Source organism: Peromyscus leucopus, chromosome 1 (genome assembly GCF_004664715.2).
Source record: "Peromyscus leucopus breed LL Stock chromosome 1, UCI_PerLeu_2.1, whole genome shotgun sequence".
Taxonomy (NCBI): domain Eukaryota; kingdom Metazoa; phylum Chordata; class Mammalia; order Rodentia; family Cricetidae; genus Peromyscus; species Peromyscus leucopus.
The window spans coordinates 172,283,754-172,831,632 of NC_051063.1; the positions used below are offsets into that span (position 1 = coordinate 172,283,754).

At 54.7% G+C, this 547,879-nt stretch overlaps 30 protein-coding genes, 1 non-coding gene and 1 pseudogene across 56 annotated transcripts in view; 21 read left to right on the forward strand and 11 right to left on the reverse strand.

Annotated features, from left to right (window-relative positions):
* Cblc (Cbl proto-oncogene C) overlaps positions 1-10,350 on the forward strand; it is a 17,744-nt gene extending 7,394 nt beyond the window's left edge. The window contains exons 6-12 of the mRNA XM_028893860.2: positions 609-696; positions 3,162-3,293; positions 3,897-4,058; positions 4,383-4,460; positions 7,782-7,888; positions 7,990-8,060; positions 9,427-10,350. Of these exons, the coding sequence (XP_028749693.2) occupies positions 609-696; positions 3,162-3,293; positions 3,897-4,058; positions 4,383-4,460; positions 7,782-7,888; positions 7,990-7,999 (577 nt within the window). The 3' untranslated portion in view covers positions 8,000-8,060; positions 9,427-10,350. The remainder of the gene's footprint in view (positions 1-608; positions 697-3,161; positions 3,294-3,896; positions 4,059-4,382; positions 4,461-7,781; positions 7,889-7,989; positions 8,061-9,426) is intronic.
* Positions 10,351-21,898: 11,548 nt separating this feature from the next.
* On the forward strand, positions 21,899-36,312 carry Bcam (basal cell adhesion molecule (Lutheran blood group)). 2 transcript variants are annotated; one of them, XM_037201658.1, is made up of 16 exons: positions 21,937-22,007; positions 22,496-22,632; positions 23,950-24,071; positions 25,311-25,539; positions 25,647-25,717; positions 27,118-27,214; positions 27,301-27,483; positions 28,131-28,267; positions 28,794-28,950; positions 32,217-32,335; positions 32,430-32,571; positions 33,346-33,482; positions 33,637-33,781; positions 33,872-34,016; positions 35,649-35,766; positions 35,856-36,312. In XM_037201658.1, the coding sequence occupies exons 2-16, from the start codon at positions 22,614-22,616 to the stop codon at positions 35,859-35,861; spliced, it is 1,827 nt and encodes a 608-aa protein (XP_037057553.1). In that variant the 5' UTR covers positions 21,937-22,007; positions 22,496-22,613; the 3' UTR covers positions 35,862-36,312. The 2 variants fall into 2 exon arrangements, with proteins under 2 accessions (XP_028749692.1, XP_037057553.1); XM_028893859.2 differs by lacking the exon at positions 22,496-22,632 and having other exon boundaries at positions 21,899-22,007.
* Positions 36,313-43,469: 7,157 nt separating this feature from the next.
* Positions 43,470-77,403, forward strand: Nectin2 (nectin cell adhesion molecule 2). 2 transcript variants are annotated; one of them, XM_028893845.2, is made up of 9 exons: positions 43,470-43,823; positions 54,428-54,790; positions 59,254-59,550; positions 62,081-62,198; positions 62,337-62,485; positions 71,332-71,485; positions 73,842-73,905; positions 74,059-74,145; positions 76,293-77,403. In XM_028893845.2, exons 1-9 carry the CDS (start codon positions 43,736-43,738, stop codon positions 76,554-76,556), a joined length of 1,584 nt encoding a protein of 527 aa, XP_028749678.1. In that variant the 5' UTR covers positions 43,470-43,735; the 3' UTR covers positions 76,557-77,403. The 2 variants fall into 2 exon arrangements, with proteins under 2 accessions (XP_028749678.1, XP_028749679.1); XM_028893846.2 differs by lacking the exons at positions 71,332-71,485; positions 73,842-73,905; positions 74,059-74,145; positions 76,293-77,403 and adding an exon at positions 68,091-68,791.
* A 1,746-nt stretch (positions 77,404-79,149) lies between these two features.
* Tomm40 (translocase of outer mitochondrial membrane 40) lies at positions 79,150-90,147 on the forward strand. The gene is made up of 10 exons (XM_028893826.2): positions 79,150-79,248; positions 79,359-79,637; positions 80,302-80,369; positions 80,937-81,029; positions 83,323-83,424; positions 83,507-83,612; positions 88,188-88,310; positions 88,407-88,483; positions 88,583-88,685; positions 89,615-90,147. The coding sequence occupies exons 2-10, from the start codon at positions 79,364-79,366 to the stop codon at positions 89,752-89,754; spliced, it is 1,086 nt and encodes a 361-aa protein (XP_028749659.1). The 5' UTR covers positions 79,150-79,248; positions 79,359-79,363; the 3' UTR covers positions 89,755-90,147.
* A 1,733-nt stretch (positions 90,148-91,880) lies between these two features.
* Positions 91,881-94,866, forward strand: Apoe (apolipoprotein E). Its single transcript, XM_028893828.2, has 4 exons — positions 91,881-92,053; positions 92,812-92,877; positions 93,443-93,623; positions 94,029-94,866. Exons 2-4 carry the CDS (start codon positions 92,835-92,837, stop codon positions 94,753-94,755), a joined length of 951 nt encoding a protein of 316 aa, XP_028749661.1. The 5' UTR covers positions 91,881-92,053; positions 92,812-92,834; the 3' UTR covers positions 94,756-94,866.
* Positions 94,867-98,034: 3,168 nt separating this feature from the next.
* On the forward strand, positions 98,035-101,494 carry Apoc1 (apolipoprotein C1). The gene is made up of 4 exons (XM_028893850.2): positions 98,035-98,116; positions 98,230-98,305; positions 98,667-98,814; positions 101,340-101,494. The coding sequence occupies exons 2-4, from the start codon at positions 98,248-98,250 to the stop codon at positions 101,398-101,400; spliced, it is 267 nt and encodes an 88-aa protein (XP_028749683.1). The 5' UTR covers positions 98,035-98,116; positions 98,230-98,247; the 3' UTR covers positions 101,401-101,494.
* Positions 101,495-106,743: 5,249 nt separating this feature from the next.
* Positions 106,744-111,034, forward strand: Apoc4 (apolipoprotein C4). Its single transcript, XM_028893876.2, has 3 exons — positions 106,744-106,903; positions 109,802-109,934; positions 110,783-111,034. Exons 1-3 carry the CDS (start codon positions 106,828-106,830, stop codon positions 110,946-110,948), a joined length of 375 nt encoding a protein of 124 aa, XP_028749709.1. The 5' UTR covers positions 106,744-106,827; the 3' UTR covers positions 110,949-111,034.
* Positions 111,035-112,524: 1,490 nt separating this feature from the next.
* Apoc2 (apolipoprotein C2) lies at positions 112,525-116,375 on the forward strand. Of its 2 annotated transcripts, none has more exons than XM_028893868.2 (4): positions 112,525-112,632; positions 115,255-115,329; positions 115,535-115,694; positions 116,114-116,375. In XM_028893868.2, exons 2-4 carry the CDS (start codon positions 115,275-115,277, stop codon positions 116,199-116,201), a joined length of 303 nt encoding a protein of 100 aa, XP_028749701.1. In that variant the 5' UTR covers positions 112,525-112,632; positions 115,255-115,274; the 3' UTR covers positions 116,202-116,375. The 2 variants fall into 2 exon arrangements, with proteins under 2 accessions (XP_028749701.1, XP_037057554.1); XM_037201659.1 differs by having other exon boundaries at positions 112,534-112,632; positions 115,242-115,329.
* A 7,615-nt stretch (positions 116,376-123,990) lies between these two features.
* On the forward strand, positions 123,991-154,893 carry Clptm1 (CLPTM1 regulator of GABA type A receptor forward trafficking). Its single transcript, XM_028893829.2, has 14 exons — positions 123,991-124,076; positions 132,039-132,151; positions 141,520-141,643; positions 142,313-142,471; positions 144,093-144,210; positions 149,142-149,227; positions 149,873-149,993; positions 150,387-150,631; positions 151,117-151,210; positions 152,320-152,510; positions 152,772-152,867; positions 153,150-153,285; positions 153,903-154,070; positions 154,172-154,893. Exons 1-14 carry the CDS (start codon positions 124,005-124,007, stop codon positions 154,447-154,449), a joined length of 2,001 nt encoding a protein of 666 aa, XP_028749662.1. The 5' UTR covers positions 123,991-124,004; the 3' UTR covers positions 154,450-154,893.
* Positions 154,894-159,038: 4,145 nt separating this feature from the next.
* Positions 159,039-183,593, forward strand: Relb (RELB proto-oncogene, NF-kB subunit). 4 transcript variants are annotated; one of them, XM_028893871.2, is made up of 12 exons: positions 159,039-159,280; positions 160,302-160,349; positions 164,088-164,096; positions 167,100-167,416; positions 169,364-169,521; positions 170,865-170,956; positions 171,573-171,704; positions 173,517-173,621; positions 175,677-175,892; positions 177,052-177,120; positions 177,237-177,314; positions 182,861-183,593. In XM_028893871.2, the coding sequence occupies exons 1-12, from the start codon at positions 159,229-159,231 to the stop codon at positions 183,247-183,249; spliced, it is 1,665 nt and encodes a 554-aa protein (XP_028749704.1). In that variant the 5' UTR covers positions 159,039-159,228; the 3' UTR covers positions 183,250-183,593. The 4 variants fall into 4 exon arrangements, with proteins under 4 accessions (XP_028749704.1, XP_028749705.1, XP_037057560.1 ...); XM_037201660.1 differs by lacking the exon at positions 159,039-159,280 and adding an exon at positions 160,039-160,196; XM_028893872.2 differs by lacking the exon at positions 164,088-164,096.
* Positions 183,594-185,073: 1,480 nt separating this feature from the next.
* Positions 185,074-208,152, forward strand: LOC114709851 (CLK4 associating serine/arginine rich protein). Of its 4 annotated transcripts, none has more exons than XR_003736992.2 (21): positions 185,074-185,176; positions 186,316-186,431; positions 192,806-192,903; positions 193,375-193,476; positions 193,644-193,723; positions 196,021-196,105; positions 196,877-197,025; positions 197,644-197,740; positions 199,585-199,663; positions 199,753-199,826; positions 200,637-200,678; positions 201,984-202,199; positions 202,295-202,564; positions 203,532-203,789; positions 204,021-204,064; positions 204,314-204,374; positions 204,456-204,514; positions 205,704-205,750; positions 207,066-207,148; positions 207,795-207,819; positions 208,035-208,150. XR_003736992.2 is itself a non-coding variant. In XM_028893831.2 (21 exons), the coding sequence occupies exons 2-21, from the start codon at positions 186,333-186,335 to the stop codon at positions 208,075-208,077; spliced, it is 2,031 nt and encodes a 676-aa protein (XP_028749664.1). In that variant the 5' UTR covers positions 185,074-185,176; positions 186,316-186,332; the 3' UTR covers positions 208,078-208,150. The 4 variants fall into 4 exon arrangements, 2 of the variants coding, with proteins under 2 accessions (XP_028749664.1, XP_028749665.1); XM_028893831.2 differs by having other exon boundaries at positions 204,021-204,060; positions 207,042-207,148; XM_028893832.2 differs by having other exon boundaries at positions 204,021-204,060.
* Positions 208,153-208,558: 406 nt separating this feature from the next.
* On the reverse strand, positions 208,559-212,234 carry Znf296 (zinc finger protein 296). Its single transcript, XM_028893833.2, has 3 exons — positions 211,571-212,234; positions 211,089-211,232; positions 208,559-209,596 (listed from the first exon to the last, which is right to left on the reverse strand). The coding sequence occupies exons 1-3, from the start codon at positions 211,827-211,829 to the stop codon at positions 208,617-208,619; spliced, it is 1,383 nt and encodes a 460-aa protein (XP_028749666.1). The 5' UTR covers positions 211,830-212,234; the 3' UTR covers positions 208,559-208,616.
* Positions 212,235-216,838: 4,604 nt separating this feature from the next.
* Positions 216,839-219,937, forward strand: Gemin7 (gem nuclear organelle associated protein 7). The gene is made up of 2 exons (XM_028893884.2): positions 216,839-216,946; positions 219,107-219,937. Exon 2 carries the CDS (start codon positions 219,115-219,117, stop codon positions 219,511-219,513), a length of 399 nt encoding a protein of 132 aa, XP_028749717.1. The 5' UTR covers positions 216,839-216,946; positions 219,107-219,114; the 3' UTR covers positions 219,514-219,937.
* Positions 219,938-222,716: 2,779 nt separating this feature from the next.
* Positions 222,717-253,185, forward strand: Ppp1r37 (protein phosphatase 1 regulatory subunit 37). Its single transcript, XM_028893825.2, has 13 exons — positions 222,717-223,285; positions 246,468-246,565; positions 248,170-248,215; positions 248,324-248,424; positions 248,825-248,944; positions 249,246-249,396; positions 249,476-249,631; positions 249,784-249,896; positions 251,080-251,221; positions 251,326-251,492; positions 251,622-252,363; positions 252,584-252,670; positions 252,749-253,185. Exons 1-12 carry the CDS (start codon positions 223,072-223,074, stop codon positions 252,664-252,666), a joined length of 2,133 nt encoding a protein of 710 aa, XP_028749658.1. The 5' UTR covers positions 222,717-223,071; the 3' UTR covers positions 252,667-252,670; positions 252,749-253,185.
* Positions 253,186-260,135: 6,950 nt separating this feature from the next.
* Positions 260,136-267,610, reverse strand: Nkpd1 (NTPase KAP family P-loop domain containing 1). The gene is made up of 5 exons (XM_028893902.2): positions 267,222-267,610; positions 266,440-266,558; positions 265,020-265,469; positions 263,307-263,438; positions 260,136-262,195 (listed from the first exon to the last, which is right to left on the reverse strand). The coding sequence occupies exons 2-5, from the start codon at positions 266,528-266,530 to the stop codon at positions 260,394-260,396; spliced, it is 2,475 nt and encodes an 824-aa protein (XP_028749735.1). The 5' UTR covers positions 266,531-266,558; positions 267,222-267,610; the 3' UTR covers positions 260,136-260,393.
* Positions 267,611-269,064: 1,454 nt separating this feature from the next.
* On the reverse strand, positions 269,065-281,018 carry Trappc6a (trafficking protein particle complex 6A). Its single transcript, XM_028893873.1, has 6 exons — positions 280,860-281,018; positions 270,863-270,930; positions 270,593-270,710; positions 270,179-270,262; positions 269,975-270,068; positions 269,065-269,359 (listed from the first exon to the last, which is right to left on the reverse strand). The coding sequence occupies exons 1-6, from the start codon at positions 280,941-280,943 to the stop codon at positions 269,328-269,330; spliced, it is 480 nt and encodes a 159-aa protein (XP_028749706.1). The 5' UTR covers positions 280,944-281,018; the 3' UTR covers positions 269,065-269,327.
* A 161-nt stretch (positions 281,019-281,179) lies between these two features.
* On the forward strand, positions 281,180-283,344 carry Bloc1s3 (biogenesis of lysosomal organelles complex 1 subunit 3). 2 transcript variants are annotated; one of them, XM_028893899.2, is made up of 2 exons: positions 281,180-281,444; positions 282,225-283,344. In XM_028893899.2, the coding sequence occupies exon 2, from the start codon at positions 282,234-282,236 to the stop codon at positions 282,822-282,824; it is 591 nt and encodes a 196-aa protein (XP_028749732.1). In that variant the 5' UTR covers positions 281,180-281,444; positions 282,225-282,233; the 3' UTR covers positions 282,825-283,344. The 2 variants fall into 2 exon arrangements, with proteins under 2 accessions (XP_028749732.1, XP_028749733.1); XM_028893900.2 differs by lacking the exon at positions 281,180-281,444 and adding an exon at positions 281,451-281,639.
* A 12,356-nt stretch (positions 283,345-295,700) lies between these two features.
* Exoc3l2 (exocyst complex component 3 like 2) lies at positions 295,701-328,736 on the reverse strand. The gene is made up of 12 exons (XM_037201690.1): positions 328,517-328,736; positions 322,129-322,665; positions 317,029-317,620; positions 313,226-313,337; positions 310,701-310,802; positions 310,500-310,600; positions 309,427-309,537; positions 306,457-306,592; positions 302,740-302,862; positions 302,158-302,313; positions 299,758-299,879; positions 295,701-297,261 (listed from the first exon to the last, which is right to left on the reverse strand). The coding sequence occupies exons 2-12, from the start codon at positions 322,646-322,648 to the stop codon at positions 296,970-296,972; spliced, it is 2,367 nt and encodes a 788-aa protein (XP_037057585.1). The 5' UTR covers positions 322,649-322,665; positions 328,517-328,736; the 3' UTR covers positions 295,701-296,969.
* A 2,218-nt stretch (positions 328,737-330,954) lies between these two features.
* On the forward strand, positions 330,955-331,109 carry LOC114709919 (annotated as a pseudogene).
* Positions 331,110-332,866: 1,757 nt separating this feature from the next.
* Mark4 (microtubule affinity regulating kinase 4) lies at positions 332,867-367,637 on the forward strand. Of its 2 annotated transcripts, XM_028893840.2 has the most exons (18): positions 332,867-333,275; positions 340,009-340,209; positions 343,514-343,567; positions 343,701-343,749; positions 344,281-344,346; positions 344,623-344,693; positions 345,964-346,020; positions 348,160-348,396; positions 353,443-353,562; positions 353,926-354,025; positions 355,480-355,589; positions 355,686-355,845; positions 357,828-358,045; positions 359,681-359,784; positions 361,790-362,068; positions 362,201-362,280; positions 364,282-364,326; positions 366,361-366,705. In XM_028893840.2, the coding sequence occupies exons 1-18, from the start codon at positions 333,225-333,227 to the stop codon at positions 366,423-366,425; spliced, it is 2,067 nt and encodes a 688-aa protein (XP_028749673.1). In that variant the 5' UTR covers positions 332,867-333,224; the 3' UTR covers positions 366,426-366,705. The 2 variants fall into 2 exon arrangements, with proteins under 2 accessions (XP_028749673.1, XP_028749672.1); XM_028893839.1 differs by lacking the exon at positions 362,201-362,280 and having other exon boundaries at positions 366,361-367,637.
* Positions 367,638-370,926: 3,289 nt separating this feature from the next.
* On the reverse strand, positions 370,927-380,013 carry Ckm (creatine kinase, M-type). The gene is made up of 8 exons (XM_028893874.2): positions 379,906-380,013; positions 376,745-376,956; positions 376,043-376,197; positions 375,514-375,646; positions 373,879-374,050; positions 372,922-373,045; positions 372,091-372,280; positions 370,927-371,323 (listed from the first exon to the last, which is right to left on the reverse strand). The coding sequence occupies exons 2-8, from the start codon at positions 376,935-376,937 to the stop codon at positions 371,145-371,147; spliced, it is 1,146 nt and encodes a 381-aa protein (XP_028749707.1). The 5' UTR covers positions 376,938-376,956; positions 379,906-380,013; the 3' UTR covers positions 370,927-371,144.
* Positions 380,014-386,005: 5,992 nt separating this feature from the next.
* Klc3 (kinesin light chain 3) lies at positions 386,006-396,248 on the forward strand. Of its 5 annotated transcripts, XM_037201714.1 has the most exons (13): positions 390,350-390,454; positions 390,604-390,869; positions 392,139-392,369; positions 392,852-392,921; positions 393,691-393,910; positions 394,214-394,301; positions 394,380-394,481; positions 394,819-394,992; positions 395,319-395,409; positions 395,486-395,526; positions 395,609-395,709; positions 395,840-395,903; positions 396,064-396,248. In XM_037201714.1, exons 2-13 carry the CDS (start codon positions 390,612-390,614, stop codon positions 396,133-396,135), a joined length of 1,512 nt encoding a protein of 503 aa, XP_037057609.1. In that variant the 5' UTR covers positions 390,350-390,454; positions 390,604-390,611; the 3' UTR covers positions 396,136-396,248. The 5 variants fall into 5 exon arrangements, with proteins under 5 accessions (XP_037057599.1, XP_037057602.1, XP_037057608.1 ...); XM_037201704.1 differs by lacking the exon at positions 390,350-390,454 and adding an exon at positions 386,006-386,094 and having other exon boundaries at positions 395,840-396,248; XM_037201707.1 differs by lacking the exon at positions 390,350-390,454 and adding an exon at positions 386,280-386,339 and having other exon boundaries at positions 395,840-396,248.
* Positions 395,088-409,827, reverse strand: Ercc2 (ERCC excision repair 2, TFIIH core complex helicase subunit). The gene is made up of 23 exons (XM_028893847.2): positions 409,755-409,827; positions 409,421-409,520; positions 407,368-407,445; positions 407,230-407,292; positions 406,976-407,089; positions 404,955-405,071; positions 404,751-404,867; positions 404,301-404,424; positions 404,109-404,205; positions 403,887-404,020; positions 403,648-403,816; positions 402,756-402,874; positions 400,627-400,696; positions 400,482-400,551; positions 400,294-400,395; positions 399,154-399,217; positions 398,623-398,744; positions 397,509-397,601; positions 397,346-397,418; positions 397,112-397,182; positions 396,897-397,040; positions 396,643-396,786; positions 395,088-396,417 (listed from the first exon to the last, which is right to left on the reverse strand). Exons 1-23 carry the CDS (start codon positions 409,757-409,759, stop codon positions 396,325-396,327), a joined length of 2,283 nt encoding a protein of 760 aa, XP_028749680.1. The 5' UTR covers positions 409,760-409,827; the 3' UTR covers positions 395,088-396,324.
* Positions 409,828-415,203: 5,376 nt separating this feature from the next.
* On the reverse strand, positions 415,204-434,730 carry Ppp1r13l (protein phosphatase 1 regulatory subunit 13 like). Of its 4 annotated transcripts, none has more exons than XM_037201722.1 (13): positions 434,646-434,730; positions 425,219-425,299; positions 424,982-425,124; positions 423,036-423,546; positions 422,852-422,950; positions 422,690-422,781; positions 422,019-422,448; positions 420,625-421,085; positions 418,476-418,607; positions 418,251-418,384; positions 417,952-418,118; positions 416,271-416,470; positions 415,204-415,812 (listed from the first exon to the last, which is right to left on the reverse strand). In XM_037201722.1, the coding sequence occupies exons 2-13, from the start codon at positions 425,271-425,273 to the stop codon at positions 415,774-415,776; spliced, it is 2,463 nt and encodes an 820-aa protein (XP_037057617.1). In that variant the 5' UTR covers positions 425,274-425,299; positions 434,646-434,730; the 3' UTR covers positions 415,204-415,773. The 4 variants fall into 4 exon arrangements, with proteins under 4 accessions (XP_037057617.1, XP_037057611.1, XP_028749643.1 ...); XM_037201716.1 differs by lacking the exon at positions 434,646-434,730 and adding an exon at positions 433,382-433,477; XM_028893810.2 differs by lacking the exon at positions 434,646-434,730 and adding an exon at positions 433,382-433,461 and having other exon boundaries at positions 425,219-425,295.
* Positions 434,731-435,117: 387 nt separating this feature from the next.
* On the forward strand, positions 435,118-438,171 carry Polr1g (RNA polymerase I subunit G). The gene is made up of 3 exons (XM_028893811.2): positions 435,118-435,228; positions 435,375-435,516; positions 436,644-438,171. The coding sequence occupies exons 1-3, from the start codon at positions 435,207-435,209 to the stop codon at positions 437,836-437,838; spliced, it is 1,359 nt and encodes a 452-aa protein (XP_028749644.1). The 5' UTR covers positions 435,118-435,206; the 3' UTR covers positions 437,839-438,171.
* Positions 438,006-475,178, reverse strand: Ercc1 (ERCC excision repair 1, endonuclease non-catalytic subunit). 3 transcript variants are annotated; one of them, XM_028893812.2, is made up of 11 exons: positions 474,942-475,178; positions 451,311-451,620; positions 450,807-450,918; positions 447,708-447,920; positions 445,396-445,499; positions 444,467-444,566; positions 442,039-442,115; positions 440,485-440,584; positions 439,419-439,490; positions 439,216-439,284; positions 438,006-438,111 (listed from the first exon to the last, which is right to left on the reverse strand). In XM_028893812.2, the coding sequence occupies exons 3-11, from the start codon at positions 450,909-450,911 to the stop codon at positions 438,058-438,060; spliced, it is 894 nt and encodes a 297-aa protein (XP_028749645.1). In that variant the 5' UTR covers positions 450,912-450,918; positions 451,311-451,620; positions 474,942-475,178; the 3' UTR covers positions 438,006-438,057. The 3 variants fall into 3 exon arrangements, with proteins under 3 accessions (XP_028749645.1, XP_028749646.1, XP_028749647.1); XM_028893813.2 differs by lacking the exon at positions 474,942-475,178 and having other exon boundaries at positions 451,311-452,491; XM_028893814.2 differs by lacking the exons at positions 451,311-451,620; positions 474,942-475,178 and having other exon boundaries at positions 438,008-438,111; positions 450,807-451,040.
* An 8,219-nt stretch (positions 475,179-483,397) lies between these two features.
* On the forward strand, positions 483,398-490,792 carry Fosb (FosB proto-oncogene, AP-1 transcription factor subunit). 2 transcript variants are annotated; one of them, XM_028893878.2, is made up of 5 exons: positions 483,398-484,155; positions 486,024-486,344; positions 486,838-486,945; positions 488,171-488,326; positions 488,467-490,792. In XM_028893878.2, the coding sequence occupies exons 1-5, from the start codon at positions 484,030-484,032 to the stop codon at positions 488,467-488,469; spliced, it is 714 nt and encodes a 237-aa protein (XP_028749711.1). In that variant the 5' UTR covers positions 483,398-484,029; the 3' UTR covers positions 488,470-490,792. The 2 variants fall into 2 exon arrangements, with proteins under 2 accessions (XP_028749711.1, XP_028749710.1); XM_028893877.2 differs by having other exon boundaries at positions 483,400-484,155; positions 488,171-490,234.
* Positions 490,793-492,153: 1,361 nt separating this feature from the next.
* On the reverse strand, positions 492,154-492,240 carry Trnastop-uca. Its single transcript has one exon. It is a non-coding gene; the product is annotated as a tRNA-Sec (tRNA).
* Positions 492,241-497,661: 5,421 nt separating this feature from the next.
* On the reverse strand, positions 497,662-508,987 carry Rtn2 (reticulon 2). 2 transcript variants are annotated; one of them, XM_028893869.2, is made up of 10 exons: positions 508,803-508,987; positions 505,738-505,782; positions 505,189-505,659; positions 504,835-505,098; positions 500,051-500,258; positions 499,636-499,774; positions 499,438-499,507; positions 499,278-499,324; positions 498,347-498,405; positions 497,662-498,084 (listed from the first exon to the last, which is right to left on the reverse strand). In XM_028893869.2, exons 1-10 carry the CDS (start codon positions 508,834-508,836, stop codon positions 498,009-498,011), a joined length of 1,413 nt encoding a protein of 470 aa, XP_028749702.1. In that variant the 5' UTR covers positions 508,837-508,987; the 3' UTR covers positions 497,662-498,008. The 2 variants fall into 2 exon arrangements, with proteins under 2 accessions (XP_028749702.1, XP_028749703.1); XM_028893870.2 differs by lacking the exons at positions 504,835-505,098; positions 505,189-505,659; positions 505,738-505,782; positions 508,803-508,987 and adding an exon at positions 502,263-502,385.
* Positions 508,988-511,513: 2,526 nt separating this feature from the next.
* Ppm1n (protein phosphatase, Mg2+/Mn2+ dependent 1N (putative)) lies at positions 511,514-514,979 on the forward strand. Its single transcript, XM_028893882.2, has 5 exons — positions 511,514-512,460; positions 513,135-513,252; positions 513,325-513,430; positions 513,510-513,570; positions 514,590-514,979. The coding sequence occupies exons 1-5, from the start codon at positions 511,543-511,545 to the stop codon at positions 514,596-514,598; spliced, it is 1,212 nt and encodes a 403-aa protein (XP_028749715.1). The 5' UTR covers positions 511,514-511,542; the 3' UTR covers positions 514,599-514,979.
* Positions 514,980-519,231: 4,252 nt separating this feature from the next.
* On the forward strand, positions 519,232-534,887 carry LOC114709870 (vasodilator stimulated phosphoprotein). Of its 3 annotated transcripts, none has more exons than XM_028893861.2 (13): positions 519,232-519,638; positions 527,074-527,245; positions 527,334-527,499; positions 529,594-529,678; positions 530,460-530,497; positions 530,609-530,850; positions 530,981-531,081; positions 532,138-532,189; positions 532,336-532,372; positions 532,589-532,634; positions 532,780-532,870; positions 533,891-533,948; positions 534,065-534,887. In XM_028893861.2, the coding sequence occupies exons 1-13, from the start codon at positions 519,634-519,636 to the stop codon at positions 534,100-534,102; spliced, it is 1,131 nt and encodes a 376-aa protein (XP_028749694.1). In that variant the 5' UTR covers positions 519,232-519,633; the 3' UTR covers positions 534,103-534,887. The 3 variants fall into 3 exon arrangements, with proteins under 3 accessions (XP_028749694.1, XP_028749695.1, XP_028749697.1); XM_028893862.2 differs by having other exon boundaries at positions 530,612-530,850; XM_028893864.2 differs by having other exon boundaries at positions 519,233-519,638; positions 532,339-532,372.
* Positions 534,499-547,879, reverse strand: part of Opa3 (outer mitochondrial membrane lipid metabolism regulator OPA3) — a 27,324-nt gene continuing 13,943 nt past the window's right edge. The window contains exon 2 of one of the 2 annotated variants that reach the window (XM_037201756.1): positions 534,499-536,522. In XM_037201756.1, the coding sequence (XP_037057651.1) occupies positions 536,089-536,522 (434 nt within the window). In that variant the 3' untranslated portion in view covers positions 534,499-536,088. Of the gene's footprint in view, positions 536,523-546,661; positions 547,419-547,879 lie in introns of those variants that run through there. The other variant, XM_028893835.2, reaches the window with a different exon arrangement.

The following is a 547,879-nucleotide window of genomic DNA, read 5'->3' on the forward strand; positions in this document are numbered from 1 at the left end:
TCAGTGGTGGAGCCCCTGCCTAGAATCCCCCAGTGAGGGGCTGAGGGTGTGACTCAGTGGTAGAGCCCCTGCCTAGAATGCCCCAGTGAGGGGCTGGGCGCGTGGCTCAGTGGTAGAGCCCCTGCCTAGAATCCCCCAGTGAGGGGCTGGGGTGTGGCTCAGTGGTAGAGCCCCTGCCTAGAATCCCCCAGTGAGGGGCTGGGGGCGTGGCTTGGTGGAAGAGCACTTGCTTAACATACTCCAGGCTAGGTTCAGCATAGCAAAATAGCAGTAATAATCACAATAAAAACCTTCCAGGACTGGCTCTCAAGAGCCGAGGGATCCTTGAAGGACAGAGGTTTAGATTCCTTTCTTGGTTCTCAGGCTGGAGGCCGAGGTTCATTGTGGCTTCCCTGAGATGGTCAAGTGGATGGTTCTGTCCCAGGGACTGGAGTGTACTTGCTCTGGGGAGTCCCAATGTGGGCTTGTGGCAGGTCCTAACACACACACACACACACACACACACACACACACACACACACACTCACACTCACACTCACACCAGAGAGGTGAGGCAGGCTGGTCCTGTGAGTCCAGCCACTCAGAGCCCAACTCTCTTCTTCTCTCAGCTACCTCTACCCTGATGGAAAGAGCCACAACCCTGACCTGACTGAGCTGTGCCAGACAGAACCCCACCAGCGCATTGAAGTGTCCGAGGTGAGTCTCATATCTACACCTACTACCCACTCCCTGCTCCTAGCCCCAAAGTGCCTTAGCTCAGGGACCTTGAAATGTAGTGTCGGCTTAGGGCTATGTGACCTGGAGACAATCCTGGCTTCTCTGAGGCTCTCTGAGTTCTTCTACTGGGAGCTATAGCCTCTGCAGTCTCCTTCCCAAGGGTTTTATTGGATATGAAATAAAGAAAAGAGCCTCTGAGATCATCAAAACAGCTGATGCAGTTGAGTGTTTATCAGCTCTGAGTCTGAACAGACACCCAGGAGCAGGAGAAGAGCCAAGATATTTTCTTTTAGTTTTTAGGATGGAACCCAGGAACTTGTGCATGCTAGGCAGGGCCTCTACCACTGAGCCACACCCCAGCCCCTCACTGGGGGTTTCTAGGCAGGGGCTCTACCACTGAGCCACACCCCCAGCCCCTCACTGGGGGTTTCTAGGCAGGGGCTCTACCACTGAGCCACACCCCCAGCCCCTCACTGGGGGATTCTCAGCAGGGGCTCTACCACTGAGCCACACCCCCATACTTTTTTGTTTGTTTGTTTGTTTGAGACAAGGTTTCTCTGTGTAGCCCTGGCTGTCCTGGAACTGCTCTGTAGACCAGGCTGGCCTCAAACTCACAGAGGTCCACCTGCCAATAACTTAATTGACTCTACTGCAAAGGGCGGGATATTCACAGGAGTACTAGTCAAAGGCGCTGCAGCCAAGCCTGATGCCCTGAATTCAGTTCCCAGGATCCACATGGTTGAAGGATAGAACAGTCCTGCTGCTCGTCCTCTGACTTCCACATGCCTAATGCCATGCATGTCCACAGAGCACTACCAACAATTCAGCCCTTGGTTCTCTCTCTCTCTCTCTCTCTCTCTCTCTCTCTCTCTCTCTCTCTCTCTCTCACACACACACACACACACACACACACAGACACACACACACACACACACACACACACACACACAGGCTCTCACACGCACACACAGGCTCTTTCTCACACACACACAGGCTCTCTCTCACACACACACAGGCTCTCTTTCACACACACACACACACACACACACACACACACACACACACACGGTGGTTGTTAGTATTACTTTGAGACAAGGTCTCTCTATGTAGACCTGGCTGTCCTGGAACTTATTTATTTAGTTGTTTAGTGGTCCACCAAACTGGCTTCAAACTCTCAAAATCCATCTACCTCTGCCTCCTAAATGCTAGAATTAAAGGTGTCCACCATCATGTCTGGCCCTTGGATTTTTGGTACAAGATCTTTCTACGTAGCTGAGGCTGGCCTGGGGATCCCAGTCCTCCTGCCTCAGCTTCTGGAGGAATTACAGGCCTTTGACAGCAGGGAATTTTTTTTTTTAGCCTAAGTACATCCCATCCTATATTTGAGATACACTTATTCTTCATATTATTTTAAATATTTACTTTTATTATTTTTTAAAAATTATTGTATATGTATGAGTATTTGCCTGTACCTATGTGCAACATCTGTGTGCAGTGTCCACAGAAGCCAGAAGATGGCGTTACAGGTGACTGTGAGCTTCGCAGTGGTGTACTGGGGAACCTAACTCTGGTCCTCTGCAAGAGCAGCATGGTCTGCTCAGTGGTCTCCAGCCCTTCCACTTCAGTCTCCATTTGCTGCTTATCTGAAATTCAAGTGGAATGGGTCGTGCTGTATTTGCTAAATCTCATCGTTCTGGGGCTGGAGAGGCGGCTCAGTGACTAAGAACACTTGCTGTTCTTGCATAGAACCCACATTCGGTTCCCAGCACCCACATGGCAGCTTTACCTAGAACTCCAGTCCAGGGGATTCAATGCCCTCCTCTGCCATCCCAGGGCACACAAGCAATGCCCAGGCATACATGCAGTCATTCACACGGACACATAGAATAAAAACAAAAGAATCTTTAAAAAATAAATACCAAAAAAAAAAAAAAAAAAGCTAGCAATCCCAAGTGAAGACAAGTCCACAAAATGAGTCTCTCGTCCGGGATTGAAAACGTGCTTGGCCTGTGGTGACATGTGGCTCTCATTCCACTGCTGGGTAGGCTCAAGCCTGCCTCCGGGCTACTTAGTAAGATCTTGTGGCCAGGTAAAGGTAACTATGCCTGTGAGGGCCTTAGGTGCACTGGCCTTCAACCTGGTTGGTGGTTCTCTGTGAGGGATTTTATTTCATGGTTTGGTTTGGTTTGATTTGGTGTGGAGACAAGGTTTCATGAAGCCGGGGCTGGCCTCCAGGTTCCTATGTGACCTTGAACTTCTGGGCCTCCTGCCTGCATCCCACCCCAGCCCTGGAACTGGGGATGGAACACGGTCAAGCAAACACTCTGCCATCCATGCCCCATCCCCAGCGCAGCCATGGACTCGGTTCAGGATTCAGGCTGGCACAGATATCGGGGACCTTCCTCCCACCCACCCCACCCCCCCCCCACCCATTTACCTCCCAGGAGCAACTGCAGCTCTACCAGGCCATGAACTCCACCTTCGAGCTGTGCAAGATCTGCACGGAGAGGAGCAAGGACGTGAGGATTGAGCCTTGCGGGCATCTTCTCTGCAGCCACTGCCTGGCTGCCTGGCAGGTGGGGATGCCACTACCCTCTCTCGGTCCCCATCCCTCCCACTAGGAGCCCCGCCTGGATCTCCCTGGGGCCTCATTGAGCATACGCGGAAACAAGGTTCCCGATAGAACGGAGGTCTGGTCAGGCCACTCGGGACCCTGACTATCTACCTTGATGCCCCTGTACCCACCTCACCCCGAGTCCCAGCCTCCATGTCTCCCTGAGCAGCTACAAAATGAGCTTTAGAAAGGGCTCCTTTCTCCCTTGCGACAGGCTATGTAGAGCCAACAGCGTCGTCCCCTTACTGGACCTTGCCCTCAGCCTCTAAAGGCTAGCGCTAAATATTCCATCATCGGTGGCGCAATGAGAGGCCAGTTCTTCGAAGTCCTCAGCCAAGACCTCGGCAGCAGCGCTGCGGGTCTAGGCCCTGGGCCTGCGGGTTCCTCCTGGATTCAGAGCAGGCCAGCCCCAGCCCAGCCCGCGGCCAGCATCCGCCCCCCCACCCCCCATTCCGGAGCTCGCTTCTCCCCAGCCTTCCCACCCTCCGTCACTTTGCTGGAGTTCGTTTGAAGTCAGAAGGGACACCGGAGACAACAGGGTAATTGACTCCTTCTTTGCCCCCAGCACTCGGACAGCCAGACCTGCCCCTTCTGCCGCAGTCAGATCAAAGGCCACGAGGCTGTGAGTATCTGTCAGGCGCAAGAGAGGTCAGTGGAGGTCGGGACCACTGCAGAGGACTCCAGAGACAGCTCTCACCAGGAGGCTGCGCAGTGGAAGCTGGAGCCGGTGAGCAGCGTCAGGCAGGACCAGGAGCCATTGTTCCCGGGGTGGATGGAGGAAGGCTTGGGCCTGGATCCTGGGCTCTGATGGAGGGGTGCTAACGCTTGGAATCTTGGTCTTAGGGACCTAGACTCTGGGTTTGAGGGAGGGGGGTCTAGAACAGGATTCCTAGATACCGAAGTTCCCAGTGTCTGCCCGGCTGAGTCTGACCGGGCTTTCCCTGGCGGGGTGGCCTGAGGGTGAGACCCTGTACCTGCGGCATGTAGTCTGCACAGCGCCTCCTGCTGGCCACTAGTAAGAGCACATGTCCACCTCCTCTGTCTCCTTCAGGTGACTCCCTCTGCTCCCCCACTGCCCCCTGAAGACCCATCCCCCAGGAGACCCCAAGACAAAGGCCGACTGACAGTGGTGAGTGAGCTCTGAGGTGGGCAGCTGGGGTCTCGCTTCACCTCCCCCTCCATGTGACCACAGTGTGGGGTCGCGGTGATGGGCTCATCCTTAGCACCAAATATTCAGGATGCCCTCCCCACTTCCTCTATTTTATTTTATTTTAAAATATTTGATGCGGATGAGTGTTTTGGCCGCATGTCCTTCAGCGCACCATGAACATGTGGTACCCGCGGAGTTCAGGTTCCAGGCGGTTGTGAGCCGCCCGCCATGCGGGAGCTGGGTATTGAACCCCGGGTCCTCTGCAAAAGCAGCCGGTGCTCTTAACTGCAGAGCCATCTCTCCAGCCCTTCCCTGTTTCCTTCTCCTCTTCCACCTCTACTTCCTCCTCACCTCCCCCCTCCTCCTCCTCCTTCTCTTTCTTCCCTCTCCTTTTGGAGTCGGATGTACGCGCTGGCTTAAACGCTCCATCTTCCTGCCTCAGCCTCCCGAGTGCTGGGGTGAGCGGCACGCTCCTCAGCCCAGCTCCTGCACGTCCATTCCTTAAATAAACTCTATTTTTCTTTCTGGGCCCTCCCACTCCACACCCCCTGGACCTTCTGAGACCCTCCCGACGGGGGGGGGGGAGGGAGGGGGCGAGGAGGGCGGGGGGGGGGGGGGCAGCGGTCCCAGCCGCCTAGCTTAGCGCTCACTGCCTCCGATCAATATATCCAGCTGACTTCAGACAAACAGCTCAGGAAATCCGGGAACGTTATTCTGCCACAGCAAGCCAGAGCGCCAGCAGGAAGGGGGGCCGGAGAGCCCAGGGAGGGGAGCTAAAAACAGATCTGGACCCATAGCCAAGGGCAAATGGAAACATTAGGAGGCACTCAGCTGGCTCCCTGAGGACAAGGAGGGGCCAGAGCCAGGACGGCAGACTGCCGGTCACCTCCAGCCAGATGGGTGCACCTTGGCCTGGGCGGCGCCCTCTGCCTGGCATGAATCTTCCCTGCTCCTGTTTGCGTTCCTGTCAACTCTTACCCCTTCGTAAGAGATAGCCTTGAGCTTGCCCGTTACAGGAAATGTGACTAAACTTTTGGAACCCTTCAAATGTCCCTGGCTTTTGTTATGTCCTTCAGCCTCCCCTCTCTCATGCTGATTATTTATTTTTTTAAAGATTTATTTATAGGCCGAGTGGTGGTGGCACACGCCTTTAATCCCAGCACTCGGGAGGCAGAGGCAGGTGGATCTCTGTGAGTTCGAGGCCAGCCTGGTCTACAGAGCGAGATCCAGGAAAGGCACCAAAACTACACAGAGAAACCCTGTCTCAACAAACAAACAAACAAGCAAACAAAAAAAAGATTTATTTATTTTTAGGCTGGATGTGGTGGCACAGGTCTTTAATCCTTGCACTTGGAAGGCAGAGGCAGGTGGATCTCTTGTGAGTTCCAGGCTAGCCTGGTCTACAAAGCAAGTTCCAGGACAGCCAGGACTATAGAGAGAGATTCTGTGTGTGTGTGTGTGTGTGTGTGTGTGTGTGTGTGTGTGTGTGTGTGAGAGAGAGAGAGAGAGAGAGAGAGAGAGAGAGATTTTAGTGTATGATCATTTTGTCCTTATGTATGTGTGCGTGTGTATGCCCAGAAGAGGGTGTTGATGGATCCCCTAGAATTGAAGTTACAGACAGTCCTTAAGCTACCATGTGGGTGCTGGGAACTGAACCTGGCTCTAAATCTCTGAACCATCTCTCCAGTGCCCCTCCCATCTTTGAGGTTCTAAGGATTGAACCCAGAGTTTTGTGTATTTTAGGAAAGTACTCCACTGAGCCACACCCCCAAACCCTTCACTGGAGCACTCTGGGCAAGCCTTACCACTGAATCACACCCATAGTCCCCCCCCCCCCTTTTAAAGAGGGCTCATGGTTTCTTCACATACTCCATTACTGTGACAGCCAAGTATCCAGAGGTCACACCGAGACCCAGCTCACAGGGAGGGGGTGGAGTTAGGTGTGGGACTGCAAGAACCTTCTTATGTCTCCGTGTATGTCCGTTCTGCAAGAACAGAGATGTTTTTCTCCTTCGAGGCTGTGTCCCCAAAGCCTAGAACTGTGCTCCAGAAATGCCTGTGGCATGAGTGTGTGAGTATTTTTGAGACAGGGCCTCATGTAGTTCAGGCTTGCCTCAGACTGGCTATGTAGCCAAAGATGGCTTCCCACTTCCTTTCTTTGGGTTTTGGGGTTTTTTGCAGGGGGTGGGGGGGTTGTTGTTGGTTTTTGATTTGGGGATTTTGTTTTGTTTTCTTTTATTTTGTGTTTTGTTTTTCAATACGGGTTTTCTCAGTGTAGCCCTGGTTGTCCTGGAACTCGCTCTGTAGACCAGGCTGGCCTCGAATTCACAGAGATCCGCCTGCCTCTGCCTCCCAAGTGCTGGAATTAAAGGCGTGCGCCACCATCACCAAGCTGGTTTTGCTTTTTTGAGACAGGGTTTCTCTGTCCCTGGCTGTCCTGAAACAAAGCTGACCTAGAATTCAGAGAATTCAGAGGCTCCTGCCTCAGCCACCATGCCCACCCGACTTGGGAGATTTGTGTTTTCTTTTAAGGTTTACTATTACTGTGTGTGTGTGTGTGTGTGTGTGTGTGTGTGTGTGTGTGTGTGTGATGTGAGTAAAGCTCTGGGATGCTGAGAAGAGGTCAGAGGGCAACTTTTAGGAGTCAATTCTCTCTTTCCATCATGGCTTCCGAGGAGTGACTGCAGGTCATCAGGCTGGACAAGCAAGCGCCTTTTACTAGTGAGCGGTCTTGACAGTCCAGCCTGGGATGTTTCTTCCATGCAGAAGAAAAGGGTGTTGTTTGTTTATTATGGGTTAGTTTTTTAATTTTATTTTTATTTAATGTGCATTGAGTTTTTTTGTTGTTGTTTTGTTTTTTTGTTGTTTTTTTTTTTTTGCCTGCATGTATGTCTATGTGAGGGTGTCGGGTCCCCTGGAACTGGAGTTACAGACAAGTGTGAGCTGCCATATGGGTGCTGGGACTTGAACCCCGGTCCTCTGGAAGAGCAGTCAGTGCTCTTAACCACTAAGCCGTCTCTCCAGCCCCTAGATTTGATTTGATTTGATTTTTTTCTTAAGTGCGTTGCGTGAGTATGTGAGTGTGTGTGCGCGCGCGCGTGTGCATGTGTGTGTGTGTGTGTGCGCGCGCACGCACTTACGGAGGTCAGAAGACAGCTTGCACAACTTAGTTCTCCCCTTCTACGGAGTGGGCCCCGGGGATTGAACTCGGGTCACGTGGATTGACGGCAAGCGCCTTTATACACCGAGCCGGCTCATCGGCCCAACGAAACGAAACATTCCCTAATTCCTTCCTTCCAGGCACCCCTCACCCTGCCCAGGCTCCGAGCTCCACTTCCTTTACCAAAAATGGCCTCGGTCCTGTGGGAAGTCACCGCCAGGCCCCAGGCCAGGGAAGGGGCCACAGAGTGAGTAGAGAGTCCCTTCCTGCTGCCATGGAGGGGTGGGCAGAGGGAAACCACTGACCTCCACTAACCCAGGGCTGCTGGTTTGTGACTCTCCACGACAGGAGCTCCTGAAGGGATGTACCCTCCGGCCGGCCCTAGGCAGCCCCGGTTATGTCCAAGATCCAGAGGCCAGGTGAGCCGCGCTTCCCTCCCCTGGCCACGCTCTGCCCCAGATGTGACTGAATCTGATGTCGGCAGAGCATTCAAGATCCGGTCTCAAAACAAAGAAGCAGGGGAGGGGCCCAGCCTTGTGCTCGCCTATCACAAAGTCCTGGGTTCAATCCTCAGCACTTTGACAGGTGTCTGTAATCACAGCACTCGGGAGGTGGAAGCTGGAGGATCAGGAATTCAAGGTCATCCTCAGCTAGATAATGAGTTCCAAGTCAGCCTGGGCTACATGAGACTTTGCCTTATTGTTATTATAATTATTATTATTATTAATCTTCTAATTCTTATTCTTTTTATCATTTATTTTTATTTTATGTGCATTGGTATTTTGCCTGCATGTATGTCTGTGTAAGGGAGGGTGTCAGATCCTCTGGAACTGGAGTTACAGATAAGTTGTGAGCTGCCATGTGGATGCTGGGAATTGAACCCGGGTCCTCTGGAAGAGGAGTCAGTGCTCCTAACCACTGAGCCAACCCTCCAGCCCTCTCTAATGCTTATTCTTTTCAAATTACATTTGTGAGTTTTCTTTGTGGTGGGGGATATGGCACAGGCCACAGCATCCGAGGTGTGGCCGGTCAGAGTCAGAGCACACAACTTCTGGGAGTAGACTCTCCCCTTCCCAAGTCATCAGGCCTGCAGGCGATTCCTCTGCAGGCGACTCCTGCTGAGCTGTCTTTACCGGCCTTCTGTCTTTATAAAAACAGCAAAGAGGTTTGGGAGAGAGAGCTCAACAGTTAGGAGGGCACTGCTTTTCGGGAGACCTAGTCTGTTCCCAGCACCCATGTCGGGGGCTCACAGTTATAACTCCAGCTCCAGGGGAACCCACCCTCCTCCTCTGGCCTCCTCAGGCATTGCACTCACAAGCATATGCACACACACAGACACTGAAATGAAAAATAAACTGCTTTTTTTTTTTTTCTTTCGAAACAAGAGTTTCTCTGTGTAGCCTTGGCTGTCCTAGAACTCACCCTGTAGATGAGGCTGGCCTCAAGTTCAGAGAAACGCGTGCCTCTGCCTCCCAAGTGCTGAGATCAAATGTTCCACCACTGCCCAGCTAATAAACTACTTTAAAAAAAAATAAATAAATGTTCAGGCAAAAACAAAACACCATAAATAAGCCAGGCGGTGGTAGCGCACGCCTTTAATCCCAGCACTCGGGAGGCAGAGACAGGCGGATCTCTGTGAGTTCGAGGCCAGCCTGGGCTACAGAGTGAGTTCCAGGACAGCCAGGGTAGTTACCCTGTTTCAAAACACAAAACAAAATAAAACAAAAACCATAAATAATAAATAAGTAAATAAAACCTCTAACGCTCTTTTCTTCTGCATGGCAGGGCACCTGGACTGGAGGAAGGGAGCCCTGGGGCTCGAAGAGGTGATGAAAGTGAAATAAACTGAATCCTGGCCTTTCGATCCTCCGGCGTGTGAGGGAAACCCACAATGCCACACAGCGCGGGGAGGCAGCTTGTCCCTGGGGTGGGGTGGTCTTCAGTCCTGACCCCCACCCCTTCCCCCATTCACTGAGGAACCTGGGCCCCTCCACCCTGAGATCTTCCCACCCAATGGAGCCCCAGGCTCCCCCGTCAGACACGGAGTCCTACACCCAGTGCCCAGGACACATCCAGTCCTGTCCCCCATCCTGTACCTCTTGGGACCAGATGCCCCAATCCAAGCATCTCTTGTTTGTTTCTTTGGCAGTTAGACCTGGGTGGCCACAGCCTGCTGTATCCCTATATAGCCCAGGCTGGACTCGACCACAAAGCATCCCCCTGCCTCTCCCTCCTGGGTGTGAGGATCGCAGATGAACAGTGTCACAGGCGGGTCCCCTCCTTTCTTCTCGCCCCTTCTCCCAAACTAGTGTGACCCCTGGTCTCCACATTCCCCAGTGTTGTCTAGAGGGATCAGGGTCCATTTGCTGTAAGTTCAACCAGCCACGGCTGAGCCCCTGTCAGTGTGTCCATCTGTCCACAGCCCCTCGTACCCCTCCTGCCCTGGGCCATTGTACCACGTGCCCACCCTACACTGGAGGAGGCAGGCCTGGGCTGACCTAAGATGGGCAAAGTTGCTTTGGAAGCGGCCAGCAGGGGACTGTAGGAAGCCAGAGGGAGGTGCCTTGCCTGACCTGGGCAATCAAGGGAGGCTTCCCGGAAGAGGGGGCGTCGAAACTGAGATTGTAGAGAATCGGTGTCCCATGGGAAGGGTGCCGGAAAGCTTGACTCACAGATAAGTAACTAATAATAATAAGTAACAAAAGCCACCTCAGGAATACAAGGGGATTTATTGAGAGGAGGTTTTTTGGGTCAGTCACAAAATCCCAGGAGCCGCTTGGAGAGCTGGGATTGAAAAGCAATGAGACTGGAGGCCGCTGGCCAGCAACGGTCCCCAACTGAAACCTCTCTACAGAACCGGTTTGATGAGGACACCGCAGGTTCCCCGGTGACCGAAGTATGCTACAGTCTCACCCGCTGCCTGCACGGTCAATAAGGCAGGGTGTGGCTACCCTTCTGTAAAGCACTCACTCATCACAAGTCACTCCTCAGAATAGCGGATGACGGGCTGAATTAAGCCGGGATGGAGGCTGTGGCGGGGGGGGGGGGGGGGGGGGGGGGGGGGGGGGTCTTAACTTGAGTGATACTGGCACAGAGTTTCATCAGAAGATGCAACAAAGGGGTCCCTGAACCTGGAGGTATCACTTAGCAGAACAGCACCTGCCTAGAATCCCCCAGTGAGGGCTGGGGTGTGGCTCAGTGGTAGAGCCCCTGCCTAGAATCCCCAGTGAGGGGCTGGGGTGTGGCTCAGTGGTAGAGCCCCTGCCTAGAATCCCCCAGTGAGGGGCTGGGGTGTGGCTCAGTGGTAGAACCCCTGCCTAGAATCCCCCAGTGAGGGGCTGGGGTGTGGCTCAGTGGTAGAGCCCCTGCCTAGAATCCCCCAGTGAGGGGCTGGGGTGTGGCTCAGTGGTAGAGCCCCTGCCTAGAATCCCCCAGTGAGGGGCTGGGGTATGGCTCAGTGGTAGAGCCCCTGCCTAGAATCCCCCAGTGTGCTGGCTAGTTTTATGTCCATTTAACATAGGCTAGAGTTATTTGAGAAGAGGGACCCTCAACTGAGAAAATACCTCCACAAGATTCAAAATCAATATCAAGCCTGTAGTGTATTTTCTTTTTCTTTTCTTTTCTTTCTTTCTTTTTTTCTTTCCTTCTTTTTTTTGTGGTGGTGGTGGGGGGTGTTCTTTGAGACAGGGTTCCTCTGTGTAGCTCCTGCTGTCCTGGAACTCGCTCTGTAGACCAGACTGGCCTCAAACTCAGAGATCTGCCTGCCTCTGCTTCCTGAGGGCTGGAATTGCACCAACACTGTGCTGCTAGGCATTTTCATATTCTAATTAGTGATTGATGGGGGAGGGCCCAGCCATTGTGGGTGGTGCCGTCCCTAGGCTGGTGGTCCTGGTTCTATAAGAAAGCAAGCTGAGTAAGCCATGAAAGCTGGCCAGTGAGCAGCTCCCCTCTACTTACTGGCTTGCTTTTATGGCCTCTGCATCAGCTCCCGCCTCCAGGTTCCAGCTCTGCTTGAGTTCCTGTCCTGACTTCTTTCAGTGATGAACAGTGGAAGTGTAAGCCACACAAACCCCTTCCTCCCTAAATTGTTCTTGGTTATGGTTATGGTATTTCATTACAACAATAGAAACCGTAACTGAGACACCCAGAGAGGGGTGGAACATGGCTAAGTTGTAGAGCGTTCCCTCTGCATGCATGAGGTCCTGGGCTCCATCCTAGTCCTACCCAAAGAAAAGAAAAGAAAAGAGAGGAGAAGAAAAGAAAAGAAAAAACCAAAAGTTCCTGGAGAGACAGGCATGGTGATTCACAGCTATAATCCCAGCACTCAGGAGTCGGAGTCAGGACAATCCCAAGTTCAAGGCCAGCCTAGGCTACATTGCAAGACTATTAACAAAAAATAAAGAACCAAGCTCTCAGATATGGAGAAATGATATTCCAACGATCCTGGCAGAAGTTGTGTGGCCTGTATGCCCTCGTGGTGGTGAGTGGTCCTGCTTCTGGTACCCCCTGTTGGTTATGTACCAAAGTACTCAGATTCGAGGGGAAGAAATAAAGACCCCGCTTTTCTTTTCACCTTTCCATTCTTCTGTTCTTCCTTGTTTATCTTGTCAGCTAGGATGGAACCCAAGGCCTCTGGCTTCCTAAACAAGTACTCTATCATTGAGCAACCTGTCCCAGGCCCTCACTGGGGGATTCCAGGCAGGGGCTCTACCACTGAGCCACACCCCAGCCCCTCACTGGGGGACTCTAGGCAGGGGCTCTACCACTGAGCCACACCCCCAGCCCCTCACTGGGGGATTCTAGGCAGGGGCTCTACCACTGAGTCACACCCCAGCCCCTCACTGGGGGATTCTAGGCAGGGGCTCTACCACTGAACCACACCCCCAGCCCCTCACTGGGGGATTCTAGGCAGGGGCTCTACCACTGAGCCACACCCCAGCCCCTCACTGGGGGATTCTAGGCAGGGGCTCTACCACTGAGCCACACCCCAGCCCCTCACTGGGGGATTCTAGGCAGGGGCTCTACCACTGAGTCACACCCCAGCCCCTCACTGGGGATTCTAGGCAGGGGCTCTACCACTGAGCCACACCCCAGCCCCTCACTGGGGGATTCTAGGCAGGGGCTCTACCACTGACACACCCCAGCCCCTCACTGGGGAATTCTAGGCAGGGGCTGTACCACTGAGCCACACCCCAGCCCCTGACTGGAGGATTTTAGGCAGGGGCTCTACTACTGAGCCACACCCCCAGCCCCTCACTGGGGGATTCTAGGCAGGGGCTTACTGCTGAACTATGGCACCTTCCCTCTTCCTCATTCATAGAGGGGATGTCAAGATCCGACTATAGATGAATTCCTCCATCTTTAGAAAATAGGATCTGCTTCCAGCTGCCATGGCTGGAAAGCCTAGCCAAAGCTGGCTTCCGCTGCAGTATTCACTCCTAATTCAAAAGTCTGGCATGGTTTCCATGCTTAGATCATCTCGGCTCCCAGAGGCGGCACAGCCAACACCTGTTACTGTCAGTTTCCACCGAGGGTGGAACTTCCAGAGGCGGCAGGAAGGGGCAGATGGCAGGTGACTGGTGCCTAACAGGCAGTAGGCAAAAGTGCTTGGCATCGTCTGACCGCCTGGACTGGGTCCCTGGAATGCATAGGGGAAGGACAGAAGAGACTCCAGAAGGTCTCTCTGACCACCACCGTGATACGCCCCCGTACTAATATTAACAATACTAATGTATTTCAAAAATACATAATTGGCCGGGCGGTGGTGGCGCACACCTTTAATCCCAGCACTCGGGAGGCAGAGGCAGGGGGAATCTCTGTGAGTTCGAGGCCAGCCTGGTCTCGAGATGAAGGAAAGGTGCAAAGAAAGCTTCACAGAGAAACCCTGTCTCGAAAAAACAAACAAACAAAAAAGTCCATAATTGACCACCCTTTTGGATACCCTATAGACATATACCCTTGGTGTTCACTTTTTTATTTTGGGCTTTTTTTAATATCTCATGTAGCCCAGGCTGGCCTTGAATCTCCCATGTAGCCAAAGCTGGCTGAACTCCTGAGCCTCCTGCCTCCACCTCCCATGTCCTAAGGTTACACATGTGTGCTACTATTTTGTGTGTGTGTGTGCACGCGTGCACACACACACACACATATGTAGAGGCCAGAAGCTGAGGTTAATATCTTCCTTAGTCATTGTGGTGGTTTGAAAGAAAATGGTCCCCAGAGGGAGCAGCGCTATTAGGGGGTGTGGCCTTGTTGGAAACGTGGGTCACTGTGGGGGCGGGCTTTGAGGTCAGTATGACAGGCACTTGTCTTCCTGCTCCTCCTGGTCAAGATGTAGTTAGCCCCCTGTCTGCCTGCACAATGCCATGCTGCCCCTCATAATGATAATGGACTGAACTTCTGAAACTGTAAGCTACCACCTCAATTAATGCTTTCCTTATAAGAGTTGCCGTGGTCACTCTTCACAGCAATCAAAAACCCTAAACAGACATGCTCCCGGCTCTCTGCCCAGCAAGCGCCACCTGAGCTCTGCCTGTTGTGTAGCAGTTTCCCCCCAGTTAAAGCATTCCATCCTAGAGAGGAAAGCTCCAGGCTTGTCAGGACTCAGGAAATAAGCAATTCACAAGTCTCAGGAAGTCCCTGAAACTGACCAACTGCACAAGACTCCCCTCAGTCCCCAAAGTTATACAATCAGTAAGGAGTGCTAAGGAGAGGAGGCTCCTGACCTGTTGAGCAGCCTGGGGGCTGGGCAGTGTGCTCCAGGGCCCCAGCTTTTGGAAACCATCACCCATGCCAAGGTGGCTTTTGGTGACACAGCTGTCTTTGAGTCACCCCTGCTCCTGTTAAGTGACCCCAGCACACTCATTGCTCACTTCTCTGTCACTGGGTCTCTGCCCAGGATGGTTAGACATTTCTGCATATTTCCCCAGGAATGGTGTCACACAACCCCACGGTGCTGGGGCTGCTCACACACGCTACCAGCCCAGCTTTGACGTGAGTGGGGACTGGGGATTCAGACTCACGGCCTTATGGTGGGTAGCAAACTATTTACTGAGCCATGTCCCCAGTCCCGTTTGTTTGTTTTGTTTTGCTTTTTGAGACAGGATTTAACTCTGTAACTCAGCCAGACTGGAACTTGCTGTGTTTCTTCCGACTTTGTTTGTTGTTGCTTGAGATAGAGTCTTACCGTGTTGAGTCATCTCCTTTGCTGGCCTAGAACTATTTAGAACAGGCTGGCTTTGAACTTTTGGTGGTCCTCCAGCCTCTGCCTTCACATGTATGGTGTTATTGTATACACACACACACACACTACATATACATACACTATACACACACTCACCACACATACTATACACACCACACACAAACCATACTCCCCACACACACATACACACACACACTCACCACACACCATACACCATACATACCACACACTCACTACACACACCATACTCACCACACACACTCATATACATACACTCACCACACACCATACACATCACACACTTACCACACACACACTTACCATACATACCACACACTCACCACACATACCACACACTCACCACTCACACCACACGCTCACCACACACCACACAATTACCACACACCACACACTCACCACACACCACACACACATCCCATATACATACTCACTGCACACACCACACACATACGATACTCACCACACATACACACTTACCACATACCACACACTTACCACACACCACACGCTCATCATATACCCCACATTCACCATACATACCATACATATCACACATACCACACTCACTACACAGACACACTCACCATATATACCACACACACATCACATACATACACCACATACTCACCACACATACCACACACATATCATACTCACCACACACACACATACACACACCACACACACACTCAAACACACATACCACACAAACGCTCACATCACATCACTCACTGTACACACACACACACACACACACACACACACACACACACGTACGTACGTACGTACGTACGTAGCCTGGGCTGATCTTGAACTCCTCCTCCTGCCTCAGTCTCCCAGGCTGTGACTACAGCTGTGAGGCCATCCTGCCCTTGTTTTTTTGTTTTGTTTTGTTTTGTTTTTGTTTGTTTGTTTGGTTGGTTGATTGGTTGGTTTTTGGTTTTTCGAGACAGGGTTTCTCTGTGTAGCTTTGAGCCTTTCCTGGATCTCTCTCTGTAGACCAGGCTGGCCTCGAACTCACAAAGATCCGCCTGCCTCTGCCTCCCCAGTGCTGGGATTAAAGGTGTGCGCCACCACCGCCCGGCTACCCTTGGTTTTTACATTTACACTTTGCCCTCACTAGATCTGTTCTCTGAGATATCCTCACACGTGTAACTCCACATTCAACCCAAAGTGAACTCACACAACAGGGAACACCAAGAGTTGTCTTCCAGCTCCAAGCCTGGAATCAGGGAGAGTAACCGTCCTCCTGAACATGCCATGTGTTCCGTGAGCTGTGGACCGCTGCACCCTGTGCTCAAAGTCATGAAAGAAAGACCCATAGCTTCGGCCCCCATCTGTAATCCCAGCGCACGGGAGGCTGAGGCAGGAGGATCAGCAAGAGTTCAAGGCCAGGGCCTGGAGAGACAGCTCAGCGGTTAAGAGTGTTCACTGTACTTGCAGAGGACCCGGGTTCAGTCCCCAGAGCCCATGTGGCAGTACAACACTCAGTAACTCCAAGTCCGGGGCTACCTGTCACTCTCTTCCGGCCTCCGTATGCACACATGTGCCTGGTACATGTACATATGTGCACACAAACACTCATGCACATCAAATAGAAAGTAAATATTTTGGTTTTTCAAGACAGGGTTTCCCTATGTAGCCTTGGCTGTCCTGGACCTCAATCTGTAGACCAGGTTGGCCTCCAACTCAGGACAGCCAGGGCTACACAGAGAAGCCCTATCTCAAGAAAAAAAAAAAATTAAATCTTTGAGAGAAAGAGGAATTAAAAACCGACCTGGGTTACCGAGGGTGTGGGGGGGGGGATAGTTCTGTGGATAAAACCCTTGGCATGCAAGCCTGAAGTCCTGAGTTCACATCCCTAGAACCCTCTTAAAGCCAGACAGGTAGCTTGTGTCTGTTAGCCCAGCACAAGCGATGAGAGAGTCCCCAGAAGCGACACAGTGACAAAGTCTGTCTCAAGCAAGATGGAAGGAGAACCAACACTCAGTGTCATCCTCAGACTGACCACCACCACGTTTGATGCTGTGTGTGCATGCAGACAGATAGACAGACAGACAGACAGACAGACACACACACACACACACACACACACACACAGAGGGGGAGAGAGGTAGTAATAATAATAATAGCCAGGTGTGGTCACCCACACTTTTAATCTCAGCACTCAGAGGCAGGCAGAGCTCTGTGAATTCAATCCCGCCTGGTCTATAGAATGAGTTCCTGGTCAGCCAAAGCTACATAGTAAGACCATCTCAAAATAATGATGATGATGATGATTAAAAGATAAATTAAGCTGAGTGGTAGTGGCACACACTTAATCCCAGCACTTGGAAGGCAGAAGCAATTGGATCTCTGTGAGTTTGTGAGTTCCAGGACAGTCAGGATGGTTACACAGAGAAATCCTGTCTCAAATACATACATAAATAAATAAATAAATAAATAAATAAATAAATAAATAAATAAATAAATATTAATTTAAATACAACCAGACCCAGGCATGGTGGCACACACCTGTAATGCTAGCACTTGGGAAGCAATGGAAGGAAAATCAGAAGTTTATACCATCCTTGGCTACATAGCAAGTTCTAATCCAGCCTTGGCTACACAAGACCAAACCAAACAGAAATACATTCTGGTAAGAAGTATTTGTGCAGGGCTGGAGAGGTGGCTCAGCGCTTAAGAGCACCGACTGCTCTTCCAGAGGACCTGGGTTCAATTCCCAGCACCCACATAGCAGCTAACAACTGTCTCTACCTCCAAGACCTGACACCCTCACACAGACATACATGCAGGCAAAGCATCAATGCAAATAAAATAAAATAAATAAATTATAAAAAAAAAAGAAGAAGAAGAAGAAGTATTTGTGCCTACTTGTGACTCAGCTCTCAGGAGACTAGTATAAAGCACAGCACGGGGGCAGAGAGATGGCTGTGGTGGCTTGAATGTCAGTGGCCCTCAGAGGCTCTTAGATTTGAATGCTTAGTTGCCAGGGAGTGGAACTGTTTGAGAAGGATTAGGAGGTGTGGCCTTGCTGGAGGAAGTGTGTCACCGGAGTCGGCCTCTGAGGTGTCAAAAGCCCACACCAGGTCCAGTGTCTCTCCTTCTCTGAGCCTGAGGATCTGGATAAAGCTCTCAGCTACTGTTCCAGCACATTCACACTGCCATGCTGCCCACCATGATGATCATGGGCTAAACCTCTGAAACTGTAAGCCAGCCCCAATTGAATGCTTCCTTTTATAAGAGCTGTGATGGTCATGGTGTCTCTTCACAGCCATAGAACACTGACTAAGACAATGGTTTAGTGGTTAAGACCCTGCTCTTCCAGAGGACGAGAGTTCAGTTCCTGACATCTGCATGGAGTCTCATGTACGTATGCCCCAGTTCCAGGAGCTCCAGTGCGCTCCTCTGGCCTCTGCAGGCAGCTAGATGCACATGCAGACATACAGGCACACATATATATGCATAAATCATGAGTAATTATTATAAAGTCTATGGAGAGATTCACATGGCTAATTTGCGGTTCCTCTGCATTCTATTTAAGGGACAGGGAGATAGAGCTGTGTGTCACATAACAAGACCCGGTGTGCGACAGTGGCCCATAAGATCGTGTCACCTGATTGGTGTCACACCATTGGTTTCACTTGTGGAGCTACTCTGTGGTGCTTACAGGAGGACACAATTGCCTAGCAACGCCGTTATCTGAACGGATGTCCATTGTTAAGTGACATGTGACTGTTGATCTACACACCAGACGAGAAGACAGAGTCAGAGCATGACTACATGAGTATTTGTCTCAAGTCCAGCACTGTCCTAGGCACTAGAGATACAATGTAACCCTTGTGGAGTTCCTGTCCCCTCGGGGCATAGCTCATGCGTCTGTCTCTGCCAGACAATACAAGGCAAACAGAATTTGTCCCACCATGGTAAAGGTGATAGAGAGGGCAAACGGGGCAGCTGGGAGCTGGTATCTGAAGCTCTCTAATGAGGCAGGTCACAGGAGAGATTAGAAGCAATCAAGGAGGAAGCCACTCTGTGAAAGGATGCCCTGGCAGTGGAGACAGGAAGTGCAAAGGTCCTGGGGTTGATGGAAGAGCACATCAGCAGAGAGACCCGTGTGACAAAAATACTGTTGGAGAGGGAGAGTGCATGGCAGATGGGGTGAGGGAAGGGAAAAGGTCAGATCTAGGACCTCACAAACCACAGAGTGAACACTCGCTGGCTTTTACTTTCAGCGAGATGGAGCCGTGGGCGGATTCTAACAGAACAGTGGCCTGAGCTGACTCACATCTACGCAGGATTCTTCTGGCTGTTTAGTAGGACCTAATTGTAGGGGACAGTGGGAGGTGACACTATGATACTAGTTTCTACAAGTCCAGAGCTGATCCCTTTCTTCTTCGCTCTCGCCACGTGGCGCTCTTCCCTCACCCAGCACCATGGCCTGCTGACTTCTCAAAGGTACAAAGGAGGGTGCCTGATGCCAGGCTTCCCATTGGGGTCCAGACCCAGTCAGTAATCAGGTACACAGGCCAGGGACAGAAAACAAGAGAGAGGCGACTGAGGTCCCATTCTGGAAGAAGGTCCTAAAGAGAACTTGGGCACTGTGCGAGAATGCCGTCTGGGAGTATGGACGGCTCCCTGCGCTGGCTACTCTTGTTGGGGTTGTATTTAAGGATTTATTTTTATTTGTTTTTTTTAATATTTATTCATTTTTAAAGGTTAGTTTTATTTTAGACGTACAAGTCTTTGCCTATATTCACCACGTGTTTGCCTTGCGCTCATAGAAGCCAGAGAAGGCATCAAATCCCCCTGGAAATGGAGTTACAGGCTGTTATGAGCCACCTGATTGGACATGGGTACCAGGATCCGAACTTGGACCTCTGTGAGAGCAGTAGGTGCTCTTAACCACTGAGCCATCTCGCTCACACTTTTGTTCTTTTGTTTTTCAGCTAGATCCTTATGTAGCACAGGCTGTCCTCAAACTCTTTTTGTTTTGTTTTATTTGTTTGTTGGTTGGTTTGTCTTGAGACAGGTCTTTCTGTGAAGCCTTGGCTGTCCTGGATTTCAAGGTGTACACTGACCAGGCTGATCTGGAAACCAGAGATTCTCCTGCCTCTGACTCCAGAGTGCCGGGACTAAAGGCGTGCGCCACCACGCCTGGATTTCCTAAAACTCAAACGTAGCCAAGGATGACTTCTGATCCTCCTGCCTCTACCTCCCAAGTGCAGGGATAGCCGGTGTGTGCCGTGATGCCTGGGTAATGAGGTGTTGGGGATGGAGCCCCAGACTTCCTGAAAGCTAAACCAGTTTTCTACCAACAGAGCACACCATTCCTTGGTCCTGACTTTGTTTCTGTGAGGCCTGGCTGGTCTTGAACTCCTAATCCTCCGGCTTCCATCTCTTGAGAGTCAGGATTATTAGAGTGGGCCGCTATGCCCAGTTAGCTGCGGAGGGCATTTTCCTGTGAGCCTCTATGTGGGCACTTTACAACCCTTTCTTGCCTGCTGTGGGGCGGGGGATGGGATTAGGGCAGCCTCAGCCTTCAGGGTGGCTGGGAGTCAGGTGGAGGAGAATGGAGAGGAGATGCATCCCGGAGTATGGGGGGGCTGACAGGGCCTCCGGAGATTGGCGGGGAGGAGAGGGTTGATGGAAGACTTCCTCAGGAGGAGACAGTCCCATGCAAAGGTCACTTTTCCTAGTTTCACAATTACTGTCCTGTGTGACAGGAATGTAAAGCAGCTTTGAGAGTCGGACCAGTACCTAAACATAAGCCTTCCTTCTGAGACCCGTGGGTAAAACCTTGGTTCCAGGGGACCCTAAGCTCATCACTGACCTTCCTCAGACTGGCGGGCGGGGGGCTGGGGGAGGAGGACTGCTCTCAGCATGACCAGTGAAGACCCGCGCCCCTCCTTACCAGTATCCCAGGCTAGCTTCTCTCCCCGGAACAGGGGCAGAGCCCTCCTCACCCAGCCCCCACCCAGCATTCTTGGGATTTTGTTCCGGACTAACTTGGCTCGCAGGACCCTGGAGTCGAGTGATCGGTGATCCTTACTTTGACCTGTGACCCTCTCTTCCGTCCAGCGGCCCCAGTGGCCTGATCTCCTCTTCCCTCCTCCACTCACCTGCCCCAGCCAACCCACGTCTGCTCCCCTCCCCCCAAGGTGGGGAGGGAATGGCGGGGAGAGAAGGAAGAAGGAAGGGGGGTGACATTCCTTGGATTCCCTGGATGGGGGGATGTGAGGGAGTCAGGGAGAGCAGAGCAGAGGGAGGGGCTCCCCATCCTCACCCCATCACCAAAGAGGCCTAAGAGGACCTGGGAATTGAAAATCCATTAAAGAGAAGATTGACCCGACCAGTTCCAGGCCACTGCTCAGTGAGAGGAGGGACGCTTCCCAGCAAGGTGGCTCTAACGGGGAGGGCATCCTAGGGCACCCTGGGAAGAGCCAGTCATGCAGGCCAGCGCAGACAACGAATTGTACCAGGAACCTTTGGTAAACACCGACCGTTCAACACACTAGAGGCGGTGGGCACCCTTGTTATCCCAGCACTTGGGAAGCGGAGGCAAAAAGGATCAGACCAGCCTGAGCTACAGTGTGACACCTGTCTCAAAAAGAGAAAACAAACAAACTAGGAAAAAGATCCACCTGCAGCCGGGGGGGGGGGGGGGGGACGGGACGGAGAGAGAGGGTAGGGGTGAGCGGGGTGGGGGCGGCACTTGCCACCGTGGAAATGAGTGGCAAGGTCCCGAAGGTGGCCAGGAAGGAAGGGAGCGAGGGTCCCCGCGGTGTCCCTCAGATCCCCGCTGTGGGCCCTGGCTCGACTGGTTCGTCAGGCCCCCCCTGACCACGGAGGGCAGCCGCGGGCGTGGGTTGGACGAGAGCGGCGCGCGCGGCGGTGCTGGCGGGTCCCCGCGCGCGCGGGTGGGAGGTCCTCTCTGGGCAGTGGGAGGTCTTGGCCTTGCGCCCGGCCTGGGGATGGGGGGAGGGTGGGCGTGGCCCTGGGCGTGGCCTCCGCTGCCAGCCTCACGGCGGCCGAGAGCCTCACCCCGGCTCAGTCACCGCCGCCACCGCAGGGAACATGGAACCCCCAGACGCCCGCGCGGGGCTGCTGTGGCTCGCCCTCCTGCTGGCGGGCCACTCAGGTATGGCTTGGGGCTGAGGGCAGAGCTGAGACTTGGAGTTGGGGTTGGTGGGGTTGGCTCCTGGGGTCCCCGGGAAGACAAGGAGAACAAGCTTCCATCTCCCCGAGGAGCACAATCTAGGGATTCCCCACCAGAGAGGAAGGCGGGGAGGCCTTGGGATGTACCCGATCCGAGAGCTGAGGATACCCTAGCGCTGGAACAGACACAACCTGAGATAGCTAGCTGTCCCTTCCCGGCTCTCTGGGAACTCTGGAATCTTAGGCTTGCGACCCCTGGTAACCTTGGGTACCTGGAATCTGGGCTCTGGGCTCCCTAACCCCTCGCCCCCCACCCCGCCCTCCTGCTTAGTAAAGTAGCTTCTGCTAGCGTACTGAAGAGCAACACCCCAGAGCTGATCTCTTAAGTGATTAAGTTTGAGCTTCCTCGGGGAAGTTGGGGACCCCGCGGCTAAAGCACTTACTGTGATGTGGGGTTTCCCCTCAATTCAGAGTTTTAGGCTGTCTCTAAGGACCCACCTCTCAAAAAGGGCCGGGAGCACCAAGCCTGGCCGAGAACGTGGAACAGTGTTTCCGACTGAAAGGGCCCCTTTCCTGGGGCCCCTGATAAATGCACACACCTGCATGTGGTGAGAGGGGAGGAGGAACAGAGGGGCTGGGGGACACTGGGAACAGGGTGGAAAGGGACCAGGGAGGACAGAGGATATCTATCTGCTTGCCTTGGCTGTTTGCAGCTCACACCCAACCCGGGGTACCAGCCTGGCCCCACATCGGCTCCCCTGGGACAGGCTGGGGCCGGAGGTGGGTGCCTGGGAACCCAGGCTCCCGGCACAAGCGTGGTCTATAGTGGGAACCCAGGAGTAAGCCTGCGCCAGGCTGGGCGGGAAAGGAAAGATGCCAAAATGCCGTCCCAGAGGGTAGATTCCCAGCAAGAACTATGCTACCCACCAGACCCTGACAGGAGAGAGTCCAAGGCCCAAGTTCCCAGGTCCCTCGGATCCAGAGACGCATGTTTCCAACATCCTGCCTCCTGTGCCTCAGGCTACTGCAGTCTAAACTCCCAGCTCTTTCCCTTTCAGGACCCCGCCTCACCCCCTGCCCAGGTGACTCACCTTACCCTTTTCAAGCTTCTCTTGTAAAGAGATGGGAGGGGGTGTTGTCAGGGGGGGGGGCAGGTAGGGGGCTCTGGCGCCAAGCCGGGCAGGTCTCAGCCAGCCTGGCCCTCCCACATTCCTGAAACCTGCCCAGCCCTGTCCCCCCCTTACCACTCCCACACACCCATCCAGCTTCTGGCCCAGCTGCAGGCCACACCCTAGCCCCCACACATCAGAGAGCAGAAGGGCCCCCAGGAACTACTGGAGAAAATAGGATGGGATCAAGAAACAGAAACAAAGATGGAGAAAGACCTGTTCTTCGGCCCCAGGCCAGGTCCTGCCCTGAGTGCTAGAGGCCTAGGGGAGAGTCGGGCTTGGCCCTTCCTTGAGGGCACATTTGCTACACTGGGTCAGAGAAGTGAGACCTTAGCTTGGAGGGCTGGAAAAGGCATGACCGTAATCCGCAGAAGTCGGGAAGGCTGGGCCTGGGTGGCACAGAACTCTAATCCCAGCACTCAGGAGGCAGAGGCAACTGTAGCTGTCTGTGAGTTCGAGGCCAGCCTGACTCAAATAACTCGCAAGTTCCAGGTAGCCAAGGCTACACAGCAAGACTCTAAAAAGAGGGTTTGGAGGGAACCTGGTGGGACCCAGACTCGGGGAGGATCAAGGAAGGAGGGCGGAGGTTGGAGCCTGGACTCCTGTCGGAGGGAGGAGGCAAGGGTCTGGACCTCTGTGTCTAAGCGGGGAGAGCTGTGAGCCACATCTTTCCCGTCTGAGGGGGGAGGCTGAGGTCTGGAGGGCTCTCCCTGTTGGTAGCGTGGGATAGACATGTGATGCCCCACCGTCCTGCAGGCGCCCGAGCTGAGGTGCACGTGTCCGTACCCCCTCTGGTCGAGGTGATGCAAGGGGAGCTCATCACCCTGGACTGCACTCCTCGGGAGCACCCTGAGCATTACGTGCTGGAATGGTTCCTTGTGAGTCCTCTGTGGCTGGGAGCTGGGGAGGGTGTGGGGAGGAGGGAGAGGAGGGCCCAGTGGCCTGGTCACGGCAACACCCGCTAGCTCCGCCCCCGTGCACGGATCCTTACGGCTGGAAGACCCTCGCGTGGAGCCCCGTTTCCATTCACAGACCCAGGGAGGCAGGGGACTCTGCACGGTGCCGGGTGTTTGAGCAGGGCAGAGCCTGCCCGGAGGAAGTGGTTCCCCTTCGGAACGTGGCTCTGGAGTGAGGGGCCGCACAGAACAGAGACAAGGGGGAAGGAGAGGGCAGGAGAGGCAGAAGAGGAGGGAGGGTGAGGGACACAGGAAGGTGGGGAACACCTTAGGACTTAGGAGAGGGCAGGCATGGGAAATGACAGGTGGCTGAGGCCTGTGATCCCAGCCGATCAGGAGGATGGAAAGTTCAAGGTCTGTCTGTGCCACGAAGTTAGACCCCATACCTATATAAAAATTACACAGAGATGAGAAGATTGGGGGGCTGCAGTAAATGCTGGCCCCATGGGTCCGTGCTTACCCCACATGGAACCATCAAAAGCCGCATTTCCACTCCACGGATGAACACTTACTCCGGGGGTAAGCACTTAATGGCACTTGGGCCTTTTCCTGAGGACCTGAGTTCACTTCTCAGGCTCACAACTGCCTGTGAGTCTAGTGCCAGAGGACTCGTTGCCCTCTTCCGGCCTCCATGGATATACCGCACTCGAGTGCAAACACACACAGAGACACATATACACATATATAAATGATAAAATAAATACTTTTAAAAAAACAATTTTAAAAGGAAGTATGGCCCGGCATGGTGGTCCTCACCTTTAATTCCAGCACTCGGGAGGCAGAAGCAGGTGGATCCTTGAGTTCAAGGCCAGCCTGGTCTACAGAGAGAGAAATCCTGTCTCCAAAAAATAAAAATAATAATAATAATAATAATAATAATAATAATAATAATAAGAGGAATGAGAGTGTAATTGGTAGAATGCTAGCCTAGAATTCCCCAGTGAGGAACTGGGAGTGTGGCTCAGTGGTAGAGCCCCTGCCTAGAATCCCCCAGTGAGGGGCTGGGGGTGTGGCTCAGTGGTAAAGTGATTCCTTAGCATGTGGAAGCTGCTAGGTTCTTTCCCTAGGCCCAGAAGAGAAAAAAAAAAAAATCTTGGAGGGAGACAGCAGCAAAGGAGGGCTCACAACCCAATCTAGGACTGTCCCTGTCCATACCCACAGGTTGATGCTTCCGGGTCCCGGCACCACTTGGCTTCTGTGGAGCCACAGGGCGCAGAGCTCCTGCGCACAGTCCACAGCTCTCGGGGCCGCAGTCCCCCCTACAAGCTGGACTCCAAGGGGCGCCTGGAGATAGCAAATGCCCAGGTGGGCGATGAGGGGGACTACGTGTGCGTGGTGAAGGCTGGACCAGCAGGCACCTCAGAGGCCACCTCAAGTGTCCGTGTGTTTAGTGAGTGTCCCCAAAACTATCCCAAGGAGCCGGTGGGGGTGGGCGGTGGGGTGAAGTGGGAGGGATAATCAGAGAAGGCGCTCCTGACATGAACATCTCCCCAACAGAGACCCCCGAAGCTACGGATGTGTCTCCCAACAAAGGGACGCTGTCTGTGATGGAGGAGTTTGCCCAGGAGGTAATGAGTGCTGGAGTTGAGAGCAGTGGATGAAGAGTCCCAAGGCCTTCTTTGCTTTTTTTTTTTTTTTGGGGTGGGGGGGGAGCTGAGGATCGAACCCAGGGCTAGGCAAGCGCTCTACCACTGAGCTAAATCCCCAACCCTGCTACTGTTTTGTTTTGTGGTATGGGAGATTGAACTCAGGGCTTTGAGCATGCTGGGCAGGTGCTCTCTATCTTGGATACTTTCCTTGTTTTGCTTTTGTTTTTGTTTTTGTTTGGGAGGTTGACCCTATGTAGCACAGGCTATGTAGCACAGGCTATCCTGAAACTTTCTATGTTGCCACTTATACCTTCCAAGTGCTGACTTCCCAGGCCTGTGCCATCGTACCCATTCTGTCTATTTTTTGCTTTGTTTTGTTTGCAACAGTGTCTCATAGCCCAGCATGACCTCAGACCTGCTGTGTGGCTAGGGATGGCTCTGAAGTCCTGATCCTCCTGCCTCTACACTTAGTGATTCAAGTGCTACGATTTACACCCCTGGCTTTGGCTTGGGGTTGTGTGAAATAGCGTCTCCTGAGGCTCAGGCTGGCCTGGAACTCACTATGTAGCTCAGGCTGGCCTGGAACTCACTATGTAGCCCAGGCTGGCCTGGAACTCACTATGTAGCCCAGGCTGGCCTGGAACTCACTATGTAGCCCAGGCTAGTGCCAAGCTGATGTTCCTGTCTCAGCTTCTTGAGAGCTGGAATTGAGAGTTGTGTGTCTCCATGCCTGGTCCATGTTTTTAACTAATTGTTGGGGGTAAGGGGGCACACGCATGCCACAGCGTAAATCAGAGGACAACTTCTTTCTTTCTTTCTTTTTTTTAATTAAGAAAAAATTTTCATTCATTTTACACACCGATCAAAGATCCCCCTCTTCCCTCCTCCCGACCCTCCCCCCCAGAGGACAACTTTTTTGGGTTTTTGTTTGCTTGTTTGTTTTTTGTTTTGTCTTGTTTTTCGAGACAAGGTTTTTTTGTAGCTTTGGAGCCTTTCCTGGAACTAGCTTTGTAGAACCAGGCTGACCTCGAACTTACAGATCAGCCTGCCTCTGCCTCCCGAGTGCTGGGATTAATGGCATGCGCCACCATGGCCCGGCAAGACAACTTTTAAGAGCCGCTCTCTATATATACCTCTATACGGTTCCTGAGACCTAACTCCGGTCTTCCATGTCCCTCACAAGCACACTTCCTGGCTGAGCCATCTCAAGGCCCCAGGTTCTGGGCTTTTGATTGGGAGGAACGTGAGTCAGGGACTTCTGTCTCCTCTCCTGGAGAGACAGAGCCCAGTGGACACATCTAAAGGGGAGATCTGGGCAAAAGAGAGCCAGGTTTCAGAGTCCTGGCACCAAGCCCGGGCCACGCCGGTGTCTTTCCCAGATTGCCACCTGCAGCAGCCCCAACGGAAACCCGGTGCCTCGGATCACGTGGTACCGGAACGGGCAACGTCTGGATGTGCCCATGGAGATGAACCCAAGTGAGCCATCGGGAGCCTAGGGGAGGGGGCTCGGGGTGGGGGCTGGTGGCAGGCTCACCTCATCCTGCTGCCTACCTCTCTCACAGAGGGCTACATGACCGGCCGCATCGTCCGGGAGGCCTCGGGCCTGTATTCCCTGACCAGCACCCTCTACCTGAAGGTCTACAAGGAGGATCGGGATGCCAACTTCCACTGCGCCTCTCACTACAGGTTGCCCTCAGGCCAACATGGCCGCCTGGACAGCCCTAACTTCCAGCTCACTCTGCACTGTGAGTCCCTTGACCCCCCAGCCCCTGACCTAAGATCCTATCCCAGCAAGGTCTGACTCCCAGGCTCCGGTTCCAGTCTGCATCCTCATACTACCTACCCGCTCACCTCATGGTGCAACAATGCTGAAATGGGCTGCAAACTTTGACCCCTGACCTCAAATAGTACCCCAAACAATCATACTGACTGACTTCAGCAGAGGACCCTGTACCCCATGGGATGCTCCACCTTCTCCCACTGAATTGGGTCCCCATATCACATATAGTCTTAAATTTCAAGTTGTACACTGACCTCTGACCCTTGAGTCATTCTGTCAGTTTCCCTAGACGTCTGACCTTTGGTGTGTTCTCAGAGTGAGTCTGGACCTATCAGGTGAGGTGACCTGTGCCTTGTCATCTCAGCACTGGGGAGGCTGAGACGGGGAGATGGGGAGGACAAAATCTAGCTGATCTACAGAGACGGAGCCTGTCTCCAAATCAAACGAAAGGAATAAGACATATCACACACACACACACACACACACACACACACATCTTAAAAACCAATTAAAAAAAAAAAGAATAAAACTTCTAAGCTTTAGATACTGTATCTCTCCCCTTAAAAGTAGGACTGACCTTAACACATGACTTTACTTCCTGTCTTCCCACAGATCCCACGGAGCATGTGGAGTTCTGGGTGGGAAGTCCATCCACCACGGAGGGCTGGGTACGTGAGGGTGACGCTGTCCAGCTGCTCTGCCAGGGTGATGGCAGCCCAAGCCCGGAGTATTCCTTTTTCCGCCTGCAGGTAACTCACTTGGTGGGTGGTCCATTGGACCCCACCTGATTCTGTGTCACACTGACCTCATCAACCTCCTGTCTATCTTTAGAGGTGTGGGAGATAGAACCCAGGGCCTGCCACACGCTACACAACTGCGCTCCACCAAGCCACGCCCCAGCCCCTCACTGGGGGATTCTAGGCAGAGGCTCTACCACTGAGCCACACCCCCAGCCCCTCACTGGGAGATTCTAGGCAGGGGCTCTACCACTGAGTCACACCCCCAGCCCCTCACTGGGGAATTCTAGGCAGGGGCTCTACCACTGAGCCACACCCCCAGCCCCTCACTGGGGAATTCTAGGCAGGGGCTCTGCCACAACCCCAACTCCTAATTTTTACCCCGAGGGTGTTTAGCTTGGCAAGGATCCTTGATCTGAAGGACTCTGACCCTGACTTGAGATGGTTTGGAGGATATACTCAACCGGTGTGACCCCTGACTCCACCCCAGTCACCCCCAGAACAGCGTCTCATTCTTGTGTCCCATCTGCTTACTCAGGGCACCCAGGAGGAACAGCTAAATGTCAACTTCAGGGGGAACTTGACCCTGGAGAGGGTGCATCGGGACCAGAGCGGCGTCTATGGCTGCAGAGTGGAGGACTACGATGCCGACGAGGAAGTGCAGCTTGTCAAGAGCCTAGAGCTGCATGTGGCCTGTGAGCGCTTTGGGGCAGGGGGGGGCGGGGGGCGGGCTCCCGACAGCTCCTCTCCCTCAGGGTCCCCACCCTCGCTCCTCCTAGCTGCCTCCCAGTCTCTCCAGAGTGTTAATTCCAGAGCACACACTCGATGCTCCCCCCTGTTTGGAACCTGCTGTGGCTCCCAGTGTTGCATAGAGAAAGAGGAAGTCCCCTTTGCCCTCTGTGTTCACCCTGAGCAGCTTCACCAGCAGCTGACTCCTCCCGACCAGGCTGCGGCTCCAGCACACCCCTTTCTTCCTCACTACCCCACTGATTTCTAACCTGGCTCCACCCTGGGTTTCTAAGCAGCTTTTGCCATCACTTTGCTAGGAAGAAAGTATTCTTTGTGTGTGTACGTATCTGTGAGTGTGTGAGTGTGCGCGTGCACACGCACGCCCATGAGTGTGTCGAGGCTAGAGGTCAACCTTAGCTGTCGTTTCTCAGGATTGGCACTTTATTTTTTGAGAAGCATCTCTTCATTGGCCTAGAGCTCTCTGATTAAGCCAACAGCCAGCATGCCCCAGAGACCTTTCTGTCTTTGCCTCCTTAGTGCTAGAATAAGCATGCACAGCCACACCCAGCCCTTTATGTGCAACCTGGGGCTTCAAAGCAAGTGCCTCACTGGGGGATTCTAGGCAGGGGCTCTACCATTGAGCCACACCCCAGCCCCTCATTGGGGGATTCCAGGTAGGGGCTCTACCACTGAGCCACACCCCCAGCCCCTCACTGGGGGATTCTAGGCAGGGGCTCTACCACTGAGCCACACCCCCAGCCCCTCACTGAGGAATTCTAGGCAGGGGCTCTACCACTGAACCACACCCCCAGCCCCTCACTGGGGGATTCTAGGCAGGGGCTGTACCACTGAGCCACGCCCCCAGCCCCTCACTGGGGAATTCTAGGCAGGGGCTGTACCACTGAGCCACACCTCCAGCCCCTCACTGGGGGATTCTAGGCAGGGGCTCTAGGAGTCTGGTCCTCATGCCTGTATAGCAAGTATTGTACCCGTTAAGCTCTCTCCACATCCTATGTTTGGTTATTTTGTTGTAACTGAGACAGAGTCTCATGAAGCTAGGTTGGCCTTGAACTCACTATGTAGTCCCACTACAGTAGCAGAGACGGAAGCCGAGTGCTGGCCCAAACCCTTCTAGTCACATTAGTGTGTCCTAGAGCAGTAGCTGATAAGACGGAGGTGCTAGGTGACAAAGTATTGTCACGGTCTGAGTGCCCTGGACGTGTTCCCCACCACCGGGTCTACAGGTAGCGTGTTTATGGGGAGTCTCTTGTGACCTGTGTATTCAGAAGCAGCAAGAATGGGCAGAGTCGAGGGTTGGCTGTGGTTTACACGGGTCTTGGGGTGGGGGACTCCACAGTTGTCCCCAGTTAGCGTGAAGGAGCTGGGCCTGACTGTCTATGTGCTGTGTGGGGAAGGGGCATGACCTTGGGTGAGGGGCTCCTTGCCATTGAGGGCATTCCCACAGAGGGCAGACAGCTGAGGGCCGACAGCTGCTAGCCCTCGCAGCAGCTGGGGGAATCAGTTGTTGGTGTTGGAAGCGAGATCCCGAGATCCGGGTGTCCCCCGCTGCGGGGGCAGGGAGGCCTCTGAGAGAAGGGACCACGTGGGTCCGAAACTGAAGAAGGATGTGAGAAACTCAGTGCCAGGAGCCTCTGCCACAGGCAGGGTGAGCCAGTGAGAAGGCCCTAGGGACAAACTTGGTATTCTTGAGAGAACTAAACCTAAAAGTAGGGTCTCTGTGTCTAAGCAGATGGAGAGGCAAAGACTAGACAGGCTCTTGTAGGCTGTGGTAATTTGGCCACGATGCCCCGAGTACTGGGGAGCCATAGCAGGATATGAAGCCAGAGAGGAAGATGGACCAAGTGTGTTCTCTGAAAACATCCCTTGGACTGCTCGCTGGAGGATGGACCGAGAAGACAGAAGTGAGGACAGGGCTCAGCCAGCCAAGGAGCTTGCCACCCAGCCCAGTGATCCAAGTTTGACTCTTGGGTCTCACATGAAGGAGAGAGAGAATCATCTTCAGCAAGCTGCCCTCTGACCTCCATCCACGTGCCATGGCGCTCATGCACGCTGCACAATAAATAATAAAAATACAAGTTTTAAAAAGTGAGGGATAAACTGGGCAGTGGTGCTGCACGCCTTTAATCCCAGCACTTGGGAGGCAGAGGCAGGTGGATCTCTGAGTTCGAGGCCAACCTGGTCTACAGAGTGAGTTCCAAGACAGCCAGGGCTCCACAGAGAAACTCTGTTTTGAAAAACCAAAAAAGAGAGAGAGAGAGATAGTGAGGGAAAGATTAGTAGAGAGATGGTAAGGACGGATAGGGGAGGGGGGTCAGATGAAGGGAAGTAGGGTGATCCTTCTTGGGGAAGAAACATAAAAATCTTTTTTCTGTAAGCAGTGTCTTACTGTGTAACCTAGGTTGTCCTGAAACTCAGATCTTCCAGCCTCAGCTTCCCAAGTGTTGGGATTACAGGCGCAGAATCACCAAACCCAGCCAGAATGTTGTGTTTTGAGATGCTGGCATTTGTACTTAGGGCTTTATCCCTGCTAGACAAACGTTCTACCTCCTGTGTTTATACTCAGCCATGAGCCCATCAAGTTTTCCGATAATTGTAAATGATCCTCACATATTATTTATGTGTGCATGTGTGCGCTGTGCATGTGGAGATCAGAGAACAACTTGCAGGAGTCTGTCATTGCCTTCCATCATTTGGGTCTAGAAGAGTGACATCAGGTTGTCAGGCTTAGTGGCAAGTGTCTAGTCACTGAGCCATCTTGCTGGTCCAAGCCCATCGAGTTTTTATGGAGGTGGGATGGGGGAGGTACAGAGAAGAGAGCAAAAAATTTCAGTTTAAGCAAAAGCTTGGGATAGAGAGCTGGAGGCACAGCGTTGAAGCAGAGCCTGTGCCCAGAATCCCCCAGTGAGGGGCTGGGGGTGTGGCTCAGTGGTAGAGCCCCTGCCTAGAGTCCCCCAGTGAGGGGCTGGGGTGTGGCTCAGTGGTGGAGCCCCTGCGTGACCTGAGCTCAGCACTGTAAAGCCTCAGACAGTGCATTCTTTAGAGCTGGTCTCCTAGCTGTTGGCTGAAGGGCCTGGATGCAGAGTAAAGATGTCATGGTATTGGGGAGAGTTAGAAAAAGCGATGCGGAGTTGTCTGCTCCTGATAGGCCCCCTAGAGGCCCTGGCCGAGTGGCCAGGGCTGGGGAATGTGAGCGTGTTTTCCCCCCCTGCAGACCTGGATCCCTTGGAGCTGAGTGTGCCTGAGGAGCTCTATGTGTTCCTGAACAGCAGCCGCACAGTGGTGAACTGCTCAGCCAGGGGCCTGCCTGCCCCTACGGTGCGCTGGACCAAGGTGACTGGGGGAAGAGGCTTGGGGGGCCGTGGGCACTCCCTCTGCCTCTCAAGCTCTCGCGGCCCTTCTGGACTTCTTCCTTCGCCTTCCCTAGGATTCTGTGACCCTGGCAGATGGCCCCATGCTCTCTCTGAGCTCCGTCACCTTTGACTCGGTTGGCACCTACACATGTGAAGCCTCCACACCCACCGTCCCCCTCCTGAGCCGGACACAGAGTTTCCAGCTCGTGGTCCAAGGTTGGGATTGTTGGGCGCCTTGTGTGGGGACAGTGTCCATCTTTAGTTGTCTTTATTGTGTGTGTGCACGCCTGAGGCCTGAAGTTAACCCCGAGTGTCTTCCTCTGTTCCTCTCTATTTTTTGCTTGTGGGGGCGGCAGGGTGTGTGTGTTCTGAGACAGGGGTCTCACTGTGTAGCCCTGGCTGTCCTGGACTCACTACCTAGACCAGACTGGCCTCAAATTCACAAAAGATCTGCCCGCCTCTGCCGCTCAAGTGCTGGGATTCAAGGTGTACACCCCTGTGCACAGCTGTATTTTTTAATGTATATTTATTTGGGGGGGGGACATTTTGTGGTGGTCGGAGAACAACCCACAGGACTAGGTTCTTCTGTTCTGCCCGGTCAGTTCCAAGGAAGGAACTCGGGTTGTCAGGCTGAGCCACCCTGCCAGCCCCTTCCATCTTCTTGAGACCTGGAGCTCACTGATTGGCTGTTTGGGGGACTCCAGGAATCCTCCTGCCTCTGCAATTCCCCTACCCCAGTGTGGCTGCGCCCATTTTTTTACCTGGGTGCTGGGGAGTGAACTCGGGTCCTCAAGCTTGTACTGCAAGTGCCCTGTCCCTGAGCTGTCTCCCCCCACCCCCGCCCCGCCCACCCTGCCCCCTCCACCCCTCCATCCCGTCCACCCCCTCCATCCCGTCCCCCCCCCCTCCCCCCCCCCCTCTCCTGTGTCTCTCTCTGTTCCCTGGTAATCCGCCTCCCACTCACTCTGCTATGGTCCCCACCACCCACAGGGGCACCAGAGTTAAAACCCAACGAGATAAAGCCCGTATCGGGGAGTAGCTGGATGGAAGGAGAAGAAGTCGAGCTGGTCTGTTCCGCCCGAGGCTACCCAGAGCCCAAACTCACCTGGAGTCAGCGAGGTGATACTGTAAGGGACATTCCTTGCCACTCTGAGCCTACCCCACGTTCCACAGGGGACCCTGACCCTCATCGATCCAAGCTTCATATCCCCTACACTTCACCTCAGCCTACACCCCCAGCCCTTGATCCCAAGGGGCCTGGCCTGATCCAAGCCTCCACAGCCAGCAGAGCCGCCCGTTGAGGGCAAAGGCTGGACGAGCAGCTCGCTAAGGGTGAAAGTGACCAGTGCCCTGAGCCAGGAGGGCGTGTCCTGTGATGCATCTAACATCCATGGCAAGATTGGCCACGTCTTCCACTTTGGCTCTGGTGGGTAACCAAGAGGGGAGGTGCCGGGTGACCCCGCGGGCCACCCTGATCTGGAGAGTTGAGCACCTCTCTGCCATCCTCTCTACGCAGTGGCCCCCCAGACTGCGCAGGCTGGCGTGGCCGTCATGGCTGTAGCCGTCAGCGTGGGTCTTCTGTTGCTCGTGGTGGCTGCTTTCTACTGCATGAGACGCAAGGGGCGCCCCGGCTGCTGCCGGCGCTCGGAGAAGGCGGCCCCGTAAGTGTTGGCAGGCTTCGAACCTTTTGCAGCCTCACCCATGTCCTGCCCTCAGCCAAACCCTCCAGCTCTGTTGCTAAAGGAGTCCCAAGGCCACCAGCCACCCGCTTGCCCCGCCTAGCTTCGCCCATCTGCAACCCAAGGATACCTACCACCCAGAATCCCACCCTAAATCTGCTCCAGCCAGACCCGACCTCATCTCCCTCATGTCGTCGCCCGTTACAAGCCTCTGTCTAACTTGAGCTCTAGTCTGTCTGAAGTGCCGGAACTGGAACCCAGACTGTGTATGCTAAACAAGGCCTTGTCCCTGAGCCATGCCCCAAGCAGGACAGTGGTGGGGCAACGTCTTTCATCCCAGCACTCGGGAGGCAGAGGCAGGCAGATCTCTGAGTTGGAGGCCAGCCTGGTCTACAGAGGGAGTTCCAGGACAGCCAGGGCTACACTGAGAAACCCCATTTTGATTAGCAAAGCAAAACAAAAGCACAGTGAAACCCTGTATTGAAAAACCAGAAAGAAAGAAAAAGAAAATGCCTACATGCTTGATCTTATGGAGGCATTTTCTCAGCTGAGAGCCCTCTCAAATAACTCTAGCCTATGCTAAATTGACGTAAAACTGGGCAGCATACTGGGCATTCTAGGCAGGGGCTCTACCACTGAGCCACACCCCAGCCCCTCACTGGGGGATTCTAGGCAGGGGCTCTACCACTGAGCCACACCCCCAGCCCCTCACTGGGGGATTCTAGGCAGGGACTCTACCACTGAACCACACCCCCAGCCCCTCACTGGGGGATTCTAGGCAGGGGCTCTACCACTGAACCACACCCCCAGCCCCTCACTGGGGGATTCTAGGCAGGGGCTCTACCACTGAACCACACGCCCCAGCCCCTCACTGGGGGATTCTAGGCAGGGGCTCTACCACTGAGCCACACCCCAGCCCCTCACTGGGGGATTCTAGGCAGGGGTTCTACCACTGAGCCACACCCCCAGCCCCTCACTGGGGGATTCTAGGCAGGGGCTCTACCAGTAAGCCACACCCCCAGCCCCACACTGGGGGACTCTAGGCAGGTTCTTTACATGTATCCAGTCCCTTCTTGACTATTCTGAGACCAGGTCACATTGAGTTGTCCAGGTTGGCCTTGAACTTTCAATCCTCTTGTTTTAACCTCCCACGTGCTGGGAATTAGAACCCTCTGCCACCAAGTCCAGCTTCATCTCCAGTCTAGACTTTGTCCTATCCGAAGTCCCACACGGGACTGTTTCCACCCAAATGCTCTGCCCTGCTCCTTCAACCACACTTGCAGGTGCGGTCTTTCTCCACCGCAGCCACATCCCAGCAACCCCATGTCTGTGTCTAGCCTCAAACCCACTTCCTGGACAGTCTTCCTACAATCCTCACCAGTCACCAACCATATCAGCCCACCTTACCTCATCTCCAACCTCCCATGGCATCCTCAGCTTCGGCCCATAAGTGTCCTGGGCCACGCTCTAGAACTAGCCTTGCTTCTAACCCACCTCCAACCTCAGCAGCCTCCCCCCTGCCTTCCCCTGCCTCCCAATGCCGTTGCCGCCCCTACCCACTCCCAGTTCGGTGTCTAGCAGTGACCATTCCACCATGCCGCTGTCCTCCCCCAGGCCCTCCAGGGAACCAGAGATGAGCCACTCTGGCTCCGATCGTCCGGAGCAGACGGGCCTTCTCATGGGCGGGCCCTCCGGAGGAGGCAGAGGTGGAAGCGGAGGTTTTGGAGATGAGGTAAGTGATAGCTGGGTGTCCATTGGGGAACCAACTGAGCACAGGGCCAGCCCCGTGGGCTCAGGCTGAGCTGCCTGTTCTGTCACCAGTGCTGAGGCCAAGGACCTCCCAGAGGCAGTCTCCGAATCTGGAACTGTGGGCATCGTCGGAGGACCGGCTCCGCGCACGCCTCCGCCTCCTTCCTCGGCCCTCCCTTCCTTCCTCTGCCTGCCGGGCAGGGACCCACAGTGGCCAGCAGCCTCAGGGAGGGAAAGAGGGAGGGGGGTTGGGAGGGGGCCTTCCTCCAGGGAATGTAACTCTCCCAGGCCCCAGAATAGCTCCTGGACCCAAGCCCAGGGCCCGGCCTGGGACACGGCACTGAGGGTCGGCAGACCGGGGCTATTTTTACCTCCTGTCTCCCTTGCTTGGGCACTGTCCCCCCCCACACCTGATACCCCGCTGTGTAGTCTGACACTGGAGTCCCCAACCCACCCCATCCCTGCCCTCGCCCCCAGCCCATCATCTGTGGACACTGGATTCTGAAATAAATGCTGCCTGTCACGTGGATACCTTCCTGTGACCGGGTCCTCTTCGCAGGGGAAAGGGGGTGTTGTAAAGGGAAGGGGCGATGCGGGCCATGTTCCCCTCCCACTACTGCTGGCTGGCTGCCTCCTCACACCCCTCAGGAAAAGCCTGATGTCAAGGAGAACAGCACGAGACAGGCTAAGAGAGAGTGAGAGACTGAGAGACAGCCAGCATGACACAAGACTCAGCCGGCTGGTGTTGGAAGAGTGATACCAGGGGTCCAAGTGCTAGCCTGGACACCGTGGACCAATGCCCAGTGCCTGCTTAGGAGTGCGGTCCTGTCCCCTTAAGGAAAAATTCCCAGAGTCCCTAGGGAGCCGAAGCTAAGACTAGAAATACTCTCTCCCCTTCCTGGAGGAGCTGGGGATCCCTAGGGAAGCAGGGTTCACAAGAGGAATGCAAAGGGGACCCAGGGCAGAGCGTGCAAAGGACAGGCCTTCGGAGGCCTGGCGTGGTGACAGCTGCCTGTCATCTGGGCAGCTGGGATGCTGAAGCGGGTGGGTTTGAGTTTGAGGCCAGCCTGGGCTACACAGTTCCCGGCTGGCTGGGACTGCAAAGCAGGACTGTCACAAAAGAACAAGGTAACTGGACCCAGTAAGATGTCTTAGTGAGTGAGGGCACCTGCTACCAAGCCTGATGACTTGGGTCATATAGCCCAGGCTGGCTTTGAACTCACAGTGTGGAGCTAAAGATGGCCTTACAATCCAGATCTGCCTGCCTCTACTTCACAGATTCAGGGATTACAGGGGTATGCCAGTGCATTTGCCTTTTAGTTCACTTTTTTGTTGTTGTTTTATGTTTTTTTTTGTTTTATGTATACAGTGTTCTGTCTGCATGTGTCCCTGCAGGCCAGAAGAGGGCACCAGATCTCATTACAGGTGGTTGTGAGCCACCATGTGGGTGCTGGGAATTGAACTCAGGACCTCTGGAAGAGCAGCCAGTGCCCTTAACCTCTGAGCCATCTCTGCAGCCCCTGTTTTTGTTTTTTGAGACAGGGTCTCTCTGTGTAGTCCTGGCTATCCTGGAACTCACTCTGTAGACCAGGCTGGCCTCGAACTCACAGAGATCCTCCTGCCTCTGCCTCCCGAGTGCTGGGATTAAAGGCGTGCGCCACCATGTCCCAGCACTTCACATTTTTAATACAGTAGACACCTTCCCCTTTGGATAAGGCATTTGTCCCACAACACCAGTGAATTCCATAAACATAGAAACCACCAAACATTACATGTACTGTTTTTCTCTTATATACATACACTTACGATACATCTCACTTTATAAACTAATATCAGTAAGAAATTAGTAGCTACTAATAAAGCCAAGTGTGGTGGCTCACATTTATAATCCTAGCCCTCAGGAAGCTGAGGCAGAAGGATGGCCATTAGTTCAAGCCCAGCCTGAGCTACAGTGTGAGAGCCTGTCTCAATAAGTTAAGTAAGGAAAAAAAGAATAAAAGAAAGGTGAACAATCATTAGTAAAATGGAGGGCTGGGGAGGCGACTCAGAAAATAAACTTTATTTTCCAAGCATGTGAGTATGAATTCAATCCCTAGATCCCCACATAACAAGCTGAACATAATCCCAGTGCTTCTGTAGCAGAGACAGGCTGGCTGGCTGGCTGGCCAATTAGTCCATCCTGTTTGGCAAGATTCCAGACCAGTGAAAGACTCTGTTTCAAAAAAAACAAAAGGTTGGGGCCAGAGAGGTGGCTCAATGGTCAAGGGTGTTTACTGCTCTACAGAGGACTGGGGCTCTATTCCCAGCACCCACATCAGACAGCTCACAACCACCTCTAACTTCAGCTCCAGGGCATCTGGCGCCCTCTTCTGGCCTCTGCAGTCACCTGCACCCAACATGCCCATACCCACACACTGACACATAACATACATAATTAACAGTAAAACATATATTTTGTTTAGGATTGATAGTGTCTGAGGAACACCTGAAGTTGTCTTCTGGCTTCCACACTCACACACACGTACACACATGTACACAATCACACACGCACATGCATATGCACACAAATAAAATAGAATAAGTATAACAACATAATGCATGGCATTGTTAAAAATTGTTTAAAATAGAAAATTTCTCAATAAAAAGGAAAAGAAAAACTAAATAAAGAAACAAGTAAGTAAAAATTGTTTAAAATGAAAGCTATTTTAAATTTATGAATTGTTTATATCTGGAATGTTCCATTGAACAGTTTTGGACTGAGTCTGACCGTGGGTGACTGAAACCCTGGGAAATGAAACTGGCTTGGGGGAGGAGGATTCCTCCTGTCGACAGATGCCGGGATCTGCTCCTGTCTCTCCCGTCTCTGTCCCTGTGGGTAGAGCTCTCTTGTCCTCTGTACGGCAGAGTTGAAGATGGCAGATTTGTCTATTTGCTGGCTGGCTTGTTTGTGACAAGGTTTCAAGTAGCCCAAGCTGGCCTCCAACTCCATCCTCCTGCCTCACGCTGCAGAATGCTGGGACAAGCCAGGGAGGGCTGACTAGCTGCCCAGCACAGGGGTGCTTGTCCCCAGACCTGAGCTCGGTCCCCAGATCCCATTTAGTGGCAGGAGAACCACCTCACACAATCTGCCTTACGTCTTCTACACAAGCACCACGCGGCGCGAGCACACACAATGCTAAATAAACAATAAACAAATATGGGGGGTGCGTTCTGATTCAAGTCCAGATAGGCATGGCGGTTCACACCTGCATTCTCAGTAGGACATGGAGGCAAGGCAGGAGGCATACTGCCAGAGTGAGTCCAGCCGAGGCATGATGTAATGAGACCCCGTCTCAGGGGAAAACAAGCAAACAAAACCAAATACAGTGGTGCACGCTGGGAATCAAGCATTTGAGAGGCAGAAGCAGGTGGCTTACTGAAAACCCGAGGTTAGCCTGGGGCTGTAACTAGAGTTCCTTGGAGTTCCAGGCCACCCAAGGCTACTGATTAAGACTGTCTATAGCCGGGCGGTGGTGGCGCATCCCTTTAATCCCAGCACTCGGGAGGCAGAGCCAGGTGGATCTCTGTGAGTTCGAGGCCAGCCTGGTCTACAGAGCGAGATCCAGGACAGCCACCAAAACTACACGGAGAAACCCTGTCTCAACAAACAAACAAACAAACAAAAAAGAAAAGAAAGAAAAAGAAAAAAGACCCTGTCTAAAAAGTAACACCACCTTCCCGCCCCCCAAAAAAATAAATTTTAAAAGTTAGATGCATAACTGGGAAGTTCAAAGACAGACTATCTTCAGTCATAGTTAGGTCCAGGAGCTGAAATCCGCTTCCGTCAATGAGACAATGCCACTGATTGGGGCTGGGGTGGGGTGAGGGGGGTCCAAATGCTGTGGTTGGCCAGTGGTGGGTGGCTGCTGCTTCCTCTGCGCACAAGAGCAGGGCTGCTGGGCAGGTAAGTTACTTGGAACAGGAAGCCTTTGGCCTTGTGCCCAGCAGGGCTATGGCTCTTGAGTCAAATGCTACCTCTGGGACTCCTTGACCCTGGAAGCTGACTTCACAGGCATGAGACCCACCCAGTCCCTTTGTCAACAAACCAAGCCGATCTTAAGCAAGTCCTAAGTATGCCTCCTGGGCATGTAATCTGGGAGCTCCACACTCCAGCCTGCTCTTCTCGGGCTTCCTTCCTGAGCCGGCCCTACCCACAGAAACCAGCCAGGAGAAAGCCAAGCGCAACTTGGTGGCCGTCCAGGAGAGCAGGTGCAAGGGGGAAAAAAGACGTCCGACACACGGACTCTCTGACTCATGGAGAAAGAGGGCAGGAGGCGGGATCTTGCAAAGTCAACAATGCAGCTGAGGCTAACACTCTAGACCTCCTCCATCTTCAGCGGAGTCGGGACAAAAGGGCTTCAGAAAGTCAGAGGTGGTCGGCAAGGTGAAGGCTTCGCCATGCCCATCTTAGTTTGTCCTCTGCCCTCCAAGCATGCCCTCCCCACCATGAGGAGAAGAGAAAGTGAGGGGGTGTGGAGGTCATGATCCAGGACCTGTTACATGGCTCAGCAAGTAAAGGTACCTGCTACCAAGCCTGATGACCCGAGTTCAATCCCTGGAGAGCCACAAAACTGAAGGAGAGAACTGACTCCGGTGACTTGACCACATGCTGGGGCACATAAAGCTCTCCCAAACACAAATAATGTTAAAGTAAAAATACACACACACACACACACACACACACACACACACACACACGCACACACACACACGCACAAATGCCACTGATGGCCAAGTGGTTAAGAGCATTTGTCGTTCTTTCTTGTGGAGGCCTGGGGATTATGTCCCAGCACCCACACTGAAGTTTACAACTATCCATAACTCCAGTTCCAGGGGATCTGATGCTCTTCTGGCCTCCACAGGCACCGGGAACACATGTGGCGCACACACATACATGTAAGGAAAACACTCCTGTACATGAGATTAAATAAATCTCAAAAACAGAAGAAAATCACCAAGGCTCTGTGCATGTTGACCATACTTTTTTTTTAAAAATAATTTTTTTTAGATTTATTTATTACACATACAGTGTTCTGTCTACATTCCAGAAGGGGGCACCAGATCTCATTATAGATGGCTGGGAGCCACCATATGGTTGCTGGGAATTGAACTCAGGACCTCTGGAAGAACAGCCAATGTTCTTAACCTCTGAGCCATCTCTGCAGCCCATGTTGACCATACTTCTAATCCCAGCACTCAGAGGCAGAGGCAGGTGGATCTCTGTGAGTTCAAGGCCAGTCTGGTCTATGTAGGGAGTTTCAGGCCATCCAGGGCTGCATAGTGTGACTCTGTCACGGGGGAAAAAAGAAGTCACCGATATCTAGACTACAATTATTCTGTGCCTACTATTCACACAGCTGGCCTCATGCCACACTTGTTCCAAGCCAGACATGGTATCTGGAGGCCATGTTGCATCTTTACTAAAAACACGAACAGTGCAGATTCACACTTGATCCTGCTACTTCTCGGCTGGTGGTTTGGAAAGGTCCTGTGTCTCAGTTTACCTTTCACCCATGGAGATCATTACAATAGTGTCCCCTTATTGGGATTCTTTTTGTTGTTGGGAGGCAGTGGTTTGAGTCAGGGTTTCTCTGTGTAGCCCTGGCTGTCTTGGAACTCGCTCTGTAGACCAGGCTGGCCTCAAGTTCACAAAGATCCGCCTGCCTCTGCCTCCCAAGTGTTGGGATTAAAGATGTGCGCCACCACCGCCCAGTCCCTTACTGGGATTGCTTCTTTTTGAGACAGAGTCTCCCTATGTAGCCCTGGCTGATCAGAACTGGCTCTGTAGCCCAGGCTGGCCTGGGACTCACAGAGATCCTCCGCCTCTGCCTCCTGAGTGCTGGGACTAAAGGTGTGCAGCACCGTGCCTGACCTCTTCCTGCAATTCCCGTGAGCAATGAACAAAGACAAAGGAATTCTGAACAATGTTCCTTCTGGACCTGTCTTTTGTGTAACTCTGACTTTGGGACCAAGTCATTTTCGCCCTTCCCATGACTCGGTTTCCCCACCTCCCCCAAGTTTTGATTGGTGGCGTTATTTGCAGCAGGCCTAGTTGAGTGCCTGGTGGACAGCGGAAGTTAACAGCCTTTGTTAATAGTATTGTTAAAGGGATATGGTGGCAGCCCGGACTGGAGAGTGCCAGCCAGCCGGCTCACGGCTCAGTCCCGAACACTCCACTAACCAGCAGCAGCAGCCCACACCTGTGACCCCAGCCTTGACATCCTCAGCGGCAGGGCTAGCTGGGAGCCAGCCAGGACTGCACGGGACTTGGTCTCATAGAAACCAAACTAAGGCTTGGCAGGTAAAGGCATTTGCCACCGAACCTGACCATCAGAGTTGGGGCTCTGGCACCCACCTGATGGAAGGATCAACTCAAAACAAGTTGTCCTCTGACCTTCAGAAGCAGGCATGCCTTGCAAGCACACAAACTAATAAGCAAACAAACAAACAGAATCCTTAACAAGTAGGTCAGACCCAGCCTCCACTCCTTGGGCCGTGCCTTTCGGGAGAGGGAACCCAGTTATGTGGCAGGCTGGAGAAGGGACCCTATCCCAGCCCGCCCCCTCCCCACGGCCTCCTGTTCTCCTCCCTCCCTCCCTCCTCCAAATGGACTTTCTCGTCAGCTCCCCTCAGCGGCCCTGGGAATGTGAAGAGGCAGGTGGGAGTAGGGAGGAGCGGAGCGTCTAGGAAGAGACAAAGGAGGCAAGTCAAAACCAGCCACTAAGACCAGAGGAAGCTGGGGAGATAGGGAAAGTGGGACAAGGACACCGGGAGGGACTGGTGGGGCCAGGGGCCGGACTGACGGGTCCAGCCCCACCCAGCGGGGCTCGGCCTGCCGGGTTGGTCTGTGCTGCCCCCTAGCGGGAGACTGTGGGATGAAAAAAGATACTGGGTGGGAGGGACGCAGAGGCCAGATGTGAGGACAGAAGAAACGTCAAGAGTGACACAGAAATCTATGAGACAGAACCCAGAACATGACAGGGACGCAAAGAGAGATGTAGACAGACAGACACACACACAGCCAAAGGAATGCAGCGAGACATGGGGACCAAGTGACACAGGCACACGGATAGACAAAGAAATCCCAGAAGCTGAACGACAGAGAAACACGGGGACGCGGAGGGAGACTCCGAGATGGTGAGGGAGCCAGAGAAGAGAAATCTGGAAAGAAATGAGGCGGCGACACAAGAACCCCGGGCAGCGATCAGAGGGAGACCAAGTCCACTGAGAAGTGACCTCGACCCACGACAGCAGCCGGACTAGGGGAAGGGCTGGGGAAGGGGGTGTGGCCTCGTCGAGGGGCGGAGCCTCGGGCAGGGAGGCCCTATGAGAGCCCACAGACTCAGGCTAACCAGAGGGCAGTGGGGCGTGGTCCGGGCCAGGAGGCAAGGCTTCTGCTGGTGGCAGCCGACCGGAAGTCCAGAAGGGGGGTGTGACCGCATCGCTAGAGTAAAATGACCAGAAGGGGGCGCAGTGGGTCTTCCCGCGGTGTGTGTGGGCGTGGCTCGCCGGCAGTGGGCGTGGCCACATTGCAAAAGGGGCGGTGCTAAATCCCAGGAGAGGGCGGAGATAGAATCGTGGGGGCCGGACAGGTGTGGGACTTGGGAGGGGCGGGGTCATAGCTCCGGGAGGGGGCGGGGCCTGAATCCCAGGGTCGGCTTGGCGAGGAGGGGCGGGGCCTGTGACGTCACGAGCCCGGCCCGCTGGAGCTAAGCGAGGGGCCGGGGGGCGCGGATCCTGAGAGCCAGGCGAGGGAAGCTGGGCCAAAAGAACTGATCCGGGGAGCCGCGAGCGGCGGGAGCCGGCCTGGAGCCGGACACTTCAGGCCCCTGACCGCCCTCACAGCCGATCGGTGAACGCGGAGTGGTCCCAAGGCACCCCCTGCCCGGGCCCAGTCCCTCCCCGGGCCCCCCATGGCCCGGGCCGCAGTCCTCCCGCCGTCCAGATTGCCACCGCCGCTGCCGTTGTTGCCGCTGCTTCTGCTCCTGCTCCAGGAAACAGGTGAAAACGCGCGGATGCCTTCCTCCGTCCTCGGAGTGGAGGGAGCCCGGGCTTCGTCCCCCACCTCACTCCCAGCTCCCCGAGGGCCCTTCCCTCGTGCTCCCTTCCAGGCTGGCCTTACTGATCCAGAGATTCCCTCAACACACCCTACTCCGTCTCCGAGTCTTCTAACCTCCCCTTCAGCTCCCCCTCTTAATCACAAGTGCCCATTCTGACCCGGGTTTCTCTGTCCCCCTCCACCTCCCTCAGGGTGGAAGGGGTTAAATCCTCCCCATCCTGCGCCGATCACTTATCCGGAATCTGGATTTCCGTCTCTGCTCCCCCCCTCAGGAATGTCAAGAATGTTCCCCCCACTCACACTAGCTGGAGGGTCGTGATGGTGAGGAGGGACGACACCCGCCCACCCCCCCTTTTTCTCTTCCTTCTGGCTAGGTTGGGCGTCTGAGGCCCGGGGAGAATTGGGCGCGAGGGGACCCACGATCGAGGCTCCCTAGACCAAGGGTGGGGAGCTCGGGTCTTTGGGGGCCCCCGGCAAGCCAATGATGAGAGTTGGGGGCACTCTGGGGGCGAAGGATGTGAGTCCTGAGTGCAAGCCTCAGGCCTCAGGGAGTTGACGGGCACTGACCACCCGTTTCTGGAAAAATTAAAGATAGCTGAGATTCTGCCTCCAGAATCTCAGCTGTCCTAACCGGGGTCTAGGTAGAAGTGGGGGGAGAGGGGGCGCAAACTTGTGGGTCTTGGGTTTAACTGTGGGCAAAGAACACTGTTCGTTGGGGGTCCAGGGACAATTGGGGGCCAGAGGCACTACCTTGGCCGCTTCGGATTTAACTGTAGCTAATGGAATTTAATGAGCAGGGGACTCTGACCTTTGGCCCCCAAATATAACCAAAGGCTGAAAGGCTCTGCCTCGAACTGGGGACTCCGTCGCCTGTGTCCCAGGTGGAGTCGGAGGCCGGGAGCGAGGTCTGGAGTCCTCCCCTTCCCCCTTTCCCTGTGAGCGCCGGTGGCAAAGACGTCCCTGGGGAAGTTTTCCGGTATCGCTTTCACCTAGTTTGGGAGGGGCGGGGCGGGGCTGGAGCGCTCCGGAGTCCCTACTCCCGGTTTCGGGACCTTATCTTTCCTCGGGTCACGCCTTTGTCCTCGCTGCACTTAGGGAGGTAGATGGGAGGAGTCTCGGGCACTGCCCCTTCCCACCCCCCACTCCAGGAGGGGCGAGGCCCCGGGAGGAGCCTGGGGGTGGGGTGGGGGAACAGGTGTGCTGACCTCGCCCCGCCTCTAGCAGGTGACCGGGTTGTTTCTTCCTAACTGCAAAACTCTGGGATTGGGGGTGCAGGGGTGGCGGAGAGTTTCTGGAGGGTTTCCTCAGAAAGGGGGGATCCGAGGGATCTTGGGGAGAATGCCTATCACTCCTTTGGCCTCATTTCCTTTCTGATACCTCCTTCGAGGTGAGGTCATCAGCCCTGACCTCCAAGCTCCCTGCCTCTGTCAGCGACAGATGGGATCAGAACTCGCCACTCTGGGTGAATTCTCAAAGCCCACCGTACCCTCCAAGCCAAGCGTTGATTTGCGTGTGAGCTCACAGAAGGTTCCACAGAACCCCAAAGCAAACCTTGTTCCTCTTCCCAGCCTGCACAGGAGGAAACAGAAAAGGCACGCGCTCTTTTCCAGGGTCCACTCTGTCCCTCGAGGGCCTTTGGAAGCCAGCCGTCCGGTGGCCTGGCTGGGCCGGTTTCCCAAAGTGCTTCCTAGACCTGAGGTCCCTTCCCTGCTGGACCTCTGGGGGGATTCCCAGCTGCTGGGCATACCTCTGCTCCTGCCTCCACTTCCTCATTCCCTCTCTCTTTCTCCCTCTCATTTTTCTTCTTCCCCCCCCCTTCCGTTCACTGCTTTTCTTTTCATTTCCCCCTTTTCCCTTCTCTCCTCTCTGCTCTGTTTCTTCTTTGCCTCCACCTCTGTCCCCCGGTCCCAGCGCCTCAGCCTGCCCCTCCCTCCCGGCCTCCTCGGGGAATGGGGCTCCCACCACCTGGACCTCCAGCCTGAGCCTGCTCCTCCCCACCTCTCTGTGCTCATCCGTGTCTGCCAGGCAGCCCCACGCAGGCAGCCATGGGGGAGGGGAAGAGAGGGGACTGCAGGCCGGGCTGTCTCTTCTCGTTAGGGAAGGAGGACTGAGCAGGAGAGAAATGGGGGGACAGGGACAGGAGCCAAGAGAGGGAGGGAACGAGGGAGTCAGACCTCAGGATGGAGTCATGCACAAAGAATGAAGGAAGATGTGCAAGGGAGAGGGCAGGGCGGGCCAGGGGTGTAGGCAGAGACCCCGGAGGGGTAGAGAGGTTTGGTGTCAGGAGAGAAAGACCAAAAGACCCCAGCCCAGGGGCTGTGGAGATCCTGTGACCCAGAGAGGTCAGAGCACAGGCCGGTCTCAAGGCCAGGCAGTGTGGAGGGGCCACAGGGAGTTACAGACACGGAGCGACAGGGCGTCTTGCACAGGGCCAGCTCCCCTGCCCCCGCCTGGGATGCCGTTACATTTTTAATGTCCCAGCGATGCTGAGACACAGAGCAGGAAGGGGAGGAGGAGAGGGACCCAGAGAGATGGCCCAGGCAGTGAGAAAGTGTGTCAGGAGATGTGGAGAGGTGTGGGTGCTGGACACACAAGGACACGGAGCTCCCAGGGTCACAGAAACAGAAACCCTAAGGCAGGAGTGGTGACCATACACCTGTAACTCCAGCACTCGAAGAAGGCTGAGGCAGGAGGATTACAGGCTGAGCTACATCAAAAGACCCTGTCGCTTAAAAAAACAAACAAAAAAACCAGAGTGGCGGAAGCAGGCCTGTAATCTAAATGCCAGCTTGGGGGAGGCTGAGGCAGCAGAATCTTGAGCCCCAGGGCCAGCCTTGGCTATGGAGCTGAGGAAGGAAAAGAAGAGGAGAGAGATGGACTGGGCTGTGGCTCAGTTGGTAGTGCTCACTTAGCAGGCATGGAGCACTGGGTTCCATCCTTTGCACCCCCTAAAGCAGGCATGGAGCCCTGGGTTCCATCCTCTGCACCCCCTAAAGCAGGCATGGTAGCTGTGACCCGAACATGAGTTCAAGATGACATGGCTACGCAGTGAGATTGAGGCCAGCCACGGTCACTTGAGACCTTCTCCCAGAAAACGAGAGGGGTACCAACAAGCTGGGGATGCAGCCCAGGCTGCAGAGTGCTTGCCTAGCATGCCTGAAAACGGGGGTTCTATCCCCAGCACCGAATGATCACCGGTGGTAGAGAGCACCTATAATCCCAAAATGGAAAGTAGAGACCAGAACATCAGAAGTTTAAGGTCATCTTTGGCTACATAGTTAAATTCAGTCCAGCCTACAAGAGACCCTGTGTCAAAAAGGGAAAAAAAATTGTTATTTTGTGTATGTCGGAGTGGCTCGGGCCTTTAATCCCAGCACTCAGGAGGCAGAGGCAGGCGGATCTCCGTGTACTCTGAATTCAAAGGCAGCCTGGTCTAATTAAGAGAATTCCAGGCCATCCAGGCCTACATATTAAGACCCTCCCCCATCTCTGTCTGTCTGTCTGGATGGATGGATGGATGGTCTCTCTCTCTCTCTATTATTAATATTTAGATAAATAGGCAGGAGTCTGGTACTTTGGGGAATGAGAAGCCAAGGGACAGGGGCAGAAGGAACAGATCAGAGAAGTGGGACCTGTACACAGGCAGAGGCCATAGTCTCCTGGGACTGGGATGCACACTGAGGTGTCCACTCTCTTGGCAGGATATGAGAGTGGTCCGTCCCAGGACCCAGCCAGGAAGAGCCTTCGAGAACTTCCCCCTGATGAGTCTGTATTTCCACAGGGGAAGTCCTCTGGGAGCTGAGCCCCTGTAGCAAAGGAAGGCTGTGTATCCAAGGGGCCAGGGGGCCCCTGTGTAACCCCCGAGTGTTAAACGGAGGCCCACATAGAGATCAAGACAGCTCAGGCCGTGTATCCTGGCCGAAGTGGTTACATTCTCACCCCCCAGACAGGCTCCGGATGTCCGCCGTGGGGGTGGGAACCATGATTAATGTAATTAATTAATTAACCAGGTGGCTGAGGCAGCAGCTGATGCCAGTGCTCCAAGCACCCTGGCCTTGAAGGGTTTACTCCAGGCCCGCCCCACCCTGCCGGGTTGGGAGTAGGACACTCCAGGTTTTATAGGTGTGCAGGGGCCAGCGGAGACTTGAGGAGCCAGCCAGGCAGGACATTAAGAAGCCCGGGGTCCAGACTCAAGCTCTCTTCCCCAAGACCCGAGGCTCCATATCCTCCAACCTTCCTCCTTCCGACCTGAAGTATAGGATCCAGCCCTCCCCCGGCAGACTCAGGCCTCCCGACCAGTCCTCTTCCCTCGGGCTGTGAGACCCCAGCTCCAGCCCTCCCCGGTGTTATTGCTCAGCAGACTTTCCCTCTGGCCTGCAGGAAGCCTGCTCTTCCAGTCCTTAGGGAAAGGAAGTGTGTTTGAGGACCCAGCTGACACTCCATAGAGCGGTCGGTCGGTCGGTCTGTGGCCAGAAAGCCCTGCCGAGGAAAGCAGAGAGAAGCAAGTGTTCCCACGGGCCATTTTCTGGCCACTATCTCTGAGGCGTGGTTTTGGCGGTGTCCCTACAAGGTCACACCACAGCCACCTGCCATGCAGCCTCCAAGGGGTGTGTTTCTCTCTTTTTCAAAACAGGGTTTCTCTGTGTAGCCCTGCCTGTCCTGGGACTCACTCTGTAGCCCAGGCTGGCCTCAACTGAGAAATCCACCTGCCTCTACCTCCCAAGTGCTGGGATTAAAGGCGTGCGCCGCCACCTCCCAGCCAGGAGATGTTTTTAGCTCCAGACAACCCATCTTCCAGATTTCATGGCTTCATCTCCCCTGCCTCCCCACCCGACACACAGAATCCCTGCATCCTCCTCGCCCCATAGTGTTCAAACTCCACGTCCCCACCAATCTCGCTTCCTTCCCCAGTCTCTCCCTCCCATTCCTGCTTGGGAATCTTTCATCTAGATCCTTCTCCATCATTGCAGCCCCTACCCTGACCCAGAAGACTCTTCTTTAATTGTCACTGATCTTTCTAAACTTTGTCCTGTTCCTTCCCCCCACACACACATGTTTACACTCCCCGCTTCTCTCAGAGAAAAGCCCACACATTCTAATTCATTCACGCTTGTGTGTGACCTAGCACAATTTGCTGTTTGTAAGAACGGACGTTCACTTCGTAGGCTCTTCTTGTATCAGTCTCAACGAGGCTGGGGTCACAGGTGTGTGCTTCCATAACTGGTATCATATCCATAACACCGTTTTGATTGCCCATCCGTTCATTTATCCAGCACATTTACCTTCGAAATATCAGGCACTGTTCTAGGCTCTGGGCTCTAGGGATGAATGAAAGACCTCTTCCCCTCATGGCTCTGCTAGGGAAATAGGTGGTTGGTGCCTTGTTGGGGTGAGGGAACAAGTTAAGAAGAATCCTTGTTATCAGTTCCGTGATCCGAGCTTATCTCACTAAGGAGGAAGCATGTTGACCTGCTGGGCAAGGAAGACCGCAAGGCCCTGAGGTAGGACTTGTCTGGGCCAGAGGACCAGAGAGGGGCGATAGAGAGAGGAGCCCCGAGATGGCATGGGTGTGATCCACGCAGGGTTCCGAGGGAGAAAGGAGCCACTGAAGGCTCCAAGCAGCGAAGATGGGGTACCGGCTACATGATCTCTCTAGCCGCAGGGGGAGACACAGCTGGGAAGGTCACCTAGGAAGTGACCCAAGCAGGAAGTGGCTGGTGAGTTGAGCCAGAGTGGGGACCCTGAGGCACCACACTCGCATGGTCCGACTGAAGATACGTTTTAAAGATGGATCCTGCAGAGATGGATCTTAAAGATAGGCTGCTCGTGGGGGTGGGGGTGGGGTGCTGATGTAAACAGGTGACCCCAAGATCTTGAGTTCCTTGCCAGCCAGGACTATGTAGCCAGACCCCCATCTCAAAAACAAACAGAACAGGGACCAAGGAGATGGGCCAGCAGGTGAAGGTGCTTGCTGCCAAGGCCAGGTTCTACCACTGAGACCAAAGGTGGAAAGGGAGAGTCGACCCCCACCTCTGTGAGATGGCACACCCACCCCTACCCACAAATAAATAAATGTAATAATTAAAACAAACAAACAAAAAACACTGTTCATCACACAGGGGTCTGAACATCCTGTTCTTTGTTTTTTTGTTGGTTGGTTTGATTGTTTGTTTTCTGAGACAGGGTTTCTCTGTGTAGCCCTGGCTGTCCCGGAACTCACTCTGTAGACCAGGCTGGACTCAAAGTCACAGAGATCCACCTGCCTCTGCCTCTGCCTCCTGAGTGCTGGGGTTAAGGCGTGTGCCACCACCGCCCGACCTGTTCCTTTATTTAGAATTAGACGCTTGGTCTGGAGGTCCTGAGGCAGTAAGGCTTTTGTTATTTGTATTTTTCATTTATTACTGATTTGAGACAGGGCCTCCCTGTGTAACACAGGTTAACTGGGAACTCACTGGCCTCCAATTCACAATCCTCGTGCCTCCGACTCCTTCGTGCTGGAATTACAACTGAAGGCCACTGAGCCTGGTTCCCCAACTTTTAGCGTTTATTTGGGGGGGGGGTGAAAGAGGGGGGGCACCACAATACATGTGTATGTTCTCTTCATCCACTATGTGGGTCAGGGATCGAACTCAGGTCTTCAGTCTTGGCAGCAATCACCTTTACCCACTGAGCCATCTCACCAGCCCCTCGCTGACACCTTTTCAAGCCCGTTTTGCTGTCTTTAATGTGCTTTCTGTCTAGCTCCACATACTGCTTGCTCTAATTCACATTTGCAAAGATGTGTAATCCCAGTGCTCAGGAGGGTGAGGCAGGAGGATTGATGTGAATTCCAGGCCAACCAGAGCTGACTAAATAAGCAAAGTAAAACCTAAGCCTGGGCTGAGGCACATGCAAACCCTGCCAGATGTGGCCTGTGGGGACAGGCACTGACCCTGTGACCTGGCCTGCAGAGAGGTGTCAGATCTTTTACTGGAATTGTCCCAGGGGACCCTACAGGGTGGACTAAATGTCTCCATTTTACACATGGAAGAACTGGGGCTTGAAAAGGTCATCCAGCCTGGAAGCAGCAACCAGCAGGAAGCTCACATCTGTCTATGTAACAATTCTTCTAAAGAGTACTCCTGCTCCTGCCTCCTCTCTGTGATAGGGCTGGAACCCAGGGCTTCCCATATGTTATGCAGGTGCCCTTACGCCTGAGCCGCACCCCCAGCCCCTCACTGGGGGATTCTAGGCAGGGGCTCCACCACTGAGCCACACCCCAGCCCTCACTGGGGGATTCTAGGCAGGTGCTCTACCACTGAGCCACACCCCCAGCCCCTCACTGGGGGATTCTAGGCAGGGGCTCCACCACTGAGTCATACCCCAGCCCCTCACTGGGGGATTCTAGGCAGGTGCTCTACCACTGAGCCACACCCCCAGCCCCTCACTGGGGGATTCTAGGCAGGGGCTCCACCACTGAGCCACACCCCAGCCCCTCACTGGGGGATTCTAGGCAGGGGCTCTACCACTGAGCCAAACCCCCAGCCCCTCACTGGGGGATTCTAGGCAGGGCTCTCCTGAGCTGTCCTCTCCCCAGCCCACATTGACCTGCTCTGCTGCAGAGGATGAAGCCCTTTTGGTCAATGTGGTCTGGGTTTGAGTGGTGAGGCATTTTTGGAGATGGTTTGGCTCTTTAAGCCGTCACTAGTTGCCACTTGTCCGTCTTCCCTGGCACTGTCTGTCCACAGTGGTGTTCTGCCAGCTCCCCTCATCAGGACCCCCTGGATTCTTTTTTAGAGATGGTTCTAAGTGTTTTGGCGCTGTGCCCACCCTTCCTGTCTGTGCGCTGTGTGCGCAAGGTGCCCAAGGAAGAGCTGAGCTGTGGGTGCTTGAGAAGCCACCACGTGGGTGCTGGGAACCCAACCCAGGTCCTCTGCAAGAGCAGCAGGTGCTCTTGACCTCTGAGCTATCCCCAGCCACACACACACACACACACACACACACACACACACACACACACACGCATTTGGAGACAGGGTCTAGCGATGTTTCCCTGGCTGGCCTGGAACTCACTATGTGGCCCAGGCTGGTCACAGAGATCCATCTACCTCCCCTTGCCCTGTCTGTGCTGGGATTAAAAGCTTTTGCTACCACACCACAGTTCCCCTCAGTTCTTGTGTGTGAGGAGGCCGGGACTGTGCACACTCACCACTGTCCAAGAGGGCAGCTCTGCCCAGCTCTCTCTACAGAGGGTTGTGAGCAGTTGCTCATGGACACAAGTCGGGTGCTGTGTCATTGAGTCCCTCGCCCCGGGGCTCACTGTCAGTGGCCACTTGTAATTATCCGGCCTCTTTGTTTGTTTACCAAGTTCAAGTTTCCTGTGGACCCATGCTAAAGTGCTCCTTCAAGCATTCCTTAGTCCTCATAACACTTCTGGAGGGTGCGACACTGTCATTATGTCCTCCTTACGCAGCTGGGAAACTGAGGTGCAGATGTTAAGAGCCTGGATTTAAACCCACACATTATTGTGCCCTGGGTCATCGTGGAGTACTTCCTCCCGGAGCTGAGACACAGGCTTCCTGGTTTCTGTATTTGTTCGAAGTGGGGGGACAGGTGCTGGCAGTTAATGCAGAGGACTTGTTCCATTTCTAGTACAACATCCTGTAACTCTGATTCCGAGGGACCTGCCTCCCCCTTCAGGCCTCCATAGGTACCTGCACACACACACACACACACACACACACACACACACACACACACACCATATATGGATGCAAACACATGACACATAAACATGAAATAAAAAATATTTTTTAAAATGTGAGCAGATAGGGGCTGGAGAGTTGGCTGTATGGCCTTGGCTGTCTTGGAACTCACTTTGTAGACCAGGCTGGCCTCAAACTCCCAGAGATCCCCTGTCTCTGCCTCTGGATTGCTGGGATTAAAGGCGTGCGCCACCACCACAACATTAAATAATTTTTAAAAAATGTTTAAGTAAAAATAAAGCCAGGCACAGTGGTGCACACCTTTAATCTCAGGATTTCTGGAGGCAGATGCAGATGAATCTCTGTGAGTTCAAGGACAGCCAGGTCTGTGTTCTTAAAAAGAACATACATGAATGAATGAATGAATGAATGAATGAAGTGGGGAAATAGGAGAAGGGTCTGGTAAGACCCCATCCTCACAGAGATGAGATATTGGCAGTTAATGGTTGCTGAAGGAGGGGGAGTCATTTTCTTGAGTGGTCTAGCCTCAGGCTTGTTTCTCATATTCCAGTAGAAAGCCCCACAGCCATGCTCATGCAAAGCACTGGAAATTAGACTCCGTGGATCACAAAACAAAACTCGGGAAAGTCAGAGGGAGACTCTTTGGCAAGAAAGGGGTTCAGCAGGAGCCACAGAGGACGAGAAGTCCTGAGGGTGACTGTAACCAAACTACACTGCAGGCCTGTGTGAAGCCAGGGAGAGAGACTGTAGCTCCAGGGGTAAAAACGCTCACCTCGCATGTGTGGGGCCCCACTCTCTAGTGCTGTAAAGGTGGGCAGAGAACAGAGCCGGGGAGACGGATCGGTGGACAAAATCCTTTCTCTGTTAGCATGGAGACCAGAGTATCATCCTCAGCACTTTTATGTCAAAAGCTGCACATAAGGTACAGCTCTACATCGATGTGGCAGTGAACATCTGGAATCCCAGCACTGGGGAGGCTGAAACGGGTTCGCTGGCCTTTGTTGGCCAGCCTGGCTGAACCACTGAGCGGCTGGCTGGAGCACCCGTTCGCCATGTCCGAGTGAGGGGCTGAGGATTAAAGACAAGACAGCGGGTCATTCTTCTCAGGAGAATGCCGTCTATTGAAGGAGGGAAGAGGCCTTAAATACAGGCTCACAGCACAGTGGAAGAACCCCGGGAGGGCAAAAGTTTGCTACAAAAGTTTCACTATCTCACGCCCCAGCTGTTTTCTCAACTATGCAGGGCACACGAAACAAGGAACCTGCCTTTAGCTGGAGGAAGGGAGCCGGCAGGAAGTCAACATAGGGAGGTCATCTGATGAAGGTCAGCAAGCAAGGCCGCAGCTACCCAAGGAATGGGGGTCAGGGCCCAACAGCAGGCCAATCAGAAACCCTGTCTCAAATAGGATGGGTCGTTGGAGAGATGGCTCAACTGTTAAGAGCATTGCGTGCTCTTCCCAAGAATCCAGGTTGGATTCTCAGCACACACATAGCGTCTCAGAACCGCCTCTAACCCCAGTTCCATGGACTCTTATGCCCCCTTCTGGCCTCTGCTGGCACTGCATGTGCACAGACATTCATGCAGGCAAAACCTCCATCACATAAACTAAAAATAAACTTAAAAAAATAAATAAATAAAAAGACAAGGTGTGGGTCAGCTGTGGTGGCGCACAATTTTAATCTTGGCACTGGGAGGCAGAGGCAGGCAGATCTCAGTGAGTTCCAGGCCAGCCTGAGCTCTAGTCTGAGACCCTGTGTCCTCTCTGCCTTGGCACTGCCTGTCCTGGAGACCGCTGGCTTGTCCCCTCCCCCACGTGACTGACCTCTTCCCTTTCTCCCCAGGAGCCCAAGATGTGCGGGTACGAGTGCTCCCAGAGGTCCGGGGCCGCCTGGGAGGCACCGTGGAGTTACCATGCCACCTGCTCCCACCCACGTCGGAGCGCGTCTCTCAGGTGACCTGGCAGCGCCTGGATGCTGCGGTCGTGGCCGCCTTCCACCCATCCTTCGGCGTGGACTTCCCCAACCCTCAGTTCACCAAGGACCGCCTGTCCTTTGTCAGAGCGAAAGAGGACACAAACGCAGACCTGCGGGATGCCACGCTGGCCTTCCGGGGACTGAGGGTGGAGGACGAGGGCAATTATACCTGCGAATTTGCCACCTTCCCCAACGGCACCCGCAGGGGGGTGACCTGGCTCAGAGTCATAGGTGAGTGGGGGACAGTGTGAGCGCCCTTCCCTTGGCTGCTTCTCCCTGTCTCGGCTTTCAGGTGGACCGTCCTTAATGTGTTTGCAGGTGTCTTATTTGGTTCTGTTGGGGTTGGTTTGTTTGTATTTTTGTTTTATTGAGAACGGGAACTCATGTAGTTAAGGCTGGGCTCAAACTTTTTTTACTTTATTTCTTTAAAGTTGGGTGCGTACATGCGTGCATATATGTGTGTCCCCTGCAGTGTTTGGAGGTCAGAAGACAACTTTGGGGAGTCAGTTCTCTCCTTACACCTTGGGAGTCCTGGGGATCAAACTCAGGTTATCAAGCAGTCAGGCGTGGCAGCCTGCTGAGCCGTTTTTGCCAGCTCCAGCCCCTAACGTCTGCTTGTCCAGGGATGAGCGGGAAATTTCGATCCTCCGCCTCCACCCGAGCACTGGGATTAAGGACTTGGCTGTCACACCTAGTTCATTTGGTGCTGGGGATGGAATGGCACTTTGTGTGTGCTAGGCAAGCACGCTACCAACTTAGCTCCGATTTCCTTCATTTTCCTTTCTTCCTTCCTTTTATTTATTTATTTATTTATTTTAAATAATTTAACTTTAGGGGTTGGGGATTTAGCTCAGTGGTAGAACGCTTGCCTAGCAAGTGCAAGGCCCTGGGTTCAGTTCTCAGCTCCGGGAAAAAAATAAATAAATAAAATAATTTAACTTTATTTTATGTGCATTGGTGTGAAGGTGTCAGATCCCCTGGAACTGGAGTTACAGACAGTTGTGGGCTGCCATGTGGGTGCTGGGAATTGAACTCTGGTCCTGGAAGAGCAGCCAGTGAGTGCTCTTAACCACTGAGCCATCAATCCAGCCCATCTTTCTTTCTTTTAAGAAACGTAGCCCAGGCTGGCTTGAAATCTAAATCCTCCTGCCTCTGTCATCGGGTGCTAGGATTACAGGGGCACGCCAGGACACCCATCTTTGACCAGTACTTATTAAGCACCTACTGAGTGCTAGTTGCTGACTCTGTTTACCAAGTAGACAACAGCATTTTTTCCCCTTGAGTCAGGGTTCAATATGTAGCCCAGGCTGGCCTCAAATTCGAAGCAGCCCAGTTGCCTCAGGGCTGGGACTATAGTATTTGGGCCATGACACTCCACTCTGGTTTTGTACTGAGAATAAGAGCCATGGAGGTTCTGAGTGAGCACAGGGCTGTAACTTGGAGAAGAGTCCTGGGTGTCACCGAGAGCTCAGACAGCTTGTTTGAATCAAACGATGTGACTGGGTCGGGGGGTCGGAGAGGCGGGAAGCAGGGAGTAGGCCTTAGGTTGCTTTGCCTTGACCTCGGGTGAGGAGGTGCAGGAGACGGAGGAGGCAAAACGGGCAATCTTAGGAGGTCTGCACCACTGTTCCTGGGCTGGGGGAACCGAGGACCAGAAAAGACTCCCCTGGGGCCGAAAAGATGGCTCAGCTGAAAAGAGTACAGGCAGCCGGCGGCGGTGGTGCACGCCTTTAATCCCAGCACTCGGGAGGCAGAGCCAGGTGGATCTCTGTGAGTTCGAGGCCAGCCTGGTCTACAGAGTGAGATCCAGGACAGGCTCCAAAACTACACAGAGAAACCCTGTCTCGAGGGAAAAAAAAGAAAAGAAAAGAGTACTGGCTCCTATTGCATAAGACCCAAGATTCCCAACACCCACATGGCAGCTCACAATCATCTACAACTCCACTTCTGGGGGATCCATCACCCGCTTCTCTCCTCTGTGGTGCTGCAGACATGTGGCGTGCAGGCACAACACCCATACACAAAAAATTAAAATTGAAGGGCTCCCAGCTTGCTGGCCTGACACAGCCAGTTGGCACAGTGGCAGAGATTTCTCACTAAAGGTGGAAAAATCCCGTGCAAGCCACACCATCCAACCCTCCAGACACCATATTGCCCCAGGTTGGAAACCTCCCTGTACATTCTGGAACAGGAGGAGCTACTTCCATAGCCCTTGCCAGTTCTCGGGGAGCAGGCCTGTCACCCCATAAACTCAGGGAGCTGAGGCAAGCTACAGAGAGAGGTGAAGGCCAGCCTGGGCAACTTGAGACCCCTTCTCAAAATCAATTTTTGTTTTGTTTTGTTTTGTTTTTCAAGACGGGGTTTCACTGAAAATTTGAGGCCAGCCTGGTCTACAAACTGAGTTCCAGGACAGCCAAGGCTCCACAGAGAAACTCTTGTCTCAGAAAAACAAAAAGGGAAAAGAAAGTTCTTGCTGTGAATGAAGCTCTATAATCAACTATTTCCCTAGAATCCCCCAGGGAGGGGCTGGGGGCGTGGCTCTGTGGCGGAGCACCTGTCTGGCATGAAAAAAAAGAAAAGGCAGGGCTGGAAATGGTGGTAGAGCGCTTTCCTATGATGCACGAAGCCCTGGGTTCGATCTCCAGCACTGCATGAAAGCAGGGATGATGCCGCACGCCTGCGTTCCCCACGCGTGGAAGATAGAATTAGGATACGCGAAGGCGAAGGTCATCTTTAGGTGTGGAAAGTGAGTCCAGGCCAGCTGGGCTACATGAGATCTCAAAAAAAAGGACGGATACACACACACACACACACACACACACACTGCGAAGCCCTTCTCCCACACCTCAGAAAGCTCTCCGCTCTTGTGCAATAGCTTGAACAAGCTGGTCGTGGAGGCATGTGCCTCTTCTCCAAGGCTGAAGCAGAATCACAAGGTTGAGGCTAGCCTGGGCTACATAGCCAGACCCTACCTCAACACGGTAAAAAATAAATAAAAGGACAACTGGGTCTGTTGCTGAGTAGCGGGTGCTTAGCTGGCGTGCACAGGGTCCTCGGCTGTGTGTCCCTAGGCTGTGCTGCACAGTGGAACAGAGGTGACGGAGAGGGAGAGAGGGGGAAGGGAAAGGGTGAGGGGGGAAGAGAAGAGAGGAAGCAGGAAGCGGCTCAGTGGCAAAGCCTTGGCTGTCGTTCACAGGGTCCTAGGTTCCATCGATAAACTCAAAGAGGGAAGAAGGGGTCGGGAGGGAGGGCAGGCAAGCTTTAGAACATCAATCAGCCGACAGGCACTATGGGTACAGCCGCCTCTGTCTCTGTGGTCAGGCCGGTGAGGTGGGGGCCTCAGAGACCGGGAAAGTCCCATTGAGGAAGTTAGCCTCTATTTGGGATGAGGTCTGGAGGGTATAGAACGCCCATCCTAGGGCTGCGCACCACAGCTAGCTAGGCTCGACAGTCAGGAGGAGCTTCCCAACGGAACGTCCCTGTGGGCACTGATGGACAGGAGGCCCTGATGGATCGCTGGCCTTTGGTGGTCACGGGGAGACAGGGGAGAGGGGAGGGGGCGGACAGCTCGGGGACACCTGCTCAGGTGGGCAGGTCCACTTGGAGGCAGGAGACCCATGAGTCCTGGCTCCATGGCCAATCCCGGTTAAGAGACACAAGGGGAGTGTGCCTTGCTGTCTCCCTTGGAGGTTTTTCCGTGTTTTCCGGGAGGATGAGGTCAAAGGGCAAACGTAATGAGCAGCTGGGGATCCCTGTTGTTTTTATCCCTTTGCGGAAGCACAGGACAGTGTGATCACAGGAAAAGAAATGGGCACTTTGTTTTCCCTTCTGCTTCTGGGGGACGGAGCCCAGGGCCTCAGCATCCTGGGTAAGAGCTCTACCACTGAGCCCCTCACCGACCCTTACTGGGGGATTCCAGGCAGGAGCTTTGCCACGGAGCCACACCTCTCTAGACCTTCTTCCCCACCCCTTCCCTTTCCTTTTCTTTTGGTTCTTTTTCCAGACAGAATTTCTCTGTGTAGCCCTGGTTGGTTGTCCTGGAACTCACTCTGTAGCCCAGGCTGGCCTCAAACTCACAGAGATCCGCCTGGCTCTGCCTCCCGAGTGCTGGGATTAAAGGCGTGCGCCACCACCACCCGGCCCCCCACTTATTTTTTTATTATTAATTCAAAGTCTGACTATGTAGCTTAAGCCAGCCTCAAACTTACCATCCTCCTGCCTCAGCCTTCTCAGCGGTGAGCTCACAGGTTTGCACTACCAGCCTTGGCCTGTGCCTCTCTCTGATGGGGAAGTGAGGATATTGTAAAATGTCCAACACAGGCTTGGTGGTACACTCTTTTAATCTCAGTCAGAGGCAGGTGGATCTCTGGGAGTTCAAAGTCAGCCTAGGAGAGAACCAGTCTCAAAAGAAATAGATATCCATTACACGGGCTAGGATAACGTCCGCCAGACAGACCCTAAGCACTGGGCGTGTTCTTTGACCCATACGTCAGTCCCATGGTGCGGGGACTTTAGTTACTGTGACACTAGAGGAAATGGCCTGCCCAAAGCTGTGCACGTGCTAGGAGGTGAGCTGGGCTCTGAACCAGGGCAGCAGAGCCTGACTGTGTGGCCCCACACTCCACGGTCACTGCTCAGATCTTCGTTGCGTGAATGCAAGTCCGAGTCACACATCTTCTTTGTCCTCTCCCTAGCCCAGCCTGAGGATCATGCTGAAGCCCAGGAGGTCACGTTCGGCCCGGAGTCCGTGCCTGTTGCCCGTTGTGTCTCCACGGGGGGCCGCCCACCTGCCCGGATCTCCTGGGTCTCAACCCTGGGTGGAGAGGCCAGAGATACTCAGGAGCCGGGACCGTGGTCCGGCACCGTCACCGTCATCAGCCGATACTCCTTGGTGCCGGTGGGCCAAGCGGACGGCATCAAGGTCACATGCAGAGTGGAACACGAGAGCTTCGAGGAGCCACACCTGCTGCCAGTGACCCTCTCCGTGCGCTGTGAGTGTGCCCGCAGGTGGTTTTCCCTAGCTCTTGCTGTCCATGCTGGCCCTGAGTACACCAGCTCACACCAGCCAGACCTTGCCTACTGTCCGTACCAGCTTCTGAGGGCCTCATGTGTATGCAGACCCCAGAATCGACACTGGGATTCTTCTTTGTAAACCAGACTGGCCTGCGGCTCCCTCTGCCTGCAGGTCTCCCAAGTGCTGAGATTAAAGGTGTTCACCACCACACCAGGCCTACACTGGCTTCTGTGGGCTCCTGCCTGCCTGCCCTGGAATGAAGGGTAAGCTGAGAAGGCATTGTGAGCCCGTAGGTTCACATTCGTCCCAGTCGAAGAGGTGTGTGTGAGGTCACACAAGAGAACAGAAGACTGACACATGAACTCTCCCACCTCCCAGACGGGGTTTGCCTGGAAACAGTGTCCGCACCCACCCACCCCTCACGCCCGACACACAGCCCAATGTCTTTTGTGGCTTCCAGGCACACTAGGTGGCCGTCTTCATCAACTGCCCTGGACCACAGTCCACGCTGCCCACCCCAGCACAGCTGGCATACTTTGTTCACTCACTGATTCACTTTTGGAGACGGAGTTTCACATAGCCTGGTTTAGCCTCAAACTCCGCAGACGGCTGAGGATGACCTGCTCATCTGCAGCCTGCAGCCTGTGCCTGTAAGCTGTGCCTGTAAGCCCCGGTTTCCACACGGCTGCTAGCCTGGCTGGATCACCACTTCTGGAGTGCTGGCATTATAGATGTGGACCACTATCCTGGTCCCGTGAGCTGCTGGGAGTGGAGCACAAAGCCTTGGGCATGCTAGGCAAGCGCACACACACACACACACACACACACACACACACACACACGCCCTCCCTCACCTTCCACCCCCACCTCCGTTTAAATTGCCTCCTGGGGCCTCCTACTGACTGCTGCTCCCCAGTGTTGTTTCCTTTGGTCTCTAGGGACCGTGGGTTCCCCAGCCTTCCCAAAGTGTCCTAGGCTAGCTTCTCCAGAAACTACCTATAGTAACAACCGTCAGTTTCATCTAGAGAGCCACCCCAGCACACTCCACACAAGAGCTGGAATTCGACCCTTTGCAGTTTTGTTTTGTTTTGGGTCAGGGTCTCACTATGTAGTCCTGGCTGGCCCAGAAATTTCTATGTAGACCAGGCTATCCTTCAACTCACAGAGACAAATACACCTGCCTCTGCCTCCTGAGTACTGGGATTAAAAGCATGCACCAATCTGTACAGCAGTTTTGCTTTGTTTGTTTGTTTGTTTGTTTGGGTTGGTTGGTGGTTGGTTTGGTTTTGATTTTTCAAGACAGGGTTTCTCTGCATAGTCCTGGCTGTCCTGGAACTCACTCTGTAGACCAGGCTGGCCCTGAACTTAAAGATCCACCTGCCTCTGCCTCCCAAGTGCTGGGATTAAAGGTGTGCCCTAGGCTGTTTTGTTTCTTAAAGACTTAGTATTTATAATTCTTTCTATGTATCTATGCCTGTGCACATGAGTGTAGGCCAGAGAGAGGTGTCAGACGCCCGTAGAGGTGGGTCACGGGCAGCTGTGATTGCCTGATGTGGGTGCTGAGAACAGAATTCTCTTTAAGAGCAGTACACACTCTGAAGTGCTGAGCCATGTCTCCAGTCTTTGTCTTTTTGAGAGAGGTCTGGTACCCGAGGCTAACCTTGAGCTCTGCGTAGCTAAGGATAGCGTTGTGCTCCTCCTGATCCTCCTGCATCGACCTCCTCAGTGCTAGGATTATATACATGAACCATCCCACTCAAACCCAGTGTCTTCACCGCCCTGCCGACTCACTGCGGCAACGGACCCAGGATCCCAGTGGAATATCATGCCTTCCACCATGAGATAGAGTCTCCCTGCCTCGTCTGCAGTGGCTCCTTCCAGCCATATTTGTCCTAGGACCCTCAGTGTAAGCCGGTCCACTCTGACTTCCTTTATGTCTACACTGGCTGACCCAAACTGTCTGAATATACTGTCGCCCATGTGGTCTACCCTAGGCATGTCGGATTGGGAGCGCACGCACGCACGCACGCACGCGCGCGCGCACACACACACACACACACACACACACACGCACACGCACACCTGTAGTTGTTTTCTTTTCTTTTTTCTTTTTTTTTAATAATTCATTTATTTTTATTTCATGTACATTCATGTTTTGCCTGCATGTATGTCTGTGTAAAGGTGTTGGATCCCCTGAAACTGGAGTTACAGGCAGTCGTGAGCTGCCATGTGGTTGCTGGGAATTGAACCCGGGTCCTCTGGAAGAGCAGCTGGGTGCTCCTATCCACTGAGCCGTCTCTGCAGCCCCTGTAGTTGTTTTCTCAACCCTGCCTGAGCTGACATGCAGGTGGCTTCCTGGGTGAAGTTCACACTTCCCAGAGCATACGCGGTGTGGCCTGCTAACCCCAGTTTGTTATGACTGATGCGCCTCCCGCCACCTGTGGTGCTAACTTGTCCCCAGTTCTGGAGTCCCCTTGGTCTCTGAGTCAGCCGTCCCTTCCTCTCAGATCCTCCCGAAGTGACCATCTCTGGCTATGATGACAACTGGTACCTCGGCCGCAGTGAGGCCATCCTGACCTGTAACGTACGCAGCAACCCGGAGCCCACAGGCTATGACTGGAGCACGTGAGTGACGTGAATCGAGGGTGGGTGTGAGGGAGGAGGGCTGGGCTCTAGAACCCTGGGTCTGACGGTTTTAGTCTCCGGGGCAGCCTGCTCTCCCTGGGTGCCTGCTAGGCTACTCACCTCACCCCGCACCCTTAGGACCTCGGGCGTCTTCCCGGCCTCCGCAGTCGTCCAGGGTGCCCAGCTGCTTGTCCATTCTGTGGATCGGTTGGTCAACACTACTTTCATCTGCACAGCCACCAATGCTGTGGGGACAGGCCGTGCTGAGCAGCTCATCCTGGTCCGAGGTAAGGAGGTCTTGGCGTTTGAATATAAAGCCCTGTGGTTTCTCCCTTTGGGGCTTGGGTCCACTTTGGGGTGTCACTGATGCTGCCCTAGGATGAGAGGGAGTTAGACCCGCCTCTGTCTGCACAGATGAGTGTATATATAGTTCAGCCTCTCCATCCTGGCCTGCAAGTGTAGGATGTGACCATAGGCTATAACTGGGGGGTGACCCGAGAGGAGAGTTGGCAGAGAATCACAGAGTGGAAGTCTGCACTGAGGTATCTTAAAAGCCAAGGTCTAAGCTGGGTGTGATGTATGTCTAATAGCTCCAGCATTTATTCAAGAGACTGAGGCAAGAGGATTACTGTGAGGGTAGCCTGTTTCAAAGAAAGCAAGCCCCAAAGTTCAGTGAGAAAAGAGAATCAGCAGGCAGGCTCAAGTCTGTGGTGGGAGCAGAGCCTAAGGACAGATATAGAACTTGGTCCTTGGGAGCAGACAAGACCACATTAGTGTTAGTGTACCTGGTTCTTGTGGCTACTGATGTACAGACCCACACAGAGCAAGAAATAGCTTGCTCAGTCATGAGGACCACAGCCAAGACCCACAAGCTGGAGATGAACCCAAGGCTGGGAATTCTCTTGAAACCTGGAAGTCCAGTCACCCAGGTGTGACCTTATAGCATCAGAACCGTTGTCACTGAGACACACCCCAAGGAAGAGTGACACTGGTTAGGGCCTGTGACATGCCACAGGAGCCAGGAGAGAACTGTTCTTAGAAACGCCCTGGTTGGGGGTGAGGCAGAAGAATGACAAGATCAGAGCCTACATGGACACAGAGTGGTTCTAAGCTAGCCTGAGCTACGGAACAAAACCATAATCTTATAAAATAAAATAAATCATAAAATAAAATACAAGAAAAGGCCTAGGAAAATGGGACAGTGGTAGAGCCCCTGCCTAGAATCCCCCAATGAGGGACTGGGGTTTGACTCAGTGGTGGAGCCCCTGTCTAGAATCCCCCAGTGAGGGGCTGGGGTGTGGCTCAGTAGTAGAGCCCCTGCTTAGAATCCCCCAGTGAGGGGCTGGGGGTGTGGTTCAGTGGTAGAGCCTCTGCCTAGAATCCCCCAGTGAGGGGCTGGGGTGTGGCTCAGTGGTAGAGCCCCTGCCTAGAATCCCCCAGTGAGGGGGTGGAGGTGTGGCTCAGTAGTAGAGCCCCTGCCTAGAATCTCTCAGTGAGGGGCTGGGGGCCTGGTTCAACTTGACTAGCATGTTGGAAACCTAAGTTTAATCCTCCGTACTGAAGCAAAAAAAGAAGACTTAAAAGTACCATGGTAGGTACCACACACAGTTTACCTATGCAGATACATGAATCTGAAATAATGACCCTACCAGGCAGGACCTGAACCCTAAGAAATACAACAAATCACTTAGAGAGAGAGTGAAAAACATAGCCTGGCCCTGTGATATAACTGGGCACACCCTTGCTGAGACACACACAGCTTTGCTCGGACACCCAAAAGCAAGCTGACTTGCCTGTAGGAACGCCAACTTGCCTTGCTCATCAGCTCTGAGCCCTCAGAGGACAACACTGTCAAATGGTGCCACAGTTCACATACGGAAGCACCCTTCCTCCAATATCTGAGAACGTTCCAGAAGACACCTCTGCATCCAGAAACTCCACTACAGAGTTCCTGAGTCACTGGATCATCTGCTAAGCCATTCATGTTGAGGTCTCCTCTTGACCACAGCGGGTTTTTTTGTTTGTTTTGTTTTGTTTTGTTGTTTTTGAGACAGGGTTTCTCTGTGTAGCCCTGGCTGTCCTGGAACTTGCTTTGTGGACCAGGCTGGCCTTGAACTCACCGAGATCTGCTTGAAGCAGTCTTCTTTATAAAAAGAGGTTTCTCTCAGCTTAGGGACCTGGGGACGCAGCTCCTAGGGTCTCATCTAGTCACAGCCTTCTTATGCACGCAAAGACAGCAGGCATCACATGGCAGAGGTGGGGAACCAGTGTGCATCCATGTTCCTTTCTCATGTTACTTAGTCGGGCCTCGCTTAGTAAATAGTCCACTGTCCAGTCAGATCGTCTTAAACCCCGAGTGTGGAGAGAATCGGTGGCCTGGAGAGATGGCTCAGTGGTTAAGTGTGGCTTGCTCTTGCGGAGACGCTCTGTTGGGTTCACAGCAACCATACTGGGTGGCTAACCATTGCCTCTTAACTCCAGCTACAGGGAGATCTGATGCCTCTGGCTCCATTGGGCACTTACATTCACATGTTCGTGTGTCTACACACACACACACACACACACACACACACACACACACACACACACACACACACACACACACACACACAGAGTTAAAAATAAAATAAAATCTTTAAAAGAGAGAACCCAAAGAAAAACTGCAGTGAAAAGTCCCCCTTGGCGCCCATAAAGGCAGTCACAGGCCCACCCTGTGCGGGACACTATTCCTCGGGAGATAGGATCAAGCGTCTGCTCATCCCAAATAGGGAGTCGGTGACAGGTCAGTGTGCGGATAGCACCACAGTCCAACTTGGTGAACCCATGAGTTGTACTGAGGTCACTGACAGAAGCAGGAATGACACAAGATGGCTGCATCCCCAAAGCCCACCTCAGCATGAGTGACAGACAGCTCCCAGGGCTGGGAGCCTGGAGCACACGGCACAGCCTGCAGGCGGCTCAGCTTGTCTGTCTCCGTCTCACCCGGGCAGCTCAGGTCTGAGTCTCTCGGCCTTCCGTCCCTCTTATGTATACACGCTTACAGAGGCAGCAGAGCAGCCTTGTGTCCCGTCACTGTCTGGGACTTCCTGTAACCTTTGAGCCGTTTATTTTCTGAGCAAACTGCCATATGACACCACCATATGTAATGACATCATCTCGAGACAAGTCCAAAATTTTACACCTGCAGACGCAGGCACACTGAGCACCCTAGAAATCCAGTGGCTGCGCCAGGCCTGTTGGCACACACCTGTGACTCTAGCATTCAGAAAGGTAGGTAGGGACTGGAGGGTCAGATGTTCAAGGCCAGCATTGGCTACTTAGTGAGTCTAGAGCCAGTCTGTGCCGCCTGAGGCCTTGTCTCAGAAAACCAAACAAGCTGAGTGTGGTGGTGCGGCCCACACTCAGCACCTGGGAGACAGAGGCAGGAGGATTTCTTTGAGTTGGAGGGCAGCCTGGTCAACAGCGCAGGTTCCAGGCCAGCCATATCTTTACAAAAGAGGAAAAAAGGAAGGAAATAAATCCGTTTGGCAATAGTTGGAGAGGTCCACCCACCAGGGAACCTAAGTTTCTGGGTCCAGCTGCTCTCCGAGGTACTGACTCAAAGCCTCGCTCCCAGGCCCATCCCTGTAGCTCCCACACATTCAGTCTCACTGGGCCATGGTTTGGATTGGCAACAATGAAAACACAAGGGGACACACTGTGCCACATGGCAGGCCTCTCTGCAGCTGACTCGCAATCTTGGACTCACACACGAAGGAGGAGGTCCCGCCCACGCTCCACAGTGCCTCTGGCACTTCCTGGGTGCACCCACATTTCCAGGGAAGGAGACTGAGGGACTCACTGACCAGCGTGCCGAGGGGCATCCCTGCCTCTGTGCAGTGCTTAGAGACAGACGTACTGTCGTCTCCTTTCAGAGACCGCTCCCCACTCCCCCACCCCCGCAGGTGCGGGTCCTCATATACAACAGTGTCCTCTTTGCATAGGACTTGCAAACAGCCCCCCAAACTATTACTTTTTGTGTATGTTTTTATTATTTTGTTTACTTGATTTTGGTTTTTGTTTTGAGGCAGGGTCGGACTGTGTAGCCCGGGGGTGGTGGGGGACTCACTATGTAGACCAGGCTGGCCTTGAACCCAGAGATCTGCCTGCCTCTGCTTCCTGCACGTTGGGATCAAAAGCAAGCAGTAACAGTCCAGCATGACACTCTATTTAAGAACATTCCTCAGAAACTGGGTGTGGTAATCCAGCCCTGTGATTTCAGCACTTGAGAGGTGGAGATAAAGAGATTAGGAAGTTGAGGATGAGTTGAGATACATGGAATCCTCTCCAAAACCAAAACCAAATCCTAATGCTGTGACTAGGAGAGTAGCTAAGAGGTAGAGCCCCTGCCTAGAGTCCCCCAGTGAGGGGCTGGGGTGTGGCTCAGTGGTAGAGCCTCTGCCTAGAATCCCCCAGTGAGGGACTGGGGGTGTGGCTCAGTGGTAGAGCCCCTGCCTAGAATCCCCCAGTGAGGGGCTGGGGGTGTGGCTCAGTGGTAGAGCCCCTGCCTAGAATCCCCCAGTGAGGGGCTGGGGTGTGGCTCAGTGGTAGAGCACCTTTTCAGCATGAACAAGAGTGCTCCGTTCCCAGTGCTGGGAAAGAAAATTGAAAGTGTTGGCAGAGAAATCTAGCTTGGCCATCAGAGACCGTAGGTCCACGAGTGAGCAGGTGTCAGGGAATGCTGACTGGTTACCTGAGGCCAAGCAGTTTTCACACCTGGCCCCCAGCAGAGCCTTCGGGCACCCGTTTCATCTCCTGTAGTGGGCTGAGAGCCGTTATGACAGCCCACGGGACTCTTGTATTGCGGGAGTCTCGCGGGTGGGCGGCGAGGCTTCCAATCCCCTGTGCTGTTGGCCTCCCCACAGGAGGGGAGGGGCTGTGGGAAGTGAGCATGAGCTAGCCAGGAAGGACGCAGGGGACCTTAGGAAGAGCTGTGTGACATGGGGGAGGTGATTTGAGACCTCCCAAGCCAAGAGGATAGACAGGTATCATCAGTGCCTCCCGCTACTTCCCCCACCCCCACACTCGGGGCCTAAGTGGGAGGGAACAGAGGGTCTCTACATACACCGACCTCTCATTCTGTACCTCTGCATACAGGGGCTGCATGTTACTGGCTTTATTGTTTTGAGGGAGAGGAGGAGACAGAGTAGCCTCAAATGTGGGGTCCTACCTGAGCTTCCCCAGAAGATGTAATTGCAGGTCACAGAAGTGGGTTTAATTCTGGGTGTTTGGTATAATGCTGGAGGTGGAATACAGGGCCTTGAACATGCTAAGCAAACAAATGCTCTACCACTGAGCCACACCCCAGCCCCTCACTGGGGGATTCTAGGCAAGGGCTCTACCACTGAGCCACACCCCAGCCCCTCACTGGGGGTTCTAGGCAGGGGCTCTACCACTGAGCCACACCCCAGCCCCTCACTGGGGGATTGTAGGTAAACATTCTACTGCTGGCCAGCCTCCTCAGCCCACCAACCCTTCCCCCTTCTCGGCGTTTTTGAGATAGTCTCACTGCGTGGCCCAGGGCAGCCTGGATGGCATGATCCTCTTGCCTCCCTCTCACGGGGGCTAGGATGGCAGTCCTGTGCCGCCACGCCTTGCTGCAGTCCTCAGTTCTGAGAGCGTCGTAGGTATAGATAGTTACCTGGGCAGCATCGGCTGACAGCCTCTCCTTATCTGGTGCCCACCCTGAGGTGAAGGGTCACACACACCCCTTCCTCCTCCTCCTCACCTTCCTCCTCCCTTCTCCTAAGTTCTGGTCACTAACCTGTGTCCTGGGTCTCCCCCATCCCCTCCCTGAGATGTGTCCACTTGACTCCCTCTCCTTCTTTTTCTCTCTCCTTCCTTTCTCCTCAGACACCCCCCAGGCCTCTCGAGATGTGGGTCCGCTGGTGTGGGGGGCCGTGGGGGGAACATTGCTGGTGCTGCTTCTGGCTGGGGGGTTCCTGGCCTTCATCCTGCTGAGGGGGAGGAGGAGGAGGAAGAGCCCTGGAGGAGGCGGAAATGATGGCGAGAGAGGATCCTATGATCCAAAGACTCAGGCGTTTGGGAACGGGGGCCCTGTCTTCTGGAGGTCAGCATCCCCCGAGCCCATGAGGCCAGATGGCAGGGAAGAGGAAGAGGAAGAGGAAGAAGAGGCGAAGGCAGAGGAAGGTCTCATGCTACCTCCACACGAGTCACCTAAGGACGACATGGAATCTCATCTCGATGGCTCCCTCATTTCTCGGCGGGCAGTTTACGTGTGACCCCACAATGTAGACACTGGACACAGAGAAGCCAATTCCCACCCCCGCTGCCAACCACATCAACGCCAGCCAGCAACGGGATGGCTAGGGACCGGTTGGACTGGTTCTTCTGGGGCACACTAGAGTTGGAAGGCCACCTCCCCCGTTTCTGAATGGAGGACAAGTGGAGCCACACACCAGACTATCTCCAGGCCCTCATGAACCCCAAGAGCGCCATGGTGCACACTCAGGACTCCTCAGAGCTTGCTTTCGGCCCCAGCCTGGCCCTGGCCCCGAAACACTCAGGAGCTAATAAATGCCTTGTCAGAAAAACTTGGGGGTGTTTTGTGATACGTCAGACCCTCTCTTTGTGCCCTGGGGAGTGGGTGGGTGGGACAGAGACCACTAAGTATCGAGCCTCGGAAAGAAAATTTGGTGGGGGCCCAGATTGGGAGATGTCACACCACGTGTGCCCAAGCTCCCCTGAAGCTGCTAGGATTTAGACTGGGTCCCTGACTTGGAGGCTCTGAGACATGATTGTGGAGAAGGGGGCTTGAACTCTTGGATCCCAGGACAGGTGGGTAAGCAAACTGGCTTCGGAGCTGAGTTTCCTCAGGAAGAGAAAGGCTGGCTACCTTGGTCCTGAGTTCTAATGATCTGTGGGGTGGGGTGGGGGTCCCACACAGGTCTCCTTTCTCTGTTGTCGAGGGTCCTAGGAACAGAAAGCTGCTTCTCTCTGTATTTGAGGACCTTGAGGCTAGAGACGTAGGTGCCAGGTGTTGGCAATACCCAGATGGTCCCACCTTGATGTCCTCAAAGCGGCCGTCCTGGGTGGCTGTCTCCCACCCTCCTGGCAGGATTTGGTCCTGTGAGGGTTACCAGGAATTCTGAGAGGCCTCACCATACTCATACCACATACACAGCACAGATATACCACACACACAACACACACACACACAACATACATATACAGACACACATACTCCTCCAGATAGCAATCTTGACTCCAAGGGTCCCAAAGCATCTGCCCCTGGGAGAAGGAGGTGAGCTTATCCGCCCGCCCCCCCCCCCACACACACACACACGTCTGTGGCCTCTTGGGACACTAGGATCAGATGACACCTTCCGGGTGGGTGGAGTAGCCAGGAGGCTTGGATACATGCACTTCCTCAACCTGTAGTTGAGGTCCCAAAATGCCAAGCCTGTCTCCACCATGCTGGGTACACCAAAGTGGCCCAGATCACAGGCCTGTCCTGTGGGAACGTGGCCAGCCAGCCAGCAACAATGACAGGAAGGACTGAGTGTCTGAGGTGGCCTTGTGTGCTGCGCTCCAGCTCACTCACCCCTAACCCCGGCCCAGCGCACACACTGGAACCTTCTGGAGGATGCCCCGCAGGAGAGCGGATGCTAACTGGGTCACTTCCTCTCCAAGTTCGGGAAGCATGTTAGCTACACCAGTGACACCTTTAGTGTTTTGCATCCTTGTCTGTCCTGGGCATTCATTGGGGGGGGGGGCGCCATGCTCTCAGTCACGGAGGGCGGGGCAGCCAATCTGCTTGACTTCTGCTTGCACACAGATTCCCCCTTCCGTGCCAGCTACGTGTCCGACCCAGGGCTACGGATCTAGTGAGGAAACGGGCCCTTGCTCCAGGAACTCCGCAGTTAGCTAAGAGGAGCACCCTGAACAATGGGGAATGGGAAGTCGAGTGAGCTCCCCTGATGGGCCAGAAAACAAGACGATGTTCCCCTAATAATGAGAGGTTCTGCTCCTGACACCACAGCCTCCACATCCTTCCTCTCTCCTCTTCACTCTGTCCCAATACCACAGTCTCCTTGCTGTTCCTGTTTGTCTTTTGTTTTTTATGAGACAGTCTTCAAATGCTCGCTGCCAAGGTTGGACTGGAAACCTCTTCCTACTGCTTCTCCCTTGTGTGTGGAGGTTGTTTTGTTTGAGACAGTCTTGGCTAGGTGGCTCTGACTGTCCTGGAATTCACTGTGTAGCCTCGACTGGATTCATACTCTCAGCAATCCTCCTGCTTTAGCCTCTTGAGTACTGGAATTATAGGTGCCCCTAAACTGTCACAGCTGGCTCTCCTTGTTCCTTAAAAATATCCCGAGGCTGTCCATTTCTCTGCAGTACACCCAGAGGTCTCAAAATCCCCCTTCACAGATAAGCCCTGTTTGCCTGGCTCTGGGGGTCCGCATTCTGTCACATCCTTGTTCCCCTTCCCACTCTGTAGTGAGTCCAGTTCCAGCTTGACCTTAGGTGGCATCTGCTCTTTGCTATCGGCCAGGGCCAGCCTGAGCTACCCTAAGACCCTGAGCATGAGGATGGGGACTTCGTGCATTTAGTTCACTTGCAGATCTCTTCCCATCTGCACAGATCAGGTGGTCCTGAGTCAGGAGCACAGGGGCAGTTGGATGGAGCAAAGCCCCCGGCCATGGTTGAGTGGACAGGCAGAGGATGTGCTCAGGCACAGGGCGCTTGCCTAGCATGCTTGAGGCCCTGCATTCAGTTTCCTGTACAGCCAAAGGAGACAAGGCAAGAAGGCAGAAGCGTGGGCTCAGCCTGGGCTACACAGTGAGACTCCGTCTCCAAACAATCATTGAAAAGTCTGGCATATGTGGGATGTGAGGAACGGGGCTGAAAGCTGCAGCTCTGGGTTCCTCTTTTTTTGGTTTTTCAAGACAGGGTTTCTCTGTGTAGCTTTGCGCCTTTCCTAGAACTCACTCTGTAGCCCAGGCTGGCCTGGAACTAACTCACAGAGATCCGCCTGGCTCTGCCTCCCGAGTGCTGGGATTAAAGGCGAGCGCCACCACCGCCCGGCCTGAGTTCCTCTTAATGAAGCCCTGTGCTGTCTTTGTCCTAACAGAGTCACCCAGCACAGCGGGAGCAGGGGCCACAGGCGGCATCATCGGAGGCATCATCGCCACCATCATTGCCACTGCAGTGGCTGCCACAGGCATCCTTATCTGCCGACAACAGCAGAAGGAGCAGAGGCTTCAGGGGACTGATGAGGAAGAAGAGTGAGTGATGGGATCCTGAGAAGTGGGTGGGGACTGAAGAGGAAAATCATAAAGGCAGTGTGGTACAGAGACACCACCATAAATGGCTGGGTTCTTCCATGGGGTGGGGAGGAAAGATTTTTCTCTTCCTCGGTAAGTATGGGTATTAGAAGCTGTCCCTGAGATGTCATCAGAGCCCAGGCCCCCACCGTCTTGTTGCTCCACCTTCCCCCGAGCTTCAGCTGCTAAGTGTGGGTTCCCAGCACTTGGAAGGTAGAAGCCGGAGGATCAGAAGTTCAAGGTCATTCCCCCTCTGTTACATGACACTGTCTCAAAAAACAGCAATACAAAAAAAGAAAAAAAGGGTGTACAGAAGCCAGGGAGAGTCAGGTGGTAAGAACTTGAGTTAAAAATAAGTAAATAAATCAGCCAGGTGGTGGTGGTGCACACTTTTAATCCCAGCATTCGGAGGCAGAGGTAAGCAGATTTCTGAGTTCAAGGCCAGCCTGGTCTACAGAGAGAGTTCCAGGACAGCTAGGGCTGTTTGGGGGGAAAAAAATTATTTTTATTTTCTCTGTGTGTTTGCTTGGATGTATATTGTGTCTGCACTCTATATGTGTGCCTGGTACTCTAGAGGGTCATGAGTTGCCATGTGGGTCTCAGGAATTGAACCTGTGTCCTTTGAAAAAGCAATAAGTGCTCTCCAGGAGCCACCTCTCCAGACCTTCATTTTTCCTACACTGTGGACCAGACTGACCTCAAACTTGCAGAGATCCTCCTGCCTCTGCCTTCTAAGTTCTGGGAGTAAAGGAGCGCAGCTCCATGCCTGGCTCATTGCTTACATTTTATAAAATTGGTATTATTGTGTGTTTGCGCACATGGACATAGATGCGTTGGCCTTGGCCTGGGTGTGGAGGCCAGAGGTCCTTTTTTGTTTTTGTTTGTTTGTTTTTTGAGAGGGTTCTCCATTTAGCCTTGGCTGTCCTGCAATTTGCTCTGTAGACCAGGCTGGCATCGAACTCAGAGATTCCCCCTACCTCTTCCTCTTTTCCTGAGTGCTGGGATTAAAGGTGTGTGCCACCACTGCACATCTTAAATTCAGGTTTTCAAGACCTTTATCTGCTGAGCCAACGTGCTTGCCATGTTTATTGTTGCTTTGTTTTGTTTTTAAGATTTATTTACTTAGTTGGATGGTGGTGGCACATGCCTTTAATCCCAGCATTGAGGAGGCAGAGGCAGGTGGATCTCTGAGTTCAAGGCCAGCCTGGTCTGCAGAGCGAGTCCCAAGACAGGAGGGATACATAGAGAAATGTTGTCTTGAAAACAAAACAGGAAGGGCTGGAGAGATGGCTCAGAGGTTAAGAGCACTGGCTGCTCTTCCAGAGGTCGTTGAGTTCAATTGCCAACTACCGCATACATGATGGCTCACAACCACCTAGGATGAGATCTGGCGCCCTCTTCTGGCCTGCAGGCATAATGGAGGAAGAACACTGTGCACATAATAAATCTAAAAAAAAAAAGAGAGAAAAACTGAAAAAAGAAGATTTACTTTTGTGTGTGTGGGTGTGTGTGTCTGTGACTGTCTGTATGTGTGTGCCCTCAGAGGCCAGAAGACCTTGACTCTGAGAGCTTGAGTTACAGGCTGTTGTGAACCCCTAATGTGGGTGCTGGGATCTCAACACGGGTCCTTTGGAGGAACAGCCAGTGCTCTTGCCCACTGAGCATCTCGCCCGCCCCCTTTTAGAAGTTTAGCCCATGGCTACCTTGAGCCCCTGTGTGTGTGTGTGTGTGTGAATGCTATCTAGTTAGAGGTCAAAGGAGTCTCTATTTCCGCCATCTGGGTGTCAAGTCATCAGGTTTGGTGACAAATCCCTTCACTCACTAAACAGCCTTACCTGCCCCATTATGTGTCTTCCCTCCATGTGTGGATACACACTTAATCAAGTATCTGTTACCGGACATGTTTGTACGTAGAGAGAGCAGAGGGCAGCCTTGAGTGGCATTCTCCAGGCTCCATCCACCTTGGTTTGTTTTTGAAACAGGGTCCCACTGTGTGGCACTCGTCGCCTGGAACTTACCATGTAGACAGAGCTGGCCTTACACTCAGCCCCTCCTTAGTGCTGGGATTACCCTGTGTGCCACACACCTGGCTCACGTCTGTGAATGAGGATTCTTCCCAGAGGGGTCTGGGATGCCAGGACTGAGTCTCACTCAGTTTGACTCCCTCGGAGCACTGGGGTGGGGGCAGGGATGGTGCTGAAAACCACAGGAAGAAAAACAGCCTTTTGACGCTGCTCCAGCAAGTGGCCAGACTGAGGTGGGGAGGGGGGTTGCGTGCTAACCTCCCTTGATCTGACTCCCACCCCTGACCCTGCAGACTGGAAGGACCTCCCTCTTATAAGCCACCGACTCCCAAGGCCAAGTTGGAGGAACCAGAGATGGTGAGATGTTCTTCGGGAGCCCCAGCTACCCTGCCTCCCTTCCCACTTTTCCTCCCTGGGGTCCATCCCAGAAGGGGGCTGTTGGGCTGGGACAGGGCTGGTTGGGAAAGGCCACTGTGAGGGGTCCTGACGTACCTTTATGTCATGCCACAGCCCTCCCAGCTCTTCACACTGGGGGCCTCGGAGCACAGCACAATGAAGACTCCATATTTCGACGCCGGTGTCTCTTGTGCTGATCAGGTGGGAGTTTCCGGGTAAACAATGGTGGTTTTAGGGCTGGGTTAAGGGTCAAGGGTCAAGGCGGGATTGAGTGGAGTGACCTAGAGCATCTGAGTAGCCCAGGGTCTGTGCCTGCAGCAGAGATACCATCATAGAGCCATTTTCTTGGGGTCCCCTCTATGGTGGAGACAGGATTCCCCTGGGGTCCCCTCTATGATGGACACATCCATTCCTCCGGGGTCCCCTGGATGGTCAGAGTCAAAGGAGGCCAAAGCAGCTTGAGGTTTAAACTTGATTATCACTCAAGGTTAAATAAAGACAGAGGTCAGGCTCGGTAGTTCCTGTCTGTGATGCCGACACTTGGGAAGCTGAGGCAGAATCACCAAGAATTTGGTGGCTTCAACCAACCTGTGCTGCATAGTGAGTTCAAGGCTAGCATGAGTTAAAAAGTGAGACTTTGTTTCAGAATAGCCAAGAAGAGCAGCAGGATTGAGGACTTCCAAAGTTTTGAGCTTGTCTTGTGGTCTTGAGGACCAACCAGAGCTGGAGTTTGAATTGTCTGTGACTGAGCATTGAGGGTCAGATACCTTTTTCTGGCCTTTGTATGTACACAGACACACAGACACAGACACAGACACAGACACAGACACAGACACACACACACACACACACACACACACACACACACACACACACACACACACGGTGAGAAAGGATTGAAGCCGAGCCTGGTGTGAGGACAAACACCTGTAATCTCAGTACTTGGGAGGGAGTCTCAGGCAGGATTACCACTGTTTGAGCCCAACATAGTGAGACCGTGATTGAAAAAAAAAATCTCAGGCTGATCGCAATAGTGCATTGTCCCAATACTAAGGAGATGGAGGCAGGAGGATCAGGACTTCAAGGTCATCCCTGGCTACAAAGTGAATTAATTAAGAACACCCTGAGCTACTTGAGACCTTGTCTCCAAACAGACCAAAGGATTGAGGTCAGGCCGGGCTATAACTGGGTTGGTATGGTTTGCCCAGCATGCACAATGCCCTGGGTTCAATCCCAAGCACTTTGTAACTGTGGTCCTAGACCTGTGCTTCGAACACTCGGGAGGGAGGCAGCCAGATGTCTGGGAGTTCCAGGCCAACCTGGTCCACCAGAACAGTCAGGGCTATGTAGAGACCCATTCTCAGAGAAGAACAGAGGGAAATCAGAAGTCCAAGGTCAGTCTGGCTACATAGTATGTTCAAGGCCAGTCTTCTATACAGGAGACCTAGTCTCAAAAAAAAAAAGAGGTTGAGCGGTGGTAGCGCATGCCTTTTTTTTTTTTTTTTTTTTTTAGTTTGTAACTACATTTATGTACAGAAAAGTTAGCAGTGTACAAGTTAGCAGTGTACATTTAACCCGATCTAGTGGCGAGTTCATTGGCCTTTGCCTTTTCCAGGGCACATGCCTTTAATCCCAGCACTCACTGCTTGTTAAGAGCACATTTGGTGTTCTTCCAGAGACCCGAGTTCAGTTCTCAGCATCCGTGTTAGACAGCTCACATTACCCCAGCTTCAGGGGATCCGCGGCCTTCCTCCAGCCTCCTTGAGTACACATGTGATGTGCACACATACACATTTAAGAAAAAAGAAGCCAGGTTTGATGGTCACACCTTTAATCCCAGCACTTGGGGACAGAGGCGGGAGGAAGGATCTCTAGCCTCTGTGAAGCCAGCCTGGTCTATGCCGAGTTCCCCATCAGTCAGGACCACACAGTGAGACCCTATCTGAAACAAAACAAAACCAACAGCTGCTGGGCATAGTGGCCTCTGCCTTTCATGTCAGCACTCATGAGGCAGATCTCAGAGTTTGAGGCCAATCTGGTCTACAGAGTGAGTTCCAGGGCAGCCAGGGCTACATGGCAGACCCAGTCCCAAAAAAGAAAACAGACAGACAGACAGACCCCAGTAGAGGTCAAATGTTCTTGTGTAAGGATGTGGGCTCAGGGATGAGGTCAGTGCTGGGTATGGGTGTCCACACCAAGCAGTTCAGCCCAGGGAGAAAGGATGACGGGGTAGCTGAGTCTGGTTGGCATGGGGCAAGGATGGCTGGAATCTTGGGCCAAGGGGCAGATCGGGGACACTATCCTGAGACTGAGGTGACCTTGAGTTCCTGCTTGCTCTCCACTTCTAGGATATGCCTCGGTATCATGAGCTGCCCACCCTGGAAGAGCGGTCAGGGCCCCTGCTTTTGGGGGCCACGGGCCTGGGACCTTCTCTTCTGGTGCCTTCAGGACCCCCTGTTGAGAGGGTTTCCCTGGGTCTGGAAGACGAAGAAGACGAGGAGGAAGACTTCCTGGATAAAATCAACCCTATTTATGATGCCCTGTCCTACGCCAGCCCCTCCGACTCCTACCAGGGAAAAGACTTTTTTGTGTCACGGGCCATGTATGTGTGAGGCGCAGGGGCTCTGAACTCCCACCTTTCACCCTTGACCCCTCAGCTTTCCACCAGTGACCTGGGACACTCTGACTTACAGCCAAGCCAGGGTCAGCTGTCTGTCACCCCTGCAGTCCACCTATGTCTTGTTTAGTGGCTCCGCCATGACCTCCAGCTTACGATTTCTGACCCAGATAAACCTGCATGACTGGAAACCTGGAAATTTTATCTCCCGAGGCAGGGAGCTCAGACCTCTGCACCACCTCTGACCCCTCAAGGACTCCTAAGACTGTGCCCCTCTGACCATGCCACTCACTGCCCACCTCTATCTCAACTACCCACGCAGTCCCAAAGAAGACCTTGGACTTGTCCGCAGGCAAGAGTCCCCACAGGTCTGCAAAGAATGGGATCAGGGGTTCCCTGCTGCTCAGACCTGAGCCCTCCAGGCAGCAGAAGCCCACCTGATCCCTCCCCATCCTCCTCCCCAAAGATGAAAAGGAGAGGACTCCCCAGTGTAAGGTAGGACCTCCCCATCTCCACCCACTCCTGCAGGCAGGAATCTCAGGGTTCACACCCTCTCCTCATCACACGGTACCCCAGTTCCTGTCTCCAGAGCATGAAGCCCAGGCAGTGCTGGAGGGGAGAGCCTAATGCAAGTGTGCCTTGCCACCCCAGGTTTGAGAGATTTCCTCTTATCTTAAAGACTACTGAAACCTTTGAACCCCTACCCAGTGAGAGAATTACACATCCCTCTTTAGGGGGTGGGGTGTGTGTGAGATGGGGCATCTGGGCATCTGGGTTGGGAGTTTGGGCAACATTATTTTGTAAGCATTTCCTACAAAATATGAGTTTATACTTTGATAAAGTCTCGTGTTTTCTGTGAGAAGTTAAGGGAGTGGGTGGGCTAGGACATGAGGGAAATGAGAAAGGCATGGAGCCTCAAGGCCTCAGCGAGCTGTACGTCAACACAAGATAGATTCCCCCCAAAGACCACAGATACCCCAGAAACTGATAATAGTAATAAGCAAACCACATCAACTAAAACAAAACGATAAGGCAGAGACAGGCGGATCTTTGTGAGTTCGAGGCCAGCCTGGTCTACAGATCGAGATCCAGGAAAGGCGCAAAGCTACACAGAGAAACCCTGTCTCGAAAAACCAAAAAACAAATAAATAAATAAAAAATAAAACAAAACGATAGGGATGCCAGAGGTATCTAACATGCACACTTGAAAGGAACGGCTACAACAGCTGCCTAATGATTAACAGCTCAGAGTCATGGAAACAGACATAAAGATACCAGTAACCAGCCAAGAGGGGTCAATAGCAAATAATAGGTTAAGGGCACTTGAGAGGCTGAGGCAGAAAGATCGCCTACAATTCAGGGCCAGATTGGAAGTACAAAGTGAGTTGGAAAGGGGGTCATTAAAAAAAATATATAGGTCATGGGGAAAACATTTCCAACGAAGCCCTAAGGCGTAACGGGTAATGTAGCTAAATGAATGAGCCAGAGGCAAAGAGATGAACAGGGGCTGTGGATATACTGGGTAATAGCCAGGAGGCAAAAGATTCCAAGACGCCGCCGGGCGGTGGTGGCACACGCCTTTAATCCCAGCACTCGGGAGGCCGAGCCAGGTGGATCTCTGAGTTCGAGGCCAGCCTGGTCTACCAAGTGAGTTCCAGGAAAGGCGCAAAGCTACACAGAGAAACCCTGTCTCGAAAAAACCAAAAAAAAAAAAAAAAAAAGATTCCAAGACAAGACGGTTAATCAGAGAGAGGCCGGAAGGATGGTGCGCGTGAACATGCAGAAATGGGCTAAACCGGGTCGAGGAAACGAAGCGCAATGAATGGGGGACTGAATGCTGGGTAATGGGAAAGGAATGAATGGGCCAAAGATAGAAGCCCCGGTGACGCGGGGGCAGACGGCATGACGGGTAACCACAGGGGTGGGCGCAAGGCAGCTGTTGCACGGGGGGGAAGGCCGGCCTGGTCGGCAGGCAGAGGCAGGGCAGCGTCCACAGAACCGATTTCAGGCTTCCCCGAGGCACTGCGGGGAGGGGCAGCACTTCCGGCTCCCCCCTCGGCGACCCAGCCCCTCCACCGCGGGGTCCGGCGGGGCGCGAGAGCTGACCTTGCTGCCTAGCAGCGTCTGCGGCGCAACGCACCTCTGCCCACGGCCTTTGACCCGGGCCCCTTCGCCAATGAGCTTCCTAACGGAAACGTCACCGAAGGTCGGCCCCCAGACGTGCTGTGGCCAATCAGCACACGGGCTGAGCCGAGCCCCGCCAATGGCCACGGCGTCTGCTAGGGCGGGGCTCCGCGCCCCCGGGCGGATGGTGGGGCAATGGGCAAGTAGGCGTTGCAAAGCGAGCGGGATCGACGAATAGCGAGGCCGTTCCGGACCCGCGGCGCCGCGAACCAATGGGCGCGGGGTGTGCGAGCCAATGGGGAAGGCGAGGGAGCCGCACGGCCCGATGGCGACTAGGAACCAATAGAAATGGCTGCTTCGGCGAGAGGGGCGGTACTTCCTGCCAGAACTCCAATGAAAAATCCTGCTTCGAGGGTAATGGGCGGGGCCCGGAGGACGATGCACCAATGGGCTCCAGGGGGCGGGGAGACAGCCGCGGCGGCGGCAGTGGGTTCGGTTGTGCGTAGCGCACGGGGTAGGAGCGGAGCCCAGGCCGGGAACAGGCGCCGCCGCCGCCGCCGCCGGTGAGAACCGGGGCCGAGTGGGTGGGAGGGGGCCGAGTCCGCATCCGGGTGTGTGTGTGTGCTTCCGTGTGTGGCCCCTGACCTCTGCCCTCTGCCCTCTCCCCTCGCAGATACCATGGGGAACGTGCTGGCTGCTAGCTCTCCTCCCGCAGGGCCCCCGCCGCCTCCTACGCCGTCCCTCGTCGGGCTGCCGCCGCCGCCGCCTTCGCCGCCGGGCTTCACGCTGCCGCCGCTCGGGGGCGGCCTGGGCACTGGGTCGAGCGCGGGCCGAGGCTCGGAACGGACTCCCGGGGCTGCGGGCAGCGGCGCTGCGGGGGCCTCGGACGATGGGGGCTGCGGCTGCCTCCCCAACCCGGGCACGTTCGAAGAGTGTCACCGGAAGTGCAAGGGTGAGGGGTGCCGGGCCCAGATCCCCCGGGGGGAGGGGGAAGGACCCCCGGAGGGAGGTTGGCGCGGGTCGGTGCAATCCTGGAACAGAAGGTTAGGGGTTGAGGATGGGGTGGGACGCTGGGACCTTGAACTGGGGGTTTCGGAACTGCAATCGGTTGGTGAACTCCCTGGGTCGGGAAGAATGCCACAGCGGGAGGGAAAAGTCCTGGACACTGAGAGCCCCGGCACCAACCCCGCCAGACTCCTTAGTGTGATCAGGAAAGGAATTATGGCCCAAGGTCACAGTGTCAGCAAGGTGTTCCCCAATGTTCTGTGATGGGTGCCACCAAAGGGCTCTGGATCCTGGCCTAGAATCATTTTGATCATAAAGGAGATACACTTTTATCTTTGATACTGAAATATGTGTCAACTTATTAAATACTTGGAACAGTTCCGTGTGGTAAGGATCCCCATTGTAGGGATGAGGAATTTGGCAAGAAAGTGAGTTCCCTAAATTCAGGGGATTGCACTGGGTTTTAGAAACAGCCAGAGGGCCTAGCCCTGTTCACTAGGCAGAGTTTTCTCTAGTGGAGGGATGTTTCGTGAGATGTGGGTCTCCGGAGAAAGCTGGGGATGGGAGGAAAGGAGGGGAGAATTTGGGGTGACAGCATCTCTCTCCTGCAGAGCTGTTTCCAGTTCAGATGGAGGGTGTCAAACTTACAGTCAACAAAGGGTTGAGTAACCGTTTCCAGGTAAGTCTTTCTGGCGCCTGGACCCTCCAGAGATCATAGCAGATCCCCTCACTCTCTTAGAGGACTGGGCTTTTGGGTAGGTAACAAGATTTAGATAACAACATTCCAGTGGCCCATGTTTCTGATCCCAGCACTGGCAGGGGCCTAAGCAGGAAGATCCTGTCCCAGACCCGCCTTGGGATGCCCCTGTATCAAAACATAAAAGGGAAGTGAACAATAAGACTCTCATACATTCCAGGATGACTACTCAAGGGGAGTGGGAAAGTTTGGGTTGGGGGCCCCAGCATTCAAAGGTGCCTCTTACCCTGCAACCTCAAGCAGGGGTGCAACCCTAGCCCCACTTGTCTCCCTAGCAGCCTCTTAATCTCATCAGGTCAGGCCTGGTGTTCGTTTTGTTTATCCCCCGGGTTGGTACCCTGGGCATTGATGCTGCTAAGCGTGGCTTGCCGCCCAGTGTTCACTTCCCAGCTCTACACCCCTAGTTTTCATCCCCAGAACTCGGTCTTTGAATCTTCAAGTGGATAAGCCAGCCTTGCCAAGACCCCACAACTCACTCTCTTCTCCTAGGTGACCCACACAGTAGCCCTCGGCACAATTGGGGAGTCCAATTACCACTTTGGGGTCACATACGTGGGGACGAAGCAGCTGAGTCCCACAGAGGTAAGGTTCCTTCTGGTCATTCTTCCATGAAGGGAATAAATGGACAAGTGACAGGCTCGGGCCTTGGAGGGGAGGAGGTGTTGGGACAAGCCAGGTATAGGACCTGGAATGTCAAATTCTGTGCTCGGATGTCCTCTAGGGGGCGCTGGAGAGCCACGGAAAGATTTGACAAGGGAGGAAACCGGTCAGATGGTAGGGTGTGCTGCTCATGCTGCCCTGGCAGGGGGCGGATGGGGGACGTGGAGGCTTCAGGAGGGCTGGACACTGGTGCTGGGTCTGCTGGTGTTACCTGTTGTGGTTTTGTTTTTGGAGACAGTCTCATGCCCTGGCTGGGCTTGAGCTATGGCTTAGGATGATCAGTCCTCGTGTCTTTTCCCTCCCCAAGTGCTGAGGTTTCAGGCATAAGTGACCATGTGCTGGGGATCAAACCCAGGGCTTGCTAGACAAGCACTCTTACCAACTGAACTATATCCTTGGCCCTTGCCTCTGCGTTTTTGTGTGGTAAAGCATGCACGTGTGCAGGTGCCTCTTCCCACGTTTGCGTTTGCAAGGGCCAAAACAGAACATCTGATCTGTAGCTCACCATTTGTGCTGAACTGGCTGGCCAGCCAGCTCACGGGACCCACCATCTCTGCAGTGTTGGAGTTACGGGCATGAGCAGCCATACCTGGTGCTTATGCAAATACTGGGGATTTGAACTTGGGTTCTCATACTTGCATGTAGGAGAGCTCTTACCTATCAAGCCCTGGCTGGACTAGAACTCAATTTAAACCAGGCTAGTATTCCACACAGGGGCTCTCTTGCCTCTGTCTCCCAAGTGCTGGGATTAAAGATGTGTGCCGCCATGCCTGATACTTAAACTCTCCATTCATTATTCCACCTTCAGCAGATCAGAAGGTCCGACCACTGTCAAGGAATGAATGCCTCCTGCAGCGTGGCACCGCCCATCTGCAGCAGGTCTAGTGTTCTGAGGCAGAAAGGCTGAGCTGCACTCTGACTCCCATTTGTGTGTGTGGAGGCCTATGAGGGCGGAGGACAGCTTCCCAAGAGTCATTTCTTTGGTTTCTCCTCGTGTGTCCTGGGGATTAAACCCATGTCCTCAGGCTTGGGTGACAGCCTTCCTACTGAGCCGTCTCATTGGCCCCTTGAGATGTGTTTGGAAGAGTGGAGGGGGGTGGTTGTCTCAGAGTCAAAGCCTGGAGATTGAAGTTCCCAGGTAGGGGAAGCGAATGGCCTGTAATAGTTGGAGAAGAAGTGTGTGATTGTGGCAGAAAGGACGTGACACCAGGAACAGGAGACTGCCGTGAAGGTGTGTTGTCAGTCAGGAAGCAGAGCCCGCCGACAAACGAATTCAAGCCCAGTGAGTGTCCTGCCACCTGCCTGTCACGCTAGCACTTGGGGAGGCTGTGGCAGAAGGATGAGGAATTGCAGGACAGCCCGGGCCACATAGCAAGACCTACTTCCGTAAATAAGCAAACACCCACAAACCAAAGAGCAGGCTGGTGGCCTAGACCTGTAATCCAGCACTCAGGAGGTCACAGACATCCTGTGCTGCATGGCTAGTGTGCTGGCTAGTTCAAGTCACCTGGGAAGAGGAACTTCAGCTGAGAACATGCCACTGCTAGATTGGCCTGCGGGGCGTGTTCATGGGTGGGCATGTGAGAGGGCCCAGCTCACTGTGGCGGTGCTACCCCTGGGCTGGTGGGCCTGGGCACTGTGAGAAAGCTAATAAGCAAACCAGTGAGGAGCACCCGTCTGTGGCCTCAGCTCCTGCCTCTGTTCCTGCAATGACTTCCTGCCCTGACTTCCACTGCGATGTGGAGCTGCAAGCTGAAGTTAGCTTTTCTTCCCCGTTAGCTTTTGGTGCTGGTGTTTATCAGCACTAGAAACCTTAATTAAGATCGTCCCTGCAGGCAGCTCTGAGTACGGAACCCTGTGGAAAAGAGAAGCAACAACTGGGCGGTGGTGGCACACGCCCTTAATCCCTGCACTTGGGAGGCAGAGGCAGGTGGGTCTCAGAGTTCAAGGCCAGCCTGGTCTACAGAGTGAGTTCCAGGACGGCCAGGGCTACAGGGAAAACCCCTGTCTTGAAAAACTTAAAAAAAGAAACAGTAGTGACAGAAGTGTTGGACTCACAGTCCACCAGTTCCCGGGGCGCCTATGTTGCTGAAGTGACCCGAATGGACACGGCCTAAGCCCGGAGCAGGAGGGATGCCAGTGCGGTGCCCAGAGTCCAGGCTTCCGGCTGTGTTCTTCACACCGCCCCTGACCCCTAAGCTGCTCTGGCCCACAGGCGTTCCCCGTGCTGGTCGGTGACATGGACAACAGTGGCAGCCTCAACGCACAGATCATCCATCAGCTGAGCCCAGGCCTCAGGTCCAAGATGGCCATCCAGGTGAGTCCTGCGTGGACGTGTGGCCTGTCACGCTCCCAGAGGCTCCCTCATGCATGGCCCTCACACTGCCCCTCCCCCACAGACCCAGCAGTCGAAGTTCGTGAACTGGCAGGTGGATGGGGAGTACCGGGGTTCCGACTTCACAGCTGCGGTCACCCTAGGCAACCCAGATGTCTTGGTGGGTTCAGGTAAGAGGTGGGCGGGGCTTGCGGGTGGTCATGAGGCCTTCATCCAGCTCCCCTTTCCCAACAAGGCACTGACTTTGTCTCTTGGAGTCTCCCACGCTTCCCTCTGAGAGGTGGCAGGGTAGGAAGGCCCAACACTTGCAAGGCTAAGGAAGGGCAGTCATGAGTTTCTTGCAGCCATGAATCCCTGAGTCAAAAAAAGAAAAGAATAAAAAGCCAAACAAAAAGCCAGGTGCGGTCACACCTGTAATCCCAGGACTGGGGGGTCAAAGGTCAGGGTTGGAACCTTTTAGGGGAGGGTCCATGCTCTTTGTTTTGTTTTGTTTTTTAACTTTATCTGGTGTATGTGCCAGCATGTGTATGCACTCGAAGCCGCTTGCCTGTCTCCCAAGCCATTGAACGCCCATGTTCGGAGCCTGCCCCATACAACGTATTTGAGCCCTGGTGATGAGATAGTGAGCAGAACTGAGCCCGCCTCTCTGGGGAGTGCCCATCCCAGCAGGGACCTCCGCATAAAGAGCCCATGGAGATGACTGGGGTGTGGTTAACGCCTGCCTAGATTCAGCAGGGAGGGCATGTCTTGGTGGTAGAGCGCCTGCAAGGTCCTGGGTTCTAGTCCCAGCACCATAAGAATAACGACTTTCTTGAGGGCTGGCCTGGAATTCAACAGAGCTCTGGCTGCCTGTCTCCTGGGTGGTGGGATTAGAGTGTACCACCAAACCTGGCAAATGGGCATTTTACCCCCAAGCATTTGTAATGTTGGTACTCGGGGGCTGGTCATAGGTCGGCGTGACAGTTACTGGAAGCCTCACTGCCGGTAGTACTTTTCAGGTCAAAGCTAGAACAGCTGCCCACTACAGTACAATGTATTTGTTACTGCTAGGACGAGTCCCATTCAAAGTGAGTTAAAATGATTGCTCTTTGCCGGGCGGCAGTGGCGCGCACCTTTGATCCCAGCTCCTGGGAGGCAGAGCAAGGAGGATCTCTGTCAGTTCGAGGACAGCCTGGTCTACAGAGTGAGTTCCAGGACAGCCAGGGCTACACAGAGAAACCCTGTTGAAAAACCAAAAGAAAATGCTGTCAGCTTTGATCAGACTGGGACCTGGTGGGACCTTCCTGAGGCCTGCTCTTCTTACCTTGGCTCTTACTAATCCTGCTGTCTCAATTTGGATGATTCTAGACCCTTAGGACCACTAGGGTTCATCCATTTGCTTGAAGGACGCGATTTTGTTGATCCCTTATGAAGTGCCAGGCTTCATGACACTCATTTGCGTATTTGCAGTGCTGAAGCTGGAAGTGGGGGAGGGTGTTAATGTGCTAGGCAGGGCCTCCACCACTGAGCCACACCCCAGCCCCTCACTGGGGGATTCTAGGCAGGAGCTCTACCACTGAGCCACACCCCAGCCCCTCACTGGGGGATTCTAGGCAGGAGCTCTACCACTGAGCCACACCCCCAGCCCCTCACTGGGGGATTCTAGGCAGGGCTCTACCACTGAGACACACCCCCAGCCCCTCACTGGGGGATTCTAGGCAGGGGCTCCACCACTGAGGCACACCCCAGCCCCTCACTGGGGGATTCTAGACAGGGGCTCTACCACTGAGCCACACCCCCAAACCCTCACGGGGGTTCTAGGCAGGCCCTCCACCACTGTACCACACCCCCAAACCCTCTCCAGGGATTCTAGGCCAGGGCTTCTACCTCTGGGTGGTACCCACTAGAAATTCATTTAAAGCTTCTGGCTTTTGGCCTCAGGATGTAACTTTGGCCAGACCATTAACCATTAACCTACCCTCCAAGTTGTATGCATCAGAAATACCTTCATACATGCAGAAAGACTTCATTTGGGAACTGCTTCTATAGTCAAAACTCCTGTCCCATTGGCCTCCTGCAGAGGGGACCAGTGCAGACAAGCTAGGCAGCCTGGGATAGAGGAGGTCAAGGATCAGGACTCAAAGGGCTGGAGTGGGGCTCAGGGTCATTGCACATGCTTGAGACTGGGCTCTGTTCATCGGCAGCACCACAGAAACTTCGAGGGCTGGGACAAGGCTCCATGGTAGAGCACCTGCCAGCTGACTGCACGCTTGCCTAGCGTGCACAGAGCCTGCTAAGCGGGTAGCGGGGACACACCCCAAATCCAGCACTCTCCCAAGTCCAGGGTCATCCTGGGCTACTTCCTGAGTTCAGATGCACATCAGCCTGGGTTAGAGAGGCTTTTGTTTCATTCAACCTGGCACTTGGGAGGCAGAAGGATCCTCAAAAGCTCTGGGCCATTTAGGGTTGAAGAACAAGATGGCCAGCAGGGAGGCTGGGCAGGTGAAGGCGCTTGCTGGCCATGCCTGGGTTTGCTCCCTGTGACGACAAACAGGAAAGGAAACCAGCTCCACAAGTTGTCTGGTGACCTGTGCACATGTGCACACTTGCACGAGCACCTTGGTGTACATGCTTTCACAACTGCTCATGGGGGCGGGGAGGAAAATCTCGAGTAGAATGCAGTGGCACACGCCTAAAACCCCCAGCCACTTGGGAGGCCAAAGCAGAAGGATCACCACCAGTTTGAGGCTAGCCAGAGCTACATAGCAAGATCTTTTGAATTGGGGTCTCTTTATGTAGCCCAGGCTGACCTCAAACTCACAGAGATCCGCCTGCCTCTGTCACATGTGTTGGGATTAAGGTTGCACTTGACATGAGACCCTATTTTTTTTTAAAGATTTGTTTATTTATTATGTATACAATGTTCTGTATGCCTGCATGCCAGAAGAGGGCGCCAGATCTCATTGCAGATGGCTGTGAGCCACCATGTGGTTGCTGGGAATTGAACTCAGGACCTCTGGAAGAGCAGTCAGTGCTCTTAACCTCTGAGCCATCTTTCCAGCCCGAGACCCTGTTTTTAAGAGAGACTCAGAATCAGCCAGCACTGGCTGATTTTCTAGAGGACCCAGGTTAAATTCTCAGTATCTACATGTCAACTCGTAACCACCTGTAACTCCAGTTCCAAGCAATTTGAGAACCTATTCTGGCCTCGGTGGGTACCATGTGCACGTCACAGGGACACATGTGCAGACAAAACACCCATAAATCTTAAATTTTTTTTTTGTTTTTCGAGACAGGGTTTCTCTGTGTAGCTTTGCACCTTTCCTGGAACTCACTTGGTAGACCGTAGACCAGGCTGGCCTGAACTCACAGAGATCGCCTGGCTCTGCCTCCCCAGTGCTGGGATTAAAGGCGTGCACCACCACCGCCTGGCTAAAGATTTATTTATTTTTATTTTGTGTGCATTGGTGTTTTGTTTAAAATAAATCTTAAGAAAAAAAAAACAAGCCAGAATAAAGCCAAAGCTGGGCTGTGGTGGTACCTATAATTAGGCTGAGGCAGGAGGGCCACGCTCTGGGCTCCTGACTGGAAGAAAAAAGCTACAAACTCCTAAGAGGAAGTGCTGTAATTTCGAGACTTCAGATTCAGCCCATTAGGAGAGGGCTGGGTAGGACAGGTCTGCCAGGTGGCCCATGATGGTGGCTTCAGTTGGCACACTAAAAAGGGTCAGGTCTAGAGCATGCCCTGTAGATGTTTAGCCAGCTGGGTTGAGGGAAGGCTTCAGTGGCTGGCTGTGTCACATAAGAACACAGAGCTCTATTTTGAAGCTGGGGCCCACAGGTAATTGTGAGGGCACTGGGGAGCTATGGCAGGTTCCCAGGAGAAAGCACCGTCGTCAGGTTCGTGCTTTGGTGAGAACCCCTAGCCTCTGGGTGCTGTGGATGATTGATTGATTGATTGATAGATTGATTGATTAAAAAAAAAAAACACTGGCCAATAGTCAGACAGGAAGGATAGGCAGGACTAGCAGAGAAGAAAATTGAAAGAACAGGAAGGCGGAGGGGAGGAGACACCAACCTGCCGTCCAGGCAGCAGCATGTAATGGCACACAGGTAAAGCCATGGAACACGTGGCAACATATAGATGAACAGAAATGGGCTAAGTATGAGAGTAAGAGCTAATCAGTGGTAGGCCTGAGCTAATGGCTGAGCAGTTTAAATAATATAAGTGTCTGTGTGTTTATTTTATAAATGGGTTACAGGACTGCCGGGACTTGGAGAGAAAAACTTGAGCTACACCTGGGTGTGCTGTGGGGTCTGTTGGGGAGGCTGTTTGTAGAGAAATGACTTGTGGGGGACAGTGGCACCCCAAAGTTATGGATTATTAGAGACCCACTTGGGGATGGGTTAGTACTTATTCCCAGTAGCCCCTACAGCTGTGGGGGAGGGGTTCTGCTTTGAAGTTTCTGTGCGTAGATGGCCACTCCTATGACTGTGGCTCAGTTTCCTCTCGGTTGGTTGATAACGGTGGTCAGAAGTGTGCTGGAATTGGGTTGACCCTGTTCTGAAGCTGATGAGCCCATGGCACCTGCCTCTGTCCTAGCCATGGTCACACTTCTCAGAGCACACCCAGACCCTGGCCTGGACTCTGGCGCACCCCCCACCCCCCACCCCGCAGTGAGGCAGGGCAGGAGGAGCCCCAGAATGGCGTGAACTGTTGTGAGGCCTGGTCAGGATCCTGGAGTCCGACACCCTTTCCTCCTGCAGGAATCCTGGTTGCTCACTATCTCCAGAGCATCACACCGTGTCTGGCCCTGGGGGGAGAGCTCGTCTACCACCGGCGGCCTGGAGAAGAGGGCACGGTGATGTCTCTAGCTGGGAAATACACACGTGAGCCTGGGGCGCACTTGTGGTCCAGGGAGGGCTGTGGGTTTCCAGACGCCCGCATCCCTTGATAGCCAGCCTCCCCCGTCTCTGCTCTCCTAGTGAACAACTGGTTGGCAACAGTAACCCTGGGCCAGGCGGGCATGCATGCCACTTACTACCACAAAGCCAGTGACCAGGTGAGCTGGAGGGAGGGCCTGGGTTGTGGTCCTGTTGGTGTACCCAGGAGCCCCACTGGGCAGCTCACATGTGTGCCGGGCCCTCCCTCCCTCCCTCAGCTGCAGGTGGGTGTAGAGTTCGAGGCCAGCACCAGGATGCAGGACACCAGTGCCTCCTTTGGGTACCAGCTGGACCTGCCCAAGGCCAACTTCCTCTTCAAAGGTAAGGAAGGCCTCAGTTTCCCTCCTGGAGCACAGACCGGAGGTGACTCAGCTGCCTGTGTGGTGGAGGCCTTGGGAAATAAGGAAGGTGACAGTCTGTGGGGGCCTTGTACACCTCCAAATGACTCGGGGCCCACCCTGGCACATCCGGTGTATCAGGAGCCACACTTCAATCCTCCCCAGCTCATCTAGCAAGCTCACCCCCTTTTGCACTGAGTGAAAGGCAACATGGGGAGCTTCTGGCCCTCCCCATTCACTCTTGCCTTACTGAGGTTCGGTTCTGTTGCTGTGATGAGACACCGTGACCATAAACAACTTGGGGAGAAAAGAGCTTATTTTGGCTTACAACTCTCAGGTCACACTCCTGTCACTGAGAGAAACCGGGGCAGGGGCTGATGCAGACTGCTTGGAGAGGTGCTGCTTACTGCCTTGCTCCTTGTGGCCTCCTCAGCTTGCTTGCTTACATGCCCCAGGTCTAGTGCCCCCCCCCCTGCCGTGGTCCCACCCACAATGAGCTAGAAAGTGCCCTGCAGGTCCAGAACCTCGTTCTAGGTAGTAACCCAGTCTTTTCAAACTTGGTTTAGGATGGCCACAGTTCACTTTGGGGCCCATGATGATGGTTGATGATGGGGTCTGCTTGTGACCCCATCACCACAGTCCCCTGCACTTAGGAGCCGACTGAGTCCAGCCCTGCTGCCTTTGTCCCGTTCATCCTGTCCCTTTACCTGGGGATACCTGAGCTGGCGCCCAAGCCCTAAGGGTCTCATGCACTTGTATGCTCAGGAAATCTACCATTCCCAGAGACCAGGGGTCCCCAGAGCTGTAGAGGAGCAGGCCGAAGTGCATGTACTTGAAGGTCTGCGGTGGCTACCCATAGAGGTGACCATGCACACCGACCCACCCAGTCTCTACCCCACTCTTGGCCCACAGGCTCTGTGAACAGTAACTGGATTGTGGGCGCCACGCTGGAGAAGAAGCTGCCGCCCCTCCCCCTGACACTGTCCCTCTGCGCCTTCCTGAACCACCGCAAGAATAAGTTCCTGTGCGGCTTTGGCCTCACCATCGGCTGAGCCCTCTCTGCAGACCACCACTGGGCCGGCCGCCCTCCCCTCCTCTCCCTCCCTCCTGGGGTCGGGGCAGCGGGAAGGAGGGGACCCACCCTACGCCCGAGGATCCCCAGCGCCAGGGGACAGTGTCCAGGGGGCCTGGGGTCCCGGAGGGAGTTCTGGAATCGGAAGGGCACTCGGTTATGAGTGCCCCGGCAGAGGCGGCTGGCAGGCTCTGGGACGAAAGACGCGATGTGACGTCCCTGTCCCCCCGGGGGCAGCAGAGGAGCGCCCGGCCGCCGGTCACTTTCCCCTCCGCCCCTCCATAGAAATCATGTTTATAAGTTATGGAAGAACCGGGACATTTTACAGAAAAAAACTTAAAAAACGAAAAATACACGTGGGAAAAAAAAAGGATTTGAGAGGCCTAGGTTTTCTCCACTTGCTGAGCGCGGCTGCCAGCAGGGGGCGCCGCGGGTCCTGGGTGCACGGGATCGGTATAAGAGAGGCCTGGGCCAGCGTCACACCCGCGAGCGAGCGGCGGGGACATCACAGGCCTGCCCTCACCAGGAGGGTGGCTCCAGGTCACTCGCCCCTGTGCGGCCTGGCCCTGAGAGGTGGCAGAGGACTTTGTCTCTGCAAACAGGGTGGGGGCAGGGAGATGGGGATCTGGATTCTTCCTGTTCCAAAAAGGGCTGAGGTGGTAGCTTGTGGCGACTTTCTCCCGGTGGGAAGGTCAGAGGTCTTGGAAACTTCAGGAAGAAACAAAGTTCCTGGAAGAAATAAAGCACAATACAGAAAGTAGCTCTCGGGAAGGAAGGGGCCCTTGGACCTTCCCAGACGAGAACAAAGGAAGGGAGATGCAACTGGCCCTCACGTGTCAGGCAGGTGCTGGGTCACCGAAGTCTCTGCATTCTGATGGGGCGTGCAGTAAACAGCCCCAAACCGGTGGGTCCTGCCTTGGTGGCTGGGCCCGCAGGTGCTTCTGGCACCCTACTGGAACGCAAAGACTCATAGGCTGGTTGATGCCCCGTGGAGAACACCAAAACCCTTTCTCCTGTGTGGTCTAGGGACGTTAGCTGGCCAGTGGAGCTGACCGTTAATAACCCATGGAAATCATCTCACCACACCCACTTCTGGCCAGTGTTCTCTGAAACCAAAGCTAGCAGGCCTAGGCTTGGCCAGGCCCCCTGTACCCTTTTTGGAATAAGGAGGTCCCCTGTTGCCATCCTGCAGATTCATGTGCCTGCCCGGTCCAGTGCCAAGCCTTAACTGTGGGGCTCCCCTCCAGCCGCCACCCTCTCTGGGCAGCAGCGGGGGCAGGAATCTGGTGGCCCGGCAGGGCAGTGCTGCTGGCAGGCTCGCTGGTGGTGTGCGAGCCTTGGCCCCACAGGAGACAGCCCAGCTGCAGCGGCTTTCTCGCTTGTTAGCGCGGGCTTTGTTCTGTTGCCTGAGCTCATCCTGACTCCCCAAGCTCCGCGGATCCTCCTGCCTCAGCTCCCCAAGTGGCTGGGACTACAGGCACGTGTCACAAAAAAATAACTACTCTTCTGATTTAATGGGCAAAGAAACTGCTCGGGAAAGCCAAATGTACAAGCAAGTGGCACACACCGTAGCTGCGGCAGAGGCAAAAGGGTCTTTGCGACTGAGGCATCCTGCCTCAAAAAAAAAAAAAAAAAAAAAAAAACAAATCTGTGCTCTGGGAGAGAGTTCCCTCTCCCAAGGTCACACATCTGGCCACTGGGAGGACCAAAGTACGGGCGTTTGGACTCCAGGGCTTGCCTCGATTGCTTCAAACTCAGTGGGAGCCTCCGCGCAGCAGCTCCTGAAGGAACTGGAATTTTCCCAGCCTGCGGACAGGAGTTCACCTGTACCTGAGGAATGAACAAAGGGGGGCCAAGGTTAAAACTCACCCCAGAAGCCTGGCCTCTTAACAGACGCCGGCACGGCCCCCCACACCCCCTCTCATTTCTGTTTAAGCCTCCAAAACTTTCCTCTGAAGTGCACCAGACCCCACAGGGAAAGTGGGGGAGGAGTACTCTGGGCGCCAGCACCCCACTTTGGAGAAAGATGCCGGGATTATGCGATGAAGTGTCAGCTCCCTTGTTGGGGTGTGGGGGTCACAAGGCCTCCTAACTCCACCTCTTTCCTCTGCCCTGCTGGGAAGGGGGGGGGAACAACCCGCCTCGTGACAGGGGGCTGGCCCAGCCCGCCCTAGCCCTGAGGAGGGGGCGGGGCAGGGGGAGCCTTATAATTGGACGAGCCTGGGATCCAGAGTCTTGCTCAGCCCCCGGAGGCTAAGGACTTGTTTCTGAAGGAGCTGGTAAGACACGCTGGGCTGGGGACTCACCCGGGGCGGTGGGAAGATGTGGACTGGGAACCTTGGGATCCCCTGGTGTCCAGGAAACAGGGGCAAGAATTGGAAAAGCAGGAAACCCGATAGAGGCACTTGGGGACAAACTAAGGACACGAGGTGACTCGTCTTTGCCCAAGTCAGGACAGATGGAGGAGCTGGAAGGGCCACCTCCAGGAGTAAGGTGCTCCACATGCAGCCCAACTAGAAGGTGGGACCATCCTTTGGCGACAGAACCGGGAATGAGCCTTAGGCTGCCTTTATATAAACACCTACTGGTTTCAATCACAGTCCCCAAGTAAGCCGGGCTAGCCTCTAACTGGCGATCCTCACGCCTCAGCGTCCTGAGTTCTGGGGTTATATGAGGGCACCATCTCACGGGGCTGGAGGACGATTACATGCGCGTTAAATTACACCAAAATGGAAGGCAGGGCCTGGCCAGGAAGGTAGGAAGAGGAATGTAAATTGGACTACCCGCTGTGTCTTGGTGGAGTGGAATTTGAACCCTGGGAGAGGGAGCTGGAATTTTTGGCAGCGGATCCACCCCGAGGATGCAGATAGCGAACACCGGAGGTGGGGTAACTAGACCTTTGGGAAGTGCGGGCGCTCTCTTTGGGAAATGTTTGTGATTGGCTAAGGTCTCAGATCTGAGAAGGGAGATAGGGTGGGGCTCTCTGGGTGGGCGGAGTACCCCCTTGCTGTTCAAAGACAATGTCTCCTTCCCCCAGACTGGCCAATCACAATCGAGAAGATGAAGGCTCTGTGGGCCGTGCTGGTGGTCACGTTGCTGGCAGGTATGGACCAGGGCTTGTCTGGTGGCGCCTCTCGACCCCATTCTAGCCCTGGGTCTCTGGCGGGTTGGGACTGGGACAGTTCTGAGGCCTTTCTGAGATTCAACAGCCCAGAGCAGCTGTTCTCGTTAGGCCTTGATTTCCCCTATCCATAAAATGAGAGGACTGGCTTGAGAGATGGCTCAGGGGGAAAAGGTGTTTGCCACCAAACCTGAAGACCTATCCAGGACCAATATGGTGGAAGGAGAGAGCTGGTTCCCTCTCGTTGTTTTCTCCAAAAGCAAGCAAGCGCGCGCACACACACACACACACACACACACACACACACACACACAATAAAAATAAATAAAAAGATAAAAAATGTAATAGATGTAACTGTTTTTAAAAGAGAGGTGTGTATTTTCTAGTTCCATCCCTGCCTGGTCCTCTGCTCTGTACCATATGGGATACCGAGATAGATACATGCTTGTGGTAACAGAACAGACTTCAACCCCTCGGGACCCGCTGTGACTGCAGAGACACAGGAGCACTGTAGGTCCTGACCCAGCCTTGAACTTACTCTGCACAGGATGCCTGGCGGAGGGAGAGCCGGAGCTCGAGCCAGAAGTGACTGATCGGCTGGCATGGCAGAGCGGCCAACCCTGGGAGGTGGCCCTGGGCCGCTTCTGGGATTATCTGCGCTGGGTACAGACACTGTCCGACCAGGTCCAGGAAGAACTACAGAGTTCCCAAGTCACTCAGGAGCTGACGTGAGTGCCCGGCCCCTGTCCCTTCACCCTCTGCACCCACTGAACATCAGGCCCTGGGGCTCTGACTGTCTGGACACCTACCCCCTTTTCGATCCTTTATTATTGTGTAGCCCAGGCTGGCCTTGAACTCTGTATCCTCCTGCCTTACTTAGCCTTCTGGTGCTGGGATTAATGGGCATTTATTTATGTGTTTGGTCCACTGGTTTTTGGCTTTTTGAGACAGGATCCCAACTCAAGCTGGCTTCAAAGGCTCTGCGATTCTCCTGCCTCAGCTCCTCAGCTTCTGGGAATACAAGCGAGGGCCACCCTATCTTCCGTCCTAGTTTCTTGCCCACCTCACCCCTCTCTTTTGGGCCCCTCTGTCTTGGTCCTCATCTCCCTTGTGTGTTTCCTTTGGACCTGCAGGGTACTGATGGAGGACACCATGACGGAACTGAAGGCTTACAAAAAGGAGCTGGAGGAACAACTGGGCCCCATGGCGGAGGAGACACGGGCCAGGCTGGCCAAAGAGGTGCAGGCAGCCCAGTCCCGGCTCGGGGCCGATATGGAGGACCTGCGCAACCGACTTGCGCAGTACCGCAACGAGGTGCATACCATGCTGGGCCAGAGCACCGAGGAGCTGCGGGCGCGCCTCTCCACGCACCTGCGCAAATTGCGCAAGCGCCTGATGCGGGATGCGGAGGATCTGCAGAAGCGCCTGGCGGTGTACAAGGCCGGGGCACGAGAAGGCGCGGAGCGGGGTGTGGGCGCCATCCGTGAGCGCTTGGGGCCGTTGGTGGAGCAGGGTCGCCAGCGCACAGCCAACCTCGGCGCTGGGGCCGGCAAGCCCCTGCAAGATCGCGCCCAGGCTTTGGGTGCCCGCATCCGAGGGCGGCTGGAGGAGGTGGGCAACCAGGCCCGGGACCGCCTGGAGGAGATGCGCGAGCAGATGGAAGAGGTGCGCGCCAAGGTGGAGGAGCAGGCCCAGCAGATGCGCCTGCAAGCCGAGATCTTCCAGGCCCGCCTCAAGGGCTGGTTCGAGCCGCTGGTGGAAGACATGCAGCGCCAGTGGGCAAACCTGGTGGAGAAGATACAGGCCTCCGTGGCCGCCAACCCCATCCCCCCCTCCTCAGTGCCACAGGAGAGTCCATGAATGTCCCTCTCCTACCCGCTGCGGTGACACCCACGGCCAGCAGGTGGCCCAGTCCCCAGTACCACTCTGGCCCTCTGGTGGCCCTTGCTTAATAAAGATTCTCCAAGCACCTGCTGGGTCTCTGCGAATGATTCCACACAACTTCAGTCTCAGTTTATCTTTTCTGCTTCACATTAGTTATACATGCCGGGACACTGTCGCTGCCTGTAGGGTAGGGGGAGGCTTTGTGCCTTTGTTTCAGCTCTGGTTTGTTCAGGTTCTGAGACAATAGAGATTAAGCCTAGGACCTAGCAATTTGAAGAGCAGGGGCTCTACCACTGAGCCACACCCCAGCCCCTCACTGAAGGATTCTAGGCAGGGGCTCTACCACTGAACCACACCCCCAGCCCCTCACTGAGGAACTCTAGGCAGGGGGTCTACCACTGAACCACACCCCCAGCCCCTCACTGAGGAATTCTGGGCAGGGGCTCTTCTACTTGTCTATAGTACCGCCCTTCTTTTTATTCTGAGGTAGGATCTCAATTGAGTGACCTCTAGCCCAGGCAGGCCTTGAATATTTGAATCTTTGTCCTCAGCCTCCGAGGGAACTAAGAAAACAGGTGTGCACCACCCTATCTCTGCTGGGCTACTTTGCCCAACTTAAACACCTGCTCCACGGTGATGCTGAGAAGCCACATGTCAGAGCAGAGCCGGCCAGGCTGTGTTTACTGGGCTCCCGGTCTCCTCCCTCCCCCGCTCCGTCTTATCTGATTCCCTCTCCTTGCTTTGTCTCCTCTCTGTTCCCTTTGAGGCTTCCTTTTCTGGCTTCCTGTTTTCCTGAGCCTCTTGTTATCTCGCCCTCCTGCAGTTTCTTTTGCTCTGGGTCTTTGGTTGTTCCTTTCCTCCCTACACTGTGGCGCTCACTAGGAGCCTCCGCCATTCTCCCTTACCCTGAACTTAGCGAGGTCTTTGCTTCCTCCGGGTCCCCAAGCCCACCCTTTCCCCCACCCGGTGCTGTTCCCCTTTTGGAAGGAAGCCTATGCGGAGTGAGTTAAAACCGGGGACATGTCCCTATGGGTGTCTGTTCCGATTGCGAGCTGGCACTTAGGGGTCTGGGTGGGAGCTGGCGAGCCCCTGGCTGGCTTCCACGGCCACCCCCTCAGTTCTCAGGAACCTAGCAGGGCTCCCACCAACAGGGGCAGGCCACGGCTTGAGCTGTCTGTCTCTTGGGTCAGACCAGGGCTTCAGTCCCCCACTGCCTCTGGCACACCCTGAGCCTGGAGCTTGTCCTGGCACCAAACAGCATTATCTGGAGGCGGGCACTGCTCCCACAGATGATTCACGGGGCCCAGTGGGAAGAAGGGTCAGTGGGCTGAGTGGCCGAGCTCAGGGCAGCCACACTTCATGCCTAGGGGCTAGAAACACACTCTCAGAGCTCAGAATGAGGGGAGACCATATCAGGCGTGCCTCCCACTAAAGACCTGAATTGTTTTGGTGTTATTTGCTCCAGGTTGAGCCTGGAATGCTGAATTCTCCTGCCTCGGCCCTAAATGCTGGAATTACAGGTTTGTGCCGCCAGATCTAGCTGAGAGTTCAGTTTTGAGTTCTACAGAGAGATTTTGTTTTTGTCTGTTTGAAACGAGGCCTCAGGGCACCCAGAGCTATTCTCTGTGTAGCCAGAGATGACCTTGAACCCCTGATCTTCCAGCCTCCAACTCCTCAGTGCTGGATAGACATGAACTCATGCACTATCACCCCCAGTTGTATGGAGTGCCATGGATGGCTTCCAGGCTTTTCCGACATGCAAGGCACACCCTCCTCAACCCTCCTTGTGGTTGTTTTGGAATCAGGATCTCATGTAGCCCAGGCTTGCCTCAGACTCACTATATAACCAAGACTATCCTTGAACTCCTTATCTTCCACCTCTATTTGCCAAGGGATGGGATTGCAGGAATGTACTGCCGAGAGAGTAGAGACTCCTAAACAATGGAGGAGCCCCATCTCCCCATGGCCCTGGTCAGACCCAGAGGTGGGGCAGGGCCAGCCTGGTCTACAGAGTGAGTTCCAGGACAGCCAGGGCTACACAGAGAAACCCTGTCTCAAAAAAAACAAAGTTGGAGTTGACTGACAGTGGTTAACGACTTTAGCTGTACTCCATGGCTCTACCTGGGGCACAGGCGGCCCTGTTGCTAGGCGAGGATGGAATTGGAAGCACCGGGGTGGAGCAGGGGGAAATCTGTTACATTATTCAGATGGGTGCTTGAGGATTGAGCAGTGTTCAGTTCAGGAAGCAAGAGGGTCAGGCCTGGCGCCCACAGGGACTGGAAGCTGTGAGCTGGCCCCGAAGATGTTGCAACCCAGCCAGGGTCGGGTCCGTTCCACCGCGCTCACAACCATCCCCCTGTTGTGCCCCCTCCCTAGAGCTGACACGTGGGTTGTAGAGGCAAGGAGCCAGCCAACCTGGTGTCTGGGGCCCACAACCACCAGCTGCCAGGGGGTCACTGGCGGTCAACGACAGCTCTGGGGGAGGGGAAGGCCTTGGACTCCAGCCTCAGGGAGAGGATGTGGTGGAGGGAGGGGGCGGGGAGGCAGGTCTGGGGCCAGGAGGGGCCTGGGAGGCCTAACAAGAGCTAATAGTGTCTTTGGGGGGCCCGGGGTGGGGGTTGGGCCAGCTGAGGGGCCTGTGGAGCTTGGCAAGCTGAGAGGCTCTGAAGTTTAAACTCACTGAAGAGGCAACTCGTAAAGAAGGGAGACTGAGGGATGACAAGTTAAGACCCCAGAGGGCATCAGGAGAGGTCTGGGGTGCCCAGATGCAAAGGCATGGGAAGTGGAGGGAGGCGGGAGCCAGCCCCCAGCATCCCGACAGAGAGGCTGAGCTGAGGCTTGTGGGTCAGGAAAGGGCAGCGCAGAGCTAACCCGAGGATGCAGTGTGAGCTGGGGGTGAGATTTGGGAGTGGGCAGAGTTGTTTCTAAGACCCCTGAGGTGGGACAGCCTCAGAGAGCAGGTGAGAACAACGTATTCCCTGAGTGGGGGGGGGGTGCTGATCAGTGACAAGTCTTAGGCCTAAATGATGGGCCTGGGCGGGCCTGGCTCCCAGTGTCCTACAGTATGGCAGAAGAGGGTAGACCGGTTGTGGCCAGGCATGCCTGTAATCTCAGCGCTCACTAGAGAGGCAGAGGCAGGAGGATCACAAGTCCGAGGCCAGCCAAAGATCCTATGTCAAAAAAAAGAAAGAAAAAAGAAAAAAAGTAGGTGGGCACACAGGCAAGGGGGAGGCTCGGGGGAGGGCGATGAGCCTGCTCCGCCCCCTCCCCGACCTGTTAAACCCCTGTGCAGGATCCTCCCACCCCTGCGCTCTTCCTAACCGATCCTTAGATCCAGGTGGGTGCATGGGAAAGTGCTCCCTACTTCCTACAGCCAAGGGATTGGAGTGGGGGGGATCGTGGGGGTGGGGGTGGAGGGGTGCTAGTGATGCCCCCCCCATCTGCCTCCAGGGTGCCCCTCCAGCCACCATGAGGCTCTTCATCTCACTTCCTGTCCTGATTGTGGTCTTGGCCATGGCTTTGGAAGGTAAGAAAGCGGCTTTGAAGTGTGGGACTGGTCGTGGGCCTGGGGACCGCAAGACTTAGCGGTCCCTCGCGAGAGCTCCGAGGTCCATTTCTTTGTCCGCGTTCCACTGCCGCCCTCGGATGGCTCCCCCAGCCCACCTGTCAAGGTGGTCCTGCGGGAGACAAGTTTGTCCAGAAAGCCCTAGCTACCGATGACGTAGCATCCCCCCTCTGGGATTGGCTGATCCTCCTAGAAGGGGTGGGGCGTAGATGGTGGAGGTGGATGGCGCAGTCAGAGACTAGTGTCCGAAGCCCTGAATCCCGTGGGTCACTCCATACCCTCCCCCATGCTAACGGGTTTGCTTACAACCCTCTCGCTGCAGGCCCTGCCCCCGCCCAGGCGACCCCTGACTTGTCCAGCGCATTTGAGAAGTTGCCGGAGAAGCTGAAGGAGTTTGGGAGCGCTTTGGAAGACAAGACCCGGGCAGCCATTGATCACATCAAACAAAAGGGGATCCTGACCAAGACCCGGTTAGGCCCTTTCTTGGAACGGGCGGGTTCTGGGGGTGCCTGTGTGAAAGCTCTAGTGGACAACACTGACCAAGTGGGGAAACTGAGCGCCAGAGGAGTGATTGACACTGTCCCTGAGGTCATAGAGCTAGGTCTCAAGATGCTTGGAGTCTGGGGACAGGCCGTGTAACTCCTAGCTGTTAGAGGTGCTTTACGGGTGGTAGTGAAGGGCCCAAGCTTGGGAGCCGACAGGCCACCTTAGACCCTGAGCTCTCCCTGTATGTTCTTGAAATGGGACATGACCACAGGTTCCGGGACAGGGAGAGAGAGCAGGAGAGCTGTGCAGGCCAGAGGCTTCAGACTAGCCGAAGAGACAACTAGAGAAGGAAGATTAGGGGACGCTGGTTAGGACCCCCAGCTACAACCCAGTCCCTGGTGGCGCACACCTTTAATCCAAGCGCTCGGGAGGCAGAGGCAGGCGGATCTCTGTGAGTTCGAGGCCAGCTACATAGTGAGTCTACATAGTGAGTTCCAGGACAGCCAAGGCTACACAGAGAAACCCTGTCTCAAAAAAAAAAAAGAGAAAACAAAAAGAAAGGAAGGGAGGGTGGGAGGGAGAGAGAGAGAGAGAAAGAGAGAAAGAGAGAGAGAGAGAGAAAGGAAGGAAGGAAGGAAGAAAGAGAGAGAGAGAGAGAGAGAGAGAGAGAGAGAAAGAAAGAAAGAAAGAAAGAAAGAAAGAAAGAAAGAAAGAAAGAAAGAAAGAAAACTGTAGCAACTTGGGAGGCTAAGGGAAGACAATAGGGAGCTTGAGACCAGCCTGGGCCACAGGGCAAGACTCTGCCTCAAAACAGAAACAAAAGAAAAACAAAAAGAGGGGGCGATTTTGAGGGGGAAATGGAGGTGCCCTGAGAGGCGGCTGGTATGTTGTAAACAGGTTGGTTAGCCAATTTCTGCTCGTTTTGGCAAGGAGACAAATCATTCGTTTAAAGTGAGGTCTGAGTTTGATTACAAATACCCAGCCAGGCCTCAACTTGGCAAGGAAGTTTCCTGGGGGGGGGGTGCAAAGGCCCTGGGGCAGGAAGATCTGTAGACAAGAGAGAATGGCCTTCCAGACAAGGGGAAAATCTTGGGCCAAGGAGGGGAGCCAGGGGAAAGGGTGGTGACGGTGATGTGTAGGCAAGCACAGGCTAGAGGAGGGTAGGCGGGAAGCAAGAGATGGCAGGCCTTGTGGGAGGTGGAGGCACATGCTTTTAATCTCAGCAAAAAACCAAACAAACAAAACAAGATTAAAAAAAAAGAAGAAGAAGCTAACTAAAAAGAAGAAGATGAAGGGAGGCTGAGGGAAGATCGTTCGGTATCAATGCCAGCGAGGACCTGAATCTGATACCCAGAATCCACGTTTTACAAAGTCGGGCAGGAGGATCAGCAGCTGGGAGCACTTGCTGCCCACAGCACCCATGTCAGGTGGCTCTCAAGAGCCTGGACCTCCAGCTCCAGGCGGTCCAATGCCATCTCCTGGCCTCTGCAGGCACCCAAGCACACAAATTCATGTATAAAATAAAGCTTTAAAAAGCATGTAAGTGGCCGGGCGGTGGTGGCGCACACCTTTAATCCCAGCACTCGGGAGGCAGAGGCAGGCAGATCTCTGTGAGTTCGAGGCCAGCCTGGTCTACAGAGCGAGTGCCAGGACAGCCAGGGCTACACAGATCAACCGTGTCTTTAAAAACCACAACCAAACGACCAAAAAAGGTGTAAGTGAAGTATGGTGACATATGCTTTTATTTTTATTTATTTATTTATTTATTTTGGTTTTTCAAGACAGGGTTTCTCTGTGTAGCTTTGCGCCTTTCCTGGAACTCACTTGGTAGCCCAGGCTGGCCTCGAACTCACAGAGATCCGCCTGGCTCTGCCTCCCGAGTGCTGGGATTAAAGGCGTGCGCCACCGTCGCCCGGCTGACATATGCTTTTAACCCCACTGATGCGGAGGCAGATCCCTGGCCTAGGTCAGTGAGATGCTGCCCGAGGACCAACACCTGAGGTTAGCCTTTGTCCTCTATACACTCCTGCTCACCACTTCCCACACAGTGGCTGGCTATGAAAGAGGAAGTTTTTTGACTTTTGATTTCATGATGCTCAGTCTGGGCAGGGCATGTGGCTCAGTTGGTAGAGTGCTTGTCTTGAATACATGAAGCCCAGGGTCTGGTCCCCAGCACCACATAAAACCAGACATAAAGGTACACACCTATCATTCCTGCATCTGGGAGGTAGAGGCAGGAGGATCAGAAGTTCAAGGTCATCCTTAGCTGCATATCAAGGTTGAGGCTAGCCTGTCTACATGAGACCTTGTCTCAAAACACACACAAACACACACACACACTGCTCTGGTCTATGTGAGGAAACAGAGACAGAACTGACCCACCCAACCCAGAAATTTCATCCCACAGACAATGGGATTAGGGGAAGGGATACCAAGGGAGTAGGAAGCAGGGGTCTGGGCCCTTGGAGGGCACAGTAAACAGGGACCATGTCTTTATCTCTCCCCAAAGGACCTGGTTTTCAGAGACATTCGACAAAGTGAAGGAGAAGTTCAAGACCACATTTGCCTGAGTTCCTGGGGGGCCATCTCGCAGTAAGGGAGCCCTCCACGTGATGTGACGGGTCCCTCCTCACCCCACACCAATAAAAAGCCTATATGAACAAACGCTCTCTGTAGTGCTTTGAGTGGGGGCAGAGCTGAGGAACAGCAGAGACTGAGTTGAGTAGTCTGTTTACCGTATTTATCTTTACGTGTGTGGGTGTTTGCATGTATGCATGTGCACCGCAGAAGCCAGAAGAGGGTGTCACCTCCCCTCCAGCTGGAGAAGGTTGTGAGCTTGCCGTGTGAGTGTTGGGAATTGAACCCAGGTCCTCTGGAAGAGCAGCCGGTGCTCTTAACCGCTGAGCCATCTCTCCAGCTCCACACCCTTGTCTGCATTGTTTTAACTTTATAATCCCCCCAAAGAATCTTCTTGAGAACCCTGCTCATGTCCTATGAGCGAGACTCAGAGAGGTAAAGTTGCTGGTGCATGGTCACACAGCCAGACAGCCGGGAATTGGACTGAATGCACAGCCTGGCATGACCGCAGGTTTACACTCTTCTGGTTCGGTATAACCCGGATCAGGCTGGGTTTGGTTTATCCCTGCAAAGAGTAGGCACTCGTGTACGGTTTAATCTGTACATGAATAATGAAGGGAAATAGAAAAACAAAGTAGCAGGGAATGGAAAAGGCATAGATGAGAGCCAGAAAGACAGTGCCCGTGTCTCCTCCACCAGGAAGCCTTCCCAGACTCCAGGCTGGGCCAGGTTGACCACTCTAGGTGGTTATCTTCTGGGAACTGTTACCAAGAACCGCCCCCATAACAGGGCCAAGACTGTCGCCAATGGATCCCCAGCCATTGCCCACCTAGAGGCGACCACAGTGCCAGTGTTGAATAATATTTGGTCAAGGCAATGATTGCTTAATTTAAACACGTCATTTTTTGGCTTTGTATTTTTTTGTTTGCTTTTTTTTTTTTTTTTTTTTGAGAAGGGGTTTCAATACATGGCTCAAGAAGGCTTTGTAAACAAGGCAGGCCTCATTCAAGAGCATCCTGCCTCAGCCTCCTGAGTGTTGTGATTGTAGGTATGTGCCACCATGCTAGACCTGTCTTAACACAGTGTGTTCCCAAAAAACCCAGGGCCTGACAAATGCTGGGCAGGTGCTCTACCACTGAGCCACACCCCAGCCCCTCACTGGGGGATTCTAGGCAGGGGCTCTACCACTGAGCCACACCCCAGCCCCTCACTGGGGGATTCTAGGCAGGAGCTCTACCACTGAGCCACACCCCAGCCCCTCACTGGGGGATTCTAGGCAGGGGCTCTACCACTGAGCCACACCCCAGCCCCTCACTGGGGGATTCTAGGCAGGGGCTCCACCACTGAGCCACACCCCCAGCCCCTCACTGGGGGATTCCAGGCAGGGGCTCTCCCACTGAGCCATGCCCCAGCCCCTCAAATACTCCAAATTTCCCTGCCATAACCCCAAGCGTCCAGCTGGAGAAGTTAGAAACCCCTGAAAGGTGAGTAAGGAGAGTGAGGGTTTGAGGACTCTGCAGTAGGAGCAGGGATTCCCAATCAAGATGAAATCCTGAGATAGGAGGACAAAGAGGGGAGGAGAGTAGGGACCTGGGAGGTTTCAGCAGCAGGAGGATCACCTGGAGCTTGAGACCAGCCTGGCTACGGTGTGACTCTGTCTCAGAAGCCAAAAAGAGAGATAAAAGGAGGGTTTCCGTTTACCGGGTGACTTGAAGGACAGTTTGAATCTCAGGGATGCTCCTAAGTCCTCAGACTGACACTCATGTCAGGGTCCTGTCCCACCCCCTTCCCTAATCCCCATTCTTTCTCCTCCCATCCCCTCCCCAGCACATTCTTTTCAGTTGCCCCTGATGTCCACCCTGGACGACCTTCAGTCTGTTCCTGTTCCCGGGATGAGCAAACATTGCAGGCACCGAACAGCAAACAGCACACAGCTACCCTGTGTGCTGACTTTGGATGAAGGGCAGAGGACAGAGACCTTCCCCAACCCCGGCCCCGCTGCCGTAGGCTCCCTCTGGGGCTGTAGGGTTTGCCTGGGGAGGGTCATAGGTTAAATGGTGAAAGACAACTAGATTCAGACCCAACCAAAAACAGTCTCAGCTTCCACGTGTGTGAGAAAAGAATGCTGGGTAGGAGCATGACTCAGTGGTGGAGCCCCTGCCTAGAATCCCCCAGTGAGGGGCTGGGGTGTGGCTCAGTGGTGGAGCCCCTGCCTAGAATCCCCCAGTGAGGGGCTGGGGTGTGGATCAGTGGTGGAGCCCCTGCCTAGAATCCCCCAGTGAGGGGCTGGGGTGTGGCTCAGTGGTAGAGCCCCTGCCTAGAATCCCCCAGTGAGGGGCTGGGGTGTGGCTCAGTGGTAGAGCCCCTGCCTAGAATCCCCCAGTGAGGGGCTGGGGTGTGGCTCAGTGGTAGAGCACCTGTCTAAACACAAAGCCCTGGGTTCAATTCTCAACAGTAAGGGGGGGAAATCCCTAACCTCTGGGGTGTGCCAAAGCCATTCCCTCTGGGCCTGGAGCACAGTGTGTGTAAGGAAGCACGCACCAAGGAAAGATCGTCATGTGTGGGCTCGGTTGGGAGAGTACTTGCTTAGCATACATTTGGCCTTGCATTCTATCCTCAGGCCTGCAAAAAATTAGGTGTGGTGGCGCAGACCTGTGAGTTGAGCACTTGGAAGCAGACACAAGGTAATCACAGTTCCAAGCACCTAGGCTACATCAGAAGAATCCTTATTCAAAAAAATCAAAGCCTGGTCGGATCCTGGTGGCACATATCTTTGGTTCCTGCACTCTGGAGGTAAAGGCAGGCAGATTTCTGAGTTCGAGGCCAGCCTGGTCTACAGAGTGAGTTCCAGGCCAGCCAGAGCTACATAGTATGACCTTGTCTCAAAAATACCAATAAATATATCAAAGCCTGGTGTGGTGACTTACAGCTATCCTCCTGCCTCTGCTTCCTGAGTGCTGGAATTAAAGGCCTGTGCCACCATGCCTGGCTATCAAATTTAATTTTTTTTTTCAAAAATGAATAAATAAATAGCAACTGTTGGCTAGTTACACTGTGGTTGCCCATCTCCTGATGCCCTGTCCTGTCTCAGGCCAGCCTCCAAGCCAGGTAATTACCCAATCACTTTTCAGCGTGAAGCAGTCAGCCTACAGTAGTTAAGCAACTTGCACCAGGTCTCAATGCTGAAAATAGACAGCGTTTGGCTATGAACTCCACAGCCCTCTTCCTCTTGTGGCCAGCAGGGTCTTCCTATGTCACCCCCGCTCAAACTCAACAATCCTCCTGCCTCAGCGTCTCAAGTTCTGGGATGCCAGGTGTGCACCACCACAACCATGTCCGTCCAGCAAGAGGTCCTCTCCGTAACAAGACATGGGGATCTGCGGTGGGTGGGTTTGTGCTTCTGTTTTCTTTTTTTATTTTTGTGGAAAAAAAAACAAAACAAAACCACAGAACATAAAATGGACCATTTCAGCCACTTTCGGGTGTCTAGGTCGGCAGTTTTACACTATTTTGCAACCAACCCCGAAGTCTATTCCAAAAATGTTTGCATTACGGCAAACAGCAGCTCTGCGTGGCTTTTTTTTTTTTAACTGTCCTAGAGAAGCTGACATGTGATGAGCAGCTACCAGTGTGACCGGTCAGCTCTCTGCAGGCGTCTGGGTCAGGGTTGCTCTGTACAGCTGCTCAGGCTGCGGTTGAGATTCCGGTCAGATCTGCTGCGTGGAAACAACGTGTGCTGGGCATGTGATGGCATGTCATCCCAGCGCTGGGAAGGTAGAGGCCGGAGGATCGGAAATGCAAGGCCAGTCAAGGCTGCCCGGAGAAACTGTCTCAATAAACAACAAACAAACAAACAAAGCCACAGGGTACTCAGTTACATTTCAACTTCAGATGAATAGGTAATGTTTAAGGAGTTATTTGGTGAAATTCCCGAATCTTGCATGGAACATGTTTAAATTAATTTTTGTTTCATTGATGTGGTTTACTCTTGAAACCATGGAACTCAAGAGGCTGAGGCAAAAGGGTCCTAACAAGACCTCACCTCATTCAGAGAGAGGGAGGGGGAGGCAGAGAAGAAAGAAGAGGGGTCAAGATGGCTCGCAGATAAAGGTACCCGAGGCCAAGCCTAACTACCGAGCTTGATACCTGGGTGGAAGGAGAGACCCAACCCTGGAAAGCTAAAGTTGTCCTCGGACCTCCACATGTGTTCAGTGGCATGGACAGACCCACAGGCACACAACACACACAGACACAGAAACACACACACAACACGCACACAGACACACACAACACACACAGAGAGACACACACAGACACACACAACACACACACAGACACACAACACACACAGACACACATACACAGACACACAAGACACACACAACACACACACACAACACACAAAAGAATAAACATACTTAAAAATAATTAAAGTGCCACTGGGATGGCTTAGTGGTTAACAGTATCTTCCAGGGGACCTGAATCCGACTCCCAGCATCCACATCAGGCGGCTCACATCCAGTTCCAGGGAAATCTGACACCCCTGGCCTCTGTGGGCACCTGCACTCATGTACACATACCCCCCCAACACAGACACACACACATACACATGAGTAAAAATACACTTTAAAAATATTGCCTGGCATTGGTGGCACACACCTTTAATTCCAGCACTGGGGAAGTAGAGACAAGCTGATCTCTGTAAGTTCGAGGCCAGCCTGGTCTACAGAGTGAGTTCCAGGACAGCAAGGACTGTAGAAACCTATCTAGAAAAAAAAAAAGTTAACTAAAAGAACTCAAAACCCAAGCCACGCAAGGACGAAGGACTGTAATTGCAGCTATTCCAGATGCTGAGGCAGGAGGACCATGATTCCAAGTTCTGCTTGGGCTGCTTAGTGAGACCTGGTTACAAAATAAAAAGTACAAAGGAGAGCCAGGTGTGGTGGCACTTGCCAGTAACCCCGACATGTGGGAGGTGGAGGCAGGAGGATAAGGATTCCAGATCACTCTTGGTGATATATTGAGTTCCAGGACAGCCTGGGCTACAGGAGACCCTGTCTCAAAATAAATCAGAACAACCCTCCCTCCCCTGCCCCACTCCCCGCCACACACACCAATTTCTCAAGGCTAGATCGTGTTCTCGATTCCCAAAGGGAGAAACTGAGTCCAGGGAAAGTCTGGTGGCGTCAGGATTTTCATCCAGTTGAGTGTGGGAGCTCCCGTCAGGTCAGGGAGGGCGGGAAAGAGCGATCAGGTGGGCGGGCATGGTCTTTGACTGTCCCATCACCAGGCCCGTCGTCTCTTGAAGTCCTGCCAAGAAAAGTGGGGAGGTGACCGAGGGAGGTCTCTTTCCAGGGCCGCCTGCCTCTTCCCCAGTGTACAGAGTGGAGCACAAAGGACAGAGGGTCAAGTCCCCAGAAATGTCCCTCGTGGGATGTAGGATGCAGGCCCTGCCCTCCCTCTGCCTCTCGGTGCTGCTCCTGGCCTGCCTTGTAGGTGAGGAGTGGGGGGCTTGCTGGAGGTGGGGGTCCTCTGGGTGGGGCGTGACTGTGGCTTCACCAAGTGGGTCAGTAGCCATGTAAGAGGAGTGTGACACTCACACACACACACACACACACACACACACACACACACACACACACACACACACAGGGATGGAACACAGGGTCTTCAGATACCACAGGCTGTTTGTTTTGTTCTTTGGAGACACGGTCTCATGTAGTCCTGGGCTGGCTTTGAACTCTTGATACTGCTAAGGATGATCTTAAATTCCTAACACTCTTGCCTGTTCAGATTACAGGCATGCCCCACCACACCTGGTTTATGTGGTGCTGGGCATCAAATTCAGGGCCTTGTGCATGCAAGACAAGACCTCCCCCAGCAAAGCCTTATCCTTAACCACTCAGTCCCAGTGACCGTAGTGACAAATGTACACGTCTGACGATGGGCACAAGTACGCCTTTTGTTGTTTTTGTTGTCTGATACTATGTATTTGTGATGTTTTTGTTGTTGAGTTTCTTTGTTTTGTTTTGAGACAGGGTCTCAGGTAGCCCAGGCTGGCCTTGAACCCTTGATCCTCCTGATTCTACCTCCTAAGCACTAGAATTACAGGTGTGCAATGCTTTCTGGGTGGGCATGTGCATGTTTGTGGCTCTCTACAGGGTGCATGTATGAAAGTTCTAAGTGTGTGGCTACAGAGGAGGCTGTTTCTAGAGTGTTCACACATAGTATCTTATTTTGTGCATGCATTTAAAATTGTATCTCGTGAGCAGAGTATATTGGTACAGGTCTGTAATCCCAATTACTCAAAGGCTGAAGCAGGAGGATTGAAGGTTTGGAGTCCTCCTAATAGTTTAGTGATACTCAACCTTTAAAAATACAGAAAATGGGGACTGCCAGATGGTGGTGGCGTACACCTTTAATCTGAGCACTCAGACAGAGGCAGGTGAATCCCTGGGAGTTTGAGGCCAGCCTGGTCTACACAGTGCGTTGCAGGACAGCCAGGGTTATACAGTGAGACCCTGTCTTAAAATACATACGCTTCAGGGCTGGAGAGATGGCTCAGCAGTTAAGAGCACTGACTGCTCTTCCAGAGGACCTGGGTTCAGTTCCTAGCACCCACATGATGTCTCACAACTGTCTGTAACTCCAAGATCTATCTGACACCCTCATACAAGCATACACCCAGGCAAAACACCAATGCACATGAAATGAAAATAAAAATAAATATACACCCTTCTCCCGTAGACAGTGCTCATGGTGTACCTGTGTACGCCTCATGTGCTTAGCGTAGTGCCCCTTTCACAGAATGGGAGACTGTCTTGGAGTGGTGAAGTCACAGGTGAGGCTTCTGACAGCAGGTGACATAAGTGTCTTGGTACTAGAGTACGTGTGTGTGTGTGTGTGTGTGTGTGTGTGTGTGTGTGTGTGTGTGTGGTCTGGGTATGGTGGTACATGCCCAGAACCCCAGCACTTGGGAGGTGGAGGCAGGAGGATCAGGAGTTCAAAGCTAGCCTCAGCTACACAGGAAGCTGCAGGACAAGCTGAGGATGCGGCTTGGTTGGTAGAGAGCTTGGATGGCACACAGGAAGCCCTGGGTTCCAGGCCTAGCACTGCATGAACCAGGTTGGGAGCACACACCTGTCAGCCCACCACTTTGGAGGTGGGGTCAAGAGGATCAGCAGTTGGAATTCTGATCAGCAGCTCAGAAGTTATCCTCGGTTACATGAGGCCAGCCAGGACTACAAGAGACCTGTCTACATACATACATACATACATACATACATACATACATACATACATACATACGAGGCTTGAGGGATGGCTTAGTGGTTAAGGGCATGTACTGCTCTTGCTAAGGACTGGAGTTCAGTTCCCAGGCTCACAACTGCCTGGAACCCCAGTTCCAGGGGATCTGATGCCTTTGGCCTCCCTAGGCTTACATTCTCATACAGAGAATAAAAATTAGTCTTAAAAAAAAATGTTTAAGCAGGTCAGGCATGGTGGCGCACGTCGTTAATCCTAATACTCGGGAGGCAGAGGCAGGTGGATCTCTGGGAGTTCGAGGCCAGCCTGGTCTACAGAGAGAGATCCAGGGCAGTCAGTGTTACACAGAGAAACCCTGTCTCAAAAAAAAAAAAAAAATCAAACAAATGAGGTTCAAACAAAAAACACAAGCATAAGAATGAGCACCTACACCTGTGTGCGGGATCTAGGTGTGGGTGCTAGAGCGAGAGGAGTGCGTGTGCGTGCGTGCGTGCTTGTGTGCGCGTGTGCGTGTGCGTGTGTGTGTGTGTGTAAGGAAGAGAACTGTGACCCAGAGAGACTAAAAGCAAAGCTGGGACACTGTCCATGGCAGAGGATGAATTAAAATGGGCTTTTGCTCCCCCGTGCATGGAGGCAGCCGCTGGTCTCTGTGACATGCCGGGAGGAGGTAGTGGCTGTTCCGGGGCAAAGGTCATCCTTGGGCCGTAGGATTAGGCGGTTAGAGGAGAGAGGCACCAGGTGGGAAGTGGAGCTGAAGACTGAGCCAGAAAATCTCAGGAGACAGAGCCACGGGAGGGGCGGCCAGCAGTGGGGAAGGGGAGACGGCCCAGTGGTGGGAGTGAGGGCGGTGGTGTCAGGGGCCAAGCTGGTGGCCAGGGATGGGCAAGGGCGTGCAAGACACAAGGCACTTGCCTGTCGCTTGCTTCCGGGAGGCACAATAGCCCTCCCATAGGAAGTCACTGTGCCCCTTTCTACAGGATGGGAAACTGAGTCTAGGACAGGGCAAGTCAGGTGTGGCCTCTGATGATGGGTGGCGTGGGTGTCTGGGGACAAAGGTGACGATGCAGGGAGAGAGGAATGGGGATCTGGGATCCCGCCTCGCTGACGCGCTTCTGTGATTTCCCCCAGCATCCATGACTACAGAAAGCCTGATACCCACCCCTGCCCCCGAGAACAGCCGCTGGGACCTGGTCAGGACCAGGGTGATGGAGATAGTGAAGCCACTGGTGACCAGGACCAGGGACAGATGGCAGTGGTTCTGGTGAGAGAGTTCCGGTACTCGGCTGGGAGGGAACACCAGAGTTAGAGCAAAGAGAGCCAGTGGGTCTGAGGGAGGAGGCTGGGTCTGGACCCCTGGGTCTGAGGAAGGAGGGGCTGGACCTGGACCCCCGGGTCTGAGGGAGGAGGGCTGGGCCTGGACCCCTGGGTCTGAGGGAGGAGGGCTGGGCCTGGATCCCTGGGTCTGAGGGAGGAGGGCTGGGCCTGGACCCCTGGGTCTGAGGGAGGAGGGCTGGGCCTGGACCCCCCGGTCTGAGGAAGGAGGGCTGGGCCTGGACCCCTGGGTCTGAGGGAGGAGGACTACCCTGGACTCCTGGGTCTGAGGTAGGAGGGTTGACCCTAGACCCCTGTGCCTGTGGGAGGAGGGCTGGGCCTGGACCCCCGGGTCTGAGAGAGGAGGACTACCCTGGACCCCCCGGTCTGAGGAAGGAGGGCTGGGGTCTGGATCCCTGGGTCTGAGGGAGGAGGACTAGCCTAGACTCCTGGGTCTGAGGGAGGAGGGCTGACCCTGGACCCTGGGTCTGAAGAGGAGGGCTGGACCTGGACCCTGTGTCTGAGGGAGGAGGGCTGGGGCCTGGACCCTGTGTCTGAGGGAGGAGGGCTGGGCCTGGACCCTGTGTCTGAGGGAGGAGGGCTGGGCCTGGATCCCTGTGTCTGAGGGAGGAGGGCTGGGCCTGGACCCTGGGTCTGAGGGAGGAGGGCTGGGCCTGGACCCCTGGGTCTGAGGGAGGAGGGCTGGGTCTGGACCCCCGGGTCTGAAGAAGGTCAAAAATAAATGGACCATACCCCTGTGGCATCTAGGGTGTCAACTAAGATGTCCTCTTTACACAGGGGCCCTAGGGCTGTCCAGGGCTTTGTGCAGACCTACTATGAAGACCATTTAAAAGACCTGGGTCCCCGCACTCAGGCCTGGCTGCAAAGCTCCAGAGACCACCTCCTGAACAAGACCCTCAGCCTGTGTCCCCAGCTGCTCTGCAGAGACCAGACTCAGGGTTAAAGTGCCACACACCTCCCCCCTCCCCCCCCCTCCCCCTCTACCCCCCATCCCCCCACCCCCAATAAAGCTGTTTGTTCCTACTCTGTGTCACCTGCTGAGAAGCTCCTCTTGAGGCCAGAGGTCACCCCTTGTCATATCTAGGAGTTAATAAGAGGAAATGCTGTCACCTGGCAGGGGAGGACACTAGGAAAGCTTTAGAGGAAGGGGCCAAGGTGACAACCCCCTCCCTCCCCACACCGTTCCGGCTTGAAGTGAACAGGAGACTTCCAGGCGCCTGCTCAGATCCAGGAGGCAAAGTCCTGAAGGTGCCCCGGGTCAGAGGAACCTTAGCCTCACAGTGCCCCTCACTTCCTAGACCATGCAAACCTTAAACCCTATTCCAAGTGGTTCCCCAAATCCCAAAACCCTCCACATTATCCAGCCGTCACTCTCAGGAACTGGGGGCTTGTCTCTCTTCCTTTTGGGGGAGGCAGTGGGGGAGATTCTAAGAATCGAACCCAGGGCCTCATACACACCAGGTAAGTGCCCTCTTTTCAAAATTACAGGCTACATAGCAGGGGCGACCCCAGGATGACTGTGGCTTATAGTAAGTTTTGGTTTTACTCAATCACTGGGCAAGCATCAGTGAAACATTTCACTATTAGGATAAGAATTTGTACTGTATCAAGCTGATAATAAGAAAAAATAAATAAATGGAAAAAAATTACATTTATGCCAGACTGTGGTGGTGGCACATGCCTTTAATCCCTCAGGAGGCAGAGGCAGGTGGATCTCTGTGAATTTGAGGCCAGCCTGGTCTACAGAGGAAGTTCCAGGACAGCCAGGGCTACACAGAGAAACCCTGTCCCGAAAAAGCAAAACAAACAAAAATTACATATATTTAGGGGGTGACAAAGTAGTTGAATGGTTAAGGCAATGGACCGCTAAAAATTCCATTTATTTATGTGTGTGTGTGTTTGTGCTCACGCAAGTGTATGTGCCATGTGTACATGTAGAGGTCAGAAGACAACTGTCAGGAGTTGTTCTCTCCATTCTCTTCAGGGACTGAACTCAGGTCGTCGGTCTTGGTAGCAAGCTCCTTTACGCGATGGGCCAACTTCCCAGAACTCTTCTTATATAGGATCTCACTATGTAGTCCTGGCTGTCCTGGAACCTACCATGTTGCTCTGACTGGCTTTGGTTTTCATTTCAAGCTGGGCATGGTGCTACAAACCTGTAATCTCAGCACCTGGAAGATGAGCAGCTCAGGGACAGCCTCGGCTACACAGAGAGTTCCGGGGTAGCCTGAGCCACATGAGAGACCCTGTGTGAATAAAACCAAAACAGAGGCTTTTTCGTTTTCAGATAGAATCTTGCTAAGTCGCCCAGTGAGCGGCTCTTGCACTGAATTCATGATCCTCCTGCCCCAGTCTTCTGAGAGAACTTGAGGTCCGTCACAGCTCTGCCCGGCTTCTGGGTAGCTTTTCCAAAACGGGGCTCCCCTGTGGCTTGACGTGGCAGGGAAGTCACTGGTCACTGCCCTCCCAGCCCTGCCTCCCCACCCCCTCAGCGGCTCTGTTGGCCAGGACTTTGGCCTCGGACAGAGGACCTGACTGATATGGAGGGAGGGAGCCCGCCAACGCTATAAAGCCTGCCATCCCACTGGAGTCAGTGAGGACAGTCCCAACCTGCCCGTGACATTCAGGTAAGAGAGGGACAGAGGGGAGGGGGGGCAGGAACATGGGGGAGGGGGGCAGGAACATCGGGGAGGGGCAAAGATTCCTAAATCAGAAATTACGGGTGTCACCTTGTTAGAGGTCGGTCTTGGAATCATGGAATGGATGGATTTTTATTTTATTTTATTCAAGACAAGGTCTCTCACTGTGTTGTAGCCCAGGCTAGCCTTGAAGTTTTGATCCTCCTGCCTCGGTCTGGTGAGGCATGCTCTGGTGTGCCTGACTAACACCACGGAGTTTAGATACGTAGTCTGTTTGTTTAGCTTGGCCCTTCTCCCAGGTTGGATCTCTGCCTCTACCTCTTTTTAAAAACATCTTTTATTTATGCGTATAGATGTTTGGCCTCCATGCATCTCTGCCCTCCAAGTGCAGCCTTGGCTCCCCACAGGAGAGAACACTGGATTCCTGGGAACTGGGGTTACAGACAGTTTTGAGCCGCCACTTGGGTGCTGGGAATTGAGCCCGGGGCCTCTGGAAGAGCAGCCAGGGTTCTTAACCGCTGAGTCATCTCTCCAGCCCTGATTTCAGCCTGTTTGTCTCTCAGTTTTCCATTCCCAAAGTATGGGTGATGACTTCATGCCTTAGTTATACAAACTGTAGGAAATGGGAGAGGGCCACAGAGAAAAGCCGAAGGGAATCTCAAGGCTCTGGGGACACTAGAGTCACAAGTGTGGGTGTGAACTCTGTCCCAGAGTGTCTGTCCTCTCCCTCCCCCTCTCTCTCTGAAACAGGGTTTCTCTGTGTAGCCTTGGCTGTCCTGGATCTTGCTCTGTAGACCCAACTCACAGAGATCCGCCTGCCTCTGCCTCCCGAGTGCTGGGATTAAAGGAGTGCGCCACCATCACCTGGCTACTTGTTCTTATATTTTAATTTTTTATTTGAGTGTTCATGTGTGGCGCGTGTGATATGCCATGCACATATGTAGTGGTCAGAGAACAATTTGCAGGAGTTGGTTCTCTCCCTCCCCGACGTGGGTTCCAGGGATTGAACTCAGGTCCTCAGGCTTGATGGCAGATGCCGTTACCTGCTAAACCATCCACACTGAATGCCCATCCTCAAGTTTGTTTTTTTAATTTAAAATTTTATAATTTTTTATTTTTTTATTTTTTTTTTTATTTGGTTTTTCGAGACAGGGTTTCTCTGTGTAGCTTTGCGCCTTTTCCTGGAACTCACTTGGTAGCCCAGGCTGGCCTCGAACTCACAGAGATCCGCCTGGTTCTGCCTCCCGAGTGCTGGGATTAAAGGCGTGCGCCACCACCGCCCGGCTTAATTTTTTATTTTTTAATTTAATTTTACATATCAGCCACGGATTCCCCTGTCCTCCCTCCTCCTGTCCCCCATCCTCAAGGTTTTAACAAAGAATTTGTTTGTTTTAAAAGGGTTTGTTTATATTTCCTACTAATCCAGGGCTGTTTAGGGCTCACAACAGCTTTCCTGAGAGAGTGAATGAATGGATGGGGAGATGTTTCTCTCATTCCTTGACTGCACTTCACTAGCATGTAGAAGGCCCTCAGTGGCATCTCTACTACTTGGGGAAAAAATGTTCCCTGACACTGTGCTACACAACAGCAATCTCAGCACTGCAGAGAACTCAGACTGCTGCGAGTTCGATGCCAGCCTGATCTGCTCGGAAAGAATCTGTTTCTTATTTTTGTTTTCTTGTTAGGAAAGGAAGGGAAAGGGCAGCTGTTGTCAAAATCTAGAGAGCAGAACTGGAGTTGTAGCTCCGTGAGTGGAGTAGGACATGCTCAGGGTCCTAGGTTCAGTTCCCAGTGCCGCGCAAGGCTGGGTGTGGCGGCTCACACCTGTGATGCCGACACTCTAGAGGTGGAGGCAGGGGGAGCATCCTAGTGTTCGGGGTTATCCTAAGGTACTTAGTCAATTTGAGGCCAGCCTGGGCTATATGAGACTTCGTGTTGAAAAGAAGGGGGCGGGCACTGGAGAGACAGCTCAGTGGTGAAGAGCACTGGCTGCTGCTCTTGCAGAGGACCTGGGTTTGGTTCATGGCACCCACAAGGGGGCTCACAGACCTCTCTAACTCCAGTTCCAGGGGATCCAGTTCCTTGTTTGGCCTCTGCAGGCTCTAGGCACCTGCTCGGTATTGTGTGCAGTTATATACGTGCAGGCAAAACACCCACATACATCGATTTTATTACTATTGGTTTGTTTGGTTTTCTTCCAGACAGAACCTCATTCCATACAGCTCTAGCTGTCCTGGAACTCACTATGTAGACTAGGCTGGCCTTGAACTCACCCAGATCCACCTTCCTCTGCCTCCCAAGTACTGCAGTTAAAGTCATATGCCACTGTGCCTGGCTTCATATACTTAAAAAAAAAAAAAAAAAAAAAAAAAAAAAAAGCCGGGCGGTGATGGCGCACGCCTTTAATCCCAGCACTCGGGAGGCAGGTGGATCTCTGTGAGTTCGAGGCCAGCCTGGGCTACAGACTGAGTTCCAGAAGACACCTCTTCTGAATCAACAGGTTTAAAGTCCTTGTTGGGCAGGAGCAGGGACAGACCAGGGTTCCCGCCCAAACCCAGAGAATAGGCTCTAGCAGGTCACTCCTGTCGCCTAACAAGCCACTGTCCTCAGTGCACCAGGTCACAGACAGCATGGGCTCCCGGTTCCTCCTGGCTCTCTTCCTTGTTCTCCTGGTGCTGGGATATGGTGAGTGGGGTTGCAAGGTGGTGGTGGGGGTCATGAGGAAGGGGTGGGTCATGAGGAAGGGGTGGGGTCATGAGGAAGGGGTGGGGTCATTATCGAGCATCTTTCCACTCTCCTCGGCCACTCCCCTTCTTCTTCACAGTGCATCCGCTTACCCAAAGCCCCCCTCAGTGCCTCCAATCCAACTATCACCTCATGTTTCCCACAGAGGTCCAAGGGTCCCAGCAGCTCCAGCAGGATGATCCAGGCAGCCCAGCTCTGCTGGACAAGATGCAGGAGTCCATCTCCGGTTACTGGACCTTTGCTAAGGCGGCTGCTGAAGACCTGTACCAGAAAACATACCTGACCAGTGTGGATGAGAAACTCAGGTGCGTCCTGGGCTGTGGAGACAGAGCCCAGCATACTCCCTCACACACCAGAGTCTAGGTCCCACCCCTCTCCCCTAGACCTGTGGGTCCAAGCTCTCCCCTCCTACCCCAATCCTAGGAATGCAAACCCCAGCCTCCTCTCTCCCTCCGACGCTCAGGTCCCGGCTTAAGCCTTGCTCCCTCAGGCCTCAACTCTCTTTCCTCAATCCCAGGAGTTTAGGACCCTGCCTTCTTCCCTCAGACTCAGGGACCATGCCCAGCCCTGCTCCCTCACACCAAGGGGTCCAGATCCCGGCTGGCTCTCTCAGACCAAGGAATATAGCCGCCATCTCTTTTCTCTGAAATGCAGAGGTCCAAACCCTAGCTTGTCTCTGTTTCCAGGCTTCTCCTCCAACCCCCTCCCTGTGCTTTCTCTCCAGGGACATGTACAGCAAAAGCTCAGCAGCCATGAGCACTTACGCGGGCATTTTTACGGACCAGCTCCTTACTCTCCTAAAGGGCGAGTAATGTCACGCAAACCCCATGTCAGGGGCCAGGAGAAGCGGGCACTCGACCTCGATGCTCTCGTCACTTGACCAGGATGGTCCCACATTCCCCTGTCCCAGCAGATCTCATCGTCCTGTTCCCAACTCCAGACCGAATTCTTTCAGTGAAAGAATAAATCAATCCCAGTTCACTGACTTTGGTGTGGCTTTTTTTCTGAGGCTCCCAGAGCCAAGATGGAGGGCCTACGGAATCTAGTTGATGTTTGATGGGCGTGGTTTTATGACGAGATGGTTAGCATCCTGCGTTCTGAACATTTGGTGAGCACCCGCATGTCTGTGGCTAAAACGCCAAACCTGGTCCATTGGAATGAAGACCCGGGTCACTACTAGCCAGGCATGTGGGTTTGAATCTGCAACCCTAGCATGTGAGACCTGAGGCAGGAGGATCATAGCAACTCTAAGTCCTGGGCTACATAATGACTTTTAGTTTTCTTTCTTTCTTTCTTTTTTTTTTTTTTTCCGAGACAGGGTTTCTCTGTAGCTTTGGAGCCTGTCCTGGACTAGCTCTGTAGACTAGATTGGCCTCAAACTCACAGAGATCCGCCTGCCTCTGCCTCCCGACTGCTGGGATTAAAGGCGTGTGCCAGCACTGCCCGGCTAGTTTTCTTTTTAAATCACATTTGTTCATTTATTTGTTTGCTTGTTTTTGGAGACAGGGTCTCTCTATGTAGCTCTGACTGTCCCAGAACTCAGTCTGTAGACCAGGCTGGCCTTGAATTCACAGAGATCCCTGTCTGTGCTTCCCAAGTGCTAGGATCAAAGGTGTGCACCACCACACCCTGCTCCCCCCCCCTTTTTTTTTAAATACACAGCAGGATTTTCGAGGCCAGCCTAGATGGCAGTGTAAGATCTTATCTCAAAACATACATACAACAACAACATACACACACATATATACACACATACATCCCCAAAATATCCAGATGTAGCAGCTGGAGCCTATATTTACAACACTGCCAAAGTCCTGAGGTGGAGGCAGGGAAATGAGAAACTCAAGGTCATTCTCCACTATATAGTGAGTTTCAAACCAGCCTGGGCTCCATGAGACCCTATTTCGAAACCAAACAAAACCAAGTCGACAAACAAAAACAGCTGGTTAAGGTGCCTCAGTGAGGACAGATGGTCTCTCCCAGAACCCACATCAACTTGGGAGGGGAGACTCACTTCACAAAGGTGTCTTCTGGCCTCCACAGGTGTGCTGTGTGTGTGCATGGCACATGCTCACTCACACATCAGCTTACATACACCAATAATCTTAGCTCAGGACTACCTGGGCGGTGGTGGCACACTCCTTTAGTCCCAGTACTCGGGAGGCGGTGGCGGATCTCTGTGAGTTCAAGGCCAGCCTGATCTACAGAGTGAATTCCAGGACAGCTGGAGCTGTTACACAGAGAAACCCTGTCTTGAGAAACCAAATAAACAGGAAAAGAAAAGAAAAGAAAAAAGATCATGGCTACGGCTCTTGCTTAGCCTGGGTGAGGGTCCTCAGCTCAAGTCAGAGTACTGACGAACAGAAAAGGCAAGGAAATAAGTTGTCCAAACAGAAGCCTGGTACAGAGGAAAGGCCCTCCTAAGCTGCCAAGGGCCCAGGAGGGCACACACGGAAGCCTGGGCCCTCTGACAATTCCAACATATTAACCTCATGTGTGCTTTACTAAGACCCTTGCTAGTCTGGGGACAGGACACAGCAGAGAAAAGCCAGTCATGTTTCCCTGTGGCCTCTGGCAAAGAGCCAACGGGGTTAGGCATGGTGACACACATCTGCAATCCCAGCACCTGGGGGCCTGAGGCAGGCAGATCTGAGAGTTAGAAGAGAAGCCAGCTTGGTCTAGAAAGCGAGGGAGAGAGAGAGAGAGAGAGAGAGAGAGAGAAGCCAGCCGGGCAGTGGTGGCGCACCTTTAATCCCAGCACTCGGGAGGCAGAGACAAGGGGATTTCTGTGAGTTCAAGGCCAGCCTGGTCTACAGAGCGAATTCCAAGACAGCCAGGGCTGCTACACAGAGAAACCCTGAAACCCTGTCTCGGAAAACAAAACAAGCCAATAGCTGAAACTGTTTTGATGATTATTATTTTGTCATATGTTTCATTTGTTAGTTTTTTTAATTTATTTATGTATTTACCCAAGATAGGGTCTTACTTGCAGCCAGGTCCTCCTGCCTCTCCCCGTGTGGACTGAGGACAGGTCTGTGAACCTCACTCCTGTGTCCCATAGGTGGTGCCGTTGGCCCCGGAGAGGACCCATGGCCTGGATTTCTTTTAATCTGTTCGGCAATAACCTACAGCCAGTCTTTCAATACTCCGGGGGCAATTTTCCCAGGTCCTGAGGCTGGGCAGCTGTGAGTCCAGTAGAAAACAGGGACTGGGAAGGAGGGGCAGTGGAAGGCTCCCAAGTCCCCAGGGCCTGGGAAGAACTGAGTCTGCCAAGCTCTGGGGGTGCCTGGGAGGGGGAGACGCAGGGGGAACAATTCCTGCTCTGTCCAGTGTTTCCCACAGACTCAAGCCAAAGGGAACCACTGCCCAGACCAGTTCTTCTCTCAGCCAATCCCAGTGCCACCCCCAAATTCCTTTCTTTCTCAGATCCCCAACCACCTCCATTTAGGACCCCACTGTCCAGGCGCCCCGATTCTTCCTCTCTAAGAACTGAGTGATCTGAACCCTAGATTTCTCCTCTCTTAGACTTAGGACTCTGAATCTTGAGTCCTGTCTCCTGAAGACTTAGAAGATGGGGTGGGCCAATTCTCCCTTCTTTAGAATCTGAAAATACGATTCCTGGTGGAGTTGGGTGCCCCCTAATGGTGGACAGAGTGAGTTGGTTCTGTGATTCAATTCATTTAACGTTATGAATCCAGTCAGAGCTGAATGCAGGCACAGTGAGACCTATAACCTCAGTTTGTGATAATTCCTGGCCAGCCTCTACATCGTAGTGAGAACTTGTCTCAATAACAAAAGTCTGGTTGTTTTTTTTGTTTTTGTTTGTTTTTTTGGTTTTTCAAGACAGGGTTTCTCTGTGTAGCTTTGTGCCTTTCCTGGAACTCACTTGGTAGACCAGGCTGACCTCGAACTCACAGAGATCCACCTGCCTCTGCCTCTTGGGTGTTGGGATTAAAGGTGTCCAAAACGTCTGGTTTTATGCAATGCTGGATATTGAACCCAGGGTATCATGCATGCTAGACAGGCACTGTACCAACTGCACAATTTTTTAAATTAAATTTTATGTGTTTGAGTGTTTTGGTGGCATGTATGTAAATGCCTGGCACCCAAGGAGGTTACAAGAGAGCATCAGGTCCCCTAGAAACTGTAGTTATGGATGACTGTGGGTGCTGAGAATTGAACCTGGAACCTGGTTCTCTGGCAAGGAGCATCCAGTGTGCTTAACTACTGCGCCAATGCTCCAGCCCTCATCTGCCCGCCTGTGCCTCCCTCGCGTCGGGATCAAAGGCATGCGTCGTCGCTGACACCACCACCTGGCTTCATCTGTATACTTTCTAACCGTTTCTTCTTGCCATTGTGGTGACCCTTAGGTAAGTCGCTTTCTGCACTGAGAGAGCTTGGTTTTTTTGATTCAGCAATGATCCTTAAGTCAGTGCTGGGGACACATCAGTGATCACCTTAGTCCCAGGTCTGGCCTATGCAATACAGGTGCACATGCTCAGTAGGTATAGGTGGGGAGACTGAGGAGACTAGAGAGTCTGGAGGGCTTCCCAGAGGAAGAGGTACTCCCACAGAGCTGAGATCTAAAAGACGGGAGAACAAGCAGAGAGTAAAATGGTAGTTGCTTACTTTTTACGTTTTGTGTTGGGGGATATATCCATGGCACATGCATGGAGGTCAGAGGGCATCTTTCGTTATGTGAGTCCCAGAACTTGAACTCCCACCAGCGTTTTCTTTACACCTTCGATCTTACTAGGTCTTGGCAGTTACCATGTTGGTGGGAGAGGGGTCCGTAACATAATTCATAGTTAGGAGGAACGTGGATGCTGAAGAGGAAAGAGCCGGCAAGGTCATTTAGCCCGTCAAGAGCAGGATGAGGATCTATCTTTCTTTTCTTTCTTCTTTTTGCTAGACAAGGACTCTAGTACCTCAGACTGACCTAGAATTTGCATGTAGTGGAGGGTGGCCTTAAACATCTGATCCTCATGTTTCCAGGATTACAGGTGTACCCCACCATGCCCAGCTGTATGTGGTTCTAGAAATGGAACATAGGGCCTCCTGCAAAGGTTAGGAGCTCTATCGAGTTTCACCCACAGCCATACCTGATATGAACCTAGGTAAGACTGAGGCTGGATAGAAAGATGAAAAGTTAAGGGGATGCAGGAAGGAAAATGGGAAGAAGGAGAAGAAAGAGAAAAAGGAGGAGGAAGAGGAAGAAGAGGAGGAAGAGAAAAAGGAGGAAGAGTAAGAGGAGGAAGAGGAGGAGGAGGAGGAGGAGAAGTAGCAGTGGTAGTCTTCTTTCTGGGGATCTGGTTTGCCTTTCTTGTGCAGTCAAAGATCACCGGCTGCTCTTCCAGGACCCAGGTTCAATTCCCAGCCCCACATGGAAGGTCACAACTGTCTGTAACTCCAGTTACAGGGATAGGACACCCCACACACATGCAGGAGAAACACCAATGCATATAACATAAAGATAAATCGCTGGGGGGGGGGGTGCACACCTTTGATCCCAGCACTTGGGAGGCAGAGACAGGCAGATCTCTGAGTTCGAGGCCAGCCTGGTCTAAAGAGCGAGTTCCACATGAAGTCTGTATTAGTTACTTTTCTGTTGTTGTGATAAAACACCACGACCAAAAAGTAATCTGCAAGAGTTTATTTAGGCTGTGGCTCCAGAGAGAGTAGAACATGGCAGGGAAGCAAGGGAACAAGCAGTGGGCACGGAGGTCTGAGAGCACATCCGTGTGAGACACGTCAGTCTCGTCAGGGAGTTTCCTAAGGGTGCAAAGCCTGTGCAGAACTTGGTTGGGGGCAGGCAAAGGTCTCCTAACTGAGAATTTGCATTTAGCTTTGTCTCTTTGGGGAGCTTAGATAAGAGGTGTTGGTATGGTATAAGGAAACTGACTTGCTAAAGGTGTGAATTGTACAAGCCCTTTGCTAAGGACGCTGGGTCAGTCCACCAGAGGCTTATCGCCCTGCAGCTGGAAAAGGCTAGAATTCATCCTTAAGAGTGCCTCTGTATGGGGGGCTGGAGAGATGGCTCAGAGGTTGAGAGCACTGGCTGTTCTTCCAGAGGTCCTGAGTTCAATTCCCAGCAACCACATGGTGGCTCACAGCCATCTGTAATAAGGTCTGGTGCCCTCTTCTGGCCTGAAGGGACACATGCAAGCAGAACACTGTATACATAAATAAATAAATAGATCTTTAAAAAAAAAAAAAAGAGTGCCTCTGTATGGGAAAAGACCTTTATCAACTCCACATCGGACAGTGGACTGATCCCCACAGTATATAAAGAACTAAAGAAACTAGACATCAAAATACTGAACAATCCAATTAAAAAATGGGCCAAAGAGCTCAACAGAGAATTCTAAAAAGAAGATTCTCAAATGGCTGAAAAGCATTTAAGGAAATGCTCAACATCCTTAGTCATCAGAGAAATGCAAATCAAAACGACTCTGAGATACCACCTTACACCTGTCAGAATGGCTATGATCAAAAACACCAATGACAGTCAACGTTGGAGAGGATGTGGAGCAAAGGGAACACTCCTCCACTGTTGGTGGGAATGTAAACTTGTACAACCACTGTGGAAATCAGTATGTCGGTTTCTCAGAAAATTAGGGATCGAACTACCTCAAGACCCAGCCATCCCACTCTTGGGCATATACCCAAGGAATGCTGATACATACCATAAAGATACATGCTCAGCTATGTTCATAGCAGCACTATTTGTAATAGCCAGAACCTGGAAACAACCTAGATGCCCGTCAACTGAAGAATGGATTAAGAAAATGTGGTACATATACTCGATGGAGTACTACTCAGCAGAGAAAAACAATGACATCATGAGGTTTGCAGGCAAATGGATGGATCTAGAAAATATCATCCTGAGTGAAGTAACCCAAACCCAGAAGGGCAAACGTGGTTATGTACTCACTCGCAAGTGGATATACTAGACATAAAGCAAAGAACAATCAGACTGCAACCCACAGAACCAGGGAGGCTACATAGCAGTGGGGACCCTAGGATGACTGTGGCTTATAATAAGTTTTGGTTTTACTCAATTACTAGGCAAGCCTCAGTGAAACATTTCACAATTAGGATAAGAATTTATACTGTATCAAGCTGATAATAGAAAAAAAAAAAAAAAAAAAGAGTGCCTCTGTGTCTTCTTTCCACGGACCAGCGTGAACCCCGCACCGATACAACAGTAGCTAATCTAAAATTTGAGAGATTTTGTAGCTAATATAGTTTGCTGACTTTGTAGCTAATGAAATTTGTGAGACTTTGCCCCGCAATGGTGGCGCAGCACTCGGGAGGCAGAGGCAGGTGGGATTTCTGTGAGTTCGAAGCCAGCCTGGTCAACAAAGTGAGTTCCAGGACGGCGAAGGCTACACTGAGAAACCCTGTTTCGAAAAATCAAAGAAAGTAATTAACAAATGAGAAATGCATAAATAGGGAGAGTTATTAAGCTCATGGTTCATATCTGTATCCCCAGCACTTCGGAGGCTGAGGTAGGAGGATCACGAGTGAAGGCCAGCCTGGGCCACAGTGAGTTCCAAGCTAGCCTGGGCTACAGTAGGAGACCCTGTCTTTAAAGAAAGAGAGAGAGAGAGAGAGAGAGAGAGAGAGAGAGAGACAGACAGACAGACAGACAGACACAGACAGACAGATAGATAGATATTCGTGCCAGGTGGTGGTGGTGCACACCTTTAATCCCGGCGTTCGGGAGGCAGAGGCAGGAGAATCTGAGTTCGAGGCCAGCCTGATCTACAGAGTTTCAAGGTAGCCAGGGCGACAGAGACATTCCCTGCATCGAAAACATACTCGAAACAAGAAATCTTGTCTCTCGAGAGAAAAAAACAAAAACCGAAACACACAAACCAATTCGCTTGGCCCACGGCAGGGTGTTCAGGCTGCGAGCGTTGCTGGAAAGCACAGAGCCAGCTGGCGCGCACACGCCGCTGACCGAAGGTGGGCAGGCTCTCACTTCCAGGTGAAGATCCCTGAAACAGGGCCCCGGGATGCACGGAGAGGCTGCCACCTCGGGGGACCTGATGACGAACGCGAAGATCAGGGGAAAAAGCAGCAGAAGGAAAAACCCCAGGGCAATGAAGACCCGGCTGAGCCCAGGATCGGCGGCTCGAAAACGGGCTTCCCGCCCGGGAGGGGCGTGGCTCCGGCGGGTCGCTCCGCCCCCTACGGTGGCCGGAGAAGCCCAGGCTCCACCCACTGCGTACCACGCGCAGAAACAGCGCGCCGAAGTGGGGCAGATTGCTCGGAACGAGCCCACGGTCCGCAAAGACCGGCCAACTTGGCCCAGGGTTAGAAAGGGAGCCTCTGGGGAGAACATTTTAGACCAGAAAGTTAAAGCGCGTCAGAGCACTTCCTGCTAGATTTTAAAAAAACAAACACACACAAATACCCTGCGATGAATCGGTAGGGCGGAAGCGCGGTACGGTGGCCGGGTTGGGCCCCCGAGGGGCGTGGCTTGAGGCGCTCCGTTCAGATACGGTAGCCGGGCCGGGTGGGCCAAGTGTGAAATCTCGCGCGAACGTGCTGGCGCCGTCGGGGACGGGGCGGGGCTGGCGGCGGGGGCGGGGACCCGGAGCGGGAAGATGGCGGCGGCGCAGGAGGCGGACGGGGCCGGCAGCGCCGTGGTGGCGGCCGGGGGAGGCAGCTCTGGTCAGGTACGGAGGCCGAGAGGTGCCCGAGGGGGCTCTCCCCCAGCGGGGGGCACTCCCGCGGGGAGTGTCCCGTCGTTTTTGGAGGAATCGGGTGCACCCGGGGCTCTATGCCCCAGAGGGACCTTGACTATTGGGCCCAGGCAGCGCTCGGCCGCCCAGGAGGCCGGACGGTGGCGGGAACCCGGCCCTGTTGCGCGCCAGCATCTCCTGCAGGCTCGCGCCGGGCGTCCACCAGACTGCTAGCTCGAGCCGAGGAGACAGTGGAGCAGGGGGACGCAGACTTGTAAGCCCCGACGTCCTCGGTTCTCCACTGTGCTATCCCCAGGCTCCAGTACCATGCCTAGAGTGGGTCTGGTGTTCCGGGTCCACTCTGCTGCAGTGCCTGAGATACGGGGCAGTGGTTGGTTCATTGGGAGTTTTCCAGCTCTGGGGAAAGACGGTAATTATGGTCGACAAAGGGCATGGGCAGCGGAGGTCGACAGACCCATTTTACAGACCAGGATCCCAGGAACAGCAAGACGAAGGCACTTGCAGAAGGTCACCCAGGTTAACTTTGGCACCCGCTCCAAGAAAAAAGCTGACTGTGGGTGGTCTGTCCTGAGATGGACGCTTTTAGCCTAAACTGATCAAATAGAGATACTGGTCCAGATGCATTTGCCTTCTAACCCATTACCACTCAAACTAGACTGAGACCTCAGAGCACACCAGTTCACTCAGGCTCCGTGCAGGCTTCTGGGGGAATTGATGGAGTGACAGCAAGGTGCTGTCGACCCACCCACCAGGATGTCACTGACATGTAGGAGGCAGCTCGGGGCTGAGGAGTACCGACTGGAAGGGATGCGTGTGTGAAGCTGACTTGGTGTGACCTTGGACAAGTTTCTTTCTTGGGGCCTTGATTTCCCCAGTGATTAATGGAGGAGTTGGTTGGGAGGGCCAGCCTTGTGGGCCGAAAAGATGGCTCCAGCCTTGTCCCTGCAGTCAGGAGAGGGGGAGAGGAAGCTGCAACCGTAACAGTAGAGTAGTGGCAGAAGTCCTCTTGAGGGGCTGCAGGATCTCCAAGGCGGGGCAGATACACTCCTTTGGGGGAAAACAGCGGGCTGAAAGTTGTGAGGTAGAGCCCAGCATCTCGAGCCTTTCTGGTATTTCCAACCAGAGCTGGGGTGCAGGCAGCTCAGGGAATTGTTGGTAGAGTCCTTGCCGGAGTGAATGCATTGACTGGGTCTGCAGGGACTTCCTAGTCTTTGAACTGTTGTCCTGGCTCCTCAGTTTCTATCGATGAATGGGTGTCAGTGGCGTGAGAGACCAAGACTTAGTGTGTTGCACTTCCAGACACACCTGGAGCCTCTCTGGTTCCCATCTCTGCTCTAACTCTTTGGTTTGTTACTTGAGCCAGGGTCTTCCTAGGAAGCTCAGGCTGGCCCTGAACCCAACACCCTTCTGCTTCAGCCTCCCAAGTGCTAGGATGACAGGCATGTGTCACTAATCCAAGCTCATACTTGTAAGCTTTTAGTACTCATCCTTTGGCCTTCAGGATAAAGTACACACATTTTCTTTCTTTCTTTCTTTTTTTTTTTTAAGCAGATCAAGACCTGGCATGAACTGTTTTTGGACTAGAATAGGCTTTCTATCTTTTTCTTTTCTTTTTAGTCTCTTCTTTTTTGGCTCTTCAAAACAAGGTTTCTCTGTGTGAGCACCACCTTTTTTTTTTACCCCCCTTTTTGAGACAGGACTCCTCTGTGTAGTACTGGCTGTCCTGGAACTTGCTCTGTAGATCTGCCTGCCTCTGTCTCCTGAGTTCTGGAACTAAAGGTGTGTACCACCACCACCAGGCTTTTTCTCTTTTTGAGATAGGGTCTTACTGTGTAGGCTGGGCTGGGCTGGGCTGGAACTCATAGAGTTACTGCCCACTCCTGTTTCCCAAGTGCTGGGATTAAAAGTGTGCCCACTATGCCTAGCCTTAGACTAGGCTTTTTTGTTTTGTTTTTTTGGTTTTTCAAGACAGGGTTTCTCTGTGTAGCTTTGGGAAGCCTGTTTTAGAACTCACTCTGTAGACCAGGTTGGCCTTGAACTAACTCGCAGAGATCTGCTTACCTTTGCCTCCCAAGTGCTGCCCGGCCTAGACTAGGCTTACTAACACCCTTGGTTATTGACATTTTGAGTTGGCGAATCCTTCAATGTGGGGCTGCACCATGCACTTTAGGATGCTTAGCACTGCCCCTGGTATTTGCAGACTGTCAGTAGCATGTATGTGCCTTCCTAGTCTCTAGGAATTTCTGAATGTTCTTAGGATGGGGATGGGGTGATGGAGGCAGAATCACCTGTGCTCGGGAGCCAGGGCCTGGAGGAGTGTCCTCTACTGCAAACCTTGCCTCTTAGAGTGCTCCGGCTCTGCTGGCCCAGCCACTGTGTTGTGACTGTCTTTTCCACCAGTTTCTTGGTCAGTACTGTATCACTAACCCCCTCAGCTCAGGGCTGGACACAGGAGATGCTAAGTTTGAGGAAGTTTATGTTTGTTTAGTTTAGTTTTTGTTTTTGTTGCTGTATTTTGAGACAGGGTTTCTCTGAAACAGTCCTGGCTGTCCTAGAACTCGCTCTGTAGACCAGGCCGTCCTGGAACTCACAGAGATCCACCTGCCTCTGCCTGAGTGCTGGGATTAAAGGCGTGCACCACCTCCTGGGTGTTTGTTCTGTTTTATTAATGGTGTAGGCGGTGGAGCCCAGGGTCCCTGCATACATAGCAAACCTTCCCTAGTCCATCCCTGGCAGGTATTTTACACTGACTCACTTCCACAGCAGTGAATGGGGGTTGTGCCAGAGGCTAGGCTGAGTTGGAGTCTGGGGTGGTCATGGTGATCCTTGAAGGCATGGTCCTGTACAGCCTTGATGGTCACAGCTGCTTCCCAGGCTGGTGCAAAGGCTCCTGAAGGGGGGTCTTGGAGCCCAGGCACACAGACCCTAGAAGGGGAGCCGTGCCTTCTGCCCTGCTGCGTTCACATTCTCTCTCTTCCCCGCCTGCTGGCTTAGCATGGAGCGGGCGGGCCCTTCCCTGCCAGGTCACAGCAGCCTGCTCTTCCTCAGGCTCACCCTGCCGCTCTTTCCCTCAGCTGATCCATGGCCCGCTGGGTCGCGGCTGTGGGCAGAACGGGCTCTGCTTTCCCGGACCCTGCCCAGTAGGAGGTGGGAAGCACAGATGGGGCCAGTGACAAAAGGATACCCGACCTGCAATGGCCGTGACGTGGACAGGCACACAGCCGGGGTGCTTTGGAGTGAGGCTGGGTAGGTGGAAGAGCTGCCGATTAAATAGTCTTAGGAAGACTTCTCAGAGGAGGTAGCGCTTTACCAAAGACCTGAAGGAGGTAAAGGAAAAGCCATGATGGAATGGGACTAGCTTATGCAAAGGGCCTGAGGTAGAAGATACCTGGTGTGAGGAACGGCCTCGGATAGGCTAAGCACTGTGGCCAGACAGGTAATGGGGGGAGAGAGAACAGACTGAAGTGAGGAAGCAGGGTATGCCAGGCTCTGGTGGGGATTTGGCCTTGAGTCTGAGGGCAAGGGGAGCCACAGCAGGGTCACCTCTTTGTTGAGGTCTAACTTAGAAGCCTTCACAGCTGTCCGAGTGTAGTGGCTTTTGATACACTCTGCAGTGTGAGGCCACAGTTTGGTATCAGTAGATTTGTCCCTTTGTGTCCACAGGGGTTGGTTTCAGGATTCCCTTCTTCAGTATCAGAATCTCAGTGCCCAAGTCCCTAGAATAGAATAGTTTGCATGTAACCTGCATGCCCCGTGTTCCATGCCTAGTGAGGTGGAAACCGTGTGGAAGTAGCTGCTGCATTGTGTTGGTTAGGAGGATGTGACAGGAAACAGTCTGGAAATGTGCAGGACAGAAGCAGTTTGTTGTTTTAGTAGATTGAGTTATTTTATGGGTGTGAGTGTTTTGCCTACATGCATGCATATGCACCACATGCTTGCCTGGTGCCTGCAGATGTCAGATCCCTTGGAATGGGTTATGGATGGTTCTGAGCCATCCTGTGGGTACTGGCAACCAGTAGTCCACTGCTCAGCCATCTCTCCAGCCCTGTTTATTGGTTTTTGTTTGTTTGTTTTGAGACAGGGTCTCTCTATTATGTAGTTCAGGCTATTCTGGAACTATGTAGACCAGGCTGGCCTTGAACTCACAGAGATCCAGCAGCCTTTGCCTCCCAAGCACTAGGTTTAAAGGCGTGCACCACTAACTAGCTTTATTGTTGTTTTGTAAAGAAAAGCCCTCATATGTAACCTAGGATGGCTTCAAACTGAAGGCAGTCCTCCGGCCTTTCCTTCAGGTTGGTATTACAGGTATGCACCGCCACACCTGGTTTAGATGCAGTTGAAAACACTGGGTTGGGCTGGGCGGTGGTGATGCACACCTTTAATCCCAGCACTCGGGAGGCAGAGCCAGGCGGATCTCTGTGAGTTTGAGGCCATCCTGGTCTACAGAGTGAGATCCAGGACAGGTACCAAAACTACATGGAGAAAACCTGTCTTGAAAAACAAAAACAAACAAAAAAACACTGGATTGGGGAGGCTGGGGAGATGGTTCCATAGATAGGATGGTGGCCATATAAGCCTGGCAACCAGTGTTTATTCCTAGAGCCCACATAAAGACTTCAGGAGAGCTAACTCTAGACGTGTCCATCAGACTCAGACTCTGTGCAGATCACATAACGTATACAACAGTGATAATTAACTACTCATCTGTTTACTTCTTTGAGATAGGGGATCTCTATGTAGCTTTGACGGACCATGTAGACCAGGTTGGTTTCAGACCTGCAGAGATCTACCTGTATCTGCTTCCTGAGTGCTGGGATTGCAGGAGACCACACTTGAGTCCCCACCATCCACATTGGACAACTCACAATCACTACCTGTAACTCCAGCTCAGGTCCAGCAGCCTCCAGGGGCACCTGCACTCAAATGCATACACTGTGTGTGTGTGTGTGTGTGTGTGTGTGTGTGTGTGTGTGTGTATGCATGTGCGCGCGCATGTGCGTGCGCATGCATACACAGTTAAAAACAAAAGCCAGGGGCGTGACACACATCTTTAATCCCAGCACTTGGGAGACAGAGGCAGGAGGATCTCTGAGTTTGAGGCCACCCTGGTCTACAGAGTGAGATCCAGTCTACATAGAGAGTTCCATAGATAGTCTACATAGAGAGCTCCAGGACAGCCAGGGCTACATAGAGAGACCCTCTCTCAAACAAAAACAAAAACAGCAATGTTTAGTGATTGATGGATGGATAGATAGGTAGGTAGGTAGGTAGGTAGGCAGATAGATAAAAATAAATCTTCGGGTGACTCAACAGTTAAGAGCACTGGCTGCTCTTCCAGAAGACTAGGTTTGATTCCCAGCACCCACATGGTGGCTCACAAACCTCTGTAAGTCCAGTTCCAGAGGATCTGATGACCTCATCTGGCTTCTTTAGGCACGGGGCATTCATAAGATGCATGGACATACATGTAGGCAAAACACCCATATGCATAAGAAAAAATGTTTTAAAAGGGTACTTGTTGCTATTGCCTATTCACACCTGAAAATTGTTCAGAGCCCAGTGAGGTGGAACAGTGGGCGAAGGCGCACACTGCTAAGGCAGACCACCTGAGTTTGACCCCTGGAACCCCTTGGCAAAAGAACAGAACTGACTCACAGATTTTCCTCCGACTTCCACAGACATGCTGTGGCATATGCCCCTACCTCCTCATAGAAGAAAAGAATCACTAAGAAGGAAAAAAGAGGCTGGCCGGTGGTGGCGCATGCCTTTAGTTCCAGCACTGGGGAGGCAGAGGCAGTTCCAGGACAGTCAGGACTACACAGAACAAACCTGTCCCCCCAAAAAAGAAGAAAAAAAAAAAGAGAAATATTTATATTTACTTATTTCATGTGTATGAGTATTTCCTTGCATACGTATATGTTCCCTGGTTCATGTGTAGGCCAGAGGAGGGTGTTAGATTCCTAGAACTGGGGTTACAGACAGTTGTGAGCCATGTGCGTTTTCCTGTCTCATGACTCAAGGCTCTTCTTGTCCCTCCAGTCTGGGGGGGTGGGACCCAGGGTCTGGTGCATCCTAAATGCTAAATGCTGGGAGTCCTGGGCATCGGTGAATTCTTGGTGGGCAGTAGCTCAGAGCCTGCCCATCTCCTCACACCCCAGCAGCACTCTGAAGGTCTTTGTGACTGGCCGTGCTTGTGGGTATGATTGCCCAGCTGGATTGCCCGTCACTGTGGGGAGGAGCAGCCAGGTGTGACTTCAACTCCTGCCCTGGCCCCCACCCCTCTTCCTGATTGAATCTGTCCAGACTTGCTGGATACCTGAGTTCCTCCTGCTGGCCCTCATACTTTTCCCTCCATCCAAACACCCTTCCCCCGGCCCCCCATGTGACTGACTGCTTCTGTCCAGTGTGTGGGTTCCTGCCTCATGTCCTAGTGGCTGTCACCTTCTGCTTATTTCTCCAAAGTGTATTTTCTGTTTATCTTAGTTATCTATTTTAGAAAGGACGTTGAATAAACCACAGGAAGGGCTAGGTGGACGCTGGGCTGCTGCCTGTGTGTTCCCTGGAAACAGATTCTCAGAGGTTGGTGGACAGGGAGGGAGGGAGAGAGGGAGGGAGGGAGGAGAAGGCAGAGGAGTAGAGGTGAGTAGATGATGATAGGGGCTGCAGCCTCAGGCGAGTGGCCCGTGCGCGGCTTCTTTCCTGTCTGCTGTTCTGTAGGTGTGCTTCCATCTTGACACTGCAGCCTGGGCCACCAAGTCCCTGAGCTGAGTGCCTGCCACCCAGCTCAGGGCCTGGCACACAGTAGGTTTGCACAACAGTTCTGGGAACTTGGGGAGGGAAGCTTTTCTATTCACTCTACCTGTGTTTTCACACGTTTGTCCTCGGGGCAGAGGGCGGGGCATGCCTGAGGTGTCTCAGGGAGAACCACGGGAGAAGGACTGAAGCTGAGGTCCCTGAGCCCTAGAGTTGAACCTCCCTGCCACCTCGGTACTGTCTCGCACTTTGGGTAATAACCAGAAGGGCTCTTGCTGGTAATGGGGACACCCGTCCTGCTCCAGGGCTGCTCTGTTCCTTGCTAGGGGGTGATCGGAAAGATGTGCAGGACTGGAGTTCAGGGTCCTCGGCGGGGGGCGGGGGGCGGGCTGGGCAGTGGAGCCTGGAGACCGAGGGTGTGGGTGGACCAGGGACAGTGAGGCACTGTGTCTGTTGATTCACAGGGACGGGTCAGGTGCTGATTCTCCGCAGTGCCCATGGTGGTGCCCCCCCCCTTTAAAGATTGACTTTTTTATTTTATGCATCTGAGGGCTTTGCTTGCATGTATGTATGTATTTGTACTGCATGTGTGCCTAGTGCCCATGGAGGTCAGAAAAGGGTGTTGGATCCCCTGGAACTGGAGTTATGGGTGGTTGGGAGCCACCACATGGGTGCTGGGAAACAGGGTTTTCAGGAAGGGAAGCCTGTGCTCTGAACTACTGAGCATCTCTACAGCCCTCAGGTCCTGCCTTTTGAGGGCTGACCAGGGGGTCGGGCAGCTGGCAGGAGAGACTGACAAGGACAGGACTGGGGAGCCAGCAGTGTCCTGAGAGAGGCTTCTGAGCCTGGACTCCCCCAGGCTGTCAGAATGTCTCTGATGTGCCTCTGCTTCCGAGAGAGGGTTCTTGTTAGCCTAAGCTGGCTTTGAACTCCTGGTTCTTCTGCTTTCACCTCTCAAGCAGGCCTGGCTCAGGTTCCCCTCTAGGTGCCTGCTTCTCAGGGCTGACAGCGGCTCTGTCATGGGTCACCACCATCCCCAGGTGTCCCGGGAGCACTTTCCTCTGGAGCCCTTTGCCTGGCACTCCGGGTTGTGCCTTCCCTGAAGATGGACGAGGCCCGAGTGCTCAGCCTCTGCTCAGGGTGTCCATATCAGCCCCTCACCCTGCGCTTTGTCCCCCACAGGTGACCAGCAATGGCAGCATTGGGAGGGACGCGCCAGCCGAGACCCAGCCTCAGAACCCCCCACCCCAGCCAGCCCCCAACGCCTGGCAGGTCATCAAAGGCGTGCTGTTCAGGTGAGCAGGGGGGCCTGGGGCTCCCCCTCTGCAGAAAGCAGGACCTGGGGAGAGGGAGCGGTGACCAGGGATGGCACACTGCTGCTTTGGCGAGAGGCTGTGCACACAGAGGCCTCAGGACCTACCTGCCCGGAAAAGGACCTTGTGGATAAGCAAGCCCAGCCTCTCATGGTTTCACCCCAGTAGCCTCCTCCTTTAATGCTGGCTGTGAGCCCTCAAGAGCCCTCCTGGACAGCACTCAGCCCAAAGTCTAAAGTAGATTCGCTTCGTTTAGAGACAGGGGCTTTGTTGTGGAGCCCTGGCTGTCCTGGACCTCACTCTGTAGACCAGCCTGGCCTTGAACTCACAGATCTGCCTGCCTCTGCCTCCTGAGTTCTGAGATGAAAGGCATCCTTTTTGATAGTATCAAGGGTCTTACTAAGTAAGTTACCAGGCTGGATTTGAACTTGCTGTGTAGTCCAAGCAGAGCTTTGAACTTTTTTGGTATTTTGTTTTTTAAAGATTTATTTATTTATTATGTATACAGAAGAGGGCGCCAGATCTCATTGCAGATGGTTGTGAGCCACCATGTGGTTGCTGGGAATTGAACTCAGGACCTCTGGAAGAGCAGTCAGTGCTCTTAACCTCTGAGCCATCTCTCTCTCCAGCCCCCTTGTTTTGTTTTTTGAGACAGGGTTTCTATGTGCTGCTGAATAGCCTGTAGACCAGGCTAGCGTCAAACTCACAGAGATCCGCCCACCTCTGCCTCCCAAGCCCTGGGATTAAAGGTGTGCACCACCACTGCCCGGCTTGAACTTTTTATTACATCGACTTAATAATTTTATAGGACGTAGGAAGGTGTGCATGTGACAAGGTGCACATGCGCAGGTCAGAGAGCAACTTGGGATTCGGTTCTTTCTTCTACCACGTGGGTCCAAGGGGTCAGACTCGAGCGGTCAAGCTTCATGGCACACACCTTTACCCACTGAGCCATCTCCTGGCCCAAGTCCTTGAACCTTTGATCCTCCTGCCTCAGCTTCCCAAATGCTGAGGTGACCGGCCTGAAGCAAGGTCTGCCTGAAAACCCACTCGGTATCTAGGGAAATTGAGTCCTGCTGGGCACTGGAAAGGGAGAAGGTTTTATAGGGGATCAGAGAACCTGCCTTAGTAGATTTTCCCTTAACTTAGAAATGCTCTGTGCCCTTGCAGAGCACACTGCACGGCATGGCTGCTGAGTATTGCTCAGGTCGTTTGTGTGGTGACATCCCAAGTGCATAGCTCACGTCTTGTCCTCTCGCTTAGTTTGGAATCTCTCTCTTTAGCCGGGGCTCTGTAAATAGGCCTTACAGTAACAACAAAAATAGGTGTGGGGTCCTGTTGTTTAGAGAGGGTCTCCGTATGTAGCCTTGCTGGCCTGGAGCTCACTTACAGTGCTCCTTCTGGCTCATAAGACCTCACCTTGACCCCCAGCTGGCTCAGGGACTGAGCACAGTACAAGCTGAGTCCCTGAGTAGTAGGGATGCAGAGGTGTGTTGTTGGTTTGGAACAGGGTCTCACTCTAGCAGTCCACAGACATAACTGTCCTCCTGCCTCAGCCTCCTGAGTGCCAGGATTACAGGTGTGAGCCGCCAGGCAGCTCTAGCAGATGCATCTCGTGCTCACAGACATTAGGAGCAACATGTTTGTCTGGAATAGAGGACTGACGGACAATTTTGGGAGGAGCCAGGGAGCTTCAGTTAGTATATAGCAGCATCACCCTCCACCCCCATCTCATTTAAGGCAGACATCTCCATGCCTGGCTGTGCTTGATTTTAAAAGGATTTATTTTTATTTTTAATTATGTTTGTTTGTGTCTGTCTATGTGTAAGTATGTCAGGTCCCTTGGAACTGGAGTTACAGACAGTTGTGAGCTGCTACATGGGAGCTGGGAATTGGAATCAGGTCTTCTGCAAGAGCAATATGAACTTTCTTTTTTTTTTTTTTTTTTTTTTTTTTTTGGTTTTTCAAGACAGGATTTCTCTGTATAGCTTTGCGCCTTTCCTGGATATCTCTCTCTCTCTCTCTCTCTTTCTCTCTGTCTCTGTAGACTAGGCTGGTCTTGGACTCACAAATATCGCAATACAAACTCTTAAAATTTTTTTTGAGATTTTCTTTCTTATTTATTTATTTATTTATTTATTTATTTATTTATTTATTTATTTATTTATTTATTCCCCCGGAGCTGAGGACCAAACCCAGGGCCTTGTGCTTGCTAGGCAAGCGCTCTACCACTGAGCTAAATCCCCAACTGAGATTTTATTTTTTCTTAAGATTTATTTTTATTTTATGTGCACTGGTGTCTTGCCTGCATGTGTTTCTGTGGGAAGATATTAATTAGATCCCCTGAAACTGGAGTTAAATAGACAGTTGTGAGCTGCCATGTAAGTGCTAGTAGGAATTGAACCCAGGTCCAGTGCTCTTAAGACCACTGAGCCATCTCATCTCTCCAGTCCCCATAGTGTTCTGTTCTGTTCTCTTTTCTTTTCCTTTTTAAAAAGTTTCCAGGCCATGGTGAGGCACACCTTCAATCCCAGCACTGGGGAGGCAGAGGCAGGTGGATCTGAGTTTGAGGCCAGCCTGGGCTAGAGCGTGAGTTGAGTGAGTTCTAGAACAGCCCTAGTTGTTACACAGAGAAGCCTTGTCTTAGAAAACCAAAAAAAAAGGCGAAAAATGTTTTAGATTTATGTTACATGTATTAGGGTTTTGCCTGTGGATACCATGGGTACCATGTGTGTGCATGTGCACTTGGTGCCTGCAGGGGTCAGAAAAGCACACAGGATCCCTTGGGACTAGAGTTAGGAATAGTTGTGAGCCACCTTGTGGTGCTGTGGACCAAACCCAGGTCCTCTGCAGGAGCAGCAGTGCCCTTGACTGTTGAGCCGTCTCTGGCCCAATATTGAGTTGTTCTTTTTCTCCCTTCTCCCCTCCCTGCCCTGTGCTTTCGGATTATCTTATTATTGTGTGCACGTGCATGTGTTTGTGCTTGCATTCAATCATTCGTTCATTCATTTATTGCATGGGGATACATGTTGTGAACGCACATGTACCATAGCACATGTGTAGAGGTCAGAGGAAACTGGGAATTTGGTTTTTTCTTTCTGCCATGTAGGTTCTGGGTATTGAACTCAGGTCCTTAGGCTTGGTGGGAAGCACTCCTGCTGAGCCATCTGCTAGGCCCTTTTGATTCGTTTAATCCCAGCAGTTGGGAGGCAGGGGCAGGCAGATCTTTATTAGATTACATTTGATTGATTGTGTGTGTATGTACTTATGTGCCATGGTGCGCATGTGGAGGTCAGAAGAAAATGTGGAGTCAGCCAGGCAGCAGGGGCGCACGCCTTCAATCCCAGCACTCGGGAGGCAGAGCCAGGCGGATCTCTGTGAGTTCAAGGCCAGCCTGGTCTACAGAGTGAGTTCTAGGACAGGTACCAAAACTATACAGAGAAACCCTGTCTCAAAAATGAAAAAAAAAAAAAAAAAGATTTGATTATTTATTTAGAGACAAGTCTGGAACTCACTAAGTAGACCAGACTGGTCTCACACTCTTAGAGATCCCCCTGCCTCTGTTTTCTAAGTGTTGAGGTAAGTTTTTATTAGCATTTATTAATTATACATAATAGTGGTCTCCCTATAACATTTTCATACATGTATATATTGTATTTTGATCCTATTTAGCCCCCATTATATTTCCTTGTTCCCCCAGTTTATACAGTGTTGGAGAACAAACCCAGGGTTTTCTGTATGCCAGGCAAGCACTCTGTCAACTGAGCCACATGCCCAGTTCCTTAGGTTTCCTTGTCTGTCCCTCCCCCCCAATCCAGACAATGTCTGATGTAGCCTAGACTGGCCTGTAACTTGGGACATTCCCCTGCCTCCGCTCCCTGAGTGCTGATCATGGACCTGTGCCATCATTTCTGGCTCACTTACTGCTCTCGTGCTCCAAGCGACCAGACAGGACAGGACAGCTCACCGGGTTTCTCATTTCCTCAGCCTGTACCACAGCTCCCGGTGCTTTTCATTAAGTTTGTATCTGGAAATCTGCACATTGGTACTGAGGCTGCTTCCTTCTGAGGGGCTCTGATCCAGTCTTTGCAGCAGCTCATTTCCTTCCTTAGGACTAGTGCAGCAGACATCAGGAGGGTGTGGGTGGCTGCTCACGGACCATCTCCAGTCGTGTGTGTGTGTGTGTGTGTGTGTGTGTGTGTGTGTGTTGCTGTGGGTGGAATTAAGGGCCCCAAATAGGCTAGGCATAGAGGTGTTTTGTTTTGTTTTTATTTTTTTATTATTATTTTTTTGTTTTTTGTTTTTTCAAGACAGGGTTTCTCTGTGTAGCTTTGTAGCCTGTCATGGAACTCGCTCTGTAGCTCAGGCTGGCCTCGAAATCACAGAGGTCCGCCTGGCTCTGCCTCCCAAGTGCCGGGACTAAAGGCAGGTGTGCGCCACCACTGCCCGGCTGTATGTTTTAATTATGTATTGTTTCTATATGACGTGTCTGCTGTGTGCTGCAGTGGAGGTGAGTGGAGGTCAGAGGACAGCTTTCCAGAGTTAGTGTTCTTCTCCTTTTACATGGTCACCAGGCTTGCGTGGCAAGACACTTGACATACTGAACTATCGATTGCAAGCCCTAGAGTTGAATTTTTATTTTATTCCTGAGACAGGACCTCACCTTGTAACTGCCTGGCCTGGAACTCAAAGAGATCTGCCTGCCTCTGCCTCCAAGATTAAAGGTCAATACCACAAACCACTGCTGGCATTTGTTTTTTGAGATAGCAACTTCCTGTGTATTCCTGGCTGGCATTAAACTCACTGTACTCTAGGCTAGCTTTAAACTCTTGGTCATCCTCCTATCTCTGCCTCCTGAAAGCTGGAATTAATAGTTAGGAGCTATCATACCCACATTTGTTTATAAGCATTTTGAATCTGTGACTGTAACAATAGCTATTTGGTGGTGGTGGCGGCTGCGGTGGTGGCGCATGCCTTTGATTCCAGCACTCAGAGGCAGATGCAGATGAATCTCTGTGAGTTTGAAAGCCAGACTGGTCTCCAGAGTGAGCTCCAGGACAGTCAGGGCTACATGGAGACACCCTGTCCTAAAAATAAAATAAAATAAACAAACAAATAAGTAAGTACAATTTAAAAAGGAGGCAGTAGTGGGATAGAGGATTTATTGCATATGTTTATTTTCTTTTTTGAAGCCAGTGTTTGGTTTGGTTTGAGACCAGGTTGCGCTCCGTAAGTCCAGTCCGGCCTGGAACTTGAGCAGCCCTCGTGCATCTCTCTCAAGGGTGGGAATCACAGGCATGAACCACCATGCCCAATTGACTCAGATAAATTGGGAAGCCTAGGTGCATAGAGGAAGGGTTTTGTCCCACAAGGCCTCTGAGAGGGTTCCTCACATGCACTCCTGTGAAACTCCTAGGACCTGAACCTGAGAAAGCACTGGTCCAGCCGGCCTCGTTCCCCATGGGGACGGAAGGACAGAGGGCTGAGAACCCACAGACTCCTCTGAGTGGGGCAGTGCTGCTCCCATACTCTCCTTCGGAGTAGTTACTGAAGCGGGAGCTTCTCATGAAGGCTTCCGGGGTCCCCAGAGAGCATTGGCTCCAGACTTTTGTCAGCTTTGTGCAGCAGGGAGCAGGTGGCTCAGCTGGGCTGCAGCCCCTGAGACCCCAGACCCCAGGGCTCCTTGGCTTCAACAGGCAGAGGCAAGTCCCTGCGCCCGGTCCTGCCCTAATGGGGCCCAGCCGGGAGACACCAACCCACCGAGTTCACTCCCAGTACTTTTCCGTTTAGCCCAAGGCCTTGCACAGGCCAGGCCAGCCTCTGTCACTGGGCTCCACCCTGAGAGCAGCAGCACATGCCTTTCTCTCCTGGTGGACTGACTAGTGGAGCAGCTGACATGGGAGAGCATTCATGGGGCGGCTACCAGGCTCCGTGGTGTAGCGCCACTCCAGCTTGGGGAAGGTGCAGGCTTCACACCCCACTTGGAAGCTCTCAAAAGCCGAGAGGGGATGTTGGCAGTATACTCGTAGTCCTAGCGGTTGGGAAGTTGAAGCAGGACTGTGAGTTCTGGGCTGACCTCAGCTGCAGAGGGAGACTGACTCAAAAAGCCAACCGAGGCTGGTGAGATGGCCCAGTTCGCAAGCATGCGAACCTCAGTTCAGATCCCTAGCACCCATGTGTGGCCGAATGAATCTGAAACCTTGACCTTGGTGGCAGGAGGCAGAGACAGGATCTCTGGGGCTTGCTGGTCAGTCAGCCCAACCCAGAATCCATTCTTTTTCAGAAGACAGGGTATGACAGTGTTGCCCAGGCTGGCCTTGATTGACTCTGGGCTCAGAGGATCCTCTTGCTCCGCCTCGGAATTAGAAGCATGTCGCCAAGCCCAGTTGCAGCTTTCTCTTTCCTTAGTGTTTCGGGTCTGTAGTTGGTTGATTCCTCTGATGGAGATAGGAGGGCCTTTGTAGCTTTGCTATGTCAGTATTGTTACAAGTAGAAAATATATTGATAGCACGCGCATGCTCACTTGGTGTGTGGACAGATTGTGTGATGTGGTGGAGTGGAACGTGAGGCCTTGCATAGACTGGACAAGCTCTGGACCGTCGAGCGGATGTGGTTATTCCCACAGCTCTTAGTGTATAGGAGTTTTGTAAAACTAAGTTATTTTAATATGTTGATTGACTTTAATGTTTGGTCTTAATTTTTAAAAGACGTTCTCTGTGAGAGAGTGAGTGTGTGTGTGAGAGTGTGTGCATATGTGGTCCACGTGGCAGTGTGTGTGGAGGCCAGGGGGGCATCAACCTTTAGATCTAGAGTTATAAGAAATGTTAGTTACCAGGAGGGGCATCATCCTTTAGATCTAGAGTTACAAGAAATGTTAGTTACTTTTCTGTTGCTGGGATAAAATACTCTGATAAAAGCACCTCAAGGTAGAAAAGGTTTATTTGGTTTATACTTCAGGTTACATTGAGGGAAGTCAGGGCAGGGATCTGGAGCAGAAACTGGGGGACACTGCTTGTTGGCTAACTCACATGCTTAGATAGAACTTTCTTATGGCCTACGATCACCAGCTTAGGGATGGTACTGCCCACAGTGGGCCTTCTTGTATCAATTAATAATGAAGACAGTCCTTCACAGACATAGCCATAGGCCAGTCTGTGGCAGTTCCTCAACCGTCTGTCTGGCCCGTTTTGTTTTATTTTGTTGGGTTTTCTGTTGTTGTTCTTTGTAGGTGTAGTTTTCCTATCCCAACCGCCTGGTTCCAAATAAACACACAGAGGCTTATATTAATTACAAATGCTTGGCCAAGCTCAGGCTTATTACTAGCTAGCTCTTACATTTAAATTAACACATTCTTTTGACCTGTTTATCACCATGTGGCCATGGCTTTACCTGTCCTCTAGCATGTCTTGCCTTCTGGGCGGCTGGCTGGCGTCTCTCTGACTACTCTTCTTCCTCCCAGCATTTTCAGTTTGGCTTTCCTGCCTAGTCTTAGTCTGCCCTGCTATCGTCCAGTCAGCTTTTTTATTATTTATTTATTTTATGTGCATTGGTATTTTGCCTTCATGTCTGTGTGAGGGTGTGGAATCCCCTAGAACTGGAGTTACACACAGTTGAGAGCTGCCATTGGGTTCTGGGAATTGAACCCGGGTCCTCTGGAAGAGCAGCCAGCGCTCTTAACTGCTGAGCCATCTCTCCAGCCCGCAGCTTTTTTATTAACCAATGAGAGTAACACATATTCACAGCATACAGAAGGATTATTCCACAGCAGTTCTTGTTTTGGAGATAGGATCTCACATAGCTCTGGCTGGCCTCGAGCTCACCATGTTGTCGAGGGTGACTTTGAACTCCTGTCCCTCTTGTCTCCACTTCTCAAGTGTTCCAATCACAGCTGTGCACCACAGTTGGCAATTAGCTTTATCAAGCCTTTTTGGTTCTTTTCCTTGGGAGAGTAAGTCTGAAAAAGTTGTTCAAGCTAGGCTTGACTGCCCAGGCCAGGTAATCCAAGGTGAAGAAATCTCAAGTTCAAGGCCAGCCCAAACACTTTAATAAGAACCTGGCTCAAATGAACAATAATAAAATGGCTGAGGATACAGCTAACTGCCAAAGGTGAGAACCCACCAGTGAAGGGCTGGGGTGTGGCTCCATGATAGAGCCCCTGCCTAGAATCACCCAGTGAGGGGCTGGGGGTGTGGCTCAGTGGTAGAGCCCCTGCCTAGAATCCCCCAGTGAGGGGCTGGGGGTGTGGCTCAGTGGTAGAGCCCCTGCCTAGAGTCCCCCAGTGAGGGGCTGGGGTGTGGCTCAGTGGTAGAGCCCCTGCCTAGAATCCCCCAGTGAGGGGCTGCAGATGTGACTCAGTGGTAGAGCCCCTGCCTAGAATCCCCCAGTGAGGGGCTGGGGTATGGCTCAGTGGTAGAGCCCCTGCCTAGAATCCCCCAGTGAGGGGCTGGGGTGTGGCTCAGTGGTAGAGCCCCTGCCTAGAATCCTCCAGTGAGGGGCTGGGGGTGTGGCTCAGTGGTAGAACCCCTGCCTAGAATCCCCCAGTGAGGGGCTGGGGTGTGGCTCAGTGGTAGAGCCCCTACCTAGAATCCCCCAGTGAGGGGCTGGCTGGGGTGTGACTCAGTGGTAGAGCCTCTGCCTAGAATCCCCCAGTGAGGGGCTGGTGGTGTGGCTCAGTGGTAGAGCCCCTGCCTAGAATCCCCCAGGGAGGGGCTGGGGTGTGGCTCAGTGGTAGAGCCCCTGCCTAGAATCCCCCAGTGAGGGGTGGGGTGTGGCTCAGTGGTAGAGCCCCTGCCTAGAATCCCCCAGTGAGGGGCTGGGGGCGTGGCTCAGATGTTGGGGGTGTGGCTTAGCAGTAGAGCACTTGACTAGCCCGTGAGAAGCCTCAGTTCAATTTCTTAATACCACAAAAAGGAATCCACCACTGCCAAAACTGGTTTTCTGTGGCTGAAAAGGCTTACCCACTACCTCAGCTTTTTTAGTCTGCCATTGAAATGGAAAAGTAATTGCACTGAGGTTTTTTCCAGTACAGTGGGCAGATCTTTGACTCTTCCTTAGGGCAGAGCACCTGACTGCCGTAGACTAACACCTCTGAGCCCGAGTGCCTGAGCCCTATGGCCCATGTGTGACGAGGCCCTGGAGGGTCGAGGAGGTGGTCCTGTGCGGATGGCGCCTCCTTGCCCAGGGCTTCTTGGGCCTCTGTCCCGGGAGCACCTTGCCCCCACCAGCCCCACCGCTGCTCTCTCAGCTGCCTCAGACCTCAGAAAGCAGGCGGTCGGGGCTGCTTTGGAGGCGGATGCCCTGGATGCCGGCGTAGGGCACGGGGCCTCACCTGCGGCTGTTTCCTTCCTCAGGATCTTCATCATCTGGGCCATCAGCAGCTGGTTCCGCCGAGGGCCGTCCCCTCAGGACCAGTCAGGACCTGGAGGGGCCCCACGTGTCGCCAGCCGCAACCTGTTCCCCAAAGACACTCTAATGGTAACGCGAGGTGGGAAGTCACTTGAGGGGCTGGGGGCGTGATGTGCTCAGGGACGCAGGATGGGACCGTTCCTGGCTGCTCTGGCTCTGTGGACATGTGGGACTTGGATGCTCTACCCCATCAGCGTAGGTGACTTGGCCACCCGAGAGACGCTGAGAGAGCAGGACTCTGGGGAGCCCTGAGCCGTCTTCCCGCTTGTTGTGCACCTGTTGCAACAGGGTCCCGGGTGTTTTCTTCCAGAAACGTGCTTGGCCTCCGTGGGTTGTGGGTGACGGGTGCCTCGATCCACCCAGGTTCTGAGCTGCAGCACAGTCACCAGCCCCTCACTGTCAGCCCTCTGAGGTCCACGGTCTCGTCGGCTCTGTTGCTGCATTTCCCAGCCTGTCACCAGGCCAGTGCCGAAGAGTAGATCCTGAAGAGGGCCGAGCAGGGAGGGCTCACCAAGTGTGCCTCCCCTTCTGAGGCACGGGCCCTTGACTTGTTTGCCCCAGCTCTCCGCAGCCATCCGTGGGGGTCCTGCTCCCTCTTGTGCTTCAGTTTGTTATTGGCAGGCTGGGGCTCCTCAGGGCAGAGCCAGCGTATGACAAAAGCAAAAGTTGAGTTTACGCGTCTCCACTATGCGCAGCCCACAGATACCATCGTCCCTTAACCCCTCGTGCTCTCCACAGAACCTGCATGTGTACATCTCAGAGCACGAGCACTTCACAGACTTCAACGCCACCTCGGCGCTCTTCTGGGAGCAGCATGACCTGGTGTACGGTGACTGGACCAGTGGAGAGAACTCGGATGGCTGCTATGAGCACTTTGCAGAGCTTGACATCCCGCAGGTAGCCCCGCCCCCACCCCGCCCTGTCTGGGGTCCTCAAAGCCACCTCCAGTGTGGTGTGATCCCCAGCTTTAGCCAGCCAGTCTCGGTAACCGTCCCTGCGGGCCTGCTCAGCACAGTGGGGCCCTGCAGCATGGCTTCAAGGTTATACAAGGTCATGCAAATGAACAGCGGCGGCGGGGCGTTTGCCGTGCAGGCCCTCTGCCCCGTAAATTGAGAAGTTGCAGCTAGGTGTGGTAGCACTCCCCCGTAGTCCCAGAAACATGGACAGCTGAGGCAGGAGGTTTATCACGAGTTCAAGACCAGGCTGGGAATTATGGGAAGACCTGTCTCAAAACAGAATGCAGCTGTCACTGCCCCACATGACTGTCACTGTCTCCTGTAGCTGCCGTCGTCGGCTGTCCGTGTGGTAGGTGACACTGGGGTTAGCTGTTGCTTGGTGGCTTCCCCAAGGCCAACAGCTAGTGTGAGCTTCTCTTGGCTCCCTGACTCTGGGTCCAGTTGCCTGCCTCCTCCAGGAAGCCTTCCTTAGCTTGTTTAAGTAGTTCTCCAGTCTCACTGCCTGTTGGGCTTCTGTAGTTGAGGCTAGGCATGCCGGGTCTTCTGTCTGGGCACAGATGTGTGTTAGAAAGCCTTGGCACCTCGGAGGCTGAGACTGAGTGTAGCAGTCGCTGTCCCATCAGCGTCTGGCAGAGGCCTGGGCACACACAGACGCCGGCGGCTTTGTTCATTGTTGGCAGCTGAGCTGCCTAGAGCACCTGTCTTGCACACCGTGTGAGCACTGCAGAGGTGGGCGAGACCCCTGCCTGCATGAGTAGTTCAAGCTAGGCTTGCTGTGTAGCAGAAGCTGGTTTTGAACCGTTAAACTTCCTGCCTCGATATCCCAGCTGCATGGATTATAAGAATATGCTGTCTTACCTGACCTCAGCCTCCCTTTTACTTTACATGTGAGATAAGGGCTCGCTGGGTTGTCCAGGCAGACTTGGACCTCACGGGATGGCAGAGCTCCGGTCCTTTGTGCCCAGTAGGCTTTGGGATGGGGGAAGAGAGATGCCCCACCCACCTCTGAGTGGCTGGAACTGAGCAGACACAGCTCTGTGACTCCAGTGATACTACTGCTATACTCTCAAGGCCAGGCCCTTTCTTGAGGTTCAGAGAAAGATGGGGGACCAGTGAGCTAGTCCTGGGGACTCAGTGCAGCCTGTCTCATCAGCAAAGCAGGCTCATGCTGCGATCCTGTCAGGGTGCAGGGTCAGAGTGTAGGGATGCCTCCTGGTGCGCTAGAGCAGGGCTGGCCAATGGCAGCGTCCTTGGCTGGGTGCTCTGGGCAGGCCTTGCTGCAGCGCTAGGATGCCCGCGTCCCCCAGCTGAGGCACTGAGTCCTGTGAAGGAAGCAGGAGCTTACCTCAGCCAGGGCAGCTCTCAGTGTTCGGTCCAGCTGGTCCCGACCTGCAGTTTGTCTTGCTCCAGCATTTGCTGCAGGACCAGTCAGCTGCACTCTATGCCCTGAGTCCTCAGGAAATATATTCCTGGAGAGTCGGAAGTAAGTGGAAGCTGCTGTAGGCAGGTGACGAGCAGCCTTGGCATTCTGTTTCCCACCCCCTGGCTTCCTTCTTTTGCAGAGTGTACAGCAGAATGGCTCCATCTATATCCATGTCTACTTCACCAAGAGTGGCTTCCACCCAGACCCCCGGCAGAAGGCCCTGTACCGTCGGCTTGCCACTGTCCACATGTCCAGGAGTAAGTCGTTTCCCTTCTGACCCTGGTGGACCCTGGCTGAAGTGTGACAGGCAAAGTCTCAGTTCTCTAGAGAGCAGGAACTCTGCTCTGAGCATTGGGGATTGATGAGACAGTGCTGGCCCCACTTGTCTGTTCCTGACTCTGCCAGGGAGAGCAGGTGACTCTGCCTGTGATGCATGCCTGGAACACAGCTAGAGAGTTGAGGGGCTGAGGCAGAGTGCTGAGTTTGAAGCCAGCCTAGGCTTCTTAGCAAGAGCCTCAGTGAAAGCAAACAGTAAGAAGGGCAGGTCGAGCATGGAACTGCTGAAAGAAGGCGAGGGTGGCAGTCCGCTGGAGTGGAGGAACAGTCAGATGTGGGCAGTGGGTCTGACAGCAGCTGGAGTGGAGGAACAGTCAGATGTGGGCAGTGGGTCTGACAGCAGCTGGAGTGGAGGAACAGTCAGATGTGGGCAGTGGGTCTGACAGCAGCTGGAGTGGAGGAGGAACAGTCAGATGTGGGCAGTGGGTCTGACAGCAGCTGGAGTGGAGGAGGAACAGTCAGATGTGGGCAGTGGGTCTGACAGCAGCTGGAGTGGAGGAGGAACAGATGTGGGCAGTGGGTCTGACAGCAGCTGGAGTGGAGGAGGAACAGTCAGATGTGGGCAGTGGGTCTGACAGCAGCTGGAGTGGAGGAGGAACAGTCAGATGTGGGCAGTGGGTCTGACAGCTGGAGTGGAGGAACAGTCAGATGTGGGCAGTGGGTCTGACAGCTGGAGTGGAGGAACAGTCAGATGTGGGCAGTGGGTCTGACAGCAGCTGGAGTGGAGGAGGAGGAGCAGATGTGGGCAGTGGGTCTGACAGCAGCTGGAGTGGAGGAACAGTCAGATGTGGGCAGTGGGTCTGACAGCTGGAGTGGAGGAGGAACAGATGTGGGCAGTGGGTCTGACAGCAGCTGGAGTGGAGGAGGAGTCAGATGTGGGCAGTGGGTCTGACAACAGCTGGAGTGGAGGAGGAACAGTCAGATGTGGGCAGTGGGTCTGACAGCTGGAGTGGAGGAACAGTCAGATGTGGGCAGTGGGTCTGACAGCAGCTGGAGTGGAGGAGGAACAGTCAGATGTGGGCAGTGGGTCTGACAGCAGCTGGAGTGGAGGAGGAACAGTCAGATGTGGGCAGTGGGTCTGACAGCAGCTGGAGTGGAGGAGGAGTAGCAGTCAGCCAATGCAGCAAACCAGGTGTGGCGGTGTACAGCTGTGATTCCAGCATTGGAGGGTAGAGGAGGACCAGAAGTTCAAAGTTGTCCTCGCTTTTTGCTTACTTAGGGAATTCAAGGCCAGCCTGGGCTGTGTGACACCCTGTGCCCCGAAAAAGAAAAAAAAAAACAACAGCCTACTTTTCTTCCAAGTGTGGGGCAGTACTGTGTGGAGATGGGGTGTCTGTAGTTTCCTGCTGCAGAAAGCCTATAGGGAAGTAAATAACCCACCTGATAATATTAACAGCAGGCAGAAATACACTGAGTCCTGTGTGGCAGTGAGTACCTTACTCCCAGCACGGGTGAGGCTGAGGCAGGTGGATGGTGAGCTCAGGGCTATCCTGGGACACATAGTAAGCTCCAGGCCATCTAGCCAGATCCCATCTAAAAAAACAAAGACAGTAGCCAGGCAGTGGCCCTGAGTTAGTGAGGACCAGAGTCGTGTCCCCAGCATCCATGTGGACTGCCGCGGCAGTCCAGCCATCCCTCGGGTCCTCAGTGCGTGAGGGAGAGAGCAGTCCAGACAACCGGTGTCTGTCTCGGGCGACCACGTGCCCACCACATGCCCACACACTCACATGTGCTCCCCCCCACGGGAAAGAGAAAAACAGAGGAATGATACTGAATTCCACATACTACTTTAACCTAGAATTGGTGGGAAAGAACCAATATGAGACTTGACATTGTTTGGGGGCAAGTGTCAGAGTGAATTTTGTGTCACACCCACAGCTTGTGCCTCGTGCCCCGCTCGCTGTACCAGGCACCTGTGGCTCCCCGCTGGAGCAGCTTTATAGGCTTGGCCTTCCAGAGCAAGGCTTCTCTGCTCCCATGGGACTGGGACATTTCTTATTAGACTTCCTCTCTCTTTCTCTCTCTCCTTTCTCTTTTTCTTTTCTTTTTTGTTTTGTTTTTTTCAAGACAGGGTTTCTCTGGCTGTCCTGGAGTTCGTTCTGTAGACCAAACCTTGAACTCAGAATTTTTTTTGTTTGTTTTGTTTTTCGAGACAGGGTTTCTCTGTGTAGCTTTGGTGCCTGTCCTGGAACTCTGTAGCCCAGGCTGGCCTCGAATTCACAGAGATCCACCTGCCTCTGCCTCCCGAGTGCTGGGATTAAAGGGGTGTGCCACCACTGCCTCCTCAAACTCAAATATCTGCCTGCCTCCTCTGCCCTTGAGTACTGGGATTAAAGGGGTGTGCCTTCACACCCAGCTTTTTCTTTAATTAGATTTTTAAATTTTATGTGTGTGTTCTGCTTACATGCATGTATGTGCAGCATGTGCATTCCTAGTGTCTGCAAGGGTCAGAGGGCATCAGGTCCTCTGAACCTGGAGCTGCTGGGTTGTAAGCCATCGTGTGCATGTGCACGCACGTGCCTGCTTGTGTTCCCATCTCCAGTCTGTTTTATCAGCCCTGCCTGTCTCTTGCAATCTTGAAAGTTGACAGCTTCCCTCCTCCCTGGAGTATGCCCCTGCAGTTTATCCTCTGAGATACCCATTTTCAGGTGCCTGCTACTTCAGCTGGATGTGGGGACCTGGTTTCCAAATAGTTCCTAGAGAAACAGTGGGGATGATGTTGATGTTAGTAAGAGCAGCAGGCCCTGGCGAACTGTGGGTTTTTCCTTTTTCTCCACGGTAGTGACAGGGCCTGGGACGTGGTATTTATTAACTCACCAGCATCTCTTAGCTGGTACAAGACAAGAGCTAGCATCTTAGCCCAGAGCTCCATGTTGGCCAGTTCCCTTTTCCCATGTAGGGATGGAACGGGGCAGCTCAGAGCAGTAGGCCTTCTTGGTTTTGCTTGCCTCCTGGGGGTGGAACCCAGGACTTCTCACACACTAGATGAGTGCTGTGCTTCATCTACAACCCCCAGCCCCTCATTGGGGGACTCAAGGCAGGGGCTCTACCACTGAGCCACACCCCAGCCCCTCACTGGGGGATTCTAGGCAGGGGCTCTACCACTGAGTCACACCCCAGCCCCTCACTGGGGGATTCTAGGCAGGTGCTCTACCACTGAGCCATACCCCCAGCCCCTCACTGGGGGATTCTAGGCAGGGGCTCTACCACTGAGCCACACCCCCAGTCCCTCACTGGGGGATTCTACCCCTGACAATCTTAAGCCCATTTTACCATTGTTTTAATTTTTTGTTATTGTTGGTTTTCTGTTATTGTTCTTTGAGACCGGGTCTCTGTGTTTTCCTGGCTGGCTGTCCTGTAACTCACCAGGCTGACCTTAAACTTAACAGAGTTCTACCTGCCTCTGCCTCTTGAGTGTTGGGATTAAAGGCTGTTTTTATTTTGAGAGGGTCTCACTAGGTTGCCTGGGCTGACTTTGGACTTACTCTGATCCTCTTGCCTCAGCCATTAACTACCTGGGATTACTGGCTTGCACCATGAGGTTCAGCAAGGCACCAGTTTTCCTTCTCAGCATAAATTAGAGCTGGTGGCATCCAAGTTGGGAGGGCGTGGTCAGCCCTTTGCTCTTGTTTCGGGCAAGGTAGCGGGAACCCTGGTAGCCTGACCTTAGCAAGAGGAAGTGACTCCACTGTGGCTGGGGATTCACAGTTTCAGAGTTCTCAGGCTTGCTTCTCACCCACTGGCCCCAGGCCTTCTTTGGGATGGTTCTCTGACTCCTCCATGTGTGGCCATGTATTCAGTGGCCTGTCCAGGTCACCGGGCACATGGGTGAACTAGGAGACAAGTGTTTGTGTGTGTGTGTACTGATGGAGGGCCGTGAGGAATTATACCGTCCAGGAGAGGGACTGCAAAGCCTCCTTGAAGAGGATAGAGCCAGTGTGGCAGCTCACGCCTATAGCCTTAGCTGAGGCAGGAGGGCAGCCTCAAGCTTAAGGCCAGGCTCAATTGCATAGCGAGACGCTGTTTCAGAAAAGCAGAGCGGCACTGCAGTTCAGGAAGGAGACCTTAGGAGGGCTCAGTGGCCTGGGGTGGGGTCCAGGCAGATAGGCGTCCTGCTGGCCTAGGGGGCGACCGAGCAGGTTTTGACGGAGGGATGTAGCAGGAATCTTAAAAGTTGTTATTAATAAAATCAAACCTGAGGTGAGTTATTGGGGTCAATGCTGGTAGATCAGAGAGATAGAACAAGCCACAGCTATCTCACCTTGCCGGATCCTCAGCTGGTCTTGTCTCCTCAGACTGGAGGCCTCTGAGTCCTCATCCGGAATGGGTCTCAGCTGAATTACTGCTCAAAAGCCTGAATGCTTAACCAGCCAAAATCTTCTAGTTTCTGGTCCTCACGCCTTATATACCTTTCTGCTTTCTACCACCACTCCCTGGGATTAAAGGCATGTGTCACCATGCTTGGCTGTTTCCAATGTGGCCTTGAACTCACAGAGATCCAGAGGGATTTCTATCTCTGGAATGCTAGGATCAAAGGTGTGAGTGCCACCATTTCCTAGCCTTTGTATCTAGTGGCTGTCTGTTCTCTGACCCCAGATAAATTTATTAGAGTACACAATATTTTGGGGAACACAATACCACCACAGAGGGAGGCTGTTTTGTGCCTAGGTGACTGTAAGTGGTCCTTCTCTGTAAAGGCTGGATAGTAGTTCCCAAGATTTAGGGGCTGGTTGGGGCTGCTCAAGTGATGTCTTCAGCAACAGGAAGCCAGGACACAGCTGCCATGGGACCGCATTCTGGCATCCAGGCTCTTAAGTATTCACAGGCTTCCCCCACCTTCCTCTGCCTACAGTGATCAACAAATACAAGCGTAGGCGATTTCAGAAAACCAAGAACCTACTAACAGGAGAGACAGAAGCTGACCCCGAAATGATCAAGGTAAGCAGAGGGGGGCTAGTGAGGCTCACGGTGTCACCTAGTTGCAGACAAGCCTTGGTCAGGCCAGGTGGCTCCACCTCTGTGACCTTCCCTGGGAGGATCCAGGGATGTGGCAGGTGCAGCAGGAGACGGCAGACAAGGTTAGCAGCACAGGCAGCCCTGGGGTGGATCTGGCCAGGAGTCCATCTCAGACAGGAACCCTTGCTCCAGGTTCCAGTGGCCGCAGATGGAGAGGCCGGATTGACACTGTGTGGCACAGAGCGGGCACTGGGGGTGGTGGCTGAACAAACCAGGGCCTTTCTCAGACGGCCCTGAGCTCACCTTTCTTTCCGCATGGTTTTGGGCAGGAGGCGTGGTCCCAGAGTGGAGTAGGGCCACACGACGAGAAGGGATGCAAGGGTGCTTTCTCTAGGCTAGGTGTGGTTTCATGTGCAGGACCAGCCTGTCTGTCTGTCTCCTGCCTTCTGGTGAGAAGGTGGAGGACCGGCGGATCTCAGCCTGCTGCCAGGCTCAGGTGATGGGCACGAGCGTGAGCCTCCCAGGCATGGCTGTGGCGGCTGCTCTCTGGCCCAGCTGTCATGGGAGGGCACGAGCAGTGGTGGCTGTGGGCCTGAGGCCTACCACTCATTTCCCGCCTCCCCGCAGAGGGCGGAGGACTATGGCCCTGTGGAAGTCATCTCACACTGGCACCCCAACATCACCATCAACATTGTGGATGACCACACGCCATGGGTGAAGGGCAGCGTGCCACCCCCACTGGACCAATGTAAGCCCGGCCGAAAGCTCAAGGCCCATGGCCTCCTCTTCCCCCGGCCCCGTCTGAGACCCTTGTAGTTGTATCCTGTCCTGACGCGCCGTGCCTCTGTCCTCGCTCCCATAGCCCTCCTGAGCCAGGGCCTGGCCACCGCGGGTGGGAGTTAGGCTGCAGAGCTGGTTTCTCACCGCGCTCTGTAGAGCTGGGGCACATGGCCCCAGTGTAAGCTGTGCTGGAGATGGCCTGAGTGGCCTGCCTGCCTTCGGGGCCACACCCTTTGCCACTCGGTTTTCCATTGAGATTCCGGGAGCCTTTTGCTCCTCGTGGTACAGTCAAGCAGTGCTGTGCGGTGTCTCGGCCAGGCTAAGCAGTGCCCCCCCCTCCCCCCCCCCCGTGTGTCCCCAGATGTGAAGTTTGATGCCGTGAGCGGTGACTACTACCCCATCATCTACTTCAATGACTACTGGAACTTGCAGAAGGATTACTACCCCATCAACGAGAGCCTGGCCAGCCTCCCGCTGCGCGTCTCGTTCTGCCCGCTCTCGCTGTGGCGCTGGCAGCTCTACGCCGCACAGAGTACCAAGTCACCGTGGAACTTCTTAGGTGACGAGCTGTATGAACAGTCGGACGAGGAACAGGATTCGGTGAAGGTGTGTGCGGTGGCCATGGCCAAGGGGAAGTGCAGACTCCCACTCAGGGTTCCCCCAGACCTGGTTTCACAACTGCCTAGGCTCCCCGCTCCAAGCGGTGGGCAGGAAGTGGGCCCCCAACCCTGGTGACCTGGCTCCCTGACTTCTGTCCTCTGCTTTCTCCCAGTGTCTTTTCTGTCCCTTCCTGTCTCCTCTATCATCATCTCGTGTGTTCTGGGGCTGGGCTGGGCCTCGGGTGGACGCCATCCCTCACTGTTCTTCCCTGTTCCTCCCTCGTACCTCGCCATCTCTGCCTCCAGTGTCAGCTCACTCTCCCCTGCCCTCCCCTGGCCCGCTTTCCTCTTGCCCTTAACACTGTCTCTCCGGTGGCCCTCGAGTGGGTCTGTGGAGGTCCTGCCTGGGATCCCAAGGGACATGTGGGGAAGGTTCTTGGAAGGGAGATGCCACAGCAAGGACAGGCCATGCTCATAAGCTCCTCTCCCCAGGTGGCCCTGCTGGAGACCAGCCCGTATCTGCTGGCCCTCACCATCATCGTCTCCATCGTCCACAGTGTCTTTGAGTTCCTGGCTTTCAAAAATGGTAAGCATGGGGGCCCGGGATGTCAAGGCAACTGGCAGAGGAGTATCTGCTTCCTGTTTCCTCCCCTGCCTGGGGTAGCTGAAGAGGGATAGTGACCAGGCAGAGCTCAGGGAGGGAGGGGCTGGGCCTGCTGCCTGGGCCAAGGCCAGGGTGGCAACACCAGGAAGCAGGGCGGGGAACTCCACAGCCGAGAGAAAGGGAAGCCCCGGGGCTGCTCCCAGTGCCCTGCCTGTCAGGGAGCCCAGCATGGAGCCACCCAGCTCGGGAACAGCCATCACTGCTCACCTCCAGGTGAGGAGGCAGAGACGGAGTGAACGAAACTGCCGGCCTGCAGCTCACCGCTCTGCTACGGCAGCCTGCCCGTGGCTCTGTCAGCTTCCCGGCCTGTGGCCCACAGTGTGGGGGTTGGGGGTACCCTGAAGCTCCTGGAATTGGCAGGAGTGATGGGCACCTCTGTCAGGCTGACACTGCACAGTGGAAGCTGCCTTCCAGAAGAGTTCTCAGTGTGGCCTCTCCCGAAGGCCTCACATGGGGAGCTTCCCCGTGCTCTGCTAGCCCTGGCCCCAGCGCCACAGAGCAACCCCAGACAACAAAACTGATAGAGCATTGCCCGAGAGGAGTGGGCAGGTGGGCCAGGGTCCATGCTCCTGTGTCTGTGGTCTAGCTTGACCTCTAGAAACCGGACGCCAGGGAGACCAGGAAATAGAAGGATGTTGTCAACTCAGGTTCCCCAGGTGTCCACATGGACACCAGAAACCAGGGCTTGTCCATGCCCCAAGGATAGCCTACAGCTGGAGTGGGAGGCCAGACGAGAAGGTCCCCAAGCACGTACCCTGGATCTTCCTGTCCAGGGGAAGTAGGGTGGTATTGTGTGATACTGACCTGGTGACCGCCCAGGTTCTACCATGCAAGGCTGTACACCTCAGGGTCGCTAGCCTTGTGCCCTTAGCACCTGAGTGTCCTCACTAGAAAACAGGGGACAAAACCCACGGTGCAGGGTGTTTCTGTCCCATATGTCATGGAGAAGGTCCTGTGTGCCCTCTGCTTTGGTGGGAGAGTGCAGCAGCCCAGGGAAGGTTGCTGATCACCTGTGCCCACACCCTCTGCAGACATCCAGTTCTGGAACAGCCGTCAGTCCCTGGAGGGTCTGTCAGTGCGCTCCGTGTTCTTTGGCGTTTTCCAGTCCTTTGTAGTTCTCCTCTACATACTGGACAATGAGACCAACTTCGTGGTACAGGTCAGCGTCTTCATTGGGGTCCTCATCGACCTCTGGAAGATTACCAAGGTCATGGATGTCCGGGTGAGTCGGGCACCGTATTGCTGTGTGACTTGTAGGGTGGGAAGGGGGTCGCCTGCCCAGCCAGGCCCTGCCTTGGTCTCTAGGGGTTTCCCGACGCCTGCCTGGCTCCCAGGACCTAGGGGATTTTCGCAACAGGGGATTTTTTTGGGGTCATATTAGGGCAGGGGAACTGGGAAGAGTAAGGAAGGGCAGGGGCCATTTCTGGCTGGGGAGGGGCAGGGGCCAGGTCCCAGCTGACCTTGACCTTCTTCCCGGTTCCAGCTGGACCGGGAGCACAGAGTGGCAGGAATCTTCCCCTGCCCAACCTTCAAAGACAAGTCCACCTACATTGAGTCTTCAACCAAAGTATATGATGATGTGAGTGACCCCACCATGACCCGGGGGTGGTCGCCAAGCACCCACACTCATGAGAGAGGCTGGGCCATCGGTCCTGCCTGCCGGTGTCACTGCCAGGCCTATGTCACCCCTGTGTTCCCCGCCTGCCACATCTACTTCCTGGCCAAGTCCAGAGTTCCCAGAGCCACCTGGAAATTCCCCTGGCCCAGCCTGCTGGACCAGGTGTGGGTGGCTGAGGACAAGGAGTCGGGTCACTGAACAGGGCCTGCAGAGCCAGCCCCAGCCCGTCCTGTGACCCCACAGATGGCGTTCCGGTACCTGTCATGGATCCTCTTCCCGCTGCTGGGCTGCTATGCCGTCTACAGCCTTCTCTACCTGGAGCACAAGGGCTGGTACTCGTGGGTGCTCAGCATGCTCTACGGCTTCCTGCTGACCTTTGGTGAGCAGGCCCCCTCTCCCCTGCCTGCAGGGCCTGGCCTTGCCCCACCTAGAGAGTGGTGCCAGCAGACCGACCATCTCAGGCCCTGCTCTCGTGCCACACTGAGCACTGCAGCCCGGCTCTGGCCCGAGGCTCTGGCCAGTAGGGGAGGCAGAGCCACTTGAGACGGTGGCCATCCATTGTGGGCAGGCATGGGAATAGGAGGCCCTAAGGAGGTTTCTGCCCTGGTCAGAGAGAGGAATGTGTGTGTTGGGGGACCCCAGAGTGCAGAGAGAAGGCAGGCACTCACAGTGAGGAGGAATACGGACAAGAAAGGGTACGCTTAGGTGGGGTTTAGGAACCATTCTGAGGAAAGGACGCCTAAACAGTCCCTAGAGATGACCGGGAGGGACCACACAAAGATCTGGGTGTGATGACTCACCAAACACGCTTAAAACTTGGGGAGCTGAGGTAGAGCTGAAGAATCTCTGAGGTCAAGGCATCCTGGCTATAGCCTAAGCCCCTGTCTCAAAAACAAAACAAAAATTGTTGGAAGGAAAACGCAAAGGCCCTGGGGTAGGCTCTGCTGGAGGGGCAGAGTGAGCTGGGGTGACTGGTGAGGGCCTGTCTTCCCTCAGGTTTCATCACCATGACACCCCAGCTCTTCATCAACTACAAGCTCAAGTCTGTGGCTCACTTGCCGTGGCGGATGCTCACCTACAAGGCCCTCAACACCTTCATCGATGACTTGTTTGCCTTTGTCATCAAGATGCCTGTCATGTACCGGATTGGCTGCCTGCGGGACGGTGAGGCCCAGGGGACGCAGGGACATGGGATGCAGTGGGCAGGAAGGAGCCTCGTTCTCCAGTGGGGTGGGCCATGTCCCTCACACCCGTCCTTCCCCCAGATGTGGTCTTCTTCATCTACCTCTACCAACGGTGGATCTACCGCGTCGACCCCACCCGCGTCAACGAGTTCGGTATGAGTGGAGAGGACGTCTCGGCAGTGGCATCTAGGGCCCAGGCGCCCACTGCGGCGGCGGCAGGGGCTCTCACACCTGCGTCCAGCACGGCGGTCACCGAAGAGGATGCCTCCACAGTCCCCAAAGCCACTCCTGGGGCCTGCACTGCCAGCCAGCCCCAGGAAGCCCCTCCAAAGCCAGCAGAGGACAAGAAAAAGGATTAGCCACTCGGGTCCTCCTCATCTGCTCCTGGTGACCACCACCCACCCCCGGCCCCTCACCTCCCCTCCCTGTCGCCCTCTTCCTGGACAGTTCGGGCCGGGGCGGCAGGAGGCCCCCTAGGGCCAAGGCCCAGTGTGTGAGATGGGGCCAGGCAGGCCGGGGCTGGCTGTATGTATGTGGGCACCATCGGTCGTCTTGTCTGTCCGTCTGTTCCTGTGTGTTTGCAGACATCTCGCCCTGCCAGCCCGGCACCATCGGGAATCATGGTGAAGCCAGTATGGCGCCGAGGGTGGGCCAAGCGGGGAAGGGGCCAGGGCTCCTCTGAGGGGTGCCTGTGGTCCTCCATCATCTTGTCCCTCGTCCCCTGACCACCCCGCTCCCAGACCGCCACCCTTTAACACAGTCTGGATTTAATAAATTCATATGGGTGTTTAACTTAAGCTCAACCACAGCACCTCCTCTGCCTTCCTTGCCTGGAACGGGCAGCTGGCTCGGGTCTGGGAGGGAGACCTGGAGGTCAAGGACAGGGAATTTTAAACACTGCTGACCTCGCATGAGCAATGCCCTGGGTTTAATCCCCAGCACTGCATAAACCAGTCATGGTGCTCCCTGCTCGTAAGTCAACTAACCTGGGCTACAAGCAGCCCTGTCTTTTTTTATTATAAGCCACAGTCGTCCTAGGGTCCCCCATGCTATATATATAGCCTCCATGGTTCTGTGGGTTGCAATCTGATCGTTCTTTATTTTATATCTAGAGTCTACTTATGAGTGAATACATACCATGTTTGTCCTGGGTCTGGGTTACCTCACTCAGGATGTTTTTTTCTAGTTCCATCCATTAAGCAGCCCTGTCTTAAAGAGATGGTAGGTGAAGGCATTTGCTGCGCAACCCTGACAACCTGGGTTTGCATTGTGCCACAAGGCCACAGTCTGATCACTAGAACACACACAAGGCAGAAAGGAGGAGGGAACCGAGGGCAGTGATGTCTGCCTACACACACAGACACACATACCTTAGACTCCCATGAGGCTGCCGCCGGCTGACGGAGGCCACTGCCAAGAGGGACAGTCCCTAGTCAACACTCCTGGATGGGGCTTGTACCAATTCACCTGGGCTGCAGCAGGACAGTGAATTCTTGGGGGCCACTGCAGTGTCCCTGAACAGTGTTGGCTTCAAGGACCCAGGTGAGCTGTCAGTACCCGGAGCTGGCTCTGTTTACCTACTCCAGAGAAGTGGCAGCCACTGGAGTCTTTACTGTGTCTTCCCAGACACTACAGTTGTCCATGCTGCAAGGAGGCCCTGGACTAAGTAACCCAAGGTTCCTTCAGGTTCCACCTGGTTCCCTACCCTGTGGAGTGATGCGTGGAAGTCAGAGGTCCTTACTCACAGGGCAGTGTGGGTGTTGTACCCATTCTGCTTGCTGGGCTCCTATTCTACCTGCTGTGGCTCCCCAGTGTCCTCAGAAGAATACAAAACTCCTATTGGGTGAGATCTTGGGGTCTTTCCTGGGACCCAAGTACCCCCAGGATGCATTGGTGTTTCTTCTAGGACACCTCTCACCCTCGAGTCCTGAGGCTCTCATAATAGCTCTGCCCACTGGTATATCATGGCAGTGTGACTGTCCCTTCACTGGACCAAGACATACTTGTGAGAACATGGCTAGGGTTGTCTTGGTGACTGCCATGTCCATTTGCTTTCACAGACATCTGAACATATCCAGAGCACTTACTGGGGTGATGGATGGGGTATATAATATTCAGTCAATTGCTCCCAAGCCCCTCTGGGCAGAGACAGCATAGGACAATTCTGGTGTACACAGGAGGGACCAACATCATTCCAGAGCAGCCTTGTGAAGCTCACAACCTGTCCGGAACCCTAGAAACTTGTGCACAATGGCCTTACTTCATCCTTGATTTTGAGAGGCCAAGGAAGGAAGATTTGAAGTTCTTGGCCAGCCTGGGCTACAAAACAGGACTTAGCATGGTGGCACACGCCTGTCATCCCAGCACTTGGGAGGTGGAGGCAGGAGGGTCGGGAGTTCAAGGTCATCCTCACTGACTGTGAATGGAGTCAGACCAGCCTGGGCTATGTGACACTGAAACAATGAAAAAAGGAAACCCCGCTCATGTGCCTTGTGCTGTCTTAAGCTTCCAGAACAGCACCCAGCACTGTTACATTATGTAACCATATTTTCACGTTCACAACATCCCTTTGAAGTTTGTGCTGTTGTTTATCTGTACCTCCAGATGAGAAATTCGGCGTTTTTTACAGCTGGGCACGGGGGTATACACCTTTAATCTCAGCACTCAGGAGGCAGAGGCTAGCCTGGTCTGTGTAGCCTGACAAGGAGTTAGAGGTTTGAATGGTGCAGGCGCATGGAAGAGCAATGACAAAGGGTCAACTGTACCATGTCCTTATTGAACCCTCACAACAACATCCTGTTGGGGAAAACTCAAGTCCAGAGTGGGAAATCAATTGCCTAGAGTCATATCACCGTCCAGAAAACCTAGGATTTGAGCACAAAATACTTGATTCAGAACCCTGAAGTTAGAACTTCTTTTGGGAGACTGCTTATTTTTTGAGGCAGGGTCTTGCTATAGGTAGTCCAGACTAGCCTAGAACTCATTGCAATCCCCTACCTTTCAAGTGTTGAAATTACTAGTGTGAGCCATCTTGTCTGGTGCTCAGATTTGCTCTTGATTTCACAGTCCTACTATCTCGGACCCAAGACTGGTGTGAACCACCATGCCAGCTTGGCACTTGCTTTCTCGATGCTGGGCAACCAACCTAGGTGCTCTTGCATGCTAGGCAGGGGCTCTACCACTGAGCCACGCCCCAGCCCCTCACTGGGGGATTCTAGGCAGGGGCTCTACCACTGAGCCACACCCCAGCCCCTCACTGGGGGACTCTAGGCAGGGGCTCTACCACAGCCACAGCCCAGCCCCTCACTGGGGGATTCTAGGCAGGGGCTCTACCACTGAGCCACACCCCAGCCCCTCACTGGGGGATTCTAGGCAGGGGCTCTACCACTGAGCCACACCCCCAGCCCCTCACTGGGGGACTCTAGGCAGGGGCTCTACCACTGAGCCACACCCCAGCCCCTCACTGGGGGATTCTAGGCAGGGGCTCTACCACTGAGCCACACCCCAGCCCCTCACTGGGGGATTCTAGGCAGGGGTTCTACCACTGAGACACACCCCTAGCCCCTCACTGGGGGATTCTAGGCAGAAAAACCCCTTGTTTTTTCTCCTTTTCCCCTCTTGGTTTTGTTTGTGCTGAGACAAGGCCCTGCTACGTAGCCATTGTCCTGGAATTCACTACTTGTCAGTGAATCTCCTCTTCTCCAGGACATATACCTGGCTACAATATTTTTGTGTGCTGCTGAGGATACAACCTAGGGCCTCATACATGTTAGGCAAGCAGTCTACCACAAGCCATATCCTCAGCCCTACAGTTGGAAAGCCTAAAGGAAAACACTGATGTGGCTGGTAAGCCTGAGGATGAAGCTTATACTATGGGAAATGTCCACCTTGGACTTACCTACTACACTGGTACATTATCCATCTGGTGCAAAAAGAAAAATAATACAGTTTCCTATGAAAGTTACATGATATTCCCATTTTCATAGTCATCAAATTATATGCTCTATTAGAAAGCAGGCACACTCCTGATTATTTATGGTCCTTGACTGTTTATGTGCAATGGCATAGTTGGGAATTAAGACCATTTGGCCCTTAAAGTCTGGGTCTAATGTGTTTCATAGCAAGAAAAAGTTTGCTCTTAGCTGGGCATGATAGTAGGTGCCTGTGATCCCAGCACTCAGAAGACTGAGGCAGGAGGATTGTCATGGGTTCAATGCCAGCCTGAGCTACATAGCAAAATCAAAACAACGCTCTTTGCTTTGCTCTGTAGCAGTGGTTACCGGCGTCACCCCATTCACTGCTGCAGTTTTCTGTCTCCTGGGAGCAGGAACGGGGCCTGGTTTCAGCTGTCATAAAGAGATCACCAAGGGGCTGAGACCGTAGCTCAGTTGGTAGAGTGCTCTTCTAACATGCATGAAGCCCTGGGTACAATCCTCAGTATTGCATAAACTAGGTGGTGGTGCATGCCTATCGCCCCAGCACTTGGGAGGTGAAGGCAGAAGGACCTGAAGTTCAAGGTCATCCTTAGCTATACGGAGAACTGGGAGCCAGTCTGGGCTAGATGAGACCCTATCTCAAATTTTTTAAGTAAAAACAAATGATCATCAATGGCGACTAACTTCCCGCTCCTGACGTCCCTTCAGCCCGAGACACAGCAGGTTCAAGTCCTGGTGAGGGAGCAAGGGGTGGCCGTTTCTTAGCTTGTTCTGCGGGTAGGGGGCGAGTGGACTCCAGCAGGCCTCAGTGGTCTAGGCCAGCGCAATGGGCAGCGACACGCACCAGACCCTGCGCAGTGCCAAGCCTGCTCTTCCCGGCCGGCCCCGCCCCCGCCATCACGTGACCAGCGGGGGTTTTCCCATTCCCTTTGGCGTGACGTCACGGAGGGGTGCAAGCCAATGGGTGTGCAGGCCGGCGGCGCCGGGGAATTCCGCCGCCCCGCCCCGCCCGCCGCCTGCCCGGCCCGGCGCCCCCCGCAGCCCCGGGCGCCGTGCGTCCAGCCCGGCCTTCGGCCCCAGCCTTGCGCCGCTCGCCGGTCCGTGATCGCCCCAGCAGACCGGGCCGTCCGGCTGCCCGGCTTGCCCTCGTGCGCGCTTCGCCCTGAGCGGGCCTTAGGGCTGTCGGTCCCCACGGGCCGGGCCATGCCGAGTCGCCGCACTCCTAGAGCGTCCGCGCCCGAGCTGGGGGCCCTGGGTAAGCCGAGTGGAACGTCTGGGGCGGGGCTCGGACTGGGGGTGCTCGGGACACTCGGAGTCATCTGCGGGCTCCCGCAGGACTCGCGCTTCGGTGCGGAGAGTAGGAGGGTGGCGGGGACGCTGCGCGAGGAGCCGGGCAGGAGGCAGAGGATGGTGACGGGTCCAGCCCGAGGTACAGCCTTGGCGTCCCGCTAAGGAGTGAGAAGGGGGCGGGGCCTGAGCCTGAGGCAAAGAAAGGGGCGGGACCCGGCCGCCAGCGCGAAGAGGGGCGGAGCCCGACTGTGAGGGGGCGGGGCCTGGTAGGTCTGGGGGCGGGGCAAACTCCGAGAGGTCCGAGTGGAGTCTCCCGGCTTACTAAGTGGGTGCGGCCTGCCTGAGCAGTGATGGGCGGAGCCTAATTTAAGGAAGTGGCTCTCCAGTCTCCAGATAAGGGGTCCAGGCAAAGGAGGAGGCGGGGCTTAGCGGCAAGCTGGGGGCGGGGCCTGACTTCGAGTGGGCGGAAATAAAGCTTGACAGGAAATAAAGGTGGGGTCGGGCTCTGAGAGCGCGAAGAAGAGGCGTGTGGCTCCATGAGTGGGCGGGACCTACCCTGAGCAGAAGGGGCGTGGCCTGACAAGCCTGGGGACCCGAAAGGGCCGGTCCTGCAGATGAAGGGCGGGGCCTGACGCAGGGCTGGAAAAGGGGCGGGGCCTGCAGTGAGACGGGAGGGAAGGGTTCTCCAATGACAAAGTGTCGGGGCTGGGATCGAGCCCGGGGGAAGAACGGAGAGGGGGTTTCCGGAGGTATTCCTCCCAGTCCGACCTTAACCGGGAAAGTAGCAGATGCTGGGCGGTGATGGGCATGGCCAGTGACGAACGGAAAGCCAGAACTTTGTCAAGAGTTAGAGAGGGCAGCCCGGCCTCCCCCGGAGCTCGGTAAGCAGGAGGGGCAGTCCGAGGCAAGCTGAGGACCGGGCTTGGCTCTGGTCCTCTAGCTGCCTGGCCCCGCATCGTCCGTTGACCCAGGTCTCCCTCTCACAGGTTCCAGTGACCTTTCTCCGCTGTCACTGACGGGCTCCAGGTCCACAGGTGAGCTACCTTCCACAGTCCCTGCTTGTATATGGAGGAGCCCCTGGGAGAGGATCGAGTGCGTCCACTTTGTCAGCCGTGGCCCTCCGCGCTGGCTTAAAGGACGCCGTACGTGTCCGTACTTCCATCTGCTGCCGGTCCCCTAAGCAGAGGCCCTTGTAGAGGTTGCCCACCATCCAGAATCTTGGGCCTTGAAACTGAAGTCCACATACGATGTTACCGCCCTCTCACTGGGTGAATGCACACTTCCCCAAAGCCACCTCAGTTTTCCTCATCTGTATGATGGATGTCATATACCCATTCGTTCTTTTGTGGGCGTGGAGAAAGTTGGATGAGTTGATGCTTACAAACCCACAGGGAGCATTCCAGTTAGTAGTGACTGTTCCGCGGCGTAGTCATGACAGTAAGAGCGTAATAACAGGCCGGGCGGTGGTGGCTCACGCCTTTAATCCCAGCACTCGGGAGACAGAGCCAGTCGGATCTCTGTAAGTTCGAGGCCATCCTGGGCTACCAAGTGAGTTCCAGGAAAGGCGCAAAGCTACACAGAGAAACCCTGTCTCGAAAAATAAAAAAACAAAAAGAGCGTAATAACAACTGTTATTAGTCATAAATTCTCAGACCGTGAGCATTCAAATCACATGGTGCTGGAGAACTGGCTGTGAGTTCTACATCCAGATTGGCAGGCAGCAGGAAGAGAGGGTGACGCTGGGCCTGGCTTGAGCATTTGAAACCTCAAAGCCCACCCCCAGTGACACACTTCCTCCAAGGCCACGCCTACTCCAACAAGGCCGTTCCTCCTAAAAGTGTCCCTCCCTATGAGCCTGTGGGGACCATTTTCATTTAGACCACCACCCACCCTGAATATGGCAAAATAAATACATAGAAAGCACAGACATTGTCAGGTGCAACTCGAATTTCTGAGTCTGAGTTTGGAAGACATTCTGAGGGCTTCAGTTTTAGGAACTTCCTAGGAGAGGCTCTTCTCATAGATGGCTATTCTAATAGGTCCCTCGAGCCTGGAGTCCCCATGCTTGGGAGGCTGAGGCAGGAAGATTTCAAGTTTGAAGTCCTCCTGTACACATAGGAGACCCGACCTCAAACAAGCAAACAAACAAAAAATCAGCGACATGATTTATTTTCTGAGATTTGCACAACAGAGCTGGATCTCATGAGTGTGAACACTCAGTAGCCTCTGTAGTTAGCCGGGCCTGGACTTCTCTTAGGGCGGACACCGGAAGTCCTGGAGTGGTCGTGGGGGAGGCTGAGAGTTTCAGAGGTGTAGAAAGGTAGGGGTGGCCTTGAAGGCAGGAGTGACCCCAGTGCTGGTTCTGGACGGGAACCAGCGGAGACCTGTGTGGGCCAAGACAGAGCTGGGACGCTTCCGAGGAGAGTCGTTCCTGGTGTCATCTGGTCATTTTTGTTTTCTCAAGACAGGGTTTCTCTGTGTAGTTTTGGTGCCTGTTCTGGATCTTGCTCTGTAGACCAGGCTGGCCTCGAACTCACAGATCCCCTGCCTCTGCCTCCCGAGTGCTGGGATCAAAGGTGTACGCAGCCACTGCCCAGCCTACCAGTTCTATATGAGAGCCACTGTTGGGCGTAGTCCCAGCCCTGCCCTTCAGGGCTCCCTACCCAGATGAGGAGGCTGGTCTGTAAACAAGTAACGGTGGTATTATGAAAAGCAGTAAGGGCTGTGAAGAGACCGCGGGGTCAGTGAGAGGACCGAGGGTCAGCGACAGTCAGTGATTGAACCGAGGGTCAGTGACAGTCAGTGATTGGACCGAGGGTCAGTGAGAGGACCGAGGGTCAGTGATTGGACCGAGGGTCAGTGAGAGGACCGAGGGTCAGTGATTGGACCGAGGGTCAGTGACAGTCAGTGAGAGGACCGAGGGTCAGTGAGAGGACCGAGGGTCAGTGATTGGACCGAGGGTCAGTGATTGGACCGAGGGTCAGTGAGAGGACCGAGGGTCAGTGATTGGACCGAGGGTCAGTGACAGTCAGTGAGAGGACCGAGGGTCAGTGAGAGGACCGAGGGTCAGTGATTGGACCAAGGGTCAGTGACAGTCAGTGAGAGGACCGAGGGTCAGTGAGAGGACCGAGGGTCAATGAGAGGACCGAGGGTCAGTGATTGGACCGAGGGTCAGTGACAGTCAGTGAGAGGACCTAGGGTCAGTGAGAGGACCGAGGGTCAGTGACAGTCAGTGAGAGGACCAAGGGGTCAGCAGTAGGGTGGGGACAGGGTGATGAAGCTGGGCCAGTGGAAGAGCAAACCCCTTCCTTCTGATGGGCAGTGAAGATGCGGCAGGCATGGTCCCACTCTCCAGTGTTCACAGTTGACAGTGTCATTTACTAAGAGAGTCTCATCTATGACAGGCAAGCTCTGAACTTCTGAACCCAGACCCCATGCCCAACCTGGAAGTGACTTTGTTTGTTGGATGGTTGGAGATAAGTGTCTTTCTAAGTTACCCAGGCTCGCCTGGAAGAGCTGCCATCCTCCTGCCTCAGCATCGAGTGCTGGGATGACAGCCGTGTGCCTCCCTGCCCAGCTCCCTGGGGTCTGCTGAGGACCACCAGGTAGAATTTCCTGAGTTTGGTTGACACAAGGTCTCACTCTATAGTGTAGGCTGGCCTGAACTCACTATGTAGCCCAGGCTGGCCTGAACTCACTATGTAGCCCAGGCTGGCCTCAAACTAGTGTCAGTTATCCCGCCTCAGGCTCTGAGTCCACATGCCATACAGCCTGGCAGTTCAGTTCGTCTTTGGATCTCTAGGTTCCTCCAGCAGAGATACCTAAGAAGGGTTTTTCAAAACAGGGTGATCTGAGGTTGGCACTGTCAGGTCCCCTCTACTCGCCAGGCCTCAGTGTACCCCATCTCACTGGAAGGGAGGGACCTTGGCATCTGCTGATCTCACAGATCAAATGAGATAAGGAGTACATGAAAATGCCTTCTAAGGGGCAAAGTTCTGGCTGCGAGGAGCCACTCCCTGAGTGTGGAGAAAGGGGGGAAGAGGAGAGGGAGGGGGAGGGACCCAGCTGATACTGGGATACTACTGCGATCAGTCCCCAGCCTTCACAACTCGAGGTGGGACAGTCACTTAGGTGACCCTCCCTGCCCTGTGACTTCTGGGCTTGTCTGCTTCCTCTGGCCTTCGCCGCGGTACTCCCCCCCCCCCCCCCCCCCCCGTCCTGTCTGGGGAATGATGGGAAGTTGGTTTCGATTACTTCCTTGCTGAGTTTTACTGGGAAGCAACGAGGCTTCTTCACTGGGTCCTAGTATGGCTGTTACCCTCGCCTCCCCATCCCCTCTGAGAAGTAGAGGTGAGCCTGAGATCTGGGGAACTGGGCTACGGTGCAGACAGAGCAGGCAGCACCCTGGGTTAGGTCAGCTTCGTGTTCAGACTATAGCCGTGATCTCTGGGGCCCAGAGTGGACTTCCAGGATGGAATCTTCATAATTTGCCTAGACTGCTCATGCCCATCATCTCCCCCAGCTCCCCCCGACCCCCCCACCCCCACCCCCCGCTGCTTTCCCACAAGTCCTGATAACAGGTCTGAGTGCTTTGGGGGGCTGGCTTTGGAGTTTCTTTGGGGGTGCTTTGATGCTGGACCCCCAGTATTGAGAACTGGAGGGACAGGCCGGAAGGGGTGATGGAGACGGGGGACAGGTGGGAGAGTCTGTGTTAGAAGATGTCCAGCCTGACAGTACCTGAACTTCACCTTTCTTTTCTCTTCCTTCCACAGATGAACTGGGTGAGTATCAGGTGTGTGGGAGGCCGAGGGGCCGGGTAGAGCGGGGACACGCCTGCCTTGTTTGATGGGAGCAGGTCCTGGTGTGATTCCAGGACTATTGAGGACTTGAGCAAGGTCACACCCCCAGGAACCAGAGCACTAAGTGTCCTGTGTTTCTGTTATCTGTAACCAGTGGATGTCATTGACCAGTTTCGATTATCTGTAACCAGTGGATGTCATTGACCAGTTTCGATTATCTGTAACCAGTGGATGTCATTGACCAGTTTCGATTATCTGTAACTCGTGGATGTCATTGACCCTTCTTGGACCAGGCCCAGTGCCAGGCACTGGGAATCCAGCTTTGCACAAAACTAAGTCGCTACCCCGCAGGAGCTGACAGTGTGGACTGGGGAGTCAGAAGACAAGAGGACGGAGGATGAGCAGGAGAAAGTGAGGCAGTACAGCCAGGCAGCCTGCATCCTGCCTGGAATCTCAGCACCCTCAAGGCGGAGGCAGGAGGATCAAAGAGAATTTGAGTCCAGTCTGAGCTACATAGTGAGTTTTAGGCTAGCCTGGGCTACAAAGTGAGATTCTGTCTCAGAAAAGGGGGAGAGAGACTGGGGCAGAGAAGAGAGAGGAGGAAAGGTAAAGAGGCGTGGCTTTCCTAGAAGGGAGCAGCATGAACTTTCTTACGGGCTGAATGGGGGAGACCTGGAAACCAGGAAAGAGGAGGGACAGATTCATGGCCCTGAAGGTGGCTGAGCTGGGGGTGCAACAAACAGAAGGGGTGTGGCTGCCTTTTCTGAGAGTGAATTTTTTTAATAATTAATTTAATTTAATGTGCATTGGTGTGAGGGTGTCAGGTCCCCTGGAACTGGAGTTAGACACAGTTGTGAGCTGCCATGTGCTTGCTGGGAATTGAACCCGGGTCCTCTGGAAGAGCAGCCAGTGCTCTTAACCACTGAGCCATCTCTGCAGCCCCAAGAGAGTGAATTTTAATGAGGGTTTTATAAGTAACCCAGGCTAAAGCTGGGCAGTGGTGGCGCACACCTTTAATCCCAGTACTTGGGAGGCAGAGGCAGGCAGATCTCTGTGAGTACCAGGACAGTCATGACTGCACAGAGAAAATCCTGCTTCAAAAACAAAACAAAATAAAAGTAGCCCAGGCTGGCCTTAAGGAGCTGAGAATGACCTTGAACTTCTGACCCTTCTCCGCCTCACTCCCAGGGCTGGGATGGATGAGTGCTGAGAGCGGAACCCCGGCTTCATGCCGTGCATGCTGGGCCAGCAATGCCGACTGAGCTGCAGCCTTCCGTTTGCCTATTTGAGGCAGGAACCTGCCATGTAGGCCAGGCTCAAATTCACCATCCCGTGGTCTTAACCTCCTGTGATGGATTTACACGTGTACCATCACACCTATATTATTATGATTATCATCATTAAATACTAGGCATTGAACCTAGGGCCTCCCCATGCTAGGCCTGTGCTCTACACACCCCCAGCCCCTCACTGGGGGATTCTAGGCAGGGCCCCTACCACTGAGCCACACCCCCAGCCCCTCACTGGGGGATTCTAGGAAGGGGTTCTACCACTGAGCCACACCCCAGCCCCTCACTGGGGTATTGAAAGGCAGACTCTACTAATGAAGCATATCCACATTTGAGGCAAATTTTATGTGCGGGACATTGTTAGCTTTTACTACCAAGGAATTGGGGGCCGTGAGAAGCCTCTAGGCAAAAGAGGAACAGGTTAGTACTAACAAAATCCCTCTGACTGTGTGAGACAGATAAATACAAGGGACAAAAGGCAGGACTGGAGGGGAGCTGGCAGCTGCCTTGGTCCATGTGGGAGATGGTGGATGGAGCAGGGGGCAAGAGCAGGAGAGGGAGACTCTAGGAAAAGTAAGTACGGTTTTGGAATAGAGGCACAGAGGCAGAAGTGCTGTGTGGAGTTCCTCCTGGCGGCACCGGCAAGAGGATCATGGACTGGAGAGCAGCCTTGGCCACACAGTGAGACCCTGTCTCAAAAACTCAAGGGGAGGGGTTGGGGAGCCTGCTCAGTGGTTAAGAGTGCTTGTTGTTCTCATAGAGAACCCGGGTTGGGTTTCCAGCAGTCACTCTGAAGGACTCACCACCACTGTAACTGCAGCTCCAGGACATCTGAAGCCTCTTCAGGCCTCTGCGGGCTGGACACTCATTGGCACACACCCCTGTATAGACACACACACACACACACACACACACACAATTTTAAAGCTCTTTAGAGGGCTGGAGAGCTGGCTTAGCAGTTAAGAACACTGGCTACTCTTCCAGATGTACCTGGTTCGATCCCCAGCACCCACATGGCAACTCCCAATCATTTATAACTCCAGTTCTGAGGGCTCTCTGGTGCCCTCTTCTGGCCTCTGAGGGCATTTGACCTTCCTGGTGGTGCACAAACATATGCAGGCAACCCCCCCACACACACACGCACGCACACACACACATACACGCTAAAATTAGGGGGGAAATCCTTTAAGGAAATCAAGGGTGAGCCGGGCAGTGGTGGCGCATGCCTTTAATCCCAGGACTCAGGAGGTAGAGCCAGGCAAATCTCTGTGAGTTCAAGGCCAGCCTGGTCTATATAGTTCTAGGACAGCCAGGGCTATGTAGAGAGACCCTGTCCCAAAATACCACAAAAAACAAGGGTGCTGCCGGGCGGTGGTGAGGAACGCCTTTAATCCCAGCACTCGGCTGGGCTACAGAGCAAGATCCAGGACAGGCACCAAAACTACACAGAGAAACCCTGTCTGGGAAAAACAAACAACAACAAAGGGTGAAGTGTAGGTGTGGTGTTCAGATCCCAGCAGAGGAAGGTGGACCTCTGTATGTTTGAGACCTGCTAGGTTCCAGGCCACCCATAGCTACACAGTGGACCCTGGCTGAGAACAATAACCAAAACCAAGAGGGGAACGTGTGAGAAGAAAGGGAGGGAGCCTAGCCCCGCCCTTCACCACCCTCACACGTCTGTCTGTCTGTCCTGCAGAAATCATCGACGAATACATTAAGGAGAACGGCTTTGGGCTGGACGGGGTGCAGCTGGGCGAGATGCCTCGCCTGGTGCCCCGCGGGCAGGCCCCACTGAGCAGCGTCACCTTGGGCCCAGCTACACCAGTACCTTCCTGGAGCTGCACCCTGGGCCGGCTGGTGTCACCCGGCCCGGGGCCACAGCCGCACCTGGTCATCACGGAGCAGCCAAAGCAGCGCGGGATGCGCTTCCGCTACGAATGCGAGGGCCGCTCTGCCGGCAGCATCCTCGGGGAGAGCAGCACCGAGGCCAGCAAGACTCTGCCCGCCATCGAGGTGCGTGCGGTTCTGCTACTGCCCTTGCTGGTGTGCCCGGGGATAGGATGGATGGCCGCGCTTCCACTCTCAGACCTCACAACAGCCTGGGGTGGTGGCTTCGGGAGATCGGGGCAGGACGATAATCGGACCAGCCTGGATTACAGAGTGTGGCCTTTTAAAGCAACAAGAGCAGCGACGGGTGAGATGGTAGCGGGTGGTTGTGTGAGGCTGTCCCAAAGACATGCCTTCCAAAGTTACGGTCAACATCCCACTCGGCCGGTAGAGGGCAGCACTCGCGCCAACGCCTGTGTGAAGTGTGTGTCACAGACTGGGCCTTTGCAGTTCAGGACTGCTTTCAGAGACTGACGCCAGCTGGGCCCAGACACTGATCCCGAGCAAAGTGGAGGGTTGTGTAAGAAATCAGTTTTTCTGTTGGATTTTTTTTCAGTGATGGAGATTGAACCTAGGTTTTGTACTTGTTAGGTAGGGGCTCTACCACTGAGCCACACCCCAGCCCCTCACTGGGGGATTCTAGGCAGGGGCTCTACCACTGAGCCACACCCCAGCCCCTCACTGGGGCATTCTAGGCAGGGGCTCTACCACTGAGTCACACCCCAGCCCCTCACTGGGGGATTCTAGGCAGGGGCTCTACCACTGAGTCACACCCCAGCCCCTCACTGGGGGATTCTAGGCAGGGGCTCTACCACTGAGCCATGGTCCCAGTCTTCATTTTTTACGTTTTATTTTGAGTCACATCCTCACTTGTTGCCCAGGTTGGCACTCACCTTTTTATCCTTCCTCAGCTCATGAATGGCTGGAATTACAGGCCTACACTACCAGGCCTGTTTTTCATTATGGTTACTTGTTGTTTTGAATTAGAGTTATAAACTGTTTCCCAGGCTGACCCCAAACTCTGAGACTCAAGAAGAGATCCTCAGCCCCGGAAATATGTGGAGCCATAGGTAGATGCCATCCCGTTCGGCTAACTTCCTTCTCTGTCTCTTGTCTTTCTGGCTCTCTCTAAATGAGCTGTTTGTTCAGCTCTTAGGAGTACATCTGCTGTGCACCGTGGCCCACGCCTTTCACCCCAGCCCTCGGGAAGCAGAGGCAGGGGTGTCCCTATGAGTGTGAGGCCAGCCTGGGCTACAGAGTGAGACTCTGACATCTTTATGCGCTGGATGCCGTGGTGCAGGCCTCCTAGCACTGTGGGGATTAGAGGCAGGAGAATCAAGGGTTCAAGTTCACTCTTCAACTATGTAAGTGAGCTCAAGGCTATCCTGGGCTACACGAGGCTTATCTCAAAAATCCAAGGAAGAATGGGAACATGGTGGCTCATACCTGTCATGTAGCACCTGGGAGGCTGAGCCAGAAGAATCAGGAGTTCAAGGTCAGCCTGGCTACATAGCAAATGAAAGGAAAGCCTGGGATACCTGAGCATTTGAGACCCTGTCTCAGAAACTATATGTTAAAAAAAAAAAAATCCAACAAAGAAAGAGAGGGGGAGGCGAGGAGCGGTCAGAGGAGGGAGATGAGATGCACGGCACATTGCAAGTCCCTGGCCACTGCTGACATGTTCAAGCTTTACATAGGGGAGCGATCCTCTTGGTGTGTTTTTTTTTTTTCTTTTAGATAGTGTTTGTCTGTGTAGCCCCGGCTACCCTGGAACTCGCTCTGTAGACCAGGCTGGCCTCGAACTCACAGAGATCTGCCTGCTTCTACCTCCTGAGTGCTGGGATTAAAGGCGTGCGTCACCACCGCCTGGCTGTTCGCTCTGTTTTATTAATGGCGTCGGCGGTGGGACCCAGGCTGGGAATTAACGGCAGCGCCAGGCAGGAGAGAGATCTCTACCAGGGCCATCCCCTGGTTTATCTAGGGAGAAGAGCTGAGCGTAGCCACAAGGGAGCCCCAGGGAGCTGAGGTGGGGACGGTCCATCGAGCGCCCTGTAAGCCCGTCTCTTCCTACAGCTTCGCGACTGTGGCGGGCTGCGGGAGGTGGAGGTGACGGCGTGCCTTGTTTGGAAGGACTGGCCACACCGAGTACACCCACACAGCCTCGTGGGGAAGGACTGCACCGATGGTGTCTGCAGGGTGCGCCTGCGGCCTCAGGTCTGCTCCAGGCACAGGTACCAGACCCTCACTCCACCCTCGACCCCAGCCTCTTCCCCTCGGCTCCGATCCAAAGGTGGACCTCGCCGCCTGGCAAAGTCTAGGGCGCAGGCGTTTGGGCTGGACTTTCATGGCTCATCTGGGCTGGATAGGGAATTCTGATCCTCCTGCCTCCACCTCCTGAGAGCTCAGGTGAGGTGTGGAGGCAGCGGTGTACCACTTGGGTCTGAAAACCTGCCACACCTGTTCACGTCTGTTCCAGTTTTCCTTTTTGTTTGGCCTTTTGAGACAGGGTCTTGCCGCGGAGTCAAAACTAACCTGGAACTCGAGATCCTCTTGTCTCAGTCTCCACAGGCAGGTTCCAGCAGACCCAGCTCATACCCAGTCTGTTTATCTCCGTTCTGGAGAGGAGGAGACAGGGTCAGAGGGGGAACAGAAGACAGATGCTCGGTTAGTACCCGAGCTGCACTGGACTCCAGCCTGATTTAACTGGGTTGCCCACAGCAGAGGACGCTTGTGGGAAGCGGTTCTCTCCTTCCACCGTGGGGTTCTGAGGACTGAACTAAGGTGGTTAGCCTGGCTGGCAAAGACCTTTACCTGCTAAGCCACTCATCAACCCTAGTTTTTGTTTTTTTTGAGACAAGGTCTCATGTAGGCCAGGCTAGCCTTAAATTCACTATTGTAGCTGAGGATGACCTTTTACTTTTTTTCTTTTTTCTTTTGACATTCTTACTATGTAGCCCTGGCTGGCTTGAAACTTGTTACCTGGGAAAGAGATCTTCCTGCCTTTGCCTCCCCAATGCTGGGATTTAAGAGTGAGTGTACCACCACACCGCTGACCTTGACCTTTTTTTTTTTTTTTTTTTTGGTTTTTCAAGACAGGGATTCTCTGTGTAGTCCTGGTTGTCCTGAAACTTGCTTTGTAGATCAGGCTGGTCTTGAACTCAGAGTGCTGACATTAAACCCATGTGCCACCACTGCCCGGCTACCTTGAACTTTTGATCCTCCTGCCTGTACCTCCTGAGAGCTAAGAGCACCACTTAGCCATTTATTGAGTTTCTCACTTAACTATTTTGGAGGCCTGTCTGTCTGTGTACCACAGGCTAGCCTCAAATTCTGGTTCCCCCTGCTCCAGCTTCTCAGGTATAGAGAGCCAGGTTTGTGTTGAGCTCTCTGGGGTATGAAGGAGGCTGGCTGGCATTTTTACATGGTAAATAAGGCAGGTTCTCGTTCTCACCCTGACTCCTGGTGGCCTCTGGGAGGTTCAAATCCCAGGTCTTTCCCGATGCTCTCCGAGCCCGGTGTCTGCAGCATCCAGAGGAGGCTGCCCTCACAGCCTCTTCTCCTGTCTCCTGCTCAGCTTTAACAACCTGGGCATCCAGTGTGTTCGGAAGAAGGAAATCGAGGCTGCCATCGAGCGGAAGATCCAGCTGGGGATTGACCCCTACAATGGTCAGTGCCTGCTGCCTCCCTCCCTCCCTCCCCATTGGTCGCTTTTCTTTCCTCTTCTTCCCTTATTTATTTATTTGGTTTTTTTGAGACAGGGTTTCTCTGTGCAGCCCTGGCTGTGCTGGAACTCACTCTGTAGCCCAGGCTGGCCTCGAACTCACAGAGATCCACCTGCCTCTGCCTCCCGAGTGCCGGGATTAAAGGTGTGCGCCACCACCACCCCAATTCTTTCTTTAAAAAAATATTAAAGAATATTGCATGTGTGTGTGGGGTTTGTGTAGTATGGATGTGCCTGTGGATGTGGAAGCATACCCTAGAGGAGTCAGCTCCCTCCCTCCACCACGTGGGTTCTCCAGCTTTGCAGCAAGTGTGTTTACCTACTGAGCCATCTCACTGGCCCCTTTATTTGATTTCATTTTGGTTTTCAAGACAGTGTCTCAGTGTAGACCAGGCTGGCCTTGAACTCACCATATAGCTGAGGATGTCCTTGAACACTGGATCTTTTTGCCTCCACCTCCCCAGTGCTGGGATGACAAGTGTGCATCCCTGGCCCCCTTCCCCTCCACCACCCTGCCTCCAGCCGCTCAGCTGCCTCCAGCCTCCCTTTGTCCTCTCCCAGCTGGCTCTCTGAAGAACCATCAGGAGGTAGACATGAATGTCGTCAGGATCTGCTTCCAGGCCTCCTATCGTGACCAGCAGGGACAGTTGCGCCGCCTGGATCCCGTTCTCTCTGAGCCTGTCTACGATAAGAGTGAGTCAAGGCTGCCATGTCCCTTGGGATTAACTCCTCACAGGGCTCAGAAAGCACCCCAACAGTGGCATGGATGAGCAGGGCATCACTGAGGTTTTCCATTTGTTTTTGCTACATTTACACAGTGGTTTGACGTTCACAGTCTCAGGGAGCTGGGGCTGTACTTCTTCCATTCACTCTCGCTTTTTCCCTCCTGGGCACACGGTGAGTGCCATAGCTCCAGACATCACATTTGCATTCAAAGCCTGGGGTGGGCAGTGTCACCCCACGTGCGTGTACACTTTGCACCTTGTCTGTTTCTGTGGTTAGTTCTCCTTTCTTTTTGTACTTTGTGTTAAGTTGTTCCTTGACAGTTCTGTACACGTGTACAGTACACTATGTTCCCTCACTGCCCCTCACCCTCATCTTAAATCCCTCCCACAGGCCCCTTCTACACTCTTACCTCTGTGTTTTGTTTCGTAACCCACTGGTTTTCACCGGGGTCCCTGTATGACCACCGCCTGGGACTATCCACTCCAGCCTGGTGGGCACACTAACAGCAGCAGGGTGACGGTCTCCCCAGAATCCATCAGTAGCCAATAGTTCATTTTGAGACAGCCTGCAGCTGGCCTCGATTGTCTGTGTAGCTGGAGATGACCTTGGACTCCTGACCTCCTGCCTCTACCTCCCGAGTGCAGAGATGACCAGCGTGAACTACTGTAACCCATTTACTTGGACTAGGGATCAAACCCAGGGTTTTGGGCATGTTAGGGAAGTTCTTGAGCCACATCCCCAGCCCTGTGTTTATTGTTTTAAGACATGATCCCACTACGTAAATGAGCAAATCAGCAATCCTCCTGCCTCCACCTTCAGAGTGGAGTTCTGGCCATTGTACAGTGTACGTAGTACCTTCCTGCCTGAGTGCTGGAATTGCATGCCTGACATTATACAGCTTTTGCTCGAAGCCTCTGCACATGCTCTCTTTGGTGGGAGTTTGGCCGTTTGCTCCTCTGAGCATTCAGCAGTGGCCGTAGGGAAGTAGGTGATGCTCTGATTGACCAGGTCTAGGCCATAGGATTATTGCTGACCTAAGGGATGGCTCAGCACTCTTCACTCCCCATGGCTGAGGTGGAGTGGCTCCTAGTTTTCAGATCTGTTAATAAAAGAAGAGCAAGGACCACTGGTCAGGCTAAACAAGGGTGCACTACAAGACATCAGGTCAGGTGGCAAGTAGACCTGGTGACACGTGCTTGTAATCCCAGCCACAGGAGGCTCAGGCAGGAGGATGGTAAGTAAGTTCAAGGCTAGCTTGGGCAACTGAACAACATTAATCAAGGTGATTAAAAAATGAGAGCTGAGAGCCTGACTCAGTGGTAGAGCCCCTGCCTAGAATCCCCCAGTGAGGGGCTGGGATCATGGCTCAGTAGTAGAGCCCCTGCCTAGAATCCCCCAGTGAGGGGCTGGGGTGTGGCTCAGTGGTAGAGCCCCTGCCTAGAATCCCCCAGTGAGGGGCTGGGGTGTGGCTCAGTGGTATAGCGCCTGCCACTCTGTGGGGGGAAACAGTAAAACAAAAACAGTATTTCAGGTTGTGAATCCTCATCTGGGGACCTTGTGTCACCCTGGACATGCCAAGTCTTCCTGAGTGTGAGGGTCTCCATTTTGGATGGACACTAAGCAGATTTCAGAGTGGAGTTCTGGCCATTGTACAGTGTATGTTGTACCTTCCCGCCTGAGCATCCTATGTCCCACCTGGATGGTGTCTTCCCTCTCCTGTCTCTCACCTGTCAGCAAGCACCGCGGTGTGGGGACTGAATTGTCATTTTTCCTTCCCAGAGTCCACCAACACTTCAGAGCTGCGGATTTGCCGCATCAACAAGGAGAGCGGGCCATGCACAGGTGGTGAGGAGCTGTACTTGCTGTGTGACAAGGTGCAAAAAGGTGAGGGGTCCACAGGCCTTGTACAGTCCAGAGGCAGAGGTGGGTGCTGGTGTTCCCCGGGCAGCACTCCGGAGGGAGTCAGAGCCCTGCTACAGAGTCAGGCAGACGCAGGCAGTGCCTTTGTTTGCTAGCTCATCTCCGCCAGGTATGGAAGCCTGTGAGCTGACCAGGGGCATGCAGTGCTCTTTCGGGACGCTGCCTTGAATTTGAATTTCTAAATTCAATTGCACAGATGCTTTAAGAGGGGCTAGGGTGTGGTCGTGCACACCTTTGATCCCAGCACTTGGGAGGCAGAGGCAGGCACATCTCAGTGAGTTCGAGGCCAACCTGGTCTACAGAGTGAGTTCCAGGACAGCCAGCACTGTTACACAGAGAAACCCTGTCTTGAAAAACCAAAAAAAAGGGGCTGGAGAGATGGCTCAGTGGTTAAGAGCACAGGCTGCTCTTTCAGAGGTCCTGAGTTCAATTCCCAGCCAACCACAGGGTGGCTCACAACCATCTATAAAGAGATCTGGTGCCCTGTTCTGGAGTGTGGACATGCATGCAGATAGAGCATCCATATACATAAATAAGTAAATCTTTTTTTAAAAAAAAAAAAAAACCAGACTGGGGGCTAGGAGTGTGGCCCAGTAGGAGAGTACCTGCCTAGAATCCCCAGTGAGGGGCTGGGGGTGTGACTCAGTGGTAGAGCCCCTGCCTAGAATCCCCCAGTGAGGGGCTGGGATGTGACTCAGTGGTAGAGCCCCTGCCTAGAATCCCCCAGTGAGCGGCTCAGTCATAGGGTAAGTACTTATCTAGTATGGACGAGGCCCTGACTGTCACCCCCAGGACTGTAATGTATAATAAACCAGTCTGACGGCACATGTCTGTAATCCCAGCACCCTGGAAGGGTGAAGCAAGAGGGTTCCAAGCCAGCCTGATCTACACAGTGAGACTCTGTCTCAAAAATCATACAAAACAACAACAAAAGAAGGAAAATGTGAATGATACTATTGCACAAATAATTGTTTTTATAACAAAAACCTGGAGCCAGATGTTGGGGTAAACGCTGAAAGATCAGAGGAAACAAGCCACATCCACTTCTCACCTCGCCAACTCCTCAGCCGATCCTGTCTCCACGATTCCTTAGATGGAAAGGGCTTGGGTTCCTGTCTCCTCACACCTTATATTCCTTTCTTTACCCAGCCGTATCAGTTCCTGCCTCAACCTTCCTAGTGCTGGGATTAATAGCGTGTGTGCTTCCCAAGCAAAGTGCTGGGATTAAAGGTGTGCGCTGCCCCCGCCACCTGGTGCTGTTATTTCTTTTTTGTGTGTGGGTATTTTGTTTGCATGTATGTCTGTGTGCCAGGTGAGTGCGTGCTTGAGGGTGTTGGATCCCCTGCAACTGGAGTAATAGATGGTTGTGAGCTTCCATGTGGGTGCTGGAAAGAGAATCCTAGTCTTCTGGAAGAGCAGCCAGTGCTCTTAATTGCTGAGCCATCTCTTCAGACCCTTGTGTTTGTTTTTATTAGGAATGTTTGGAATCCTAGGATGTGATGCTTGTAGGCTGAGGCTCTACCACTGAGCCACGCCCCCAGGCCCTCACTGGGGGATTTTATACAAACTCTATACTACTGAACTGTATCCCTAGTTCTTTTACACCAATTTTTGAGATAGAGTCTCAGTCATCTAGGCATACCTTGAATTCACAATCCTCCTGCCTCAGTCTCCTAAGTGCTGAGATTGCAGGTCTTTGTCACCATACCTGTGTTAGTTTCTTTTGTGGGTAGTTGGGTTTGTTGTTTGTTTGTTTGTTTTGGACAGCGGTTCACTGTGTTTCCCTGGCAGACCAGAATCTCACAGTGTAGACCAGGCTGCCTTCAAACTACCGAGGTTCTCCTCCTCTGCCTCCTGAGTGCTAGCATTAAAAGTGTGCACCACTGTGCCCAGCCTCCCTGGGTAATTTTATTGTTTGACATACTGGTTTGACTGGGGGGAGACTGAGTGAGTAGGGCTCAGTGGCCCATTCCAATCCTCTGGCTTAGCTGCGTCCTTACCCTGACCTCCCTCCACCAGAGGACATATCCGTGGTGTTCAGCACGGCTTCCTGGGAAGGCAGAGCTGACTTCTCTCAAGCTGATGTGCACCGGCAGATTGCCATTGTGTTCAAGACACCACCCTACGAGGACCTGGAGATCGCAGAGCCCGTGACTGTCAACGTGTACCTACAGAGGCTCACGGACGGGGTGTGCAGTGAGCCTCTGCCTTTCACGTACCTGCCTCGGGATCACGGTAACCGCGCCACCCACAGCTACCCTCACTCTGGAGACCAGGTCTTTGGCCTTGCTTGAGGAAGTGTAGCTGGGGAAGAATTAGAAGCAGGAAGCGGAGTGGAGAGGTGGCTCAGAGGTTAAGAGCACTGGCTGCTCTTCCAGAGGTCCTGAGTTCAATTCCCAGCACCCACATGGTGGCTCACAGCCATCTGTAATGAGAGCTGGCGCAGATCTGGTGCCCTCTGCATGTATGCCTGTAGGCAGAACACTGCACACATAATAAATAAATATTAAAAAATAGTTAGAAAAGAAAAAGAGGCAGAAAGCAGGGCTGGGGCAATAGCTCAGTTAGTAAAGTGCGTGCCCTGCAGGCATGAGGACCTGAGTTCAATTCCCAGCATCCTGGTAGAGAGCCAGGCAAGTTCCAAGCACTGGAAAGATGGAGTTGAGTCAGCTGGATTCTAACCTGAGACGTCTAACCAGCAAGACCCAAGCTGGCCAGCAACCGCAGGCCGCTAGGAAGCTGCATCTCAAAACAGAAGAGCAAAATAAAACAGAAAGATGACAGATGAGGAATGTCAAGCAAGGTTGACATTGGTCTCCACACACATGCACAGACAGTGTCCACACAGAGAAGGTGAGAGCAGCTGGACTGCAGAGGCCCTGAGGGAGGAGCCAGGGCAGCGGTGGTGCATGCCTTTAATCCCAGCACCCGGATCTCTGTGAGTTCGAGGCCAGCCTGGTCTCCAGAGCAAGATCCAGGACAGGCTCCAAAAACTACACAGAGAAACCCTGTCTCAAAAAAACAAAACAAAACAAAACAAACAAAGGACCTCTGTGTCTGTCACAGTGACCTATGTGTCTGTCACAGTGACCTCTGTGTCTGTCATGGTGACCTCTGTGTCTGTCACAGTGACCTCTGTGTCTGTCACGGTGACCTCTGTGGCTGTCACGGTGACCTCTGTGTCTGTCACAGTGACCTCTGTGTCTGTCACAGTGACCTCTGTGTCTGTCACAGTGACCTCTGTGGCTGTCACAGTGACCTCTGTGTCTGTCATATGACCTCTGTGTCTGTCACAGTGACCTCTGTGGCTGTCATATGACCTCAGTGTCCGTCACAGTGACCCCTGCAGTTAACTGCTGTATGACGTTTTGATGCTTCTGTCTCTCCTGAACAGACAGCTATGGTGTGGATAAGAAGAGGAAGCGGGGACTGCCTGACGTCCTTGGGGAACTGAGTAGCTCTGGTGTGTCCCTCCACCCCTCCCCACCCCCACCCCCAGCCTCTTGGGAGGGGACAGGTAACCTGCTTGGGGAGGGTGGGTTGGGAGGGTAAGGAACCCTTGTCTCCACCTTCCCTCAGACCCACACGGAATTGAAAGCAAACGACGGAAAAAGAAGCCAGTGTTCTTGGACCACTTCCTGCCCGGCCACAGCTCAGGTGAGTGCAGCATCTGCAGCCTTCTCCTCCCCGTGTGGGCCAACAGGAACCCCGCCCTGTTTTTCTGATTTTCTTTTTTCTCACAATTTAAAAAGAGTATTTTGTCTTGTGTGTATGTATGCATGGGTATTTTGCTTATACATATGTCTGTGTACCATGTGCATGCCTGGGGCTTGTAGAGGCCAGAAGAGGGGGTCAGGTCCCCTAGAACTGTAGTTACTGATGGTTGTGAGCTGCCGTGTGGATGCTGGGAACAGAACCTGGGTCCTCAGCAAGAGTAGCCAGTGCTCCTAACCACTGGGCCATCCCTTCAACCTTTTTTTTATTTCTTCACTTCCTCTGAACGCTGTTCCAAGGTCAGCAGCTGACCACACATCTAGCAACATGGAGTAAAAAGAATAAGGGAATCCCAGCACTCGGGAGGCAGAGGCAGGAGGATCTCTGTGAATTCGGGGCCAGCCTGGTCTATAGAGCAAAATCCAGGAAAGGCGCAAAGCTACACAGAGAAACCCTGTCTCGAAAAACCAAAGGGGGAAAAAAAGAAGAAGGGGTCTAGGAACCAGGCAGTGGCTCACGTCTATGATCCCAGTCCTCAGGAGACTGAGTTAGGGGAATTACTAATAGTCAAAGGCCAACGTAGTCTACATAAAGTTCCAAGACAGAGAGACTCTGTGCCAAACATTACTTCTCACGGAAGAGTAATTAGAAGGCTTTGGAGACAGAACAAACATTGTGATCTCTGCAGGGAATACATTTCCTGTGTGACTTTTTCCAAGTTGCTCCACCTCTCTGAGCCTCAGGGATCCTTAGAAAAAATCTTTTAAATATTACCTTTTAACTTTATTTTATTAATTTCTGTGATGATGTGTGTATAATATGGGTGCATGTGTGTCACAGCACATGTATGGAGGCAGGCTAGATATGGTATTGGATGCCTTTAGTCCTAGCACCTGGGAGGCAGAAGCAGGTACATCTTTGTGAGTTCAAGGCTGGCTTGGTCTAAACAGCAAGTCCCAGGCTAGCCAGGACTACATAGTGAGACCCTGTCTCAAAACCAACCAACCAACCAACCAACCAAAACATAGAACCCCAACTCTGTAGATAGAGTCAGTCCTTTCCATCTTCACAGAGGGTTCCACGCATTGAACTCAGGTCACCAGGGATCTGTAGCAAGTATTTTCACCTGCTGAGTGATTGCACCCGACCTGGAAGATCTTCACAGATCTGGGCTTGTGCACTGCCTTTTACTCTGGGCTGGGCTGTGGCTGACTAGGCAGCCAGCTGGTCATGTGGCATGCCAGAGCCCTGCATTTCTCCTCTCCAGCACCACACAATTCAGATGCAGCGGCACATGCTTGGGATCTCACCAGCCCAGTTTTGTTTGTCTGAGACAGGGTCTCTCTCTGCAGCCCTGGCTGGCCTGGACCTCCCTATGTAGATCAGCTTGGCTTTAAACTCATAGGCATCCTCCTGCCTCTGCCTCTTGAATGCTCAGGTTAAAGGTGGGTATCACCACATCTGGCCCTAATTTTGTCCTTATTTTGAGTCAGCGTATCTGTCTAGCCCAGGCTAGTCTGGAACATATGGAACCCTGTCTCAGCCTCCCAAATGCTGGAATTACAGGTATGAGATACCAGGGCCAACTCAGTTATTTCATTTTATTTATCTATTTTTAAGGTCTGTCACCCAGGCTAATAGTAGAGGAGTGACCTTGAACTTCTCATCCTTCTCCCTCTACCTCCCAAGTGCTTAGGTTATTGGCATGTACTATCACTCTGGGTTTATGTGGTCCTGGGGATTGAACTCAGGGCTTCATGCTTGCTAGGCAAGGACTCTCGCAACTGAGCTACATTCCCCAGATCTAAATCAGTTTCTTTCTTTCTTTTAAATGTTTAATGATTTATTTATTTATTTTGTGTGCATTGGTGTTTTGCCCGCATGTATTTTTTGAGAGAGTTCCAGGTTCCCTGGAACTGGAATTACAGACAGTTGTGAGCTGCCATGTGGGTGCTGGGAATTGAACCCGGGTCCTCTGGAAAAGCAGCCAGTGCTCTTGACCACTGAGCCGTCTCTCCAGCCCCCTAAGTCAGTTCCTTTTTTTTTTTTTTTTTTTTTTTTGAGACAGGGATTCTTTCTCTGTGTAGCTTTGGAGCCTGTCCTGGATCTCACTCTGTAGCCCAGGCTGGCCTCGAACTCACAGAGATCTGCCTGGCTCTGAATTTAAAGGCGTGCGCCACCGCCGCCCAGCAGTTGGTGACAGGCCCCAGGCGTGTCTGTGCCTGCTCCCCGGTTTGCACACCACTGCTGTACCCTGCTTGTCACAGGAACCAAAGGCACAGAGAGGTGCTGGGGCCAGGGGTGGCGGTGCGGAGAGAGCCGCACACTGAGGACATCTGTCTGGAAGGGCAGTGGTGAGTGTGAGGCTGACAGCAGCTGGCCCAAGGATGGCATCCAGCTCCTCTCCAGTTCCGAGCCTCTTCCCAGCACAGCCACCTCCTGGCCTGTTCTGACCACAGAAATGTATCCGTGTGCACTCATGGGCACGCACATACACACAAAAAAGAAAAAGGTGAGATCTGGGTGGTGGTGGCGCAAACCTTTAATCCCAGCACTCGTGAGACAGAGGCAGGCGGATCTCTGTGAGGTCGAGGCCAGCCTGGTCTATGGAATGAGTTCCAGGGCAGCCAGGGCTACACAGAGATACCCTGTCTTGAGAAAACAAACAAACAAACAAAAACAAAAAAGAAAATGATAAAAACAAAGGAATGTCTCCTCACTACCTCAGCTTGCTTCAAGGCACCCAAGTCCCAGCTAGTCACTCAGAGGCTGGCACCGGAGCCAGCCAGCCAGCCCTGCGGTTTGCTGTGCCACGGCCCTGTCTGGTTTTCATGCAGCCGGTGCACAGCGACTCTGCCCCTAGCAACCACCGATCCTCGCCATCTCCACCAGCTGCCCTCAGGTTTCCCAAGTCTCATGGCCCCGCCCAAGCACACAGTGTGATGATTAGAAACCCGCCTCCAAAAAACGGCCTAGGAATTCGGAGTATATGGACTTTCTGTTTTTTTAAGCAGTCTCATCAGCCCTAGCAGATATTAAACTCACAGAGATCCATTGGCTCCTGCTGGGATTAAAGGTATGGGCCACCAGTCCAGGCCTTGCTAAAGCAGTTCACTTTCAGATGTATCACACCAAGCTTCGGAGTGACAGGCTGGAGCCTCGTTTCTCTCTCCCAAGGACAGTGGGGCGGGAACTGCACCAGGAACGGTCTGCTGGCTCCCTGAGCGGCACACCCCTTGCCCCTTTTAATGCATGGTTTCCATCTCCTGGCCAAAGGTAGATGCTGCAGCTCTTGCCGGCGACTCCACGCTCCAGTTAGCAGAACATTCGTGAGTTCTTGTTTCCTTCTGCTGCTGTGAGAAACACCAAGACCAAATTGCAGCAGCTCAGGGGGGGAGGAGGCAAGCATTTAATTTCAGCTTTAGGTCACCGTTCATCACTAAGGGATGAACTTGAAGTGGAAACCATGGTGGAACACCGACTGGCTTGCTCACTGGCAGACCCATGCTTGGCTAGTGTTTTAATTCAGCCCAAGACAACCTGCCCAGGGAATGTTGCTGCTCATGGTGGGCTGGGCCATTCTATCCAATTAACAACCAAGACAATTCCCTATAGTGATGCCCCTAGGCCAATCTGATCTGGGCATTCCTTCAGTTAGAATTCCCTTCTCAGGTGACTCTAGGCTGTGTCAAACTGACAGTTAAAGCTAACTAGGACATATGACAGCAAGAAGGGCAGGTATGGTGGCTCACACCTGTAAATCCAGCACATGGGAGGCTGAGGGAGGACTCCAGTGTGGTGAGTTCTACTGTGGCTGCAAGGGAGTCTCTGTCTCTCTCTCTCCCTCTCTGTCTCTGTGTGTCTGTTTGTCTGTCTCCCTCCATACCCACTTCACCACAGCTATATTCTCAGCCCTGCTCTTTTTTTGGGAGCCTGGCTCCAGCTCTGGTTCTGTGAGTGGATAGCCTGTGACTGGCTGTTATTTTACTCACTGCCTTTAATAATTTGCTTTTGGGGGGCTGGAGACAAGGCTCAGAGGTTAAGAGTACTTACTGGCTGCTCCTCCAGAGGTCCTGAGTTCAATTCCCAGCAACCACATGGTGGCTTATAACTATATGTAATGAGATCTGGTGCCCTCTTCTGGCCTGCAGAGATACATGCAGGCAGAACATTGTATATATAATAAATAATCTTTAAAAATATGTATATTAAAAATAATAATTTGCTTATTAAAGAAGAATGATGGACTGGGGGTTATAGCTCCATTGTGAGAGGGAACTTAGTGTACAAAGCCTTGGGTTTGATCCCCAGCACCACGTAAAAACTCAGATGTTGTAGCACTTGGGAGGTGGAGGCAAAAGAATCTGGAGTTCAGAGATATCTTTGGCTATTTAGCACATCTAAGGTTAGCCTGGGCTACAAGAGACCATGTCCTATGTTTAAAGATTTTTTAAAATATTTATTTATTTATTTTGCATGTATGTGTGTGCACGCATGCTGTGCACAGGTTGCATGTGGAGATCAGAACACAACTCACAGGAGTCAGTTTTCTTCTCTCACCACGTGGGTTCCGGGGACTGAACTTGCAGTAGTCATCAGGGATGGCAGTAAGCACCTTTAACCAGTGAGGGGTCTGGATGGCCTGAGACCCTGCCTTTACTTTTACTTATTTACCTGTACACGCATGCAGGTCAGTGTGCGGGTGGGCACGGGCATGCAGTTGCCCACGGAGGCCAAGAGGGGGCGTCAGATCCTCAGGAGCTGGAGTTACAGGTGGATTTGAGCTGCTGAAAGTGGAGACTGGAACCCGACCCTCTTCCTTTGCAAGAGCAGCAGGTGTTCTTAACCACTGAGCCATCCCTCCACCACGACCTCCTTAAAGGCAGGGTCTTGTGGAACCCACATGTATACATTATAAGCAAAGGCAAACACACATACACATTGAAAGAGCATGGTCTAGAGAGAGGGCTGAGTGGATAAAGAGAATAAAGGCTGCCATGCAAGCTCGGATCTGAGTTCTGTCTCCATATAGAGGTAGCAGAGTGAAATGACTCCACAAAAGTGAACTCTGACCTTCCATGCACAATGGCAGTGGGTATGCCTACTCACATACGTCGTGTACACACACACACACACACACACACACACTGAAATGGGGTGGTGGTATTTCCTTCTTACTTAGGTTAAGGTTAGGACACACACACACACACACACACACACACACACACAATGAAACGGGGTGGTGGTATTTCCTTCTTACTTAGGTTAAGGTTAAGGGCCTAAGATAGAATACACTTGCTGGGCGGTGGTGATGCACCCTTTAATCCCAGCACTCAGGATGCAGAGGCAGGCGGCCTGGTCTACAATGCGAGTTACAGGACAGCCAGAGAAAACAACACAAAACAATACATTTAGTACGATGGGGTCCAGGTTAGTTATTGCGTGGCCAGCGGTGGGTCCTAAACCAGCCACCCTTCTCTCTTCACTAGGCCTGTTCCTCCCGCCGTCAGCTCTGCAGCCGACAGACGCCGATTTCTTCCCTAGCACCATATCCCTTCCCGGCTTGGAGCCTCCTGGCGGCCCTGACCTCCTGGACGATGGCTTTGCCTATGACCCTTCTGCCCCTACACTCTTCACCATGTTGGACCTGCTTCCCCCAGCACCACCTCTTGCCAGCGCTGTGGTGGGTGGTGGGGGTGCAGGGGCCAGCGTTGTGGAGTCTCCCGGCCCAGATCCCCTGACTCTGGACTCGTATGCAGCCCCAGGTCCCGGGGATGTTGGCACCGCCAGCCTTGTGGGCAGCAACATGTTCCCCAACCAATACCGAGAGGCAGCTTTTGGGGGTGGCCTCCTGTCCCCAGGGCCTGAAGCCACGTAGCCTCTGAGGTGCCAGAGGAGGTACTGGGTGAGGAGTGTGGTGCAGCACCCCATTCCCTGAGGCCAACCTTCATCAGTCTTCCAGCTTCCTCATCCTGAATCGGACATCTGCAGTGCTGGCAAGAAGCTGGGGTGAGCTCCAGTTCTCCTTGAGCCCATTTTACAGATGAGACTGCTGAGTCTGAAGAGGAAAAGGGATCCTGTAGGTGGGCCCCTTCTCAGGACAGATTCTGAGAGATTGTACATAGGGGAGGAGGGAGCAGATCCCCGACCCTCTTCCCTGATCCTGAAGGTGGGGGTAGGTTGTTTGTGCAGTTTTCCCAATAAAAATTAGTTTTTTTTTGAGCCTTGGGGGTCGCCTCTCTTCTTTGCCTGGGAAACAGTAGGTTAGTCTGGAATGGAGCAATTGTGGCTGAGGAGCTGGTGAGGTGGCTCCGTGGTTAAGAGCTGTTGCTGCTCTTGCAGAGGACCTGGGTCAGTCCCACCACCCACATGGCAGCTCAGAGTGTGAGCTGGCTATTCTCAGTTATCAGCTTGGCTACATCTGGAACTAAAACCCCCAAATGGAGGACACACATGTGAGGGATTTTTGCTTAGTTTGAAGTAATCCAGACCTAATCTGGGCCATGCTTTCTGCTAGAAGCCTACATAAGATCATGGAAGAAGGAAGCTTTTGCTCTTTGCCTGCTTGCTCTCTCCTTGCTAGCAAGTCCATTTTTCTTTTTTCTTTCTTTCCTTTTTTTGGTTTTTCGAGACAGGGTTTCTCTGTGTTGCTTTGCGCCTTTCCTGGAACTCACTCTGTAGCCCAGGCTGGCCTCGAACTCACAGAGATTCACCTGGCTCTGCCTCCTGAGTGCTGGGATTAAAGGTGTGCACCAACCACCACAGCCCGGCTCAAGTCCATTTTTCACAGGCATTAGAGCCTACTTCTTTGGGATTCTTGTGTATGCTGAAGACCAGCTGAGACATTCAGTGTTGTGGACTGAGCAACTACTGGATGTTTAGAGTTTCTGCTCATAGCCAGTCATTGTTGGATTAGCTGGACCATAGCCTGTAAGTCATTCTAATAAATCCCCTTTCTATACATGTAAAGATTCATTCTCTAAGTTCTGTTACTCTAGAGAACCCTAATACACAGCACATTTGACGCCCTCTTCTGGCTTCCAAGTGCATTTACATACACACATACCCATACAATCTTTTTCGTTTTTCGTTTTCGTTTTCTTTTCTTTCTTTTTTTTTTTTTTTTTTTTTGGTTTTTCAAGACAGGGTTTCTCTGTGTAGCAACCCTGGCTGTCCTGGAACTCACTCTGTAGACCAGGCTGGCTGCAAACTCACAGAGAACCACCTGGCTCTGCCTCCCGAGTGCTGGGATTAAAGGTGTGTGCCTGGCTAGTGAATCTTTTTTAAAGGACTTTTAATTCATGTGTTTCATGTGGATGGGTGTTTTCTCCGTATGTATGCACACCAGCAGATGGCACTGGATCCCATGACACCACAGTTACAGACTCCTATTGTGAGCCGCCATGTGGGTGCAGGAAAGTAAGGTCAGGACCTCTGGAAGAGCAGCCAGTGTTTTAGCCGCTTGGCCACCTCTCCAGCCCTAAGATAAATAAGTCTTTAAAACTAACAACAACAAAAACGTGCCGGGAACGCTGTGTGTTCCTCTGCCTGCGCTTCCAGCCACCGCACCCCTAGGCCCCGCCCCAGATCGTGCCAGCATAAGGCCCCGCCCACAAACCTGACCAATCACAATAGACCACGCCCACAACCCCAAGACCACGCCTAGTTTTCCCCCAGATCCCGCCCTCGCGACTGCGGAAGTGCCTTCTGTGCAGTACCACTTCTCTCCTTCGCTCAACCTGGTTTCCGCTTCCGGTGCGGGTCGTGAGCGCGCGAGCGCAGCAGTGGGAGGCGGCGACCAGCCGGTGAGTGCAGGCGTCCGACCCCGACCTCCCGGCTTCCGAACGGTGGCAGGCGGGCTTCATCTTTGCCCGAGGCGTTCCCGGGATGGCCGTGGGTGCCCGCAGGGCCCCGAGGGCGGCCCCACCTGCTTCCGTCCTGACAGGCCTCTGGCTGCGCCCCTCGCCCCTCCTCGGGCCCGAGTCCGCGCTGTGGGGCTCGGCCGAGACCCCTATTGGCAAACGGAGCTCCGCCCCTGCCTCACGCCCAGCGCGCCCACCCGGGCCCGCGCTCTTCTCTCTTCGTCTGCATGCCTGGCCAGCTTCACATACCCTCTTTAGACCTCAGCCGCCTGACCATCTCCATCCCACCCCACGCCCTTCACCTGGCCTCACCCCCCCCACCCCCCCACCCCCCGTGCCGGGCTTCGGAGAAGCTCGCCCTCCCTCCCCTCCAGCTTTCATCTCACTACTCTGCTGCAGCCCTTCCCCCCCATGCATGGCTCCTGCAGAGGATCTTTGGGGGTTCTTCCTGTGAGCACAGCCCTGGCAGCTCATGATCAGCTTCAGACACTCCTTTCATCCCCCAGCCCCCAAAATTACATTTACAGACAGGGCCTTGGCTAGTCTGGAACTCACCACATAGACCAGGCGGCCCCAGACTCAATCGTCTGCCTGCCTCTGCCTTCCCAGTGCTGAGATTAAAAGCATGCACCACCAATACTGGCCAATTTCTCTCTTTCTCCCTTTATTTTTAATTAAAGCGAGATCCCCCACCCCCCACCCCCCACCCCCGTGTATTTTTTTGTACTCTGGACTGGTACAGTATAGCCCAGGCTGGCCTTAAACTAGAGGCATCAACCTTCCAGGGGTTATCTATTCCATAATCTTTCATCTGGACTTTAGCATATTATCTAGGATAATTCCTTTCCCAGGAGAGGGCCTCACCTGGGCCACCCAAGTCACTCAGGCACTTTCTCATAGTGGCTGAGCTACTACGGGCAAGACTGTGTGCAGATCCTTTGTGTCCTCAGCCTCCAGCTCTGCACCATAGTGCCTCTCCTCTGAAGCCGTCAGGGTTGACACCGGCTTGTTAGAGGACTGTGACTCTGCCCGTGTGGTTTTTACAGTCTGTCTGACGTGTGTGTGGTGCCCTCATCCCTCAGGTAGAGGCCTCACCACCATGTGGCACGAGGCTCGCAAGCATGAGCGGAAACTTCGAGGCATGATGGTAGACTACAAGAAGAGGGCCGAGAGACGTCGGGAGTACTATGAGAAGATTGTGAGTACCCAGCCTTGAGTGCGGGGTGGGAGGGCTCGAGGGAAGGGCCCTGGGCTTGGGAGTGTGTCAAGGCGAGAGCCCCGTTTGCTCAGCGGCCTTCTCTTTTTCTCAACCCCGACCGCTTTCTGGGGGCGTTGGAGGTAGAACTCTGGGCTTTGCGCAGGCTAGACCTCTGCCGTCCCACTGTCACCCTCCCCCCTCTCTTTTTGAGACGCTTGTTCTGTAACTCAGGCTGGCCCAGACTCAGTCTTCCTGCCCCTGCCTCCTGGTTTTCGGGTGTGTGTTGCCACGCTCAGCGAACGGTCATTTCTTCTTAGTTGTTGGGGAGAACTTTGTGTCAGCCTCTTGTGTCTGGTGCAGCTCCTGTGCAGAACTGATGTTAAAGGTGGGGGATGCGTGCAGCCCCCAACACACTCCATGCCTGGGCTGGAGAGGCCCTTGTGGCCTCTGCTGCCCTCCCAGTGGCGTTCTTGAATGCCTCTGCCGCCAGCCTTTTCCACATCTGCCACCACAGATGGGCATTGGGTTATGATGCCTTACTTTGTCTAACTCTTGCTTGCTTTGGGGACCCCCAGTTTTGAAATGACACTTGTTTACTTGGCTCAGTTCTTTAGACTACATTTCCCTAGACGTTGTATTAACTACAGTGTCGCTGTCCAGTCTGTCCATTACCCTTGCCTTCGGTCTTGTCCCTTACAACCCATCCAGCAGACTAGAGAGGCCCTGTTCCTCCCTTGCTCAGAATGCTATGGCTCCTGAGTGTCTCTGGGAGAAGGCTGGGCTCTGGACCACAGCTTTCAATGCCCTACATAGTTTGTTTTTGTTTTGTTTTCCCTAGGAGCCTAGGAGGTGTTGAGGACGGAAGCCAGGGCAGGGCTTATGCCAAACAGATGCCCTAATCATGAGCCACACCCCAACCCTCACTGGGGGTTCTAGACAGGGCCTCTACCACTGAGCCACTTGGCCCTTAGTTTGATTTTTACCCCTCCTCCAGATTCACGTCATTTCGTGGTCTGCCTGGATCTCTTGTTCAAGTTATCCTGGCCTCCTGGCTATCCCTCTGTTGCTTAAGGTTTCCTTCGGCTTGCAATTGCTGCACTGTGTGGACGTAGTTTGGCTGTAGCCGAGGAGTGAAATGAAGGAGTGCCTTTAACAGGACAGAAGTTCGCCTCTCATCTCTGGAAGGTTTTGTCTTGAGGTCTGAGCTGTGGGGGCTCCAGCTCTTGTGTGTCCCTTCCACCTAGCAGGAGGAGACGAGAGAAGGGGCAGAGGCGCTTGCGCCTGCTGTGGAGAGAGTTGCTGGGTGTTTCCGTGACCCTTGGCTCCTGTCCTGTTGACCTCAGAGTCCCACAGCCCCATTCATCCTCAAGGAAGCGGACATGTGTGGATTCCATGCTGGGTGGGCTTGGCCAGGGGTGTGAAGTGACCACTGAAGCCGGGGAGCAGATGGGCGGCCTGTCGGTGGAGAAGAACGGGCTGCGGCACCCTCGCAGGCGGCACCCTCGCAGGCTGACGGGAGGATTGGCTGTGTAGACCAGTGTGCCTTGCCTGTTGGGTGCTTTGTGCGTTTTCCTGGGGCGACGTGAACAGACAGCTCCTTGCTGTTGGTGGGGCATGGCAACATACCAAAGAGAATTTCTTGGCAGTCCAGCCTGGTGACCCTTTGAGTATATTTGGAGTCATGTACAGATCATGGAGGACTCAGGCATCTACCTCAGCAGGAGGCCCACCCCAGCATGGGTGACAGCTCCGCGCCATGGCTACAGGTGGCTGGCTCTCTCTACCAGCGTTCCCTGTCTTTGGCCTCAGTCAGCACTGGTGCCGCTCCCTGCAGCAGCAGCTTTGAGAATCTTGTAAATTAGCAGTCAGAGTCGAGCCTTTGAAGTGGCCTTAGCTTCCTGGGCCAGGCAGGAAGGTCTGAGCGGTGTGTGTGGCCTGGGTAACTGTTGCTCAGGAAGGGTTAACTTGCGGGGCTGGGATGTGGCTCAGTGGTGAGTGCTTACCTAGTCAGCACCACCCCCATACACACAAGGAAAAGGGAAAATAACATACTAACAACCGTTAGTACTGGGTACGGTGGAGTTTGGATTCCGACCAGTGGATGGATGCCATAGACGGAGCCTGGAGAGGGATGTCCAGGCTCCACTCTGGTTTGGCGGGGAGCCTCCTGACAGTGACTAGGAACAACCCCTCACTGGGTGACAGGAAGAGCTTGACAACAAGTGTCTGTAGGGCTCTTTGTGGTGTGGGTCACACAAGCAGCCAGTGTCCTGGACAGGAATGTGATCTGCATTCAGATGTGTGGAGCCTAGCTTTGAGAGATGGCCAGGCCGCTGCTGGAGGTGGGGGTGTGGGGTTGGTGAGGAAACCAGGGTAGGCTGTGGCTGCTTGAGTTTGTCTGTGAGCAGCTGGTTTTGCATCCCCAATCGCTGATCATTCTTGGTGACTGCTTTTTTTTCAAGTTTTATGGCTTTTCTGTCATTCTTCTTTTTTCCCTTCTTTTTTTTGAGATTGGATCTTGCTAAACTGCACACGCTGGCCTAGAATTCAGTGTGTAGCCCAGGCTAACCCTCCAACTCACATTCCTCCTGCCTCAGCCTCCTGTCCAGTCATTTGGATAAAGAAATGCAGTCTACATGGCTTTTAATCCTTGCATTTGGGAAGCAGAGGCAGGCGAATCTCTGAGTTTGAGGCCAGCCTGATCTTTATAACAAGCTTAAGGCCAGCCAGGGCTACATAATAAGACTGTCTCAAAGGAAAAAAGAAAAAGAGATAGAGTTCCCTGTTAACACACAGGTGAGATATAAACAAGTCTCGTGGTGTAAGGCCCAGACGGCCCTCTGGGCCCGGCATGCCCTGTATATAAGGTAGTCGCTGTTGAAGGCAGGGATGCACTGAACTGCGAGCCTTAGAGAGTGGAGCTTGAGCTGTTGGCCCCGGGCATCCCCTGGGATGTGCTGAAGGGTTCAAGGAGGCAGTGAATGACAGAGCACGCCCGCATGGACTCCTGACCCCTCTCAGCTCAGAGGCCGTACAGCCTGGTTGGTAAGGGTGGATTCCGTTCGTTTGTTTACCTCTGGTGCCAGGGATGGAGCCTAGAGATCATTTGTGCTAGGTATACATGCTAGGTCTGTGCTCTACCCTCGGCCTGGATTTGCAGCTTAGGAAGATACTTACACGGCCCAGCTCTTTGCAGACTAGCTCACAAAGCCGAGTTAGAAGAACCTCACTGTCTATGGATGAATGAATAAAGAAACAGTGGGCTGGGCGATGTCTCGGTGGTTAAAACACTTGCTCTGCAAGCATGAGGAGCAGAGTTCGGATCCCCAGAATCCATGAAATGCTGGGTTGTCGTGGTGGCCTCCTTGTAGTTCAGCCTCAGGAAGGCAGAGGCCGGATGGCAGAGATGCCGGCTAGCCAGACCAGTCCTGTCAGCCAGCTTTGTGTTTGAGAGGCCTTGCCTCAGGGAACGAGGTAGAAGAGTGATGGAGGGTGACTCCTGACGTCAGCCTGAGGTCTCCGCGTGTGTGTGTGTGTGTGTGTGTGTGTGTGTGTGTGTGTGTGTGTGTCTGTCTGTGTGTCTGTGTACCCTCCCATGTGCACACACACTTGTGCAAACATGCACACACTGAAGGCTATTTATCCTCACACCCAACGTAAAACATGAAGCCAGGGACAAGGAGACAGCACCACCTTCTGGGGACAGAGGCAGGTGGATTTCTGTGAGTTCCCGGTCACTCTACATTCCATGATGAGACCCTGTCTCCAACCAAACACGAGAACAAGAAAGACCATATCGTATGACGCAGCTTGATCCTGCATGCTAGGTGATGTGGTCGAATACTTACATAGAATGGCGGTTGTTAGGGGAGGGCGAGGGGAGAGGGCCATTGTTGAGTGGGTAGAGTTCGCACGCTGCAAGATGGGGCCGCGGTAGAGGCGGGCAGCAGGTCACACGTGTTGGTTGATGCTGCTCCCCGGTGCACTTAGCTCAGTCCGGGCTGGGGTGTCGGTCAGTGGGAGAACCCTTGTCTGGTGTGGCGGGGCCCCGAGTTGAACCCTCAGCACAGCAAAAAAGTTAGGATGAAAATGGTCGAGCGTGGGTTTTTGTTAGGTACTTTTTACCACAACAGCCATTACCCTAAAACTGGGAGAAATAAGCAGGTTAGAAAGGAGTTAGGCCCATCTAGGGTTGGACTAGTTCTGCTTGATGCTGGTGTGATCTCAAGTGTGGCTTTGCCTCAGTCTCCTCGTGTGGGAAGCGGGTGTCTCTGGGATTGCAGAGGCGGAGTGGGGGTGTTCTCGCCAACAGTGGTTAGCTCAGAGCCTGGCTGTTAGCATGGCTCACTGGCTTTTCCATAGTGTCACCCCCCAGCCGTGCCCTGGCCTGGGGCTGCTTGCTTGGGCCCTGTGCCTGTCCTTTCTGGATGGGATCCCTGCAGGGGCTCTCACATGCTTGCCAGGCTTCATGCCACACCTGGTGTCCTAGAGTCTTGGCCTCAGGCTTGCTGGAGGCTGTGTGGCCTGAGGAATTAAAGGAGGCAGGCAGGGGCAGAGCAGCCAGAGGACTTGATCCCACCGACACCCAGCTGCACCTCTGTCAGCTTCACTGTCAACTGAGGGTCTTGACAGCCCAGTGCCGGGCAGAGTCAGATGAGCAGGGTACCAGCTGTGGCTGTGACATGGAGCTGGGGTGGTGAGCATCCACTCCCCGCTGGGGTGATGGGGACAGGCAGTGACATGGAGCTGGGGTGGCGAGCATCCACTCCCCACTGGGGGGATGGGGACAGGCAGTGACATGGAGCTGGGGTGGCTGGCATCCACTCCCCGCTGGGGGGATGGTGAGCCTGTGTGGCTGAACTTCTGTAGGGAGGATTCTCTTCTCTTGCCTGATTTACTGACCTGAGAGCCTGTGTGGAGATCGGGCCCTGGGGACGGATCCAGCAGTGAGCACAACAGATCCCTGCCCCTGGGAGGCACATTCTGCTTCGTGTTCTTGTGGGAGGCTGGAGGCGATGGAGAGAGCTGGGCCGCAACAGCAGGTGCTCGTAGGCTCCCTGAAGAAAGCAAGTGGGCCCGAGTGGGGCCTGTGTGTGGAGCTAACTGGGGAAGCTCCCAAAGGAGATGGGAAGTAAGCGAGAGAGCAGCCCTGCTGAGCGGGAACAGCAGCACAGAGCCGGGGAGTGTGCGGGAGTGACAGCAGAGAGGCCACAGCCTGGACCCGGCTGGCAGTGGAGGGACAAGGAAAACATTGCAGAGAGCAGGGTGACCCATGGACAGCAGGGCCCAGCCAGAGCCTCAACCCAGCTGAGACTGTGGAGGACCTGTGGGAGCCAGCTCAGGGTTTGTGGGGCAGCATTGAGCCCCCTCCTGTGGCTCTCCCTGGTTGGTGTGATGTGACCCCAGGAACTGTCAGGCCAGGACTCTGCCTTCCCTGCCACCAGGTTATGCTTTCCATGGTGCTTTCGTGATGATGGGGATTTGTAAGCCCTCCCCCAGTACCAGGACTCAGGCTTGAGGGTGATGGACTGGGGAGTCTCCCACTTAGGTATCATTTTGGGGGCGCTGGCTTTGTTTTGTTGGTTGGTTGGTTGATTGATTGATTTTTGGGACAGAGTTTCTCTGTGTAGCCTTGGCTGTCCTAGAACTTGCTCTGTAGATCAGGCTGGCCTCAAACTCATGGATCCACCTGCCTCTGGACTGCTGGGATTAAAAGCCTGTGCCATCATGCCTTCATGCCTAGCTCTTTGCCGAACTTTTTATCCACTGAAGTTTCCTTTCAGTGCTGAGGGTAGAGCTAGGGCCTCTTGCATGTCAGGCGGCCCTGTCCCACGGTCACAGCCTGAGCCCAGGCTAACTGTGAGGGACTGAGTGTCTTTGTGCCTTGCCTGCAGCGGTTGTCGGCTCCACCGCCCTAGTGCACATGGAGTGGGACTTCCGCTGGTGTCTGGGGCAGCCTGCAGATGTCCCACTGCTCTGCTTGTGTGATCCTGCTGCCCTAGAGACTGCTGCAGGCCCAGTACTCACACCCTGCCCCAAATGGATGGCCTGGACTAGGCCCAGAGAATTAGGGCTCATACTTTAGACAGGATGTCTGTAGCCCAGGTAAGCTTCTAATTTGTAATTCTCCTGCCTCAGTTTCCCAAATAGCTAGGAGAGATAGGCTGGCAGGCAGGATGTCTCAGCTAGAGCAGAGTTCAACACTGCTGGCCACACCTGGGAGGGTGGTTCAGCTGCTGGTGCTGTCCATGTTGGCTCACCTGTGAGGCGTGGCCCAGGGACTTCACCCAGAGCCCGGTTGACCACTAGGCCTACTTGTGGGGGCGTGGTGGGCCTTGGCTCCTTGGTGACCTCTGACCTGTCCCTCCCTGCAGAAGAAAGACCCCGCCCAGTTTCTGCAGGTGCATGGCCGAGCCTGCAAGGTTCACCTGGATTCTGCCGTTGCCCTGGCTGCTGAGAGCCCTGTGAACATGTAAGACTCTTGGGGGTGGTGTAGTGTCAGAAGGGACTTTGGGGTGCTCTGGAGTCTGCAGTAGAGGCTCCGGTAAGGACCGGTTTTTTTGTGTAATTAGGCCAGGAAGACCGTGTATATGAAATTGACTGTCAGAGAGGTTCTGTAGACAGTCACAGTGGGGCAGGACTTAGGCTGACTGAGGCTCTCAGGTGGCAGAGGGGCCTGTTTCAGGGTGACAGGGGGTCTTTTAGTGGCCTCCTCAACCTGGCTTAAGTTCCTTGCTGTTGCCTGGTCCTGAGAAGTGGGGTCCTAGTTTGTGGGCTGGCAGATGGATGGCTTGTGGGGACGCAGACCTCAGATGTAGATTAGGGGTGCAGCATAGAGACCTGAGAGCTGAGGGGGAGTGATTGACAGTGGGTGTCAGAGGGGCGTGAGGTGGAGGGGCTGGATCCCCTGAGTCCCGCCTCTCTGCTCATCCCTCCACCTCAGGATGCCCTGGCAGGGGGACACCAACAACATGATTGACCGCTTCGACGTGCGCGCACACCTAGACCACATCCCCGACTACACCCCCCCACTGCTCACCACCATGTAAGTCCGAGGCTGGGCTGCCAGGGCCCGTAGCACTTGGTGCCCCAGCGTACCCGTCCGTCGCCTTGCCTGGGAGCCTTGCCCATTCTCTCCCTAGCCAGAAGCCTCCCCACTTTTCCTGGTGGCTGTGGCTTTGGTTTACCTTCCCTTTACACCCCTCCCCAAAGCTCCCCGGAGCAGGAGTCGGACGAGCGGAAATGTAACTACGAGCGGTACCGAGGCCTGGTGCAGAACGACTTCGCTGGCAGTGAGTGGCGGGGCGGGGTGGGGCGGGGCCGAGGCTGGACGGCCTAGACCAGGCTCACCCAGGTACTTGCTGCTGGTCACCCTTGGTTCTGTCCCAGTCTGTGTACCCTCTCCCCCTTCTGGGCCTTTGTCCGTGAAACTGGCACAGGGTGGTTTCTGCCTAGACCACCTCCCAGCCCTTCACTCTGATTCTGTGTGAAGTCCTTTTTCTAAAGAAGGGGGAAGGGCGCTGGGTGAGGGTCGCAGGAAGAAACTCTTCTTTGTTGTGAGTGGAGCCTCTGACAGTTTTGACCCAGTGTTGAGCTCCTTGGACGTGCCAAGTCTGGCCTTCACTGGGGCTCCAGAAGGTCAGGACTTTCCCCCTGGGCTTCCCTGGGAGGGCAGGTCCTCATGGGCAGGCTTTTCATTAGGTCATCTGGGTACACCTGCATGTGCCTGGGGATGTGGCATGTGTAACAGGCTCTGGGTGCCGGCCAGGGACTGGCTCCGCAGTTGGGAACACCTCCCATGAAAGCCAGACAGCTCGTTTGATCAGGAGACCCACTCCTGGACTGTCCTGACCTCCACGCAAGCCTTATCACATGTGCACATGACAGCATGGACGCGCGTGTGCGCGTGCCCAGTCTGAGACCCCGGGTCTGTCCCTGGCAGTGCGAGCACGAACAGCCTAGCAGGGCCGAGGGCTCCTCGGTTTCCCCTTCAGTGCTTTGCGCTGGGAATGATGGGGCCATGCACGCACGCTAGGGACATGCTCGCCCATCCAGCTGCACCATTAGACCTCAGGTGACGTTTCTTACTGTTTTCCTGTGTGAGACACGGTCTTACTCTACAGCCCAAGCCGGCATGAAACCCGTCATGCCCCTGCCCCACTCCCCCAGTGCTGTGACTATAGGCAAGGATCGCCGTCCAGCTTGATGTCCCATTTTACAGACGGCACTCAGGTGTCTGTGCAAATGAGGTCTTTCCTGTGGGCACCATTGGCCAGGGTCACCCACACCCCTCTCCTGGCAGGTCTCCTTTTCCTCCAGGTGAACTGTTGGGTGGCTGTTCCAGGGGTCAGCTTGAGAGTTCGGGGATTATGTGTGCAAGCCGAGCTCCGAGCTGAAACAGGCGGCCCAGATTTCCATGTTCTAAGACAGTCTAGCAGCCAGTGAAGCTGTAGGGCCAGGTGTGTGGTTTGTCACCGTGGGGCTGTCGTTTCCGATGTCAGTCAGGCCGTGGTTCCCTGGAGCGAGTCCTTCATTCACGCCTACAAGCGTGTGTCCTGTGCTGTCTGGGGCCAGGGGCCCAGCGGTGGACACTGCGTAGGCACACGGACAGTTGAAGAACAAGCCTAGGTAGTGTAAGGGACAACTTGCTAAGCGTTCCTGAAGGGAGGTGAGGCAGAGCTGGTAGATACATGCTTTCTGCTGAGCCAGGGGGAGGTGTGCCCTCGGGTGCCTGGGATAGAGTTCACAGCCAACGAGGGGCCGTGCTGGGTTACCTACTCCAGACACCAGGTGTCACAGAGAGAAAAGCTGAAGTGCCCAGGCTTACGGTGGCAGAGCACCAGAGCTACTCCAGAGGCTGAGGCAGGGGGATCTCCAATTCAAGGCTTGCCTGGGCCAGCCTGAATAACTTCATGAGACCCTGTCTCAAAAAGACACTGGGGATGTGGTTCCATGATAGCGCACTTGCTTGTCTTGTCTTGCACAGTCTTAATTTTAATCTTCAGTATCCTCCCACCCTCCCCCCTTAAAAAGGAAAGGAAGGCTAAGCTGAAGCCTGCAGAGGGAAGGAAAAGGACCTGCCTGAGCCCCAGAGCAAGTCAGAACTAGCTGAAGGGAGACCTGGGCTGGCTTAATACCCTGGGAAGCCCCTGAAGTGCATGCTGGGGTGTAGAAGAGATGATCATCAGGCACCCCATCATACAAACCAAGCCACTAGGCCACAGGACCACATGGCATGGTGGCCCGTGGGGTCCAGATGACATCCAACCCCTACGGGCACGCATATGTCCTGGAGGCCAGAGAGGCCCCATGACAGCAGTAGGGCCTGAGTCCCAGGTACTCACTCTGCCCGGAATCCCATCTTACAAACAAGGAGCTGAGGCACAAGGGGTCAGGGGTTGTCATCACGTGAGCAAGATCACAGGGCGAGTGGATCATCTAGCTGGTGTTGTATACTGTGCTCTCCTGGGTTCTAGACAGAAGAGTGATTGGAAATAGGTGACCCTGTCCTGCCTGCGTCTCCCCATCTTTGTGCCCTACCCTACCCACATGCGCCTGGCCGTGCTGACCTATGGCCTCTCCTTGTCAGTCTCGGAGGAGCAGTGCTTGTATCAGATCTACATCGATGAACTGTACGGAGGCCTGCAGAGACCCAGCGAGGACGAGAAGAAGAAGTGAGTCAAGGGCCCTCCCACCCCTCACCTGTCTCCAGGAGCAGGACCGTAGTGAGCACTCAGTTTGGCACACTCCTCTATATGTGGAGAGAAAGGCAGCACCAGAGGACAGGCTCTACCCGAGCTGAGTGAGTCCTGTGGAGGCCCAGGGAAGGCAGCCCCTGGAGTCAGCCCCACGTCAGGAGCTGTGAGGTACATGGGTGACGAGGGTGTCCTACGCTTGTCCCAGCACCTGCGTACAGTGAGCTTGCAACCCCGAGACGCTGCAGGGGCTGGGGCCTTCGCCCGGGGTTGCCAGACGTCTCAGAAGCCAGCCTGACTCGGCTCTCTAGTTAGAGCCCTGGTCAGATCTGGGACCACCCACTGTAGGTTTGCTTCCTGACACACTTGGGCACTTCCCAGACACTCAGACTGTGCCTTTAGGATAGGGTGCTGGGACGCGGCGGGCATCAACAGCAGCAGTGCGCAGTGGCCTCTCAGTGTGGCCCCTGAAAGCACAAGATGACTCTGGGCTCCGCACTCAGTGGGGCAGGAGTAAGCCAGCATGGGCAAGGCTGGGCGGCCAGGACAGTGCCTGAGCCAGGCAGGAGAGGTGGACAAGGGTGACTCCCTGGGCCAGGACAGGAATGGGAAGGACCAGGCCATAGGCATGTGGGCTGGCGCGGAACAGCTTAGGTGGACACCTGTTGCCAAGGACTGGGGATCCATCGTGGGGTTTGCCTGTGGCCCTGTTCCTGCTGGGTAGCCCCTGGCTCATGGCTCTTTTCCCAGGCTGGCCGAGAAGAAGGCTTCCATCGGCTACACCTATGAAGACAGTACTGTGGCCGAGGTAGAGAAGGTGGCCGAGAAACCAGAGGAGGAGGAGTCACCAGCAGAGGAGGAGAGCAATTCGGATGAAGATGAGGTCATCCCCGACATCGGTGGGGTCCCCTCTCTGCCCTCCCCAACTGCAGCCCCTGGGCACCGGTTTTGTGTCTCGTCCCTCCCCCTCTGTGGGGCACCCGTGCTTACAAGCTCTTCCCCTGCCCCAGCTCCAGGGCTCAGCCTCCCCCTGCTCCCCTGTCCCACTCCCAGCCCTCTCTGTCCCTGTCCCCTCTCCCACCAAGATTTTCCCGCCTAGGAGCTGGCTCTTCCTCTTGTACCTGGGCCGGCCTAGCTTTGCTCTGGGGAAGAATCCCCCGTCCCAGAGCTGCCCCTCGTCCTCCAGCGTCTGTCACTCATGCCCCTGTCCACACCCTTCCTCCCGTGGAAGTCCCCAGTGAGAAGACTGCGCTCGCTGCCCCTTTCCGTCCTGCTCTTCCTGGTGGACGTGCGGGCTTAGCCTCAGGCAGAGCCCATGTTCATGTCTGTCCTTTCCCACCTCCCACCCTCTCTTTCTCTCTCGCCCTCCCTCCTCAGACTCACCCACCCTCCCTGAGCTAGCACAGCTACGTCCTCCCTGAGGCGCTCCAGCTTGCGGACCTGTCCCCACTGGGGCACTGGGCACCCCCTTCTGCCTTCTGGGGCTCGGGTCCCTGACAGCCTTTCTCTTGGTGCAGACGTGGAGGTGGATGTGGACGAGCTAAACCAGGAGCAGGTGGCTGATCTCAATAAGCAGGCTACCACCTACGGCATGGCTGACGGAGACTTTGTCAGGTGAGACCGCTGACTGACATGCCGGACTCTGTCCCCACCCTGGCCACTGAGGCACCCCCTGGTACCACAGCTATCCTCAGCCTGTGAACTCTGAGCTTGTCGAACTTCATGTAGAAACAGAGCCTCGTTTCCTTGGGGACAGCGCCCTCTAGTGGTGCAGCTTTATGCATTAGTTTTTGATGCTGCAAGAAGAGCCTCTGCCTGTACCGGGTCCTGCCTGTACCGGGTCCTGCCTGGTACCGGGTCCTGCCTGTACCAGGTCCTGCCATACCAAGTGCTTTCTTTACATCAGTGGCACCAACAGACCAGAAACTGTTTTAGTCTGGAACCTAGGGATCAGTCCCAGGTCCCTGCCCAAGTCTGAACCCAGAACCCTCTAGCGCAGTGATTTTGAATACAGTTCCTCATGTTGTGGTGACTGCCAGCCATAAAATCGATTTCATTGCAACTTTATAACTGTAATTTTGCCACTGTTAATGAATCATAGTGTGAATTCTTTTTGCAGTAGAGGTTCGTCACAGGGGTTGCGACCCACAGGTTGAAAACCCATGCTGTAGCATTTTCACCCCTCCCGGGAGTAAACAGCACCCTAGCCACAGCCTTAGTCCTGCCTGCCTGGCCCCTCTCCCTTTCCTGACTCAGGCCCCCACATGGTCCTGACTGAAGATGGCCGGGGCCTGGTCTGTCACCTTCTAAGCCCTGTCACCGGTCACTCTGCCTCACCCTGGGCACCCTGCTCCCTGCTCTCTCAGGCTTTCTGTGAGGCTCCTATCTCTGCTGAGGTTTCTTGTCCAGTTGACTCTCTGAAGGACCCTGTACTCAGTCTCCTCACTTTCTTTTTTCTTTGTTTCTTTGTTTGTTTATTTATTTTTTGAGACAGGGTTTCCCTGTATAGCTTTGGTGCCTGTCCTGGAACTTGCTTTGTAGACCAGCCTGGCCTCGAACTCACAGAGATCCACCTGGCTCTGCCTCCTGAGTGCTGGGATTAAAGGCGTGTGCCACCACTGCCTGGTGGGTTCTAGTTTTTTTATTTGTTTTGAATGTTATGTGTATTTTATGTGTTTTGCCTGCGTGTAAGTTAGTTCTGTGCATCATGTGCAGGCCTGGTATTTGCAGAGTCCAGGAAAAGGCATTAGGTCCCTGGAGCTGGAGTTGCAGGCACTTCTGAGCTATCAGATGTGGTTGTTGGGAACTGAACTCAGACCCTCTGGAAGAGCAGTGGATGTTCTTCACCTCTGAGCCACCTCTCTCCCCCCAACACTGAACTCTTCACCCCTAAACCGGCACCTGTCTTTCAGAAGGTCCTCAAGGAGAATGTGTGTGGTCGTATTGTGGTTGGGCTCCCAGCACCCATATGGTGGCTCACAGTGAGTTCCTCCAGGGGCACCAGGCACACGTGATACACAGACACACGTGCAGGCAAAATACCCAGTTTTCTTTTTAAGTACTCAATCAAATCTATTAAATATATCAAAGAAATTTGGTGTGGTGGCACACACCTATGATCTGCAGTCTAGAGCCTGAGGCAAGAAAGTCAAAGCCAGTCTAGGTAGTAAGTTCCAGGCCAGCCTGGGCTACAGAATAAGACCCCATCGAAGGGAAAGGCAGGAAAGGAAAGGGCATGGGGATGCATGACTGCATGTCACTTAGCTCAGAGGATTACTTAGTAAGTTCAAGACCAGCCTGGCCTGTAACAGCAATGCCTGTCCTCCGGGAGAAAGAGGGAAGGAGTTGTAGCCAAGAGTCACAGCGTAACATTAGACCCCTGCTGTCTTCCGCCTTCACCAGGGCTCAGCTCACCCTGTGGCCTGGGCTCTTCATGCTGGTTCTCACCCCCTCTGCAGGATGCTGCGGAAGGACAAGGAAGAGGCAGAGGCCATCAAACATGCCAAGGCCCTGGAGGAGGAGAAAGCCATGTACTCGGTGAGGTTTGGGTAGGGAGAAGGGGGCAAAGGCATGTGTTCATGCGGGCGGGCGGGCACACCCTCACCATCCTGGTGCTCCCTGTCCAGGGCCGGCGTTCTCGGCGGCAGCGAAGAGAGTTCCGGGAGAAGCGGCTGAGGGGCCGCAAGATCAGCCCTCCCAGGTAGGATCTCCCCTTGGGCGACTCCCTCCCCAGCCTGGGCTTCAGGAGGGGCTGCTCTAGTGGAGAGCCCGGAGTGAGAGTTCTAGTGAGGAGCAGGAGGAGCAGCAGCAGCGCTGGAGGCCTGCCGGTGCTGTCCTCTGCCACCTGCCACACTAACCTCCGGGACTGGGGACTTGGGGGGACAGGAAGCTACCGGGGATGGCTAGAGGAACTGTGGCCAGAACTCAGGGCCCCAGTCTCAGTCCACTGTGCTGCCCGGGGTCGCCCCTGAGGTCTAGATAATGACTCCTTCTAGCTACGGTTTCTTCCTTTGGAAAGTGGGGAACCTTAGCTCCAAGGAGAGGGGCCTGGGCCGCTTCCCACCTGACGTCTCGAGACAGACAGGGGTGGGTGAGCAGCTGCTCTGAGGAGAGTCCTGGCCTGGGGGCGTAGGCGCACCTCTGATAAGGGGCGGCTGGAAGCGGCTCTAAGGTTCTCACTGTCACTTCTGGTCCGGTGGCCCTGTCCGTGAACAGACCCGGAATGCCAGCTGCAGGCCACAGGCCCGAGCTGGGGTCTTGGCCCCTTCACTCATGCACAGCGTGACCCCAGGCAGGTCACCTGCCCTCCCCGGGCCTGTTCCTCCCCATGAAGAGTAATCAGAAGTCGTGAAAAGAGGCAGCCACCAGGGGCCGGTTGTCATGGGGAAGTTTGTTCCGGTGTGGTGTTGGGCAGGGTGCATAGTCCGCAGCACGGGGGTTCTGGGTGGGATAGGCCAAGGTCACGCCGGTCAGTCTCAGCTCTCCATTGTCCTTCCTGTTGTCTCCATAGTTATGCCCGCCGAGACAGCCCCACCTATGACCCCTATAAACGGTAAGTGTCGGTACCCAGGAAGAAGCCAGCGTTGTGGCCGACCTTTTGGGTCACCCCTGTCACAGATGGCATCCTGTGGCCTGTGGGTGGAGGTTGGATCTACATCAGTTTTGCTTTCCTGATGTTTTTCTTTGAATTCAGAATCTCCTTTTTTTCTTCTAATGTTAACGTAACAGGCTTGTGATACAATCAAATATGGCATAAAGGACTGTGGAGATGGGGTGTCTTTAACACAGACTCCCAGAAATAGTGAAAAGTGCCAGGCACTGACAGAGGCCCAGCAAGCACGGCGCAGATCCCAGGGTGTTGGGTGATAGAGGGCAGTCCAATTGAACTTCCTCCTGCAGCTCTCTGAAGGCCAAGGGTGGGGCCTGGCAGGGCCAATGGGCTTTTGTGCTGACTGCTTGGCTGGAAAGGGTGTTCCACTAGGTCCCAGTATCTTAGGATGAAATTAAACTACATGCAGTAGCTGAGAACTTAAACTCTCTGGTTAAACAGGAAGGCTGCGATATTTTCATTGACTTTGTTGCTGAAACAGGGCCTCTTGCACAGGCAAAGCCTTCTGTGAGCTACACCCAGCCCTTCATTTTTACTGACTACATAAAGCCAGGCATTTTCTTTGATTGATTGATTGATTGATTGATTGATTGAGACAGGGTTTCTCTGTGTAGCCCTGGCCGTCCTGGAGCTCTCTATGTAGACCAGGCTGGCCTCGAACTCACATAGCCCATTAGGGCCCTGCAGCAGCTGGGGCTCTGAGAGCTGCTGGCCTCAGCCTTCCCAGTGCTAGGATTAAAGGCGTGCACACACACCCAGGCCTATTTTCTGTTCTGAGAAGTTACATTTGTGTGGGTGAGTGTAGTACACATGCTGCAGGACTGGAGGTCCAGGGGCAGCTAAAGGAGTGAGTTCTCCTTCTGTTACTGTGTGGGTTCTGGGGTTGACCTGAGGTGGTCAGGCTTGGCAGCAAGGGCCTTTACCTGCTGACCTCACCAGCTGCAGACTTACTTATTTATTTGTGTTTTCTCTGTGTAACAGTCCTGGCTGGCCTGGAACTCGCTCTGTAGACCAGGCTGGCCTCGAACTCACAGAGATCCACCTGCCTCTGCCTCCCGAGTGCTGGGATCAAAGGCGTGCGCCAGGGCCAATTTATTTTTGAGACAAGGTCTCTTTATGTCGCTCTGACTAGCCTTGACCTCCCAATGGATGTGTACCAGGTTGGCCTCGAACTCACCTAGCTCATTAGGGCCCTGCAGCAGCTGGGGCGCTGAGTGCTGCCTCTCTTTTGCCCGCCCTCGGCTGCAGGTCACCTTCGGAATCCAGTTCCGAGTCCCGCTCCCGCTCTCGCTCCCCGAGCCCAGGCCGCGAGGAAAAGATCACTTTCATCACCAGTTTTGGGGGCAGCGACGAGGAGGCAGCTGCCGCCGCCGCCGCGGCTGCTGCATCCGGGGCCGCCCCAGGGAAGCCCCCTGCGCCCTCGCAGCCCGGCGGCCCCGCTCCAGGCCGCAATGCCAGCACCCGGTCGGTAACGCGTGGGCGCCCTAGCGGGCTGCCGAGTGCAGGGCCGGGCCCTCGAGGCCCGGGGCCGCGGTGCTGATGGCCCTGTGCTCCCGCAGCCGCCGCTCCTCCTCGTCCTCCGCCTCCAGGACTTCCAGCTCCCGCTCCAGTTCGCGCTCCAGCTCGCGCTCCCGCCGTGGCTACTACCGCTCTGTCCGCCATGCGCGCTCCCGCTCGCGCTCCTGGTCCCGCTCCCGCTCCCGCTCCCGGCGCTATTCGCGCTCCCGCAGCCGCGGACGGCGGCATTCCGAAGGCGGTTCCCGCGACGGACACCGCTACTCGCGCTCGCCAGCCCGGCGTGGCGGGTACGCGCCCCGCCGCAGAAGCAGGTCGGTGCTCCAGCGAGCGAGCGAGCGAGGCCCTTGCGTTTGGGCGGGTGCAGGCACGGGGGAGGCAGGCTGGGGACAGACGGCTCTTTTTCTTTCGGCAAGCGCCTGGGTGGAAGCAGGACGGGGTAGGTGCCCAAAATAAGAGGCGGGGCCTGTCACCCTTCTGGGCCTCTGGGCATGGAGGTGTCTCCTTGGCTTCTGCCTGGACTTGGCAGTCTGCAGGACCTGGGAATCTGGTGGGCGGGGCAACAGCGTTTGTGGAAGAGGCGGTTTCCAGGGGACAGTGGAGTATGGGCTGTGGCTGCTTTTAGGTTTGGTGGGGGAGAGCGCAGAAGCAGAGTGGAGAGTGTGAGCGGGCCAGGCTGGCTGACCCAGCTGGGCTTTCTTCCTCTGTACAACAGTCACAGCCTAAGTGTTGAGTGTAGACCTGGCCCTGTTTATCGTGTGCACTGCCAGTGTCACTGTCGGTCTCCTGGGGTGTACCAGTCACGGTGCCAGCCGGCCACCTGTGCGAGCTGCCGGGGTCACCACGCTCGGGGCTCCCTCTTCTTGCTGTGATTATAGAGAGGCGGAGAGTGCCTCTGGTCACTCAGTACCGACTACGGCAAGCACTAGTCAGCCCGGGCGGATTGGTTAATATTTGGAAGTTGGCTTCTGAATCTCCCCTGGAGCCTGACCCCAGGAGAAGGGCTGGGGAGGGAAATGGAGCCTGTCACAAACTGAATGCCCGCCTGAGGGGGACCACTCTCTGGAGAATCCCACTAGTACCGCCAGCAGGGAAGCTTGTGGGCTGGTGCTGGCGAGTATGCGCAGTGGACGCGCCACAGGTGTGGGACCAAGTGAGGGGCTCCCGGAGGGAAGTGTGGGGGAGAAGGGGACTGAGCATACCCGGCCCTCTAGGAGGCTGTGGACGACTCCTGTGGGTCCCTGGAGCCTCACGGCCCTCCTCCTCCTCTGCTGCACCCAGGAGCCGCTCCCGTTCAGGTGACCGCTATAAGCGGGGTCCCCGGGGCCCCAGGCACCACAGTAGCAGCCGCAGCCGCAGCAGCTGGTCCCTCAGCCCTTCCCGAAGCCGCAGTCTGACCCGTAGTGGAAGCCGCAGCCAGAGCCGGAGTAGAAGCCGCAGCCGCAGCCAGAGCCACAGCCAGAGCCACTCGCCATCGCCCCCAAGGGAGAAGCTGACCAGGCCAGCAGCGTCCCCTGCTGTGGGCGAGAAGCTGAAAAAGTGAGTCGAGGCCAGGCCAGAGCCCAGGGAGGCCCCACTAGGTCCGGTTAGGGGGGAGGTGTGTGAACTCTGGTGCGGGGCCATCATGGCCTTGGCTTAGCAGGTTATCAGAGGGGTGTGGTCCTGCCTGAGTTCTGGGGTTCAGGGACACATCCTGAGGGTCGGAGCCCATGGCCGATGGCAGCCCTGAGGCCCATGGAAAGAGTAGCACTGCCATTTCCTCCCACCCAGGACCGAACCTGCCGCTGGTAAAGAGACAGGAGCTGCCAAAGTCAGTAAGAATTTGGAACTCGCCCGTCTAATTCCCGTCAGCAGCAGTGTCCAGAGCTGGGCCCGGCGGGCCTGCAGGGGGCCCGGGGGGAGGGGAGAGCCAGCCCAGGGACTGGGGAGGGGCCACCCAGGCAAGCTAAGTCCCATCCCTGCCTCCCACGGGGCTCCAGCTGGCCCCCAAGTCCCAGGCTCTTGGCTGAGGTGGGCTGGGGGAGCTCTGGGCACCCACGCCTATCCCGCCCCTTCTCCCGCAGCCCAAGCTGACCCCCCAGGAGAGGCTGAAGCTGCGGATGCAGAAGGCTCTGAACCGCCAGTGTAAGTCCCCCCCCCACCCCAGTCCGGCCAGAGCTGTGGGGACTGTGAGGACAGCCCTCAGCCTCACATCCTTCTCCACAGTCAAGGCGGATAAGAAGGCGGCTCAGGAGAAGATGATACAGCAGGAGCACGAGCGCCAGGTCAGGCCGCCGGCCGGAGGGGCGGGGCGCTGGTGCAGTGGGGGGCGCTGGTGCAGTGAGGGGGCGCTGGTGCAGTGGGGGGCGCTGGTGCAGTGGGGGGCGCTCGGTGCAGTGGGGGGCGCTCGGTGCAGTGGGGGGCGCTCGGTGCAGTGAGGGGCACCGGTGCAGTGGGGGCGCCGGTGCAGTGGGAGTGCTGGGTGCAGTGGGGGCGCCGGTGCAGTGGGGGGCGCCGGTGCAGTGGGGGGGGCCGGTGCAGTGGGGGGCGCCGGGGCAGTGGGGAGGCGCTCGGTGCAGTGGGGGGCGCCGGTGCAGTGGGGGGCGCCGGTGCAGTGGGAGGCGCCGGTGCAGTGGGGGGGTGCTGGTGCAGTGGGGGTGCTGGGTGCAGTGGGAGGCGCCGGTGCAGTGGGGGTGCTGGGTGCAGTGGGAGGCGCCGGTGCAGTGGGAGGCGCCGGTGCAGTGGGGTGCTGGGTGCAGTGGAGGCGCCGGTGCAGTGGGGGGCGCCGGGGCAGTGGGGAGGCTCTCGGTGCAGTGTGGGGCGCTGGTGCAGTGGGGGGCGCCGGTGCAGTGGGGAGGTGCTGGTGCAGTGGGGGGCGCTGGTGCAGTGGGGGGCGCCGGTGCAGTGGGGGGGTGCTGGTGCAGTGGGGGTGCTGGGTGCAGTGGGGGGCGCCGGTGCAGTGGGGGGTGCTGGTGCAGTGGGGGTGCTGGGTGCAGTGGGAGGCGCCGGTGCAGTGGGGGTGCTGGGTGCAGTGGGAGGCGCCGGTGCAGTGGGGGCGCTGGTGCAGTGGGGGGCGCCGGTGCAGTGGGGGGGCGCCGGTGCAGTGGGAGGTGCCGGTGCAGTGGGAGGCGCCGGTGCAGTGGGGGGCGCCGGTGCAGTGGGGGGGCGCTCGGTGCAGTGGGGGGGCGCTCGGTGCAGTGGGAGGTGCCGGTGCAGTGGGAGGTGCCGGCGCAGTGGGGGGGCGCCGGCGCAGTGGGGACGCCGGCGCAGTGGGGGGGGTGCCGGTGCAGTGGGGGTGCCGGTGCAGTGGGGGGGCGCCGGTGCAGTGGGGGGGTGCCGGTGCAGTGGGGGTGCTGGTGCAGTGGGGGGGCGCCGGCGCAGTGGGGGCGCCGGTGCAGTGGGGGGGTGCTGGTGCAGTGGGGGTGCTGGTGCAGTGGGGGGCGGGGCCGCTCCTCACAGCTGTTTCTGTTGCAGGAGCGGGAGGATGAATTGCGAGCCATGGCCCGAAAGATCCGAATGAAGTAAGGCCCCGACCTGTGGTAGACCCAGCCTCCTGCTGCAGGAGCGCCCCCCCCATTGGTTCCCCAGCCCATTGCCATTGCTGCCCCCTTCCCCAGATGCCCTAGGCCCCTCACCTTCTGACGCACATCTGAACAGTATCCCCATGCCTGGCAACTGTGTCCTTGGTATTTGGTGCTTATCAAGTGGTGGACTAAAGCCCACCCCATGGTGGGTCTCTTAGGCGGGGGCGGCTTTTCCTTTCTTTTTCTGCATTATATGTTGGGCTGTGGTCAGAGTCCTGGGCCTGGATCCTAGGTGTGGGGTTTAGTTCCAGCTGTCTTACGTCTCTCTGGTCAGGTGGCATCCTCTTGGAGCCTGAAGTGGGTCAGCCCCTCAGTGCCCACCACACTAGGCAGCTAGGATAGTACCCGGAGTCCTCAGGTTGTCAGGGCCTTTAGGGGAAGCCTGGGCTGTTGTACTCTGTAAGGGAAAGGAGGGCCAGGCAGGCAGGGATGGTGGCCTGCGCCTGTCAGTTCTTTCTGGGCTGTGCTGGGAGTGGGAGCTAACATTTCGCTCTCTCTGAGCTGGGTTGCCTTCCTTTCTCTGTGGGCCATGGTGGGAATGGCCCCTGGCTCTGTACTTAGGCATGTGGGCCACCTGGGCTGCAGGAGGGCTGCTGCTGCCCTGCTTTATTAGTTCTTAAAAACATGTATTATGTTGGCCGTGGTGGTGCACGCCTTTAATCCCAGCACTCGGAGACGGAGGCAGGCAGATCTCTGAGTTCAAGGACGGCCAGGGCTACAAAGGGTTTAACACCATAGCTCTAGGTGGCCTGGAGCTCACTATGTAGCTCAGGTTACCTTTGAATTCATGGCAATCCTCCTGCTTCATCTTACCCAGTGCCAGGATTACAGGCATGAAACACCATGCCTGGCTTGCTGTGAGAGGAGAGGGAAGGAGGGCGGAGGGAGAGCCAGCCAGGGCACATGCCACGGCGTGTGCATAGATAGCAGAGGACAACTTCCAGACGTCAGGACTCTCCTTCCAGCTTCAGAGGCTGCTGTCAGGCAGAGGCGGCGGCCAGGGCGCTGTTTCCCGCCTGTAATTCCTGCATGGGGGTGGGGGCGGGGGTGACTGGGCTACACAGACAAAACCCAGGAGGAGTCTGGGACTGGTTACGTTGGCTCTGCTGCCGTCTCTGCCATTCGCCGCCTCACCCCTGTCTGCGCCTCGGTGTGCACTGCTAGTCACTGGCGGGCAGCACACTCTTCCAGTCGGTCCAGCCCCGCAGGTGCTCACCCCTCCCTGTTGGTTGCCTCCCCTCTCCCCCTGCAGGGAGCGAGAGCGACGGGAGAAGGAGAGGGAAGAGTGGGAACGCCAGTACAGCCGCCAGAGCCGCTCGCCCTCCCCACGTTACAGTGAGTGCTTCTTCCACACTGGCCCTCCAGTCCTCAGGGCGAGAGCCAGGCTGCTGCTCCCGGGACCATCCAGCCCTCCAGGGGCAGAGGGCAGGGGACCGGCTTACATGGAGAAACCCTGCACTAAATAAAAGAGGAAGCAAACAGTTGAGACCTGGCAGTCAGGAGAGGCACTGACAAATTCAGATCAGCCTGGGCTACAAATCGAGACACACACATACGCACACACGCACGCACGCACGCACCACCACCAAAAAACCAAAACAGAACAGCACTGTGGAGTCTCAGGCAGGAGGATCACTTGTTTTGGTGTTTGGGAGCTGCCTGGATTACACAGGGGGACTCCATCTCATTAGCTAAAAAAGTACTGGACAGATGACAAAACCAGCCAGTTGGTGGGGTATGCCCTGGGGAGAGACGGGAGGATCCCTGAGTTTGAGGCTAGTCTGGTGTCCATAGCCAGTTTCAGGCTAGCCAAGGCCTAGTGAGACCCAGACATTGCTTGAGGCACACAGACTGCAGTGGTCCCTTGAGTGCTGAGAATGTGGGGAGGGCTTAATCCTGGCAGGGGTGGCCTGTGAGGGTGAGGCACAGGCCCCAAGGTGGCCCAGCGAGGCCAGCTGGCATCACCTCCTTCTCTTTTCAGGTCGAGAGTACAGTTCTTCTCGGAGGTAAGGCTGCTGGCCCTGTTACCAGAAGTGACCCTCCAAGTCTCCCGGCAGTCCCCCGTCCCTCCTCCCCTACACCCCTTCATTTGGTGGGGCTGGGCTTGTTCCCTAGGGAAGACACTCCTCTCAGCAGCCCATTCTGCAGGCATGTTGGAGCCTGTGTGCATGGAGGGAGGTTCCCAGCATCCCACCCTCACAGCCGTCTCCTTTCTCTGCAGGCGCTCGAGGTCCAGGTCCCGGAGCCCCCATTACAGGCATTAGGCGGAGGACTGAGTGGGCGCTGTGACGCTCCTGGTTTCTGTAGTGAAATAAAAGCTAACATTATTTAATGCTCTTCACTGACTGCTGTCCTGAGCACTGTAGGACTCCAGGCTAGGTGCAGCTGAGGACCACTGCAGCCGCTGCATAGCCTGCAGGGTGTGGGGAGTGGGGCCTGCCTAGGAGCAGGGGCCAACCCAGTCAAGGGCCCCGACTGTGGCATGTGTGGACAGGGCCAGGGGATGACGGGCTAGGACTGGACTGAGCCCAGGGGCCTCTGGTGACAGGTCCAGGCCTCTCCCTGCCCTTGCCCGGCCCCTGGCCTCACCCACACCAAGAACCGGGAGCACGGCTTTCTGTGCCAGTCCTCCAGTGCCCAGGGCACTCACCCCCACTCCAAACCGGTCTGTCCAGCCAGCCACACTCTGGAGGGGGAGCCTCCCACCTCAGACACCCCAAGAAAGCGAGAGTCCAGGCACACGAATAAATAGAAGATGGTTTATTCACACAAAAGGAAGGCTAAGGAGGTGACAGAACTGCTCTCAGGCCATCTCTGGGTGGCTCTGCCACAGGTGCTTGTCCAGTGTGGCCCGTAGGCCAAATGGCACACAGCAATGTGGGCACTCATAGCGGGTTTTGCCAGGCCCCAGACCATGCATGCGGCGGTGGCGGTTGAGCTTGCTGCTCTGGGCACAGGCGTAGGGACACTGGTCACAGGCGTAGGGCCGCTCACCAGTGTGGGAACGCCGGTGGACGACCAGGTTGCTGCTATTGGCAAAGTACTTCCCGCAGAACTCACAGCTGCTCCCAGGCCCGCGGCTCTTGCCGCCGGTCGACTTGGGGGTCTTCCTGGTGGTTGTCTTCTCACTCTTTATAGGGTCAGTCCTTTGTACTTTGCTAACAGTCAACTTTGGTCCCCAGTCAACAACACCTGGGCCTGCTTGAGCGCCACTGCCAGGGGCCCCGGGTTCCTGGACTCCTGCTGTGGCTGCGGCTCCAGCCTTCTCTACCTCCTGGAGTGGGAGGGTGCTGGCTGGAACAGCTGCATGGTCAGCTGGCTCTGGAGGGGCTGCTGGGGAGACACCCCTGCCACCGGCAGGGGTGCAGGGGCTCCCAGACGTCTGCTGCTTGTGGGTCTTCTTGTGCCTGTTGAGCTTGCTGCTCTGGGCACAGGCGTAGGGACACTGGTCACAGGCGTAGGGCCGCTCACCAGTGTGGGAACGCATATGGACCTTGAGGTTGCTGAAGGAGCTGAGGGTCTTCTTGCACACCAAGCAGGTGGGGCTTCGCCGGGCAGCACTGCTCACTGGGGGGGGCTTGTCCTCAACTGGCGCTACCACCGCCACTGCCGACACGGCCGCGGCTACCTCAGCCAGGCCCAGCAGTGGGGACTCCGGGGTCTCTGATTCGGTCTGGTAGATGGATAGCCCATGATCCCACTGAGCATGGCGTAGCAGCTTCCAGGCTTCGCTGAACTGTCTACCACATCGCAGGCAACTCAGAGTCTTCAGCTCCTTGGATTCTGGAAAGGGGAAGAAGGGGCAGAGAATCAGTGCTGGCCTCAACTGAAGAGGGCCTGCTGTTCCAGAGAAAGGGGAGGTCAGCAAGGCACCGGAGAATCGGACGGGGGCAGATCTTACCACGAAACCTCAGGGCTGGGGCCTGGCACAGACAGGCCAGGCAGGTCGGCTAGTGTCTGGATTCCAAGTTTGACATTTTCTCTAGACCCACGGCAACAACTACAGGACACTTCCCAGAGCCGCCAAACCCCAGACAGTCCAGGCCAAAGCCAAGCAGAAACCAACCCATCCAACTCAAGACCCTTCCTCCAGCTGTGTGATCCTGGACAAGACATCCTCCCATGCCTCAGTTTCCTAAGCTGATAGAGTATGGGAATCTGAGGGGCCCCTTCCAGGGTTGTGACCTCAAATAGGGAACAGCTGAGAGTTTTGGTCCCTACAAGCCCTCAAACATGAGATGAGCCTCAGATACCAAAATACCCACAGCTGAGCCAGGAGCGGCCCACACCTTTAGCCCCCGGCAACAGGAGGCCAGCCTGGGCTACAGAGAGTTCCAGGACAGCCAGAGCTACTTAAAGACCCTGTCTCAAAACAACAAAAAAAAGTACCCACAACTGACTATCCAGGCCTGCAATACCAGTCATACCAGCTGCCTAGGCAAGGATGAACCCCTGTCTAAAATGTTAAACCCAGCGGTAACTCTCCAGACACTGCCTACTAGTCAGTCCTGGAGTGCTCAGTTACTCAGGTTAAATCCATCTCAGCCCCTCCCTCAACTAAAGCTGATTGAACTACAGACCCACCCTGGCCCAGCCCTAAATATAATTCTATTTCCCAAGTCCCAACGGAGCACCATGCGAGCTGGGGGCTGGGAATTCAAGTTCCGATCAAGTCCCTAAATCCTGTAGCCAACAAGAGTTCACTCCATGGGCCAAGCACCAGTTGGAGTTTTAATTCCTCCATGTACGAGTGTCCAGCACCCCAACCAGGGGCTTCCCAGCACTCAGCCGGGAGATCCCAGCAAAGGAACGCGCCAGAAGCCCCGGTCCCTGTCTGAACTGTCTGATTAGGAAGATCCAAACACAGCAGGGGTGATAAGATCCGTTCCTGCGGGCCTCCAACCCCCTGAGGCCACTGTCCCCACCTCCTCCATGTCCCTGTACTAACAACCCTGGTCCAGCCACCTGGCCAGTTATTTCTGTCCGTGGGGAAGAAGAAGTGAAACTAAATTGAGGGTGTATGGCAAAACCCCGGGCCAGTTTTCTGGGCTTGGCCACACCTTGTGGGTGGCCTTCCTCCGCTACCCAGCCCCCGCCCTACCTCTAGTCTCTGCCCTAGGACAGGCAAGCCAAGGCCACGCCTAGGTTCTACCCTAAGGGGGAAAAGGGGAAGTAATGTTGTTCGGTGCCCCATCTGTCCACCTTAGCTCCCTCTCCGAAGGGCAGGAAGCCCAACCCTGGATCAGAGGTGGTCACTACCCTCGGAATTACTTACCTGAAATGGGGCCGACGCCTTGGAGGAGCTGACAGCCCAGTTTCTTGTGGTCCATGAAAGCGATGATGGCCTCCAATGGGAAAGTCTGCAGGCAGCGGCCGCAGGTCAACAGATCTGGGTGCTTGTCGGTCCAGGGCTGGCGGTCTGCAGGGAGGAAGCGGGTGGTGAGCGGTGGGGTGGAGCCCGGCTAGGAGTGAGTGAGGGTTCCAAGGTGGAGAGGGGAAACCCGGAGGTCAGAGGCGAAGGCTGGGGAGGCCAGGCCGTCCCGGGGCCATCCCCAGGGGACAGGCACCCACCGGAGGGTCCCGGTGCACGCAGGAGCGAGGGCTGGGGACGCCAGACCGGTTCCGGGGCAGAGAGGCACCAGCAGAGGGTCCCGGTGCACGCAGGGGCGAGGGCTGGGGACGCCAGGCGGGCCCCGGAGCTGAGAGGCATCCACCCGAGGGTCCCGATGCGCACAGGGCCGAAGACTGGGGACTCACCGGAAGGTTCGGGGCTCAGCGGTATCCACGGGGCACACGGGCTGCGTGCGCCGAGGGGGCGCGGGTCGGTGCCGAGGCGACGCTCGGTACCGAGGAGCCGCGGCATGGACACGTCCTTCGGGGACCAGAGCCCCCGGGCCAAGGCCCCCGCGTCGTGCTCTGGCTTCACATCAATGACGAGCTCGGGCGTCTCCATGTCGTCTTGGTCGGGCTCCGGGTCTACACGGCGCGGCACGCAGCCGGCCTTGCGGCGGGACATGGGGTGATGGCGCAGGAGCAGACAACCCGCTCGGCGGCCGGACGCTCAGGTGAGTGGCCTGCGGAGACCCGCGCCGAACTTTTTACACGTGCTGGTCCTGCCGTGGCTCCGCCCATTGGGGGCGGGGTCTTGCGAGGCCAGTCGCCGCGGCCAAACCCGACCTCCTGGCCCGCTGCCCCGGGATGAGTGCGCAAACTGTGCCCCTGGAGTCGATTTCACCCGGGAAAGTAGAAAGAACTGTTCCCAAACCCACCATAGCGCTGGTGATACCTGAGGCTCGGGATGTCGCGCCTCCTACCCAAAGGGAGAAGTGGTGGGCATCTCTTACGAGACGGGAAGTATCCTCAGAAAATTTCGCCCTTTAAACCTTCATCTTAACCTTCATCTTTTTCTTTTCTTTTTTCTTTTTTTCTTTTTAATTTTTTTTTTTTTTTTGTATTTTTCTCTAAGACAGGTCTCAAGACAGATCTCTAAGACAAGCTGACCCCGAACGGGCTAAGTAAGCTTCGACCTTTTGATCTGGCCTCCACCTCTCCAGCGCTGGTTTTACAGGGTTACATCGCTACACCACCCATTTTATGTGGTGCTGGGCATCGAACCCAGAACTTGCATTCTAGGCAAGCACCCTACCCACTGGGCTACATCTCCAGACTTGGCCACCCCATTTCTTGAGCATCTACAGTACCAGCAGTGAAAGAAACCATTTCATAATCCTTATAGCATGGAGATGGGGGGCGCAGGGAGAGGGAGCAGGACACCACAGATGACTGTGTAACATGGAGCCTACCTCCACCACTACCCCCGTGCCTTCTGGTAAGCACAGCTACCCAGGAGGCTGAGAACCACACATTCAAGGCCAGCTGGGGCTGTTCCAGAGTATATGGAGTGCCGTATGTGCTGATAAATGAGGCAGAAATCAAGCTGGAAAGAGGGCAGGGTTACCACCCCCCCACCCCCCCCACCCCCCGCAAAAGGGCTTCAGTTTTCTCCCCTGTACCAGGACTGAGCAAGCAGGGCAGAATGGAGACTTGGACTCAGCAGTGGTAGCCACTGCAAATCGGCAATCTCAGCATATGAAATGTGGAAGCAGGATCAGCAGTCCAAAGCCCGCTTCAGTCAGCTACATAGGGAGCCTGAGACGAGTTTGGGCTGCATGAGACCCTGCCAAAAAAATAAATAAATAATTTAAATTTCTATTTATTTTTCTTTGTTTTTTCAAGACAGGGTTTCTCTGTGTAGCCCTGGCTGTCCTGCAACTTGCTTTGTAGACCAGACTGGCCTCGAACTCACTGAGATCCACCTGCTTCTGCCTCCTAAGCGCTGGGATTAAAGTTGTGCACCACCACTGCCCCGGGAAAAAAATAAAATAAAATAAAGCTGTTTTTTGGTGGTGGTACACTCTGTAACCCCAATGCACCACTCCAGAATCAGAGGCAGGAGGATTGCCCAAGAGTTCCAGGCCAGCTGGGATACCACCACCTAGGGAGATCTTGTCTCGGTAAATAAATGTGAAGATCTGAGGTTTGTGAGGGGCCGAGGAGAACCAGGAGCCTGAGCACTCAGGGGAGTGGGGCAGGAACCTGGGGGGGGGGCACACCCAGAAGGGTCTTCTGGTGACTTCTCCTGGTACCAGGGGCCTGGAGGGTGTGAGGCTAAACAGAATGATAAACCATCTACCTCTGCTTTCTTCCAAGTCCCAGGCTACCCATTCAAACCAAATAAATGGCCAGCAGCCCTCTCTGCCTCTCTCTCTCTCTCTCTCTCTCTCTCTCTCTCTCTCTCTCTCTCTGGGGGGGGAGGTCTGAAATTTCCCTCAGGTAAGAATTTTCTCTGCGCACTGTTGGAGGTGGCATTGACGCCCTGACTGCCCCGCCTCAATCATTTATGAGCTTCTCTTTTCTTCCCGGCACCCACCACAGCCTCACAGCAGGAGAACTGCTTGTTGACTGTCCCCTCTGTCCGTCCATCCGTCCGTCGTCCCCCTCCCTCCGCCCACCCACCCAAGCTCCTGTAGGTTAAGGCCACTACGTAGTGTCCTGCTGAGTGAATTCAGAGGCTGAGCTCCGGAGTCCCTCATATTGTTATTCAGGCATGGACTCAAGTGAACTCCTGAAGGCCCAGGGCCTCCCAGGCTAGCTATGTAAAGTACCCACACCCTGCTGAAAGCCTTGCAAATCACTCCGATGACCTCCATCTGTTCCCAATTCCCTCTCAGCCTCAGTTCCCCAAACTCTTGAAAGAATTAGGAGATGCTGGACCTAGAGAGTCATCCAAGGTGGCTTTTATTTTATGAGACAGGGTTTCTTCCTGTAGCCCTGGCTGTCCTGGAGCTCGCTCTGTAGACCAGGCTGGCCTAGAGCACAGAGATCTGCCTGCTTCTGGCTCCTGAGTGCTGGGATTAAAGGTGTACGGCCACAATGCCTGGCCCAAAGGTGGATTTTTAAATGGACTTTTTAAAATCATTAAATGAACTTGTTTATTATTAATCTATTTTTTAAATGTATCTATTTATCCCCCCCTCCCCCAGAGAGCTCTGTATTTGCATATGCTGCAGCATGCAAGTGGGCGCGCGCGGGGGGGGGGGGGGGGATCACAGGACAATTTTCAGGAGTCAGGTCTCTCCTTCCTTCCACTATGTGGGTCTAGGGAATTGAACTCATGGCCTTAGGTTTGGCAGCAAGCTCTCTAATTCACCAGTGTTTCCTTCCTTCCTTCCTCTCCTTTTTTTTTTTTTTTTTTTTTTTTTTTTTTTTTTTTTTTTTTGAGGCGTGAGGGTTAGGGTGGGTTTGCTGTTGTTGGTTTTTTGTTTGTTTGTTTTTGAGACAAGATCTCTCTATGTATAGCCCTGGCTGTCCAAAGATTTGCTCTGTAGCCCAGGCTAGCCTGGAACTCACAGGGATCCACCTGCCTCTGCCTCTCCAGTGCTGGGATTAAAGGCGTGCACCACCATGCCGGGCATTTCCCTCCCTCCCTCCCTCCTTTCCCTCTTTTCCTCTCTCCCAGGCCCCAAATTCACACCAATTCTCCTCCCTTTGCAGATGCCCAATTTGATCACTGAGTTTTAAACCCTTTTAACTTGCTAACATTATACCATTGCCCATATTGTCTCCTGCTCTGGGGACGTAAGAGGCCGGAACACAGGGCCCAGCTCTATCACTGAATGATATGCCCAGCCCCATGTCCTTCAACCTTTGTCTTTGGTAACAGGGCCATGCTCTGGAGCACAGGCTAGCCTTCAACCTGAAACCGGTTTGCTTCAGCCTCACCAAGTACCAGGTACAATTGTAGCTTTTTTTTCTTATGCTAAGGATGGAACCTAGGGTCTTGTCATGCTAAGTAAGCCAAACTGAGCCTTGTCCCCAGTCTTGGAAAGATCTTGATTTATTTTACTTTTTTTTTTTTTTTTTTTTGAGAAAGAGTTTCTCTGTGTAACAGTCCTCGCTGTTCTGGATCTTGCTCTGTAGACCAAGCTGGCCTCAAGCTCACAGATCCACCTGCCTCTGCCTTCTGTGTGCCGGGATTAAAGGTGTGTGCCACCACTGCCCGGCAATCTTGGTTTGTCTATCTATTCACTCACCTTTAGCTTATTTTACCCCCCCAAAACAAAAGAGAATGCAGGTTTTGAGAGAGCAAGATTGGAGTGTCCAGTTCCTAAATAGAGCGACCATTCTTTCGTTGCTTTTTCTCAGCGAGATAAAACTCTCTGCCTTGGTCTCCCTGGTAACTAGGACAGGGATGTACCCCAGCACCTAGCCTCTACTTTCGTGATTCAGCCAGCAAATCTGTGGGGGGCACCACTCTTTCCAGAGAGTTTTGCAGAGCACCTGTGTACAAGGCAGTAAGGGAAAGCCACAGTCCTCCCTCTGCCTAAGTGGAACTCTGTGGGCATAAAATCAATTCTATCTGGGCTGATCAGTGAGGTTTCTTTCACATTTTCACATTGCCCCATGCAGGGCCTCAGTTATTTTTTGAGACAGGTTTTCTCTGTGTAACTGTCCTGGATCTCACTCTGTAGGCCAGGCTGGCCTCGAATTCAGAGTCTGCCTCCCAAGTGCTGGGATCAAAGGCGTGTGTCACCACCGCCTGGCAGTTTTTCTCACCTTGTAACCTTGGATTGCAGGAAGGACTGAAGGATGAATGACCTCTGTCCATCCAAGTTGCAGCACACTGTAAACCCTCTTCTTGGTATGTGAAGACTGAGAGAATAATGGGGTGGGGGCAGCTTCCTGCTAGAGGGGAGGGGTGGGGATAGGGGTACTTTCCAAGTGGCTGAGAGAAAATCGCTTGTCCCTGTGCCTTGGCTTCTTTTTTTCCTTTTCATTTCTGCCCGAACTTGCTGCCACCTTCTCCTTTTCTTTCCTTCTCTTTTTTCTTTCTTTCATTTTTTTTTTTGGGGGGGGGCACTCGCTTGCTGTATTTATTTGATTGTTTTTGCACAGACTGATCTTGAGCTTTTGAAATCTTCCCGCCTCTGGCTCCCAAGTGCTGAGATTACAGCCGTGAGGCACTACTCGTTTCTCCTTCCTTTCCTTTCCTTTCTTTTTTTTTTTTTTTTGGGGGGGGGGTCTCTGTGTAGCTTTGGGCCTTTTCCTGGAACTCACTTGGTAGTCCAGGCTGGCCTCGAACTCACAGAGATCCGCCTGGCTCTGCCTCCCGAGTGCTGGAATTAAAGGCGTGCGCCACCACCGCCCGGCTCCTTTCCTTTTCTTCTCCCTTTTTCAGACAAGGCCTTAACTCTGCAGCCCAGGCTGTCAGGCCTGGAAGTTTGACAATCCTCCTGCCGCACCTCCTGAGAGCGCTGGGGATGCCAAGCCTGGGGGCCACCGTGCCCGACTTTCTGAGGCTCAGTTTCGTGCTCCCTAAAGTGGGCATCCAAGACGTCCCTAGCTCGCAGGCTGGCAGAGCTCAGCGCCGCTCCGGCGACCCACAAGTGGCCCTCGAGCACGTGGGGGCAGCGGCGGCGGCGCGGGCGGAACCCAGGCGCGCGGGGCTCGGTGCCCGCCCGGACCCGTGTGGCGACTGCGCTGGCGGAACCCAGGCGCTCCGGGCTAGGTGCCTGCCGGGACCTGTGCGGCCGCGGCGCGGGCGGAAGTGGGGCCCCTGCAGCGGCGACCTGGGTGAGTGCGCAGCGGCCTTGGGCCGTCCGCCCTGGCGGCCACGTGCGGTGGGATTGGAGCTGCGGGGAGGGGACGACCTTCGGGGGACTGTGGTCGGACGACGGGCGGGGTGGGCGGTGGCTGCCCTGGGGCGGGAGGACGCGCTTAGAATGTGAAAAGGAGGACGCTTGGCGGCCGGCAGGAATGGAAAGGAAGCTGACCTGCCCACGGGCGCCGGGGAGAGCGGCTCCTGCCCTGCGGCTGCTGGTTCTCCGAAACGGCACCGTTTGTCGAATTTGCATGGGGGACGCGGGCGGGGTGCGGGGACGGGAGTGGACAGTCATCTTACGGTGTGTGTGGACAAACACGGACCTGTCTCCTAGCCGGGAAGCTCAGCCGGTTACTGTCCTGATAACGTGAGGTGGACCGAATGCCCTCCAAGAGGATCCGTTCCTCTTTACCTTTGTTTCCCTTTGGTTTCTTTTTTCTTGAGACTAGGAGACGGGCTGGTCTTGAACTCACTGTGTGGCCCAGGATAACTTTGAAAATTCCGCCTCACCTTTCACCTGCCAAGTACTGGGGATGACAAGCCTGCTTACCACAAACAATTTATGCTAAACTGGCGATGGAACTCCACTTTATGCTTGCCGTGCAAATACTCTACCAGTTGAGCCGCATCTCCAGCCTTCCCCGTCCTCATCCCCCGTCCCCTTCCCTTGTAATTCAGGCTGTTTGTAGCAGCGACTGGCCTTGGTCAGTTCCCGGTCTCCATGGCCCAAGTGCTGGAATTACAGGTGTTGGCCACCACGCCCCGCTCTTCGCTCTCCTCCAGGCCCCAAGGAAAGCCCTGGAAACTGTTGCCTCTTCACTCACCCAAGCCATGGGCTTTGGGCTAACAGATTAGCCAGGCATTGGGATGGATGGGTTTGGACTTTAACCTCTGGGCAGGGAACCTGTGGATCAAGGGCCAGCAGGGAAGATGGGTAATTCTAGCTGTCCTTGCCTTGTAGACAATAGAACGTACTCTTCCTCACTTCTCTCAAATCTTTTTTTTTTTTGGTTTTTCGAGACAGGGTTTTTCTGTGTAGCATAGCATTGCACCTTTCCTGGAGCTCACTCTGTAGCCCAGGCTGGCCTCATCCGCCTGCCTCTGCCTCCTGAGTGCTGGGATTAAGTCAGTTTTGTTTCTTAAATCAAGTCCCACGCTGTCTCCAGAAGGTCCAGGGCCCACTTTGTGTTGACAGAAACGGCGGAGGAGGAAGGCTCCTGCTGGCTGCCTTTCTCTGACATCTGACAGACCTGGCCAAGTGACATCTAGCCTCATTTCTGCAGCGAGATGGCTCAGTGGGTAAAGATGCTCACCGCCAGGCTGGCGAGCTTCATGTGGCCCTCTCCTTGGTACCTATGTCCTCCTCTGACCTCACATGCGCACCACGACACACAAATAAATACATTCAGAAACTAAAAACCCAAGACACTGCAAACTCTTAAAAACTTTTTGACAGGGTTTCTTTAAGCCCAGGCTGCTTTCACTCAGTAGTGTAACTACTACTCGGGATCATTCTGGATCTGGCTGGCAGGACTGAGTGAGGCTAGACTGGGGAGGCTGGAATCTCAGTGATTCTTCTTAATGGCAGCTACTTATCCCCAGAATCACATAAAGCTGTGATAGAAGCAGACAGAAGGGGGGCTGGGGATGCGGTTCAGTCGGTAGAGAGCTTGCCTGTCATGCAGGAGGCCCTGACTTCCATCCCCCAGCACGCCCTGAATGTGGTGAAGCAAGCCTGTAATCCTGGCACATGGGGGGTCGGGGTAGGAGGGTCAGAAGTTCAAGGTCATCCTTGCCTACACAGAGTTCAAGGCCAGTGTGCGCTAGGGACCCTGTCTCACAAAGAAAAAAAAAGAACAAAAAGGGGGGGGGGCAAAAGAGTCCCATATGGTGTCACACACCTGTCCAGCACCTAGGAGATAGGGTGGGTGCCTGTATGTTCAGGGTCAGCCTGAGCTACACAGGGAGACACTGTCTCTAAAACCATCTAACCACAACAAAGTCCCCTCCCTGGGGTGGAGGTGTGGGGTTGGCCCTGGTTTTGAACGGGATTGCTGCAGCGTGGCCGTGAGACCTGGCCTGTTCTCTATTGGAGCTGTGTGTGGCTTTAACCCCTCTGCATTCTCCCTTAGCCTGGGCCATGCAGACCCCGCTGACCATTCCTGTGCCTGTGCCCGTCCTGCGCCTCCCTCGGGGCCCCGACGGCTTCAGCCGAGGCTTCGCCCCTGATGCACGCAGGACCCTCCTGAGGCCAAAGGCCCCCGAAGCCGAGGAAGGTCAGAGTCAAGACCCCCCTGAGTTGCGGGAGCAGCGGGCCCGAGCCACTCTGCGAGAGCGCTACCTCCGGAGCCTCCTGGCCATGGTGGGGCACCCTGTGAGCTTCACGCTGCATGAAGGCGTGCACGTGACTGCCCAGTTCGGAGCCACGGACCTGGACGTAGCCAACTTCTACGTGTCCCAGCTGCAGACTCCCCTGGGCGTGCAGGCCGAAGCCCTGCTTCGGTGTAGTGACGTCATCTCCTATTCCTTCAAGCCGTAAGACGTCTGCCCCGGAGGTACCGCCACAGAAGCCCAGGCTGTCCCGGCCGCAGAGCTCTCCACACCTTCTTAGACTCCCGAGTCAAACTCCAAGGACCTCTGGCTTTGAACTCGGGGAAACTCCAAACCCGAGACCACCCCGTGCTGTGTGTTCTGTCAACCCCAGCTCTCAAGAGGCTGGCTGGGGCGATGGTAAACTCAAGACCAGCCCATACGACAGTGGGAGACCACAACAGACATTCTAGATCTTGTTCATTAAAAGGAATGTTCTACCTCATAAAACTGAACTTCACAGAAATAGGGCCCCCGAGGCTAGTCCCTGAAGGCTGGGGTGTGGAGGGGGGTTCCAAGACAAACAGCTGAGGTGGGCACTGAAGAGCTTGCAGAGTTGAGCCTCCTGCCCAAGAAACAATCGTCCAAGGAAATCTGGCTCTTGTCTTGTTTCTTTTCTTTCTTTCTTTCTTTTCTTTTCTTTCTTTCTTTTTTTTTTTTTTTTTGGTTTTTTGTGTAGCCCTGGTTGTCCTGGAACTCAGAGATCCACCTGCCTCTGCCTCCTGAGTGTTGGGATTAAAGGCGTGCACCACCACTGCCAGGCTCTTGTTTCTTTTAAATTTCATTATATGTTCGTGGTGTTTTGCCTACCTGGATGTCTGTGTGCCACATACATGCAGTGCCGGCTGAGGCCAGAAGGGGGCGCTAGGTTCAATGGAACTGGAGTTAGGGACAGCTGGGAGCCACGTATGGATGCTGGGAATTGAATCTTCTGCAAGACCAGCCAGTGCTCTTAACTGCTGAGCTATCTTTCCCTCCCGCCCCCCAATCTTTTTTAAAGACAGAATCTGGCTATGTTGCCTAAACTGGCTTGTAATTCACAATCTTTCTGTCTCAGCCTCCCAAGTGCTGGGATTTCGGGTCAGGCTACCACACTTGACTTTTCTGTTTATCCTTTTAGCTGTGCCCCATGGAGGATGGTGCCATATTAAACATTTTTGTTTTGTTTTAAATTTTAAGCATTTAGGTGCTTCGTGAGTATGGGTGCCTGTGGAGGTCAGATGAGGGTGTTCACTCAGCTGGGGTTACAAAAGCTTGTGAGCTGCTAGACATCACCCGAGAATGGAATTCAGGCTCTGTGGATCAGAGTAGCAAGAGCTCTTAACTGCTGAGCTGTTTTTCCAGCCCCTGGAGTAGTGTTTAAGAGTTAGTGGGTTAAGGAGGGGGCGGGGGAACAGGGGTTAGTATGTAAAATGAAAAAAAAAATTAAAAATAAAGTTTGTAGGGTAGCCGGCAATGGTAGCACACACCTTTAATTCCAGCACTCAGGAGGCAGAGGCAGATGGATCTGAGTTTGAGGCCAGCCTGGGATACACATAGATCGAGTTCCAGGGCAGCCAGGACTACATAGAGAAACCCTATCTCAAATCACTGCCCCCCTCCCCACCCCCAATGTAGTAACATTTGGCAATTGCTGGGGGAAAAAAAAGTTAGTAGGGCAGTTATCTCAGGCGGGAACCTCTGGGGCTAAGCTGTGATGGTGAGCGGTCCAGCTAAAAGTAGAGGATTGCACCACTCCGGGTTCCCTCCCCAGACGGCTGCTGTTCTCTGGACAAGAGGTCGGTCATCAAGTTTATTTTGAGGTAGGCAAGGATGGCCTTTTAGCAGGAAGAGGCCTTCCCTTCCCTTCCCAGGTTGTGTATCTCGGGCTCCCGGGCCTCTGGGTGATGGCCTCCCACTGCAGCCAGCAGCAGATTTGATTTCCCAGGGCAGGGGACGGTGTGTGTGTGTGTGTGTGTGTGTGTGTGTGTGTGTGTGTGTGTGTGTGACAGAGCTGCCCATTGGCAGTTAGCATGATGCTTCACCTCCTCGGTTTGCTCCAGCCTCCCGGTGGTACAGTCTGTGTGTGTCTGTCACCTGTTTCAGTCCCTTGTCCCTAGAAATCTTTCAGTAGATGGTATCCAAAAGCAGTTCCCAGCTGGGCATACAGGCACAAACCTGTAATCCACAGGGCCGTAGAAGCACGAGGAGGAGCCAGAGTTAAGGACAGCCCTCCCTGCATAGCAAGCCTGAGGGTAACCTGGGTTACGTGAGAAACTGTCAACAAGCAAAAACCAGCTAATGCATTTTAGTTTAAGTTCAAGTAGATGAAGAGTCACTAATTACAGGGGCTTTGGGTGCTTCTCAGGCTCCGAAGTGCCGCCACCCACAACTGTGAACAGGAAAGAGTTACCTTTAGCAGTAGCCTCCTGCCAGTACCTGCCTAACTCTCTAGTTGTCTTGGCAACGTTGTACTCGCCCCTCCCTGAGTCCCCTCTATGGCTTCAGTCCCTTGAGCTCGGGCCTGGTCCGTGATGGCCTGGGAAGGCGAAGCGAAAGCCCTGAGCCGAATCCTGAGCTGTGGAATCCATTCCTTGGAGGGTGGCTCCGGCCGTTCAGGTTCGGGTCCGCTGACGCCTCTCTTTCCTTGGGAACGTCTTCCAGTTTTGTTGTTTTAAAGTCAGGTTCATGAATTCCACCCCCCCCACCCCAGACCCGTTTGTTTTAATATTGTGATTTGCATCGGATGCGAGTCTGAGGAGACACAGTGAAGCTGAAGTCTGCAAATGGAAAGCGGGGGGCAGAGAGCTCATCTGTCAGCTGCTGTCGCTTGTCCAGAGTCAGCTCGGCTCGCACGGCCTGTCAACGCCTCCAGCCCTTTACCCGGCTCCCAGCCCCCGGCCTGTTGAGCCGAAGCTCCCTTTGTAATCCAGCCTGGCCCCGAACTCGCAGCCTCCTGCTTCAGCTTCTCCAAGGCTAGGATTACACCAGGCGTGCCGCTACCGTGCCCAGCAGGTAGTTGTTTTATTTTTTAACCAGTGCCTCTGGTCCTTTATTTGTACTTTCCATTTCCCTTGCGGGTGCGTGTGTGGAGAGCAGATCATTTTGTGGAGGCGGTTCTTTCCTGCCACTTTTACATGGGTCTCGGGTGTCGAACTCAGAGAGCTTTAACAGCTGACAGCCGTCTCGCAGGCCCTGGTGAGAGGATTTCTATCAATTCAGTCCCGAGTTACTTGGGATCCTGACGAATGTGCGGGAGCCCGAGTGTTGACATCTGGGTCGAAAGACGGGCGGCGGAGCCTCGCGCTTGCGCGCTGCTCCGGGAGACGGCGTCCATCTGGCCCCGCCCCCAGCGTCCTGCAGTTCTGGCGCTGCAGATTCGTCGCTCACGTTTCTCTTTCCCGTAGCCCCTACTTCTCTTTGTCCCTGTCTCCGTGTCGCGCTCGAAACGGTTCTTCCAGAACAGGAGCCCGAGTCGGTGTTATGCTTTTCTCGGTACGCAGCGGGCGCCTCGGCCCGTCACGAAAGTGTGGCTGCGGACGAGCAGGCAACCCGCGGAGCTAGGCAGAGGCGCGTTGGGGCTCCCGGCGGCGGCGGCGGCGGCGACGACGACGACGAACGGAGCGGACGGAGGCGGCGCCTGAGGCAGCGGCGAAGCCCATGCCCCGGGACGGCGGGCGGGCCCGGAGAGACGAGTCCGGGGCCCGGGGCATGTCCCCGGGGCCCCCGTGAGGAGGAGGCGGCGGCGATGGAGATCCCGCCGCAGGAGGCTCCGCCCGGGCCGGGCGCCGACGCCGACGCGGACGCGGACGCCGAGGAGGCCCCAGCCGGAGCCGGGTCTCCTGGCGCGGCCTCGCCCCCGGCCGACGGGCGCCTCAAGGCTGCAGCCAAGCGCGTCACGTTCCCGTCGGACGAGGACATCGTGTCCGGAGCGGTGGAGCCCAAAGACCCCTGGAGACACGGTAGCTACGGCGAGGGTCGGCCGCGGGGGCGAGCCGGGGGGCGGGGGGGACCGGCGCCCACCGGCGCGGCGGCGGCGGCACCTCTTGGGGACCCGAGACGGCGGCGCCTAGGTCAGAGCTGGGGCCGGGGAGGCCGGGGAGGGAGAGTTGGGGCGATGCGAAGGACTGGGTTCTCGAACCCCGGCCGCCTGGGGCTTTGGGGGGCCGGCAGCCAGCCTTGGCGTTCGCAGCGTTAGGTGGAGAGCCGGTCCCCAGTCCTGGGGGGAAAGGTAAGTGTCTGGGCCCACGGCGTGGCGACAGTGAAGCTGCTGGTCTGCACACCGCCAGGCAGAGGGTGGCATGGCCATTGCTCTCCTGGCTGGAAGGAGGAAGGGGAATGAACGCGGACTGCGGAGAGAGAAGTCGGCAACCCCTCGGACTGGGAAAAGAGGGTCAGAGGCAGTAGGCAGAAAAGCATAGGACGTGGTGTCCAGTTCGCTTGTGGGCCGAGGAATTAATTCCACAGCAAAGTTCAGCAGCAGCAGAACGAAGAGCCTTCTTTTGTTTGGCAGGGCCTTCCTGGAGCAGGACTTAGGGATTTTACCTATTCGGGCGTCTCTGGTCAACAGAAGGTGAAAGCCAGGTGGCCTGTGTTGTGTGTTGGGAGATGGGAAGATCTATGAGTCTGGGCCTCTTGGAGAAGGTTGGTGGCGGTGGTGGAACCCACAGGGCACTTGGAGGAGTGCATTGGCTTCAGTGGCCAGGGCAGGTGAAAGGTTGCCGGGGAGACGGACACAGGTGGACCCGTTTCTGTGCCGAGGAATTGTTTTGCTGGGGTGGATCCCGTGAAGCGAGGGCGCCCACTGGCCGTGTTCTTCAGGAGCTAACCTGCTTGTCCCGGGACAGACAGACACTATTGCCAGGCTGTGGGCAGCAGAGTGGGCAGCTGGTGGCTTTGATGTGTGTGGGGGCTGGGAACTTGGTTGCAGGAAATGATACACTGGGAGCCCGCCGTAAATGCCAGTTTGACTAGTAGTTATCAAAGAGGCCAAGATTAATTTAGCCCGGGCCTGGGGAGCCAGCCAGGGGCCGGGTGGTCTGTTTGGGGTTCTGAACTTCTGGGAACTGGTGCTGAGGACAGGGAGAGTCAGTTGGGCCCTGGCAGCAGCCTGGTGTCCATTGTGGAGAGATCAGAGCAGGAAGGGGAGAGGTGGAGCAGTGTGGCTATTCAGAAGTGGTTAAGAAACCCAGTGTGGCCGTGTGCAGTGTGAACCCAGCGGAGGCTGAGGCTGGAGGCAGTTGTAGGAGGGCTTGAGCACATGGTGAAACTGTTTCACTCTAAGAAAGCAAAAGGAAAAAAGGAAGGAAGGGAGGGCAGCTGGATCATTCTGTCTCTCATTTACTCTCTCAGCATCTGCAGAGAGGTTACCTAGCTCCCCTGAGCCTCAGCCCAGCTCCCTAAAGTGAGTGGCAGAAGCAATGGCCTAGGTTTACTGGAGACTGAGTGAAGTCATACATGAACAGTGCCTGGTGAGGTCCAGCCCTCCTAAATCTGTGATGATGACCAAGGCAGCCTTGAGGCCTGGAGAGAGGTTGCTCTTTGCATGGGGCCACAAGGGACTGTGTCAGGCCCTTCCAGAAGGAGGGTTCAGATGGTGGTCTTGGAGGTGTAGGCACTTGGAGAGTTGGGCATAGTTCTGGGCAAAGTTTCTGGCCCACAGTTTTCCTGAAAAGGCCAAGCCTTTATTATGTTTTTGAATTACAGTTTTTTGAGACTATCTTACAGCATAGACTATGTGTAGCTAAGGGGGACTTTCACCTCCTGACCCTCCTGCCTCCATCTCCTGAATGATGGGATTACAGGTAGGTGCTGACACTCATTTTATGCAGGGCTGGGAATGGAGCTCAGGGCTTCCTTAATGCTAGGCAAGCACTCTACTTGTAGCCTCTCCATAGTTTTTTGTTTGTTTTGTTTTTGAGGCAGGATAGAATTTGGTAGTACAGGCCATCCTGGAGCTCACTGTATAGTCCAGGCTGGCCTCAAATGCATAACAGTCCTGCATCAGCCCTGTCTCTAAGACCTAGGATGGCAGGCACAACCCACCATGCCCTGCAAGCTTGACAATTGAGAAAGCTTTTTCCCTCCTGCCTCTGGTTTCTTTGTCTCCAGATGGAGGTGCTAATTTTTTAGTTGTAAGCATTAAACAAGACAGCTCTTGTAAATTCCTGTCCCATAAAGCAGCTAATTGGATTGCTACTGGTAAGGGTGACAGTACACAGGTGATGATGTCTCCAGGCCGGGAAGGCTGCCATCCCCCAGCTTCCCAGAGACAGCGGGGACTACTCAGGGCTCACTTCTGGAGGAGACGGGAGAGAGGCAGCCATGACTGCTGACTGGGAATGAACTTGAAGACTTGGCCTCCACCGGGGAAGGAATGTGAAGGTGGCCAGTCTGGACAGAGCTCTGCAGAGTCATCAAGCACCTAGGGACAGGTACCCAGGAAGACAGCAGGGTTGTCCGTGCCTGGGACCGAAGGGGATGGGAAGCGTGATGGGCTCAGAAGGTTGGTGAGAGCCCAGTTGAGAGACAAGGGTCTCTGAGGGAGTGGTCTGGCCTGGGTCAGGGGCTGCAGAGGGTGTGTTACCGTCTCATTTAAGCCGTGGCCTTGTGGAAGAGTGATGACCCCAAACAGTGCCTGCCCCGAGTGACAGGCATCGGAGGGTCTGAAGTGAGAGCCTCAGTTGTCTCAGATCCATTCTTCCCAGGGAGACAAGAGGGAGAGCTGACTGGGCCTGGGGGTGTTGGGAAGCAAAGGAAGCCTGGGGCAGGGGAGCAGCTCTGAAGGAGCCTGCCAGCACCAGCTCCCACTCAGCCTCGTTCAAGGGGTGTGCTAGGCTGGGGGTAGGGATGGGGTTTGTTTGGGGGCCCCTTGATGTGGGCTGATCTAAGGACCCGTCTGTTTTCTCCCTGGTGCCCCCAACAGGAATGGGAGCTGACTCTTGTCTTTTAGTCCCACTTTCCCCAGCCCCACCTGAAGCCCCGTGGCAGTGGGACCAGCCTGAGAGGGAGGTTTCGGGGGGCCCTGGCAGTGTGTGCTGTGCCTGCTCTGTGGCTTCCTCTCTAAAGCAGGGCCAGTGGGCTTAGCCCTGTGGTAAGCCAGCCAGGAGGAGGATGTCTGGAAGGATGGGGTGGCCATGGCTTGGGAGCTGGAACCAGGTGTGGGGGTGGGAAGTGAGACTTGGGGAATAGGGAGGTGGTGGAAGTCGTGAGTGGAAGAGGCATAGTGGGCATGTGGGTACTGGGAGAGGGAGCTGGCCAGGCCTCCTCTGATGAGAGGCAGCCCTTGGGCCCTAGCTTATCCCAGGAACCCGTAGCCCTTCCAGACCAAACCACAGGGAAGTGCCCAGCCGTCCCCAGCAGGCGCTGTAGACTCGGGGCTTTCAGGCTTGTGAGAAGGACTTGTGATCCAAGCACATGACACCCTTGAGCCTGCCTGCCCTGCTGTTCCCACCCTGCAGCCCTGACAGCGGCATATGGCCAGCTCTCACGCAGTCCTGGCGCTGCCCACTAGGAGACTTCTCCATGTGATGTCCCTAGCCACCTGGGACCCAGGGGAGAGGCTGGTGGGGCAGTAGCCATGCCGAGCACAGTCATACTGTTTGTTCTCTGCACTCTACTCCTGGAACTGGTTCGGCAGGTAGAAGCACGGCTCCTGGACAACAGTACATGGGGAGTAGGGCAGGGCCACGGCCCTCCATCTGTGTGGGGAGTGCAGCTAGGTGACGTGGGACCCACAGTCTACACCTGCTGCTGCTACCTCTCCTCGCCCTGCCCGCAGTCACCTTTCAGCCCTATATTCTTCACTCCCCAGTGCTTGCCACTGACCACGGTCCACTTCCCTTTGGACTCCCTCCTCAAGACAGTGCCCCGACTCTGGGGGAGGGCTTAGCCTCCAGGCCCATCTGTGGGCACGTTGCTCAGTGTCTCTGAGTAAATTAAGTCGAGGGTGTGTGGGGCACTAACATGAGTGGCTGTCGGGGTACCGGGTCCAGACCAGGAGCATTGCCGGCCTGCCCACAGCCTGCTGAAGACTTGGGGCCAGTTGCTGCTCCAGTCACACGTCTCCAGCTGCCGCTCTCAGGCCTGTGGACCCAGGCCGGGCCAGCTTCTTAACCCTTCAGTTCTTTTCATTTTGTTTGTTTTCTTTTGTGTTTTAGACAGGGTTTCTCTGTGCAGCCCTGGCTGTCCTGGAATTCGCTCTGTAGACCAGGCTGGCCCCGAACTCACAGAGATCTGCCTGCCTCTGCCTCTAGGATGCTGGGATTAAAGGCGTGCTCTACTGCCGCCTCTCCCTAACTGTCAGTTCTTGATATGTGTTCCCATGCTAGCCCCACTTAGAGGTGAAACAGGTCGTTGCTTTGATTCCAGTCTGGTTCTGAGTACAAATGTGGGAAGGCATGAGGGGTTTTTGATCTAATGCCCTGTGGTGGCGCTTGGGAGGAAGTTCTGGAGCACTTAATCCAGTTTGTGCCAGGATAGGGCTCTTTCTCCAAGGTGCCAGGCAGGTGTTGGCAGCATTCCTGAGCTGGCACTGGGCACAGCCCCTGAGCAGACAGTGCCTCCAGGGCATTGCTCCAAAAGGATTAAGATCTGGGAGCCACAGGCCTGGGCTGGACCTGCTGCAGGCCTCAGGGGCGGCTTGGTTTTGCGCAACAGACCTTCCCAGGCTGTTCTGCCCCGGGTTTAGCTCCCCTGTGCTCTGCCCTCCTGAGCAGTGTGCAGGCTAGCAGGGTGACCTTGGGAGCGCTGACTTGTCTGACCCAGGTGACTGAAAGAACTCAGGTGATAGCAGCATCCTTCTGCAGTAGAGCATGGGGCTGGGGCTGTAGGAACTGTTTTCCGTGTGACCTCGGGGCTCCCAGGTCCCTGCCTGCTCTCCATGACAGGCTGCCCACAGTGTGTTAACCTTCTTCCTTCAGTCACACAGCTCCCCAGTGGCTAGGCAGGCGTCTGGCGGTGAGGACTAGAGGCACTGAGAGGTGAAGTGACTCCCCTGCCTTTGGCTGGGACTCAGACCCAGGTGGTCCCCGCTCCTAGAGCCTGTTCTTGTGTCCCTTGTCCTGTCTGCAGGACCAAAGGCAAGTGCATTTAGGCCAGGAGGCAGTGTCACTTCATCTAAACCAGAGGGGACAGTTGTGGCCTTGCAGGGCTGTAGCAGGACTAAGAAACAGTAAAGGGCCTTGACTTCTGGCACTCAGGGAAGCTGGCTCCCGGATGGCTTCAAAGTCCCAAGAGGGTTGGGCTGCTGCTCCGCCTCTGCTGGTGGCTTGTCCCCACCCTTGGCCCACAGGACATACTTTTATAGTGCTGCTGCTACGTGCTCTCGTTGCACAAGCGTCTTGGTGGCGGTCACCCCTGCCTGGTCCGTTCAGGTGCTGGTTGCTGGGAAGAAGATGACAGGAGGTCCCAGAGGGACCAGTAGACACTTAGCTGGGTGCTGAGGCCTGGGGTGGGGGGTCGGGATGGGACAGGACAGGGATGTCTGCTAAGAAGTTCTCGGAGTCTGCTTGCTATGGAGCAGCTGCAGGTGTGTGGGGACTAATGACACTGTCAGTAGACAGACGTGTGCAAGGACAGGAAAAACCCTGGGAGGCTATGGGCGAGGCTGCACGAACACCCTAGTAAACGGAAGAGGAGGGGCGCAGGGGTGTGTGTCTATACAAATGGTTGTTGTTGGTTTGGTTTGTTGTTGTTGTTGTGTGTTTTTTTTTTGGTGACAAGGTTTCTCTGTGTAGCCCTGGCTGTCCTGGAACTCGCTTTGTAGACCAGGCTGGCCTCGAACTCACAGAGATCCGCCTGCCTTCGTCTTTTCAGTGCTGGGATTAAAGGTGTGCAATGCTATACCTGCCCTCTTGTGTTTGAGGCATGCTATTGTTGTAGCCCAGGTGGAGCTCAGGCTCACTGTGAACCTGCCTCATCCTCCAGTGCCACCATGCCTGGGACTTTGTGTTTTTATTGAACTCAGGGCCTCCTGAATGCTAGGAAGTACTCCTCTTCCAAGCTGCCTCCTCAGCCAGCAATAATCGGCTCTGATCAGAGCTATTACTGGTGAGGTGACTAGCGTACGTCCACCCCCACCTCCAGGATCTCTGTGGCTCTCCTGTCTCTTCCATTCCTTCATTCTTGATCTCCAGTACAGCCCACTGAAGCCCGGGGGGCTTTTTTCCTTTAGAATACTACCATATGACCTCTTCAAGTAACTCCACACTCCCTTCAGGTTACTTATAACCCTGTGTAATATTGATATCTTGTCACTCATTAAATCCAGAAAATTTCTTTTTTCATTTCTGCTTTTTTTGAGACAGGGTTTCTCTGTGTAACTACCCTAGCTGTTCTGGAACTTGTTTTATAGGCCAAGCTGGCCTCAAACTCACAGAGATCCACCTTCCTCTGCCTCCCGAGAGTGCTGGGATTAAAGGTGTGTGCCACCACCGCCTTGCCAGAAAAGTTCTGGTTCAAGGATCCCTAGTAGGAAAATATGGGGGGGGGGGTTCCTTCTGCATCTGAAAAATATCAACAGCACCAGAGGTAGCATGGGACCCAATGAGCATCACTCTGTTGTGGCCATAGCATGTGAGCTTCTTCCCTCGGGAGCTGATTTGTTTGAGGATGACATTGATCTGTACTAGAACAAACAATCATGCTGTAGGGACTAAGCTGGCCACCTGTCAGCTTGTGTGGCTCCGTTTCTGAAAGTGAAATGGCATCTTTGCCTCCCCTTGCTGTGAGGAAAGCAGGTGACTTGTGGTCAGGTGCAGTCTGCCTGAGGGTGACGTCAGCTCCTCCACGCCCAGGCTGCATGACCTTGGACAGGTACTCTTGTGCCTCTGTTTCTCTGGTTGGCAGAGAGTCTTGGAGTTTTCTGTCAAATTGTTTTGACTTTGGGAGGGAGGAGGGCAAAGGGAAGCATGCAGCTGGGCACAGCCCACAAGTGCTGTGGGTGCCCTTCTGCGGGGTGGCTCATAGTGCCTGTAGATGCCACTGTAGGTCCAGGTCTGTCCCTCTGAGGGCTGCGTCTGCATAGGCAGTTGGTGTGGGGGGTGGTGTACAGAGCCCCCAGTTCCAGGAAGGAACTCTGAGGCTGGGTGCCAGAGTCCTTGGAGAGATGTACAGGGCTTGGCTGTGTCCCCACATTGGGAAAGCTCCTTGAAGGCCAGTTCCTCCGAGATTCTCGCCCTTCATAGTTCCCAGCCTCTGTCACAGGCAGGGCTGAGTGAGGGTGGCACACAGTCAGCCTCACACGTTGTCTTCACCTCCCTTCCTTTCTAGGCAGCCGCACGCACTGTTGCCTGAAGCTGGGGGCGGCACTGGGAAGTGTCTGCCGCTGCTAGCTGTGCTCATGTGACTGGCGCGGCACCCTCTCCCTTCCCAGCAGGAGTCTGCTTGCTGCTGATTCCAGCAGGGATGGCCTCCCTGCTTGGTCTGGGTGGGTGGCCCCACCTGCAAGCTGCAGCTTGAGACCCGAGGACTCAGACTTGTGGCCACCTCACACCCACCCTCCCTTCTTCCTTTCGGTCTCCGAGGCGCAGCTGTCAGTCAGCCTTGCAGTCAGAGTCGCAGGGCTCCTGTCTGGACTGCCTTCCCTCCTGTGCTGGGCAGAGGACCACTGGGGCTGCTTCCCCAGAGAGGAGAAGGAGGAGCCAGGGAAGGCGGGCCTCCGGAGTCTGCAAGCAAGCTCCCAAGTCTGGGCGGCTTGTCCATGGTGGTGTGGTGGTGGTGGTGGTGGTGTTTGGAGAGCCAAGAGGACACTTAAAGCTCCCTTTTTCTCACCCCTTACCAGGCTTTGGCTCTGTGTTACTGACTTAGGTGGTCTTCACAGTAGCAGGAAGAGGGGTATGGACTCAATGGGGGTGCCAGGGCCATGCAGCCCTCAGGGGAGGGGCTAGCTCTGCAGGAGGATTCTGACACTTTGCCCTGTTGTGGGCGTCTCTAGAGTTACAGGACGAAGCCCACACCATGCCCAGCCTCCAGCCGGCTCCACTGTAGCCTGCCCGGGCATCAGCTGTTTTTATAAAATAATCACTCAGAGGTTTAATATTAATGACAAACTGTTTGGTCTATGTCTCAGGCTTACTGCTAGCTAGCTCTGACATCTTAAATTAATCCATTTCTCTTCATCTATATTTTGCCATATGGCCGTGGCATTACCTGTCTGCTGGCATCTTGTTCCTTGGGTGACTGGATGGTGTCTGCCCTGACTCCGCCCTTCTTCATCCTATATCTTTGCTTGGATTTCTTGCTTGGCTATAACCTGTCTTGCCATAGGCCAAAGCAGCTTCTTTACTAACCAATGGTAGCAACACATTCACAGCGTACAGACAGGCTATCCCAAGTACCCCACCATCCCTCAGACTGAGGTGCCCCTTGCTGATCTCCTGTCATCCTCCCCGGTTGGCCCTGAAGGCACCACCTCCTTTGAGTCCCCAGACAGCCCTGCCCTCCCTTCCACACCGGGTCTTGTATCCTAAGCTGGCCTTGAACTTTTAGCAGTCTTCCTGCTCTAGCATCTGTGCTAGGGTTGTAGGTGTCTGGCCGCACTTGGTCCTTCCGGTGTAGGTTTGTTTTTCAGGTAGAGTCCTGTAGTCCTGGGTGGTCTCCAACTTTAGAAAGGAACTTGAGGATGGCCGTGAACTCCCATTCTTCTTGTCTCTACCCCACAGTGATGGGGTTATAGACTGTTACCACCATACTTAGCCCTTCTTTTACTTTTGCGACAGTCTAAGTGTAGCCCAGGCTGGCCTGGGATCCAGATCCTCTTGCCTGAGGCTCCCAAGTGTCGGGACTCAAGGTGTGGGCCTGGAGGTGGGCTTTGTTCCCGTCTGTCTCTGTCGGTCAGTCCTTGGGCCTACCATCCTGTGTGTAGTGTAGAAGCTAGTTGTGCCCCCAGCCTGCACCCCGGCTGGAGGAGGGAAAGCAGCCGCCTGTTACTTCAGACCACACTTGGAGCCCTTACTGAAGCTCAGGGGCGGGTAGGACCCGTCTCTGCCTCCCTTCCTGAGGCCACTGAGCTCAGCTGGCCCTGTACCACCAGCTTCCTTTTAAAGCTTGAGCGGGCAGGAGTGCCCCACAATGCCCCTGTGCGGATTAGTAGTCCTGTGTACACATCTGAACATAACCAACAGACATCTTCTCCCAGCTCTTTGTAGATCTGCTGATGTGCTCTCCTGCCTGAGACGGGTCAGAAGGCCAGAGGGCGTTTTTTCTGGTACTACTGTTTCTCCAAAGTCCACACCACATGGCACCATGCGTGGCTTCAGCCACAACTTGGTAGAGCAGTGGGGGAAGGACGTGGTGTGTGGTGCTAAACAGCAGGATGGGTCAAGAAAAGCCTCTAGACAGGACCCCCGCCCGGCCTTTTGTGGCATCTCACCGTGCTGCTGGGAATGCAGTTCAGAACTGAGGAGCCAAGACGCAGGCCACCTGCTCTTAATTGGCCGTGTGTTGGAGGCGGGGTTGTCCACTGCAACAGGTAGTGTCCAAGGCCCTTTGCCGGTGTGTGTGGTTCCAGTCCTTCCCTAGGAGCAGGGTCTGGAACTCAACCTTCGTCTGCCCACCTGTGGGGCAGACATCTGGCTCCACTGCCCTCCACTGCACTCAAGGTGGCACTGTCCAGCTCCAGCCTCTTCCCCTCCAACCCTGGCCTGTAAGTCCCTCTCCAAGCACCTCCCCTTCACCTCAGTGACCAGCAGTGTGCATTCCCCCTGGGCCTGAATGCTCACCTGTGGGGATCCCTGTGCTGGCTCCCCTGCGTACACAGCGCTGGGGCCAGAGCCAAGCGCCAACACTGCTCCTCTACCAAGGACTCGGGTTTTCAACTCCCCAGGAGTGGACTTGTGGGCACCTAGGCAGACGTAGAACTGCTTGAGGAATGGCCACACGGTCTTCCTGCACCCGCCTGGTGACCTTGCCTGGAGTGTAGGAAGGACGGCAACACTGGCTGCTGTCTGCCCTTCGATTGTGGTTCTGCCCTGGGGCAAGAAATGGGATCTCACCCTGTTAGGTCCTGTTCTGTTAAACGTGTTTGTAGCAAAGGTTGGCTTCACTAAGTGGATCCTCCTGCCTCTGCCTCCAGAGTGCTGCTGGGATTATAAGTGGATGCCACGGCTCCCGGCTTCGCTGTGGTTTGATTTGTGTTTTCTGATGGCTCGTGGTCTTTGTGTGTAGTTTTTTAAGATTACTTGACCACCTTCAGTGGAGAAATGGCTTCTCACATCTTCACCCATTGATAAATTGTATTGTCGTCTTGCTGATTTGTCCAGGTTCTCTCTCTATATTTTGGGTGCCAGGCCCTCGTGAGGTGGGGTTGTTTCCTCCCAACATCTCTGGATAGTATCCAGCCACAGGGAGATGCAGATGAAACTGCCGGTCCCGGGCAGGACAGCTCAGAGCGGCACCTTCCCACGGCGTCGTCCATGTTTCATTTCCCCTCTGACGCAGGGTCTCACTATGCAGCCCTGGCTGGAGATCAGGGTGGCCTCAGGGTCAGAGAGGTCTGCCTGCCTCTTTCTCAGAAGTGCCACCAGAGCAACCTTATCTTCCCATTTTGTTAAAAAGCATGACTGAAAGGCCGAGCATGATAGCATATGCCTATCATCCCAGCACTCAGGAGACTGAGGCAGGGGATTGCCACAGTTTAAGGACAGCCTGGTTTACAGAGCTTGACCCCCCCCCCAAAAAAAAAATAAAATAAAAAACAGAAAAGCATGCTTTAAAATGCATCATGGGCTGTGGTAGCTCACCCAGCTGTTTCCGACTTCCACTTCCTCACTGCTGAGCCAATATCTTCTCGTTTTCAGCCACAGAAATGACCAGGGCTAATTGACCCTAGATCTTCCTGCTCCTGAGTGGTTTTCACACAAGTTCTTAGGTGACTTTACAAGGTTGAAGGGTGGGAGCATTTGAAGCCCTGGGTTCAGTTTGTGCTTCTGGACTGAGGCCGTGGGGGCCAAGGCTCCGTAGTCCCGGTCACCAAAGCAGAAGAGTAATGCTGGATTCCGTCACTGTGTTCAGTGAGCAGGCACACGAGTGCTGTCTGCATTTGTGTGGCTGCCGGGGGGTGGTGCTAGGGCTTTGCTTTTGGTTTCTGGAGTCGGAGTCTCACTCTGTAGCCTAGGCTGGTCGTGACTTTGTAGCTCTCAGCAATCCTCCTGCCTCAGCCCCCTGACCAGTTGACACTTGTGACATTTGGTTAGGAATTAAAAGACACAAACACACACTCATTCATTACTAAATGACTTGAGGTGAACAAAACAGATCCGTCCATCCATCAGGGACCCACCGTTAGTACAGCAAATGAGTCACACAAAAATTACAAGTCATAGGAAAATAAGAGCAGGTCTGGTGGCACAGGCCTGTGGTCCTAGCTGCTTGGGAGGCTGAGACAAAAGGACCACCAGTTCAGCACCTCCTTGGGCTGCAGTGAGTTCAAGGTCACCCTGATCACCTTGGCCAGACCCTATCTCAAAAACTAGTGTAAAAATGGAATGGGGGCTGGACATAGGGATGCACGATTTTGATTGGAGCACTCAGGAGGCAGAGGCAGTCGGATCTCTGTGAGTTCAAGGCCAGCCTGGTCTACATAGTAGATTGCAGACAGCCAGGGCTGTGTAATGAGACCCTGTCTGAAAAAAAAAAAAACAACTAACAAATAGGCTGGGAATATAGCTTAGTGAGGGGGTGCTTGCCTGGCAAACACAAGGCCTCAGACTCAGCCCCAGTGTTTTAAGAAAGTTACAGGAAACAGGGTTGACACAGATGTCGAGTTAAGTGAGTGATTACTGAAGACCCCTTAAAAAGAAGAAAATTTAGGGACTAGAGAGATGGCGCAACTGTTAAGGTCGCCTTTTCCAGCGGGACATGAGGTTGATTCCCAGCACTCACGTTGTTTAGCTCACAGTTGCCTGTAACTCGAGTTCCAAGATGATCTGGTGCCTTCTTCTGACCTGTGATCTCCTGCACATGTGTGGGGCACATAAACTCACAACATACACATACATTTTGTTTTTTGAAACAGGGTTTCACTGTGTAGCCCTGGTTGTCCTGGAACTTGTTCTGTAGACCAGGCTAGCCTTGAATTCAGTGATCCGCCTGCCTCTGCCTCCCGAGTGCTGGGATTAAAGGCGTGAACCACCACTGCCCGGCAAGGTTTTGTTTGTTTGTTTGGGTTTTATTTTGTTTATTTGTTTGGTTGTGGGTTTTTTGTTTTTTTGTTTTTTTTTTTTTTGGTTTTTCAAGACAGGGTTTCTCTGTGTAGCTTTGCGCCTTTCCTGGATCTTGCTCTGTAGCCCAGGCTGGCCTCGAACTCACAGAGATCTGCCTGCCTCTGTCTCCCGAGTGCTGGGATTAAAGGCGTGCGCCACCACCGCCGGCTTGTTTTAATATTCGGGTTTGGAGTATCACTATGTAAAGAAGTGCCAGTTCTGCACAGGCGGGTGGTGTGTTGGAGTTGTTTTCTTTTTAATATTGGTACAGTTTGTGTGTGTGCATGTTTGTATGATGTGGAGATCAGAGGATGGCTTTGTGGAGTCCATACTTTGAGTCCACCTTTACCTGGCTCCTGGAGATCCAACTCCAATTGTCAGGCTTTACCCTTTGAGCTACCTTCCTGGCATGGAATTCTGACTCAGCTGCAAGTGACCCCACTCAGGCTCCAGCATGAAGAGCCCTTTCCCTTCCCGTGACCCTGCTTTCCTGTCTTTCTGTGCTGCCTCAGTCCCACCTGCCTTTTCTTCAGCACGGCTTAGCAGGGCAGCTGCTCGCTTCTGGGCGGCTGAGATGCCAACCTCTGCCCTCTGGTGGCCTGTCCTTCCTTAACCCCAAACCCTGTTAGGTCTTTCCCAGACTTGGGCAGCGGTGTCATAGATACTGCCTGCAACATCACCCTGTGGGGTACGTTTTCTGGTGAGGTGTGGGATTAAGAGGAAGAAATGGGTTTCAGTGTCCTGTTCTCCTTGGAGTTGGATCTGGGTCATGGAACATGTGAGCCTCAAGTTCAGCCATTTCCTAAAGGCCCTGCTGTCAGAAGCCCAGAGGTGATGGGTCACTGTCCACTTCTCACTGCCCTACCCTGGGCAGGACTGCCATCTAGAAGTGAGAGGGCCCAGGACAGAGGCCCAAGGACTGGCCCTGGTACTGTTTTGAAGAGAGGAGGACAGGTTGCTTCGTACCCCCTTACAGAAGGTGAACAGGGTCACCATCATTGCATGGAATCCTGCAGGAGCAATTAGGGCTGTATTTGGGCTGCCATGGGCCTGTAGATGACTAGCAACAGGGATTTGGGAAGGTCAGGGGCCAGAGTGCAACCTTAGGTGCTGGCTACCTTTTTTGGAGAAAGAGTGTTTCATTGGCCTGAAACTTGACAAGTAGGCTAGGTTGGGTGGCCAGTGAGTCCTGTTACAGGTCTGCTTGTCTCTGCCCCGGCACTGATCTTACAAAGGCATGCTACTTACCCAACATTTGGGGTTTCCATATGGGGTGTGTGTGTGTGTGTGTGTGTGTGTGTGTGTATGTGTGTGTGTGTGTGCATGTGCGTGTGCGCGCGCGCTTGTGGAGCCTGAACTTGACTCACTGAATCAATCTCACTGACTCCAGCTAGTCTGGCTGCCAGCTGGCCCAGGGATGTCCGTCTCTGCCTCCTGAGCACAGGATCACAAGTACCCATCACACCTGTGCAGCTCTATGTGAGTGCCGTGATCCAGACTCTGGCCCTAATGCTGTGAGGCGAGCCCTTTGTCCACTGAGCCATATCCCAGCCCACCCCCAACTTTTGACCTGAGTCTAAGGACTGAGCTCAGGTCCTCCCGCTTGCCTAGCAGGCACTTTACTGACTGGGCCACCTCCCCAGCCCTCCCAGCCCCCACAGGGACGTTAGTAGCTGGCATGGGTGTGAGATGTGCACAGCTTGGGGCTCAGCCCTCTATGTAACAGTGCCAGGCATCCACATGTATAGGGTGTCAAGTTTTTGCCCCATTGTGCAGATGAGGGAAGGTTGTAGACATGACCTGAAGACCAAGTCCAGTCTACTCTGCTTCTGCCTCCGGGGGCAGGGCGGCTGCTTTGCTCATGGACAACCTGAGGGGTGGTTCCAGTGCCACATGGAGTGGATAAGCTGGCCTGGGCTGCAGCCTCTTCCTTACACTTGCGTCCCAGCCCTACCCACTGGCTCCCTTAGGGTAGTCTTTGGTCCTACTGTCCTTAATCCCTAGTGCTCACCCCTTCCTTGCCTATCCCCAGGTCTTCCCCTGGGCACCCTCGGCTACCCAGCCCTGGGTAAATGTTTAAGGGTAAACAGTGGGGGTGCCAGCAGTGTTTCCGGGTGCAGTTGGGTTGGGACAGGTGTAGTGAGCCTCCCTCTGCAGTTGGGAGCTGTTTGCTCTGCTCTCTCGCCACCTGGTCACCAAGGTATTTGGCCTTGGACTGTGATGGTCACTGCTGCTGTTTACAAAGCTCCAGCCCCTTGCTACCATTAGAGCTGAACTGACTCACACACTGCTTCTAGAATCTCTGTGTGTCATTGGTTGTTTTCTGGGTATGGAGACCCAAGCATGAGACAAGAAGCAGGGCCTGCACCATTGGGATCTCCTGGTCATCAGGGAGACGAGGTAAATGAGAGCGGTCCGTACCTTACCTTTGGGCCACACCTCACTCGTTCTGTCTCCAGAATCTGTCTCTGCTGTTACGTCTTAGGCCACACAAGTCTGGCCGTCCTCAGTAGTCCAAGTCCCTGCCGCCTGTGCAGGACTTGACTCCCAACTCTGTGTTCTCACTAGGTCATTGTTTCCTCTGTTGTGGAGGTCATTCCTGTCACGAAACAATGTCACTCGTGTCCTATGGCGCACACATCCCCTTGAGGAGCCCCTTCCTGCGAGAGCCATAGAGGAAAGCGTTAGGTCAGTGACAATGCCATGGGGACCTTATTCTCTTCCCAGCCCTGGCCTAGATGTGCCCTCACAGTTGTCCAGACATTCCTCCAACCAGATTTAAGTTCTGTGCCCGGGCCTACACTAAGGGCACAGGAGTGGCCAGGACAGACCTGTCCTGCCTCACTGTCCAGAAAGGGAGGTGTGAGAGACAGGAATGTGGGGGAGGGCAGGGGATCAGCAGAGCTCCACAGTCATCTGAGAGGAAGATTTGGAGGAAGCCAACACATGCCACACTGTTGAACCCACCTGTGAGGGTCTCAGTGACTTTCCCAGCCCGGTGATCATCAACCATTTCAAACTCATCATCACTAGGAACCGAATAATGACTTGGGAGCATGGCCCAATAAGGACCTGATGTTTGCCTGTCGGCATTGTTGGTGGACATTCAAGGGCACCATTTAGGAAGACCCTTTAGGTGTCCAGGCAAGGAAGCGAACTGTGAAGAGATAAGTGTGAAAACCCGGTGCAGGTTGACTTGGGGAGTCTGATGCCAGGTCGTTCATTGTCAGCATATTTAAACACAATACAATTTGGGGAAAAGTTTCTAGGCCACAATCATTTCCACTCCAGGTGCACAGTAAAGCTTAAGGTGTAACTACTTAGAAACTCCTTTACAAAGTATATGTGACCCAGAGGTCTATATAGACATCTGTAGATCATGAGGGTTCCACAGCTAAAAGGCCGAGAATCTAGTGTGGTCTCTGATAGCACAGAGGTCAATAGTCTATAAAGTACATGTAATAACCCCGCCCCAGCATTGGGGAGCTAGGAAGGGAGAGTCTGGGATTATCATTCTGGGGAGTTTGGGTGAGATCTTATATCAAAAGGTGGGTGAGGTCTGCCACCACAGATAGCAAAAAGGTCACTCCCAACCGTCTGGGCAAGAAAACAGGTGTTTTATCTCCTCCATTGAGGAGAGGCCCTGCATGTTTAACATTCCTGGTTCCCTAGTGCTCTGGGAACAAGGACCTTTGTGCCTCCAACACACAATGGTGACCACTCAGAAAAAGCAAGGTTTATTTTTAATTTATGTATAGATGTCTGTGTGAGTGTATGCTGAACACAAAAAAGGGGGGGCGGTGCTCATGGAGGCCAGGAGAGGGCATTGGATCCCCTGGAGCTGGCGTTATAAGCAATTATGAATGCACGTGTGTGTCCTGGGCACTGAATTCCAGGCCTCTGAAAGAGCAGTAAATGTTCTTAACCACTGAGCCATCTTTCTAGCTCCTAAATTATTTTAAATAACTTGAAAAACGAAATAAACAAAGCACACAGATGTCTCAGAGGGCAAAGTCATTTGCTGCCAAACCCATTGACTGAGTTTGATTCTCCAGATCCACACGGTAGGAGGAGGAGAAAACCAACTCTGCAGTTGACCTCTGACTTCCGAGTGAGCACACACAGGAAATAAATGTGAAGTACTAAATTTGCCTACTGATGGGATACGTGTATTGTTTGATACAGTACGTCTATAGTGGCGCCTCCTCCGCACCGATGCGGATGATGCCTGGGAAGGGCTAGCTTGTTGTCCGTAGTGCAGTGCTCTGTGTCTGGCTGAGTGGAAAGCCTTGCATGTACAGTAAAAGACTCCAGTTCGCACGTGACAGTCTGGAATCTGAGCTGAGGTGTGTTTCATGGGTGTTTCCATGGTATTTACATGGCGAGAGTAATGATTGCAAGGTACACGTGTGTTCAGGGCTGAGGCTGCAGGAGATAGCTCCAGAGCGTGCTGCCACACACTCATGCCATGCTTTGGCTCTTGCAAGTTCAGAAACTTTTACTGTTTTTTATAACCTCGCCCACATGCTCAGCTTTGTCCTAGGACCAGAGTAAGCCACAGTCAGACCCTGACAGGCTGGATATGTGTGCCCAGGCTGTAAAACTTTCAAGAGCAGGTGCTGAGGGAGCTGAGGCCTGAGTGACAGATCTGCTGAGGGTACAGCACACAGGGTAGGAAGGAGGCCCATGTACACACATAGAGGAGATGAAGCCCCTCCCCAGCTCGGGCCACACCTCTTTTTGGGGAGTCAGTCTATGTGTAGGGGACTTGTTACCACAGCTGGCCATGTGCCAGCATCATGTCTGAACATAGTAATGACAAGGAGGTAGGCTTGCCTTCTTGGGTGATGTCCTGGGGTCTCTCCTCTTCTGAAGCACCCAGTGCGGGTGGAACCTTGGGCAGGGCTGGGGAGCTTGTGGGCAGGATGGCAGTAGTGTTCCTGATGGTCATTGTAGGGTAGGCACTCTCGTTCTGCACGTTTACCCGGTCTCTGACATTGTTTTTGGGGGATCATTCTCCACGGCACCACAGCGTCTGTGACACAAAGTGAGCCTTGGGCCTCATTGGTGCTGGTTGATGCAGCAGATCATGTTGTGGTGAATAACCTTTTCATTTAGCCTAGGCAAGCGAGTCTTGAGTGTGAACATCCAAGAGTGGGATCTGGATCAGAGGCTCTGCGCCTCTGTACCTTGGACTGGCTTTGCCAAATGAAAGGGCTTCTACTTGTTTCCCCAATCTGCCCAGCAGCATGGCTCCCCCACCCAGCTTCTTGTTAGCCCATCCTGCAAATAGAGGTGATATGGTAGCTCAGTCTACTCCGTCTAAGTATTTGTCTTATGAGATGCAATAGCCATGCATGGAGGCAGAGGATTAGGAGCCCAAGGCCAGCCTCAGAGGCAGTGGGTTCATGGCCACCTGGACAGTCAGTATTGAAGAGACCCTCTCAGAAGGCTGGGGTGGGAGTTAGAGTCTCCCCACTGAGGAGGTGCATCCTGATCACAGCAGCCCTCCACCATGCCAGGTCACTATAGACCCAGCCCCAGTGTGTGATAGAAAGGAACTTTCTCCCACTGGGGCTATAAATACCTCCCATTTCCAGTGCCACTGGCAGCAGCCATCCTGGCATCCCCAGAGGAGACCAGCTCACAAGAAAGGCAAATACCCAGAGTCAAGGATGCTGTTGGAGACCTGGGCCCACCAGCTGGGTGTGTCACCACACTGCCAGGACTCCAGCTCGGCTATCAGGCCACCGCCGCTTCCCCACCCTGTTCTCTCCTTTCTCCCTGTGGTGGGGTGGAGCCCGGGCTTTCTAACTCCCACTTCAGACCCACTCAGGGAAGAGGACGTAGTGTGTGCGCAGGATGGCTAAGGCCGCAGGCAGAGCACAGTCCCAGCTTGCTTAGGAACCTGGACCTCTCCACTAGCATGGTGCCTGCCCTACTGCAGCCCGCCTCCCTCCCTCCCTCCCTCCCTCCCTCCCTCCCTCCCTCCCTCCCTCCCTCCCATGGAGGAGCGCCACCATGCTCCTCCCTTCCTGTATCACACTCTCAGGTGCTCTGTCCTCTTGAAGATAGCGGCTCTGGGCTGGGCACAGAAAGCTGTTTTTTCTCTTCTCCCCAATTTACTGATGTGAGGTTGTTGATTCCACCAGCTGAGATTAGACCACTACCACAGTTGTGGAGCCAAATTTGAAGCAACGTGTTAAATACTGGTCAGGTCCATAGAGTTTATAGAGGCAAACCCCACTTTGTCCAGTGGGGCGAGCCTACATCCTGATGTGCTCCCTGCTCAGGTACCTCCTGCCTGTGTGTGACCAAGCACAGCCTGTGCGTGCAGTGAGGGTACTCAAGCTTGTTCACAGCAGCAGGAATGCATGCGGCTTGTATCTTACATGAGCAACAGCCCCAGCATTCCGGAAGTGATCTGTCCTTGGGCAGGTGGGGCTCACAGGTTAGAGATCAATTAAACACAGTCATTTAAACTAAAAACACAATTTCAGCCCTGCAAAGTCTCCTTACCTCTGTAGCCTAGCTAGCCATGCATTCAAGTTAATCCTCCTTCCCAGCCTCCCCTGGGCTGGATTGACTGGTGTGAGCCACCCTGGGTTTCTGAGTGATTGACTGTGTCTGCACGGGTCTCAGTGCTGAGAGCCTGGACAGCGTGGTGGTGCACACCTGGAGTCCAGGAGTCCCAGGCTGAGGTGGGGTCACCTGTGTATTTCAGGATAGCCAGGGCCGTAGGAAAGACAGTGAGGACGTGATCACTCCCAGGTCTGATTGAGGAGAAGGTTTAGTGTGGATGAAGGAGCATGCAGCCCGAGGCATCTGAAGAGTCCAGACTGAACATGGCCAGCTGAATAGACTGGGGCCATGGGGGTGGGGGCAAGAGAGGGAGAGGAGAGAGGGCAAAGGTGGGCCAGGACCTCTGAATTATATAGGAATCTGAGGCTGGGGGGCAGGAAGCCTGGCCCCTGGGCTGGACGGGGTTAGGGTAGGGGGCGGGGTGAGATGTGTTAGGAGGAGCCACAGGGACGGAGTGAGACTTGTCCCAGGTTTCTGTGGGGCCTGACACTACGTTGTGAGACATTGTCTTTTTTCCGTCACTCAAGCTTGTCTAGCTCACCTTCCTAGAAGGCAGCGCCCTGTATGTCCTTCCAGAGCTCAGCAAACTACAGATGTGTCCAGTTGCTGGAGTTTGTAAATAAAGTTTGGCTCCCCACCCCCCACCCCAAGACAAAGTTTCTCTGTGTAACAACTCTGGCTGTCCTGGAACTCGCTTGTAGACCAGCCTGGCCTCGAACTCACAGAGATTCATCTGCCTCTGCCTCCCAAGTACTGGGATTAAAGGCGTGCGCCATCAGGCCTGGCTGTGAATAAAGTTTTCATTTGAGCATAAAACTCAGTTTTGCCTCATGTTCCTCCTCTGAAGTGGAAGTGAGATCCTCACTTCAGGAAAATGTTTGAGGAGTTGACCCAAGGGTCTGCAGAGGAAGCGCTTGATAAGACAGCTTGGCATGAGTGTGTCCATGCGCACTCTTCACCTGCTGCATCCTCAGCTGTCAGCGCAGCAGCAGTGTCCTGCAGAGCCTGGACTGGATGCAGCTGAGCCTCAAGTTCTGGACTTGCCCTCTCTGCCCTGGAAGTAGGCCTGTTGGAGCTGCCGAGGCTTCTGTGGGGTCTACCAGGCCTGCTCCTCAGCCATGCCTCAGGCCTCTTGGTGGCTACCAGAAGTGAGGCTCACATGAGGTGGCCTCCCTCTGTCCCCGCAGAAGACAGTCTCCCGGAGCCTCAGCAGGGCGGCTCCTGCCCACCCACCTCTCCACCAAGGCCTTGAGTGTGGCCTCCCGCTGCCCCTTCCCCTGCCCTCCCTCTGTGCCTTTCTAAGGATGGCTGCTGACAGTGCTGTGCTCTCCTCTGTGTCCCACTCCACAGGGCTGGGTTTGGGTGTCTGCTCCAGCGGGCAGACCTGCTCCCCGTTGGGGTTGCCTGGGGGACCAGCCCCTCTCCATTTGCCAGCTGGCCTCTTCCTCTTTATTCCATAATAGCAACACAGAATCTATGTTGCCAGGTGTGGGGGCTCTTGGGGTGGTGCTCACAGATCACCTAGGGGCTCATTAGCACCCTTGCTGGGACCTCCCAAGTGAGACAGCACTCTGAGCCTGGCCCTCCAGGTGTCCTTGTCCAGGGTGGACACCAGGGACTGGGGAGGTTGTTCCCAGTAAGGGCAGCGTGGGGTTAGGATGCAGGTTAGTGAATAGCCCTGCCTGTGGGCTGTGTGCACCCCACCCCCAATGTTGTTTTCTGGTGGGGACCCCTACAGAATGCCCATTTCCTACCAGCACCCAGCTGCCGGGGACGGCTTGAGATGCTGCTGCCCCCTTGTGCCGGCCCACCCTGCATTTCATCCACACCCGTGCACCTGTGTGCACATGTGAGGTCAAGCCTCCTGGCTGTCACCTGATGCCCGGCATCAGATTTCTCACTGCCTCTGGGAGAGCCGCAGCAGCCTGTCCTGGGGAGAGGCGGCCCCAGGCTGAGGCCCTGCTTGCCAGCCAGGCTGCAGTGTTCTTACGGAACTCAGGTCTGTCTCTGGTGGCCCTTCCGTGAGTGACAGGCCCATACTCCCACCCACTGCCTCTTCCACTCTGAGTAGGCAGGTGCCCCGCCCTCTGGCAGGCTTCCCAGTATAAGATGAAGATGGAAGTGTGCTGTCTCCGGATCTGGGGTCAGTCCCAGTCCAGGCTAAATGAAATTTAGCCATGCATGGAATCCCAGTGCTTGTGGGGCCAGGCACAAGGGTCATGAGTTCTGGGCCAGCCTGGGCTTTCTCAGGAGTTCCTGTCTTATAAGGAAAAAGCATGAGCTCTGAAGACTGACAATAAGCCACTGCTGCTGACTCTCTCCAGCCGTGTCCCCGCTGACAGAAAGCCAGCTGCTTCTCTGGTTTTCTCCCGTCACTTATCTCTGAGACCAAAGAGGCTTCTGGGGTCATTCGTCCAAGCTTGGCAGGGCAAGGGTCCAAATGTGGCTTTCAGTCTAATTTGTCACCTCAGTGGGTCCACACCAGCACACACAGACACACCTGAGGTGGGCTCCGTACACAGACACACCTGAGGTGGGCTCCACAGAGCCCCGCACTGCATGGCTGCTGCACTGCACCTCCCCACTTCCTCATCACAGCAAACACTAGCCCTAAAGATTTATTCATTATGTATACAGAAGAGGGCGCCAGATCTCATTACAGATGGTTGGGAGCCACCACGTGGGTGCTGGGAATTGAACTCAGGACCTCTGGAAGAGCAGTCGGGTTCTTAACCTCTGAGCCATCTCTCCAGCCCCGCAGTTGTCATTTTTATGTATGTATATGGGTGTTACTGCCTGCATGTATGTCCGTGTATCACATGCATGCCTGGTGCTCAGAGAGGCCAAAAGAGGGCATCAGATCCCAGATCCCCTGGATCTGACAATGGTGAGCCACCATGTGGGGGCTGGGAATTGGACTCAGGTCCTCTGGAAAAGCAGCCAGTGCTCTCAACTGCTAAGTCATTTCTCCAGCGCAGTGTTAGTATCATTGTTACAACACTAGGAGCTGTATCTCCAGCCCTCTTTGTAATTTTTATTTGAGTCAGGGTCTCACTACATTGCCCAGGCTGTCCTTAGCTCCTCCTGCACCAACTACCTACGTACCTTGTGTCCCCATACCAGGCTGTGCGGTCAGTTTTCTTGTTGACTATACAAGGCTAAGAATTACCAGTGATGACAAAACAGCCCATATTAGTCCAGGCCCAGCTTCACCCCAGCTAATGTCACTGACCTGGACCTATGGCCTTTGGTTGAACCAAGTGTCTATTTGGAGCCTCACTGGTGCCCTCTGGTAAACCCTGGGACGCCTCAGAGTGATCTTTAGAGGCAGCATATTAAATAGACTTAGAAAAGATGCCAGTTAGATAGAGCCAGCCCATTTAAAATTGTCATCTACTACATGTGTTTCTTCTCTTCATGGTCACCTGGATAGCCCAGTGGAAATGTCTATAATTGCTGCTGTTTTCAAAGTAGTTGTCAGTACCCCAAATCTTCAAGTATGTATGTGATATGAGAACATTTATTGTTTTGTGGGGTTCATGGGTTATTGGAGATGTAAACTAGGACTTTTTGTAAGCCACATCCCCAGAACCTCAATGGGGGAATTCTAGGTAGGTGCTCTACTAGTGAACTATCTACTCAGTTTATATATATGACTATGACTATCTAGTCTTCATCTCCGTCAAAGACTCCAGAAGGGTGAAATGTTACCTAACGACAGGGACCTCTGGCTGCCTGGACAGTCACTAGGTTCTTCTGTGACATTGGACCATCTAACTTTGACCCACAGGCCTAATATATCTGACAGACTTTTCTGAGAAGCAGGGAATTCTGAAGGACTGTCCTACTTTGTCTTGGCGAAATCTGGCAGTTGCTTTCTTTTGTGACCTGCTGGTCTGTGTTGTAAGGCAGGAGAAAGCTAGCGGGTACATTCTTCCCTCTCTGCCCCGACTGTGGGTGTGGTGTGTGACTTTGCTACAGTGAGGGATTATAACCTATAATTGAGGCTGGATAACCCCCATGGGGGTGCTTTTTGTCAGGGTGTTTCTCACAAAATGAAACTAGAGTACCCTGAGCCAAATGCCTGCCTGGCCTTGTGCTGGCCTGCAGGGGCCCTGGTGGCAGCCTGCCCAGCTAGGGCTCCCCGTGTGGTAGAGGAGGGAACCCGTAAGCAGCAGTCTTGAGCTGTGTGTGTTTCTCTGACTGCCTGACAGCCCAGCGCTTTGTAGAGGGCTGGGCCAGGTTTGTGTGATGCCTGTGACCTGGAGCTCTGTCATGCTGCTGTTGGGAGGGAGGGAGGGATGAAGGGCAAGGCAGCAAGCAAGGACTGTGGCATCTGAGCCTGCTCCTTTGCCCGCAGCCCAAAACGTGACTGTGGACGAAGTGATCAATGCCTACAGGCAGGCCTGCCAGAAGCTGAACTGCCGACAGATCCCGAAGCTCCTCAGGCAGCTGCAGGTATGAGGGGTGGGAACACTCACCAACGCCTGTGCATCCATGTGTGCATGTGTGTTTGTATGAGTGTAGGGAGAACAGCCTTGGCGCCTGCCCAGCCTGCCCCCAGCCAGGGCCTGCGTAAGGACAGCTGCAGAGACCCTCAGTCCAGCTGTGAAGTTAGCAATAATCCAGGGTCACAGTAAGTGGTAACTACTGACTCTGTCAGCCCCAAAGAAATCCTGTCCTCACAGAAAGGTCGACCTGTCCATTCCTTCAAGTCTGAATTCCAAAATTAATTCCTAAAGCGTGATTTCTAAGGCGAGCGTCAGCCTGGGCTCCGTACTGAAGCCCAACTCAACAAACAAGGACAAAACAGCAAAAACCCAAGTCTGGACCTCAAGAGAGAGACCTCCCTGCTGTTTAGGAAGTTAACAGAAACCAGCACTGCCTGTCATCCCAGCACCTAGAGGGTGGAGGTAGGAGGATGGAGTTCAGGGTTAGCCTCAGCTACATGATGAGTGTGAGGCCAGCCTGGGCTATATGAGACCCTATCTCCAGAATCAAAACCAAGCTGGCAAGATGGCTCAGTGGGTGAAGGTGCTTGCTGTCAGGCCTGGCCCCTGAGTGTGAGCCGCTGGAAACCACATGGTGGATAGAGGTAGAGGACTACATTTTCACATGTGAACAGTGCTGTGTGCGTGCACGTACACATGCACGTACACACATCAAAAGTTTAAATACAGACATGGAAAGCAAATTTGACTTCTCATCCCCCCCCCCCCCAGATCCCAGGAGGCCCCTGTCCTCAGCCGTTGGAGAATTTGTAGAAGGGGTTGCTGGCTCAGACGCGCCGGCACCAGGCACTCTCTGAGTTAGTGTGAATGTGGGCAGACTCTGCCTGTAGCCTTCCTCTCTGTGGTCTCCCCTGGGCCCCATCTCCACACAGGGTCCTTGGGGTGCCTGGGTCATTGTTGTCTCTGTGTTCCTGGACTCTTGTCTGTTCTGTAGAGTTAGCAGAATGGGGGCTTGCCCCTCCCAGGACGAGCCTCTCAGTGTGGCATCTGAGGCAAGGATGAGGGCTGACTAGACCTGCACCTCACTGGCCAAGTATGCTGTCAAGCCAGCCTTAGCCTGTCTGTCCTGGGGCTTGTTACAGCGCTCAACCCTTGGGTGACAGTGAAGCCCAGAGACTGGCACCTGGCATGTGTGTGCACTAGGTGGACCCCACAGGAAGGGGCTGGGGAAACCCCTGAGCCAGAGCCTTTATGTCTTTTGCTGAGTGCCACGCGTGACTGTCAGCCTACCCGTCCCAGTCCCTTGGGACAGACTTGCCCGAGTCTGGAATCTCCCCAGCAATGCTGGATACCCTCAACTTCACTTCATCAGCTGGAGTGATGGGGCTGTGGCTTCTGGCTGCAGGCAAATGCATCTCATGCTCTATGTGCTCAGAACCAGCTCCGGTTGTCCTCTGGGCCTTTGTCCAGCTGCCCTGCCCAGTCCCGTTCCAGATGCCATCTTACTGCAGGGCATGGCAGAGCCCGCTGAGCCTTGACTGCCCACTTGCAGGCCACCCCGGTTGCTGGGGGGTCTTACCTGCCTTGACAAGCCCCATCCTGCTTTCTTAGGAGTTCACGGACCTCGAGCAGCGCATCAACTGCCTGGACCTAAAAGGTGTGTGTCCCCAGGGGTGGCAGGTGCCCAAGGGTTTGATGGTCCTGCAGGAAACAGAGACTGGTGGTGGTGTGGACTCTCCACATAAAGGTGCCCGCCCCTTCCCAGGGGAGAAGCTTGACTACAAGACCTGTGAGGCGCTGGAGGAGGTCTTTAAGAGGCTGCAGTTCAAGGTTGTGGACCTGGAGCAGACCAACTTGGATGAAGATGTGAGAATCCTGCTGCCACCAGGCTCCTAGGCCCTCTTGAGGCTTGGGTAGGGAGAGGGCAAGGGCAGGACCTCATGAAGAGCAGAAGGGGGTGTCTGATGTGACCAGGGTGGGCCTGAGGCCCTGAAGGTGAGGCCTGGGGAGCTGGGTGAGGGGCAAGTGTGGCCGCCAGGAGCCTTCCTGGTCGTCACGCTGCAGGGTGAAAGGTACCGGGGAGTCGCGGCCTCTGTGGCCTAGTGTCCTGAGCAAGGTTGTAGAAGAGCCCCACCCTCCCGGGTCACCCAGGTCACACCTGTCATTTGGAGGCTCTTGCGGGCCTAGCACCCCTCCTGGTATGGCATAGCCCATGTTTCCCTTGGCCATCTGACCTGAGGCCAAGCCCACGTGTGCCTGTCCCCAGGGTGCCTCAGCCCTCTTTGACATGATTGAGTACTACGAGTCGGCCACACACCTCAACATTTCTTTCAACAAGCACATTGGCACCCGGGGCTGGCAGGCTGCTGCCCACATGATGCGCAAGGTGGGTACCTCACACGCTGGGAGGAAACACTGGGGAGATCTACCCCAAGCCCATCTCTCCTGCCCTCCTGCAAGGTAATGCACCTCCTCCACTCCTCCCTAGATGATCCTCGGAAAGTGGCCGTGTCTCCAGCCTGCTTTACTCAGCCTTGCAAAGACTGGAGCAGGAAGGAAGTGGACCTGTCTGGGAGGAGGGTCCCCATAATAACAGGAATCAGGGACTCAGGCATAGGCCCCAGTGTGTAAAACCCAGGTGCTAGCTGTGACCACTAAATGACCTCTCCCTCACTTGTCCCCACCAGACAAGTTGCCTACAATACCTAGATGCCCGAAACACACCCCTGCTGGACCACTCTGCACCCTTTGTGGCCCGCGCCCTCCGCATCCGCAGCAGCCTGGCCGTGCTGCACCTAGAAAATGCTAGCCTGTCCGGGCGGCCCCTCATGCTGCTGGGTAAGTCTGTGTCCGTAAGGCCTGCTGCTGGACAGGTGACCCGGACATGGGCTGGCCAGTCACTGCCACCCCTCCGCAGCCACAGCTCTGAAGATGAACATGAACCTGCGGGAGCTGTACTTGGCGGACAACAAGCTCAACGGCCTGCAGGACTCAGCCCAGCTGGGCAACTTGCTCAAGTTCAACTGCTCCCTGCAGATCCTGGACCTGCGCAACAACCACGTGCTGGACTCAGGTGTGCCTGTCTGCCGCCGTGCCGCTGTGACAGCCCTGATAGGGAGTCTAGGACTGAGGGTCGGAGGTCAGGCCAGAGCCCCTGGGTCTCCCTGGTACAGGAGAGCAGAGTCTCCAAGGATGGAAGAGGCACTGACCACCCGCCTCCCCTAGGTCTGGCCTACATCTGCGAGGGTCTCAAGGAGCAGAGGAAGGGTCTGGTGACCCTGGTGCTGTGGAACAACCAGCTCACGCACACAGGCATGGCCTTCTTGGGCATGGCGCTGGTGAGTCCAGGGGGCTTGCCCATCGTCCTCAGCCTGCCCGGCCTGCCCCAACGCGGGGTGTGTGTGCGTGTGTGTGTGTGTGTGTGTGTGTGTGCGTGCGTGTGTGTGTGTGTGTGTGTGTGTGTGTACGTGTGTGTGTGTACGTGTGTGTGTGTACATGTGTGTGTGTACGTGTGTGTGTGTACACGTGCTTGCACGTGGAGGTCGGAGGACAGCCTGCAGGAGTCAGTTTTCTCTTTCCACCATGTATAAATGTCCAGGTATAGAACTCGAGTCCTTGGGCTGTCAGCCGGCCCTGGGCCATGTTTCTTTCATTGGGTCTGTCTATCTGTCTCTCTTCCTTTCTTCTTTCTCCCTCGCTCCCTCGCTCCCTTCCTTCCTTCCTTCCTTCCCCCTCCAAAACAAGGTTTCTTTGTGTAGTTCTGGCTGTCCTGGACTCGCTCTGTAGACCAGGTTGGCCTCGAACTCAGAGATCCTCCTGCCTCTGCTCTGAATGCTAGGATTAAAGATCCAAGCTGGGCCCTATTCTTTAGTTGCCTTTTTGTAACAGACTACATAGGACAGTGCTTCCCACAAACTGAATATGTTGGCCTAAAGAAATGAATGTTTTCTAAAAGCAGTCAGTAAGCTTTTAGTCTTTTGTTTTGTTTTGGTTTTTAGTTTTTCAAGACAGGGTTTCTCTGTGTAGTTTTGGTGCCTGTCCTGGAGCTCACTCTGTAGGCCAGGTTGACCTCAACTCACAGAGATCCGCCTGCCTCTGCCTCCCGAGTGCTGGGATTAAAGGTGTGGGCCACCACCGCCGGGCAGTTTTTAGTCTTTTTATTATCACATAATATAGAAAGTAATTTGAGCAGGTGCAAACACTCCCAGGGGAGGGAGACACTTTTGTGGGGTGCCCTTCCACAAGAAGGCTGTTTTCAGGGTCCTTAAAGCCATTCAGAGACAGGCTCTGTGAGGGAGGGAGCCAGACTGTGGGCTCTGGTGGGAGTGGGCAGTGTGGGCTTTGGGGAGCCCAGCATGGGAGAGACTTGGGTTTCCCAGACCTGCGGCAGAATGTGCTCTGAGAGGCAGGCGAGAGGAGAGCAGACCGTGCCTCTGCTCCTCTTCCGGCTCCTTTCCTGACACACCTTTCTAGCTTTCCTCCACCGTGGCTCCTCCTCCTCACCTTCCCTGTCCCTTCCAGCCGCACACACAGAGTCTGGAGACACTGAACCTGGGTCACAACCCCATTGGGAATGAGGGTGTGCGCAACCTCAAGAACGGGCTCATCAGCAACCGGAGCGTGCTGCGCCTCGGCCTGGCCTCGACCAAGCTCACATGCGAGGGTAGGATGCGGGCCAGGCGCGCAGGGGCCAGCGGGGCTCGGCAGGGCGGCCGGCCGGCGGCCAGGCGTGGGGCCCGTGGCCAGCCCCTGCCGTCCCCCTCCCAGGCGCGGTGGCCGTGGCAGAGTTCATCGCCGAGAGCCCCCGCCTCCTGAGACTGGACCTCCGGGAGAACGAGATCAAGACGGGCGGGCTCATGGCACTGTCCTTGGCCCTCAAGGTGAACCACTCCCTGCTTCGCCTGGACCTGGACCGGGAGCCCAAGAAGGAGGCGGTGAGGGCGCTCGCTCGCTTGTACCGGTGCTGTCTCTCTTGGGCGGGGCGGGCGGGCTGGCGGGTGGGGGGTTGAGGGGCCAGGGTAGGGCCGAGGCCACACAGAGCCCTAGCAGGCCGGGTCCCACAGGTGAAGAGCTTCCTCGAGACGCAGAAGGCACTACTGGCCGAGATTCAGAACGGCTGCAAGCGCAACTTCGTGCTGGCGAGAGAGCGGGAGGAGAAGCAGCAGCTGCAGCTGTCGGCCTCCATGCCCGAGATCACCGTCACCGCACCCCCGCCCCTGGAAGAGCCGGGGGACCTGCCAGCCATGGGGGCGCAGAATGGGGCCCCCAGCCCTGGGCCTGACCCTGACTCAGACTCGGACTCAGACTCTGACCGGGAGGAGCAGGAGGAGGAGGAGGAGGAGCAACAGGACCAGCAGAGGGCCGAGGGCGGCGCTGAGCAGAGTCCCCCAGCCCCCTGCCCTGCCCTCATACCCTCCGCGGACTCCCTAGGCCCTGGGGATAAGAGCCCCCCAGGCAGCCCCTCCTCCCCCACTGAGCAGCGCATTTCTGTCTCCAGCCCAGGCCGAGGCCACAAGGTGTTTGTGGTGACCCGGGTGGAGAGTCCACCCGAGAGGCCAGAGCCCCCTGTTCCCCCCACCTTTGTCTCCTCTCCCCCACCCTCCCCTCCCTCTCCACCTGCCTCTCCACCACCTCAGACCATGGACATCCAGGACCCAGAGTCATCCGAGGCTCAGCCCCAGCCGGAGCCATCTCAGGCAGGGCAGCCTCTGCCCAACGGCCTGAAGCCTGAGTTTGCCCTGGCCCTGCCCCCAGAGCCACCCCCAGGGCTGGAGGCTAAGAGGGGCAGCTGCAGCCTGGAGCACGGTAAGAGGAGTGAGGCAGGGGGTAAGCCATCAAGGAAGCACCTACCTGTGGGCGGGCGTCAGCTTCCCATTCTAGAGTGCCGTAGAGGGATAGGAGACGGCCTTGGTTGTTGGTTCCTACCCCGACCCCAGAGCTCTCCCTGGGGTGGGGACGGTGTGGTCTGGAGGGGCAAGGCCATGCCCTGCCTGCCTCTGAGGGAGCTGCCACCCACTGCCTACAGCACTGCACCGCCCCCAGGGTGCCAGCAAGCTAGAGGAACTGCTTTTAGAGGCCAGTCAGGAGGCCCCGCGGGACACACTGTGACACTGTGAGTAGGTGCCATCTGGGGGGCTGGCCTGAAGAGCGGGGAGCCCTGCTGACCTTCCTCCTCACCTCTGCTCCCTAGTTCTTTAGTTCCGGCCGGTCTGTGATGAGCTGAAGCCATCCCCAAGGATCTGCTGACTCCCCGCCAAGTCCCCCAGGAAGCCAGGCGGGGACCCCAGGCCTCGCTCGTAAACACTACAGCCACAGGGGCTCGGGCTGGGAGTGCTTCCCGACTCGAGCTCGCATTTGTGTGGGGCTGGGCTGGACAGGAGGGAGAGGACGGCCGGCCGGGAGGAACTCCCCGGGGTCACTGGCCACAAGGCTGCTCTGGTCCTGGAGGGCCAGTGACCGGCCTGCCCTGGGAGGGGAGGAGGCAGGGCAGATGTAGGATGGCCCTGGCCCCTTTCAAGACCTGGCTGGTGAGCGTGGTGGTGGAGTTTGCCAGCCCCTGTGGGGTGGGCCCAGCGGGAAGGACGAGAGCTTTCTTTCTTAAGTGCAATAAAATCTATCAGGGAACTGGGCACGCAGCAGTGGGGCTCTGGGACCTGCTGCCCGGGCCACTGAGGCTGCGCCCTGGCAGGCACTACAGCGGTGGGCGGTGGGCGGGCGGGTGGTGTGGGCGGGTGGGCTGGGCCACTCCTGTTGGTGCAGCCGTCACGCCTTTTCTAATAAACGGGAGTTGGGTTGACCATCTGCCTCTGCCTCGTGCTGGGCCCAGCCGCCCGAGGGCTGGGGAGAGGGTGAGCGGTGGCAGACCCGCCGCTGGTGTGGTGCCAGTGGTCCCCAAAGGAGACCCAGAAGGCCGGGCAGACCTCCCTGCTTCTTCCACCCTCGTCCACCCACACCTCCAGCGGAACACTGAGGCCACTCGTGATCCCCCCACTTCAGCCAGCCTGGGGTTCCCAAGGGGCCCGGCGAAGGTATTCTGCTGGCTGAGGGAGCAGGTCCAGCCTGTCCTCTCTTGGCCCTATCTGTGGAGGGAGGGGTGTGCACAGGGCCTGGGGGCCACCTGTGCCCACGCTAGCATCTGCCTGGCCTGTGGACCGGAGAGAGAAGTGCCAGGTCCGTGACACAGGCTCGCCATCCCCGCTGCCAAGGAGTCTGAGATGGGAAGATGACAAGTTCCAGGCCGCCCTGGGTAACAGACTGGACGTGAGGACTTAGTTGACAGGGAAGCTGGGGCAGTGGAGAGTGGGGAGCCCTGGCCTGGAAGCCGCCAGTGAGGGACTGGGTGTGCTGAGTGCATTCAGTCTCAGGCTCCGCAAGAATGAAAACCAAGGAGAGCCGTCTGTAGGAAATGCCTGCCTGTGTGGACATAGCCTCAACCTCACGGTGTCCATGTCCTTTCCTGTCTTAAACCTGGGAGTCAGGCTCTACTCAGCGGCACTAAAAATAGCCAGGCCCTCGAAAAACCAAAAAAAAAAAAAAAGAAAGAAAGAAAAAGGCTAGCTGGTTGCGATGGCACACCCCTTTAATCCCAGCACTCAGGAGGCAGAGGCAGGCGGATCTCTGTGAGTTTGAGGCCAACCTGGTCTACAGAGTGAGTCCCAGGACAGCCAGGGCTACACAGAGAAATTCTGTCTCAAAACAAACAAAAAAACAAAACAAAAAGCCTGGGAGTCCTCTGCACCCCATCATTGTATCTGTCAGAAACTTTTTTTAAACTAACTTTTAGGCACATGGATTTGTGTGTACAAGTTAGTGTGTGAATGTGATGCATGCTTGCCATGGCACACTGGTGGAGATCAGAGAACCCAGGGTATTATTTATCCTATACCACACCTGGTTTGAGTCAGGCTCTCTTACACCAGGCTGGCTGGCCCCTGAACTGGAGGTTCTCCTGTCTGCTCCTGTCTCCTCCTAGGAACACTGGGATACAGCAGCCACAGGACACTGTCGGGCTTTTACATGGGGGCTGGGATTTGAACTCGGGTCTTCAGGCTTCTACAGCAAGCTTTTTTTTTTATCCACCAAGCTAGCTCCCCAGCCCAGAATCCTCTTTCTTGAAACACTAGTGGCTTGTACTTGGGTCTCCTTCTGCTCCAGACAAGCTCACCACACCTCAGGACACAACAGACACTTGTTTGGGAGTGGGGCGCGGGGAAGCCACACAGGAACCACTGCCGACCAAGTCGTCATCTGTTGCATCCCATCCCTTAAGTACCTGGGAGATGCCAGTACAGCTACCCTGTTACCAGCCCCTTCTGAGCTAGGCTGGGGGGGAGCTGAGGCATCCTGGGTTCTGGGGAAAGCCTGCCTGGTGGGGTCCTCACCACTCTCTGTGGTCAGCATATTAAGTCTCAGCAGCTCTGGCCCAGTGGACGCACCCTCTGTGAGCCTGTGCGGGGCTCCTCCTGGTCTTGGCTGTGTCTCGCTTGTACCAGCTCTTAACACGGCGTGAGAAATCGGTCCTTCCCAACCGCTGCTGGGACGGATGGCCACCTCAGAGTGATGCTGATGAGATCCAAAGTCCCAGGAGCTCTTCACCAAGGTGATCATGTGAAAATGAGTCCCTTAGGACGGGCCCCAAACCAGCGTGAAAAGGGTACTGATGAAGGGGCAACTGGGGGTCGGGGTGTGGCTCAGTGGTACAGTATTTATCAAGCACGCCCTGGTTCCCCCCAGCACCTCCAGGGGTGTGTGTGTGTGTATAATTGATGTATCCTATGGCTGCTTGTATACCTGTAGTCCCAGTTGCTCAGGAGGCTGGAACGAGAGTCACTGGAGCCCAGGAACTCCAGGCCAGGCTGGGAAATACACCAAGAGCCCGGCTCTTACCAAAGAAAGAAAAAAAAGAAAGAAAAAGGTGGACCCAGCCACAGGGCTGGCCATGTGACAACAGGGTTGGAGTGACGAGCGACAGGTCCGGCAAGTTCTCTCTTGTTCTCAGAACCTCCACCCGCAGGAGACAATGTCTGGTGGTGGCGGCCACTCGTGGTTGGCCGCTTGCCACAGCCTTTCAGAGCAGATGGGTCAGCTCTGTAGAGCTCACTGGTGTCCAGGGCCATGGGATTGCAGCTGGAGGTAGAGGCCAGCATCTGGGCACGGAATTCTTCCCTCAGGAAGCTCAGCCATTTGTCCCTTCATTACAGCTGTGTTTTGAGACAGGGCCTCTGGTACATAGGCCGTCCTGGAACTCACTCTATAGACCGGGCTGGCCTTGAACTCACAGATTCGCCTGCCTCTGCCTCCAGAGCGCTGGGATTAAAGATGTGCGGCGCCACCCCTACCTGGTTTGGTTGTTCTGAAGCTGTACCCAGTTCTAGTGACCCCAACAGCCTGACACTGGAAGTGTTCCTTGCTAGACTTCCTGGAGCTCAGCATGGAGGCAGCTGCTCCCCACCACATGACTCGGGGACACCACCCCTGCAAGCCTGCGCTGGCAGTCAACCCCCAGGGCTACAAGCATCGATGGTCCTGGGGCCGACAAGGGTCTCAGCTCCTCAGCACACATAGCACTTAGAATTCTGGTTGGTGGCAGCCAGCTCCTTGGCCTGTGTGAGAGCACACAAAAGCCCTGTGGTGTACGGGAACTAAATCCTGACATCCTGTTTGGGTTTGGCAGACACACAGTCAGAGTCTCAAGATAGAGCAGGCAGGATGTGGTGAGACATCCAGGAGGTGGAGGCAGGAGGATTGGGAGTCTTAAGATCATCCTCCGCTACACGTCTGTCTGGGCTACATAAGGGCGACCCTGCCCGGAAAACAGCCCTGGCAGCGGCACTCGGCCAGTTCCTCAGCTTCCGGCGGTTGGTCCTCCAGCCCCAGTATATAGTGGTCTTGGCTGACCAGGGATGCACCTATCCAGCCTCAACTTAGTGCAGAAGCGTGCAGGCAGCCTGGTAGATAGGGAGGGAGCCATCTGGCCCCGCGGCCTGTGCATCCATGGGACCCGATGTCCCATGGATGTACAGTCCCTGTCAGTACAGTGGCTTTACCTTCCCTCTGCAAACATCCTCTGCCTGCCTGGAAATTTTTTGTTTTGGTCTTCAAGACAGGGTTTCTCTGTGCAGCCTGGCTGTCCTGGAACTCCCTCTGTAGACCAGGCTAGCCTTGAACTCACAGAGATCCCTTTGTCTCTGTCTCCCAAGGGCTGTGATTTAAGGCTTGTGCTGCCATACATCACCCCAAAAAAGTTTTAAAATACTTTTGTTACTTTTTTTTTTTTTTTTTTTTGTGACAGGGTCTCTCTACATGGCCCTGGCTGGAAGTCAGAGGCCGGCCTGTCTGTCTGTCTGTCTGTCTGTCTCTCTCTCTCTCTCTCTCTCTCTCTCTCTCTCTCTCGTGCCTTGGGTCACACACACTCAGGTCAGCAGACTCAACAGCCTTTACCCACGGAGCTGTCTTCCCAGCCCTCTTTACTCTGTGTGTGGTGGTGGGGGGGGGTGTTAAAATTACCTTTTACTTTAGTTTTTTTTAATTTAATTTTATTTTTTCAGAGCTGAGGACCGAACTCAGGGCCTTGTGCTTGCTAGGCAAGCGCTCTACCACTGAGCTAAACCCCCAACCCTTTTGCTTTTTAAATTACATTTTTAAATTACATTTTTTGATGATTTTGTGGGGGTGGGATTCATGTAACATGACACATTGCTGGGGTCAGTTCTCTCCTTCCACCACGTGGGTCTGGGATCGCACCTACTTTGTCAGGCTTGGCCACAGGCACCTTTACTCACTTTACAGTCCATCCTGCAGGACTGTGGGACTGTGGGAGGGGAAAAAAGGTGTAGAGAGTCTGCTTCACGCCCAGGCTGGGGGCTTGGCTGGGACCCCAAAAGGTCCCCAGGACTCCCGGTTAGAAGGTCGTTTGACCTGCAAGGACCTCATCGAGGCCTCCTAGTCATGGCCAGATGCACCTGCAGGCTCAGCATGTGCTCAGGACCTTGGCAGGGCGGTGAGGAGGGAGGGCCAGCAGCTTGCCATCCTGGGCGGACAGGAGCTTTTCAAGATCACCAAGGTGCAGGCAAGGCAGTCAACCTTAGCTCAGGGTATGGCCAACTCTTTGCTGCCTCTGCTGGCAGTGACTTGGAAGACTTCCCCCATGTACCACACAACGTGCTCCTCAGAAATGGACAGTGGTAACAGCCGCACAACACTCCAGGAAACCTTTTTTTTTTTCAGATTTTATTTTTATTATTTATCTTGTGGGGTCTCTCTTTGTAGTCCTGGTTATTCTGAAACTCATTATGTAAACCAGACTGGCCTGAACTCACAGAGATCCTCCTGCCTCTGCCTCCCGATTTTTTAAGACTTACTGGTTTATGTGTATGAGTGTTTGTCAGCATGTATGCTGGCACCATGAGCTTGCAGGAGCCCACAGAGGCCAGGAAAGGTGGTCATATCCCACGGGACTGGAGTTATAGATGGTTGTGAGCCACCACGTAGGTGTTGGGTCAGGTTCTCTGCAAGAGCAGTAAGTGCTCATAACCACTGGGCCATCTCTTCAGCCCACCTCTGACCCTGGCCCCGATGCCGTCTTTCAGATACTATCACCTTGGTTCTCAGTGGACAGATACTGAGACTTGAGGCCATTCACTCACCAACATGGAGATCCAACAGGAGCCCCCCTTCAGACTTTTAATTAAGTGTGTGTGTGTGTGTGTGTGTGTGTGTGTGTGTGTGTGTGTGTGTGTGTTGGGGGGTATGCATGTGAGAACAATGACCACAGGGACCAAAAGAGGGCATAGGATTCTCTGGCGCTGAAGTTACAGGTGGAAGGGATTGAGATGTCCTGACATGGGTTCTGGGAAACCAAAGATGGGTCCCCTGCAAGAGCAGCAATCTTGCTGGGCGGTGGTGGCGCACACCTTTAATCCCAGCACTCGGGAGGCAGAGGCAGGCAGATCTCTATGAGTTCAAGGCCAGCCTGGTCTACAGAGCGAGATACAGGAAAGGCTCCAAAGCTACACAGAGACACCCTGTCTGGAAAAACAAAACAACCTAGCAATCTTGCCAGCTCCGAATCTATGGGTCCTAGGGGTCTAACTCTGGTTGTCAGGCAAAGGCCTGTATCGGCTGACTGGCTGCGGAGCCATCTTCTGAGATAGTTTGTCTTCACATAGGGTCTCACTGTGCAGCCCTGGGTGGTTTGGAATTCACAGAGATCTGCCTGCCGCTGTTCCTGGAGTTTTGGGATGAAAGGTGTGCGCCACCACGCCCGGCACTGTGAAATTCCACACCAAGGCTGAAAGACATTTCCTTACAGTTAGTGACTGCCTGAACTGTGTTCACTCAGCCAGTAATGCTGAGAGACCAAAGAAGCCAGGGATAGATTGGCTTTAGCCAGAGACCTAAGGGATGTGAAGTCAATACCACCAACTGATGAACCACATAGCCTGAGAATGGGTGAAGGGTACTGTCCTCTTAGTCTTCAGGGACTCTGGCTCAAAAGTCACTGATTTGGTCAGTGACTGTAAGTCAGAAGTAGAGCCCCTGCCTAGAACCCCCCAGTGAGGGGCTGGGGTGTGGCTCAGTGGTAGAGCCCCTGCCTAGAATCCCCCAGTGAGGGGCTGGGGGTGTGGCTCAGTGGTAGAGCCCCTGCCTAGAATCCCCCAGTGAGGGGCTGGGGTGTGGCTCAGTGGTGGAGCCCCTGCCTAGAATCCCTCAGTGAGGGGCTGGGGTGTGGCTCAGTGGTAGAATGCTTGTCTATCAGGCAGGAGGGTCTTTATAAATCCTCATCACCACAAAACAAAGTCATCCCCTTGGTCTCGGGTGTCTTTGTAATTCAGAGCTGAGCTCTGCTGTTCCCTCCCCACCACACTACAGTGGATGAGGAACCCCAGCCTGAGTGTGTGGGGACATATTTGACCACTAGGGCCTCAGGAGCCACCCACAGGTGTGACGCTCATCCCTGGTCTCTGAGCATGCTAGCAGGAAAGGGCCCAGCCCAGCCACAGTTCATACTGTCCCACCTGGCTTTGCTCTGACTCCACATTCCCCTCATGTGCCAATCCCAGTTCCTCAACTTCCCTGCTGGTGATGTGGCTTCACAGTCAGTACCCTGCCCCAGCCAGTAGCCCTGGAGTGACTCGTAAAACAGGCACATCCTCAATAGTTCCTCTCGGACAGTTACCTGCCTATCTGGGGAGGGCGGTGCCACACACCTAGCTGGTTGAGGCTTAATTAGCCCACATGCTGAGAGGTGGAGCCACCTGATGAGGTCACAGGCACCGCCCTGGGAAATGCCAGTTCCTGCTCTGCCCACAGAGGGCAGGCTCGGGTGTGGGGAACAAAGGCCTGGCATCCCCGCAGGCCTGGGTGCTCCCCTTTGCCTGAGTCAACTTGGCGTCTGCCCTTCATCTCCCCTGCCCCCGCAGCCTCACCCACCACCCCCGCAAGCCTCCTCCTACCCCCTGGGATGCCAACATCAGTTGCTGGGATGCAGTTCAGAGGCCTGGCTCTCTGAGGAGGAAGTAGGTGGGGGCAGGTGGCATCCTCACCTAGCCAGAAATCCAGGACATGAAGGCCAGCCCTGGCTTTCCACAGCTTCCTTTATTGCTTTTTTGACTTCCATATGCCTCACTAGACACCGGTGTGGGAGCTACTTACTCCAGGAAGTTGCTACCTGCCGCCCTTTTGGCTTCCAAAGTCACCAGGATGCCTTCCATCCCAAATCCCGTTTGTCTTGAGCCCAGCCCTGCCCTCACACCCTCCTGGGGCAGGCGGGATGTGGCTGCTGGTGTTCTCCATCCCAAACCCAAGTGACCTCGACACCCCTGAAATTAAAGGACTTAGGCCATCGGCCTTGGCTTGCCCCCATTGGTCCGGTCCCGGGGGTGATGCACCTCTCTACTGTGTCCTGATCCATGGGCCACCTGGGACGTCCCTGCGGCATTACTGGCTCCACGATTGGCCTGGGGATCATCCCGGGACGGGGACTTGGGCGGGCTGGGCGGCTTGAGTGCGCTAACGGCCCGGATGAGGCCCATGCGGCGGCGGATGGAATGGTCCAGGTTGACCGTGCAGCGCAGCAAACTCTGTGCCTCGGACACGGTGAAGGGGAAATCAGTGCCCAGAAAGCGCTCAAAAAGCTCGGGGTCGCCATCCAGGTCCAGCACATTCTGCAAGGCTTTGGTCATGGTGTGCAGCTCGCGACTGTTGTCGCAGAAGACGTCCCAGAGGCGCGCGCGGCCCTCGGGCGCGCCCCCCGCCTGCTGCCGGTCCTCCAGGCATTGCAGCACCCAGCTGAGGCGACAAGGCCACTGGTTGGCGAGCACGACCCAAGCCACCGCGTGACGCGGGGTGGGTCCCACGCGGTCCGGCTGCTGCTGCTGCTGCTGCTGCAACAGGCGCACGGTGATGGGCACCGTGTTGACGATGCGCCGCATGGACACTACGTTGTCGGGCACGTACTCGTACAGGCAGTCGCGCTCGTCGTGCAGGCAGCAGAGCGCCTCCTGGATGCGCCGCGCCGCCTCCGCGTCCACGCGACCCTGCGCGCGCTCCCCGTCCGCCTGCGTCTCCACCGCCAGCAGCTGCGTACCCTCGCCGGCGGCCGAGCCCTGGCTCTGCGGCTGCAGCTTGAGCGTCAGCTCCCGGAACAGCAGATCGTCGCGGCTGCGCACCGCGTCGTGCAGGAACTGCAACTTGGTGCGACGGCCCATGACCGGCACCGAGAAGGGCAGCGTGACGGTGCGGTTGAGGAACAGGTAGCCGTTGTCCGCCGTGCCCTTCATGTTGCCCGCGCTCTCCAGGCACGCGGCCAGGATGCTGGGGTCCACCACCAGGATGAAGATGAAGGGAGCGTGGCTGTCGGACAGCAACGTGTTGATGGCGTTCAGCACGCCCACCACGCGCTCCGGGTAGCACGTGTCCAGCCCGGTGACCTCGAGGACCACGCGCAGCCGGCGTCGCTGGTAGATCTCCAGGAAGCACAGGAAGTCGGTGAGCAGCTCCACCTCCTTCTTCACCTCGCACATGAAGCCCAGCTGGCTGCCGAACTTCTCACGCGACACTAGGCGCTCGATCTTCTTGCGCTGGCTCACGAACAGGTGCTTGCCCACGGAGTACACGGCCATGAGCAGCCCCGAGCCCGACAGCGTGGTGGCCGCGCCGCCCAGCGCCTTGAGCACGCCACGACCCGTGTGGCCCGGCGCATGGCCCCCCAGCGACAGGTACAGCAGCCCCACGCCCAGGCACAGCGCGGCCAGCAGCGCCAGCAGCGCCAAGCACACGCGGCGTCGGCAGTGCCACTCGCGTTGACAGAGGCCGTCGCGCGGGCCCCCGGGCTTGTTGCCCAGCACCGAGTACACGCTGAAGGGCAGCGCGCCGTAGTGGTGGCGGATGCCCTCGCACAGCGTGGTCACCAGCCCCGCCCACAGCTTGTCGGTGCCCGCGTACTGCCAGGCGCTAAAGCGGATGAACAGGAAGCGCACGTTCCTGCGCCGCAGGTGCAGCTCGGTGATCACCGGCTGCAGAAACACCAGGAACCACAGCAGCTGCGGGACGCCCCAGCCGCGCACGCGCCGCGGCCGCCACTGCACGCGCTGCAGCTCCTCGCTCTCGCGCTGCGCCGCCTCCTGCTGCATCAGCGCTGGGGGAGGGGAGGGAAGGTGTCAGTGGCGATGGCCCAGAGGGGCTGGGCCCAGGTGCGTGTAGGTGGAGGCGGGAGGCCTGAAGAGAGAGACTGGGAGGGCGAGGACAGAAGTAGGGACCTCCCTGCAGAGAGGTAGAAAGAGTTGGCAAGAGGGGGAGGCACTTTGGATGTCCTATCCATCCAACCAGGAATGAATGATAGGTGAATGAATGAATGAAATGCCCGAGTACAAGAATATGTATGCATGGATGAACAAATGAATGAAACGCCTAGGTACAAGATGAATGGATGGATAAATGAATGGATGAAATGCCCGGGTACAAGATGAATGAATGGATTATGAATGAATGGGTGAGTGAAATGTGGGAAGAGGACAGGCCAGACAAGGAAGCAGGAACTCAGCCTGAGTCTGTCTCTGGCTGACTGCCCCTCCTCCGGGGAGCCTACCCTGATCAGGCTGGGTCAGGGACCCACTCTTGGTGTTACTGTCTCAGGCAGGGCAGGGCCCTGGCTGCTGTCTTCTTGGTCATCCCTGGATCCCCCCAGCACCAAGGAGGTGCTGGCGGTGTCTGAACAATGGGTGGTGAGTACTCTGGGACAGGATGTGGGCCCAGTGATGAGTGAGAGGGGACTGTCACCTCGCCCATGACCTAGCCCAGGGCTGGAACTCAGGAGCATCCTTTTCCGTATCCTGATCTTTTCTTTAGACTGCGTCCTTGTCAGAACATGGGGTGGCAGTGAACAGTCAGCAGGGGCTGAACTCATTCCAGCGGTGACCGAGGGTGGCAAAGGCCGCCATGTCCAACCGTTGGCCAAGTTTCTGCTGGTGTCTTCAGTGTACCTCAGTGTGCTCGGGATCTTTGGGGACCCCACCACCACCACCAGAGTGCGGGGCTTGCATCAGAAGCAGGAGTGTGGCCTGCAGCCTTAGTGAAGAACCCAGGCTTTCTCCTTAGGGTACCAGGGAGCAAGGGATGTGCCTGAGCAAGGGTGGGGAGGACCAGAGGATGTGACTTGGAGAACAGAGAAGGGACCAGAGACCCAGCTTCCTGCCCACTCCCCCACCCCACCCCACTCCCGCCTGCCCTCGAAACGCGCAGATACTCACTCATGATCTTGTCCAGCATCATGTGAAGACGGCAACCGAAGGGAGCGTAGAAGCCCACCGTCACTGGAACCGGCACGTGACACAGAGTTTTAGCCAGACAGCTGCAGTAGACATCGTCCTCCGTCAGGATGTCTGGAGGTGGCAAAGGGAAACCGAGTCAGTGGCGCTGGTTGGGTGCCGCTCTCCCTCCTCCCGTGTGCCCTCCACGCCTTCAGCCAGCCCTGCTCTGCATGCCACCAGCACCTTGGGTCCTCCTGGATCCCCACGGTGACTCAGGTCAAAGCCCTCGGCGGAAGCGCACCCACCCCCCTTCTAGGATCTGGGATTGACCCAGAGATTTGCAGAATCTGGCCTTGTTGGCCCTAAATCATTAGGCCTGCTCAGCCCTTTACATGCCTGTAGTTCTAGGAAAATCTCACGGGCCTTCCTTGGGGCACAAGGCCCTCGAGACAAGGACACTCTCCTGCGCCCCAAAGCTCCATACACAGGGATCTCGGAACTGTGACGGCTTGTGAGCCCCTTGTCCCTTCTCCTGACCAGACACTAGGGAGGGTAAAGAGACTGACCTAGTCACTGGCCAGTGCCCCTGTATCCAGTGACCACTGAGGACACAAGTTCCTCATCCCAGAAGGCCTTGTGCGCAAGCACCACAGCGTCCCCTCTAGAGGGGCTGAGCATTACTTCTCGGACCGAGACTTAGGATGTCCAAAAGGTGGGGCCCACTCATGGAAGCTGACGTGGTGGGCTGCGGGGTGTGGCTGTGACTGGCAGCAGAGCCAGGAAGAGCTTAGGATAAGGTGAGCTGGGGTGACAGTGGCCTGGGCGGACCCCAGCCATGCCTAATCGATGGGTGACCTCACCTCACTAAGCCTCTCTTTCTCTGAGTGTGAAATGGACTTCCTGGCCCCCGGGCGCCATGGCAGGTCGTGCATGCCCAACCTTGCTGTGCGTTCTTGTTACCTGTTGCTCTACTTCAGACCCAGGTCCTGACACAGCTGTGTCCCCCACCTTTGGGGCCGCCACCCCGAACCTGGCTCAGCCCCTCCCTGCTCCGGATGGACTCTGCCTCTTCCCAGTGGCCTCTTCTCTGAGCCTACGCCTGCCTCACCTTGGCTGTCCCTGCGGCAGACCACCTCAGTGCCTAATATGACCCTGCCATCTGAGTGGTACCCTGACGATGGCCCCGTTCCAAGCCCGGGGTCCCCTTTCCCGTCTCTTCTTTCCCCTCAAAGTGATTGTCACCTAGTGACCCTGTAACTCCTCACTGAGCTGTCTTCCTGGAACCCGCTGTACCAGGTGACCATGCCCCCCCCCCAGCGCTCTCCCCTCTCCCATGCTCTTCCTACCTCTTCTTTAACCCCCACTCTCCACCTGTGCCCCCCAGCACCACAGCTGGCCAAAAAGCTGCCCCAGGTCCTCATCACCCCCTGCCCCTTGTCCTCCCTGGCCTTGTGGGCCAGTTGAGGTAGGGCTAAGAAAAGAGAAACCAGAAGCAGAGCACCCGCAGAGAGGAGGGGCAGAGGCCTGCCCCAGAAGTCAGGGACCCCAACCGTTAAGGCAGAGACCAAGGGCTTGGGATGAACGCTGTCCGCACAGGGACCACAGTGTGTGTGGACTGAGGACAGGCCCAAGGTGCCAGCCAGGGAGCAGAAGGCCCAGGCAGAAGCAAGGCAATGGGGATGCAGCCCCAGGGGGAAAGCCTGGGCTCAGCACCGGCGCCGTAGGAGGTGAAGGAGCCGCAGGCTGGGGGCGCAGGCAGGGGCCGCGCCTCGGTGGGCTCGCTGGGCTCCAGGAGGGCACCAGATGCAGAGGGCTGGGCTGGGCTGCTGCTGGCCGTGGCTGATACAGCTGTGGGTGATGAAGTGGCAGGAGGCTGTGGGGCGCTGGCTGGTCCCATGCGGGCAGCGGCGACCGCAGGTGACCCCTTCTGGGCCCCGCGAACTGGACAGAGCCGCTGCCGCAGCGGACTGGGAGGGAGGGGTGGGGGTTGCCGCTGTTGCTGCTGCCGCTGTCGCTGCAGAATGAGGGGCTGGGGGCACCTGCGGCAGCCGCTGCCACCCCGGTGGCTGTGATAAGCCTGCTGCCAGTGAGCCTTGGGGGGCAGCTGACAGGGCCCGTGGGCGTGAGTGGCCACCGGGTCCTGGTACCACTGACGACAGCATCCTGGAAGGAAGGAAGCGGGGGTGACTGGGACTGGGTCCCGGTCCCCCTGGGGACACTGGCTTGAACCAGGTTGTGCTATTTGGTAAGGCTGGCCTGGAGCATCCATGGGAGCCCCAGAGGCCCCAGCAGTGAAAGGGGCACCAAGGACCCAGATGATGTCAGGGACGGGACACACAGGGTCTGTGCTTTCCAGGGAGGACCAAGAGAGGACAATACCAGAGATTCCTGCATCTTGGCACCCCAAATCCCGAGACTAATGTCCTGCATCCCTGGGGGCGGGGTCCTTGCTGTAGAATCTTAGGGTGAGGATGGCTGAGGATCTAGGAGCTGGCCTGGCTGGTCGGAAGTGGCCGTGGAGAGGGGATAGGCTAAGGACTGAGGAGGCCGGTGGGTCCTGAGTTATCCGGGAGTCTGGGACGCCTTTGACAGGAAGTCAGTGCCCCCTCCCCACTCCCCTTGGTCATTGTGGGAATCTGAGCCACTACCAGAGACGCACCCACTGGGGGTCTCCCCCCCTACCCTGCCCCTCCCACCATGTGGCTCCTCTGGAGGCTGTTCCCCCACAGCCTGGAGATGTTCGAAAGGATTTCCTGCTCCCACCCCTAGTGAATGCTCCAACTTTTGGACTCGAGGAGACGAGCGTGGTGGTTATCAGATTCCTGTGAGCCTGGGGTAGGAGGAGCGCTTGAGCCTAGGAGGTCAAGGCTAGCCTGGGCTACAGAGTGAGACCCTGACTCTGCCCTTTTCAGTAAGACCAGTCTCACTGTGTAACCCGGGCTAGCCTGGAACTTGCAGCAGTCCCCTGCCTCAGCCTGGGAAATGCTGGGATGACAGGCACGTGCCACAGCAATCGGCTCTGTGGCTTTTCTCCCCGGAGGTTGTTTCTGGGGGTGCACGTAAATTCAGCACCCCACCCCACCCCCCACCCACTTCTCCTGCCACAACCCACCCCCTCAAAATGAGCTCTTACCTTTCTGGTGCCCCAACTCAGGATCCAAAAAGTATTGCTCGTCGGGGGTCCGGGCACTCTTGGTGAAGCGGACATTGTAGTTCTTCTGCATGGCGGGCCGTGATGTCAGGGGCCCGTTCCTAGATGGAGGGGTCAGTGCTCAGCTCGGCGGGGTCCCTGGGCTGTTTTAAGATGACCCCTTGTGATCTTGGACAGGCAAGAGGCACAGTCCAGATGTGGGGGAGGGGGGCTCCCCTGGGTCACTGGAGTGAGCACTGAAGTGCGGGAGAGACAATGGTCAGGTGCCAGGGGGTTACTGTGGGGCCAGGTGGGGGAGTGCAGCCTGACCTGGGAAGCCACCAAGCAGAGCCAGACTAGAATCTAAGAGCAGGGAACTTCCCAGGCATGGTGGCGCATGCCTTTGAATCCCAGCACTCAGGAGACAGAGACGGGAGGGGGAGTCTCTGACTTTGAAGCCAGAAAGAGCCACAGAGTGAGACCTCTCACAAAGCAAAAGAAAAAATAATAAATAAATAAATAAATAAATGTGGGGAACTCAACGCGGGGCGGAGAGAAGGGACATCTGGGGTTAAAGCGAAGCTGGTGTCTTCTGAGGAGACACAGCGGGGGGGGGGGGGGGGCGCGGCGTGTTTAGAGGTTCGGAGGAGTCAGAACTGAGCTGGGAAAGATACTGTCTGGCCCAGGGCGATGGGAACCTGGGTGACTGGGGTTGGGGATCAGGACAGTGGTCCAGCCTACCACCGCATGCCCCCCACGTCCCAGCCTGGGCTCTCAGTACCTACCTGGTGGTGGCCCCGCGGCCCCAGCTCCCTGCCGTGGCCCGCGCAGGCCTGGCTGGAGCCCAGTGGTGCCCGCTCGGCCGGTTCTCCGGCGTGTGTCCCCGCCCTTTGGGCAGGCGCCTGGCCTGCTGCTCTCTAGGACTGGGTGCCCCGGACAGGATGAACCCAGGAGGGGGTGGAGAGTCCGCAGCAACCCTCACACCAGGTTTCTGGATACCTCTGCCGGGAGGGAGGAGGCAGAAAAAACCCCAGCCGTCTGCTGGCTCTGATGTGGCACAGCTGTGTGACCATGGGTCAGTGACTTCATCTCTCTGGGCTTCCTCGTCGATGAATAGGCCAGGTTGGCACCTGTTTCCTGAGGTTGTCAAAAGGATGAGTCCATCCAGCCCTCAGGGCCAGCACCAGCTGACCTATTTACCGAGTGCTGCTCTGGATGCCTCGCATAGGTCCCCGGCAACCGGCTTCTGCGCCTGCTCACTCGGTAGCCCCCTTTATCACCACAACCCACAGGAGTCCTGCCCACTTCACAGAGGAGAAAACTGAGGCCCAGAGACACAGAACGCCTTCCTTGCCCCAGACCACACAGAGCCGGGAATGAAAGGAAGTGGTGGCTACCAAGCCTTGCCTGTGCTTGGTCGGGCCAGGGTGGTACTGGGGAAAATGGCACCCCACTCTGTGGAATTCTTCCCTCGCGTCAGCGGGGCCTCACTGCCTCCTGCCGTCAGGGCCTGGCTACTTTCCTCCAGCTGTGGTTTCTTTCCTGCCGGCCGTCCTTCCAGCCCCTTCTTTGGGGAGTGTCCCCTGGCCCATCTGGGAGGCGGGGATGTATCCAGAGGTGAACCGTGGCATGCCAGTCCTGCCCACTAGGCTGTGTAGAAAAGGCTACTGGACCCATAGAGGGGACCAGGGTGGGGCTGGCCAGGCAGGGGGCCATGCATGCAAAGTGGGGTGCCAAGAGTTTACTTGTAGGGAGCTGGAGAGAGGGACAGAACAGGGAACACAGGGGACATCTGGACCACTCTACAGAGGTGGATGCTTCAACCCTAGGGACTCCACTGAGCCTGGTGACATTATCAGTCATCTCTTGGTAGGCTGAGGCAGGAGGACCACCTGAGTTCAAGGCCAACCTGAGCTACATGACTAGACCTTGTTTTTTTTTTTGTTGTTTTTTATTTTTTGAAAACAGGGTTTCTCTGTGTAGCTTTGCGCCTTTCCTGGATCTCGCTATGTAGCTCAGGCTGGCCTCGAACTCACAGAGATCTGCCTGCCTCTGCCTCCCAAGTGCTGGGATTAAAGGCGTGCACCACCACCGCCCGGCTCTGGATCTTGTCTTATGTGTATGAATGTTTTGCTTGCATTTATGTGTAGATACCTGGTGCCCACAGTAGTCAGAACAGGGCTTCTCAAATCCTCTGGAAGCAGAGTTATGGATGGTTGTAAGCCACTATGTGGGTGCTGGGAATCAAACCTGGGTCCTCGGCAAGAGCAACCAGCCCTTTTAACCTCTCAACCACCTGTCCTGTCGGGTGGGAGAGACCTTGTCTTGGGGCTGGGGGCCTGGAGCGATGGCTCAGGAATTAACAGAGCCTGCTGCCCTCGCGGAGGACTGGATTCGGCAGACGTACACATAATTAACAAAGAGCCAGTGGCCCTTGCTCCTTCCACTGGGGTCTCAGCCCCACCTCAGTCTGCAATCCTGGGTGCAGAGTCCAGGGTGAGGCTGCGTTCGCCGGGCCCTGCTGGGCCGAGGGCAGCCCCAGACTTGCTGGCTGGCAGAGCCCGTGAGCGGGGCCAGGTGTTCAGGGTGGGGTGGGTGCAGAGGGATGTGCGACAGTCACTGCACAGGTCTGTTCCCACGTAAAGAACTTTATTGAGCTCTCGCCATCCAGGTGACGGAGGCCTTAATGTCCCTCCATGCCCATCCTGGAGTCACTGGACGGTTTTGCCTCCTGGGACCCTCCAGTTCCTTCCATTCCCTCATCTGAAGCACGCGATCACCTCAGAGCCTGTGAACTCCAGCTTCAAAGCCACCTGCAAAGGTGACCAGCTGGACGGGGCCAAGGTACCAGTCTCCTGAGGCTGGGGTCAGGCAGGGCAGGCCTGGGGTCCTCAGGACTTCTGGATCACCACCTGGAACTTACCTGGAAGGGAAGGGCCACCCTGAACTGGGGCTGGGACAGGAAGCCTGTCAGCAGGCTGGCTGTTCACCTGAACCAACAGCCTGGGGCGCCTTGGAGTGGGTCGCGGGGTTACCACCCCCACCCAACTGGCCTGCATCCCAGATCATGGAGGAGCCCAGAGACGGGTGGCTGAACATGTAGGAGGCAGGAGGGCTGGCCTGAGCTCCTGACATATCCTGCTCATTCACTGCAGGTCCCCACAGTGCCAAGGAGGGGGTGGCAGCTGCTCACTGGGGGGGCAGGGCTCAGGCCCAGCAGTGCCCTATGGGGTCACGATAACAGCAGATGGGCGGTGAGTTGCCACCCCTCAAAGCCTTTGGGAGCCTGACCAGGGTGTCTAAGATGTCCCACTGGGTCCTATGCTAACCTCTACCCTTAGAGGCACCCCAGGGACACAAACTGGGTACACGGATGTGCTCACGTTAGTGGTCTCTGGGCCTCAAATTCCATGTCAGATGTGGTTTGATAATCTGGTTCCCCTTCCCAACACTGATGAGGGACCCATCAGGGATGGGGAAGCCCCAAAGCCTACACCACAGTTAAGGGATGCAAAGCACCCCTCCCCCAGTGACTTACAGGCGGGCAGGGCAGCCACAGAGGCGGTGACCAGGCTCTGGAAGCCCAGCGTATGGAGGGCGCCGCACAGAAGGCCGCAGGTGAAGGCCAGGAACTAGGATGGGGACACAGACCACTGTGGGAAGAGGGGAGGCCAGGCCCGAGCCCCAGGAGAGGCCTAGCAGGGGGTGGGCAGATAGGCGTGTCCTGTACCGCCCCCAGTACCTTGGGAGCTTCCTCTAGATACTGTGACCCCGAGCCCATGGTGACGAGGAGGGGGAAGCTGTTGTCCTGCAGCACGTAGGTCCCCTGGTGACAGAAAAGAGGGGACGGGGCTGGGCACCGACGAGGGAAGGACCCCAGTACCCAATCCTGCAGAGCTGAGGGGCCTGGGTACCCAGGAGTGCCAGGAGAGGCCGATGCCCTGGGCCATGGCAGTGCCAGGGAGTGGGTGTGACGTGGGTGTTCACGGGGACTACCACGGCCTGGGACAAGAATCATCATGTCGAGGCCACCAGCTGCCTGGGGAGGGCTCACTCCTGACAGGCAGGGGGGCGTGGCATTCTCTTGTGGGGTCGCCACTGCCCCCAACCTGAAGGCCAGGTGCTGGGGCTGAGCCAGGCCAGCTCGCACACCCACCTGGTGGTTGGTGCGGAGTCCATCCATGTGCTTTTGGAACATGGCAGCCCACAGGTCTTTGCACAGGAACTTGAGAGCATCCAGCTCCTCTCTAAAGGCCAGTGTCTCCCGGGGCAGCCTGGATGAGGATGTGGAATGAAGCCAGGCCCAGCCAGTACCTGCGTGGGCCCACGAAACCTTCCCCGCCCTGGGTCTTGACAGCAGGAACCCCAGCATCAGGCCTGCCCACCCTCCCGGCAGCAGCGGAAGGCAGGTGGGGCCGCCTCTCACCTCTCACCCAGAGCCTGGCCCACGCGGAAGCCCAGGCCCTCCAGGACCGACAGGCTCTTCTTCTTTCCCTAGAAGGCCAGGAAAGGGAGGCTCAGGGGACGCTGCGCAGGTTTCTCTCCTTGGCCAGGAAAGCTCAGCTTCCAGATCCTTCTAGCTGATCCTGGTCTTCTGACCAGGTAGAGTCCCTGAGCCCAGCCCTCTTGTCTGTCCCATGTGAGGTTGGGGCCTAGCTGCCAAGTTCACCTAGGTCATCAGTGGCTGGCACAAACACCCAACCGGAGAAGGGGGGTTGGGCTGAGCAGGCATGCTGTTCCAGGTGCTCAATCTTGGGGAGCCAAGGCAGGCTGCACTCCAGGGGTGGAACCAGGCTCCGAAGGGTTAAGAAGCTGCCCTAGGCCACTGTAGACCCGTCATGGAAGGCTGAGGCGGGAAGGTCAACCGTGCGCCTGAACTACAGAGTACATTCATGGCCAGTGTGGGCAACTTGGCCGAACCCTATCTTGAGAAAAAAATTCAAGGCAGGTGTGGTGGGGTACTCCTATAGTCCCCAAATTTGGGGAGCAGAGGTGTGAGGACCAGGAGCATGGGGTCATCCTCAACCACAGTGAGCTGAAACCAGCCTGGGCTAACCAAGGCCGTAACCGAGGCCGTCTCCCACAGTTACAGAAGAGAGTTAGAGGCGAGGCTCAGCAGGAAGGGGTGCTTGAGACCTTGTATCCAATCTCACCTCAACACACCAAATCACGTGCCAGCTCAGTGCAGGGGGCCTGGGTGAAGGGCATCTACGTTTCAAATCCAGGTCTTAGCCAGGCATGGCAGTGCCACCTATGAACCCAGCACTTGGGGGGCAGAGGCACAAGAATCACAAACCTGAGGCCAGCTGGGCTATATCCGGAGACCCTGTCTCAGACGCCGCCCCCCAAAAGCTGGGCATGAAAGTGCACACCCTTTCACCCTTTTCTTTTTTTTTTTTGAGACAGGGTTTCTCTGTGTAGCCCTGGCTGTCCTGGAACTCACTCTGTAGCCCAGGCTGGCCTCAAACTCCACCACCCAGCAACAGTACACACCTTTAATCCCAGCACTCTGCAGGCAGAGGTGGGTGGATCTCTGTGAGTTCAGGGCCAGCCTGGTCCACATAGTGAGTTCCAGGATAGCCAGAGCTACATAATAGAGAGACCTTGTCTCAAAACAAAACAAAAACAAAATATAAAGAATAAAAACAAAACGGAACATCAAAGCAAGCCAATCCAGCAGAATAGCTCAGTGGGTAAGGTGCTGGATGCCAAGACTGACGACCTGAGTTACGTCCTGGGGTCTCACAGGGAAGGAGGGAACTGACTACCTGTAGCTGTTCTCTGACCAGGTACAGCGGCACACGCCTTTAATCCCAGCACTCGGGAGGCAGAGGCAGACGGATCTGAGTTCGAGGCCAGCCTGGTCTGCAGAGCAAGACTGTTTCAAAACCAAGAAGCTGTGTGTGAGCTTCACACTCATGCCATGGCCTGCTCCTTACAAAATAAATAAATGTAGCAAGAACACACCACTGAGCAGCCAGGCCTCACCCAAACGGGCAGAGATGACACACCTTCCCACGGGGGGGGGGGGGGGGGGGAGAGACGGGGCTCTGCTGGCTTCCTCCGGCACAGCCTAGGAAGAGAGGCCTTGGTGGCGGATCATACATGGCAGAAGAGAGAGATGCTGCTGACCTACAGGGTGGCATGTGGGAGATCCTGTCACATCTGTCACCCTTGGGCTGATACTGCACCCTCACACTTCCCGAATGTGGAGGGACCAGGGAGGTGGGGTGGCACAGAATGTCTGTGCCTCAGTTTCTTTTTGCATGAAAGGAAGGTCGCCTTAGCAGCAGTCCCCTGGGATCCTTAGCGGTGAGGGAAGGGGCCAGGGGCATTCAAACCACAAATCAACCTCTTAAGCCTTACTCTGGCACACTGCACATGGGGTGTGCATCTGTGTCCATCAAAAGAGGTGCTAGCCTCTGGCCATTACCTGGAGCAGACCCCTGTAAAGGAGGTGGCTATGTTCCAAAGCTCCAGAACCTAGAATAGTCCGGTGGTTGGCCAGCCTGGGGACCCTGGTGGCCACTGTTCCCCTCAATTCCTGGAGGCAGAGCCAACTCTACTGTTAAGGAATAAATGTGTCCCTGCTCAGGAGTCCCTAGGGTTACAAGGAACGTCCACCCCTCTGTAGCTCAGGCTTCCTGGTTGCAGACACAGGGCGGGCCCACCAGCCGAGCTGGGATCGGAGAGGGGTCAGAGGGGTCGCTAGCAAGCTCAAGTTTTCCTTTCACAAACGTCACACTCCCAGGGATGGAAATCCTGGATGTGTGACCTAGATACAGTGGCCTCAGTTACCCACATGTGCAATGAGGCTCAAGGCCATACCCACTCAGTGATGGTGACAGACACGGCTGTTGTCACTCTGGCTTCCCTCGGCCTGTCCCTGGGCAAGGGTCAATTAAGTCGCTGCTGACCTGAACAGACCGGAGTGGCTGGGTCACGGATTCAGGGGTGAGGTGTTGTGGGATAGTTGTACACTGAAGACATATTGCTGTGACTGATTTAATAAAGAGCTGATCGGCCAATAGTCAGACAGGAGGTGTAGGCGGGACTTCTGGGCAGAGAGGACATAAGGAGATAATAGAGGCGTGCGTGGAGGATGCTCGGAGACACAGAGGAAGCAGGATGGGCTGTACATGATAGAACCAATTTAATAGAAATGGGCCCATTTAAGTGATAAGAGCTGGTTGAAAACAAGCCTAAACTAAGCCCAAGCTTTTATAATTCATAAAAAGTCTCCATGTAGGATCTCTGTGAGTTCGAGGCCAGCCTGGTCTCCAAAGCGAGTTCCAGGAAAGGCGCAAAGCTACACAGAGAAACCCTGTCTCGAAAAACCAAAAAAAAAAAAAAAAAGTCTCCGTGTCATTATTTGGGAGCTGGCTGATGGGACAGAGAAAGACATTTGGCGCCCACACAAAAAGAAAAGTCACAGCAGCCAGCACCGCCCCAATCGCAATTGCTGCCTGGGCCTCTCTGCTTGCCGGGACTCTGGAAAGTGGACTCCACAACTTCCCAGAGCTGGGGCTGTAAATGCGCCTCTGGCAGACACCCGCTGGCACGAGGCTAGTCTCTCGGGGAACCGAGGGGGGTGGAGCCAGGCTAACCACCGACTAACAGTTTAAGATTGGTCTCACGGTCCGAGAAGACAACAGACCCACCGAAAGCCAGGTCCAGACACAGAAAACTGCTAAAAAGGTGTAGTATTCTTGAAAAGGTGCTTAGGTGCTGGGAAAAGAAAGATATAGACATATACAGTCATAGGAAAAATAGTTTAAAAATACAAAAGTAAAATCTTTAAAGAGGTAAAGTAATATTTTAAAAAGCCACATAAGGATGGAAAATATTTTAAAACAGGGAGTTTGGACCTTAAATGGTGCTTTGTTAAATTTGAATTTTTTTAATGCTTATGTACACAAAATAATAGCTGCTGAGAGACATTGGATTATGGAAACTGCTACATTAAACCAACCTATATAGTTTAAGAATGTCTTCAAAATGGAAGTAAAAAAAATATCTTGTGTTGAGGGAGAGGTTATGGCTTTGTTTCCACAGGAAACAAAAAGTTATGGCTCTTCAAAATTAATAAAGATCAAATTTGATTGAGGAAGTGCCCCTTGAAAATCTTGGCCACAGACATAAAAAAAGAACCAAGAAAGACTCCAAGACAGGTGACAGATATGCTGATCCCTCGAAATGGGAACAGCTTTGAGACTGGATGAGACATGATAAATATTGTTGGCTACAGAGTCCTCGTGACTTATTATACATGCCATACTTTCATACGGCATGGATGGAGATTTATATTACAGTTTGGTTATGCAGGCCAAACGGACTTATAAAGTTGACAGATGCCTTTTATCTGCTCAAACATAGAACAAAAAATCATCTTTAACTGACGTGCACACCACACATTCCACACTTGTGCTAATGCAGATGTATGTGTTACCTTTGAAAGTTTCTGTTTTCAGAATAAAAGGACGAGACATCAGTGAAGACAAGCAGCCCAGGCGATCCAGCCTCTCAGAATGCTGGATCTCAGAATCTGTTGCAGTTTCCTCAAAACTCTACATCCACAACAACTTCAAAGATGCTAGCTGAGATGGTCCAGCCTCACAGACTGTCCAGCCAGGACTTCAGATAAGCCCTGCACTTTCCCACCAATGCGACGGGACAACAGTTAGCTCTCCCAAGACTTGGCCATTATCACCATTGTCTCAGGGTCCCATAAAGATGCCATCACCCCAAACAACAGGAAACAGTCTAGAGAACACGATGCCCACATTCCCAAGAGGTGGAGTGGGTGGTTTTTGGTCATTTGGTGGGTTATAGATGTTTGTCATCATTTGGGGGGGTTGGTTACAAGTTGTTATTGGTAATGGTCTGGGAAAAGCTGACAAAGGAGATCAGATTCAGGGATCTCAGTCTGAAAAGAAAAAGAGGGGTTATAGAAATGATAGGATAAAAGGGTAGATTATTGAATCTACTTTCAAACTAAAAAAGCAACTACTAGTCTCAGATACTTTACATTGGTATGAATTTTTGTATATTGATACAAATTTAGGGTTAGTTTTGTTATATTGTATATATGCTCCTATTCTTGTTTAAGATGTTTTTGTATATTGATACAAATTTAAGGTTATTTTTGTTTATGTATATATGTTTCTACTTATGTTTAAGGTATTGTACCTATGTAGGTCATTTAAAAATGCAACATAAAGTTCTAGTCCTTAAAAATTATTATTATAATGCTGGGTGGTAGTGGCCCATGCCTTTAATCCTAGTACTTGGAAGGCAGAGGCAGGCAGCTTTCTGTGAGTTTGAGGCCAGTCTGGTCTACAGAGTGAGTTCCAGTACAGCCAGGGCAATGGAGAAACCCTGTCTCAAAAAACCAAAAAAATTATTATAAACCATTCACGACAATTAAGAAATACAGGTTAGTAGTTAGTCATCTATAACAATCAAACTTGTAGACATGTTAAGTAAGTTTTCGAGGTCAAATAGAGATATATTTTATATAGACAGGTGTTCTTCAAATACTTCAGAGATGTAAAGCATATGACATTTAAAATGGTTTAGTAACATAAGGCTTTTCATGACAGTGAGACATATCTGCTCATAGTAGCACCAATTTATGCCATAAAATGATCATGGGCATCGAAGAACCTCCATATGGAGCTTGTTTTCACTGGGGCAAAATTAGTCATTGGGCGTAGAAACTGCCCTTGCCTCAACCGCTGACAGTTACTGTCCAAACTGGACCAGCAGGACACAAAGGTGACTGCCAGACTTTGCCAAGACACGGTAGGGAAGTCCACAGGAGTCTGTCAGATATTCAGGGTCTGCAGGCTGAAGATGGTGCCCAATGGTGCAGAGGCAGATGTCCAGACAGCCAGATGTCTGTCATTTCTATAGTTATGTATCTTGTTTGCTCTGCACTTCCTGTTTACTCAAGTAATATTATATCCTTCTTGGGTCTCTGATGGGGTTGAAGACTAGAGAGTTACAGTTTTCATTGTTAACAAATTCAGAAAAAAAGGCTTACATAAGAGATACAGGGCTGGAGAGAGGGCTCAGAGGTTAAGAACACTGGCTGCTCTCCCAGAGGACCCGGGTTCAATTCCCAGCACCCACATGGTGGCTCACAACCATCTGTAATGAGATTTGGCACCCTCTTCTGGCCTGCAGGGATATATGCAGGCAGAACACTGTATACATAATAAATAAATAAATCTTTAAAAAAAAAGAGAGATATAAAGTGTTTAAGTTTGAGAGACATAAAAGCTTAAATTGTTTATCTAAAAAATGTTTTGAGCCGGGCGGTGGTGGCGCACGCCTTTAATCCCAGCACTCGGGAAGGAGAGGCAGGCGGATCTCAGTGAGTTCGAGGCCAGCCTGGTCTACCAAGTGAGTTCCAGGAAAGGCGCAAAGCTACACAGAGAAACCCTGTCTCGAAAAACCAAAAAAAAAAAAAATGTTTTGAGATCTAAAAGATAGTTGTAGGATGGAAAGTTATGATAGAAAATGGTTTAGATATAAAACTTTAAATTCATCAAGATAAGATAGATAATAGAGTATTTTCTCTGAATATTCAAAATATAAATGAACTGAACATTGTGAATGTAATTCTTACCTGATAATTGTTCTCATTGTATATAATTTTACTATGTTAAGAGTTAAAACCTTTCTTTTTTTTTTACTTAGACAAAAAGGGGGAAATGTTGTGGGATGTTTGTACACTGTGTGAAGATATATTGCTGTGATTGGTTCAATAAAGAGCTGAATGGCCAATAGCTACAGAGGAGGTATAGGCGGGACTTCCAGGCAGAGAGAGGAAGTAGGAGGAGATAATTGAGGTGCAGAGGATACTCGGGCATTGAAATTTCCTCAGGGGTACTGCCCTGAGATTTCTCTCAGAGTCCTGGTGAAGGCGCTATGAATGGCCAGAGGTAATCCGAGGGAAAAGAATCTAAGTATGCTGAGCTCTGTCATCCATCTCCTTTATTCCCCTGAGATTAAAGTCTATCTACACAGCTTCAATCCTATGCTTATATTTAGCTCCTCTGGGTCTGGTCCCTTCTCCCCTGTCCTCTCACAGCTCTCTTTTCTGCCCCGACCTCTTCATCCTCATTCTTTTCCATCTTGGCTCCTTCCCCTCTCTCTCCCGGCACTGGTCTCTGTCTCACCAGCAGCCTGACTCTTACAATACTAAGCAAAGCTTCCAAGCTCCCTACCAGAGCCCTGATAGCCAGCTTCATCTGCAACCCAAAAGGGGAGTGAATAGAGGTGAGTCGATAAGGCCTGGAATAAGTCAGAAAGGGAACTTACGTGCTCAAAATACATTTTTATAAGTGGTTAGGTGAAATGTATGAGTCTATCATAAATGTGCTCACACTACAATCTTACAGGTGGTTAGATAAAAGATTCTATAAGTCACTAAAATAAAACTGCCATATACCAGCAGGGCGGGGTAACTTCGCTAGGAAACCTGTCTCAAAGCTACATTGCACCTGGTATGCAAAAAATCCTTTTGTTCTGAGTCAACTGCTCTGGAATGCCATTTAGGCTGGGAGAGAGGAGGGTCTGAGCTTCATTTGCACAAGACACAAAGCTATGTGCCTGTCTCCTAGGCAGTGTCTCTGGAAGGGTGTTTACCTATGTTAGGAGAGAGACTATTTGCCATTTCTAACCTAGAATGCTAGGGAAGAATTTCAGGTAGAATACACTGTTAAAAGTTCTTGGGGAAGTTATGAACGCACAAGAAATCCATAGCAGGAAACAGCTGATATATTAAAAAGCCGAGTAACACAAAATGCTCCTTGATATTTGACTTCCCCTCCAGAAGGATTCCTTGATCCTTCTAGGTATAGCTTTATCATATACAGCTGAATCTCTATTTCATATTCCTGTGGCCCGTAGCACTCAAGGAGACATGGAGGAAGCAGGGCAGGTGTTAATGTGGCAGAACACAGATGAATAGAAATGGGTTAATTTAAGTTATAAGAGCTAGTTAAAAACAAGCCTAAGCCGGGCGGTGGTGGCACACACCTTTAATCCCAGCACTCGGGAGGCAGAGGCAGGTGGATCTCTGTGAGTTCGAGGCCAGCCTGGACTATAGAGTGAGATCCAGGACAGGCACCAAAACTACACAGAGAAACCCTGTCTCAAAAAAAAAAAAAAAAAAAAACCCAAAAAACAAAAACAAGCCTAAGCTAAGGCCAGCCTTTGTGAGCTGAGCTGACAGCCCAAAGAAAATCTGACTACAGTGAGGAGACAACAGAAAGCAGGGACAGGGCAGGAAAGATGGTCAGAGGAGAAGCCGGCACCACAGGTGTCTCACCAGACACGGAGATGGCAGAGCTTTGCCATTGTGAGTCTCTTGCTCTCCTGGAGGAGACAAAGCAGGGCTCTATTGCCCCTGTGAACAGACGGAGCCTGGCCATTCAGCAGTTAGAAAGAACAGGAGGTGCAGTACACAAAGGACGCGGGGAAAGATGTGGTCAGCACCGGGAGAAGCGACACACTGTACACAGCCAAGAGCAGCTGGGTCAGGCAGATCCCTACCCCAGACAGTTCTGGAGCTGAGGGACTGAGTTTCTGTTTCCACTGTCCCCAGAGACTGTGCAGCTTCCCAAACAAGGACCTCCTTCCAAAACCCCAGTCCTGAAAACCAAGGTAAGTTGTCTGCCTCAGGCGCTGTTCTAAGACCTGACCACTTAACCTCCCCAGATAGACTGCAAGTCCTTCTGATGAGACGGAGTGTGTGCAAAAGCCCACACACTCCTCCACAGACCTTGCTTTATTTTGTTGTGCTGAGGATGGAACCTAGACCCTCACTGGGGGATTCTAGGCAGGGGCTCTACCACTGAGCCACACCCCAGCCCCTCACTGGGGGATTCTAGGCAGGGGCTCTACCACTGAGCCACACCCCAGCCCCTCACTGGGGGATTCTAGGCAGGGGCTCCACCACTGAGCCACACCCCAGCCCCTCACTGGGGGATTCTAGGCAGGGGCTCTACCACTGAGCCACACCCCAGCCCCTCACTGGGGGATTCTAGGTAGGAGCTCTTCCATTGAGCTATACACCCAGCCTTCTTATAGACTGTAAATCCTTTCTAGATGATTATAATGCTAATACAATGTCACTGCTATATAGTTATACCATACTGTTTAGGAAATAAAAAGTTCGTAAATAATCATTATAGATGATATTAAAAAGAATCTGTGCTTCCAACCCCAGCACTTGGGATGTGTAGGCAGGAGGGTCACGTGTTAGGGACTAGAATAGGTGAGAGACCCTGACTCCAGGTGCCGCACCCCGGGATGCAGAGGCTGACTGTACCACACTGGGAGCACAGCACACAAATCAGACACAGAAGGCCCAAGTCTGATCCAGAGTCAGAGAAGGAATAGAGAGCGAGGAAGTTTAGTTTGGAGTCTGCACACCTATTCCAGCACTTTCCAGGCAGAGAGAAGCAGGAAGCTCACCAGAAGCCAGCCTGGGCTACACAGTGAAAACCCGCCTCAAGAACTCCATGCTTAGGGGATAGGGGGGTGGGGGGCATCGGGGACGAAAAGAGAGAAAATAATAAAGAGGGCAGCCCAGTCTCTACACCAGGTCTTGAACTCCCACAAAGAACGATCCAGAGGAAGCCATGAGAGCTGCCATGTAGTTTAAAGTCAGGGAGGTTCCTGAGCCCTGATGCTCAGGCCTCACTCCCACCAACTCTATTATGTCAGCTGTGGGACCCCAGTAGGGAAACAGGGGCGGCAGGAGGGGCTGCTAGAAGAAGGAGCCGGCAAGTTCACATCTCTGCAGACTCACGGAAAGCTATCTGTAAACCCTTTATTAAGAGTCAAGGTGATACAGAGCAGAGTATCTCTCTGCAAGGACCTCAGTGCAAGCAGCCTGTTCATGACTCAGACGGAGGGTCAGGCTGACCTCCCGGGCTGGGGTGGAAGACCCAGGACAGCACAAAGGGACACGTAAGTGGTAGGAACTATTATGGGTGACAATACTTCAGTGATCCCAGCAACACCCTCCACATCACCGGGTGGGGTCTTTTGGAACAAAGCCTTACTACAACACCCACTGTGTGCTGGGACGTAATGCGATCTGCACAGACTTTATACCGGCTCACACCGGGCACACAAGAGTCGGGGTGCTGCCAGGGTGCGTTTTTTCTGAGGAAACGGAAGGACAGGGAGATTAAGATGTTGAGCTGCACACTGAGTGGTGAGGCGTGTCCTCATCCGCGCCTAATGACAGCCAATTACCCTAATTACCAACGGCTCGGGCCCGGAACCGAGCGCCTTGCTCCGGGTCATCTCACTACACCTCAGCAATGACCGGCCAGGAAGGCTCGATCGCACCCCACTTCTCCACCGAGAAGTCACCCCCGAGGCCACGGCGTGCCGCTCACCCTCGAGCCAGGGTCTGGGTCCGGAGCCCACAGCTCCGCCACCATCTCGGTGTGCAGAAACTCGAACAGCACCGCGTCCGCCATGCGCCTCCTCGCGCCCCGCGTCCCGGGACGACGCTTCCGGCTCCCATTGGTCCGCTCAGGGGGCAGAGCCGGTCCTGATTGGTGCTCTGCTGTGGCCCCGCCCCCTCAGCCGGCGGTGAGCGCAGAAACTGGGGAACGCGGGGGCGGGGCCACCGAGCCCCTCCGTGGGCCCCGCACCTTAGCGTCTTCCGCCCTTACTTTGCTTCCCTCGCTATTTCCGGGTCTTCGGACCTTCCTATTGGCTGAGTCTCTGATTCAAGTGACGGTCCCAGTTTAAAAAAAATAAAAGATAAAAAATTCATGTGTCCTACAGAATTATCCAAAATATAACATATATAAAATATATATATATAACGCAACAGACAACAAAATAAGAACACGGAAGCGACGTGTCCAAACGCTTTCCCATTGGCCGGACCTCGATCATGTGACCCTACGCGGAGCCACAGCCTCACTTCCGCCAGGCGTCGGATCGCTCGGGTTCGGAGCTCCGGAGACCCGGTATGGCCCTCTGGGTGTGGGCTGTGGTGTCGGTGACCCCCGTTCGTGTCCCCTAGGGCGGTCGTCCTCTCTGTGCCCGGCCTCCCTGGCGCCTGCGCTGCCCGGGAGCTGCCCGGGGGACGGTGGAGGGCGTGGGCTGTGCCCGAGGACTCCGGGCACTCCGGTTACAGAGCTCTTTGAAAGTTGCTTTGGCAGGTATTATGTTGGGACAGGGACTCAGTGTGTAGTTCTGGACGGCCTGGGGCTGTGGGAGACCAGGCCGGCCTCGAACTCACAGAGGTCCGCCTGCCTCTGCCTCCCGAGAGCTGGGATTGAAGGCGTTATTGTTACTTTATATTTACTGTGTGTGTGCATGTGTGTGTGTGTGCGTGTGTGCATGTGTGTGTGCATGTGTGCGCGCGTGTGCATGTGTGTGTGCATGTGTGCGCGCGTGTGCATGTGTGTGTGCATGTGTGCGTGCGTGTGTGTGTGTGTGTGCGCGTGTGCGTGTGTGTGCGTGTGTGTGTGTGTGTGTGTGTGTGTGTGGCGGCGGGTGTCGAACTCACGGCCTCGGGCTTGGCTGCAAGCGCTTTTCCTCCCCTTGAAGCCACCTCGCAGGACCTAGTTCCAAAGCTTTGCTTGGCCGGTCCTCGGTTTCCCCGATGTGCGCACGAATGATACCGAGATGCAGAATTCCAACCCGTGCGCACACCAGGGGACACCGAGGCCGAGCCGGAATTGCCTGGGGGTGGGCGGGGCTGGTGCTCCGGACCTCACGTCCCCGCGCTCCTCTTCTCCAAGCTGCGCGCCATGGCGTCGTCCCAGGGTCGGCGGCGGAGACCGGGGACGGTGGTGCCGGGGGAAGCGGCGGAGACCGACTCGGAACTGTCTGCGTCCTCGTCGGAGGAGGAGGAGCTCTACCTGGGTCCCTCGGGCCCGACGCGCGGCCGCCCCACGGGGCTCCGTGTGGCCGGGGAGGCAGCGGAGACCGACTCGGACCCGGAGCCCGAGCCCACGGCCGCGCCGGGAGACCTGCCCCCGCTCGTGGTGCAGCGCGAGGCGGCGGAGACGTGGGGCACCGAGGAGGCCCCGGTCGCGGCGCCCGCGCGCTCGCTCCTGCAGCTCCGCCTGGCCGATAGCCAGACGCGCCTGGACCACGACGTGGCGGCCGCGGTGAGCGGCGTGTACCGCCGCGCCGGCCGCGATGTGGCCGCCCTGGCCGGGAGGCTGGCGGCTGCCCAGGCCACGGGGTTGGCGGCCGCCCACAGCGTGCGCCTGGCTCGCGGGGACCTCTGCGCGCTCGCCGAGCGCCTGGACATCGTGGCTGGCTGTCGCCTGCTGCCGGACATACGAGGGGTGCCGGGCATCGAGCCGGAGCAGGACCCGGGATCGAGAGCTTAGGCTGACACTCTGTGTGTCCTCCCCACCCTCCCACCCCGCACCCGACTCTGTCCGTGATCCCGGATCACCGCGGGCCCCCAATGCGTGGTAGCCTTTGGTTTGTGCCGACAGGAGCCGAGTCCTGGCATTTTCTTTGGTTTGGCCTGATTTTATTCGTAGCACAATTCTGGGATTCCCCAGCCCCAAAACTCGGTCCAGGTTTTGTGGACATCAACTCTGGTCTATTTCCTCAGTCACGCTTTACTCTGGGGCTAGGCTGGGCTTTGATTTCTCTCGTGAAACCTCCCTGGGTCTGGGCTGGGGCGCACGGTGGGGGGTGGGGGTCCCTCTAGTTTACATCCTCAAAGGATGCCACTGCTGACCCAAGGAGACCTTCCCACACACCCTGCAGACCACGGTGGCCAGATGTAGGAACCAAGCTAGGCCTTGGTCGGGGGCAGCGCCCCCTGGTGTTATGGTCGCTACAAGACATTCTGACCTCTGGCACTGAGGATCAAAGTTTCATTTTTGCTTGTTTGGGTCCTGACTTCACTTCCTTTGTCTTATCGCCTGGTTCCCCTTATCCCAGTCCCAAGCTGACTTGTGGGATGAAGAGGTAGGAGAGAAACTCTCTGACGAGGCCATGAAGTCACTTCCGGGGTCTCCCCTTCTGAGCCGAGGGTGAGTGGTTTGGAGATTTCTCCAGAGAAGGGTCCCAGAGGCACCTGCCTAGCTTGTGGAAGGTGAAGTGGGCCCTGGAGAGGTGGTCACAGCACTGACAGCCCTTGGAGCCGTCCCTAGGTGGTTCCCAACGCCTTGTTGGCAGCTCGCAGCCAGCTGTAACCTCAGCGCCAGTTTATCCAACGCCCCCTTCTGGCCTTCATGGGTGCCTGCACGCTGATGCACATACCCCCACCCCCCAACACACATAAATAAAAATCTCAAGGTAAAGCTCTTAGAAAATCAGAACCCAGGGATGGAGAGATGGCTCAGCACTTAAGAGCACTAACTGCTCTTCCAGAGGACTGGGGTTCAACTCCCAGCACCCAAATGGCAGCTCACAACTGCCTGTAACTCCAGTTCCAGGGGATCCAACGCCCTCATTCATTCATGCAGGCAAAACACCAATGCACATAAAATTTAAAAAACTAAAATAGAAAAAAGAGAACCAGGGCCCTTCATGTTTGCCTTGATAATACACTTAGTATATTAAGTTAATCCACTTATTTTAGGGGTGCCTTGCTGGGGTACAATTGCAGCCCCCGCCCAGTAGGAGAGACATGAATAAAATCATCTATAAATAGTTCTAGGGGTTGACTTCTTTATAGATATATTTTTGGCACTGTGAGTAGAGTCTTTTCTTTTTAAATATAGATGCTGAAGTGCATCTCTTTTTTTTTTAACATTTATTTATTATGTATGCAGAAAAGGGAGCCAGATCTCATTACAGATGGTTGTGAGCCACCATGTGGGTGCTGGGAATTGAACTCAGGTCCTCTGGAAGAGCAGTCGGTGCTTTTAACCTCTGAGCCATCTCTCCAGCCCGAGTAGTCTTTTTTGGGGGAGGGTTTTTTTTTTTTTTTTTTTTTTTTGTTATTGTTTTGGTTTTTTTGAGATAGGGTTTCTCTGTGTAGCTTTGGATTGGAGCCTTTCCTGGAACTCACTCTGTAGCCCAGACTGGCCTCGAACTCACAGAGATCCGCCTGCCTCTGCCTCCCGAGTGCAGGGATTAAAAGCGTGTGACACCACCGCCCGGCTGTGAGTAGAGTCTTAAAGAATGGCATGCACTTGGGGGAGGTGTAATGGGCCCCAGGTGGCCTGGTCTTGGGAGAGGGTGATCACATGACCTCCCCAGGGACCTGAGGTGATGGCCCTGGAGGTAGGTGAAACAGGAGTGGGCTCAGGAGAAGCTGCGGGCCCCAGAACAGCCCGGGCAAAAGTCCCGGTCCACAGGACAGCATGATTTCCTTAGCTCTGGGTCGCAAAGGTCCCGGTCCACAGGACAGCATGATTTCCTTAGCTCTGGGTCGCTCTGACAAACTGTCCCTAAAAGCAACTTCTAAAGAGGAAAGGCTGCTGGGCATGGTGGCGCACACCTTTAATCCCAGCCCTGGAGAAGCAGAGTCAGGCGGATATCTGTGAGTTCGAGGCCAGCCTGGTCTACAGAGTGAGATCCAGGAAAGGCTCAAACTACAGAGAGAAACCCTGCCTCAAAAAACAAAAAAAAACAAAAAAAAAAAAAAGGAAAGGTTGAGGCTGGAGAGACGGCTCATAGGATAAGGTGACTGCCACCAAGGCTGATAACTAAGAACCTATAGTGGGAGGGAACCAGCCTCCAAACTCCCCTCTGGCCTCCACACACATGCTGTGACACATGTGTGTCTAAACCCATACACATATAAATGTTTTCAAAGGAAAGATTATTTTAACAAATCTTTTTGCGTGTGTGTGTGTGTGTGTGTGTGTGTGTGTGTGTGTGTGTGTGTGTGGCTAGGGTTGGAGACAGGATTTTCTCTGTGTAGCCCTGACTATCCAGGATCTTGTTCTGTGGGCCAGGCTGGCCTTGAACTCAGATTCATCTGCCTCTGCCTCCCGAGTGCTGGGATTAAAGATGCACACTGCCGCGCCCAGCTGTATTTATAATCTTTAGCTGTGTCATTTGTGTGTGTCTCTGTGTGCTCGTGCACATGAGTGAAGGGTGAAGGTGCCGTGGAGGCCAGAAGAGGGCATGAGATTCCCCAGAGCTGGAGTCATAGGGCCTTGTGGGCTGCCATGTGGGTGCTGAGTCCTAGAGCAGCCAGTGCTCCTAAGCACTGAGCCGTCTCTCCAGCCGCAGCTACTCACTCTGAGCATCTTCTTTCACACCACTTGAAGTTCTTTGCTATGGCGATAAGCCATGAAAAAGAAATAAGGAACAACCAGTGCACAGATTCTGGTAAGTGCTGTCAGGTCTACATTCAAATCACCCATCGGGGGACTCGTCACCCCTGCTACTGAACCACCACCACCCCCCGGCCCAAACCACCTCCGTCCTTGCTTGGAGTGTCCCAGAACCTCTTACCAGATCTCGATCTTCAAGTTCACTCCCTCCTCTATGACACCATCTCCTGCTCAGAGCCCTCCCAAGGCCTCAGTAAATGTCACAGGCTCTGTGATGACGCGGCCGACTCGCCAAGCTCCTCCCTGAAGTGGTATTTCTCCCCAGCACCATCAGACACCTGACACAGCCAAAGTGGCATCGTGGTGGCCTCCCACCCAGCAAGCTGTGCTCCTGACCTCAGGCCACAACCTGCTCTTTACGCTGGAAATCTCTGTTCCCAGTTACCGGTGGGACTTTATTCCTCGGCTCTGGTCTTTTCTCCATGTTGTTTGTTTGTTTTTATTTCTCAAGACAGGAGTTTCTCTGTGTAGCCCTGTCTGTCCTGGATCTCACTCTGTAGACCAGGCTGGCCTTGAACTCAGAGATCCGCCTGCCTTTCAAGTGCCAATGCTGGAATTAAAGGAATGCACCACCACCCGGCCCTGAGTCACTCTGTCTTAATGAAGATTCTCTGACCTTGTATGGAAGGAAATTTGGGGGGTGCGGTGAGACAGTAGCTCAGAGATACTGTGTATGCTTAGAGGGTGGGCAGCCCTGGGTTCGATTCCCAGTACCCATCCTGCTCCAAAAGAAAGAAAGAATCTAGCACATTCTAAGATTTCTCTGCCCCCTTTCAAGATTTTTCTTCTTGCCAGGCAGTGGTGACACACACCTTTTAACATCAGCATTCAGGAGGCAGAGGCAGGCAGATCTCTGAGTTCTAGGACAGCCTGGTCTACAGAGTGAGTTCCAGGACAGCCAGGGCCACACAGAGAAACCTGGGGCGGGGGGAGATGTATGTGTGGCTGTGTGTGTGCAGATGTGCTTGCCCATGGATGTACACGGGCAGACTGAAGATCAACATGGAGTATCTTTCTTCTCTACATTTATGTGCTGTATGCAGGGGTGCCTGTGTGTGTGCAGGGATGCCTGTGCATGTGCAGGGATGCCTGTGCATGTGCAGGGTGCCTGTGTGTGCGCAGGGGTGCCTATGTGTGTGTGCAGGGGTGCCTGTGTGTGTGCAGGTGTGTGTGTGTAGGGTGTGTGTGTGTGCAGGGGTGCCTGTGTGTGTGCAGTGGTGCCTGTGTGTGTGTGTGTGCAGGGTGCCTGTGTGTGTGTGTGTGTGTGTGCAGGATGCCTGTGTGTGTGCAGGGTGCCTGTGTGTTTGTGCAGATGTGCTCATGTGTGTAGGGACCTGTATATGACAGGTGCTGGTGTCCAAGACTGTCCCCCAAGCCTAACTGTCCCCTCCAGAAGCTCCACTGTGGCCTGCTTGAAAAGACGACCACAGCTGGGCTTCTTAACCTTTGGCTTCCCCCACAGAAGGAGGAGACGAGGAGGCCATGTGCCCCTCACCTGGTGTCCAGCAACTCCTCCCAAGCAGTTGTTGGCAGCTCTGTCCTAACTGCGCCTGTGTCGGGGAGAGGGCACAAGCATGCAGGCTGGGAAGGACTAGGGAGGGCTCCATGGACGCAGCCATGGGGAAGCCTGATATCACCCCTCTGCTGCAGACCTTCCAGTGGGGTGACTCCTGCTCGGAAACTGTCACTCCTGCTCCGTAACTGAGCCCAATTAACTCTGGTTCCTCTGGGTAAACTTTGGTGGGATCGCGTCTTGGTTTGCCACTGGGACCATAGCAGAGGGGCAGACATTATGTCGTCTCCCAGGGGAGAGATTTGAGCATGGGGTTGACATAGGCATGGGTTGTTGTTTTGGGCTCTTTTGGGGAGACCCCCACCCAGCTCCCACAAAAATGCACAGAGGCCTTTTCTTACTTATAAATGCCTGGCCTTAGCTTGGCTTGCTTCTTGCCAGTTTTCCTTAAATTATCCTGTCTACCTTTTGCCTCTGGGCTTTTCCTGTTCTCTTACTTCTGTAAATCTAAAGGTTTATTTATTATGTATACAGTGCTCTGTCTGTTTGTATGCCTGTAGGCCAGAAGAGGGCACCAGATCTCATTGTAGATGGTTGTGATCCACCATGTGGTTGGTTGGTGGGATTGGACTCAGGTCCTCTGGAAGAGCAGCCAGTGCTCTTAACCTCTGAGCCCTCTCTCCAACTTCCACTTATGTAAATCTTACTCTTACTCCGTGGCTGGCTGTGTAGCTGGGTGGCTGGCCCCTGGAGTCCTCCTCCTTCTCTGGCTACTTCTTATTCTTCTTTTCTCCCAGATTTCTCCTTCTATATATTCTCTCTGCCTGCTATCCCTGCCTATTTCTTTCTCCTGCCTTGCTATTGGCCATTCAGCTCTTTATTAGACCATAAGATGTTTTAGACAGGCACAGTAACACAGCTTCACAGAGTTAAACAAATGCAACATAAACAAAGTAATACATCTTAAAATAATATTCCATAACAAGCATTCCATCCTCAATCTGCACATTATTGGTGGTGGTGTTATTAGTTGTTGTTACTATTATTACTTAAGACAGTCTCTCACCAAGCCTGGAGCTCAGGGATTTTGCTGGACTGGCTGGGCTGGGAGCCCTGGGGATCCCCCTCTCCCTAAACTGGGACAAGGCCGGAGGGCAGCCAGCCCCTCAGTCCACAGGATTTTGGCTATGGGAGCATGCAGCCACACCTAGGCACCTTAGTTTTTGAGACAAGGTCTCTCTCTCACTGAACCTAGAATGTGCTGTATTGGTTAGATCAACGAGCCATCCAGCCCCTGGATTCTCCTGCTTCTGTCCCCCAGCACCAAGCTTACAGGCATGCCTTGCTGCACCGAGATTTACAATGGTGCTGGGGACTTGAACTCAGGTCCTCATCCATAGGCATCTTCCCAGTCTACTTATTAAAGGAATTTTTTTTCCTGTTTTGGCTTTTCAAGACAGGGTTTCTCTGTGTAGCTCTGGCTGTCCTGGAACTCTCTCTGTAGACCAGGCTGGCCTCGAACTCACAGAGATCTGCCGGCCTCTGCCTCCCAAGTGCTGGGATTAAAGGTGTGTGCCACCACCGCCCGACCAAGGAATTTTAATATAGACTTTAAGCATGATGGTAAGAGAAAGACATACAGGAGCATGCATGTGGAGGTCCCTAAGAGTTGCGGTTGATTGTCAACTTGACAGAACCTGGAATCATCCAGGAGACTCACCTCTGGGCATACCTGTGGGGGTTATCTTCATTTCCTTACCTGAAGCAGGAATATCTGCCCACTGTGGGTGGCAGCATCCCCTGGCTGGGATCCTGGACCAGGTGGAGCAAGCCCTCATCCTTTTCTGCTTCCCATTGTGGATGCAATGTGACCAACTACTTCAAGCCCCTACAACAACTTTCCCTCCATGATGAATTGCACCCCCAAAACCATGGGCCAGGATAAACCCCTTTATCAAGGCATTTTATCGCAGCCCCAGGACAAGGGGCTAAGACAGCTGCCTCTGCACTTTGTGTTTATTTATTTTGTTTAGAGCTGTCTTCCTTCACTAGCACACATGTAAGCTTCATGGAAAGAGGTGGTGAGGGTTTGTTTTGTTTGGAGACAGGGTGCTGATACACCACTATGTAGCCTAAGGTGACTCTGAATGCACTGTGGAGCCCAACTGACCACAAATTCTCAGCAATCCTTCTGCCTCAGCCTTCCAAGTGCTGGGTTATAGGCATGAACCACCACTCCAGGAGGTAGGGGAAAACGAGGGTGCTCAGCTGGTCAAGAACAGAGGAGAGAGGGACTGAGAAAAATGATCAGTGGCTAAGAGCACTTGCTCCAGCAGCATGCATATCTGGGTTCCAATCCCCAGCACACATAGCTGCATATGCCTGTAACCCTAGCGTTGGGGGTGGGGAAGACAGTAGATCCCGAGAGCTGGTTGGCCAGTCAGCCAAGCAGAAAGGCAAACATCTGGTTCAGTTGGACCCGGTCTGAAAGCAGTAAGGCAAAGGGCAGTTGGGGCGGGGGAGGGGGGGCACAGGAGAGGATGTCAGCAACCTACTCTAACCTCATGAGCACATATGATTACACTGTGTGCATGTACTATTTACACACACACACACACACACACACACACAGAATAGAAGTTGAGGCTGGACAGTGTCTCCAACCAGGATCTGGTTGGGTCCAAGTTGGGGGTGAACCAGCCAACAGGCAGAATCTGTAGTTGATGCAGGAATGTAGCTGGGTCTAGGGGAGGGGGGCCGCGGGTAGGTAGTAGGTGGGGACAGAGGGGGTGCTGAGGGCCTGACACCCTTCCCCTTCTATCCCTTCTCCAGAGCAAGAGCGCTAAGTGCATGCCGACCTCACCTGATAGTTGGAGATCTATGTACAGAACTATCAGAGGCCCTGGGGTACCCCCATCTATGCAGGTGACAGCCCCATGCCAATCTCCCGCGTGGGCACAGTGTCTGAGCCGGTCTTCTCCGGACGGCTTGAGTGACCAGGCATGTCTCGCTTGCACAGTGAACCCTGTATGCATGGTTAACCCAAGGCATGGTTAAGCCAGTTCCCAGTTAAACTGTCCTTAAAATGGGAGACTGTGCTGGCTGCCCCGGCCTCTCCCTGGCTCTCTGCCGCCCTCTATTGGAAATCCTGAGAAGACGGGATGTTGTTGACTGTGGGAATTAAACTGAAACAGTAACAAACTACGGTCCTTAGTGAGCGTCCTTCCACAATCTACTGTCCTTAGTGAGCGTCCTTCCACAATGCGCCGCCCCAACACCTGTCTGCCCTGAGCCTGGTTCTGACCCTTCATATACTTCGGTTCTAATTTTTCAAAAATTACTTATCTGGGGTGGGGCACAGTACTGCCACCTGGAGCTTATGGGTGATCTAAATTTTTATTTTAAATTTTTTTGTGGGCAAGGGGCTAGGTCTCAGGTATCCCAAGCTGGCCAGGAACTCCCTGGGGATAACCTTGAGTTTCTGTTTTCTGGGATTACAGACCTGTGCCAACGCTCCATGCTGGTTTGTTTGTTTGTATGTTTGTTTTAGGGGGTATTATATCATTTGGGGGGGGTGTCATTACATCTTATTGGAGACAGGGTTTCTCTGTGCAGCCCTGGCTGTCCTGGAACTCGCTCTGTAGACCAGGCTGGTCTCGAACTCAGAGCACTTTCTGCCCCCACCTCTGAGTGCTGAGATTAGAGATGTGCTAGAATGGAGTTTCAGGCCAGCGAGGGTTACATATAATAGACCCCGTTGCCGGGCAGTGGTGGCGCACGCCTTTAATCCCAGCACTCAGGGAGGCAGAGCCAGGGCATCTCTGTGAGTTCAAGGCCAGCCTGGGCTACAGAAGGAGTTCCAGGACAGTCAGGGAAACCCTATCTCAAACAACAAACAAAAAATCTGTGCGTGTGTGTGTGTGTGTGTGTGTGTGTGTGTGTGTGTGTGTGTGTGATTGTGTGTGTGCAGGCACACATGTACCACAGTGCCTGTGCAGAGGTCAGAGGACAGCCTTGAATCCTTGCCATCTACCTTGTTTGAGACAGAGTCTCCGGTTCACTGTCGCCTACACCAGGTGAGCTGACCCAGAAGTTCCTGGGAATTCTCCTGCCTCTGCCTCCCGTCTTACCAAAGGAGCACTGATTACAGGTGCCTCCAGTGCCTGGCCTTATTATTATTTTTCTGAACATAAAAACAGGTTATAATGCAAGAGTCCAGGGTTATTTGAAACTGGAAAATATTTTCTCTGTAGAAAATAGTAAAAATGATAACATTTCCCAATAAGCCCTTTTAAGCCAAATAATAGCTGAATTACACATATAAATATTGATTAGATTCTGGGATACAGAAGAGACCTATCTTCATCTGTTCAGAGAGCTATGTTTTACTAAGTTGTGTAAGTGAGATTCCTATTTCTCTTCCCCTTCACTGTTTGATTTTCCAGTGCCTGGCTTTTTGTGAGTTCCCAGGAGGATTCGAACTCAGGACCTCATGCTTGTGATTCACCCACTGGGGCCCTTGGTTCTGACATCCTACAAGCTCGTCTCCATCTACGACTGATCAGAGATGACCCGCAGGGGACATAATAACACTGATTCACACGGCACGGGAACCCCAGGAGATTGAGGCCACAGTCTCCCTGCTCAGGTTCTGTGCCTCACTAATGTGCATCGTCCTCTTTCTCCCATCTCAGCCCCTTGGTACTGGGGTGGATGCTCTGGCACCGCCATGCCAGGTGCATGTTTCTCGGTAAACAGTTCATTTTGTACAAAAGAAGTTTAGATAATTCGAAGACCGAAGACCAGCTTATGTTTTTCACTGTGCAGATCCACATTCCCATCTGGTAGCTCTCCCTCTGGCCCCAGGCCTTCCTGTGACATTCCGTGGACTGTCACGGCAGATATGTCCTGAACCTTTGGTATGTCTGAATGCCCTGTTTTGTCTCCTGCTTTGAAAAAAATCTTTAATTGGGCCATCCAGATGGTTCAGTAAGAAAGGGTTCCTGCCAGCACACCAGACCCGAGTTCCATCCCCCGATCGATCCCACATGGCGGAAGAGAACCATGTGCACTGGGCACACACACACACACAGACACACATACACACACACACCACACACACTCACACACACACACACACACAAATATGTAACACAAATATTTAAAGGGTAGGGTTGGCTGGGCAAAAAGGCAAGTTGTGCCTAGATATTGTTTATAAGATTGAAATATTACAAAGTATTTTCTCTGACCACAGCGGAAATCAAATTCAAGAGGATATCTCAAAACACCACAAGTATTTGGAAAGTAAATAGCCCGGAGGTCAAAAAAAAGGAAGTTAAGAAAATAGGAATTATATAAGACTAAAATGAGAAGAAAATCGGAAGGTGGGGGCTAGTGAGACGGCTCCTGGTGGGTAAAGGAGTTTGAGTCCTGGAACCCACATGCTGAAAAGAGAGAAATAGTTTCTGACCTCAGACGTTTGTGCACAATACATAATAAATAAATGTACAGAAAGAAAAAAAGAACCAGGCATTGAGGTATATGCCTATAGTCCCCATACTTGGAAGGCTGAGTCAGGGGAATCAGAAGTTCAAGGCCAGCCTCAGCTGAGTACGGAACACCAAAGATTCTACATCCCACAATACCTAAGCTTATAGACCTGAAAGGCAGGACACCCCCCCCCCATGTGTGTGCTGTGGGGCACTGTGGGCAAACCTCAGGGGCTGTCTTTAGGGTTCTGTTACATACCCAGCTCCCCACAGATAGAGAGTTTGGGGAATATTCTAGATCAGAACAGGAAGGCCACCTCCAGCCTTTTTGTAGTATGCATTTATTTGTTTATTTCTTTAATACAAGCACACACATGGAAGTGCTTCTAAAATTTCTTCCTCCGGGGAGTTGTAAACAATGTCTACGTCCTCCCAAGGTCCCAGCAACAAACTGAGGCGCATTCTGCTGAAGTTCACCTGGGGACCAGAGGCTTGGTTAGGTGTCCTTGAAGAGCAGGGGTGAGGGGCTGTGGTCAGCCGCCACGCTGGAAGGTCTGCGCCCAGCCGGAGAGATGCACGGTTGCATAGAGGGAGCCCCCATGCCCCTGGTCCTTCCCCGCCGCCATGTGCGGCTCCCGAGGCCACGAGCATTTAGGGCAGAATTGCATACAGCTGGCTGGGGAGGGGCTGCCGGACACTCAGGGGAGGGTCCCCTTGTGGTGACATTTTTTGTGTCTGCCCAGCCCAGTTCCTGGATATGGCAGTCGTCTGGCCTGTTGGATGCTCCAAAAGGTAGTTCAGAGGGCCAGAGGACAAGTGGTGAGGGTTATCTCCTCCTGCCCTGTGAACCCGAGGATCACACTCAGGTTGTAAGACTTGGTGGCCAGTGCCTTTACACGCTGAGCCTCTCTCCAGGCCCTGGGCTCCAATCTTTAATCTCATACACAGCATTCCTTTGGGCCACAGAAGACTGCACAATATACCCTTTACCCATTGGTGGTTTTTTTCAGTAATTCATTTATTTTTATTTTATGTGCCTTGGTGTTTTGCCTGCATATATGTCTGTGTAAGGGTGTCAGATCCCCTGAAACTGGAGTTACAGACAGCTGTGAGCTGTCATGTGGGTGCTGGGAATTGACCCCAGGTCCTCTGGAAGAGCAGCCAATGCTCTTAACCACCGAGCCATCTCTCCAGCCCCTGTCCATTTGGTGTTTTGTGATTTCCTCTAACAATTTCGATGTTACCCAAGTGCTCTACCACTGAGCCATGCCCCCAGCCCCTCACTGGGGGATTCTAGGCAGGGGCTCTACCACTGAGCCACACCCCAGCCCCTCACTGGGGGATTCTAGGCAGGGGCTCTACCACTGAGCCACACCCCAGCCCCTCACTGGGGGATTCTAGTCAGGGGCTCCACCACTGAGCCACACCCCCAGCCCCTCACTGGGGGATTCTAGGCAGGAGCTCTACCACTGAGCCACGCCCCCAGCCCCTCACTGGGGGATTCTAGGCAGGGGCTCCACCACTGAGCCACACCCCCAGCCCCTCACTGGGGGATTCTAGGCAGGGGCTCTACCACTGAGCCACACCCCAGCCCCTCACTGGGGGATTCTAGGCAGGGGCTCCACCACTGAGCCACACCCCAGCCCCTCACTGAGGGATTCTAGGCAGGGGCTCTACCACTGAGCCACACCCCAGCCCCTCACTGGGGGATTCTAGGCAGAGGCTCTACCACTGAGCCACACCCCGCCCCCAGCCCCTCTCTGGGGGATTCTAGGCAGGGGCTCTACTGCTGACCATGGCCCCAGCCCCTCACTGGAGGATTTGAGGTAAGGGTGTAGTCACTGAATTACACCCTTGACTTGCTTCTTTGAGACGGGATGTCACTACCCCCCCAGGCTGGCCTTCAACTCACAGGCCTCCCATCTCAACCTCTGGCGTGGCCCTTCATCTATCCCCGGCTGGCTTTGGATCCTGGGCTCCAGTCTGTTGATGGAGTAAATGATTGTGGTCCCAAACCCAGTCAGAGAGTCTTCTCTCTTCCATTTCTCTTCCCAGCAGTGGTTGGGCCCATCTGAGTCAAATCCACTCTGTATCCGGCTTCATCCATTCACGTGTGACACTTTCAAGGCTAATCTGAACTGAGCCGGGTACCGATGCTTGACGTCTCCCCCTCTTTAGAGATTTACTTACCACTGAACAAGTTTCAAGTTTTATTTATGTGTTTGGCCAGCAAGTATGTCCATGCACGCCTGCTGTCTGGGGAGGTTAGTGGGCGGCGCTGGATTCCCTGGAACTGCAGTTATAGGCAGTGTGAGCAGCCATGTGGGTGCTGGAAACTGAACCCAGGTCCTCTGGAAGAGCAACAAGTTCTCTGACTGCCAAGTCATCTCTCCAGCCATGTTTATTTATTTATTTATTTGTTTGTTTGTTTATAATTACATATCTATTTGTGTGTAACTGTGGAAGTGAGTCTGGGCGTCTGAGGATGCCCAAGGCATCGAATCTCCCCCAGCTGGAATTACAGGCAGAAGGCTGCCCGATGTACGTGCTGGGAACTGGGAACCTGACGGGCCAGCCTGGCCTACTTGGAAAGACCTTAGCCAAAAAGGGCAGTGAGAATCTACATTCCATTTGTTATTAGGTGTGTGTGTGTGTGTGTGTGTGTGTGTGTGTGTGTGTGTGTATGTGTGTGTGTGTGTGTGTTCTCCACCTTGTGGGTCCAGCGGCTCACACTCGGTCCGTTAAGCTTGGTGGCAGGCACCTTTACCACAATGCCATCTCACTAATCCCACACACCCCTTTTGTGTGGAGTGTGGTCTTGAGATGCAGTCCCGTCTGGCCCTATGCCTGTTATTTTGCCTCAGCGCCCAACCTGCTTGTCACCAAGCGTGAAGAGAAGAAGGCCGCTTCTCAGTGACGGAACAGGGACTCAGAAAACGACAAAACATGACCACGCTGAGATGAAATACATGTGTAATTGTGCACGCGCCCACCAACGCAACAGCCTGCCCAGTCAGTTCCCCTCTCCTGTACGTCAATGACACTGAGGTGTCACTTTCAGAAGGTCAAGGAAGGAGGCGGGACATCCTCTGGGCGTCTTACGGACAGAGAGAAGTTAAGCAATTTCCCAGGAGAGACAGGAAGCACAACCCAGAGACGGACAGCTTCCCCTCTGAAGCACACAGCCGGAGACTCGCGGAGGCTAGGGCCCCCATGTTGTTGCCAATGTCCAGAGAGACGTGCGTGAGGTTCCAACCCCGGCCCCGGGGCTGACCCCTGGCTGCCTCCTCTTTCTGACTTCTCAGGGAAAAAAAAAATAAAATAAAACACAACCCAGGCCAGGAAGCATCCATCACAAGCCGTCCAGCTGAGGCCGGAGGGGCAGAGGTCAGCAGGGAGATGACCTCAAGGACTAAGTGGGGACTCGGATCCGGCTGGGCTCCGGCTTGAGAGGCTGGAAATTTTCCCACCCTGAGACTTTTCCTGCATCAACCCAGGAGGGCGCCCTGGATGCCGCCGGCCCAACCCCCCAGCTCCTTCCTCTCTGGACAAGGCTCCCCTCGCTAAGCATGGATGGGGAGGGCCGTGCCAAGGTGGCAACAGGGAACCCAGAGCGTCAGACACTGGGATAAATAAAATAGAGGTGTCGGGCTCAGAGCGGGCGAGCGCCTGCCTCCGAGCCACACAGATCAAGGACCCGGGATCAACGGGCAGCTGGGCCGAGTGTGGCCTGCTGCGGCTTCTGTGCATGTTCGCTGTCCTCCCTCGGAGTTGGACCCCAGCCCTGGTGGCCTTGGGTGTGTGCAAAGAGCGCTTGGCCCCGGGCCCTGTCTGCCCTCCCCTGCGCTTGGGACTCTGCCCTTCCTAGTGTTAAATAGAAACCTCTTTATTCTAAGTATCTACCATTCCTTAGTACGTTGGATGGGGGCCAGACCTTGAGGTGAGGGAAGAGGAGGTGGGGCGGGGATATTTGTGTAGAGCCTTCCAGAAGGCTCCCCGCCATGCTGGGCTATGGGGGAGGAGGGTGCCGGGAATGACCTCGGTGGCCTGGGGGGTGGGGGTGGGGCTCTTCACTCATCCCGGCCTCTGTTTCCCTTCTAGGGGGGACACTCCGGGCTGGGTGGGCTAGCCAAGGCACCTCCCGTCCCGGAGGCCCGAGTCTCAGGCCAGGAGTCACGTGGGAAGGAGGAGGGCGGATCAGCAGCAGCATGGGCCCCAGCAGCCTCAGCGCTGGGCTCTGGCTCGAACTGACGACGGAGGCCGAGGCCGCAGGGGCAGACAAGCCAGGCTGGGCCTGGCCAGCCGGGAGACGGGGAGGCGCCCCAGGAGGAGAGGGAGGCCGAGGCAGAAGGATGAGCGGGGCACGGGGATGTCCGCAAAGAAGGCGCGGTCCCGAGCGGGTGATAGGGCACCACCTTCCGAGAGTTCCAGGTCCCGGGCCACCGCCAGAATCTCCTGACGGGCAGCCGCGTTCCGCAGTCCTCTGATGTCCAGGAGGGCTGCCACATGCTTGCGCCTGCAAGGAGAGGCGCACAGGGGTACTCACTGGAGGGTCCCGGGATCCAGGCGGCACCCAGCCCGTCCGTGCACCCCGCGTGGACTCTGGAACCCTGTCTCATCTCCAAGTGCCACCCCTTGTTCCTGTCTCCTGTGGCCATTTCCACATTTCCCAGGTGGAATCTTCCAGAACGCTCACCTCCAAGCTCAGTCGGAACGTGCTTTGGTCCGGCGTCTCTAATCCTCATTAATTTAGCTTTCAGTCTTCACCCTAACTTACCTCACCAGTCTACTCTTCAAAAGAATTTTTACGGTAATGGAGACTGAAGCAAGGATCTCACGCCTGGAGGGTTCTAGGCAGGGGCTCTACCACTGAGCCACACCCCAGCCCCTCACTGGGGGATTCTAGGCAGGGACTCTACCACTGAGCCACACCCCAGCCCCTCACTGGGGGATTCTAGGCAGGGGCTCTACCACTGAGCCACACCCCAGCCCCTCACTGGGGGATTCTGGGCAGGGGCTCTACCACTGAGCCACACCCCAGCCCCTCACTGGGGGATTCTAGGCAGGGGCTCTACCACTGAGCCACACCCCAGCCCCTCACTGGGGGATTCTAGGCAGAGGCTCTACCACTGAGCCACACCCCAGCCCCTCACTGGGGGATTCTAGGCAGGGGCTCTACCACTGAGCCACACCCCAGCCCCTCACTGGGGGATTCTAGGCAGGGGCTCTTCCTCTGAACTGTGTCTCTAGCCTTCCTTTTAGGTTTTATTTTCAGACAGTCTCACCAAATTGTCCAGGTTTGCCTTGAGCTTCTGATCCTCTCAGCCTCCTGGCTAGCAGGCTTACGCACCTGTGCTGCTGCTTCCTGAACGTGGCCCAGGCGAACTCTGACTTGGTGGACACTGCGGCACACCCACCCAGCGGTCTCACTGTCCTCACTCAGCCTAAGAGGGTCACCCCGCTACATCCCAACCCCCTCTCTGCAGGTTTCGATCTTCCCCACCTCGGAGCCAAACCTCAACTCACTTCATTTAGATCGGTCCAGACCCATCCCCTAGATCACCCACTTCCCTCCTGACACAGTCCCCCAAAGGGGCACCTCCGGAAGTCCCAGGACAGGGTTACGATTCACAGTCCAGTCATCCTTGAGTTCAAAACCAACTCTGTTCTGCAAGACCTCATCCTAAATCCCAGCTGCCGCCTCCACTCCACCTCACTCCGCCAAAACAGAACTCCAAAACGGATGTGATAGATCGGGCCTGCGATCCCAGCCCCGAGGCAGGAGGATTGCCACACATCGGAAACCAACCAACCCGGGCTGCCTCAGAACAAACCCCAAACGAGGGCTGTCAAGATGTCTCGAGGCACTGGCCGCCAAACCTGAGAGCTGGAGTTCAGAAATCCCTGGGAATCAGTCACACGGTGGAAGGAGAGAAATGACCCCTCGCAAGGTGACCTTTGACCCTCAGATTTGCCCGGTGGTATGAGTGCTCCCCACCCCCACAACTAAAACATAAGAATAGTAAACAAAGATGCCGGGGTGGCAGGTCTTTAATCCCAGCACTCGGGAGGCAGAGGCAGGCGGATCTCTGTGAGTTCGAGTCCAGCCTGGGCTACAAAGCAAGATCCAGGACAGCCAGGGCTACACAGAGAAACCCTGTCTTGAAAATCAAAACAAAACAAACAAGCAAATAAATAAAAATCTTACTTTTACTATTTCTACAATCCTGTGGTGCTGTGGATGGGACCCAGAACTTTATGTGTGCTAGGTGAATGCTCTACCACTGAGCCACACCCTCAGGCCCTCTCGGGGAGATTCTAGGCAGGTGCTGCCCACTGGCCACATCCCTAGCTGTCATTTAAGCATTTAAATCTTTCAAAGTCACTTTCTTTCTTCCTTTTTTTTTTTTTTTTTTTTTTTTTTGAGTCTAGTGCTCTAGATAGCTCTGGCTGTCCTGGAACTCACTCTGTAGCCCAGGCTGGCCTGGAACTCAAGAGGTCCACCTAACTCCTGCCTCCGGAGTGCTGAGATTAAAGACGTGCGCCACCACACCGGGCTGGACTGTGCTTGTTACAGTCTGACTGCCCTAGATAATGACGACGGTGAAATTCCTGCAACCAGTCCACAATTAGGGTTTACCACGCCTGGGCAGCAGATAAGAATGAGACCCAGGGAAGGTCCCAGCCAAAGGAAGTGGCCCACCTAGATTCGAACGAGTGTGCGCCCGCATGCCCGTGTGTGTCCCCCGTCCGTGTCCCCGGCGGTTCCCTGCGTGGCCAGCCCTTCCTGCCGCCGGGCGGCCTGCGCCCCCCTTGCCCTGGGCTTCCTGTGGCCGCTTGTTTGTTTGCGAGCTCTGGTGGCGGCGGCGGCCGAAGGAGGGAAACCGTATTAAGAATGCCCTGGTCCCAGCAGGAAACGGCCGTCAGACACGCTCGCCGCCACCCTGCCTTGGCGCGGGCCAGGAAACGCTGGGACGGATGCCAGGGAGACCCGGGCCGGGCTGCATCTCACCTGATGTCTGGGTAGTCCCGCACAAGCACCCCGACCTCCACCTGGATGCTCGGAGTGTCCTCCAGCTGCAGGATCTCGGCCAAATGCGGTACCACCTGGTCCAGCCAGGAAGCCTGGGACTCCTGCGGGGGCAAGGGCTCCAGGGTCACCCCATGCAAGCTCTCAATACCCCTTCCGTGCTGAGCCCTGCTCTTGCCCAGGCCCTTCCCCATGTGTAAAAGGGCGCAGAAGGCAGACTCTGGCCAGCGGGTAGCTGGAACCTTTACTTATGTAAATCCGGGGGTTGGGTCACAGGATTTAAAACCGGCCAGTTGGCCAGTTGGTGGTGGTGCACACCTTTAATCCCAGCACTCGGGAAGCAGGTGGATCTCTATGAGTTTGAGGCCAGCCTGGTCTACAAAGCAAGTTCCAGGACAGCCAGGGCTACACAGAGAAACCATGTCTTGAAAAACAAAACAAGCCGGGCGGTGGTGGCTCACGCCTTTAATCCCAGCACTCGGGAGGCAGAGCCAGGCGGATCTCTGTGAATTCGAGGCCAGCCTGGTCTACAAAGCGAGTTCCAGGAAAGGCACAAAACTATACAGAGAAACCCTGTCTCAAAAAAGCAAAAAAAAAAAAAAAAAAAAAAAAAAAAAAAAAAAAAAAAAAAAAAAAAGAAAGAAAGAAAAACAAAACAAAAACCAAAAACCCTGCCAGCTAAAGCGGCACACTCCTTTAATCCCAGCATTTGGGAGGCAGAGGCAGGCGGATCTGTGTGAGTTCAAATCCAGCTTGATCCACCCTCCAGGACAGCCAAGGCTACCTAGATAGCCCCTGTCTCAAAACAAAACAACCCTAACCTATGCCATCCAGGTTTGGTGGCAGATGCCTATAATCCCGGCACGTGGGAGGTGGAGGCAGGGGGATCTGGAGTCCAAAGTCATCTCATCTTCAGCCATGACGAGTTTGAGTCTCAGTTGCCTGAGGCCTTATCTCCAAAACCAAACAAACAAACAAAAATGCCAACACTAGGTAGGCGGAGGCTGGGGTTTGGGGTCTCCATAGCCAGAGGTGTAGAACCATTCCAAGTCGGGGGTCGAGGGTCAGCATGTGCAAGGATTTGGGTTGCACCTTAGACCCTACCACCAAAAGCGAAAAGTGCAAAATGTTACCATGCGCAAAGCATCGCGAAGATGTCCTGAGGGGGTACTCTGTGCTCTCTCCTACGGCTGCCCGGAAGCCCATGACAATTATCTTGAAAATGTTTCAATAAACGCAAACTCCCAAGGACACAGGCTGCTGGTGAGTACATGCCCCCTCCCTGCCCCACCTATGACAACTGGGGACAAGTAAATCCTTGGATTTGATGACACTTGGATTCAGAGGTGTTTTCTTTTAATTTTTTGAGACAGGGTCTCACTACATAGCCCTGGCTGGCCTGGGATTCAATATGTAGATCAGGCTTCCTGGCTCGTCCTTCACAGTGCTGTTATTACAGGATTACCATGCCCAGTATATCCTTTTTTTTTTTTTTTTTTTTTTTGGTTTTTCGAGACAGGGTTTCTCTGTGTAGCATTGCGCCTTTCCTGGATCTCACTTGGTAGCCCAGGCTGGCCTCGAACTCACAGAGATCCGCCTGGCTCTGCCTCCCGAGTGCTGGGATTAAAGGCGTGTGCCACCACCGCCCAGCTAAGTATATCTTTTTAATAATTTATTAACTTTATTTTAGGTGCATTGGTGTGAAGGTGTCAGATTCCCAAGAACTGGAGTTATAGACAGTTGTGCGCTGCCATGTGGTTGCCGGGAATTGAACCCAGGTCCTCTGGAAGAGCAGCCAGTGCTCTTAACCTCTGAGCCATCTCTCCAGCCCGTATGGTTTTTTGCTTTAAGGAAATATTTTAGCCGGGCATAGTGGTTGCACTCAGGGGGCAGAGGAAGGAGTTTGTGAGTTTGAGGCCAATTGGGTGGACAGAGCGAGTTCCAGGGCAGCCCGGAGTGCATAGAGACCATCTCAAAAACAAAACAAAAAATTATTTTATATGTATAGGTGTTCTTTCTGCACCGTGTGGATGCCTGGAGCCCCAGAAGCCGGAATACAGTGTTGGATGAGCTGCCACGGGGGTGCTGGGAATAGAACTTGAGTTCTCTGCAAGAGTAGCCAGGGCTTTTAACCCTAAACCATCTTTCCAATCCCCGCCCCCGCCCCCCCTTGGGGGAACTGTTTTTCGGTCTAAAACTCGCGATCCTCCTGCTTCAATCTCCCTAATGCTGGGTGGCAGGTGTGCACCATCACGAACCCAGTTTCTGTTGAAGGTCCGTTTCCAAGAGCCTTCCCTGGTCCTGCTTTGGAAGCAAGCAGCCCACCCCCCAGCCCCAGCCCCAGCCCCAGCCTCCGTTTCCCAAGCCCAGCCGGGCACTCACCAGCCGCCGAAACAGCCGCTGCAGCTGCGCGGCATCCTCTCGGAGCCTCCCGGCCACGCGGCTGCGGGTCCGCGCGGAGCGACAGCGCAGGCGTCCGCGCAGCAGTGGTCGCACGTACTCCACCAGCGCCCGGCGGTGCAGTTCGGCCACCAGCACCTGGGGACAGTGGGAGGCCGGGACGCTCTCTAGATCGCTCCAACCCAGCAGGCTCATGAGGAACCCAGGTTCCACGCCCTGCGCATCCAAACCCGGCACTCACGACGCCCGACGGGAAGCCGCCCCTTCTCACCAGTGCCCAGCTCCTCTACAGCTAGGCCCCTCTACAGTTCCTTTATGCTGTCAGACCCTGAATCAGATACCACTCTCCCTAAAGCGTGTCCCACCCTAGGCTCCCCCAAACTCTTCCTTGCGGGAGACCCAACCTGGCCCTGCACCCTAGTTCCCAGGGGCACGTCTCCCAGCTGCAGCCCCCAGATCCTTGAGGTGCCACCAGACAACCGACACCCCACTTGATAGGGTCTCCCCCAGGAGGAGAGCACTCTGGGCATCTCCACCCTCGAGCCCTCCATCCGGTCAACGCACCTGGTAAGGCTCATCCTGCATCCTGCGCAGGGCCAGGGCCTGGGCGCCGAGTGTGCCCACGATGCCATCCAGAGCCTCGGAGCTGCTCAGCCACTTCCTGCGCATCAGCTTGCTGAAGTGCGGCTGGGTAGGACGGAGGGGAGGGAGGGGAGGGGAGGGGAGGGTCACAGCCTCCTCTCTCCACCCTCCCACACACCTCTTAGGAAAACCTTCATATCGTTTTTTTTTTTTTTTTTTTTTTTTTTTTTTTGATGCACACTGTAACAGGCTGGCCTTGAACTCCCGATCGCCCGGCCTCCATGTCCCAAGGACTGGGATTGCAGGTGTGTGCCCCACTCCGGGCTGGGGACACTTCATTTAAACACTCCCCGAAGGGGAAAACAAAGGCCGTGTCGGGATTGAGGACACAGGAGGAGGAGGTGGTCCCTGCCCTGCTGGGACTCACAGACTGCCAGTGTCAAAAATGGCTTCCTGAGAGGGAAATCAGGCTCAGGGGACTGGAGGATGACAGACAGGGGAGTGAAGAGGGAGGGCCAAGCGCCCTCAAAGGCGTAGAATTCGGACAGCGCTTGTGAGAGCTGGGCTAGAGACCAACCTGGCTAGAGAGACCAGTTACATGTGTTCAGGGAGCAGCACAAAATGAAAAGTGGGAACACAAAGCTGGGTGTGGTGGCCCACGTGTTTAATCCTGACATCCGAGGAGGACCTAGGCCAGCCTGGTCTACATAGGGAGTTCCAGACATAGTGAACCCCTGATTGAAAACACCAGAAATTGGGGGCCCTCCTTCCAAAACTATTCGGACTTTCAGAACTGTGCTCATTGTCTTTATCATCATCATCATCATCATCATCATCATCATCATGTTGGTTTCTTTGAGACAACGTTTCTTTCTGTAGCCCTGGCTGTCCTGGAACTCACTCTGTAGACCAGGCTGGCCTGGAACTCACAGAGATCCACCTGCCTCTGCCTCCTGAGTGCTGGGACTACAGGTGTGTGCCACTGAGTCAGGCTTTATCATCACTATTATCAGTTCAATTGCTCCATCAGTGAATAATATCCTAATCATTTTCTTTTTCAGACAGAGTCTCATGTACCTCAGGCTAACCCCAAACTCCTTCTCTTCCTCTCTCATCTACCAGCTTTCTCAGACCTTCCAGTGCCTCTGATTTTGTATCTCAAAACATACAATATGAGTAAAGATGAAGACCACAGGCTTCTCTGGGCATGGAGACTCAAGCTTGGAAGCCTGATATACGGAAGGGTGAGGCAGGAGGTCATGGGACTTTGAGGTCAGCCTGGGCTACATAGTGAGTTCCAGGCTAGCCAGGGCTACACAGAGAAACCCTGTCCCTGCCCCCTACCCCCCCCCCAGCTTTAATCCCACCCTGAAGAAGCAGAGGCAGGGACATTTCTGTGACTTCCAAGCCAGCCTGGGCCACATAATGAAACTGTGTCTAAAACAAACAAAATAAGGGATTCAGTGGGGGAGAGTTGGAGGTCAGTGGTAGAGCCCCTGCCTAGAATCCCCAGTGAGGGGCTGGGGTGTGGCTCAGTGGTAGAGCCCCTGCCTAGAATCCCCCAGTGAGGGGCTGGGGTGTGACTCAGTGGTAGAGCCCCTGTCTAGAATCCCCCAGTGAGGGGCTGGGGTGTGGCTCAGTGGTAGAGCCCCTGCCTAGAATCCCCCAGTGAGGGGCTGGGGTGTGACTCAGTGGTAGAGCCCCTGCCTAGAATCCCCAGTGAGGGGCTGGGGTGTGGCTCAGTGGTAGAGCCCCTGCCTAGAATCCCCCAGTGAGGGGCTGGGGTGTGACTCAGTGGTAGAGCCCCTGTCTAGAATCCCCCAGTGAGGGGCTGGGGTGTGGCTCAGTGGTAGAGCCCCTGCCTAGAATCCCCCAGTGAGGGGCTGGGGTGTGGCTCAGTGGTAGAGCCCCTGCCTAGAATCCCCCAGTGAGGGGCTGGGGTGCGGCTCAGTGGTAGAGTCCCTGCCTAGAATCCCCCAGTGAGGGGCTGGGGTGTGGTTCAGTGGTAGAGCCCCTGCCTAGAATCCCCCAGTGAGGGGCTGGGGTGCGGCTCAGAGGTAGAGCCCCTGCCTAGAGGCCCCCAGTGAGGGGCTGAGGTGTGGCTCAGTAGTAGAGCCCCTGCCTAGAATCCCCCAGTGCGGGGCTGGGGGTGTGGCTCAGTGGTAGAGCATCTGCCTAGAATCCCCCAGTGAGGGGCTGTGGCTGTGGCTCAGTGGTAGAGCCCCTGCCTAGAATCCCCCAGTGAGGGGCTGGGGTGTGGCTCAGTGTTAGAGCCCCTGCCTAGAATCCCCAAGTGAGGGGCTGGGGTGTGGCTCAGTGGTAGAGCCCTGCCCAGTGTTGGGAGCCCTGAGCTTGGTCCCCAGCTACTAAAGGGTCAGGAAAGCAAAGCTCTGGCATATCCTGCTGCAGTGAGTGCTTTGGGAGAGAATACTGGAATTCTCCAGGACCCCTATTCTTCCTCTTCCGGCAACTGATGGGGTAGAGCTCCATTGGACATGTTGACTCTGAACTCCTAGGCTCAAGGGATCCTCCTGCCTCAGCTTTCCTAGTAGCTGGAAGTAGAGGTGTGTACTGGCCCCCCCATCTGTCTGGGTCAAGTCTCTGTCCTGTTGTATTTTATTTTGTTTTATTGAGATGGGGTCTCACTCTGTGAGTCTGACTGCCCTGGAACTCACTTTGTAGACTAGCCTGGCTTCACGCTGCCTCCAGAATGCTGGGATTAAAAGCACATGCCACCACAGCTGGCTGGCCAAAGGTACTGTATTTTTAAAAATATTTTATTTATTTATTTTTATTTTATGTGAACATTTGTCTGTGTGAGAGTGTTGGATCTCCTGGAAGTGGAAAGCTGCCATGTGGGTGCTGGAAGTTGAACCCAGGTTCTCTGAACAGACAGTGCTCTAAACCACTGAGCCATCTCTCAAGCCCAAGGTACTATATTTTAAGTGGAATAATCAGGAACATCTCCCTAAGAATGAAAGAAGCTGGGCAGTGGTGGTGCACACCTTTAACCTAAGCACTGGGGAGGCAGAGGCAGGAGGATCTCTGTGAGTTTGAGGCCAACCTGGTCTACAGAGTGAGTTCCAGCACAGTCAGGACTTCACAGAGAAACTCTGTCTTGAAAAACCAAATGAAAAACAAATAAAAAGATTTGAAAGAAGCGAGGAGGGACCCGGGCTATTGGAGGAGGAGCATCTGAGCAGAGGAAACCTCAAGGCTGGGGCCAGAGGCAGGAAAGCGTGAAGGAGCTATGGTGTGCGGAGACTCAGAGGTCTCAGAATAGCTGACGGAGGGGCCTTTTGCTGTCGGCGATCTGGGAGTCTAGGGTGGATTCTGAGCAGAGAAAGGGTACGTAGGGTCCCTTTATACTGCTACTGAATGGCTTTTTGCCTCCCTGCGGTCCACACAGGACCTAACCCACTTATGACCTCACCCCCTCACGGCATTTAAAGAGGCCAGCAGTAGCTGGAGGAGGCTCTGGGGGCATGGAGGGGCATGACTTTGGGGGGCCTCAGGAGGGAATAAGCCCCCTCAGCCACATCCCCCCACCTCTTCCTTCCTATGCCCCCCTTTCCCCCCTGGAACAGTTCCAACATGGCATTCACCCCCAGCCCTCCCTGTTTCCCCGAACACTGAGTCATGGGGGGTGATGCCAATCCCTCCTGGCACAGCCCCACCCCGGTCCCCGGTCTCACTCACCTGTAGTTCCTGGAATAACAATTCGGCAAGGACATGATGGCAGAGTCGGGTCACACGGTCCAGAGCCATGGCTGAAGCTTCCCGGGCCGGCTCACTTTCGGGGGGCCCCACCCTGGCCAGTCGCTCAGCCAAAGACCTGTGAGCATCAACGGGGTTCAGAGCCCCGCCCTTTCACCGTCTGAACGCCCCGCCCCTGCGGGGACCAGCTGGGTCGGGGGCAGCAGATCTGTGATCCCAATTACTGAGGAAGCTGAGGCAGGGAGATGTAAAGTTCAAAGCCAGCCTGGGCTACACTGTGACTTTAAGACTAGCCTGAATGGGGCTGGAGAGATGGTTCAGTGGTTAAGCGAAGCCAGGTTCAGTTCCCAGCACCCACATGGCCGCTCACAACCATCCATAACTCCAGCTCCATGGGACCTCACACCCTCTTCTGACCTCTGAGAGGACTGTATTTACGTGCAAACACACACACAGGTGCACGTGAGCGCACACACACAAAGAATAAATAATTTTTTTTTTTTTTTGGTTTTTCGAGAGACAGGGTTTCTCTGTGTAGCTTTGCGCCTTTCCTGGAACTCACTCTGTAGACCGGGCTGGCCTCGAACTCACAGAGATCCGCCTGCCTCTGCCTCCCGAGTGCTGGGATTAAAGGTGTGCGCCACCACCGCCCGGCAGAATAAATAATTTTTAAAAAGACAGAAAGAGAGCCGGGTGGTGATGGCACACGCCTTTAATCCCAGCGCTCAGGAGACAGAGGCAGGTGAATCTCTGTGAGTTTGAGGCCAGCCTGGTCTACAGAGAGAGAGTTCCAGGACAGCCAGGACTACACAGAGAAACCCAGTCTCAAAAAACAAACAAACAAACAAACAAACAAAAAGACTAAAGGTCCATCCAATGCAAGGATAAAACTCTTGCCCAGTCTCCTAGGGCTTGGATTGGATCGCCATCAATGGGGGGGGGGCAGAAAAAGAGCAATATATGTGCACACAGTAAAATATTGAAATACAGATACTGTCAGGACACAGTCCAAGAATGGAGCTGTGTGAGAAGAATCCTGAGTGCTTGTGAGAAATCTCTAAGAAGCCAAGACAAGAGTCTTGTGACCTCAGTTTATTAAAAACACAGAATTGTTCTTGGACAATGCTTTCATGGCCCTCCCAGGCATAGTGGGTAGTTTGCTTCAGATCAGTCCTCACAACTGGCTATAGACATTTGTTTATTATGTATGCCTCTATGGAAAAACATGGTTTGCCACGTGTGGCTTGTCTGGCGACTCCTCTTAAGAGTATAAACTGTCCGATGCTCTGAATAAAGTTGGCTCTTGCAGACTTTAGTCTGCCTCATTTATCGGCTCCATTCTCCCAGGTCTACCATCTCTAGATTTTTTTTTCACCAAGACAGGGTTTCTCTGTGTGGCCCTGGCTGGTCTGGAACTCACTCTGTAGACCAGGCTGGCCTTGAACTCACAGAGCTCCGCTTGCCTCTGCTTCCTAAGTGCTGGGATTAAAGGTGAGCGCCACCATGCCCAGCTATCTTTTTGAATGCATTAGTAAATGTGTAAACTACCAGTCAGAATATATGTGGATAATAACAATACCATTGATTTCTCCCAAACGGGCCAGAATTTGGTGGTCAGGAGGATCATCATATCATTATTTATCATTTTATTTATGGGGGCAAGCCTGCTAAGGCACACGTGTGGAGGTCAGAGGACATCTCGAGACAGAGGACAGCTCTCTCCTTCCACCATGTGGGTCCCAGGGGTGAAAGTCGGGACATCAGGCTTGGCTGCAATCAGTTTTCACCACTGAGCCATCTTACCCGCTTGAACCCCCAATTTTATGAAGGCCATTTAGGGGTGCAGCTCAGTGATCCGGTAGTAAGCAGGTGTGAGGAGCTCGGTTTCATCTCAGCAGCGATAATTAATCAACAAAGCCTCTTATGGAGGCAATTGCCTGTGCCCTCAGCCCTCGGGAGGCAGGTGCAGGAGGACCAGAAACGTTCAGTGATACATGAGACCCGGTGCCAAAAACCTAGCCAATAAGTTAAATTTAAAAATTATATGTGGCCGGGCACTGTGGCGTACCCTTTAATCCCAGCACTCGGGAGGTGGAGGAGAGCAGACCTCTGAGAGTTCAAAGCCTGCCCAGTCCACCTCTACATAGCAAATTCCAGGACAGTCGGAGCTAGAGAGACCCTGTCTCAAAAATTAAATGCAATTTAAAGTAAGTTAATAGAAAAGAAAGGTTTCTTTGCACGCACATGTTAGGGCCACAGGTGAATATGAGGTGTCTTCATCAATGGCTTAATTTTTTTTATTATGTGTATGGGGTGTTTTGCTGCATGTCTATCAATGTTCCTCCTTTGCATGTGGTGCCTTTGGAGGCCAGAAGAGGGCGCCAGATCCCTTGGAGTTGGAGCTACACACAGTTGTGAGCCTGAAAAAGTTGGTGCTGGGAATCGAACCTAGGTCCCAGGGAAGAACAGCCAGTGTCGTTTTTGTTTTTGTTTGTTTGTTTGTTTTGTTTTGTTGAGACAGGGTTTCTCTGTGTAGTTTTGAAGCCTGTCCTAGATTTCACTCTATAGACCTCCTGAGTGCTGGGCTTAAAGGCGGGCACCACCAACAGCTGGCCTACCCGGTGTTCTTAACCACCAAGCCATCTTTCAAGCCTCCACCTTATTTTTTGAGAAAAGAGTTTCACTATGCCCGGCGTTTACAATGGCTGCTGGGGATCCAAACTCGGGTTCCATTCTCCAAGTATAGCCTCGATATTTCTCCAGTTCTGACACAGACACTCCCCTTGGATGGATGGATGCTGCAGTCTGGACGGCAGTGGGTCACCACCCCCACCATCCCCCAGACCCGATGCCTCTGAAGTCCTGTGTCTACGCTCCCCTCCCCCAGGATCTGTTTCCTCAGTTCTGCTGTCACCCAGACCCCCACACACTGTCCCCCACGGGTGTTCTCACCTCAGGGGGGGCCCACAGTTGACCAGAGAGATAGTCCTGCTGATGTAGGTCTCAGAGGGCAGTTCACGGATCACTGGGTTCTCGTGGAATCGCTCCACTCGCTGCTGGAAGCTGACAGGAGAGGGGGCAATGGGCACAGCAGAGGGCATGTGCTGCTGGTCAGAGCCTCGTGCCAGACACAGGGGCTCTACCACTGAGCCACACCCCAGCCCCTCACTGGGGGATTCTAGGCAGGGGCTCTACCACTGAGCCACACCCCAGCCCCTCACTGGGGATTCTAGGCAGGGCTCTACCACTGAGCCACACCCCAGCCCCTCACTGGGGGATTCTAGGCAGGGGCTCTACCACTGAGCCACACCCCACCCCTCACTGGGGGATTCTAGGCAGGGGCTCTACCACTGAGCCACACCCCACCCCTCACTGGGGGATTCTAGGCAGGGGCTCTACCACTGAGCCACACCCCCAGCCCCTCACTGGAGGATTCTAGGCAGGGGCTCTACCACTGAGCCACACCCCAGCCCCTCACTGGGGGATTCTAGGCAGGGGCTCTACCACTGAGCCACACCCCAGCCCCTCACTGGGGGATTCTAGGCAGGGGCTCTACCACTGAGCCACACTCCAGCCCCTCATTGGAAGTGTCTATGCAAGTCTTCTACTGCTGAGCCACACCTCCAGGCTTACAATTGTCTTTCTTTTCTTTTTAAAGATTAATTTTATCTTTAATTATGCATATGCGTATGTCTCTGTGCACATGCATGCTGGTGCCTGGGGAGACCATGGACATGGGATCCCCCTGGAGCTGGAGGTACAGACAGTTGTGAGCCATCTCACATGGGTCCTGGGACTGAACTCAAGTCCTCCCGTGCACACTTTGAAGCAGCCATCTCTCTGCCGTTCATCCTGACGGTCTCAGTGTGAACCAGACCCTGATGGCCAGCCCGCACAGACCCCACTGGCCCTCACCTCTGCAGGAACTCTGGCCGCCCCCACAGACCCATCTTCCCCCCACTGCCCTCACCTCTGCAGGAACTCCGGCCGCCCCCACAGACCCGTCTTCCCCCCACTGCCCTCACCTCTGCAGGAACTCCGCCAGCCCGCCCAGACAGCAGTGTGCCATTCTCTCCACGAACTCCTGACTGATGTGGGGCGCTCTCTCTGTGTGCTCTTCCAGCAGCTGTGTGCACCAGGAGGAGGAAAAGGTTCACGGTGATTGTGGGGGTTCAGTCCCCCTTCCTCCCCTCCCATGCCCCAGGCTATCCCCTTCCTCCTCCTACCTCACAAACATCTTGGGCCAGGTTGCTGGGCCTGTAGTCCATGCTGGCCCACTTTTCCTCATCTTCCTGCAGCACTCGGAGAAGGGCTGCGCGGGTCTGAGCCTGCGACAGGGGGATGGACCAGCAGGAGTCAGGTGCAGCCTGGGACCTTGGGTCTCTCACCTGAGCAGCTTCACCAAGAATTTCTGGGCTCAACCCACAAACTCCGTGGTCAAGGAGATGCTTGGAAGCTCCCCCACCTCCTCCTTCCCGCCTGCTGTCTAGGACTGAATATTAAAACCGTGTGATGTGGTGTGGAGTTTTTTAAAGATATATAAGGCAGATGTTGGTGGCGCACACCTTTAATCGCAGCACTCGGAAGGCAAAGGCAGGCGGATCTCTGTGAGTTCGAGGTTCGAGGCCAGCCTGGTCTAGAGTTCCAGGACAGCCAGGGGCTACACAGAAACCCTGCCAGAGAGAGAGAGAGAGAGAGAGAGAGAGAGAGAGAGAGAGAGAGAGAGAGATTTGATAAATTTATATTTGCTTTTTATGTGTGTATTATGTGTTTATATGTGTGTGTATGTGTATGTGTATGTGTATGTGGTGTGTGTATGTGTTTATGTGTGTGTGTGTATGAGGTGTGTGTGTATGAGGTGTGTGTGTATGTGGTGTGTGTATGTGGTGCATATGTTTGTGTGTGTGTATGTGGTGTGTGTGTATGTGTGTGTGTGTGTGTGTGTGTGTGTGTGTGTGTGTGTGTATGTGCGAATGTAAGTGCCCACAGAAGCCAGAAGAAGGTGTCAGATTCCTAGAGCTGGAATTACAGGTGGCCATGCACTGGCTGATAAGGACGCTAGAAACTGAACTTGAGTTTCACTTAGCTGCTTAGCCATCTCCAGCTCCAACACCATATGTGTGTGTGTGTGTGTGTGTGTGTGTGTGTGTGTGTGTGTGTGGAGATGTACACACACATATATACAAGCACACACCCATATTTGTGGGTTTTTTTTTTTTCCAAACAAGGTTTCTCTGTGTAGCCCTGGCTGTCCTGAAACTCTGTAGACCAGGCTGGCCTCAAACTCAGAGATCTGTGTGCCTCTGCCCCACAAATGCTGGAATTGAAGGGGTGAGCTACCACGTCTGACTATACCTTGTATTTTTAAACTTTAACAGCCAAGGGGGTTAAGCGGTGTACATGTCACCGTTTGAGGGAGGTAAGGCTTTGCTACTGGGTCCTGCCGAACGACTGGTTTAAAATGCTCCTATTGTACTGGGAAAGGAACCCAGTGGGACGGCCTTGACCTCACACGGACAAGGCTCTGGGTTCATGACACCGTACACAGAAAGACACACCTAAGAGTCCTGAATTCTGATTCAAGAATGCCAAAGGGTAAATGATAGGTGTTTAGCTCAGTGGTGGAGCCCCTGCCTAGAATCCCCCAGTGAGGGGCTGGGGTGTGGCTCAGTGGTGGAGCCCCTGCCTAGAATCCCCCAGTGAGGGGCTGGGGTGTGGCTCAGTGGTGGAGCCCCTGCCTAGAATCCCCCAGTGAGGGGCTGGGGTGTGGCTCAGTGGTAGAGCCCCTGCCTAGAATCCCCCAGTGAGGGGCTGGGGTGTGGCTCAGTGGTAGAGCCCCTGCCTAGAATCCCCCAGTGAGGGACTGGGGTGTGTGGCTCAGTGGTAGAGCCCCTGCCTAGAATCCCCCAGTGAGGGGCTGGGGTGTGGCTCAGTGGTAGAGCCCCTGCCTAGAATCCCCCAGTGAGGGGCTGGGAGTGTGGCTCAGTAGTAGAGCACTTTCAAAAGGCCCCTGTTCCATCTCAGCAATGTGGGAGGGCAAAACAAAAGAACTCTGGAGGTTTGCCTCTCTGGTTCCCTAGTGCTTCCATTCAATGAGTGAGTGTAGCTTTACATTTGACTCCAGCAGACCCATCCTTAACCACTTGTTTTTGTTTTGTTTTGTGATTTTGAGACAGAATCCCACTATGCAGCCCTGGCTGGCCTGGAACTCCCTCTGTAGCCCAGGCTGGCCTGAATTCATCCGCCTGCCTCTGCTTCCTGAGGGCTGGGATTAAAGGAGTGCGCCACCAGACTGGTCATTCACTGCTTTCTCTTCTCAGATGTGGAAGCGTGTTGCCCGGATGCTGACGCAGCTGGGCTGCTGTGAGCATCGGGGCCTTGCGGTGAGACTCTGGAACTGGGGTCTGAACCTAGCGAACCTTTGTGTGTTGGGGGTACACTTGGGAGGTGACATGAAATGTAGAAATGGTCAGGCAGTAATTTCAACGCTGGGAGTTTGAGGCTCTGTGTCAAAAGAAAAAAAATTAAGAATAAAGAGAAAAAGAGATGGGGAAGGAAGGGAAAAGGGGAGGAAAGAGGAAGGAAAATGGAAGAGAGGAAGGTTTGCTTTGGATGTCTATGTCAAAAGACTTTGGACAGAACTCAGGTCTCCACAGGGAAAGGGAAGTGGAAACAGTGAGCGGGGGAGGGGAGCTTGCCAAGCCCCCCTGTGACCGCCAGAGTCCCCTCCCCACCCCAAGTGGCCAAGTACCTTCACATCTGTGACACATTCATCTTCCAAACCACTCAGGGTGCCAGCGGACAGAAGGGGCCCCAGCTCCCCATTCTCCAAGGTGACCACGTCTACCAGGCCCAGGATCTCCCTGGGATGGGGAAGTAAGAGACAGAAAGGCCCGTGAGAGGTGGGGCTGGGCCCCGGGGCCCCTCCACGTGTCCCCACAGCCTCGGTGTCGCGACCCTGGGCCACTCCCTTCCTCTCCTCTCTCAAAGGAAGTGTTTAGAATTATGTTTCCCTTGGCTCCAGCACTCTGAGTCAGCTCTCCTGATGGATGGTGTCCGGGCAAGACTGAGCTGTCAAGTTCAGGCTTGATGAGCGAGCGAGCGGATTGGAGCTTCGCGGGGACAGAGGCTCCCTTGGGCTTCTACCCTTAGGAGCTTTGCCTCACCTGGGGGGCATGGGGGGCGGGGGGAGGGGCTTTCCAATCCAGCTCCTTTCAGGCCGTTCTGTATCATCATCATCATCATCATCGTCCACCCCGCACCTCCCATCACCCAACCTCACAAGATTTTTCCTTGTGGGATCTGCTTGGTCAGAAATGCCATCTTCCTCTGATTCAGACTTAGCCTGTGTCTTATCGCTTCAAAGAGCTTTCCGGACCCATATCCTGCCTCCACCTGTCACGGGTCGTCTGAGACCTCACTGACATCAATTCTAGTGGCTACCAGCTCCAGCCTTCCTACTATTTTGATGACAGTGTTCTGACCTTTTAGATATTTTTAGGGACTGTGTAGCCCGGGCTAGCCTGGAACTCACTATATATAGCCCAGGCTCACTTTGAACTCCTGATCCTCCTGCCTCTGCCTCCCAGTTGCTTGAGAGTACAAATTTGTGTGACTACACCGAGCACCACGGTCCTGATTTTGCTACATCCGTTCCTTCTCTGACGTGTGATTTAGAGGTGGCTAACTTATTTCCTCTCAGAGAAGGCATGATGCCCAACCCAGTGAGTTATCTCCACATCATGCCCTCCAACCCCCCACAAGTATAGTCCATTTGGGGATTCAGAGGCTCACAAGATGTAAGACTCTAGAATTGGGAGGAAGGGCCTGTGGTGCTGAGCTATAACAGAACTCAACAGTGTGGGGACAGTCAGGGTCAACAGTGACCAAGTCCAATAATCCAAAGGGAGTGGAACACAGGTTTAGGCTCCCTACCTCCAACATGCTAGGCTGGAAGAGTTATAAACCTACCAAGCCTTTTTAAAAAAAAAAATCCCAGTACTCAGGAGGCAGAGGCAGGTGGATCTCTGTGAGTTCAAGGCCAGCCTGGGCTACAGAGTGAGTTCCAGGACAGCCAAGGCTATGCAGAAAAACCCTGTCTCGGAAAAAAAAAAATTCAGGGGTTGGAGAGAGGGTTCAGCTGTGAAGAGCACTTGCTGCTCTTAGAGATGATCTGGGTCTGGTTCCCAGGACCCACAGTGGGCCGCTCACAATCGCCTGTCAGTCCAGCTCCCCCGATCCACCCCCACTTCCGGCTGCCATTAGCATCAATATATGCATACACGTGCATGTGCGTGTGTGTACACACACACAAATGAAGAGGAAATAAATCTTTTAAAAACATCTGTGTAGCTGGCTTGTCTCTCTAGATACTTGGAAGGTTGAGAGGGGAAATTGGAAGTTCAAGGCTTGCCTGATGTACAGAGTGAATTCAGATCCAACCTGGGGTACAGACTAAGACCCCGTCTCAACAAAAGATAAAAGGGGCTGAGGCAGATTGCTTGTCTAGAGTGTGAGAGCATGCAAGGCCAGGATTTAATTCCCAGAACAGAGAGACAGACAGAGAGAGACAGAGACAGAAGCTACTCTTTCCATTTGTTTGTTTATTTTGTTTTGTTTTGAGACCAGGTTTCCTTGTGTAGCCCTGGCTGCCCTGGAACTCGCTCTGTAGACCAGACTGACCTTGAACTAAGAAATCTGCCTGCTTCTGCTTCCCAAGTGCTGGGAGGAAAGGTATGTGCCACCACTGCCCAGCAAGAGAGCTACTTTTTTTAACTATTGCATGTATGCATGGTCAAAAGGGGCAGGCATGCCATGTGTGTGTGCAGGCCAGAAGACATCTTTGTGGGGTCTTTTCTCCTTCCACCCTAACATGGGTTCCAGGGTTCCACCTCACATAACCAGGCTTGCATGGCAAGTCTCTTTACCCCTGAGACATCTCACTGGTCCTTTACAACTTTATCTTATTGAGACAGGGTCTTTCTATGTAGTCCTGGCTGTCCTAGCGCTCACCACGTAGACTAGGCTGTTCTGAAACTCACAGAGATCCACCTGCCTCTACCTCCCTAGCGTCAGGAATACAGGCGTGGGGTATCACACCCCGCTGCCTTCTGGAATTCTCTCAGACCGAGGGTCAGTGGGACAGAGGTTCACAATGCTAAACTCCTGGGACTGGAAGGGTGGACAGCTGGTACTGTTCATGTTATGAACAGTTCACCATTTCCCAGAAGGTCCACAGCACTCAGCGGCTAGCCTGCTGTGGATTAAACGGCGCTGAGAACTCAGAAGGAGAACACGCAATGGTGTTTGTTCTAGGCCTGGAAGGACTGCAGTGCTAGGACTTGAAGTCTCCAAGAGGCAAGTCACAAGCGTAGGATGTTACTATGCACAGTGCTAAAGCCCTGGGGGACGATGGGCTCAAAAAGAAGGAATGGAAAGGGCCCGTCTGAGGACCCCCAGGCCATTGGCGCTGAGTTTACTGAGGTCCTGGGACTGGAACAACCCACAAAGCTGGTATAGGAGGTGGTCCCACATTTGCCAGGGTCTAGTGAGTCACGGTGTAGTACTCACACCCACCACTAGGGACAGCTACTTAGCCTCAACTAAGGAACTCCTCAGATCAGTCTGTGGGGGAGTGTCTTGATAGTTAACGGACACAGGAGGGTGCAGCCCACTGTGGGCGGCCCCCTTCTCTAGGCAGGTGGTCCTGAGCTCTACAAAGAAGCTAGCTGAGATGCCTGCCTGCCTGCCTGCCTGCCTGTCAGCTGCATTCCTCCGTGGTTTCTGCTGCACTTCCTTGGCTGTGAGTTCCTTGGGTCCTAGGTGCTTCTCTGTGTGTTGAACAGGTAGCCAGCCTGCCTTCAAGTTCCTGCTTGAGTTCCTGCCCTGATGTCTCAAAGGGGGGGGGACAGTGAGGACTGTGGCCTGTAAGTTGAATGAGTCCTTTCCTCCCATACGTTGCTTTTTTTGGTCAGAGTGGTTTTTTGTTTTTGCTTTTTAATCACAACAAAAAGGATGAAAGAATAAGGAGGCAGAGGAGGAGGATCAGAAGGTGAGCGTGGCAAGGAGTCAGTACTGCAGCCAACGAAATGTACCTGAGGCTTGATTATTGTTATGGGGGAGGGGGAGAAGAGGAGGAGGAGCCATGGCGCGGAGGTTAAGAGCGCTTGCTGGAATTTTTGAAAAGGACCTGTTTGATTTCCAGCACCCACATTGGGAACTTATACCCGCCTGTTACTCCAGCTCCATACAGTGCCCTTTTCTGGTTTCTTTCAGGCACCCGCATGCCTGTGAACTTACATGTGCACAGATAGGCATGCATGTAAATAAAAAGAAAAAGAAAAAAAAAAAGCTGGGTGGGGCGGTGCTCGCTTTAATCCCAGCTCTCAGGAGACAGAGGCAAGCGGATCTCTGAGTTCAAGGCCAGACTGGTTTACAGAGCCGGACCCTGTCTCAAAAAAAAAAAAAAGCTACATGAGACCCTACCCCCTAAATCCAAGACCTCAAACAAGGTGTCTGGGGTAACGCGCACGGCCCGGGGCGCCCCAGGCTCACCTGGGGTACACCTGATGGTGCCAGTGCAGCAGGGCGTAGCGATCGGCCAGCGGGAGCCTGCGGCGCGCGGCCGCCCCGAGCCACTCGGCCAGCGCCTCGTGGTAGCCGCGCAGGTAGACGGCGCCGGCGCGCAGCCCCGCGGGGTAGGCGGGCGCCAGGCGGCCGCGCACCGCGGCCACGTCCTCCAGCAGGCGCGCGCGCAGCGCCTCCAGCTGCCCCGCCAGCGCCCCGCGCGCGCCCGGCGCCGCCGCCTCCTCCAGCCGCTCCCGCGCCGCGCGCGCCACCGCCTCGGCCCAGCGCGCGCGCAGCTTGCGGGCCGCCGCGGGGCCGCGCCGCGCGTCCGCCGCCTCCTCCTGCTGCAGCACGCGGCCCAGCTGCGCCACCGCGCCCGCGCCCGGCCCCGGGGCCGCCAGCGCCTCGCGCACCAGCGCCCAGAGCTCGCGCTGCAGCGCCTCGTACAGCAGCGCCACGTCCCGCGCGCGCCGCCCCGCGCCCGCCTCGGCCTCCGCCGGCGCCTCCGCCTCCAGCTCCAGGATGTGCTCGTCCGCCCGCGCCAGCTCGCGCTTCTGGATCAGGCCCAGGATCTCCAGCACTGTGGAAGGGGTTCGGGGGAGAGAGGGGGGTGTTAGGAAGCGGGGCGGGTGCCCCCAGGACCCGCAAAATGAGAGTGGGGGGATGAGGGGAGAGTCAGGGAGCGGGGCACCCAAAATGAGAGGGGGCGGGGATACGGAGAGGGTGTCAGGGCTGGGGACTGGACCACTAGTTCCCCCCAAATGAGAGCGTGAGTGTGGTTGTCAACCTTGGTGACACTCGCCCTTAACATCAGCAATTGCACTCAAGAGTGCTTAGCAGCCTGAGCCGGGTGGTGGCGGTGGCGCACGCCTTTCTTCCCAGCACTCGGGAGGCAGAGCCAGGAGGATTTCTGTGAGTTCCAGGAGATGGCTCCGTGGGCAAAGGTGCCTGCTGCCAAGTTTGACGACCTGAGTTCCATCCTCAGGACCCACACCGTACAGCTGATGACTGCAAATTGTTCTCTGTCCTCCGCGGGGTGGGGGTGGGGGTGGGGTAGGGGGTGGGGTGCCTCGCGGCACTGCCTATAATCCCAGCACTGGGGAAGTGAATGCACAAGGATCAAAGGTCTCAGGGTTGGAGGGGGATCCGATCCTTCTTCTGGCCTCCTTAGCACACATAGTGCACGGAAATACATGCAAAGCATATACACATAATAAGTTAATTTAAAAAAGAGTTCAGTTTGAGGCCATTTCTGAGGTACATGAGTCTCTGTCTCAAAAAATAAATAAATAAAAATAAAAAGGAGTCAGTAATGAGTCCTCAGAAAGGACCAAAAGGAGGGAAGGAATTGGGGAAGCAGCGATTGGGAAGGAAGATGGAAGACTTGGGGCCAGGAGCTTTGGAGAGGAACCTGCCCGCGGGTGGTGTGGTCTCTCATCTGCCATCCTCGCACTTGGGAGGCTGAGGTGGGAGGAGTGCCCTTGGGTTCCAGGCTATCCCGGGCTATCCTGAGCTCCAGGCGAGGCTGAGCGGCACAGAGAGGAATATAAGGAGGAAGGAAGCAGGAGATGAGAGAGTTTGGGAGCGGCTGGAGAAGGGGACAGCTAGAGAAAGCGGTGAAGGATGGATGGATGTTCAGGTACAAGAAGGTCAGGGAAAGGAAAAACACCGGGTTTGTAGGAAGGGGCTGGGACGGGGGGGGGGGGGGGGTTGTGCGGGTGAGAGATGTGTTCAGAGCCAGGTAAGTAATTGATGGAGATAGCCGTAGGAGGGGGCAAGGGGCAGGCTGGGCAGGCTGGGCAGGTTGTGGAGAGCAGAAAAGGGTCTTTGGGGTAGAATGGCTGTGAGGGTAAGGCCACGCTCTACACAGGAGGGACCCACGGCAGAAAGGGGAGTCATAGGTTTGAGAGGCCTGAAGTAGAGGCCAAGGGGGAGGAGGGTCCCGTTGGCCAAGAGTTACCCTCAACACCTCCCCCCCCTCCGCTTCCTCCCTGGCAGAGAAGCTATTTCCTGAGCAGCGCTATTTCTGCCCATCCGTTTCCAGAAGGCGGGGGCTCCAGTCACCCCCTCCTCACCTCTCTGCGCTGTGCTCCCCCAGTCCCCAGGGAGACGGGGCTGAAATAGCCTCTGTCCAGGATGTGGAGGGCATCAGAGGACAGAGGAGGCTCCGGGAAGGTCCCCTGACTCTGAAGCGTGAAGTGGGGGATGGGGCTGGACTAAGTAGGGTTGGCACAGGGCTGGGGGGGAACGGAGTTTGGGGGGCAGGGAAGAAGGCTGAGTGGGGTGGAGGGCATTTTAGCGTCGGAGTGAGCTTAGCATTGGGATTTGGAGTGAGCTTGGCATTGGGATTTGCCGACGGAACAAGAAAGCCAGGCCCGATGAGGCAGACATAACCCTATCTACTGGGGAGGCTGACGCCGAAGGGAACTGAAATTCAAGGCTAGCCTGGACTACTTTGCAGACCTTGTCTCAAAATTAGGAGGGGGAAAAAAAAGAGCCAAGTGTGGTGGCATACACCTGCAATCCCAGGACTCAGGAGGCAGAGGCAGGAGGATTGCCCTTGAGTTGGAGGCCAGCCTCATTCACACATTTCCAGGCCAGCCAGGGCTACATAGTGAGACCGTCTCAAAAACCATACAGTGGCTGGAGAGACCACTGGAAGAGCAGAGGACCCAGGTTCGGTTCCCAGGACCCACATGGTGGTTCACAACTCAAGGTCCAGGGGATCCAGTGCCCTCTTCTGGCCTCTGGGGGCACTGCACACACATGGTGCACATACATACATGCAGGCAAGCTCATAAAATAACAATAATAAAGGGAAAAAAAAAAACAAACGAAAGGGTAGAAAGCCATGGGTTCAATCCCCTGTCCATGAAAAAGGAAAGGAAAATAATTGAATTTGTCCATTTATATTTTTGGTTGTGAGCCTAGCCTTTAATGGTTGAGCTGTCTCTCCAGCCCTTATTCATTCATTATTATTGTTTGTAAGTGTGTATATGATGAGGGGGGGCACACACACCTGGGTGTGAGTATGGTCGGAGGGCAGCTTTGTGGGGTGGCTTCTTCCTTTCATCTTTCCCTGGGCTCTGGGTATGGAGTTGGGTCTCCTGGCTTTTCCGGCTAAGCTGCCCCACAGCCCCCGGAATTGAGAACAGCCCGAGAACAGGTCAGGAAGAGAGGAACGCTGAGGAAGCCCTGGAGCATGGCGTGGGAGTGGGGCTGAGGATGGAGAGGAGTTGGTATTATGGGTTGGCTGTGTCCTCTCAACCAAGATGTGGCTTCTAGTCTTCCAGTATTGCAAGTGTGACCTCAGGTAGAAATACAACCTTCCTGGACACCAGGAGCACATAGGTCCTAAGCCAAAGGCTGGTGTTCTTAGGAACAGAAAATCGAGGGTAGGGAGATGGCTCAGCAGGCAGAGGCGCTTGCTGCCAAGCCTGCCAAAGTGAGTTTGATCCTCTGGACCCACATGGTGGGAGGAGAGAATTAGCTCTTGCAAATTGTTGTCTCTCACACACACACAGAGAGACAGAGAGACAGAGAGACAGAGACAGACAGAGAGACAGAGACAGAGAGAGAGACAGAGAGAGAGAGACAGAGAGAGAGACAGAGAGACAGAGACAGAGACAGAGAGGGGAATGGGAAGAGCCACAGGGACAATTCCACACAGGGGTGGAAGATTAGAAGAATGAGCCCACGATTCCAAGGCGTCCAGATTCCCAGCAACCAGCCAGAGCTGGGAAGAGACATGGAGGGGTCCCCTACAGGCGCCTGTTGGGCGCAGTGCAGAACCAACTACCTCTGCTCTCTAAAGTGGCCGTAGGAGGTAACCCAGGTGCTGCGGGACGGGGGTGGGGGTGGTGCTGCGGGACGGGGGTGGGGGTGGTGCTGCGGGACGGGGGTGGGGTGGTGCTGCGGGACGGGGGTGGGGTGGTGCTGCGGGACGGGGTGGGGGTGGTGCTGCGGGTGGGGGTGGGGGTGAGCGGCTGGGGCGGTGTTTTGAAAAGCAAGCCTGGACAGGACATTGAAGTGGAAGGTGGAGGGTGGGGGTGAGGTCCCGAAGGAATGAGGCTGCACAGCCTGAGCTAGGGCTGGGGTGGGGGTGGGGCGGAGCTCAGGGCCAGGCGAGCTGGGCTGGGGTATCGGGGAACAGGGCCGGCGTGCACAGAGTTCTGGAACATGGGGCACGCAACCTGGGCTTTTATTTGGTGTCGGGCGTGGACATGAGAGGTTGAAAATGACCTTTGCAGTTGCACACATTTATTTAGTGTGTGTGTGTGTGTGCGCCCATGTCAGGGTCAGAGGTCAACCTGGAAAGTCAATGCCCCCTTCCACCATGAGACCCAGCTCGGGTCATCAGGCTTGACTGTAAGTGCTTTGGTGGGCAGAGCCATCTCACTGGCTCCTTTTCTTTCTTTTCTTCTCTCTCCTCCTCCTCCTCCTTTGCTTATGTGATTTTCTTTCTTTCTTTCTTTCTTTCTTTCTTTCTTTCTTTCTTTCTTTCTTTCTTTCTTTTTCTTTCTTCGATACAGGGTTTCTCTGTGTAGTTTTGGTGCCTGTCCTTGATCTCGCTCCAGGAAATGTAGACCAGGCTGGTCTCGAACTCACAGAGATCCACCTGGTTCTGCCCCCCAGTGCTGGGATTAAAGGCGTGAGCCACCACTGCCTGGCTGTGATTTCTTAATAATAATTTATTTATTTATGATTGTATATGTGTGTTGGGGAAGGTGCATGTGCATATGTGTATGTGGCGGGGTGGGGGGTGGGGGGTCATAGGAAAACTCTGAGGACTCCATTCTCTCTACCTTTATGAGGGTTCCAGGGATCCAACTTACGCCTCAGGCTAGTGCAGTAAAGCACCTGAACCTACTGAGCCATCTTGCTGACCCAAATACGGACTTCAGGGAAGGATGGCTGGGTGTGGGCTGTGTGACTTGAGATGGTGTCAGAGATGAAGGCTGGCATGAGATTAGGTAGAAAGACGGGGGACGCCCCCTCTACGGTTGATGGATACAGTGAGCGCACTCCGCGTCCGTGTCCCCCCCCCCCCCCCCCCCGGGTCTGCGTCGAGAGTCCCCACTCACTCACCCGACAGTGGTTCCTTCATCTTTGGGGGCTCCGGGACTTTGGGTGGGGGCTCAGGGGCCGCCTCGCCCGCAGGTACCACTCTCTCTGCCAGGGATGCCCGCCGGGGCTTGGGCCCACGCCCGAGTCTCAGGAAAGCCAGTCTTCGAGCCGCCTCTCCAGTTGGCTCCTCATCGCCATGGGTTCGGAACCCCTGAAAGCGGGTCAGGAGGCCAAAATCGGCTGAGCTCCTCCGTATACCCGGTGCCAGCACACGGCCCAAGAAAGAGCGGGCTTGCCCGTCCCCGGGGCTGCCTGCCCGTCGGCCCGAGGTCCAGCCCAGGCGGAAGTGGGCCAGACCGGCCAGCTTCTCCAGCGTGGCCCGCCGGCCACACGATGTCCCGTTGGGCAGTGTCCCCGGCTCCCCGGCCTCTTCTTCCAGCGCTGGAGCGTCTTCGAAGGGGTTGCGAGAGGACCGCAGGGGCAGAGTCCCTGCCCGCGGCACCTTGGGGTCTCCCACCCCCAGACTCTTCAGGATTGGCATTTTGACAGGCGGGCCACCTGCAGAAAATAACGAGGTGGTGTTGGTGACGGCGTCCCTGTGTGCTGAGGGCTTGGATTAGAAGGGGCCAGGCACAGGTCTGGATACTTGGAGGCTCCAAGCCAGGCATCCTGACCCACCTTCAATTCCAGCATATGGGGCTGAGGCAGGAGAATTGAGAGTTCCAGGCAAGGCAGGGATGTCTAATGGCATCTGATCTCAGAACAGCGAAGACAAAGCCGCATGTGGCAGCCACCCTCGGTAATCCCAGCCCCGGGGAGGTGGAGGGTCGGGAGTTCGAAGCCAGTCTTAGCTACACTAAAGTTTTTAGGGCAGCTTGAACTAAACTACAGGAAACACTCCCTCCCTCCCACTCATTCTCTCTCTCTCTCTCTCTCTCTCTCTCTCTCTCTCACACACACACACACACACACACACACACACACACACACAAAGCTGACGGACGATATTAAGAAGATAAAAGAGATGGATGTGGTGACACACCCCTATAACCCCAGCACTCTGGAGACAGAAACCGGAGGGTGGACACCTGTTCAGCAGCAGCAGGGTCTGTCTACATAGCGAGTTGCAGGCCAGCAAGACTAGATGAAACCCAGTCTCAAAACACACTAACAAACAACTAGAAGCAAAACAAAACCAAACCAAAACTATAATGGAGGTGTGGCTCAGTGGTAGAGCCCCTGCCTAGAATCCCCCAGTGAGGGGCTGGGGTGTGGCTCAGTGGTAGAGCCCCTGCCTAGAATCCCCAGTTAGGGGCTGAGGTGTGGCTCAGTGGTAGAGCCCCTGCCTAGAATCCCCCAGTGAGGGGCTGGGGTGTGGCTCAGTGGTAGAGCCCCTGCCTAGAATCCCCCAGGGAGGGGCTGGGGGTGTGACTCAGTGGTAGAGCCCCTGCCTAGAATCCCCCAGTGAGGGGCTGGGGGTGTGGCTCAGTGGTAGAGCCCCTGCCTAGAATCCCCCAGTGAGGGGCTGGGGTGTGGCTCAGTGGTAGAGCCCCTGCCTAGAATCCCCCAGTGAGGGGCTGGGGTGTGGCTCAGTGGTAGAGCCCCTGCCCAGCATTCACAAGGCTCTGGGTGTGATACTCAACACTGCCATAAAACAAGAAACTTACTAGGTCTTGGGATCCACTCCTTGCAGGCAGTGGGACACAGCTGTGACCCAGGGTTCACACTGTCCTGAGTCCTGTCCATCTCTAAGTCTCCATCCTTTACCCCCTTCGCAGCTGGAACCGATGACCTCTTCTCTGCCCCAGTCTCGGGCTTTCTTCAGACTGAAGTACAGGCTGACCCGAAACTTAGTAGGTAGTTTAGGATGGCCTCAAACTTGAGGTGATCCTCCTGCCTCTGTCCCCTAAGTGTGCCTACAGCTGTGAGCCACCGCACCAAGCTTATTTTACTTTTGAGGCAGAAATCATGTAGCGCAGGTTGGCCTTGAATTCCGATCCTCCTGCCTCCGCTTCCTGGATTACAGTGGTGCACCACCATGCCCTTTCAGCTTCTTGGCAATGGCAGCTCCGCTTTGAAGACTTCCACGTAGCATAAACCTGATCCTTCCTCTCCCGAACCTTCCACAGCTCCTCAGTGCCATGGGCACGAAGTTCAGACCTCTCATCAGAGCTGTGGGATCTGCAGGCTGCGCACTCACTCACCGGAGCTAATAAATCTCCTGGTTCCTTGTCTCTGGGCTTGTGTCTACGTGTCCCCCCACATGGAGCCAGGTCTCCATGCTTTGGATCTCAGTCCCAAGGCTGCCTCCTCCAGGAAGTCCTCCTGACCCTTGGGTCTCTTGCTACCCCAGGACTCCCTATGGTTCCCTCTGTGGTTGTCCCTGTCTGGGGACAGGTCTGCATCTGCACTGAGAGCCTGGGGACAGCGGGGCTGGGTCTGTGTCAGTCACTGCTGCGTCCCTGGCTCAGAGCATGGGCCAGGCACTCTGGAATGGGTGCTAACAGGAAGCAAAGGAAGGAAGGAGGTGGACAGTTCATTCCTTGGGGGGGAGGAGGTCATGAGGAGCAGGCCACACAGGACCTGAACTCTGTGACAAGGGACTTGGAATGTTTCCCAAGGGAACTAGCGAGCTATGGGAGGCATTTTTATTTTACCTTCTTTTCAGTATTGTGCATAGGACTCAGGGGCCTGGTAAGTGCAGGGCCCCTGCTCCAGCACTGAGATATACCTCAGCCCCGAGTCATCATTTGAACTTTATGCGTATTGTGTGTGCTTGAACACGACCACCAGAGTGCCACAGCGTTTAAGAGGAAGTCAGTTCTCTCCTTCTAATGTGGGTCCCGGGGATTGAACTCAGGTCCTCAGGCTTGGCTGCAAGTGCCTTTACCCACTGAGACTTCTCAAGGGCCCCTTTTCTTTCTTTTTTCTTTTTTGGTAAAATGCACCCTTCAGGCTCAGCAAAGATGGCAGAGGCGGACAAAATCTCTGTGGGCTTGAGGCCAGCCTGGACTATATTGTGGGCTATATAGTTCTAGCCAACTAGAACCTCATTACATAGACTCCATCTAAAATAAAAAAACAAGATAACGCACCCTACCAGAGCAAAGGATGTGGCTCAATGGTAGAGCACTCTCCTAGCATGCATGAGTCCCTGGATTCCATCTCTACCACCATTAAAAAAACAACAACCCATATTTAGAAAAATATTAAAAACAAAGGAACAATCCAGTGTGACAGCTCACATGTGTAATCTCAGAGCTCAGAAGGCTGAGATGAACTGTCACCCTGAGTTCAAAGCTAGCCTGGGCCACACAGTGAGCTCCCAGATAGCCTGGAATGCAGAGTGAGACCCTGACTCACGAAATAATAAAAGCTGGAGAGGCTGCCAAGGGGTTGGCTCAGTGGTCAAGAGCACTGGCTGAGGATCTGAGTTCGATCCCCAGCACCCACATGGCAGGCAGCTCACAACCGTCTGAAACTCCATCCCTAGGGGATCCAATGCCGCTATTTTGGCCTCTGTGGGCACCAGGCACACAAGTGGTGTATTGACATGTAGGCAGAATGTGAATACACATAAGATAAAATCAAAATTAAAAAAAGAGGCGTTGCATGTCTGTGTTTTGCAACCCAGTACTTCCTTTTTCTTTTGCTGTGTCATGAACTCGTGACGTTCACTGCCCTGGTTCCCTTGTTTCAAGGGCTGCCTAATATTCCAGACAAGATTGGGTAAATAAACCACTGGATATTCATTTTCTTTCTCCCCACGGGCTAGACCCCAGAGGTGGTTTTGAACCAAGCAAGTGTGTGAAGGGGGAGACTGAGGAGCCGTGGACCCGTGGACAGGACACCTTGGAGAGAGGCTGCGGCTGTGGGTAAAAGTGTTTGTTCTTGTGGTAGGAGACCGAACTAAGGCTCTAAACCTAAACAGCCCGTAACCCCCCACTGATGCCTTGGAGCCCTCCGGTTTCCAGACAGCCTCCAGTTTCCACGGCCCCTATCCCCGAATGAGGCGGTCACCCTAGCAACCCCTTGCTTGGAGCCCCCAAGGTGGTGTAAAATTGATACACGCCCCCCATGGGCACACACTCTTCACACATGGATTTATTAGTCTCCCCTCTTCCGGAAGGCTCCGCATGCCTCACCCAAAAGTGGTTCCAGGGCCAGTGGGGTGGCCCGGTGGGTAGAGGCACTTGCCACCAAGCCTGAATTGGACGCCTCCTATCCATGTGGTGGAAGGAGGGAATGAACCACTAAAAGTCGTCTTCTGGCCTGCACGTGCGCACGCACCGTGGCACGTGAGCGCCGGACACGCACGCACGCACGCACGCACGCAAACAAGTTAATGAAAAGTGGCCCCATCCCTCCCAGTGATGGCGCTCCCATCCCCAAAAACTACTTCTATGCCCTGTAACTGCTGGTTCCAAGCGAGCCTAGCAATACCTAGACTTGACTGGCCGCTCACTCCAACGGAAAGTTAATCGGTCTAACGCCTCCCAGGTACCCCTCAAACTCTTCCCAGCATATTCCCAGCACATTCCCAAACTGGCAGCAGCATTCACCCCAAACCCCCCCCTTCTCCCCCGCCACCCCTTTCCCCTTCCTGGCTCCGACACCTCCCTCGGCAACCTGGCTCCGACATCCTGCCCCCTCCAACGCCCTCCGCTGCCTCCCGGTGCCCAGGCCCCTGACTCACTTCCGAGCCGCGCGCTCAAGCCCCCAGCCTCCGGGTTCTGCAGGATGTCTAGGCCACCAGCGTTTCCCCCTCCCGGCCCCTCCTCCTCTTCCTCACTGCCAGCCTTTCCCCAAACCCTCCTTAGGAATCCTGACACTATCCAGCCCTCAGCAGCGAGCTGGGTATGGTGGCACAGCCTCCCGCGATCCCAGCGCCTGCCCGGGAGGCTGGGGCGGGAGGGCCACACGCTTTTGAGACCCTGTGTACAGACAAACCCGCAAACCTGGTGTGGTAAGAGCATGCCTTTAATCTTGGCACTCGGGAGGTAGAGGCAGGAGGTCTATCTGAGGCATGTGAGGTCAAAACATCAAAAGCCAAGGCAAGGGATGTGGCTCAGTGGTGCAGCCGGCAGACTCCGGGGCTTGCACAAAATCCCAGATTCCCAGCCCAGCACAGGAGAGTATTTGCGGTGCAGGCCTATAATCCAGGCTCTCTGGACACAGAAGCAGAGGGCCAGAGCATCAATACTATCCTTGGGCATATAAGAGTTTGAGGCCAACCTGGGCTACATGAGACTGGGAAAAATATTTATTTATTTTTGTTTCTCAAGACAGGATTTCTCTGTGTAGCCCTGGCTGTCTTGGAACTCACTCTGTAGCCCAGGCTGGCCTCAAACTCACAGAGATCCACCTGCCTCTGCCTTCTGAGTCCTGGGATTAAAGACGTGCGCCATCACCGCCCAGCTGAAAAATGTTTTTTAGAAGTCCTTAAACCTGACTCTAACTGACAGTCACATTGTAGACCTTGATCCCATCACCAGAGGGAAGCCTCCAAGTCCAATCCTAGCCTCGCCTGCCCCCCCTCTCATTTTATCTATCTATCTATCTATCTATCTATCTATCTATCTATCTATCTATCTATCTAGGTTTTTTTGAGACAGGGTTTCTCTGTGAAGCTTTGAAGCCTTTCCTGGAACTCATTCTGAATCCCAGGCTGGCCTCGAACTCACAGAGATCCACCTGGCTCTGCCTCCTGAGTGCTGGGATTAAAGGCATGTGCCACCATCGCCCGGCTAATTTTATTTACTAATTTATTTATTTTGTGTGTGGGGCGTGCACACGTGTCATGGTCTGTGTGTGGAGGTCTGATGTAAACTTGCGATAGTCAGCTCTCTTTAGACCTTGTGCGTCTCTGAAAGGGAATCCAGTTCCTCGGGGGCAGCGGGCACCTTTACCTGCTGAGCCATCTCCACAGCCCTGGCCTTTTTATGTATTTATTTATTCAGACAGCCGAGATCTCTAATCCAAGCTGGCTGGAAGTCACTATGTGATCCAAACTGGCCAACCTCCTGCCTCAGCCTCCCTAGTGCCGGGACTGCAGGTGTGCGGCTGTAGCCCGGTTTTCTGGGTGCTGCGTCCCTCATCTCTTGGGAGGCAGCAAGCACTGGATCTCCGCTGTGCCTCCCCATCAGAGTGCATCAGATGGAACATCTCCTCTCTCCCTCCTCCACCAGTGGCCCCCAGATCTCTACCGGTCCTTCATCCCTCTCTGGAACCCAGAGTCCTCCAGGCCTCGCCTGCACTCTGCCTTCTGCCTCTCCCGCAGCAGCCTCCGAACTCAGCCATAGCCTCCCTCTGCCCACCCAGCCCTCCTGCCTTCAAGGTTCTGGGTTCTGATGAGGCACCCGTCCTGGGAAGAACTTGGGGGTGTGCGCTTTTCACCCCAGACACTCACCTCCTGTCTTCTGTCCGTGCCTGTCCCTCTGTCCCCTCTTGCTGCCCAGCCACCAGACTACTTGGGCCAGGACTGCTGAGAGCTTGGATCTGAGGAGGGGGGGCTTGGAGGAGGACAATTTCCTGTCAGGAAGCCCCTCCCTCTCTGGGGCCAGGGGCTGGAAGGCCCCATTATCTGTCTGCCCTTCTGAGCGAGGCTGTGGTTGGGCCCTGCTGTAACAAGGGCCACAGCCCCCTGTCCCCACCCTTCACCCCCCCCTCCGAGCTTTGCTGGAATCTGCCCGCCCTTCTGCCTGCTTTTCACGCCTCCCAAGGTAACAACACCATCCTGTGTACCCGGGGGAGACACCCTGAGCTGGAGAAGGGCCCACAGCAGCGCTCTAGAGTAGTGGAGCCCTGGATGGGGTCTCAACCCCTGCTCAGGGGGCAGGGCTCAGAGGGAACCCCGCTTGTCCCAGAGGCTGGGCCTGGGGACCCAGTGGGATAGCTCTGGTGTGGCTTTAAAAATGTAGTTCTCTGCCTAACAGCGTCTGTGCAAGGCTGTGCCCTCCTCCTCTGCCCTGCTGGGGGACAGTCTCCCCGGGACCTGGCAGTGCTCTGTCAAGTCCCACCAGTACATCCCACCAGCTGATCTGTCTGTCTCCTTTTCCTCTTCTTCTTCTTGAGACAGGTCTCACTGTGTAGCCCAGGCTGGCCAGGAACTCAATAAGTACATAAAGCAAGCTGGCCTCAAACTCCCAGAGATCCCGCCTCCCAAGTGCTGAGGTTAAAGGGGTGTGCCCCCATGCCCGACCCTTCCTTGTGTGTGTTTGGTTGGGGTGGGGGTGCTGGAGTCCAATTCAGGGTCCTGTGCAAGCTGATCATGTGCTCTCCCATGGTACTCTTTCCCAGTTCATATCTATCTCCTTTACAGATTCCCTGACTCGCCCAATCCAGCGTGGATGCAGTGAATCTGACTCCCCACTCCCTAAGACAGGTTTTCTCTGTGTAGAATCTGACATTTTGTAAAAGTATAATATTTATTTATAATGAGTGTGAGTGACTACGTGTATGTATGTCTGTGCATGAGACGCATGCAATGCCCAAGCAGGCTAGAAGGAGACAGATCCCCTGGAACTGAAGTTACAGATGGTTGTCCACCGCTGTGTGTGCGCTGGGAATTGAACCCGGGTCCTCTGCAAGAGCGGCCTGTGCTCTCAACCGCTGAGCCCTCTCTCCAGCCCCAAGTTCACCCTTTTATGTCCTGCAATTTAGTGGGTCCTGGTGCACTCACAGGGCTGCAGCGGAAGGCGCCAGCATCTGAATCCAGAACGTCTCCATCACCTTGAAGAGAACGCGCAGACTCTGACAGCCATCTCTCTGGCCCTTCTCAAAGCCCTGGGCAACCAGGAATCCCGGGCTGGTATTTCTCGGTGGAGTTCCTTCTTTTGAACATTCCGTAGAAAACAAATTGTATGATGTGACCTTTTGTGTCCTGCTCCTTTCACTAAATGTCACATTTTCAAGCTTCATCCACTTCGTAACACTCAGTCTCTGCAACGTCTAGGAGACGCTTGTAGGAGGGATTGGAAAGTGGGAACAGAGAGACAGACCCTAAGAGTGAGTAGGAAGACAACCATCTGCCCCCTGGTGGTGAGTGTGAGTACTGCAGCTGTCAGAGCTGGTCCCGGGAAGGCTGGGGTGGGAGGAGGCATGTTCCACGTGGGGGACCCTAACCTTCCCTGAAGAGTCTTTGGGGGCCACAAGTCTCCTAGAAAGCCACCCAGAACTCCTCCCTTAACATTCTCTAGCCCCCACTTTTGTTTTTATTATTATTTTTTTTTTGGCTTTTCGAGACAGGGTTTCTCGGTGTAGCTTTGGAGACTGTCCTGAAACTCACTGTGTAGACCAGGCTGGCCTCGAACTCACAGAGATCCACCTGCCTCTGCCTTCCGAATGCTAGGATTAAAGGTGTGGTCATATTATATAGCCCAGGCTACCCCGGAACTCTCTGTAGAGCAGGCTAGCCTTGAACTCACAGTCTTTCCTACCTCAGCCTACCAAGTGCTGGGATGCTGGACATGTGCTACCAACCTGGTTTGAAGCATTTTATTTATATATGCAGTTTGATTTGTAGTTACACCTTGGCTGCATTATTATTACTGAAGAAGAAATAGAAAGAAAGAAAGAAAGAAAGAAAGAAAGAAAGAAAGAAAGAAAGAAGTCATTGCAGGTAAGAGACCAGGGTTCCGAATTCAAATTCCTAGCACTCAGGAGACTGAGGCAGGAGGATAAAAGTTGGAGGCAAGTCTGTGCTACACAGTGAGACCATGTACAAAAGGAGAGAAAAAACATTAAACTGTTTGTCTCACACGTATCATTTCAGAATTTGGGAGGCTGAGACAGGAGGATGGCCTGAAGTTCAAGGTCAGCCTGGGACCCTGTCTCAAAAAACAAACAGCATTTACCTGGGAGGGGAGTGAGCGCAATCTCAAAGGTGGATTTCATTTCTCAGGGCGAGGCTTATCCGGATGTGCTGACCCCTCAATTTCCCCAAATGTGGGAGCTGACTGCATAATTTGTGGGAGAGGAGACTGTGTTCCTGCTCTCCCCTGTGAAAACAAACCCCAACATTCCCAGTGCTATAACTGGGTGTGGTAGTTCACCCCTGCAGGCTCAGCAGCCCCTGTGGTGGAGGCAGGGGGATCAAGGGTAACTTCAGGTGGCCTGGGTCACGAGACCAGTCTCAAAATACATAAATGCATCGGGCTGGTTCCGGAGTAAAGGAGCTTGCATGTAAGACCGACAACTCAAGGTTGATCCTGCAAACCCAGAGAGCGGGAGGAAAGAAATGACTTCCAAAAGTCCTCTGACCTCCACAGTCAAACCACCCCCCAAATTTAATAATTTGTTCAAATGTAATAAAGAAATAATCCCCACCCTGCCGCCCACAGTTGTTTGGGGCCTTTTATACCTTATGTATTTATTTTATGCGTTGGGTGTTTGTGTGTGTGTGTGTGTGTGTGTGTGTGTGTGTGTGTGTGTGTGTGTGCAGCACCTGTGGAGGCCAGAAGAGGGCATCAGGTTCCCTAGAGCTGAAGCTACCGACAGTTGTGAGCCACCGTGTGGGTGCTGGGAACCGAACCCAGGTCCTCTGCAAGAGCAGCCAGTGCTCTGCACTGCTGAGCCGCCTCCCCAGCCTCCCAGCTTGAATATGAATATACTCTGCTTGCTGGCATGCCTGCACCATTTAGTTTTTAACCGTGTTCATGCTTAACGGCTGTCAGTCCCATAATGGTTTCCAGTGGGCTAGCTCTAGCACTTGGTCCCTTCCCCTCATTCCAGGATCCCGCTCGCGTAGCTCAGGCTAGTCTTGAACTCACTGTGTGGTTGAGAGGATGCCCCGGGTCTTCTGAACCTTCTAGGACACCGCCATGCTTGGCACCATCTAATTTCCACAAAAGGAAACTGAGGCTCAGGAGGACTTCCCAAGTCAGCGAGGCGGAGACCTTCCCCGGGGGCACCTGGCTCTGGACCGGGACTCTGCCACCCCCTACTCCCTCCCATCACACAGTGGCACTGTGTGACCTCGGCACAGCCCTCGCCCTCTCTGGTCGTCTGCCCCTGCAGGTCTATACCTGTTTGGGCTCCCTGCCCGTCATTGCAGACTGGGAACGTGAGGCCAGCACGGGCTGCCTGTCATCCACCAGGCACTGACCCTTCTACCCCGGGTCTGAAGCTCAGGATGACCTCGAACTTCTGACCCTCTTCTCTTCACCCCATGGCTTGGCTTCTATTTTTTTTTTTTTTTCCTGAGACAGGGTCTTGCTGTGTAGTCTAGGCTGGACTCGAACTCACAGCAATCTACCTGTCTCAACCTCCCGGGTGTTAGGATGACAGGCACACTGCCACCATCTCTCTCTCTCTCTCTCTCTCTCTCTCTCTCTCTCTCTCTCTCTCTCTCTCTCCTCTCTCTCTCTCTCTCTCTCTCTCTCTCTCTCTCTCTCTCTCTCTCTCTCTCTCTCTCTCTCCCCTCAGTCCTTTTGTCTCTGTCCTTGGCTTCCCTGTCTCTCTCTTTGTGACTCTGCTTCTTCCCACCTCGTGTCTGTCTGTGTCTGTGTGTCTCTTCCATCCCTCAGCAGCTCCCTCTGCGCCCTGCTCCTCGGCATCTCTCCGCCCTCCTCCTCCTCCTGGCCGGCGACTCCCGGGTCCTCCTGTGGGAACTTGCCGGAGACCCGGCGCGCCCGGACCTGCCTCCGCCCCCAGAAGCCCCCGAGCCAGCCCGGGCCTGTACCTTTAAGAGCCGGCGGCGGCGGGGGCGGGGCCTCCGCCGGCCCCGCCCCTCCCGCCCCTCCCCCTGACGTCCCTTCCTCCCCGGCCCCTCGGTCGCCTCCCTCTGCCGCCGCCCCGGGCCGGCTCCGCGCCCCCTCCCCGGCCCCCGCCCGTGCACCCTCCCGCTTGCCCGTCGCCCAGATGGCGCCCCGGGTTCCCTGTGCACGGGGCCGCTAGGACCCCCGGCGCCGCCTCCCCTCCCCCGTCCTGCCCTCGCTCGCTCGCTCTCCTCTCCGCTCGCTCGCTCAGCGAGGACTCGGGCGTCCACGGCGCCCAGCTTCTCTGAGCTCGCGTCCCCAGGTCGGCTGGGGGGGGAGGGGAAGAGAGGGGACCCCGGGATCCCCACCCCCCCCACCCGGCCGCCCCTGTCCCCTTCCCTCTTGGGACCCCCGGAGAAGATGTCTTCGAGGACGGCGCTCGCCCCGGGCAACGATCGGAACTCGGACACGGTGAGTGGGGCCCAGCCCCTCGGGGGACCTTGCTCGGGTCCAGCCCCGGAACCCCTCACCCCGCCGGGGCAGCGGCCCGGCCGGCGCTCACCCCCTTCCCGGGCTCCGCAGCCCCCACCGACGTTGCCCATGACTTTGAGGCCTCCCGGTTCCCTCCTCCCCGCAGCCCCGGCCCAGCCCGACCCCTAGGGGCGCCCCTGTCTTTGGACCCTTCTCTTGTCCCTCTGCAGAGCGCTTCCGCCCCGTCCCTTCCCTCCAGGAAGCCCCCTCCCCTGCCCGCCGGAGCCCCTCCCTTCCCCGGCGGCCGCGTCGGTCCCCTCCTCGCTCGCCTGCGCCCGCGGCGGCTTCGCCTCGACCCTTCCCGGCTCGGCCCGGCCCCGGGGCCCCGAGGCGCAGCCCAGGCTCTCCACCCCTCCCCCGCCCCGAGCAAGGCCCGAGCGACCCGGCCTGGCCCTGCCGTCCTCCCTGCCTCTTCTTGCTTGTCGGGGTGCTGGCTCCCGCGGCCACCCCTAGTCAGTCCCCAGGAGCCGCCTCCCCCAGGAAGCCGAATGCCACCTGGGCCCAGGGCCCTGCCTGGGTCCTTCAAGGTGCCTCCGCTCCCCGGCTTGGCCCTGCTCGGCCCGGCGGCCCCGTCCTTGGACCCTTGGCTCTCCTGGGCTCCCCTAGATGCGACCCAGACACGGCTGGTCTTCCTACAGGAAGTCTTGGCTTCCAAGCTGCGGGCTTCCACCCGGGGCTTGGGTTTCCAGGCGCTGGACCAGGCTGACTCCCGGCCGCCTCCTGAGCCTCTCAGCTCGCAGGCAAGCCCCAGCCGAGCCTCCCAGCCTCACGACCCCTCCTCACCCCCCTCCCCATCCTCCTGCTAACTGGAGCTCCCCCCACCCCACCCCACCCTCCCCCGGTTCCTTGCTAGGCTTCTCGCCTCAGCTTCCTGCCCTCAGATCTGCGCCCTCAGGCTCCTGGACTGGACCCCAGGCTCTAAGCCTCCCCCCTGGGGTTGCTCTGCCCAGGCCTTTGACCTCCCGTGCTGTGGGCCCTTAGCCCTGACTTCTGCGAGCTCACTGGGCCCCGAGCATCTGGTTCAGGGACTCCTGGAGGTACCCTGTCTCCCATCCCAGGGCTTCCTTCTCTCACAGCACGCCCCCCCCCCCCGCATTTCCCATAATTCTGACAGCTTTCCAGGTCCCTCAGAACCAACTCTTCAATCCATTCCCACTAGGATGTGGGTTCCCCCACCCCCCTCTCATCACCCGAGCCAACCAGACACTTTTTGTTCAGAGACAGGATTTCTCTGTGCAGCCCTGGCTGTCCCAGAACTCGCTCTGTGAACCAGGCTGGCCTCGAACTCGCAGAGACCCACCTTCCTCTGCCTCGTGAATACAACCAGAGGCTTTTATCTCAGTCTCCAATGCATGTCACGGATACTTCCCTCTGCCCCTCTCTCCTACTGGCCCAAGTTTCAAGTTGGAGATTTCAGCCAGGCCCACCCACCTTGGTTCCCCAGTCACCCCAGAGAGGTGCTCGGTTCCCGGGTCTTGGGTTCAGATGCTGCCTCCCTGTGCCAGATTGCACTGTGTCTTCAGGCCACTGGCTTTCCCTCCCTGAGCCCGATTCCTGCCCTGGGAAGTATGTGTGTGTGTTGGGGGGGTGGGGGGTAACGACTTGAGTCCCGCAAAGAATTGCCGGAGACATGTGGGTGAAGGCTGGTACATAGGCGGCGCTCATGGCTGCTGGCTGCTGGCATGATTGTGGATCTGAGTCAGAAGGCGGTGCGTTCTCAAACTCCAGCTGTCATTAGTTGTCAGGCAAGCTCAGGGAGCCTGCTCCAGCCTCAGTTTCCTTCTAGGTGGGTTGGTGCTGGCACCTCCCCGACAGGGACTTCCTCAGGTCACTGTGTTGTGGTTGTTGCTACCTTAATTATTCACATAGACTCAGATTCACATCACATTGCTGTGTGACCTCAGGCCAGTGACCTCACCTCTCTGAGCCTCGATTTCCAAATCTGTGCGATAATTGGGCTCCTAGCGGGCTTTGCTCTTCCCCGCGTTCCTAAGTTTGTTGGCGCGTAGTAGGGATCCTAACCCTAACCCTAACCCAACCCCTGACTCCAGTCTATAAGGATGATTTTTGTCTTTCGGCAGCCTGAGGTTTCAGACCCCTCCCCTGCTACAGCCACAGGCGGGCATTCTCTTTTACCCCAAGTTCTAGGGCACTAGACCAGGGGCCAGCGTCCCTATGTCCCCTAGCAACGGGCCTGGTGTTAGGGCACTGGTCCGTCAGGAGGGATCCGGGCCAGCTGGTGGTGCTGGCCAATTTTAGCTCCTGCCTCTGACCCCTGGGGGGTTTCATCGTCCTTTGCCCCAGCTACCCCCTCCCAGGGGTCCCTCCACCGGCAGACGGCTTCTTGTGTTAGAGGGAGCCCCCTGGCAACACCCAACAGGGATTCTTCTTCAGGCTGTTGGCTGAGCAGGGATCAGAGACCTTATCTATCTTTCCCTCTCCACCACCTGCCTGCCCCTGGGGGTGGGGGGGGGGTGAGCGCTGCCGCTGGCATCTGGGAGGATCAGCACTCAGGAGCCTGGAGCCCAGGACTCAGGCCAGAGTCCCCGGCCTGCTCATCCACACGCCCTGTGCCCTTGGGTCTGAGCCTTGGGGAAGGAAGCTTGAGTCTAGGCTTGAGCATGCTCACTGTGGCTGGACCCACAGTGGAGCCGGGGTGCGAGTGGTGTGAGCAGGGACAGTGGTGAGGGCCGCAGGGGTGGAATTCGGAACGACCCGGCCTGGGGTAGTCTGTTTCTTTTAGCAAGGACGGGACCACAGGCCCAGGGCTCTGCCTACCACATCCACAGTACAGTACTGAGGGGTAAAGCCAGGGCCTTGTGCATGCTAGACAGGGGCTCCACCACTGAGCCACACCCCCAGCCCCTCACTGGGGGATTCTAGGCAGGGGCCCTACCACTGAGCCACACCCCAGCCCCTCACTGGGGGATTCTAGGCAGGGGCTCTACCACTGAGCCACACCCCAGCCCCTCACTGGGGGATTCTAGGCAGGGGCTCTACCACTGAGCCACACCCCAGCCCCTCACTGAGGGACTCTAGGCAGGGGCTCTACCACTGAGCCACACCATCAGCCCCTCACTGGGGGATTCTAGGCAGGGGCTCTACCACTGAGCCACACCCCAGCCCCTCACTGGGGGATTCTAGGCAGGGGCTCTACCACTGAACCACACCCCAGCCCCTCACTGGGGGATTCTAGGCAGGGGCTCCACCACTGAACCACACCCCCAGCCCCTGATTAACAGTGCTCTACTGCTGAATTATTTCTCAGCTCTTTCACTTGTTCCTCAGGCCGGATCTCACTGAGTTGTCCAGGCTGGCCTTGAACCCCCCCCAGCCCCCCCCCCCCAGATCTTGAATTTAAAACCCGATGGCCGCTGCTTCCCAAGTAGCTGGGATGACTGACGGGCCTGGTAGGCATCAACCTCTTGCCTCTGGTGAAGAAGCTGGGTGAACATGGCTGGCCCCTGTCCAGTCCCAGCCTTTGTTACTCCCTGGACTGTGGGGGCGCAGGGGCCTCCCTCACCGGGCTCCCTTGGGAATGGCGTGTGGGTGCCTGTCTGCACAAGACTTGGCCGATGGTATCATCCACCTAGTAAAAACCACGTGGAAGCAGGCGTGGTGGAGTAAGCTAGTGAGCTCAGCTACTTGGGAAACCGAGGCAGGAGGATTTCAAGTTTGCAAGCCCTTATCTCAAAATTGAAATGAGAGCTGGAGGGTGGGATGGGGAGGCGGCTGGGTCAAGTGCTTACTGTGGGAATATGAGGGCCTGGGTTCAGATTCCAGCGCCTACGTTGGAGCTGGGCATGGCAGGACACGCCTGAAGCCCCAGCACTGGGTCCGGCCGTGGGGCGGGTACGGACAGGCCGATACTAGGCACTTGCTGGCCGGCCGGTCCAGCTCTAGATTCAGTGAAGAAGGCGTGTCTCAAACACTCAGGTGGAGAGTAATAGAGGAAGATACCCAAAGCTGACCTCTGACCTCCACAGGTGAGCGCGCGCGCGCGCGCACGCGCACACGCACACGTACGCGCGCGCGCGCACACACACACACACACACAAAGAGAAGGGGGTACTGGGAACGTAATGCACCCATGGATCCTCTGCCTAGAATCCCCCAGTGAGGGGCTGGGGGTGTGGCTCAGTGGTAGAGCCTCTGCCTAGAATCCCCCAGTGAGGGGCTGGGGTGTGGCTCAGTGGTAGAGCCCCTGCCTAGAATCCCCCAGTGAGGGGCTGGGGGTGTGTCTCCTGTAGTATATGAGAACTGAACATAAACAGGTGTAGAATTATGGGTCAGACTTATGTGATACCTGTAAAAAAATACCAGTTTGGCAAAATAGCTGGGTTCGGATCCCAGCTCCAGGCCTCAGTTTCCCTTACCTGTAAAATGCGGGTGGTGATACATAGATTGTCCGTGCTTGTGAAATTCTGGTTGTTGCTATGGGGTGGCCTGGCAGAGCTTCCCTGACACAGGCAGCCTGGGCCTCAGCTCTCTGACTGGTCCATCTTCTCCCTTCCTCCCTGTCCTGGGTCCTGCTTCCCCTCAGCTGTGAGGAGGACATGGGGGGAGGTCTGGCCAAGAAAGGAAGGCCCTGTCCCTGGAGGTTCTCAGTCAGGACAGGGCAGCAGGACCAGAGGAGCTGATGGCGTGGGAGATGGCTGGCCCGGCATGTCACACTTGGGCAGGGTGGCGGAGGGCGGTCAGGATGAAACAGTGTTTCGCGGAGAGGTGGACAGAGTGCCCAGCACGGGATGTTTAGGCAGAATAAAGAGCTCTGTTGTTTGCAGGAGAATCTAGGACAACAGTGGCCGTGAAACAGCCCCCCCATCTAAGACCCTCCCAGAAGCCCCGAGTCTACCCATTCCGAGCTTGATTTCTCTTTTCATATAGACGTGGGCTGATCAGGAGGGTCAATTATAAACTAGGTATAAGCTGGGCATGGTAGCACAGACTTGTAATCCCTGCACTTGGGAGGCCGAGGCAGGAGGATCAGGAGCTCAGGGCTAGCCTGGGCTACATGAGATTGACCCTGTCTCAGCTGTAACGTAAAACCCGACATGCATGTAATTCCAGCCCTTGGGAGGCAGAGGCAGGAGGATTATTATGCGTTCCAGCCCAGCTTGGGCTACAGAATGAGACCCAGTATCAAAAAAAAAAAAAAAAAAAAAAAAAGGAAGGAAGGAAGGAAGGAAGGAAAGGAAAAATACGTCAATAAATAGGATATCACGAAAGAGTAACATTTCTGTACTAGAGACATTCTAGTGATAGAGAGTTTAAGGTCATCTCCAGTTACATGGTAAGTTCAAGGCCAGCCTGGGCTACATAAGGCCCTGTCTCAAAAAACAAAAACAAACAAACAAACAAAAAAACCCACCACCACCCCCCAAAAACCCAAAAAACAAAAAGAAAATGCTGGAGTTTTTTTTGTGGGGGGGAGTGGTGGTTGTTTGTTTGTTTGTTTGTTTTTGGTCTTTCAAAACAGGGTCTCCCCGAGTAGCCCTGACTGTCCTGGAACTCACTCTGTAGACCAGGCTGGCCTTGAACTTGAACTCATGTGCCTCTGCCTCCCAAGTACCAGGATTAAAGGTGTGTCCACCACCTCCACCTGGCTGATTGCTAGAATTTTCAATGTAACATTTTCAAGCCATGGGAAGCTGGGCCTTGGGTAGCGAGGAGACCACCGTGAACATGTCTGGATGGTCAGCTAGGAATGAGGTCAGGGATGTGTTGGGGTACAGAAGTGAGGGTCTGGAAAAGGCCGGGGTGTGGGGACTGCAGGCCTGTAATCCCAGCATTTGGTGGGCCAGAGCTGGAATATCAGGGATTCGAGGTCAGCCTTGGCTACATAACAAGTTGGGGGTAGCCTAAGCTACTTGAGACCCTCTCCCACCCTCCCCATTCCCTCAGCCCAAGAAAAATAGACTTGGGGCTGGCCCAAGCGTGTGGATGAAACAGGGTGTTTGGGATTTGTGCTGGCCGGGAAGCGAGTGTTGCGTCTGGATGGGGGTCGCCGTTCATGGGGGTTGAGGTTGGCAGCATTTAGAAGAGTGTAGCCCGAGGATGGTGGTGGTCCCAGGCGTGAGAAGGGGAGGGTGGGGGGTCTCAGAGGCCCCCCATTTTGTGCATTGCTTGGCACAGAACCCTGAGCCTTGTGCCAGGGAACCAAGCGCTCCACCCACCACTGAAATACTTCCCCGGTGCTTGGTTTTTCTGGAGACCATGTGCAGCCCAGTGTGTGTGGTGGTGGTGGTTCACAGTTATCATCCCAGCCATTGAGAAGTGGAGGCAGGAGGATGGACACTAAGGCTTCTCTCAGCTACATGATCTGCTTAAAGCCAACCTGGGCTTCAAAAGAGCCTGTCTTAACAAGACAAAAGGAGAATCCTGCTATGTAGTCCAGGCTAGCCTGGAACTCAGTGTGTAATGGAGGATGACTTTGTTCTCCCAATCCACCTGCCTCCACCCTCCAGAGTGCTGGGCAAGCTCGCCACCATCCGAGCACAGCCCCTGTGGGAGGGGGAGGTCCCAAAAGCATCATTTTCCTATGGCCTGAGTTCGGAAAGGGGCAGGAGGGCACAGTGGCCAGAGCTCCAGAGGGCCCCCCCCCCACCCTGGCCCTCAGGTGCCTCTGGTGGGGAGGGCCTGGATGGCTCATATGCTTCTTCTCTCCGCTCAGCATGGCACCTTGGGCAGTGGTCGATCCTCAGACAAGGGGCCATCCTGGTCCACCCGCTCCTTGGGTGCCCGTTGCCGGAACTCGATCGCTTCCTGCCCGGAGGAACAACCCCATGTGGGCAACTACCGCCTGCTGAGGACCATCGGGAAGGGCAACTTCGCCAAAGTCAAGCTGGCCCGGCATATCCTTACGGGTCGGGAGGTGAGTGCGTGTGACCTTTTGAGGGGCTGGGGTGGATGGCAGGGCTGGGGAGTTCGAGAGGTGTGAGGTCAGAACTGGTCCTGGCTGGCCTTCAAACCCTAGGGAATTCCCCGACTTGCTCAGAATTTAAAGTTGGTTTTGTTTTGTTTGGAGATGGGGTCTCTCTACATAGCCCTGGCTGCCCTGGAACTCCCTATATAAACCAGGCTGGCCTTGAACTCATGGAGAGCCACCTGCCTCTGTCTCCTGAGTGATGCGATTAAAAGTGTGTGCCACTATGCCCAACTTAAAACCTAAACTTTGTTGTTGTTGTTGTTTGTTTGTTTTTGTTTTGTTTTTGATTTTTTTTTTGAGACAGGGTTTCTCTGTATAACAGTCCTGGCTGTCTTAAAACTCACTCTGTAGACCAGGCTAGCCTTGAACTCACAGAGATTCATCTGCCTCTGCCTCCTAAGTGCTGGGATTAAAGGTGTGCGTCACCACTGCCCGGCAAAGGATTTTTTTAAAATTTGTTTTTTAATTTTTTTTGCTTTGTTTTTTGAGACAAGGTTTTTCTGTGTAATCCTGGAACTTGCTCTTGAACTTGGAGCTCTGCCTACCTTTACCTCCTGAGTGCTAGAATTAAAGGCATGTGCTTGCCACACCTGACTTTAATGTTATTTTTAATTTGTGTGTGTGTGTGTGTATGTGTGCATGTGCATGTGAGAGCAATGCCCACAGAGGCCAGAAGAGGGCGCCAGATCTGGAGCTGGAGTCACATGCACTTGTGGGCTGCCTGACATGGGTGCTGGGACAAATACTGCCCTGTGGAAGAGCAGCAGCAGCAGCAGCACTCTTAAGTGCTGAGCCGGCTCTCTAGCCCCTGCTTGCTCAGATTTTTCCAGAACAGTCCTAGTAGGAAAGGAAAACCAGTTAGAAGGTTCCCTGAATTGTGAGGAAGTCTCAGGTCACAGGCGGTTGTCCGCCTTCCTCTTTGGGTTTTGCGTGTTTTTATTGTATTGTTTGCTTGTTGTGTATGTATGTATGTGAGGGAGGGACCAGACAGGACATCAGGTGTCTTTGCTCCTCACCTGTTTGCCTTTTGATGGGTTCTCTGACTAAACTGGGACAAGCTCCCAGCATCCACTGTCTTGCCCCCAAGTCTGTCCCAATGCTGGGCTGTGAGGGGCTGGAGTGTGGCTCAGTGGTGGAGCCCCTGCCTAGAATCCCCAGTGAGGGGCTGGGGGCGTGGCTCAGTGGTAGAGCCCCTGCCTAGAATCCCCAATGAGGGGCTAGGGGTGTGGTTCAGTGGTAGAGCCCCTGCCTAGAATCCCCCAGTAAGAGGCTGGGGGTGTGGCTCAGTGGTAGAGCCCCTTCCTGGAATCCCCCAGAGAGGGGCTGGGGGTGTGGCTCAGTGGTAGAGCCCCTGCCTGGAATCCCCCAGTGAGGGGCTGGGGTGTGGCTCAGTGGTAGAGCCCCTGCCTAGAATCCCCCAGTGAGGGGCTGGGGTGTGGCTCAGTGGTAGAGCCCCTGCCTAGAATCCCCAATGAGGGGCTAGGGGTGTGGTTCAGTGGTAGAGCCCCTGCCTAGAATCCCCCAGTAAGAGGCTGGGGGTGTGGCTCAGTGGTAGAGCCCCTTCCTGGAATCCCCCAGAGAGGGGCTGGGGGTGTGGCTCAGTGGTAGAGCCCCTGCCTGGAATCCCCCAGTGAGGGGCTGGGGTGTGGCTCAGTGGTAGAGCCCCTGCCTAGAATCCCCCAGTGAGGGGCTGGAGGGTGTGGCTCAGTGGTAGAGCCCCTGCCTAGAATCCCCCAGTGAGGGGCTGGAGGGTGTGGCTCAGTGGCAGAGCCCCTGCCTAGAATCCCCCAGTGAGGGGCTGGGGTGTGGCTCAGTGGTAGAGGGAGGTGCCTGGCTTTACAAGGCCTCGAGTTTGATGACCTGGACCACATAAACCACATAACCCAGAACCCTAAGAACCAGGTGTGGTTGTTCACACCTTTAATCCCAGCACCCAGGAGGCGGAGACAGGTGGATCTCTGTGAGTTTGGAGGCCAGCCTGATCTACAGAGTGAGTTCCGGTCCATCTAGGGCTTTTTAAAAAGCAAAACAAATCCTAAGAAACAGAATGGCAGGCTGGTATTACTCATCAGTGTAAATACAAATTAAAACCCTTTTCTTTCTTGAGATACAGTTTTGGTAGATTGACCAAGGCTCAAATCAAAATCCCCCTTTATTTTTATTTTTATTTTTCCATTTATTTGTTCTGTGGGTGCACATATGTACGGAGGTCAGAGGACATCCTGCAGGAATTCATTCTCTGCTTTCACCCCGTGGCTTCCGAGGCTCAAACACAGGCTGCCAGGCTGGGCGGCGGCGGCGGCGATGCCTTTACCGGCTGAGCCGTCTGCCGCCAACCCCCCCATCTCCAACACAATATTAGGGATGGAATCGGGCAAACGAATTAGCATCAGGCATGTGACACCAGCGCTGGGCCCCTCCCAGGAAAGCAGAGTTCTTTTCTGTGCCACAATTTATTCCTGTGCTTCGTCACATTCACAGATGAAGGGAACCATATGATCGTCTCCACACTGGCATGCAAAGTGCCTGACGAATTTCTCAAAAATCCGTGTGTGAGAATCCGGCAAGGGCACAGGGCCCGCTCCCCACGGAGCGAGCACAGGCTGTTCCCCATATGTGGGGTACGGACTCCATTCCAGAGGTTGCTTTCATTTTTTCCCCCCTGATTTATTACATATTTTTTTTAAATGTATATATTTTTGAGGTAGGGTCTCGCTGTGTGGTCCTGGCTGGCCTAGAACTCACGGAGATTTCCCCTGCCTCTGCCTCCCAAGTGCTCCGCCACACCTGGTATAAAATTCATTGATTTACTGATTTATTTAAATTACGTGTCTGTTTCTGTGGGTGGATATGTGCACAGCGTGCAGGGGGCCACGGAGGGCAGGGGATAGTATTGGATATCCTGTCACTGGAGCTGCTGCTGATTGCGAGCCCCCAGGTGGGTGCCGGGGACTGAACTCTTCAGGGCCCTCCTGCAAACACAGCCACTGGGCTTAACGTCTCTCCATCCCTTTGAGGGCCTGGAACTTGCTGTGTAGACCAGTCTGGTCTCTGCCCCCCTCGGGCTCTCCATGGTGGCATTACAGGCACCGACCACCATGCTTCGCTCAATTAAGATTTAACATTCAATAAATACTTAAGAAAATGTGAGAGAACGTTTCATGTGTCTCACGTAGCCCATGCTGGCCCCAAATTTGCTATGTGATCTGAGGTGGGGGATTTTGACCTTCCTGCCTTCTTCCACCTTTAGGTTGCTATCAAGATCATTGATAAAACGCAGCTGAACCCCAGTAGCCTGCAGAAGGTGAGGCCCAGGGGAGGGAACGTGGTGGGCCTGGTGCCGGGTGAGAGCTGGGACTTAACCAGGCCTGGCGGGGAAAGAGATCCCCAATCCATCCCCTCACTGCCGTCTCTTCTTCCTCTCTGGCCTTGCCCAGCTGTTCAGAGAAGTCCGAATCATGAAGGGACTCAACCACCCCAACATCGGTGAGGAGAGGACGAGCCGGCCCCGAAGCAGGCCGCGGGTGGATCCTCGGGCAGGGAGAGTGGGACTGTATAGGGACCCGTCCCTGGTGCTGTCCTCCCGGTGTGACTCGGGGGAGTGACGCAGCTTCTCTGAGCCTGTGTTTGGTCTTCTGAATACGGCTCTGTGTCACGGTTGTAGCGAGCGGCTGAGATGAGCCGTGTGACCCACGGCACTCGGGTTCACGTGAACCACGGTCGGTCGGTCGGTCACTAAGCAGAGGTGAACAGAGGGTGGCGACTGAGAGGAACGCAGCTTAGCCCCCCCGGATGACATGCCGATTGCCGGCACCTCGGGCGCGGGTCCCAGGCCTCATCGAGCTGAAACTCTGGTGTAGAGGAAGGGGGGCTGAGCGGATGGAGAACCTGGCCACGCATAGGGAGCCACCGAGGGATCTGCGGGAAGGCGGGCGCTGGTTGGCCCATGGCTGTGGGGTCTGGTGGAGAATGGCGACTCTTCCACCCTCACCTAACCCTCCCCTCCCGCCCTCCCAGTGAAGCTTTTTGAGGTGATCGAGACAGAGAAGACGCTGTACCTGGTGATGGAGTATGCCAGCGCAGGTGAGGCCCTGCCCCCACACCCTGCCCCCACCCCTGCACCCCCACACCCTGCTCTCACACCCCTGCACCCTGCTCTCACACCCCCTGCACCCCCATCCCCTGCTCTCACATCCCCACACCCTGCTCTCACACCCCTGCACCCCCCCCCCGCCCTGCTCTCACACCCCCTGCACCCCCACACCCTGCTCTCATACCTCCTGCACCCCCACACCCTGCTCTCACACCCCCTGCATGCCCTCTGGCTCCAGCCTTGACCCCTCTGCCTCCCGTCTGCAGGAGAAGTGTTCGACTACCTCGTGTCTCACGGCCGCATGAAGGAGAAGGAGGCCCGAGCCAAATTCCGGCAGGTGAGAGACCGGGCGCCCCGCCCCGGCTCCTGGGAAGATGTGCAGGGACTCGGGCTGGAGGAGGCTGTTGGGGACCTCGGGGCGCAAGTGATGGAGGTGGCCTGCGCCCACGCCCATGCACGCGCACACGCACACACGCACGCACACACCCACACACACACACACACACACACACACACGCACACGAGCGTGCAGAAACACACGTACACAATCTCAGAAGATACGGAGAAAGGGATGTGGTCCTCGCTGAAGTGTGTGTGTGGGTGTGTGATAGCTGTGTGCATTGGAGTGCCGGGTGGGGGTGGGGCTTCAGGGTGGCAGGATCTGTAGGCGCTGGTATGGGGTGTGCCCTGGTGTGCAGGATTCCGTGAAGGGCACAAGTTGGGGTGTGGATCTTGGTGAGTGAGAGTATATATGGAGATGAGAGGATGTGAGTGTGAGGCCCGGGTGTGAGGTGAGGGTATGCAGTGTGAGCCCGGGTGTGAGGTGAAGTCATGCAGTGTGAGGCCCGGGTGTGAGGTGAGGACGTGCAGTGTGAGCCCGGGTGTGAGGTGAGGACGTGCAGTGTGAGCCCGGGTGTGAGGTGAGGGCATGCAGTGTGAGGCCTGGGTGTGAGGTGAGGGCATGCAGTGTGAGGCCTGGGTGTGAGGTGAGGACATGCAGTGTGAGCCAGGGTGTGAGGTGAGGACGTGCAGTGTGAGCCCGGGTGTGAGGTGAGGACATGCAGTGTGAGGCCGGGTGTGAGGTGAAGTCATGCAGTGTGAGCCCGGGTGTGAGGTGAGGGCATGCAGGTGTGAAGAAGAGATTCAGGGTGAAAAGATCCATAGTTGTCGTACGGGTGTGAGAGGTGTGTTAGCATGCGTGGCCTGTGAGTGGGCGCCACTATATGTAGTATTGGTGTGAGGTGTCCTTTGTGTAGGGTAAGAACCTCCTTCAGGGACAGAGAGAACTGTAGCCCACACACCTGTTTCCAACATGGGACACCCGAGATTCCAGACATGGGCTAGTCTCAAGGTGTTAGTGCTACAGCCATGGGCGTGCGTGCGTGTGCGTGTGTGTGTGTGTGTGTGTGTGTGTGTGTGTGTGTGTGTGTGTGAGAGAGAGAGAGAGAGAGAACATGAGGTGTCAGGGTGCTGAAGCCTGGCTCCCACGTTCTCTGACCCTGCCTGAGTCCCCAGGGCCTCAGCTCGTGCCAGGCGAGGTACTGGGTGTGGCGGTCGGCCATGGGTGGTGGCCTCGCCGGCTGGTGACTGTCTTCTGTCCACCATAGATTGTGTCCGCCGTGCACTACTGTCACCAGAAGAACATTGTCCACAGGGATCTAAAGGTAAGCCCCTCCCACCGTGACCCCAGGCACCCCAGCCCCTCCAGCCACCCGGTACCCAGGGTTCTCTCCTTGGTGGGAGGTGGGAGGACCTTGGGAGCAAGTGTCCCCGGGGTGGCTGCTGGGAGGACAGCAGGCGGAGATACGGTATCAGTGTTCGGCCTTCAGGGCCTTGCTGTATCTCTGACGTCTGCTCCCTCTGGACCTCTGGAGCCTGTGAGAACTTGGCTTCCAGGCCAAGGTCACTCCACGGAGTCTTGGAAGCCCAGGGTCTTAGGGGGATGCAGAGGCCACGGTGCCAGCACCAGGGACGGGAAATTGACCCCCCGCAGTCCAACCCAGCCACCTGCCGCAGCCAAGCTCGGTGGCCTCTCTGGTGGTTTGTCCCCAGACCCCCAATTAACGGAAAACACAAGTCTAAGATCTGATAGTCTGTAGCCTGGGTCATCCTTCGTGAGCACCTGCTGTGTGCTGGGCACACCTGCTGTGTGCCGGGCTGGGCACCAGGGGCTTTAAGACAAGCTCTGTGCCTGAAGACCAGCGTTGTTCATTGGTTTTTAGAGCCCTTGGTGGTGGTGGGGGGGTGTCCAGAGGTGGCTTAGTGGATGAGGGTGCCTGCTGTTCCAGCCCATCGACCTGTGTTCAGTTCCTGGGGACCCACTTGGTGAAGGAGAGAGACCTGACTCTCCAGTTAGCCTGTGACCTCCACAGGTCATGTGCACCTCGCATCCCACTTCTCAGTCACGCACATATAATTAATAAAAAAAATAAATAAAGGCTGCAGAGATGGCTCAGCGGTTAAGAGCACCGGCTGCTCTTCCAGAGGACCCAGGTTCAATTCCCAGCACCCACATGGCAGCTCACAACTGTCTGTAACTCCAGTTCTGGGGGATCTGACATCCTCACACCAATGCACATAAAATGAGAAAAGTTAAATAATATTTTTAATTTATTTTTATTTTATTTGCATTGGTGTTTTGCCTTCATGAATGTCTGTGAGGGTGTCAGATCTTGGAGTTACAGACAGATGTGAGCTGCCATGTGGGTGCTGGGAATTGAACCCAGGTCCTCTGGAAGTGTTCTTAACCACTGAGCCACCTCTCCAGCTCCTAAATAAATTATTTTTAAAAATTAAAAAAAAAAAAAAAGCCAAAAAACAACCACAGGAACCTGGGGCTAGCCCAGTGTGGTGCATGTCTGTAATCCCAGTACTTGGGAGGTAGAGGCAGGAGGATCAGGAGTTCAAGACCAAGGGCTACCAGTGTAGTTTGTAATAGAGTGCTTTGTTTGACGCTTACAAGGTCCTGGGTTCAGTCTCAACCACAGAGTACAAAAGGGGATCAACAGAAGTTTAAGGCTAGCCTCAGCTACACAAGACTCTGTCTCAAAATAGCAACAACCACTACAAAACCTGGGGGAAGTTGGGTGTGGTTGGTCTCACTTATAATTCCAGCTCTCTAGGATGAGGCAGGAGAATTACCATGGGTTGGAAGCCAGCCTGGGCTAAAATGCTTATAGCCTCATGCCAGTTATAAGCCATGGTCCCAGCACTTGGGAGGTGATTGCCATGAGTTGGAGGATAGCCTGGGCTATGTAGTGAGGTCCAAGCCACCTTGAACCACATAGACCCTGTCTCAACAAAAACAAAAAAGGAAGCCTCGATGTAGACATCTTAAGTAATTTTCAAAGACATGACGACCACTGAGGAATGGCTGTGGAAACTTCTGGATATGTGCTCTGTCTATGGCTGGATACTTAGGAGGCAGGCACTTGGCCATCACCGCCTGCTTGGTGGATGGGGAGAATTAACCTGGAGGTTGTGCGCCATCTGGTGTAGGAGACTGGAATTGACCAGAGTGGTTTCCCAGGTCCTGGTGGCGGCTGCAGCATCAGCCATCAGAACTCAGGGGAAGGCTGGGCTGTGGCGCCTCAGATGTCAGGAAAGAAAATGTCACCAGGCTGCGGGCATGGCGTGTACAGAATCAAGGGCTCTATCTATTACCGAGTCCACATAAACTGGGTGTGGTGGCACATGCCTGTAACCCCCACCTTGGGGAGGCAGAGGCAGGAGGATGGCAAGGTAGGTCAGGAAGGCTATAGTGAGCCTCTGTCTTCACCCTCTGGCCTCCCTTTCCCTCTCAGGCTGAGAACCTGTTACTGGATGCCGAGGCCAACATCAAAATCGCCGACTTCGGGTTCAGCAATGAGTTCACGCTGGGCTCGAAGCTGGACACGTTCTGTGGGAGCCCCCCGTACGCCGCCCCAGAGCTGTTCCAGGGCAAGAAGTACGATGGGCCGGAGGTGGACATCTGGAGCCTTGGGGTCATCCTGTACACGCTGGTCAGCGGCTCCCTGCCCTTCGATGGGCACAACCTCAAGGTACCAGGGCGGGCAGGATCAGGTGGGCTTGAGGTCACGTGGTCAGACAAGGCGCAGGGGTCCTTGAGTGCCCACTGCCTGGGGGACAGCCCATGTGACCAGTGCTGTGGGGGCCCAAGCTGTGAGCTGCACAGCTGGTGGATTTGGGTTCTAGTCTTGACCTGCTCCAGGGGGGGAAAGACTCATTAGAAACTTCTGGGTCATGCCCCACTTAAGGCTTTTCAAATCTACCGTGTGTAAGAGAGACAGAAACGTGGCAGGAGGGGTGAGCCTCAAAAACAGTGACAGAAGGCCGGGGCGGGGTTCCATTCCTGTGCAATGCCCAGAACAGGGAATCCACAAAAAGCAGAAGCAGACTAGTGGTCAGGGTGGGGGAGGGGAGAACACCTAAAGGGCTCAGGGATTTTGCTGTGTGTGTGTGTGTGTGTGTGTGTGTGTAGTACTAGAGATGGAATTTAGGGCCAAACAGACTACCACTGAGCCACACCCCAGCCCCTCACTGGGGGATTCTAGGCAGGGGCTCTACCACTGAACCACACCCCCAGCCCCTCACTGGGGGATTCTAGGCAGGGACTCTACCACTGAGCCACACCCCCAGCCCCTCACTGGGGGATTCTAGGCAGGGGCTCTACCACTGAGCCACACCCCCAGCCCCTCACTGGAGGATTCTAGGCAGGGGCTCTACCACTGAGCCACACCCCAGCCCCTCACTGGGGGATTCTAGGCAGGGGCTCTACCACTGAGCCACACCCCAGCTTTCATAGGGCATCTTTTTTTTTTTTTTCCTTTTATTTTATTTTACAATACCATTCAGTTCTACATATCAGCCACGGGTTCCCCTGTTCTCCCCCTCCCACCCTCCCTTACCCCCAGCCCACCCCCATTCCCACCTCCTCCAGGGCAAATCCTCCTCCGAGGACTGCGATCAACCTGGTAGACTCAGTCCAGGCAGGTCCAGTCCCCTCCTCCCCGACTGAGCCAAGTGTCCCTGCATAAGTTCCAGGTTTCAAACAGCCAACACATGCAGTGAGCACAGGACTCGGTCCCATTCATAGGGCGTCTTTTAAAATGATAAAATATATTCTGAAATTAATAATGGTGATGATTGTGCACTTACCAGACACACTAGAGCTCCTCAGAGTTGTGCACTTACAGATTGTTTTTGTTTTAAACACTGTGTGGAATGGGACGTGACTGCCATTCTAGCACCAAAGAGGCTGAGGCAGGGGGATGTCAAATTCAAGGTCAGCTGGGGCATCTTAGTGACATGCTGTCTCAGAAGTCAAAGGGAGCTGAGGTTGCAGCCCGGTGTTCAGGAAGTCCTGGGTTCCACCCTCAACATCACAAAAAAAAAACACAAAAGGCACACAGAAAGATTCCATTCACGTTTACTGGACATTTCTACAGTGGATCCAGGCAGAAAACAAAAGGGATGAGCAAACTAGAAAATTTTTATTACTTGCTGCCCGGCGCTAGGGAGGAGCCCAGAACCAGATAACTGAGAGTTACTGGAAGTGTGTGTGTGTGGGGGGGTGTCGTCAGCTTGATTTGAAGGTGGGCTTTTTGTTGTTGTTGTTTTTCTTTGAAGTTTTTGCTTTGAAACATTGCCAGTGCACAGAAAAGTTGCGAGGAGAGAAGAGAGACACCCAGTACTTTTCAGGAGGTTCATGCTGGCTGACATCCAGCCCCCCAGCATACGCACGTAGCCATGCCATTATTGATGGCCTGCTGGACAGTTTATTGTAGACACTGTGTCCCTCTGTCCTTAAAGGCTGAGGTAGTTATCTCCTGAGACCAGGGACATTTTCCTGTGGCTGTTCACACACAGGAAATACAACATTGAAACAGTGCCGGCCTCCACCCTACAGGCCACAGTTAGACATCATTTGTCTGAGGGATATTGAGTCACGCCCCCAGCCCCTCACTGGGGGATTCTAGTCAGGGGCTCTACCACTGAGCCACACCCCCAGCCCCTCACTGGGGGATTCTAGGCAGGGACTCTACCACTGAGTCACACTCCAGCCCCTCACTGGGGGATTCTAGGCAGGGACTCTACCACTGAGCCACACCCCAGCCCCTCACTGGGGGATTCTAGGCAGGGGCTGTACCACTGAGCCACACCCCCAGCCCCTCACTGGGGGATTCTAGGCAGGGGCTCTACCACTGAGCCACACCCCCAGCCCCTCACTGGGGGATTCTAGGCAGGGGCTCTACCACTGAGCCACACCCCAGCCCCTCACTGAGGTACTCAGTGATTTGACCTGTGACTGGATTCAGGTCAGTTTATTTTCAGTGCCCCTCAGTCTGGATGGTCTCGTGTCCCCTGGTGGGTAGTTCCCGGAGGAATTCCTCAGCCGCTCCCTGTGCCCGGGAGGATTGGCCAATGCAGGAGAGCATATGACGAACAGGAAATGCCTTTTACTTTTTGTCCTAGGGTAGAGGGCTGGGCCCTTTGACCCTCCGGGAGCCCTCCTTTCATCCAGACTGTGAACAGCAGCCTTCATGCTTGTTGAGGCAAAGCTGTGAAGCAGCTGAGATGTCCCGGAGCACAGAGAGAAGGGCTTCTGGAGTGGAATAGTCTTTGGGAAGTTCAGATGCAAAGCTGCCATCTGTTGAAAGGCTCGGGCTGATGGCTCAGCGGCCCCAGGCCCTTGTCATGCCCTGTTGTACCGGTTCCTGCCAGAGTCTGAATTCTGCTGTGTTCTCTTATTTACTTATTATTTGCATATATGTGTGTGCATGGTTATTTATTTATTTATTTATGTGTGTGTGTTTGCCCACATTGTGTGGGTGCCCACAGAGGCCAGAAGAGGGCTTTGGATCCCCTAGAACTGGAGTCACCTAAGGAAGGTGTGAGCTGCCTGATGTGGGTGCCGGGAACCCACACTTAGGTCCTCGCCAAAGCAGCAATCGCTGTCCAGCCCGAGCCCATCTCTCCAGCCCTGTATCGTCGTGTGTGTGTGTGTGTGTGTGTGTGTGTGTGTGTGTGTGTGTGTGTGTGTGCGCGCGCGCTGTGGGGGCCCGAGGTTGCTGTTGGAGATCTCTCTCAGTTCTTCCATATTGCTCGGTGAGGCTGCGTCTCTTAGTCACACCCGGAGGTCTCTGATGTGGCTGCCCTTGCTGGCCCGCTTGCTCTGGTGACCCCATCTCTGTCTTCAAGGCTGGACTTACAGGCGTCTGCCGTGCCCTCCTGGCGTTTAGGTGGGATTTAGGGATCCCAGTCCCTGTCCTCACACATACATGCTTGACAAGCACTTGGCCCCTGAGCTGTCCTCCAGCCCTGCCACGTTCTTTTTGAATCCCTCAGGCAAGTCCCTGTCTGGGGGTTTATTAACAGTGTCCTCTTGGGCTGGAGAGGTGGCCCAGAGGCTAAGAGCGAAAGGGATCTCATGCCCTCTTCTGGCTTCTGTGAGCACTGCACACACATGCCCAGATAACCTCATTCACAAACACACACACACACACACACACACACACACACACACACACACGTTTAACTTTAAAAAATTTATTTTTAAGAAGCGTTATCCCCTTGAACGAGGCATGGTGGCACACACCTTTTGGGGCTGAGGTGGGAGGGTTGTGAGCTCATGGCTAGCCTCATCTATAGATCAAGATTCTTCCTCCCAAACCCCAAAATAAATAAACCCATGAAGACCGTTCTTGGAACAACATGGCTGCTGTGGAGACAGACACTAGGTGGGGACAGTGGCAGGGTCCCTTCCCATCGTAAGCCTGGGCTTTACGTGTGGGCCACTCTGACTGAGTGTGGCTTTCCTTGGTAGAGTGCTGGCCTAACTCATCCTAACTTCAATTCCCACCACTGCACAAATGGAGTGTGGTGCCCACGGCCTGTAACTCCAGCACTCCAGAGTCAGAGGCAAGATCATCAAGAATTCAGGGTCATCCTTGGCTATACAACAGGTTCAAGGCCAGCCTGGGCTACACAAGATTCTGTCTCCAAAATCTGAAGGGAAAAAAAAAGTTAGACTGTTAAAAGAAACTTCAGGCTGGGTGAAGTGACACATTGAATCCCAGTGCTTGGGAGACAGCCAGAGCTACACAGTGAAACCCTGTCTCAATTTTTTGTTTTGTTTTGTTTTTCCAGACAGGGTTTCTCTGTGTAGACCAGGCTGTCCTGGAACTCAGAGATCCACCTGCCTCTGCCTCCCGAGTGCTGGGATTAAAGGTGTGTGCCACCACCACCCAGCCAAAAAAGAAACTTTTTAATTTAAAAAAAAAAAAAAAATTAAAACCAGAAATATTAAGGGTCTGGGGAATGTGGCTCAGTTAACTGCCTGTGGAGATGCAAAAGCCTCCATTCCATCCCCAAGCACCACAAAACCTGGGCATGGCCGCTCACACCTGTCACCCCAGCGTTCTCGAGGTGGACGGAGGGTCAGAAGCGTGGGGTTGTCCTTGATTAAACAGCTAGTTCCGAGTCTTGCTCTGTGAGACCCTGTCTTGCAGTTGGGGAGGACTTTTAAATGGCTGCCTCTAGGGTGCCCCCATTTCACAGATGAGAAAGTGTGAGGTCAGGAGAGTGGAGCTAAGTTTTCCTATGTTTGGGCTGGAACTTGGGTCATCTGTCACTTCTTCCAGAAGGTCTGGACATGGGGGGTGGGAAACAGAGCTGTTTGCAGAGGAGGGGTGGTCGGGTGAGCCCTGTCTGCCGAGATGAGGTGGAGTGTGGGGGGGAGGTATGTGAGCCCTGTCTGCAGAGGTGAGGTTGGGGAGGGGAGGGGAGGCCTGTCTGCAGAGGTGAGGTGGAGTGTGGGGGAGGTATGTGAGCCCTGTCTGCAGAGGTGAGGTTGGGGAGGGGAGGGGAGGCCTGTCTACAGAGGTGAGGTAGAGTATGTCGGGGAGGTATGTGAGCCCTGTCTGCAGAGGTGAGATGGGGCAGGGGTAGGGGGTGAGGCTTGCCTGCAGAGGTGAGGTGAGATGGGGGGGTGAGGCCTGTCTGCAGAGGTGGGGTGAGATGGGGCAGGGGTAGGGGGGTGAGGCCTGTCTCTTCAGAGGCTAGCATGCCCTGTCCTGTCCCCCCAGGAGCTGCGGGAGCGAGTCCTCAGAGGAAAGTACCGAGTCCCCTTTTACATGTCTACAGACTGCGAGAGCATTCTGCGGAGATTTCTGGTGCTGAACCCGGCAAAACGCTGCACTCTGGAGGTGAGCCCCAGCCCCGCACCCTCTGGACCCTTCCTGTCTCCTGACCCCTGTGGCTCCCTCATCTTGCCTGGGGCCCGGCTCTGAGGGAGATAGACAGCAAGGAGGAGGCTCCTGGGCGGTCCCCGCCACGTCGGTAATTAAGCTAATGAACTCTTAGGATGATTACAGGGTGCTGGGGACCCAGATGATGCGGAGGAGGGGGGTGGCAGGGAAGACTTGGGGGTGGGGGGTGGACCGGCTGGCTAAGTCTCAACAAGCCCTCAGCGTGGGGGTGGTAGGCTCTGCGGGGAGCCCCGCTTGGAAGCTGGGAAGCTCTGGGTCCCGTCTCTGGTCCCTCCTGACGCCTGTCTCCCTTGTCCTCAGCAAATCATGAAAGACAAATGGATCAACATCGGCTATGAGGGTGAGGAGCTGAAGCCATACACGGAGCCCGAGGAGGACTTCGGGGACACCAAGAGAATTGGTGAGGGTCAAGGAAGCGGGTGCCTCAGTCCCAGGGGTACGGTGCCACAGAGCCAAGGCTGGCAGCCGCGGCCTCTGCTCCTGACCGCCAGAGTCTTGCTACAGCTCACCACCCAGCTAGGGAGAGCAGCTGAGGAATGTCCCTGTACCACATCCGAGCTGTGTGACCCCAAGCGAGTGTTTGCCCTCTCAGTCCCTCACCTAGGAAATGGCAGCACTCACACAGGCCAGCTCAGCACTGAACGTATCAGGGGAGGGGGCTGATCTACATACACATTTACCCCAGTGCCTGGTGTGTGGATGCTCACGGCGGACACAATGGGGCTTTGTTTATAAAGGTAAGAAAGCGAATCACTGAGGCTGGAGAGACGGCTCAGAGGTTAAGAGCACTGGCTGCTCTTCCAGAGGACCCGGGTTCAATTCCCAGCACCCACATGGCAGCTCACAACTGTCTGTAACTCCAGTCCCAGGAGATCTAATGCTCTCTTCTGGCCTCCTAGAGCACCAGGCACACAGGTGTGCACAGCTATCCATGCAGGCACAGCATCCATACACATAAAAGAAATAAGTAAATAAATAAAATAAGCCACAGATCAATCCAGCATGGTAGTGTGTGCCTGTAATCCAAACACTTGGGTCATCCTTAACTAGGTAATGACCTGAAGGCCAGCCTGGGTGACCTGAGATCCTGGATTTTAAAAAAGCCAAAAAACAAAACAAAACAACAAAAAAACCCAGCAAAAATAAATCTAGGAAACTTCTGTTCCACAGCTGAATGGACTACCATAGGAATGTGGCCACATAGTCAGCTTTTATGATTGCAACTAATAGAAATTATCATTAGAATACTAATACTTTAAGGTTGGGAGAGTGGCTCAGTGGTAGAGCCCCTGCCTAGAATCCCCCAGTGAGGGGCTGGGGTGTGGCTCAGTGGTAGAGCCCCTGCCTAGAATCCCCCAGTGAGGGGCTGGGGTGTGGCTCAGTGGTAGAGCCCCTGCCTAGAATCCCCCAGTGAGGGGCTGGGGGTGTGGCTCAGTGGTAGAGCCCCTGCCTAGAATCCCCCAGTGAGGGGCTGGGGTGTGGCTCAGTGGTAGAGCCCCTGCCTAGAATCCCCCAGTGAGGGGCTGGGGTGTGGCTCAGTGGTAGAGCCCTTATGTGACTGTGGCCTTGGGGGCGGAACTTTTTGATTAGTCCAAACTTGGTGGTGTGCATGTGTTGACCTCACCAGTGTGTCTTTGTAGTTTGAACAATGATTGGCCTGACCTGGGTCACACACCTACTCTGGGTAGGAGCAGGCAGGGGTTAGCAAACTGGTCCCATTAAGGAAGGAATATTCTTCCCAAAAATTTCATATGCCGCTGGCAGAGGGGGAAGAGCAGACACTGCTGATGGGTAGAGGGGTGGAAGGTACAGCCTGGGGACGGAGACTGACCCTTCTCTCCATCCATCTCCCAGAGGTAATGGTGGGTATGGGCTACACACGGGAAGAAATCAAAGAGGCCTTGACCAGCCAGAAGTACAACGAGGTGACCGCCACCTACCTCCTGCTGGGCAGGAAGACTGAGGTCAGAGGTCGTGGGGCCTCAGGCCTGGGGTGGCGGGACTTGGGGGCCGGCAGCTCGGACGGAGGGCTGAGGTGCCTTTCGTGGTTCCTCTTGCAGGAGGGTGGGGACCGGGGTGCCCCAGGGCTGGCCCTGGCAAGGGTGCGGGCACCCAGCGACACCACCAACGGGACGAGCTCCAGCAAGGGCAGCAGCCACAACAAAGGGCAGCGGAGTTCTTCCTCCACGTACCACCGCCAACGCCGGCATAGCGACTTCTGTGAGTGCCCCCACCCCGGAAGTCTGGCCCAGCCTTGGCCGCCATCCGGAGCCAGCTGAAGCCACCTACAGATGCCAGGGAAATAGATTGTGTGAGGAGCCGGGAATCTCGCTAGATAACCCAGGCCAGCCTCAAATTCACCATCCTCCTGCCTCAGCCTTCCCGGTGGTGGGGTGACGAGTGGGCCATGTCACCTGGCGTCGGGGTGCACCGTGTAGCGTAGGTCAGTTGAAGAAAGAAGGCACTCCAAGATGAAATTTTAAGACCTGTGTGGCAGCAGGAAGGTCCAGCCTCTCCGATGGACTGAACCCCGAACAGCAGCCGTACAAAGGCGTGTTGACTGAAAGTTACACAAAGTATTTCCTCACACCAAGGTCCATAATCTAATCTACATGTCTTACTAAAGGAGCGCATCGCATGCCCTCGTGACTTTAGTTCTTTATTCTGTATCGCTTGCCATACACAGTGAGAACCTCGGTGTGCTGAGGCGTTTGTGGCCAAAGTCGTGGGTTGGCTGCAGAGAAAGCCCCCTCAGCAAAACAATCCCTGTTTTCCACAAAGATTCTTCAAGGTCAGAGGCCTCCCGAAAAACAGCTGTTCGCTCTAATATCTACCCCTACAGTGATGCTGCTAAAGTCTCACAGCTTGGTTCCAGAGGGAAGGAGGTGCTAGGTGCCATGTGGGTGCGGGGAATCGAACCTGGGTCCACTGAGCCGACTCTTTATGCCAGGCACCTTGGACCGCGTGAGAGCCTGCCTCACAAACAACATGGGTCCAGAGGCGGGCCGGGAAAGGGCTGGCATCTAGAAAAACACTCGGACCCCACGCAGATGATAATCTTTCTTCCGTCCTCTTAGTTTTTCTGAGTTTGTCTTCATCTCTGCTTTTCCTTGTCCTCTGAGTTTACGGATCTCGCACACTGTTAGTGTGGTCCAAATGGTAGCCGGACCCCTTAGCCTGTTTGTCAGAGAGGGAGCTTTGGTAAGAGTCTGGTTAGGATTGGCGCTCTGTAGCTGGGGCTGCCGAGAGCCTGCCTTCTCCTTACTCCAAGCTGATGTGGCTTTCCACGGAAGTCTGAAACTTAGTTTCTTTACTGTTGCTGTGAGAAAGTGGTCTCGGAAAGCAGCTGAAGGAAGGGTTTATTTGGCTCCGGGTTACAGTCTGTCATGGGGCGGATGTCACAGCTTCAGGAGCTGGCCACATTGTGTCCAGTCAGGAGCACGGAGCAGCGAATGCGCCCGTGGGTGTGTGGGTGTGGGTGTGTGTTAGCGCCCAGCACACTTTCTCCACTCTTACACAGCTCAGTCTGCAGCTTCGAATCCCAGGGACTGGTGCTGGCCCCCCGGGGCGGGGCTTCCCACTGCACTTGACAGAATGAAAGTCTCTCTCTCTCTCTCTCTCTCTCTCTCTCTCTCTCTCTCTCTCTCTCTCTCTCTTTCTCTCTCTCTCTCTCTCTCACACACACACACACACACACACACACACACACAGACATGCCCACAGGCAAACTAATCTAGACCACCCCTCCCTGGACTCCCCAGAGTTGTTCTAGATTGTAGACACTGACCATCAGTCACTGTTACCAAAACTTTTTTTTTTTAGAAATAAGGTCTCCCCGCGTAGCCCTGGCTAGCCTGGAGCTCTCTGTGTAGACCAGACTGGCCTGAAACTCACTGAGGCAGACTGTGAAGCCAAAACACTACCCATTAGAAAATGTAGCCAACCAGGGGTGATGGCGCACACCTTTAATCCTGGCACTGATTAGAGGAGAGAGGATCTCAGAATTCCAGGCCAGCCTGGTCTACAGAGTGAGTTCCAGGACAGCCAGGGCCATACAGAGAGACCCTGTTTGAAAAACACCCCTCCCCCCCAAAAAAAAGGGAAAAAACCCTGCAGCTATTATGAAGTGTCCTGAGGTTCTGGGGACCCCTAGGATCCTGTCCCTGGTGAGCTCGGCTCTAACTGGTCCCGCCCCCCACCAGGTGGCCCGTCCCCCGCCCCACTGCACCCGAAGCGCAGCCCAACCAGCACCGGGGAGACGGAGCTCAAAGAGGAGCGGCTGCCGGGCCGGAAAGCCAGCTGCAGCGCGGCCGGGAGCGGGAGCCGAGGGCTGCCGCCCTCCAGCCCCATGGTCAGCAGTGCCCACAACCCCAACAAGGCAGAGATCCCCGAGCGGCGGAAGGACAGCATGAGCACCCCTGTGAGTGGCGGGGGCGGTGGGGAGGGATGCAGGGGCCACCCCGACCTCCATTGCTGAGATCCTGCCCTCATCGCAGGCACCCCCCCCCACTCTGTGATCTTGGTTTATTTAACGTACGCGTATGCGCCACACACAAATGACACACACACACGTACGGTGCATCCTCGCCCTTCCTTCCCTCCTACACTCGCGCACGCACGCACGCACGCACGCACGCCCTATGCCACAGAAGTCGTCCCCCAAACTGGGCCCAGGGCGCATGCCTATCATCCCAGCACTCGGGAGTCCAGAAGGAGAAGAATTATGGGTTCCAGGCCAGCCTGGCCTAGAGAAATCTGTCTAAGAAAAAGGAAAAAAATATAAATACAAAAAGAATAAGGAGAACGTTGGAATTCTTGTTAACTTTTAAAGAATTAACCTCAGGGTTGAGGGCATAGCTCAGGGCAGAACACATCCCTGCAGTACCAAAATAGGCCAGAAGGGGGCGTGTGACACCTCCATCCCCACCACGCACACCCGGGAGCTGGAGTGTATTCACAGTTGTGAGCCACTGGGGGTGGATGCTGGAATCGAACTCAGGTCCTCTGCAGGAGCAGCAAGGGCCCTTCACCACTAAGCTTTAGCCAAGCCTTGGAAAAGGGTACCGGATGGCAAGTGCCTGCTGCTCTGTGGGGGGAGGGTGGAGAGGGGCGCCCCTGGGCTGGTGCTGGCAGCCGCCGGGAACAAGGTTCTGTAGGAGCGTGTTGGGGAAGCAGGAGGACTGTTCTGAGCAGGTGACAAGTCCCATGGAAGTCCTGGAGGAGAAAGTGGAAAGAGCTGGAAGCGTAACTCAGCTGGTAGCTGCCTGCCTAGCCCGCAGGCAGGCTGCACAGACCTCTCATCCCACACCTGGTGTGGAGGCAGGAGGATCAGAGGTTCATTCTCAGCCTGGGGTACATGAGCCACTGCCTCTCACAAAGGAGGCTGGAGAGAGTGGCTAAGAGCACTGGCTGCTCTTGCAGAGGACCTGGGTTGGATTCCCAGCACCCACATGGTGGTTCACAACCCTCTGTAACTCCAGTTCCAGGGAATCTGACGTCTCCTTCTGGTTTCTTGAGGGCACTGCATATAAGTGGTGTACAGATATCCGTGCAGGCAAAACACTAGTACACATAAAATACAAATAAACCATTTGAGCCAGGTGGTGGTGGCACACACCTTTAATTCTAGCACTCAGGAGGCAGAGGCAGGCGGATCTCTGAATTTGTCCAGGCTAGCCTGGTCTACAGAGTGAGATCCAAGACAGCTAGGGCTACGCAGAGAAACCCTATCTCAAAAAAAAATTATTTAAAAACATAAAACTCATGCTGGAAAGATTACTCAGTGGTTGAGAGCACTGACTACTCTTCCAGGGGTCCTGAGTTCAATTCCCAGCATCCACATGGTGGCTCACAACCATCTGCAATGAGATCTGGCGCCCTCTTCTGGCCTGCAGGGACACATGCAGACAGAACACTGTATACATAATAAATAAATAAATCTTATTTTTTAAAAAAAAATCTTTTAAAAGAAAAATATGTCGTGGCAGAATGCAGAAAGGTGTGAGGAGGCTGGGGGGCATCTTTTCACCTCTTGTCCTTGCTGTGTCTCCCACAGAACAACCTCCCCCCCAGCATGATGACCCGAAGAAACACCTACGTGTGCACAGAGCGACCAGGGGCTGAGCGCCCGTCCTTGTTGCCAAATGGCAAAGAAAACAGGTACGTGAGGCCGAGGCCGGGGATGAAAGGGAACCTAGGGAGTGGGTGAGCCACCCTCGACCCCGCACACACACACTGATGATCAGAGCCGACACATGGCAGTGTGGGTGTGCCCAGCAGCATCCCCCTGCCCTTTATGGGCAGATGTCACCGTCGAAGGTGTTCCCACGTGGTAAACCAGTCCTCAGTGCTGAGGAGGTAGGTAGCCCTGACCTCCACCCACGAGCGTGGGAACCAAGTGGAGCTTGAATAGGAAGTGAGTGGCCGCACACACACGCACATGCGCACGCACGCGCACACACACACACACACACACACACACACACGCACATGGCATGGCGCCAAGCACACGAAGGAGGAGAAGGGAAGATCAGATTTCAGGATCACCCTTGGTTACGCAGGTAGTTCAAGGCTAGCCTGGGCTACATGAAATCTTGTTTCATTTTGTTTTAAATGAGTTCAGGGGAAGTGGATAAGTTGGTTAGCGCTTGCCTGCCATGCCCAAAGCCTTGGATTTGGTGCCTGCCCTACACTGGAGGGGGGGGATGAGGGTGTGCCACATGCCTGTAACCCCAGCTCTGGAAGGAGAAGGCAGGAGGAGGATCGGAAGTTTAAGGCCAACCTGGGCTATGTGCGATCCTTTCTCAATATAAAAAGAAAGGGGCAGGAGAGATGGTCCGTGGTAAGAGCACTGGCTGCTCTTGCAGAGGACCCGGGTTTAATGCCTGGTGCCCACTGGTGGCTCAGGACCCTCTCTAACTCCAGTTCCGGGACCTCCGATGCCCTCTCCTGACCTCTGCAGGCACCGGGTCCACGTGGTGCCCAGGCATACATGCAGGCAAAACACCCAGGCACATTAAAAAAAAAAAAATTAAAAACAACTTTTTTTGAAGGACAGGGAAGGGGAAAAGGGAACGTGGATTGGCTCCATCCAGACCAAACACAATTCTCACCTACCGAGCTTTGGGCACAGTGTTGGCTGGTACCCAGTGCATTGTGGGACTTGCTCTGAATGCATGTGTGTTATGATTTGGTGGGTGTCCGTGTGAACCTGGGACTGCTCGGCACTGGGTCATGGGTTAACGGGGGACATTTCACGTTTCTCTTCTCGCAATGGGACTGGCACTAACTGCTCCCAGGTCCCATAATCCTTTCTCCAGGATTTAGTCTGTAGATCACATTTAATGACAAGGAGATTATTTGGTAGTTACTAAATTAAAAAAAAAATTACTAACAACGGGGGTTCATCAAGCAGCAGCTCTCTGGCTGACCCGACCATGTCCAGAGACTGGCTCATCACTACCAACTGCATTGCATTCTGGATAGGTCCTCATCCCCCCATTTTGCAGCTGAGACGAAACAAAGCACAGAGAAGTTAAGTGGCTTGTCTGAAGTTACACAGCCGCGCGGGCGAGTCAAGGAGCCAAGGATTCCAGGATCCTTATTTGTGATCAGCCTAAGATGCCAAGTTCTGACAGGGAACAGGGCTGAGCTGTAGAGAAGGCCGTGGCTTCAGAACGATGGAGGATCCGATTTCTGAGACACAAATCTAAGAACAGATTCTCCCGGGCCTGCCCGTGTGCGTGCGTGCGGGCCCCTGCTCAGGGTCCGAGGCGGCTGTGCCAACTGCCAGGCTCCCGGCAGTGCCTTTGAGGGCATGGCCCAGAAATGGTACAAACAGCTGCCGGCAACCTCCCGGGTGGAGGCAGTCACGTGACTCCTCCTTGCAGCCCGAGTGCTGGAAAAGTCTCCAGCTGGAGGCTGTGTGTGCGACTGGTGCTGGCCTAACGGTGTGGACGCGGAGAGAAGGGGCAGGTGCATTCTAGGGGAGGCGAAGTAGCCTCTGAGATCCGGGCTGAGCTTGAGGGCCCCGGGGACCCACACATTGCAGGTCTGGTGTTACAGTCTGGAAGCTAAGCAGGGTCGGGTCCGGTTAGAACTTGGGTGCGAGAATCTGGAGGGGTGAATCTGGGCCCCACCCTGACTCGTCTTTCTCTGCCCACAGCTCCGGTACCTCACGGGCGCCCCCTGCCTCCCCCTCCAGTCACAGCCTGGCTCCCCCATCGGGAGAGCGGAGCCGCCTGGCTCGGGGCTCCACCATCCGCAGCACCTTCCACGGGGGCCAGGTCCGAGACCGGAGGGCAGGGGGCGGGAGTGGCGGGGGTGTGCAGAATGGACCCCCAGCCTCACCCACGCTGGCCCACGAGGCCTCACCCCTGCCCTCCGGGCGGCCTCGCCCCACCACCAACCTCTTCACCAAGCTGACCTCCAAACTGACCCGAAGGTGAGCTGCGGCAGATGTGGGGTGTGGGCGGGGCGGGGGCGGGGCCTAACCTGTCTTCTCTGCTTCGCCTCCTACACCTGACCTCTTGGTCCTCTGCACCCCCTGTCGCCCTCCCACCTCCGTACCCCACAGGGTTACCCTCGATCCCTCTAAACGGCAGAACTCTAACCGCTGTGTCTCGGGCGCCTCTCTGCCCCAGGGATCCAAAATCAGTAAGTCCCGCTCTGCTCTGTCTCCACCTCTCTGTCGCACGGTTGACTGGGTGTGTGTGTGACCTCGGGAGGAGCCCTGTGGGTGGGAGCGAGGTACAGGGTCTGTACGTGGAGTGGAAGAAAGCAGAGGTGTGGGGCAGAGGTGTGGGGCGGTGTCAGCTCGCCCGAGGGACCTAGAGCGAGCTTTTCCCGTCCTCTGCTGCAACATGAGGCTGGTGACCACAGAAACTACTTCCAAGGGGGTCCCGGGGACTCGGAGAGGACCTTGCGGTGGAAATGCTTTTGAGAGTGTCACTCAGACATGGATTGCCATTCCCTGTCTCTGTTACTCCTGAGCACCTACTGTGTGCCTCACATGGCCACGGCTACCCAATGTGAAATACCCCCACGCTGACAGAGCCGCCCTTCTAATAGGGGACAGAAGGTGACACACGTAGGCGTGAGTTACTGAGACTGACAGGAAGACTTGCAATCTCAGCACTGGGGAGGCTGAGGCAGGAAGATCCCAAGTTCAAAGCTAGCCAGGATATAGAAGAAGGATAACATGTCTGAAAACTGCAAAAAGAATAAAGCCAACAGGGTGTTTGAGGGAGGAAAGACGTGGCTCAGCTGTACATCACTAGCCTAGAACCCCCAGTGAGGGGCTGGGGTGTGGCTCAGTGGTGGAGCCCCTGCCTAGAATCCCCCAGTGAGGGGCTGGGGTGTGACTCAGTGGTAGAGACCCTGCCTAGAGTCCCCCAGTGAGGGGCTGGGGGTGTGACTCAGTGGTAGAGACCCTGCCTAGAGTCCCCCAGTGAGGGGCTGGGGTGTGGCTCAGTGGTAGAGCCCCTGCCTAGAGTCCCCCAGTGAGGGGCTGGGGTGTGGCTCAGTGGTAGAGCCCCTGCCTAGAGTCCCCCAGTGAGGGGCTGGGGTGTGGCTCAGTGGTAGAGCCCCTGCCTAGAATTCCCCAGTGAGGGGCTGGGGTGTGGCTCAGTGGTAGAGCCCCTGCCTAGAATCCCCCAGTGAGGAGCTGGGGGTGTGGCTCAGTGGTAGAGCCCCTGCCTAGAGTCCCCCAGTGAGGGGCTGGGGGTGTAGCTCAGTGGTAGAGCCCCTGCCTAGAATCCCCAGTGAGGGGCTGGGGTGTGGCTCAGTGGTAGAGCCCCTGCCTAGAGTCCCCCAGTGAGGGGCTGGGGGTGTGACTCAGTGGTAGAGACCCTGCCTAGAGTCCCCCAGTGAGGGGCTGGGGTGTGGCTCAGTGGTAGAGCCCCTGCCTAGAGTCCCCCAGTGAGGGGCTGGGGTGTGGCTCAGTGGTAGAGCCCCTGCCTAGAATCCCCCAGTGAGGGGCTGGGGTGTGGCTCAGTGGTAGAGCCCCTGCCTAGAGTCCCCCAGTGAGGGGCTGGGGTGTGGCTCAGTGGTAGAGCCCCTGCCTAGAATCCCCCAGTGAGGGACTGGGATGTGGCTCAGTGGTGGAGCACCTGCCTAGAATCCCCCAGTGAGGGGCTGGGGGTGTAGCTCAGTGGTAGAGACCCTGCCTAGAATCCCCCAGTGAGGGGCTGGGGTGTGGCTCAGTGGTAGAGCCCCTGCCTAGAATCCCCCAGTGAGGGGCTGGGGTGTGGCTCAGTGGTAGAGCCCCTGCCTAGAATCCCCCAGTGAGGGGCTGGGGGTGTGGCTCAGTGGTGGAGAACCCACTAAGGAAGGTGTCTGTCTCTTGAATGCCTGTGTGTGTCTGTGACCGTGAGTGTGTTTGCACCTTTCTCTATGTAGGTGTGTCTGCCTGCCTCTTTTTTTTTTTTCAACTTTCAAATCCTTCAGTATTTCTCCTCCAACCTACACTAACCATTTACATGCGGACCCCACTCTGGATGGAAGGGATCAAATCCAGACTACAGCTTTCCCAGCAGCCAGCAAGCGGGAGAGCTGAGCTGCAGCCTGGGGGCTGGCTGCCTGGATTCTGGTGGCAGTGGGTGGGGGAGGGGTTTGCTTATGTCCAGATTTACATTCTGCCCCTCCCCCCTCCGCTAGGGTCGCAGACGAACCTGAGAGAATCGGGGGACCTGAGGTCACAAGGTGAGTGTGGTCCCCACCCTGCCTGCCTGCACACACCCTAAGGCCCCGTCTCATGCTCTGAAAGCCAACTTGCTGGAATGTTCTGGGGCCCTTCCACCTGTCCTGAGACTCATTTCCACCGCATCTTGCCTCTGCACCTTCCCATAGTTGTCAGTGTTTTGAGCTTTGTCCCACCTGCAGCCCAGGTCCCTCCAGTATCACCACCTTTTATCTGTTACCCACATCTTTTATCCATTGCCTGCAGGATGTAGGCAGATCCAGCCATGGGATAGCTAAGTGTCCACACAGACCCAGCCTGTAACATTTTTGGAAGCCTCTCTCGGTCACTCCTCCTGGGTTTTGCCATTCTAGGACAAAGGAAGCCACGGCCTCTGTAAAAACAAATAGATACACTGTGTCATGATAAAATGTTATGTCCATGCTGGCTGTGGTCACACAGGCCTGCCAATCCCAGCACCTTGAAGGCTGAGGCAGGAGGATGCAATTTCAAAGCCTACTCAGACTATAAAGAGCTCAAAGTCAGCCTTGGGCAAATTAATACGATCATGACTCAAAATTTGGGGATAGAGGGCTGAGATGTAGCTTATTGGTAGAGCCCCTGCCTAGAATCCCCCAGTGAGGGGCTGGGATGTGGCTCAGTGGTAGAGCCCCTGCCTAGAATCCCCCAGTGAGGGGCTGGGGTGTGGCTCAGTGGTAGAGACCCTGCCTAGAATCCCCCAGTGAGGGGCTGGGGTGTGGCTCAGTGATGGGTACTTACCCAGCCTGCCAAAGACCCTAGACTCCAGCCCCTACAATGAGAAAAGAATAAATTTGTACAGGTATATTCCAATAAAACTTTATTTACAAAGCAGGCAGCATTACTTTTGCACCACTCTGCTTAGTTTGACACACCACCAGTTCAGAATCATCTAGGATGTCTCATTGGCTGGGTGTGGGTGACATGTCTGTCTGTAAACCAATGCCTGTGGCCTGAAGAGTTCAGAGAACTGATTGGTCAGCTTTCATATGCTCATACCTGACATACACTTATTGGCCGGAACATTGACTGTCCCAAACCAAAGAAAGATGAGAGGGCCCTGCTAGAAGACACTTGTGATGCCATTCCATGACTCAGGAGGTTGAAGCCAGCATGGGCTACACAGTGAGATCCTGTGTCAGAAAAATAAAATATAGCCATGCATGGTGGCACATTCCTTTAATCCCAGCACTTGGGAGGCAGAGGCAGGCAAATCTCTGTGATTTTGAGGCCAGCCTGGTCTATAGAATGAGACCCTGTTAATCTGTGGTCTGAGTGAGAATGTTGGTTCCTTATGGAAACAGTCACCACCAGAAAAATGATATTGGTTAGGATGCAGGTGCAGCAGCACTTGGGAGGCCAAAACCACACAAACTCCTCTTCCAAAAAATGGGACACAGCTAAGGTAACTGGGTCACTTGTCATCTGAATCCATTTCTTACAACCCTGTCCCTTAGAGGCCAGCTGTCTTTTGACCCATGTTGTTGCTGACATGAGTCACAGGCCCACCTAGTCTTGTGAAGGAAATGATAGTAATTTCTTCCTCTTAGCCCACAGATGGGGTGTGTGTGTGTGTGTGTACCTAGCTGCAAGGAAGGCTGGGAAGTACAGTCTTCAGTGTGTGCACCTAGCTGCAAGGGAGACTGGGAAGTACAATCTTCAGTGTGTGCACCTAGCTGCAAGGGAGGCTGGGAAGTACAATCTTCAGTGTGTGCACCTAGCTGCAAGGGAGGCTGGGAAGTACAATCTTCAGTGTGTGCACCTAGCTGCAAGGAGGCTGGGAAGTACAGTCTTCAGTGTGTGCACCTAGCTGCAAGGGAGGCTGGGAAGTACAGTCTTCAGTGTGTGCACCTAGCTGCAAGGGAGGCTGGGAAGTACAATCTTCAGTGTGTGCACCTAGCTGCAAGGGAGGCTGGGAAGTACAATCTTCAGTGGCACTTTTGTGTCCCTGTGCATGTAGGGGTGGGGATGCATGACCCGTCCTCTGCCCTGTCTGACCACTCCTGTCCCCTCCTCAGTTGCAATCTACCTTGGGATAAAGCGGAAACCGCCCCCCGGCTGCTCCGATTCCCCTGGAGTGTGAAGCTGACCAGCTCTCGTCCTCCTGAGGCCCTGATGGCTGCCCTGAGACAAGCCACCGCAGCCGCTCGCTGCCGGTGCCGTCAGCCGCAGCCGTTCCTGCTGGCCTGCCTGCACGGGGGTGCGGGCGGGCCCGAGCCCCTGTCCCATTTCGAAGTAGAGGTGTGCCAGCTGCCCCGGCCTGGTCTCAGGGGCGTCCTCTTCCGCCGAGTGGCGGGCACCGCCCTGGCCTTCCGCACCCTCGTCACCCGCATCTCCAATGACCTCGAACTCTGAGCCACCACCACCACCGCCACCACAGCCGCCATCACAGCCTGGGTCCCTTCCTCTTTCTCTGGGACCTTTCACTTCCCCAAGAGGGTAAGGGGACAGAAGAGAGGGAGCCCCGTTTCTTGACCTCAGTTTCCCTGGATTAGATTGGTGGACAGAGACAGTCCTCTTGGCTATCGTGGGACACATGACAATGATAAAATACGGCTCGGCAGGGGGAGCTGGTACCCTCCTGGGGCCTCTAGTGCCCCCCCACCTTGCTCTGCTGCAGGGAGCCTGAGGAGACTTTGGGGACAGGAGTGAAAAGGGAAACTGAGGAAATTCTCCCATTCAGGGAGACCTGCCAGGCATAATGACTGGAGACAGACCTTGGGGGTGCAGGGAGTGGGGGGGTCACAGGCAGAACTTTCCCCTCCCTCCCCTTATGCTCGAACCCCCTCCCTGCCCCAGGCTGGCGCGGGGCACTTTGTACAAATCCCTGTATATACTCCTGTCCCTCTGCAGAGGTCTCGGGGAGCTGCCGCTGTCACTCCGGTTTTTAAGTTATTGCCCCCCCCTTCTGTCAGCTCCTCATCTGCAGCCTGTTACCCAATAAATACTAGGAGAGTCCCTCTGGCCCCCGAACCCCTCCCCGGCCGACCTGGGGTTTTGCTTCCCGGCCCTTGGCCTGCAGGTGAGCCAGGGAGCTGGGGACTTGACCCCAACCTGTGGTTCTGCTTGCTGAGCCTTGGTTATCTCATCTGCAGAATGGGAACGGTGGGGTTGGAGGGTCAAGGGTGACCGAGGAAGAGGGCAGAGCAGAACTCTGTCAGACCCTCCTCTCGGTCACCTGCTCCCCTCCGCTGTATTACACTGGACTCAGCCTCTTCCTACTCAGTAACACATGTATTCAATAAACACTCTATGGCTGGTGCCCACTCCTCGCCAGGCCCAGTTCTGGACACGAGTACAGAGCCCGTCTGTTGGGGGGGGGGGGGGCTGGTGTAACCAGAACCCAGACGGCCCAGGGGAAAGGGTTTGCGAAGACACTCCATGGGTTGTAGCTGTGGCTCCGGTGGTGCGGTGCTTGCCTGGTGGGGTGCCAGGTTCCATCCTTATTCTGCAAAAGTCAGTCCTGTTGACAGGGCTGGCCCAGCCTTTCATCCCAGCACTCGGGAGACAGAGGCAGGTGGATCTCTGTGAGTTCAAGGCCAGCCTGGGCTACAGAGTGAGATCCAGGACTATGCACAAAACCTTGTCTGGGGGAGGAGGAAAAAAAAAAACTGGCCTGTAATCCCAGCATGGTGGAGACAGGATAAGGGGCATCCTGGGATACACAGAGTTTGAGGCCAGCCTGAGATACGTGAAACAACTGTACCAAACAATGTTTTGTGAATAGAAGTTGAGCAGGCTTCTGTGTTGCCCTGGCAGCCCTGCCAGATGTCCCCAATTCAGCTGAAGTAGTGATTTTTGGCTTTTGACACTTGAAAGCATCAGGCTTGTCTTACTATGTAGCCCAGGCTAGCCTTTAACTTGCAGAGAGTGTCTTCTGTGGGGACAGCCCCAATCCTGCCTTGGTAGGAACTGCATCCCAGAAGAGGGCTGTCTGGATATTGTGTTCAAGGGCAGTGGGAAGCCGTGGTGAGATTGTCTGCGGGGCAAGAAGCTGGGAGCTGGGCGGGTGAGGAAGGGATGGGGTGGGCCAGCGGGTGGATACTGAGAGGAGGGGCTCAGGAGGCAAAGCAGACAGGTGACAGATGAGACCAAATTCTCTTAAGTCTTTGTCCTCAATAATGACTGAATGCTGGGGTCAGTGTTGATGCACGCCTTTAATCCCAGCTCTCTGTCAGTTCGAGGCCAGCCTGGTCTACAGATCAAGTTCCAGGACAGCCAAGGCTACACAAAGAAACCCTGTCTTAAAAACCAACAATATAATAATAATGATGGCTGTGAGTGGAGCCAGGACCAGCAGTGAGGTTTTCAAATGGATGATATTGCCCAGGACGGTCTAGTATCTGGCAGGCTGTCTTGTCACCTAGCCTCTATCTCAGACATCCTATGAGGTCTTGGGGACAGACAGCCCCGGACCTCAAGCTGAAGGCAGAACATGAATTTTTTTTTTTTCGAGACAGGGTTTCTCTGTAGTTTTGGTGCCTGTCCTGGATCTCGCTCTGTAGACCAAGGTGACCTCGAACTCACAGAGATCCACCTGGCTCTGCCTCCCGAGTGCTGGGATTAAAGGTGTGTGCCACCACTGCCCGGCTGAATTTCTTAATCTCTAATGACTTGGTTTAATTTTTTGAAGATTTAATTGTTTTGTGTGTCTCTGTGTGAGCTTATTTGTGCTGTGTGCAGGCAGGCGCCTGGGAGGCCAGAGGAGGTGTTGGAGACTCTGGATGGAGTTACAGGTACCTGTGAGATGTGATGTTAGTGCTGGACTGAACCCATGTCCTCAGCTGGACAAGCAAGTGTACTGGACAGCTGAGTTACCTTTCCCCCTGCCCCCCCAGACAGTGTTTCTCTGTGTAGCCCTGGCTGTCCTGGAACTCGCTCTGTAGACCAGGCTGGCCTCTAAACTCACAGAGATCCACCTGCCTCTGCCTCCCAAGTGCTAGGATTAAGGGTGTGCGCCACCACAGCCTGGCCAGCTCTCCTTCTCTAAGACCTGGTCTTACTATTTATCTCTGAGTGCCCTTGGACTTTTTGGCAATCCTCCAGCCTCAGCCTCTTTTGTGCTGGGATTACAGGGTGCTACTACTGTGCCCACCTCTAGGGGCTCTCAACCCGTGTCCTTTTATTTTGAGAGCGTCTCTGTGACTCCTCAGCTTCTGTTCCGGATACCTGCTGCAGTGCCTAGCTTTTGGGTTGTTTTGGATCCCATGTAGCCCAGCCTGATCTCAAATGCTGCACAGCCAAGGCTAGCTTTGAACTCCTCATTCTCCTGCCTCCACCTCCTAAGTTCTGGAATTATAGGTATAGGACACTTGCTATGTAGACCAGGCTAGCCTCAAACTCAGAAATCCAACTGCATCTACCTCCTAACTGAGGGGCTTGGGGTGTCTGGCAATAATTGACTTCTGTTACCTACCCCTTTCAGTCTCAAAATCTTGCCCTCCCACATGCCCTCTGGCTCTTCCCTAGGACCAAAGATTCCCAACCTAAAGGACTTTCTAGTGAAGGTCCAACCCACACCCTCCACCTGGAAGCAGAAACTCGGGCAAAGACCTGCAGCCAAGGTGGGAGTGGATGAGCATGGAGAGCAAGAGTCAAAGGTCATTTGGCAGAGGGTTCGCCTGGCAAGGAGGAAGCCCTGAATTAGGTCCCCAGCAGGGCATGGTGGCACACACCTGTAATCCCAGCATTCAGGGAGCGAAAGCCAAATGATTAGAAGTTCAAGGTCAACAGATGCTCCTTGCCTTTAATCCCAGCACTTGGATGGCAGAGGCAGGCAGATCTCTGAGTTCAAGACCAGCCTGGTCTACATTGTAAGTTCCAGGACAGCCATGACTATGTAAAGAGACCTTGTCTCAAAAACAAAACAACCAAAAGTTCAAGGTTATTCTTGACTCTATAGTGAGTTGGAGGCCAACCTGGGCTACCCTGACTTTGAAGGAGCACCAACCACAGAAGGGGACTGTGGCAGATTTTTTTTTTAACTATTCCACATTATGTATTATTTGTGTATACGATGTGGAAGGGAACACCTTTGTCAAGACAACTCAGTTTGGGGAGTCGGTTCTTTCCTTCCCCCTTGACACGGGTTCTGGGACCAAACTCCCATCATCGGGCGAATACATCGAGTACTTTTCACCTGGCGAGTTCACCACTAACTGCCAGCGAAGAGGGCATGGTGAGTCTGCCTTGCCATCCCGGATTCAGGAGGCTGAGGCAGGAGGTTAATGCAAGTTTGAGTCCAGCCTGGGCTACATAGTAAGTGCATATAACACACACACACACACACATACACACACACACACACACACACACACAGAGCCAAGTACAGTGGTTTACTCCTCTAACCTCAGAACTTGGAAAGTGGAGGCAGGAGGATTAGAAATTCAAAGCTATCCTCAGCTACGTAGGGAATTCGAGGCCAGCCTGGGCTGCACGAAAGGCTGTATCAAAACTACAAAAAACCGTGCAGCTAGAGAGGGCGGAAGACAGGGCAGGAAACCAACGAGACGCCTAAGTGGGAAGCCACGGCCGGATACCTGAGTCCCCGCTCCCTCTCCCGCAGTAGCTGTCACACTCACAGCTAAGGCCACCACGGACTTTTATTTGAGGCTGGGCATGGGGAAGCAGCGTGCGCTCCAGATGCGCTCGGGAGCGCCCGGGCGGAGCTCCAGCTGGTGGGCGGGGCTCCGGAGAGACGGGTTCTCATTGGCCAGAAGCCAGAGGACAAAGCCCACTGATTGGACCTTCCGGGGGCGGGGCTCCAGATGCCCACCGCGGGCCGGTGAGGCAGGCGCGGCGCCTACTTCTGTGCAGGGATCATGTCGTCGATGGCCTGGCCCTTTTCCAGCTTCTTCTCCATCTCCACCATAAGCTTCACGCCGTCCACCACCAGCTGCACCTGTTCCACCTCGGACGAGCCCAGCCGATCGGCGTTGGAGATGTCGAACACGGCGCCCACGGCAGCCGTGTCCACGCCACCTGCGCCGGAGCAGAGGCCACGGAGGCATGAGCAGGGAGCAGAGGTGCGGGGACGCCCCTGTGCCCCACTGCAAACGCCTGAAACGGGGATTCGCTGTACACAGGTCACCGGCTCTCAATTCTGGGGACCACATGCCTGGATTTTATGGTGAGGTCCTCGCTCGACCATCCAACATGAAATTATAGTACAGGCCGGTATGAGAAATGGCTGAGTAGGTCAAGATGCTTGCTGATGAGACTGACGACCGACCTGTGTTCAATTCCCAGGACCCACATGGTGGAAGGAGAGAGCTGAAGCCGTGCTCTGACCTCGCACAAGTGTCGTGAAATGGGACTCACCTCTCTCACGCAGATAAATGAATTTAATTTTTAAAATACGCCGGGTGTGGCGGTACGCGCCTTTAATCTCAGCACTGGGGAGGCAGAGGCAGGAGGATCTCTGTGAGCTCAAGACCAGCCTGGTCTACAGAGTGAGTTCTGGGACATAGACTCTATGACTTGGAGAGTTTGAGGCCAGCCTGGTCTACAAAGCAAGTTTCAAACCAACCACAGTGACTGTCTCTGTGTGTGGGGTGGCCCCCGGGGCGGGGGGAGAGAACATGATGGTTAACAGTGAATGGCTGCCTGTGGTCCAATTGGCCTCACTCCATTTACTGGTTGGGACTCAGAGGCCCCACGGAAGGGTCAGGGACCTATGTAAAATGCACATCAAATAGCTTTGACCCCGGAACTTGCAGGGGTGCCCCCTCCCCAGATGCGGCCCATACCTGTGCCGCGCTTTTGCAGACGCAGGCGGGTGAGAATCTCTTCGAATTTGGCATGCTTGCTGAGGTTCGCCAGCTTCACGTGCACGCCTCCGCGCAGCCCGGTGCCCAGGTTGGAGGGGCAGGTGAGCACGTAGCCCAGGTGCTCGTTCCACATGAAGGGGTGACCAGCCTTCTTGAAGATTTCCTCAATCTGAGGGGGGGGCGAGAGGGCATCGGGGGTTGGTGCCTGGGGGGGGGGTTTCTGAGGGACAGGTGTTAGGATGTAGGTGGGCGTGGGGTTACCAAGGGGTGGGAGTGGAGAACCAACCCGGAGGAGTTCTGGAGAGAGGCGTAGGGCAAAAGTGGGGGCAGGCTTCAGACCCTGGGTGTGGGGATGGGGCTTAGATTGGGCACGGGGTGGGCGGTGCGGGGCTTCGAAAATAGGTGAGGTGCGTTCTGAAAGGTGGGGTTCAGGCTAGGGCTGGGATTAAGAAAGTTGGCAGGATGGGTTAGGGGTGTCTGAGTTGGGGAAGGGTTGGGGCCTTCTTGGGGAGATGGGTAGGGGTGGAATCAAAAAGAGCAGAGCTTGGTCTCTGTGTGTGTGCGCGTGCGTGCGTGCGTGCGTGTGTGTGTGTGTGTGTGTGTGTGTGTGTGTGTGTGTGTATGTAGGTAAGAGGTGGAGATTGGAAAGTGGGTGGGGGAAAGCCTGTTGATACCCGAGGAAGGAGTCTTGGGAACTGGGCATGGTGGTTTGGAAGGGCGGGGCTGGGTCTAGGAAGGGGCGTGACTCTACAAAGTGGGTGTTGCGGTCAGGATGTAGTCCCAGGTCCCCGAGGAGGGGCAGACACCCACCTTCTGCAGGCCCACGCAGAAGCGGCGGAAGACCTCCTTCATGTTGCCCCCCTTCTCCATGGAGATGACGCGGAGGTGGTCCTCCTCGTTCACCCACACCAGGAAGCTTTTGTTGTCGTTGTGCCTAAGAAGGGGCAACCCGAGCCCCAGAAGTTAGCAGGAGTTCCACGGCCCCGGAAAGTAAATGCATTCCTTTGTCCAAACACAGTCCCTCCCTTTGGGCACCGGGGGACATGAATGAGGTGCACCTGGTTCCCAGTCACACGTCTGCAAAACTTCAGTCTCAGCTTGACTCCTCGCCTTCCGGGCACCGACCGGGTATCCTGGCACCCAGAAGGCTGAGGCGGGAAGAGCTGGTGTATGAGGCCAGCCTGGGCAACAGAGTGAGTGCGGAGCCAGCAGAGGATACGGTGGCAATGCACCTCCTGTGACCACAAGGTCATATGGACAATGTTTATCTGCAGATCCCAAGCTTCGCATGCCAGGATTCTGAGATTTCAACTGTCTTCAGGGTTGTTTTTTTTTTCTTTCCCGAGCCAGGGTTTCTCTGTGTAGCTTTGCGCCTTTCCTGGAACTCGCTTTGGAGACCAGGCTGGCCTTGAACTCACAGAAATTCACCTGCCTCTGCCTCCCGAGTGCTGGGACTAAAGGCGTGTGCCACCACTGCTTCTTTTCAATTTTTATTTTGAGGCCCAGCCTGGCTTCAAACTCACTGTAGTCTGGCTGGCCCTGAGCTGGGAACCTCCTGCCTAGGTCTCCCCAGTGGCTGGAATGAGAGGCCTATGCCAGGAGGCCTGGCTGATGAAAGCGCCTCACTGTGCTTCTTTGGTCCGAGTTTTCTGAACCATGACACCTGACCAGGGCTAGGCAGGGTTAGAAGGCAAGGTCATGGGCTCAGTTGATGGAGAAGGGCCGGGGGGCTGGAAAGAAAGTGGAGGGACCAGGAGAGGGACTCACCAGATGCCACGGGCGTCAGGCCAGTCTCGGGCCATGCCTGAGGCCAGCAGCAGAGGGGACACAGGCTTGTCAAACAGGAAGTGGTCATCGATGAGCTGCTGCTGCTCCTGCTCCGTCATGCTCTTCAGAGGGTAGTACTTGCCTTTGAATTCGCCTGTCAGGCTGTTAAGAGCTGAGGGGCGGGCCACAGGAGAGCGATCAACATCCTGTCTCGCCTCAGCTGGGGTACCAAGGACCCCACATTGCTGCCCTTGACACCCTGAGCCTGGACATCAAAGGGGTCTCCAAACCACCCACACTCCACATCTAAACCGTGTCCCCCCATGTGCCCATGTCCCCACGGACATAAAGCAGACCCTCCCACCCAGTCTACCTGCAAGAGCGTGTGATTCCTGGACCTGGCTTTTATGATGTTTGTTTCTGAGACTAAGCCTCATCTTGTCGCCTAACCCGACCTCCAACTCCCTATGCATGGCTCAATCACAGAGGGCTTAAGAGTGGCCTCTCTAGGGATGGGCGGCAGCGGCAGGCGGAGCTCTGTAACTTCGAGGCCAGCCTGATCTACATAGTGAGTTCCAGGACTCTGTAGAGAGACCCTACCTCAAAAAAAAAAAAAAAAAAAAAAAAAGCCATTGTAGAATTTACACCTTGTGCCAGCTAAGGGCACACACTTGTAATCCTAGCATCTGAGAGGCTGAGGCGGGAGGTTCACTAGTTGGAGGCCAGTCAGGACTACACTGGGAATCTCTGTCTCAATTAGACAAGAGAAAGAGAAATTTACAGTGACGACTATAAACATTTGATTTTGGGTTTTTTTCTTTTCTTCCTTCCTTCCTTCCTTTCTTTTTTTGTTTTGTTTTGTTTTGTTTTGTTTTGTTTTTTTGAGACAGGGTTCCTTTATGTAACAGCCCTGGCTGTCCTGGATCTCACTCTGTAGCCCAGGCTGGCCTTGAACTCACAGAGATCCACTTGCCTCTGCCTCCCAGAGTGCTGGGATCAAAAGTGTGTGCCACCACCACCTGGCCTGCACAGATTTCTTTCTTTCTTTTTTCTTTTCTTTTCTTTCTTTCTTTCTTTCTTTTTTTGTTTGTTTTTCAAAACAGGGTTTTTCTGTGTAGCCTTGGAGCCTGCCCTGGAACTCACTTGGTAGCCCAGGCTGGCCTTGAACTCACAGAGATCCGCCTGTCTCCGCCTCTTGAGTGCTGGGATTAAAGGCGTGTGCCACTACCGCCTGGCGATTTCTTGTTTTTGAGGCAGAGTCTCACTATGAATCCAAGCTGGCCTTCAATTCGTGTTGATCCTCCTGCCTCAGTAGGGTGCCAAGCCCAGGCCAGCTAACAGGAGCAACCCTCTGTGGGTTCTCCGCCACACTTGCCAGATTCCCGGTTTTGTCGCCTCACCCATTTGGAGAAATCTCAGCTGCAACAATGTTTGCTGAATTAATGAATCATCAAGTAAATGAGTGAATGAGTGATGCGTGAACAATGAGTAGGAAGACTCCGGGGTAGCTGAGTGCAGGACTTCCCAGGCCGCCTCAGTGTGAGATGCTCGGAGCACAGGTAATGCAGCCAGCCTCCTAGTGACGAAGCCAGCTCTAGCGGAACCGGAACCGGGCGCAGCTGTTGGGGACCTCACCTTCCACGGAGAGCTTCTCCACGGCGCGGCGCTCTCCGCGGGAGCAGTGCGGGGGCAGCGTGTAGCCCTTGATGCTGCGGCCAGTGCGCACGCGGCTGCTCAGCACGTAGTTGGGGTCCAGGTCGTCGCCGCCCTGGGGAGCGATGGGGTGTCAGGGAAGGCAGACCTGGCCAGCCCTGGTCTCCCCAAGAATCCCGTGGGTGGGGCTCTCACTCCAGGTGCTCTGAGTCTCACTGCAAACCTTCCAGGGTGTCCCCAGCCCTCCCGGCTGTTCCCCATGTCCTCCCGGATCTCCCCACTTCCTCCTGGGTCTCCCCAGGCCCCCTTGGGCCTCCCCTAGACTCTTCCAGGTCCCCAAGTTGGGTCTGAGCTTCCTGCGCCCCACCCAGCCTCACTGCCCACCACCCCCTCCTACCCTCAGGATGCTGGGGTCCCATTTCCTGGGGGTGTGCTTATCTCTCCAGCCCTCCCTCTGTCTGTATCTGTCTCCCCACCTCTGTGCCTGCCCCGCTTCTTGGGGGTCACTGACCTTGAGGTTCTCGTGGTTGAGGTCGGTCTTATGCTTGTCTGTAGGTTTGTAGCCGCCATGGCGGTCCTGGATGATGGGGTCAAACAGGTCCTTGAAGACCGTGTAGGACTCCTCATCACCGGCCACACAGCCCACCGTCATGATGAAGGGGTGACCTGCGGGGTGGGGTGAGGTCAGCGCCGGAAGCTTAGGCATGTGACAGATGTAGGTGTCCAATATGGGAAAAAGAGCCATCTCAGGGTCCAGGTGAATGGGACCAAAGATGTTAGTGCTCCTTGGAGTCCCCAAATCATAGTATCTCAGCCCAAAATGGAGAAAAGCTCAAACAGTTCACCTCCACAAAGGATCCAGGTAAGAGGCTTGAATGACCCTCTCACGGGTGGGGACTGCAGAGCAGTGGAGGAGCCCCTGCCTAGAATCCCCCAGTGAGGGGCTGGGGGTGTGGCTCAGTGGTAGAGCCCCTGCCTAGAATCCCCCAGTGAGGGGCTGGGGTATGGCTCAGTGGTAGAGCCCCTGCCTAGAATCCCCCAGTGAGGGGCTGGGGGTGTGACTCAGTGGTGGACTAGTTACCTACCATGCAGGAAGTCCTAGATTTCACTCAAAGGAAGGGAGGGTGGGAAGGAGCCCAGGCTCCCCGGGAGAGGCAGGAGTCTGCCCAGTGGCCTCCGTCCCTCTGGTCTGTCTGTCCCAGTATAGGCTCACCTGGGTTGTCCACCCCAGTCTGGATGACATCATCCAGAGTGAAGCCGGAAGGGGTCTCCTTGTCGCGAAGCTTCTTGTAGAGGTCGGGGGTCAGCACCTTGGCCATGTGGTTGTTGTGCTTGCTGAGGTCGGGGTACTCTTCCTCGGGTTTGTAGTTCAGCTTGAACTTGTTGTGAGTGTTACCGAACGGCATGGTGGCGGCTTGGGGGACCCTGCGCAGGCGGAGGGGATGGTGAGCTCAGACTCAAGTACCCAGCTGCTGGGCGCTTGAAGCGGGAGGAGTCCTCTCCCCGAGAACCCCAGCCTAAGTTGGCCTGATGTGGCCACGTTCTGGCTGGGTGACCGTCCTAGGGACCCAGTCTCTCTAGCTGGGAAAGAGGGTGAGACCTTTTGTCCCAAGCCAGAGAAGTATGGTGATAAAGAAAAAAATTAGAATCTGGGGGCTGGGGCTCAGTTGGCAGAGCGCATGCCCAGCATGCACAGGACCCTGGGTTTGGTTCCCAGCAAAACCGGATATGGAGGCTCATGCTTGTAATCCCAGCACTTAGAGGATCAGAAGTTCAAGGTCATCCTCAGCTACATAGAGAGTTGGAGGCTAGCCCCAGCTACATGGGACTGTCTTAACCCAGGGGGACTGAATAGAGAGAGGCCTTGGCTGGACATGATGGCCCTGAAGCTGAGGCAGGAGAATTGCAGTGAATTCAAGGCCAGCCTGGCCTACAGAGTGAGACCCTGCCTTTCCATAAATAAAATGGATAAAAAGAGCAAAGGGTCTGGAATCTGATGGCCCGCGTTTGCATCTCAGCTCTTCGTCTTGCGACAAGCTGTGTGGCTTTGAGCAACTTGTTTGAGTCTCTGTTTCCTTATCTATAAAGTGGAGGCTGTGACAGTGCTCACCTCTTTGGAGGGATCTGAGGACAGGTAAAGCACCTGGGCCAGTGCCTGGCATATGACACGCATTGTCTTATTCAGTTATTGCTCTGGGGTCTGTGATGGTTTGGATGAGAATGGTTCCCACACGCTCTCATTTGAATGCTTGGTACCCAGTTGGTGGGACTGTTTGGGAAGGATGGGGAGGTGTGGCCTTGTGGGGGAGGTTTGTCAGTGGGGGTGGCTCTCTTTGCCTCCTGGTTGTGGATAAAGATGGACACTCTCAGCAACTGCTCCAGCACCGTGCCTGCCTGCCCGCCTGCCGATACGCTCTCCGCCGTGATGGTCATGGACTCTAACCCTCTGGTACTGTGAGCCCTAAATTAATGCTTTCCTTTTTAAATTGCCTTGGCTGTGGTGTTTTTTCACAGAAGTTGAAAACCAATGCCAACAAGCTGTGAGGTCCCAAGGAGAGATTGTATGTGTGCCCCTGAGAGAACGGATAAAGGCTCCATTGAGAGTCCCAATCCAAATCAGTCCAGGTGAGGGCATAGGACAGGTCCAGGATGCCCACCTCTGAGTCCCTCTGCCTCTGGGTGTCTACAGGGCCCCTGCTCCAAATGCACATTCCTAAATCACTGCTGTGTGGCCCCAGGCTAGTGACTGGACCCCCCTGACGTCTGTATCCTGGGGACCGAGGCTTTCCCATGGGACAGGCAGATCTCTGAGTTGGAGTGGCTGGTAGGATCTGGCATCTGGCATGAAACCACAGCCGGGACTCTAGCGGCTACTGTTACGTGTTCATTTGTATGTGGGGTCATGCCTGTGCATGGCTGTGCACGTTCGAACGGTGGCTAAAAGGTGACCTCAGGGGCTGTCAACTTTGTCTTTTTGGTTTTGTTTATTTGTTTTGAGGCAGGGTCTCTCATAGGCCTGGAGCTAGGCTGGCCGGCCATCGAGACCCAGGGATCCATCTGTCCCATTTTACCAGCAATGGGATTACAGATATTCCAGGCCACAGCCAGCTTTTTTTTTTTTTCTCCGTTTTTCGAGACATGGTTTCTCTGTGTAGCCCTGGCTGTCCTGGATCTCACTCTGCAGACCAGGCTGGCCTTGAACCCAGAGATCTGCCTGCCTCTGCCTCCCCAGTGCTGGGATTAAAGGCCTGTGCCACCACTGCCTGGCTCAACTCTTTGTTTGTTTTTGTTAAGAGTCGTGGATTCTGGTATTTGAACTAGGTCCTGCTGCTCACAAAGCAAACTGTATGCTGCTGGAGCCCTTTCTCCAGACTTATCACTTTTATTACAATTGTTATTATTTTATTGCCTTTTATTACTAGACCCCTGCAGGTCTGACAATGGGGGACATCCGTGCCTCCGATCAGGGCTGGAAGGCAATGGGGAAAGGCGGACCAAGTTGAGCGAGGGGGGTGGGGCAGGACAGAGACCCAAAGCCCTTGAAGCTGCAGCCTGGTGGCTATTTTTAGATGCTCCCCATCCCCCACCGCACCTGCCCCTCCGCTCATGCCGGCTCGCCTTGCACTAAGTCAGCATAGAGACAGGTGGGCTGGGGTGGCCAGGACACAGGGCCAGGCCCCGGGGCTCAAGGACACTCTGGGCTTCCAGCCCAGACCGCTCCCTTCAGAAGGTGCCCCCCCACAGCATGTCATGGACACCCCAGGAGACACTGAGGCCAGAGACAGAAGTCAAGCACCCTCGGATCCCCCAACACGACCCATCACAGACTCCCTAAGATCACAAGGTAAACTGAGTCATGGAGTCACACCCTCGAGATCCCAGAGACAGCCAGACAAAGGGACTCAGGAGGGCCAGGGGACTGTAACACAGCTCATCACAAGACACTGACAATTTGAGTTTGATCCCCACACGGGGTGGAAGGAGAGACCCTCTGACCTCTGTCACATGGGCATTGTGACCTGGTCCCCCACCCCACACACAAAATAAACGTCATGATCCTTAAAACTTAACAGCCAACGAGAGAGCGTCGGGGACAGTGAGGCCCAAGGTCACAGGGACGAAACACAGACCCACAGGGCAACAGAGTTGACAGGTATCATGGAGACACCCGCCTCCTTCCGAGGATAAATTCTGCTCAGCGCTGGTCCCAGTCGGCCCTGCCTCGCAAGCGGGGGACACTTGGCAGCTGCTGAGACCTCAGTGGGGACGTCTGTCCCCACAACTTGTGCTGCAGAATTCACAAGCATGACACTACCGGGCGAGCGGACCCTGGGACTGCCCGTCCCCCACCCCGTGGCTCCCCGCAGGCCCTACCTGGCTGGGCGGCTCGGGAGAGGCTGTCGCTGTCCTGGAGGGAATGCTGACCCGGGGGCAGAGCCCGCAGCCCCTGGGTTATATAGAGGGGCCGTCGGGGTGTGGTTGGCCAGGAGGGGCTGTCCCCAGGGGGGAGCCCCCGAGGGCAGCTGAGCTTTCAGCTCATTGCCCGGGCACCATGCCCATCCCCAACCCAGGCGTGCTGTGTGCCCGGCCCCATGGCCTTGTATGGGCTGCCCCAGGGGCTGCTGGCCTGTTCCCCGGTTCCCAGACCAAGTGCTGAGTCGAGCTGGCCGGGGACAGCTGGCCCCCCGCCGGGAACATGGAACAGGAATACTTTGAGTGTCCCAGGCACGTAGGAGCCCTGGCCCCCTGAGCCTCTTGTAGCGTGCCTCAGGCCCCTGCAGCTGTGGGGGCACCCAGCACCCTCCCCTGGGCCCCACTGCTTGCTGAGAACCAGCAGCTGGGAGATCCATTCCAGTTTGGTTTTGTGTTTTTGAAACAGGGTCTTACTCTGTAGCCAAGGCTAGCCTGGAACCCACTATAATATAGTCCAGGCTGGCCTCAGATTTGTGACAATCCTCCTGCCTCAGCCTCCCAAGTAGGATCACATGCCTGACTTCACTTTCGTATTTACTTATTTTGGCTTTTTGAGACCGGCTCTTACTATGTGACTTTGAACTCATGATAAACCCTGCCTCAGCCTCGCAAGTTGCTGGGATTCCAGGTGTGTGCCATCTTTTGTAGCTGGGGTTCAGAACCCGGGACCTCATGCGCGCCAGGCAGGTGCTGTTTCCCGGGGAGCCACATCGCTATCCTGCAGCACCTGGGGGGGGGTTTGCAGTGAGAGCCAAGGGCCCCCGGACCCTGGGGAGGACACAGGCCTGTGGTCACCCAGCTGCAGAGATGGCAATGGCCACGGCAAAGTTCTAGAACCAGGTGCAGTTTCACCCCAGGAGCCCCGGCACCGGCCGCTCCCACCGTTGTGGAACTGACAAAGGAAGAAGCCAGCAGAAAACCTACTCGAGGGGAGGCGAGCCTGGGCCGAGGGCAAGTGGTGGTCACCCTCGGCCTGCCCCCGGCCCTGGATCCACCGGGGACAGGGTTATTTTTAGAGCGAGCTTCTCCGCCGTGTCTATGGAGCCCAAGACCCGGGCACTGGGATGGGGGGGCTCAGGCAGCAGGTGTTGGGGGGGCCACCACGTGTCCGGGTTAATTATAACCAGGCATCTCGGGTGTCCCCAGGCCTTGCCTCCATACATGGGCAGCTTGGACCCCTGGTGGCCGCTCCCGTCCCCAGGGAAAGGTAGGCTGGGTGGTCCCAGAGCTGTGCAGGGCAGATGGAGCAGGACGTGGTATGACGGGAGCCTTTTGCACCTCAGCTGTGACCAAGGACCTCAGCTGTGACCAAGGAGGGGACATATGGAAGTGGGACCAGCAAGGAGGAAGCTTCCTCCTCTGCCTGGGAGGCGCCGGGATTGCAGGGACTGGACCACCTTCTTCAGGACTGCCTCGGGCTCCTCTGGATTCCTGCTGGGGTATCTAACTAGTCTTCACTCCACTCTCCTCCATTTCTGCCCAGACTGGCAAGGGTAGCCTGTTCTAGGGGCAGAAAAGGGAAGAAGTGCTTTTAAAATGTACTTGAGGTTCAGCCTCTGGCCCTGGCACCCCATGTTCCTTGCCGGCCCGGTCAGATGGGCAAAGATCTCCTCCAGGGTCGTAGAAGGTGATGGCCAGAGAACCAACAGGAACTAGGTTTCAAGAGTTCAAGGCTAGCCTGGTCTATAGAGCAAGTTCCAGGACAGCCTGGGCTACAACACAGAGAAACCCTGTCTCGACAAAACAAAACAAAACCCCCAAAACAAAAATGTAAGTTTATTGAATACTTGCTGGGAAAACAAAGGGGGTTCCCTGACCCCTCCTGGCCGGTACAGACAGGTCAATAGGCCTTTGAAGGGTGGCAGATCACAGCACTATTTCAGACAGGGTAAATCAAGGCAGGCCTCTGAGGAGGGGATGTGACATCTGAGGTGGAGAGAGCCAGCGGTGCAGGGAGGGGGCTGAGGGAAGGGCAGGTGCCAAGGTCCTGAGGCAGGAGCCTTGAGGGTAGACGGGAACAGACACCGTTGGGAAAGGGACCCCTGGGGATAGTTTCTGCTGTCTATCCGCATCTGATGGGAGCCACTGAAGGTTATAGGCAGGGAGAGGCGGGCTGCAGCCACGTCATGCACTCCGGGCCCCTGAGACCCCTCATGGGTGAGGGGGAGAGACGCCGCCGTGGAAGTCGGAGGACAGTTCCTGGGAGTCCGCTCCTTCCTTCCGTTCTGTGGATTCCAGGAATTGAACTCAGGCTGTCGGGCTTGGCTGCAAGCAAGCGCCTTTACCGCCGATCCACCTTGCCAGCCCCTCGGCAGTCTTTTTGGGCTACATGTAGATTTTCTACGCCTTGGGTGGGGGTGGGGGTGTGGGGGATCCTGTGGTTCTGTGTCACTTGTCTTTTGAGATGCAGGCCTAACATATGGGGGACTCAGTTTCCCAGAATGACTTGCAGTCACAGGTTAATCATGTGACCTGGGATGAGCCAGTCAAAGGTAGACTCTTCCTGCAAGAAGGTCAACTATGGGGGGGGGGAGGCTAGTGTGGGTGCTGATGCTAAGTACTGCTCTGAGTACTTACACAGTAACTCAGTCTCTCACCAGTGAGGCTCAGAGAGGTCAAGCAACCAGCCCAAGGGCAAACAGCTAGGAAGGGGTAGAGCTGCTGATCAGAGGGGCACAGGGCGGCCGAGAGGGTGTAGAGTTTTAGTGAAAATGACGTCCTGGCCTCTCGGCGTTGTCAGGCTGTGTCCTCAGGCCCTAGTCCTTCAGGACTGGTCATGTCTGCCCCTGCCTGTGTCACGCTGCTGCCCCCCTGCTAGGGTGTGAGAGTTAGTGGGTGGAACTGAGATCGGTCAGGAGCCCCAAGTCTTGAGAAGGTTGGGGCCCAGGCAGTCCTGGACCCCACAGAGACCTTCCTGCCTCTGTTTCCAGAGTGATACCACCACAGGCAGACGCCACCAGGCTGTATTTTGTTCGTTAGCAGTTTTGAGGTCTTACAACCATGTAGCCCAGGCTAGCTTGGAACTCCTAGACACTTGTCCTATCTCGGTATCCCAGTTGCTGGGATTAGAGGCATGAACGGCCTTCTCGACTGAGGTCTCTGCAAACATTTCTGCCTCTCAGGGCCTCAGTTTCTTCATCTTCACGTGGGCCTGGCTGGGGAGCCTACCTCGGGGTATGGATAGCTGAGTGGCTTAAGGATGTCTTGAGGCCTTGGCTGTGTGATCTTGAGAAGGCACTCGACCTCTCTGTGCCTCATCATCCTCTCACAATGGAGAGTGGACGGCAGTAATTTGCACGGAGGATTTGGTACAGGCCCCGCTTGGGGTGTGCAGCCTGCTGGGACCGAGGCCAGTCTAACCACGGTGCCTCCCTGGTGGTTTGCTCCTAATCTTTATCTCCTGTAATCCTCGGAGGCTGCGCGTGTGCAGATAAGGAAACGGGTCACGTGAGGAGATTAGGATGTGGACACAGAGCTACCCATCCCAACTCACGGAATCAGGTCTCTCCTTCTACCAGATGGGTCCCAGGGATCGAACTCAGGCTGTCAGGCTTGGCAGCAAGCTCCTTCAGCCACTGAGGCTTCTCACCCACCCCACCCAAAGACCTTTGGAGGAACTGCTTACAACAGGTTCCAGAAAGTAGGTTCCCTCTCTGGATCTGGTTCTGTAGACCAGGTACCGGCGGCCAGAGATTGTGTGTGTGTGTGTGTGTGTGTGTCACACAGCCAGCAAATGACACAGCTGGGATCTGCATCTGCTTCAGGATGAGCGTGTGGCAGATCCATTGTTAGTGTCCAAAGACCAAAACGAACGACGGGGTGGAGCCCTCTTCAGTCCTGGGCCCTAGAAATAACCAGAAACGTTACAACGTGAGTTTGAATTTATGTCCAGGCTTCAATCCACACTCAGGCTCCAAGGAGGTTGCCCTGCGCTTGGGTATTTACAGTTTCCATGTGGCAGATGCCTGACGACCCGGAGTGTGCAGGGGTGAAGACTCTGGGGCCCACGAGGCTGCGAGCCCCGGAAGCGTGTGTGTGTGTGTGTGTGTGTGTGTGTCTCGCAGAGGACTTCTTGGGGAAGGACACCCCGGCCTGGGCTCCCGAGGATGCGCACGCCGCGGGCTGCTCCGTGGACCCGCAGCACCCTCTTGCGGCCTCCTCGCGCACTGCAGGGACTTTTCTCGATGGTTCTAACCCGATTCGATCAACCAGTCACCCTGCAAATATTTCTTGTGCACCTACATCATACTGCGATGCAATCTTGGCCTTGAGAAAAGCAAAAGAAAGACAAGGCACTACTTGTAGAATATTATAGACCCAAGAGCCAACATTAAGGGATTCTTAGCTGCTGGGCCCTGAGAAGCGCGGCGTGGGGGGCATGGGTCTGCACTCCCAACTCTTGAAGAGATTGAGGCAGGAGGACTGTGAATTTGAGCTCAGCTGAGCTTCATAGGGAGACACTGTCCCCCCAAAGTAAAACAAAGATAACTTAGGATATAGTGGCTGTAATTCCAGCACTAAGGGAACCAAGGCAGGAGGATGGCCATGACTGTGAGGCCAGACTGGAATACATAGTGAGATCTTGTCTCAAATTTTAATAAAATTAAAAATTGCCAGGCAGTGGTGGCACACGCCTATAATCCCAGCACTCAGGAGGCAGAGGCTGGCGGATTTCTGAGTTCAAGTTCTGGTCTACAGAGGAGTTCCAGGACAGCCAGGGCTACACAGAGGAACTCTGTCTCCAAAAACCAAGATAAATAAATAAATTTAATATTTTTATTTTTTAATATATATATGAAAAAAACCCTGGGATGGCTGAATGGTGTCTTCCCTAGTGTTTACCTGGCTCTCGGTACCATCTCTATCGATGCACACACAGTACCGTTCATGTGAACCAATTCAATCCCGCCCCCCACCCCACCCCAGATAGGGTTTCCCTGTTTCCCTGTGTAGCTTTGGAGCCTGTCCTGGAACTCACTCTGTAGCCCAGGCTGGTCTCGAACTCACAGCGATCCGCCTGCCTCTGCCTCTGGAGTGCTGGGATTAAAGGTGTGCGCCACCACCGCCCCAATCCTTGAAGCCTTTTATTTATTTATTCTTCCTTGAAGCCTTTTAGAAAGCTCTTATTTGGGGGCTGGAGAGGGGGCTCGGTGACTAGGAAGGCCGCCTGCTCTTCCAGAGGACCAGGGTTTATTCCCAGCACCCACATGCTGCTACACAGTTGTGATCCGCAGTCTGTTCCAGGGGATCTGACGCCTTCACACCAATGCACATAAAATAAATTTAAATAAATTATAAAATATTAACTCTTATTGTGTGTATGTATACACAAAGGCACACGTGTGGGTGCACATACTCCATGCATGCGGAGCTCAGAGAAGCAGTTGCGGGAGTCATTTCTCTCCTTGCTCCATGTGGGTCTTGGAGATGAACACCAGGTTGTCAAGCGTGGCAGAATAAGGACTTTTACCAAGTTCTGAGGTTGTGATTATTAAAACAATGTTTTGGGAGATTTTTATCTTTATTGGATGTTTTACCTGCATGTCTGTGCGTCACGTGCATGCTGTGTCTGTGGAGGCCCTGGAAGAGGCTGCTGGATCACCTGGGACTGGAGGTACAGATGGCTTTGAGCCGTCATGTGGGTGCTGAAAACCGAGCCCGGATCCTCCGCAAGAGCAGCCTGTGCTCTTACCTGCTGAGCCATCTCTCCAGCCCTTCATAAAAAATATAAATTACACTTTTACGTATTTATTTCGTATGCACGCACCTACCATTGTACCCATGTGGAAGTCAGAGGATAACTTGTGGGAATCGGTCTCCTTCCACCCTGTGGGTCCCAGAGATCGAACTCAGGCTTGGTGGCAAGCGCCTTTACCGCCTGAGCCCGCTCGCGGGCCCCAAAGAAAGTTTTGGGAAGTTCGCAGACTGCGGGTTTCTCCTAGTGCGGCGGCCGGGGGCGTGGCCTGCGCACCTGCGTGGGCGTGGCCCGGCCCGGCCCCGCCCTCCCGAGGAGCCGCCCGGACCGGCTGCGGCGCAGCGGGGGCCGCGGTGTTTCCGCGCAGCGAGGCGGTTCGGACAGGCGATCGCCAGGTGGGTACGGGGGGATCGGCGGCGACGGCTGCGGGGTCCCCGAGGGGGCCGCGGGCCTGGCGTCGGGGACGAGCCCGGGGGTCCCCGCGGGCCGCGCCGCGCCCCAGCCGGCTAGGAAAACAGCTGTGGGCGGGGCGGGGCCTTGTGACGCGGAGTCCGGTGCGGGGTCTCCGCGGCCGCGGGGAGGGCCTGGCCGGGCTGTCAGAGGGTCACTGGCTGCAGCCTAGGAGTGCAAGACACGCATGGTAAGGGACCCTCCGCGGCGTGTGCAAAAGAGAGGGTGTCAGGCAGGGCGCACTGGGGAAACTGAGGCAGGAGGCGTAGAGTTGGAGGCCAACCTGGGCTACGTAGTGAGACTCTTTCTCAAGCGAGAGCGACAAGGAGGACAGGTTGTGGGTAGCCGTGTCAAAGAGAGAAAGAAAAAGACACGGATGGCTCATTGGGTCAAGGTGCTTGCTGCCAAGCCTGACTTTTTAAGTTTGATCCCCAGGATCCACAAGGTGGAGGAGAGAACTGACTTCCCCAAAGTTGCGGGTTGTCCTCTGACCTTCCGTGCACGTCCGCACACAATGAATATGTAAAGGAAAAGACCAGGCGTCATGATGCTCGCCTTTAATCCCAACACTCGGGAGACAGGTGGATCTCTGAGTTCGAGGCCAGCCTGGTCTACAGAGGGAGTTACAGGACAGCCAGGGCTACACAGAGAAACCCTGAATGTCTATACACATATATAATTTTTGTTGTTTTTCGGGACAGGGTTTCTCTGTGTATCCAGGACGAGTTCTATATCCTGGAACTCGCTCTGTAGCCCAGGCTAGCCTCAAACTCACAGAGATCCACCTGCCTCTGTCTACCAAGTGCTGGGATTAAAGGCGTGCGCCACCACCGCCTGCCCAGCTTATATATAATTTTTTAATAAGGAAGAGAGTCAGACTGTGGGTACAAGTGTAAAAGGGAGATGAGCTACCATGTTACCCTATAATGGGGACAGTGAATGTGGGTGACCCCTGACTGTGTGTGTGTTAGGTGTGGGCTGTACACACTGCTTAGCATGTGTGACAGTGAGATGCCGGGTCTGTGGTCAGCTCTGTACTTGTGGCTGGTTGATGTGTGTGGCCATGTGTGTGTCAGGGAGTGGGGTCTCTTTCGGGGTTGGATCTGGGTGTTGCGCAGCGGTGTGGATGGAGTGTGTGGAATTGTGTCGGTTACATGGGTGATATGTGATGGTCATTGACTGGCTGTTGACACTCTGGTTGTGTGTCCCTGTCATGGAGGTGTGTGTGTGTGTGTGTGTGTGTGTGTGTGTGTGTGACTGTGCCTACAAGCTGGGGTTTGCATAGGTGGTGTGCATGCAAGTGTGTGTGCGTGCATGCGTGTGTGTGTGTGTGTGTGTGTGCGTGCATGCGTGTGTGTGTGTGTGTGTGCGCGCGTGCATGCGTGTGTGTGTGTGTGTGTGTGTGTGTGTGTGTGTGTGTGTGTGTGTGCATGCCTGCTGTATGGACTTGTGAGTGCGTGTGGGGGCGTCGGTATGGCTGAGATGTTCCTGTGCGGGGTGATGGCATGGAAGGCCGGCTGGGCCATGCTGTGCCGTGGTTATCACTGGGCCAGCTCTGCACCTGTGCTGAGGCTCTGTCTGTGGGGCTCCTGGGAGTGCCGGGGACAGCCTGAGTGACAGATGGCTGTGGCTAAGCCATGGCTGTCCCTGTGGTTGCTGATGTGGGTACCTGGCTGTGGTGTGGGGGAGGCTGCGTCTGGGGCTTTGGACTCCGCTGGATTTGAGATTGTGCTGCGGGGTGGGAAGGTGACTCTGGCCGTGCTGGGGACCACAGAGGTTGTGCCTACCTGACTTCTACACACACCCCTGCGCTTTGTGTGTTTGTTTTGGGTTTTTGAGGCAGGGTTTCTTTGTGTGGCCTTGGCTATCCTAGAACTGGCTCCATAGACCAGGCTGGCCTTGAACCCACAGAATTAGGATTTTGACTTAAAATGCTTGAAAAATGACACTCACCAAGTAGAAACTGTATTTCAGAGTTTGTAGTTTGGTCTCTTTCTGGGCACGAATTCTGCATTCTGCAACATGACCCGCTTGTGAGGCTGGGATGTAGAAAAGGCTGTTTTAGGTGGCCCCAAGGTCTTCAGAGGAAACTGGGGCGGGGGAGGGGGGACACGCACTGTGCATCAGAGGATTATCTCTTTTAAAATTATATATATTAATCCAGGTGGTGGCGCACGCCTTTAATTCCAGCACTCGGGAGGCAGAGGCAGGCGGATCTCTGTGAGTTCGAGGCCAGCCTGGTCTACAGAGTGAGTTCCAGGACAGTCAGGAATTGGGGCACACCTGTCATCTTAGCAGTTGTGGTGTGAAGGCAGGAGGATTGCTTCTACTATAAGGCCTGTCTAGGCTACATAGTGATTTTAAAAAAAAAAAAAAGATGTATTTATTATATATACAGTCTTCTGGCATGTGTGCATGCCACCAAATCTCATTGCAGATGGCTGTGAGCCACCATGTGGGTGCTGGGAATTGAACTCAGGACCTCTGGAAGAGCAGCCAGTGATCTTAACCTCTGAGCCACCTCTCCATCCCCTACATACTGATTTTGAGGCCAGCTTGAGCTGCATGAGACCCTGTGTAAAAAACAGATCCCTGGAACGGTGCCGTCTGCCTGTAGCCGGCATTTGAGAGCTGGAGGCAGGAAGGTTTAGCCAAGGATGGCTTTGAACTCCTGATCTGCTGCCTCTGGAGAGCTCAGATCTCTGTTTGCAACACATGCCCATGCCTCAACATTTTTCCCCCCTTTTTGTACAAGGCATGGAGCCCAGGGCCTTGGCCATGCCTGGCCACCCCTTACCAGCATCCACCTTTTCTTTTTAAGATATTTTATGTACATGAGTGTTTGTCTGCATGCATGCATGTGGACCATGTGTGTGCAATGCCCAGAAGAGGGCGAGATCCTCTGGAACTGGAGGTGTGGTTGGGAGCCACCATATGGGGGCAGGGTCCTCTGCAAGAGCAATAAGGGCTTGTGACCACTGAGCCATCTCTCCAGCCCCTAGATTTTCTTTTTTAAAGCAGAGTTGATAGCTACTCAATCGTGATCCTCCTGCCTCAGGCTCCAGTGCCAGCATCACAGGTATATGCTACCACACCTGGCTCTGAGCTGTGTTTTGAAAAGGAGAGAGTGCGGTGCGTTTTGTGTTTCTACGATGAGAAATAAGTTTATTGTGCTGTCTTTCTTTCCTGTTTTTTTTTTTTTATTGTGTTGTATTTCCAATGAGGTCATACATGTCTGCGTGTTAGTTTAGAGAGGGTGCGGGGGCGTGTGAAACAAGGGATTTCGTGTGTTGAGCTGTGTCTGAGATGGGATTCTGTCTGCCATCGTGTCTTTAAGAAGGGCCTGGGCTGGGGCTCGGTTGATAGGAGTGCTTGCCTGGCATGCCCACCCTGGGTGTGCTTAGCATGTCCAGGAGCCGGGTTCATCCCCAGGACCCCATCCACGGAGTGTGGTGATGCGTGTTGTTTAAGGCCATCCTCAGCCATATAGCAAGGTCAAGGCCAGTCTGGAGACAGAAGACCCAACTTCAAAAAAAGTTTAAAAAAGGCTAGGTGTGGTGGCACATCCCTCTAATCCTAGCACTCTGGAGGCAGAGACAGGTGGATTGCTGTGAGTTCTAGACCAGCCTGGGCTACATATTGAGACCCTGTCTGAAAAAGAATAAATAAATAAAAAAGGATGAAGAGAGAGTTTTGTGTGTGTTTCCCGTGGCGTGCATGTGTCTACGAGATTCACCGTCTGTGCCTCTCACTCTGTTACGCACGCACGTATATAAACACACAAAACCCCACATGGGGGACCCTCATCCCTTGCCAGCTTCGTGTCTCATTAAAACCCTAGGCTGTTGGAGCTTGGCTGCTGTGGTCCGGACCCCCGGTCCTGGTCCCTCCAGGTCTTGCCAAGAGGAGCCAACTTTCAGGCCCCTCTCAGACATTCCCCTCCCCACCCCACCCCGCCTCCAGGCCTATGCTCTACTTCTCTGCTTTCAGGGTTCCATCCCTCATCCCCCCCCCCAGTGGCCTGACTGGTTCCTGACAAAAAACACCCTAAGAATGAGCTCACCGGGAGCCGGCCGCCTCCACACGCCCCGCCTCCCAGCCTGGCAGGGGTGGCGCCTCCGGTCCCAGGGCGCTTAGCAGGCTGGGAGCTCTGAGCTAGGGTGTCTGGGGACCTGGGTGGGGGGGCCGGGCCAGGTGAGCGGAGTGCAGCGGGGTGGAGGGGGCCCTGGAGCCAGCTGCTAGACCTCGTAGCTAACTCCGCAGAGTTTAGAGTTGCGCTCAGGGTAGAGCCCTGGGTTTACCAAGGTAGAGGAGAACGCTCCCCGATGAAGGCTGCCTGGGATGGAAAGAGCTCGGGCAGGGAGCTAGCCAGGATGGGTGGGCAGGGGGGTGGCCGGCACGAAGAGAAGCTGTGAGTCCCAGATGGTGACTCCCTCCACCTCACTGCCCCCCAGGAACAGCCATGTCTGTGCAGGTGGCAGCCCCGGGAAGCACAGGGCTGGGCCCAGAGCGCCTGAACCCCGAGGAGCTGGTGCGGCAGACTCGACAGGTAGTCCAGGGGCTGGAGGCCCTGCGGGCTGAGCACTACAGTCTCGCCGGGCACCTGGCCGAGGCCCTGGCTGGGCCGGGTCCCGTGGCCGGAGCGGAGCTGCTGGAGGAGAAGCAACAGGTGGTGAGCCACTCGCTGGAGGCCATCGAGCTGGGGCTGGGCGAGGCCCAGGTACGTGGGACCAGGAGGGGCGTGGGCCTGAGCGGGAGGAAGGCCAGGGATGCGGGTGTGTGTGTGTGTGTGTGTGTGTGTGTGTGTGTGTGTGTGTGTGTGTGAGATCAAGCCTGGTGGGGGAGGCTCAGGAGAAGGACCAGGGATGAGGTGTGTGTGTGTGTGTGTGTGTGTGTGTGTGATCAGGTCTAATGGGGGAGACCCAGGAGAAGGACCAGGGATGAGGGTGTGTGTGTGTGTGTGTGTGTGTGTGTGTGTGTGAGAGAGAGAGAGAGAGAGAGAGAGAGAGAGAGAGAGAGAGAGAGAGAGAGAGAGATCAGGTCTAATGGGGGAGGTCCAGGAGAAGGACCAGGGATGCGGTGTGTGTGTGTGTGTGTGTGTAGGGTCAGGCCTGGTGGGGGAGGCCCAGGGATGAGGGTATCATAATACAGGGGAGGGGGTATAGGTAGTAGGAGATCTGAAGGAACCAGGCCTGGAAGGAGGGACTGAAGGTCAGAGACTCCCTAGGAAGCATTAGGGGTGAGATTTTATGTGTGCCAGATGTGGTCCTCCTGTAGAACTCGGTCCTGGAGGGAGTTTGAGGTTTTCATTATGAATGGTCCCCTGGGTTTTGCTCATGGTAGGCAGGGGCTCTACCACTGAGCCACACCCCAGCCCCTCACTGGGGGATTCTAGGCAGGGGCTCTACCACTGAGCCACACCCCAGCCCCTCACTGGGGGATTCTAGGCAGGGGCTCTACCACTGAGCCACACCCCAGCCCCTCACTGGGGGATCTAGGCAGGGGGTCTACCACTGAGCCCCACCCCAGCCCCTCACTGGGGGGTTCTAGGCAGGGGCTCTACCACTGAGCCACACCCCCAACCCCTCACTGGGGGATTCTAGGCAGGGGCTCTACCACTGAGCCACACCCCAGCCCCTCACTGGGGGATTCTAGGCAGGGGCTCTATCACTGAGCCACACCCCCAGCCCCTCACTGGGGGATTCTAGGCAGGGGCTCCACCACTGAGCCACACCCCTGTTACTTACAGGTGGATTTTAGGCAGGCACTGGATTAAATAGATGGAATAGGAATTAACCGTATGCATATTTTGGGTGAAATCAGGGGTTGCTGGAAAACTCTTATTATCAGAGCCACGCTGTGGGTTATCTTCAGAATCTCGGGGAGCCTGTGTAGAGTGGGTGTATCTGGCCTGATGTAAAGCCTGGGCTGGGGCTGGGGCTGTCCGAGGGATGCGCCCCCTCCTCCTCACGGTCCCGGTGCCTCTCAGGTGCTGCTGGCCCTGTCCGCACATGTGGGTGTGCTGGAGGCTGAGAAGCAGAGGCTGCGGGCGCAGGCGCGGAGGCTAGCCCAGGAGAACACGTGGCTGAGAGAGGAGCTGGAGGAGACGCAGAGGCGACTGCGGGCCAGTGAGGAGGCTGTGGCCCAGCTGGAGGAGGAGAAGAGCCACCTCGAGTTCCTGGGTCAGCTGCGGCAGTATGATGCACCCGAGGAGAGCCAGGTACCAGGGGCAGGGTGAGGAGGGGGTACACAGTCCTTCAGAGCCCTCGGATACCCTCAGGCCTTTCCTAGTACCCCATAACTCTTCCAGCACATGTGGGGTCCCTCCTCAATTCTCCCTCAAGCTCCTGGGTCTTCCCCAGCCCACTGAAACCTCTCAGGCTGACCCACACGTCTTCAAACTCAGAGCTAGTGTAGCCGAGGCTGGAGGATTCTGTGAGTTTGAGGTCAGCCTGGGCTACATAATGAGATGCTTATAAACAAAACCAGTCTTGAAGCCTGGCATGGTGGGTGGCGCACGCCTTTAATCCCAGCACTCTGGAGGCAGAGCCAGGCGCGTCTCTGTGAGTTCAAGGCCAGCCTGGGCTACAGAGTGAGCGAGCCCCTGCCCTAGATGACAGAGAGCCACACAGGGAGGCCAGAATTAGCTTCAGGGCACTGACACTTGCCGTTCTGGGAATTACTCTTTCCTGTTCCCCACAGAGGCCCGAGTCCCCCCCTCGCCGAGACAGCCTGGCTTCTCTGTTCCCCAGTGAAGAGGAGGAAAGGAAAGGTGGGTGTGTGGGAGCCCTGGGCATGATATCCCAGGGTAGCTGCACAGGACTACAGGCTAAGCCTGGGGCGGGAGGCTTGACCGGAGGGACGCCAAGGCCTCTGAGCAGGGCACAGGGCACAGGGCACGGGGCACGGGGAGGGGAGGGGAGGGGAGGGGAGGGGAGGGGAGGGGAGGGGAGGGGAGGGGAGGGGAGGGGAGGGGAGGGGAGGGCAGGGTCCGGAAGATGAAGCAGGTGGCCCTGGTTAGCAGGGAGGTTAGAAGCTGGAAGTTAGGCAGCCTGTGGCCGAGGCAGGCTCGGTTCCGGCACATCCCACTGGCCGGTTAGATTCCTAAAATCCCTGTGTCCGACGACAGCACAGGGCCCTAGTGCCAGAGGTGGCTGTGGGGTGCGGGCTGCGGGCCGTGGGGTGCGGGCCGCGGGGTGCAGTATGTGGGGTGCGGGCCGTGGGGTGCAGGCTGCGGGGTGCAGGCCGCGGGGTGCAGGCTGTGGGGTGCGGGCCGCGGGGTGCGGGCCGTGGCGTGCGGGCCGCGGGGTGCAGGGTGCAGGCCGCGGGGTGCAGGCTGTGAGGTGAGGGGTGCAGGCTGTGGCGTGCAGGCCGCGGGGTGCAGGCTGTGGGGTGCGGGCCGCGGGGTGCAGACTGCGGGGTGCAGGCCGCGGGGTGCAGGCTGCGGAACTCCAGGCTGCGGGGTGCAGGCCGCGGGGTGCAGGCTGCGGGGCTGCGGGCCATGGGGTGCAGGCTGCGGAACTCCACGCCACCTCCCCCAGGTCCCGAGGCAGCTGGAGCTGCAGCAGCGCAGCAGGGTGGTTATGAGATCCCAGCTCGCCTGCGGACCCTGCACAACCTGGTGATCCAGTACGCCGGCCAGGGCCGCTACGAGGTAGCGGTGCCCCTATGCCGCCAGGCCTTGGAGGACCTGGAGCGGAGTTCGGGCCACTGCCATCCTGACGTGGCCACTATGCTTAACATCCTGGCACTGGTATACAGGTGAGGGGTGTGGCTGATTGGAGGGGCCCCGTCTGTGGTCGTGGGGCACCCTGGCGATCCTCTGGCCAGATAAGGCACCTGGGTGGGAACAGAATGGGAGTGAGGGACAATGGAAGGAACAGAGGTGGGGAGGTGGTGAGACCCAGAGCATTGGGGCACCAGGGTGGGCAAGGGACAGGAGACCTGATGCTTGACAGATTTGGCCGTGTGGGAAGACAAGGGGTCCCCTGAAAGATCCAATCATTCCTGGTTAGTCCAGCCTGTGACCCCGGCTTAAACCAGCCTTCTATCCCTTCTCTGCAGGGACCAGAACAAGTACAAGGAGGCCACGGACCTTCTTCACGACGCCCTACAAATCCGGGAGCAGACACTGGGTCCTGAACACCCCGCAGTGAGCAGCCATGCCGGGAGGGCGGGCTGGGGGGGGGGTGTTGCCTTCCTTCCTCCTCTGCCCACTCCCCCCCTGCAGGTGGCCGCTACCCTCAACAACCTGGCCGTCCTCTATGGGAAACGTGGCCGTTACCGGGAGGCAGAGCCCCTGTGCCAACGTGCCCTGGAGATCCGTGAGAAGGTGCTGCGCCCATCCTTTGCCTTGTCTGGTACCACGAGCCATAATCCTGGTGCACCTTGCGTTTGGTGGCAGGTCCTCCCACTTGAGCCGGGAGCACCCAATCTCATGATCCTCCACCCGGATGAGCTTACAGTGCATTCCTGACTTTGACCTCCTGACCCACTTCGTACCCCTAAGCTGATTTGTTGGACTCAGCACCCCATGACCTCTGGCCTTGCTGATTCCCACCCACCATGTTAACTTCCACTTTGTTACTGCATTGCCAACCTGCGACCCTGGTGTGACTGTGGCGTCTCATGGGCCACCCTATGTGACAGATGGCTTGTGTGCCCCCCAGGTCCTGGGTGCCGACCACCCTGATGTGGCCAAGCAGCTCAACAACCTGGCCTTGCTCTGCCAGAACCAGGGCAAGTTCCAGGATGTGGAACGGCACTATGCGCGGGCCCTGAGCATCTACGAGGCCCTGGGGGGGCCTCACGACACCAACGTAGCCAAGACCAAGAACAACCTGGTGAGGCGTGGGTGGGTTCTGTCCTGGGGCGCTGTGCGGAGGGGACCTCGGGCTCCTGCAGTCCTTCAGTACGGAAAACCGGGAGCCAACTCCAGTTTACAGTAGCATGTCAGGCTTTACTGTCACAGCAAATGCCCCCGACAGTTCAGGCATTGAGGTAGGAGTCCGAGGCACAAGGTGGAGCAGGGGCCGGGGCAGCCTGGTTTTCTGGGGTGGTGGGTCTGCACTGTGGTCAGCTAAGGCAGGATGCTGGGGAAGGCGGGCGGGTCTGCGAAGTTCCCAGGCCTGAGCAAGATGCCCACGCCCTGGCCCTGCCCTCCCCGCAGGCCTCGGCCTACCTGAAACAGAACAAGTACCAGCAGGCAGAGGAGCTGTACAAGGAGATCCTCAGCCAGGAGGCCCTGCCCGCCCCACTTGGTGAGCCCCCCCTCCCTCCTGCCCCCCCTGTGTGTGGCGCCCGTCACCCCACCTCCGTGTCCCCTCTGTTCCACAGGAGCCCCCCATGCAGGCACAGCTGGTGACGCTCAGCAGCAGGTAAGCAGGCTCCACCGGGGGCCTGGGCGGGCCCGGTGGGGGTGGCCCCACCGTGTCCCCACATGTCCCTGTGCCCTCCCAGGTCCTGCGTAGGAGCAGCTCCTTCTCCAAGTTCCGGGAGTCCATCCGGCGGGGCAGTGAGAGGCTGGTCTCCCGCCTCCGAGGGGAGAGCGCGGCTGCCGGGTGAGTGAGCGCTGGGCGAGGTCAGCAGCCTGACGTCGGTCAGAGCCGGGGCCTCTCCATGACGTTAGTCAGAGCCGGGGCAGGCTGCAGCCTTCCTCACTCCCTCCCTCCCTCCTGTCCTCCTCTGAAGGATGAAAAGGGCCGTGTCACTCAACATGCTCAACATGGACGGCCCACGGGCTGCCAGGACGCAGGTGAGGGCCAGTGGCGGAGCGGGCGCTGCTGCGGGCTCAGCAACTGGGGAAGGGGGGGCTTCCTCCTGGGGACTCGGGATAGGGGTGAGTGGCGGGCAGGAGATGGCACGGCCCAGCGTCAGCTGGGAAGGACCCCAACCGCTCCTGTGCCCGCCCCCAGCTCTCGACGCGGCACCTGAGTGAGACCCCCCGGACCCTCAGCGCCAGCACCCAGGACTTGAGCCCGCGCTAAGTGGACTGGCTGCAGTGGCCGCCGCTGCTCGGGAAGCGGGGAAGCGGGGTGGGTGGCACCCGTGGACCGGGATCCTGCTGTCCCCTCCCTGCAATTAAAGGCTGCACACGGGACTGGGTGTTCGCCTGAGGCCCGGGACCCTCCGGCACCCCGGGGAGCCACAGGTGTCCCCGCCGCCGCCGTCCGTCTTCAGAGCTGCTGTGCGATCTGCTCGATGCGCTGCAGCATCTCCTCCGACTGCAGCTGCTCCAGACTGAGCAGTGACAGGCCCAGCTGATCCTCCTGGGGGTGGGGTAAAGGCAGGGGGTCAAACTGCACCCATCCACCTGACCCGTGTCCGGAGACCGGGGTGCTTGGCCGAACTAGGGGACGGGCGCCAGGCTGTCCCATCAGTGCCCCGGGCTGTCCACTCTGCCTTCCCTCCTGGACTTGGGGACCCTGGGGTGACTAGGAAAAGTGTGCTGCGCCCCTGGGAAGGAGGGAGGAGGGGCGGGGCCCAGGGCTTACCTGGTGGAAGGGCTGGGCCATCTGCCGCAGGAAGTACTTGGCAACCTGCACGCCCTCGTCCACGGTCAGGTTGAGGTTGGAGTCGGTCAGGTGCTCCTGGATCCATCGAGGAAGCTTGCCGCGCTTGTCGGCCCGAGCGAACCGCTGTGAGGAAGGGGGGGGCACATCAGACCCCAGGTTGGAGCCAGGCTGCCCCCCGCCGCCCCTGTGAGGAAGTGGGACCGGCCGGGGGGCCCAGAGGCCCTGAGCCCCACCTTGTCAGCGAAGACCATGAGCCCATAGTCTGTCTTGCCCCTGATGGCCCGGCCCACACACTGGGCTGCATGGCGCATGGCGTCGAAGGTGAGAAAGTCATTCTCGCGGATCTGGAACTGGTCCCGCAGGTACTCTAGCCGGGCCTGGGGTGAGGGAGGATCTAAGGTAGAGGGCCAGCCCTTCCCTCACCCCCCCCCACTGCTTCCCCACTCACCTTGAGAATCCGGCTCTGGGTGTAGACGTAGGGGACGCCAAACATGATCACAGCCCGCCCGTAGTGATGCACTGGGGCAGGAGAGCACGGTTACACTCCGGGCCGGCCAGGCTGTGTGCTCAGGGTTGCCCCGGGGACAGAAAGGGGACGGGACCCCTCTGCATGCCCGTGGTCCCCAAGGGAGCAGCCACGGTAGGGTGGGGGGCCTCTGGGCTGACAGCCGGGTCCACTCACCGAAGTCAATCCCTTCTGACACTTTGCCCCGAGCCACTGAGAGCAGAATGGCCCCCCGGCCGTTCTCGCAGGCCTAGGGAGGTGGAGGCAGGCAGTCACTCCTCAGCCCTCTCCCGCCCTGCCTGCCGGCAGCTGGCATCCCCTGCCTGTCCCAGGCACCCACCTCTTGGTACTTCTCCAGGGCCACACTGGTCTCCGCCCCGTCCTGGGTCTCAATGAAGAGCAGCTTGTTCCTCTGGATGTTCTCAAGGATGCCCTGGGGGTGACAGGGGTTCGGACAAGGGGCCACGCAGGCCCAACCCTCCTGTTCCGGCCCCACTGCTGTGACCGCCCAGGGGGGTCCTTCTCTGGGCCCCAGCTGTCCAGCCTCTTTGGCAGTCCAAAGTGGGGAGCTGATCACCACCCAGGAAGGTGGGCATGGGGCCCAAAGGGGCCAGTGCAGGTGGAGGGCCTGACCGTAATCCAGGCAGGACCAACCAGGGGTTACCCTGAGTTCAAATCTGTCACTGCAATGATAAGGAACTGAGACGCAAGTCAGGCCACCCATCGGGACAAGACACAGGGTCCAGAGGCACCAGCCAGGGTCACTTGGGCAGCTCAGTGAGCAGAGCTCCTCACAACAGCCACCTCACCGAGTTCAGAAGACGAGACCCAGGTGCCTCATAGACACAGCCAAGAGCCTACCGGCCCAAGCCCTCAGGCCGGCAAATCTCCTTTTTTTCAGTACTAGGGATCGACTGTGACAACGGCCTGTACATGTCACGCACACGCTCTACCGTTTAACTAAACCTACAGCCCCTCACTGGGGAAGTCCACACTAGGTACCTGCCTGAGGCACACCCAGTCTTCGGGGCCTGTTCGAACCCAGGCCTGAGAGCTGGGCTCACTGCAGTCACAAGACACAAGGGCACCAGAACCCCCACGGCCTCATCCACACACTTTCGAGAGCTCCTGGAGCCGGAGTTCTGGTCCGGCCTAACTCCCCGGAACCTTACGGTCACAGCACCGCCCCTGCCCCCTGCCCCTCCCGGCACCAGGCCTACTTGCTGGGGATGTCGTCTGCAGTAGCCCCCAGAGCAGCGCAGCCCAGGCCCAGAGGGTGCTCCCCTCTGGCGGAGGGGGGCACTGAAGAGCCTGCAGGCTTCTGGGGGGGGTGGGCAGGGGTGCTGCTGGCGCCACTGTCCTGTGCTGTGATGCGTGTGACCAGGGGAAACGGGGCGTGGAGCCCCAACAGGGAGAGCAGAGATGAGGGTCTGGGCAGCGGTGGCTAGGCGTACCTGCTCATACCAGGAGGCCACAGTGCTTTCCATGTACTGGTAGCTGGTGAAGAAGGCCACAATACCGTCGGGGACCACAGCAGACATCTCCAGCAGGAGGTTGCCATAGTTGCGGATTACAGCTAGGGAGAGGGGGTTAGGGACTGGATCCTCCCCTGGCACCCACTGAGGCTCCTTATCTTTACCCACACCCATACCAATTCACCCTCCCAAGCCTATTAGAGGGCGGCCCGCCACCCCGAGGTTCATCAAGGCCATATGACACGTCACAGCACAAGAAACATGCAGCAGTGGCTGTGTCTCTTCCAGACGACACTCAGAAGCCAGCGCCCCATGTCCCAAGGGCCCTGTGCTATGTACTGAGGCTCAGTGATGTGCCTGGTGGCGCAGCTCCCACAGTGAAGAGACCCAGGGCAGGTCTAACCCGCAGCGGGCCACTGAGGGTGGGGGGGAGGCCCGTGTTAGCCACAGAGGCTGGGGTCCCATTATGGGGCCCCTCACCCACCCCAAGCAGACCCATAGGTGACTCACCAATGTCTTCCCTGGTCTCAAATTTGGAGCTGATGGCCACCTGGTCATTACCACGGCCAATGATCTGGAAGAGCGGCGTGAAGGTGATGTGACACACTATAGCCGAACGCCCCCTTTTTGAGATGGTGTTTCATGTAGCCCAGGCTGGCCTTTAGATGAGGAGCCTCACTGAGGCTATCCATCCTCGCAAGCCCATGAGAAGGCTGTTCCCCAGCCTCTGAAGTTCTGTGTAGCCAACGTGCTCCTGAATTAACTCCTGGTCCTCCTGCCCACATCCCAAGATCACGGGCCTGCCTCACCACACCGGGCATGCACTGCCGGGCACGGAACCCAAGGCCTGCTGTGTGCTAGGCAAGCACCCGACCAGATAAGGCCCGAGCTCAGGAAAGCCTTGTGCGGACAGCGGATTGGACAGCCCTAGGCCTGTGGTTGGCACTGCTTAGGCAAATGCCTGGTGCTCAGCCGTGAGCCACCAGCCTCCAACCACACAGCAGCAAGCCCCAGGGAAGGGACCGCTGTGCTCTAAGCAAGGCTACACTCCAGCCTTGGAGTACAGGTCACCCACAGCACACACCCATCAGCAACCCTCCCCGGTCCACCACGCCAGTCCCCGGCTCTAAGAACAACCGTCTAACCCCGCTGGCGAGAGAGGAGGCCTGCATCTGCACACAGACCCACCCTCTGGCACCTACCGCCCTCTACAAGTTCCTGCTCCACAAGCACACAGCCGGGCTACAAACCCTGATAAGGTTTAAAGTGTTTCGGATCTTGTGCCAGGCAGCATCCCCAGCCACAGCTGGCTGCCTGTGGCTGTGGGGTGAACATGGCTAGCAACCTGCTGGGCTCTAAACTCCAAAGCAGAGGCCAGGGGCTGAGAGGACACAGCTCTGCCCAAAGCTTCAGGGGGAGGCTCACTGCCCAAGTCACGGATGGGTGACAAATGGCAACCCACCCTGACCAAGATGGCGGCCAAGCAGCCCTGCCCTGCCCCGATGCGCACTCTGCGCGGCGTCCCTAAGCACGACGCCCTCCCATGCAGGCATCATCTGGTGGCTTGCTGCACCCACCAGGCCTGAGCCTCAGCTGAGCGGCCGACACAGAAGCCAGGAGGAGGGGACCCCACCTGTCTCGCCCACTCACCATTGGGCAGAGGCAGACTCGGGCTAGCGTCATGGTGAAGGTTGCCATTGTGACGGGGTGGAAGTCCAGGATCTTGGGGTAGATGTCCAGTGGGGACAGTGTCTGCAACAGAGACAGCAAGGGAGCCTTCAGCAGGACGGGGCAGGGACCGGGGGCCCCATGGAGCAACAGCACAAAGGCGTCCTCACCCCAGAGGTGATGATGACAGACTGGAAGCGTTCAAACACAGGCTTGATGGCCAAGGAGGCGTCCATACAGCTGCAGGACAACACAGGGGTCACACAGGGCGGGGCGGGGTCGAGGCCGTCCCGTCCACACAGCGCTGCATCTCACCTGAAGTGCAGGATGGGGTTGGCGATGGTGGGGGTCCTGTCATCGAAGGGCTCGATGATAATGGTGAAGCCTGGTGGAGGAGGCGGCTGGTGAGTCTCACGGTCACAACATGGCCCGTGTGTCACCCCAGACGCTCACCGTCCAAGTGAGACCCAGGCACCAGGGCGCACAACCGCCCTGACCTGCCCACTTCTCTGCGGGGCTGGACTGCAAATGCTCAGGACTTCACTGCATGGCCCTGCAGGGAGGCTGGGCCTGCCCTTCCCCAGGCAGCTCTGCACCCCGCCTCTCACCCCTGCTCCCCACATGCAGCCGGGGAGATGCTGTGGCACCTCAAGCTGGCTGGTGTCCCCACACTCCTCCAGTAACCCACAAGTGTGCCCACGGAGTGTGCGCAGCCACCCACAAGTGTGCCCACGGAGTGTGCGCAGCCACCCACAAGTGTGCCCACGGAGTGTGCGCAGCCACCCACAAGTGTGCCCACGGAGTGTGCGCAGCCACCCACAAGTGTGCCCACGGAGTGTGCGCAGCCACCCACAAGTGTGCCCATGGACTGTGCGCAGCCACCCACAAGTGTGCCCACGGAGTGTGCGCAGCCACCCCTGCTCCCGGCTGCTGTGCCGGCTTCATCCCCGGGGAGGCTGGTGCTCCTGTTCCCCGCAGCATGGCCACACTTCCAGTATCACCTTCTGGAATGATCTTTGCTCCTGGGGGGGCTAGGAGCAAAGATCATTCCAGAAAGGCTGTGACTCCTCTGTGTGTGTGTGTGTGTGTGTGTGTGTGTGTGTGTGTGTGTGTGAGTGTGTGTGTAAGTGTGAGTGTGTGCGAGTGTGAGTGTGTGAGTGTGTGAGTGTGAGTGTGTGTGTGAGTGTGTGTGAGTGTGTGAGTGAGTGTGAGAGTGTGTGTGTGATTGGGGTGGGGGGTGAGGCTGCCTTAGATCCTGCTGTTTCCACAGGGCCAGGGTGTGTGTGTGTGTGTGTGTGTGTGTGTGTGTGTGTGTGTGTGAGAGAGAGAGAGAGAGAGAGATTGGGGTGGGGGGTGAGGCTGCCTTAGATCCTGCTGTTTCCACACGGCCCGGCCTGGCCCATTTGTTGACTGAACAAATACATTCACAGATTGTTTCACTTGGCAAGAAGCTGTGCCGAGGACTCAGCAGTGACAACAGAGCCTTGGTCCCATCCACAAGGGCTCCCCTTGCACTGGGGGACGACAACGATCCAGAGACCCAGCCGGGACAGAGGACGGGCAGGCCCAGCACGGAGTGGGGGCGCTTTCTGAGAGCTGAGGACTCCGGCAGGGGATGGGGCGCAGGGAAGGAGGTTCAAGCCAGAATGTGACGGACGGTAGGAGGGGAGCGAGAACAAGGAAGGCCAACTGGGCCAGGGCTGACCGCAGAAGGAAGTGGGCAGCTGCCGCCGGTAGCCCTGGGGTGGGGCTGGCGGCCGCGGGGTATCCTCCTCCTTCGGAGGCTGACACCACAGGATGCCAGCTGACCTGGTTTCCTGACTACGGTAGTAATCCCCAGGGATAGGCTTAGAAACTCAGTGTAAAGCTGGGCAGGGGTGGGAGTGGGGAGGGGGGGCGGACGGACCCAGCAAAAGCCTCCAGAATGTCTCCCTCTGCATCAGCCTACATCCCTCTCCCTCAAGGCCTTCATGCCCAGCACCATGCTTCTACACCCTGGCCTCTTCCTCCCAAGGCTCTCCCAAGCCCCCTTCCTGTCCCCCCAGTCTATGGCCCTCCCTCTCCCTGCTAGATGAACCGGGAAAGCCATAATCTCACTAAGTGCATGCCTCGCTCAGAACCTGCCATGGCTCCGCAGTACCTCAGTCACACCTGGGGACTCCTCACCCAGCCCCAGGTGAGCTGACCCCATAGCATCCCTCGGGTCGGTGTCACCCCACTGCCCCCTCCATTTCTCCGCTCTGCACCACATGGAACCTCTGGACACACGCATCTGGACAGGAGGCTCGCTCACTCAGGAACACTGTACAGCTCCCAGGGCCCTCAACATAGCTCAGACTCACTCCCGGGGTCTTGCACGCCCCAACCTCCTGCTAACACCCCGCCCGACTTGGCCGGGCCCCCAAGGCCTGCTGTCAGGGCCCAGTGGAGGCGGGAGAGCTTACCCTTGGCGTAAGTGCTGACGAGGGTGGCGAAGTTAGCGAGGAGCGTGAGCGGGGAGAAGTCGGCCAGGTCCGCAATCTCCAAGGTATGCAGCAGGGAGCGGAGCCGCTCAGCACAGAACCTGGGAGAGAGGCGGTGGGGCCGGAGAGGGGGCAACAGTGGGCTCTCGGCCGCGCGTTCCCTGGGTACCTGGGCATGTCTGCGGCCAGGCTCTCGGCCGCGCGTTCCCTGGGTACCTGGGCATGTCTGCGGCCAGGCTCTCGGCCGCGCGTTCCCTGGGTACCTGGGCATGTCTGCGGCCAGGCTCTCGGCCGCGCGTTCCCTGGGTACCTGGGCATGTCTGCGGCCAGGCTCTCGGCCGCGCGTTCCCCGGGTACCTGGGTATGTCTGTGGCCAGCCTGTCCCCACACTGTGCACGACACCCAGAGCTCCCACTCCAGGACGGCACAGAGCACTACCCCACGGGACACAGACTCACCGTGACACAAGACCCACGGCCACCAGTCACCTGCCTCTGCCCTGCCACACTCCCCCTAAGCCAGCGTCACGGACCCCAGTGCTCAAAGAACAGCCACACAGTTCCCCAGGTTCCCAGAGGTTGTGTCACCTGCACGGCCCCTACACACACACACACACACACACACACACGCACGCACGCACGCACGCACGCACGCGCACGCACGCACGCACGCACGCACACACACACGCACGCACGCACGCATGCACACACACACACGCGCACACGCACACACACATGGCTGAGGAAGCACATGTAGTCCCGCAGCACTCGCAGCCAACCGACCTCAGAGTCCCATGGCCCCCCACATCCAGCTCTGACCTGACCCCCTCATCACCAGCGACAGTCTGGACCCGTGGTCCCACTGCGGGCCGCACCTGAGGGGTTTGCGCTGGATGCACACGCGTTGGGCCAGGCCGCTCAGGAAGGCGGGTGGACTCTCCTGCACCACGTGCTGCACACGCAGCCGCCATTTGACGTACTCCAGCAGGCGCCGCAGGAAGCCCAGGAAGTGCTCAGCAGTGCGGATGGAGCCTGGTACAGCCTCTGCAGGGAGACCGAGTCAGCAGGGACAGGGAGGGGTGTGAGGGGCGGCGGTGGGCGGGACATGGCTCACCTTGCAGTATTTCGTCGGGCAGCACAGGGTTGGCCAGGTGGGCATCCGTCTCCCGTGCCACACTGGCCTCCCGCAGCCCCTCCACCAGGCGCCGGTACTCATCCCGCAGCCGCTGCTCATCCGTCTCCTTGATCCTGATGGGGACATGGGATAGGAGCTGGAATGGAGTAGGTGTCCAGGGCCACCGAGGCAGACCCAGCCCACAGGGAGCAGGGTGGGCACCTGAGCACGGTCTTCTGCAGGGTGTCTAAGTTGCTCTGGCAGCGGTCCAGAGTCCTGCGGGTGAGGTTGACACTCATGGAGTCAATGCAGACATTGTCTAGGGAGGCAAGTGGAGAGCTGGGCTCAGCCGGGCTTCGGGGGGAGCGGGGGCAGAGGGCTGCCACTGTCTGCACACCCTGGCACCCTCCTCACCGATGTTGTGGGCTTCATCGAAGACCACCACAGCCTTGCGGGCCAGCTCTTTGGACACCAGGTCTGCGATCTTGGGGTCCAGGAGGTAGTGGTAGCTGTAAACCACCACGTTGGCATGCAGGATCTGGGCACACAGAGGGAAAGATTGTCCGGGGCCCTGCTGCCCCCTGCCATACCACTCCATAGATGTGACACAAAGACAGACATAGCAGATGGACGGAAAGACAGACGTGATCGGCCCTCAGTGAGGACCACAGACAGACAGGACATAAACAGAGGTAACAGGCTGGAGACAGACGTCAACAAGGATGCAGGCAGACAGATGGGCTGACAGACGGGTGGGCACTGTGGCTCATGCCTACAACCCCCACAACTGGGAACCTGAGCTTTGAGGTCAGCCTGGGCTACAAACGAGATCCTGTCTCAGAAGAAAACAAAACAACTCTTCACCGAGTATCGAGCCAGGAAGTAGGGGCACCAGCCCTGCCGCTGCCCCAGGGCTTTCAGGTCATCCAGGTTGTAGATGCCCGCAGCGAGGGGCACCTGGCGTCCATGCGTGTCAAACTCCTGGGGCAAGGGCAGAGGATGGCAGGGTCAGGGCGAGCTGCTGTCCAGAGCGTCTCTGCCCTCCCCGGCCCGGGCCCTTCCCTGTACCTCGTAGAAGCGGCAGTGCGGCAGGCTGGCGTCCTGCTGGTACTGTGCCCGCACGTACGAGGCTGTGAGGCTGTGGCACTTGCCATCCACGTCCTTCCCAAAGCGCAGTGGCGTCACCTGAGGGTTCAGGGGACAGCTTACAACAGAGACAGCAGACAGTGCATGCCAGCCATGCCCACCTGGGTCTCCAAACTCGGACACCAGGAAGAGCATGTCAGCTGGGGTTTCTGGGTAACGAACCTCACCGGAGTCACTGGTAGGTAAAAGGACTTACCAGTGCAGGGATGTCACAGTGAGAGCACAGCTAAGACTCAAAACTGTCACTAGAGCTGGGCGTGGCAGCGTGTGCCTGTAATCCCAGTTACTCGGGCAGCTGAAGCAGGAATGCATACCCAGGCCAGTCTGGGCAACTTACCAAGGGCTACCTCACAGTAAAATGTGGAAAGGAGCTGGGGGTGTGTCTCAATGGCAGGCAGAGTGCTTGCTAGCACACACAAAGCCCTAGGGGCAATCCTTATCATAGTAAAACCAACCAGAGGGCCAGCTGGACGGCTCAGTGCGCCTGATGATCTGAGTGCACTCCCCGGGATCCACACAGTGGAAGAGAACAGACTCCCACAAGTTGTCTTTTCACCCACACATGTGCACTGGGACACATGCCCCCACTTCCCAGCATGCACACACTCACATGCACACACACATCCACATGCACACGCACACACAAATAATTTATACACACAAATAATATATAAATGTTTAAAAAATAAAAACCTAAGCTCTCTAAAAATCAAGCCAGACAGGGCTGGAGACATGGCTGTGTCCTGATGAATTCAGGTCCTGAGTTCAATTCCCAGCAACCACATGGTGGCTCACAACCATCTACAGTGGGATCTGATGCCATCTTCTGGCATAAAGGTGTACATGCAGATAGAGCACTCATACATAATATAAATAAATAAATCTTAAAAAAAGAAAGAAAAAAAAAACCGCCAGGCGGTGGTGGCCACCTTTAATCCCAGCACTTGGGAGGCAAAGCCAGGAGGATCTGTGAGTTTGAGGCCAGTCTGGTCTATAAGAGTGAGATCCAGGACAGGCACCAAAACTACACAGAGAAACCCTGTCTTGAAAAACTTAAAAAAAAAAAAAATCAAGCCAGACAGTGGTGGTGCACGCCTTTAATCCCAGCACTCGGGAGGCAGAAGCAGGGGGATTTCTGAGTTTGGGGCCTGTAGCTCGTTTTCCTGTGTCCCGCCTGGTCCTGCAGCCATTCAGACCCAAGAGGCCTATATTATTTTCAAACTATATGGCCTAATGACTCAGGCTTCTTGCTAGCTAGCTCTTACATCTTAAACTAACCCATTTCTACAAATCTATACTTTACCACGTGGCTTGTGGCTTACTGGACTTCACATCCTGCTTCTCCTGGTGGAGCAGCATCTTCTCAGCTCTGCCTTTCTCCTCCCTCTCTCTCTCTCTAGTTGGAATGTCCTGCCTGACCTGACTCTGCCTCATCATTGGACCAACAGCTTTATTTATCAACCAATCAGAGCAACACACATTCACAGCATACAGAACGATGTTCCACAGCAGGGGCCAGCCTGGTCTACAGAGTGAGTCTACAAGTGAGAGCCCAGGAAAGACAGAGAAACCCTATCTTCATTGAATAGCCCTTGGCTCAGCTGTGTTTTGGGTTCTGGACACCTGTGGGCTTTGGAATACCTGCATACATATAATGGACACGGTCAGCTAGGACCTGAGGCTGCCATGAAGTTAACTTACGTTTCCTGTATACAAAAATCCCAATATTCCGAGTAAGCTACCATTTAGACTTTGACCTATCCCATAAGGTCAAATGTGAAATTCTGAGGCACCACCCCAGCACTCAGGCAGTTTCTGATCTTGGATGAGCCAGGATCTAACAACTGAAAAAGGAGTTCCGTTGCTGGTGACTTCATACTGGCCAAGGCTTTTCTCTGGGCCTTGTAGTGGGTAGCCCAAGGCTGGGGGAGGCCGGGTCTCACCTCCGGATGAATGCACAGGTTCTTTCTCGAGCTCAGAGCCAGTCCCAAGAACGGCAGCTTCTCGCCCTCCTGCTGCTCATAGAAGCTGAGCAGCTTGCGAAGTTCTTCTATGACCTGCTTAGACGATGGGGACATTTGGTGGGGACCTCAGGACAAGCATAAGCTCCTGCCCACCAGACCAGTGAGGGCAGCAACTGGGGACCACCGAGGCCCAGGGGAGGGGACGGAGGGCAGGGTCCATCTGCACTACCCACCTTCTCAATCTCTGGCACTGTCCGTGAGCAGTAGATAAGTTTGGTCACCTCCAGCGGAAAAGCCTGTGGGTGACAATCAGCTCAGCCCATCCAGTCCCTCCCCGCTTCCCAGTCCAGGCACTCAGGACGGTCACTCACCCTCTGGTAGGCCACGATCAGGGCCAGCAGGGACACTGTCTTCCCGGTGCCTGAGGGCATCTCCAAGACTCCATGACCCTGAAAGTTGGGCACACACGGGCTCTCAGAACCTCAGGGACATGAACTCTAGGGACCCTCGCTGATACGCCACTATCTGGGAACACAACACACACAATGGTGGAACTGCCATCAAGGCCACCAGAAGAACTGGCTTCATTTCCGATTCTCCTTTTTGCTGGAGTTTTTTTTTTATTTTTCATTCTTAATTTTCGCCCCAAGGATATTGCTATGCGGCCTTGGCTAGTCTAGCACTTGCTATGTACCTCCAGCGGGCTTCGAACTCCTGGCAATCCTCCTGCCTCCACCTCCTGAGTACTAGGGTTACAGGCTGAGCCCTATTTCTCTGTCCTTGCTGAGCAGCAGAAGGAAAGAACCTTTACCTCTCTGCATCACATCTGGGTCACAGCATCCTTGCTTCTACATGGCTCTATAACCTTACTTGAAGCAAGATTGTGAGGGCTGCCGGGCGGTGATAGCGGTGGTGGCACACGCCTTTAATCCCAGCACTCATGAGGCAGAGGCAGGGGGATCTATGAGTTCGAGACCAGCCTGGGCTACAGAGTGAGCTCCAGGACAGCTAGGGCTACACAGAGAAACTGTGTCTTGAAAAAACAAAACAAAAAGATTGAAAGGACCAATAGAATGTGGGCTGTCGAGACGTCTCAGCAGGTAAAGGCACTGTGGCCATGCCTGATCACCCGAGTTCAATCCCTAGGACCTACATGGAAGGGAAGAACCAACTGCCTCTTAGAAGTTGTCCTCTGACCTCCACATGCACACACATATATACACACACTCTAAATAACTACAGTTAAAGTTTTTTTTAAAGTTTATGTTCAGGGCTGTCAAGACGGCTAAGCATGTAAAAGTGGTCGCCACCAAGCCTACCAGCCTGAGTCTGAACCCCAGAACCCACATAGAAATGGAGACAACCAAGTCTACACAGTTGTCCTCGGACCTCCTTCCCTCCACTACTGTGACTGCAAACACACCAAATAGAACCTCTGCGTGTCAACACCAGTCAGCTCGTCCAAGGCTGTCACCCAAGCTACCCAGGAACCCAAGGCAGGAAGATTGCTAAAATCAGTGTCAGCCTGGGTAACTTAGTGATGTCCTGTCTCATACAAAAAGGAAAGAGGGATGGGATGTAGCTCGGGGTACAGGTACTTTGCCCAGCATGTTAGCTGAATTCCTAGCACACACACACACACACACACACACACACACACACAAAACAAAATGGCCCCCTCCCCCCATCAGCCTGAGTTGGAAACTGCTGCCTTTCATGTGTCCTCATGACAACCTAGAAAGGCTGTCACTAGCTCGATCTTAAAGAACATTAATTTGTGTGTGTGTGTGTACTATGCGCATGCAGTGCCTGCAGAATCAGGAAGAGGATGCCGGATCCCCTGGAGCTGAAGTCACAGCTCGTTGTGAGTGGCGGATATGGACACTGGGAATCAAACTGGGGTCCTCTGGAAGGGCAGTAAGCCTCCTTAACCACTGAGCCACCTCTCCCGAGTCTCCTTTTTAGGCAGAGTCCCATAAACCCCAGAATGATCACCAGCACATTACTGTTCTCCTCTTCTTCAAGGCAGGAGGGTTGTTAAATTCAGTGTGGGCCTGGACTGCGGAGTGAGTTTGGGCAAGTTAGTGAGTTCCTATCGCATTACAAAAGGTAAAGAGAGGGCTTTGATGTAGCTGGAGGCCCAGGAACTTGCCCAGCACACTGGTTCAATTCTTTCTATGGAACAGGTTCTCTCTCTATAGCCCAGGCTGTCCTGAAACTCCATATGTAGCCCAGGCTGCAGACAAAGTCACAGGGCTCCTCCTGCCTCTGCCTCTGGAGTACTGCATTTTGATCCTCCTGCCTCCACGTTCTGAGTGCTGGGCTTGCAGGCTCGGGCTAACGTGCCCGGCCCCCGACAGGACGTTAGCCCGAGGGAGCCACGGGCGTGCACGGAGAGCAGCCGCCCGCCGCCCCGCCACCCACCTTGGCGTCCAGAGTGCGCTTCAGCTCCAGCATGTAGGAGAACTGCTCCGGGTAGATGTAGTCGTACGGGAAATAGACCAGCAGCCCGTCCACGTTGAGCCTGGCGGCGGCGGCGAAGGCGAAGGCAAAGCGTCGGTGCCCGGTGCTCTCGGGCCGCCCCGGCTTCCGCGCCGCCCGCCCGCCCGCCCCCGCGGCATCTCCCCGCCACGGACCCCGAAGCCACCCGGGCCGGTCTCCGCAGCCTCTCCACGCCGCGCCCCGGCCCCGGCGCCGCGCCCCGGCCGCCCCATCGCCCACCGCCGCGCGGACCGCTCTTCCCGGACCCCCCTCTCACTTCATGGCGCCTTGCTGGGGCCTCCGCTCCACCGCCTCCTGAATATTCAACGAGGGGGGCGTGCGCCTAGAGCCCCGCCTCCCTCGCGACGCCATTGGCCGAGCCCGCCCGCCACTTCGCCAATCGGAAGGTTGGCGCGTGCGCACGGAGGCGGGAGGGCGGGCCCGGGAGAGAGGCGGCGCCCGAGGCATCGCTGAGGACCGCCGAGGACTGCGAACAGCATGTGGAAGGAAGAGAGCCGAGAGAGTCGATCCAGCTCATTGACGTTAGTTAGCCCTTCCTGGTTCGGTCCTGGTGGTCCAAGCAGTGAATGGAATTTAGGGGAGAAACAGAGAAATTGGAGGCCCTGAGGAGCCCTTCAGTTACAATGGTTTAGTTGTGCCCGACAAACACGGATTTATTAAAATACTGGTGTCCAGACTTAACACAAGAAACCTAAAATCAGCTTCTCCCATTTATTTGAGCCCCCACTCTATTACGTGTTTTTTAAAAATTCATTAAGGGGCTGGAGGGACCGCTCAGCGGTTAAGAGAACTTTCTGATCTTGGAGAGGACTCCCAAGATCGGTTGGGTTCCCAGTCTCCCACATCGGGCAACTTACAATCACCTGTCATGCCAGCTCCAAGAGATCCCGCACCTCTGTGCACTCAGGTGCACAGACACACTCTGGAGGCAGAGGCAGAAAATTCATCCTTGGCTGCTATAAATCTCCTATAGGCTAGTCTAGGCTATATGAGAACATTGTCTCAAGAAAGAAAAAAACCAGTCTGCCACCACCAATACATACATACACAAAAAGCAAGCAAACAAACAAACAAAAACACTTTACCAACTGACCTATCTCCCTCAGTGCCTCCTTTTAATCACGTTTTATTATTTATTTATTTATTTTGGTTTTTTTGAGATAGGATTTCTCTGTGTATTCCTGGCTGGCCTCGAACTCAGAGATCCACCAGCTTTTGCCTCCTGAGTGCTGGGATTAAAGGTGTGCGCCACCATCGCCGCCCGCACATTTTATTTTTTTATAATGTGGGTATGTGTCCAAGGTAGAGCATGTAGAAGAGCACACGCTGAGGGGAGAGGAAGCCTGAGAAGTCAGTACTGTACCTTGCACCATATGTGGGACGTGAACTCAGGGTCATCTCACAAGGCCCCCACCTCCATCCCATCCCACTCTGTTGACAGTCTCAATATGTAGCCCAAGCTGGCCTGGAGCTTGCTATGTAGCTCAGTCTTGTGATTCATTCACCTTAGACTCCTGAGGACTGGGACGACAGGGCAGGAAATGCAGTCTGGTATTGCTCCTCCCTGGAATGCTACTTCACTTGATGTCCCCAAGTCACTCAGACCCCTTGCTCACACGTCACCTTTTCTTTTCTTTCTTTCTTTCTTAGCGCTGGCTGTCCTGGAACTCACTCTGTAGCCCAGGCAGGCCTCAAACTCACAGAGATCCACCTGCCTCTGCCTCCCCAGTGCTGAGATTAAAATGTGCGCTATAATGCCTGGCTAGCTTCTTTTTCTTTCTAATTAATTGTTTTATGTGTAATAGTGTTTGGCTGCATGCATGTTATGTTATGTTTGGTGCCCTTGGAGGTCAGAAGAAGGAATCGGATCCCCTGGTACTAGAGCTTTGGAGGGCTGTGAGCCACTATATGGGTGCTGGAAACCAAATCCAGATCGTCTGTGAGAGCAACAGTACTCTCAACCACTGAGCCATCGCTTCAGCCCCTTTTCTTTTCTTTATTAGCTGCCTGGACATGCGCTGTGCATGTCAGAGAACAACTTACAGGAGTTTTTTTCCTTCCACTGTGCAGATCCTGGGGACTGAACCCAGGGGTTCTGGGCGTGGTGAGTATGTGTACATGCTGAGCCATCCTGTCAGCTCATAGATACCATCTTCTAAATGAGGATTTCTCTAACCTCCTCCAAGTTCCCAAATAAAACACACACACACACACACACACACACACACACACACACACACACACACACACGCCAGTCAGTGAAGAAACTTGCCCCTTGGTTTGAGATTTCACACAGTTTTTTTTTTTTTTTTTTTTTTTTTTTTTGGTTTTTCGAGACAGGGTTTCTCTGTGTAACATTTCACCTTTCCTGGAACTCACTTGGTAGCCCAGGCTGACCTCGAACTCACAGAGATCCGTCTGCCTCTGCCTCCTGAGTGCTGGGAATAAGGCATGCACCACCACTGCCCCGGCTGAGATTTCACACAGTTCTTTCTTTTTTTAAATCTTTTTTTCTTCATTTTATTTATTTATTTATTTATTTATTTTTCTATTATCAGCTTGATACAGTACAAATTCTTATCCTAATAGTGAAATGTTTCATTGAGGCTTGCCCAGTGATTGAGTAAAACCAAAACTTATTATAAGCCACAGTCATCCTAGGGTCCCCCCTGCTATGTAGCCTCCCTGGTTCTGTGGGTTGCAGTCTGATTGTTCTTTGCTTTATATCTAGAATCCACTTATGAGTGAGTACATACCATGTTTGTCTTTCTGAGTCTGGGTTACCTCACTCAGGATGATATTTTCTAGTTCCATCCATTTGCCTGCAAATTTCATGCTGTCATTGTTTTTCTCTGCTGAGTAGTACTCCATTGTGTATATGTACCACATTTTCTTATCCATTCTTCAGTTGACAGGCATCTAGGTTGTTTCCAGGTTCTCACTATTACAAATAGTGCTGCTATGAACATAGCTGAGCATGTATCTTTGTGATATGACTGAGCATTCCTTGGGTATATGCCCAAGAGTGGTATGGCTGGGTCTTGAGGTAGATTGTTTCCCAATTTTCTGAGAATTCGCCATACTGATTTCTACAGTGGTTGTACAAGTTTGCATCCCCACCAACAGTGGAGGAGTGTTCCCCTTGCTCCACATCCTCTCCAACATTGACTGTCATTAGTGTTTTTGATCATAGCCATTCTGACAGGTGTAAGGTGGTATCTCAGAGTTGTTTTGATTTGCATTTCTCTGATGACTAAGGATGTTGAGCATTTCCTTAAATGCCTTTCAGCCATTTGAAATTCTTCTTTTGAGAATTCTCTGTTTAGCTCTTTAGCCCATTTTTTAATTGAATTGTTCAGTATTTTGATGTCTAGTTTCTGGAGTTCTTTATATACTTTGGAGATCAGTCCTCTGTCAGATGTGGGGTTGGTGAAGATCTTTTCCCATTCTGTAGGCTGTCTTTTTGTCTTATTGATCATGTCTTTTGCCCTACAAAAGCTTCTCAGTTGTTGTGCTCAGTGTCTGTGCTGTTGGTGTTATATTTAGGAAGTGGTCTCCGGTGCCAATGCATTCAAGAGTACTTCCTACTTTCTCTTCTATCAAGTTCAGCATAATTGGATTTATGTTGAGGTATTTGATCCACTTGGACTTGAGTTTTGTGCATGGTGACAGATATGGATCTATTTGTAATCTTTTACATATTGACATCCAGTTATGCCAGCACCATTTGTTGAAGATGCTTTCTTTTTTCCATTGTATAGTTTTGACTTCTTTGTCAAAAATCAGGTGTTCATATGTGCGTGGATTAATATCAGTGTCTTCAATTCGATTCCATTGATCCATGTGTCGGTTTTTGTACCAATACCAAGCTGTTTTTATTACTATAGCTCTATAGTAGAGCTTGAGGTCAGGGATGGTGATGCCTCCAGAGGTTGCTTTATTATACAGGATTCTTTTGGCTATCCTGGGTCTTTCATTTTTCCATATGAAGTTGAGTATTGTTCTTTCCAAGTCTGTAAAGAATTGTGTTGGGATTTTGACAGGGCTTGCATTGAATCTGTAGATTGCTTTTGGTAAGATTGCCATTTTTACTATGTTAATCCTATCTATCCATGAGCTTGGGAGATCCTTCCATTTTCTGATATCTTCTTCAATTTCTTTCTTTTTTTTTTTTTTTTTTTTTATTTTTCGAGACAGGGTTTCTCTGTGTAGCTTTGCGCCTTTCCTGGAGCTCACTTGGTAGCCCAGGCTGGCCTCGAACTCACAGAGATCCACCTGCCTCTGCCTCCCGAGTGCTGGGATTAAAGGCGTGCGCCACCAACGCCCGGCTTCAATTTCTTTCTTTAGAGATTTATCAAAAAGGTCTTTCACTTGTTTAGTTAGTGTTATCCCAAGGTATTTTATATTCTTTGTGGCTATTGTAAAGGGTGATGTTTCTCTGACTTCTTTCTCAGCCCTTTTATCATTTGTGTATAGGAGGGCTACTGATTTTTTTTTGAGTTGATCTTGTATCCTGCCACTTTACTGAAGGAGTTTATCAGCTGAAGGAGTTCCCTGGTAGAGTTTTTGGGGTCACTTATGTATACTATCATATCATCTGCAAATAGTGAAAGTTTGACTTCTTCCTTTCCAATTTGTATCCCCTTGATCTCCTTTTGTTATCTTATTGTTCTAGCTAGAACTTCAAGTAGATTTCCCCATATTGAATAAATATGGGGAGAGTAGACAGCCTTGTCTTGTTCCTGATTTTAATGGAATCGCTTTGCGTTTCTCTCCATTTATTTGATGTTGACTGTTGGCTTGCTTGCTGTAAATCACCTTTATTATGTTTAGGAATGTTCCTTGTATTCCTGATCTCTCTAGGACCTTTATCATGAAGGGGTGTTGGATTTTGTCAAAGGCTTTTTCAGCATCTAATGAGATGATCGTGTGGTTTTTTATTTGTTCAGTTTGTTTATATGGTGGATTACATTGACAGATTTTCGTATGTTGAACCATCCTTGCATCCCTGGGATGAAACCTACTTGGTCATGGTTGATAATATTTTTGATGTGTTCTTGGATTCAGTTTGCCAATAGATTTTTTTATTTTTTTTATTTTTCGAGACAGGGTTTCTCTGTGTAGCTTTGCGCCTTTCCTGGAACTCACTTGTTAGCCCAGGCTGGCCTCAAACTCACAAAGATCCACCTGCCTCTGCCTCCCGAGTGCTGGGATTGAAGGCGTGCGCCACCACCGCCCGGCCTTGTCTCAAATCTTTTAAAAAGCTGGACATGAGCAGGAGATGTTTGCACACTCCTTTAATCCCAGCACTCGGGAGGCAGAGCCAGGCGGATCCCTGTGAGTTCGAGGCCAGCCTGGGCTACAGAATGAGTTCCATGAAAGGCGCAAAGCTACTCAGGGAAACCCTGTCTTGAAAAACAAAAAACAAAACCAAACAAAAAGCTGGGTATGGTAGCTTTCATCTTTAGTGCCAACACTTGAAAGGAAGAAGCAGGCTCGAGGCTACCCTGATCTACATAGCAAGACCCGGGCCAGTGAGAGCCATAGTGTGAGACACTGTCTCAAACAACTAAGAGTAAAATAAAAACATTGGACTTACGTGTGACCGACACTCTGTGAGAAGTATCGTGTCTAGGTTTGTCAGGTTGACAAAAACTAGCCAGCACAGGCAGCATTCTTGGCGTCGGACAGAGTCAAAACGATGCTCATTTCTGTGCAAACTACCTTTATTCATAAAGGAAACAGTTGCCCGTGTCGTTATAAACCTTAAGCCACACGGGTGTGAAGGCACTTGGTTGGGGAGGGGGGGCAGACATCCTACTGAGGAGCCATGCACCTCACCCAGGCCCCAAGGCTGCTGGGAGGAATGGGGGCTGCTGGGAGGACTCCGGGAGGAAAGGACTCCGAGAGGAAAGGACTCCGAGAGGAATGACGGGGTGCGTCACCCTCCCGGGCTCAGCTGTAACAATACGCGGCTTGCCTGCTGGCGGCAGGCGGCTGTTTGAACCAGATCTGATTTGGCAAGTGTGTGTATGGGGTCTCCTGCCCACAAAGGTCCTCAGCCCCACCTCACCCCAATGCCTAAGACGGCTTCCTAATCGAAGGTCTGGGGCTGCCCTCCCTGGAGCCTCTGGGGGAACCGAGAACTTCCGGTGCGGGCTGCCCCCCCTGGAGATTCGGGCGCAGGTAAACGCAGCAGCTGACGGATCGGGACGGTCCGGGTGGAAGGCAGGCTGGCTTGCACTTTTCTCCTCGACAACCGTCCTTCATTCCTGCTAGATTTTGCTCCTCTGAGACTTCACCCTAGGGAAGAGCTGAGGGGAGGGGACGGTCAGACCCCAGGAACCCAGCCCTGCTTCTCCCAGCCGCAGGAAGAGAGGCTGCCATCTAACCACCAGCCACACCCCTACAAGGAGCAGGAAGACGTGGGGGAACCCGCACGCGGCTGCCGTCCGCTTTCCTGAGCGAAAGGGAAACCCTTGACCCGTACCACGGCACACCCAATAATGGATTCTTCCATTCTGTGTGTATGTGTGTGTGGAGATGTGACAGAGACAGTGGAGGGGGGGGGAGGCCCATTTGTAGCCTAGGCTGACCTAAAACTTACTATGTAGCCCAGGTTGGCCTTGAACTCTTAGCAATTCCCATGCCTCAGCCTCCAAAGTACTGGGATAACAGGAAAGGTTAGCATCTGGCCTGGCTCCTCTTTCCCCAGAGCAGCCTGGCCAAACCCACTCATAGCGGGCTCCCACCGGGTCCCCTCCGGACTCACCCCAAAGTAGTTGCGTGGCACATAGCCCTCCTGGCCATGCAGCGCCGCCCACCACCAGTCGGTCTCCTCTGGCCCGTCCCTCCGAAGCACCGTGACCGACTCGCCCTCCCGGAAGGACAGCTCGTCCCCAAACTCGGCGCTGTAGTCCCAGAGCGCATACACGACGCCACTGTGCATCAGCCCCATGCTTTGCTCCACGTCTGGAAACATATGAAGAACGCGGCAGTCAGGCCAGGGCCCAGGAACAGAGCCACCCGGAGGACCAGCACGGCCCCTGCTGCAGCCGGGGTGAGCCACGGGGAAAGCTGTCCGCGCCTCTGCCTGTGGGGGGAGTGAGGGGCTCTGACATTAGAGGACTCTTGGTGTGTCAAAACGGGCAAGCTACCTTCACTCAGAGCCAACAGCTGGTGCTGTCTCCTTTTTTTTGGGGGGGGGGTTAAGATTTGCTTATTTATGCATTTTATGTAGATGGGTGGTTTTTGTGTTTGTTTTTGTTTGTTTGTTTGTTTTTTCTGGAACTGGGGACCGAACCCAGGGCCTTGAGCTTGCCAGGCAAGCACTCTACCACTGAGCTAAATCCCCAACCCATAGACGGGTGTTTTGTCTGCATGTACATCTGCACACCAGAAGAGGGCATCAGATGCCACGGAAGGACAGAGAGAGCCGGTTGTGAGCCGCCACGGCAGTGCGGGGAACTGAACTCAATACTCTTAACTGCTGAGTGATCTCTCCAGGCCCTCACCTCCCTCTTTAAAGATAGGCAGTGTCAAATGTAGCCCAGGCTGGCCTCAAAGTAGGCATACAGCCAAGGACCACCCTGAACTTTTGGTCTTTCTGGCTCCACCTCTCAAGCTGCGGTATTACAGGTGTGGCCCACCACAGCCAGTGTGTGCAGTACCGGGGACGTGAACCCAGAACCTCAATCATGCTAGACAAGTACTCTACCAGCTGAGCTACACACACACACACACACACACACACACACACACACACACACACCCTGCTTTTAAATGTATTTACTTTTTATTTTATGTGCGTTGGTATTTTGCCTGCAGGTACGTCTGTACAGGAGTGTCATATGGAGTTGTAGACGGTTGCCATCCACACCCCACTCCCTTTTTTGAGACAGGTTCCTTCTAGAACTCCAGCTGGTCTCCGACTACAATCCTCCAGCCTTAGGAATGGGTCTGCATGCCTGGCCCCCATCCCCACCCCATACAATGTAAAATCCTTCGGCTCCTCGACCCCTAATGCCAACCTCCGACACCATGAGAGAGGATACGCAAGCCTCTGGTGCAATCTATCTTGACCGTCCCCACTCACGCAATTCAGCCTGGTCGCTGGAGACACCTGATGTGAACGCAGTCACATCTACAAGTGTCCCAGCCTCTAAATGACTTCAAAGCAGTCTGGTCAGGGTGCCATACTGCCCTTCCTTAGACCAGGCTAGCCTTCAGCTCACAGAGCTCTACCTGCCTCTGCCTCCCTAGCGCTGGGGTCACAAGTGTGCGGGGCCACGGCAGCGGGATGGTTTATTTGGCATCTTGACGGCTCGCCCCTCAGGTGGAATGCAGGCGAGCTGCGTGCAGCTCCCAAGTCCCCGCCCATCAACGTGCATCTGCCACGAGGGTCGCCCAGCGCCCACCCTCCACCCGCACCTCAGGCACAGCCTCGCTCGCACCTGCCAGGTAGGTGGCGCAGTCCGCGTAGCCCTCTCGGTAAGGGTCGCACTTTTCGATGGCAGTGGCGCCGTCACTGAGCGTGGTGGCAAAGATGGCCGCGCCGTGCTGCACCAGTGCGGTACAGATGGCCGTGTCGTTACATGACGCCGCACAATGCAGGGGTGTCCTGGCGGCAGAAGGGTGAGTGAGAGGGAGGTCCCAGCCCGCTGCGCCACCCTACCGCCACCCTACCGCCAGTGCGCCAGTGCGCGCGCCAAGGCCCCTCCCACCTCCCAGCAGGGACGCCTGGAGGACTCACCAGCCGTGGCTGTCAGGGGAGTTGACGTTGGCGCCCGCAGCGATGAGGAAGTCCACGATGGGGTAGTTGGCGCCGCAGATGGCATTGTGCAGAGCGGTGATGCCCTCCTCGTTGGGCTGGCTCGGGTCATTCATCTGGGAACAGGGAGAGGACGACTCAGCACCGCCCGTCACCTCGGCTCTCCTTATACTATCACCTGGGGTGCGGATGGGGGGGACACCTCACCTCCTTCACGGCCTGCTGCACCACCTCCAGCTCCCCAGTCAGCGCCGCGTCCAACAGCAGCACCAACGGGTTGAGGCGCGCACGCCGGGCCTTGCGCGGGGAGCCCACTTTGCGGAGGACTGAGCGCATCTCCTGCAGGACAGGACGGGGCTTCAGTGAGACTTGCCCACCCACATCTCAGTGGGAAAAACAGACCCAAGGCATACACCGGGTCAGGAGGATTCACACCGGGCAGCGAGGTGTGAGGGTGGGGAGGGCTGGCCATGCCCTTGTACATTGTACATTGTTCCTTTACAACTACCAGGTCACCCTATGACTTTGGAATCTGGAAGCCTGAGAGCTTAGAGCAAGCTAGGAAGGCATGGAGTAGGTGGTCTACTGCAATTACTTCTGCAAGACAGGCGTGGTAGTGCATGTCCATAATCTCAGCACTTGTGTGGTTGAGGCAGGAGGATGGCAGTGAGTTAAAGGACAGCTTAGAGCCAGGTGGTGGCGGCACACACCTTTGATCCCAGCACTCGCCAGCCAGGCAGAGGAAGGAGGTTCTCTGTGAGTTTGAGGCCAGCTTGGTTTACAGAAAGAGTTCCAGGACAGCCAAGGCTGCACAGAGAAACCCTATCTTGAAAAATGAAGAAGAAGAAGAGGAGGAGAAGATCAAGATCTTCAAGGACAACGTGGGCTATATAGTGAAACCTTTTTTTTTTTAAAACAAAACAAAACAAAACAAAGAAACAAAAAAAAAATTCTACAAAACTACTGTGATTGTTAATTTTGATTTACAACACCTCAAATCCCAGCACTCAGGGGGTAGAGGTAGGCAGATCTCTGTGAGTTTAAGGCCAGCCTGGTCTACATAGTAAGTTCCAGGACAGTCCAGGCTACACAGGGAAACCTTGTCTCGTAAAACCAAAAAATAGCCGGGCGGTGGTGGCACACACCTTTAACCCCAGCACTCGGGAGGCAGAGGCAGGCGGATCTCTGTGAGTTCGAGGTCAGCCTGGGCTACAGAGTGAGTTCCAGGAAGGCTCCAAAGCTACACAGAGAAACCTTGTCTCCAAAAAAAAAAAAAAAAAAAAAAAAAAAAAAACATTAAAAAAAAAAAACCTCACCAAAAACAGATTAAAAATAACACATGTAGAATCACCATGGAAAGAAATCTCTGGCTAGGTCTGCAAAGGAGTATCTAGATTGGGTTAATTAAGGTGGGCCCGCCTGGATTGGTGCCACCATTCTATGGGCCAGGGTCCTAGACTGAATAAGGAGAAGAGAGCCAAAACCACCAGCATGTATCTGTCTGTGTCTTGACTGTGGAGACAAGGTAACCAGCTGCCTTCTGTTCCTGCTGCTACCCTTTCCCTGCCACAATGGGCTGTACCCTCAAACTGAGCCAAAAATATCTTTCCTGGACTTGCTATTGCTAATAATATTATACACACAATGACAATAAACAAAACAGCACCAATGAATTCCTGGGTCAGTGTTAACAATGGGAGGGTCACAGTTACATCCCAGGAAGCAGTCAATCCTCACGGCAAACCTATCAGTTGGCCATTGCTATTCTTACCCTCATTTCATAGACACAGAGTGGCTAAGTGCCTGGCCCTAGGATGTACAGCTGAATAAGTGGCATGGGGACAGATGGAAAACTCTGCAGTTGGTGCACACAAACCTTGATGACCAAAGTCTTGGGGACCAGAGACTCTTACTTCATAAGGAAACAGAGCAGATGCCCAGAAAAAGTAGGCACCATAGACTGTCTTGTCTCCAGGTCTCAGATAAAACCATGGTCACACTGAAAACTCACATCAACCACAGGTATAAAATTGAGATTCATGAAAGAATGCTGGGGGTAAGACATAGACAAATGAAGCCAAGGTGCCAGGTCACCCCTCCATCTATCCAGTCTCTCCCTTTTTCCCTGAGCCCAGCCCTATCTATACAAAAGACTATATTTCCCAGGCTCCATTGCAGCAAGGTGGGTGCCATCTTGGGTCATGAAGTCAGGCTAATCTCAATGGATGTGGTGTAGCCAGGGGATAGCGTGGGTGCAACACTAGGTTTCATTTAAACCACTATATGGTGAAGACTTTTTTGTTAAAGTAACTGTATCAGAGATGAGCACACACCGTCCTGTCCTCCAGTGACTTACCATGCTCTGAGGCTGCTCTGGAAGACTGGTCTGGGGTGGGGCTGGGGGTGGGATGGGAGCTGGTGGGGCGGGAGCAGGGGGCCCTGCCCTGGCCTCAGATCCCTCTGTGATTGTGGACAGCTCTGGCTCAGGCCCGCCAGGCCCTGGGCCACCATGCCGATGGAACAGTCTGTTGATGATCAGTTGGTATTGTTTCTTGTGGGTGGGGGGCAGGGCCACAGCAGGACTCTGCTCCATGGAGCCTCTGCGCTTGAGGGGCCGAGGAATCTCTGCCAGCACTCGGGCCACCTCCTCCAGCTCAGGCACCGTCTGTGCCTCGGGCGGCAACGCTGGCTGTAGCCTGGTCGGGCTGAGAGGCCGAGTGACGGTGCCTTCATCTGTGTCCCCGGCCTCCAGCACGGGAGCCAGTAGCCCCTCTAGCTCTGGCTCTGGCTCCAGCTCGGCAGGGGGTTTGAGGAGGCCTGGAAAGAACAAGAGCCCCATCAGAGGAAGAGTAACCAGGAGTTCCCCAAGATCTGTAACTTCCAGGATGTAACCAGCTCCTGCGCGGTGTGACCTCTCTAGACTACACTTTGCCTGGGCTGTACATAATATAATGTTATGGTATCCCCTATTTATTGAGCATCTATATGCCAGATTTATTTATTTATGGTGCTGAGCATTGAACCCAGGGCAGATGATAGACATTCTATGCACTGAACTAACACCTCGGCCCTACATATCCATCACCCTTCTACATTGTGGAGATGAGTGATCATCTCCATTTTACAGAAAGGAATCTGAGGCTCAGAAAGGGAAAGTCACTTGCCCCAAGTCACACAGCTGGAATCTGCACTCCCACAATAAACTTGGTTTTCTAGGATCCTAAGAATTTCACTCCCTAACATCTTATGCAGAAAATTCCAGAGCAGAACCCTGGTGTCCCAGGGTCTCTTCTCTCTGTTTTACATCACCTCCCTCCACAGCGGTGCTTCAGAAGCAGGTGAAAACATTAAACTGGTCTTTATCCACCATCGCAATGTCTGGCACAAACCTACAAGGTAAACACTGCGACGCTTTTTTCACAGGGCAACCTGCACTTACTGTGCACTGGGCCTTATTTTCAAGACTTGATATGGCTTTAGTACCATGTCCCAAAAGATAGGGCTTCCTCAGGATTCAGCTTTCACACTCAGGGCACACAAGGTTCAGAGAGGTTATTAAAGTGCGTGCCCCGAGCTTCCCAGCATGGGACTTGGCTCAACCACCATGTAACCCTGGCTCCTGTGTGCATTCCAGGTTTATCTGGCCCGGCTCTCTGCAGGGACAGTGTCTGGACTCAGGCTTGGCTGCCCTGGCTGCCCAGCTGCTCTGGTCCCCATCATTTGTGCTGGGGACCCCTTCAGCTGACTCACCTTCATTCACGGGAGGCCAAGTCTGTTGAGGTGCCGGAGTCTGAGGCTGGGCCTGGGACTGGGGGGGCACCTGAGGCTGGGGCTGGGGGGGTGGCTGAGGTGGTGGCTGGGGAGGCAGCTTAGGTGGGGGTGCTCGGGAGAAGATGGGGGATCCCGGGAGCACGGCCCTGCTGGCTCCATGTTCCCAGAAAGCATTCTGGAGCTTAAAGATCATGCTGAGGGGGATGGGACGCTGGCGCAGTGTGTTGCGGGGCTGGGGGCTGGAGGGGGGCATGGGGATGCGGCTGACGGGCTGCCAGCTGCGGGGCAAAGTGCCTGAGGGCCCTGCCGAGCCCATAGAGCGGCGGTAACTGCCGATGTCAGAACGCCTGTCGGTGGCCAGAGGGGACACCTTGTAATTGCGTGGCAATGTGGCGCTGGTGATGTTGTCCTGCGGCGGGGGAGAGAGAAAGGGGAGAGGAAGGAACTTAGGTTCGGGGCAAGGGGGTGAGGGAAAGGCAAGAACGTGTCTGTGATGGCCCACACCAGTGGTCCCAACAGGAGAGGCTGGGGCAGGAGGACTGCCTTGACTGTAAGACCAGTGTGGACTATAGAACACACGCACGCACGCACGCACGCACGCACGCACGGACCCTCCACCTTCACATCTGTGCTGCCCACCTGCCCCTCACCTTGCCACTGCCCCCCAGCCCATCCAGGCTGCTCTCTCTCCAGGGTAAGAGCTGCAGGCCCGGAGAGGCAGGCCGCGTGAAGACATCCAGCCCTGCAAAACACACATCGTTAGGATGGACCCCAGACCCCTCCTCCAGGTCACCCCATACTCTGTCACTCACGTTCATAGCTCGCTGTCTGTGACGGCTTTTTCTCATAAGCTACGTCTAAGTCAGACTCGTTCCAGGCTTTCGGGGGCCTCCGGCGCAGCGTCAGGTCGTCTGGGGGGACGGGGGGGGGGCGTGAGTGAGGGTGTAAGCATAGACTAGACCCGGCCAACCTCCCTGAGAGCGGGTCCCTGTGCACCTTGTGCGCGGAGCGGCGGGGCGAAGGCGCTGCCACCCGCGCCCAGCAGGGGGCTCCCGAACGCAGCCGGTGCGTCATAGCCTGCCGCGGGTGGCCGTGGGGAAGGTCCCCGTTCTGGGAAGAAGGCTTGGGGCCCCTCGGCTAGAGGGCTGCCCCGGGGGGACCCTGAGCGGCCCAGGTAGTCGAAGGGCGTCGGAGGGCCCGGCTGGCGCAGTGAGCCAGTCACCGGCCGCGGGGACGGCGCCCGGCCATGGGGACTGCCCGCCCCGTCAAAGGCGCGGGGTCTGGGCGATGGCGCGCGCTCCAGGCTGCTGTAGGCATCGGGCTGCAGGTAGATGGGGGTGCGCGGGGAGGACGGCCGGCCCTTGGGGGACAGAGGGCTGTAGGGGTGCAGGGACGGGGCACTCTCCGAGCGTCCAAAACGGGCCTCTGTGCCATCGGTGGATGTCTTCTGGGGGGACCCTCTGCTACCAAAATGCTCCGGGATGGGGCTGGTGCTGTACCGGGACATCTGTGGGGAAGTCGGGCATGGAAGAGTCAGAGGGGACAACAGGGGGTCAGTGGGGGAGATCAGCGTAGGTGATGCAAAGTCAATGCAGAGACTCAGATTGGGCCTGCTGACTTCGAGCACGAGGTACGGAGTGTGGGCAAGCCTGGGCACGAGGGGGGTCTAGCTTGTTACTGGCTTTCTTCTATGACTTAAGAAAAGGCCTTTTGCTTCATGTGAGTTTTCACTTTTTTTTTCCCCCACATTAATCCCAGCACTTGGGAAGCAGAGGCAGTGGATCTCTGAGTTTGAGGCTAGCCTGGTCTACAGCATGAGTTCCAGGACAGTCTGGATTGTACACAGAAACCGTGTCTCTGCCTGCCTGCCTGCGTGTCGGGGGTTGGGTTGGGTTGGGGAGTGGGCAGGCTCACACCGTTAATTCCAGCATTTGCAGGTGGATCTCTGTGAGTTCCACGCTAGCTAGGGCTACATACTGAGACTCTGTCTTTTTTTTCTTTTTTTTTTTTTTTTTTTTTTTTTTTTTTTTTTTGGTTTTTCTGAGACAGGGTTTCTCTGTATAGCTTTCTGCCTTTCCTGGAACTCACTCTGTAGTCCAGGCTGGACTTGAACTCACAGAGATCCGCCCGCCTCTGCCTCCCGAGTGCTGGAATTAAAGGCGTGTGCCACCACTGCCCTGGCGAGACTCTGTCTTAAAAAATAATAAATAATGCTGGGCGGTGGTGGCGCACGCTTTTAATCCCAGCACTGAGAGGCAGAGCCAGGCGAATCTCTGTGAGTTCAAGGCCAGCCTAGGCTACAGAGTGAGACCCAGGACAGGCACCAAAACTACACAGAGAAACCCTGTCTTGAAAAAAAACCAAAACCAGCCAGGCGGTGGTGGCGCACGCCTTTAATCCCAGCACTCGGGAGGCAGAGCCAGGCGGATCTCTATGAGTTCGAGGCCAGCCTGGGCTACCAAGTGAGTTCCAGGAAAGGCACAAAGCTACACAGAGAAACCCTGTCTTGAAAAAAAACCAAAACCAAACAAACAAATTATTTTTGAGACAGGTTCTCTCACGAAACTCAGGCTAGCCTGGAGGTCTCCATGTAGCTGAGGGTGGCGGTGAATTCCTTATCTTCCTGCCTCGGCCTCTCCAGTATAACAGGTGTGTGCCGCAAGCCTTGATTTTATACGGTATGGGAGACAGACCCAGACCTTCATTCATGCTAGGCAAACATTTTACCAATTTAGCCAGCCTCCTTGAACTCACTACCAAGTAGAGAGGCTGGCACTGAATTGATCCTTCTGCCTTAGTTTCCCTAGTGCAGGGATTACCAGCCTGCTCTCCACGCCTCTCTTCTAGATGGCCTTGCATACCTCACAACCTGCACACCCTTACAAACTCAAGCCTTCCCTGGGGCATGGAGAGCAGCTGGCTTTGGGGGTCACCAAGCTCACCCTAGGGGGAACTCCAGCCTGTGGGCCAGGAGGCGCTGGCGAGTCTGACCACAGGGACTCTAACTGCTTGGTCAGTTCGTCCACTTTGGCGGCCGCGGTGTCCAGCTCCATCTGTTTCAGATCCATGTGCTTCATGGCCAGCGCTGGGTGGGTGGGAGCGGAGGTCAGGACCGCGCCCCCTCCGCCCCGCCCCGCCCCTTGCCGGGCCCCGCCCATCTGCCCCTGCCCCCAGCTCACACTGGAAGTTCAGATCCAGAAGATCCCTCGCATTCTGGAATGCTTCGCTGTCCATGGTGCCGGCCGGAGCAGGGTGCCTGCCTGGATGGAGAACTTGCTCAGACCCTTCAGGCCTCGCCCCTCCAGGCCCCACCCTCAGGGAAGCCGGGACTCTCAACAGCCATGAAGTCTCCAAAATACCAATTCCTTCAAAACTCTGTCCACGTCCATAAGCTACATTGAAGTCCGAAGCCATTCTAGAAAAGTTTGGGATAGCCAGGCAGTGGTGGTGCACGCCTTTAATCCCAGCACTGGAAAGGCAGAAGCAGGCGGATCTCTGTGAGTTCGAGGCTAGCCTGGTCCACAGAGTGAGTTCCAGGACAGCCAGAACTGTTTCACAGAGAAACCCTATCTTGAAAAACAAAAAACCAAACCAAAACAAAAAGTTTGGGACAAAGACTCTTTCCATCGCCTATCATGTGATATTGAACTGAGGCTGAAATAACTGTTACTTTAATGAATGTTTACTAGGAATCAGGAGATACCACCAGATGTTTTGTTGTTGATTTTTGTTTTGTTTTGTTTATTGCTGTAATGAGGATTAAAGAAGGTGCCACATACATGCTAGGCAGGGGCTCTACCACTGAGCCACACCCCCAGCCCCTCACTGGGGGATTCTAGACAGGGGCTTCACCACTGAGCCACACCCCCAGCCCCTCACCGGGGGATTCTAGGCAGGGGCTCTACCATTGAGTCACACCCCAGCCCCTCACCGGGGGATTCTAGGCAGGGGCTCTACCACTGAGCCACACCCCCAGCCCCTCACTGGGGGATTCTAGGCAGGGGCTCTACCACTCAGCCACACCCCAGCCCCTCACTGGGGGATTCTAGAAAGGGGCTCTACCACTGAGCCACACCCCTAGCCCCTCACTGGGGGATTCTAGGCAGGGGCTCCACCACTGAGCCACACCCCCAGCCATCATTTTACTTTTCATGTTGACACAGGGTCTTTTTAAGTATTCAGGGTGGCCTGGGAAACTTTATGTAGCCTAAAACTACATAGGCTTCAAACTCACAATCTTTAGCTTGCCTTGGCTTCTGGGACTTTTGGACTACAGGCCTGTACCTGCACAATAAGTTTGTTGTTGTTTGGTTTTTGTTTTGTTCATTTTTAGATTATTTATTTTATGTGTAGGAGTGTCTACTCTACATGTCTGCATGCTTGGAGTCCACAGTGATCAGAAGTGGGTGTCAGATCCCCTAGAAATATAGTCACAAATAGTTGTGAACCACCACATGGGTGCTGGGAACTGAACCTGGGTCCTCTGCAATAGCAACAAGTGCTCTTAACTTCTGAGCCATCTCCCCAACCTGTTTTTGCTGTTGTTGTTTGGAACAGGATCTCATGTAGCCCAGGCTGGTCTAAAGCCTGTATTTAATTTAGGTTGATCTCAAACTTCTGATCCTCCTGCCTCTACACCTTGAGTGATGAGATTATAGGCCTGGAGCACCAAGTGGATTGTGTGGTACTGGGAATGGACCCAGGGCTTCATGCACATTACGTATGCACGTGACCAACTGAGCCACATCCATAGCTCCCGCTCCACCTCTAAACAATAGTCATGAGGCAGGCATGTGTCATTCACCTGTAATGTTAGCTCTCAGGAGGCAGTTGTAAAGGATTTCTAGCTCCAGACCAGCCTGGGCTACAGAATGCATTCAGTCTAGCCTGGGCTACAGAGTGAGTCCTGCCTTAAAAAAAAAAAAAAAAAAAACAAAAACCCCTCAACCAATTGTGGTAGCGCATGCTAGTAGGAAAGCTACACAAGTGAGAAGCTAACCTGGGTTAAAGGCTTTGGGAGAGCTGGCTCAGTTGGTGCAGGCCTTTCTGTGTAAGCATGAAGAACTGAGGTCAGCCCTCAGCACCCCGGTAAAACTCTGAGAGAGCAGGTGCATGCTGGGAGTGCAGGTGCATGCTGGGAGTGCCAGCTACAGGAAGCAGAGACAAGCAGTGGCTGCTTAGCTACTCTTGCCAAATCTATTCAGAAAGAGACCCTGTCTCAAAAACTAAGGTGGGGGATGGAGAGATGGGTCAGAGGTCAAGAGGTTGGATTCCCAGAACCCACATGGCAGCTCACAACCATCTGTAACTCCAGTTCCAGAGGATCCAACACCTTCTTCTGGCCTCCATGGGCATCAGGCACACACATGGTGCACAGACATGCATGCATGCAAAACACTCATACACATAAAACAAAAGAAATAAATCTAGAAAAACAACCACACATAAGGCGGAGGGTATGTGATATTGACCCCGGGCTTCCATGTGCAAGGACACACCAACACAGATACATAGCAACATACTCCACACACAGAAACACTATACACTACCACATCACACACAGAGACACCCCCCCCCCACAGGAGCACACATACATACTCCATACACAGCAGCATACACACAAAAAGCCTTCTTGCTAAGAAGCAAGAAAATACAACTCAGACAGCTTGGCGCCAAGGCCACGTCTGTGGTGCACCCCTTCATCCCAGCACTTGGGAGGTGCAGGGATCATGAGTTAAGACTCAGCCTTGGCTACTCGGCAAGTTGGAGGTTAGCCTAGAAGATACAAGACCCTGGCTCAGCAAAAAGCAAAAAGAAGAAATAAAAGGTAAGAAAAGAAAGAAACCTGGGGTAGGATTGCTCAGCAGCTCTGGGCACTTCCTACGGTTTCAAGGAGCCTGAGTTCAGTTCCCAGCACTCATGTGGAGCGGCCCACAGCTGCCTGGAACTCCAGCGCCAAGGAATCCAACAACCTCTCCAGCCTCAGAGGGCACCTGCACTCATGTGCACATACCAACAGACATACACATACTTAAAAATGAAATAAATCAGCCGGGCAGTGGTAGCGCGTGCCTTTAATTCCAGCACTGGGGAGGCAGAGGCAGGCGCATCTCTGAGTTGGAGGCCAGCCTGAGTTACAGAGTGAGATCCAGGATAGCCAGGGGCGGGAACATCACTGCCACTGTCTACAAGATCCCCTGTTCACACTGGTCCATTGTTAAGAGAGGGACAGGGGGCTGGCCAGGGCCAGAGAGGCAGCTGTGGTCACCAGCCAGCAGGAGGAAGCTAGGCCGCTGGGAACCGGTTACACCAGCCATCTTTATCCCCATGACAGCCGCCACGCCCGCCAGCCCTGTCACCTTTCAGCTTTGGCGGTAAAGGTGTAGGCCGTGGGGCCAGCTGGGACATGTTGACACCGGCCTCTGCCTGGGAAGCCACGAGGAACAGAACCTGTTGGGGCTGGTGGCTCATCTGAGCATGCGTGACCTTGAGTTCTCTCCACTCCTTGGGCCAGAGACTCCCTGACTCCTGAGATCCTCACAGGCAGGAGGACTTAAACTAAGTATTCCGAAAGGCCCTTCTGATCTCAAAGAGGGCTCCATTCTGAAACTTGATGTTGTATTTGGTCTCACTGTGTAGCCCAGACTGTCCAGGAACCTTACTAATGGTTCCTCCTGCCTCTCTGTGGCTGGAGCTGCAGAGAGCATCACCCCACCCGGTAAGAACTCTGAGATGGGGAAGCTCTACAAAGATGGACCTGAAAGCTTAAGTGTCTACTGAGAGAAATTTCTGAACTGGAAATGGGGATCTAGCTCAGTGGTAGAGCCCCTGCCTAGAATTCCCCAGTGAGGGACTGGGGGTGTGGCTCAGTGGTAGAGCCTCTGCCTAGAATTCCCCAGTGAGGGGCTGGGGTGTGGCTCAGTGGCAGAGCCCCTGCCTAGAATCCCTCAGTTGGGGGCTGGGGTGTGGCTCAGTGGTGGAGCCCCTGCCTAGAATCCCCCAGTGAGGGTCTGGGGGTGTGGCTCAGTGGTAGAGCCCCTGCCTAGAATCCCCCAGTGAGGGACTGGAGGTGTGGCTCAGTGGTAGAGCCCCTGCCTAGAATCCCCCAGTGAGGGGCTGGGGTGTGGCTCAGTGGTGGAGCCCCTGCCTAGAATCCCCCAGTGAGGGGCTGGGGGTGTGGCTCAGTGGTAGAGCCCCTGCCTAGAATCCCCCAGTGAGGGGCTGGGGTGTGGCTCAGTGGTAGAGCCCCTGCCTAGAATCCCCCAGTGAGGGACTGGAGGTGTGGCTCAGTGGTAGAGCCCCTGCCTAGAATCCCCCAGTGAGGGGCTGGGGTGTGGCTCAATAGTGGAGCTCTGACTATCATTGGTGAGGCCCCAAGTTCAATCCCTAGTAGAAAAATTAGGATCCACGCCAAGATTCTATCTCTTGAACATTCTAGAATTGATTTGTTTTGCCCACAATTTCTAGTTTTCCTGCTGTGCAGTCTGTCTGTCTGTCCCAGAATTGCACTCTCCTGGAATCCACCACAAGCCAGAAACCAGAGATGGAGAGGTGAACTCTGGAAGGCCCCGAGAAGAGTTCCTCAGTTGCTTAACTTGTAAAACAAAGATAAATGGGTTACCTCACTGGACCAGTGCAGAGATCTATCTAGACAGGAGGCTCGAGAGGAATCAAGCCTCGGGAAGTAGACAGACAGTACAGTCAGGCCTGGCCGCACACACCTGTAATCCCAGCTTACTTAGGAGGCTGAGGAAGAGCTCAAGGTCTGTCTGGGCAGCAGAGTACATTGAAGGGGCCAGCCTGGGCAACCCTATCTCAAAATCAAAGTTTAAATAAAGGGCTGGGCATGGTGGCACACGCCTGTAACACCAGCTTTCAAAGGCAGAGGTCTGAAGATAGCCAGGCTTGTTTACATCTCATGGTCAGGCCAACCAGAGCGGAAAAGACCTGGTCTCCAGGCTGGAGCGATGGCTCCGCCCTTGAGAGTATGGAGGACCAGAGTTCCAGTTCCCAGCAGCACATACCAGCTCCAGCTGCGGCCTCGACCTCTGTAGGCACCGGCACTCATGTGTGCACAGAGGGCCGAGACATGGCTCAGCAGGCACGTGCCTGTTCTTCCAGAGGACAGGAGGAATTCAGTTCCCAGTATCCGAGAGGAAGAGGATCTTTTGGCAAATGCACCATTATCAACTGTAAGACCCTCATTTCTGGTTCTGAGGGCAAAGCTGTTCCCAGCGCGGTTGTGGGTGGCAGGAACACTTCGACCGCCAGAGGGCGCGCGTCCCCCGCGGGCCCAAGGGCTGAGCTCAGGCTCGGGGAATGCAAGGCGGGCCCGGGCAGGTGCACAGCTCCCCGGGGCCAGGGAGCGGGGCGAGCCAGGGGAAGCAGAGCCTCTGTTCCCAGGCTCCTGTCCCTGCCCTCCACCCTCAGGTCTTCTTCCTTGGGCTCCTCTCCAATTCTAGCTTCCCCTTCAACAGGCTCCCATCTCTGCTCCACCCTTAGGTCTCAAGACCTTGCCCGGCCTCCTCTGCACCCCAGCCAGGCTCTCAGAGTTGAAGGATCTCATTGGGCTTCCTGAAGGAGTCAGTGGGATCCAGGTCACGGATCGGGATGGGTTGGGAACACCCAAAGTGTAATCCTCCACTCTAGCCGGGTCAGACTTGATGTTTGCCTCTGTGGAATGGGCTAGGGACTTCCCCTAGCTAAGCCTCGGCCTTGAGCTAGTTATTGTGACATCTTCTTTCCCCCTCGGTTTCCTCATGTGTACTCTGTGCGTGCGTGTGTGCGCGCGCGTGCGTGTGCGTGTGTGTGTGTGTGTGTGTGTGTGTGTGTGTGTGTGTGTTTGGGGGGATTAATGCCTTCACCCAGAGGAGGTGTGAGCGTCGGAGGACCTAAATTATACAGTGTTTACAACAGTGCAATTTAAGGACCGAATGTCTCGCATCCTGTACTGTTATTCTACCAGCCTTCCTCCATGGTTCTCTAGGGTAACACAGATGAGCACTCAGGACACTGAGGCAGGAGGATCTCTAGTTCAAGGCCACCCAGGGCTACATAAGCGACACTGTCTCCAACAAACAAGAGCTGAACTTCAGCTCCCAGCGAGAGAGTGGCTTATGTAGCTCGCACATGACTTGGGTTCAGTCTCTGAGGCCAGGGGGATCAATCGCACACAGGCAGGCTCAGAGGCAGGGACAAAAACCCAGGCGCCGTAGATTCTTCCAGAGACTCTTCTGTGAGGGCTCTTGGTTGGTTGGTTTGTTTACATAGCCCTGGCTTGTCTGGATCTATGTAGACCAGGCTGACCTGGAATTCAGAGATCTGCCTTTCCCTGCCTCCCTAGTGCTAGGATTAAAAGTACCACCACGCCCCACAGTGGTTCTCGTTTTGTTTGTTTGTTTTTTTGTTTCTCAGTGTACTCTGAGCTGTCCTGGAACTCACTCTGTAGACCAAGCTGGCCTCGAACCCAGAGATATGCCTGCCGCTGCCTCCCTAGTGCTGGGATTGAAAGGCGTGTGTGCCACCCCGACCCGGCATCCATGGTATACTTAAACTTCCAATCCTCCTGCCTCCACCTCCCAGTGCTGGAAATCCTGGCGTGTAACATGACAATCTGGTTTATTCAGTTCTGGGGACCGAACCCCGGGGATTCCTGCATGCTGGAGGAGCGGTCTACCCTCCGAGCCCACATGCCAACAACCCCTTCTTTCTGCGATTCTAAGAGCCCTGGCTCTGTTGCCAGTGGTCCCAACTGCCTGAGTTTTGGACCACAGAACCCTAAACTTCCCACCGGCAACAGTGATTCCCCCAGGAATGCAGGGCTCCGGCAGGGTGAGAACCCTGGAAGATTCCAGACAGAAACTGGCAAGATCCCAGGGTGTGGGTGGTGTGTGTTTGCCAGCCTCAGTTTCCCCAATGCTAGGGAGGAGTCAACAACTGCTCTGAAGGAGGAACTCGGTGTTCCTGCCTTTGGGAGCTTGCCAAATGCTTCTGTGGACGGGGAGATCCATCCCGACCTGAACCCGGCAGGACTGTGCTGGCAGCTGGGACTATTATTAATTTCATTTCAGGCTGTCAGCGGGTGTCCTTCCAGGCATTAACTCTCCCTCTTCAGATCCTTGTCCCCCCACTGGGCTTCTAAACACACACACACACACACACACACACACACACACACCACGTAAGGGCCCAGAGGTGGAGAGACAGAGGGAATCGCCTGCCTGCTCCTGCCCTCTCCCAGGCTCAAGGACAGACAGACACCTCCAGAATTAGCCTCCATCCCTCCCTTATCTCCCACAATACCTCAGGTCAGACAGATGGAAGTGAGGTGACATTTCTCACCTCTGGGTCAGAGGGAGGAACCCCACCCCGGGAGGAAGAAGGCCAATTAGAAGAATCTGGTGGGAGTGAAGGAATTCTTTCCACAGACAGCTGTCAAGGAGGGAAGGAGATCGCAAACTCAGCTGCCTGTATGGCCCACCAGCCTCGGTTTACCCCTTTCGTTCTGTGTAAATGCAGCAGTACGCGGTCACACAAGCCTCCCGGATCCAGCCCCGCGCCGCGGTCCTGTTATTCTAGCCTGGGCTCTACAATGACCTCAGCAAACCCCAGTTATTTCCCACCCCAGTGGGGCAACAAGAGGTCCGACCCCCGTCTCCGCTAGGGGGCGCCTTGGGTCGGATGTGCCTGCTCTGGTTAGGCAGGTCTGACGCCCCGGTTAATGACATGTTGGGGATTCGCTCAGCGGCACAGAAGAGCTGCCCCGGTTTCTCATCCCCTGCCCCCACCCCAAAACCAGAAAGTAGGGTGTAGCGCCGGGACACAGCCTCAGAGGGACCCACGTCCCGTCCCGTCCCCCACCCCCACCCCCCGCTCCGTGCTCGTCCCACCCTTTCCAAAAACCAGAATCCACTACCCCACTACCAGTGGCACTATTTGACGCAAAGACCTAGTGGCTCGGTGCTGAAGGCAGCTGGAGGGCGCCCGGGCGCCCAACCCTCCTAGAACGTCCTAACCTCCCACATCTACCCAAAAGTCAGAGACCCGAGACCCCCGACATCCCCCCGACACACTTCCAAGAGTCCCCCAATTAAAGTATTCAAGAATTCCAGCTCCAGTGGCTCCCCAGGACTAAAGGCTCCGAGTACTCCTACGATCTCAGGAGTCCGAGACCCCATCCATATGCCCGGTGAAGCCGGCACCCCAGATGCCTCTTTCCAGGGACCCAGGCGTGAGCGCCCCACATTTTGCCCCGGGACTTAAGGTCCGAAGTCCCACCAAGTGCTCCCAGGGACGCGGTGTCAGGTTCTAGGGTGGCAGACCCCAGGTGGGGTGGAACTCACGCGTCCGGGGCAGATCCTGGCACCGGGGGGCTTTTCCTCGGGCTCCGGCTCCGGCTCCAGCGGCGGGGAGCGGAGGACGGGGCGGGGCAGTCGCCGGGGAACAGGTTAGACGACGTGACTCTGACTGGAGGGGGGCGTGTCCCGCAGGGGAGGGAGAGCTGCGGTCGCCTCGAGCACCCTGGGATTTGTAGTCCCGGAGGGGCGGGGCGCAGCCTGGGACATTCCCTTTTGGAGTCAGGCGCGATCCATTTCACAGACAGCAAGAGCGAGGACCAGAAGATCGAGGGCGCCCTGGCGGGGAAATGCACAGGAGTCCAGACCCCCACTTCACTGCGGGTGCAGGGGAAGAACTCCTGAGCCCTTCCCCACTCTCCAGGCTCCGTTTCCCAGGCGGGGAGAAAGTCACACGACCCAATACTATGGCGAGAAAAGGACCCGAGCCCCGGCTTACCTGTCTACATAAAATAAAAATAAAAGTAAGGGGCCTTTAATCTTAGCACTCGGGAGGTCAGAGGCAGGGGCATCTCTGCGCGTTAGAGGCCACCTTGGGCTACACAGGAAGACCATGTCTCAAAAACAAAACAAAACAGCACAAAAACCCGCGTTGGCGCTTTACTGGCGTGCCTAGCAACAGGCTGGACTACAACCCCCAGCAGCAACCCCGAGCCAAGTCCCCCTCCGGCCACCTCGGGTCCTCTGGGAACTGGAGTCTTGGAGCCCTCAAAGGGCGAGCCCCAGAGAGTCCAGCCCACGCGCGGGGAGGACACACAGCCTGGGGATCCCGGGCCGAAGGAACCCTCCCCTGTCTCCTTGGCCCCCTCTGCGTTCCCGAAAGCCGCAGGAGAAGGGGGAGCATCCCAGTTCTGGGGGAGTCTCCGAAATCTCCGCAGAGGGGGCGGGACGCGACGCTGACACACCGGCCAGGAATGCAGTCGGGTCACCCTGTCTCGCCGCCGTCCCGCGGCTCCACCCGCCGCCCCACGCGCTGCAGGACTGCTGGGAAGGGGCGTGGGCGCGTCCCCCAAACCCCGCGTCCACGTGCAGCTGTTTACTTGGGCCGCGGGGCGAGGAGGGGTCGGCCAGCTGCACCTCTGCCTCCCCCGGAGCGGTGGGGATCACTTCCCGCTCAGGACACTAAGTCCACACCCTCGGGTCTCACGCGACCCACTAACCCCCCACTCCGTCTGGAGCCGAGCTCCGGGCTCTGGGGTCCGAGACTCCTCCCCCGACCCCGGGGACTCCTCCCCCTCGGTTTCCCGCTTACCCCAGACACTCCAGAAACTCCGCCTCCCGTCGGTACTTTAAATGCTCCGATGGCCCGCACTCCTCTATTTTCTCGTCCACTCAAGCCTTCCGCTCTCGCCGTGTCGGGGACGTCCCCGAACACACTCTCGCTTTGAAAGCACAAGCCTGCCAACCGGAATTCTCACCTGGCTCCCACAGGAATGTCTGCACAGTCGGCCTTCTGTCTCTTTAAGAGCCGTGGCCTGGCTGGGTCACTGCCCCTTTAAGACGGTGTTGGAAGAAACCACGTGAGCAAAAGTGGGGGGGATTAGCGGGTGCTCCGAGACCCGACCTGGCTTGCTCTCCCCACAACGGGTGACTTGATCCCCCCGGTAGTGGATCGTCGGGAAATCAGTCATTCCTCCGCGGTGTGCCGTTCAAAAGTGGAGATTGGCTCGGTTCCGTAGATGGAGTGACAGGCGCCGAGCCACGCCCCCACCCTCCCACGCGACTTGGACGCTTCCGGCGTGACTCCACCTCCGGGGTCCACGTGGTGGGCCGCGATCGGCGCAGGTCCTGCGTGGGCTCCTCCCGAGTGGGGATGGCGGGCACCCCGGCCTCCGGTGAGTGCAGCGGGAGCCGGTGCAGGGGAAGGGGGCCCGGGAGGATCCGGGTACAAAAGGGACTGGGTGGGGGGCCCGCGGGGAGGGGCCGCCCCGGGAGGCACCTGGCAGTGTCGAAAGGACCTACACCCCGTTTCTCCTCGCAGGTGCCGCTCCGTTCTCCTGCCCCCCCAACTTTACGGCGGCTTCTCCAAACTCGGGTTCCCCTCGTTTCTCCTTGGAGGCTTTGACACTTCCAGACACGGAACTGTGGCTCATCCGAGCGCCTGCAGACTTCGCCCCACAGTGGTGAGTGCTCGTTCCCAGGACACCTCCTGGCAGTACCCCCCACCCCACACACACCCCAGGGGCTGGACCCACCCCAGACCGTGAACGTACAACTTAAGACAGCAAATCTGAGCAACGCGGAAGTGCTACTTTGTGTTAGCCTCATTCTGTAGCCCATTCCCACAAGCCGGCCACCTCCGGTCCCTGCCGGTTGGCGGCCTTGGTTCTTGAGTACTGGGTCTACAAGTGGGTGTCATATACTCCCTTTTGTTTTGGAGAATCGGGTTTGTTGTTTGTTTGGTTGGTTTTTTTTCGAAATAGGGTTTCTCTGTGTAGCTTCGGAGCCTGTTCTGGAACTCCCTCTGTAGATCAGGCTGACCTCGAACTCACGGAGATCGCCTGCCTCTGCCTCTCAGTGCTGGGATTAAAGGCGTGCACCATTACAGCTCAGCTTGTTTTGGAGAATCTTATGTCCCATGCAGTAATTAAACTTCAGATCCTCCTGCCTCCACCTCCCAAGTACAGCCACCGCACCCCGTTTTATGCAGTGCTGGTGATCAAATCCAGGGCCAATTCATGCTACACACACACACACACACACTCCACGTCTGAGGCTCATCCCGTATCCCTGCTCACCTTAAATATTACTTAGCCAGTAATGGGGGGCAGTAGGCTGAGGCAGGACAATGGTAGGCTTCAAGGCCATCATGAGTACACAGAGTCTGTCTGAAGAAACAGCCAGGAGCCCAGCAGTGGCGGCACACGCCTTCCACCAGCACTCAGGAGGCAGAGGCTGGTGGATCTCTGAGTTTGATGATGGTCTTGAGCCTGGTCTACAGAGTGAGTTCCAGGGCAGCTCAGACTACAGAGAAACCCTGTCTCGAGAAACCAAACAATAAAAAGAAAGAAAGCCGGGACTTGTGGCCCGTGTCTATCTGAAGTCCCTGGGAGGCGGTGCAGGCTGGTTAGGAGTACTAGACGTCACGCAGACCCCACACAATACAAGTTGATTAGTTAGTTGAGGCAGCAAACAGAACTCGGGGCTCCAGGGCTGAGCTGCACCCTCGCCCAGAAAAGCTGCGTGGGGCTCCAACCTCCCGCTCTGCAGAGGATCTAGTCAGCCCCTGCCTTATCCTTTCTCTCCTCAGCCTCAATGGAAGGCATGTGCCTCTCTCTGGCTCCAAGACTGTTAAGGGCAAACTGGATGGCCAGAGGTGCCGATACCGGGTCCTGACCAGCAGCCCCCAGGCGGGAGAAGCCACCTTGCTGGCGTCGTCATCGGAGGCAGGAGGTAGACTCGCCTGTGCCCCAGCCCCCCATGGAAGCTTAAGGATCATGGAGGGTCCTCAGAAATACCTGATCTCTCGGGTCCCTCTGCAGCCCATCCCCACCAGCCTGCCACCTCAGATCCCCGCCGGCCTCCGGCCTCGGTTTTCTGCCTTTGGAGGCAGCCCTCCGGTCACGGGGCCTGGGTCGGTCCTGGCTCTGAGGTCACCCACTTCAGGGAAGAGGAAAAAGAAGAGAAAGGTGGCAGAGGCCTCAGCCATTCCGGAGGCAGTGAACGGGCATGGGGCCACGGAGGTGGACACGGCCTGGGGTGGCTTAGAAGTGGGTATGAGGAAGAAGAAGAAAAAGAAGCATCAGGTGGATGAGGTAGAGATGATGGAGGCCGAGGCGATGGAGCCCGTGGCACAGATGGCAGAGCCTCTGGGACTGCCAATCCCATCTGCCACCAGCAGCAAGAAGAGGAAGAGCAAGTCCAAGGGGGCAGAGACATTCCAGCCGGAACCTGTGGCGGAAACACAGCCTGCTGATGGGACCGTCCTGTCCCCCACCAAGAAGAGGAAGAGGCAGAAGGAGGCCGAGGGGATGGAGGCAGCCGAGGGCACCATGGCTGGCTCTCAGCCACAGGTCGCTGAGGAACCCCAGGAGGAAGCCATCCCACTGCCTCCCACAAAGAAGAGGAGAAAAGAAAAGAGGCAGAATTTGGTGATGGAGCCAGAGATGGGGCTCCCTGGAGTGATCGTAGAGCCTGAACTTTCAGAACAGGGGCTTCAGGCTGAGGCAGCGCCTGTGTCCCCCAAGAAGAAGAAGAAGAAGGAAAAGTGGCGGGGTGAGGCACTGGCCTCGGGGGCAGAGGTGACAGAGGCTGCGCTTCCAGCTGACTTTGAGCCGCAGGTGGCTCCAGCACCCAGCAAGGAGAAAGAGAAAGGAGAGGAGGCGATAGAGCCCCTGTCGGAGATGACCGACCCAAGAGAATCTGAGGAACCTGAGGCCGGAGCAGCTCAGGGATCCACAAAGAAGAAGAAAAAGAAGAAAAAGGATCAGGAACGTGGGGTGTAAGGACCGTTCCCCACTGAGAGATGTCTCCCATAGGACAGGAAATAGAGCCGAAGAGCCCCAATAACACCCTGGGGAACCGAGGTGGCCTCAGGAGGGCTGTCAGGAATTGGCTGCGGGGAAGAGATGAGCCCTCCCCTCACGGAAACACGCCAGTACATCCAGCAGGAGCCTGGGCCTGGAAAACGCTTTATTGTGACTCTGGAGCCTGGGTGGCAGTGGTCATCGGGGCACTTTGAGGAAGGGTTCGTGTAGGACGTCGAAGAGCCTGCGGGCCTAAGGGCAGGGAGGGAAAGGGCTTGTCATTAAAGAGGCTGCTTGCTTACTTTTCTTAGAGTGCATTGTGGCTCTTTTTCTCCTAGGGTGGAGCTTTGCAGGTCTGGGTTCTACTTGAGACTAGCCTGGAGGCTGGGCTCTGCCACCCTTTGGGCCTCAGTTTCCCCATGTGTGAGGGGCAGATGCAAACGGACCATTTAGAACCGTAAAACTAGTCCATTGTGGTGGCCGCATCTTAACTCCCAGCACTCTGGAGGCAGACACAGGTGGATCTCTGAGTTCCAGGACAGCCTGGGCTACGCAGAGCGACCCTGTCTTGAATAAATGAATAGAATAAGGCAGGAGGGTGGCCCACACCCTGTAATCTCAACACTTGGGAGGCTGAGTCCGGAAGATCAGAAGTACAAGGCCAACCTCAGCTACATATTAAGCTACGTAAGAAAGTCTCAAAAAATCAAGTAAAAGAAACAAAGCCTTATTTGCCTGGGCTGGCCCAGCTAGCTGTCTAGCCAAGGATGACTTTGAACTTCAGATCCTTCTGTCTTATCCAAGTAGCCACCATGCTTAGTTTAGGCAGTGCTGGGGATCCATCAGGGCTTTGTGCATGCTAAGAAAGTGCTCTACCAATCCAGCTACATTCTCAGCCCCCAGAAAAACTTTCACGGAGCCTTTAAACCAAGCATGGTGGCTCATGCCTGTGATCTCAGCAGGAGAAGCCGGGGGAGCTGAGTCCAGGCCCATCCTAGTCTATAGTGAGACCCAGGCCAGCTAGAGCTCTATATTAAGACCCTGTCTAAAAACAAGTCACTTAATACAGTGGTTCTCAGCTTCCTAACACTGCGACTTTGAATACAGTTCCTCATGCTGTGCTGACCCCAATCATAAAACGATTTCCTTGCTACCTCAAACTAACTGTACTACTGTTATGAATCACAGTGTAAATATATGTGTTTTTCTGATGGCCAGGTGACCTGTCATTTGCCCCCCCACCCAAAGGGGTCACGACCCACAGGTTGAGGACCACTGATTTAACAGAATTTCCAGGTTCATTGATTTGGGGCTCATCCCCCCTCCAACCCCTGTATCCTCCCCCAGAGTTCTCACCTTCTGGGGGCCCAGACCCGGGCACAAGGCTAGATCCTCCCGTGACGCAGTGAAGAGCTGTTCGAGGGACTGAAATGTGGAATCGAGGGGTTAGGGGCAGTGCGCTCCACACCCTAGCCTGTCCCTGCTGCAGGGGCCCCAGGATGTCCCCGGGGAGGTGTGGGACTGTGGGGAGGTCAGGGGACGCCCAGGGGGCCTCTTACTCCAAACGTGGCCAGGAGGGTCTGGCTGTCCGTCTTGTTGACTGACTTCACGGTGGTCAGACACTCGGTGGCCTGGAAGGGAAAGAGACAGGGTCTTTCCTCGGGACCTGGGTGTCAGGACAGCCTATGAGTAGTGCTTGGAAGGCAGGTGCAGGAGGATTCCCGAAAGACTGAGGCCAGCCTGGTCCACGGCCGAGATACTGACTCCAGAAGCAAAAGGAGGCTGGAGAGATGGCTCGTCGATTAAGAGCACACCCCGCCCTTCCAGAGGACCCAAGTTCAGTTCCAAGCACCCACCCTGGGTGACTCACTTTGAGACAAGGTCTCCAGGTGTATCCCTCCCTGACTGGCCTACAATTGGGTAGCCCAGGCTGGCCTGAACTCCCGGAGATCCACCTGCTTCTGCCTCTCTGGTGCTGGGGTTAGAGGCGTGGCCCGGACTGCTGGCTTTTCACATGGCTGGACGGGCAGGGCCGGGTGACACCAGCTCCTTGTCAGTTAAGTCTCTGCTCCCTCTGCTTCCCTTGGGAAAAGGGGAGCGCCTCCCCCAGGGTTACACTCGATGTGGAGCCAGTGTAGGAAGAGTGGGTGCAGCTGTGGACGCTGCCCCTCTCTGCCAGTGGGCCCTGTGGCTGGACCACTTCCCAGGGGAACACCCAGAAAGACATAAATGCAGAATCCCTCATAAGCACTGAAAGTTATCGATTCGTTTACAAAATAACCTCCAAGAGGCCACTGGGTGCTGTTGCAGTCACAGCAGGGTCAGGATGCTTCCAGCCTGGTACTCTGGGCTACCAGGCTGAGAGGACGAAGGAGGGCTTCCTGGAGGAGGCAGCATCAGAGCTGGCATGGGAAACAGATTCTAGCAGAGGGAATGGGATGGTAGATGCCTAGGAGTCAGAGCTAAGCGGGACAAGGTCTGGTTTGTACTTGAAAGACCTTTCAGGCTGGTAGGAGAGGATGAGGAAGGCTGGACAGGGAAGGAGGGTGTCAGTGTGGATGGACTCGCTTTGAACAGGCCACTTCAGGGTCAGGAGGCGCAGAAGAACAAAGGAGGCAGTCTCACCCGGGACAGGAAGTTCTGCTCCAGCTTCTCCATGAGGAGGTCGGCGGGCTTCTGCTCATAAGCCTTGTAGGTCTCCAGGTACCGCCCTGCTTCCTCCGCGCTGGGTACAGGACACAGGTCAGCTGGGGTGGGGGCTGTCATTCAGGATTCTCCATTATAGGACGACTAACAATTCCCAAACTAGGCCAATCCCAGCCCCAACTCCTGTCCTCAGCAGTGACCCCTACAGGGTAGGTTCTCACACACTTCTTAGTCATTCTGGGGACAGAGCTCAGGATACAGTAGAGCTACACACTCCACCACTGAGCCACACCCCCAGCCCCTCACTGGGGGATTCTAGGCAGGGACTCCACCACTGAGCCACACCCCAGCCCCTCACTGGGGGATTCTAGGCAGGGGCTCTGCCACTGAGCCACACTCCAATCTCCCTTTTTCTTGCATTCGCTCTCCCACCACAGGATCTCACTATGTTGAACTGATCCTCCTGCCTCAGTCTACTGAGTGCTAGGATTACAGATGTCCACCACCACACCCTGCCTAAGACTTTCTTTCTGAGACAGGGTCTCATGTATCCCAGGCTGGCTTTGAACTGCTTACTTAACTCGATTGCACTGCCCTCCTGGTTTTCCAGTTTCCACCCCCTGGAGTGCAGGAATTACAGGTGTAAGCCACTATACCAGGTTTACGCAGTGCAGCGACAGAGCCCGGGGATTCTCCCATGCCGGGAAGCGGGAAGCGCTGCCAGGGGAGCCCGTCCCAGCACCCCAAACACTGCAGTGTCTCTTCCTAAGTCGAAAGCTGTTCATTTACCAGCTTTAATTTTACTTATAGTGTGGGGAAGGGGCATCTTTTTTTTTCTTCCCCAAATAGACTATCATTTGTGGTTTTGTTGGTGAGCCAATTAAATGACCTCTAGAGATCTAGACATCGAAACCAGGTATGGTGGCACACACTCAATCCCAGCATGCAGGAGGCTGAGGCAGGCAGACTGCTGTGTTCTAGGATAGCCTTGGCTATGGAGACTTTGGGAAACAGAACAAACCGGAAACACTAGCTACAAAATTCCTTCAGTCATCTGGTCTAAGCTGGACACGCCTGGCCTCTGTCACCTGCCTTGGTACTTACAACTACAAAAAAAAAAAAAAAAAAAAAAAACCTTGCTGGACGGCGGTGGCGCACACTTTTAATCCCAGCACTCGGGAGGCAGAGGCAGGCGGATCTCTGTGAGTTCGAGGCCAGCCTGGTCTACAAATCAAGTTCCAGGACAGCCAGGACTGTTACACAGAGAAACCCTGTCTCAAAAAACAAAACAAAAAAACTAGAGAAGACCCCATCTTACACACTGAGACTGTTAGGGCTCAGAGAGGCAGTGCCTGCACTAGGCATCCATGGAGGTGGGAGACCCCAGGTCTCATTAGCCCAGGCTGGCCTTGAACTCTTGACCCGCCTGCCTTGGACTCCCCAGAACTGGGATTGTGCCACCATGCCTGGTTTAGGATCCGCCTCACAGGCTGGACAGGCCGTGCGGTGGGGGGTGGGAGGGGTCTGTCTCACCTCCAGGCCAGGACCAGGGTACAGTCCGCTAAGATGCACATCTTGGCCAGCTCCTTCAGGGCCTGCTGAGGGTCTTTCTGGAGGAGAGGAAAGGCAGAAGTAGAGACCTGGGAGACCGCAGGGGTTCACAATGGGAGAACCCAACAGCTGGGTGGGGAAGACGGCACAGCCGGGAAAGCCACAGCGGCCGGCAGGGACCAAAAACCTGGGTATGGTGGTACGCTAATCTCAGTGCTGTGGTGCCCCAGGTCCCAGTGAGGAAGCCTGCCTCAACCGATCAATCAGTCACTCAATCACAGTGGATGTGCAGGGCTTCACCGGCATCTCCACCCTCGGGGGCTGAAGGTGCCAGTCTTCAGACCGACCACCTGAATCCTATCCCCGAGGTCCACAAGAGAGGAGAGAACCACCCCCCAAAAGTTGTGTGTCCACAGGTACGCACCCACAAACAAATAAATAAATGTAAAAAGTACTTCTCAAGTACTTTAAAAAAATATCCAATAAAGAAGCTTAGATGTGTCGGGCGGTGGTGGCGCACGCCTTTAATCCCAGCCCTTAGGAGGCAGAGGCAGGCGGATCTCTGTGAGTTTCAGGCCAGCCTGGTCTACATAGTGAGATCCAGGACAGGCACCAAAACTACAGAGAAACCCTGTCTCAAAAAAAAAAAAAAAAAAGAAGAAGCTTAGATGTGAGTGTGGGGAGCCAAGTGGAGGTCACGTCTCACAGGCCCTCACTCGCCGTGAAAGGGAGGAGAACGTGGTGGTGGGGGCTCGGGAGCTGAGAAGAGTTTTGAGCAAGAGGAGGCAGACAGGAGATCCAGGCATGGGGACCCATCCAGCTGCTATTATGAAAGGAGGGTTAGGACTGAAGGCCAGACAGGTGAGCATGCTGGGCTCAAGCTTTAATGCTAGCACTCAGGAGGCTGGGGCAGGAGGTTGCCGTGACTTCTAGGCCAGCCTGTGTTGTGAGACTTTGTCTTAAGGAAAAAAAAAAAGAATGAGCTGGGTGGTGGCGCATGACTTTAATTCCAGCACTAGAGAGACAGAGGCAGGGGGATCTCTGAGTTCGAGGCCAGCCTGACCTACAGAGTGAGTTCCAGGACAGGCACCAAAACTATGCAGAGAAACCCTTCTCAAAAAAACAAAAACAAAGCCAAAATAAGGGCTGGAGAGATGGTTCAGCAGTTAAGAGCACTGGCTGCTCTTCCGGAGGACCCAGGTCCAATTCCCAGCACCCACATGGCAGCTCACAGACATGTAACTCCAGTTCCAGGGGACCTGACACCCTCACACATACATACATACATACAGACAAAACACCAATGCACATAAAATAAAAATAAATAATTTTTAAAAAAATAAATAAATAAAGGATGGTGGCTGAAGGGAGAAGCTGTGGATCTGACATGACAAAGAACAAGACCTAAGAGATACTTAGGGAAGTCATGGAGTGGTGAAGGGGCACGGAGTAAGCTTTAACTCTTACGATGCTGTGGAACAAACCTAGTGCACGCTAGGCAGATGCCCTACCGCTGAGCCACACCCCACCCCTCACTGGGGGATTCTAGGCAGATGCCCTACCGCTGAGCCACACCCCACCCCTCACTGGGGGATTCTAGGCAGGGGTTCCACCACTGAGCCACACCCCCAGCCCCTCACTGGGGGATTCTAGGCAGGGGCTCTACCACTGAGCCACACCCCAGCCCCTCACTGGGGGATTCTAGGCAGGGGCTCTACACTGAGCCACACCCCAGCCCTCACTGGGGATTCTAGGCAGGGCTCTACCACTGAGCCACACCCCAGCCCCTCACTGGGGGATTCTAGGCAGGGGCTCTACCACTGAGCCACACCCCAGCCCCTCACTGGGGGATTCTAGGCGGGGGCTCTACCACTGAGCCACACCCCCAGCCCCTCACTGGGGATTCTAGGCAGGGGCTCTACCACTGAGCCACACCCCAGCCCCTCACTGGGGATTCTAGGCAGGGGCTCTACCACTGAGCCACACCCCAGCCCCTCACTGGGGGATTCTAGGCAGGGGCTCCACCACTGAGCCACACCCCAGCCCCTCACTGGGGGAGTCTAGGCAGGGGCTCTACCACTGAGCCACACCCCAGCCCCTCACTGGGGGATTCTAGGCAGGGGCTCTCCTGTTGAGCTAGGAATCCGACCTTTAATTCTATTTGAGTCAAAGCCCCTCTCTGTAGCCCATGCTGAGATCAGATGGCAGGGATGCGCCACCACCTCTGGTCTAACAACTTGCCTCCCCACCCTGTAGCCCATGCTGTCTTTCCTGCGGCAATTTCAGCTGAAAATCCATTCCTCGTTGAGTTTTAGGTGTTTTGTCTTAAGAGGGATTCGGCAGCCCACGCGTTAACTCCACGCCGCGGCTGCATGGAAAGAGGACGGCCAGCCGCGACAGCCCTGCTTACCACATCCACTTGGACCAGCAGCACGCGCAGGGCAAAGGTCTTCCCCAGGCCCTGCAGCCGTTCGTGGATGTAGTCTGGATGGAGGTTGTGGTAGCGGAGGCTGTGGAGACAGGGAAGGGGACAGGTTGAGGGTCTCCGTGTCCCCGAGGCCCAGGGAGTCAACCCAGAAGACGGACTTCAAGGAAGGGTCATGGCAGGGAAGGGCAGCCTGGCTGGAGTCCTCTGGGAGGATGGACTCGGCTTCTTCCCTCGAGTCAGGACCCCGCCCTTCTCCCTCCAGCCCAGGAATATAGACCCCAGGTCTCCTACCTCAGATACAGAAGCCCAACCTCCCTTCTTCAGACCCAGGGTCCAGCCCCAGCCCTCCTCCCTCAGACCCAGGGGTCCAGGCCCAGCCCTCCTCCCTCAGACCCAGGGGTCCAGGCCCAGCCCTCCTCCCTCAGACCCAGGGATCCAGGCCCAGCCCTCCTCTTCAGACCCAGGGGTCCAGGCCCAGCCCTCCTCCCTCAGACCCAGGGATCCAGGCCCAGCCCTCTTCCCTCAGACCTAGGGATCCAGACCCCAGCCCTCCTCCCTCAGACCCAGGGATCCAGGCCCAGCCCTCCTCCCTCAGACCCGGGGTCCAGGCCCAGCCCTCCTCCCTCAGACCCGGGATCCAGGCCCAGCCCTCCTCCCTCAGACCTGGGGGTCCAGGCCCAGCCCTCCTCCCTCTGACCCAGGGGTCCAGCCCCAACCCTCCTCCCTCACAACCTGGGGTCTAGCCCCAGCTATTTTTGCTCTGGACAATTATAGGCCACAACCCCTTCTTCAACACAGAGCCATGCACATGCCCACAGCCCACAACACTGACTTACAATTGTCCCACAGAACGGCTCAAAATGCAAAAACTACAGGACAGGACTCGAACCTTCAAAGCACCCGGAGCTCACCTGAGGAAAAGGGCGCAGGTGCTCTGGCCCAGCACATAGTCAGGAGTCACCTCACTGAATTCCCAGGGCACGCTGTGCACGAACTTCAACACAGGGTTGCCCCTCTGCCAAGGGAGACAGCAGAAGCCACTTACGGGGTGACCCTTGAACTAAGATGAAGGCTAGCCCCTGCCCCACCCCTTCTTCCCACCCTAAGACCTGGAATCTGAATGTTAGCTCTCTCCTTCCACCCCATACACACATACGCGCACACACACACACACACACACACACACACGTATACACACACACACACACGCACACACGTACACACACACATGCACACGCACACGTATACACACACACACATGCACACACACACACACGCACACGCACACGTATACACACACACACATGCACACATGCACACATGCACACACACACACACACACACGCGCGCGCACACACACACGCACACACACACACACACGCGCGCACACACACACACACACGCGCGCGCACACACGCGCACACACACGCACACACGCACACACACACACACACACGCACACACACACACGCGCGCGCACACGCACACCCTCTGTACCAGCATTAACCAGTCCTCCTAACTTCTGAATGTCGGCCCTCACTGCAACCTCAGCAACATCCACACTTGCCCCTCCTAGGGAGGGCCCGGCTTCCAGAACCCCAGGCCTGTCCTGCACCTCTCTTTCCCTCCTCTGGTGGAATCTGCACCTTGTCAACACCCCTTCTCTGCCACCACAGCACCTCCCTGACTGAGGCCACCATCATACAGCCTCGTGGCCACCCTGCAAATGATAACCAGAGGCGTCAGCTAAGCTCCTTCGTGGCTCCCCAGTGCCCCCAGGAGGAGGCAGGCCTTGAACATGTCCTGTCCAGCTTCCCTCCTGTACTCCCGACAGTGTCCTCAACAGCCCAGGACGGAAACTGTTCGGGCAAGCCGAGCTCTAAGCCATGCCGGGGACACAGCAGTGACCAGGATCTTGTGGTCACCTGGACTCTGCCCCCTGCTTCCAGATCTGGCTCTCCTGAAGCCCTTGTGGATGGGACAAAGGCAGCCTTTGGTTCTGCTACATGTACCTTGACCCCGATTCTTAAGACTTCTGGAATTTCCTGAGTGACAGATAGCATCTGTCATGGACTTCCGAAGCCCTGTGGGATTCCTGAGGGACGGGAACACCTTGTGTTGTCCCGGGTGACTCACAGTGGCTCCTGTCTGGCCCAGAACAGATACTGGTACACAGAGGACCCAAGCTCACAATTCAGGATTGGGATTGTCTGCCCAACCCCCACCTCCACCAAAGGCTGAGGGTTCACCAATACCTAGGGATGGCACCAATGCCAGCCTATGATGTAATCTACCATAACCCAAAAGGACCAAGTTCAAGAGCTTCCCTGTGGCTGGGTGCATGGGAGGTCCCAGAGGGCGGGAGTGTGGAGGAGAGTGTGGAGGCTGCAGGCAATGTCCCTCCTATGCCATGACACCCCAGGCATTAAATGCATGGACAGATGAATGAATGAACATACAAAGGAATGAATGAATGAATGCACGAGGTAATTAAGCTACCACAGAAATCAAAATCCTTCATTATACAGCCGGGTGGTGGTGGCGCACACCTTTAATCCCAGTTCCCAGGAGACAGAGTTTGAGGTCATCCTGGTCTACAGAGTGAGTTCCACGACAGCCGGGGCTACATAGTGAGACATATTTAGACCTTCTCTAGATAAATAAATAAATATGGGGCTCACTGATAAAGTGATAACATCAGTAAAACGCAGCTCTGAGTGGGGGTCCCCAGCACCCACATCAACAGCTACTCCTCTGCCTGGGCAGCAGTTCACTGAGTGTTCTCCCTGTGGGTTCCGACTCAGTAACAAACCTGGGGACAGGAGCAGAGTGACAGCCCTAGCAGGAAGGGCCGGGCCACTCCCAACCCACGAGCCATCGCTGAATACATGAATAGTGGGGAAGGTATATAAAGAACGGATGAACGCATGAATGAAGGAATGAATGAAGGGATGTATATACGAATGAAGGAACAAATGAATACATACAGGAATTTATGCACCAATAAAGGAATAAGTGAACGCATGAATGATGGAACGTATATATCAATGAATGAATACAGGAAGAGATTAACAAATGAATGAAGTGATGAATGAAGGAATGAACAAACTACTGAGAACAAAGTGTGTGAACCTCAGACCTCCTTCCACTGATCCCAACACTAATCCCTGTAACAGGGTTTCCCACCAGAAACCACCCCCCAGCGCTCCATCTCCCCGCTCACCTGCCGGGGGCTCACAAGGATGCTACTGGATTTCGCTCCTGTTTTTAGGGTCTGGCTGGGGTTCTCTCCCTTCACAGGTTCAGAACCTGTGGGCCCTGTGGCCCTAGCGCCTCCTGGAGGCTGGGCAATGGCGTACTCAGCATATGACTGAGGGGCCGCCTGGGCTGGGGTTGCCGGGGTGGGGTTCCGTGAAGATCTGAACAAGGGCTTGGCCTGTGGAGAGAAAGGAAGGATGGGGTTGTGAAGGATAACCAGGACCCTCGACCTCCCCAGACTCGCGTCCTTCTTCCCGACGCTTTCCAGGGCCAAGAACTCAAAACGGCAGCTGGGTTCTGGCTGGGTTGGTGCAGTGCATGTCTAAGCATGCGCAAAGCTCTGTGTGGGCCAGGCAGAGTGATGTACACGTGTCCTTCCAGCCCTGGGAGGCAGAGGCAGGAGGATCAGAACTCCAAGTCATACTCACTTACATAGTAAGTCTAAGGCCAGCCTGGGCTACCTGAGACCCTGCCTAATAGTAAAATAAAACCGAGCCGTGAGGCCTAGATCTGTGCATCCCTGCCTCGGGAAGCACACCTGTGTGAACTGCCCCCCCACCCCACCCCCAGGCCTTTGCAGAGGCTGCCCCTCCACTCAGTGGTCCTCACGGCCCATTCCCTCACCTCTCCTCACGGCCAGATCCTTCGATTTACCAAAAGACATCAGAAATGAAGTTTTGCCAGAATTTAAAAAAAAACAAAACCAAGGTCTCTCTGTGTAGCCCTGACTGGCTTTTTAGCCCAGGCTGGCCTTAAACTCAGAGATCTGCCTGTCTCTGCCTCCCGAGTGCACCGCCACACCTGGCTTGTTTTGCTTTGTTTTTGAATCAGGGTCACACACTTACGGCTCAGGCTAGCCTGGAACTTGTGCTGGTCCTCCTGCCTCAGTCTCCCCAGTGCTGGGATTACAGGAACTTACTACCACGTCTGACTCAGATTTATTTCTTTTTTCTTAAGATTGACTTGTTTTTATTTGTGTATGTATCTTTATATGTATGCCATATATGTGCAGGTGTGGGTGCCTGGAGAAGCCAGGAGAAGGTGTCAGATCCCTGACGCTGGACTTACAGGCAGTTGTGAGTTGCCTGACATGGATGCGTGAACGAAACTTAGGTCTCCTGGAAGAGCAGAAAATCCGATGTTTTTTGTTGTTGTTGTTTTGTTTTTAAAGATAGCAGCAAGTGCCCGTAATGGGTGAGTTGTCTCACCAGCTTCCACATTTCCTTTGAAATTTGTTTGTTTTGTTTTTGAGACAAGATTTCTCTGTGTAGCCCTGGCTGTCCTGGGACTCACTCTGTAGTCCAGGCTGGCCTTGAACTCACACAGATCCACCCACCTCTGCCTCCTCTGCTGAGATTAAAGGCATGCGCCAACATCACCTGGCTTCTTTTTTAAATTTATAGGTTTATTTTTATTTTATTTGTATTGAGTGTTTTGCCTTCATGGATATACATGCACCATGTACATTCCTGGTGCCTTCAGCATTCAGAAGACGGTGTTGGATCTCCTAGAACTGGAGTAACAGATGGCTGTGAGCTGCCATGTGGGTGCTGGGACCTGAACCTGCATCCTCTGCAAGAGCAGCCAGTGCATTTAACTGCTAAGCCACCTCTCCAGAACCCTAATTTCCCTTTCTTAAAGTATAAAAGTTCAATTCTTAAATATCAGCTCTGGGGCCCGGGTGATGGCTCAGCGGACAGCAGCACCTGACCACCTAAGCTCAATGCCTGAGAGCTTCGTGATAGGAGGAAAGAACTGACTCCCAAAAGCTGTACCTTGACCTCCACGTAAGTGCCATGGCAAGCATACCCTGACACACAGAGACATAAATAAATGGAAACACAAAACAACGAAAAATGTGAGATCCAAATTCATATCTTGAAAGTCAAAAAAAAAAAAAAAAAAGAAAGAAAGAAAGAAAGAAAGAAAGAAAGAAAGAAAGAAAACCCAGAATACTCGTCATACACAAAACCCAGCAGAGATTACTGTGTTGATTACACCTGTAATGCCCTAGCATGTGGGAGATGGAGGCAGGAGTATTGTTACAAGTTCTAGGTCAGCCAGGCCCACCATAGCAATGCTCAGGAAGAAAGGAACGAAGGAAGGAAGGAAGAGAGAAAGGCTGGCAAGATGGCTGGATGGGTAAAGGCGCTTGCCACCAAACTTCATGACCTCTGTTCAGTCCCCAGGACCCAAACAGTATGAGGAGAAAACCGACTCCCGTAAGTTATCTATTTCACCTTCTTCACAGGAGCCCATAGCACACACCCTCACTTACACACACACACACCATAAAGAAATGTTTTAGGGGCTGCAGAAATGGCTTGGCAGTTCACATCACGGGCTGCCCTTCAAGAGGATCTGGGTTCCATTCCCAGCTCGAATATGGCAGCTCAAAAGACTTGTCTCTCCAGTTCCAGGGCATCCAATGCCCGCCTCTGGCCTCTGCAGGTACATGCATGTAGTACTCAGACATATTGCATGCAAACTACACACATATAAAATAAAATAATGAATGTTTTTTAAAAACCAGGATGGGCCGGGCAGTGGTGGCGCACGCCTTTAATCCCAGCACCCGGGAGGCAGAGCAGGCGGATCTCTGTGAGTTCGAGGCCAGCCTGGGCTACAGAGTAAGTTCCAGGAAAGACGCCAAAGCTACACCGAGAAACCCTGTCTCGAAAAACCAAAAACAAACAAAAAAACCAAGATGGCCCATTACTGTAATCCCAGCACTTGGGAGGGATAGGCGGGAGGAACAGGGTTCAAGGCCAACCTCAACTACATATCAATTTCAAGGACAGCCCAGGAAACATGTGACCCAATCTCAAAGACCAAAACCAAACAAACAAAACCACCACTGGCCAGCCTACAGCTTGTGACTTAGCCCTCTCTTTACCACCCTGCCGTCCCATTTTACAGCCGGGGAAACCGAGGCTTGTAGAAAACAGCAGGCTATTTTTTCCAAAGCAACTCAAACCTCAAAGTTGGCTAAACGCACACCGTGATCGCGGAGCTCCCTAGTTGTCCCCTTCACTCCCAACAGCCCCCACGTCCTCGCCCTTACCCCTGCGGGAGGGATCTCGTCTTCCTCCAGTGGGATCACAAACTTCTTCCTGGTGGGCGGCCCTGGGGGCTGCGGCCGCCCTCCCTCGTCCTTCGCAGGGTCCATCGGGGGCCTGAGAGGCGTGGCGACATGGACGTTAGCATTTCCGGCGCCCAGAGGGAACCTCGGCTCGCAGAGGTGCCCCCCAAAGGGTGCTCGGTTCCAGAAGCGTGAGCCCAACCCGTGAGCCCGCCCCTTCCAGCCTCCCCACTTCGGATTGGCCCATGGGCCCTGCAGCCCCGCCCACTGGCCGACTACCCCGCCCCACGCCCGCTCCGGGACAGTCGGCCCCGCCCCCAGGGGCCCACCTGGATGTGCTCGCCCCGCCCAGTCTCGGCCTTGTCTCAGCCTCGGCAACGATTGGCCTCTTCCTCTGCCAATCATCAGCCCGCGACCCCCCCACCTCTCCACCCGCCCCGCCCCTCTGCCCGGCCTCTGGACCCGAGCGCTGGCTGTCAAACTCACCTGGTCTTCCCCGAGCCCTGCAGGAAGATGCCACAAAGGGAGTAGAGGCGACGCACCGCCAACGCGGCCAGCACGACCCCTGGCTGGACCCACTTCCGGCCTCTCTGGCCCGCCGCTCGTCTCGCTGCTCCCTAGGAGAGTAGACGGGGGGAGGCGCCGTCTTCGCGCTGCTCTCTATGGTCCTGGAGGACCGTGGGAGGTTTCGGGCGCATAGAGGCGTGGACCTTGGCACCTCGGAGTCTTTGAAGCCAAGGGGTCCTGTTGCAAGGCCGGGTGGAGCGTTTCCTGTGTTCCCAGATCCCGAACGGGGCTCAGTGAAGAGATCAAACGAGAGCGGGGGAGGGGAAGGGGAAAAAAAAGAGAGAGAAGAGGGAGGCGAGGTATAGAGGACGCCCTCCCCGTCCTTCGGGGTGGCTTGGTCTGAACCTCAGCCCACTGACGCTGACTCACTCATTGCAAGCCATTCCCCACCTGCACGCTGAACAGCGTCTGCCAGCGACCGCTGTGGCTCCCCCAAGGGCTTACAGTCCAGTGGGACCGTCAGACGTGTCCCCACCCAAACAGGGGCCGCCGAGACCACTGGGCAGGGCCGGCACGGCAGAGTGCAGAGGATGTGGAGACCTGGTTGGGGAGAGCACCTGACCCAGCCCGGGTGTCAGAACGGGCTTCCTGAAGGAAGGGACATCAGAGACCTGGGGCCCGGTGGATGACTTAGTATTACTCATTTCCTGAAAGGAGAATTTCACCCTGTTCCAACTTGTAGTTCTCTGATTGCTAAGGAAATAGGGCATCGTTTTGTGATTTTAATGGTCTTATATATTTTGTGTTCTTGCTCATTTCCTTTGCCCATTTTTTTTTTAAAGACTGGCTCATATCCTTTGCCCATTTTTTTTTTCAAAATGAGCAATTCAATTTAACAGTTTTTAAAATTAAAAAGGGGGGAGGCAAAGGAGATGAGCATCTTTTTATTACTGCCTATTTATTGGAGGGATGCTTGGGTGTCGAGTCTGTTAGTCACTTCCATAGATTGCAAATGTTTCCTCCTGGTTCATACTTTGGGAATTCTCCGGTTTTGTATGTATTTACCAACGTGTTCTCCACATCCCTTTGGTCCTGGTGCTTTGAGGGAGGACTTACCCTAAGGTTACAATATGTAATCCGCTATGTATTTTTAACATTTTCCTTGTTATGGAGTGTGTGTGTGTGTGTGTGTGTGTGTGTGTGTGTGTGTGTATGTGTACAAGCACATGCCTACACTGGGCATTCTAGGCAGGGGCTCTACCACTGAGCCTTGTCCCCACACCCTTGGAAATATGATACGCGGGGCAGCAGAACATATTAACAGTTAATATATGAGCATGGTGGCGCACACCCTTAATCCCAAGCACTCAGGAGGCAGAGGTAGGCTGATCTCTGTGAGTTCGAGGACAGCCTGGTCTACAGAGTGAGTTCCAGGACAGCCAGAGCTACAAAGTGAGACCCTGTCTCAAGAGGGGGGAAAAAGTTCGTAGTAAGTAGCCCTTGACCCTACTTGTACAGGAAAAGAAAAGGGCTCAGTGGCCACCTAACCAGAGCGCCCTTCACAATCCTGGCCTCCAGAGGGCGCGCCTGAACCGTGCGTTGTGTGAAGGAGACGCAGAAACCCAACTTTTGCAACGCGAGTCTCCCCTGCACTCCTTGGCTTCTCTACCTGGAGTCATTTGCTGAGGCTGGAAGGATGCAGTAAGACGGCGGGGTGTGGTGGCAACCACCAGCACACCTTTAAACCCAGCCCCGAGGAAACTGAGGCAGGAGGACTGCCGCAAGTTCCAAACTAGCTTGTGCTACATAGTGACTTTCAGTCCAGCCTGTGCCACAAAGCAAGACCCTGAACAACAACTACAACGACAGACCCTGACGTATTGGCGCGTGCCTTCAATGCCAGCACTCGAGAGGCAGAGGCAGGCGGGTCTCTGTGAATGTGCAAGGCCAGTCTGGTCTACAACAGTGAGTTCCAGATCAGCCAGGGATACAGAAAAGGACCAGGGACTGGAGAAATAGCTCAGCGGTTAAGAGCGTTGACTCCTCTCTCTTCCAGAGCATCCACAGGGTGGCTCACAACCATCTCAGACTCCCGGTCCAGGGGACCTCCACAGGCACCACCAGGCACACAAAACACTCATGCACATAAAACAAAATAGAATTCCATGCCATTTAAAAAATAAAGTACCAGGGCACGTGTCTCTGAATCCAAACGAAGAGTCAGAGAGCGTGCCTGAGTTGTCAAGCCAAGTAGGCTCCTAACTCCGTTTCTCCCACGGAGGGGGAGTGGAGGGAATCCCAAGCCTTGAGCCTGCAACTCTCGGCTCTACCGCCCGGGGTCGCCGGCGGCCCGGCAGAGGATTCCCCCGCGGGTTGGGCTGGACCACGCGGAATGCTCAGGACCCAGCGAGAAGGCGATGCGCATCCCTACAGCAGCCAACCTGCGTCCCGGCCGCCCACGGCTGAGACTTGGAGTCGTTTGCATTAGTCAAGGGCGGGAAAAGTTGCTCTTAGTTCTTCATCATCCCTAAGTTTGCTTTCCGTGTTCAATTTCCGCACCGAGCCTTGCATGCCCAGATCCAGAACCTCCCTCTCCGGGGGCTTTGAGTGAGTTCAAATGATCCCACTTTCCTCACTCAGCTATCCCGGTCCAGCTCTCCTCCTGAACTTCCACCTCCTGTATCAACTTGGGGGTCTCCTCTGAACTACAGAGGGATGGAGAATTGGGGGTTTGGACCAAAAAGTAACTAGACAGCTGGAGACCCTCAAAGGTTCCGCCCTCGGCGGTGGGGAGGTGGGGTGGGGGGCGCGCGGTGACCAGGCCGGCGGCCCCACCCGCCTCTAAACTTAGCCGTGGTGACGGCGATCGCGGCGGGCTGGGGACGCAGGGGGCCCGAGCAGAGAGGGGGGCGGCTCGCCTAGGCTGTGAGAACCTCTATTTATAGCGCCCGGAGCCCGAAATAGCGTGGAGCAGAGCGGCCGGGATGACGCGGGAGCCGCCCGGGGCTGACTCACCCGGCCCGGAGTGGAGGCCCCGGGATGGGGGACAGTGGAATATGCCGGACCCGACCCCGCGCCTTCATGGACACCTCTTCTACTAGGCCACCCCAATGTGTCCCCTGGGACGGGTGGATGCATAGATACACAGCAAAAGATGTCTGCAGCTTGGGACACTGCAGTTGGGTTAGGGGTAGGACTTCCACCAAAGGAATCGGATGAGGTATGCACACCCGCTTCTCACCAGGAAGAGAGTACTGAAATGTTTTAGAGAAGGGGGCACAGACTCATTGACCACAGCCAGCCATCATTCCATAACGTGTCTCCTGTTCTCCCCCACCCCTCACCCTGTCTCTGCCTGGAATGCTTGTCCCTGCTTCCAAAGACCTGAGAACTCATCCACTTACTTTAGAGCGCTGTCCCCTGTGACCTACTGGCCTGGGATAAATGAGTGGTACCCAGGGTAGCCAAGACAGAGCTAAATATAGATTCAATTTAGCTGTTTAGCGTGGATTAAAAAGTGTTTGGCAAGAAGAGAAAATGGATCCAACAGCAGCTCGCTTTCTGTTCTGGAAGCAGGTGCTGCGGGCAGGTATGGCCTGGGAGCCTCGTTTCAGCTCCAGGAGGGGCGCGCTGCAGTGATTATTGGGGGAAGCCCAGCTAGGCTGACAGTGCCACACTGTGCCACCTACCCTGGGCCACCTGGGCAACCTGGTCCTGAGGTGATGCCGGCCCCAGCATCAGGGCCTTAGGGAGCCCGGGAGAGGTGTGACGACCCCTCAGGGGCCCCCCGGCCTTTCAGGACATGGAAATGACTGCTGTAACCACACGTGGACACTGGGCAGATTTTATTGTATTTTCCCCCCCGAATTTAATGGAGCCTGCAGGGAATCACAGAAGACCAGACAGGGAAGTAAATGTGAGGGAGAGGGGTGATGTCTCACTGAAGCCCAACTGGATGGCAACTTGTAACAATTTAACAGTGCTAAAATGCGTGTGGAGGCCCAAACCCAGATGCCCCCCTCCAGGGGCTGAAGCCAGAGGATGAAAGGTTAGAGGCCAGCTGGGCTACTCAGCAAGGCTCTGTCTTTATAAAGTGTAATAATGGCGGTAGACTAGCTCTGTTGGTAGGACATTTGCCTAGCATCGACAACGTCCTGGGTTCGATCCCCCCATCACTGCATAAACCTTGCATGCTGGTTCAGGCCTGTTATCCCAGCACACAAGAGGTGGAAGCTGAAAGATCAAGAGCCCAAGGTCACCTGGGGTCTGGGGCTACTCAGAGAGTTTGAAGCCAGCCTGAGCTACATGAAACTGTCTCAAAAATAGACAGGTAAATAAGGAAACAAGTAAAGAGTACTATAACCTTGGTTAGATCTATAGCGTGTTAAAAACATCAAAAAACGGGCTAGAGAGATGGCTCAGTGGTTAAGAGTGCTGACTGCTCTTCCAGAGGACCCAGGTTCAGTTCTCAGCACCCACAAGGCAGCTCACAACTGTCTGTAACTCCAGTTCCAGGGGACCCAGCACCAATGCACATAAAACATAAAAATGAATTAATTAAAACATCAGAAACAGTGACGCCGTCTTACTAACTTTTGAAGAATATTTAATTAATTAGAATTTAATTAATAAGAATTAAATATTCTGAAGAATATTAAACTGTACAGGTTAACATGAAATTTGTTTACCATTATGATGTTAATGAGATTATACGTCCCTTAAATTTATCCACTTTCTTCCTTTATCTAGTTGAGACAGAGTCTCTCTATGTCGCCCAAGCCAGCCTGGAACTCACTATATAACTCAGGTTAGCCTTGAATTCACAGAGATCCGCCTCTCTCTGCTGCCCAAGTGCTGGGATTAACGGTGTGTGCTGCGCACCATCACACCTGGCTCAATTTCTTTCCTTTTTTAATTCTTTTTCTTTCGTGTGTGTGTGTGTGTGTGTGTGTGTGTGTGTGCAAATGATACAGGGATGGAGGTCAGAGAACAAGTTTGTGGAGTCAGTTCTCACCTTCCATGTCTACACAGGTTCCAAGGGTAGAACCCAGGTTGCCTGGCTCGCATGGCGAACATCTTTGCCACTGGGACATTTTACTAATCCACCTTCTCCTCTCTCCCTCCCTCGCTCACCCTCTCTCTCTCCCACTCTCTCTGCCCAGTGTCTAACATAAACCAGTCTAGCCTCAAACTTACTATGCAGCTGAAGATGATTATCAACTCCTGATCTCCTGCCTTCACTTCCCCAATGCTGGGAAGACATAATTCAACCACCACATCTGGTTCTGCAGTGCTGGGGACAGGGACTGGGATGGGACCCAGGGCTTTGTGCATCCTCACCACATCTGGTTCTGCAGTGCTGGGGATGCGGACAGGGTTGGGACCCAGGGCTTTGTGCATCCTCACCACATCTGGTTCTGCAGTGCTGGGGATGCGGACAGGGTTGGGACCCAGGGCTTTGTGCATCCTCACCACATCTGGTTCTGCAGTGCTGGGGACAGGGACGGGATCCAGGGCTTTGTGCATCCTCACCACATCTGGTTCTGCAGTGCTGGGGATGCTGACAGGGATGAGACCCAGGGCTTTGTGCATCCTCACCACATCTGGTTCTGCAGTGCTGGGGACTGGGACAGGGATGGGACCCAGGGCTTTTCACATCCTCACCACATCTGGTTCTGCAGTGCTGGGGACAGGGACAGGGATGGGACCCAGGGCTTCTCACATGCTAGGCTAGCACTCTGTCCACTGGGCCTCATCCCAGCCTGGGACTTCTGATTTTGTAGGTTAATAAACTAAGGCTCAGAGGGGTAAAGTCACAGCTGGGCAGCTCCAGGGCTGATCTTAGAACCAGAGCAATCTGCCAGACTGTGGTCTTCTGTCAGTCATAACATAACATAACTTCTGACATGCTTGTCACACGTGGAGGCCATTGACCAAAATGTGGCTGTTTTTGTTGTTTTATAATAATAATTATTAAATTATGTTTGTGATTTCTTTTATATTTACTTTGAAGGGGAACATGTGTACAGTATTCATATGGAGGTCAAAGAACAACATTCAGGAATGAACGTTTTTCTCTTTCCTTCCACTGTGTGGTCCTGGAGATTGAAGCCAGGTCATCAGGCTTGGTAGCAAGTGTCCTCACCCACTGAGCAGTCTTGCTGGCCTAGTGATTTTTTTGTATTTAATTTTAATTAATTAATTCATTCATTAGGGATGGGGTCTCTTTGTAGCTCAGGCTGGTCTTAACTCTTGGTCCTCCTGCCTCACAGCCTGGCTGGGATGACCGCCATGGGACATCAAGTTTTGTGTGTTTTGTTTTGCAGCAGGGCCTCCTTATATAGGCCAGGCTAGCCCAGGAAAAAAACCAAACCCTCTCCCCAAAAATGTCAGCAATACACCTGCCTCAGTTTCCCAAGAGATGAGGTTATAAGTGGGAGCCACCATACTTGGCTAGAGTGTTGGAGTTTCTTTTATTTTTTAATATTTATGTATTTGCTATGTATACAGTATTCTTTCTGCATGCCTTTACGCCAGAAGAGGGCACCAGATCTCATTACGGATGGTTGTGAGCCACCATGTGGTTGTTGGGAATTGAACTCAGGACCTCTGGAAGAACAGCCAGTGCTCTTAACCTCTGAGCCATCTCTGCAGCCCAGAGTGTTGGGGTTTCTTGACAATTTACTTGTTCTTAGGAGGGAGTGGGGCACACGCATGCCACAGCACACACATGGGGGTCAGAAGAGGACTTCATGGGGTCGGTTCTCTCCCATGTTTACAAGGGTTCCTGGGATCCAGCTCCAGTTGTCAGGCTTGAGGCAAGCACCTTTCCCTGCCGAGTCATCTCGCCAAGTTGGAGGTTTTAATTTGCTTTGCTTCCCCTCCACATACCCCCACCCCCGCCCAAAACAGGGTCTGGTTGTGTAGCCCAGGTTAGGCAGGAACGGGGGCAATCAACCATCTCTCAAGCTCCTGAGAATTGGGTACAGCTTAATTTTATTAAGTCACATTAACAAATGTGATATGTTGAGAATGTTACAGAAACTAACAATGCTGAGTCCGCCAGGCGGTGATGGCGCATGCCTTTAATGCCAGCACTCGGGAGGCAGAGGCAGGCAGATCTTTGTGAGTTCAAGGCCAGTCTGGTCTACAGAGCGAGATTCAGGAAAGGTGCAAAGCTACACAGAGAACCCTGTCTCGAAAAACCAAAAGAAAAAAAAATGCTGAGACCCCAGGAGGTATAGCTGAATGGTAGAGCCCCTGCCTAGAATCCCCCAGTGAGGGGCTGGGGTGTGACTCAGTGGTGGAGCCCCTGCCTAGAGTCCCCCAGTGAGGGGCTGGGGTGTGGCTCAGTGGTAGAGCCCCTGCCTAGAATCCCCCAGTGAGGGGCTGGAGGTGTGGCTCAGTGGTAGAGCCCCTGCCTAGAATCCCCCACTGAGGGGGATCACAACCTCTCTAGCAAATTAATCAAATCTCCGGCGAGGGGCTGGGGGTGTGGCTCAATGCCTATCTTGCTGAAAGCTCTGAGTTCCACCCCAAACACCATAACAAAGAAAGGAAGGAAGGGAGGGAGGGAGGGAGGGAGGGAGGAAGGAAGGAAGGAAGGAAGGAAGGAAGGAAGGAAGGAAGGAAGGAAAAAAGAAAAAAAAAACAACCCAGAACTAGGGAGCCAGAGGCCAGCGGCTCTCTGAGTTCAAGACCAGTCTGGGTGACTTACCCAGACCCTGTCTCAAAAGGAAGTAAGTGGCTAGTGAAACTGAGGCCCAGGGGAGCAGGGCACACCTCTAATCCTAGCACTCTGGAGGAAGAAACAGGAAGCTCAGCTATTCAAGGCCATCCCTCCAACGGCTGGCAAGTTCAAAGCCAGCCTTGACCACATCAAAATAAATGAGTAAATGAAACTAATGAATAAAGGAACTGATAGAACGGTTTGGGAGAGGAGACCAGGCAGGCCTTGTTGCGAGCCATGGCAGGTAACAGAGACAGTCTGAAACCTCCCGCTTCCCCCATCACATCCCTCTGGAGGGAGACAGAGAAGGCCTGGGCTGGCGGTAGACTGTGGAAGTGTATGTGAGCTTCCATCTCAGGCTTGCTCAGCTTCGGCTTGGTTCCCTCCTGAGCCGGGGAGCTCATGACCTCTCGGCTTGTTTGCACCTCTCAGGAGCAGCAGAGGTGGCTGTTTTTTAAAGTGGCAGCCGCCTGTCACCCAGCACCCGCTCCGTGCCAAACTGTGGGATGAAAGCCTCCCCTGCAGATGCTCACCCTAACCCTAGAAGGGAAGGTACTGTTTGTTCTCACACATTTAACACGGGAGGAAACCTGTCCGCCTCCCCCTGCTCCCGGCCACACGGGCAGGCGCGGATGCTCAGGCTGCCTTCTGTTAGCATCATCCAGCTCTTCGTCGGGAAAGGCTCCCATTCCAAACCTCAGCTCACAGGGGTTAGGCTGAGTCTATCTCTTTTCAGGAGAATTCGCCCCATCCAGGCCCAGCCCAGTCCTCTGCTCATATGTGACCATGCTTGGTTCAGGGACAGGCATGTGACCCTGTTGGGGGTCAATGAATGATGGCTGAGGCAGGAGGCTTGGATAGCTAGGCGCCCGCTTGGAGAGCATAGTGAACTCTTTGCTAAAATAATGTTAACATAAATAAAATAGGGGCTGAGGAATGTGGCTCAGTGGGTAGATTCCTGGCCTACCAACCGTGAAGACCTCGGTTCAATCTCCAGCACCAAGCGGCACAAATCGGTTCTGCCATCACTTGGGAGATTAGAAGTTCACAGTCATGGTTAAGAATACTGGCAGTGGACTGGTGGTGGTGGGCTGTGGTGGCGAACGCCTTTAGTCCCGGCACTTGGGAGACAGAAGTAGGCGGATCTCTGTGAGTTCGAGGCCAGCCTGGTCTACAGAGTGAGATCCAGGACAGTCGGAGTGGTTACACAGAGAAACCCTGTCTGGGAAATAAACAAGCAAACAAAAAGAACATATATTTGAATCTTTGGTTTCTAGTTAGTGGAACTGTTTGAGAAGAATTAGGAGGCGTGGCTTTGTTGGAGGAGGTGTGTCCCTGGGGTGGGCTTTGTTGGAGGAGGTGTGTCCCTGGGTTGGGCTTTGTTGGAGGAGGTGTGTCCCTGGGGTGGGCTTTGTTGGAGGAGGTGTGTCCCTGGGGTGGGCTTTGTTGGAGGAGGTGGGTCCCTGGGGTGGGCTTTGTTGGAGGAGGTGGGTCCCTGGGGTGGGCTTTGTTGGAGGAGGTGTGTCCCTGGGGTGGGCTTTGTTGGAGGAGGTGTGTCCCTGGGGTGGGATTTGAGGGTTCAAAGCCAAGCCAATCCTGTTTTGCTCTCTACCTACAACTCTCTGGATCAGATGTGATCTCTTAGCTACTGCTCCAGTGCCATGCCTGCCTGGCATGATGGTCATGGGCTCTCACCCTCTGAAACTGTAAGCAAGTCCCCAATTAAAGGCTTCCTTCTACATGTTGCCTTGGTTATGGCGTTTCAACACAGGGATAGAGCAGTAACTAAGACAGATCCCCAGCACTGATGTGGCGGCTCAAAACAATCCATCACTCGCCGGGTGCTGGTGGCGGCGGCGCACGCCTTTAATCCCAGCACTCGGGAGGCAGAGCCAGGCGGATCTCTATGCATTCGAGGCCAGCCTGGTCTACAGAGCGAGATCCAGGACAGGCACCAAAACTATACAGAGAAACCCTGTCTCGGAAAAACAAAAAACAAACAGAAAGGAAAAGGAGCAACTCCACAAAGCTGTGCCCTGACCACCACACACGTGTGACACATGTACCCCCCATCATGCACGAGCACATGCAATAATAAATAAATAAATAAATAAATAAATAAATAAATAAATAAATAAGTAAGTAAGTAAGTAATATGGAGAGCCTGCCTTGGGGGAATCACAGAGAAATACGGAAATGTGGACACAGCTTCATGGCATCAAGCTGTAACTGAAGCGATATTCACTTGTTTCTCTTTTTCTCCCTCCCCCACACTCTCTGTTTTTTACTTATTTGGTAAGCCAATACATTTTCCTAGTACAGTGTGTTGTGTAGCCAAGGCTGACAGATTCCTGATGAACCCCCTGCTTCTCTCCAAGGCCTCCCAGAACTAGCCTGGTACTTGGCTACTCTGAGTCCTGGGGAACAGCATCATGATCTTCTCGGCCTGAGAGCTGGGACCTGGTGACGCCTGGGTTGCATGATCCTCCATACATGTCTGGGTGCTTGTCCACTCCCTCACAAGGCAGGCTGCCTGTGGGGACCGGGAGTATCACCTCCATGTCCACAGAGATAGACTTGAGCCAGACCCTGGCCTGAAGCTTCTCCCTGTAGTCCTGGCTGGCTGATGGGCGCCTCTTAGCAGCTCTTACCATGCACTGAGGATGACGTACCGGGTGGGTTCTTTCCGTCTCCAGTACCATAAACAGCATGAAATTCAATGCTGCATCCCCAGGGGGCAATCCTGACACATAGAAGAGCCGTAAAAATGTATGTCGAGGGTCCAGCAGGTGAAGGTGCTTGTCACCAAGTCTGAACATGGAGTTCAATCCTGGGGACCCACTCCACAAAGCTGTACTCTGACCTCCACATGACCTCCATAGCCCACAAGGCCTTGCATAATAAAAAACAACAGGTTTGGGGTTTTGTTTTGTTTTTGGTGGTTCTCTCTCTCTCTCTCTCTCTCTCTCTCTCTCTCTCTCTCTCTCTCTCTCTCTGTGTGTGTGTGTGTGTGTGTGTGTGTTGAAAAATGGTCTCATTACAAAGCCTTGGCTGGCCTGGAACTCAATATGTAGACCAGGCTAGCCTTTCTTAGAGATATCTGCCTGCCTCACTTCCTGAGAAGACCCGGGGGTGGTGGTGGGGGTTTCTGGGACTAAAGGTGTGCCCTGCCCTGCTTGGCAAATAAATAAACTTTTTAAAAGTGTATGATGGGATCAAGATGGCTCAGTGTTGGTAAAGGTGCTCTTGGAACCCATGTAAAGGCACACACACACACACACACACACACCTTAAAAAAAGTAAAAGCCACTTTTGATGGCATAAGCCATCCCAGTACTTGGAGGTCAGAGGCAGGCAAATCTCTTGGAGTTCAAGGCCAGCTTGGTCTACACAGAGATTTCCAGGCCAGCCAAGGCTGCATAGTGAGACTCTATCTCAAAGGGAGGGAGAGGGAGACAGGGAGAGAGACAGAGACCGAGAGACAGGCAGAGGAGGGGGAGGGGGAGAGAGAGAGACAGAGAAAGGGATAAAGAGGGAGGGAGGGGTCAAGGAGGCAAAGAGAGGCAGATCTCTGTGAGCTCAAAGAGGAGAGAGGAGAGGGGGGAATGGGAGACAGACAGACAGACAGAGACAGACAGACAGACAGACAGACACACACACACACACACACACACACACACACACACACACACACACACACGGGGGGGGGGGCGGGGAGCGGCCCTGAGAGGCAGAGAAATACAGACGGGCAGACAGACAGACAGAAAGACAAGCTGAATCTGCAGGATGCTACCTTGCAGTTAGCCCCTCAGCCACATTGCAAGCACCCCGCCCCGGGGGTGGGGGGTGGGGGGTTCGGCATGCCTCGGTTTCCTCCTTCCGCGATGCCCGAGCGTGGAGGGCCCCCTCCTAGCGGCGCTCGAGGCTCCTGGAAGGTTCTGCGCGGCGGTGACTCAGGCGCGTCCCCGGCTCCCCGGGCGCGCACGGCCTCGGCCACCCGCGCGCGCGGCGGCTCCATTTTTACCCGAACGCCGCTAAAAATAGTCCCCGCGCTGCGAGCGGCGCCCGAAATAGCGGCCGCCTGATAAGGCAGCGACGACTCAGCGCTTCCGGGGAGCGGAAGGCAGCCGGGAGGCGGCCCCGCGGTCACCCCGGCCGGCCCAGCCCGGATCTGCTCCCCACCTCAGCCGGGGGCCCTGAGTCTGTCCGTCCGACCTCTGCATCTGTCCGTCCATCCCAGCCCCGTGGCCGCCGCGGGTCCCAGGAGGCAGAACGCTGGGAGAGGGGGGTCTGACCTCCTTCTGTGCTGGAGTGGGTCTCCCGAGAGGGCCGGAGCTGGGACTCACCCTGGGCCTGACTCAGGTCCCTATTTATTTATTATTTATTTTATTATTTGTTTTTGAGTCAAGGTCTGGCTGTCCTGTAACTCGCTTTGTAGACCAGGCTGGCCTCGAACTCAGAGATCTGCCTGCCTCTGTCTCCCAAGCGCTGGGTTTAAAGCCGTATGCCAACACTGCCCAGCTTGTGTCATTTTTTTTTAAAAAAAATATTTCTTTGTTTATTTTTAGACAGGGTCTCAAATATGTAGCCCTGACTCGCCTGGAACTTGCTCTGTAGACCCGAGATCCCATCTGCCTCTGCCTCTGCCTCCGGAATGCTGGGATTAAAGCGTAGCATGCCTGGTTCTTTCTTTCTTTCTTTATTGGTTTTAAAATATCTTAAATATGCACTTACTTACTTATTGTGTATGTACACCTGTGGAGGCCAGAGGTCAAGGTCGTATCTTCCTCAATGTCTTTCCACCCGGGAGCTTGCTCACTGTCCACACCGGCTGACCACAGAGCCCCAGGGACCTTTCTGTCTCCGCCTCTGGGGCTAACACCGTGGGCAGCCACACCCTGCTTGGGTTCAGGTACTCATGATCAAGCCTTTGACCAACTGAGCCAGCTCCCAGCCTCCCCGCTCCACACTTTTTGGGGGGGCGTCTTGCTATGTAGTCCTGGCTGGCTCAGGACTTGCCAGCTTACTTTCTATTTTTTAAAGGACATATTTATTATTTTTATATGGGTGTGCGTGCCTGATTGAGTTTATGCGCAACACATGCGATGGGGTGTCCTCCGGAGGCCAGAGGATGGCGTCATATCCCCTAGAATTGGAGTTACAAGTGTTTGTGAGCCACCATGTGGATGCTAGGGACCAAATCTGGGTCCTCTGCACGAGTAATAAACATGCTTAATTGCTGAGCCATCTCCCCAGCTCTTCATTTCTATTTTATTTACTTTTTTTCTTGGATGGATTGAAGAAGCTCTTGTTTTGCAGCCCAGGCTAGGCTTAAACTCTCTATCCTCCTCCCTCAACCTCCTCTGTGCTAGCATTAGAAATGTGTAGCATCACACCATGCCTTATTTTCTTTACTATTTTCTGTGTGTGTGTGTGTGTGTGTGTGTGTGTGTGTGTGTGTGCTCGCGTGTGCACGTGAGTGCCAGGGGTGGTCCATTATCATGCCTCAGCCTTATTTATTTAGATTTTATGTGGATGGGTGTTTTCCCTGCCTATATGCTGATACCTGCGTGTTCAGTTCAGTGCCTTTGGAGGTCAGAGAAGGGCGTGAAACCCTCTGCAACTGGATGTTGAGCCGTCATGTGGGGACTGGAATTGAACCCGGGTCCTCCGGAACTGGAGTTGAACCCGGGTCCTCCGGAAGAGCAGCCGGTGCTCTTAACCACTGAGCCATCCCTGCCAGGCCCTTACTTTTGAGACTGGGCCTCTCAGTATCCTGAAAGCTGCCCCTGGGCTGGCCAGGGAGCTCCAGGGATCTATCTGCCTGTACAAGCACACAGCACCAAGCCCGGCTTTGTTTGTTTGTTTTTAAAGCGGGTTAGCTCAGGTCCTGCCTCCTGCAAGGCAAGCACTTTACCAACTGAGCCGCCTCCAGGTCCTTATTTACTATCTTGGCTGACGTCATATTTATACATATTCATGAGGTACTATATCTTTTTTTTTTAAACTTCACTTGTATTGGACAATGATCAGCATAGACTAATTAGCATGTCAACCATTTTTAACTTTTATCTTTTTTTTTTTCTTTACTATTATAGGGTCTTCCATAGCCCAGGATGGCCTTAAACTGGTTTTGTAGCCTAGGATGACCTTGAACTTCCCTCCGCCCCCCCCCCCAACCCGGCCTGTCATTTCTCAGTACTAACTCTTGTAGGTCTCCGTCAGTAGGATCTACCCCGCCCTCACCGTGCCTTGCCTGGGGTTAAGTCTATCACTGTGGTGACCTCGCTGGAGCCCCATGCCAAGAGGGACCCGGGTACCACTGCTGAGCCCCTCCCTTAGGAGTTGTGGAGTGTGCCAGTAATCTCAGTCCTAGGGAAGCTGAGGCAGGAGCTCTCGGCCAGCCTGAGATATATTCCTACGAGACCTTATCTCGAAAGAAAAGAGGGGTCTGCAGGCTGGGGGAGGCACAGGGATGCTGCCTCTTAACGGGTGAAAGGTTTTCAAAACTTCAAGTAGAGGGCTGGAGAGATGGCTCAGAGGTGGAGAGCACTGGCTACTCCTCCAGAGGTCCTGAGTTCAATCCCCAGCACCCACATGGTGGCTCCCAACCATCCGTAATGAGATCTGGGGCCCTCTTCCACTGAGCAAGGATACATGCAGACAGAACATTGTATACATAATACATACTTAAATCTTTAAAAAAAAAACACACAAACACAATTAAAAAACGTCAAGTAGAAGCTGGGGTAATGGCACTCAGCTGTCACCCCCGAGGCAGGAGGACTCAAACACACTGAAGGTTGAGGGGGTGGGGTGAAGCTCTGTGGAGACGCAGGTGAGTATGGAGTTTTCTGAACAAGCTCGAAGCCCTGACTTCAATCCCCAGAACATGTTTTAAAATGCCAGACATGTGTGCTGGAGAGATGGCTCAGCAGTTAGGAGCACTGGCTGCTCTGCAGAGGACCCGGGTTCGATTCCCGGCACCCACATGGTGGTTCACAACCATCTGTAACGCCAGTTCCAGCAGACCTGACGCCATCTAACCTCTGTGGACACCAGTCACGCACATGGTGTACATACAAATGTACAGGCAAAACACTCACACATAAAATGAATAAATCTTTAAAAAGTAAGATGAAATAAGAAGCCAGGCATGGGGGATGGAGAGAGCCTTGCAGAGGACCAGGGCTGGGTTCCCAGTACCCACAGAGCAGTTGACAACTGTCAATCCTTTTTCAGGGCTCTGGTGTCCTCTTCTGACCTTTTCAGGTACTACACACACACACACACACACACACACGGTATACATACAGGCACGCACAACATTCATATACATAACACACACAACAAGAAATAAATAATAAAAATATATGAAGCCCATCTTCTAATCCTATCACTAGAGCAGCAGAAACAGGCGGATCTTGGAGCTGGGGGTCCAGCCAGCCTTGTTTGTTTCTCAAAAATCAAGGTAGATTGGCACCTAAGGAATGATGCCAGATGTTGTACTCTGGCTTCTGCATTCATGTACGTGTGCGTGTGCGTGTGCATGTGCGCGCACACACACACACATGCGCACATTGAAATGCATGTGCTCCCTTAGTACACACTCGAACACACACACACACACACACACACACACACACACACACACACACGGGAATGGATATGATCAGAAAGAGTAAGATTCCGATTAGGGCACAAAGGAAGGCCCCTAGAGGATCTTCCACATCCTTCTGGTGGGGAGCTTTGATGGAAGCAAGCCCTCCTTGGGAGGCTGAGATGTCACCGCAGAGTCCCCCCCTTCCTGTGTCCCTGAGGCACCCAGAAGTGTTTAAAGCCAGAGAATGAGGCTCCTAAATGACATCTGAGGGACACACTATGGTGCCGGCACAGCCAGCTCGATGACATCAGAGTGATTCGCCACTGCGGGCATAAGCTAGTCATGCCCTGGGGTTGAGATGAGGAAATCCAGGAGCTCAGCAGCTGAGAGATGCGTGGTGGGTCCTCAGCCCCAGGGAACGGTCTCTCAGAGGGCTGATGGGAGGTCTGCCTTTGGAGGCAGGGTCTGAGGAAGCAGCCTTGGAGGAGGTCTACCTGGAGTCAGTGACGATAGGACAGAGTTAGCCAAGAGTTTCTGGGTTCCCGGACCCCGATTTTGGTGACTGCTGGATAGCTCTCACTGTAGGCAGTAACTGGGACAGATCAGGCACTCAATATATTTGTTGTTGTTTCGAGACGAGGGTGGGGTGGGGGCTGGGCTCACTCTCTGGCCCAGGCTGGCCTTGAACTCCTGACAATCTTCCTGCGGCGGCGTCAGCTTTCAGAGAGCTGGGATTACAAGGCAAGGCTCTCACCTGGCTCTGGGACTGACTCAGTTTACCCTCCTGGCTGACAGCCTCGGCCATGAGAACGAGTACCTCCCACAGGGACATCACGAAGCCTCGGGTCCACCTGGGCCCGGGATCAGGACCCGGATTCTCCATTGGGAGGTGCCTGAACAAGAAAAGGCAATTCCCGCCTGGCGGTGCCCCGCCCACAGTGACGTAACGAGCGCCGGCGGGGATCCCGACCCAAGCCCTTCCTTGGGGATGAGGGAGGAGACTAACCCGGATCGGTGGCCCGGCAAGGTTACATAACAGGTCCTCGTGTCCCGCGGGACGTTGCCGGACGTCCTGGCCGGGCTGGGGACAATGGACGGGGAGAGGCTGTGCCTCCTGGCGCCTGAAAGTGGCCAGCACCCCCTTTCTGATTCACCCGAATTTCCGGCTCTTTGTGACCTTCCCAGGGAGAGAGAGCTCTGGTGTCCCTCAGATTTCACTTGCGGTCCGACACCCAACAATTCCGCTCCGCAAACACCCTGCGAGTATCTGTCCTCTACACCACCCCACCCCGGTCTTGTAGTTCCAGATCCCCCTAAATTTCTAGACCCCACACTTCTGTTTGGTTCAGCCATCCTTAGTCTCTCTTTCAGCACCCCGAGACTGCCCTGACCTCCCAGGATCTCTGAATTTTCTCCAAACTCCTCCTGTCTTCCCTCCGGCTGACCCCTAGAAATCTTCCTAACCTCCTATTCCCAGATTCCGACTGTCGTCTCCTTGAAACGAACCCCAGGTTCTGATCTCGCCCCTCCCCCAATCCGATCTCCCAGCTCTCCTCTCTCAGGTCACCCCACCGGGTGCCAGCCCGGCCCGAGGCGGCCCCTGCCACCCTCCCGACGTGCTCCCACGCCGAGCCCCGGTTCCCAGGCCGGCACTCCGGTTGGTGGCCCAGAGACCCAGTTTGCGGCGGCAAAACATTGGTCTCCAAGGCAACTAACCCCGCCCCGGGGCGGCTCCTGTGGGAACCCGGCAGCCAGGGCCAGGGGAGGGCGCTTGCAGAGAGGCTGGGCTGGGACCTGAGCCCGGAGCGCAGGGAACAGGGGTCATCCCGCACTGCCTCCCCCCTCCAGTCCTGGCTCAGGCACAGACCGGGACACCGGGACATAACAAGGCCAAACAAACCTCGGGACCCTGGAGCAAAACACAAAAAAACAAAACAATAAAAAAAAACCTTCAGAGACACGGAGACTTCAGCCCCCGGGAATTGTCAGGGATGCAAAGATAAGGGAAGAGAGCAATGGCCAGCCCCAGAAACAGACACCGAGATAGTGCGGTTAAACGCACACGCAGGGACGCCTCCGATATCGGGATAATCTATTTCTTCGCTCGCCAGGGCCTTGAGTCCTGGTTCTGGGACTTCCCCTCTCCTCATCTCAGTTTCACATCTGTAAACGTGGGGACCTTCATACGCAGGCCTGAGGCAACCGCACTCCAATGACGATCAAGGGACTCCCGAGACCTGGAGATGGTGGCACCGATCACCCCACACACCATGCCTAACCGAGTCATGCGGCGTCTACTGAACACGGGCTACAGGCCGGCCCGTGCGCACCTAGCTGTGGGCACCACAAAGACCATGGTACTTCCGGTGGCGATGACTAGGGAAGGGGTTAGCCAAGAAATGAATAGGTAATAAATAAAGCCGGGTGGTGGCGCACACCTTTAATCCCAGCACTCGGGAGGCAGAGGCGGGCGGATCTCTGTGAGTTCGAAGCCAGTCCTGTCCACAGAGTGAGTTCTAGGACAGCCAGGGCTACACAGAGAGACCTGTCTCGGAAGTGATAGATAGATAGATAGATAGATAGATAGATAGATAGATAGATAGATAGATAGATAGATAGATAGATAGATAGATAAAAATAAACACAGCCGAGCAGACTAAATTATAGGAAAGATTATAAAGTAATGAGGGTTGTCAAGAAGGTTGGGGTTTGTAACTGTCAGTGAGGTCAACAAGAAAGGCCAGGGAGATGGCTCCCAGGGAGAAGGTTCCTGCTGCCAAGGCTGATGATCTGAGTTTGGTCCCCGAGACCCACAAAGTGACAGGAGAGAATAGGCTCCTGCAAGTTGTCCTCTGATCTCCACACTAGAGCTATGGAGCACACACACACACACACACACACACACACACACACACACACACACGTAAACTAAAACTAAAAATAAAAAATTTTAAATGTAATCAAAAGTACTTTTTAAAGGAAGGCCTAAGTAAGAAGGTAATGAATGTTTCAGTAAAAATGGGATTTGTCAGGGGTGGGGCCTGTAACATCTGGACAGAGTTTGTACGATTCAGAGGAAATGCAGGTGTATAGCGGTAAGGGGCTTAGCTCAAAAATAGAGCCCCTGCCTAGAATCCCCCAGTGAGGGGCTGGGTGTGGCTCAGTGGTAGAGCCCCTGCCTAGAATCCCCCAGTGAGGGGCTGGGGTGTGGCTCAGTGGTAGAGCCCCTGCCTAGAATCCCCCAGTAAGGGGCTGAGGGTGTGGCTCAGTGGTAGAGCCCCTGCCTAGAATCCCCCAGTGAGGGGCTGGGGGTGTGGCTCAGTGGTAGAGCACCTGCCTAGAGTCCCCCAGTGAGGGGCTGGGGTGTGGCTCAGTGGTAGAGCCCCTGCCTAGAATCCCCCAGTGAGGGGCTGGGGTGTGACTCAGTGGTAGAGCCCCTGCCTAGAATCCCCCAGTGAGGGGCTGGGGTGTGGCTCAGTGGTAGAGCCCCTGCCTAGAATCCCCCAGTGAGGGCTGGGGTGTGGCTCTGTGGTGTTGGAAAGCCCTACAATGGCTAGGGGAGCCTAGCAAGTGCAGAGAGCTTGCAGGAACAGGGAGGAGGTCACCGTAGCAGAGGGAACTAGAGGAGGGGGTGACAGACAGGACAGGCCTGTTCTGCAGGCCGTGGTGAAGCTTTGGACTTTTACCTAGTACAGAACACTGAGAACGTTGTGGGCTAAGTGCTACAGGTGACCAGAACGGGGGCACGTATTTATAACCGCAGCACTAGGACGGCGGGGCAGAAGAATGAAGGGTTTAAAAGTCATCTTCGGCAACACAAAGAGTTTCAGGCCACCCTGGGCTGCAGGAGACCCTGTCCCAAACAAACAAAGAACTGCATGGTCTGGTTGTGGGTTTTAATGGGACCAGCTGGCTATATGTGTACAGGCGACTGCAGGGTGGAGGCAAAGAGACCAGCGAGGGAGAGCAAAGGTCCACGCAGCGATTCTGTCATCTTGGACTAGGTGGTAACAGAGATCAGCATCCCCAGGCTGTCAGGCATGGTGGTGAGCATCTGTGACTCCAGCACTTGGGAGGCAGAGGGAAGAGTGTGCCACACGGGGTGACATGGCGAAGACCCCGTCACACACTGACGAGGAAGACAGAAGAGAAGAAAGAAAAGACTCTGAAGGCGTCTGAACTTCGAGCTGCAGAATTTGCTGATGGCCACATTCCCGGCAAGTTCTTAGCGGAGAGCGGCAGTCACCATTGTGTCAGATGGTGTTCATCCGGTCCCCACGGCGTCATTATCGGAGCCTGTGAGGTGGCTTAGTGGGCAAAGGCACCTTTAGGGCAGGCCTGGTGAGCTGGGTTCAATTCTGGGGGCCACATAAAAGTGGAAGGACAACAGAGATTTCACAAGTGTGTCCTCTGGTCTCCACATTTGCTGTGACAGGAAATTCCCCAAATACACTTCTGCGCCTGTGCACACATCACACGCACGCACACATCACACGCACACACACATCACACGCACACACACATCACACGCACACACACACATCACATGCACACACACATCACACGCACACACACATCACATGCACACACACATCACATGCACACACACACATCACACGCACACACATCACATGCACACACACATCACATGCACACACACATCACATGCACACATGCATAAACACACACACTAATACTCCACTTAAAAAGGGAAGGGGTCTGGGGAGATGGCTCAATGATTAACAACACTGGCTGCTCTTTCAGAGGACCTGAGTTCAGTTCCCAGCACGCATTATGACAGCCGACAACCTCCAGGGTATCTGATGCTCTCTTCTGGCTCCTTAGGTACCTGCATGCACACAGCACACACACACACACACACACACACACACACATACACATGCACGCATGCACGCACGCACACAAATAAAATAAAAATAAATCTTAGGGGCTGGAGAGATGGCTCAGCAGTTCAGAGCATTGGCTGCGCATGCATAGGACTTGGGTTTGATCTCCACAGGGTGGCTTAAAACCATCTCCAGCTACAATTCCAGAGGTCCCTATGCTCCCTTCTGGCCTCCGAAGGCACCAGGCACCTGACCTGGCATGTGTGTGGTGCACAGACCTACATGCAGGCAAAACACCTATGCACAAAGAAAGCTGAAAACACAAATCTTTCAAAGGGATGCTATAAGCAGAAACTAAGGTTCCCCAAACGTCATTCACTACACAGGCTCCCCCAAGCTCAGGCACCGAGACATAACAAACGCGGTCAGCGCCCAGATCTACAGCCGGTGCTGCACCCTCCATGTGGGCTTGTCCACAGCTCTGGGGCCAGGTTCTCATGATAACCACACCCAGCAGGGCGTTGTCGGGGCCCAGCATGGAGAATGCTGCCTGACTGGTGCTGGGGTTGTCAGGCCATCACCTGTGCCAACTTGGGCCACTTGCTTACAGGCAGGCTGGCACATGCCAAGGGGAGGACCCACAGCCTTCCACAATCAATCGCAGTCCTAAACTAGGCACACCCCACACTTCCTGCAGCAACCTGCTAAACTTAGTCACACGTGTGTATACCGAGACGTGGCCCTGGGCTCTTGGAGATGCATTTTCTGATGGCGTGAAAACAAAAGTTGTGTACCTGTCACTTCTGTTTGTCTGTGCTAGGGATGGAATCGAGAGCTTTCTGTGGGTTAGGAAAGCGCTCAAAGCCTAAGCCACGCCCCCAGCCCCTCACTGGGGGATTCTAGGCAGGGGCTCTACCACTGAGCCACACCCCAGCCCCTCACTGGGGGATTCTAGGCAGGGGCTCTACCACTGAGCCACACCCCAGCCCCTCACTGAGGGATTCTAGGCAGGGATTCTACCACTGAGCTACATTCCCAATTCTCATTTTTATTTTGAAACACATGTTTGGCCTAGTTACTGAGGTTGGTCTTGAATTCACTGTAAAGCCCAGGCAGGCCTCAAACTTCCAATCCTCCTGCCTCAGCCTCCCGGGATGACAGGCTTGCACCTCCTCACCTAGCTGCAGTGGAATGAACTATTGCTTACACCCACACATCTTTGCGGAACCTGTCCTACTACTGTGGCATTAGGACTTGGCCTTTGGACAAGTATCACACACACACACACACACACACACACACACACACACACACACAACATAAATAAAATTTAAAAGTAAGCCCGTGACTGAGAAAGGCAGAATGATGATTACTGATGCAGATGGACTCCCCAGGAGGGGTGCATGCTTGCTAGACACAGCCATTGTCATGGGTGGGGGACCTCAGGGGACCAGGCGCTCTTCTCCAGGCCGCCTATGTAGGATGTACCAAAGACATCGTTTACATAACCTACCCTGCATGCAGAACCCGAGCATTTACATAACACAGCGCAGTGAGTCACGACACAGACACGGGACAGTGACCTGACAAGCCCAAGGAGGGGAAGCCCCACTCAGGACCGTTACCCGGAAGTGACTGTCACACAGAGAGATCATAGGTTTCATAGAGAACCGAGTAGGGTCAGAGAGGGCAAGACACTTGCTTGGGGTCACACAGTCAGGATTTAATAGGGCAAGGATTTCAGCCCCATCTGCCAGTCAGCGGAACATAATAAAAACATCACTAATAGGGGCTGGAGAGATGGTTCAGTGGTTATGAGCAGCTGTTGCTCTTGCAGAGGACCTGGGTTCAATTCCCAACACCCATATAGTGGCTCACAACCACCTGTAACTCCCAGGCACTCAGGTGGTGCAAATTCATATACATAAAATTAGCAAATCAAGAAATATATTTTTTTAAAAACCACTAATATGCAACACTCCTGGAAATTTACTATACCATACTGCATGAAGTACAGTTCGTTCTAATTCTCTACTTATTGCATATTTTTATTAATGTTGTGTGTGGGGTGAATATGCATGCTATGGCCTGTGTGTAGAGGTCAGAGAACAACCTACAGGAGTCGGTTCTCGCTTTTCACCTGTAGGTCTCAAGGATCGAACTCAGGCTGTCAGGCTTAGCGGCAAGCGCCTCCGCCCACTGAACCATCTCCTTCACCCATTCATTTATCTTAAAATCAGTGAGGTAGGGACAGAACCCAGGTTATTTTTGCATTAAGACTTATTTGTTTATTATGTAGGGTAGGAGGTGCAGGTGCCAGGGTGCGTGTAGAGGTCAGAGATTCTCTCCTTCCACCTTGTAGGTCCCAGGGATTGAAGTCATTTCCACGGGCTTGGCGGCAAGCGCCTCCGCCCACTGGCCATCTAGGCTGCCCATGGTACTTACTACCCACTACACACCTTAGAGAGAATTTAGAGAGGTCACAGGTCTCACGGTGAGAGATGTTATCTACCCCACCCCAGGAAGGAAAGGGACTCACAGGTCAAATTCACAGAGCGGGTACTGGAATCCAGTTTTTTGTTGTTCTTTTCCTCACCGCCACGTACATGCCTTGCGCACCTGCTGCGAGCGAACCTGCCCACAGATGCCATCAACAAACACCGGGATCTCACATACTTGAGTTGAAACATCTACAGCTGCGGCCTGGTGTTCTCTTTCCGCTTCGAGAGCGCGCTTGCTCCTAACCCAGCCTCCAGACTCACTGACTGTCCCCGTGGTCTGGGAAGAACTGTTTTTCTCTGCCTGCAGCTCCCGGGTCTCCTCGCGGGACCCAGGACCGGCTCCTGCCCCTTTAAGACTGGAACAGTCGTCCGGCGTTGCCCTAGCAGCGCCGCGGCGGTTGCCTAGCAACGTCAACAAACCGCGGCGCCGCCGGCGACTCCGCGCGCCCTCCCCCCCCCCCCGCCCGCGCAGACGCGGTGACGCGGCGGCCTGTGGCACGCCGTTGCCTAGCGACGAGAAGGTTGTTTGTCCCCGGCCAGGCAGCACGACCGCGCGCGGCAACCAGGGCTGGCCGGGGCCAGACGGGCCGGACCCGGGGATGGCAGCGAGGGGACATCTGGGTCCCCAAATTACCGCCGTCTGCGCCCCCTCCTCTCCGGAGTGCCCGTCTGTCCAGAGCCTCCCGCGCGTTGACGGTCTCCTTCCTCCAAACCACAACACACAAAAACAAGCGAGGTGGCCCTTCTCAGACTTGTCACTGTGACCTCAGACTCCAGGTTTCCGGGTGCAGTGCTGGGGCAGGGGGATCCCCGCCACCGGGGGAGACGGTGGCTCAGTGCACGACCTGTACACACGCACGCACGCACCCAGGGCCACACACAGCCGGTGCCTCTCTCTCCTCCCTCCCTCCCCGTGGGTTTCTTGCCTACCTGTCTCCTCCACCGCCTCTGTCAGCAGTCTGAAGCATCCCGGCTCGGTCGGAGAAATCATCCACCGACTGGGAGGGTCTGCCCACTGGCCCAGCACACCTCCTCCCAGGGCCCCCCGTGCCGCCGCTTCATGTGACCAGGGCTGGGCCGAATCTCTGAGCAGAGAGACGCAGGGTGGAGTGAGTTCTGGGGACAGTGCCCAGCTGTGTGATAGACAGCAGGTTCCCGAGGACCACTGTTGTGTGTGTGAGAGAGAGCCATGTTTTTCTAGGTGAGTGGCGTGTGTGTGTGTGTGTGTGTGTGTGTGTGTGTGTGTGTGTGTGCTGGGGGAAGTGTTTGTAGCTGGCTTGATCGTGTAGGGGTGTGTGTGTGTGTGTGTGTGTGTGTGTGTGTGTGTGTGTGTGCTGGGGGAAGTGTTTGTAGCCGGGTTGATCGTGTAGGGGTGTGTGTGTGTGTGTGTGTGTGTGTGTGTGTGTGTGTGTGTGTCTCCCCAGGTGATCTGTGAAGCCGAGAATGTGCCAAGTGTCTGTGGGTGGCTTCACCTCCAGTGGCGCCTCCTGTTTACAACTATGTGTGTTCAGACAATCTCTTCAGAGATCCCCAGGGGTTGTAGCTCATAGAGCGGCTTGCTTAGCATGCACGAGGCCGTGGGTTCAAATCCCAGCACTGAGAATTCCCTCTGCGCATTGAATGCAATTTGTTTGTTTTCTTTTTTGGCTGGATCTAAGCTTGTCCAGACTACTTCAAACTTAATATATAGCTGAGGAAACCCTCAGACTCCAATTCTCTGCCTCCACCTTCTGAGTGCTGATTACAGACATGTACCCCTATGCCCAGCTTACACTGTACCAGGGACCAAACCCAGGGCTTCATACCTGTGGGGCAAGCACTGTACCAATGGAAACACACGCCTAGTCCCTTGTCTGTGTCTTTTTTTTTTTTTTTAAACAAGGTCTTCCTATATAGTCCAGGCTGCCTTTAAATTCCTAGTCCCCCTGCCTCGGTCTCCCAAATGCTAGAATGATAAGCCTGTACCAAGTTAGTGCCTCCACTTTCCAGTGTTCCCTGTCTTCTGCAGTGTCCTGTGTCCTGTGAGGGAAGGACCCAAGTGCCACACACACACACCCGGGTCCCCAACATTGCCCCACACACAGTAATTGCTCTGACCTGAGTGTCTGCAAAGTGTCACAAGTTCTGGGGGGGTCTGTCTGCTGTAAGCTTCGTCTCCAGAGCTTTGATGGACTAAAAAGACACCAGCTGTCACACCCACAACGGGGTCAGTACCCATGGACTTGGACTGCGTGACGCTCTCCGCTCCTAGCAGTAGGGTCTCTATGCTTGGTCTCTGCCGTTTGTTAAGTGGGGTGATATGGCCAAGTGATTTGCTTCATGCCTATAATCCCACTCCCAGCACCCACGCGGAGGCAGGAGGGCCAACATAATTCATAGCGAATTCCAGCCTAGAATGAGACCCTGTTTCAATGTTTCCCCTAGAGAAGGGGGTGCGATGGTACCCACTCATGAGACTGCCATCCATAAACAACTTGATAGGGAAAGTGTTTACAAAGTGCTCGGCACAGCCAGGTGTGGCGCACACACCTGGATCCCAATATTTGGAGAGCAAAGCCGGGAAGATTAGGGGAAGTTCCAGGCCAGACAGGCCTACATATTGAGACCTTGTCTCAAAACACACACACACACACACACACACGCACGCACGCACGCACGCACGCACGCACGCACGCACGCACGCACAATGTCTGTAAGGCACCATTTCAGACACCTCTGGAAGTTCACATTTCAGGGAGGGCAGGTGAATGGCAGCATTTGGGGAATAAGCGTAGAAACTGGAGTCCCTCAGTGGGCCCAAGATGTAGAAAGAGGGCCCGCTAAAGAGAACTGCCTAAGGGCAGGCTCTTGACAAGACTAGCTTGCTCCAGATGACTGTTGAGGCTGGAGGATTCTGAAAAACCAGACTTGTGTGAGGAACTCTTGGGGAGTGACAAAAGCCGGTCTGCTGGTTGGTGGGATTAGAAATAAGGACCATAAATACAGGGCATGCACAATGGACAGGCTGGTCCTGAACCTGTATTCTCCTGCCTCAACCTCCCAACTCTTCCAGGTCTGTGTCACCAGCTGGATGACTTGTTTCTTTCTGTGCTCAGGGCTTCCCTGGATGGGGATTAAATGTCTGAAGGGCTGAATGAATGACTGGACCGATGGATGGATGGATGGATGGATGGATGGATGGATGGATGGGAGGGTGGATGGACAGATGGATGTGATCTACAGTCTCTGGTCTTTGGGAAAGAGGAGAAAGATTGGTGGCCAGCACAAGCTGGCCCAGAGCCCTGACTCTGCGAATCCTCTCTTTTCTTCTGTGTCCCTAGCTCAGGGCCATAAAGGGCGTGGAGGGGGCCGGGAAGGGAGTGTCACGCTCAGTGGCTGCCTGCCCTGGACACTGGCCCAGAGTGTCTGGAGGAAGAATAGGGTATCTCAGGCGTCTGAGTCACCTTGGAGAAACCCTGGCCACATACCTGTCTGCTGACATCACACGACCAGGGTAACCCTAGTGGCCTAGACAAGGAGACTGAATCATGGACTGAATTCAGTCACCTTGGGCATGGGCACATGGCCACTAGTGACCCCCTGAGACACCCCCGAGTGGCTGTCTGGCTGTGGGGGCGTGCAGGCCACATCAGGGTCAGTGAGGGTGCACCAGCCTGAGTCAGGGACAGGGTGGCTACTGCCAGAGACCACCGACCACAGCATCCACGGGGGCAGGAAGAGAAAGTTGAGGGAGGAAAGCCAGAGGGGAGGCCCCAGCCAGGGAGAGGGAAGCGCCCCGTGGGTGTGACAGGAAGCTGTGGCTTGCGGGCAGTGGCCTGGGACCTGCGGCAGGGATGTGGGATGGGGTCTTGGTGTTTGCGCACAGAATGGCGAAGTTGCAAGAGAGCCAGAGGGTCAGGGCACGATCGCGCCCGTAGACAATGGGCTCTTACACACCCACACGCAGGCGCTTGCGCACAGAAGCCAGCCCAGAGCCAGCTAGCCTCCAGCCACCCCAGGGCCGCAGCTTACCACACACAAGCCTGTCCCCCAAGGCTTGCTTCCTTACCCCACTGAGTGACATCCATAATGTGTATTTGATGAAGATTGTTACTCGTGGTATTTGATTATCTCTTTTGATATGAATAATTTACACACACGAAGTACACACATCTTGCCAGGCACTGTTCTAGGCTATTTGTTCACTTAGCGGTTCTGGGGATTGAACCCACCCACGACTTCTTGCATGCTTGGCAAGCACTGGACCACTGAACCTGTCCCCAGCCCCTCCCTCAGGGATTCTAGCCAAGGTCCTCGCTGTTTGTCCCCAGAATCCTGCTTTACTTTCAGTTCCGAGGCAGGGTCTCACTATGTAGTTCTGGCTGGCCTGGAACTTGCTCTGTAGATCAGGCTGGCCTTGAACTCACAGAGATCTGCCTCCCTCTGAGGTGTGTACTATCATGCCTGGCTAGCTGTGTATATCTTTAAGGAGGTAGAGAGGTATACAGAGTCCAAAGAAACAGATGTGTAGACACACACAGTTGGACAGGCGACTGCCCTAAGGTGCACACACACGCATTAACAGATACTTATCTGCGTCTAGCAATCACACCCAGCACTGGATCAATGAGCTGAAAGGGCCTGGCTGGGTGACAGAGCGACCAGACCCTGAGACATAACAGACCTGAGACACAAGCCTCTCCCCAGCAGCTTGGGCACAGCAGGTTGTGCCCAACACCTGGAGTCAGGTGCCACACTCACACACAGAGTCCCTACCGCCAGGTGGTCCACTAACTGCATATTCGAAGGCCCAGATAGATCTCTCATTGTGTTGCCCATCAGACCCTATGAATGAATGAATGAATGAATGAATGAATGAATGCTTATGGAGCCAGGAATGAGTCAGGCGTGGAAGCTAATGCCTGTAATTCCAGCACTCAGGAGGCTGAAGCCAGAAGATTGCAGGGAGTTGGAGGCCAGCCTGTGCTACAGAGTAAGACTGTCTCAAATGGAAGAAAACAAGAGCTGGCAAGGTGGTTCAGTGGGTAAAGGAGCTTGCCTACAAGTCTGAGGACCTGAGTTCAATCCCTGGAATCTGCATGGTGGAAGATGAGAACCAAGTCCCACAAGGTGTCTTCTGATCCTCACAAGTGCGCAGAAGCAGGAGGGTGGGTAATAGTTTGATAGTTCAAAGCTAGCCTGGGCTACAGGTGAGAGCCTATTTCAGAAAACAGGAAGAGAGCTGCGTATACTAACTCGGCTTGCGATGCAATGAATTCTAGGCCAGCCTGGGCTGCACAGGGATTCCCTGTCTCAGAACAAATGAAGCTGGAGAGATGGCTCAGGAGTTATGAGTGTGTGTGTGTGTGTGTGTGTGTGTGTCTGTGTCTGTGTTTCTGTGTGTGTGTGTGTCTGTGTATGTGTGTGTGTGTGTGTGTGTGTGTCTGTGTTCGTGTGTGTGTGCCTGTGTGTGTGTGCGCATGTGTGAGTGTGTGAGTGTGTGTCTGTGTGTGTGCATGTGTGAGTGTGTGTGTCTGTGTGCGTGTGTGTGTGTGTGTCTGTGTGCGTGTGTGTGTGTGTGTGTGTGCGTGTGCGTGTTTGCGTGTGTGTCTGTGTGTGTGTGTCTATGCACAGCTGTAGCGAGGTCCAGCAGTCCCCTGTGCTCTGTCCCTGTTCCACTGGGAGCCTCTTTGTCTCCCTGTGTATATAAACACTTAACATACAAGATGGTGGGATCGTGTGAGAAGATGCCTTTCTCCATGCAGGTGTGTCTATGAAGCCTCTCTGGATGGCTGTGGGCTACTCCTTGTGGGCAGATGTCTGAGTGGCCCTGTGATGGCATTCTGGGTGTCTGAGATCCCTGTGTCAGGGTCTGAGGGCTTTGGACAGCCAGAGTGGGTGTTTGTGTGTCTCCTTTATCCCCCAGGAAAGGGAGATGAGAGGCTGAGGAGAGAGCACTAAAGGGTCACTCCCTGTCTGCCTGATGCCTGGGCCGAGTCATTGCCTGCTGGTGACTGCTGTGTCACCCCGGAATACCTGTCCCTCCCTCCTGACTGGAGCAGACAGAGGGGGCGTGGGGAACCAGGTGGAGGGTGCTTTGAGGCAAGGCTCTTGTCTGGCCATCTCCATCATCACTGCCGTCTCCCTCCGGGTCCCTTTAGCCTTAGGTGGCCGCCCATCCCATCTCCATTACTGGTACGGAGAATCAAGATTCTCCTGGGTGTAAGACATCTCACCTTGTCCTTGCTGTTGGCCCTGAGCAAGGGCTTTTCCTTTCTGGGCCTATGAGATTCAACTTCTTCTCTTGACACAGGGTCTATGTAGCTCTAGCTGCCCTGGACCTTGCTATATAGACCAGGCTGGCCTTGAACTCACAGAGATCCACTTGCACCAGGCACACACACGGTGCACAAAACACATGCCTGCAAAACACTCATACGCGCAATATAAAATAAATAACCCTAAAAAAATAATTATCGCGTTTCTTTGCTTTCTTCTTTGGATTCTGGGCTGGACCAGGAGTGGGTAACAGTTTTCCTCTAAGATTGAAACATCCCATCCTGTACAGAAGCTCTTTAAACAGAAAGCTAAACCACTCAAAATAGGAAGTCCCTGAAACCAACCAGATTTACTAAGTCCCTTCCTGCCAGAGTAAGCAGTAAAAGCTGAGAGTCCCCCACTTAGAGGGAAGGGACACAAAATGCGAAGAATACCCTTACACGGGCCAGGAAAAGGAGATTCGGACACCAGACGAGCTGCCTGCAAGAGGTGTAGACCAACTGAGGCACCTGGGAAGGACGCCCTCCGACATGCTGAGCTGCCTGAGGGCTGTGCCGTGTGCTCCAGGTTCCCAGCTCTGGGAGCTGTCACTCATGCAGGGGTGGGCTCTGGTGATGCAGCTGTCTTTGAGTCTTTTCTGCTCCTATAAGTAACCCCTCACCAATACATAGTCTGGTAAGTAACCCCGATAAACCCCACCGGTTCACCAAGCTGGACTTTGGCGGTATCCGCACTTTGGTCTGTTGAGAGCTGGCTCCCTCTCTGGGGTGAGTGGACGTGTGTGTTGCATCTCCCCCAGAAAAGCTTTGTCACACAGTACCAGGCTGGGTCTGGGGCTCTGCAGGCTTGTGTAGTTGCGGATGACACCCTTCTAAGTGAGTGTTTAACAGTCAGGACTCTGGCCAACGATGCACCCCAGGTGGTGGACTGCTCACCTAGCATACAGGAGGCCCTGGGTTCCACCCCCAGCAACACATAAACCAGGCCTGGTGACAATATGGAGGTGAGGGAAGAGTTTCAGAAGAATATGGTCATCCTCAGATACATAGTAAATTCCAGGCTTGGTTTTAAAAACAAACAGGCTATAAGATCCGAAATGTTCACTGTCTGGCATGATGGCACATGCCTTTAATTCCAGCACTCAAGAGGTAGAGGGTAGCCTGGTCTACATAACCAGTTCCAGGCTATCCAGGGCTATATAATGAGGCCCTATCTCAAAAGCAGAGAGGCTCACATTAGATTCTGTAAATATATGTTTTACACACACATACACACACACACACACACACACACACACACACACACACACATATGAGACAGTGTCAGGTAGCCCAGGCTTGCCTCAAACTCTCTATCTAACATGCTTTAAAATGGAATCCCTATGGCTTCCTCTGTACTAGTTAAGCCCTCTACCAGCTAAACTTCCTCCCCCCCCCCCCCGTCCTTCCCAGTGGGCTCACAAGTCTACCAATTAACCTAACATCCTTTCTTCCTGTTTTCTTCCCTTCCTTATTCTTTCTGGGCTGGGGATTAGAACTCAGGACTTCATACATGCTAGACATGCATTCCACTTTAAGCTACATCCCAGCCCTCCTCATTTCCTCTAAATTATTGTTTCCCTTTACTTTAATAGTAATAGTAATAATAAAATATTTCCTCTAAATTATTATTATTATTATTATTATTATTATTATTATTATTATTATGTGTGAATTCCGGTTGGCATGTGCCTCAGCACACGTGTGGAAGTCCTGAGAACTTCCAGAGAACAGTTTTTAGGAGCCATTTCTCTCCTTCCCGACATGAGGCCAGGGGATGGAACTCAGGTCGGCAGGTTTGTGTGGCAAGCTCAAGCTCTTTTACCTGTGAGCCATCTCGCCGGCCTTCATTTTCATCTATTGTGAAGATACTACTCTCTTAAAACGCTCAAGGTTTTAAGGATTAAAAGTTTTACCCTTCAAAGGCTCAGCACTGAGCTGACATGTGTTGATTGCTAAATATATGCCACCAATAATAATATTATTATTAATCATTAAGTATTAATTATAATATTTTTTTGAGACAGGGTTTCTCTGTGTAGCCCTGGCTATCCTAGAACTTACTCTGTAGCCCAGGCTGGCCTCGAACTCACAGAGATCCACCTGGCTCTGCCTCCCAAGTGCTGGGATTAAAGGCGAGAGCCACCACCGATAATTATTATTGTTCTTAATTACACATACTTTCTATACCCGGGTAAGGCGCTAAGCAGGAAGGAGAGAATTTCCAACACCATCAAGCCCGAAGAACTCACAGGGTGTCGGTTCCTACCTGATCCAATTCTTCAGGTTCCCCAGATGCAGGGCACCCCCCACCCCCGGAAGCCACCCATCCTTGGCTAGGCTGTGAGCACTGAAGTTTTGTCTCAAGGAGGGAGCACATTTCCCAAGGTCAGCGAGTCAGGCAGAATCTGGGACAAAGCTGGTGGGGAGGGGACTCCATCCTTACTTACCTCTACCTACACCTGGGGACATCACAGCCCCTCCAACCCCGCCTGAGCCTCAGTTTCCCTGCCTGGATTGACTACACCTCTCTCACTAGGATCTGCACTGGGGACTTGCTCTCTTCCACCAGCCGGGGGCGCTGCACCGGCTTGGGGAGGATGGGGGTCTCGGGGTAAGCAGGCCTGGGCATCTGGGGTTGCACCTTCCCCAGCCGGGGTCAGCAGGGGCCTTCGCGGGGTGTCCAGGCTCCTGTCAATCTCAGCCCCCGGGGCGGCGTGGCACTGCGCAGGCGCGGGCCTGTTCCGCACGGCGCAGCGGCGGGCGCGCGCGGGAGCGAGGGATTCCCTCTGACGTCATTGCTAGGATACCAAACAAACACTCGGCCGCGCCGGCCGAGCTCCTTATATGGCTAATTGCGTCACAGGAACTCCGGGGAGGGCGGGGCGGGATCCCCTCCCGCGGAGACCCTCAGATCGCAGCCTTGGGGACCCCCGAGACCACCAGGGTCACCCTATGGGCAGGTGGAGGGTACACGAGGCCCTGGGGGGCGCCACAAGGGGCTTCGGTGGCGGAAAGGGAGAGTTCGGGAGGTTTGTGCATGGAGCCGCGGGTGACGCAAGCCGGGGGGGGCGGGTCCGGAGGCATAAATTGAGCCCGGCAGCTCCAGGCTTCATTCATAAGACTGGAGCGGCTACGCCGGGGACACGCGGAGCCGGGGCTTGCAGGACTTGACTACTGGTGACTCTTCTTCTTCTTCTTGGCGGCCGTGAAAAATTATATATATATATATATATTATTTTTTAACTGGAGAGAAAGTTTTGTGGGTTTCTTTTTTGCAAGACTCCTTCTAGATCGTTCTTCTGTTTCGTCCCGAGGATAGACTTACTTTCTGTGGGCTTTTGGATCGCGCCCCTCTGCCCTCCCCCATTTCGTGGGACTCCTGGAAAGGAAGGAAGCAGCATCCGAAGCGCACGCTGACCGGCGGCACTGCGCGGCGGGACTCTGGGCGGGGAGCGATCCCCGCGTCGCCCGCCGTGAAATCGACGGAGCTTGGACTTTGAGGAGGTACAGCGGCGACCTGAAGGGGACCTGGGCGCTTGCAGAGGGGACTTGCATCGAAACTTGGGCAGTTCTCCGAGCCGGACGCGGAGCTCCCCCAAGCAGCGCACTTTGGGGACGTGTCCGGTCCACTCCGGACTCGCATCTCATCCCACTCGGCCATAGCCTTGGCTTCCCGGCGACCTCAGCGTGGTCACAGGGGCCCCCCTGTGCCCAGGGAAATGTTTCAAGCTTTCCCCGGAGACTACGACTCCGGCTCCCGGTGTAGCTCGTCACCCTCTGCCGAGTCTCAGTACCTGTCTTCGGTGGACTCCTTCGGCAGTCCACCCACCGCCGCCGCCTCCCAGGTAAGTTCTCGATCGCAAAGATGCTACTTTGGTGGTCATGGAAAAAATATTTCTTTAAGTCTAAAGTGTGGATTAAGCATTCTCTCAAATAGAGACGGGCCAAAAACCCAGGATCTGGGAAAGCAAGAGGCTTGGGTTGCACTTTGGTTTTTTGTTGTTTGCAAATTGCAAGGAATGGAGAGATGTTTGCAACGTGTTGTGTGCGAGGAGCGCGGGAAAGGAATGCAGTTGGGCAAGCGTTGGCGATGCCCGGTGCAAAGTATAAGCAGTGGCTAGCAGAAGCTGAGAACTTTCAGCTAAGCTCCGGCTCCCTAACCCGGAGCTAGGCAAGTAGGGGAAGAAAAACCAAAAAAAGAAAATCCCAGAGAAGCTTCCAGTAGCCTTCTCCGCTGCCTCCTCCTCCCAAGCGCGGACTGCAGGGCCCCCGTCGCCCGCCACCCGCAGGGAGTTCGGGCCTCGAACCCCGATCACGCTGCCTCCGCCTCCTGCGCGGAGACGTAACGGGGGACCCGTGCGTAAGGGCTGACGCGCTGGAATCCTCCGTCTGACGCGGGGCACGCACAGTGCGCGGCGCCCCCTCCGTCCGCCCCGCCCCTGACGTCCCGGGCACGTTCTATTTTGGAACGCCGAGGCCACGTTGCTAAGGGAGGGGGCAGCGCGGCTTTCTGATTGGCTGTCGCGGAGCGGGCTTTAGCCAATCAGCGTCTCCTTCCTATTTGTAGAGCGTAGCTCCCTTCCCTGCTTTTTGTGGTTCTTCCGTGCTGGGGGGTCTCCAAGAGGCAGAGCTAGGGGATTCTTGTCGTGATTGGGGCCACTCTGTGAACTCCTGGGTCTGCGATGGCCTTTGTGGGGACCTGGTCCTTCTGCTCTCCGAAGCGCGAGGCTTCTGGCCGAGTGCTAGCGTCTCTAAGGGGGAACTGGAGGCCGTCACCCCCTCTCCAGGCACACATATACGCGCTCCCTGCGCGCTGAACACCCGGTCCTTTCGAGGTGTCCAAACATTAGATGAGCTACCCCAAAGGGAGGCAGCCAGGTGGTCTCTAAAAGGTCCGCCTCCCCTTAGTTCCCAGGACTCTGATTGGCCAGGGATTCAGCCCTTCCCTCGCCACGCCCCCCAGAGTAGTTAAGCCTCTAGGATTCCACTTGCCAGAGGGGGGTGGTGATGGACGCTTCTTGGGTTTGGGGACGCAGATCCTATGTCGCCCCCATCCCCTGCAAGACAGTTTGAAGGATCCTCACTCTCACTCTTCTCTACCTCTCTGTCCACTCAAACCTGTCACTTGTCAGTCTCCTTGGGGAAGAGACAGAAATTCGGAAGGGATGCTCTCAACTCTTAGGCCAGTCCTCCAACACCATTGGAGCTGGGATCTCCGCCCCTGCGGGAGCCCTCATGCAGTGGGGGTGTGTTTGTATGTGAGTGGAGAGGAAGGCTTGGGTTAAGGCCTCTCCCTCTCCCTCCCTCTGCGGTGGGGGTGGGGTGTTGTGACTGTGTGTGTATGTGTGTGTGTGTGGCTCCATCCCGGGAGGTTCTGTCACCAGGCTCTGTCCAGCCTCCTCTCCACCCCCCCACACACCTAAGAGTCACCAACCCGGGGTGTGATTCACCACCCGCTGCAACCGTGCAACCTTTCCCCGAGGAAGAAGGAGGAGGTAGAAGGCAGTTGAACAGAATCCTCTCATTAACCACTGCGTCACGGTGTAGTGGAAGGGTGGGTGTTGTGGATTTTTGCCTGTGTGACACACACATCCACACCCGCTCGCCCTGTGCTCACTCACAGGGGTCGGTGTGTGTTATGTGTGTTGGGCGTGTGTGTGTCGGTGGCTTTGTTTGTGTGTCTACGCCTGTGTGTGTATGTCTCACCCCGTAGGAGTGCGCCGGTCTCGGGGAAATGCCCGGCTCCTTCGTGCCAACGGTCACTGCAATCACGACCAGCCAGGACCTCCAGTGGCTCGTGCAACCCACCCTCATCTCTTCCATGGCCCAGTCCCAGGGGCAGCCACTGGCCTCCCAGCCTCCAGCTGTTGACCCTTATGACATGCCAGGAACCAGCTACTCAACCCCGGGCCTGAGTGCCTACAGCGCGGGTGGAGCAGGCGGAAGTGGCGGGCCTTCGACGAGTACAAGCACCAGTGGCCCTGGACCTGCGCGCCCAGCCAGAGCCAGGCCTAGAAGACCCCGAGAGGAGACGGTAAGGATGAGGCCTCCTCGGGCCTTGCTGATCTGCAGGAGCCCAGGCATGTGGGCTCCGTTGGTAGCGTGCTTGCTAGCATGCATGAAGCCCTGGGTAGCCCCTCAGCACAGCAGCATAAACCCAGAGTGCTTGTGCAGCCTGGTAGCCCCAGCTCTCCAGAGCTGGAGGCAGGGGGATCAGGACTTGGAGGCTAGCCTGTGCTACTTACTGAGTTTGAGTTCAGCCTGCATTGCAAAAAAATTTTTTTTTAAATTATTTTTTTTTTTAAAAAAAAGTTGGCCTGGGGGTAAGGGAAGTAAGAGGAGTGACTGTGATTCTGTCACTATGAAGTTGGGGTCCTCTGAGCCTCAAGACTGAAGGGACGTCATCGTCCCTTCATCTCAGCCCCTGCGGAGTAGTGGTTGTTGTCGGGGCTTCTGGAGGAAAAGGAGTGTCGTCAGGGATGGTAGGAGTGCCCCCACATCTCACAGTCCTCATCTCTCTGACCCAGCTCACCCCGGAAGAAGAAGAGAAGCGAAGGGTACGCAGAGAGCGGAACAAGCTGGCGGCAGCTAAGTGCAGAAACCGTCGGAGGGAGCTGACCGATCGACTCCAGGCGGTAAGGGGGGGACAGCTGGGGCGTCTCGAGGCTGTGCCGGGGTGGGGGCTCTTTACCTTGTCCTGACCGAGGATTCCCACTTAGGGCCTGATGGAGTCGCTCTACACGCACGCGCAGACCCCTACCCGCTCACTTCCAGCTGCTCCCCACTTCCCCTGAATATGTCCCCACATATTTCTTCCTCTCAGCTCAAGAGGACAAGCTGGAGGAGGCCATTCTGTTTGTCTTGGTTTAGGAATTTTGCCGCGCAATGTCTCCATTTTCTTTTTTCTTTTCTGAGACGGGGTCTCCCGGTGTAGCCCAGCATGCCGCCGCCCCCACCCCCGCCCCCACCCCCACCGCCCCTCCACAACTTGATAGCCTTCAGTCTCAGCCCCTGTGAGTGCTGAGATGACACACGGACCATCTTCCTGGCTGGCTCGAAACTAAATTATTTTATGCTGCGTCAATTCCTTTCCTCCGGCCCCAGGCACCTACAGTTCTCCAGAACTTGAGCTGGTGGCACCCACCGAAAACCCCCTCCTTTCTTCCTTCTTCCTTAGTGTGAGGGCCCCCTCTCCTTTATGCCTGCAGAGTATCCTCTTGGCCCTGGAACCCAGGGCACATCTCTGCTTTCCTCCTGGGAGGCTGAAGGAAAGGATGTGTGATAGAACCATACTAAAAACAACACATAACCATGGTTTATTCGCATAACCAATTGCACTGTTTTTCTTTTTCTCTCTTTAAAAAAATTATTTCATTTTATTTATTTATTTGCTGACATTCGAGTGTGCGCTAGTGTACCACAGCACACATATGGAGGTCAGAGGACAATTTCCAGAGTCGGTTCTCCCCTTCCAATTGCAGAGTGGGTCTCAGAAATCGAGCTCAATTTGTCAGGCTTGCAGGTGGCAATCGCCTTTGCTCACTGAGCCGTATTGCCGCCCCCTCCCTCCCCCTTGAAGGCTGAGTGCTCCTAAGTACAGGCTGGCCTCGAACAAACAGTCCTCCCCCTGCCTAATCATCTCTTGCTCAGCGGGGGAAACTGAGGCTCCAAGTTGCATTGTCTGCCAGGAGTCCCTCGCAGAGGACGTCCCCCTGAGCACAGAGGGAGCCGTCCGGCCCTCTGCATCGGCCGGCAGCTACCATGCGGGGCGGGCGGGCGGGCGAGCCGCTTTGTGTGGTCGCTGACCATCGTCCCCCTCTTTCTCTCTCCTATGACCTGGCCCCTGCTGGGCTCCATCAGGAAACGGATCAGCTGGAAGAGGAAAAGGCCGAGCTGGAGTCGGAGATCGCCGAGCTGCAAAAAGAGAAGGAACGCCTGGAGTTTGTCCTGGTGGCCCACAAACCGGGCTGCAAGATCCCCTACGAAGAGGGGCCGGGGCCAGGCCCGCTGGCCGAGGTGAGAGATTTGCCAGGGTCAACATCCGCTAAGGAAGACGGCTTCGGCTGGCTGCTGCCGCCCCCTCCACCACCGCCCCTGCCCTTCCAGACCAGCCGAGACGCACCCCCCAACCTGACGGCTTCTCTCTTTACACACAGTGAAGTTCAAGTCCTCGGCGACCCTTTCCCCGTTGTTAGCCCTTCGTACACTTCCTCGTTTGTCCTGACCTGCCCGGAGGTCTCCGCATTCGCCGGCGCCCAACGCTCCAGCGGCAGCGAGCAGCCGTCCGACCCCCTGAACTCGCCCTCCCTTCTCGCTCTGTGAACTCTTTAGACAAACAAAACAAACAAACCCGCAAGGAACGAGGAGGAGGAGGAAGAGGAGGAGAGGGGAAGGAGCGCTCGGGGGGGTGTGCGGACCCCTTGACTCCTCCGTCTGACGGACGGCCACCCGCCTCTGCCCTCGGACAGGACGGAAGGACCTCCTTTGTGTTTTGCGCTCCGTCTCTGGTGTCTGTGCCCCGGCGAGGCCGGAGAGCTGGTGACTTTGGGGACAGGGGGTGGGGCGGGGACGGACACCCCTCCGGCCAGACGTCTAATGGTCCTGTCACTTCAACCCGACTTCTGGGGAATAGATGGATGGGGGGTGGGGGGGGGGGTGGGATGTGACGCCCACTTTTGGCGTCTTGCCGCGTGAGTGAGGCTGGAGGGGGAAGGGGTGCTGGTGGGTGTGGGGTGCAGGGTGGGCTTGTGGACGAGCTGGCATGCACCCCCAGAGAGGCCCAACGAGGATCTGACAGCCCTGTCCTTCTCTTTCCCCCTACCCACCCACCCACCACCCACACTCCGGGGCGCAGGGTGACCAAGATAGCTCTCTTATGCTCCCTCGAGCCTTAACTGATTAACCCAACACTTCCAAGAGGTCACAACCTCACCTCCTCCGGGACGAATTGAGCCTCCCCCCCCCCCCCGACTGAGGGAAGTCGGTGCCTGCTTTGGGAGTCCGCTCACCCCACTTCCCCGATGATTCCAAAATGTGAACCCCTATCTGACTGTTCAGGCTTTTCCTCCTGGAAAAACTGGCTCGGGTTGGATCTCTTTCTCTCTCATCTGCTGCAGAGCCCCCCCCCCGCCCCCAGCTCAGGCCCGAGCCCACCCCTGCGCAGTATTATGCCATGCCCCCCTCGCCCCCACCCCCTCAGCCGCCCTTGGCCGTCCTCGTTGGGCCTTTCTGGTTTCAGGCAGCAGGGGGCGCTGCGACGCCCGTCTTGCTGGAGCGCTTTATACTGTGAATGAGCGGCCGGATTGCGGGGTGCGGCGGGGCGGGATTGACCCCCCAACCCTCCAAAGCCTTCCCTGGGTCTCCCCTTCTTCCACTGCCTCCTTCCTCCCCTCGACAGGGAGTTAGACTCAGAGGAGGGACGGTGACGCACCCCTGCGGCCTTCTTGCGCAGGCCCCAGACATTTCCCCCCAAGGTCTCCCGCCTCCCCCAGCCTAGGACGCCAACTTCTCCCCACCCTGGGAGCCCCGCATCCTCTCACAGAGGTCGAGGCAGTTTCTAGAGAAGTTTTCAGGGCTGAGGCTTTGGCTCCCCTACCCCTGATATTTGAACCCCCAAATATTTTTGGACTGGCGTACTTAAGAGGGGGCTGAGTTCCCACTGTCCCGCTCCATCCAATTCCTCCAGCCCCCAATATGGGTCCTGGCTCCTCCCTCCAGCTTTCACCTCGTGAGAATTCCACGAGTCAGATTTCTATTTTTTAATATTGGGGAGATGGGCCCTCCCCTGTGCTGCATGGAACACATTCCACACCCTGTCCTGGGTCCTGGGTTCCAACCCTAAGCCCCACCCAAGCTATTTATCCCTCCCCTGGTTCCCGAAAAGCCCTTATATCTATTATGTATAAATAAATATATTATATATGAGTGTGTGCGTGCGTGCGTGTGTGTGCGCGTGTGTGTGCGCGCGTGCGTGTGCGAGCTTCCTCGTTTGCAAGTGTGCTGTGGACTTCGAAATCGCTTCTGGGAACTCGAGTCAGACTCTGGCTATCCCTTCGTAACTCACTGTTTTTGTTGTCCCAGCCCCTCTGGCTCTTGGAGACAGTCTTTTCTCAGTCTGTTTCGCTCTGACCACTTCCAACATGTCTCCTCTCTCACTGGCCCTGATCTTCCTTCTGTCTGTCGACTCCGGGTTTGTTGGGGACATGCAATTTTACTTTTGTGAGTAAGAGTGACTGAGTGGTAGATTTTTACGATCGGTATCGTTGAGAATCCTGGGTGGGAGTGTTTGAGCAGGAGAAGGGCCTGCCGCTGCCGACCACAATTCATTGACTCCGTAGCTGCCCACCCATGCTGTATTTGTGATTTTGTTGTTGTTTTGTATTTTGCACCTGACCCAGGGGGTGCTGGGGCAGTCTAGCACCGGGCAGCTCCCCTCCCCCCTTGGTTCTGCACTGTCGCCAATAAAAAAAGCTTTAAAAAATGTATCCACGAGGTCAAAGTGTCTATTTCCCCTGGGCGCCGGTTACATGGCTTCCTTTCAGCAAGACGGGATGAATTTGGATTGCTGGGAAGCCTTCACAGGCACTTATTAGGGCACCTAACCAATCAGCCCACAGCCAGATGAAAGGAAAATGGATACTTGGGAGGACTTCCCATGCGTCCAGGCTGTGTCACCTACTGGAAAAAAGTAAGGCTCAGAATGTCAGGTGTGAGGTCTGGACGTGGTCAAGGGTCTGGGAGACCTCATGATTGGGAAAGAATATATCCAGAACTTTGGGTGTCCAATGATTTCAGCAAGAGCCAAAGGGGTGTAAGGCTGCGTGTGGTGGGGCACACTTGTAATCCCAGCCTTTGGGAGGTGGAGGCAAGAGGATCAAGAATTCGGGGTCAAGAAGATGGTAGGTATCAGACATTGGGGCACTGGGGGATGTCACCGTGACAGGAGCAGCAGGCGTGGAGAGTGGGAGAGAACCCCAGGGAGCTTCTGCAGGCAATGACACGCTTAGAATACAGAGTTCCTTTGCTCTTTCCAAAGCGTCAGGGAGCCATCACTGGTTTTGAGCAGCCGAGGAGCCGGGCAGGATCAGTGTTAGGTGGACTCTTGTGTTCCCCAGACCGAGAGTGGCTAGAAGAGAAAGGGACCCAGGACGGGAGAGAAAGGATCCAAGAGACATGGAGGAGGCAGGACGCATGTCACTTCCTTAATAGAAAGTCCGGGAAGGAAAAATGCCCGGGGGAGGAGGTGCACCACCTCTCGGGTGGTCTCAGAGTTCTGGTGACCTCAGAAAAGGGGAGGCACGTGCTCCAGCCTCGGTGCGCCCATCCTCGCTCTCTGTTAGCCCTGCCATCCGTGAGTGTGTCTCAAGGTCACCCTGGTCAGGTCTCCTTGTGATGCGGCTTTATACGCTCTACTTTTCTCTCCAGTTCATTAAACACGTATAATGGCCTGGTGCTGTCTTCTCCGCTGGCCGGGTTCCCTCAGGGGACCGGGGCTAAAGGTGTGATCACAACTGTATGCCCATCACTGCTCCACTCCAGGACAGGGCGGGGCCAGAGTGAACAACCGAACAAATATGTGACTAACGCGTGCACGCGTGATTGAATGCATAAGCGAGCAAACGGCTGGATGAATAAATCATTGAAGGGGAGGCACAGAAGACAGACTGGCATAGCCTAGCACTGTAGAGACAGATTTAAAGCCACGCTTGAGGTGCATTGGAGCCTTCCGGGAGGGACAAATGGTAACTTCGACGGGAGGATAAACAAGAACAGAGCTCTCTGCACAGAGACGTTTATCACATAAGAAAGTGGTTTTGCAGGGAGCAAAATGGGATAGATACTCCCGCCCGAAAGGTGGAATTGAACCACTCTGTCGCTAAACAGCTACAGGTTTGAAGCCTGCACCCCAGACCACTGAGGATCATCCGGGCAGAAACAGTTATTTTCGGACACGTATATAAAGGCCAAATACCAGAAATCTTACAAGTTATGGTGATTATCACGAGTTCCCGGAAAGGACGAACTCTATTGTTTCTAATCGTATTCTCATGTTTTATCGTGAATATATACTTTTTTTGCAACGCATGCCAGAATGACCCTACCGGCAAAAAAAATACGTAGCTCATTTGCATAGCGCCGTGCATTCTGGGAAGCAGCGCCTAAAGCGCCTACCTCCCCTGACTGTATAGGAACAGAACTTTTTGCAAAGTGAAAAGTCAGCTTTATTTTTTGTCTTGTGTTTTTTTTTTGTTTTGTTTTTAAAGTGAGAACTCTTCGTGCGGCACCCGGAAGCCCCTTCGAGGCAGAATTCGAGTTTTTTTTTTTGCGAGGGAGACGCGAAGTTTCTCTTAGGGTCTGATGGCGCGCGGCCGCAGGGCGCCACCTGCTGTCCGTTGACGGAACTGCAGGCATTTACGGCGCCGCGGACCGGCAGGTCCTCCGTGCCTCAGTTTAGACGCTGGAGACGTCCATCCCGTTCTCCGCGCGTGTGTTTGAGCCGGGGAAACTGAGGCACAGGCATGGATCGTATCACTTGCCCAGTGCCTGGCACCCAACCCCCTAGGGGAAGTGAGGCCTACGTCATTATAATTACGATATTCTTACCAACACTGGTGTTGCTGTTTCCTTGAGACAAGTCTTTTTAGATAGGGTCTCCATCCGTAGCCCAGGCTGGCCTGGAATTCACTAGGTAGCCTGGAATTCACTAGGTAGCCCAGGCTGGCCTGAACCTGGGAGCTACCGTCCTGGCTCGGCCTCCCGAGGGTGGGGATTGTTACCGGCGTGAGTCACACGTCCAGTTTAAACCTTCCAACGACGTCCGTCCCGTTAGAACGGAGCCCTACAATCTAACCCCCTGCACCCCAAAACCAGCCGCACCCCACCCCGCTGGACCTGGCTGAGGGGTGCCAGGCACGGCCCTCCCTCCTCGGGGCCTTTGCGATGCTGGTCTCCACCCCACCGCCTAGGAAGGCCTCCTCCCCCGACTGCGGTCTGCATGGTGGGCACACCGCCCCCCTCTCCCCTGCACGCACAACCGGGTCACCACGTGCTTCTCGCTCATTGCCTGACAGCCCAGGTGAGGGCATGCAGGTCCCTAGAGCGGCGGTCCCCGGCCTTCCTGTCGCCGCCACCCTCTAGTGCAGTCCCTCGTGTCGCGCCGACCCCCAGCCATAAAACTGTTTTCGTCGCTGCTTCGTAGCTGTGAGGTTGCCACCGTTGGGAATCGCAAGGGAGGGGTGCGGGAGGAGGGAAGGGAGGGGAATCTGTGGTTGGCGAGTAAAATGAATAAAAAATTCCTTCCTTTTTTTTTTAAAAAAAAGTTTTATTTATTTATTTATTATGTATACAGCATGTGTCCCTGCAGGCCAGAAGAGGGCGCCAGATCTCATTGCAGATGGCTGTGAGCCACCATGTGGGTGCTGGGAATTGAACCCGGGACCTCTGGAAGAGCAGTCAGTGCTCTTAACCTCTGAGCCCTCTCTCCAGACCCTAAAAAAAATTTCTTAATTAAAAAAAAAAATGGATCGCAGTGGAAACAAATCCCTGTGTTTTCCGATGGTGTCATGCGAACCCCGGGAGGGGTGGGGTCGCGACCCACGGGTTGAGAACGGCTGTCCGTCCGTCCTCGAGGCGGCATGAAGACGCCGGCAGGGGGCGCTCCCTGGCGGCTACTTCAGTTCCGAAACTGGGTTTGTGCCCCGGGTCGGGCTGCAGGAGTGGGTCGGGGTGCAGAGATAGACTGAGCGGGTGCAGAGATACCCCGAGGACTTTAGCGTTCCTGGACGACGGATTATCCCCCCACCTCCCCACACTACGATATGAACACTACGTGTTAGGAAAGATGTGAACGAACTCATCTTTAAAACGCTTTGCTGGCCGGGCAGTGGTGGTGCACGCCTTTAATCCCAGCACTCGGGAGGCAGAGCCAGGTGGATCGCTGTGAGTTCGAGGCCAGCCTGGGCTACCAAGTGAGCTCCAGGAAAGGCGCAAAGCTACACAGAGAAACCCTGTCTGGAAAAACCAAAAAAAAAATAAATAAATAAATAAAATAAAACGCTTTGCTGAAGCACAGAGATCGCCGGGCGGTGGGGGCGTGCGCTTGTAATCCCAGCTCTCAGGAGGCAGAGGCAAGAGGATCTCCGTGAGTTCGAGGCCGGCCTGGGCTACAGAGTGAGATCCACGACGGCCACCGCGAGTACGTAGAGAAACCCTGTCTCGAGAAACTAAAAAAAAGAAAAGAAAGTGTATATATAATATCTATTTATTTTGTTTTGTTTTTTTCCTCGAACTCAGACATTTCCCTGCCTCCTGAGTGCTGGGATTAAGAGTGTGTGTGCGCCACCATGATCCGGCGTATGGATTCTTGTGGGTGCATGCACAAGGACGGCGTGCAGTCGGCTCCCTCCTCCAGCATGTGGCCTGCAGGGTTGGAGGGTTCACCTTTACCCACTGGGCCGGCCACCTTTCCGTCATTTTGTGTGCATGTACATGTGGTACTGGGAATGTGATCCATGCCTCTCCCCTGTTACGTAAGTGCCCTATGGCAGGGGAAAAAAAGAAAGGAAGGAAGGAAGGAAGAGAAAAAGAAAGAAAAGGAAAAAAAGGCTCAGCAGTTAAGAGCACTGGCTGCTCTTCCAGAGGACCCAGGTTCAATTCCCAGCACCCACATGGCAGCTCACAACCGTCTGTAAACTCCAGTTCTAGGGGACCTGACACCCTCAGACATACATGCAGCCAAAACACCAATGCATATTAAAAATGAAACAAAGAAACAAAAAACAAATCCAACAGTAAACTTTTTTTTTTCCTTTCTTTCTGGTTTTTCGAGACAGGGTGTCTCTGTGTAGCCCTGGCTGTCCTGGATCTCACTCTGTAGACCAGGATGGCCTAGAACTCACAGAGATCCACCTAACTCTGCTTCCGGAGCGCTGGGATTAAAGGCGTGTGCTACCACTGCCCGGCCAGTAAGCTAAATTTTAAAAGTAGCACACAACTTGGCTGGAGATATAGATATTGCTGTTGTGGTGAGGTTTTTTTGTTTGGTTTGGTTTTGATTTTTGTTTTGTTTTGTTTGTTTGTTTTTGGCATGGTTTAACCAAATATAGCCCTGGTTGGCCTATAATTCACTACCAAGACCAGGCTGGCCTCTGACTCACAGAGATTTACCTACTTCTGCCTCCTGGGTGCAGAGGACAATTTGGGGGAGTTAGTGCTCTCCTTCCATCTTGTGCATTCCAGGGATTGAACTCAGGTCCTCAGGCTTGGCAGCAAGTGCCTTTAACCCTGAGCCCTCTCCCGGCCCCTCTCTTTGTTTTAGTAGCTAGCGCTGCATTGCATGGCATTCCTACCATGCAAGCTGTGTGTCTATAACCCCTCCTTGGCACCCCTGTATCTGTCTCCTATAATGGCAAACAGGGCAAGAGAAAAGTTACACAGTGATGAACAAGTCTTAACATTTCTGTGTTTGTCTTTACTGTGATCTATTTCTGACAAGCATTGCTGGCTGGCTTCCAAGGTGGCAAGTAACATTTTCTTTATAAAAGACACTTGTTCTATTTTATTCTACTTGTTCACGGTGCTGACAATGGAACTCAGGGTCCCTTGCAAGCTTGGCTAGCTCTTTAGCACTGAGCCACACCCCAGCCCCTCACTGGGGGATTCTAGGCAGGGGCTCTACCACTGAGCCACATCTCCATCTCCTCCCTGGGGGATTCTACTACTGAGTTGCATACCTAGCCTTTGATCTTTTGTTTTTTAAATATGCATTGGTGTTTTGCCTGCATGTATGTCTGTGTGAGGGTGTCAGGTCCCCTAGAACTGGAGTTACAGACAGTTGTGAGCCACCATGTGGGTGCTGGGTATTGAACCTGGGCCCTTCGGGAGAGCAGCCAGCGATTTGCTGAGAAATTCGCTGAGCCTTCTCTCCAGTCCCATCTTTTATCTTTTGAGACTGTCTCGCTATAGCTCCGTTTGTCTTTGAACTGTGTAACTATCAGCACTGGGATTACAGATGTGTGCCACCATGTCTGGCTATCCACTGTGTTTTTCTGAGTCAGGAGGTGCTGGGTATTAAACAAGGGACCTGATACGTGCTCGGCAAGTGCTCTTCCGCTAAACCACATCCCTAGCATGAAGGATCTCACAAGGAAGTGAATGACATTTGGGAAACAATATCACTCTCGTAAACAACCAAGTAATCATAGACATTTCTAGATTGAGCATTTCTGCTGGGTCACACTTGGAAAATATACTTATTGTCATGATGTGCCTGTGTGTACACAAAACATAGCATGAATGTGGAGGTCAGAGGACAACCTCATGGAGACAGTAGTCTTCCAGGCTCTACTGTTACATTTTTGTGTGTTTTGCCCGCACGGATGTGTACGGCTGTGCAGCACACCGCGCCTGCAGTGCCTGTAGAGACCAGAAGAGGGCATCAGATCCCGAGACTGGAGTTCAAGGTGGCTGTGAGCCCCTGTGTGCAAAACCTTGGACCTTTGGGAGAGCATCTGGTGCGCTTAACTGCTGAGGCATCTCTCCAGCCTGGCATTTCTCTACCGTTCCGGCCATCCCCCAGATTCAACTCATACCACCACGCCTGTGTAGCAAGTGCCTTTACCGGCTGGACTCGCTCACTGATCTGAAGTCTTTCCCCTTTCGTTTTTGAGACAGGGTCTGATGGTTATAGATTATAGACAGGTTTTGGTTGCAAACCAGGCTGACCTTGAACTCACCGAGATCCACCTACCTCCGTCAAGCCTCGCTTTTTATTTTTTCCCAAACATTTATTTAGCTATTTATCTGAACGCATCTGTGAGGGTGTACAAGAACAACTCGAAGGGGTCATTTCTGGTCTCTCACAGCGCGGTGCACGGAAATGGATCTCATTTGGAGGTCGGTGCGTCTCATCAGCCCCAATAATTAACTTTCTAGCTTTTATTTGGAAATTATTAAAATGACACTTCTTTGTTTATGGTGGGTGAGTGCGGGGATGCGATGGAGCAGACAGGAAAATAACAGGACAGTGAGGTCGGTTCTCTCTACCGTGTGTGTGTGTGTGGGGGGGGATTCGATGATCCAATTCAGACCGTCAAGGCCTTTACTGGATGAGCCCCATCTTGCAGCCCCCCAATCATCTCTTTTTGTTGTTGTTTGTTTCGAGACAGGGTCTCTCCACATAGCCCTGGCTGTCCTGAAACTCACTGGGCAGACCAGGCTGGTCTCAAACTCCAAGATCCACCTGCCTCTGACTCCTGAGTGCTGGGATTTAAGGACCGCGCCACCATCTTTTAAAAATGCTTTTCAGTGTAGGAAGGTATAAACGGAGGGGCCTTAAAGCACAGAAGGCCGTGGATTTTCCACAGGAGTCTTTATTACAGTGTAAATCCAAGCTCAGGGCTCGTCTGGACCCCATGCAAAGCCACCAACCCCTCACGGCGCCTCCGGCGGCGGGTCACGGAAGTGCAGGACAGCGTCTGACTATTTCACTACAAGTCCCAGCAGGCTCCGCGGCCAAGGAGCCTGGCCTTTCCTGGACTCTTAGAGCAGAGCCTCTTAGGAAATGTAGTCCGGGTCGCTCAGGCACTTCCCACTGGGAAATGGCTCGGCCGAGTGGGAGAGGGTGTGGATGCACGGGAAGTGAAGGGGAAGGAGGGCAGCTGGGGTGTGGGCAGGCGTCCCTCGAGCAGAGACACCCCTCTCATTCGCCTTTGGTTTTGGATCCGGAGACTGCAGATGCTGCCGGGGTCCCGGTCCCCGGGATTTTAGCTCGGATCCTGAGGGAGCAAAATTAGGGGCCATGAGGAGTGACAAGAGATGGAGAAGGTGCGCAAGACTGGCTTAACACTCGAAGCTGCCCTGTCCTCCGCCTGATGACCTGCTTTGAGAAAGGGACAATGTGCTCTGGGAGATTTGGGAGTAGGAAGTGTAATGGGCGTGGGGCGTGGGGCGGACAGGACGACACGAAAGAAAAACCCGCAAACAGCAACCAATATCCCAGGCTCCATCCCCCTCCCTGTCGTCATCTCGTGAACTTACTTAGCTTTGATGTGACTCAACTGATTGGTCACCAACCCCACATACTGGTCGATCTGGGCCTGGGGAGACCAAAGAGACAAGGGGTTCTGGGTAACTGACGTAGGATGCTGCCTCCAGCTCCCACATCTCCAAATCAGAAGAGGGTGTGGGGCCCACCACCGCTCCAGTTTCCACTGCGAGAACCATAACTGGCCCTTCTGCCTTTGTGTCTCATGTAGCCCAGGTTGGCCTCAAACTTACAAAGTACCTGAGGCTGGCCTTGAACTTCTGGTCTTTCTGTATCTAGCTCCCAAGTGCTGGGATTACAGGTCTGGTTTTATACAAAGCCAGAGAGCAAACCTGAGACAAGGACTGCCGATTGAGCTGCATCCTCCGCCTGTGTTTTAGTTTTACAGACAGGGTTTTGCAACACAGCCCTAACTAGCCTTGAACATACAGGCATCCCCCCGCCTCAGCCTCCTGGGTCCTCAGATTGTTCACTTTTTTGGTGGCACTGGCCTTGAACCCACGGCCTTCACTGTCTAGACCTGTGGTTCTCAACCCTCCTAACGCTGCGACCCTTCCATACAGGTTGTTGTGGTGACCCCCAACCCTAAAAGTATTTTCGTTGCCACTTCATAGCTGTGATTTTTGCTACTGTTATGAATCATCGTGTGAATGTCTGTGTTTCCCGACGGTCTCAGGCGACCACCGTGAAAGGGTCACTGAACTTCCCGAAGGGTTTCGACCCCCCGTGTTGAGAACCGCTGGTCTAGAGCCTTTGGCACCGGAAGTGTCTCATACGTGCCCCAGTCCCTCACTGGTAGAGTCTAAGCAACTGATCTTGAACCCATACCATCCTCCGTCGCCCGCACTCTCCTGAGTCTGCCTGCCTGAGTCACGCCACCCGTTTTCGGCTTCCATGCCGACATGGAGAGCTTGCCACACTCACCTGGTGTTGTCTGTACAGAAGGGGGACGGTGAACAGAGCACACACGCCTACAGACACAGAACAGGAGGGGGGTCAGGTCCTCCCAGCAGAGGGACCCTATCCCTCACCAGACCTCAACGACCCGCTTCCCCACGCCTTCCCCCCAGCCTTCCCTGCTCACCCAGGATGACCAGAGTCAAGCCGTTGAAGATGGCTCCCACGAAGGTCAGGATGTAGAAGAGAAGAGCCAGCTGCGGGGTGAGCGTCAGGCGTCAGAAAGACCTACGGGCTGTGTGAACCCTGCCCCCCACGATGGGCACAGAGGAGAGAGCTGACAGGCCAGGGGCAGTTTGGGGGTGTGTGTGTGGGGGGGGGGTACCTTGAGCGAATCCACCAGATCTTCCACCAGGAAGAAATGCCGCAGCTGCGTGGCCGTGGAGACCACGTGGGAGGCAATCTGCTGGGACAAACGCTCTGTCTGCTCCCGGGTCAGGGTCAGGTCCATGTCCAGGTAGGCCCTGATGGGATCAAGGAGTGTGGTGTGACTCGGTGTGTATGGGGGGTGGGGTGGGGGAGCTCAGGCTTGGTCAGGTGGCTCTGACAAGGGTGAGAATGGGGTGTTTGGTGGAGGAGAGGTCGGGTCGAGGACGCTGGTAGCAAGGGCTAGGGGTCAGGTTTAGGGTTGGGAAAGGTAATCAAGGACACAGGAAGGAGAGAGGATGAGGACGGGCCATGTGTGAGCTGAGGTCAAGGGTCACAGTGGACGGCGCGCTGGGGGGGGCAGGAGCTCTCACTGGAAAGGGTTGGCGCCGTCGCCCCGGTGCACGGCCTGCAGCACTTTGCGGTAAACCCTGAGAGAGATGGTGGCGCAGAGACCCAGGAGGGCCAGGTGGGCAGCCACGGAGACGATGCTAAAGTGCAGGAGGCAGAGGAGAGAGGCCATGAGGCCCGTGAAGACGGCTCCAGACGTCCTGGTGTCCTTCCAGTAGAGCAGGTCTGCCACTGTGGAGAAGAGACAGCGGTTGGGGCTGGGCTGGAACCTGGCTGACCTCGTCTTTGCTGTCTTGAAGAGACAAGGTTTTCGCCGGGAAGTGAAGGTGGACTTCAAACTCTGCAGTCCTGGCTGGTCTTGAACTCGTGATTTTTCTAATTCATCCTCTCTTTTTCTTAGACTGGGTCTCACTTTGCAGCCCAGGCTGGCCTCAAACTCAAGGCAATCCTCCTGCCTCTACCTCCTGAGTGCTGAGAATCAAACTTAGGGCTTCATGCCTGCTAGGCAAGCACACCACCAACTGAGCTACATTCCCTGACCAACCTTATTCATTCATTCATTCACTCATTCATCTATCCATTTACTTATTTATTGGAGGCAGGCTCTCACTATGCAGCTCTGGCTGTCTTGGAATTTGCTACATAGTCCAGGCTGGCCTTGAACTCACAAAGATTCACTTGCCTCTGCCTCCCAAGTGTTGAAATTAAAGCTATGTGCCAGCATGCCTGGCTCTGGATTAAACGGCCACAGAATACTCTACAGTGACATTCTTCATTTTCTTCAACTCTGAACTCAATGTGGGGGTCACTCACTTTGTACCCCTTCCCCTTGACACAGCTGTGTGGCAAGAGGCCCCCTTCTACGGATATTCTCTCCTCCACATGCGTCTATTTCTGAGATACACTCCCAAGTTGGAGATCACTTGGGTGGGCCTAGTCCCTATATTTACTTACTTACTTACTTATTTTTGGTTTTTCGAGACAAGGTTTCTCTGTGTAGCCCCGGTAGTCCTGGAACTCACTCTGTAGACCAGGCTGGCCTCAAACTCACAGAGATCTGCCTGCCTCCACCTCTTTAAAGGCGTGGGCCACCACAGCCCAGCATGTTCCTTTTCTTTAATGGTACAAATTTTGTCAAACTGCTCAAGAGGAAGACTAACAATTTTGTTGCTGTTGGTGGTATTGAGTTTGCTATGTAGACTGGCCTGGGACTTACAGCCATCCTCCTGCCTCTGCCTCCCAAGTGCTGGGATGACAGAGGTGAGCCACCATGCCTAGTTACCAAAACATTTTTTGTTTGTTTGTTTTTGTTTTTTTTTTTTTCGAGACAGGGTTTCTCTGTGTAGTTTTGGTGCCTGTCCTGGAACTCACTTGGTAGCCCAGGCTGGCCTCGAACTCACAAAGATCTGCCTGCCTCTGCCTCCTGAGTGCTGGGATTAAAGGCATGCGCCACCACCGCCCGGCACCAAAACATTTTTTAAGGTCCTAAGTGTATGGTTACACCACCTGATATTCTGAATCCTGAACACAAACTACTGACCCCTCCCAGCCAGGTCAGCCCACTTCCCACGCTAGGCCGGGGGCCCCTGGCTGGGGACCTGCAGCCTTCGGGGGACCATCCCACCCACCTGAACCTCTCCAGCCCTCTCACGAAGCACACCCATCTGAGCCCCAAACTTTGATTTCAGAATCCTCCCCTTTCCTTCCCGCTGATCCGCAGGTGCCCCCACCCTTACAGCTGTCCAAACGACCCAGTCCACCGGCCAGGCCCTGGGCTCTGCCCTCTCCAGAGCCTGACCCCACTCCCAAACACTAACGAGGAGCCCCTGCCCCTAGCCGGTCTCCCCAGACGGGGACCCGGGGTGGGGGAGGGGCCGGGTCGCCTGAGGCGGGGCTAAGTTTAGGCACGCTGGGGGGGGAGGGGGGGGCCTCCCGCAGCTGTGCTGGCACATCCAGCCCCGGAGTGACAGCGCAGGAGCCAGGACACAAGGCTGGGGGAGGGGAGGGAGCCTCCCTGCTCCCGGGCCCCAAAGCTTGGGCCTGAAGAGGGGACCCCATGTTCCCTCCACGCCCCCCCAAGACGCCCCCTGATCCGCCGCCCCAGCCCCACCCCGCAGGCATCTCTGACAAACACCCCGGAGGCATCCATGCCCCAGATCGCAGGGAGGAAAGACGAGTCTGAACCCCCTTTGCTCTGCTCCGGGACCCCAGTTCCAGGCCGCCCCGCAAGCCCACCTTTACTCCCCATCTCGGCTCCGGAGAGCGGCTGCGCTGCGGACGCCCGGCTTCTGGGGATTTCGCCCACTTCAGTGGGACCCGAGGCAGAGAGCAGAGGGAAGGGCTCCTTGGTACCCAACCAATGGCTGTCCAGAGAGGTGGCGACAGTTCCCAAATTGGAACCTTGTAAACAGACCAGGAGTCCGTCTTTAACCAACAGCCAGCGGTTCCTGGAGGCCCAGGCTTTTTAAAACCAAGGCCGAGTCTATTTACTAAGACCGACGGACATAGGGAAAAGTAGAACGTTTGTTCTTCTGCTTCTTTTTTTGTTTGTTTGTTTGTTTTGTTTTTCCAGACAGGTTGTTGTGTTTTTGAGACAAGGTCTTCTTGTGAAGTCGGGGCTGGCCTGAAACTCACCAAAATGCACCTGCCTCTGCCTCCGGGGTGCTGGGATTAAAGGTGTGCATTCCTCATCATGCCTAGCCTGGGTAAAAATTTTTAGCTTGGTTTTGTTTAATTTTTTCATTTTATTTTATATGTGCATTGGTGTTTTGCCTGCATATATGTCTGTGTGAGGATGGCAGAGCCTGGAACTGGAGTTACAGACAGGTGTGAGCTGCCATGTGGATATGGAACTGAACCTGAGTCCTTTGGAAGGGAAGTCATTGTCTTTTTAACCCCCTTGATTTCGTTTTTTAACACAGTGTCTCATGTAGCCCAGGTGCTGAACACCCCCCCCCCCTTTGTTTGTTTGTTTTGAGACCGGGTTTCTCTGCATAGCCTTGGCTTTCCTGGAACTCACTCTGTAGACCAGGCTGGATCACATCGATCCACCTGCCTCTGCCTCCTAAGTGCTGGGATTAAAGGTGTCCCCACCACCACCTGGCTGGCCTTGAACTCTCCATCTTCCTTATCTCAGCCTCCCCAAGTGCTTAGACTAAAATCCTGAATCACAGTCACAATGAACTAAACAGAACTTGCTATGTAGCCAAGGCTGAACTTGAAGTTATGATCTTCGCATCTCGTCTTCCCAAGTGCTGGAAGTACAGGTGTGTACCACCATACTTGGCAAGAGGAAATCCGTTTCATATTTTACAGATCTGTGTGTGAGTATGCCCACATGAGTGCAGGTAACAAAAGAGGCCAGAAGAGGGGTCAGATCCCCGGAGCTGGAGTTATAGGCAGCTGGGTACCACAATCCTGCTTTCTGCAAGAAAAGCAAGTGCTCGGGACAGCTAATCCATCTCTTTAGCCCAAGAGTAAAGTTTTTATGAAGGCCCTGGGTGTGTGTTGGGGTGGCTCAGCACGTGAAAGAACTTGCAATGCAAGCCTGAGCGCTGGATTGGGTGGTGAGCATCCGCAGTCCCACGACTTCTATGATGAGACCGGAGGCTGAAACAGGAGAATTGCCAGGACTCTCTCAGCCACTGAGCCTGGAGTAGGCAGCGTGGCAACAGAAATGAGAGACTCTGCCTCAGATCTCTGTGGGTTCGAGTCCAGCCTAGCCTATGCAGTGAGTTTCAGGGCCACCAGGGCTACACAGTGAGACTCTGTCTTAAGCCTGCCCCTCAGCCCCAGAGACTCCACCTCTACAAGGTGAAAGGTGGAGATGGAGTCCTTACAGCTGTCCTGAGAGGGGCTGGAGAGAGATGCTCAGTGGGAGCCACCCAGTGCTCTTGCAGAAGACCTGGGTTCAGTTTCCAGCACCCACAGGGTAGCTCACAGCCACCCTAGCTCCAGTGACAGAGGATGTGACTCCCTCTTCTGAACTCCACATGGTGCATAGATGCAGGCAAAACATTTATACACCTAAAATAAATAACACTAGGTAGTTTAACCCTACGCCTTTAATCCCAGCACTCAGGAGGCAGAGGGAGGTGGATCTCTGTGAGTTCGAGGACAGCCAGGGCTACACAGAGAAACCCTGTCTCCAAAACACAAAAACAAAAAAATTGAGATAGGGTCTCACTATACAGCCTGAACTAGACTGGAGTTTATTATGTAGACTAGGACGGCCTTAAACTCAGCAAGATACGCTTGCCTCTGCCTCCCAGTGCTCCGTGGAGCGATAATTTCATATATAGAAAGTGCCAATGGGGCCAGGAGGTGGCGGTGCACACCTTTAAACCCAGCACTCGGGAGGCAGAGGCAGGTGGATCTCTGTGAGTTCAAGCCAGCCTGGTCTACAGAGCGAATTCCTGGACAGCTAGGGCTACACAGAGAAATCCACCCTGTCTTGAAAAACCAGGAAAAAAAAAAAGAAAAGAAAAAAAAGAAAGAACCAATGGAAGCAGGGTCCCGTGGCTGCAGGCCTATGATCCCAGCTGAGGCTGAGGCAGGTGGATGGAGTTCAAGGTCAGTGTGGAGGCCCTGGGGTTAGTTACCAGTGTGCATGTGCGTTGTTGGGGAGAACCCCCAAACCACACACCCTTAGGTAAAGGGGACCTGGGGGTACTCCCTTCTCCATTGTTCTAGGGTCCTGTGCCGAGCTGGCCCTGTTACACTTCAGAGTCAATCTCCCCACCTCTGTCTAGCTGAACGAGGTCCTCTGCAGCCAAGAGGAGGAGCCTTTGGATCACAAACCTCTTACCTAGAAGGAGCAGCCCCAATGTGGATTCTGATTGGTCTGTGCTATCGAGGCACTGTGCCGTGATTGGCTCCTGCTCCAGCAGCCGCCCATGCTCTCCCTCCTCATTCAGCAGAGGCTCATCAGGACCGGAGTTCGAATCTTGAGATCTTGGTGGGGATGGGGTACGAGCCTGGGGGGTCCCGGAGCTGGGGGGGCTAGGCTGAGGCGTCAGGATCTCAAGTTGTGAACGTAGAGCCTGAACAAGTCGGAGCTCCAGGTTCGTCTCTGGAGTCATAGAGAGAGGAAAGCCATGAGCTGTCTTCTTGCAAGTGTCTTGGTGTGCCACATACCCTCCGCGCACCTCTGAGATCTCACCTTCCTTAGCCTCGGTGGCCTCCAATCCATCAGGCTCCTCGTTTTCCAGTGGGGTGGAGCTGCTGGTGGCCGAATCCTCCCCGGATCCCGCACTCCGGGCAGCCCAGCCCAGCTGGTCCAACCGCAGCCTCAGGTCCTCCAGCGGGCGCTCAGCTGGAGGCACGGTGTCGGGGTCACCTCGGCGCCCCGGCTCTGGAGACTGGCTCAGGCTAGGGATGCTCTCCAAGCTGTCACCCAGGCCGGGCTGTGGGGGCGGGTCTCGTGGTTCTGAGACTGACCGTCCCTGGGGCCGGGGGCGACGGGCAACTGAGTCCCTACGGCCCCCAGAGCCCACTACGCCGTCGAAGGCAATGTACGAAAAGGTCAGCTCCCTTGGGGTACCCCAGTCCTGCGATGTGGTCTCCTCCTCGTCGTCCTCGGAGAATTCCCGGGCTGTGTGTAGCTCCCGAAAATCCGAGTCGTCATTCCCTCCTGCAGTGGGGGAAGGGTCCTCAGCCTCTCCAAACCACCCAGTCGTGAAGCCCCTCCACGTCCCCGCACTCCACTTACCTTCCGTGGAATCGGGGGTAGAAGAGGCTGTAGACGGAGCTTCTTCTGCAATGAGAAAGAAAGAAAGATTCTAGAGGCCCAGACTGTCTAGATCATAGGCATGAGCTGTCATGGCCCTGCAGGTGCATGCCGCCAACCCTGACAACCTGACTCTCTAAAGTTGACCTCTGACCTCCACACACAGGATCCAGGACCCGTGGAGCACCCCCCCCATACACACACACACACACAAAACTGTGGCGCATGTCTTTAATCGGAGGCAAAGGCAGGCAGATCTCTGTGAGTTCGAGGCCAGCTTGGTCTACAAAGAGGGTTCCAGGACAGCCAGGGCTACACAGAGAAACTCTGTCATGAAAAAAGGAGAGAGAGAAAAAAAGTTAATCATGGAAGTGCACCAGGGCTGAAGGCCTGGATGGCTGGAATGAAAAGAATCTTAGAACATTTGAACCGGAGGACATTTTGCATTCTGTGTACAGACCGTAAAACTGGGGGGACATTAATATCAAATTTTCAGAGCTGCAGGCCTGATGGCGGAGGCTTGGACTCCCAACTGCTGGAGATTGAAGTAGGAGGAACCCAAGTTCAAGGCCTGCCTAAGCAAGTTAGCAAGATTGTTTCAAAATAAAAGGCAACAGCCAGGATTGTTACACAGAGAAACCTTGTTTCGAAAATCCAATAGATAGATAGATAGATAGATAGAAAGACAGACGGACAGATAAAGAGGGCTGGGGGTGCTCAGGAGTAGATCACTTACCAGCAAGCCAGAAGCCCTAGATTCAGTCAGTCCATATGGGGGAGGGGGTGATGGCATGGCAGGAAGGAGGAAGGGGAAGGGGAAGAAGAGGAGGGGGAAGAGGAAAAAGAGAAAGAAGAGGGGAGGGGCTGGAGCGATGTCTGTCTCACTTGCTCTTGCAGAGAACCGGAATGCACAGAATGACTCACAATCCGCTGTAGCACTAGTTCTAAAGATCAGGTGCCCCCTTCTGGCATCAGAGGGCACTGCATGCATGTGGTGCACAGACACATATGAACGCAAAACATCGTACATATATAAAATAAAAATAGGCCTTTAATCCCAGCACTCGGGAGGCAGAGGCAGGCGGTTGTCTGTGAGTTCAAGGCCAGCCTGGTATACAGAGTGAGATCCAGGACAGCCAGAGCTGTTACACCGAGAAACACTCTCTCTAAATAAATAAATAAATAAATAAATAAATAAATAAAGTAAAATAATAAAAATTAGGGGCTTGGAGAGATAGCTCAGTGGTTAGGAGCACTGGCTGCTCTTCCAGACATCTTGAGTTCAATTCCCAGCAACCACACGGTGGTTCACAACCATCTACAATGGGATCTGATGCCTTCTTCGGGCGTTCAGGTGTACATGAAGCTAAAACCCTCACATACATAAAATAAATGAATCTTAAAAAAATGATACAAATAAAAATTAATTAAAGACACAGAAGAGGAAGAGGATGATGGGAGGAACACAGAAGCAGAGACGTCTTAGAGGTTCTGAAATACGGTCAGGGATGCAGATCAGTAGGCTGCGTGCTCACTCACTGTGCACAAAACCCCAGCTTCGACCCCCAGCATCAAATAGTCAGGAGGTGATCTCAACTCAGGAGGGAGGTGGAGGCAGGAGGACCAGAACCTCAGACAGCTACATATACCACATATGCAGTCCCAGCCCCGCCTGGGCTACAGGAAGCTTATACCACAGTCTTCAAAGTGGGAGCCTTGGAAAGTTTCAGTTCATCCATTCATTCGACAATCATTCACTAAGAACACCTTATGTGGCAGGCACTGTTCTAGGCCTCAGAGGGGCATGCTATGAACGAATCAGAAACTCCTGACTTCATTAAGTTACACCCCGTGGAAGAGTCCAAAAGACAAGCCAGACAAGGTAAAAGGAGGTCGAGTGCTGCTTGATACATGATAATCTTCAAGGCTTTCTGATGGCATCAGACCTCAGCCCCGAAGGAAGTGAAGTCACGCAGATGCCTAGGGAGCAGCCTGCCGGACAGAGGGGAAGGTCAGCGCAAAGCCTCCGGGGTAGGCACTGTGATTAGAAGAGGAATAGAGGGCTGTAAAGGTGTGAGTGGAGGAGAGCGGGGCTGCGGACAGGCCTGCAGGGTCTCCCCCGTGTAATTTCAGCTAAAGACGAGATCCTTGGACGCTGGGGAGGAGGGGAGCGAAAAACTAAAAATGTCCAAATCACCCATTCTCAGAACTTAGGCATCTGGATACCCAAGACGTACAAGTGGCTAGATCTGCTAGCGTCGGCATCCCCAGCTGTCAGAACCACCCTGTGTGGGACGCAGGATGGTAAACACCGACTGCCAGAGCCGATGGCTCTGAGTTGAGCAGGATCAGACGAGGGGCTTGGAATCGGGAAGCCAGCCCCTCAGAGCTAGCTTGGGGACTCTGCACACAGGAGAACCTCGAAGCCTTCGAAAATCGAAACCTGCCCCCACCTCATCTCCTCATCTGGGCAACCGGGAGGCCTGCAGAGGAGCGGGGTCTTCAGCAGGGTTACTACTGAGTGGAAAAGCCCGCTAAAGACTCAGTAGTCTTGGCACCGACCCAACGATGGTGTTTTTTGGGGACAGGAGGTCGGACATGCAGGGTGGCATTAGGAGTGCCTTTTGAGCAGATCATGAGGGTGAGATGTGCAAAGGGATCAGAGGAGGGGAGTCGGATCCTTCCTTCCATCCTGACTCAACCCGTCAGCTGCGGCCAGCACCAGGGCTAGGGACAGCTCCCCTCGCGCCTGCTCCTTCTCAGGCTGGGCGGGGCGACCCAATCCCGCGCCCCGGGCACCCCCCAACACGCGATCTCCGTGACCCCCCACCTCCGCCCCATTGCACCGGGTCCTCCGGGTCAGGATGTCCCAGTTGCCGCCAAAGCGCGACTGGGGGGGAGGGGAGGGATTCCTTTGTCTCCTTCGGCTCCTTCCCCTCAGCCCGGCTCTAGCTCGAGCCCGCGGCGCGCGCAGAAGATGGAGACCCAAGGAGGACCCCACGCGGGTTTCTGCGCCCCACACCAGGCCGGAGCCTCTCCATACTCACTGCAGTGGGCGAAGACCGGCAGGACCTGCCCCATGGCCCCCCTCGGGCCTGCATCGGGACCCCCGCCCACTCCGGCCGCGCCGCCCTGGGCCTGGGGCCACGGGCGCTCATCTCCGCCGCGTCCACGACGCCGCCGCCATTCTCCTCGGCTGCCTTAGCAGCTGCCGCCGCCGCCGCCGCCGCCACCGCCGCCGCCGCCGCCCTCTGCTCCGCACGGCGCGGGAGGGCGGGGCCGCGGAGGAGCAGGCACTGCAGCGCGGGGCCCGTGGGCGGGACCCGGAGCGGAGGGGCGGGGCTTGAGGGCATTGAGGGCGGGGCCACCGTGATAAAGGGAGGGGTCTGGACCTCGGGGGCGCGGCCTTTAGAGGAGTGGGGCGGGGCTTGAGAGGAATGAGGTGCTGGAGTGAGTGGCCAGAGAAGATTCACGCGGGCGTGGATCTGAGTGGGTTGGGGGCAGATCTAGGGACGATGGCATTGAGAGAGGGTAGAATATGATGTTCTAGGGTACAGTCCGAGCCTCGACTTGCAAATGGCGTGGGAAATGGGGGAGGGGAAAATACTCAAAACTTATTCTTACACTTGTGTGTGTGTGTGTGTGTGTGTGTGTGTGTGTGTGTGTGTGTGTGTGTGCGCGCGCGCGCCATGGAGCATGCATGCAAGTCAGTCTCCTCCACTCACAGGTTCGTACCCAGTAAGCTTATTCTCACAGTCTCAAAGTAGGAGCCTTGGGAAGTTTCATTTCATTTCATTTCTTATAACCCTCCTCTACTGAGCACGTGTTGTGGGGCAGGCACTATTCTAGGCCCCAGATGGATATGGTATAAATAAATTAAACAAAACTATTCTATCCCGACTCTACCACTAGTCAGCCCCTTTTCTGGGCAGCTTCTGTCAGACCAGGTCCTGGGGCTCCTTCTACCAAGTGGGTTTCAGGGATTGAATCAGGTCATCAGGCAAGGGCCTTTTACTCTGCTGAGCCTTCTTGCCCACCCCAAAGCACTATAAAATTTTGAGGCACAGAGGGGAGCTTAGACATGCGTGCAATGGCATAGAATGACTTAATAGATGGGATCTGAGATAGAGATGTGGTCTGGAGAGAACAGAAAGGACAAGTGAGAGGAAGCTCACCTCGGTAAAATGACCACAAGTGAGAAGGAGACAGGACAGCTTTGCTTTGTTTATTTGGTTGTTTGGGTTTTGTTTGGGGGGGGGGAGGGCAGCGGGGAGGGGGTGAGGGGAGAAAGGATTTCTCTGTGTAGCCCTGACTGTCCTAGAATTCACTCTGTAGACCAGGCTGGCCTCAAACTCCCAAAGATCTGCCTGCCTCTGCCTCCTAAGTGCTGGAATTAAAGGCATGCACAGACATTTTTTAAAGGTATTGTTACTATAGTTAGTTTTTTTTTTTTTGGCGGGGTGGAGGGGGACAAGGCCTTATGCAGCCTAAAATGACCTTGAACTCCTGATCCTCCTGCCTCTACCTCCCAAGTGCTGGAGTTACAAGTCTGTCATACCATGACTGGTTTGGAGGCCACCCTTGACCAGCCAGTACCCCGAAGGCAGAAGCGGGAAGTTCAGGAGTTCAAAGCCAGCCTTAGACACAATATGGAATTAGAGTCCAGCCTGGGATACAAGAAAACTTGTCTCAATAACAAAATAAAATGGCTTGGGAGCTGGCACTTGGCCAACTGAAGTGGTCAGAGCTTGAGTTTAGATAATCTGCGATCTGAAGGAGATCTTTATGCTGAGGGCAAAGGTTCTAGAGTTCATTTCTCTGCAACACACCTTCCTTTTTTCTGTAATTCAGTTTCCTAGTTTCTAAAACTGGTCACATAAAAACCAGGCATGCGGGTCAAGAGTTAGCTCGGTGGTTTATAGCACTTGTTCTTACAGAGAACCCGAGTTCAATTCCCAGCACCCACATGGCAGCTCACAATTACACCACTCAAGTCCTGGAGGATCCGATGCCCTTTTCCGACCTCCAAGGATACCAAGCACACATGTGGTGCACATACATATTCTTAGGCAAGACACTCATACACATAAAATAAATGAATCTAAAAATAAATCACAAGAAAAAAAGCCAGGTGCAGTGAGGAGGCCTTTTATCTTGGCATTCAGAAGGCAGAGGCAGGCAGACCTCTGAGTTTGAGAGCATGGTTTATGTAGCGCTGTCCAAGCCAGTCAGGGCTACATACTGAGACCTTGGTTCAAAGCCCGATAATAATAATAATAATAATAATAATAATAATAATAATAATAAATGTCATGTAAAATAGTGTGTGTGGCCTGTGACAGGGCTCAAGGGGGTAAAGGCGATTGCTGCCAAGCATGAAGACCTGAGTTCGATCCCCAGGATCCACAAGTTGGAAGAAGAGAATCGACTCTCACAAGTTGCCCTCTGACCTCCACACACATTAAATGAGTGTGATAAAATTTTAAATAATGTGTTATACACCTGGAAGTAGAATGCAAATAATTTGCTCTTGTCCTCCCACTCCCACCCCTATCCAGGCACTAAGCTCTTTTTTTGTTTGTTTTGTTTTGAAAGTGCAGGAAAGAAGAAACCCATGAATGCACCTCTTAGTGACCCGACTTCAGGCCAGGTCAAGGGACAGGAAAGAGATTTAGTTGGTTTAAAGTCTCACAGAAGAGAGATTAGAGGAGGTGTGGGGGGTGGGGTGGAAGGGGGACGGACGAAGGCGGTGAGAGGATGGAACCTTCCTGACCCCGCGGCAGGAGGATGGCGGCCTTTGCCCGCCTGCTGGAGCGTCTCGGGTGGTCCCCTCGAGCTCAAGAGGCAGCGAAGCAGGAGGCAGAGGCGGAGCGCAGGGGCCCCGGCGAGCCTGGGGGTCTCTTGGCTGCGCCCCGATGCTCGCAGAGGCTACACGGGGGTGCGGCAGCCGCACCCGGCTTGCGCTTCGGGGCGAGCGCAGTGCAGGGCTGGCGCACGCGCATGGAGGACGCGCACTGCGCTCGGCTGGCTTTGCCCGGCCTGCCGTCGGGCTGGGCTTTTTTCGCAGTCCTTGATGGCCACGGCGGAGCGCGGGCCGCGCGCTTCGGGGCGCGCCACCTCCCAGGTCACGTGCTGGGGGAGCTGGGTCCGGCGCCCCGGGAGCCGGAGGACGTGCGCCAGGCTCGGCGTAGCGCCTTCCTCCGCGCAGACGCGCATCTGCGCGCGCTCTGGCCCCGCAGCGACCCCGGCGGCTCGACGGCGGTGGCGCTGCTCGTGTCCCCGCGCTTCCTCTACCTGGCGCACTGCGGGGACTCGCGCGCGCTGCTAAGCCGCTCGGGCTCCATGGCTTTCTGCACCGAGGACCACCGTCCCCACCGGCCTCGGGAACGGGAGCGCATCCACGACGCGGGTGGTACCGTCCGTCGCCGGCGCGTTGAGGGCTCCCTGGCCGTGTCCCGAGCCCTAGGCGACTTCGCCTACAAGCAGGCACCCGGGCGGCCTCCTGAGCTGCAGCTCGTGTCCGCTGAGCCCGAGGTGGCTGCGCTGGCACGCCAGGCCGAGGACGAGTTCGTGCTTCTGGCCTCCGATGGCGTGTGGGACACTCTGTCTGGGGCGGACTTGGCGGGGCTGGTGGCGTCGCGCCTCCGCCTGGGCTTGGCCCCGGAGCAACTCTGTGCGCAGCTGTTGGACACGTGTCTGTGCAAGGTCCTGGGGCCACTACATGTGGGGAGGGGAAGCTTCGATGATAAGGGGTGGGGCCGAGCTAGAGGGTGTGAGTGGCTTGGAGTCCAGAGCGAGGATGCTTTGAACCATGATGGAGCTTAGTAGGGGCGGATAGATAAGTAGGAGGGATTTAAGAGAAGGGGCGTGGCTTCTAGGAATGGAGTCAGAGCTAGGATTTCAGGCCAGTCCTGAGATGTGTCCGAAACAGGAAGAGTCCCTTAACTAATAGGAAGAACTTAAAAGGCTTTGGGCTAGCTTTTTTTTTTTTATTTAATTTATTTAATTTATTACATTTTAATGTATTTCGTGTGCGTGTTCATACCACATCACATGTGTGTAGGTCAGAGAACAGTGCTCTCCTTCCATCATACGGGTCCCCGGGATCAAATTCAGGTTGTTAGGCTTGGTGGCAAACGTCTTTGCCCACTGAACCATCTTGCTGGCCTGTGGCTGTTTTCTTTATTAAAGCGTGGTGGCCGGGACCCTTAAAGGGCATGGTCCAAGAGATGGGTCCAAATGGGAGAGAGAGCTTGGGTCAGATTGTCGAGGGGGAGTCCCAACGCCAGGATCGCTGGGAAAGCCATGCTCTCAAAGGCACGGAGCCCTGGGAAGGCTTTTGACGCTCTCACCAAACTCTTTTTCTTCACCTTCTCCAGGGAAGTCTGGATAACATGACTTGCATGGTGGTCTGCTTCCCAGGGGCCCCCAGGCCTTGTGAGGAGGCCATCAGGAGGGAGATGGCTTTGGACGCAGCCCTGAGCCACAAAGTTGCTGGTGAGCAGTCATCTAAAGGCCCGTGGGAGGGGTAGTTGGCAAGTCTGGGCTCTCCACTCACCCCCTCCTCAGAGCTGTATTCTTCTGCTCAGGAACCCCCATGCCTGAACACGGTTTTCAGGACCCTGGCGTCAGAGGACATACCAGGCCTGCCGCCCGGAGCCGGGCTGCATAGCAAGTGAGTTCTGGCCAGGCGGGTCGGTGGCGCAGGGTGACAGGACCAGGTCTCCTCTTTAGAGCTTCCCTTTGCTCTCCAGGGCCACTGTCATTGCTGAAGCTTACTCTAAGCTCCGTCAGACCCCAGGGCAATGTCAAGAGGTAAGGGACTGTCTCCTCGGGTCTATCCCCAACCTATCCCACACCCCTGCCCGCCCGCCACACCCCTGCCACTCTGGCAAGGACACCACCACCAAGCTCCGGCCCTAGCCCAGATCTGTGCTGTTGTTGTGAACTTTTGTAAGTTTTACCCTTTTATTAATGTGTGTGAGTGGGGGGGGGGGTGAGTGTATATACGTGGGCATGTGTGCCATGTTGCTGTTATGGTGGTCAGAGGAGCCTCCCCCCCCCCAGTCAGTTCTCTCCTTCCCCCATGAGGGTCCTAGGAACTGAACTCAGATCACTAGGCTCGGAGGCAAGTGTGTTTGTCTTGCCTAAGTCTTCTCACAGCCCCTTTACATTTTTTTTTTTTTTAAACGCAAGACAGGCATGGTGGTGCACGCCTTTAATCCTAGCACTTGGCATGCAGAGGCAGGCGGATCTCTGTGAGTTCAAGGCCAGCCTGGTCTACAGAGTGAGATCCAGGACAGCCAGGGCTGCTACACAGTGAGACCTTGTCTCAAAAAAAAAAAAAAAATCAACCAATAAATAAAATAAAGGGCCATATGTATATATGGATCAGTGGTAGAACGTACGTACATATGAACGTACGTACAAGGCCCTCGGTTCAATCCTCCGTGCTTCAAAAACAGCAAGTGAGGGTTGACAAGATGGGTCACTTCCTGCTGTTCCGGAGGACCTGTGGACAACAGCTGTGATTCTAGCACTCCCGGAGTGAGGAACTTCAGGGAGGCAGGTCGAAGTCACCCTGGAAGACATGTGACCCCGTTAAAAAAAGAAAGAAAGAAAAAGAAGGGGGAAGGTGTCTGCCGCCCTCTCCGTCCTCTGCACACACACAAAATGTACATATACATGCTTGTGGGCAAAACACTCGTACGCTTAAAAATTAAATATTTTTAATTTTTAAAAAGAAAGACAAAATGGAGGTGGAGGAAGGCTTCTAGAAGGCTGAGGGGGTTGCTGACAGGCGGCTTCACCGTCTCCCACGGTTTGTCTTACAGAAGAGGTGAGATGGTGCGGAACCCACGGCACCCACGGTGCCCACTCAACCCTTGACTTGAACCCCTTGGCCGTCCTCTGGGGACCATCTGCACAGCTCAGGGGAAAATCTGTCCTTTCCTACCCTGAGAGGCAGAGGAAGGAAGGCCAGCCGTGGAGGAACCTAGATCCTTCATTTCCCCTTCTCCGACTTCCCCTCACCAGAGTCTCATGAGGGGGGAACTCCACCACCATCAAAAAAAAAAAAAAAAGCCAGCCGAGCGCAGTTCCTTTTCTCCTCCTTAATATCTAAAGCCAGACAGATCTTAAGAGATCAATGTGTAACAGCCTATTTTTTTTTACCTGTTCTACAAGGAGGTGGTAAGACCTCTGAATATTAAATTTTAATCAATAAAGCAATTCCAAATGCATCCCCTTTCCTTGTTTTTTTTTAATTATTACTATTTATTTTGTGTGTATGTGTGTGTGCAAGCACATGCCATGGCGTGCACGTGGGGGTTAGAGGACAACTTTCAGGAGTTGGTTCTGGGGATCGAACTCAGGTCCTCAGGATTGGCAGCAAGCTCCATTATCTGCTGGGCCATCTCGTTGGGTCCCTTTCTTCGCTTTCTTTCTTTTTTTTTTTTTAAACCCTTTCCCGCACTATTCATTCATTCATTCATTTATTTTTCTGTGTATGAATGTTTTGCCCACATTGATCCACATGTATCGCATGTGTGGCTTGTGCCGGCAGAGGCCAGAAGAGGGCATCAGATGCCTTCCGACTGGATTTACAGGGCGTTGTGAACTGGTAGAGGATGCTAGGAACCAAACCGAATTCCTCTGCAAGAGCAGTGAGTTCTCTTCCTCGCTGAGCCATCTCTCCGGAGGCCCCTTAAATTTTTGTTTTGAGCATGTAGCCCAGGGGAGTCTTGAACTGGAAGCCTTCCTGCCTGGCCTCTCAGGTGCGGAGATCACAGGCATGCGCCGCTCCATCCACCTCCACATTTTCTTATATAAAAAGTGGTTTGTTGCCCTGTATGATGGCATCGGCACTCCCAGGATTGAGGCAAAGATGATCAGGAGCTCAAGACCCTGGCCGCGCGTACAGAGTTTGGAATTGGCGGGGATGGGAGGGCGGGGGCGGGGGGGCGGGGCGGAGAGGCTCACCAGTGAAGAGCGCTTGCTGCGCACTCATGACTTCGGATCCATGCAAGCAGACATCCTGCAAATGCCTGTAACTCTGGCTCCGAGGGATCTGACACCCACTCTGACCTCCACAAGGGAGCTGGTGCAATTATCAGCACACATGCCTGTCCAGACACTCAATAAATCAGTTAATTAAATAAAAAACTAGTGCGTGCCTTTAATCCCAGCACTCAAGAGGCAGAGGCAGGTGGATCTCTGAGTCCGAGGCCAGCCAGGGCTACACAGAGAGACCCTTTCTCAGAAACAAAACAAAACAAAAAAGTGATTTGCTTATTCTCTGGTCAGCAAATGTGCAGTGAGCAAATGCTGTATCATCAGACCCTGTTCATCGATGGGAGGCAGCCCAGTCCACTGAGATCAGGAGGCCCAGCGCAGCTGACTGCCCTGTTTGGGGAACGGCAAACAAGGCAATACAAAGTAGAACCATAAGGAAACAATACAGGGAAGAAAGGGGAAGAAAATGACCAAGGAGATTCACTTGACGTTAATTTTTTTCCCCCCAAATCCTGGGCTGGGTAGATGGCTCCGCAGGTGCCACCAAGACTGACCACCCGAGTCTGGTGACCTGGAAGCCACACAGTGGAGGTTCTCTCCTTCCACCATGCCGGTCCCAGGAATTGAACTCACATCCTTAGGCTTGGCAGCAAGTGTATTTACCCAGTGAGCCATCTCTGTGGCCCTGTTTTTATATTTTAAAAGTGTTGTAAGAGCCGGGCGGTGGCGGCACACGCCTTTAATCCCAGCACTCGGGAGGCAGATCCAGGTGGATCTCTGTGAGTTCGAAACCAGCCTGGTCTACAGAGCAAGTTCCAGGACAGCCACCAAAACTACACAGAGAAACCCTGCCTTGAAAAACAAACGGGGCTGGTGAGATGGCTCAGTGGTTAAGAGCACTGGCTGGTCTCCCAGAGGACCTGGGTTCAAGTCCCAGCACCCATGTGGCAGTGCACACCTGTCTGTAACTCCAAGATCTGACACCCTCTCACAGACATACATACAGGCAAAATTCCAATGCACATAAAATAAAAATAAATAATTAAAAAAGAAAAACAACAAAACAAAAAAGAGGCATGAGGGCTGAGCAAGTATCTGTGCGGTAGAGTCTTGTTTAGTGTGCAAAGGGCTTGTGCTGTATCTCCCGAAAGTGCTGCCTGCGCATGCGCACGCGCGAGCGCAAATGAACCAAGACCATGTCTACCATGCTGAAAGTATTTCCATTGGGACTTTGTGGGTGCCCGTGTGCTCTGTGTATGTGGTCAGAGCTCGACTTCAGGAACGTCTTCCTTGAGTGTTCTTTGCCTTATTTTAGAGACAGGACCTCTCCAAACCTGGAGTTCATTGATTCAGTTGGCCAGTGACACACACACGGGGACCTTCCATGTCCCGCTGCCTCAGGGCTGGGGGGTTAAGAGACCTATATGGGTACTGGAGACCCCAACCCAGTCCTCGTGAGGGCACCTCGCCATCTGAGCCGTCTCTCCAGCCCTGTTAATGAGACTTTTAGAGAAAAGGGTTGCTAGTTCTTGCTATAGAGCCGGTGGTACGGAGCTTTTTGCCCTTCCCATTTCACCATGGGCGAACTCGCATGCAACCGGGTTCTCCCTCAGCCGGTAACTGTTGCTCCAGCTTGGCCTCTTTGAGAACCCAGAAGAGGATAAAAACCTGTTATGTCCCAGTGCACTCAGAGCCTGGGAGGTTCACAGAACTATAACCTAGATCGGTGGTTTTCAACCTACGGTTGCGACCCCATTGGGGGTCGAAAGACCCTTTCACAGGGTCGCCTAAGACCATTGGAAAACACAGATATTTACATTACGATTCATAACAGTAGCAAGATCTCAGTTACAAAGTAGCAATTAAGGTAATGTTATGGTTGGGGGTCGCCACAACATGAGGAACTGTGTTAAAGGATTGAAACATTAGGAAGGTTGAGAACCACTGCTCTAGATGGATGGGGCGGGGGATGGTTTGGATTACTCAAGTTTTTTGTTTTTCAGACGGAGCCCCTCTGTGTAGCCCTGGCTGACCAGGAACTCACTATGTAGACCAGGCCAGCCTCTTATTCACTGAGACCTGCTTGCCTCTGCCTCCTGGGTGCTAGGGCTAAAGGTGCAAGCCTGGCCTATTTGTGTTTTTTTTAATTTTAAGAAGATTTACGTGTATTATTTTGAATTGTGTGTGTGTGTGTGTGTGTGTGTGTGCACATGAATGCAGTGCCCTGGAAGGCCAGAGGTCTAGGACACCCTGGAACTGGAATTACAGTCAGCTGTGAGTTTCGTGAGTGCTGAGAATTGAACTTGGGTCCTCTGTGCTTTTAACTGCTGAGCCATCCCCACCCCACCCCCTTTTTTTGTTCTTAAATATGTAACCTCACGTGACCAGACCTCAAACTCGCGATTCTCCTGCCTCAGCCTCCTGGTTTGTGGCACCACAGCTAATTGACTAGGTTTTTCAGCTCAGAATCAGAAGAGTTTGGCGAGATCGAAGAGGTTCTCGCAGGTAAAGGCCCGCAGGGAGTGAGCATCCAGGAAATGGACTGGCTAAAGGCCACGTGGGCTGATTCTCCGTGAGTCTTGGGAGACCCAAACAAGACGATCGTAGGTTAAACCCATTCCCGACCTCCATGCCTCAGTTTCCCGATCTGTAAAGCAGGAACTGGTGCTTTCCTAGGGTGAACGCCTTTCACCCTGCCAGGTGGAGCTCTACGGGAGGGGCGTGTCCATATGATGATGATGTAACTCTGGGCGGGGCCTATGGGACTCACTGCGGAAGCCTTGGAGGGTGTCTGGGCTCGACTCAGCCCGGGTGTGTTGGGGGAGGGGGCCCCAAGGAGCGTCTCTGGGCCCCTGAGCTCACGGGGTTGCTGGGACCATCCTACGGTCTTCCGTGGGCGAAAACTAAGTCGTAGCTGGGCACCAGTGGGGAGCAGGTTAGGGGTCCCACCCCTACCCCTGCGCTCCCAGTCGATCCCCACCTTCACCCCCGCCCCCACCCCAGCCGCGACCCGGCTGCGGTGAGTCAGCGGCCCCGCCGCGCCCCCTCGCTCACTTCCTCCACACCTTCCCCGGGAGGGTGGGGGGCGGAGAGGGGTGGGGCCCGGCCTCAGAAGCGCGGTCTGGAGAACCCCGGACGTGCCCAAGTGTTACTTAAAGGTGGAAATTGATGAGATCCCTTGCTTAACCAGAGGGCCTCCCCGTCCCGCCCCCCCCCCCCACACACACACAAAAAAAAAACTGAGCAGAAGTCCATGGAGAGAGTAGGACGCGAGAACCTGCACCCGCAGATCGCTACCTAAGAATTCAATGGTGGAGACAGCTAGAGATCAAAGAAAGGCCCCTTCTCCTCCACCACGCTTCCACCTCCAGCTCGGGGATGAGGCCCAGGGTGCACCCCCACGCCACCAGGCTGGGGAAGGCGTGCAATTGCGGAAGCCGAAGGTTCCGCGTTGCCTTTTAAACGCTCTCCATCCCCCGCCTGGAGGTGTTCACGGCCCCTTTAAGGCGCGGGGCATTGTGGGCGCGGGGAGTGGAATTTTGGAACGAAATGTAGCAAAGAGAGTACAGTAGTAAGAGTAACCGCGTCGGTGCTGCCGGCCGAGGGGGTGCGCCGGAGAGGTCCGGACTCTACACCCCGCTTTCCATCACACGGGATCTCAGTCCATCAGAGCAGCGGAGGGCGGAGGCGCGCGAGGACCCGCCCCGGCCCGGTCCACGTTCTCCCCAGGAAGCTGGACTCTATGGGGCGGGACCCCGAGAGAGACTGAGCAGAACCTGGAGCCAGCCCCGCACCCTTGCACTTCCAATCAGGGGCGCCCCGGGAGCACTCCCCGCGGGCGCGCCGCCCGCCCTCCGCGCAGCCATGAGGTGAGCCCCGAACCCCCCAGCCCGGTTCCAGCCGGGCGCCGGCTCCGCGCCCCGCCTTTGTCCCCCTCCCCCTCGGCTCGTTCAGGGCTGGATTTAGGGGGGACACCGGGCTTCGGGCGTCCCAACTCTGAGCCGGTGCCTCCTGGAGCGATCTGTAAATATCGACACCCCCTTTCTCCGCACTACTCCCCAAAGGCTTGAGGCGGCGCCGGCTGAGGTTCTCCTGATGGCTTTCAGGTTTAGGGGCGCTCTCGGGACTCAGAACCTGAAGACTTTTAGGGGAGCACCTCCGAGTTGGCAGATAGGTAGAAGCATCCGGTGTAAGCGGGGCTCAGAGTTACCGCCCCAAACTCCGGTCCAGGTCTTGGGGAGGTAGTGGGAGGATGGCTTGAGAAGCCGAGCTCTGAAACTCTGAGCCTCTCGGGTAGTGGTCTTCGGACCCCTGCGTCTGGGGCGCTGGATGGGTGTCCCAGAGCGGGACCGCGGTCCTTAACTTCGGGGGTACTTCTTGCTGCCTCTACATTTGGGGGACACGGAGGTTCTCCGGTGGAGAGGGTTTTTGCGAATCTGATCCACAGGGCCTGGAGGGTCTGGATGGGACTCCTCTCCCCCTAGGTACCCAGGCTGGGTCCCAGGGCCCGGGAGCACTCCAGGCCCGGGGCGACTCCCGGGCCAGAGGGCGGCTCTGGACGCCCCCCCCCCCAACCTGGTGGCCCGGGAGGGAGGGGGCGCGGCAGCTGGGGAAGGGGGGCCTTTGTCTTCCTGACTCACCTGTCGAGACAGCTGGTGTGGGGGGCGGGCCCCCGAGTGAGCTTTGTGGGCCAGCTGCTTTCCCCACATCACGGCCCCTCCCCCTGGGCTCAGTGTTGCCGGGTGTCACCCCCCCCTTCCCCAAGCCGTGGGATTGGAGGAGGGGGCGCTGGAAAGCGTCAAGGTCACAGCCTTCTCCCTCAGGGACCCAGGCTTACCAGCTTCTTCCAGCTCTTCTCAGGAATTTAATCCCGGGGGTGAGGGGGACCTAGGGATCTTTTTTTTGTTTTGTTTGGTTTGGTTTTAATTAATGTCTTCCCTGGACCTGCCCTGAACTCCTGGGCTCACCTGAGGGCGGGGCTGGGCCGGCAGAGGCCTCCCCTCAGCGTCCCCCCCCCCCCATAATCTCTCCCTTGGGGCTACATCTTGACAATACTATCTCCCTTCCTCCACTTTGGCAGGCACTTCCTGCCCCAAAGCCCCTGGCTAGAGGAGGAGTCTCCTGGGGACAGTTTGGGCTTAACCCCGTGCGCACGTCCTCCACTCCGGCCCTCTGACATCAGGGTGACATTCCTCTCCAGGACCCTGAGCGGTGACCCCTCCCTCCCTCCCGTGTCTGTCCCTTGGCATGTGGGAGTGTTGGGATCTGGAGCTGGAAGGGGGGACCTCGAGACACCCTGAAGACTTCCTGCCTGCCCTTCCCTCCCCCCTGGGAGTGCTGTCCCCCGAAAGGGGGTCAGTTCCTCCACCCGCCCCCCCCCACTCTCCTCTCCTGCTGCCCCCAGCCCTGCCCCTCCCCCACCCGTTTCCGGTCCCAGGCCCGGTGGAAGGCGGATGGCGGATGTCCGAGTTAGTGCCGCCTCACTCGCTGAGACCGTAAAAGGGCAGGAGCAACGTCTAGGCCGGCCCCCTGCACCCTCACCCCCAGCCCCGGGTCCTCCTGCAGCCCGCCCCTCGACTGGCTGTGACCCGGGACAGACCTCCCTCCCCTGAGGGTGGCCACAAGTGGACCTGGTCCCCCACCCTCTTAAGAGAGGGTCTCCCTTGTCCTTGGTCACTTGCTGGGCTGTGTTACTTTAATCCTAGGACAGCTAGGATTAAGAGAGAGAGAGACCCATCCCCTTTTCCCAGCTGGGTAAACTGAGGCCCTGAAGCGAGGAGCCTGGGTCCGGGGCCCTCAGAGGTTCCTGTGCTGTGTTGGGGAAGGGGGAGGACTGGTTTGTCTGGGGACAGCCCTGGGGCAGTGGGAAAGGAGGTAGTTGGGATGGAAAATTACAAGATATGGTTCTTTTTCTCCCAGTTTGACAAATATTTGCCGAGTGTCTGCTGCATCCGGGAGCTGGGGAGGCAGAGAAGGGGTCAGAGGTCTGAAGGCCCTTGGGCAGACAGCGTTCTGAAAGCACTTGGGTTCATTCCTTTCCTCTTGCAATAATAACAGAAGCAGCGACTGTTACTTTATTCTGAAATGACGAGGCCGGTTCAGTCACACATCTTTGTGCCAGGCGCTGTAATACGGGTCTGATTCCGTTTAAACCTCCACCACAGTTAAGCATGATGCTAGTCCAAGCTTGTGTCCTGGTCTTGCCCCCATTTTACAGGTAGTAAAACTGAGCCACAGAGACATTAAGGAAATGGCCTGTTAAAGTTTAACAGTTTGGGAGTACAGTGTGGTGACTCATGCTTGTAACGGTAGCACTTGGAGCTACCACTTGGAGGCCAGCTTGGGCTACTGAGTCCCTGTCTCAAAAATAAATCTATAAAGCCAAACAGTTTGGAGGTGGTAACGTTTAAATTTGTGCCCGGGACTGTTTAAATCTAGTGGTATTATGGAAAAAGAAAAAAAAGAACCATTTGTGGTGGGGGGTGTTTTGTTTTTGTACAAATAACACATTCACTATTAAAAAACATTTCCCCCCAAAGTCATTCTCTGCTACATAGCAAGTTTGCGGCCAGCCTGTGCTACAGAGTAAGTTCTAGCTCAGCCTGGGCTACACTGAGCCTGTTTCAGTAAGCCAACCCGCCTAAGCGAGCACCTTTGCCTTCCTGTTCACTTAGGAGAAACTGAGGCCCACCGGATGGGGTAAAATGAACCCCCCAAAACTCCATAGACAGAACTTGACCTGTCTGTAAGCCTGCTTTAGAATGAGGGTGTGTGTGTGTGTGTGTGTTTGTGTGTGTATAGTGTCAATGGTGCAAGGAGCTGGTGAGGTAAGGCTTGGGGGTTGCGGGCAGCGAAGGGAAGGGCCAGACTCAATGAGGAAGGTGCCTGAGCTGGCTGGGTCCCCTCCGTCCCCTCCCTCCTAGGACTCCCACTGCCGGGGTGGGGGTGTCAGTTGCAGGGTTGTGGGTTCAGGCCTCTGTTCTCCTTCAACAGACTCAGCGAGTGGGGGAATCCCAGGCTGGAGACTGGGGCTCCAGAAGTGAAGCTACACAGAGAGGGAGGGTGGGTGTGGAACTGGCCGCCTAGGGAGAAAAGAGACCCTCAAGAAATGGGGTCACTCACCCTGCCACCCCCATCCCTGCCGAGGTCCTGGCTGTGGAATTTTCGGTTATTTTTCTTTCCTTAGGAAAAAAAAAGTTGTTAGTTTTTGCATTTATTTATTTTGGTGAGGATGGGCGTGTGCGAGGGATGTGGAGTTCAGAAGACAGCTATGGGAGTCGGGTCTCCCCTATCCGCCGTGTGGGTTCTGGGGATCCATCCCAGGTCGTCGGGGTCACATGTGTGTCCCTCCTGTGGGGATTTTCCATTTCAGCCCCTTTTGGGACAGTTGACACAAGGTCTCAGGCTGGCTTCAAGCCTACAGAGATCCTCCCGCTTTGCCTCCCAAGTACAAGATCACGGGCATATGTTCTCTAGCCTGGGATACTTAGCCCTCTTTTATTTCCTCTGCTGAAAGATCGGGTCCCCAAGGATCCCAAGAACCTAGCATGGTGCTCAGTGCTCGGGAGGACTCAGCAGCTGTAAAGAGCAGACTCAACAGTAGCCGCTGACATTTGAGGGTCAACGACGACGCCGTTCCAGGCTTTGGGCTCCAGTTTCCACCCGCAGCACTCAGCAAACTGATGATCTAGACTGAGGCCTAGCCTCTGACGATGCTGAAGCGCAGGCACAGAGAGGTGGAGACGCTTGGCAGAGATCACACAGCGCACGCGCGCGCGGGGAGGCTCCCATTTGAACCGTGTGCGCCTCGACTCCTTAACCTCACTGAAAGATGAGGAAACAGTGGGGTTGATATTTTTAAAAAAGGCAGAGTATGAAGGAGTGTGACTCAAAGGGGCGCCGCTTTAAAAAAAGGTGGTGGCTGACACAGGCAGCTTCTCAGGTGGCAAGGGCCAGGGGGGAAAAACACTTCCAAGTTCTCACGCTTTTGACCCGGTTTACTCTTTCTTAACCTTTTCTTTTCTGTTTTGAGGATTTTTTAAAAATCATTTAGTTTGGGGTTGGGGATTTAGCTCAGTGGTAGGCCCTGGGTTCGGTCCTCAGCTATGAAAAAAAAAAATCATCTAGTTTGATTTCAGGTGTGTGATGGTCAGAAGACAGCTTGTGGGAGTCCGTTCTCCCTCCCGCCAGTGTGTTTCCGGGATCGAACTCGAGGCCTGAGGCTTGGAGGCAAGCCCCGTGGATCTCCAGCCCTCGCCGGGCATTTATTTGAGGCCGGGTCGCACTGTGTAGCACCAGGCTGGCCTCGAACTTGAGATTTCCCCCTTGCCTCTGCCCCCTGAGTGCTAGGACGATGATAGGCTCCGGCCCCATCCAGCTGAGGCCAGTTCTGGGTTTTGTTTTATCGGGAGCTTAAGTTACAAGGGTGTCTCCAAAGACTGTGGAGCGAGCAGGAAGGACGGCTGAGGAGTGCAGATGAGGTGGAGGCCTTGTGGGAAGGGAGGACATCTAGGCAGAGCGGGGATGTGCAAGCGGAGAGAGGATAGAGCCGTGAGAACGGGCGACCAACAGAGTCCTTCTCTAAAGGGTGGGACCGAGCGCAGGTTCAGGCAGCCAGCAGTGTCCTCTCTGGACCAGGGGACCGACCGGAGCCAGGGCAGACAGGGCAGGACCACCTGGGAGGCCAAAGTGCACCGGGGCGGGGCAGTGATACCCTGGGCATCTGGCCAGAGTCTGCCCTGGGTGTGGGCGGCAGGTGTGGGTGAGGCTTTAACCCTGCCCTGCCCAGGGTGCCCGAGCCAGAAACGGTCCCTGAAGCTATGCCTGTTTCCAGTGATGCCTGATGTGTGTGTGGGTCGAACCCACAGCTCTGTGGTTAGGACTGGGACCTGGGAGCCATCTGGCTTAGGAGCCTGCCTCTGCCGCGGCGGGGCTGTGTGACTGTGGGTGGGATACTCCACCTCTCTGGGCCCTCTGCGCTGCGCCCTGGAAGAACAGCATCCACCCTGAAGGGTTGCAGTGGGAGCCGAGTGAGGGGCTTGGGAAGGCTCGAGGCATGAGCCCAGCCTTTTGATAGAGGAGCAACGTGCATGCAAAGTTGGGGCGCCGGGCTCGGTCTGCAGTGCAGGGGCCTGCCTGCCGAGGGGCTTTCCCCACGGCACAGCGACACACCCCAGACCCCAGCCCAGCCATTGTGGGGTACAGTTTCTCTCCCCTGGAAACCACAAACTTCTTCTTTTCAGGAAAAAGCCTAGTGGGGGGTGGGGTGCGCTCCCCCCACTTCCCCTGTCTGGTGGGGGGTGGGGCCTAAGCTCCCCCCACTTCCCCTGTCTGTGTGTGTGACCTTGGCCAAGTTACTTCCTGTCTGGAGCCTTCGTGCCCGCCCTGGAGAACTGGACCTTCCAGGAGGGCAGGTTTGGGGTGGGGGGAGAGGGTCTTGTGGGATGGAGATGTTCAGGGTACCCTAGTACTGACAGTACTGAGGACTCAGCACTGACTGGTTGAGTACACGGTGCCCCAGTGCTGACATTGACCAAGCACTCAGTACCCCAGTGCTTGCTGAGTGACAGAGTGCTCGGTGTATACTAGGTACTGTGCCCAGTCCTTGTAAGTAATTAGACTCATTCCTCCCTCTCAAGGCCTTTGGGAGGGAGGGAGGGCCCATCATGTCTTCCCTCAGCGACCATGTGGAAGACATGGGCTTCGGCGGCGGCCGTGGGGGTCAGAGCTAGGTCAGTGGTGTCCCACTCCCAAATCTGGGCTGCGTTTTGCCCTGTCAGCCAGCCAGTGGCTCTCCTCAGCTCTGCCTGAGCTCTCTCCCAGGCTGGGCCGGCTGCTCGGCGAGGTGTTCCTGCCAGCACAGGTCTGTCCCCGGCACCGGAACACACTGGTGGCAGGGAGATCTGTCTGGGACACCGCTGTGTCTCCATCCCCAGCCACAGGGCGTGACTGCAGCCAGGAATGTGAGCCAAATGGCTGTGTGTGTGCCCCGGGGAACCAGAAGGACCAGGTGGCCAGTAAAAGCGGCCTCTGGGGAAGCTCACCGGGGTCCTGGAATCTTTCCTCACACCTTCCTGCCCTCCGACCTCAGCTTCCTCATCTGACCTGAGCCGAGGGCAGAGGCGGGGTTGGAGACGTGGTAGGGACCAGGAAACTGAGGCCAGCCCGGGGCTGTTCCTACCTCACTTCTTGGCTGTCTGCTAGTCCCGGCATCTCTGCCTTTTCTACTCAGCTTGTACTCACTTTGGATTAAGGCTGTAGAGGTTGAGCCCAGGACCCCGAGGTCCTCAGCTCAAGCCTTCTGAGCCCTACCTTATCTTTCTTTCTGCCTCTTCCTGTGTGCAGCCTGCCTGTTCATCTCTTCCCCACAGTGCGCTCATCTGTCAGTCTGTATCTTTTTTTTTTCTTTTTTTTAAAAATAGTACCTCGGAGCCGGGTGGTGGTGGCGCACGCCTTTAATCCCAGCACTGGGAGGCAGAGGCAGGCGGATCTTTCTGGGTTCGAGGCCAGCCCGGTCTATGGAGCAAGATCCAGGAAAGGCGCAAAACTACACAGATAAACCCTGTCTCCAAAAACAAAAACAAAAACAAACAAACAAACAAAATAGTACTGTGGATTCAACCAAGGGCCTTGAGCAAGCTGGGCAAGCTTGAGTATTCTACCACTGAGCCACACCCCAGCCCCTCACTGGAGGATTCTAGGCAGGGGCTCTACCACTGAGTCACACCCCAGCCCCTCACTGGGGGATTCTAGGAAGGGGCTCCACCACTGAGCCACACCCCCAGCCCCTCACTGGGGGATTCTAGGCAGGAGCTCTACCACTGAACCACACCCCCAGCCCCTCACTAGGGGATTCTAGGCAGGGGCTCTACCACTGAGCCACACCCCAGCCCCTCCCTGGAGGATTCTAGGCAGGGGCTCTACCACTGAGCCACACCCCAGCCCCTCACTGGGGGATTCTAGGCAGGGGCTCCACCACTGAGCCACACCCCAGCCCCTGGGGGGGGGACCCTATGTGCAATCAGTTTTCTGCTTCTACTGTATGGGTCCAGGAGATTGTGCTTGGATCATCAGTTTGGTGTCCGGCACTTTTTTTTCTCTCTCTCTGGGCCATGCTTTGTTCTCCCTTTAATATCTTTTTGCTATATGTCACCCTCTCCTGGTGTCCCGCTCCGTGTGGGCCTCTGGGGAGGATGTCTGAATCCTCCCCATCTCTCTGTCTCCCGCTGCGTGCTCTCCCTCCCTCCCGTTCTGGTCAGACCCACATGAAGACTGTGACCGGCCCTCTGTTCTCTCTCCTCGCAGCGAAACGGTCATCTGTTCCAGCCGGGCTACCGTGATGGTGTATGATGACAGCAATAAGCGTTGGCTCCCGGCTGGCACCGGTCCCCAGACCTTCAGCCGAGTCCAGATCTACCACAACCCCACCGCCAACTCCTTCCGAGTCGTTGGCCGCAAGATGCAGCCGGACCAGCAGGTGCAGGCTCCCTCCCTCGGTCCTCCGGCCCTCTGTCTCCTTGCCGCCCAGCGCTGGTCCCCCTTCACCTGCCCGCTCCCTTTTGTAGGTGGTTATCAACTGTGCCATCATCCGGGGTGTCAAGTACAACCAGGCCACTCCCGTCTTCCATCAGTGGCGCGACGCGCGCCAGGTCTGGGGCCTCAACTTCGGCAGCAAGGAGGACGCAGCCCAGTTCGCAGCCGGCATGGCCAGTGCCCTGGAGGCCTTGGAAGGTTAGATGGGCGGGTGGGACGGGGTCCGTGCACTTGGGAGGCTGAGGCAGAAGGATTGTAACAAGTCCCAGGCCAGCCTGGATGACATAGCCCCGTCACGAATAAACAAGTCAGTAAAATCAGACTGGGAACAGCGATCTGTAGGTGGAGAGCTCACCCAGCATGCGTGAAGCTCCGAGTTCAGACCCCGGCACTGCATAAACTAGGCCTGGTACCGCATGCCATCGCTTGGCAGGTGGAGGATGATGAGGTTAAGGCTATCCTCAGCTACACAGCAAGGTTGAGACCAGCCTGAGCTACATAAGACTATCTTTAAAAAAAGTTTGTGTGTGTGTGTGTGTGTGTGTGTGTGTGTGTGTGTGTGTGTGTGTGTACATATGTGTGCATGCACATGCTGGGGGTCTGGAGAGATGGTTCGGTGCTTAATAGCATTTACTGCTCTTCCAGAGGACCTGGGTTTGATTCTCAGCACCTACGTGGTGAGTGGCTCACAGTCCCTAAGGTCTGACATCTTCTGGCCTTTGTGGGGACTAGGCACACGTGTGGTTCACAGACATGTATGTGTAGGCAAAGCACCCATACACTTACTTCTTTTTAAATGGGGTTTGGGGTGAGTGCTGGGAAGCCTGAAGCTGCCATCCTGCGCTTGGAGGCTTGGGTCTACCTGTCTGTAAGTCAGCTAACCCATGGACATCATGGAAAACTCCCGTGACAATTGTCCGTGCCCGGTGTGTGCCGAGGTGTGATCGCATGTTCCCTGTGACCATGTGCTGGACCAAGATGTCTGTCTGTCCAGCCTCCACCATGCTCCCTGTGTTGGTCATGGTGGCACATCCTTGTAATATGAGCCTTTGAGGTGAGGCGGATGGAGAGTCCTGGGCCAGCCTGGGCTACATAGCCAGATTTGGTGTAAAACAAAGTCCACAGGGAGCATGCTGTGGCGAAGGGTCGGTGGTACAGGCTTGCCCAGTGTGTACCAGACCCTGGGTACCATCCCAGTTCACCGTGTGCTGTTTCTACTTCTTTAAAGTTTTTAAATTGCATCCATCCATTTAGTGTGTGCACCCTGGGCTCTGGTTGTGCGGAGGAGAGGGGGCAGCGGGTGGGAGTTTGCCGTCCTTCCACCGTGTGGGCCAGGGACTGAACTCGGGTCTCCAGGCCCAGCAGCAGCTGCCTTACCCCCCAGGAGTCGGCTTTCCTATTTATTTATTTATTTATTTATTTGTTTTGAGACAGGGCTTCTCTACATAGCCCTAGCTGGCTTGGAACTCACAGAGATCCCCCTGCCTCTGCCTCCCTAGTGCTGGGGTTAAAGGTGTGCGCCACTGTGCCTGGTTACATGGTATTTCTTACATTTTCAAAACTGTTCAACTCACGGGAAGGGGGTGGTGGTGATGTGATATATGGGTCTAGTGCTGGGAACAGGACTCCCTTTATTTATTTATTTTTTAAGTTCCCTAATGAGGCCAAGACTGTCTTTTTTTTTTTTTTTTTTTTTTTTTTTTTTGAGGTGGTGGAGACTGAACAAGGGGCCTTGGGTTCTACCACTGAGTCACACCCCAGCCCCTCACTGGGGGATTCTAGGCAAATGTTCTACCACTGAGTCACACCCCAGCCCCTCACTGGGGAATTCTAGGCAGGGGCTCTACCACTGAGCCACACCCCAGCCCCCTGGACGGCACTTTCAAGGTTGTGTCCTAGGTAGCTGTTCTGCTTTTTGTAGGTTGACTGAGGCGTTGGCATCGCAGGGCCTTGTCAGTACTAATGGAATGGCTCACTCATTGTGTGTGCGTGGAGAAATGTAAAGAGAGGCGCAGGCCTGTGTGCGTTCCCTCGGGGCTGGAAAAGTGATTGTTCCTGCAGGTTTCCAGTCTGCATGGCCTAGAGACTAGTGGCACTTCCATGTCCCAGCAGCACCCACCTCGCCACACCTCAGGCCCAGGAGGCTGCTGCTTGCTGTCTTTCCTGTGTGCGGCCCCCTATGGAGGGATGTTAGGGTCTCTCGTTCAGTGGGATGACATCGTCATGAGGGAAGGGGAGACTGAGGAGGGGAGAGCTCCCACATTCTCACTGTGGTTTCCCTTCACCTTCCAGGAGGTGGCCCTCCCCTGGCCCCAGCACCCCCTGCCTGGTCTGCACAGAATGGCCCCTCCCCAGAGGACCAGGAACAACAGAAAAGGTGGGGACCCTCCCTCCCTTTAGGGTGGTCCGTAGCTCCCGGAGTTCAGAACTCTGCCAGGTTTCACCTTCTGGAAAGGTCCAAGGTCCAAGGGTCTGGAAGCAAACAGCATTCAGACACCACTCCCCAAGCTCCCGGAGGTCAAGAAATGTACTGCAAGGCTGGGCCAGGCAGCTCACACCTGTCTGTCATCAGTACACAGGATGCAGAGGCAGGAGGATTGATGAGAGTTTGAGGCTAGCCTGGGCTCCAGAGTGAATTCCAGGCTGCCTTCGAAATCAGTATGAGACCTTGTTATAGTAAAAGAACCCCTTGCTGGATTTGTTGGAGCATACCTTTAATTCCAATCATTCAATGAAAGGTAGAGGCGGGCACATCTGCAAGTCCGAATCCACCTTGTTCTACAGAGTAAGTTCCAGGCCAGCCGAGGCTACACAGTGAGACCTTGTCTCAATAGAGAAAAAAAAGAAAACCACCCCAAGGATCTGATAAGAGAATGCACCATTCCAGCGCCCGGGACTCCGCACCCGGGTTCCGCAGCTTTCTGAGACCCTTGGCTACTTTATAATCAGCTACGTGTGGCAGTTGAGAAGCAGGCTTCCGCCCAGCCCCTGTGGGTGCCTCCTGCCTCTGGTTCTCACCCCTCCTTCCCTGGGCCCTTGGAAGGCAGATGTAGGAGGGAGCCGCTGGCCTCGCTGGTGACCTCTGAGGGAGGAACCAGAGGCTTCTGGCCCCGTGGCTGGGTCTGGGTACTGAAGGCAGCTTCCTTTCCCCTGTACAGGCAGCCTGAGCACATGGAGCGCCGGGTCTCGAACGCAGGTAATGGCTCCACCTCCAGGTCACGGGGACCTCCCCGGAGGACCGGGTTGGGCAGGCGGGACAAAGAAGGCTTCTCTCTCAGCAATAACATCCTCTGTGTGTTTATTGCAGGAGGTCCACCTGCTCCCCCAGCGGGAGGTCCACCTCCCCCTCCAGGACCTCCCCCTCCTCCGGGCCCCCCTCCACCCCCGGGCCTTCCCCCATCAGGGGTATCTGCAGCAGGTCATGGAGCAGGGGGAGCCCCGCCCCCTGCACCCCCACTCCCCACAGCACAGGGCCCCAGTGGTGGGGGTTCCGGGGCCCCAGGCCTGGCTGCTGCCATTGCTGGAGCCAAACTCAGGAAAGTGAGCAAGGTGAGTGTCTGGGAGGTGAAGCCCTGAGGGGACAATGGGAGGTGGTCAGAGTCCCCCAAAGGTGTCACAAGAGGCCTGGGAGGTCACCTGGCCTGCCTTTAAAGCCACCTCCCCTTTTTCATTCCTTCAGCAGGAGGAGGCCTCTGGGGGGCCCTTGGCCCCCAAGGCAGAGAGTAGTCGAGGCACTGGCGGGGGGCTGATGGAAGAGATGAACGCCATGCTGGCCCGGAGGTGAGCCTGGGGCCCTCAGGAGTCAGCCGCAGGGCAGTTTGGGGGCCAGGCTTTGGGAGTGCCCAGGCTAAACTCTGAGCGTGGGGCCTCTCAGCCCCCTGAGTACTGGGGGGCCAGCCCTGCCTGATGGTGACAGCCATGTCTGGGACACAGTGCTGGAGACTGTCCTCCTCTGAGGTGGCTCACGGACTGTAACATGTCCTGACTCTCAGTGTTAGGACCCCAGGCAATTCCACTTGAATGTTCTGGAAACAGATTCTTAAGAACCTCAGCTTGCTGATCTTGAAACCTGCTCACCCTTACAGTTCTTATGATTTCCGGAGGTGGGGATTATGGGGGACCCTTCCAAATTCTAGAGGAACAATCTCTCAGCTGGATATTTTTATACAAAATTTAAGTTTATGTTTTTTCATCGCATGTACGAGTTTGCCCTTGGCACCTGGGAGGAGTCCTTTCTCTCCCTCACGGTGTGGGTTCTGGGAATTGAACTCAGGCTGTTGGGCTTGGCGGCCAGCACCCTTACTCACTGAACCATCTCACTGGCCCTAAACTGGATTTTTGTGGGTGGTGTTGCTGTTCTCAGCCCTGGCTGGGCTGGAACTTGGAATGATTCTCCTGCCTCTGCCTCTCAATGCTGGGATCACAGGCTTGTGCCATGCTGTTCTTATCTACTTTTGTTTTCTAAGACACTATGTAGACTAGGCTAGCTTTGAAGTCACAGAGATATGTCTGCCTCTTTAAAAAAAAAAAAAAGAAAAAATTATTACATTTATTCAATGTGTGTGTGTGTGTGTGTGTGTGTGTGTGTTTGTATGTGTGGGCACATATTTGGAGATTAGAGGATAATCTGCAGGATTTAGTTCTCTACTTTCAACTACATGGGTCCTTGGGATTAAATCGGGTGATCTGGCTTGGTGGCAAGCACCTCTGTCCACTGAGCCGCCTCGCAGGCCCCTTCTTTAACTTCTCGGATTATTCTGGAATTGGGCAGTTGGGAGGGGTGCTGCTGAGTGGCGGACCGTGAAATGTAGCTTGTTCTTGCTTGCCCCTCTGCAGAAGGAAAGCCACACAGGTTGGGGAGAAGCCCCCCAAAGACGACTCAGCCAGTGTAAGTCGGGGGCTTTTCCTGCTCTATAGTCCTTAATATGTACCCTAGGGCAGGGAGGAGGTGTGACAGGCTTGGTCTGGCTTTGGACCTCGAGGAGGAACATAGGCATGGAAAGGGTGGTTTATGATACTTTTATTTACTGCCAGCAGGAGGAACCAGAGGCCCGAGTCCCCGCCCAGAGTGGTGAGTGACAGCCCTATGTAGCCATAGAAACTACAAATCCCAGGATGCATTGTTCTTGCTTTGAAAGCACACGCATGGGAAACCTGTGAAAATAATTCTGGGGATTGTAGTTTTCTAAAATAGTTCTTTGACCTGGTGGGTTGGGTGGCGGTATATTTTGGTGAGGGGCAGCGCTTGTCTCGATCTTTCTGATCTGTTGCTCCCCCATCTACCCAGAATCTGTGCGGAGACCCTGGGAGAAGAACAGCACAACCTTGCCAAGGTAGACCATCAGTATTGGGGATCCACCCCTCAAAAGTGTTGAACTTTTCTCTTGTACAAGAGGGAATACAATGTAACCTCTGGACCGGGAGGGGGGGGCAGCGCCCCTCCCTAACCTCTTCCCTGTTCCACACCAACCCTTCCAGGATGAAGTCATCGTCTTCCGTGACTACCTCCGAGGCCCACCCCTCTACCCCCAGCTCCAGCGATGACTCTGACTTGGAGAGGGTGAAGCAGGTACCCTGGGGCAGCAGCTGTCATGGTGCCCAGAGTGACAGACCTGGGTCCTGAATGGTTCCAGAGAAGGCTTAGAAACCCCAGTCTTGTAGTGTGAGAAAGGGAGACGGTGGGTGGGGTCCGGGAGGACGGTGCCTCGACAGGCCGTGCCATCTGTCACTCGTGCCTGCTGAGTACGCACGGTGCTCACTCAGCTCGGTGGCTCCCGATATCCGTCTCTAGTCAGAGTTGGCAGGAGACTGCGCATTTGGCAAGCTTCTTCCTGGATGCGCTCCAGCTTCTGCTGGCCCCAAAGATCTAGAATTCTTCTATAGAACATCCCCATCATTTTGTGACCTTGGCAGTTGTGTCAAAGGATGAGGGTGAGAAAGGTTGTTGAACCGGCTTCCTCTGTCTTCTCAAAGAGGAAGGAAGAAGGGGAACTTTGTCAGCAGAAGAGTGCCTAGAACCCCCAGTGAGGGGCTGGAGTGTGGCTCAGTGGTAGAGCCCCTGCCTAGAATCCCCCAGTGAGGGGCTGGGGTGTGGCTCAGTGGTGGAGCCCCTGCCTAGAATCCCCCAGTGAGGGGCTGGGGTGTGGTTCAGTGATAGAGCCCCTGCCTAGAATCCTCCAGTGAGGGGCTGGGGTGTGGCTCAGTGGTGGAGCCCCTGCCTAGAATCCCCCAGTGAGGGGCTGGCGGGGGTGTGGCTCAGTGGTGGAGCCCCTGCCTAGAATCCCCCAGTGAGGGGCTGGGGTGTGGCTCAGTGGTAGTATGCTTAGGTAGCATTTAAGATGCCCTAGGATCGATCCCTGTCCCTGCAATAAAGTGGGCCGTTATGATGGCTCAGCAGATAAAGGTGCTGTGCCAGTCTTGACAACCTGAGTTCCATCCGCGGAACCTCCACTGGTAGAAGGAGGTTCCGCGCATGCATATACGGGTACAAGCAAACACAAAAAATTTGTTAAAGAACTTGAGGAAAGTTGAAGTAAGAGAGGAGGTCACTGCTTCTGCGAGTCCAGGTCCCCTCTTGATTGTTTCTCAGGAGCTTCTGGAAGAGGTGCGGAAGGAGCTGCAGAAGATGAAAGAGGAAATAATCGAAGGTGAGGCGCCTCTGTTCTAATGCGGCATTTCCAAGGGCCTCGTGTCCGCGGAGGAGCCTGCCTTGGAAGGGGAGGGGCAGAGACTGGCCTGAATTCTTCCTCCTCCTTCCTTCCAGCCTTTGTCCAGGAGCTGAGGAAGCGGGGTTCGCCTTGACCACGGGGACCCAGAAGACCCATTTCTCCTTCTGCGCTTCCCCCCTGGCGCCTGCTTCCCCGCCTCAACTTGACCGCACACCAGAAGGCTACACCAGGCGTTCTCCACCACTGTCTCCCACTCCGAAGACCCCCGAGGGTGTGGCTTCCTGGTGCCACGGCCACACCCATGCTGGCTGCTGATTGGCTAAGGAGGTCCCGCCCCTTTGCTCCCTTTGGTCCTTCCCCTCTGCCATCCCCTTGGGGCTGGTTCCTCTGCTGGGGATGTACCGGTAACCCACAGTGAGGAAGGAAGGAGGGATCTCACCTTCCCTTGTTCTGGATTCACTTTAACGCTTTAATGCCTTGGATTTTTTTTTTAAGGAAAAAAATATATATATATATTTGGGTTTGGGGGGGAAGGGAAATTTTTTTTCTCTTTGGTTTTGATAAAATGGGGTGTGGGAGTTTTTAAATGCTATAACCCCAGGCTTATCCCATTGGAGGCAGCTATGTAAGAGGGGAGGTATCCCAGCAGGTGGGAGGGATTCCCCTCACCCGAGGAACACCGCCCCCTTTGCCTTGGCTCCTCCCTCTTTTCTACGAGGAATTAAGATTCTTTAATGTTTTTGGAACCTCAGTTTTGTGGTTTTTTTATTTGGGTTAGGATTTCAGGGTCCAGACCATTTTTGCCCTCTGGGAAGATGAAGTCAGGGGAAGGAGAAGAGGAAAAATAGGTCCTCCGACTTCCACACCTTAGCTTCGTGGACACGGGCCCTCGCTGAATAAATCTGCGGTTTTTATAAATGTGAAGGTCTCTGGAGTGACTTGGAAGAGGGGGGTTCCTGCCAGCTGTGGGAACCCTTGCAAGGATGCCACGGCCCTCTGCCTCCTGCTCCCCCTGCCTCCCGCTCCCCCTGTCCTGTCGTCCGCACTCCTGGTTCTGCCCTTCCCCTCGGTGGTCCTCCAGCCGGCCTCCTCCATCCTAGTGTTGGGGCGGTGTGTCCCTTAAGTCTTACGGCTGAACTCTGGGAAGGTCTCAGAAGTGACTGCCTCCCCTCCCCAAGTCCTTTCCTAGTGACACTTCTGCCCACTCAGCACATGATGGTTTGAGACACACTCTTTAACCTGGGGCTCCTTTAATTATAAAACATTTAAAATATTAAAAAAAAAGAAGTCAGAGCTCATAGGCCACCCCTTTGTGGCCCAGTGGGTTAGTAAAGGAGTGGGTAAGGGAGTGAATCGGTCTTCTGGGATGTTCCATTTGGTCAGAGGTGAGGCTGTCTGTCTTATTTTAAGTGGCTTTTGCCTGGAAGACCTAAGGTGGGGGGGGGTCCCTGAGAATGCTGTGAAACGTGGGTGGTGGTGGCGGCGGACGGAGGTTAGGGGTGCAGGTGGTTCCTTACAGAATCCAGTAAAGAGGCTGTGGGGGGGTGGAAATGAGGGCTGAGTGGAGACAGGTGAATGGGACTGAGATAGAATGGCTCATTTTTGGTTAGAACCAACTTCCTCCTGAGACATGATGAGGAAGAGGCACCCGGCCAGCTTGTGGACAGCACCTGGACTAGAGGAAGGTCCACCAAGGAGAGAATGCCAGACAGGCGCCTCGGACTAAAGGCAGGAGAGCCAGAGTGACCGTGCAGACCCGGCCTCTTTCCCTTAAAAGTGAGGTAGATGGAAGGAGGTGGGGTCGGACTCCAAGGCAGGGAGTGTTCCAGTGTGGTGGGCCAGTGCCCTAGGCGAGGGGTTCTTAGGTGGCTGTGCCCTCCCTTTCCAAGTACGGTATCCGAGTGCTGGTGGCCAGGGTTGGGAATCTGGGAGCGTCCCTGGCATGCCCCACCAGTGGGTGAGAGGAAAGGGGCACTCACACCACTCCCGGCCTAGGACCTCTCTGTCCCGAGACCAGGGCATTGCCAGCTGGCCCAGGTCGGGGATGGGCCCATGCAGAGAGGCCAGGCACACAAGGCCTGACAGCAGTCCACGTCCTCCGAGGTCAGTCTAGCGGTCTCTACAAGGAGGCTTTGGGAGGCTGGGGCTCGGGCTCAGGCTCCGGCTCCGGCTCCGGCTCCTGGCGCTCCGTGCAGATCTGGCCTTTGAACTCCTCCAGCTCCGCCCGCAGCTCGGCCTTCAGCTGGTCCAGCTCGCTCCTCTGCACGGCCGCCTGCACCTGCACCTGCAGCTCGCCCACCACGTGCTCCAGGCGGTCCAAGTCGTCCCTCAGCGACAGCAGGGAGGCCACGCGCTCCCCTTCCTTGCGGCGCCTCAGTGACTGCTGGCGCCAGAACTCCAGCAGCAGGCAGCTGCCGGCGCAGCCGAAGATGATGGCCTCGCCCAGCAGGTTCGCGCCCAGCTCGGCCGCGGCCTCCTCGTTCAGTGGCTTGATGGACTCAGCGTGGAAGCCCATGATGCTCATCTTGGTCCGCATCTCTGCCCAGTGGTACACTGCAGGGAAGAAAGGGGTCAGGGTTTGCTGTGGCCTGGGATGCTCCTTGTCCCCTGTAAGCACTAGCCCCTGCTCCGTGTCTTGAGGATCAGAGCCAAAATCGCCTGCGTAGAGGACAGGCACCCAGTCCGCGCACTTAGAATAAGGACTTATCTGGCCTGGGAGGGGGGGGACCCGAGGACGTGGTTTTAAAATGGTTCAGGGGCTGGGAATGTGACTCAGTCGGTAGAACGCTGGCCTAGCATTCAAGATCCCACACTTAAAATCCCCGGCACCACCTGGAACCGAGTTTGATGGCATAGGCCTATAATCCCAGCCCCTCGGAGGCAGAGCCAGGAGGATCTCTGTGAGTTCGAGGCCAGCTTGGTCTACAGAGTGAGTTCCAGGACAGGCACCAAAACTACACAGAGAAACCCTGTCTCGAACCCCCCCCCCAAAAAAAATTCAAGGTCATCTTTGGAAACTGGCCCCAACAACATGAGAGCCCCCTCCAGTAGGCAGGTCATGGTGCTTCAGGAGGCCATGATCTCGGCACTCAGGGAAAGAAACAAGAGGCCATTGTGGGCTAGAGGTAGACTCTGGTTTCAAAACCAAACCAAACCAAAACAACAACAACAACAACAAAAAAACCCAAAAATTGAATAAAATAACATCCAAAGTCAGCAACGGTTTGGTGGTGGGTCAGGGTGCCTGCCATGTAAGCCCAGTGACCCCAGAACCTGAAGAAGCCCACTCCAGAGTTACCCCCTGAGCTACACACACACACACACACAGACACACATACACACAGAGACACACATACACACACACGCACACACACGCACATACACACACACACACCACATACACACACACACATACACACACCACACCACACACACACAAATTAAATTTTTAAAAAAACGTCCAGAAGGTCTTGGAAAGCGGTATGGGTGCAAATGCTAACCTGGCTGGGGGGTGAGAAACTTCCAGTCTGGTAACCACTGCAGGGGTAGAGTCACAAGGAGGTCCCATGGTACAAGACCCCCAAAACATTCATACACATAAAATAAAAATAAATTAATCGCCAGGCAGTGGTGGTGCGCGCCTTTAATCCCAGCACTCAGGAGGCAGAGGCAGGTGGATTTCTGTGAGTTCAAGACCAGCCTGGGCTACAGAGCGAGATCCAGGACAGCCAGGGCTACACAGAGAAACCCTGTCTGGAAAAAACACAAAACAAACAAAAACTAAACTGTGTCTTCAAGGAAATTTTGGGAGGATCCCCTACTCACCATGGTATGCTTGTGCATACTGGGTGTGCATGACTAAAGCCATGCATTACGGGGCCAGGGAGATGGCTCTCACGCTGCTCCTGCTCGGGATCTGAGCGCAGTTTCTAGCTCCCACGTTAGGCGGCTCACTACTGCCTGTCACTCCAGGGGACCTGATGCCCTCCTCTGGCCTCCATGGCACCCCAACACACATGGCACACACAGATACACGCTCATAAACACAAATACGAAATAAGATATTTAAAAATTAAATTATACATTATGGGACAGTGCATGTTGGCATAAAAGTGACTGTGACCTAATTGATCAACCAGAGGAAGAGAACTGCCCACAGTTCACCCTTAGCAACCAAATCCCTCTTGGACCCCGTAAAAGGAAGCCCTGGAAAATAACTGGGCCCCCTGAGTGCTCCCCATCCAGGGCAGCTGCTGATCTTGACCGAGCAGTCCTCCCTAGCCTGTACTAGTGCTCTGCTCTGTAAGTTAGGTTTGTTCTCACAATCCCGCCTAAGCCCTTATTGTCAATTGTTTAGTGTGTGTGTGTGTGTGTGTGTGTGTGTGTGTGTGTGTGTGCATGCCAGTGTTAGAGTGTGTGTGTGCCTGTGTGTGTATGTTGAGACAAGGCCTCGCCTTGTGGCCAGGAACTCACAGACATCCACCTGCCTCTGCCTCTCCAGTGCTGGAGGACTACAGATCAACCCCATGCAGGCTTCATGAGCACGAGGCAAGCTCTCAGCCACTGGAGCTGCTGCCCTGGCTCTCGGTGTCTCTGAAGCTTTTGTTTCCCTCAAATGCTGTTTTCAGTCAGTCACGGACACACCGGCTGTCCCCAAGGCTGCAGGGCTGTCTTCCCGTGAAGTCTTCACACCACCCCGCCCCTCTTTTTTCAGTCCCCCCCCCCTTTCCTGCCTTGAGCCAGGGTCTTGCTATATAGACAGAGATCCTCCTGCCTCTACCTCCCAAGCGCTGTGATTGAAGGCACTCTCTACCATCCCTGGCTGGATTCCATCTTCTATTTGAAAACTGTTTCTCTCTTTAGACCTGGAAATCTCTCTTTTATGTGCAGTCAAGAATGTAAAGATAAGCTGGGCATGGTGGCACATGCTTTTTAATCCCTGCACTCAGGAGGCAGAGGCAGGTGGATCTTTGTGAGTTTGAGGTCAACCTGGTCTACAAAGAGAGTTCCAGGACAGCCAGGCTTGAAAGAAAAGATTACCCATACGGAGGCCTGACTTTTGCTCTGAGATCTGGAGATGAGCTTTAGGACTTTGGAATGTCTGGCCTCATTAGTCTGTCTTTGGGCAATTTGGATTTAGACTTGTTGGAGTATATCCCTAAGTATCTATCTCCAAAGGGTGTTTGGGGTTTTGAATCCTTCTTTCTTGGGTTTTCTGAGTTTTGTTTTTCTGAGACAGGGTCTCTTTATGTAGCCCTGGATGGCCTAGATCTTACAATGTAGACCAGGCTGGTCTCAAATTCAGAGATCTTTGTGCCTCTGCTTCCTGACTGCTGAACTAAAGGCTTGCACCACCTCGTCCAATTTCATCTTAATTTTGTTTGTTTTTTTGAGACAGGGTTTCTCTGTGTAACCCTGGCTGTCCTGGAACTCATTCTGTAGTCCAGGCTGGCCTCGAACTCAGAAATCTGCCTGCTCTGCCTCCTGAGTTCTGGGAGTAAAGATGTTTGCCACAACCCTGCTTTCGTTTTAATTTTTAAATTATTTATTGCATTGTGTGATTATGTGGATACCAAGGCATACTTGTGGATGTCAGAGGACAATTTATGGAAGCTGGAGCTCTCCTTCCATTGTGGGGGTCCCAGGAACTGAACTCAGGTCCCTAGGCTTGGCCACATGGCATTGGGGTCACCTTGTTAGCCATAAGTCCACCTTTTGATGTTGCTGCTGGAAATCTGAATCCAGGTTCCCATGTTCAGCAGCAGGTCCAGTGAGCCATCTTCGCAGGCTTTTTTTTAAAGATAGAGTTTTACCCTGTAGCCCAGGCGGGCCCCAGACTCACAGCACGTCTCTTGTCTCAGTCTCCCAAGGGCTGGGGTTACAGCTATGAATGAGCCAGCATGCCCAGATCTTAGCTCCTATTTCGACAGACTCTCACCTAGCACAGGCTGGACTCAAGCTCACTCTGTGGCTGATAATGACTTTGATGCTATCCTTGCATATCTGAAATACCCAGAAGACTTGCTCATTCCTCAGGGTTTAAGCGCTGATTGCATTGGTGATGGACTGGTCTGTGTTCCACAGGGTAGCTGAGGGACTTCTGTCCGTCTCCCTTGCCTCCGCCCCTCTATCTTCTGTCTGAATTCTCTCTTCCATCCTGGGAACTTTTCTTTTATGTCCAGTCAAAGATTAGCCTCGGAACAGAGGCCTGGCCTTTGCCCTGGGATCCTGAGAGATAATCTTTAAAGGTCTTTGGAATGTCCAGCCCATTAAACTGTCCTGAGGCACTGGCCACACACACTAGTTGTTTCTGCTAGTGATAGAATTTCTGTTTTCCCTCATTTGCACATTTTTCTTCGTGTGTGTGTGTGTGTGTGTGTGTGTGTGTGTGTGTGCGCTTATGTGATTGCAGGAAGGCACCACAATACCTGGCTTCTCTTTTATTTCACTTATCTTTACTCTGAATTCATTATCAGCATGTGTGTGCGTCAAATGAGTCACTTTGAGAACGTGGCAGTCAGAGGACTTTTGGGAATTGGTTCTCTTCTTCCACCGTGAATTACCTGTTGAACCTTTTTTTTTTTTTTTTTTTTTTTTTTTTTTTGGTTTTTCGAGACAGGGTTTCTCTGTGCAGCTTTGCCCTTTCCTGAAACTCACTGTCTAGCCCAGGCTGGCCTCGAACTCACAGAGTTCCACCTGACTCTGCCTCCCGAGTGCTGGGATTAAAGGCGTGCCTGGCTGGAACTCATTCTTTAGACCAGGCTGGCCTCAAACTCGGAGATCCGCCTGCCTCTGCCTCTGGAGTGCTGGGATTAAAGGCGTGTGCCACCACCACCTGGCTCAGCTGGAGTTTTCAACCATAGCTCGTGATTATGACTGACCTCTTCACGCCGACCACATAAGCTCTATAATGTCCGGTGACTCTTACGATGGTTCCTTGTGCAATAGCAGGTCCCAGGCTCCACTCCTGAGGGGTCCCGCTCCCTGCCCTGGAGGGATGTCGCAGAGAGGCCCAGAAGAATCTGAAGAAAACAGGCCTGGGAACTCTGGACGCACAGAGGAGTTCAGGAGCATTAACTCCTACAGGAGGCTTTGCAGCTTCTCTAGGTTCACCTCCCCTGCCCTGTCAAGAGGCCTCAGCGGCAGCCAGTAAACAGGAGTGTTTCTCGGGGTTTGCTGGCCCCTCTGCAGACCCATCTAGCTCATCAGTGACAGGGTCCACCCGAGCAGGCCTAACAGGGAACTGGAGTTTGACTCTGTAACCTGAGGTCACCAAATCAGCTGTTACCCTGCTCCTCCCTTACAAAAGGTTGTTGTTTTCTTTTAGAGACAGGCTCTCACCAGGTACACTGGCCGGCTTTTTTCTTTTTGTTTTTTTCCCAAGACAGGGTTTTTCTGTCTAGTCCTGGTTGTCCTGGAACTTGCTCTGTAGACGAGGCTGTCCTCGAATTCACAGAGATCCACGTTCCTCTGTCTCCCGAGTGCTGGGATTAAAGGCATGTGTCACCACCACCTGGCCCTGGCTGGCTTTGAATTTGGCACCCTCTTGCCTCGGCCTCCTGAGTGCTGGAATTATCGGGGTTTGCCACTACACCTGGCTATATGGGCTCCCCTTTATGAAATCCAGTCAGGTAGAAAGCAGTGAGCACTTTTCATTTTAATTAGACTTGAGACAGATCCGACATACGAACCCAGACTCCTCCGCTGTGGTGCTCACACCTGTGCAGAGCTCAGATATGGTCATACCTGGAGCTCCGAGTTGCCCTGGCTTTGGCAGAGTCAGGCTTTTGCCGTGTTTCCCAGGCTGTTTGGGACTCCCAGGCTCCGGGGGCCCTGCCATCTGTTCCCGAGTGACTGAGTGTGCCGGCACACCCACCCAAGCTTGCTGGTTTTTATTTTTATTTTTTTTTATTTTTAATTTTTGGTTTTTCGAGACAGGGTTTCTCTGTGTAGCTTTGTGCCTTTCCTGGGGCTCACTTGGTAGCCCAGGCTGGCCTCGAACTCACAAAGATCCACCTGCTTCTGCCTCCCTAGTGCTGGGATGAAAGGCATGGGCCACCACACCTGGCTTTATATAATTCTTTATATATATTTATTTGTTATAGAATATTCCTTTATATTGTGTGAAGACGTGTCACTCTGGTTTAATAAAAAGCTGACAGCTTATAACTAGGCAGGATTTCTAGGCACAAAGGGCACTGGGAAGTAGAAAGGCGGAGAAGCCAGGACGCAGAGCAAGCAGCATGGGCATTACACAGTAGAGGTAACTGTGCCATGTGAAAGAACACAGATCAGTAGAAATGGGTTCATTTAAGTTATAAGAGCTAGCTAAACACAAGCCCAAGCTAAGGCCGAGCTTCCACAGTTAGCACTAAGTCTGTGTCATGACTTGGGAGCTGGCTGGTGGAACAAAGACTCACTACGTTCATTTACCATCTTACGCGTGTGAACGACTGCTTGTACGTCTGCGTACCACGGGTATGCCTGAGGAGGGTACTGATCTCCTGGAACTGACTTAGGAACGGCTGTGAAACACTGTGTGCGTGTTGGGAATTGAACTTGACTTCTCAGTGAGAACAAGAGCTCTTAACTGCTGAGCCATCTCTCCAGGCCAATCTAGTTCAGCTTTATGAACTGGATTATCACAAAACAGGACACAGGAGGAAGTACTGCGGGGTGATGACTTCACTGAACTGTCATTCCAGAGACATGTGTGCAACATCACACACAATGTCATTATATACACACACGTGCCCCGAATTACACAACACTGATCTGCATACAGAGAGAACCGAATCATTACACAATTACACGTGTTCTTGATGGATTACAGCAACTTTTGTTTTGTTTTTGAGACAGGGTTTCTCTACATAGCCCTGGCTATCCTGGAACTATGTAGATCGGGCCAACCTAGAACTCACAGAGACCCAACAGCCTCTGCCTCCCAGTACAGGGATTAAAGGCGTGGGCCACCACGCTTAGCTCCTGTGAGACCAGAGGCCTTTGTGTGCCCTTGCTGTGTGGAGTCAGCCAACCTCTTCTCTGAGGGGCAGTGGTAACTGTTTTCAGCTCGGAGTCTCAGATACTCAAACTCTGCTAAGGTGGCCAGCAACAATGTACAAGTGAATTCACACGGCTGTTTTAATAAACCTTTATTGACTGATTTGACGCAGGGGCCTGGTCTGCCAGGCCTTGCAGCTGTGACCGTTTGTTCTTACCCGAGTTTCCCTATGGAGTTCTCCACCTTGAACACGAGGTACCTCCAGAGTGTTTGGATGACAGGTATATGCAGTTTATGCAGTGCTGGGATCTGAATCCAGGGCTTCAGGCATGCCAGACAAGAACTGTGCCCACGGCACCATCTCCCCAGCATCAGCTCTTTGCTCCTGCACTGGAGTGCCAGCTCCATGGTGCTGATGCCAGCCTTTGTCTTGCTCCTGGCTGATCGGGACATAGTAGCTGCTCAGTGAACATGTGTCCAGTTGGTGGGTAATGGCACCCCAGCTGCTAGGCAGGCTTTTCCTGTCAGTCTGCCCACAGTGCTCACAGAGGCCAGCCAAGGGATGGCCTTGGGGCCAGGGCAACTGGCTGGAGCTTGTATGAGAGCCGTTCTCCTCTGGGGTGGCTCTCCAACATCTTGGTCCCTCCACTAGGAGCTTGTCCACCAATGGAACCAACAAAGGGGCAGCAGGGCCTGCCAGGGATGGACAGGCAGTGCCCGACAGGCTGTGACCTGGTATGAAGGGGGTTCTGTGAATCACTGGGGGGAGGAGTCGGGGTCCAGCCCAGCCCCGTCTCCCCACATAACCAGGAGCACTGAGGACAGTGTGTGCAGCTGTTCCCCACTGGGCTGTAAATCCATGAGGCTGGGGCTGCAGCTGACCAGGGCTCCACTGGGAACCCAGCATGGCACAGAACAGAGCTGGGCACACGGTGGGCAACTCCATGATCTTCCTCAAACAGCAGAATAAACAGAGGGCAGCTTTTCTGGTTAATATGGACTTTTTTTTTTTTTTTTTTTTTTTTTTTTTTTTTTTTTTTTTTTTTTTTTTTTTTTTTTTTAAGCACGGTTTCTTCTTGTAGCCCTGGCTGTCCTGAAACTCACTCTGCAGACCAGGCTGGCCTTGAACTCACAGATCTGCCTGCCTCTGCCTCTCAAGTGCTAGGTTAAAGGCGTGCGTCACCACTGCCTGGCTAGTATGATTTTTAAAATTAATCTTTTGGTTTGTTTTTGAGGCAAAGTCTCACAGAGCCCAGGATGGCTTCAAGCTCACTTGTGGAGGATGATGACCTTGAATTCTTGACCTTCTTGCCTCTATTTCCCAAGTACTGATTCTCAGGCATGTGCCACCATGCCACCTGTAATACTGGGTTGCTTTAGACAGGGTCTTTCTATGTAGCACCTCAAACATGAAGTCTTTCATGTTCAGCAAGAAGCCAAGCGCTGGGATTACAGATATATGCCACCCCAACCCGGACTTTAAAAAGTGTTTATTCCACTGTATTTATGTATTGTGTGTCTATAGTTGTGTGTGTGTGTGTTACAATGTGAACGTGGAGGTCTGAGGACAACCTGTGGGAACCCGTTCTCTCCTTCTACCATGCAAATCCTGGGGATCCAACTCAGGTCCATCAGGCTTGGCGGCAAATGATTCCATCTGTTAAGTTTATTGAATTGTTTTCAACTACAAACACACACAAATAAACTTGAAGACAACCACTTCATTAATCAATTTATTCTCGCCCTTCTCCCCACGTGGGAAACACTGCAGGAGTAGGACCGCAGAGAACTAAGGCCTCCTGCCTTGTGGAGGCTTCTGGAACCACACACCCTCACACTTGCTTCCCGCACTACCACCGTGGGGGAGGCTGCCCACAGGCCCCCACGTGTCCAGATGCATCGGGCCCATGTGAAGGCTCCCCCGGGCCAGGGTGGGCCCACGGGCCAATTTCATGCTTGGGTGGCCTGACGGTGACATTCTTCTCAGAGAAAACACTCCTGTGGGGTTCTTCAGGGAACTTAGAACAGCGAAGTTGCTCTGTTGGAGTAATGACTGACCTGACGGCCCAGGGCCCTTGACCTAGCCTGGCTTTGCCATAACTTCAGTGGACTGACCCAGGGCAGGGGTAACCATGGTGATCGGGCTCTGAGTCGCCTCCCTGGCCCCATCCTCTGTCCTCCTCCATCCTGCAGCCATGTCTGTCCTTTGCCTTTGTCCCTCAGTCAGGACCTCACCCAACGCAGCCACTCCAAATTTAAAGACACCAATTCTCCTTCTAGGAGTTGAGATACGGTCTCAGAAGCAAGTCTTGAGTTCTACCTGGTGAATCCTGGGAATGGGTCATTTTCACCCCTCTGGGGAAGAGCCCTGCCAGGCCCACCTCTAGGGACAAGGGCCAGGTAGAAGGAGTCTGCTCCCTATATTCGGAGATCTCAGACGTGGTCTGGGGCTCTTCTGATAGGGAACAGAAACCCAGTGCCTCTGGCCTCTGGGAAGAGGTCTGGCCCTCTCCTCACCTTGCCCTGCAGCTAGAACCATCTGGTTCTCCCCACTCTAAGTAGCTGGTCCCTCCTGAGCTGTGGGATCTTGGCCAAGTCCCTTAGTATCCCTTCCCCTGGGCCTCAGTTTCCCAATATGGGAAAGAGCTCATAGGATGAGTCTTGGCCCCTTTCCCATCAGAGCCAAAACCTTTTCTGGCTTTTCTCCAAGGTTTTTGTCTTCTTTTTCTTTTTTCTTTTTTTGAGACAGGGTCTCACTCTGTGGACTCAGGGTCACTCTGAGAGCTGGGGTTCCAGATGTGAGGCACCACACTCTCTATTATTGATGAACACTGCCCAGTCTGGAGGTCCGCATTAACTATGCCACTCCTATATCGCTGAGATGCCTCCTACAGCCACGCAGTGACTGGGGCAGCCCAGTCCTGGAGCTGTAGTGCTGAGCCAACCCCAGCAGCCAAGGGGAGGCTGCCAGGGCCAAACAGCACAGTGGGCCTCACACGCTCTTAGGATGGCAGAGGGAACAATCGGGGGCCTCCAAAGATTAACCCATGTCCTAACCCTGTCAGGGTGTCCTCATTCAGAAAAGGGTCTTCAGAGATGGAATTAAGGACCTTTCAATGTGGTCACCCCAGATTGAGAGTGGGCCTTGTATTCAGGGCAGGTGTCCAAGAGACAGAAGAGGAAGAGAAGGCCTCACAAGACAAGACAGAGTCCAGAAGACTTGGAGCCCCTGAAGCCAGGAGGAGTGAGACTCCCCAACACCCTGATCTCTGCTGTCGGCGTCCAGAACTGGAGCACAGGTCACTCTGTCCTGCACCACATTCCTAGTAACATGTCACTCTGGGGAGTGGGCAGACGGCAGGGCCAACACAAATAATGGTGGGGGACCCAGGGCTCCAGGAGTGGGGAGGGCGTGGACAGATGTGTGGGTGACAGCTAACCCACTGGCCTGAGAAATGCCACTGAAGCAAGACGGGAGGAAATATGGAAACAAGGTCCAAGGACCCCAGGACAGGGCTGTGGCTGAGACAGGTTAGCTGAGGGCCAGGCGGATCAGTCGGCACCAAGGAAGGGACTAGGGGATAACACCACAGGCCGAGGGGTGGGGGACCTCAGAGAAAGATTGAGGATGGGGGGGTGGACGCATCCACTGCAGGAGGCCTCGCTGAGCTGAGGCCTGCACCCACCAAGGGAAGAAGGCGTGCGGGCAGCTGACCTTGTCTGAGCAGGTCCCGGGTAGGCTTGAGCCCTGCTCCCGAAGTGCCTTTGCCAGAGCAGTGGGGAGGCAGGTGGGCAAGACCTTGCAAGTCCAGCGTGGTTCCTAGTTGGGGCTGAGCCTCCGAGTCAGGAGCTGGGCTCTGAACACTTTTGCTGCGGTGTTCCCTGGGGGAAATGCCCGGATTCTATCAGCATGGGGTGACCACACGGCACAGTTGCATCAAGGTCCTGGTGGCTTCTGCTGGGCCAGGGCAGGCCAGGCCAGGTGGTGTGGGGAGAAGGCCTTGTTTGGGGGCCTCATGGCCACATACAAGTCCAAGCCTCAGCAGCAGGCTATTTCTTGGAAGACGCTGCTTGGCACTTGGGGGCGGAGTGCGTGTTGCAGACCTGAGCACGCATCTCCTGCAGCTCGGCGCGCAGCTCCTCCAGGGCGCTCAAAGAGGGCGTAGACTGTGCTTGAGCCTGTAGGGTCTCCAGGGCCAGCGCCAGGCGACCCACCTCGTCCTGCAGCGCGTTCCAGGCCGCCCTCTGCTCCTCCTCCTTGTTCCGCTGCTGAGTCTGGTGGCGCCAGTACTCCAGGACCAGGCAGCCTCCGCCCACAATGAAGATGGTGGCCTCGCCCAGCAGCTCAGCGCCCAGCTCTGCCGCTGCCTCCTCATTCAGCGGCTTGATGGCAGAGCCCCGGAAGCCCATGATGCGCATCTTGGTCCGCATCTCCACCCAGTGGTACACTGCAGGGGAGAGAGGGGTCAGGTGTGCTCCGAAGCCACCCCACCCCACAGTTCCTTGTCCCAGCTGGAGTCAGAGGCCAGGGTGGGAGCAGGAGCTTGCCTTAAGCAAGATCTGCCCTTTGCTTCTCCCAGGGAACACATGGTCTCCTCCTGGGGTGACCTGGGGGCTTTCTTCCCCCAGTATTAAGATCAGAACCCAGGGTCGCATGCATGCTAGACACACCCACTACCACTGAGCTACACCGGTCTTCTTTCTGTCTCTATATATTTGAGACAGGGTCTCATGTCGCTCACACTGGCTTTCAACTCCCTATGTAGCCAAGGATGACCTCCAACTTCTCATCTTTGTGCTTCCACTTCCCCAAGTGCTGGACGGCAGGCGTGGACATTATGTCCAGTCACTTTTTTCCCCAGTTGTAGCCCAGGCTGGCCTTGAATTCCTCATCCTCCTGCCTCTGCCT

Excerpts from the sequence above, each read along its gene's own strand:
- Trappc6a (XM_028893873.1), bottom strand. The coding sequence starts at position 280,943 with ATGGCGGACGCGGTGCTGTTCGAGTTTCTGCACACCGAGATGGTGGCG. Across the intron at positions 270,711-270,862 it reads GGCCAGGCTCTGGGTGAGAG|GCTGCCCCGGGAGACACTGG; the intron begins GTGAGAGGCGGC and ends ATCCTCATCCAG. Across the intron at positions 269,360-269,974 it reads TGTGGCTGCCCTGCCCGCCT|GTAAGTTCCAGGTGGTGATC; the intron begins GTAAGTCACTGG and ends CTTCCCTTCCAG.
- Nkpd1 (XM_028893902.2), bottom strand. The coding sequence starts at position 266,530 with ATGCAGAAGAACTACAATGTCCGCTTCACCAAGAGTGCCCGGACCCCC. Across the intron at positions 265,470-266,439 it reads TGAGTTGGGGCACCAGAAAG|GATGCTGTCGTCAGTGGTAC; the intron begins GTAAGAGCTCAT and ends CCTTCCTTCCAG. Across the intron at positions 262,196-263,306 it reads GATGCTGGACAAGATCATGA|CGCTGATGCAGCAGGAGGCG; the intron begins GTGAGTATCTGC and ends CCCCTCCCCCAG.
- Clptm1 (XM_028893829.2), top strand. The coding sequence starts at position 124,005 with ATGGCGGCGGCGCAGGAGGCGGACGGGGCCGGCAGCGCCGTGGTGGCG. Across the intron at positions 144,211-149,141 it reads CACTGTCCACATGTCCAGGA|TGATCAACAAATACAAGCGT; the intron begins GTAAGTCGTTTC and ends CTCTGCCTACAG. Across the intron at positions 149,994-150,386 it reads GCCACCCCCACTGGACCAAT|ATGTGAAGTTTGATGCCGTG; the intron begins GTAAGCCCGGCC and ends GTGTGTCCCCAG.
- Relb (XM_028893871.2), top strand. The coding sequence starts at position 159,229 with ATGCCGAGTCGCCGCACTCCTAGAGCGTCCGCGCCCGAGCTGGGGGCC. Across the intron at positions 159,281-160,301 it reads GCCCGAGCTGGGGGCCCTGG|GTTCCAGTGACCTTTCTCCG; the intron begins GTAAGCCGAGTG and ends TCCCTCTCACAG. Across the intron at positions 175,893-177,051 it reads GTACCTGCCTCGGGATCACG|ACAGCTATGGTGTGGATAAG; the intron begins GTAACCGCGCCA and ends TCTCCTGAACAG.
- Nectin2 (XM_028893845.2), top strand. The coding sequence starts at position 43,736 with ATGGCCCGGGCCGCAGTCCTCCCGCCGTCCAGATTGCCACCGCCGCTG. Across the intron at positions 54,791-59,253 it reads GACCTGGCTCAGAGTCATAG|CCCAGCCTGAGGATCATGCT; the intron begins GTGAGTGGGGGA and ends TCCTCTCCCTAG. Across the intron at positions 59,551-62,080 it reads AGTGACCCTCTCCGTGCGCT|ATCCTCCCGAAGTGACCATC; the intron begins GTGAGTGTGCCC and ends CCTTCCTCTCAG.
- Ppm1n (XM_028893882.2), top strand. The coding sequence starts at position 511,543 with ATGGCGGCCTTTGCCCGCCTGCTGGAGCGTCTCGGGTGGTCCCCTCGA. Across the intron at positions 512,461-513,134 it reads TGGACACGTGTCTGTGCAAG|GGAAGTCTGGATAACATGAC; the intron begins GTCCTGGGGCCA and ends CACCTTCTCCAG. Across the intron at positions 513,253-513,324 it reads CCTGAGCCACAAAGTTGCTG|AGCTGTATTCTTCTGCTCAG; the intron begins GTGAGCAGTCAT and ends CCCCCTCCTCAG.
- Bloc1s3 (XM_028893899.2), top strand. The coding sequence starts at position 282,234 with ATGGCGTCGTCCCAGGGTCGGCGGCGGAGACCGGGGACGGTGGTGCCG.
- Apoc2 (XM_028893868.2), top strand. The coding sequence starts at position 115,275 with ATGGGCTCCCGGTTCCTCCTGGCTCTCTTCCTTGTTCTCCTGGTGCTG. Across the intron at positions 115,330-115,534 it reads TCTCCTGGTGCTGGGATATG|AGGTCCAAGGGTCCCAGCAG; the intron begins GTGAGTGGGGTT and ends TGTTTCCCACAG. Across the intron at positions 115,695-116,113 it reads AGTGTGGATGAGAAACTCAG|GGACATGTACAGCAAAAGCT; the intron begins GTGCGTCCTGGG and ends CTTTCTCTCCAG.
- LOC114709851 (XM_028893831.2), top strand. The coding sequence starts at position 186,333 with ATGTGGCACGAGGCTCGCAAGCATGAGCGGAAACTTCGAGGCATGATG. Across the intron at positions 207,149-207,794 it reads CTCGCCCTCCCCACGTTACA|GTCGAGAGTACAGTTCTTCT; the intron begins GTGAGTGCTTCT and ends TTCTCTTTTCAG. Across the intron at positions 207,820-208,034 it reads GAGTACAGTTCTTCTCGGAG|GCGCTCGAGGTCCAGGTCCC; the intron begins GTAAGGCTGCTG and ends CTTTCTCTGCAG.
- Tomm40 (XM_028893826.2), top strand. The coding sequence starts at position 79,364 with ATGGGGAACGTGCTGGCTGCTAGCTCTCCTCCCGCAGGGCCCCCGCCG. Across the intron at positions 83,425-83,506 it reads GGTCCAAGATGGCCATCCAG|ACCCAGCAGTCGAAGTTCGT; the intron begins GTGAGTCCTGCG and ends CCTCCCCCACAG. Across the intron at positions 88,686-89,614 it reads GGCCAACTTCCTCTTCAAAG|GCTCTGTGAACAGTAACTGG; the intron begins GTAAGGAAGGCC and ends CTTGGCCCACAG.
- Mark4 (XM_028893839.1), top strand. The coding sequence starts at position 333,225 with ATGTCTTCGAGGACGGCGCTCGCCCCGGGCAACGATCGGAACTCGGAC. Across the intron at positions 358,046-359,680 it reads AGGACAGCATGAGCACCCCT|AACAACCTCCCCCCCAGCAT; the intron begins GTGAGTGGCGGG and ends TGTCTCCCACAG. Across the intron at positions 362,069-364,281 it reads ACCTCCAAACTGACCCGAAG|GGTCGCAGACGAACCTGAGA; the intron begins GTGAGCTGCGGC and ends CCCCTCCGCTAG.
- Gemin7 (XM_028893884.2), top strand. The coding sequence starts at position 219,115 with ATGCAGACCCCGCTGACCATTCCTGTGCCTGTGCCCGTCCTGCGCCTC.
- Fosb (XM_028893877.2), top strand. The coding sequence starts at position 484,030 with ATGTTTCAAGCTTTCCCCGGAGACTACGACTCCGGCTCCCGGTGTAGC. Across the intron at positions 484,156-486,023 it reads CCACCGCCGCCGCCTCCCAG|GAGTGCGCCGGTCTCGGGGA; the intron begins GTAAGTTCTCGA and ends CTCACCCCGTAG. Across the intron at positions 486,946-488,170 it reads TGACCGATCGACTCCAGGCG|GAAACGGATCAGCTGGAAGA; the intron begins GTAAGGGGGGGA and ends GGGCTCCATCAG.
- Ercc2 (XM_028893847.2), bottom strand. Across the intron at positions 399,218-400,293 it reads GAGTCTGCCTCTGCCCAATG|ATCATTGGCCGTGGTAATGA; the intron begins GTGAGTGGGCGA and ends CCGCTCTTCCAG. Across the intron at positions 398,745-399,153 it reads TGAGACCAGGGAAGACATTG|CTGTAATCCGCAACTATGGC; the intron begins GTGAGTCACCTA and ends CCCTCTCCCTAG.
- Bcam (XM_028893859.2), top strand. The coding sequence starts at position 21,944 with ATGGAACCCCCAGACGCCCGCGCGGGGCTGCTGTGGCTCGCCCTCCTG. Across the intron at positions 28,268-28,793 it reads ATTCCTTTTTCCGCCTGCAG|GGCACCCAGGAGGAACAGCT; the intron begins GTAACTCACTTG and ends CTGCTTACTCAG. Across the intron at positions 32,572-33,345 it reads TTTCCAGCTCGTGGTCCAAG|GGGCACCAGAGTTAAAACCC; the intron begins GTTGGGATTGTT and ends CACCACCCACAG.
- Znf296 (XM_028893833.2), bottom strand. The coding sequence starts at position 211,829 with ATGTCCCGCCGCAAGGCCGGCTGCGTGCCGCGCCGTGTAGACCCGGAG. Across the intron at positions 211,233-211,570 it reads GCTGAGCCCCGAACCTTCCG|ACCGCCAGCCCTGGACCGAC; the intron begins GTGAGTCCCCAG and ends TCCTCCCTGCAG. Across the intron at positions 209,597-211,088 it reads AGGCGTCGGCCCCATTTCAG|AATCCAAGGAGCTGAAGACT; the intron begins GTAAGTAATTCC and ends TCCCCTTTCCAG.
- Apoc1 (XM_028893850.2), top strand. The coding sequence starts at position 98,248 with ATGAGGCTCTTCATCTCACTTCCTGTCCTGATTGTGGTCTTGGCCATG. Across the intron at positions 98,306-98,666 it reads CTTGGCCATGGCTTTGGAAG|GCCCTGCCCCCGCCCAGGCG; the intron begins GTAAGAAAGCGG and ends CTCTCGCTGCAG. Across the intron at positions 98,815-101,339 it reads GGGATCCTGACCAAGACCCG|GACCTGGTTTTCAGAGACAT; the intron begins GTTAGGCCCTTT and ends CTCTCCCCAAAG.
- Polr1g (XM_028893811.2), top strand. The coding sequence starts at position 435,207 with ATGGCGGGCACCCCGGCCTCCG. Across the intron at positions 435,229-435,374 it reads GGCGGGCACCCCGGCCTCCG|GTGCCGCTCCGTTCTCCTGC; the intron begins GTGAGTGCAGCG and ends TTCTCCTCGCAG. Across the intron at positions 435,517-436,643 it reads GCAGACTTCGCCCCACAGTG|CCTCAATGGAAGGCATGTGC; the intron begins GTGAGTGCTCGT and ends TTCTCTCCTCAG.
- Ppp1r13l (XM_037201722.1), bottom strand. The coding sequence starts at position 425,273 with ATGGACAGCGAAGCATTCCAGAATGCGAGGGATCTTCTGGATCTGAAC. Across the intron at positions 422,951-423,035 it reads CCCGCCGCTCCGCGCACAAG|ACGACCTGACGCTGCGCCGG; the intron begins GTGCACAGGGAC and ends CCGTCCCCCCAG. Across the intron at positions 418,385-418,475 it reads TGCAGCAGGCCGTGAAGGAG|ATGAATGACCCGAGCCAGCC; the intron begins GTGAGGTGTCCC and ends CCCTGTTCCCAG.
- Ppp1r37 (XM_028893825.2), top strand. The coding sequence starts at position 223,072 with ATGGAGATCCCGCCGCAGGAGGCTCCGCCCGGGCCGGGCGCCGACGCC. Across the intron at positions 249,397-249,475 it reads GCGGCCCCTCATGCTGCTGG|CCACAGCTCTGAAGATGAAC; the intron begins GTAAGTCTGTGT and ends ACCCCTCCGCAG. Across the intron at positions 249,897-251,079 it reads CCTTCTTGGGCATGGCGCTG|CCGCACACACAGAGTCTGGA; the intron begins GTGAGTCCAGGG and ends TGTCCCTTCCAG.
- Exoc3l2 (XM_037201690.1), bottom strand. The coding sequence starts at position 322,648 with ATGCCAATCCTGAAGAGTCTGGGGGTGGGAGACCCCAAGGTGCCGCGG. Across the intron at positions 306,593-309,426 it reads AACTGTGGGCCCCCCCTGAG|GTCTTTGGCTGAGCGACTGG; the intron begins GTGAGAACACCC and ends TGATGCTCACAG. Across the intron at positions 297,262-299,757 it reads CGGGACTACCCAGACATCAG|GCGCAAGCATGTGGCAGCCC; the intron begins GTGAGATGCAGC and ends CTCTCCTTGCAG.
- Klc3 (XM_037201704.1), top strand. The coding sequence starts at position 390,612 with ATGTCTGTGCAGGTGGCAGCCCCGGGAAGCACAGGGCTGGGCCCAGAG. Across the intron at positions 392,370-392,851 it reads ATGCACCCGAGGAGAGCCAG|AGGCCCGAGTCCCCCCCTCG; the intron begins GTACCAGGGGCA and ends TGTTCCCCACAG. Across the intron at positions 395,710-395,839 it reads GGGGAGAGCGCGGCTGCCGG|GATGAAAAGGGCCGTGTCAC; the intron begins GTGAGTGAGCGC and ends CCTCCTCTGAAG.
- Ercc1 (XM_028893812.2), bottom strand. The coding sequence starts at position 450,911 with ATGGACCCTGCGAAGGACGAGGGAGGGCGGCCGCAGCCCCCAGGGCCG. Across the intron at positions 447,921-450,806 it reads ACGAGATCCCTCCCGCAGGG|GCCAAGCCCTTGTTCAGATC; the intron begins GTAAGGGCGAGG and ends TTCTCTCCACAG. Across the intron at positions 440,585-442,038 it reads ACCCTGGTCCTGGCCTGGAG|CGCGGAGGAAGCAGGGCGGT; the intron begins GTGAGACAGACC and ends TCCTGTACCCAG.
- Apoe (XM_028893828.2), top strand. The coding sequence starts at position 92,835 with ATGAAGGCTCTGTGGGCCGTGCTGGTGGTCACGTTGCTGGCAG. Across the intron at positions 92,878-93,442 it reads GGTGGTCACGTTGCTGGCAG|GATGCCTGGCGGAGGGAGAG; the intron begins GTATGGACCAGG and ends TACTCTGCACAG. Across the intron at positions 93,624-94,028 it reads CAAGTCACTCAGGAGCTGAC|GGTACTGATGGAGGACACCA; the intron begins GTGAGTGCCCGG and ends TTGGACCTGCAG.
- Rtn2 (XM_028893869.2), bottom strand. The coding sequence starts at position 508,836 with ATGGGGCAGGTCCTGCCGGTCTTCGCCCACTGCA. Across the intron at positions 505,783-508,802 it reads GCCGGTCTTCGCCCACTGCA|AAGAAGCTCCGTCTACAGCC; the intron begins GTGAGTATGGAG and ends TTCTCATTGCAG. Across the intron at positions 499,775-500,050 it reads GACGGCGCCAACCCTTTCCA|GGCCTACCTGGACATGGACC; the intron begins GTGAGAGCTCCT and ends TGATCCCATCAG.
- Apoc4 (XM_028893876.2), top strand. The coding sequence starts at position 106,828 with ATGTCCCTCGTGGGATGTAGGATGCAGGCCCTGCCCTCCCTCTGCCTC. Across the intron at positions 106,904-109,801 it reads GCTCCTGGCCTGCCTTGTAG|CATCCATGACTACAGAAAGC; the intron begins GTGAGGAGTGGG and ends GATTTCCCCCAG. Across the intron at positions 109,935-110,782 it reads GACAGATGGCAGTGGTTCTG|GGGCCCTAGGGCTGTCCAGG; the intron begins GTGAGAGAGTTC and ends CTCTTTACACAG.
- Ckm (XM_028893874.2), bottom strand. The coding sequence starts at position 376,937 with ATGCCGTTCGGTAACACTCACAACAAGTTCAAGCTGAACTACAAACCC. Across the intron at positions 375,647-376,042 it reads TCAACCACGAGAACCTCAAG|GGCGGCGACGACCTGGACCC; the intron begins GTCAGTGACCCC and ends ATCGCTCCCCAG. Across the intron at positions 373,046-373,878 it reads CCTGACGCCCGTGGCATCTG|GCACAACGACAACAAAAGCT; the intron begins GTGAGTCCCTCT and ends GCCCCTTCTTAG.
- LOC114709870 (XM_028893861.2), top strand. Across the intron at positions 531,082-532,137 it reads AACGCCATGCTGGCCCGGAG|AAGGAAAGCCACACAGGTTG; the intron begins GTGAGCCTGGGG and ends GCCCCTCTGCAG. Across the intron at positions 532,190-532,335 it reads CCAAAGACGACTCAGCCAGT|CAGGAGGAACCAGAGGCCCG; the intron begins GTAAGTCGGGGG and ends ATTTACTGCCAG.